The sequence below is a fragment of the Patagioenas fasciata genome, chromosome 2 (assembly GCF_037038585.1).
Source record: "Patagioenas fasciata isolate bPatFas1 chromosome 2, bPatFas1.hap1, whole genome shotgun sequence".
NCBI classification, from domain to species: domain Eukaryota; kingdom Metazoa; phylum Chordata; class Aves; order Columbiformes; family Columbidae; genus Patagioenas; species Patagioenas fasciata.
In genome coordinates this window covers 110,709,571-111,286,286 of record NC_092521.1, presented here as the reverse complement: position 1 = coordinate 111,286,286, position 576,716 = coordinate 110,709,571, and the positions used below count along the sequence as shown (strand labels likewise).

The window sequence follows — 576,716 nt, the reverse complement described above, 5'->3', positions numbered from 1 at the left end:
GCAGCGCTAAGAAAATCACATCAAACAACCTGAACCCGCCCACCTAAACTAACCAACCCAAACCAAGCTAAACCATCAAACCTGAAACAAGCAGCTAAGACCGCCAACCTAAACCAAACTTAACAAACCTTAACCTAAAACAACCCGCCTTCAGTGACCTACGAACACACAACCTACCAACAACGTAATACAGCGTCAAACAACCACCTTCGAACAACCACTCTCAAAAAGCCTACCAAAACCAACTCATAGAAACTGACCTAAACCAACCAAACGAAACAAACTTCAAAAGCCCCAACAAAACCAGAACAACAGCAACAAGAGAAACACCACCACCACCACCACCACAACAAAAAAACAAACAAGGTAGAAAGAAACAGGCAAAACCCAAACAAGTTACAGACAAAGAAGGCAGATGTAGGCAACAGGATGCAGAGATGTTGCATGGGGACCCAGTGCTTTGGAGCAGCCACTGGTGTCCTGTCAGGAACAGGAAGGATTCGCAGCTGCCACTCGGCAGCTCTCCCTGCGGGCAACACCAGCGCCTGGCAGGGACCAGAGCGCTTCTCGTGCATCCCTGCCCGAGAAGCACAGCAGCAAAACAAGCTGTGGAAGGCAAAACGTCTGCTTGTCATCGCTACATGTGACGCTTCGGAAAAGATCCCAACCTACAACAACAGCAAGCAACTAACCAACCTTCAAGAACCTAAAATAAAATAAAAAGGAACACTTTCTATCCATTGTGTTTTGTGTCCTTGAAAGTGCTTGGGGGGGGGGGGGGGGGATGGAGGGAGGGGGGAGAGAGAGGAGAGGGGGGAGAGAGAAGGGAGCGGGGGAGAGAGGAGAAGGGGTGAGAGACTGGGGCAGGGGGGAGAGACTGGGGTGGGGGAGATGATAGAGGGAACTACCATTTTAAGGGTTAACTAAACATATAATGCAACAGAAAGTCGTAATTTGGAAACATTGTTGGATGAAGCCTGGAGAGTATTTAGTAACAGGGAAGAAGACCGTGGGAAGGATAGGTATCTGCTAATAGCAGCACTACAAGAGAGTAGGGAACTGAGAACTGGAAGGGCTGGAAGGTTTCCAAAGCCCTTAGAAAGAGACCAGTGCGCATGGTGCGGGAAAAAAGGACGTTGGCACAATGAATGTCGAGAAAGGCGCAGAGGAAGTAGGCAAAGGGAGAATCGGACGGTAGTAAATGTTGAAAGAGAACGATGGAGACCTGGGGAATCCACCCTAGCAGATCCACTGGTTATAATGAAGCCAGGGAAAGAACAAAAACAAGTGAAAGTTTGGTAGATACAGGAGCAACATTCTCAATTCTCAATGCCTATAAGTAATGACTACATAGTAGTAAAGGGAGCCACGGGCCAAAGTGAAAGAGCATGTTTTTGTGAACCTTTGTGTAACTGTAACTTACTTGGCCCATCTTTTTGAAACGCTCTCTAACTTCCAGTGACCTCCTTCCCCCCCAAAAAACCAGTCCCCTCCGCACATCGCACCGCTGGAGCAAACAGCGCTCTGCCTCTGAACAAGCCCCCTCTGCTTCCTCGCTGGGCGGGGGGAAAGATGGCCGAGGGTGGGTTCTTCCCCTCTACACCCCGGGGCACCCCCTGCCCTTCCCCTTCCACTCGGGGCTGCGCCGCCCGCCGCCGCTTGGGCGAGCCCCGCGCCGAGGAAGCGGTGGAGGCGGCCGGGTGCCAGTGGCGGGTGCGGGGAGCCCCGGCGGTCCCGCCTCCCCCCGCTGACACTCACGGGCGCCGGGTCTGCGGGTGGGTGCTGGGGGCTTCGCGGGGCCGCCCGCTTCCTCCTCCTCTTCTTCCTCCGCCTCCTCCTCCTCCTCCCCGCGGGGCCTCAGCACCGCGGACAGCGGCGGCGGGGCCCGGGGAGGGCGGCGGGGGGTGGCTCGGTGCCCACCCGCACCAGGGAGCGCCGCGGCCGGCCCAGGGCCGAGGTCACGGAGCCCATGGCCGCCCCGCGCCGCCCGCTGCGCCCCGCCGGTCCCGCCTCTGCGCGGGCAGCGGCCCCCGGCACGGCCCAAGCGCCACTCCCCTGGCCCCACCTCCCCGCACGGAAGAAAAGCTCCCGCTCCTGGCGCGGCCGAGCCCCCCCGCCTCACCGGGACGTTGTGTTTCTTCCCCCGCCCCACGCAAAGAGTGTGGGGAGACAGGAGGGGAAGGACCCATCCCGAGCAACCCCAGACCGGCGCGCCCTCCTCCACCCTCCCCGGAGAGCCCCGTCCCAACCCACAGGTGTCCGCTGAGGTGCGTGAGCGCCATTGGCACCAGGGAGTTCACGGCACCGTTTCAAAAGACACATTCACGCTGCTCTTCATCCTCTTCATAAGGGAGCGGGAGTAAATCCAACACTTTTTGCTCTTTCTTAATGTCCTTATTTGTCGTTCGGCATTGTCTCCTGGGACCAGCAAGAGGGCTGTCTGCTCGCAGACGGAGAGGCAGCACGGTGGTATCCAGTGGACTCAGCACTGTGCGCTCTGCTCTAGCCGACCCTGCCTTTCGCAGGGGGCTTGGGCTGGATGATCTCCAGAGACACCTTCCAACCTCAACTGCTCTGTGCTGTTAGACATTACAATACCATGTACCATGCTACATTGATAGCTTGTAACTGCAGAGCTTAGTACTATAGATATAGTCCCCAACTATAACAGCATCACTTGCAGAGGTCTTGTACAATCCAGATGCAGCTCTCAGCTGCTGGAGATTTCCAAAGCCGACTTTAATCTCGTAGCCGTAAAACAGATATCGTAAAACTTCACCAGGGCACTGCAAGTTGTTAAGGCACTTCAGTACCATCCTAACTGTGATAGATATTTCCTTAGATGTTTAAAACAACAGTAGAACATAGATACGCTTCCCTGAGCATACTGTCCCTGTTTCTTCACCTAACGGTTCAGCAATACTGACTAGCAACACAAAAGTAATCGGCTGCATCCCTACCAAGAACAGAAGTCAGGTAATTGCAGCCTGTAGTCCCAGGCTTGTCTGGAAAGAACGTGCCCCTTTCCCAGGCAGTTCTGTGCCTCAGAGCTGACTGCCGCCAGCTGCTCTGCTCTTCTGTTACAGCGAGATCCCAAAACAACTCGACACTGATGCAATAAACTGCGAATGGGAATTTCTTTGCTAGGGCGGTCTGCCTCTTCTGGATGAAAACAGTGCCACTACTGCATCGGAAAGCAAGAAAACAATGGCACACGCAGCCTGTTCTTTTTAACCCTCTGCAACCGTTCCACTAACTTTTTTTTTTTTTTTTTTGTCTCAGTGTCTCTACCTGTATTTTCTTCTTGATTCTACTTGCAGAGAAGACACTTTCAGCACCAAGTAGCATTTCACAGAATCACAGGATCACAGAATGTTAGGGATTGGAAGGGACCTCGAAAGATCATCCAGTCCAATCCCCCTGCCGGAGCAGGAACACCCAGATGAGGTTACACAGGAAGGTGTTCAGGCAGGTCTTGAATGTCTCCAGAGTAGGAGACTCCACAACTTCCCTGGGCAGCCTGTTCCAGTGCTCGGTCACCCTCACTGTGAAGAAGTTTCTTCTCAAATGTAAATGGAACCTCCTGTGTTTCAGTTTGTACACACTGACCCTTGCCTTACCATTGGTTGTCACTGAGAAGAGCCTGGCTCCATCCTCCTGACACTCACCCTTTACATATTTATAAACATTAACGAGGTCACCCCTCAGTCTCCTCTTCTCCAAGCTAAAGAGACCCAGCTCCCTCAGCCTTTCCTCGTAAGGGAGATGCTCCACCCCCTTAATCAACTTCGTGGCTCTGCGCTGGACTCTCTCCAGCCGCTCCCTGTCCTTCTTGAACTGAGGGGCCGAGAACTGGACATAATATTCCAGATGTGGTCTCACCAGGGCAGAGTAGAGGGGAAGGAGAACCTCTCTCGACCTGCTAACCATCCCCCTTCTAATACACCCCAGGACGCCATTGGCTTTTCTGGCGACAAGGTTCAGCTGCCAGGGCTGTTCCCTGCCTGGGAGCACAAACATTTGCCTGCCGAGGGGAAGTGCCAACTGCAACGGGATGCCCTTTCCCTCCACCAGATGACTAGACTGCAGCAAAACCCAATAACTTTTCAATTCTTGTGAAAGAGGCCAGAGAGAGAGATCAGCAGATAGGGCAAAGCACTGACTATGCCAAATGCTATTTGATCTTTTGGAAGATAAGCGAGGCTGCTGTGGCAGATCGCCAGCACTGGGGTCAGGAAGGAATTTTTTCCCCTGGGGCAGATTGGCACTGGTCCCCGGGGTTTTTTTGCCTTCCTCTGAGAAACAGACAACCTACAAACACACAACCAGCCTCAGACAGCACAAAGCAACTGAAAACAACAAACCCCAAACAACCTCAACCAAGTTAAGCCAAATGAGCAAAAAAACCTAAACCACCAAACAACATGTAGGCAGTTAGGGTCTGGCGGCCGGAAGATATCGCGCTTTACGGAAAGGTAGTAGCCCCTCCCTTGATAGATAGTAGCCTGTAGTGTATGAGGTAAGCAGACGGAAGTGACGTTGTAAACCCAAGGTATATAATGCTGTGTTACCTATCAATAAACGCAATTTGCCGTCTACCACATTGGTGTATGTGAGCTGATGGCCCGAGCGGCCTGGGGTTGGTCGCCGTACCGTTCCTGAAACAGGTCGCCACTGCCACCTTGAGGCAGCAAGTGGTGCCGAAACCCGGGAAGTCTCCTGGATTTGGGTGAATGGCGCCGGAGCGGCAGGACCAGCCCGGCGGGGAGGACATTCCCGGACCCACGAGGAACATGGAAGCCCTTGTGAAGGTCCTATCACAATTACATAAGCAATGGGGTATTGATTGTAAACCCAAAGATTTTATTCTCGCAGTTGCGAGGCTTTTGCAGATTGGGGTCATTGACCAGCCGGTGGATATTCTCCACCCGGAGGTGTGGGACAAGTGCACTAAAGCTTTAGCCGAGGAGACGATGTCCTCGGCTAGTGCGAAAAACCTTAAGTCGTGGGGGAAAGTCGTACAGGCCCTGCAGAAGGCCATTGAAGCGCAGGAAACCTGGAGGGCGGCAAAGGCCTGTTTGTTGGCCACCCCGCAACTGGGATTCGGGGTGGCTACGCAGACCCTGTACCCCCCAGATAGTGACGATCCTGCTGAGCCCAAAGATCTGCGAGAGGGCGGCCCGCCTCCCCAATCCCCGAACCCCGACCCACTCACGGCGGTGCAGGAGCGATCTAAATCCTTTTGGGGTGGGGTAGCCGAGGAGGCCCGGGGCGCCGCTGGGAAACCAGGGCCTGAGGGAGTCTGGGCGAGACCCCCGCCGTATGTGCCCGGAGACGGCGCCGAACCAGGAGGCGAAGGGCGGGGCGAAGATGCCTCTGGCGGGAACGGGGAGGAAGTGTTGGACCTGGCTGGTGCGCGCGAGCAGGAGGGGGAGGAGAACGAGAGGGAGGGGAGCTGTGGGGGCGGGAGAAGCGCAAGCAAGGGGCGGAGAGCCGATCAGGGCGTGCATGTGGAGAGGTGCCGTTGTGGGGCAGACACCTCCCCGAGAAGAAGGCGGGGCGAGCCAAGAGGGAGGGAACGGCCCGCCTGCAAGGGTAGTGGGCGGGGCCGCAGCTCGTCAAAAAGGCATCGGAACCCGGAAGTAACTAGTCAGTCAAGTTCCGGTTCCGCATCAGATATAGGAGTAACTGGTCAGTCGAGTTCCGACTGCGGATCGGATACTGATTCAAATTCGGAGGAAGAAATGGGGACAAACAGAGTTAAAAGCAAAAATATCCCCATCCGAAATAAAACGGAACCGCGAGGGGGAGAAATTCTTCTCATGGATTGGAGGAAAATGAAGATTGCGTGCGCCGACTGGGCCCCATTGGCCACGCTGGCGTTCCCGGCCCCGCTGACGGACGGGGGACAGAGTGTCCGCTCACCAATAAACCCTAAAGATGTACAAGCGATTGTCCAGGCAGCTGTTCGCACCGCAATAGCTAGCGTGATGGCATGTTTTAAATGTGGCCAGGCAGGCCACGTCAGAGCAAATTGCCCTCAGTTGGGGGATCCGCCAACAGCGCTCTCCCCACGTCAAAACCGACCCAAAGGACCATGTTGGGCCTGTGGAAAGAAAGGGCACTTTGCTAAGGAATGCAGATCTAAAACCCAGGGAAAGGGGAGGGGGAGAGGGCAATTGGGCCGTGCACAGCCTTCTTCCACTTGGGATATGAGGCAGCCCAATTATGCCAACCCCGGATGGGGCGCGGTGCTTCCAAACCCAGTGCTCCCAAACCCACTGCCCCCTCAAGAGGCGACCAACTTTATAGCTCAACCAACAGTCCAGCCAAACCTGTCCTTATCTCAGGGACAGCAAGGACCACCCTCTGGGGGCGAGACCCCAGGGTGGTCCTGGCAGTAAAGTGTGATAACCCGCCAGTGGTGTGGGGGATCTGTTCCCTTTATAATACCTTAAATAACACCACCATTAGTGTCCCCTTTTTGATCGATACCGAAGCAGACGTTACAGTTATCCCCAAGACGAACTGGCTTCCGTGTTGGGAACTGGAAGACGCCCCCATGGTGGGTGGAGTTGGGGGATTAACCCGAGCTCGGAAGAGCGTTCAATTGATTGCAATCACACTCCGCACTGAAAAGGGACCGGAGAAAACCTTTACTCTCTTCCCATATGTCATGTCAGGAGTCCCACCCCTGTTGGGAAGGGACGCTTTAGCCCTATTTAAAGCCAGGTGACAAATTTACCGTAAGGGCCACTGCCACATACCCACTTCCACCGATTAAACTGACGTGGAAATCGTCCAACCCAGTGTGGGTTGAGCAGTGGCCGCTGTCGAAGCCTCGAATGGATGCTCTTCTCGAGCTAGTCGACTGCGAACTACAACGAGGTCATATAGAGCCTTCTACTAGCCCTTGGAACACTCCAGTTTTTTTTATACCCAAGCGAACCGATGAAGGGTTTCATCTCCTCCATGGCCTGCGTGAAGTAAACAAGATAATTCAACCAATGGGTCCTGCTCAAACGTTGTTGCCTATGAACTCTATGATACCAGAAGGGCAACCTTGTGCCGTCCTTGATAGTAAAGACTGTTTTTTCTCGATACCTCTACATGAAGAAGACAAGGAGCGGTTTGCTTTTTCTGTCGTATTTCCAAACAGTCAACGCCCCAACTTACGCTTCCAATGGAAAGTGCTGCCTCAAGGAATGATCAACTCGCCTACTATCTGCCAGATCACGGTGGATCGGGAGCTGGCGCCAGTTCGGCGCAGTGACCCGACCGCAACTATCATTCAATACATGGACGGTATCCTGATCGCCGCGCCATCAGGAAGTCAAGTGGACCAGCTAGTGTCAACAGTCTCGGAAAGTCTAAAAACAAATGGGTTCGAAATCACGAGCGCAAAATTAAGAAGGGACCATGCGTAAGTTTTTTGGGAGTGGGGATCACAAGGAGGGGGAGTAGGGGCACTAGCTCAGGGCCCCCCTCAAAAAGCTCAACCAATACAGTGGATAGTCCTGGGAAAACCGTCACACGCATTCTCTTTAGGAGTTGAGTGCCTTGGTAACCTCATCATGAAAGGCCAAAAACTCACCCTAAGACACCTAGGCATCGAACCCGCCACAATATATCTACCCTTTCGCAAATAGCTGCTAACGCAATCAGTAGCGATGTCAGAATCTCTGGCCATAGCCCTTGCCGGATTTCGCAGAGAAGTCCAGTACGCTATTAAGCTCCCTTGGGCTCAAATGCTGAAAATTGTCAACATTGACCTCCCAGAGAAGATCATGGACCGACCCCAGCGGGGACCAACGGTCTTCACAGATGCATCCTCAGCGACCTCAACTGCAGCAGCGGTATGGCAATCGGGAGGAGAATGGCACTGCATTAAAATGACTGATTGTGCGCTTTCAGTCCAGCAATTAGAAGTGACGGCCTTAGTACTAGCGTGTGGACTGTTCCCAGTGGAACACCTCAATATAGTGACCGATTCGATGTTCGTAGCCAAACTTTGCTTGGCCATGTCAGGGCCCGGCGTGTCAACATCCACAGCTGCTCTAATGCTAGAAGAAGCACTTTTCTCCCAAAAAGGCACCATATCGGTCATCCATGCCAACAGCCACAACCCAATCAAAGGGTTTTACCAAATCGGTAACAACAAAGCAGATGCCGCTGCAAAAGGATTATGGACACTAAGAGATGCCCATCAGCTACACGAGTCCCTCCACATTGGAACTAAAGCACTAGCAAAGAGATGTGGGATTTCAACCACCGATGCGAAACACATAGTAGCTATGTGTCCCCACTGTCAAAAAGCACCACTGTGGTCCAGTGGAGTCAACCCCAGAGGTCTCAAAGCCTCCGAGGTGTGGCAGATGGATTTTACGCTCCGTCAGTTGCTGAGACCTCGAGCGTGGCTAGTGGTAACTGTAGACACATATAGCGGGGTAATTGTAGCTACACAACACCTTAAGGCTGACTCCAAAGCAACCATCCAACATTGGCTGACAGCCATGGCGTGGCTTGGCGTCCCTAATCAGATCAAAACAGACAATGGTTCGAATTTTGTGTCCAAATCAGCCCAGGCATTCACTCAGAAATGGGGTATTACTCTAATACATGGTATCCCGTATAACAGTACAGGACAAGCTATAGTCGAATGAGCAAATCAAACTCTGAAATCCAAGTTAGAAGTATTAGCAAAACCAGAAGGTTTTACCACCACCATTCCCTCAGGAGACCAGGCACGCTTGCTAGCAACTGCTTTGTTAGCACTAAATCAGTTCCCCAGGGGAGAGAAGGTGAATAGACCTGTCCAAAAACATTGGGCCACTCGAGCACTAGAAGAGCACTAGTTAGAAACGAGCTGGGAGAATGGGAACAAGGGTGGAAATTAGTTCTGACAGGGTGAGGATATGCTGCGGTCAGAAAAGATGGCAGAGTCAAATGGTGTCCGCTTAAGTCCATTAAACCGGATCTTCAGAATAAAACTAACGAAAACTGAGTTTCTGTTCACAGGATCGGATCGTCAGACGCCCCCGTAATCCGTGTACCCCGGTGACAAAAGAAGTCAACAAGTGGGCAAGCATCCTGTCTAAGCCTGAGAGTTCCACGCTGGTAGAATCCAGACAACAGCGAAGCGGCCTCTGTGGAGGGAAGCTGCGGTACCTTTGTGTGATCTTGATTCTGGGGCTTGTTACTACAGGTAAAACAGAATCAGATTATAATCACCATCAGCCATTCAAGTGGCTCCTACGGGATGCTGCAAGCAATTGAGTGATAAAGGAAAACACAACAGCGGGTGCTCTGACTTTCACAATTACAATCGGTGACTTATTTCCTACAGTTGAAGGGTCTAAATCTAAATCATTATGGGGAACATATTGGTGCCCTAGTTCAAACCCAGGGAGAAGCCCAACAAGAATGATTTGAATCATGGTATAATCATTCACCATGGTTAACCACCCTGATATCTACCTTAGTAGGGCCGATCGCAATGATCATATTAACCCTGATCTTCGGACCCTGTATACTAAATAAGCTGGTGTCGTTAGTTAAAAGTGGGCTAGAGAAAGTTAACATCATGATGATAGAATGCCAGCAACTGCTTTAAGAGAGTATTTACCCAGTGTTATCCCCAGTTATCCCTAGTTATCCCTGGTTACACCCCATTGTTAGCAGTCACCCCCTAGTTTTCACCTGTTTATTGTGCCTTATTGTTCAAGTTATGAAGTCTACCTCTAAAGATTGTTGCAAAGTATTGCACCAAGACAGAAGCAAAAATTTTTTAAGACTGTTATGTTTTAGCTAATTTAGTTGTGCATAGGGAGGGGGGAAAGTAGGTAGTTAGCGTCTGGCGACCGGAAGATATCGCGCTGTACGGAAAGGTAGTACCCCCTCCCTTGATAGGCAGTAGCGTGTAGTGTATGATGTAAGCAGACGGAAGTGACGTTCTAAACCCAAGGTATATAATGCTGTGTTACCTATCAATAAACACCATTTGCCACCCACCACATTGGTGTCTGTGAGCTGATGGCCTGAGCAGCCTGGGGTTGGTAGCCGTGCCGTTCCTTAAACAGGTCGCCACTGCCACCTTGAGGCAGCAACAACCAAAACCAAACCCACCAAAAAACTCAAACTAAACCACCTATTCAACCTAAACCACCAGAAAACACCTCAACAACCTCCAAAAGCCTACCCAAATCAAATCCCCTAACCCAAACTACCCCAAAACAACTAAACCAACCTCAACCAAACCACCTGAAACAACCTCAACACAAACCCTTCAAGCAACCTCAACGATGGAAACCAAACCTACCTAAAAACACAGACAGCGTCACCATAAATGACAGCGTAGCAGCACGTCACTTGCTGCATTGGGCAACACATGTCACTTGCTGCATTGGGAAGGAACGGCACACGGACTGCCAGGGCCACCTTCCAAGCTTATCTGATGGCTGGAAATCCTTTTCAGCTGGATAGCAGTGGCAAGACCAAGGGAATTCCTTCGGGAGGAGCACTGCAGAGCTCACCATCTTCATCCCCTGTGGAGCCAGGCTCAAGAGCCGTAAGAAATAGGATGTAAAAGGGTTGCAAGGGGTGGCAGTGCTTTGGGACAACCACTGGTGTCCCACCAGGCACAGGAAGCATTCTAGTCCCCCCCAAGGTCCATCAGGTCAGGGGCATTTGAGCACGCTCGGAAGCCTGGGAGATGACTCCAGTTCAAGGGAGGATAGGATAGGATAGGATAGGATAGGATAGGATAGGATAGGATAGGATAGGATAGGATAGGATAGGGCTTGGGCAGGTCCTGGGAGGCGTGAGCAGCCTGTGGGACAAGGAGCCAGGTCTGGCTCACATGCTCAGGGAACAGCCGATCGCCAGCACTGGGGTCAGGAAGGAATTTTTTCCCCCGGGGCAGATTGGCACTGGTCCCCGGGGGTTTTCTCTGAAGCATTGAGCATGACTACTTTGCAGAGCTCCTCTGGGCCCTTTTGGCTCGGATCCTGCCTGCTGCTCAAGCACCAGGGAGATGGCCTCTCGTGCCCTGCAGCTGGGGGGAGGAAGGCTTTTTTTTCCCCCAAGTGGGACAGCAAGCGTCTCCGGGGGTTTTTTGCCTTCCTCTGCAGCGCTGAGCACGGCCCCTTGCCACGGCTTCTTTGGGCCATTTGGGCTGGGTGCCTGCTGCTCCACGAGCTGGCCCTAAACTTAGCTAGAATAGCACACCCAAACCAGCATAGAACAGCTCACCTAAACCAACCTTAAAGACTCTAAACAAGTCTGCCTTAAAAAACTTCAATCAGCCACCAACAACCTAAACAGAACCTTAAACAATCTACAACAAATTACCTAAAACTACCTAAACCAAACTAAATAAACCAACCTAAACACCCTAAAACAAACCTACCTAAACCAAATGATCGAAATAATCCCACCTAAAACAATCTAAAACTACATAAACCGGCATTTCTCAGCCAACCATAAGCAACCTAGAACCAAACAAGCTAAACAAACCGAAATCAATCAATCTTGATCCTAAATAACCATTAAACAATCTCAAACAACTTCAAAACAATCTAATAAAGAATAAAATTACCTAAAACAACCAATCTAAACCAACCTCAAAAATATGAAACCGAATGACATAATCTGACCAAAACGACCTAAAGCAAACAACCCAAAGCTAAATAGAACCACTGAAACCAACCGACAGTGACCAAGCTAAAAACCAATCTAGATCAACTCAACTTCAACAACAAAGCTAAAACACCCTAAAAAACCTCAACAACAAAAACCCAACCACCAGCCACCCTATCCCAGGCAGTGTCTCACTTGGATGTGCCTGCAGTCTTGGAAGCTTGACTACCCCAGGTTCTCCTCCTAACGGACCCTGAGCTTGTTTGGAGGGAGGTTCTCAAGCACAGCGCAGCTACCGTATACCCTTGACCTAGCAATGGTTCGGCTCTAGCGGGGAACGTCGTCCTCTTTGAGCAAGGCAGGGAAACACGTGGAGCAGGGAAAGAGGAAGGGGACATCTGCTGAGACAGCAGAAACAGCCCAGTCGAGCCTGGTGATTAGGGGGGGGACACATGTCCCAGCGAGACTGCAGTCACATCCAAGTCATCCAGACACAACCTAAAACCAACAAAACACAATGTACATCTAACCAAACCACCTAAAGCACCCTCAACAACCAATCTAAACCACCCCAGCCTGAAGGAACCCATCTTCAAAACATGCACCGTGCATAACACTGCCTAAAACAACCTACCAAACCATAACTAAACCAACTAAACCAACCTTAACAGAAACCCTTCAAGTGACCTAAACAATGTAAACCAAACCTGCCTAAACCAACCTACCTAAAAACAGACACCCACAAACCCACCTAAACTGCTTACTGAAAAGAAACAACCTCAAATAACCAACCCACCCCCAACTTAAAATCATCTAAACAAACCTCAACCAAACTACAGAAAACAGCCTCAATGAAAACGGCTTCAGATACGCCACCTACAACAACCGATGGAAGACAACTTCAACCAAAAATCACCTGCATCAAGCAACCTCAACCCACCAGCCTTCAACAACCAGCCTCTCACAACCACCCTCAAAGAACCTGCCTCAAACCAACCTCAAACGACCGCAACAAACTGAACCAAGCTGCTAAAACCAGAAACCTAAAGCAAACTAACACAACCAGTGCTAAAGAATCCTCAGAAAACAGCACCAACCAAAGAACCCAGCAAAACCAAGAAAAAGAAACCTCCTAAGCTAAACAACATCCATCAGCGGTAGGAAAATAACATCAAACAACCTGAACCCACCCACCTAAACTAACCAACCCAAACCAAGCTAAACCTGCAAACCTGAAACAAGCAGCTAAGACCGCCAACCTAAACCAAACTTAACAAACCTTAACCTAAAACAACCCGCCTTCAGTGACCTACGAACACACAACCTACCAACAACGTAATACAGCGTCAAACAACCACCTTCGAACAACCACTCTCAAAAAGCCTACCAAAACCAACTCATAGAAACTGACCTAAACCAACCAAACGAAACAAACTTCAAAAGCCCCAACAAAACCAGAACAACAGCAACAAGAGAAACACCACCACCACCACCACAACAACAAAAAAACAAACAAGGTAGAAAGAAACAGGCAAAACCCAAACAAGTTACAGACAAAGAAGGCAGATGTAGGGAACAGGATGCAGAGATGTTGCATGGGGACCCAGTGCTTTGGAGCAGCCACTGGTGTCCTGTCAGGAACAGGAAGGATTCGCAGCTGCCACTCGGCAGCTCTCCCTGCGGGCAACACCAGCGCCTGGCAGGGACCAGAGCGCTTCTCGTGCATCCCTGCCCAAGAAGCACAGCAGCAAAACAAGCTGTGGAAGGCAAAAAGTCCGCTCGTTGTCGCTACCTGTCACGTAGCTCTGGAAAACATCCCACGGTACCACACCCGTCATCATCATCTTCTCCTTCTTCTCCTTCTTTTGGGCATGGTCAGTCCTGCGCCTCATTCTCAAGGTTCTCCCTCTTCAGGAACCAGGGAAAGCTTGGCCTCTATTCCTGCTGCAGCTCTGGGACTTGCCTTTGCCAGCCTGCAAGGGCTGTTTGTTCAAGCTAAACTGAAGAATGCATCAGCCTGCTCCTGGCTACACTTGGGCTTGTGTTCAGGATTGTGAGCATTGGCTCTGAAATAGAGTGAGAAACGGAGATGACATGAAATAACATAAAATCAAGTAAATTAAAAAATAAAATAAAATAAAATAAAATAAAATAAAATAAAATAAAATAAAATAAAATAAAATAAAATAAAATAAAATAAAATAAAATAAAATAAAATAGAAACACTTGTATCCATTGCGTTTTGTGTCCTGGGAAGTGGTTTTTAGTGAAGAGTGAGGGAAGAGTGAAGGAAGGGAGAGGGAAGGGGGAAGGGAAAAGAAGGCAGAAGAGAAAAGAAAGCCCTTACAGAGCCCTGAGGGCTCCATACCTGAAATTGTGCTGTTTTCACCGAAAGTGAACTGATTTTCCTCACGCGGTTAGAAACCTTTCTTTTTCACAACTTGCACAGTCATTATTTGGACTTAGTTTGAGAACAAGAGCTAACACCCCAGCACAGAACTAATGTTTGTAATTGCTCTGGTCTGAGAGCCAAGGACATTCTGACCGCTCTGCCCAGAGATGGGACCTATCGAGGAAGGGGGGCAGAGATGGGACAGAGCTTGACTGACATCCAGGCTGATCAATACAAGAATTTCATCCCATTAGCGTCATGCTAATTCTTTAAGGAGGGAGGGGATCTCTCTCACTCTCTCAGGCGCTTTCTCTTGCGCACATAGTTTTGTTTCTTCCCTCTTTTTCTGTCAGAGCCGGGGGAGTTTTGGTGCGGGATGTTTTGTTCGGCCCTTTGCCGTTTTGCAGAGGCCTCTGGGCTTTTCTGCCTTTTCCTTTTTTATCTCTTTGGGATCAACTGTGGGGACCCGGTGCCCCTTCCTGGGACGGGCTACTCGGTGTGGACAGAGTTTGTGAGAACTGGCTTGAGGACCTTTTATTTCTATTTTATATATATACATTTACTAGTGGTGTATTAATATTTTGTTATATTATTACAGTGTCTTTATCTCACTCCAAGTTTCTCCCTTTCCTTTTGATTCTCTCCCCTATTGAGGAGGGGAGGGGTGGGGGGCAGGTGTGAGCAGCTCTTATGTTTGTATTGCTAGCTCAGGTTAAACCACGACAAAATGGTAAAACCAGCTTAACTCAATATTGGTTTAGATCTGGGTAGTTTAAGGAGTCCTTTTCCATGCATGCAGGCCACACTTCAAGGCACTCTTCCCCTCTCTAGACAACCATTTCTCACTTCCCTCATGCCCAGACACCTTCACTGTGATGGCAGCAGCACTCACTTATTACTTTCTCAGCAGAAGTAACTTTCAAACATGTAAAATAACCTGAGGCAGTTCTGGGGTGTTTAAAAAGTATATAAGTCTTTAACCACTTTTGCAAACAAACAGGATAAGATAACTAACAGGATTTTTCAAAAGGCATCTTCTGATACTTCAGTCTGACTCCTAGATTCTGAAACAGAATGTTGTAAACTATGATTTATATATTCTCCTATTTGTTGTCTGGCAACATCTCATCCATTTGTGCGCTATTACTGTATTTTACAGAGTCGTATTGATTTCAGAAGCAATGGTGATCTCAAATGTTAAGAATGAACTATAGCTCTGAGCTATTATCTAGATGCATATTATACTAACGAGATCAGAGACTCGTAATCCCTAAGAACACAGCAGCACAGGTTGAATAAGAAATCTTTGCTAATGAAGTGAACTGTCTCTGTTGCAGCTCTTAGACCCGAGATATTACTTTACACATTTAGCTACATGAGCCTCAAATGACACAAAACAACTCTGTGTTAGCACATGGCATAAGTGTGGAAGACTGAGATAGTGTGAATTATTTGTCTCAAAGCTTGCTTGCTAAAAGAATATCCTTAAGGCCCGCTTGTTACAGAGAAATGCTCGCTCATGCTGCTTGCTTAATTGGACCTGCTGTAAAGGTCTAAATACAGTGAGTTAAAGTGCAAAATGCATGATCACTGTGAATTGCTAGAACTCAAAGAATGCTTGAAGCTTACATATTAAAATTAAATAGATTGTCTTTACTCTGTCTTTAGGCATAAAAATAAAATAAGATTGTTTAGTGGCATCTGACGTCGTTTGTGTCTTGATCTCACTCTTGCAATCATTTTTGAAACTTCCTGAGTCAAAAATTGGACTGGGAAGCCACACTGCGGGCAAACACCATAACTACGAAATAGCTGACTTCCATAGCAGCTGCACATTGGTCTGAATTCATGTTACAATTTAGTAGGTATATAGGTAGATACGCATTCATAAATGCACAAGAACTGAAAGGAGTGATCTGTAACTGGTAGACAGAGGACTCTTCAACAGGATGCAACCCAGATCAACATGCACCTATGGGGAAGGGAAGTACAGAAACATTCTCCCAGATTAACAAACGGTAGGAAAAGGTGCTTGGAACTTGTTATTGCAATCCAATGAAACGACGTCTGCAATAGCATTCGGAGCCTTGGCAAATGACCTTTTCCGTTCCACAGTGTATTGAAACCAACACACATCATCTGTCACCAGGTGCCGTTGGCAAATGAAGGCATCACAATCAGAAGTGCGTAGGACACCAGAACGGAAACTTTGAAATATGTCACATGCAAAATACTCATTCACAGTATAGTCTACAAGTTTATGCAGTTGTAAAATAATTTGTAAGAATGAGAGTTTGTCTTGGGTTAAAATAGTTTTAAAATTGAGATTTGTTGTTTGCTGTTTGTGGTTTTTTTATTGTTGATGATGATGTTGTTTCGTTCATTTGTTTTGGGTGCTGTGGTTTGTTTGGGGTTTGTTTTCTTTTGGGTTTGCTGGTTGGTTTTTTGTTTTGTTACTTTTTGGTTTTGTGTTGTGGTTTTGTTTGTTGTTTTTTTTTTTTCCCCCAAGTAAGAGTCTTGGTAATGTGGTTCTCACACATGGCAGAAACACACACTGTATTTCTCCCACCATGAGAGGAGTATGAAACTACTCTTATCCACAGGTTAGACAGGGTGACCCAGGTCACTGATTAAAAGGAACAGGCCGGGTTCTTTGTGCCTCCTATGTAGCCGGAGCGTGCAGTTGCCCAGTAACTTGTCTGAGCTATTGCATGTTAATCACATGCACACGTAGAAATACAAAGCTGATGGCTTCGGTTTATCAGCCCAAACAGTTCACAGCAACACAATAGTTTATAGCAATTTATGAAGTTTAGCACTGTAACTTAAGTATGTGCTTATGTGGTTTGATGAACAGAACTTCTACAAATAAAAAGGAAAGGATACAATCAAGATATTAACATGTGACTTTAGAGCATTAAAAAGGCATAGTCTAGAAACAAAATATCAATTATTAGCAATATTTACCTTTTCATAAGGCATCACGTAATGTCTTAGACTCAACAGGTATAAATTGACAGACCATCATGATTCAAAATTTAAAAAAAAGTTCTAATATAGTACCCAAAACCAAGGCATTTCAGTGTTAGAGCTAGACTCATTGTCTTTGATAAATATGTATCTTAATTCTGACACAGGATAAAACTGATACATAAATTTCCTCTTGTGAAAATGAAACTGTTCCAATTGTAATGTTCACTCATATTTAAGATATTAAATTGTGCAAATAAACAGTAACTTGAACCGATCCCCACCCCCAGCTACAAACCATGACTGTATACAGTCCTTGCATCAGACTACACAAGATCCTGTTCCATTCCAGCCATGTCATTAGTATAAGCTGTGCAAAACCATTTAAATCAACAGGGTTTTTGGGGCATAAAAGCAGAATCCAACAGCAGTTGAACTACATCTTACATCTGCCACACTCCACCCCCTTTGACCACAGTCAGCTCACTTCATTCTCTCACAGAGTGCCAGTGCGGTTACCTCTTGCCTCTACGTCATAAATACGTGTCATATTGTGGTTCAGTGGTAAGAGTCCAATTGTTTCATAAACTATTTGGTTTGAATGCTAATATCATCTGTATACAGTGTTAGCGTGCATGTGAACTTCTGTTTAAACAAATGGCTTCAGTAATGTAGAACATCACCATTAAACTGTATTATCGAGGTGTTTCTCACAACAAATCGAGATCCTTTGCTTATATGTGTCCTGGGCTTTTATACATCAAATGATTGCAAGTAACAAGCACAATAATGTTAGAGTTAACAGAGTTACAACTGGATGAAGCATCACATTTAAAGTTCCTGTTGTGTTTGGTGACCATCCAAATAGGCTCTTCCACTTTGGTCCCAACTGGACATGATGTACCTTGGGCAGTAACAGGATGATATATTGTACTTTCATCTTACAGGAAGATGCAAGACAAAAAGATGAAATAGACTGGTCTGGGCAGGATCTGCTGGACAGATTATGCCATTGGAAATGTGGGAAAATCCATTGTGCACTAATTCTGCGTTTTGTAGATTTGCTTTTATCTTTGTCTGTAGGAATCTTAAGGATAGATGGTAAGGTGCCTTTACATCAGCCTGATAGCTAAACACAGAGGTTCTACTTGTGGCTCATGTGCTTTTCTACACCCCAGCTACAGTCGCTGAAGTGTACGTGCAATGTTCCTCCTCGCCATTCTCGCCCCATTCCCATCTGTTCCACCCCCCTCACTCAAGAAACTGCTTCTGCTGGGGCCAGCAAAGCTGGAGATGTTCACCTGTGCTTGTGAGGTATAACGCAGAGCAATTTATAGAGATACAGAATAAACACATATAGGAAAAAGAATCAACGTATCTTTACAATGATGTTTTAAATCAGGTGTTCCATTAATTTTGTCACGGAATTCAATGAACCATTCATCGAGGCATCATCAATAGATTGGTCCGTTTGATGCAAAAAGTCTTGGAGATGTTAAATGTTGTCATTCATGTTTGCTGATTCATCAGTTATGTTGAAGCAACAGATGTTTTAAAAGTTGAAGCAGATTTTTCATCAATTACCTACTCAAGGAAAACAATAATAAAAAATATTAATATCAATATCCCTTAGCATAGTATAATTCTGCAATACAACTACCAGTTTTGTGGTGTTGGTGAAACATATTGTCAAAAGATCTGCAGCTGTTGGTCTTTCCTTAAGACAAAAGGCAAATGAGTTGGTTCCATCAGAGGCGAATCAAATCTAAGCATTGACAGCACTGCAGAGCAACATTGCCCCGCAATGGGGCCTTCATGGCCCTGTGGGCTGCCATGCCGGCCACCGCAGTGTCCGTTGGGGACGTCATCAGCCTCCGTTATGGCAGTTGGATGGCAGTCTTCTTTTGAACTTAAAATCATGAGGATGCTATCTGCAACATGAAAAGAAACCCGCTCCTAGCGATGCAGCTGGTAAAAAAACACGAAAGATTTGTATCAGTTCTAGTGTCACATTGTATCTGCTGAGACTGTGGCTTCGGTAGATGTCAGCTGGGGAATATATAGGCTGCGGGAAAGTTTGTTGACAGAAAGTGAGAAACTTGGAATTTTTTTCCCAGTTAACCTTTATTTTTCCCCTTTCCTCTACTTCCCGTCCCTGTTTAGGCTCAGGACCTTCCAAAAGCTATTGCGGCAGATCACACACTTCTTCTGAAGGATCCAGATGCTGCAATGATGCAGAGAAATGTGGCCTACTGTCAGAGCAGACCTGATGCTGAGGCGCAAATTAGAGACTTGGAGACAAAAGCTGACGAGGTACGCTTTTTATTCAGAGCCTGGTCTTTGGGAACCCTTCTATCACTCCTCTGATTGGGTGAGATTTAAGGGTCTTGTTTGCTTACATGTCCACTGCTCCTCCTCTCCTTCCCCTCTTGCTGTTTTCCTCCCTCATCTCTGTTGTGTCTTCTTGTTGCATTCAGTAATTCTCATCTCTGGCACTTTGTTTTTTCTTCCCAGGTTTGGTCATGAATTCGTGACAGGGCTGTTGGAAGAAGTACTGGAAGTAAAGCTGGACTGGCAACAAATCCACACCGTATTTTGGCAAAAAAGGGGCATGGTTAGGTTGATTACTCCCCGGTCTTGTAGGTACAGGGACTGATTCGGGGCCAACACCGTAAAGGCTTCCTCCATAGGGTGCTGGGCAGAGTTGGGGTGGGCAAGGCTGCACACGTGGGGCTCTGTCACCCCCGCGTCACAATGCCAGCACCCGGCAACGCAGAGCTCACAATGCCCCGGGCAGGATCAAAAGGAACAGTCGGGTCCCATGTCCACTGCCAGAGCTGGCCCGGGGGCAGCCCCAACACATCCCACAGGAAGCACTTGAGGAGCTGGTGGCATCACAGGGCAGGGGCTGAGGGAGGAAGACCTTGCATGAGGCTGCTGGAGATTCTCCACTGCAAGACAATCTGCTGGCAGAGCCACCTTCCAAACTCAGCTCATGGATGGAGGAGCACTGCAGAGCTCACCATCCTCATCTCCCGCGGAAACAGGCTCAGGAGCTGTAAGAAATAGGAGGTAGAGGGGTTGCAAGGGCTTGTAGTGCTTTGGAACACCCACTGGTGTCCCACCAGGCACAGCAAGCATTCTTGCCCCCAAGGTCCTAGGCATTTGGGCACTCTCGGAAGTCCGGGAGATGGCTCCAGCTCAAGGGAGGATAGGATAGGATAGGATAGGATAGGATAGGATAGGATAGGATAGGATAGGATAGGGCATGGGCAGGTCCTGGGAGGCATGAGCAGCCTGTGGGACAAGGAGCCAGGTCTGGCTCACATGCTCAGGGAACAGCCGATCGCCAGCACTGGGGTCAGGAAGGAATTTTTTCCCCCGGGGCAGATTGGCACTGGTCCCCGGGGGTTTTTTGCCTTCCTCTGCAGCATTGAGCATGACCACTTTGCAGAGCTCCTCTGGGCCCTTTTGGCTCGGATCCTGCCTGCTGCTCAAGCACCAGGGAGATGGCCTCTCGTGCCCTGCAGCTGGGGGGAGGAAGGCTTTTTTTTCCCCCAAGTGGGACAGCAAGCGTCTCCGGGGGTTTTTTGCCTTCCTCTGCAGCGCTGAGCACGGCCCCTTGCCACGGCTTCTTTGGGCCATTTGGGCTGGGTGCCTGCTTCTCCACGAGTTGGCCCTAAACTTAGCTAGAACAGCCCACCTAAACCAGCATAGAACAACTCACCTAAACCAACCTTAAACAACTGCAACCAACCAACCAACCTTCAAGAACCTAAACCAATCTAGCTTCAAAATCTTAAAACACCCAGCCGTCAACAACCTAAAAAGAACCTTCAACGATCTACAACATACTACCTGAACCAACCTAAATGAACCTCAAGCAACCAGTGGAAACCAAAGCCAACCAACCTTCAATGACTTCCAAGAACCCAGCTTCAACAACATGAAACCTCTGCGAAACAGACAACCTACAAACACACAACCAGGCTCAGACAGCACAGAACAATGGAAAACAACAAACCCCTAACAACCTCTACCAAGCTAATCCAAATGACCAAAAAAACCTCAACCACCAAACAACCAAAACCAAACCTACCAAGAAACCCAAACTAAACCACCTATCCAGCCTAAACCACCAGAAAACACCTCAACAACCTCCAACAGCCTACCCAAATCAAATCCCCTAACCCAAACTACCCCAAAACAACTAAACCAACCTCAACCAAACCACCCGAACCAACCTCAACACAAACCCTTCAAGCAACCTCAACAATGGAAACCAAACCTACCTAGACCAACCTACCTAAAAACACAGACATCCACCAACCTACCTGAACTGCCTACTGAAAACAAACAGAAACAAATCAAACCAATCTCCAATAACCCACCTAAAACACCCAACCTCAAATCATCTAAACAACTTCAACCAAACCACCTACACCAACCTCCAGCAAACTATTGAAAACAACCTCAATGAAAACAGCTTCACATACCCCACCTAAAACAACCAACGGAAGACAACTTCAACCAAAAATCACCTTCATCAAGCTACCTAAACCCACCAGCCTTCAACAACCAGCCTCTCACAACCACTCTCAAAGAAGAACCTGCCTCAAACAAACCACCTCAAACCACCTCAACAACCTCAACCAAGCTACCAAAACCAAACACCTCCCTCCACCAAAACAGCCCCTGCTTGGAAGGGCTCCAGCCCGGCTGCAACATCCACAGCTGCCACTCGGCACCTCTCCCTGCGGGCAACACAAGCGCCTGGCAGGGACCAGAGAGCTTCTCGTGCATCCCTGCCCAAGAAGCACAGCAGCAAAACAAGCTGTTGAAGGCAAAAAGTCTGCTCATCATCGCTACGTGTCACGTAGTTCTGGAAAACAACCCAGTGTACCACATTCCTCTTTTTCTTGTTCTTCTTCTTCTTCTTTTGTGCATGGTCAGTCCCACGCCTCATTCTCAAGATTCTCCCTCTTCAGGAATCAGGGAAAGCTTGGCCTCTATTCCTGCTGCTGCTCTCTGCAGCTCTGGGACTTGCCTTTGCCAGCCTGCAAGGGCTGTTTGTTCAAGCTAAACTGAAGAATCCATCAGCCTGCTCCTGGCTACACATGGGCTTGTGTTAAGGATTGTGAGCATTGGCTCTGAAACAGAATCAGAAATGGAAATAATATGACATGAAATAACGTAGCATGAAATAACAGAAAATAAAGCAAATTAATAAATTAACACGAAAATAAAACATAAAATAAATATAAAATAATAAAAATAAAATAAAATAAAATAAAATAAAATAAAATAAAATAAAATAAAATAAAATAAAATAAAATAAAATAAAATAAAATAAAATAAATAGAAACACTTGTATCCATTGTGTTTTGTGTCCTTGAAAGTGGTTTTTAGGGAAGAGAGAGAGAAGAGAGGGAAGGGAAGAGAGAGGGAAGGGAGGTATGCTTTTTGTTCAAAATCTGGTCTTTGGAAGCCTTGTATCACTCCTCTGATTGGGTTAGACTCAAGGATCTCGTTTGCTTACATGCCAGGGCTGTTGAAAGAAGGATTTTTTTGAAGCCCTTTAGCAACCACATCATCAGCTTGCAGCCAAAACTCACCAACCGTTCTAACACGCTTTGCTTGCTTAATGCTACCACATTAAAGAAAATTGTTATTTTGAATTGTAGAGTCATTGCACATTGTGTGATGTTGGGCTGGGAAGGGGATTTAGATCCCTTAGAAAGAGGTGGCTCCTTGTGCATTGAGACCCTCCTCCTTCAGCTATTTAACTGAGAGCCTCCAGAAAGCCACCTGTCTGCACCTAATATGTGACTGACATTTGGTTCACAAGCAGAATTCCCCGCTGCTGTTAATTGCCAACCCCGACAGAATGACTCCCCTAATCCAGGGCCTGCCTGATTCCGTGAAGCTTCATCATGTACAACTGCAAGGTCATGTGCCTGATGCTTTAGCCCCCAAAGATGGGGGGTGGGCTGGAGAAAATGGCACCTGCCTGTCGGGATCAGAAGCAGCTCCCACAGGCAAGAGGAGCCCATGGAGGCTAACCCTGCCCAGCAAAAAGATGAGTTCCTGTGGGTGGATCCACCTGAGGCAGGGCTGCTGGGGCTCCAGAGCACCATGGCTGGGCTGCTTCCAGCACCATGGTGCCCATAGCACCTCCAGATGGCCAGGGGCTCTCAGGGACTCCCAAATAGTCACCTCACAACAAGAAGTGCGGCCCCTGGAGTCACTGCCAACTGGAGGTGGCATCACACCAACCTCCAACAGGCTGGGCAGGAATATCAGCTGCTGTCAAGCCACAGATAAGCCCAACTTCCCGGACTGTACTCCCACCCCTCATGCCAGGGCATCTCCTCTGCCCTGACCCCTAGAAAAGCAGTGAGGAGAGGGGCTGCCATCTTCTGGCTGGCAGCCCCAGAGCCAGGAGAAGTCCCTTGGAGCCCATTGGAAACCACCGGACACTGTCCAAAAATGGTGGAGACCAGAGGAGACCACTGGAGACAGAAGGCTACTGCTGGAGACCGTTGGAGAGTGAATGACACTGCTGGAGAGCACAAGACACCAGCGAAGACCACCACACTACCCTGGAGCATCACTGAAGCTACAGGGGTCTCAAGGTGGCATTTTTTCCATCTGAGGATGAGGAAGCCAGTAGGGGCAGCTGTCCTCAGCCAACTCTCACCTAAAATACCAAGCATGTGGGTAAAGATGAAGACGGACCTCCCCTGGCAGTACACAGAGAATAGCAGCAGGTCATCAAAGAACATAGATGCCCTGTTGGTGCAAACATTCTAGGTGGAGAAACAACTCTTCTTGCACAGATGCAGAAGACGTCAGTTCTGACATGGAGAAGTTTTAGCAAGATTGGCCAATAAGCAATGAAGTAAACAATAATAAACCAATAAGATCCAGTTTAAAAGCTAGTAGAACCCAATAAATACCAATACAACAAAATCAAAAAGTGCTGCCATCTGCCATATAAATGGTTAGAAAACAAACAACCAAACAAGCAAAAACAAGAAAAAAACCAAACATGAAAAGAACCTGACCTTAACTTTAGTTTGGTGTATGCTTTTCTAATCTTCAGATGTGCAAGGAGAACACTGGCTGTTGGGAGAGAAAGATAAAATTGAATCTAAACCCCACTTTTGCAGTCAGCTATGAAGTCTCCACCTGCTAAAATGTCGTAGAGCAAGAACTGTTGTGTATGGGATTGTAGAAGTCAAATCTATGGAAATCTGTAGAAAACAGAAGTCATGAGCTGATGTTGCTGTTCTTTGGAGTCCAGGCAGATCCTGAGCTGGATAATTTGTTTAAACAGGAGCTTCAGGCTGTGTCACCAGAAACCACGTGTTAGGGCGCTGTAGAATTCTGGAAGCTCTTCAAAGTGGATGCATCTGTGTGGTGCTCAGCGACCCTTGGTTCTGCTGGCCTTGATGTTCAGGCCTCTTGGGCTTCTTTGCCTGGGAAGGGCACTGAGGGGCATAGCTTGGCGTGGCTGTGCTGGTTGAGCCCCTGTTGTGGTTTAACCTGAGCTCACAATATAACCACGATAACTGCTCAGTCAGCTCCCTCCTCCACTTCCCCCGCCCACCCCCAATAGGTGAGAGAATCAAAAGGGAAGGGAGAAACTTGTATTGAGATAAACACAGTTTAATAAAATAACAAAATACTAATACACTACTAGTGTATCTATATACATAATATAGAAATAAAAAATACTCAAGGCAATTCCCCATGAACTCCGTCCACACTAAGCAGCCAGTCCCAGGAACAGACATCCCAGTCCTGAACAGCTGATCCAAAAGAGAGAAAAAAAGAAAAAGGAAGAAAAGACCAGAGGCCTGTGCAAAATGGCAAAAGACCAAACGAAGCCTCCCAACCAAATCTCCCCCAGCTGTGCCCCAGAGAGCGAGTGCTAGAGGAAAAAGAGCCATCTAAAATGTCCTGACTCTTCTGAAATGATTAGCGTGGTGCTAATGGGATGGAGTACTCTTGTTGATCAGTCTGGATGTCAGTCAAGCTCTGCCCCATCCATGCCCCCTTCCTCAATGTCTCACACCTGCGAGCAGAGCTCAGAATGTCCTTGGCTCTCAGACCAGAGCAATTAACAACATTAGCTCTGTGTTATCTCTTGTTCTCAAACTAAGTCCAAATAATGAGTGTGCTAGCTTTGAAGAAGACAGTTTTCTAACTGCATGACTTTCAATCAAACTAGCCCAGCCTCACATCTGCAACAAGCAAGCAAACGCACCAGTGTTTGCTCTCCAGCTCTAAGTCACTTCTGAGGCTGCCAACCAATGCTATAAATCAAGTTAGAAATGAGAGGGCTCCTGAGTTCAAGCCACCTTTTCCTGATGGCTGGTGATGGGAGTAAGCGAGGAGCTGGGCAGAGACCAGTGGAAGAGAAACAGCAAGAAATGGAGCAGACAATGCCAGGAATCTGACTCTTGTTGCACATTTGCAGCAAACAGAACAAGAGATGGAGCTACCCAAGACTAATTGCTGCGTTTCAGACAGTAAGTGTGGCTGGACAGGAAAATGGGAGTTGTGCTCTGTGCGGAGTAAGCACAAGACTTGTTCACCTGGTGGGTTTCTCATCCAGTTTTGAAAGTTTAGGCGAAGAGTAGCAATACATCTGATCCAAAGAGTTTGGAAAAAGTCAGGCCATCTGCCCTTCTCGTCCCTTAATAAAACCGAGCATGTATTTGACCCCTTTGTTTTGGTTTCTGTGAGGTTCCACCAAAGTTCATTTTCTCCAACGTTTCTCTTCAAATAGCTCAGCCACAAATGTTTATCTTTATCATTATATAAATGAATGAAGCAAAATTGGAGGTGTGTCTATTTGTCTCAGGCAGTTTGATCACAGCTGCAGTCATGAAATTTTGTATAACTGTAGCCGTAGCAAGCTCAGTCACTTTGCCCTTCAAATACCGTAGCTCTCAGGAAATGGAAGAGGTACATGGATTTTTATTAAATTAAAGCTGAGGTGCAAAAGGATTTGCCTCTGGCTGGGGTGGGTTTTAAGGTCCCAGTACTGTCTGCGTTAAACTTGTCTCCTCTCTGCTGTACAGAGAACATTTGCCCTGCAGCATCGCCTGTGTTTTCGGTCTCTTGGAGGCCACGTTGTTGCTGTGGGATGCTCCCCTCTAGCTGGGGCCATCATTTTCTTTTCTTAGGGGGGCTGTTGTCCTCTGGAGAGGTCTCATGCAGGTTGGGGGTGCTGGCTGGCACGGGGCGCTTGGCCTTGGTGCCACCTGCCTCTCTCCATCTGGTCAGATCAACCCCAAGCTGCCCCTGCTGCATCTCCTCCTGGAGCTGGTCCATGTGAGATGGATGGCACTGGGGGGCGATTGGGGGGATGCCCAGGGGACTCAGCAGCAGGATCTGCAGAGAGCTGAGCAGAGGACTGTTCAGATGGTCCTTCAGGGGATCCTTCCAGGGACCAACCACAGGAGTGTCCTCTGCAGTCTGCTCTGAACTCTCTGGAGAGCTCTGCTTCCAAGTCTCCAGGGGACTCATTGGAGGCCAGATGGGGAGATCCGTCACCCCAGTGCCCATCTGCCCCTGAGGATCCATCAGGGGGCTGTCTCGCACCCCCCAGATGGTGTCAGTGTCCTCCAGCATCGCTGCTGCCATGCAAGCCTCATGGTAGTCATCATCCATCCCATACTCTGAGAAGTCGGGGACTTCACTGAAGGAGGTGGTGCTGACCAGGCTGTTGAGGACATCAGCGAAGATGTTCTCCCCATCCAGGAACATCTCTGCCACCACTTGCTCCTTCTGGCAGCCGTTCTTTGCCCTGTACTCCAAGAGGTGGGGGAGTTTGGTAAGGGAGGTGGTCAAGTTGTGGACATCAGGGACAGCAAGGAGGATGTCCCTGTCATCCCACCCGACCCCCACCCCATCTCCTTGGGACAGCTGCCCTTTACGACATACTTGGAGAGGTTGGGGAGCTCATCAAGGACCTCCACAGTCATGCAAGGGCCATTGGTGGTTAAACTGGTGTCCCTGCTGTCCTCTAGACATGCCACCAGTCCTTGGTCCTGGAGGCAGGTGCTCTCTGCCACATAGTCAGAGAAATCTTGGAGGTCGTTGAGGCTGTTGGGGAAATCAAGAATATCAGGCATGGTGTCCTTGCTGTTTCCCAGCGCCACAGCCACCACTCAGTCCTTGGGGCCGTCACCCTCTGCCACGTACTCAGAGAAGTCAGGGATCTGGCTGAGGAAGGTGGTAGAGTTGAAGCTGTCACCCATGACCTCGCCGTCCTCCAGCCCCTCCACCGCCACTGGCTCTGTGGGGCTTGTGCCTTCTGCTCTGTACTCAGAGAGACTGGGGAGTTGTTGAGGCAGGCGGTCAAGTTGAGGGTGTCAGGGACATCGGGGGTGGCTTTCTCACTGTCGCCCAGCCCCACTGCCACCACTTGCTGCTTTGCGCAGCCACCTATCTGCCACGTACTCTGAGAGGTCGGGAAGCTCGCTGAGAAAGGCGGTCAAGGCAGGGCTGTCGGGGACATCAGGGACAGCATCCTCATGCTCCAGGGTGTCGAGCCAGGCGAGCAAGTCGTTGATGGTGTTGTCCTTGGCCTGCTCAGGCCCCTTCACCGAGGCCTTTCCTGGCTTCTGCTCGGGCTGATCCACCGACCTCTCTAAAGCTGCCACCGTGGACACTGGAGCTGAAAAAGCAAACAGAGCCAAGCCAGCCCTGGGGTGATGTAGCTTTCCTCAGCTTGGCCACCCTCCACGGGCTCTGCCTTCCCCCAGAACTCACCTGTAGGCTCCACGGTGGCTGTGCCAGCTGACAGAGCCAGGGCAGACTGATGGGCGCTGGCAGCATGGATACTGTACTTGATGGCCACTCCGTCCTTGTTGGAGTCCTCCACTGGCTCCTGGGCACTGCAGGGCAGGGTGTGGGGCACAGGGGGGCCCTACACCTGCTGAGACGTGTGGCCACGGCATGGTGGGGGGCCGGGCCAGGCAGGAACGGGCAGCTGACAGGAGCCCATGGGGTACAGGGGCTGCCCCTGGACCATGGCCAATGACTCCAGCCCCATGGGCTGATGTGGGACCAGTGTCCCCATAATCACCTGCTGTCCCCAGGTGTAGGATGGGGGACAAGGAGCAGGCACAGAGGGGAGTTGCACCTCCTGGGGGAGCTGGACCCCATGTGAGAGCTGCACCCCTTGGGGGAGCAGCACTCCTCGAGGGATCTGCATCCCGTGGGGGAGCTGCACTGGCTGGACCCCACTGAGGACCTGCACCCCTTGAGGGAGCTGCACCCTATTGGGGAGATGCACCCCCTGGGGGAGCTGCACCCCTTGGGGGAACTGCACCCCTTGCATAAGCTGCACCATCTGTCCCAGCAGCCCTGGGACAGTGGGCAGCACACATGCAGTGACCAGTGGTGCCATCGCGGGGGTGCTGAAGGTCACGCTTGTCCCTTTCGATGCCGTTGGCAGAGGTAGAGGGAAGCTCTCTGTTGGAGGAAGCAAATAGGGGTGATGGGGTGAGATAGTAGTGGGTAGAGCCGCTTGTGGGGGTTAACTGGAGGGCAGGAGCTCCAGGACAAGCAAGAGCTACTGCTGGACCTGCCATGACGGCTGGTCAGTGTGGGCTTTGTTGGGGGCAAACAGCTTCCATCACTATGGCCATTTTTCTGCCAGCACCTGCCTCAACCAGCTTTGGGTTTGAGTTTTCATGCCACAACTCCCCATTGTAATGACTTCCTGTCCTGCTGATGATGGGCTGACCTTGGCACCCGAGGAGATGAGGAAGTAGAGTGGCGATCACACCTCTAACTCACAGAGTTTCCTACAAGGTTTTCCACAGCTGTGTATATGCACCTTGAATAAGAGAATAAGAGCCTTGTTTCCTCCTGTTCTTTCACATTCCCATGAAACAGATTTTTTTTTTTCTTCCCCTTTTTTGTCCTTTCCTTTCCATACAAGTAATACACTTGAATCACACAAAACTTGAAAAACTGTCCATTGTCTACACAAGCAATTTTTTCCTTCTAATTAAATATTTGAAGGTTTTGAGAAGTGCAGATGTTAGCTCAAATCTCTTCCTGGAATGTCTACCCTGGAAGCAGTTATCTTTCTTAGCTGTCATAGAAATCTAGAATCATAGAATAAAGGAATAGTTTGGGTTGGAAGGGACCTACAAACCTCATCTAGTCCAACCCCTCTGCAATGAGCAGGGACATCTTTAACCAGATCAGGTTGCTCAGAACCCTTTCCAGCTGGTGCTGCTAAAAAGTCTGTCCTCATCTTTATTGTACGCCCTTCATATTTACGAAAAATCCACAATAAAGTCTCTCTGGAGCCTTCTCTTCTCCAAGCTGAAGAACCCCAACTCTCTCAGCCTGTCCTCACAGCAGAGCTGTTCCTGCCCTCTGATCATCTTTGTGGCCTTCTGTGGCCCATCTCTAACAGGTCCATGTCTCTCCTGTGTTGAGGGCTCCAGAGCTGGATGCAGGACTCCAGGTAGGATGTCACCAGAGTGGAACAGAATGGCAGAATCACCTCCCTCTACCTGCTGGCCAAGTCCTTTTGATGCAGCCCATGATACGATTTGACTTCTGGGATGGTTACTCCATCACAGAAGGCCACTAGGTTCGTCAGGCAGGACATGCCCTTGGTGAAGTTGTGCTGGCTGTCTCAAATCACCTCCCTGTCCCCCATGTGCCTTAGGACAGTTTCTAGGAGGATCTGTTCCATGATCCTCCTGGGCACAGAGATGAGGCTGACAGCTCAGTCGTTCTCCAGGTCCTCCTTTCTACCCTTCTTAAAACTGGGTGCCACGTTTCCCTTTTTCCAGTCACCAGGCACTTCACCTGACTGCCAGGACTTGTCCGATATCACGGAGAATGGCTTGGCAACCCCATCAGCCAATTCCCTCTGGACTCTGGGTACATCTCATCAGGCCCCTCTAGATTTATGTACATTCCAGTTCCTCAAGTGGTCATGAGCCCCATCCTCACCTACTGTGGGAGGGACTTTGCTTCTCCAGTCACTGTCTTTGTGGTGGAGGCACTCGAACCCCCCAGACAAACCAGCAGCAGTTTGGTCCAGGCTCCAGAGGAGGGAAAGGCCTGAGCTGTAGCCAGGCCAAGAACTCCTTTTGGGAAACCCACAGGGAAGCAGAACGGCACACTGAACACTGTTGAGTTGTGGGCTCAGGAGTCTCGTGCAGACCTTTCCCACTGCAGGCAATTTGACTACAAGTCAACCACTTTATTCTACAAATATGACAGCCTGAGTGAGCCTATTCTGAGTTCTCTCTGCTAAATAAGCTGGCTGTATGGCGATGGTTAAACTACTCACAGGTCAGTGGATGAGCCCAATTTAAGGTTCATATTAATCATTTAGCTGAAGTAAATGCATAATGAACATAATGAATCATCTAGAAGTAGAAAGTTGTGGGATTTTTAATATACTCTCTGCTTCATGTTACTTAGTAAACTGGGTTTGCTGAAATCATAAGCTGTAGGGGTCTGCTCGTATTTACCAAAAACAACTACAAACTACACTGAACACTTGCAAGATGAGGCCTGCTTTGGACTTGGCTGACAAGAAAAGGATTTATTCAGACAAAACAGCACCTACAAGGCTATGGACCATAAACAATATCTATAGCTGGACAAAACAAAGGCATATATGAGATCAGTGGAAAGGATCCAATGAGAAACAAGAAGATGCCAAAGTGAAATATTGCTGTTGGACTGAATCATGGTATGAATGATCTGTAGAGATACAAAACTCGATGTTTTTCTATGCTCGGGTTGGACTTCTGTGCAGGTACCCAGCTTGAGCCAGTGGCAGTGTTGGCACCTGTCTTAGAATTTGGCTGATTACCCCTTCTGAAGGTGATTCTTTCGAACACAAATACAACGTACATTGGGATGATGAATGGAATGCTGATTGGTGTCTACATATCCCTGACAAACCAGGGGAAAATCCCCCTGTAGAGGTTTCGTAAGGACAAGACTTGATTCTGGAACTATTTAACACATGGTAGGACCATGTATTAAATAAATTGCACACTTGTAACTTGCAACATGGAATGTTTCACCTGAACTAAGTTTCTAAGCCCCGGCCACTCATTTCCCCTCTAAGCTATGGGGATGGGACACCCTGTGGCCGCTGGGCAGCAGTTCGAGGACACGGGGCCCTCTCCTCCCCTCTGCCCCCCTGGGCTCCTGCTGGCTGCGGGGACGATGCCACTTGCAGGGAGCCGAGCGGCTGGAGGGTCACGGAGAACCCCCGACCCTCCTGGGACACCGTGGCTGCTGTCCTCTGAGGGGACCCCAGGCCTGGCACCAGGAGGGGACTGGAGCCCTAGGCACACAAGGGCAGCTGCAGGGCAGGCCTGGTGCCTGAGGTGTGGCCTTTCTTTCTGCAGAGCAAAATGGTCCCACAATGGGGACTTCATGGCCTTGTGGGTCGCCATGCTGCCCACCGCAGCGTCCGTTGGGGACGTTACCAGCCTCCATTACAGCAGTTGGAGCACAGCTCTGCCAGCTGCGCCACAGTCAGATTGCGCTTAGAGAGAAGGGTTCAGCAAAGGCAGAACCTTATCAAGTGGAAGAAGCGAGAGGAGGTTCAGGGAACCTCTCAAGATGGTTCTGCTGCCCAGAAAATGGCAGCTGCCTGTCGGGAGCAGCAGCAGCTCCCACAGGCAAGAGGAGCCCTTGGAGGTGGATCCACCTCAGGCAGGGCTGCTGGGGCTCCAGAGCACCATGGCCGAGCTACCTCCAGCCCCGTGGTGCCTGAAGTGCCGCAGGATGGCCGAGGGCTCTCAGGGACATCCCATACTGCTGCCTTACAACAACCAGCTCTGTCCCAGCAGCCTCTGCCAGCCGCTGTTGAGCCACAGATAAGGCCAACATCCCGGACTGTACTCCCACCCCTCATGCCAGGGCATCTCCTCTGCCCTGACCCCTAGAAAAGCAGTGAGAAGAGGGGCTGCCATCTTCTGGCTGGCAGCCCCAGAGCCAGGAGAAGTCCCTTGGAGCCCATTGGAAACCACCGGACACTGTCCAAAAATGGCGGAGACCAGAGGAGACCACTGGAGACAGAAGGCTACTGCCGGAGACCGTTGGAGAGTGAATGACACTGCTGGAGAGCACAAGACACCACCGAAGACCACCACACTACCCTGGAGCATCACTGAAGCTACAGGGGTCTCAAGGTGGCATTTTTTCCATCTGAGGATGAGGAAGCCAGTGGGGGCAGCTGTCCTCGGCCAGCTCTCACCTCAGACACCAAGCGTGTGGGTGAAGATGAAGACAGACCCACCCTGGCAGTGCACAGAGAATAGCAGCAGGTCATCAAAGAACTTAGACGCCCTGTTGGTGCAAACATTCCAGACGGAGAGACAGCACTTCTTTATAGAAGCAGAAGACTTCAGTTCTGACACGGAGAAGTTTTAGCAAGATCGATCAATAAGTATCAAGTAAACAACAAGGAACTGATAAAATCCAATAAATACCAATATAACAAGATCAAAAAGTGCTCTCCTCTGTCATCTGACAATTTGGGGCTGCATGCAGAACCCTGTGTTCCGTTCTGGTCTCCCAGGACAGGGAGGACACTGAAACAGGAGCTGCAGGCCCAGCTCAGTGCCTGCAAGATGGTGATGGGCCAGGGCACGGGCCACACAAGGGCAGGTGGAGAGAACTGCCACTGTGCAGCTTGGAGGAGAGAAGGCTCAGACTGGGGATGACTGATCATCTTCCAGAACAGGGACATTGCTGTCCTGACCAAATACCACCTAGAAAATCATCCTGTTTCTCTCCCACACGCACTTCACTGTTGACAGTTTGGGTATCCAGAACAGCAAAGGCTGCCTAAAAAACTAGAGAGCTTGGTTTCTCCAGCTTGCGTCCCTGCTCTCACTGGTAGGACACAAGCCACAGGCTCATTTCTCCTCACTACTCCCTGAGCCCCAGTGATCAAAGCAGCAGGATGGGAGCATTCACAGGGGAGTGCTCTTTGCCAACGTGCGTGGAAGCGACATCGCATCTGTTCCATCACATAAGCGACTTTCAAGTAGCCTCTGGGGCATATGATGGTGATGGAAAAGTTATCTTATTGCCTTCCTTGATGGACGTAACAGGTTTGAAAACAGACCAAAACAAACCAAAACAAACCAATCAACCAACCAACCAACCAACCAACCAAAAAACAAAAACAAAACAAAACAAAAAATAAAAGAACATGGCCCTAACTTTATTTTGGTGTATGCTTTTGCTTTTTTGATCTTTAGATGTGCAAGGGAAACACTAGCTGTTGGAAGAGAAAGATAATATTGAATCTAAACCCCACTTTTGTGGTCAACTCTGAAGTCTCCATCTGCTAAAATGTTGTAAAGCAAGAACTGTTGTGCATGGGTTTGTAGAACTCAAATTTGTGGCACTAACACAAAATTGTCATATACTTTTATAGCTGGTTCCTGGAGGAGAAGAACCTGAAGCATAAATGGATACAATTGTCATCTATGAAGGCATGTCATATGTATAAATAATCGAAATACAGCTTTTAGGGTATGAGTGTGGGTTGGTTGTTGGTTTTGTTTTGTTTTGTACATACACTCTTCAGTTCTTCTCCATATAGTGCATTTGTTTATGGGCCAGGTCTATAGAAAACACAAGTCGTGAGCTGATGTTGCTGTTCTTTGGAGTCCAGGCAGATCCTAAGCTGGATAATTTGTTTAAACAGGAGCTTCAGGCTGTGTCACCAGAAACCACGTGTTAGGGCGCTGTAGAATTCTGGAAGCTCTTCAAAGTGGATGCATCTGTGTGGTGCTCAGCGACCCTTGGTTCTGCTGGCCTTGATGTTCAGGTCTCTTGGGCTTCTTTGCCTGGGAAGGGCACTGAGGGGCATAGCTTGGCGTGGCTGCGCTGGTTGAGCCCCTGTTGTGGTTTAACCTTAGCTCACAATACAACCACGATAACTGCTCACTCGTTCCCCTCCTTCACTTGCCCTCTGCCTGCCTCCCCAATAGGTGAGAGAATCAAAAGGGAAGGGAGAAACTTGTACTGAGATAAACACAGTTTAATAAAATAACAAAATACTAATACACTACTAGTATATATGTATATATAAAATACAAATAAAAGATACACCAGGCAATTCCCCATGAACTCCATGAAGTGGAAAAGGATTTGCCTCAGTTCGAGGTGGGTTTAAGGCCCCAGTGCTTATGGGTGTTGTTGTACTGGCTGTGTTAAATCTGCCTCCTCCCTGCTGTACAGAGGACATTTGCCCTGTAGCATCACCTGTGTTCTCGGTCTCTTGGAGGCCACGTTGTTGCTGTGGGATGCTCCCCTCTTGCTGGGGCCATCATCTTCTTCTTTTCTTAGGGGGGCTGTTGTCCTCTGGAGAGGTCTCGTGCAGGCGCTTGGCCTTGGTGCCGCCTGCCTCTCTCCATCTGGTCAGATCAACCCCAAGCTGCCCCTGCTGCATCTCCTCCTGGAGCTGGTCCATGTGAGATGGATGGCACTGGGGGGCAATTGGGGGGGATGCCCAGGGGACTCAGCAGCAGGATCTGCAGGGGGCTGAGCACAGGACTGTTCAGATGGTCCTTCAGGGGATCCTTCCAGGGACCAACCACAGGAGTGTCCTCTGCAGTCTGCTCTGAACTCTCTGGAGAGCTCTGCTTCCAAGTCTCCAGGGGACTCATTGGAGGCCAGATGGGAGATCCGTCACCCCAGTGCCCATCTGCCCCTGAGGATCCATCAGGGGGCTGTCTCGCGCCCCCCAGATGGTGTCAGTGTCCTCCAGCATCGCTGCTGCCATGCAGGCCTCATGGTAGTCATCATCCATCCCATACTCTGAGAAGTCGGGGACTTCACTGAAGGAGGTGGTGCTGACCAGGCTGTTGAGGACATCAGCGAAGATGTTCTCCCCATCCAGGAACATCTCTGCCACCACTTGCTCCTTCTGGCAGCCGTTCTCTGCCCTGTACTCCAAGAGGTGGGGGAGCTTGATAAGGGAGGTGATCAAGCTGTGGACATCAGGGACAGCAAGGAGGATGTCCCTGCCATCCCACCCAACCCCTCCCCCATCTCCTTGGGACAGTTGCCCTTTATGATATACTTGGAGAGGTTGGGGAGCTCATCGAGGACCTCCACAGTCATGCAAGGGCCATTGGTGGTTAAACTGGTGTCCCTGCTGTCCTCTAGACATGCCACCAGTCCTTGGTCCTGGAGGCAGGTTCTCTCTGCCGCATATTCAGAGAAATCTTGGAGCTCCTTGGGGCTCTTGGGGAAATCAAGAATGTCAGGCATGGTGTCCTTGCTGTTTCCCAGCCTCACGGCCACCACCCAGTCCTTGGGGCAGTCGCCCTCTGCCATGTACTCAGAGAGGTCAGGGAGCTGGCTGAGTAAAGTGGCAGAGCAGGGGATGTCACCCATGACCTCGATGTCCTCCAACCCCTCCATCGCCACTGGCTCTGTGGAGTTGGTGCCTTCTGCTCTGTACTCAGAGAGACTGGGGAGTTGTTGAGGCAGGCGGTCAAGTTGAGGGTGTCAGGGACATAGGGGATGGCGTTCTCGCCGTCCCCCAGCCCCACTGCCACTGCTCACTGCTTTGTGCAGCCACGCTCTGCCACGAACTTGGAGAGGTCAGGAAACTCACGGAGGAAGGCGGTCAAGCCGGGGCTGTCAGGGACATCAGGGACAGCATCCTCATGCTCCAGGGTGTCAAGGCAGGCGAGCAGGTCGTTGATGGTGGTGTCCTCAGCCTGCTCAGCCCCTTCACCGAGGCCTTTCCTGGTTCCTGCTCGGGCTGATCCACCGACCTCTCCAAAGCTGCCACCATGGGCACTGGAGCTGAAAAAGCAACAGAGCCAAGCCAGCCCTGGGGTGATGCAGCTTTCCTCAGCTTGGCCACCCTCCACGGGCTCTGTCTTCCCCTAGAACTCACCTGTAGGCTCCATGGTAGCTGTGGCACCCAACAGAGCCAGAGGGGACTGGTGGGGACTGGCAGCAGGGACGCTGTCTTCGATGGCCACCCAATCCTTGTTGGAGTCCTCCACTGGCTCCTGGGCACTGCAGGGCAGGGTGTGGGGCACAGGGGGGCCCTGCATCCACTGAGCTGCGTGGCCACGGCGTTGTGGGGGGCCAGGGCAGGCAGGGACGGGCAGCTGGCAGGAGCCCATGGGGTACAGGGGCTGCCCCTGGACCATGGCCAATGGCTCCAGCCCCATGGGCTGATGTGGGACCAGTGTCCCCATAATCACCTGCTGTCCCCAGGTGTAGGATGGGGGACAAGGAGCAGGCATAGAGGGGAGCTGCACCCCATGGGAGAGCTGCGCCCCGTGTGGGAGCAGCACCCCTTGGGGGAGCTGCATCCCCTGAGGGAGCTGCACTGGCTGCACCCCACTGAGGAGCTGCACCCTCTGTGGGACCTGCACCCCATGCAAGAGCTGCACCCCTTGGGGAAGTTGCACTCCTTGGGGGAGCTGCACCCCACTGAGGAGCTGCATCCCATTGTGGAGCTGCATCCCTTGCATAAGCTGCACCCCCTGAGGGAACTGCACCCCCTGGGGGAGCTGTACCATCTGCCCCAGGGCCGCTGGTACCCCCTGTCACCTGCTGACCTGTGCCAGCTGGTAGATGATGGTGTGGACCTGGGCAGGCTGGGAGGACACCAGCAGCCCTGGGACAGTGGGCAGCACACATGCAGTGACCAGTGGTGCCATCGCGGGGGTGCTGAAGGTCACGCTTGTCCCTTTTGATGCCGTTGGCAGAGGTAGAGGGAAGCTCTCTGTTGGAGGAAGCAAATAGGGGTGATGGGGTGAGATAGTGGTGGGTAGAGCCAGTTGTGGGGGTTAACTGGAGGGCAGGAGCTCCAGGACAAGCAAGAGCTACTGCTGGACCTGCCATGGCGGTTGGTCAGTGTGGGCTTTGTTGGGGGAAAACTGACTCCATCTCCATTGCCATTTTTCTGCCAGCACCTGCCTCAACCAGCTTTGGGAGGGTTTGAGTTTTCATACCATGACTCCCCACCACAATGATTTCCTATCCTGCTGATGATTGCCTGACCTAGCCTGGCCTGGCTTGCCTCAAACGATGGATTCCCATCCTGACAGTCTCCCATTCCCATGATTTGCCATCCCAAGAGGGGTTTTTGGGGGGAGGTGAATATTCTGTCCAAGAAGAAGGGATGGGGTAGGCATCGGTGCGATGCCAACATCTGTGTGCTTCTCCTTCCTGCTCAGTGTGTGTGCGGGGGGCCTTCTTCTCCTTTTTTCCCCCTTTTCCTCCTCTTCCACCTAAATTCCCTGTTCTTCCATTCTCTTCCTTCTCCTCTTTCACTGAGTGACAGACATTTGCAGAAGAAATAAAAAGAATAAATGAAATAGCGCATGGTTCCATAAACTTTTTCAAGTGCAGACAGGTGTATATGTGGGTGAGCACCATTTGTGTCATTAAAAGTCTGGTGCCTTGTGCCTTTGTTTCCTCACCCTGATTTGTTTGAATGAAGAGGGCTAGGAAGGAAAGATGTCTCCTTTTTCATCACCTACAGGTTTTCTGTCCTTTTTTTTTTTTTTTTTGGCCAGTGTGTGAGGAGGAACATCTACAGACTGATTGGCTTGTCCTTGCCTCAGACCTGCCTGGGTCATTTGCCCTGTGTACCTCACATTCTGCTTTTTCTGTCAGTGGGGGAGATAGTTGGAGGATTGCCACCATGAAGGTTCTGGCTCCTCATAAAGAGGAGCCTGACATCATTTCTCCTGGTGTCCAAAGTACTTCCAGCCTGGTGATGAATTTCACATCACACCCAATGGAGCTCATCATTGACACTGAACCATGGCAAGGAAGCTCTGAAACCTCCCCCAGGACCAATCCTGGTACATCACCAGTCTGAGCCACAGCACTCAAACGGGATGAGGATGAGGATAGCCTCGTCATCTTCTGCTACTGATGGCAGTCAGAGAGCGTTACAGACACTCGCGGTCACTGAGCGTGGAGAGTGCTCAGAAATCCGGCAAGACAGGTTGACTGTCAGTCGCCAGATGGCCTTTTTTTCCACTTTTTTGTCCTTTCCATACAACTAATACACTCTAATTATGCGGAACTTCGAAAATTGTCCATTTATTTCTATGCAAGCAATTTTTTCCTTCTAATTAAACATTTGGAAGGCTTTAAGAAGTGCAGACGTTAGCTCACAGAAGAGTTCTATTCCTGCTCTTGCCCACCCTGGAAGTGGTTAGCTTTCCTAGCTGGTACAGAATCACAGAATCACAGAATAGATTCTGTTGGAAGGGACTTTCAAACCTCATCTATTCCAACCCCCCTGCAATGAGCGGGGACATCTTCAACCAGGTCAGGTTTTTCAGAGCCCCATCCAGCCCGCCCTGCTAAAAAGTCTGTCCCCATCTTTCTTCCAAGCCCCTCTTAAGTGCAGAAAGGACACAATAAAGTCTCCCTGGACCCTTCTCCAGGCTGAACAAGCCCAGCTCTCTCAGCATGTCCTCTCAGCAGAGGCGTTCCAGCCCTCTGATCATTTTTGTGTCCCTCCTTCGGTCCCTCTTCAAAAGGTCCACATCTTTCTTGTGCTGAGGGCTCCAGGTGGGGTCTCACTAGCATGGAATAGAGGGACAGAATCAGCTCCCTTGACCTGCAACCACTACTTGAGGAGAATTTCTATGAAATAAGAAATTGCTGGGTTTATTTTGTCACCATGGACAAAAAAAAAAGAACTGTTTCTAAATTATGTCCACGACAGCTTATGCTTCTGTGATCCACTACTCCACTGATTTCTGTGCGTAAATGTCTTTGTAGAGGAATGGGAGGTGCTGGGTCATTCCACAGACAAGCAGGGTACAGTGTTGGTTCCCAAGGACAGGACAGGCTTTGCTTTCCCATCACCAGAAGAAGGAAGAAGAGTAGAAGAAGGGGGCTCAGGAGTGAGAGACTGCAAAGAAGTTGCTGTACGAGATCCTTTCGTCTTGCTCTGTTTGTTGGAAAAGCTGCCTTCTGAAAGGGGAAAGAGACCCTTCTCTCTCCCAGGGAGCTACAATAACTTCGTGCTCATGACGTGCACAGGGATGGTTCCTTTCAGATGGCTCTGGTTGCAGTGATCTTTAGTTTTACTGTATGACTAGCTCTCCTAGTAGGGATGTGGTTCCTTTCTGCCTACTATTTCTGTTTGCAGACACAGCTGAGACAGCTGTTTGGAGCTGTGGAGTGAATATATATGTGTGTGAGTGTCTACGAAAATAATAAGACCTAAAGTGCCCTCCCCACATCCTTAGTTTAGTTTCAAAACAGTCTCAGGAAGAACATGTGTGACTGTGAGCAAGGGTCTGGGGTGCAGCATTACTTACATTTGCTACAAATAGTTTTGAAGAATGAGGCATTTGCTTTAGGAAAGGTACTTGAGGAAAATCTCTGATGCCGCTGAAGTTTACTGAAAAATATGTGCCGATTTCAGCAGTTAGGCAGGTGTGACTTCTGCTCATCCATTAAATTACAAAAAAAAAAAAAAAAAGGGATTCTCCCCTCTGAAGGTGGTTGTTTTGAACATAAATACAACGTACAGTGGGATGCCGATTGGTGTCTACGTATCCCTGACAAACCAAGGGAAATTCCCCCTGTTGAGGTTTTGCAAGGATTGACGCAAGGCTTGATTCTGCAACCTGTTGTAGGACCATGTATTAAATAAATTGCACACTTGTAACTTGTAATGTGTGTGATTTCACCTGAACTAAGTTTCCAAGACTCAGCCGCTCGTTTCCCCTCTAAGTTATGGGGATGGGACACCCTGTGGCCGCTGCGCAGCAGCCCGAGGACACCGGGCCCTCTCCTCCCCTCTGCCCCTCTGGGCTCCTGCTGGCTGCGGGGACAATGCCACTTGCAGGGAGCCGAGCGGCTGGAGGGTCACAGAGAAGCCCGACCCTCCTGGGACACCGTGGCTGCTGTCTTGTGAGGGGACCTCAGGCCTGGCACCAGGATGGGGCTGGAGCCCCGGGCACACAGGGGCAGCTGCAGGGCAGGCCTGGTGCCTGAGGTGTGACCTTTCTTTCTGCAGAGCAAAATGACCCTGCTATGGGGTCTTCATGGCCCTGTGGGCCACCATGCTGGCCACCACAGCATCCATTGGGGACGTTACCAGCCTCCATTACAGCAGCTGGAGCACAGCTCTGCCAGCTGTGCCACCGTCAGATCGTGCTTGGAGAGAAGAGTCCTGAGAAGACAGTGCTGCATGGAGTGGAAGGAGAAGGAGGAGATTCAAGGAACCTCTCAAGATGGCTCCGCTGCCCAGAAAATGGCAGCTGCCTGTCGGGAGCAGCAGCAGCTCCCACAGGCAAGAGGAGCCCTTGGAGATTGACCCTTCCCGGCAAGAAGAGGAGCCCATGGAGGTGGATCCACTTCAGGCAGGGCTGCTGGGGCACCACAGCACCATGGCTGGGCTGCCTCCAGCACTATGGTACCCAAAGTGCCACAGGGTGGCTGGGGCCTCTCAGGTGGCATCACATTGACGTGTGGCAGGCTGGGCAGGAGATCAGCCACTGTCAAGCCACAGGTGAGCCCAGCTTCCCAGTCTGCATGACCACCCCTCTGGCCAGGGCATCTCCTCTGTCCTGACCTCTGGGGAAGTGGTGAGGAGAGGTGCTGCCATCTTCTGGCTGGCAGCCCCAGAGAAGCAGAAGTCCCCTGGAGCCATTGCAGGCCACCAGACACCACCAGGGACCTCAGAAGACCCAAGGACACCGCTGGAGCTGGATCTTGGCTACAAAGGAAAAAGTTTTCACATTTCACAAATGTCTAAGGCTCTTTCTTTCTCTCTCCCTCTTCCTAAATATGTGTATACAAACTATATAGTTTATAAAAATCTGTAAACAAATATTAAGATAAAAAATGTAAATGCCTGCGCACAGAAGTGCATTTGGCACATGCACTTGTAGATGAAGAATACATACTTCACAAAGGATCTCTAACAGTGTTCAAAGTTAGTTTAAAAATGGGTACAGGAAATCACATAGTGTACTGGGACACAGTGATGGAGCAAGTCTCTGCTGTTTGCTCTAATTTTGTAATGCCATCAGAAAGATACTTTTTTGGAATATTGTCTTGTCTGCTGCTGGGCCAAGAAGTGACACAGAACCATTTTACACACCTGTGTAAAAAAAAAAAAAAAAAAAAAGTGGTTTGTGCGTAAAAACCATAGTGTTCAAGCTCTCAAGCCCATGTGGTTGTTAAGCAGCTGAACATATAGCTCTAACAAGAAGATTTTTCTTAAACGTTTAACTCATTCAGTGAAAGAGATGAAAGACTGTGACTTCAAGGCAAGATATTTAACATAACAACCCTTACTTCAGTGAATACATACTAAATTTTCAATTTGCTATTCAGAATTTCTTCCACAAACAAACCTACAGAGTATTTCATACCATTGACCTTTTCCTAGTGGATTCTTATAATCCTGTTAGAACAGGCCACATGCAGTCAAACAGGTTTTGAAGAAAGAGGGGACCACCTAAGATAAAGTGTTGTGCTCTCATGCTCGGTGATTACACATTTGACAGGTAAACCATTCCACGAATGTTGTGGTTTCCTGAGGAACTACTTGCGCTGTAAATAAAGATGCGCCCCTTCCAGCTGCTCCTGCAAGCTCCAGTGTCAGAAGGAAGGCACATTCAGCCATGTAGCACCCAGCCATGAATTACTTTTGTTTCTGTTGTTCGACTACACGTTTTACACATTTCCTCTGTCAGTTCTAGCACAAAGAAGTGTTGGTTTTTTGGTTGTTTGTTTTTTTAAATTTTATTTTTAATAAATAGTGCAATGCAGATGACAAAGCTGTGGGCTGATGCCTCACTGATACTGGCATACTGGCATCACAGGATGCTGGGGGCTCTCAGGGACCCTCCAGGCAGCAGCTCCCATCAAGGGGCGGCATGGCCACCAGCCAGAGGTGGCATCACACCAACCTCCGCCGGGCTGGGTGGGAGATCAGCCGCTGTCAAGCCACAGGTGAGCACGGCTTCCTGCCCTGTAGCCCCATCCCTCATGAGGGGGCATTTCCTCTGCCCTGGATCCTGGAAAAGAGGTGAGGAGATCGGTTGTCATTTTCTGGCCAGCAGCCCCAGAGCACCAGGAGGAGTCCCTTGGAGCCCACAGGACACCACCAGACACTGCCAGAGACTACAGGGTGCCACTGGAGACTATTTGAGATGGAAGGATGCCGCTGGAGACCGCAAGATACTGCTGGAGACACATCACCTTAGCAGGACAGAAAGGTACTCTCACACCTCCACCCACTCCCGCCCAAGGAGGTGGAAGATGCTTCTCCCAGCCGACAAGCCAGCACCAGATGCGCTGGGGCTGCAGACCACAACGGTGGGTCAAAGGGACCAAAAGGAGGCTGGAGATGTCCCCACACGCATTGCCACTCACATGGCCAGTTTCCACAGGGTGTGTGAGGAGCCTTTAGGATCATGACAAAGCCAAGGCAAGAGGGAAGGGGCAAGTGCCCCAAACGAAAAGGAACAGAAGCAAACGGGTGTCTCCGGAAGGTCCCTCATCCCAGCAGGGACCGGAACCCCGCCTTCTCAGATTTCCCGAGGAGGCACCTTCAGGCTGGTGTAGGTACACACGGGCCCGCACAGCTCCCAGCACCGCCTTGAAACCCCTGCCTCGGCCCGGGCCCGCTTTCCGCTCCACCGACCTTTCCCCACGGACACACACACCCCGCGGTGGCTCTGCTCCGGCCCCGCTCGCCCCCTCCTTCGCTCCCGCCCTCAGCCCCGGCCGCTACCCCTCCCGTTCCCGGCTCCGCCGCTCCCGTCTCCCGGTGGGGTCGATGTTGTGACCAGGCGGCGGCCGACGGCGCAGCCATACGGCTGGCGCTGGCGGCGCTGCTGTGGGCGGCGGGGGCGCAGTACGAGCGCTACAGCTCCCGCAGCTTTCCGCGGGTCGAGCTGATGCCGCCCACTGCTACGGCCTGGGCCAGTCCAGCACCGAGACCCGGCCCGAGAGCGTCAGCGAACCGAAGGTCCGCATGCAGCTGTATCGCCTGCTCCGCGACAGCGAGGCCTTCGGCCACCGCAGCTGCAGCGCCGCCGGGCAGCCCCCGCCGGGGAGAGGTGGGCGAGCAGCGACTCCTGGCCGGGGTGCTGCGGCGGGCCCAGTGCCTGCGGTGCTGCAAACGGGCTGCCCACCTTCCTCCAGGCACAGCCCGGCCGCGACCTGCTCGAGGACTTCCAGCGGCACCAGCCCTACAAGTGCCTGCAGTTTGCCTACTTAAAGGTGAGGCCCGGCCCTTCATCCCTCTTCCCTTCTCTCCTGTCCCATCTCTCTGCCCTGCTTGTGCTCCCCGTCCAGCCTCGACTCTGCAGGTTCTTGCCTAGTGCTGTGTCACCCTTCAGCCAAGCCAAGCATGCCTGTCACAGTTGGGGTGGAGCGGGACAGTGACATGTCCCTGCACAGCCTTGATGGAGGCGGGTGCCCCGCGGACGCAATGCTGGAAAAACCTCCTGTTGCGCTGACCTCTCACTGGGCCCTCCAAGCACTGTGGCCTTCTTCCTCATCACCTTCTCCACATCACTTTAGCCCTAGTTGTTGTCTGCCTCACCTCCTTTCCTTCCCCTCCATGGTTGGGCTCCACAGTCGCTGCCCTCCCCGTCTGTCCACCCTGCACTTCAACCTCTTCTTCCTGTCAAATGTTTCAGCCTCTCTCTCTCACTCACCTCATGTCACACACAAATGGCACAACTGTCTGCCTTGTCTTGTGCCCTTCCTACCTTCTGCCATCAGTTCACTCTTCACCGGTTGTTCCACAACTCATCCAGCACTGTGAAGGGGTTTCGTTAGAAGGAGATATGTTGTTGAATTAGTCAGGCCCAAAGGAATCTCAAGGCCACTTCAAGAAGCTGAGAACAGAATCTGCTGTGAGAAAGAGGGGCGTTTCTTCATTAACAGGGCCTCAGCATGGCGTGAGTCGTCGGACCTATCATCGGTGGGGCTCCAGCATGTGGACTGCCCATGATACTCATTTAGCGAATCCATGCTTGGAGCGTGGATTCGTGATTAGAGAATAGTTGCGTATATAAGGAGACATGTTTCTGTAATAAATGGCTTTTGCGTGATTCACATTGAATCGGAGTGCTGAGTCCTTTATCGTTCCAACACAGCACGTCCCCTCAATCAACCTCTCCAGTTATTCCCAGACCCCCAGTCACTGGCCACAGCCTCCTTGGCTTGTGGTTGTGTTGTTTCTTACCCTGCCCCTCTCGTCTTTCCACCCACCTTACTTTCTTTTTCCTCAGAAACCTTTTCCCGACCATTCATGTCATGCTCTGCTCTTGCAAGCGCTCTTTGCTGCTTCCTCTCCCTCAGCATGTCCATCTTCCTCTCTTGCTCTTTTCTGCTCCAGTTCTTTCAAGTGCAGCAGCCCCCAGCCGGCAACTCGGAGACAGCCCGATGCAAAACTCCAGTCTCGTTACAGCAGCCAGAAGGAATCAAGCAAAAATTGGCTGCTGGAGCGTGACACTGATGCTAGCCCTGGAATGCTATTTACTTTTTGCCCTTGGGTCCACCAAGACTGAAGACACTCTTTTAACAGATTTCATCCCATTCTTCTCACTTGTCATCCTTCTGTCCAGGACCTAACTGACAGTTGTCTCCATCCTTCTCATCTTCATCATCTGTTCTCTGAATCAAGGTCTGTCCCTCATGCAATACCCGCCGATACTGCAATGACTTGCATTTCAAAGAAATAGGATGTGTGAGGGGAGGAAACAGTGAACTCTTTGGTTACATGGTTTTCTCTTTTACAGCTTCACTGCCTATATAGCCCAGTATCCGTTATAGAGGGTTGTATGCTTGTGCATTGTTTTTGAGATTGCAGCTTGGAAACACAGAGCATCTTGACTGTTGTGGTGTCCTATTTGTAGGAGTGCTGCTTTCTCATTAAAATCTTCAATGGTTTTCTCAGGTCACACAAACAGGTGCAGAGAAATGTGTTCTCATAAAACACCAACAGCATCTGCATGTACAGGATCACACCAGCATAATTCTGTGCGTTAAAAACCATCCCTAAGATCCTACATAAGAACTTCCCTTTCTATGATGCATTGAAGCCTCAGCACATCCTGAGCAGAAGGTATCAAATGGGGGACACTTCTTTTGAAGGATGGAGTGGACAGGCACTCCTCGCATTCTCAGAGCCCCGTACGGGTACCAAAATGACATCACCTTGAATGTTTCCGTTTCTTGTCTTTCACTCTTCCTCCCCACCTTGTGATATGTACAAAATTTGCAATGTATGGATCACAGCCAAAATCATCCCTACTTCCCATTTCTAATAAAGTAACTGGCAAATAGGAATGTGAGAGGGAAATTGGAGAAATCCCTTCCTCACCCTTTCAACTGTTTTTCAGTCACATTTGCAGTGGGTTTGTGTAGTGTGAATGGGTGGTTTTGCCTTGAGTGTCAGTTTTTCCTATTGTTTTCCTTATTAGATTGTAGTCCAGGCCTGAGCTCTTCTCTTTCCATTCTGAATGGCCCTGCTAGGGGTACAAACTGTTCCAGACTACTGTGTACAAAGGACTTTTTCCTGGTGATTTCCTGCAGAAAGGAATGTCACCTGTCCCACACTCCCTACCGCAAGTATAATATAGCAAGCAGGCAGAGGGAAACACTTTATGTTATTTTTGTAGTGTGACCGTGTGTTTACTCAGGTGGATTCAACAGTGAAATTTTGCCACATCTCAGATCATGGGATTGGATATTCCTGTGCTGCTACTTGCTCTTCTGGAGGGAGCCTTCTCATAGCCACTGAGTTTACTTGGTGGTTTTTTTTTTTTAGCAGTGAAAGCTGAGACCAAGAGTGAATGATGGACAAAGCAAAACTGAGAGAGAAGTCAGCCTACAAACAAAAAGGGTTAAAGCATAAAGCACAAAAGAAACCAGACATTTGAGGAAAGTGCTGCTGAGATTTCCCTTTGCATTTAGCACCACCTGGCTGACTGGAAATGCATAGTTTTGGGACAGCCAGGAAGGGAAGCTGGAGGAAAGTTTGTTGACAAAATCTGGGAAACTTTGGCTATTTTTTCCAATTAACTTTTTTTTTACTGAGAGCACAGAACACCGCTGGAGAACGTTGGAGACCACAGGACACCACTGGAGCTGAATCTTGGCATACAAGGGAAAAGGTTTTCACATTTTAAAAGTACTTAAGACTTTTTCTTTCTTTCTCCCTCTTCCTAAATGTATACAGACTGTAATAGTTTATAAAAATACGTAAATATGAAAATAAAAAATATAAGTGCCTGCACACGGAAGTGCATTTGGCACATGCAGTTGTAGATGAGGAATACATACTTCACAAAGGATCTCTAATGGTGTTTAAAGTTAGTTTAAAAACAGGTACAGGAAATCTTCAAGTACATTAGGACACAATTATGGAGCAAGTCCATGCTGTTTGCTCTAACTTTGTAACACCATCAGGAAGAGACATTAGTGGAATATTGTCTTGTGTGCTGCTGGGCCAAGAAGTGACACAACCACCATGTAAACATGGGCAGTGATGGCTCCTGCTCAGTAGATATAGGTTTGCCTCAGTAACTGCTGAGAGATTAATCCACACAGGATTAACAGTATATGCTTGTGCCTTGTCAGCATTATGAACAGGGCAGGAAGAAGGGGAAAAAAGCCTTCTTTTTAACTTACAATCATCATCTCTGCTATCTGCGACAATAATAGGGTTTAACATTAAAAAAACCACCATGTTGTCAGTGATGCATCTAGTAGTAATACTTAGAAGAATTCTAACAATTCTAGTATACCATTGTAACTGCCGAGACTATGGTTTCAGGAGAAGTAGGGAATCTAGAAGCTACAGGAAAGTTTGCTGACAAAACTGGGAAAATTTGACTTTTTTTTCCCAATTCACCTTTTTTTCCCCTTTCCACTTCTTCTGATCCCTCTTTAGGCTCATAACCTTCCAAAAGCTATTGCAGCAGCTCACACCTTTCTTCTGAAGCATCCAGATGATAAAACGATGCAAAGAAACATGGCCTACTAGAAGAGCATACTTGATGCTGAGAGACCTTACAAGGTATGCTTGTTATTCAGAGTCTAATCTTTTGGAACTCTGCTATTACTCCTCATTTCTGGCTGAAAGTTGTTCTGTAGTGAGCAGCTGTAGTGAGCCCGTCTTGTCTTTTAGAACATCCAAACTGTAGGCACAAAATGTGGCCATTTCTGGAGGTATATTTTGCAATCGTCTGCTGTATTTCTCTGTGACACAATTGTACTCAGTAGCAGATGGACCTTATTAACACAGTAATTTAATGAAATTGCAAAGTTCTCAAATTTTTATTTTTTTTTTTTTAAAGAGCACTCATATCCACTTTTAGGAAATAATTATAGTCTGTAACTCTGTAAAACTTACCACCACAGACTGCCTGTAGGTGTCAGTGAAACCTAACTGCTTAGTTATTTGGAACTAAGTTCTTTGAATGTGTTTCAATTCCAGACTGAAGTGATCTTTACAGGAGGGCTGAGTACCAGTACTTGAGATGTACTTCAGATGGGTTTGTAGCTGCTCAGTACTTCCAAGCAGCAAGGTCCAGATGCACATGAGCAAGATCCATATGCACGTGACCCAGGAGCGCATTCTAAGGCCCAGTTTAACGGGCACCTAATGGGAAGGGTGATGGCAATTCACTGTGCTCTATCTATATCCTGTGGTGTTGATTTCTTCCTTCTAGATCATTATCTTGAAGTCCTTGCATGCCAAGTGTAGTGCAAGAGTCATCTGACACCCGTTAGAGGAGGCTGAGAAATGTTTGGCCATCATGTACCATTGCTTGCAGTTTGCTTATTCTAAATGTAAACAGTAATTCAACTGCTGAACTAATCTTGGGGTAATGTGGGACAGTTTGCATTTGTAACCTTCTAGTTTTAATGCTTTGGAATATAAATAGTTGCTGACAAGTTGCTGACACTTTTCAGAGTTTCATATAAATTATGTATTTTCATTGTATATATTTGAGATGTTTAAATGGTACCCCAATTCTTCTACACTTTTGAAGTGTGTTTTGTTTGTTTGTTTTTGTTTTTTTTCTTTGTATTTAATAAATAGCTCAATGAGGATGACCAAGCTGTGGGCTGATGCCTCCCTGATACTAGGATATTGGCACCACAGGATACTGGGGGTTCTCAGGGACACTCCAAGCAGCAGCTCCTACCAAATGGCACTGTCCCTGCAGCTGCCAGTAGCCGGAGGTGGGCATCCATACTGGCCACCTCCGGTGGGCTGGGCAGGAAGATCAGCCACCGTCAAGCCATAGATGAGCCCGGCTTCCCAGCCTGCACCCCCACACCTCATGTCAGGGGCATCTCCTCTGCCCTGGGGCCTGGGAAAGAGGTGAGGAGATGGGCTGCCATCTTCTTTTGGCTGGCATCCCCAGAGCACCAGGAGGAGTCCCTTGGAGCCACTGCAGACCGCAGGACACCATTGGACACTGCAGGAGACTGTCGAAGACCACAGGACACCACTGAAGACCACAGGACGCTGCTGGAGACTGTTGGAGACCGAAGGACACCACTAGAAACCATAGAGCAGCACCAAAGACCACTGGACTCTCCCGGAGCACCACCAAGGTTACTGGGGCCTTGAGGTGGCATTTTTTCCATCTGAGGTTGAGGAATCTAGTGGGGGTGGCTGTCCTTAGCCAGCTCTCACCTCAGACACCAAGTGTGTGGGTGAAGATGAAGCCAAACCCACCCTGGCAGTACAAAGAAAATAGCAGCAGGTCATCTAAGAACGTAGATGCCCTGTTGGTGCAAACATTCAAGATGGAGAGACAGCTCTTCTTTCACAGAAGCAGAAGACATGAGTTCTGACATGGAACAAGGTTGAGTTTACAGCCAAAAATTAAGATTACATTTGATGAATGTGGTAAATTGAGTTTAATCAGTTGATGCTCATCTTTTGATCACAAAAATGATCACAGGGCAGGATCAGAGGTCTCCTATGAGAATGGGCTGAGAGACCTGGGGTTGTTCAGCCTGGAGAAGAGAAGGCTCCAGGGAGACCTTATTGTGGCCTTTCTATACCTAATGGACCTATAAGAAAGATGGGTACAGACTTTTTAGCAGGGCCTGTTGTGACAGGACAAGAGGTGATCATTCTAAGCTAAAAGAGGGGAGATTCAGGCTAGACATGAGGAAGAAATTTTTTATGATGAGGGTGCTAAAACATTGGCCAAGGTTGCCCAGGGAGGTGGTAGATGCCCCATCCCTGGAGACATTCCAGGCCAGGCTGGATGGGGCTCTGAGCAACCTGATCTGGTTGAAGATGTCCCTGCTCATTCCAGGGGGGTTGGATTAGATGAGCTTTAAAGGTGCTTTCCAACCCAAACTATTCTATGATTCTGTTTGAAAGAGATTCAATTATCCTATCTTCTAGTTTCCCTTGGCTGAGGACAGTATACATATTAAGGAGGAAATGTATAGGATTCATTTAATATTGAATGTGCTGGTTAAATGTATGAAAAGCAAAATTAAAACTGCTCTGGAGCAGAAGACCCAAAACAAAAGCTTTTGTGGAGTTGTCAATGTGCAATATTTAAAGGTAAGGATTTCTCTAAAGCCTCACCCCTGAATCATGTGAAATCTTTTTTTTTTTTTTTTTTAATCAGGTTTCATTGGAAAATCACTAGGCAGAAGACTGGTCCTATGTTATTGTTTTCTTAAGTGTCAAACCTTTTAAACTAATCCTATGATTTTGAAAATTTAGGATATACTTAGTATATTCTGATCCTCTAAACACACAAGCATTTGACTGCTTCCCTTTGTTTCTTAAAAGGGCACAGGCTTGTCTCTACAGAGTGGTTCTATTGGAGGAGTTCTTGCTGCACAAGCATATAGAAGCGTCCTGTCTGCCATGTCCTGGATATAAGCTTGATTAATCCTTTGTGTGTCCTAAATGTAGGAACCAGCTCATGAGGCTCAAGAGGAATATGCACATTAAATGCAATGTGTGTTGTGGTGTAGGAGGGACAATCAGTGCCTACGTACACAGCTGACATAGCTTGTACATCCCTTCCCAAGGTATACTAATGCTGTTGCTATTCCCAGCCCCATCATACAGGCTCATCAGCTTGTCCAGCAATACAGCTCACAGCTCTGTTTTGCATTATGGTGTAGCTGTAGGTCACATGGTGTGAAATACTTTCAACAGAACTAAGGATTTTGAACAGGCTATTGGAAAGATGTATGTTTTTGTTTTATAATCTGGAATTAATATTAAATACAAAGAATAGTGGTTTTAAATGGGCTATACTGAACAGCTTAAGGCTCAAAATGGATAGACCAGTTCTGCAGGAGAAGTTTGTTCTAAATATGTCGGGTTCTGAAGTTTCTACTCATTCATCTTTTGACTGTTCCCACTCAGCAATAATCACATCAGGCAAAGCATCTACGGTGTTTTGAAGAATAACAAACCATTCTCTGATTCTATGTTTGAAAGAAATTCAAGTATCCTATTTTTCAGTTTCCCCTGGTTGAGGAAGAAAAGGTGTAAGAAGAGTGTCTTACCCTAAAAGATAAAGCATTCTATGCACTGAGGTTATTTATAAGAATATGACTCAGCTGGACAACAATGTCAGAATCTGTCCCCAGGAATTTTTAATGTATGATTCTAACGTGTGGTCCTAGAAGTAAAAGATTTCTCCTCCACAGATTAGATTCCTTTGGTTCAGGAATAAGGTGTCTTTTTATCTGCTCTATATAAGACTAATAGGAAAAAATAATGAACCCAAACAATAGAGGCAATAAATTATTTGGAAAAAAAAATAAGTAAGAACATGAGATCCAGAGATCATTCACCAGCAAAACCAGCAGTACCAATGTGCAAAGAATTGGTTTAGATCACTTCTCAAAGAAAACATTTTTCTTCTGAGACACTTCATGCTGAAAAATACAAAGGAAGAGAATTTGCAATAATTTTTTCCGTTTTCTTTCTGATCAAAGAGATGTGCTTTGCTTTCAAGCCACCAGAGTGCACCTCCCTCATTCTGATTTGGCAGATGCTGGGATCTCGGAATCTGTTGCTTTGGTTAAACAGGCAACTGATTGAGAATATGTAGTGTTTATCAAAAGTAATTCAGTTCTTTCCAGTTTATTAATGTTATAACGATACTGATTGCAATGACTGTATCCTCCCAAGAGCACAGAGATTGACTTTGTTAATATGATTTTCAAAAATGCTATCTGTATCAGGAGCAGAGCACTTGAAGAATCAAAAACAAAGGACTCCATATCCTTCTTATAGTTACATTTGGCTCTGGCAAATATGAAGCAGAATCTGAGACTTTAAGCAAGATTCCTTTCTTTCCAAAGATAAAGCTGAATTGAAAAAGTGATGACCAGTGATAAATATGTCTCACTGAGTTTTCATAAAAGACCCAGCCTGTGAAATTAAAAAAATTAAAAGATGAAAGTTCCTTGCTGAATTCAAAGCTGGAGAGAGCATTGTCAGGCAGGCTGCTTTTTGTGCAGTCTATGTCTGTGTCCACATAGAATTCCTCTTGCATGTCTGTAATCCATGTTAATTATGACCACAAGTAGATTTCATTAATAGTGCAAGCAGCAGAAAAAAACATAAGAAAAATGGAAGTTACAAGGTCCCTGCTTCAGCAGTAAAATCTGTAGTTACTTTGGTCAAATAATAGGCCTTAACATTTTGCCACTGAGCATCTTCCCTTAAGTGGTTACCATAAGCCGTGGTCCTTAGTGGGTATGTTGCCAGTAATTAGAGAAAATCGCCCCTGTTTGTGCCTCTCTTTTCCGTCTACGAAATGGGGATAAGAACAGTTTCATGACACCCCGATGGAGCTCTGTCAGGAATGTTTTTTTCCTAAGCCACATATCTTCTGAAGATCACTGGAATGCTGACATGGGCATCATCGACAGAAAAAACACATGCACCCAGAAGTCTACCTTACTGGTGGACTGGGCATTGCTTGCAAAACATGATTTCAAAATGTTGGCCACTGGTGCCCACTTCAGCTTCTAAGAAAGGCTAGAGGAGTCTCCCATATAAAAATAACCATGTTTATAGCTGATTCCTCAGGCTCTTCGCGCTCATGCCACTAGGTGCAGTGTGCCCATTGCAGAGAAGTGTCTCTCCTTGCTCTCCACGCAGCGCAGCATCACTGGTCTGTGCAGAAGCACAAACAGCAGCTGTGCACCAACAGTCTCAGAGGAGCAGTCATGGAAAATAATCACTCCCGCTGATTGCTGGGGAGCAACGAGCAAGTACAAAGCCTCATGGAGACAGCACAAACCACATCTTGGTTTGGCTGGATGCAGCCAGGTGCAGCAGGCTTGTGCCTGTGTGTGGTCTGTGTACACTCCTGCTTGTGCTGTGCACTGTGGCCCCTAAATGGCAAGGGAGCAAGTTCTGCCATATCTGGTGGTCAAAGGAAGCATGGATTCAGCTCCTGAGGAGGCAGGAGGGAGTGGAGGCAGACCCTAGTGAGGACAGTTGAACTTTGCAGCGTCTCTTTTTCACCCATCAACCACCACCATCTGTAGTGAGCTTGGACTACACACGGCAGGAAGATTCCTGGGTCTGTGATGAGATCAGGACAGAGTGCAGCAGGAAGCAATTCGACATTACCCACTCTTGTTGCCCTTACTAGCAAGAATACGGAGCCGATATTTTTAAATTTAAGCTATTTGAAGTGTACCATAGTTCTTCCATCAATTAAATACACAGAAGTGTGGGGAATGTTTGACAGGCGTGGAACCAACTTTTAGTGCTGTCCATGCTGCAGGAACTGCCAGGTCTTGTTTTCCATGGACTGCTTAGTGCTCTGCTTTCCCGAATTCCATCCACAGGGCAATTCTTGCTGCAGTGTCTGATTATTTAGACCTTTATATTACAATCTGGCCACATTGGAGTGCCCTGCAAAATATGCATAGCTTTGGCATGTCGTGTGATTTCCCAACCTAATCACTTATTTTCGCTGTTTGAAATTTCAAGAAAACACAAACTGTTGGACACCTTTCTTACAAGAAGATCCTACATTTTATACAGCCCAGTTTTCTTAACATCATCCTATTTTCTGCATATGGCCTTGCTGCTAATTTCACCTTTGGTAAATTATTTTTCTGAGCAGTGCACATGGGGGAAAGCGTGGTTCCATATTTCCAGCCAACCTGTGGCTGGGTTCTGCGTTATTTCCCCTGGATTTTGCAATAAATGAATTAATGCAGGGCAGAGGTTAAGCTGTATTCTCAGGCTGCCTCCATTTTAAGTTTGAAATCCTGGACTGGCACAATTCCTTCTCTCTTCCTCAGTTGTTTTCCAGTAAAGCAAAACACTGAGCCAAAGCTCAAGAACTGGTGAACAACTTGGTGCAAATTACTTTCAGCAATCAGTCCCCAAGAGAGTCAATAAACGTGGAGGACTCTCTGTACCTTGTTGACTTCTTTCCAGTTTGTGTTTTCCTTTAAAGAAAAGAACATTGTGCTTTTGTGAAATTCAGCTCCAACAAGAGAATGCTTTGTGTCTGCACAGCTCCAGTGTCAGCAATACGTACTGCTCATAACAATGAGGAGCTCACGCTGAGGGGGATCCTCTTTCTGCTCATCCAGAAATATGTGTATCCAAATTTTTCTATTTCTGATCAGCTGGAAAGACAGTGGGAGCATATAGAAGTAGAGGTCTGATGCATCACTCTTTATGCTGAGCCTAATATGGCTTTTATCTTATTTTAGCTACAGAGAAAATCCCGAGGGCATGGGAGGTTATCAGAAAAGTGGCAGCATGGAAATGTGTATGGAGGGGGAAGGGAGGTGCACAGCTGGAGAGTACTCAGTGCTGGTACTCTGTAGGGAGATCAGAAATCTCATCGTAAGTGTCAAGATCTCATTTTAAGTGTGTTGATCTCATAGGGTTGTGCAAAGAGAACACAGACTGTTAGTTGTGGACCACCACTGGTTGTGGATTTTATATCCCATAATGACCAGTATGGTTTTGACTGACTTGCAAGGCAGTGCATTTGGCTGCAATACCTTTCAACTAATTTATGCACTGGTTTTCTCAAAGCCAGCAGAAAGCCACATTTTGTATTTAATTAGTTTTTAAATATTGTATCAGTGTATGAGAAGTGCTTTAGTTAGCCCACCACTTTCCTTGAGGGGTAAGGTTTTTGGTTTTTTCTGCTACTTATACACACATATTCCATATATTCTTCTAAGTAATGGAAAATTGTCTTAAAATATTAAGAACTGTTACTGGCTAAACAAGCTCTCTAACAGAAATTTTAATTACTTCATTGCCTTGTCCAGAAATTACTTTCAAGTGGATGACCTTGTCACAAGTTAATAACTGGAAATGTGGATCAATATGTGAAGAATATAAGCAAATGAGCAGCTGAAAGAAAGCTTCAATAAGGATACTAATTATATCCTTTAAAAGTGCCATTTACTTTCTCTCTGCCATTTCATGTATAATCCGAAATCCATTCTCCCTCTTGCTTTCCACGTTCCTTTGTCTTAGTGGAGCTATCAGCTTTGTTGCACCATTCCCACATCTCTGACCCAGATGTTCCTTCTTCCTTTATTTTCTTCAAAGATTTTATCTTTTTAATCTTATCTATTGTATGAAACCCTTATCTTTACCCCTACTGAAGTTTATGGTACTCTACACTTCCCTAGCTCCTGAAAACAAACTTTCCTTGTTCTTCTGAGATCTCACCTCCCAATATGTTTGGAACTGACATTTCCATTCAGCATATGAAATGAGTCAGTTTACTGGGGAAGCCACAAGGACACTACCAAAAACTTTGTTCAGGAAAGGTGATGGGAAGTGTTAATAAGGAGGGAAAACACAAAGGCAGAGAGGAAGGGAAGCAGGGAGCGAAGAAGGGAAATCCTGTGTGTTCAGAGATATGAGATTAGGCTCAGATGGACACTTGCTCCAGGACTCGCTCTCCCAGATGTTGTGTGTACCCAGGCCTCCACTCCTCTACATAATAATTTAACAAGGAAGGTTAAGCAACTACTGACTGTATTATTGAAGATGTAATTAAACCAGCAAGAGTTGAGGGAAGCATGTGAGCATTTTCTTAGCGAAAAATAAATCTCTTTCACTATGAAATTGCCATGGCTAAATTCAGTTACTACTTAGAACCTGCTCCCACTCCATCCTTTGAATAGCTGATGCACCAGTGCAGTAATTGTGAATACGGGTGGTGAGTCTTCAGCAAAACTACCTGACTGTTTGTCCTGGTTTGTTAAAAACAAGACCAGTTTCTCTATTAGTGAATTTTTCTTTCAGCTAAGCCCTTCTTTGTAACTGCACTTTTCTGAAGTTACATACATGTTTTGGTAGACATAGCAATGGAATGCAAGGTCTCTGATAAGGATGCACATCCCGTAAGTGAGAGGGGCAAGGAGGAGCAAACTGAAGGTGACTAAAACTGATCAACTAAGTATTCCATCCCATTCACAGTATCACAGTATCACAGTATGTTTGGGATTGGAAGGGACCTCAAAAGATCATCTAGTCCAATCCCCCTGCTGGAGCAGGAACGCCTAGGTGAGGTCGCATATAAAAGTGGGACATCACAAGGGTCTCATCCCTTTTTTGCCTTCTTCAACTATGGCCGACATCTGGGAAGGAACCTACCTGCTGGCCCTGCAAATCTGAGATCTAGTGACAGACCTTGCATCCTTGAATCCAGTTCTGTTTTGCTGCAGGAGCAGAGCTGAGCTGTTCTGGGACTTTTGAGATTGGTTTTGTATATTTTGTGTTATTTTCTCAATTTTATTAGTAGCATTAGTAAAACATTTTTAGTTTTTTCCAACTCTCCCTTTGTCTCTCTTTGCCCTCCTGTCACCTGTACTTAGTGGGGAGGGGAGGCTGAGGGGGAGAAGGGGTTAACAAAGCATCTGCCACAGTTTATTGTCGCCCTGCAATCAAACCTTGACACTGTTTGGAAGGTGACCAACTTCTGACACTACAGGGAAAAAAACCTCTCACCCTCCACTTCTTTATCTTCAGTAGTGGCAGTGTTGAGCTCCTGTTTGAATGCAAGGTCATGCCCCTACATAGAGCTCTGGGTAAATATTCAGCTATTGTATATAAAAATCTATCAGCCTCTGGACTACAAAGATTAGTGTAGAGTGTGCTGCTGCTTCCTGGCTGCCTGGAGTTCCTCTAAGGTAGATATCAGGAGTTCGTAATTTTGTCCTATGTGTGGCAGAGTTCTTCAGGGTTGTGACAAAGATAATAATTCAGCTTGGTAAGATTAGGACTGATGATGAAGCGAAGTTTATCTTAGGTGCGTTTCCTTTTTGAAAGTCTTTGGCTAATCTTGAGTGTCTTGCTGTAGCCCAAGAAGACATAATACAACTGTAGAAATCAAGTTTGACAGGATTTTATTTAGTCTAGTAAGTGCTTGCTTTAATTCTGGGATTTAATCATTCCACAACTGAGAGCTAAGTTGTGACAAAGTTGTGAGGGGTGTCTCTATCGTTCCAGTTATTCCAGCTCCTATGGGACAAAACTTTTTACTAAAAAAATGTGTCTTTTCCTGCTTTGCTTCCTTAAGTTAGAGTTTATTACTATAGTTAATAGAAGATGGCATTTCTGAGGGAATTACTTTTTCTTTTGTTTTTTTCTTACATCATTTTTACTGCATATCTGGTTTTGATTGGATCTTTTTGGTTCCTCTGGAGAGGAAGAAGGACTGTATGAATAAGGTACTGTTGGTATAACCTTCCTTTCACAAAACTTTGGTGCAGAGAAGCATCTGTTCTGTTATTGCTTGCTCCTGTGCCAGTGTGATTGAAGCAGAGTCCAAGCAACATTTGATCCTATAGCATAGTATGGCTGGGCCAAGTCACAGTCTAGCTCCTGGTTTTATTTAATAGCCAAAAAACCCCCTGTGTTGGGTAGGACCCATGGGGAAACCTCTAGTCATGGGAAGAAGGCAGAAATAAAAAGACATGGAGAAGCTGAGAGAGTGTAATGAAACAAAATACTTCAGAATTAAAAACAAACAAACACCCCCCCCACACACAAAAAAACCCCAAAACCCACCAAAATCCAGTCAAGGCACACTAAAATAAACAGGAATGTGTCTTCGTAGGCATAGGCTGCTTTGAAAATTTCATTTACATTCTCCAGCTGTGTATTTAATTTTTGTGTTTATTCTCACTCAACATTTTTGGAACATTTTATGACAACAGAGCATCCAACAGGTTTATGTCCAGTCCAGATCCTCTTGGGATAGCAGTGAAGTGAATTTATTGGGCAATTGTCCCATAGCCTGAGATATGCCAGCAATACAGTCTGGCAGGTGAAATACGGTTTGTTTTGTGATTGTGCGAGGTGAGGGCAGTTGACATAGGGAGAAGCTAAGCTTCCCCCTCACCCCACTCAAGGTATATAAAGACAAATATATTGTCTATGCTAGCAAGGGTTCTGAGAACATCCTAAAATTTAGAATAAAGTGGAAAAGTTAAACTAATACGAGATTCCCTAGGTCATTTCCAACCAATTGACAGAGCTAAAATTGCCTCTGCAGACTAAATCTGACCCACCAAAGTCTTGAAAGCAAATATTCTCAGTGCTTCAGGCAATTATACAGGTTTTGCAAATAAACTAGATGATGTCCTCAACTGTCCCTCTGCCAAAATCTTCTTCCGTATTGCTTCTGTGATGAGCTTATGGTGTTTACCTCTCTAGCTTGAGGCAAAACAGATACAAACTGCATTTACATAGGGCACTGTACTTGGTTACATTTCAGCTAGTTACTATACTACTGACCCCTCAAAACTAGACTAGACTAATCTTCTTCAGTAAAATCATGCCCCAGTCTGTGCTGAGCCAGCTGCCAAATACATTGGAGGTGACAAGGGCTGCCAGACTTGTGAGGAAGGCAAGCACGGGGAATAGGAGAACTCATGTTGAATTGTGAAGAATCGGGTAAGCAAAAAAGGACGCTGAACAAAATGGGGACAATGAACACAGAGGAGCTGAAGGCAGGTACTGGTAGAGACCCAAGTCACCTCCCACCGACTACTCACATCCAGCAGCCTTGTTGGTGTGGGATGGTGAAGGCTGGGAAGGGTCCCTTCTGCTGTGATTGAGGCGGGGATGCGGGCTTCTCAAGTATGGTTGCCAAACTGCACACTGGAAGATTCTGCAGTATTTTGAAGGAGACATTTACAAGAAGCAGCAGCTCCCACTGAGAGACAAACTCAGCAGAAAGGAGAGGTGCTGTTCTCCACAGAGGCACAGCACACCAGCAGCATGTCTCCCACTGAGCTTTTGTCAGCAAGCTAATTTGGGAAAGAAAGATGTAGTCTGGCACATCAGTCTTGCAAGTTACTGAACCCTCCATTAAACTGTTGCCAGCTGTAATGAGCAAAGCTTCAGAACTTTATCCTTTTATTCGGGTTGCAACAGTCCCGCAGTCACAGCTCCAGATGACATTGTGAATCTTCTGACGTCTCGTGCTACGACATGCATCAGCCTCTCAGATGGAGAACTCTGTCTATTTTGAAGTCTGCCAGCAGGCCTCCAGCTGCTTTCTCGCACACTTGCTCAGTGTTCAGCTTCGGTCATCCTTAGTCTGCTAACCCACTTGTCTTTTGGGTAGAAAAAGCTAATAATAGCTATGTAATTTATAGATTATACTACTTGATGCCAGCTTTTGTCTCCTTCTCTCACAGTGCCTCCTCAGTGCTGCTTTTGCATTTGGCAGACCATGGAGTGAGAAAGATATGGTGTGGATGACCATCTCAGGTGCAAGAAGAAAAGTCCCTTGATGAGCCTCCACAGATTTGAGAGAGGTCTGTTCTAGTGACCTGTTACAGTTATCTGTTAGAAAACATACAAAGCATGTTCAGATAAGTGGGCATTTTTAACCTGAAGCTACAAACTGATGTGTGAGGGTTTTTGGATACACTCTCCCTCCCCCATAGGAGAAGAAGAAACAGAAACAGAACCTAAAGCCAGTGTGACTTTCACATCTGCTAGAAACCAGTTGCTCTGGACAAAGATGATAAAATCCACTGTAAAACTATTCTCTCCTTGAACAAGGAAAGAAAACAGACTCTTTTCATTTGATTGCAGATATCCATGGTGGTCTCTCTGCGGTGTCCATTTCGTGGATGCTTCAAAAATACTTATTTAAACCCAAAATTAATTTTCCTAGAGGAAATGATCCAAAAAGAAACATTTGCCTCTTCTTCATTTCCTCTTACTCTCCTCAATGAAGATTTATGATGAGGGAGAATATAGAACTTATCCCTTAATCTCTGCTCCCTCCATCCTTACAGTGATATTTTCAAGTTTTAGGTCTCCCCTAAGGTTTTGTTCTATTTTTGAAAAATAAAAAATTAAAAAGAAAAACAAAACCTAGCTTCCAGCCAGCCCTCTTTCAATACACCAAGGTAGATCTCTTATCTCTTATCCAGATTCAGTGAACTTTTCCCACAGGTGCCAACTCAGAAATGCAAAATCTAAACAACTGGGCCAGTTACTTGTATAGCTTGCATGAAAAATTGACCTTCTTTGGAAGAGAAGCTGGAGGGTCAAAAAAAGAAAAAGACATCTTTGGTTTTAGAAAATTTTGTTGTCAGATTACAGATGTGCAAAGACATGGAAATAATGTGGTCATCTGAATCTCTGGTTTAATAGTTTATTGTTCTGTGTTTTGTGTTGGTAAAGCAAATATTTTTCCTAGGAGGAAAAACCGAATAATGTGCGCGTATCTTCTAATTATGGAATTTATATGAGGTCTTCTATACTGATGTTTCCCACGTATACCAGGAAAGTACACAGTGGTGGTGCAGGCTTGCCCCTCATTGTCTTGATAACAGTCCTAAACTTGGGTTTGAGGCAGTGCCTTGAGGGGTGAGAAGAAAGCTCATCTTCAAGGCCCCGCAGGCAGCAGCCTCTGCTCTGAGGCAACCAAGAGAAGCACTAGCTAGTGCAGTTTGGGTTATAACAGCAGGTCTGCTTGGAAATAAATGGACACCACTGCTTCAACCCAAGCGGTTAGTCTGTAGTCAGCTGGACAAGATGGGGGACATGCTGACAGAGGGCTTTGCATTTGGGGTTGTTCAGTCTGGAGAACAGAAGGCTCCAGGGAGACCTTTTGGGGGGCTTTTCAATATACAAAGGAGGCTTATAGGAAAGATGGAGAGAGACTTTTTTACCAGTGCCTGTTGTTTTAAACTGGAAGAGGTCAGATTTAGATTGGACATGAGGAAGAAATTTTTTACAGTGAGGGTGGTGAGTCACTGGAACAGGCTGCCCAGGAACGTTTTGGATGCCCCATCACTGGAAGTGTTCAAGGCCAGGTTGGATTGGGCTTTGAGCAGTCTGGTCTAGTGAAAGATTTCCCTGCCCATGGTAGCAGGGCTGGAACTATATGATCTTTAAAGATTTGGATCTTTCAAACCAAAGCATTCTGTGGTTCTGAGATTTTGCTCCTTTTCCTGTGGGGACCTGGGGGCATTTTCCTGTGCAGATGAATAACAAAACTTGTATAGATGTACATGCTTACTGGAAATAATAGCAAGTCATCTCTGGAAGGCCCTGTTCTCTGATCCATAGGCACTATTTTGCACAGGGTCCCTGATGCTGAAGGAAATGTAAGTGTGGTGGGTTGCATCTGCCTAAGGACTCCTCCAGCCGAGGGGAATCCTCATATAGTACATGTTACAGCAGCTGTAGCAACTCCCGTGCCAGTGCTGTGCCGGGTTGCTGGAGGACATACGTTCCAAACAGCCTGAAAAAACTCAGAGAAAAAAAAGAGCAGTGAGATTGGGAGAGACACTATTACATCCTCTAGGCTTGGTGTCAGGATCTAGGGCTGTGCTGTGCGCCTGAGCTGCCCTGGCTTTGATGTGATGCTCCCTGGGAGTCCCCAGCCTTCAGCTCTCCAGCAGTGCAGGTGAGCGAACTGCCAGCATGTCAGCTGGCTTTTCTGGAGGAGGTTATGGCAACAGAGGGCAAATGCTCCCAGCTCCTAGCTGGAGCTTGAGGCCACCCTGCCGAATAGCAGCCAGGTCTACAGGGACTGCATCAACATCAGGCACTGGTTTCTACAGTGCACGAAGCAAGAAGTTATTGCTGTTTGGAAAACTGTCTTGCAGAAAACAATTTACCCAATCATTCTTAACATCCTAATCTCAGAAGCCAGTCTTTGCTGGGATGAAGAAAGAGGCATTCATTTAATAAATTATGAGGAGCAGCCTGACTCAATGCACAGCTTCTTAATAGTACTTGGCAGTGCTGCTGCTTGTGATGATATCCTTAGTGCATTTGCTACTGAATAAGTAATAACTTTTCCCAATGCGATTGCACATTTAGCTCAACTAATTTTTATTGAATATTTGGGCATTTGCTTTCAGATAGTAGGGTTATTTTGTTGAAATGACCAGTCTTGTAGCCTATGTTTCTTTTTGGTTTCGGTTAATGGTATTATTTGTTTGCAAGAGGAAAATTTAGTGTCTGATCGCAAGAGGCATTGCACAAGCAAAGTCACATTGATCCTTACAGATATTTGTATATGTTTAAGGGCTATGCTGGATCCTTGCACATCAGGCTCACTAATTTAAGAGGAATCTTTCTTTATTCTTGGAACTGTTTCATTATGTGGAGCCAGTTTTGCTTGACTGTGCATTATAGAGGAAATTGCAGTCCTTCTACAAATTAGGATCACAGCATCAGTTTTCTTTTGTTTGTGGTAAACAACTAGCTCCACTTGAGCATCAGTCATGAGTCTGCTCTTTGGCTGAGCTTCACCTCAGTAGCTGGCCAGAGGAGGAATGAGCATTGCATCTTCTTGTAGCTAACAGGTTGTTAGCTACTATGTTCACTGATTTAGCAGACCTCAGTTCAAAATCTTCCTCTGTCTAAAAAACTTGACCTATATCTCCCAAAGGCCAAGACACTACACTAATTCCTGAAGCCTTCCAGGTGAACATTCTAAGTCACAGAGTAGAAGGAAGTGGTGGTGTCCTCTGCAGGCTTCCTTGGTGGCGCAGGGCAATCGGTACATGGAGAGCACACCCCCTGGCAGATGAAACTGGCAGATTCACAGTATTTTGCAGCTCATGATGGGGCCTAGATGTGTACTAGATACCTAGTGACTCAATGCTGGGGGATTTTGAACAGTGGTGCAAACACTCATTATGTGAAGATGTGTGAGCCACTGCTGAATACATTAACTCGGTCTTGGAAGCAGCCCAGCCATATTACTGTGGCATTTCACTCTGCTGCTTTTTGCTTTCTGAAGAATCATCATATATTGACCTGGGAGTCCCCACGCTTTGCTGTGCATCTTCCATTTCCAAGCTTACCCTACTTATAGATAGCTATTATAAATAGCATATGGTATTGCTATAGCATGCCATTACGCACCTACAGGGTTAGTTGTCACTTGAGGGTTTGCTTTGTGAATGTCAATAACATCTCAGCTGTGTATCTAAGCATCCAAAGCCCCTTGGAAAGCCACTTTTCCTACTTCTAAACACCTTTCATTTGTTCTTTCAATATGCAGGAGAGCTCTTCAAGTGAGAATCATAGTTATTTGCACTGTACAAGCAAGAAGCTGAGTGATTGCCACACTCAGCTTTAAGAACCAGAAAAGTTTTGGTCCCTTGTGTAAAATCTCAGACAAAACTACTCCCTTTGATTCTGTGCTCTTGTGTTGCTCTTTTATGTTGAAGCTGATTGATGCCTACAAGGAGATGCATTCAGCTAACTTGGGCTCTAAGAGCTGGTGAGGGAGATGCTCACATTCCGTTTAAATGTGCATCCCGTTTGCCTGCTGATGAATTATTTAAATGTCTGCTATTTATGGAAGCTGTCAGCATGCTTTGCTCTGCTACTTTGACAGTAGAAGCAAAGCAATCTGAGTGCAGTGACCAACTAAGAGTTAAAATTTAATATTAATAGTTGCACTGCACTCAGTTGTGTTTTGCTCAGTTTTTGGCAGTCCTGAGAGATATTACCTGTTACTGTAAAAAAACCACATGCTGCCAGGATAACTTTTCTTCTTCATTTGTCTGACAAAATGAGCCATTTTTTATTTTACTTTTAAAATCTGTATTATTGAGGCTTGTGTGTGTGTGTTTGGACTCAGCACAGACAGCTTTTGCACTAGTCTCATGTTGCTGTTCCTCCATGTGGTATTTGTACTCGGAGATGGATTACATAGTAATGCTGAAAGCTCCCACGCACCATAGAGAAGTGCAGGCTGGGCTGCTACCAAGCTGGCAGGCAGGCCTGGTGCTGCTCAGAAGCTAGTGAGCAGATGAGGGTTAGGAAATGGTTGGTGTGTTATTTATGTCACTCCAGATCACCTGTGCTCTGGATCACAGCCTCTCTCCAAGTCCCAAAGCCACCATCTGCGACAGAGGTTGGCTGAGGGTTGACACAGAGCCTTACTTTTCAAGCACCCCTGCTGCCACATAGCCACACAACCATGCAGAGGAACAGATCTGGCCAAAAAACAGCCAGAGGAGGAGGGGGAAAAAGAGGTTTCTAAGTGCACAGGCAGCACAAGGATGCGTGCAGGAAACCATGGTAGGGGAGAGGACGGAACTACTTTTTTTGATGGTGGCAGCCTGCATTAAGCCCGTTCAAAGTGGTTATGGAACTGACCCACTGAGAGACGATATAGTTGTCTTTTATGTTGTCCCCATGTAGCTTAAAAGTGGTCCTGTAGACAAAAGTGTGCTTAAATGTTTGCCTTTTTATTAATACAAGAGTACATGCCAGTAAAAAACAACATCAGTAATTCACCTGGAAATTTTTCACAGAGAGATGACTGCCTATCTCTATAGATAGATCTTGATATCTATATATCCATATATATCACTTAATGTGTGCAATAACCATCAGGTAGTCTTTCCAAAGGATTAGAAAGTGTTTTGCAAAGATTAATCAATTAGTTTCTGGGAGTATTCAGTATCTCAGTTTTACAGAGAGGTCAACAGAGCATGTGTAGAGGATTTAAGAGTCTCACCCAAAGACAACTGAGTCCAAGAAAATTCTTCCGCTAACCTTCCTGGACTTACCTGACGTCAAATAATAAGTCAGCAGCAGACCAAAGGACTGACTGAATTGTCCAGATTTCCTGTTTCTATTTTCTAGTCCCGAGGCACCTCCCTTCTGTGTGTGCCATTTGTAGAATGATGGTGTTACAGTGACTATTACTTTTGATGAAAGTCATCTTAGCTTCTTAAAATAAGCCCCCCCCCCCTTTTTTTTTTCTCAAAAGGCACATAACAATAATAACTTTTCCCTGGGTTGAAATTCAGTCTGAGGATGGCTACAACAACCTTAAATTAGCATAGCCATTTTTTCAAAGTTAAAGAATGCCAAAAAAGCACTTTTGTGGTTTTGCATTATGTGCTTAGCACTTCTCTCAAATAACATAAAGTGGCTTTGAAAATATAATTGATAGCATGAACTCAGCTTTTCTAGTGTTGAAAAAATATCATCTGCAAATGATACCATGAATCAAGGAGGAATATTTCCTGCTGGGAAAACACCCCCGATATGAGGCAAAGGTGCCCCCGCAGCATAGAGCTCCTCACACAGCATTAAGCAAATAGTGGTATTTGCTGTTTTGGGAAGGGTATTCATGAGCAGTTCTCATCCCAACAGTGTACAGAAGTTACGGGCTTCTGCACTTGCATCAGAAGATGGTGAGCACAGGCATTAGGATTGCAGTATGTGACCAAGGGACAGAACTATCACAGTGGTGTTCAGGATCACCATCATGCAAAGCTCATTGTGTGCAACACATACCTTAGTGTAGCATATTGTGCAATTGCATATGAGCTCACCTCAGCAACGATGCGAGCTCTGCAGTTTGGGAAACATTTTTTACTGTCAGTTCTTGTGTGATAGTATCTAACCTTTTATGGGGCCTCTACTCTTAGCCTAGGAGAGAGAATTTGCTTACAAAATAAATAAATAAATTTAAACCAAAGAGCAGAACAATGTAAATGGGAGGTTTCACTTGCACACCAAGGTATTGCTCTGTGACAGTGCGACAAGGAACTGGAAGACCAGAGCGTTCAGCTTTTTTCCCGACTCTTCCAGTGACAATTTCTGTGACCTTTAGGGACCCTCTATTATTTCCAAACCTGTGCAGCTGAAGTTAGGTCCAACGGGAGCTGAGTCAGGCCTTACTGAAAGAAACAGTTCCTGTGTGTTTCAGCAGGTAATGGAGCAGTCAAATTTTTTTATCATTTTTGAAGTGCAAGCTGAAGATGGTAAGCAGCACAGTCATTTTCATGCTTACCTGCAGATGCAGGCACTTAACTTCCATTAGCTAAATCCAGTAAAAGAATCTTGGAGATTTTATATACTTTTTAGTAAAACAGAGGGAAAAAATATTTAAAATACTGGGTGATGTGGAATTGAATCATGTGAATCCAGAATGCCACTCGCTTGTATATTTGATCTCATGGAAACTGGTGTCACCTCATGTCTTCAGGGGACTTGATTCTCATTTATTCTGGCAGAATATAAAGAGCAGAATCATCAGAGTATATGAAAGGTCCTAATTTAGGTGTTTGGCTTAGTGTGAATCAGGGGGCAGAATGTGACATCTAGTAATTGATACCTTAATTTGCACAATACGATTTTGCAGTGCTATGGCAGTTTGAAAAATGTGTATACCTTATATTCATAGCTACCCTCAACTGCAAGTTTTAATGTAACAGCAATGACCCTCACAGCTGCTTTTGTAAAGCAGTTGAGAGTCCCTGAGATGGAACTATTAGGAAAGTTGTGTTTTGTTTTGTTTTAAACAATGACAGGAAATAAAATAATTGGTGTCGAAGATGCTTCTGCGTTTCTTACTGTTTCGCATATCCAGTGCAGAGTGGTCACCTGACATTTGGGCCAGATTTACAAGCAAGCTGAACATGCAGAGACATGAAATAAAGACGCAGGCTTCATCCTCCTACCTGTCAGCAAGGCCTGGGGGATACAGTTGCAGTAATGAAGGAGAATGCTGAAACTTGTAATGATAAAGTGATGGCAGTGGGGGAAAATCAGAACCAAGCATGTGACACAGCTATAACAAAATAAGCTCACAGTTTGGGAGGAGCCAAGTATTTGGGATGGAGTATGGTGTGATAAATAGAGAGAGGGAGTGGGGCGCAGAGGATGAAGGTGGACCCATGCTCTGGTTGTCCAGAGTTCTGTCCTGCTGGTTCTCCTTCCCTCCTTATCACTGATCTGCCTGAACAGAGAGAAGCAAAACCGAAGCTTTCCAGCTCTTTTCACACACAGGATCCACTTTCTTTGTGCAGCGCTCAAAGCGTCTGTTAACAACAGAGATTTGTGTACCTAATTACTTCTTCCCTGCACTAAGTGTTTGCCTGCAATGTCAGTGCCCCCCTGACCTGTTTTCTAATTAAAACTCACGCTCGCTCTTCGTGTGTGCACGCTTTTATAAGCCTCCTCCCCCTCCAGCCCTCTCCTCCCCAAATTCTCTTTCATTCGTACAAAACAAGAGCTCAGGAAGCACAGTGACACCAAGCACATTAAGTGCTGACATGCCGTAGCTCTCTGGGGAGCACAGATGGGGGCTTCAGCTGCAGCAGGTGCCGAGAAGACAGATCCCAAATCAACCAGTGAATTATTGTGCATCATCTGTATGGGCCTATTGTTTAGATGCATCCAGCCCGGTCACACGCTACGCGGGGCAGCGGTGATGCCGAGGGGGGCTAATTCAATCGCTGCTTTTAATTTAGAGAATGAAAAGGATGTTCTTCCTTCACTCCCTTCCTAGAATGCAGCACATGTGGGTTTCACTACAGACTTCACAGTCAGGCTGTGTTTGCAGGAGTGGGGGGAGAAATGGGGGATGAGCTGATTATTATGCTTATAAATATATTTTCTATCCTCTTTCTAAGGGAGCTCTGTTCATTTTGTTGTAGCTAAAGAAAAGGGCCAGGCACTAAGGTTAAGACTACTACTCCACAAGCTGTAATCCAAACTGCATTTTTGGCTGTGGTGGTGAAACGCTGCGTTGCATGTAGTGCTGACCAGCCATCATGCGCTGGGCACAGCAAACAGCAGAGATGGGATTTTTCAGCTGTAACTGGCAGAATTCCTGGGACAAATTGCGAAAACTATTTTTAGTGTGTGTGTCCTGCAGTCCTCAAGGCATCTAAGGATGTCACAGTTATGCTTCTGGCCCTAAGCAAACGGGCATGCTTTAAACCAGAGGTTCTCCAATCAGCTTTTTTGAAAATTGGCAAACTTTTGTGTAAAATAAGAACAGAAAAATCAACTCATCCATCTGCATCTCTGGAGTTGCATGTGTATTCTATGCTTTTGAAGTTCCTCAAAACAGCAGTTTTCAGTCCACTCAGTGGCCAAATGCTGAGTGGATGATAGAAAATGTGCTTTATAGACCAAACTTCAGCTACCAGGACTCTTACTGCTACAGACTGGAAAAGCAAGCCGAATAGAGTATTTTGCCTCATTGTGACCCTTTTTGTGTGAGACAAGGGAAAGATGGTTAAAAAATTTCAAACTTAAGAGAGAGGGTGGTGCTGCCAGAACAGCAGGGGGGGAAAAGATGTGATATCAGGACAGGTGAGTTACATTCTTGCTAGGACAGGGAATCATAGGGTGTCCAGGAGGAAACAAAAGAAGTGGAAAAAAATCAGATGAAGATGTAGGTCCAAGAAGTCAGTACAGAGGTTCTATTTCGGAGACAGTAATATCAACATTGGTATGCATTTAGTGCATACTAAGTATGTAGTTTATTATATACTTTATACTCTTTACTTATATTTTACACTATATACTTTGTTAGTCATTTTAAGTAGTTACATTTATTAAAAGCTGCAGGAGAAAACAGTACCCTTAAAGAACCTTGTATTTTTTCTATAAACTACATTCCTGTGAATCTGTTGTTTGTGAATGTCTGTTTTCACTTTTTGTTCAGGAACCTTAATGATCAAAGTGATAATTAAAAGAGATGCAATACAAATCTCACTGCATGAGAGTTGAACACCAGAAAAGTGGAAGCACTAGTAAATCAGTGCTTCTGAAAACTTTTTTTAAACTCAGCTGGCCCGTAATCTAATAGGATACAGGGATGTAAGTAGTTTATATGGCAGGATTGTGCCAGAGAAGAGAGAAGTGTAAACTCCCTGAGTGTTAGGCTACTCTGTATAGTTTTTATAATAGTGTTTCAGAGAGTTTACTTAATCTCGTGACTCTTTTTTATCCTTGGGCTGCTATTCTTTTATGGGTTCATGGCATCAAAGTAATAGCACTTGGCCTATGTTAAGGTGATGTTAAGATGTTAAGCCTTCCACTTCCCACTGGCACTGCCCTAATTACAGCTCTTAAAGCATTTGGGGAAGAAAAGTGGAAAGGAAGGAAAGGGGAAGGAATTAAGTGATTTAGCTGAATTTATGCCACGAGTGCTTGTAGCCCTGTAGTTATCACCTCAGCACTGGAGGAGGGAGGTGTGTTATCCTGAGGTGGGAAAGATGTTCTCTGGATCTCTGTTGCCCAACCCGACCCTTCCTCTGCCAGGACACAGACCTCCTTGATTGTGTGACCTGTTTGAACAGGAGGAGCCAAAAGAAGCTCTCCTCATGTTGTGCTCGCTTTCAGGATCATGCTGATGCTAGCCAACAGCCACAGTCCTGGTGTTTGCCCAGCACAGCCAAAGCAATCAGGCGGTTCCTCTCCTTTCTACAGTAGCAAAGGCAACACAACCATTCCTTTCGTGGTGCAGAAGTCATGCTCTTCCCCACTGACCCCTTTGGAACAGAAATGGGATTTGGACATTTCCTTGGATGGCGGAAAAAGGGCATCTACCCAAGCCAGCATAAAATTTGCATGCAGGGGGCTGCCAGCAGGGACACGTTGCATCTGCTGGGTGAGGTGTGGCTGCAGGGCTGCTGACGCTGCATTTCTCCAGCAACATTCACTGTGTTTACAGACATTAATGCAGAAGTGCTGTGAAGGCCTGCCATCCATGTGTGAGCTCACGCTCTTGTGTATACCCTACTCTGACATAAGATTCATGGTCTGTTCACAAAAGTGCGCCTGCTGCTTGCCTGCTTGTTCCTAGCAGGAAGAAACCTTGGTCCCACTGCTTTATTAAGAAAAGTGATCTAGGCCATTACTTCCAGCACCACTCTTTGTTAAAATAGATCATATTGTTATTGTTACCTTTTTAATTGCTTTCTGCAGCTGACTTGGTCACAATACAGTGTGTACTTAGATATTTCCAGTTAAAATACAGTATTTAAATGTTCTTCCATTTAAATAGAGTATCTCCATAAATAGTCAAGCTATGGAAATTTCAAAATCTTATTCTAATCCAGAACTGTAATTCCCAGTATATATTTGCAGTGCTTATCTCTATAAATTTCCCTCTGTAGTTAAAGAGGCACTGGCATTAATTTTTTGTATCTTTGTGTGTTGTCATGGTTTAAACCTAGCCGGCAGCTAAATACCACGCAGCCACTCACTAATTCTCCCCCACTGGAATGGGGGAGAGAATCAGAAGGGTAAAACTGAAAAAACTCATGGATTGAGATGAAGACTGTTTAATAGGTAAATCAAAAGCTGTGCACACAAGCAAAGCAAAACAAGGGATTCATTTACTAATTCCCATCAGTAGACAGGTGTTCAGTCATCTCCAGTAAACCCGGACTCCATCATGCATAAGAGTTACTTGGGAAGAAAAACACCATCACTCGAAATATCCTCCCTTCCTTCTTCCCCAAAAATACATACTGAGCATGACATCACATGGTGTGGAATATCCCTTTGGTCAGCTGGGGTCAGCTGTCTCAACTCTGTCCCCTCCCAGCTTCTTGTGCACCCCCACCCTACTCGCTAGTGGGGTGATGTGAGCAGCAGAAAAGGTCTTGACTCTGTGTAAACACTGCTCAGCAATAGCTAAAACATCCCTGTGTTATCAACACCATTTTCAGCACAAATCCAGAGCATAGCCCCACACTAGCTACTATGAAGAAAATTAGCTCTGTCCCAGCCAAAATCAGCACACGCTTAATCATGTCTGGAGTAGGTATAAAGCAATGTTAATAAATCTGTGCCCCATGGAATACTCTTAAAGATTTTTTTAAGCCTACTGTCTCAGTCAGAACTTAAGTTCACCACAGAGGGTTATTCTTTCCACTGGAAATTTTTAGAAGGCGTTGGATCAAAACTTAATAACTGACAGAATGGTACAAAACCTGGAGACTGTTTTACACTGATGGGTGCTAGGGTTGCTAATAAGGTAGGTCTGTGCTGTGGGTAGACTCAGAGTGGGTCAGAGATTTTTGAAAAAGTCATACTGGGTCGATCTCCTAAACAAGAATTTCAGGCATAGAAAACTGATTCACTTTCTTCATTGCTGTGCCACAACTCATGCACTAATTATAATCCAAGAGGAACTAAGTTATATGTGAAACATTTCAGGAACTGGGTGCTCTTTGCAGAAAAGGTGCTCCTTTTTCTAAATCACTAATTTGAATTGGTCTCACCATAATAGCCACCAGATTTGAGTAAGACTCCGTGAAATTCAAGGTCAGACAAAAAACCAACAAACAGTCATTGATGACTTAAGGTAATTGGTTGGTGAGCTTACTGGGTTAGTGCCAATTGCAAAGTCATGGAGATTTTGTGGAAGATTCTGAAAACTATATATATATTAAAAAAAAGAGTAGCATTCTTTGATATTTTTCTAAAGTAGAGGAAATTTTCCTCTGGATGATCTCATGTCTTTGGTCCCCTATTGACCAAAGGGTAAGGGGGATGTAACAAATATTAGTTGATGTATATATCGTTATTTTGAACAGACTAAACCACATGCACTTGTCTTGCGAGTCCTAAATATTTTCTCATTGATGAAACAGAACAATGTTATGTGCAGTGAAACTTAATTTGGTTTAGAGTTTTTATGTAGAAATAAATGACAACTAATAGATGGAGGAAGGTGACCTGTGGGATTAAACCCAATACTTTTGCAGGAATAAATCATGCTCTGGTTAATCCCATATAGAAAAGGAATTAGGATGTTTTGACCATGATGAAAAGCAGAGATCATTGAGAGTAAGAGAGACAAAAGCAAAAGTTATTCAGCAGTAGGGAAGGTTGTAAGACAGAAGGCTGGTTGTTGCAAACAGCCCATTTAGTTAAGTGTAATGAAAATACAGTATGTGCCCCTAACATAAATGTACTGTTGCATAACACTGCAGTACCACAAAATATTCGGGTTTGGGATAGAGTCAATAATATCTCTCTTGAAAACCTCACACCCAATGAGTGTAGTACAGGAATAAAAGAGCTGATGTGTGGTCTCAGTCATGGGTCTGGCAAACTGTCACTTTGATCTGCTTGTTCATATTTATAACCAAAACGTCTAAACAGTTCAGGAAAATCCTAACAAAATCTTTGTAATGAGAAGCGTATGTTTCACTGGAGACTATATACTGTGATGGTATGAATTGCCCATGCACTTGGCCAGGAGGAGATAAAGCTCAGTTCAGAAATATTTATGGATTTGAGAGTGACTGTCTGATGGACTTTTTCTCACAGAGTAAAACCGACTGAAGCAAAACCTTGTATCTGGCTGGGAAGCCTGTGTCACCTCTCCTGGCTGGTGACAGGAGTTCATCATTACCTGACTTTAGAAATTACCTAAGAAGATCCAAAGTTGTGTGAGATCATGTTTGGTGGGGCAAATGAGGAGGGAGGGAGATACTTTTTTCTTTGTGTTAACATGCTGAAGTGCTGCTTTAAAAAATACGCAAAAGACAAAAATAAATTTGTGGACTAGTCAGTAAACTATCCTCTGCTTTTATTGCTGAAAAATAGCTTGTCTACAAATGAGATAAGTCAGAACAACATTAATGAAGTTATGAAAAGATGAGAGTTCATAAAGTAGGCACCAGGATAATCTTATTACGCAACTTTGGTATCTTGTACAGCATCCCTCCTCAGGAGTTGAATTCTTGATTAAGAATGGCATCAAGAGGATTTCAAAGGATTGAATTTTCTTACTTCAGATTAGTTTGAGATATTTATGAAGGATTTTGACAAATTACTGCTTCTTTTAGCACAATTTTGCATCCTTCCAAGAATACCTCATTGCAGGCCAGATGTACTTTACACTTGCTTGGGCAGACACAGATAAGTTTCACTAGCTTTTATTGAAAACAAGCAATTCTGTCACCTGCGGAGTTCACGCAACCCAAATTCCTGTGGCTTTCAGTCCTTTGCCTTCCTATTGAAGGTGTCTTTTTCCTCTCCTCCCACTGCAGTGATGCCACCGTGTCTCCTGTGCCAGGGGACACCTGTGTGCCCTGTGCTGCCACCGTGCCCCACACTCGCTTCCCTGGGAGTGCAGGACAGTCAGGCTCTGCACTTTCTCTTCCACAGCTCAGTAATTTTGGTCTCTCAGATGATTCTTTTTTTTTTTTTAATCTATTTTTAACAATTTAATTGCATTGGAAATGCATGTTCCTCTGGGCCAGCAGTTCAGGAGCTGTTAATGAGGGACGGACACTGACAGCACAACCCGGGTGCCTGCCGGCTGTTGGGTGTCACCTACAAGATAATATTTCTGACAGGGATGTGGAAGGTGATAAATTTGGCAGAGCATTGTAACATCTGATGTCAAGAACCACGTGGATGGGCCTCTGAGACCACCTGCTCCTTTGTGTAGATTGGTGCATAGTAATACTCATTCTACATGAGCCCTTGTAGGAAAATAAATCAGTAGCCTCTTTTATTTTAGGTTCCTGGAAGAGTCTGGCTGGGGAGCAGCGTCTTCTTCAAGTTGAGAAGTTGCCCAAGGATATCTGGAATTGTGCTATCGAGCTCTGTTTTCTGGAAATTTGAAATATTATTCCTTTTTCTATGTCTGCTAGTCAGGGAGTGTGGTTATTTGGTTTTAATCTGTTCTGTCCTTAAAACATTTGCACCCTCAAGCTTCTATCTGATGCATTTTGTTGAAGGATGTCTTTATTAAAACCTAAAATGCTCTAAAGGGAACAAACAGTGACAGGAAGGTCACATTATGTAAAGTTGTTCAAAGAGAGTACAAAATCGTGTCAAAAATTCACTGTGTGAATGGACTTAGGACAAAATAAGCTGCCAGCTAGGTGGTTTCAGAGTTTCTAATGTGATTATATGGTGTCTAAAGGTAACATGATTTTTGCTTTTATTCCTACGAAAATATCAGAGTTTTTAGGGATGAAGAAATCAAAGGCACTTGAAAGCAACCTACAGTAAAACACACTGCATTCTTGGCAGAAATTATCATATGTTGACTGTATGACTTCAGGTTGTGTGTGTGACCACACATTTTGTTTTTTAAAACTTTGCCTTTTTTTTTCAGTGATCATCATAACATGAAGGGCAATTGTTTTGCACAAAGATTGTGGACTTGGTATATAGTGCATTAGCTGGGGTGAACCTATGTATATGAAGGTAACATTAAAGAGTCCTCATTCTCAGAGATGGAGGAACAATAGTTTTAAAGGGCTGGGCTTGTCTTTGCAATTAACCATGTGATCAGACTTCAGCAAAACTTTGTGCTGTGGCTCAAATGAAGGAGTTTGCAGAGACAGCTTAAAGAACAATCACGTTTTTCCACCATCAGCTCAAGAGAATTCAGCTGACCTCATGCCATCATGTATGAATGAACCATTTGTCTGTTTAAAAAGTAACGTTTTAAAAGGTTTTGTGGAGTGAGAAGTGTAGTTACAGAACAGTTGATATGAGGTGGGAAAAGTGATTCTTTGACTTCTTCAATGCAAGTTTTGTGGTTGGTTACGTTCTTAAGTGCAGGGTAGAAAAACTTCTTAAAAAGACAAAGCAAATTAAAATACAAATGGCGTATGGAATCTCTACGTGGGCATACTTGACATATCATGCCTGAAAGTGGTGCTGCAAGATGGAAAAGGGAGCTACAACTCATGATGCAATAAATTTTTATGGAGATCAGGGCTTAGAAGGAGCTGGCATTGTGGCTCTGTTGTCACTCCTTGACCTTAAAATTAGCAGTATGGCAAGAAAATTTGGGTTTTATTACTGTAGCACCTAGAAATCAAGTGGTGGGACTTTTGATATTTAGCTCTGAACATATCATCTGAGACAGCCGTTGCCTCTAATAATTTACTGTAGGAACATAAACCAGAAAATGGTTGGTATACCTTAAAAACGAAGGAACACAGCAGTAGAGTCTTAATGTGCTTTCAAAGCTTTATCTTTTAGGGTCACAATAACCTGTTGATAATGCAGCAAAACCAAACCCAAACCATGCTCTGTGAGATGCTGCAGGCATTTTGGCCAGCTGCAGCAAACCTGACTTCTGGAGCAGGGAAGTGAGATTTGTCAGGAGGTGGCACATCCTTCACCATTCCTGAAAATCCATCCAGACTCAGTTAAAATATGAGCAACAAAAACCTAGTGACTTGTTTGAATCCTAATGTCTCATTATTGCTACCACTAGCCCCAGTCTCAGTGCAGTTTCTGGTCCCACCTCCTTTCCTTCCTCCCACCAAATGATCGCAGCCCCGTGGACCTGCTGGGTTTTCCAGCCTAAGCCTTTCATAAGATCACAGAATAGTTTGGGTTGGAAGGAATCTTCAAAGGTCACCTAGTCCAACCCCCTGCAATGAGCAGGGACACCTTCAGCTAGATCAGGTTGCTCAGAGCTCCGTCCAGCCTGGCCTGGAATGTCTCCAGGGATGGGGCACCTATCACCTCTCTGGGCAATCTCTTTCAGTATTATACCACCATCATTCAAAAAAATTTCTTCCTCACGTCTAGCCTGAATCTCCCCTCTTTTAGCTTAAAACCATTACCCCTTGTGCCATTGCAACAGGCCCTGCTAAAAAGTCTGTCCCCATCTTTCTTACAGGCCCCTTTTAAGAACTCAAAGGGTGCACTAAGGTCTCCCTGGACCCTCCTCCAGACTGAACAACCCCAGCTCTCTGTCCTCACAGCAGAGCTGTTTTAGCCCTCTGATCGTTTTTGTGGCCTCCTCTGGCCCCTCTCCAACAGGTCCACATCTTTCCTGTGCTGAGGGCTCCAGAGCTGGATGCAGGACTCCAGGTGCTGTATAGCTGTATAGCTCTGTGCAGACTCATTTTTCCTGCTGTTTTGAACCATGGTTTGTCTTTCCTAGCCCTCACTTCACCCCTTATTTTAGTGCACTCCTCTGTGTCCCAACTGAACCAGTTTGTTAACTGCATTTGGACCAGATGGCTCCCTCCTCACTGCTCCCAGGACGTCAGGCACCCTCTCCCGGGTTCTGCTCCGCTGCTCGCCTCTGCTCCCATGTGGCCTTACGGGAAGGACCAGCTTTGCCCTGGTAATTCTCAGGGGGGGTGGCACTCAGGCAGCTTGGCTGCACGCCTGGGCATTGCGTGCTCGGTCAGGAGTGCAATTTTTAGCAATCTGAACTTCTGAAATGTTATTTTCTTTATGCCTGAAACCTGGCCAGGTTCTCTTCTTTGTCTGACTCAGAAGCCATCTCTGCCAAACATCAATTTTCTCTTTCAAAATAGCAAGTCACCTTAGCATTTCAAAGAAAAAAAATATTCTTCTAATGTCCAAACCCATATTTTTTCTAATATTTTATTTAGAAGCAGTTGAACCACTTTGACAGATTTCTATTTCTATTTTATTTTATTTTATTTTATTTTATTTTATTTTATTTTATTTTATTTTATTAATTAAAGATAATCAGCCTGAGGCAAACATTCAGCAGAGGTGGTATTACTCGAAATGTATAACGTTTGGTAAAGCCAGAAGCAACTGTGTCCTATAATGCAAAGTGTCAGTTAACCTTAGTGGGCAATGCTAGAAGCTTTTTATAAAAGAATAGGCCTGAAGAAGCATAAATTTCCATGTCAGACAATTCAGTATTTTAGAGGAATGTACAAAGGAGAGACGAACATTATGCCAGTTGAACTGAAAAAATAAATTAAGAGCTGCAAACCCGTGATGCTTTATATCTGCTTTGTTCTTATTTTATAGGGGCAGCTTGAAATTTCAAAGCTAGCCTGCCTGTGACTTTTTAAAAGCTTTTTATTTCCTGAGGCAATTTAACTACCAAAACTGAGTATGAGGTGCTGCGAGTGCTCATGACTTTCAAGAAAAGAAAAAGTTGTCAAGTTTCAGGTTTTAATTAGATAAATTACTTTCTTCCCTCTGCTTAGCCTCTTGTATGAAAGCCTGCATATTTGGTTATCAGGTTAATAACGCTTCCAGTGTTTGCAGCACAATCCTTATTGGTGCACAGTGGATTTTGTTATTTCATTCCCTCTTCCCCTCATTTTATGTGAAGCCTTGCAAGAGGAACAGGCAATGGGTATGTCATACATTTCAATTTATTCAATTTTTTTCAAAACACAGCTGTATTTAAACCCGCCTTACTAGCCCCAGCTGGGAGAAATCATCTTTCCCCTGCCTGAAATACTCTTGTCACCCGAATCATCCTCTGACTTGAGACCCTTAGTAATTAAAATGATGGAGGCTTTCACAAAATACACACACACAAGTCTGATAATCTAATTAGAGGTGATGCATTTTAGTAGCTTGGGTTTATGCACAGCTGCTAAACTCATTGCAAAGTCATTATTTGCTTCAATAGAGCCTCCCCTCCAACCTCAACGCAACATTTGCTGCTGCAGAGGCCATCGCTCTTGTACCCGAAGCAAAGGACTTCCACCAATTTGGGCTATGTCTTTTATTTATATCTGCTTTTAGAGAAGTGACTGGATCCTTGTTCCAGAAAATCAACACTCCTGACCAGCTCTCCTAGATTTTGCTGTTGAGGTCATAAAACTGCAGTCTCTGTGTCACATCCCTGACCTGCTGCATGATTTTCACAGCCCTGGGGGACTCTAATGGGGTGGCCTATGCCATGGACTTTGGTGTTCAGAAGTTTGTCTGGTTTTTGCTCCTCCCACAACTGTACCCCTTGGGCTAATAAAATGTATGACCTCCTCCTTCAAATCCCACCTCTTTTTTTATCTTCAGACCATTGTTTTTGCTATGATGGATGCTACGAGAATATGTGTATTACTATTGCTGCCTTTCCCTGTGCCACAGCTTGGTGACACAGCGTCAAAACACAACTGATGTGGAGAACAAGGTCTAAAAGCGTCTTGGCTGATCTTTGCTATCATAGTCTCAGAGAATCATAAATGGATTTCCATCTTCATATACTCCTCCCAAAAAGCAGTTCATTCTGGTTCAGCACTGGCAGTTGAAATCACAGATGGTGTTTTTAAGCCACCTGTTTAAATACAGCTCTGGCAAGCTGCCCCCTTTTTCCTGGAAGCCACATCATTTTTGTTCAGTGTTGTGGCAAGTTCCCTCTCCCCATCCCTAGTCACGTAAGCTCAGACTTGCCAGTGCTGCTCTCCTGGCTCTTTCTCCCCAAGACTTTTCTTCCAATGTGTGCAGAAATCCCTGTCCTCTTCCCCAAGCAGTGAGACAGTGAAATCGCATCCTTGTTGTACAGGTGTGGTTTTGAGAGAGAGCGAGTGCATAGCCGGCTTGTCCAAGTACACACAGAAGATCTGCAGGCCAAGAATTGTGTTAGCCCAAGTCCCAGGAGAGTAGCATATTTACAAAGATGAACTTCTTAGCTTTCTGTGAATCTGCAGTGACTCCCTTTTAGATAAATGCAGAATGAGTACTGATATTTTACAACATTAGGTCTGCCTTCGCTCCAGTCTACATCCGTATTTTAAAGCCTGATACTATTGGCTTAAATGGGAAGTGATGCACACTTTCCTCCTCCTCCCCCAGCTGGTATTTCCATACCTTTGGTTTCATGGTAATTCTAAGTTTAGACCATGACAAAAACATTCTAAAATTAGCATCTTTTTTAGGACCTAATCCACCAATCATATGCTACCAAGGGTATTGCTTAATACCTTGACAAGTCTCATTTCACAAAAAAAAGTCACCACCTGCAAATTACTCATAGATCCATGTTTTTTCCTGTTGACTCAAAGCGGCACTCATCTTCAAGTCCACAGTGTTTTCCTTTTAAAGCACCTGAAACATGCAATTGCTTCATTACTGGTTGGAAGGTGGGCTGCTGAGAACTACCATCAGCTCTCATTTGTCATATTGTAAAACTGGTGGAGCATAGTTTCTCTAATGCACTTGTAACTAAGATAACTTGCATGGTATGTTCGTAAGGGAAGAGTCAGAGCATCGCTGTACCTGGATAATATATTCATGCTGGGTCCATCCTTCAAGGCCTATACATCACGAAAAATGAAAGACTATGTTTCCAAAATAACTTACTATAAATACAGAGCATGTGACAGCAGCTAGTTTGGAGAAGTGTGTATGGCCTTTCTGTCTCATTCTCACTAGATCTACTGTACATGTATTGCAAGTGGTCAGGAAATAGATCCTCTCCTTATATCTGCAATGCTTTTTATGTAAAACCTTCTCTTATTCATCACAGCCTGCACGTCTCTTTTTGTTCGTATAATCTATATTGGCAGCTTTGTTGCTAGTGAGAATTCATGTTTATACAGCAAAGTAGCGCCAGTGGTTAAACACATGGATGTTGATACATAACGTATATTCAGAAAATGAGCTGGATTTGGGCAGTGGGACTGAGCTGGCTGTAACTCAAGAGAATATATGGTACAACATGTGTCTGCTTAGTGTCAGCCTCATACAGGCGCAGTTAAGGAAACCACTTGGCCACTGTATGCAATCCCAAAACAGAAAGCCAGGCTTCTTCTCTCCTTTTGCCAGACAAAACCTGTGAGTCACTGTCTGGTAAAGACCAGTAGAGTTTACTATCAAACACTCAAGCCCTCAGGGCCTCAGACTGACATATGGAGCTGCCCTAGGGGAACAAACCAACAATTACAACTTCCCTCGAAAGCTCCAGTGACCTGTGCTGAGGCAGACTGTATGTTCTGGTCAGAATGATGCAGTTTGGTAACTGCAGTTCATGGTCTTAACAGCTTCTGTAGCTACATACAGAAAAATGGTTTTATCTCAGAGCTTTTCTCTCAGAGGCAAATAGTTTTTCATCAGCTTCTGTTAAGCTTTTGGGTTTTTTTCACTTCCCGTTTTTCCTTGCACAGAAATTAAATAGTCAAAGTAGTTGTATACCTTTAAAAGTAATCCCAAGTGAAATAAATTCTTTGCTTTTCACCCCTGTGCAATAAATGGATGTGTGGATTCTTCCACGTTCCTCATCTCAACCTCTTCCCCTCACCGATGCATTTTTCTTGCATTTTACAAGAACCTGCTTTTTTGATTTCTCCATGAACTTGGCTCTTGCTGCTGCAGGGAGATCTGTATGGGCAGACTCTGCCCAGGTAAGAAGTCCCTTAAAATCAACAAGGCTGGATGTGAAACCATGAGCACATCTGTACAGACTAACAAGCAAGGTGGGCACCTTCCTTACTTTCATATCTAACAGACCAGTGGGAAAGTTTTCCCATAATCAGTTGCGTCTGCTTCTGTTACATCGGCTCAAGACAACTTATTTTTATAAGGAAGAGTAAAATAGTCTTCTTATTATAAAAAGGCAGGTGGGCTTATTCTGTTTATGTCAAAGGTATGTTTTGTATAGAGAAGTCAATGGAATGGTGAAGGATAAAGATAAAGATGATAAGGATACAGGCTTTATGTTTCTACTAGGTTATTTGGTTTGCTGTTAGGTATTGTATGGGTTTGTGTGTTCCTAACTAAGTGTGGGGACACAGGGAGAAGAGAGCTAGGCACTGTCACAGCACATAGCCAAGACAATTTAATAGAAAAGAAAGGGACGTATTTAGACAAATAGGGAAAGAATAGAGCAATCAAATGTCTTGCATATTATAATGCAGAAAGCTTTTTTTAGCAGGAACTGGAAACGAATCTCCTGTGCCACAGTTTAAAACTTTTGAAGATCAGCTAATTTTTAAGTAAAATTGAAGCTAAATTATATTTTCTTTTAATAGTCTGTAATACCATACATTTATGACAGTATTAAAACCCTCACAAAATTATGAACCATGAAAGGAGTGGCAAAAGGGGAAAAACATCCTCAAATATCTGTATTAAAAGTACCTGCATCTACAAAATGGAAATTTTGACTTAATGAGCTCTTTAAATGCAGTAATAGAATATAAAACTTGGCCTTTGAAGCTGCCATTTTGAATGGAGTTCATGATGGCTTGACTTAAAAAATTGTAATGTCTGACTAGTTCAGGAGGAATTGAGGACCACCTCTCATTTCCAGTGGTGAAATGCTCCTTCTCCAAAATGCACACTGCAAAATTTTACATGTAGCAACCTTGCAGGACAGGAGTTTGGGGGAGGGGATGAAGACAATTATTATGGAGAGCTTAGTAAGATTCATGTTTGCAAGTTACAATTGATCATGCTGTACTTGATAAGGGGAGAAAGAAGCCTCTGATTTCGAGGAATATCAATATACTCCTTTTTATGATTCTAATCGTTCCCAGGGGACAGAGATGGAAAAGAACTTAGCATTGTGATTAATCTGCAATATGAAAATCCTTGGCATACCTATTGAGATAATGCCAGGCTTTCGTGCTGCAGTGACCTACCAATAATCCTCGTTCAAATGATCCTGCTCAAGCTGCATCCTCACACCCTTCCTGGGCGCACAGGACCAATTGAGATGCTGAGGAGATGTCCACTCTCTCTTCATCACCATTGCTTGCGCTGATGTATGAGCTGCTTCATGCTGATGGAAGGCATGCAAGGACGCTGCTGAATGAACTTGGCTTTACTCTTAGCACTCAGGCTCTGCGGGGCTATATCTTTCTCAGAAGTGTGAAGGCTAAGAGCACAAGCCATGAACTCATAGGTGCCAGCTCAAAAACAAACTGACGCTGGGTAGGTACGTGTGCCTCTGTGTACTGCTGATGGCTGAAAACAAGCTCACTCCACCTTAATGGGACAGGAAGACAGCAGAAATCCCTCTCTGCTTTTGCACAGAAGAATGACAATGTGCCCACTGGTGGTATTCATACAGAAACCACTTTCCACACTCAAGCAGTCAGGGCATGGAGCACAGACCCTTTCTCGCTGTTCTGATAACCTCTACCTCAGCATTTGTATAAAATACAAATACACACCAAGTACATGTGAATTGATGGAAGTCCCCTTCAAAGTGTATCAGTCACGGAGTTGAATGCTGTTCTAGACATTTTGTTCCTAACCTGGAAAACTGTTGTGCTGCTTAAGAGGGTGAAAGAGGAAATATGAGACTGTTACAGGGTCTTATATTGAAGGAAATGGCTGATACTCTATGCTATGGAATGTATTGATTTTATGTGTGTCTGTACCATTTTGTATGATTTTTAATAAATAATGAGAACCTAGTTATCACATTACCATATACCATTACTGATGGCACGATCTCCAGTATCAAATACATATATTCATATATGCGCACATACATTCTGGTGAACACTGTTGTTCTCACAGTCAGTTGCCATGGCATTGCATGCCTATATTAATAATGTATGTTAATTAGTTGAGGAATGTAACTGCACACACTCACAGTTGTAAATAAAACATTTATACATTTAATTACAAACAATAATTTGCCATTTCCTGGTCTTTTGTAAGAGAACTTTAAAACCTTTCTGCCTTTTAGGAAGCATTTTAGGTAGGACCCAATAAGTGTAAAACAATATATCGAGCATTGCAGTGGCACCTTGTGATAGGAAGATGCAGGTGTGCTTATGGTTTAGTGGGGTTGGAGATGAAGGCAGGATATAGGTGAAGTGATTTGCTTGTGATTACATAGCAAATTTTACTTTTGGGGTAAAAACAGAAGACAAATTTCTGCCATCCAGGCTGAAAATTGCAAGTCCTTTTTTTTTTTTTTTTCCTGAATTGAGTATGCTACTAATTTATCCACAAGCTAGGATGTTTCTGTCTTTAGCTGAAACAGGCAGCCCTATAGAAAATGGAAAATGAGTCTTCACTGCTTCACTTGAAGACTGAAGAGAAACAGGTTCACTTGATAAGCATAAATTCACTTCTGTGACTGATTCACAAAGTCTTGTGCTACGTATTTCTTTGATCTTGAAAAGCAAAGGGTAAACCTGCAAGTGTTTGTGCTGCAATTAATCTGACAAATTCAAGGTGAATTGACTGGGCCAAAAGAACCTGCTGGACGACAAAGCATCCAGAAAACCGTATATTTGACATTTAAATCCTGAGGCTTGTTTTTGTTTTAACGCTTACAGAGGGAGTGTCAGTACAGCCTTTAAAATTTCAAAGGAATTACATTAAATATTTTAAGCATTAGGCAAATATTTACTGCTCATCAGATACCTTTAGCCAGCTTGAGAAGTTAGATAGTTCTAGGACAAATTTATGCAAGCTATTTTGGGATTTCTGCATTGAAGTCCAGCTCTAGATCTAGTCATGTTTAATTTGAAAGTATTAAAAATACTATCAATACTTTTATTTTATTTTGTTTTGAGGTGTAAGCAGTGGGACTCAGTTTTGGATTGAAGGTTCTCCACAACTTTACCCTGATACCCCCGATAGACAGTTTTAATGACATTTTCCATCCCACAGGGATAAACTTTGCACTTTTCAAGTTTCCTGAGGTGGCATCTCCTTCAGTCCCAAAAAACCTACCTGGGAGAAGGTCAGATAAAACAGTGATGATAATGAATGTCCTCACTGTGTCTTGGAAGGTACCTTTTGCCTTTCAGGGTTGTGTTCATAGTAAACAATAGCAGCCTTGGTTTGAAGAAGCAGTAAAGTCTTTCAGCAGATTGTACATTTTTGGCTCCATTAGTTTTCTCTCCTGATACTGGCCCAAACAAACACCCCTGTCTCTACCTCTGTACCTATCAAACAGCTTTTTCCAGCTGATTGTAGCCTGAACTTAGCATATTATTTGATGGATCCTGCAGCCGCTTAGGTTGTAAGTGCAAAAATTTGCTTACCCCTCAGTAATTTTTACAAAATATCAATGAAATAAAAGTAGTTACCGTAAAAAGAGAAGACTGAGAAAATACTTCCTCCCATTTCCACATCAGAGGGGAAGACTGCTTTGACTTGACATGTCTCAAAGCATCAGAGGGATGTATTTCTGACAGCTTACTCAGCAAACGAACAACAGATGAACATTGCCAATGAAATAACCACATGGCTGGTTGTTCAGAGGTAATGTGTTGAAAGGTAATGTCTACTGCTTGGGTATCTGTCACAGAGGACATTAACCTCTATGGGGACGGTACCACCTTACTGTTTTGCAGTAAATAAAGAGGATGCTCTTGGGCTTCTCATTCTCTTCTCTGCACACATCCTGCAACTCAGTTTCCACACTGAAGGGGAGGTGGTTGAAGGAAAGAGCAGAGAACAAAGTGGAGGTCTGTAGAGTGTCACTTTGCAAGCTACAGGGTCTTTCAAGAAGAGGGACCCAATTCGAAATCACTGTATCTCTGCAACCACAAACTGCCCGTGAATGAAACTCTTACCACTTGAAAGGGCCAGGCATAAAGTTTCAAAAACAAAATCTTAATAACTCATTAAACCATCTGTAAATGCTTTGTAATTGTAACATGTTGCCATAATGAAATATACTGCTTTGGAATTGGGTTCATTTTTTGAAACACCCTGTATCCTTTTTCTCTAGTCCCAGGAACTATTTCACAGTCCAGCTGAATTAGCTTTGTGTGATATATAACTTCTTGCTTATGGAAGGAAATACATGTCTTTTTTGTGTATTCTTTAAGCCTTCATCATAAACATGATGATGTGTGGATAGAAATTGTGTTCATAAGCCCTGTGTACAATGAGTTCTTCCAACATTGCCCTCTCTATTCTCGTAGTGGCTCCTGCTAGTGTTGGCTGCCTACAAGATGCACATAAAGCCATTCCTCAGCTATTCAGGAATGCTGTCAGCAAAGGATAACATTGCCTATGGGACAGCAAAAATAAAAGTTACAATGCCTCACCAAAAGCTGCTATCTCAGAGAGGAAAATTGCAGTGCAATTTCTCAAACAGATGGTTGATAATTTTGTGTGGTTTTGTGTTTGGAAGAAAATATTTATTTAATTCATCAAAGACATTGTTCCTGATAACAGATGTAAGCATAACAGTGGACATGATGTTTGAGTTCTGTTTCCACTCTTCCTAATACTGTAGTTTCTGAACAGAAAAGTAAAACCAAACCTGCAACAGTAACAGTAGCTACTCTTTTTTCAGCTGGGAAATGTTGCTTAAACTTCAGGCAGTTTATGAAATAGAAAAAAAAGAATTTTAAATACCTAAGATATTTTTGAGAATAAATTCCTTTAAAATATTTTCTCTTGGAAGTATTCAATATGTATAGCAAAATGCACTGGCAAGAGAGATTAAGAGCTAATGCGAAGGTTGTATTAGTTTGGATGGAAGATACTCTATTTAACTGGTACTCAATGCAGAACTTGGAAAAATGAAAATAAATTAAGAAAATATAATGGAGATTGAGATTCTGCAGGATTCCTTAATCCTGAAGTAAGGAAGGAGTATTTCCTTCTCCACAAGGGTGGGTGATTGCGAAGCAAGGGGTAACATGATATTTTGTCTGTTGCTTGGTGATGTGTTTGACTGCAAATCTTAAATTACAAGGTTTGGGCTGTAGTTTGCAATTTGCTTGGAGACTGCATGTCCTCAACAGGGCAGGCACTTTGCAACCTGTGGTGAAAATGAAGTATTCAGCAGACTGTTTGTTGGGCTGAGGAGGAAAATGGGCTGACTCATGCAAAAGGATGAAAACTCCAAGAAGCCCAAGGGCAAATGAGACCTATGGGGTAATGGAAGGATGTGTTCTTTTTCTCATCCCTACTTTCAAAGACACTGGAAACCCAGGGGGAGATGATAATCGCTCCTAAAATAGCACTGAAGAAACCTGAAGCACTGCAGGGATGACAGACATGCCTGGGAGCTGGGGCTGTAGATGTTTCATTGCTGTTGGAGGGGACATGGATGAATCCTCAGCTGGAAGAGGAGATGTGAAAGCTTAGAGGGGAGGCCTTGTGTGTTCACACAGTTACCTGGAGGAAAGGGTGAGCTGCCTACGCAAGCCAAAAATTGTAAATGCCCATCAGGCAACCCAACTAAGAGACTGATCCATGGAAACAAGGATTGAAAGAAATAGGCAAAGGGAGAGAAAGGTTGACAGGTGAGAATGAGAGATGCGGAGCAGCCTTTGTCAAACTTAAGTTTTCAAGTAAGGAGGTGTGATGTATGTGTGCATGTATGATATTCCAGGAAATGCATGGTCCCCAAGCTTCTCTATTCCCCCGCAGCAGGAAAATTGCTGCTAGGATGGAGATTAATAGCAACAGTTCCTCAGACTATATACAACAGAGCTCAAAAATGTCTCCTTCCTACACCTCTGCCTGCCAGCAAGGTGCATCGTTTCTACCGAAACGGTGACAATAGAGAGGTGGATTAATACAGTAAGAGGTGAAGATACTAAAGTTTTTTATGAGCACCCCAGACTGTACCTGCTCTGTGTCACATCACTCTTATCCCCACTGCACCCCCTGGTACCAGGCCCCACATCTGGGGTGACCACAGAGCTCGATGCAGGGCTAGGAGTCGCTGGTGGAGACCTCTTGCAACCACCCTGCCAAACATATTTACCATGAAGTCTCTCCCAGTCTGAGTGATTTGAAAGGCAGATATATCCTATGGTCAGAAAAGGGTGAATAGCCAGGGAACCTGTTTTGACAAAGATGTGCAGTTAGTCAAGCTAGTGAAGATGAGGGCTGGCTAGGAAGACAGGCAGAATGACCCCAAAATCCTATCCAGCTCAGCAATGAAAAGTAGAGGAAATTCAGTGCAAAGGAAAGTAAAGCAGTCTTAACTTTGTGCATTAAAAAAAAAAGGGGTTCTAGATTTTTATTATTCAGGATATTGGTGTGATTTCAATAGACAGCCCTATCAAAATGGCAGCTCAGTACTCAGTGGTGACTAAACCAGCAAAATCTGAATGTTTTGGAACTATTAAAAAGGCTTGGAGAACAAAACAGCAGGTATAATTTCACACTGTATAAATTTATGATATCTCTGTCTCCAGTATATCATGTGAAGTTCTGCTCTTGTTGCTCCCCCTCAGGAGAATATAGAATTGGAGAAGGCTCAGAGAGCAGTGACAAGGATAATCACACAATTTCCATAGAAAGAACGATTAGGCAGACTATTAGTCTTTTAGGTATTAGAAGAGATGACTGTCAGAGAGGACAACAAAGATCTATACTATAACAAAAGCAAGATTCATATACAGAGGTAGCTAATTAGGACTGACTATAGGCAAGGCCCTGAAGGCACTGCTTAGTTTTAATGGCCCAGATGAGCCCCACGTGAGCTTTCCACAATCAGGAGCCCTATTTAAGCTCTGAGGTGAGGGTTTACTAGCTTTTCCTTTGAGGATGGTATTTCTGAGTGGGCTTTGTCCATGTGTTGCAGGCAGCTTCTCTTCAGTCCTGCATTTGGTCATCTATTCTGGACAGACCTGGGGTCTATGTGGTAGCTCTGTTTCCTGCTGCTCTTGGATGCAGGACCTGGCTCATCATTTTGTCTCATCTTTGTTGTTGATGGACCCTGTCACTAATCTGGCCTTGGTCATTTTGTTTGTCTTCCTTCATGGATCAGCCCAATTCTTGCTGCTTGATGGACCTGGGAAGTTCTATGAGTTGTTTGGAGAGATGTTACACATATTCATCTGGTTCATTCATGGCTATGTACACCTGTGTGCTGTTGGTCAGGATGCTGGTTGAGATGAATGTTTGATGTAGGCATCTCAGCAACCATTTTGGTTAAGTAGTCTTGCATTTTTGAGTTTTGTGAGCTTTATCTCAAGTATATATTTAAGGAAATAGATAGAATGCATTTCAATTTTAGTTTTAGTGAAATGCTTCTCTCAGCTTCTTTGAGAATGAGATTTATTCCTTGTTTATGTAAGAAGACACCTTCTGAAGTCTTGCTTAGCTTCTGACTTTGGTTTTGTTATTTAAGCCCACAGCTTTTCAAGGTGTTCATCTCTTTTCTGCGTAGCTCTTCCATTAAAACATCTGACCAATGTAACCAAACTTGGCAGACGAGTAACAGTTTCAGAAACAAATTCCTACAAGCTATTTGTGAATTACCAAACCTGGCCAAGTGGCATGACAGATGAAATTGGATTTGAATGAGTACTAAGGGGGCTAGAACTGGGTGAATCAACAGTTGGCTTCTGTTTCCCCTTTGGTCTGCTTCTAAGCATGTGAAAATGCTGGTTTATGTAACTTCACTACAGTTGCTTAGATGCTTGTTAATAGAAATGTCTCTCCTGTTACTAGACTAGAATAAATATAGATGGAAGTATTTTAATAATAAGATGCCAAGCTCTAATGTGAAACACTTAGATAACAATGGATATCCACTAATTGGTTTTATGCATTTTTAACTTCTTGCTGTTATGTTTCCTAGATGTCTCGGTCAAATTTTAACTTGATGCCTTATAATTGAAACTTCCTGCAGAAACAGATATTTTATATCTTCCTTGATGAAGGAGGGGGTTGAAGGAAGGTGTTTTTCAACTTGAGCATTTTCTTTCAATGTAGTAAAATGGTACAAATGCTCCTTTTTTGTTGTTTTGTTTTGTTCAGAAGTCAAACCTCTCCCTTAAGAAGCAAAGGATTTCTTGGCTGGGATACTGAAAATGTAATGTCCAATGACGTGAACAGTTACTACACCAGGATGGATGTTGGGTACTAGGAGGACTGGATCCTCTAAGCTCCTGGCCAGTATCAACAGGTAGAAAGAACAGCTGCCATAGTGGTAGCTTGCTTCAGGCTCATTAGGAGAAAAATGGCTTTGTTTTCAGAACTGTGATAATCTGCATAAGCATCTCAGTTGGGTTTTATAATCTCTATTTTTTGTGTGTGTGCTCTAAGCTGCTTTGGATATTGAGCATCTATTTAGTAGCTCTCTAATGTATTAGATTCTGAAAAGTCTTAGAAGATTTTGAGTGATTGCTTTCCCTTATTTGAACTTACAGACTGCATGTTAAAGTAGGAGAGTAAAAATGTGATGTGTGGTTTTTTAACTCCCCAATTTAACCCAAACAAAGTAAAAAGTTTGCCTTATCAAATGCATGCAGAGTTAGACATTCCCAGAAGAGTGTGTGTGTTCTTCTTCTTGGGGTTTTAGAAGTTGAATCCTTGAGGGAGGGAACGCTACAGTCAAGTTCCTTTCCCAAGAGACCAAATGCTGCCTTATCTTCTGCATTTTTAAGATTTTAAAGCACCAGCTGCTGTCTTCGTTTTTTGCCACTTGAGCTAATGATAAGTAGTTTAACTAAAGCAATGAATCATTCATGCTGTTTTTCAGAAACCCTATAGTTACTTCATTAATTTCTGAATTTATTAATTTCATAGTTGCTTCTCCTGCTGCAAGTACTAATTTTAAAGAGCTACAATTAAATTTGGACATAGGGCCAGCCTGCTTTCCTTGGAGTTCAGTTGAGAAACCTGTCATCTTTAAGAACAAACTCGGGTAATGACTGTCGTAAAAAATAATTTAGTGCAAGATTTTTTCAACCTGGTAATGCAGTGAAAGGAGATTTAAATAAAATTAAATTAATCTAAAAGAATCAAGCTTGAGTACTTTCAAGAAATCACTTACAAAGTGGAAGCTGTTTTGAAATAGGTATGTCATATAGCAGGCAACAGTTGCCTCCTGTATTGCTGTCTGTTTCTGAAGAGTATACAAAACAATGTGTCTATAAGGTTATATTTTCTCAAACATCAAGTATCACTTGGGGTGTAGGACATGCCACAATTTGCTGAAAGCTGAAATGGCATCTAAAAGCTTTTAGCAATCTGATTTGATGCCCCTGAGATGTGGGAGCTCTGCTAGAGACCTCACTGCAGGCAGGATTGGCCTACAAGAAGTGTTTTCCTGCCTTTACACAGCCTTACTTTGTAATCTTATACAACTAATTTAACATGTATCCCTTTATTGCAAAGAGAAAATTGAGTTCCTTATTCGTGGGTGTCTTGTAAAAGCTGAACTTTGTCCAGGATTTAGAAGTATTCCTGGAATCTTAAATGGAATATATAAGAAAAGATGCTTATTAATTTGTGAATACTCTATGGGGCCAAGGCTCCACTCATTGAGTTTAAGTAGACATTTCCCGGGTTTTGTCCAAAACTGTTAACTGTTGCTCAGTACTACCTACTGGTGTATGTTTCTGTCCTTGTTAGAAAGGGAATAGCATGGCTTTCAAATTGAACTTCATTTTACTCATGAGCACATTCAGGCATGGAAAGATATAAATGAGTTGCCTGAGGTCATGCAGAAAGTCTGATGGCCATGAACAGATTTCAGATCCCAGTCTTCTGTCCTAAGATGAATAGTTGCTTCTTTTTCCATGGAAACAAGAAATGTGAACTTTTATCACTGAAGAACAGGAGCAAATCCAGGCATTTTTCCTCGCCCCTCTTCTGCTTTTTTCTTAACAGTAGTAAAAGTGGATTGTGAGGTTGCATTTTATATTTTTTCTTCTCTGTAACATAACATTTGTGGTCTAATCCTGCAGATGCTTACTGACATGATCAGACCACAATCAAATTGTTTAACTGCCCTGTCTGTAGATAGAGAGGTTTGTGCTTGCCTGACTTCTCTAAGTGATTAGTCTGAAATCGTGACTGTAAGTGTAGGCTTCACTCCTGTTACCATGCTGAGGACATTCTGGATTGGAAAACAAGAGATAGTGACATCGAGGTTGCACAACAGGGATGACTTGGGCAAGTAACTGACTTATATGTAAGGGGTGTGATCATACAGTGCAGATGATCATTAGGAGCATCTGCCCCTGGAGTGGAATGGAAGTCAGGATTTTGTATTTACTAGTGCCAGGACCATGGTGGTGCAGCTGAGGATGCTGCAGGGCTTCCTTAGACCTCTGTGCAGCTTTTTGTACCCCCACTGCTCTCCCCATTTCAGCAAAGTGGTTCCCGTTTCTCTTCAGCAGGGTCTTGTTCTGTCAAGTGGAAAAGAGCTCCAGGGAGTCAGGTGTGGTTACTGCCATGCGGAGGGTTTCACAGGATGGGCGCTTCCTGGGCTTTCACAGAATGACACTAATCAGGCAACCTCTACCTTATTGTGAATTCTAGGAAAGCAGTGGTGAAGGGAGAACAGAACTTGATCATTTTAAGAAAGTGTATGTTTCAAAACCCACATTTTGCCATAATTCCTTTGATTGCTAAGATTCCAGCTTCAGAGACACATGAACTTGGTGAGCTTTACACCTGGAAGAACGGATGGTAGCAGCAGTTTAAAAATGGAATCAAAGAGGCCACAACATGTGGTGGGGGTTCCCTAGTATCAGTCTCTTTTTAGTACTCAAATTGGGTGGATAAAGGCTAAATATACTGAGGTTTTTGAAAACCTAAAACTCTCTTGTTAACTTGCAGCAATTACTTTTACGGCTTTCGTGAGAAAAACCTGGTAGCTCTTGACTGTCACATAGGTCTGGCCTTATTTCTGAGAACTGAAGCAGCAGATTTTGTAGTCTTTTCTGTTTATCAGTTAATGTGTACTTGGCCCAGATGAAAGAAAATTGGCAGAAGCATGTTTGTGGAGGAGGGACTTAAAAATTAATAAATCAAAAGATTTCAAAGAATTATCCAGCATGCTTTAAGCTTTGGGAAGGGAAAAAGCTTCCCTACTAAGTGGTGTAATCAGGAACATGCAGTTTCTTATGGATGCAATGTAATTTGAATGGAATGTTATTTGGAAGTACTGGCAGAAAACCAGTGACCCCAAAGGATCACCTGAAGAGGTCACCCCTCTGTGGACATCACTGAGTCTTCGTGGGTACTTTCTCTTATGTTTTGACAGCTCCCTATTGCAGGACCCTCAAAAAATAAACAGATTTTGCCATGCTTGTGTATTATAAAAGTCTGGTAATTCTCGTGAAAGCCATTGGATTATTTCAGTTTAAAACTATTCTAATTTTTCTGATTGAAGAGTATTAATTTACTTGGAAGAAGAAAATACTGCTCCCCAGAAAGTGAGGTACATAGATGCCTATATTATATGTGAAAGGCATGCAGGTGTATAACATTGCATTAATTTTTTTCCTCTAAATACTTACACAAATAAAAGGAGAGGGTCTCTGCCCAAGCAGAGTTCAATAGTAAAAACCATCTCTGACCTAGCTTTCTTGATCTTATTTCAGATTCAGGGTTTTTTAAATTTTTAATTTGTTTTCCCTAATGAAGCAGTTGTATCAGCAGCCAGCGGTACCATTTCAGATCAGACGTGCTAAATCTTGTATAGTAGCTTGTGGAGCAGTAATTTATCAGAGCTGAACTTGTTGGGGTAACTCATGTATGAAACCTGAAGCTGGGGCATCATTCCTCAGCTGTATTTAGCCATGCTGCAGGCTGGTTTCAGTGGAGCTGCTTCAGGCTGAGACCATTTGTGTGGGGTAGCCTTGCTTAATTGGGCAGCCTCAACATCTGGAGAGAGGATTAATTCAGCCAGTGAAATTCTGGCATCAGCACCTCAAAGGCATAGGGATGGGATAGAGCACCTGGTGTTGGTATAGAGAGGATCCCACAGTGTCCCTCTCAAAATCCAGAGATGTCCAATGTGGGTAATATAAGGGCTGAGTCAGGGCAGAAAATCTCAGTTGCTGCTTGCAGGGAGGCATCTGGAAGTGGACCGACTGCTTTTTGAGTGGGATCCAAAATTATCCCACTCCTCTCCTTCCCAGCAAGGATGCAGAGACTAGGAAATTCTAGGAGTAGCCCCAGGGCTGGGTGGGAAAGGGAGATGGCAATTGGGTAGGAGAGAGCTTAGTGTTTGTTCTGTAGTAAATGCTTCTGTGAGGAACTTGCTAATCTTCGGGGGAAAGAAAGCTGTGGTTTTGGTTTGGTTTTGGGGTTTTTGTGTGTGTTTTTTTTGTTGTTTTTATGAAACGCAAGTGTAATGTCTGGAGTTGAGAAGGAAGAGGAACACTTCCAGGAAATCTACTTAAACACCAGAAGACTCACCAGCAGTAGTTTCCCCATCTTCCTTTCAGATAGTACTTTGATAATTGTATTTCAATTTCACTTCTAAATCAAGCATTTGTGAAAACTGAGTCAGCCCCAGAAATTGTGAGTGAGCTTGAAAACACACATACTTTTTCCCCTTTTTCATTTGACATCGGCTTTCAGACTATTAATCATGTTCATTGGGCTTGTCCTGCCTTCTCTCTCTTGCAAATAAGGGGGAAAAAATCCCTTAAATGAAAACAGAAATCTGGTATTTTCACAACAAGACCTGCAGCTCTAAGAAAAAACTGCAAATATGAAAGACGTTAAAAATATAACAGCTGAAAACACAGATGCCAACTGTCCACCTAAGTTCACATCTACCGCTTCAAGTCTAGAAAGGGAAAGCTGTCCAGGTGAGTCAGCGTGGATGCAAACTGCATGGTTCAGGGCAGGACTTGTCTTTCTTAGACTTCTATGCCTATGAAATTCCACAGAAATGTAAAAATCTCATATCTGAGATGGAAATTTTGGCCTGAAAGGAGGCGGTATATTTTGTTTTCAACTACCTTTGAAATACATTATATGTAGGAGTTGCACTTGGTAGGCTTTTTAAATAGATCTTAAATCTACTTAAAGTCAAGCTGTAAGGAGGTTTAGAAGCTATTTTTAAAACAAGCTTTCTTCTTATGAGCTGTTTGCCATCTAGTCACATACGCTTCTGGGGCATAGGAGAGGCTTTCTGAGGCTGCTGGCACCCTACACACATCTACTTTGGCTGGGCCATGGGAAGCGCTATGTTGCCTGAATAGAAAGGCTTTAAGAAGGGACATCTCGAATGCCTGTAGGGCTTTGTGTACCAAAATACCTCTGCTCCTTTTCTTTTAGTTGTTCATTCAGATACTTCCAAAGCTTATACTGTGTTCCAAGGGCCTGGCTTTTATTCTTAAAGACTTCTGGCCATCGTTTATGCCTGGTACACTTGCAGTTAAGAGCTACTTTTAAAATTCATGTGTGTTGATAGTTTATAATTATTTAAATTTTCAGAATTGAAGTCAAAATTCTCAAATCCTGACAGTATTTGTGAATGTTTCATTTGGAAATGCTTTGATCTATTTTATTGAAACAGAAAAATAGTGGAGATTATTGCCTGTGATCCCTTTGACGTCTGGCTAAATTTTCTGGACTTCTTTTGAATCAAAATGTGCACTTCTAATATCTAAAATGCAGCAAGCTACAGAAATATACTTCTTTTTCTCCCATTTAACTTTTTCCTATTATCAACCTGGCCTCGTGCTGCTAAGTAAACAGGGGTGCAGTCCGCTCATTTGTTCTACATCCACTGTTATGACAACTGGAAGGCTTTGGTCATTATTTTATAAGGTCTTTTTCTGTCTATTTGATGAATCTAATGTGCTCTTTCACAGAAGAAATAAAACCCAGAGGATATAACCTTGATCTCTAATTCATATCTTTTTTAAAAGGGGAAAGGAACATCTTCCCTCCTATTGAACACAAAAGCCTTTGATAGCCTGGTGGACTGGCTGGTGAGTTAAAGTGGTAGACTGAGGTCTGCTGCCCGTGCAAGGCGGGCAGATTGCCACCTCCTGATTGCATGTTGGGCACAAAGATGAATGGTAGAACGTTATTGTTCTTTGACTTACAGACTGATAATTATGCACAAGATTGTTTTCCTCTGGCCAGGGGTCAAGGACTAGTCTCAGGAATGGTCCTGGATGGAAAGAAAGATGTTAGATGGGTAAACAGGCAATTTTTCTGAAGCTACTTATTAGCCTTGCCGTTCTGATGGCAAAACCAAGTATATATGCCATGTGTTGGCAGCATACGTAGAGGGCACAAAATTCAATGAAGAAAGGCTTGAGAAGACTTCATAACAAGCAGAAGGAATAAGGAAGAACAGTTTCCTAGGGCTTCCAACAAGATCTTGTCATTCATTTTGTCCACCTTGGGCATGCGGCATGCGTTGTAGGAGGAGAGTCCCAAAATACTGCAGCGTATTTTGAAGCCCTGCCATGGAGCCTGGCGTGTGTTTGGCAGAGGGAAGGTGATGCAGGGAGGAGTTTCATCACTGCCACCATGGTGAGCTGGGAGCTACTGAAAATCAATATGAACCAGTCTGGAGGTACTCAACAGGAAATGTTTGTGTAGGGCTGAGCTCTAAATCCTGCAGCTTGGGTGCCTGACTTCTCATCCTAATTGGTTGGCATACCTTGGGTAATCAGAGCCACAATTTCCCTTCTCTAAAAGCTGCCTTTTTTTTTTCTCCCTCTTAAGAAAGGCAGGGAGAGGTGCTTCTGGGAAGGAAGTACAACTGGGAAATTGATACTAATCTCTTGGATATGACACCCACCAATCAGGAAGCTTAGGTTCCCATCCCAAAGCCAGTTATTTTACACTAAAATATTAACTGACTGAAGCACAGTTGTGGCTGAGACTACAACCCAGGTCTTCCCCTCAAAATCAGTGCTCTTGCTGCTCTGTCACTGGCTCTTTGCTGGCCCAGTGATTCTGTGCTCTTCACTGCACTGCAATGCAGCTTCTGTGGGAAACACAGGAAGCATCTCCCTGTCCTCTCCTGCCCAGTGCTGCTATGTTGAAGCTTGGGGCAAGGTGGCTGGAAGTGCTGTCAGAAGTAAAAAAAGGCCTAAAGGAATTGGATCTCCCATTTCTAGGGTGATCGCTGTTTCCATCCGGCTATTTTACAAAAGGCAGAAGCCCCTCTACTGCTGAAATGCATCTGAGGCTTTCATTATGACACCCCAGATTAGGTACTTTATGGGTGAATCTTTCAGAACTGGCCATTTTGGGGTTTGGTTGTTAAAATTCTATGGTGTGCCTTTGTCCCGTCTCAATAGATGAGATTAGGGATGAGTTAACTCTGAATGCAACATGTGCCCTGTCCCAACAGATGAGATCAGGTGTGAGTGAACTCTGGGTATTTCTGCGCGGTAATGTGAAGTGAATGACAAACAATCACTCCAGAGGTCCAATTCAATAATGAATTTACTAAAAGCACTTGGTGGAATACAAATTACAGCGATTAGTTGAAGATTTACATGCCACCACCTCGTATTATGCGTGAGGTCATTTTATAACCTAGTTCATTTACATGCGAGATAGGAAAGGGTGGTTTGTCTCCTCCCTCTATTTGTTCTTCATGCTAATTAGGAAGACTCTTCTTGAAATGGGTCTGGGGTCTTCAAACTAGGGGCAAGTTCACAGTACTGACCAGAAGTGAGTTGTTTTGCCCATCAGGGGTTTCTTCTGGTAGTTGGCTGTCCAACAGATCGTTCATCTGTACCATCCCAATTAGACCATGAGGCCTTTCACCTGCCTCCACAGCCATCTATCTTTTCCTCCCAAAGTAACAAAAAACAGATGGTTAAGGCATAACATAGCCTTTTGTTCTGCTAAGGATGGGGGGAGCACTCAAAGGTTGTCAGGGACTTGTTTGCATTGGGTCCTAAATGTTTTCTATTGCTAGGAAGCCTCACAGTTCACATTACCTAAAATCCAGTGCTAGCACTGTAGGATTTTTGTTGTTTCCTGTTACTGCAGGTAAAGCAGCATCAAAGCCAAGGCATATAAATATAACTCTGCACAGGACTGAAGTGACTAATGTGAGTCATAGCCAAGCAAGTTGAACTGAGATCTGGCTCTAAAATAGATATCTATTGTGGGTGTGCATTTAAAAAAAAAGAAAAAAAAAATCCTTCTTTGACTTTCACTAGACTTGTATGATCAGCTTTAACAGAAACATGTAAATAGGGTAGTAGTAAAATAAGGCACAAGTCTGAGGTAGTCCTAGGTGGCACCAGAAGGAATTTGCTGATAGATAAATATCATAGCAATTGCAGCGGGGCTGTGTTTTGGTTTACAGCCCCATGGTTTGCCTGAGTTGCCAAGACCTCTTGCTGACCTGTTGGCTCCAGCTACCCTGACTCAAATTATTTAAGTTACTAATGTATGAATTAAAAAGAAAATATAAAAATCTGTCACCATTTAAGAATATAGTTAGAAAAAATTACAGGTAGAATAGAAATAATAACACTTGCAATGTGCCATACTGAGGTACAATATACCATATTAAGGTACTTGTGGGAAGGCACTACCAACATCTGGCAAGTAACAGACCTATACAAGAGCAAGTACCACTTGCCAGACTGGTTGGTAATACTCGGTAATGTCCTCTCTGGAGTGGTTAGCTAGTAATGTCTCTTCCAGTGCTCATAAAGAGGTTGCATGCCACAAATTTCTCCCATTTGAGTGTTTAAAATGTCCTGGTTTTTGGATAAGATTAAATGGAAGTCGAATGTTGTAAATGTACTGGTGGAGCAGGGGGCTCACATCTCCTGGAGGACAGAGCCCTGGGACTTCTGGGTTTTATTTGCCATCTTAAATATTTTGTGGTAAGGAAGTAGGTAGATGACTTCCTAGGTTGCTCCAATTTGGATAAAGGGATGAGGACTGCAGTAAATGAGCTAAAAATACTTTAAATGTGCAAATATTAATTCCATTATTTCAGGGGAAAAATTTAGCATTTATTTTATATTTTATTAAAAACAATATTGCCAATACCAGTTTCTTAGGCCCTTGAAGTTATTTCCCACTGTAAGGGAAAGATGGGGTTTTACTTGCTTTGCAGTGTTTTGCATCTACAGGTTCCTGTCCAGTAGCAAGAGCTGACATACCCTTTAACCTACTACCTCATGACTCCATGAAACTAGCTTATGGAACAGCTGAAACTCCTGCCTCTTGTGAGAAATGTAGGCACTGGAAATAGGATAGTAACTATATAAAAACAGCTACGAAGACCCTCACCCTGAAACTTGTATTAAAATCTCCTGACCTGGAAACAACACCTCTCCTCCTCCTGGTGTTTGCTGTTGCAGACGTGAGCTATTGCTGCAGCCTTTAGCTTTAAGAGGTCATTAATACATGCCCTTCTCCCCTTGTGCTGCCTACTGCCATGAAACCTGTGACAAATAGAATGTCTTCAAGGATACTATAGTATTATTGTCAAACTTGCTCAAAACTGGCCAACACTACTTATTTTTCAGTTGCCATCTTGGTTTGGGTTTAGATTTCTAATTGCTGATTCAAAACTAGAAAAATAGGTAAGGCTTTCTGATAAAAACCAGCATGCTCTTTTTAACTGGAGACAATCACAAGGTTTTAAATCATTTATGTTAAGAGCTACACTTGGTAAATCTCTATAGAGGGCTCTTGCAATAGCTGAGGTAGCCTGCAAGAGAAATCAATCCATGGTGCTCAGAATCAGCAGCACTTGAACGATCTAGTGCATCATGGCTGCACTCTCAGTGCTCACGATGACCTCATATAAGTTTACTGTAAACAGAACTCCATTTTCTTTCTATATATTTCAGTCATCCATTCTTTTAAATAAAACAGGTGGTATTTCTGAACATTTGATAAATGTACTGATTTCCAATAATATCCTTAAAATAGTCCTACTTTCAGCTTCATGTCAAATAGCAACCTTAGAGCTACTATAAGCTGGTATACACTTTTCCTCTAACACTGAACCACTTTAGGAATTCATGTATGCCCAAGGCTAAAGGGAACTTCATGCTGAAACATCCAAAGCTTATTCAAATGCTTCAGTATGATTTTTGAAGGCTGCAGAGTTGTCCTCAAGAGAACTTTAAAATGCAATCTAGTTCTTTCACTACATCACTCCAGTCTATATGTATTTATTTCTACTTATTGCTTAATGTCACTTAAATGTGTAAATTAGTCTTAAAATGAGGAAAATAAAGTTCTTAATTTCTTTAGCTTTGTACAGTGAAAAAGGTGAAGCTTGGCCTCTTGGCCATATAGTTCAGCAAAGCTGGCAGAAGCTGGCACTGGGACTTCGGCAGTCTCTAAGCTGGAAGTAGGTGGAAGTGAAGAGAGTATCCTAGGAAAGATGTGCCTGCCAAGGTCTATTACCTCTTGTTCAGAATCAGTTATCAGTCAGCAGGGTGGTCATTGGATTAGGTGACCCTGATCTAACCTGGGAGAGCAGGAATTGACCAGGGGACTTGGCTGAACAAACCGATGCAGCCGCCTAGGAAGTAGTGAAGACTTAAGAGCTGGTGGTATGCAGGATATGAGGAAAGTTCAATCAGCTGAATGCAAGCTCCAGCTGCTCTTATCACAAGAGCTTCTACAGGTCTGCTTGAAAAACAAGAGTAAAAGCAAGGATGGGGCTCTGAGCAACCTGATCTAGTTGAAGATGTCCCTGCTCATTGCATGGCATTTGGACTAGCTGACCTTTGAAGGTCCCTTCCAACCCAAACTTTTCTATGATACAGGATTGCTGCAGAATTGTTTCCATTCCAGGGAGGTACAAATTGAAATTCTTCAGTTTTCTCTCACAAGCTGAAGAAAGGATGTGGTACAGACTTAGTCATGGATGCATTGCAGAGAGTCAGCAGTGAATGTCTACTCTTATCTACTCATTGGGCTCTTCTGATGGAAAGCGGCTTTGAAAAGGAAAAGTACTTTTCCAGGGAGGGCATAGTGAAGTGGCAGAACTCATTGGTAGAGGATGCTGTAGAGGCCAGAAGTACAGAAAGGCTAAGAAAAAGTGGTAAGAGAACAAGATCAGCTGCAGATGTTGAACATAATAGTGTCAACACATTTTTTTTCAGCTCCAGAAGCCCTTGGACTTCTTACTGCCTTGGAGGGGCACATTTGGGAAAAGCATCACTGTGTATTTGATATGTTTCTTTTAATATTTCCTGAAGTAAGAGTCTTAAGAGGCAAGTGATGGGGTGGAGCAGCTTTCTATCCTGCTCACTAAGTCCCAGTGAAAAGAAGGCTGCTGTTCTGAGAAGTAAAAAGTGGGGGAAGGTGGCACAATGTAGTGAAGGGAAGAGAGCTGGGATATTGGGGAGCTAACATGACTATTGTGGCACAGAGGGAACAGTGAAAGCTAATACCTTGCTCTGATGTGTAAAGGAGGTATCTGTGGCACTGCCCAAGCATCTGCCACTGCTGGAAAAACATAATACAGGTGGGTCTTGTTTGACCCGGTGTTTTTCCTTAGGATCTTAACAGCACAGTGTGCTTCCAGCATGCCTGGATAGTGTCAATCATGCAGGATAGCTTCTGCAAGTAGCAGAAGCTGTGGTGGACCACTCTTTCAGAGAAGCAGTATGAACTATTTCAAGAAGAGGGTGAGACCAGAAACCTTTGTGTTTAAATGGGATGTAGAATTATAAATCATTTTGGTTGGAAGAGACCCTCAAGATCACCAAGTGCAACCATGTCCTAACTCTAGCACTAAACCATGTCACCAAGAACCTCATCTATGTCTTTTAAACACCTCCAGGGACGGTGACCCCACCACTTCCCCGGGCAGCCTGTTCCAATGCCTGACAACCCTTTCCGTGAATAAATTTTTCCTCATATCCAATCTGAACCTTCCCTGGTGCAACTTGAGGCCATTTTTCTTTTAAATATTTCTTCTGCTAATAAAAACCATTTCCTGAACAATTTTTTTTTTTTCAAATGTGACTTTTAAACGCAATTAATTGTTCTTGAAAATGGATTTTGATCTGCATTCTCTGCTGTATATGTAGATCATGTATCCATAGTCTGTATGCAAAGAGAGATCTCTTTCCTTGAGATTCTTGTGTTTAAATCAAAAAGTAAAAGGACAGTTCCTTGGCTGATATTGATCATTAATTCCATTAATGAATCAATTGTGGAACTGGCCCAACATGCACAGAACATGATCATAGTTTTCTAAGTGAATTGTCTGGACTTCTTGCTAAGATTTCTTGCCTTACAAAATTTTTCCTGCATTTGAAATGTTTCATTCTCAGTTGGTGTTGGCAGCTTCCTGTCTTTCGTCCACGTGTCTGGGTCAACCTACTCACTCCCCATCTTCGTTATTCTTGGGAGCAATTTTTTCTGTATATTTGCATTATTTTTCTGATGCTTAAATCAAAGTAAGTTTTTCTTACATAAGGAAAATGCAGCTGGGAGGGTGGAGAAATAAATCTGAAGATATTTTTAGTAAGGAGCAGGTTAAATTCTGATGATGCTCTGTTCACATGGAAAAAGTAGCTGTGTCTGTCCTCCACCCAAAAAGGGGACTACTTCTCTTTCTAGTGGCAATTCTGCTTAGTATGGTGACTAAGTCCTACTACATCCTCAGAATGCACAACTGATTTCTGAACCAGCCCACCTCTTCACTTCGTTCCCCCTCATGACAGCAAATGTCAGACTATCTCTCTTTTCCTTTCATATGAAACAAATTCTGGCATAAAAGTTCCAGAAACCAATTGCATAAGCGTCCATTTAAACCCTCACTTTTTATTAATCAACCTCTTGTACCTAAAAGCTGAATTAAATTCTTGAGCTACGAAAAAACCCCACACTTGGAAGCTCACAGCTATTGTCAGTGCTGTGAAAGCCACAAAAAGGTCACTGGCTTGCATAGCTGTACTGTTTTTCCAGGAAGCAATGCTTTTGGGGCTGCGTATTTTTAGACATGACCAGAAACACAACCTTGTGCTGTAGAAGAAAACAAGATTGCAGTAATGAGTTACAAAATGGTAGTCAAACCAATGTGCTGCTTTAACCTTGCATTTGTATGCTTATTAAACACAACGCCCAACTGCTGCCACACATTTTTAATCAGTGGTGGGATCTATGTGTATGAATCTGTCCCAGGTTAATTAAATTTTTTTGTTAAAATGCACTGGGCTGGTCCTTAGCTGCTACAAATCTACCGCGGGTAATGTAGGATAGTTCTAGGCTAATGGAAGTCAGAATCTATTTATATAAACCACACTTTTCCACCCAAGCTATGGATGTGATGCCAAGGAAGGAACTGTCTAGTTCCACCTTTCCATGCAGCTTGCAGGGAGATTTGCAAGACTTACTGCAGGTGATGAAGTACTATTGCAAACCTATCAGTAATACATAGAAGTAAAGCTGAATTATAAGATTAAAAGTTGTCTAAAGAAGGAAATCACATGGTGCATCAACAGCAAGTGATTAAGATGGTGTTCTTCCCTTATAAAACTTGGAGAAGAGAGGTCTGGCTCACAAATAGCACTTCTCTTTCAACCCTGTACCTATAGTAGCTGCTACATATATAATAACCTATCTATCTTGTGTCTGCACTTGTGCTGTACCGTGGAAGAGTGCATTACCTCCTCATGCAGCCTGTGAGTTATGCTGACATGAATTATTTTTAATCAAAACATTCTTCAGGATTTCCAGAAGGATGGGGAGAGACTCAAGTAACATTGTTATATTTCTGGTGTATCCTGATACAGCTGTTTTTTGGAGGAGAGTTTGAAGAAAGTACCATAAGCATACTAGACACTATTGCCCAAATCTGGAACTGTCTCAGTTTGATGTATAGGCAAAACTTACCTGCTGCATTTGTATCAGCCTGTGCCTGAATATCCTTAACAGCCTTGAACCCCAAATATTAGACTCTTATGTCTGAATGAAGTCTGTGCTTAGACTAGGTTATGCTATAGGACAATCCATCTGCTTAGCCCTATGCAGACAGACTGAGATCTGCTCTATCTATGCTCTGAACCACCTGAGTATACCAAACTGATGCAAAGGTTCTGTGTTCCCAAAGGCTCTTTGCAGTGCCTTGGCAGAGCTTGTGGTGTTCTGGCTTGAAGCTGGGGTGGCACAAGGACAGGTCTGGGCAGCCTCGCTCCTTTGCTGAGCACCCTGCCAGACTTGAGGAAGGGCAAATCTGAGCAGGCAAATCCAAATCTCTGCTCCCTTTTTCAAACAAATACTCCACATGCCGTGGGTTTTCAAAACAGCTGCTGACATCCTCAGTTATTTAGTTTGCATAGAAGTACTGGAGGTGGGGGCTCTCTGATTATCCCCAAACTGTAAAGGCAAACATGGTAGACTGTACTTTCAAGTATGCTCATCTGCTTTTAAAAGGTGAAGGACAAGAGCAAAGCAAATTCTGGGTTTGTTTCCTGAAGAGTTAAGACAAAGGCTGAAGAAGCTGAGGTTAAGTCTTTGGGGATACAGGGAGGGGGACTGTGGAAAATAGCTTAGATACAGCTTGAGATTTTTTTCTAGCTGATAGTCACAGAAGCTACTGGAGGTTTTAAAATCGGTTGTATAATTTTCTGACAAACAAGCTGGGTGTTTATAGTATAGGTTATGACAGATGTTTTACAAATAAATCTTATGAGCCATTATTGTTATATGTCAGTACTATGCCTGCTGGAAGGAAATTGCATTTTCATCAAATGAAGCAACAGAAGGGACAAAATATCTTGTTATGCCTTGGATAATCTAGTGAGATGGCAAACTAACAAATATTGATGGGAGTCTGTGATACCCATCCTTCACTAGTGGAGTTAAAGAATTATATGTTGGTTCCCATGAACAGTAGTTAAGACATCTTAAAAATTCCTGAAGAGGCTTCCCTATTAATTATAACCTGAAAAAGAAACCCAAACCTCAAATAGTTTTTTCTAATATGTTATCCATTCCTATGGTATTTTCAAGTCCCAGTGTCTGTAGCAGTGCTGTCCTTCAGTGCATCTATACTGGGCTAAATCCCACTCACATTAATCACATCAGCAATACCACTGATGTTCATGAAAGACTCGCCCCACTAAACTGGTATAGGATTTGGTTTGATTTCAACAATTTTATGACCTCTTGCAATATTACATTGCAAGCTAGAATTAAACAACAAATCTGCAAATTTTGAGACACAGGAAAAGCATGCTGAAGGAAGAGAAGAAGCAAGGAAGAAAGGTATGTCTGGCTTTTCTGTGTCTTGAAAATAATAGGCAATATTTTAAAAACTTTTAAGCTGTCTGACTTAAAATACTATCTGAGGAAAGTGAAATCTCTCACAGGGGAATTAGAGAATTAGAACTTCTGGGTTCTTGTTCCAACTTCTCTGCCAACTTTTTGCATGACCTTGGCTACAGCATGTGTCTCAGTACAGCCACTTACAGGAAGGATACTTAAACCGTCTGAGATGCTAACCAAACTTCACATTAGCATTGTTTTCCCTCACTTCACAGCTATCCATTATCTTAAGGCTTTGTGGGCTGGCTAGCACACTGCACAATTTCTGTTCCAGCTTGTCCAGCTGTAATGAACTTATAGAAATTGGTTTCTTTGTTTAAAAATGTTCACTTGCTCTAAATAGCTACTGAAATATTAAAATCTTAATATTACATTTTTGAGACTCTTAAGGTAATGTGTATCAAAGCAACAATAGGAAAGTTTTTGACCTGGAGGACATCTGGGTCATTAATTTTGTGTGAGGGAAAGGGCTAAAGACTTCAAAGAGTATCGGGATGGTCTAAGTAGTTAGAAAATCTTACTTCTGCATCAGCACAGGGCAGGCAGTGTTGTGACAAAGTTTTTGCTGGTTTGAAGGATGGCAGAACATAATGCTGGGGAGAGATTGTTTCTTTTAGTCAAACTGGTATGGTATGCAGAGCTCAAGTCATGGGCCTACATATCATTCCAAAGCCATTCTGGCAGGAAAACACAAGTTCCTGATGTGATTGACTATCTTACTACTTAAAGTGCAACCTAACCCCCAATTGATTAGCTGATAGGGTAACTGAAGGTGTTCTCAAGCATCTTAATTCTTCTTTACGCCCAACCCTGATCCTGAAATGTCAGTCTAACGACCAAAACATAGGACTATTAAATTCTACTTGTGTTAGTAGGTTATTTCACTGTTTGTTGGTTCCTATTGAGACCTAGTTATCCATATTCATTGGAAGCTGACAAAATACAAGAAAGATTTTTGCTTGAATTGCCCCGAGAGTGATTCAAATTGCAAAACAGACCTCTGTAGAGAAGATGTTCTGAAGCAGCCAAGAAAGGAAAATGCTGTTGTAGAAGTGGACCAGAGATGGTCCAAATGCAAAGCTATTGGGAAAGGAATTGCAGGGCTTTTCCATGTGAGGCTGTTCACCTTGAGACTTTGTAAAGGAAGGGAATTCTCGCAAAGTTTGCACTTTTAAAGAAAACCAGTAACTTTATTTTCAGGGAAGCCCACTGAATTGCTGGTTGCTTGTAGAAATCCTTACACTTTGGAAGTTCTTAGATTCAAGGGTTTGCTTATGGCATATTTATACTTATCTGTGACACAAACGTAAGTATAAATGAAATTGGGACAGGTATCTAAGTTCAACTGTCTTAATAGGGACTTGTAAATGGTGACACAGCTCCACTGTTCTGACACGCACTTTCATCTTACCTGTGGATGTACCCTACTGGATTCTAAAGCATAGCTAGCTATTTGTGGGACATACTGTTCCTGTCCCACCAGACATGGATTGACCAAATAGCTGGCTGTTGTGTATCTGGACGTGCCTTTAAGTACCTCATGGTCAGAAAACATAAGTAGAGTGTACTGTACCTGGGATCCACTGTGACCTGTAGTTATATGGGCTCTGCTTTCTATGTGCAGCTGGGTACAATGTTTTTGAAAGTTGCTCCTTACAGAACCGAAGGGCATTTAAAATGTGCTTATACCTGAGTGTGGACCAACATGTATTTTTCTGTATTGGGTTCCTGGACTGGTTTTGACCAAGATCTCAGTTTCTGCTTTTGGCTCTCCGTTTCACTTGTATGCAATGTCTGAAAGGATGATACCTTTCAGTGCTAACAGAGGGTACCTATTTTCCACCTGAGTTGCCAAACTTTTTTATCATTCCAGAACTCTACTAATCTGTCATTTTCATGTGGTATGTTTTTTCCTACACTACAACTATGAATTGTCCACTTGGGACAATCAGGGTGTCTGTGCTTATTACAGGGAAGGATCTGTGGAGGGAAAGCTCAGGAGTAAGGTAGAGCAGATGCAGGACTACATCAAAGCTGTTATTTTGCTCAAATTGAGTGTTAGTGACACTCACTATTTCATGACAACTAGGATACTAAAAGAAATTCTGTAGGGCACACAACAGCGTGTATCACTGCTGAGTCAGGAAGCTCAATGACTGTAACATCCACTGGATATTTCACAGTGTACTTTTACCTTTTGACAGATTGCTTCTTGACCCTACGTTGCTATACAAATATGCTGGCTTTCCAGGCAGTGAATAGGGTCCCTTGAAAGCTTTTTCATGCAGCCTGAGAAGTGGCTGTTGCTGCTCTGTAGCTACGACTTTCAAAGTCTTTTCCTAACACTATGAACACTGAATTACTTTCTAAACAACGTTTCCTTGCTGAAGTAAATTGATTGGATCTTGAGTGAGTCAGTAATAACAAGGATTGCTCAAAAAATGTTATTGTTTGGCAAAGCGTTGCTCTGAACTTTGGAGAATAACATCTATTCTTGTTATAACACATCTTCCATTTCCTCAGCTATCCTGCTGTCACTGACTTTGTATGATAACCGTAGCTCAAGGACAGCTCTTTTTACAAAGGGAGCAACTGTGTGCTAGCTTGGTTCAATCTGAGTTTTCTAGAACAGCTCAAGTGCAAGAAATGTATGTATGTGAAAGCAGGAAATGGCAATGGCATACTATAACATGATCTGGAATTTGTCCCTAAATGAAATGTCAAGACAGAATTCAAGCCTATTGAAACAGACTGAAGTTTGAGCTTTAGCCATGATGTGAAATAATTAAGGAAACAATATGCAGAAATTGGGAAAAGATCCATAATCAATAAAAAGTCAATGTTTTATATTTTACTATAACAACATATGTTTAGATGAAGTACTTCTGGCCTGGCTATTTGCCCACACTTTTTAAAAAGGAAAATTAAGCCATTGAACAATAAGCTTATCCCAAACTTAGATATTTTCTTTAGAACCAAAGAAAGCTTTCAAATTGTTTAAATACAAAGAAATACTTCCAAATTCCCCACTTTATGAGCACATCTCTTCATAAAGGACTGAGAGTTGTGAAAGTGTTGAAGTAATCGGATGGCATCATCCAAAATGTACATCATATAACCCAAAATAAGTCTATTGTCAAGCCATGAAGAAGTTAGCCTTGTAAAAGCTAGTCTTGAATCTGAGGTTTGTTCATTTCCAGGTCGTTATTTTGTGATATACTTTAAAAAACATTTTGAGAAAGGATTAGAAAAAAGAATGTTCTTCAGAGAAAACACTTCCAAATATCTCCTGTGGATTAATCATAAAATAGGACACTTCCTGATTAGGAAAGTATTATGAAACATAGCAGATTGGATAGTAATGACAACAATGGATTACACAGAATGAGTCTGTTTAGGAAGAACATGTACATAAAATAATTCCTGTACAATAAACAGCACTTCCAGTATTTTAGATATCTGTAGATGTATTCTGTAATATCATAAACTAAGAAAACATTTTAATCTATATATATATATATACACACAGGCAAACTGAAAAGTAAGTCACTACATGGACAAGCTCGGTTTCTATTCCAAATGTGGTGCATTAAATTGAGCAGGGTTGTACCGACAGTTTTCTTCCCCTCTCAACCCTCACTGTCTCCTAGAAATAGCTCAGCTACTGTGCCATGTTCTGTTAATGTTTTGTGATTCGTCGCAGACATCCCCATAATCCAAATGATTGTTGGAAGTTTTGGTTTATTAACTCTTTGTTGTAAAGCTTTCCTACTTAGAAATTCTACAGGAACCTGTTTCGGAGACAGGAATTCAGCAGTGGAAAGAAAGGCAAGAATCTAATGCATTTTTTTTTAAGCTATTCTCTTTAGAAGCACTTTCTTCTGTACACTTTTAGAAGAATATCGGGAAAGCATCCTTGGGTACGTCCTTGGATATCTTTTGTCAGTTCTCTGTGAAACACTCAAAGAATGTCTAAAGAAATTACGGCAACATTCATGTCCACACAGCAGGGATGCACATACTTCCAGAGACTGAATTGAAGGGGAATAAGCACATTTATGTACAGACTTCAGCATTTTTATACAAACATAAATGATCTGCTAAACTGCATCATTAGGTCATGAAGTGCAACGATCTGCACTGCATGTAGCATTTACCCTGTTTGCTCTGGGGTATTTTTGCCTGTCTGCTCATGGCAATTTGGAAGCAGATACCAGGCTAGCTGGCCTTTGGTCTGATCCTCTCTGGCTGTATTTTCCATATGGATGATAATCACAACCACTGAGCATAAGTATCAACATCATGACTAACAAAAAAACCCAACCAACCAACCAAAAAACCAAAGACAAACAAAGTGCAAAGGGAATAAATGCTCTGCCACTGTTTAGCTGCTTTACTATAAGCAGTCAAGCTTCTAAAGGACTCCTATCCGGTTGCCTGGTAATAACATATCCAACAGAAGAAAGTAAAATTCTACCATTATTTGACTTGCCTAGCTTAGTGAGTTTGCACTAGCTGTCCACTTTTTCCAATATAAAAACGCTCTGGAAACTTTCAGAATCAAGATCTCCACATCAGGAACCCTCCTGTTTGCAGGCAGGCTTGAGGTTTTTTGAGATCTCTACATCTCTATCACTTGAAAAAGCTTAAATACTATACTAAAAAATGGGGATTGGACAGTTCAGTCTCTATCCTTCACTTCTCCTGGAAGAATTTCTGTGTACTCCTCTAATACAGCTGGGCATATTTGGGGTAACTCCAATAAATCAAGAGGGTTTAAGGTAGTGAAATCAGAACTACCCAGTTAACTGACAAGGGGTCTGCCACTGTAGAACTGGGAAATTCAGTAATGATTATTTTCCAATTACAGTTCTGCATCTTGTGCCTGTCACTTATTTTCTTCTTCAAGATACTTGGAAATAATATGAGAGGTCATGAAGCAAACATTTTTCCTGTGGTATTTCATATTTTTTTACCTTAAGATTACTGGAAACTAAAAATCTTGAGTATGTAATAATCTGTTCATTTTCAGGCCTTGAAAAGTGAGGTCTGCCCTACAAAACTAATTACACTGTTTACCTTATTAATACCCTTGAAGATGTTAATTTCCTGTACTGTTGTGCACTTCATTGTCTGTCCTGTCTGTCCAAATACTTCCATGAATCCTCACTGTTCATAACATGCATCTGACCTGACATTCTCACAATTCTTTCTGGTTTATTGCTTAGTGACATTTCCCTGGGTAAAGCTGTATTTTCATTTTTTACACATAAGGAACAGACACAGCAGGTAGATTGAAGTATTTACCCAGGGCTATATAGGAAGTCTGACAGAGCCAGGACCTGACTCCAGGTATCTGGAGTTGCAGCATGGTCAGCAGGCATCTGTTGTCATCTGCTTACAGCACCTTCTACTGTATTCCAAGAGTGGGTGAAAAAAAATCACTTTTCCTATGGTACTGAAATATAGTGAACAGAGGATAATTCTATAACTGATGCTGGGTGCTGGCCAAAATCATTATGGAATTCTTTTGCAAGAATACTTTCCTATTCCGTATTCCTGATTGTATTTAGTTTGCTTGCTCGGACCTATATTAGGTGTTTTAAGTTGTATTATGTTGGGTAAAAGTTGAAAATTACCAGAAAAACGTTGATCAAATCAGAAATTTGAGGGAAGAATAATCAGATGCACAGTATATTTTGTATAAAGCATCAGATTTATATAAATACTGAGTGTGAAGTTTAAATCAATTTTCCTTCCACAGCATGGAACCTGGTACTGCAGAGGTTATTTTGAAACAGTACCATTTTAAACAGCATAAGCATACAGTAAAACTAAAAATATCACTACACTATTTAAAGCAGCTGTAGAAAATATAACTCCTGTCCTAAGGCTCTTGCACTATTACCCAGAAGTGCCTGAACATCAGGCAGGGTGTCTCAGTGAGCTTTAGGAGTAAAAGGGATGTTGCATTATGAATTTTATTTTTGGTAGTGTTAATTTTGGTAGGAGTCACTTTCCAAGAGAAATGCTGCAGCTTTCTGTAGGTCAGTCAGCCTTAGGATTTGATCAGCTTTGCAAAAATAAATAATGTGCCGGTAGAATACAATTTACCAGGAGAAGTTTTGTTCCTATGAGCAGCCTCAGGCTTCTCAGGAGTGGCAAATTGCACTGGCAGCAAGGAATGCGAGAGTTTGTAAACTGAGGAAAAATTGTGTGGAAGAGTAGTGCTCTAGACAAATGGATTGCATCTGAAAAGTTGTTGTAGGATGAATTCTTGAAATACTAAACCACAGGTGAGTACATGTGTGCCACCCTACACCCTGGAGAGTTTTGATGAGCTAAAGGTGAATGAGTCCTAAAGTCCACAAGAAACTGTGCTCTACATAGATGTTTTCCAGACTAACTGGTGGAAACTATATTTGTTCTCTTTTCTTTAAATACTTTGATTATATACACAAAATTAATCCATCTGTGGTCAGATGTGTACAAGCTCTGTTGAAAATCATTGGATTACAGCAAAGCCAGACATCCTCCTTTCTGCTACTTCCTTATCCCTGCTCTGAAGTACAGAGCCTGGCAGATATTAATCACAAGGAAATTATTTTTTTATAGACTTCTCTTAAATGTTTTTAATACTTTGAAAACGTTGCAGTTATCTTACAGCTTATCTCAAACGTTAAAACTGAAACCAGCAAAAGTTTATTGCTTGACTGGGAAGTGCTAGAGCACCAGAAAGGCTGCTCATGTTGCAATGAAGAGTCTATTCCTCTGTGTGAATCTCAAAGTAATGCTGAACTTTGATACTGGTACTTTTTCATAATAATTAGGGACAGATTCTGGTCTCAGTGATGAACTACTCTGGATATAAACAGTGTGACAGATCTGAATTTAGCCCTATAGGCACAATATTTGTTTCAACTGTAGGTGGTTAAAATGCTTTTAAGACCAGAAGATTATTAAAGGCAGAACACCTTAATGAAGGTACTCAAGCTCTGGGCGTTCAGTGCCTCTTATAACATTCTTCCTGTTCATGTGTCAGTTGTTCTCTAATATCACTTGTGGATCAAGTCTACTTTTCCCAACAGGTGCCATTTTTACCTTGGATTCAGATGCAGCCCCTGGCACTTACTCTTGTCCCTTCTGTAAAAAACCCTTATGCTGGCAGGAAGATGCAAGTACTCTATATCATTAGTTTTACAGAAAGAATCACTGCAATTTTCTTCTTGCATAGAAATGAGCTGTGCTGGCGGAAATGGGACTGCAGTATAGATCACTCCTTCCCTTTATGCAACAAATGGAAGAGGAAATCCAGGGACAGGAGGACCTGGGAACAGACCCTTTATAACTGCATAGTATGAAAGGCTGCCACTTTATAATGTCTGGTGACTCTTCGCAGGTGTCTTGGCAGCTTGTAGAGACACTGGTACACCACTCTTACTTGTAGATGCTTACCCTGTACTCATGGCTCACAGGGGACTTCAGCTGATGCTGCGTATGGCTTGTCCATAATTCTGTCCCTGCTTCTTCTGTTTCAAACCGTGTATGGTTCAGCTTTACAGTGTAGCATGTGCGACTTCTGCTTGCTCAACAGACCAATATGTAGTCAGTCACACCTGCTAACAGTGTCAGAAGTTTTTATTGCTTTTCGCTCCTGTTGTCTCTGCAAAGCTAATATAGCTAAACTGCAAGCATAGTGCATTATTATCGGCTCATTTGCTGAGTTCCCCCTAGAGAATAGTCTCTGCTAGCACTGTGCGAGCCAGACATGCACCTGCGCTGACTCCCTGATGCTGGGCTGGATGTACAGCTGCTGGCCAAGGAGCAGCTTTTCTCTGTGTTTACCTGACATGTGAACTGGAGCCATGAATGTGGGCTTTCTCAGTGTCGTGCTTCAGAGAACACATAGGCTTAAAGATGCCCAGCATAAATAAACACAAAAGGAAATCCCAGGTGTAACTCTAATTGCACAGAACTGTTGAGGCTTAATTTTTGCTGCTACTTCTCACGTATTCATGAGAAGACAGTTTTTGTACTCAGTTTGTGTACATGCAGTAGATCTGATGTTTCTTTTACACTGATGTATTTTTCAGAGGTACATAACATACACATTTATTTTATGTACAGATATAACTTCATTATTTTTCTTAGTCATTAGCTTTTACTAAGACAGGTAATGGTAATGTCTCTTTCTAAGACAAAGTCAAACTGTTGAAAGCAAAGGAAGTAGTTGTACTTCTCACTGAGCATAATAACATTCCTGATTTTTTTTTTTCAGGCTGACCTTTAAGTTTAAAACCAAAATGTTTGTTGGGGCTGATGAACATCCCTGGTATAATTCGTGCACCTTACAAAAATGGCAAGCTATTCTTGAAAACTTCAGGAACTTCTCTGCAGCAAGAATTCCTTGTAAATGTGTGTTGGTTGTACCTAGAGATCAGAAGTTGCATGAGCGTTTAAAGGCAGGAAAAGGTGCTTTCTAAACCTATGAGATGCCAAAGAGCCCCTGCAAGCTGATATGTCTAACTTCTGTAAACATGACCCTCAGTCTTCCTAACTGAGAGCTGTTGTTGTCTTGTCTCTTGTAGCTCAAAGGCGGAGCCGGGCAAATTATGTATATGTCCTAGTTTGTTCTTAGTATCCAGCAGGTACAGTGATGTGGTGGCACAATTTAAAGTTTGTCTGCATGATTGCAGGTGTCAGTCTGGGGACTGAGGACTAAAAGAGGTTGCTGTGTGTGCAGAGACCTTGGTAGACAGAGGAGCTGAAATGCTGATAGAACAGAGCAGCAGCTACAAGCAAAGTTTTCATGATTAGCTAGAAGAGCTGGCAGAGCAAGGGCCAGAGCAAGATGGGCAAGAGCAGAGCTGGAGGAGCAGGCAGGGCTCAATCAGGGTGTGCAAGGATTCAACCAGGAGAGCAGGTAGCATTTGTGGCCAGGAGGAGCTGCTAATGCTGTAGGGCCAGGAACAGATTGGATAAAGCCTTGTTATCTGCTGTTCAGGTGACGAAGCCCTGGGACCTGCTGACTGCAAGCTGAGAAGGGAGTGACAGTGCAGAAGATAAGGAAACAGACAGATGGCTACGCCAGGGTGTTAGGGAGGAAGGTTGTAAACAATTATAATTGTCATACAAAGAAGTATTGTATCTCACTGCTTTTGTCTTCCTGTTATGCTTTTCTACCATTCAGTGAAGTAATAATTTGTTAAGAAAACTGATGTGTTCAGGTGTGGAAAAATCAGGCATTTGAGCACCAGACAGCTTAGCTTAATTTTGCCAGCTTTGGGTTGGGGGTTCAAGCTGGTGTTTTATTATTGGCCACTGCAGTTTAAACCTGGTATGGTTGATATCAGCCAAAGGCCATCAGAAATGTTGCAGCAGGCTGTGTATAAACTCAGGACATCTGTCCTGAGTGATTAAGACATTTTGTAGTAGGTTCCTTTGGCTGAAATTGGAAGGGATATGCTATTTAAGTGCATATCTGCTTCTTTTCCTTTTTTCAGTAGGATAGTTTGACAGATGAGGGTAGACAGTAGCAACTGAACCCATGCCAGACTTATCTCCGCAGTATTTGCATGGGGAGTTGGATGTGACATTGCACAGCTACTGAGGGTGGCTGTGGATCTGTGCTTACTATAGCTGTGTTCCTACTAATGTGTTTCTATCTATTTGTAAAAATAGTAAAGGTATTCACCCTACACAAAATGGAGTGTGCACGGTGTCACTTGTTTGGACTCATGGGAAAAATTGACTGAAAAAAACCCAAAAAACACAACCCAAAAAAAATCTCCTGAAAATCTCAGAACAAAACAACAGATAGCTGTGAAGCACTGTGACAATCAAACAACAAGAGCAGAAAAAATGTTTAGAAGAGACATATGGCTCAACATGCTGGCCCATTTTTGGTTGATCTTTTTCCAATCCTTCTGCTCTCTCAACATAACCTCTCTCTCAGTCCCTCCTTATTTCATAAACCCATCTGCCTTCATCTGTTAATTCAGCCCTCTGTTACTATTGAATTGTTTATCAGCCAAATGAGCACGGACAATGAGCTCCTCTAGTCCCTCCAACCCAGTTAAAACAGGCCTGCTACTCAGTGGTGGGCCAGTGTTGAGAAAAATGTAAATTACTAACGATTTGTCTGGAAACCTTTGAGAGAGAAGCCAGAACAACTGAGTATTTGGCATCTTCAAGAAAATTTCCAGGGCCTGGATGCAGGCAGCAAGTCTCATCTTCGCCACCCTACTGAGGATGCAGTGATTTTTGGCTCAGGATGCTCTCACAAGTTAAGAGGAATACCCCTGCTTGTCTTGGCCTTGTTCTTCCAATTCAGCCTGGGAGGGATCCCATGAGAGGTCTGAACTGATCCAACAGGCTTAATTGCCCCACAAAAGGGAAATCTCACTTTTTTTTTTTTTTTTTCCCCCTCTTGCAGTCCAAGTGATTTCACCCCTCTCTCCAATGTACCAGCAGGAGCTGTTGGTTTGACCCCAGTTTAGCTAGTAGAAAATTAAACCAGCAAAACAGTGGGTTACTGTCTACTGGATTAACAAGCTGAACTCAGTTACCAAAGGGCCAGGTGAAAGCCTGGGCAGGAAGGGGTGGGACCACTAGATCAGGAATTGGGTGCACACCAAAACCAGATGCATCCCCTGCCAGTAGGGATTCATTCATCCCTTTTGAATACCCACTCTCATCAAGAGAAGAAAAACCTCTCTCTGGCTTTGTTCTAACACAATGTCAAAACATGTGTCTAAGCACATGAATAGTTGTCTCCTCAGTAATGTCACAGTGCTGCCTGTGTGAAAGGTGAACTTGGTCAGTTTTTATCAGAATTATTCCTGTTTGGGGAGTCCCTTCAAAACCCATTCTTATAACTAGATATTTTTTCACTTTGCCCCTTCAGAGGAGGTCTTCAGTTGAGATTAAAACTAAATGTGTGTCAATATAGCCAAATCAGTCTGGTGCTGTGACTCTCCAGGGGTCTCTTGTTCCCTCCTGATTTCATTGTTGTTGTCACATTGTAGACCCCTGACTTTTTTCATGGACAATGAGTTAATTATTCCCCTCTTTTAGTGTGGATTCCTAAGCAAATAAGACGTACATAATTACTTTGAGTGTCTGACTACACGCAATCCATGTAATCTTTAAACCGGCTTAGACCTCTCATGCACATTAGATGGGGGAGTCTCAAATACATCACGTTCTTTTAAGTTTTGTGCCAGACAGGTAGAGACCCTTATAATGTGTCTTCCCACCCTGACTTTCCTGGCGTGTGAGAAAAAGCTGTGATGTGAACTCACTGTTCACTGGACATATCAAATGAGCTACAGGGACATTCACCTAAATCATTTCATTGCTGACTGAACAACTTGTTGGGATATGGGCTCAATCTTTGCACCATTGAACATGTTTTATATTTTTTTTTTTTACTTTAAGTAGAGCCTTAGTTGAAAAATAGTTGTTCTCTTAGTAGGATTATCACAGGCTTTATGCAGGAAAAAATATGCAGTATGTTAGCCCATGTAGAATAATGTTGCATAATCACTGCGTATCTCTTCTGCCAGGGACGCTAATATTTAACCTCCTTCCATTCTGAAGCTGGTTGGCATTTGCTCCAGAAAGAGAATCAAGGTAGAGGAAAATTAACTTAGCAGGGAGAAATGTCAAGCCAGTGTATATCTACATGTAAAACAATTAGGTGAAACAGCAAAAATTAGGCCATGCAAATGATTGCAGCTGAAGGGCGGGAATTCTTCTTATCAAGTTGGGTAAATGCTCCAATAATTCAGTATCTGTGTAAAGAAACTTCTCTGTATACCCAGGACGAAACAGGGATGAAGTTCAGGCTATTGCATAATGTGCTGCTTGCTCCTGCAAGGAAGAGGGTTGGTAGCTATCGGGGTTGCAGGACTCTTGCCCTGTCCCATGTAATTACCCAGCAACTATAATGCTTGGTCATCTCTTTTTAGGAAAGAGTCTGTTGTGGCCTCGCTACACATTCAGATCTGGGCTGCCAGGAAGGAAGGACATAGTGTCCAAGAAAAAGGCAGTTTGTGCCCAAGAGCTGCTTAAAGAAAGCACTCTGACAGAGCCTGAAGTCCTACCACCTACATTAGACCAGGATCTACTGCTTTGCATAAGCACAACATTCAGCTGAGATATGAGCAATCCCATCTGTGTAAGGCAAAATATAGCAAAAGACATTAGACATCATCAGCCAAGTGCCTTTTTAAAGACAGTCTGTGTGTGTTAAAGTCCGTAACGAAGTTCTGCGTCCCAATAGAGTGAATAATCCAAAATGAGAAGCCACATGAGTCAGGTATGAAAATGAGTTGGACATAAAGGGTTCTAGTATCTAGAAATGATGTGGTATATCACTTGAGTGGCAGTCTCTTTATCTGCAAAATTGTGTTTATTTGTAAAATTTAATGAATGCTACGTTGCAAGAAAGAAAAGTACTTGCATACATGTTATCTAGCTCAACGGGAGATGAATCCAGCATAAAAGTTAGGATATGCCCAAATGTACATCTGAACTATTAAAAAACCCTCACAGTGCAGTGTTTTCTGCCACTTCTACCAAGGTGGTGGATTTCTATTTATCAGTCATCTGGTCTTCACTCATACAATGGCCACACAGCACCAGTGGTAGGATAATGGCTGAACTCCTATGTTTGACAGATTAAAAGGGCAATATAAAGCTTAAGCAGCTTCAGGTTACTCACAGGTTTTATACAGCTTTAAGGCAGGAGCATGCCTAGTAAAGGATTTAAAGGCTGACTATTTCTTCTTTCAGAAAAACGCTTTTGGGGGAAGTTGTTCTGTTTGCACCTGGCCATCTACAAATGCAAGATACGAGTAAACCCTATGAAAGCCTTACTCAGTCCTTCTGTCATCACCCAGATCAGCTCAAGTTGAGAGTCTTGCAGAGGAGGACATCAATGTGGCCTTTTTTTTCTTTAAGTTGCTGTAACATGACAACATCACCATATTTGTCTGTTTTTCCGGATGAAAATATACCTGGCATTTGTTAAGAATACCTAAAATTTCCCAGTTTTTCACTTATTTGATCAAAGCATTTTAAAATAACTATAAACTGTTCAAAATACTGTGCTATACTAAATAGAAGTTCCTCATGAGTGAGCCATCAGAACGACAGATTTTGGATATGCAATGGAATCAGTCCTATGCCAACTCAAGAATGTTGGTCTATGTCCCCCAGAAATATTTGGTAGGGAAAAATACTGTTGCTTCATCTTTTTCCACCCTCCTCCAGCCAAATTTTTTTTTCCCTCCCATTTCCCACTTTCACAGGACTACTCTCTGGCTGCCAAACTTCTGCAAAATTCTCTGCAAAATTCCCTGTAAAACAGGCATGCATCTTGGTCACCAGCTGCCCAATCATCTTTACCTTATGCTGTCTGTAGACCTGTCCTGAGGCATGAGTATGCCTTAACTTCTAGCTGAAAAGATACCAGAAGCTGTTGACATGCCTGTGGGACAGCAAAATTTGCTGTTTTTCTTAGGCTGTGGGAGGCTGAGGAGTTTACAATAGGTAGGCGTACAAAATTCGTAAGTTTGTTTATAATATAGATTGGCATCTGAATTGCCAAACTTTAATTTTAAAGCTCCTTGTGCATTATGCAACTCTCTTTTCAGTAAAATGCAAAGTTACAATGGAAACCACTTATTTCCAATATGTATAACTTTCTTCTTTTGAGGAACAGGAAGGCAAAATATCCTCTTCAAAGCCTGGTTCATTTTCTGAGCCAGTTGTCACATTTTTCTTCTGCTCAATATTTGAATGTACATCTTCTGGAGGTATGTATGCATTTTTGCCTCTTGATCTTAATTTTGATCTCCCTAGTTTTAGTTGAATTCCAACAGAGAACAATTTTCAACTTCCTTCTCCTGTAGGAGATTCAGAATGTTCTTTTCAGTCTGAAAGGAAGCAGGGCTGGTAGGTAGTAAAGAGGAAAGCATGTGCTCAGTCCTCCTTAAAGGGGTTCCTCTCCCTAGCTCCACAGAACATGGCAAGGTCTTGTGCTTGAAGTCTCATGGTCCTGAAACGTGCTGATAAGGGTCTTGGTTCCTCCTTGCACACCCATAATGTTGCCTCTGCAACTCAGGACTGGAGTTTGAGCTGCTAAATTCAGACTGTTTTTTAGAGCATGTGCATCTATCAATTTTTCCTGTTTTAGCTAACTTAATGCCTTTGATAGAACAAATGTATGCATCCACCTTTGAGGATGAGATGCATGTCTGAGATTAATACATGATGTAGTAAACCAGCTGAGCAGAAGGAGTTGGGGAAACACAATTAATTAAGAGAGAGGAGGTTTGGTTCAGTTCTTTGCTCTCTTCCAGCAACTTGCTATGTGATCTTCGGGCAAACTACTTCACTTTTCCATGCCTCTGACTCCGTCCCTCATCTTTATGTTATTCCTCCTTATTTAGACTCTCAAAGTGCGAGAGCAAAAGCACATGTCTGCCATGAGCAGTTTCAGTGCAAGCATTGATATACAGCTTTAAAACAAGGAGGCACATACCTGGCCAGGGGCCTGTTGTAGGTATGTGTTCAAGCATGATCTCCTGCAGTCTATGATCAGTGGATGGCTTCACTGGACGGGGAGAGACAGTGTGCTTACTCAAACATCACCTGAATTTCTCAAACACCTGCAGAAGAGTGTGTTTGCACACAGACCTGAGATGCACATAAATGTGCTTGTGTGACCTTCATGGCCTGGTATGACTTTTGGTCTGCCTCGTTCCTGGGGAGGAACTGGTGTGCCTGTGTGATGGGCACTCCCTTTTTCCCATTCTGACTGCACAGGGAACTAGCCTACTCCCTGGTCTTGTGTGCCAGTTATTCTGGTTGTAGATGTATTTCTTCTTTCACTAATGTAATAAAATACCAAGCCATTCTCCTTCCCAAATTCAATTAGATTTTTCTTCCGAGGTTTCTGCTGATATGAAGTTCTAATTTCTCCTGTTTCACGTCTTTAAGAAAGGAAATGAGATGATCAAATGGAATTTATAGGCCACAATGTCTCAGAAAATATTTCAGAGTGTGTTGATTAGGAAAATTCAAAGAAAAAAATACCTCTTACACTCATAGTAAGCACAGTCATCTTTAGTTTCAAATAAACTTGTATGAGGGGAGCATGCAAACATGGTTTTAGAGACAAGATTAGCTTCAACGGAGATATAGTGAGCAGATTTGCCCAGGAACAGGACCAATGCAAGACCTGTGGGAGAAAGGAGTGTTTAGCACCTAAGCCTAGGACCTGGACTGTCTTTTGAAACTCGTCTTATTCCCAACTGTGGTCCTGCAGCTGTCTTTGTCCAGGGGTGCAGTTCATAAAGCACTGTCCAGGAGAGGCTGGAGATCAGGGTGTGTAAGGGTGCGTGTCCCCCAGAGGAGGAGGTACAGCTCCCATGGCAGCAGTGCTGCCCAAGCTTTTGTTTCTGTGTGTGCAAGAGAAAAGGAATTAAGGATCGCACCGGAGACTAGGGCATCGATGGAGAGTCGGTGGGAGGGCTGCAGGCCTGAAGGACAGGGCAAAAAAGAAAATGGGTTAATTTTTCTGCCTCCGTGCCCATGTGCAGCAGGGTAGATCCCCCTGGGTGGGGGGACTCGGGCACCTGCCGGGAGTGGGTGTGTGTACAGTGGCGGCCCTGCGAGATCGGCTGAAGGAGAGCTCGGGGTGCTGGGGATGGATTGAGAGAAGGGAGGGAGCGGCAGCGTCGCGCCTCGGTCCGTGCCCGCCTGGCAGGAGTGCGGTCGCCGCGGCCGGGGAAGCCGGCTGGGACACGGCCTGCTCCGGGTGGCCGAGCGAGAGGCAACCGCCGGCCGGTCCCCAGGCGGCCTGGGACGCCGCCGTGCCGGGCGGGAGGCGGGGGCCGGGCGTGAGGCGGCGCGCTGAGGGGCGGGCCGGGCCGGGCGGCGCTGCCGGGCGCCCGCCGCGGTGTGTGGGTGGCTCCAGGCGGCCGGTACCCAGCGACAGGCGGCCGGGTGGGAGGAGGCTGGCGGGGCGGAGGAGGCGGGAGCGCGGCGGCGTTGCGGGCGTATCAGCCGGTGCTGGACTATGGTGAGGCTCTGCGGGGGCTGACGCGCCGGCACCCCGTCCTCCCTTCCCTCCCGCCCTGCCGGCTGACAGGCGGCGCGCCCTGAGCCGCACGTGTGGGATGTGAGACCTGCCCTCGCCGGGGGAGCATGAGCTGTGCCCAGGCCGGCATTGTCCAGGTACGAGGGGCTGGTGCCTACCGGCCCCAGCTTGAGGGAGGGGGAAGACCGGTGAGGGGGAAGGGAGGAGGTCGGTGTTACCTCCCGACGGAGAAGTGCGAGGCGGGATGGGTCTGTCGGCGGCCTCGCCGCCGGGAAAGGCCCTTCCCGGGGCCGGCAGCCCCCGCCCGGCCGGCGAGATGCGGTGGCGGGTCGTGGGTGTGCGCTGTCATCCGCGCCCGGCTGCGCGGTGCCCGCCTTTGTGCTTCGGGGCCAGCCGGGCTGTGCGGCAGCGGGACCCCCCGTGTCCGTGTGCACTTCTGCGGGTGGGGGGTGGCCGAGGGGTGTTGCTCTCCGTGGAGCATATGGGCCCTGGTGTGGGTTACGGGCTTAGCTGTCGGCCTGGCGGCTGAATTTCACTAGCGAACAAATAGTGTAGAATGGTGATGAGCGATGTGCCGGCAGGGATTGACATCATTTGAGGATGTGGATGCGCGTAGGCGGTGATGAAGAGTCCCGTGCTGAATTTTCGGTGGTTACATCCCTTCTCTGTAAAAGAAGAAGCCCCCAGATTTGGTTCTTGGCTCCTTGACAATGCAGCAAAATTTAAAGCTCAAACTGCCTTTTTTTTTTCCCCCACTCTGCTGTAAGCCAATCTTGTGATTTCATATTTTGGTTATTACCTTGTGTTGTTATGTAACTGCATTTTTTCCTTCGCAATTAAATAGAATAACTTATAAGTATGTTCAGAACATTGCCCCAGCCTGTAGCATTGTCAAATACTGCTATTCTCATTTCGCAGCCTGCATAGATAATGGATTTGTACTGACACAGGCACATACAATTCATTTTGTTGTCTCTTGCATCGTTTCCTGTGTGTTTCTCTATAGTTGCAGAAGAAATTACTTGGCCTGGGTTTAGATTTTTTTGCATCCTGCTGTTTGGAGCTGCAGTAGTGCCTGCTGCTTCTTCTTCTTTTTTTTTTTTTTCTTTTTATGCTGCACTCAGCAGAAGTGCGTAGTAAGATTGTACAACAGTCAGTCAGGCTGTGCTCCTGTCCACATATTTCCCAGCAGTACTGTCTCATTTTGTGGGGCAGCTAGCCCTGTCCAATAGTGGCAGCAATTAGGGACAGGGTGCTGCTGCGCCAGCAGAGCCACATAGCAGGTGGTCAGCTGCGCCTTTCTGATTAGTGCTCATGCGAGGATTGCAGTTATTACAGTAATTCATTTTAGCCTGGGGATTCATTTTGAAAATTTGGATTTTCCACTAAGAAGGGATTATCATTTCTCCATGTAGTACGTGTGTTTTATGAAGAAGTGCAGTATGGTATGTGTCCTGGCTGCTCTCTCTACTTCTGTCTGTCTCTGAGATGCACACCCATTTGGACAGCAGAGGTGCAATGTTGATTTTCATGCTGGAACCAGAAGTAGATGTAAAAAGCAGTGTGCACTTAGTCAACAAACACCACTCCTCCAGTCTCAGTCTGGGAAGTCGGCGGCGGGGGGGGAAGAGTATCCATCCTTATGGAAGAAACACTGGGACTATTTACTTTTTGTTTCAGGAGGGTGAGCAGGCAGTTAGCTCAGAACAAAGAGAGATTGGTCAAATGGACAGTGTTTGTGAGGAGCGAGTGGCGTGCGAAGTCGGTGGTGGATGGCGTGTCCTATCACTGGTGTGATACATACGCTAATGTGTTGCTGACTTAATGTGACCTGAGCTTTGGTCTCCTAACCTTTTTGGCATCAGTCAGCTCTTTCTCATCAGCTTACTCGCTTGAAACCAGAGCAGGCCAGAGCATGAACTGATGCACTTAGTGACTCTATCAGGAACTATCAATATCTGAATGTGGCAGTGATTTATTTGAAAACAAACTGTGGACATTCACTCAGAACATCCTGAAGAACTGATTAAAAATCCATATGCTCAGTATTTTAAATGCATTCTAATAAACAACATTGTATTTATTGTATTCCAATAAATAACGGGCTAAGACTGGTTACTTAAGTGCATCTTTCAGTGGCACACAATTTAGCATTTTTTGCTATTGTGAGATAATCCCTGTGAAGCTTTGTGGAGTTTCGCACATGCTACGTCTAACGCTAAGTAGTGTTCATTCAAGGCAGTGCTAAATCCACTCTGCTCTGCACTCGTGCGGCATCACCTTGGGTACTGTGTGCAGTTCTGGGTGCCACAGTTCAAAAAGGATATAAAGCTACTGGAGAGGGTGCAGAGGATGACCAAGAAGCTGATGAAGGGTTTAGAGGGGAAGCTTTATGAGGAGCGGCTAAAGTCACTTGGTTTGTTCAGCCTGGAGGAGACTGAGGGGAGACCTCATGGCGGCTACAGCTTCCTCACAAGGGGAGGAAGAGGGGTGGGCGCTGATCTCTTCTCTTTAGTGATCAATGACAGAATCCGAGAGAATGTCAGGAAGATGTGCCAGGGGAGGTTTAGGTGGACATGAGGAAAAGGTTCTTCCCCAGAGGGTGGTGGAGCACTGGAACAGGCTCCCCAGGGAGGTGTCATGGCCTTAGGCCTGACAGTGTTCAAGAAGAGACTGAACAAGGCCCTCAGACCCATGGTGTGAACTGTGGGGTTGTCAGATGCAGGGACATGAGTTGGACTTGATGATCCTTGTGGGTCCCTTCCAACTCAGGACATTCTGTGATTCTATGAAATACTTCTCCTTGTCTCCTTTTGAATAGTCTTCTTACAAGCAATGCAATTACTTGAATAAATTGCATGAGTGGAATTTAGGTTATTAGCTGCTTTTTCAAATACTGCAGAAGATGTGGTTGTGGCATAGTGGGGGAAGATTCAAGTGAGGAGAGTGATAGTGTTGAATTGTTTGTGTTGGGCCAAGAGCTGTTCTAACAAAGAGGTTGGGTTATCTATTTTTTGAAGTTGTTGGAAATCCGTCTGTGGATGTAGGCATTAAGATTGCCCTGTAGTTTAAACTCTGAAAGCTACTTTTGAAAAGTATCCTGCAAGGCGACCTCCTCATTACCCCACCACTTAGTTATGTTACAAATTTTAAACAGAAGGGCTTTTAGTAATGTTAGAAAAGCAATTACTCCAAAGTATTTTAGTTTGTGATGATGGATTTTGCCAGGCATCACAACTTGTCTTCACAATGACTTCCGTTCTCCCTAAGTGTCTCTGTGGTCCTAAGTCTTACTTACTGAGTTTCCTCCAAACTTAGGGGTACCTGCAAGGTCTGTCTTCAGCATGCATAGATTATAGTCTCTGTGGGCTTCTGAAGACAAGGGAGGAGAGCTGGAGCCTTATACAAGAGCTCTGGCTCACTCTCCCTCCTGTTCTGTAGAGGGGATGCTTTCCAGCTTAGAGCCAGCGTGCCTTTATGAACATCACTCAAACCAGTTTCATTTGGTATCCAAATATATGTGTAGCTTCTGTGAGTGGATTATACCTGCAGCTGTCACAGCTTTCCAGCGTATATAACTAGGAACCGTCAGTGGATTGGGAGTCACTGGCACCTGAGATGCTCCCCAGCCTCCAGCAGCACCTGCACTGCTGGGAATGTCACTGTGGCATCAGCTCTTTCCCTCGGATCAGCTTGCGGGAGTAGCTGGAGGATGGTCCTGCTCATACCAGTCTGTGTATCTGCCTATTAGCATGAAAAGGAATTGTGATGTCCCCTTTTCTTCAGGATGTCTGCTGTTTATTTACGCTCAGCGGCTTTCTCAGTTTTGGCAATAAGAAGATGAGTCAGTTTTGCTTCTGTTTAAGGCTTTTTTTACCCACTTCTCTTGTAACATTTCATGTGCTGTTGTGATTCTGCAATGGCTGAGTGGCAAATACTGCAGGGGTTTTGTTTAATTCCTTAGAAATATGTTTCTGTTTGCCTTAGATATCATGAACGTTAATTCTAATAAAGTCCAGAACAGGCTAGAACTTAAATACTTATGCATTTGTCCTAAAACACAGCAATATTTTGGTTTATACTGATAATCTCAGGAGGGCAGGAGGCATGTGACATGGGAAAAATAGAAGTACAACTAGCAGCAAAGGGCAGGCTGAAATGCCACCTACTCCAGCTGATATTTTCCAGCTGAGATTTGAGGCCAGCAAGATACCTAGAATTAATTAAGAAGAAATGGCAAGGTTCTTTGATGTAGGGAGCCCAGGGTCATTTTCTTTACAGTTAATGAATGGTGGCTAGGTAGCTATGAGTCAGTCATGGAATTTTTGATCAGCTATGCCATGGCCAGAGTATCCCGTCATCAGTTCTGAAGGAGGAGGTTTAGCTTCTTCGGACAGGGCTTCTCAGGAAGTGCCGGGACTGCCCCTTGGCAAGATGATGATGTCCTCATCTCAGGTGTTTGTGGGTTCACCAGAGCATGGACTGGTAAGACTGGTCCAAGGTACAGGCAAAATGGGCTGTTGTCATGGGCAGCAGACTGCTGGGGGCAGGAGGCTGGCTGAACCCACAGCCTGTTTTTGCTTGGGAAAGAGGGAGGAGTTGGGTTGAGCACGGCAGGACCTGAGCCTGAAGTGGGGCTCCCCTGCTGCAGTACCTGTTGAAACTTCTGTTTGTCCTTGCCTGTGGTGCAGTGGCAACAGAAACCTCAGATCCTCAAGATTCTTCTTCCTTAACCTCTCCACTTTATCGTCTCCTCCTCCTTTTCCATGAGCTAGGAGCTACCTAACCTTGATCCCAGCCCCATATCCTTTTGTCCAGAACATTGCCTACAATGTAGATAAAACTTGAGATGTCTTGGAGGCTGGGGAGGCGGGGAGCAATACGGCAAGCTGCCCCTTTTAGACCTTAAAAAAGGGGGAAACCCTGGTGCTCTTGCTTGAAATATGGAAATAAATGATCAGTGTCGTGCTCCCTGGGGAATCGCTGAACTCCATTGTATTGCAAAGTTCTCTGAGGACGCAGCAGCGCAGGCAGCGTTCCTGTGCTGCAGAGCAGAAGGTCTGTGGGAGAGATCATGTGTGCAGCAGTTAGGAAGGCTATTATTGAGACCCTGGCTGAGGTTTCATTTTATGCATTTAGCAAAACAGGCTCGCTCTTTCACACTTTCCAGATATTTTTATATTTCTCTACAGATGCTTGAGGAACACCAACATTTGTTTGGTTTGAAGCCTGAATTAAAATTCCCAACCGATGTCTAGAGGCAAATGAAAAAAAAAATGCAAGTGTTTGTCCCAGAATTAAAATCCATTTAAATCTGAGAATTGTTAACCCGTGAAATAGTGATGCAGTATAGAATGTCTCTTGGACTGAATCACTTGTGTTTAAAAAATCACTTTGTTTAAAATGGAACATGCTCTAAAAATAAATGGGTAATTGCTTCAATGTAGTCAATATGGAATTTAAAGATGACTGACGGAGTGATTTGTCATCTATCTCTATAGCAGGAGTCATCTGGGAAGTCTGTGATGTTAAAGGCATTTGTTTCTATTAGCACCTTTTAAAGCAGTTTTGTTAATGAGCTCTTGAACACCAGGATGAAAATGTCATGTGGTATAATTAAGTTTTCCATATCACTGGAAAATGTGTTCCATGTACACCTTCAATTACCAAATCAGGTTTCTCAGGTCGTGAAATGCATGGGTCAGGAGGCCTATTGTTTTAGAGAAAGGAGGAGTATGCTGTTCTGGTACCAACAAAGTGCTTTCACACATCTGTGTAAAATTTAGGGTGGCATCCTGCAAGCTTTGGAAGATCTGATGTTGTGCTACCTGCTGTATACTTTTTGCAGAGGGGAAAACCGATGGATACCCCTCCCAAACACGTAAGCAGAAGAGGTGTAGCAGGAAATTGTCTGCTTTTCCCAAGGGAGAGAGGAGAGAAAGAGAGGGGGGGATACTTGACAAGATGGTTAAACAAGTTGTTCTTTACTGTGTACTGGTGAAACGCCCGAGTGCTGGTTGTGTGGAGCAGACAGGTCAAGGAGCTCTTTTCTGGACCTTAAGTGTTGCTGTGACTTCCTCCCTGAAACACACTGTCCTGCCAAACTCTGTCTCCTTGGCAGAAAGTATGTTTTATTTTGTACAGACCTTGCTAAGCTAGGTAAGAAGCAATGAAGCTGGGGATCATCCAGCTTTGCTTGAGCTGGATGCCTGTTGCAAGGTGGTTGTTGTAAGGTTACTGTTGTTGCCTGTTCATGAACCATCTGATCTTCAGTCCTGCTCCCAGCTGGACACAATGGATGCATGGGGGTACCTGCCTCGGCATCTGTGGGTATGCTTACACGTGCTTGACAAGCTAGTGGGATAGATGGGGCCATCTAATGTCCCAAGCTGGTCCTTGGGCAGCTAGGTGCTTTCCTTTGAAATCCGGGCCCTGTCAAGACTGATAGTGTTGTTAACGTAGGAGATACGGTCTTGTGCCTACATCTTAATGCAGCCTCAGGAAAATTTAAACTTAGAATACACTTTCTAATGCAGAACATCCTTCAAGTCTTGGGTTATTTGTCAAGTTTCCTTAATGGTGGGTTAAAAAGAAAAAAAAAATGTTGGAGAGGTCTTAGGATTTTTAATATAAAAATTATATACTTTCTGTGTGTGACTGTGATTGCTCGAAGACAAAGATGACAACAGATTTACTCTCTGAAGTAGCATGTTGATTTAAATAGCAAGGTTTCATTGCTACATGCTTAACATGAAAAGAGGGGAAAAGTGGATGAAATGTTTCATCTTGGAACCAGAACACATGTTTCCAAGATGATGCCATTCCAGATTCCATGAAAGGCCCATTAGACAGTAAGTTGTCTGCTGCCTTGGTTACAGGCCTGTGAAAGCTGCATAGAGATTGGGAGTGAGATCTTTTCATAAACTTTTAAGTCGCTTAATTTGACTACACCATGCTCTCAAATGGTAGTCAATGTGAGGTCAATACCAGGATTCAGAAATACTACATACATACCCTGAGTCATAGTAGAGACCTGATGCTGAGATAAAGTATTACTGAATCAAACCCTTTGGTCTAAAAATGAGCACTGTTCCTCGTAAAGTTATTAGGAACTTTGCTTGATGAAGGGCAGTGCTGTTTGCCTTTTTGTGATTTTTCTTCTTTTTCTACAGAGCCGGGTATCATAGGTAAGCTGGCTGTTTGCTGTGCCAGTGTGAAGCACTGACATTTCTTTCTCATTGCTCTAGCAGCACGCTGAAGCTGAAAACGACCATAGGAGTTACTACCCAGACCAAGTATTAAGGGCTAATGAACTGAACTGTATTTTCTCCTCCTCTTTTTCTTAGGCTAGAAAAGGATTCCAACCTGGTCCTGTGGTAGAACTCCTTTCCAAGACCCATCACTATGGTGGCTTATAAGAGTTAGGTTCCCTGATTTACCTTCATTTTGGTCATTTTGGTTTCCACTTAACATTCCTTAAGGATTTTGGCTTGTGTGTGAAAGGAAGTTACCCTTTTTTTTTTTTTTTTTATATGAGCAAAGCTCTCATTAAAGAAATCCCACGTAACTAAAGGCGGAATTTTCTATGTTGGTCAAGAAACTGTATGCTGGTGTAAAAACATTACCCGCTCTTGAAATTTGGCCTTGTGTTACTCCTTCATGCTCCTCAGAACTGTCACTCTCAGAGCATCCTCTTTGCAGATTTTCAAAGGCCGTCTCTCTGCACATGAGTTTGCATTTGTTTTGATAGTCTCCTCTTCCACTTTAACATCCCCACTCTGCAAGAACCGGTGATTGCAAAGTACTGTTCTTTCCAATGTACTTTGCTACACAGATAGCTGTTCCAAGGCCATGTAGTCTTATGTCTCAGACAAATAAAATGTGGGTTAATAACTCTGACTAATGTAGCCTAAAACTTTGGTGTCTGTTTGGGAAAATATATTAAGACATTTCTAATTAAAAACTTATATCACCTAATTATAGGCGTCTGAATTCTTAAATATCTGTCTTTTGCACTCAACTGTGTATAAAGCCAAGAGCAGGTGCAGAGTACTTGCTTATCCTAAAGTGCTTAAAGCAGTTTACAAACCTGGTGTTAGAAAGATGTTAGAGTTGCTGGGGAGGGAATGAAAAAGTTTGAGACAGAGGAGCAAAATAACAAGCAATCAGGCTGCAGGAAATTCAGCAAAATTGTAGCAAAGGTGTGGTGAAATGTTCTTGGTGCTTCTGTGTGTTGAACTTGACAGCTGTGCTGCTGAGATTTGGAAATAGGTAGATTCTAGAGGAGGGTGGAAGCAGACAGCACCTTCTAGAAACCTGATCTTAGGATCAGTTGCTTGTTTTGCTTGTTGGAACCACATGCTAACTTCTAGGTGTCAGCTGTATTGTTTCGTCCACCTTGGATGATCATAACAAGCCCAGGGAAGCTGCTGCAGAACTTCTTGAAAGGGGCAGACTGCCCTTGTGCCCTCTCTCCTTTCTTTGTATGTCTGCCTGGACCTGCCTGCAAAGGTGGCTTTTTGAAGCTTGGGGTGGTGACCCAGGCCAGGCTTCCTGCAGGGGTCTCAGTCCTCCACCCTCACCATCTTAAAAACAAAAGAAACCAAAAATCACAGTATCGCAATACCACAGTGTGTTTGGAATTGGAAGGGACCTCGAAAGATCATCTAGTCCAATCCCCCTGCTGGAGCAGGAACACCTAGATGAGGTTACACAGGAACATGCCCAGGCGGGTTTTGAATGTCTCCAGGGAAGAAGACTCCACAACCTCCCTGGGTAGCCTGTTCCAGTGCTCGGTCACCCTCACTGAGAAGAAGTTTTTTCTCAAATTTAAGTGGAACCTTTCGTGTTCCAGCTTGATCCCGTTACCCCTTGTCCTATCATTGTTTGCCACCGAGAAGAGCCTGGCTCCATCCTTGTGGCACTCACCCTTTATATATTTATAAACATTAATAAGGTCACCCCTCAGTCTCCTCTTTTCCAAGCTAAAGAGACCCAGCTCCCTCAGCCTTTCCTCATAAGGGAGGTGCTCCACTCCCTTAATCATCTTTGTTGCCCTATGCTGGACCATCTCCAGCAGTCCCCTGTCCTTCTTGAACTCAGGGGCCCAGAACTGGACACAATATTCCAGGTGTGGTCTCACCAGCATGGAGTAGAGGGGAAGGAGAACCTCTCTCACTCTACTAACCACCCCCCTTCTAATGCACCCCAGGATGTCATTGGCCTACCTGGCCACAAGGGCCCAGTGCTAGCTCATGGTCATCCTGCTGTCCCCAGGACTCCCAGGTCCCTTTCCCCTACACTGCTCTCTAGTATGTAATATCCCAACCTATACTGGAACCTGGGGTTGTTCCTGCCCAGATGCAGGACTCTACACTTTCCCTTGTTAAATTTCATCAGGTTATTTCCCGCCCAACTCTCCAGCCTGTCCAGGTCCCAATGTATGGCAGCACAGCCTTCTGGCATGTCAGCCACTCCTCCCAGCTTAGTGTCATCAGCAAACTTGCTGATAGTACACTCAATTCCCTCGTCCAAATCGTTAATGAATATATTGAATAATATTGGCCCCAGTACTGACCCCTGAGGCACTCCACTAGATACTGGCCTCCAACTAGACTCGGCACCATTGACCACCACTCTCTGGCTTCTCTCCTTAAGCCAGTTTGCAACCCACCTCACTACCCTATTGTCTAGACCACACCTTCTCAATTTAGCTGTGAGGATGCTGTGAGAGACTGTGTCAAAGGCTTTACTGAAGTCAAGGTAGACCACATCCACCGCTCTGACATCATCCATCCACCTTGTTACATTCTCATAAAAGGCTATGAGGTTGGTCAAGCATGACTTACCCTTGGTAAAGCCATGCTGACTGCCCCTAATAACCCTCTTATCCTTGATATGCCTTGAGATGGCATCAAGGATAGGCTGTTCCATTACTTTCCCAGGGACAGAGGTGAGGCTGACCGGTCTAAGGCTCTAGTAGGAAATGAGTAAGAAACAATTTCCCAAAGAATCGTACATGAAGAAGTTGCTTGATCACAGAAAAAACAGCGGATATAGGGTTGTGAGGGAGAGGTTCTATGTTTAAATCTCTGTTTGGAGAGTGGGAATAGAAATGTTTCTGGCAGAGCCTCTGCTTCTGTAAAACATCTTGATTGCCTATTTCATATCAGAATGACTTTCTAATGGTTATCAAATGTGGATTTTGTGCACATGTGTGTAAATTATTTGTTTGTAATATATGATTCTGAGGTTTGGACTCCAAGTTAAATATATGCCTGTTTTGACCTATTTTTCCCAACCTAATTCTGCCAACTCTGTGTGTGCATACATGATGTTACTTGCTTGGGGAGTCCCACCGACTCCAGAAACACAACGCACCTTAGGAAAGCTGGTGCGTAAGTGGTGGTAGCAGGCTCAGTGTTTGCATTAGATGGGCTGCTAGGCTAGCTCAGCAAGGGGAAGATGTGGGATAGGATGTTTGAGGAGTCATCCACTGATTTAACACTGTATCATCGAGTAGCTCACGAAGGGTCACTGTGAATAAATGTATTTGGTTGACTTGTGACCTCCTCATAACAGCTCTGAGAGATGGACAGGAGATAATTTACTTGATAGCCTTCTAATAACTCACTTGAAAACCCATTTCGTCTGCTTTAGTTACCTGGACCAAAAGGGTTATACATGCAGTATTGCTAATCCAAATAATCCCTGTGGGACCATGAGAGGGGACACCCACATACTGAAATAAAAAACGGTAAGAGGGCCTTAAGCAAATGAAAATCCAAGCTGCTAAGTCCACATGGCATACTGGGAGCTTACCAGCCTATATCCAGGATGTTATAACTATGTTTTGTGCAGCGCTGCACCAAAAAGAGTTGTAACAGATTACCTGGAGTTGGCTGCATGCAACTGGCTTATGTGCCTGAAGTAAGGCAGGTCCTCAGAAGCAGATACTTCAAGCTGGTGTGTTGGGTAGGGCCTGTTGGAGGAGCTGCCCTCTCCAGGAAGGGGTGTTATTATTTCTCTTGCACCTGATTTAGAATAAACCTAGATCTGTGACGTTCCAGGAATGTGCTCTAACAGGCAGGGAGCTGCTCTATGAGTATGGGTTATGATTTACATCCATCTGGCCAAAGTAATTGTGTTCTGCATAGAAGATTTGAAGAATTATTGAGCCAAAGAGCCAGAGGGAGGATAAGTCTGATTTAATGGGTACAGGGGGGAGTTCCTGGATTCTTTTGCCAAGGGCTGGTTCATGCATTTTATATACAAGTGGGATGTCAAGACTGGTGTTTCTGGGATGGACAAGAGCAGAACACTAAGTCCATCAATCCTATTGATGTCCTGTTCTTTTGATCTGGCCTAAAATGTCTATGTTAGGTCTTAGTTTTCTGAACGGTTTTTATCCATGCCTCAGTGATGTGTCCAATGAGGATCTTCATGTTTGTTTGGCTTGTTTCATGCAGTAGTTTTCTGAGTTGAATCCTGGTAGCTAATGGTGAATATGAAAGCATTCAGACACAAATTCACATGTTATAGGATAACCAATACAATTCAGTTAGGGCTTTGATAACTAACACATATGTGGTAATCAGGTCTTCAAGCCTCGGAAGACTTAGGGTACGAGCTAAGAAGGCTGTTGGGCTCACCTCTGTAGGTTTAAGAATGACAAGATGTAGGTGAAAGATTACTGAAAAATGTTTTACAGCTGCACTACTGAGCCAAACCTCTGTCTTTCTTTCCGTAATCCCTTCTCTTGGTCCTGTGTTCATGGTCTCTGATAGATGCAGGGGCAGGAGGGAGACTTTGCAGCCAAAGAGGTCTCAGCTGGACTTCATGTGAGTTGAGGATTTTCATCACAGGAACAGAGTTGACACAGAAGTTCCGGATAAATGAGTCAAAAAGTTAGCTCTGTCCTGGACCTTTTAGGGGTTTGAGTTTTGGTGGGTTTTTTTTGTTTGTTTGTTTTAAAGGGAGCCAGAGTGTAACAGACTTTTTTGTGCTTCAGTCAGCAAACAAATTCTGGATCTGCTGGAGGCAGCCGGGCTTCTGCCTAATAAAGAACAATTTTTATGTAATTGCTTTGGAGGAAAATCCCATTTTAGGCCAGAGAGGCTTGCTGTTGAGCAGAGTTTCCTAGAAACCCCACTAACCACGTGCAATGTTCCTCCTCTTGCTGTGTGCACTTTGGATTCCTGCAGTGCTGTCCTGCTGGGCTTGTCTTCCCAGTCCAGCTTCAGGTGTGGTTCAGAAGCCCTTAGCAGCCCTGCTGAGTCACAGGGAAGAGCCGGAGACACAAGTATTACTTGGATCCGTGCAGCACTGCTGGATTGTTTGCTGAAAACTAGAGACCCACTGCAAATCACCTGCGTTTCTTCAGTTGTTGCTTGAGATTGTTTGGTGGCATAATTACAACGTTCATTTTCAAGTAGCTGGCTACTTGAGTAAAGAGCTGAATTTGTCACCATGTGAGCCACCCTGAGGCTACCAAGCCTCTCTTAAAAAAAAAAATATATATATATATATGTATACATTTTTTTTTTCCTTACATGATGGAATTTAACAAGGGAAAGTGTAGAGTCCTGCATCTGGGCAGGAACAATCCCAAGTTCCAGTATAGGTTGGGGCATGACCTATTAGAGAGCAGTGTAGGGGAAAGGGACCTGGGGGTCCTGGTGGACAACAGGATGACCATGAGCCAGCACTGTGCCCTTGTGGCCAGGAAGGCTAATGGCATCTTGGGGTGTATTACAAGGGGGGTGGTCAGTAGATCGAGAGAGGTCCTCCTTCCGCTCTACTCCGCCCTGGTGAGACCCCATCTGGAATATTGTGTCCAGTTCTGGGCCCCTCAGTTCAAGAAGGACAGGGAACTGCTGGAGAGGGTCCAGCGTAGGGCAACAAAGATGATTAAGGGAGTGGAGCATCTCCCTTACGAAGAAAGGCTGAGGGAGCTGGGGCTCTTTAGTTTGGAGAAGAGGAGACTGAGGGGTGACCTTATTAATGTTTATAAATATATAAAGGGTGAGTGCCACGAGGATGGAGTCAGGCTCTTCTCAGTGGCAAACAATGATAGGACAAGGGGCAATGGGATCAAGCTGGAACACAAGAGGTTCCACTTAAATTTGAGAAAGAACTTCTTCTCAGTGAGGGTAACAGAGCACTGGAACAGGCTACCCAGGGAGGTTGTGGAGTCTCCTTCCCTGGAGACATTCAAAGCCCGCCTGGACACATTCCTGTGCGACCTCACCTAGGCGTTCCTGCTCCAGCAGGGGGATTGGACTAGATGATCTTTTGAGGTCCCTTCCAATCCCAAACATACTGTGATACTGTGATGTATTTTTTTGGAGAATACATGTGTCATTTTTGTACGGACATTTAATCACTCTCACCTTGATGACTCCTTTTCTTGGAGTCTCTCACTCCCAGTGAAGACAGGTGACCTGGCAGGAGCAATCCAGTGCACTGCAAACATGCAGTGTAATTATATTCTTGAAGTAGCTCTGGTGCATGGAAGTGTGGGAGGAGGTGAGGCATATTAAATAGTGGAGCTGCATGAAAATTTGCCAGTGGAACAGTTTTCTATCAGAAACATAAAGCTGTTTTAAACAGAATCAAAATGTTCCTCATGAGAATGTGTTTGTATTGCAGCTGGCAGCTGTTCAGAGGACATGGGGCCCTGCAGCCTTGTTTGGTGATCAGATCCAGTTGGGAGAGATCAGAGATGGAGGCGTGGCAAGGTGGTGGTGGTTGTTGTTATCCTTTAGCTTTAAGGAAAACTTCAAAATTCTTCCATTTCCCACCGTGTAGAAAATGAGGCCTGACCTACTCTGCTTCACACAGTTGTTTCTTGAAAACTACCTTTTGTCATTATAGTGTTGTACTATTGTATTTACTTCATGGAAGTCTGGGGCTGATCTCACTGCTACATCAAGTTCATTAAATCACTGATCTTGCACTAGGGATGCATTTGGCCTGTGAGGTCTTAAAATAACTGTGGAAAGGTTCACAGACTTTCAGCTTGCAGTTTTGTAACACACACTGGAAAACAAAAGCATGTCAGTAAGGGACCTCCTTCCCCATAAACGCTTGCTTTTTGGCTTGACAAGATCACCTTGGATGGGATTCCCGCTCCCTTTTTTAATTCAATTTTTCCAGTGTGGATACTAAAGTTATTTTAGCAAGTATTTTAGAAAAGTTATTTAAAAAAAAAAAAGATTTTATTTTATTTTATTTTATTTTATTTTATTTTATTTTATTTTATTTTATTTTATTTTATTTTATTAATATTTTTTCCCCTGAGACTGCTGGGAGCGATTTTTTTCCCTTCTCGTTATCTGTATTTCCTTTAACTTCACAAACACCTTTTTTATAGCCATTGGAGGCTAATATGTCTGGTCTGTCAGTAGCAAGCCTGTAAAATGTTTGGGCTTCCAGCCTAAGCTGGTGCAAACCAGGCATAGTGCTACTGTTTTAGGCCCTTCTGGTTTCAGTGGTGCTGGGACCTTCTTATTTTTGGTTGCAAAAAAAGCCTGTGGTTTGGGTCTCTAACTTAGAGTGCAGCAAAGGCAAACTCTGCAGCAGGTTGTTCGAAAGTGACCTTCATCAAGGAAAGAAACGTCCTGTTTTGGCTTTACTTCTCTTGTGCCAGTCGAACCAGGTGTTGGTGCAATGGACAGAAAAATGATGGCTTCAATGAAAGTCTTACCATTTAAACGTCTTTTTCTTCCTCTGCTTTTGTGGTGATCTGTCTTGTTCCTGCAGAGACCTTTTTCTGCCCTTTGCCTGTGGGTCGCTCCGGTGTATTGAAGACCATCCTTCAGCTGCTTAGTCTGTTGAAACGTGGATGTGGAAAATGCGTTTTTCTTGGTGTGAACACTCAACAACGCATTTGTTTGACAACTGAGCGGTTCCTCGTTCAGAGCACGCTGTGCAGCAATAACATAGCAGCTTTGTCATCTGCTAAGTAAGATGACAAAGGAGAAGGTTAATGGATTTTTTTATTATACTGCGACTATTTCTCATTCTGTTTAGTTCCCTGATCTTTTGGTGCTTGTTTGCTAGCACTTTTCTGGCATCCTGTGTATACAGATCCCTTTCAGTCTTCCCTTGGCCCAGCACCCCTTCTGCTGGCTGGTGGGCTGGATGAGGTCCCTGCTGTGTCACTGGTTCCGTGGCTCCAGGTGTCCACATAGCCAGAGGCAGAACTAGTCTTGAAGTGCTCTGTCATCCAGGAAAAACTTGGAGGTGTCAAACTTTTTGTCTGCCCATGAACAAGGGAAAAGAGAAATGGCAGAAACTTTATCACTGTGCTAAATGCTTTTATAGGTTGAGTGTAGATAGCCAAGTATATATGAAAAACATGTCCATGGATGAAAATGGGAATATTTCAGAGATCTTTGTTATGCCCTGCCAGGAATGCTTAGCCATTTTTAGTTTATGGTCTCTAAATATTCAGACCTTAAATGCTCTTCTAGAAGGGATGTGAACCCCCTTGTAGAAATGTCGAGGGTTAAGATTGCGGGGTGACAATCAAACCCTGGCAGATGTATTGTTAACCTCCTCTCTCCCCACTTCCCCCTTTTGCCCCTCCCTCTCCCCCCTTCCCACTCAGGACAGGCAATCGGGAGGGAGAGAAGGACAGAGAGAAGAGAGTTGGAAAAGTTAAAGATGTTTTACTAATGCTACTAATAAGAATAGAGAAAATAATACAAAATATACAAAACCAATCTTGTAAGTCTCAGCAACTGCAGAGCCAGCACCCAAAGTCCTGGATTAGACTCTGCAGCCAACCGGAGCTGGATTCAGTCTGTCACTAGGCCTCAGTTCGCAGGGACGACCAGCAAGGTCCTCTCCTAATGTCAGCCATGAGGAAAAAGGGAAAAGGGACGAGATCCTCGTGATCTCCCACTTTTATATGAAGTATTCATGTGAATGGAATGTTATACACCATTGGTCAGTCTCTCGGTCATCAGTTTTCTGGTTTTTAACAAAACCAGGACAAGAAATGTCACGTCATATCTGCCATTCAGTTATTTATGTAGTTGAATTCTTCAGTTTAAAAAAAAGAAAAAAAAAGGTATTTTTTCTTATAGTTAAAGGGAATTTTCTATTTTTTGGCTTGTGCCCATTGCCTCTGGTCCTGTCACTGGAGACCACTGAGAAGGGCCTCACTCCTACCCACCAGCTATTTATGCAAATTGATAAGATTCCCTCTGAGGCTTTTCTTCTGCAGGCTAAATAATCCCAGTGAATCCTTCTGCTTTTCTAGCCACCCTTTCCTGCATGGTGGTCACTTCCTCGTGTCAGGACGTCCATTTGTGTGGCTGCGTGGAGAGCTGCATCAGGGAAATGGCCCAGGTTAGAAGGAACCTATTGCTTTATGCCATGTGGTTTTAGCCCAGATGTGAATTTTGTGAAGGCTTGTGGCAATGCAAGCAAACACCCAGCAAAGGCTGGGAACAAGGAGTGGAAGGAAGGCAAGGTGTTTCTCCTTGTGAAAGTCTTAGTTATGCTGGCTTAAAGTGTTTGTGACAGGAGTCAGCTGGGTGGACTGTGAACCCTTGTGAAGAGGGTAAAAAATCTTTGGTTTAGACTTACCAAGAAACCAAGGCAGTGGAGGTATTGTTTGGGCAGGGATTTTTGTGTGCCATGAGAAAATGATGGTTTTATATTATTTCTTTAGAATCACAGAATCATTTGAGTTGGAAGGCACCCTCAGGATCATTGAGTTCAAACATAACCTAACTCTAGTACTAAACCATGTCCCTAAGGACTTTGTCTAAAGGCCTTTTAAACACCTCCAGGGATGATGACTCCACCACTTTTCTGGGCAGCCTGTTCCAGTGCTTCAAAAACCTTCCTGTGAAGAATATTTTCCTAATATCCAATCTAAACCTCCCCTGGTGCAACTTGAGGCCATTTCCTCCTTGCTACTTGGGAGAAGAGACCGACACCCTCCATGCTACAACCTCCTTTCAGGTAGTTGTAGACAGATATAAGGTCTCCCCTCAGCCTCCTTTTCTTCAGGCTAAACAGCCCCAGTTCCCTCAGCTGCTCCTCATCAGACTTGTGCTCCAGGCCCCTCACCAGCCTTGTTGCCCTCCTCTGCACTCTCTCTAGTACCTCAATGTCTTTCTTGTACTGAGGGGCCCAAAACTGAACACAGGATTCAAGGTGGGTCCTTGCCAGCACTGAGTGCAGTAGCACAATCGCTTCCCTAGTCCTGCTGGCCACACTATTCCTGATACAAGCCAGGAAGCTGTTGGCCTTTTTGGCCACCTGGGCACACTGCTGGCCCCAGTCCAACCATTTTCTGCTCAGGAACTTTCTTAACTGTGTTTCTGTCCATTTAGTACCCTTCAATAGAAACCTGCTCTATGAAATCTTTTGTGCTTTCCTTTGAACCTGTCTACACTCTTACTGTAATTTGTAAATTAATTTCGCAGCTCAGCTATCCATTCCATTAAGAACCACCACCTTTACTATGTTGTGAACCTGACTCCTAGTGCCTTCTTTTAATGCCTCCCTTTTTTCTGTTCTCTTTCCTCTCACTAGTCAGTTAACCTCTGTTATATCTTCCCTCTGTTGTCTTTTATCCTTCCCTGAATCTTCTCTTAGTCTTCTACCCTGCCTTCATCTTTGGTACCTGCATATGCTTCCTCTCCTGATATATTACAGTTATTCTAGGCACTACTATTTTTTAGATACTCCTTTTGCATTAACTCCCACAGTAATTCTCCTCTAACTCCAGCCCCCTAATGTGCAGTTCTGCATCTCTTGTAGCGGCCCAGTTTCACTGCTATTTCATCTGGATCTAGCTCAGTTTCTTGTATGCGACCCCTTTCCCTCCTTTTTCTCCTCCTGCCACCCATATTTTGGTCATGGACTTAGTCTTTGATTTTTTTATTAGACCAAATTCAACTCTGTTCTCATGTTATTGTTGAATGTAATTTTCTGTTCATCTCTCTCACCAAAAATCTCTGCCCATGACTTGGTAATTTTTATCCTTTTCTGCTGTAGTCTTCACCGGATCAGCTTTCTGCAAATTTAATTTTTGCTGTGAGGGCCTTTTTCTCTTCTGTTCATTTTATTTTAATCCCAGGTCAATTTTTTGTCTATTTATCTTTTTATAATCCTGGATCTGCTGAATACTGCTGATTCTTAAATACATGTTCTCATGCCTTCTGTCCCTTCTCTTCTGAGATAATTAACATGACTGAAGTCCTTTGTTTCTGCCATTGGTTTGGCAACTCTCTTCATGTTACTGTACTCACTGAGCCAGTGGTAAAGAGACTGCCTGAGCTGTTTATTACTTTATTCCTTCAGATCCTTCCCACATATTTACAACTGCAAAGTGGCTACTGCAATAATATCTGTAAACTGCTGTTCTGTATTTATCTCATCTATATAAGGTTATTAGGCTTTTGGTGTACAGACACACTGACTGGATGATTTGTAGCTCAGTGCTGTACCTTGCATTTCACAAAATTGTGTCTAATCCTAGCAATTTGTGTGACAATTGTTTCTCATGTTTTGAATATTTTTGATTTTGCCTTATTAGTAGTTGATATGATATTTAAATCTTCTGAAGCAGGGGTGTCAGTATAAATGCAGGAGTAGTTACATTTATACAGTCCTAAAATTACGTTTGGCCCTTTGAAGGCAACCGTGAGGCTGATGTGGCCCCTGGTGAAAATGAGTTTGATACCCCTGCTTTAAAGTGCAGAAGGCCTCAATAAGTTTGGCTTGGGATTTTCATGTACATGTTGCTTATTGGAATCATTATGCCTGTTAGAGGCAGTTGAGGGATCCTGTTGTTTTTGGTGGATGTTCTGAGGATCTTTCTCTCCCTGTTTTATTACATATATCTCACCTTACGTTAGCTGTCTAGAATTGAGCCCTCTTGTGTCAGTGGAATAACTAGAGTCTGTAGTAGAGAGGCGGGCTTGGGATGAACCATTCTTGATTTTAAGGTAATTTGGGTTTTCCTGTGGCAATGGTGCCGTCGAGAGAGAGCCTCAATGCAAACTTAAGCAAACAGCTAGGACTGTATAATGTAAATATCACCTTATATCTACTACAGGGTTGTCTGTGGCAACAGAGGATGGGAATTACTGGACATTGTTTCTGTGCTAATTCATATTAGAGTTTTCTTGAAGCGTGTGTTGCTACTGTTGTTCACGTCTGTCTTCCTGGAGAGTTTAGTTTTGCTTTAACAGAGGGGCTGCATCTCATTATGTTCAGTGGAAGGTGTCATGAGCAGTAATGGTTGACTCATAATCAGCAGCCCATAACTATTTAGAACCAAAGTACGAAGGATAATCACGTATCCAGCCAATATTTCTGTCCGTTAAGTACTGAAAAATCAGGAGTTGGACTCCCTGCTAATGTAGGAGTTTCCAAGGCTTCTGGTTTGGAATGTTTCTCTTACGGGAGCGAGGTGCTTCCAGGGTTCACGATTTGAAGACTTGCAGTACACAGTGGTTGGAGATTTGTTTCTGGAAAGGAAAGATGAGTTTTGTTTTTTTTTTTTCTTGACCCTGTGACTACAGGTACTATGTACGTGAGGATAAGGATCAGTTTTTATTGAACTCACAAAAGTGTTGCTTCACGGGAAGGCAGTTAAATTTGGGTGCTTTTTTCTCCTTTTTGCAAACAAACCCTACTCAGTAAAGTTTGAGATAGCAAGAAACAACCTTTTTTATTTTTTGTTTTAAACTTGCTATGCTTTACTTTTTCCTCTACAGTCTCCTAAGCCTTGTTATGTGGCCTTTTTATGTTTATTTAACCAATGTGAACGTTATTCACTTAAGAAAAATCCTCTTCTCTTTGAGGGTTAGTCAAAGGAGAGACTTTCTAACCCATGAAAGCAGGGTGAGCCTGTCTCTGCTCTGAAATATTAAATAAAGGAATCAAAGGAAAATAATACCCCATGATGATACCTCAGGCAAGATTTAATTAAGAAAATGAAATCGCATTGAGTGACCCATTGTGGACTGCCAAAAAGCCAACAAATTAGAGAGAGATTTGTTAGCAGTGTCTGCCCATCAGTAAGAGCTTCTACAGTGTACTAAGCCTGTGAGATATGCTCAGAGTGGCTTAAAGTGATGTTTAATTACCTGATTGATCAAGGTTGTCTTTTTAAATTCAGTGCTTCGGGGAGCACATCTAGTCTGTGAAGTGGCTTGCAGATGATTAAGGGAGTGGAGCATCTCCCTTATGAGGAAAGGCTGAGGGAGCTGGGTCTCTTTAGCTTGGAGAAGAGGAGACTGAGGGATGACCTCATTAATGTTTATAAATATGTAGAGGGTGAGTGCCAGGAGGATGGAGCCAGGCTCTTCTCAGTGACAACCAATGATAGGAGAAGGGGCACTGGATACAAACTGGAACACAGGAGGTTTCACTTAAATATGAGAAGAAACAACTTCTCCGTGAGGGTGACGGAGCACTGGAACAGGCTGCCCAGGGAGGTTGTGGAGTCTCCTTCTCTGGAGACATTCAAAACCCATCCGGACACCTTCCTGTGTAACCTCATCTAGATGTTCCTGCTCCGGCAGTGGGATTGGACTAGATGATCTTTTGAGGTCCCTTCCAATCCCTAATATTCTGTGATTCTGTCATCAGGCCTGGTCACGGCATGTGGCCACGTGTGGGTGTCTGCTCAGGCCTTGCTCAGACTTCATACTCATGAGTCACCTGCGGGTCAGAGATAACAACTGTTCTCGGCCTTCGCTGGCTGCGTGGAAGCTGCTGTCTGGTGCGTGGCGTCAGCTGAAGAGTACTGCTCAATAGCCGCACAAACCTCACGTGAAGGTGTGCCTGGAGTAAGTTCACTAAGATTGCAGCACGTTTTGTCGCTTTAAATTGATAGGGTTAATTTTTTATGTCTGTTGACCAGAAGCAGTTTTGCACTGACCGAACCTGAGAGGTGCAACGGTAGTTAACTGGTTGCCAGAAGATCAGCAGGAGAGTGGGATACCTCTGTGTGATGGCAGATGTTAAGAAAGCGGCAAAAGCTGTTTCTCTTGGGCTCATGTTGCCCCAGGTTTACTAGAGGCTTGAAAAGGTAGGAGGTCGCTTCCCCACTCGGTGTGACTGGGTTTTGTAAATCCAAGGTGTGCATTGAGGGGAGTACATCCAGGTTCTGCTCCTGCCTCTGCAGGTGAGGATTGTTTCCTGATTCACAGCTGAGGTTTGAATTGGGAAACTCCGTGGAAAGAGTGTATGAGCTGAGAAGGTGGGGAATGTAGGGAACCTAGCGCTTGACCCTTTACTCCCCTAGGCAATGCTTTTGAAATACATTTGACTTCTGGGGTCTTGAACAAACCAGAGAATGACATTTAACAGATACAGGCTGCAAGGATGGGTCTGATACCTGTAGTAACACATGTGACTTTGTAAGTCAGCAGTCATCCCTGTGCTGGGGCCGAGCAGTTTCTCTGGTGCCCTGTGCTCTGCCTGGATCCCCAGGGGTCTCTCTCAGCCCTGTCTCTGGCAATTATGCAGGCATTCCCTTGCTCTCACCATTAGCCTAATGGCTGGTAAGAACGTCACTTATCTCTTTACTCTTGAGTGACTACTGCTTCCATAATCTCTTTTGCATTAAACTAATGGATGGCTTGTGTGTGCAATTTTTCTCCCCCTCCTAGCGTGGTGAGGAGGGTACCTGTCATTGCTTTTGTCCCATCTGTCTTTTGTTGCGGATGAAAATAGAAAGAGAATTTGACAAGAAATTAGAGCAACTGTCATATCTGCTTGTGTCCCACAACCTTCTGCAAATCTTACTAAAACTATGCAAATAATAGTAAATGCTAGTTGAAAAAAAAATAAAAACACCCCCACATTCATTTACTTTGCCATATGTAATTCCTCAATTGCAAAAAAGACATTCTCATCACAAGCAGTCATTTTACTTGGCTTTTATTTATTTATCTTTCAGTTAGAAGTGAGATTTAGAGTAGCTACTTGATAAAATGGAGTACTGATCATTTCTAAGCCATCCCTTATGCCAGAGGAATAAAAATTTTGCTTATACATACAGTACCTCTCCCACTGTCTTTTTCTGCAAAGTAATAGTGATTTTTACAGACCTGCTTCATCTTGTCTGGGTTTAAAACATAACTCAACAAATAAACTTTTTTTTTTTTTCTATGTGCTCATTCCTATTGTGCCCTTCTGTTGGCTGTCTTTTTCTGAAAGGTAGTGCCTATAGATGAGTCCTTACCAATCCTGTTGTGGGGGAATAAGTTTTATAAAGCACAAGTGACTGCTTGCTATATCTGTTCTGGGAGAGCATAGAAATACAGATCTGGAAGTGACCTGTAGCGGCAGGAGCAATGATAACCGCAGCGCTCACCAGGAACTTGTGTAGCAGGTCTCAAAGGCTGCTCAGGATGGAGAGTCCACAGGCTCCTGGTGAAGCGTGTACCTGTGCTGCTCTTTGTTGTCAGTAAGTTTTTTGTAATGTCTAAGCTGTGGTGTAATCAGGCCCATCCACTGTGGCTACGAGAGAAAATATTCTTTCCTCTTTGCAGTAGCATCTTAAATACTAAACTATGTCACTTGCACCATTCTTCCCACTCCATCTCCTGTCTTTTTTCCACATTTTTACTAACCAATCCCAACTAAGTTGTTGTCTCTATGTTCTGTGTTTTCTTGAGTTTTGCTCTTTCCTCTGGCTCTTCTCTGGACTTGCTCCAGTTGGCTCATCTGTTTCTTCAAATGCAGCACCCAGGCAAGGATGTAGTACTGCAGCTGAAGCTTTGCTGATGCTCAGTCGAGTGGAAGGATAACTCCATGTGTTATGGGGGACACAGTCCTGTCTCTCTGTTCCAGCCTGCTTGTCTTGTGCTCAATAGCTTGACTTCGACTCCTGTTCAGAGTGTCACCCCCTCTTACCAATGGATTCTCTCTGAGGACTCTTACCTAGCCAGAAGTTCCCTTTACTGTATTTATGCCTATGTGTACAGCTTTGCATGTTTTTTTTTTTTTTTCCTTCCCCAACTTGTCCCGTTTGTCACAGTCATATTTGGTTTAAATCCCATCCTTCACATTTGTGGTCTTCCTTGGGTCTGTTTGGTCTATGGATTTAATAATTTGACTCTTTCCCATCCTCCAATTAAAGACAGCGTGAGACTAGCCCACAGAATTCATCCAGCTATGTGCTGTCTGCTCATGTAAACCAGGGATAACTGCTGGGTATAGCTCTCCAAGTTTTCCGTCCAACCTGAATTAACTTTACCTAAATCATGGTTTCCAAAGTTTCTTAAAATAATGTTGTGTGAGACCGTATAAAAATCCTTATTTAAAGTAAAATTAGAAAGTATTTGTGCTTTTTTCTGAGCCACAAAACCTGTTACGTTGCTGCAGAAGGAAATTAAATTGGTTTGAGGTGATTTGTTCTTGATGAATCTGTTTCTTGTTACTTCCTGTGCCCAGTTCCTTGATGCTCTTTTTGGATTTGGCCCACTCAAAGAGCTCTTGGGATCTCTCACCAAAGTGAACACCTGCCAGAGAGGGATTATAGTCCACATTTATTTTTCTTTGTCTAGACTTTGCGGTCTCTGGGTAAGGGTATGTGTTTACCTCTGTGTTCTGGAGAAGTATCTGGTAAATCCTGAGCCCTCCTAAAGTCTAAACAGTAAGACTGTACAAATTCAATATAAAGGGAATTAAAACAAACAAACAAACAGGTTTTTTTTTTTTCTTTCCTCAGGGACTATTTCAAGATCCAGGAACCAAATAAACTGTCCAGGTGCATAGCATGTCAGCTGGCCTTATGATCTGTGCAGCAGTTGCCAGTTAGAAAAGAGTATTTGTTACTATTACCTGGAACATTTTTCTATATTTATTTAGGTTGCACCCAAGTAGAAGAAACACTGATTCTGCAGATAAACAGAATCTCTTTTTCTCCCTCTGAGTCCTCATGTATTTGTAGTCAAATGAATGCGATAGAAAGTGGGATCCAATATGTAGCATAAACTTTAGTTTAGTCATGGTATGGGTAAAATGAAATCACTGTAGTTCTATGATCTGCTTTTTCCCCTGCTGTGTGTAGGGGAACATACTTCATGGATGAGAAGTATCAAAGTGTTTTCTCAATACCTGTTCATAGAGAGAAAGTCGGTGTGTGAAAAAGAAACTATAAAAGTAATATTATCTCGCTGAATCAGGTCTTCATTGTATGGATGTTATGCAGGGCTTTGACCTGTCCTCATCAAGGTGGATGTTAGATCCCACCTGTTTTCAGAGAGCAGGGGCACTGAAGGATATGAATCCATTTTTAAGGTGTATTATTTAAAGACTTTTTCACGAGCTGAATCTATGAATCCTGAAATTTATTCTTTTCTAAAATATACTTGATTTACTGAATGATATTCCATCTATAATACACTTTATTTACTGAAAATTACTTTATTGCTATGTAGTTGTGGAAAGCTTCTCATTTTGTACAGCTTAGCCGTCTTATTCAGTTTCGTTTCTTGCTGGAACTCTGAAAATAGTTTCACTTGCCTCACAACTTGATTGATCAGATGGAAGGCAGATTTTCTGCCTGCGTGTTAACACTGTAAGTATAGAAGTGTTGATTATTAGTTTTGTGAAGTGCACGTTGGAATACCCTCTTGTATACAAGAAAACACGTAAATCTCTAAAGATTGTACAGAAGAGTCTTTGCAGCCTGTGTGGAGTTAGAGCAGGATGGGTTTCAGGCACTTGGATATCTGTACTGCTTTTCTCTGACAAAGACTTTGGACTGATGGATCTGCAAAGTTTTCTCTGCTGTAATATTTTGTCAAGAGTTTAACTCTTTTATTCTGAAGTGTATCAACTCGAGGAAGAGGACGTGTGTCTTCATGTTTTTAGTGTTCGCTTGCATTTCTTCCACAAAAAATTAACTGGTTGAACTTTAAATATCTAGTTCTTAGTCTGCACTGAAACGCGTTTATAAAATACAGAAATTTTGTGGCTGTGAGTTATAGACAGCTGCAAATTGTCACTGCTTGGGTACAGAACCATCAAGTGTGGAGAACTGATAGGATTAGGAGATGCAATATATCTTGCATAAAACATAATAGATATTTTATTTGACAAGATTTAGCATGAATTCAGGAAGGGATTGCTCATCGTTATGGGGCTTTAAACATTAATTCATGTTTCCTCATTCAGAGATTTTATTGTCAGTGATTCAGGTTGTTTCATGAACCAACGAACTTACTTTGTCCCTCATCTGGCCAAGATGTAGACATATCTTTAATTTTGAAGCAAGAAGACTATGAACATTGATTAAAGAGACTCTGCTTAAAATTAATTTGAATAGGATAAAGCTGAGTTTGTGTTGGCTACTGGGAGGATTTGAGATACCTCATAAGTCCTTAAAGTAATTTAGTGGTGGCTTTTAGTTACAGCTTCTCATTCTTTTCATTTAAAGAATGCAGGAAAAATCAGTATCAGAGTTTTGAAGTGCAGGGAAATTAATGCAAGTTTTCTGTATCCACCATTCACTTTAAAAATATGTCCAGATGATTTTTAGTTATTTTATTTAGAAAGAACTTCAGTTCCTTAGTCTCTCTAATAAAGGTCTTAATCTGACCATATATGTGTGTCATGGATCATTGTTCAATTTATTTATCTTATTAAACGACATGGATTTTATGCAGCTTTTACAGTAAATAGTGTTTTTTTTTTCCTTACTTCTGTGCTTTTTGGAATTATTTGACTTGGAAAAATCATTGAGCAAGGTCTTTTGATATCTAGATAGACTAAAAATTTATTTTAGGTTTTTCACATAAGGTTGTTCAACAATTTGGAGCCCTTTACACCAATTCTGAGAACATTGTTGAAAGAAGTGACATGTCGGAAAACATCATGTGAATTGTTAGCAAATGTTGATGGCTTAAGAGTGAGCTCAAATTTTGCCACTTCTCTTGTTAGATTTGCTAATATTTCAAAACATTTGGTTTTTCAAGGAAGAATTTCTCCTCCCTGGCCTTCTCTTCCTCCTTTCTTGAGTCCATGTTGAAGATGTGAGGCTGGATCTGACATGATCTCCATGGCAGCACACATTAGTTTCCATGACAACATGTTTCACAAACAACCCTACAACTTTACTACAGTGTCAAACAAAAGGAGAAGCCAGACTGCTGGAGCAGGCTCTGATCAAGGTTAAAATTAAAAAGAGGGGGAAGGGAGGAAATATGGAAAGAGTTTGGCTGAGATAATGACTTCTTGCAATTTGTCCTTTTAAAGCTTTTGCCCCAGGGTAAGCACATCACTTAAAAAAAAATCCCCTGAATTCTCCATTCCATAATTACTGTGCTACCCAGCTGCATTCCTGAATAAGAATAGGTAAGTGATGTGCTATCACAAGTCTTTTGTCCCAAGATACTTCTTTAGCCTGGTTTAGGAAGGAAATGAGGCTTACAGAATAACAATCCTCTGTTCTCTTGATGTCTCCTATCATCTCCTGTCATCTCTCTGCCATAGTTTTTGAGCCCATTGATTGGATTATTTGAATTTGACAGAGGGGCCAAAGTTGAGGATGTAATTAAGTTCCTGTAGGTGTTGTGACAAGCTGCTTTCAGGCTCCCTGTTCAGTCCCTGGAAGGAGGCTGTGGGCACTAGAGAATTGGAGAATTACAGCCGTCTAAGATAGATGTGTATAAAGCCTACTTCCTTTGGTCTGAATTAAAAAAAATGTTTAAGCATGTGGTTGATGTCTCTTTTTCTTATGAGGTGCTTTTCTAAACCACCAAGTAAGGTAACTACAAGAGGCTGATGCTCTTGGAAACAGTTAAGGTTACTTCTTTCTCAAGGTAATGGTGTTGGGAAAGCATGAGGGAAAATCCTTAAGTTGTGAAGGGACTTTCAGTTATAGATTGAGTGTAATCCGTACTTCAGGTTTGTACAATGCAAAGATAGCAGGCAATAGGCTTCTTGTGTTGTGCTTGTGTTGCATGTTGTCCGGTCAGGAAGCTCAAATGCTGTTGTTCCTACCATGTACTTGTCAGGCTGCTACTGGCAACCAAGAAAATACAAGGTGGAGTTGGGAGACAGAGGGCTTGTAATGAGGGGGCTTGGAAGTGTAGTCAAAGATTGAATCAGTTTATTCAATCATCTGCTCTTTTGTTTGGGCCGTGCACATCTACCCTGTCTCTGAAAGATGCAGTTCCACATACATGGGAAAGATTGCATTATTTCATTTGTGTCACTGGAAGGGTGATGGTGTTTTGGTAGAGTCTATTTCTCAGCTGTATTGGAGATTGTTTTAACAAAAAGTGAAAGAATGCAGAAGTAGCTTAAAGATTTATATTGACCCTGGCTTAGAAGTGCAAGGCTACCACACTCCTTCCCCTCAAACTTAGTATGACGTACTCCTTTGCATGCGAGCTTTTATGGGAAAACGGGAGGGGTTTTTATTTTCTAGTTTTCTATTTACAAATATTAGGCTACATTATAGAGATGACTGTACAGCATTAAATGCAGGAGGGAACCCATAAGTATCAAAGTTATCTTTTGGTTAAATAAACGTAGATAACCCACACTAGTATTGCTGTAGGTGAGGGTGTGACGAATGAAGGCAGCATTAGGGTGGGGAGCTGCCAGGGTAGAGGCAGGTTCTGGGTATGTGGTTTGAGCCTGGGGGCATTGCCCTGCTCAGGGAATGGGATCTTGCTCCAATAAGTCATAGAGGGCTGGGTCTTTTAATAGATTGCTGTTCAGAGGTGACTTGCCCCCTGCAGACCTCTGCTTACCATACAAAGTATTAAAGTGCCAAGACACTCTTTCAGAAGGAAAGGAAGAGAGTTGTCTTGTGGAACTGTTTTGTTCTTCTGATTCTTGGAAATTATCCTGGTAGAAATGGTTTGTTGAACAGTTAAATGAAATGGCCAAAGATGTGCATAGTCATGATTTATTGCCTACCCTTTAATTTTACCTGGTTACTATTCTCAAAAGTGACTAGTGATTTTTTTTTTTTTTCTATTTTTTATAAAATTTTATTTTAAGGATCTTGGTTTCCCTAAGAAAGTTCCCCCTTCAGAAGCTAGTTCTAAGGGGGCCTGCATGTTCTGAAAATTAAGTCCTTTGAAGTTTCTGGTGAAACAAAGATGCGTGCAAACACTACTGATATTAAAAGGCCTGCCTATAGCAGTATTACTGGTATAATGAGCCTATGCTATACTTCTGTTTTGGATTAAAAAAAAAATAGTAGTACCTGTGGTAAACTACTAAGCTTCCAAAATACAAATATTGTAATTTTTCTATAGCTGAGGTGCCATCTCAAAACAAAAACACTTAGAAGGGTAGATAGAGAAATTCAAACATTTTTATTTGACACCCTTTCATGGTGGTGATGTTGTACCCTGCCTAGGCCTCACAGGGGCCTTAGTCCCTTCCAGACTGACAACCCACTGAAACAGTCTTTAGTTGATTCCTGCTTAGCTTTCAGCCTCCTTCCTGCCCTTACAACTTCCCAAACCTCGTCAGTGTTTCCCGAGCTTGAATTAGATATACAGTGGTGGTCAAGCCCATCCATCCTTCTAAAGAGCCTTTGCTGGTTTCCTGTCTCAGTCAAGAGCAGCTGCTCCAGCTGCCATCTTCCATGTTTTTAAGCTCGTATTCAAAGACCTGTGATCCAGGCAAGGTTTAGCAAGGCAGGGTAAACTAAACTTACATCTGGGTTTTTTTGTACATTTAACCAGGACAAAATTGATGGGCATGGTTTGCCAGTATTATGATTTCAATATGTATTCCCAGTATTTTTATGTTGTTAAGGAGGTTTCTTCGCCCTTAGGTATCCCAAAGCAGAGTCTCAGGCATGAATTCCAGAAATTCCTCTAAAATAATTTATTTGTAAGGTTCAGCATAGAGAGCAGCTTGAGCTGGGTCCCTCCAGAAGAGGCACCCTGAGCAAAGAAAATCCTGGGCAATTACAGCCTTACAATCTAAGCTTCTCACCATTCACGTTTCAGTTCTGACCAATTGCAAAATTGGAGTCTGGAGTCCCCCTGTTCTTCATTGGATCCCTTAATTTTTGTCAGGTGGGTTGTTTCTTATCTCTGCAGGTGGTTGGTTGTCTTCCACCAACCAGGCTGGATGTCAGTCTAGGTCCTGACCATCAGTTGCTCTTTTGCACCTGCAGCTAGGAAGAAAAATAAGTCCTTTAGCCAAAACATTAGTAAGTTCTCATATTCTGTTGTTTCTCATCTTTAAACGTGCCGTTCTCTTCCTTTACTTATCTCTAGGGATGTAGCTCCTGCTGACGATCAAAAGCTACCTTACCTTGTGGCTTGAACCATCTCTGGGACCCTTCTTTGTTTAACAAGGCATAAAGTTTGAAACTTCACAACTTGTGGCTTAAGCAAACTTAGTTACTTGTGCTAAGCAAGTTGCTAAGCAAGTTCTATATGAGCAGTTTCTGAAGAAATTCCATAAAAAGCAGTGTACCAAATAGTTCAATAAGCTAAGGCAGTCTGTATTTCCTAACACTGTGAACTGTGGTAATGTCTTGCTTTCTTCTTCTGCTTTGCCTCAGTGTGTTAAAATTGCAGTGTGGGCTCACTGCTGAAGAGCTACCAACATATCCATCTGAATGAAAACTGTGAATCTGTTCCATGGGTTGTAAAAATAAACTTGTTTCATTGAGCTTTCATGTATCAAGAGATTTGCAAATGTAAAAATGCAATATGAAGGAAATGGATTTTGAATAATTCCTTAAACTGGTTGTCAGTGATCAGGATGTTCAGCTGCATTTTCTGTCTTCTCCCTAATCACCTTCATATTAAAGATTAATTACATATCATAGAGAATCCTTGATGAAGCCAATGAAATGTGAGAGCATAGATCTGTTCATTAGAAGCAGCATAAGGAATAACAATGAGCAAACTGCCAGGCTTCCTTGTCTACCTTACAATAGACACATAAAGGACGTGTATTTCTGTGATGCTCCATTTGCTGTTATTAAACAAAAAATAATTACTTACAGTTTTACTGGGAAGATCCCTTGTTAACAAAACACAATAAATTACTTGGCTCCATGAACCTCCTGTGGTGTAAGTTTAACAGGGAAAAGAGTTAATGTTTTACAAGTGTGTTTTGCCTCTTACTCCAGTAGAATCCAACAGGGTGATTTAGGAAGGCATTTTTATTTTAGACTTTGTCATTTTGACTAGGACTTTCTCTTTTGCTACGTGCCTCTTTGCAATGGTTTTTGTCTTGAGTTCTGGGGTACTGCATGTGACACACGTACCACATCTGTAAACCTACAGAATTTTCTTCCCATTGCACAAGTAGATAAATGTGTATGATTAGCCCTCAGAATATGCTGCTCTTGAGCTGTCTCTTCTGTCCTCTGTAGAGCGGGGATGTCAAAGGGATAGGATGTAGCAAAGACAAGATCAGGAAATATATCAACAGTATGGACTACGTATGCCAAAATTAGACTAGAGTCACTTTATAATACAAAGTGAAGCAGTTTGAGAATGAGATTTGTTTGTGAGGCAAAACAGTTGTTAAAGGCACAGCTTTGTTTCTAGTAGGGGCCAGCATGGCAGCTGCTGGATTCCTATTCAGCAGCAACGTGTGGCTGTTACTTGCAGGGAATGATTTCTTTCCACTAGAAAACTGAGTTTGTCCTAAGCCTGTGAGCAAGAGACATGAGGCTGTAATCATACTTAATATTGCTCATAGTCTGTAGCAGTGATTCTGCAACCTCTTGGAACTGGATGACTGTCAAGTTTCAATTTCTCATGGACCATCCCAGATTCTTCTCAAATTTTTATGAGAAAGCCCCATTAGACTGAGTGAATTAAAGCCAGTCTCATCCACCCATGCCAGTCAATGGAGCAACATAGTTTGGGAATCTCTAGCAGAGTGCCATCTTTGTCTTGAATGAACTACAAAAGAAAAGGCTTCTGGGTTGGCTTTCCTGTTCCAATGGATTTGTTTTTTCCTGCCTAAGGCTTAGAGATTCAAGTAGAACTGAAACGTCTGATGCTGAAAAGGCAGCTGAAGTACTCTTCTTTGAAAAAACTATAGAATCAAGTCACCATGGAATGGGAATCATCATCCTGAGATCTGCACACCTCCTCAGGTATGGGCCTGAGACCCCATTGTTTTGCACATGTGGTAGGGAGGATACCTAGATGTGTGTCAGAATATATGAAGGTGGTCAGGTACTAAGAAAACTTCCCAGAGGTGGAGTCCTTTACTTACCCAATAGGTGGGCAGCAAAGCTGAATTCTTGGTTGAGAAGATAAAGTATGCCTAGGGAGTAATTAGCTGTTGACAAGGTGACAGGTTCCGGACCTCTTGAAACAGAAAGCTGTTTCATGGTTAAAGACAGATGTGTTCACTGGTCAATGAGTCAATACGTTTTTTTCCATTGATGGTCGAATAGGAATAGCTGGTTATTGAGTAATCCACATTTGCACACCTTCTTTTGCTATCACTGGACTTTACAGATCACTTTTTAACACTTTCATTTTTCTGCTTCTTTTTTCTGCCTTTTTTGAACATGAGTAGAACACAAAAGGGAATAGCTAACCTATTTCTCTTGCATTCCTCATAAAGTCTCTAGGCAACATATAGAATAGAATCTATATAGAATAGAATCTATGATTCTATCTATGATTCTGTCTATCATAGAATCTATGATTCTATGATTCTATGAACATATGCCAATCACCTTCATCTTCCAAAATGTCTGCACTATATTCAAAAAGATATCCCGTCACTGTAAAAACTTAAGAACAGATGTTGGCAATAATAAACCTTCCAATTTAATTTATCTCTACTGAAAAATTTGAACCAAATTGAATTGTGTGGATGGCTGGTCAAGCTGTCACAGGTCTAGTTCATGTATGCATGTAGGATTGGACTGTGTGGTTTTAAATGTCAGGTTTTTTGATGCAAACCAAAGGGATCCCTTGAATTTCAAAGTTTAGTTTCTTTTCTGTTCGCAAACAGTTGTGGGTCCTAAAACACATTGGATTTACTTTATCTGCTTTCTGAGTGTTTCCAAAATAGTTACTTTGATTGTCACTTCACATTTTTATTGCCAATATACCCCTAAAGGCAATGTTTTTAACAAACTATGAGATCTCTGAACAGTGATATCTTATAGAAAAGGTTTGAAAAGTACAGAAAAATTCAGTGTCAAGAGTTAGATGAGAGAAAGACATAGTTTAAGTGACAGCCAAGGAGTTCAGATGGTGATGAGAGTTGCATTCACTGTATAGTCACTGCAGGTTTGTGAAGAAACAGTTAGGTCTTATCTAACTTCTCCAGGTAATGTTGGCAGTGTGATAATAGTGGCATAGCTGGTGCTGCAAAAGTCACTGGTGAAATGGCCCATGCTTGGGTGGTGAACCTGTTCAAAGTCCCATCTACCACATAAGATACAGGTCTGGTGGCACAGAGTGATGAAAAGTGCACTTCGGTCTTATAGCTGGGGATGCTGGTGTATTTGATTCCTGCCTCCTGTCCACCCTGTAGGTTTTTGTTTGCTTGATTTTTCACTAGCATAACTAAAATGATGAAGACAAATACTTCAACTAGCTAAATCCCTGCAATCCACTGTGAACACTGGTACATCAGTCTAAAAGAAGTTAATGCTGCAGCAGCTTGCTTGGCTGTTGCAGGGATTTTACTTGGTCAAACCTCACTTACATCAGTATGAAATGAATTGCATAGGTATGACAGCCATGTGTATTACATACTGGTTTCATTGAGTAGCTTAAGGAATATCATAAATTTGTCTTCTCACTTTAGGAGTCTGTTTCCATTTTCTTGAAGAAATGAGGTTTAATGGGTGGAGAGGTGAATCCGGTCTTTTTCCAGTCCAGAAAACTTACACTACTCTTTCATTGTGCATGACTGACAACATATAGTCCTGTGAAAGGTTGAATTTTGCACGGCTCTTTGGAAAAGAAGGGGCAAATAGGCTGGGAAAGAGATGGAAAAGGGCTGGATAAACCTTCTTAATATGAGTTTTCTGCTGTCTTCTGAAAGAACAACAATCATCTGCACAGTAGAAACTACTCTAGCCTCTGTACCTTGCTGTAGTTTTGTGCAAGAATCACACTGCTGCTTATGCTCTTAAACTAATGAGTTGGTTTCCACTCATGCACTTGACTTTTCTCTGTTTCCCTGGGTAAGGCTCTGGCAGGTTCTGAGGCAACAGTTTTTGATCATGAGCTCAGATTTGCCACAGGAAAACCAGGAGGAGCTAAGTTATCTTTTGACTTCTTGTCCTCTGCAGGAAGCCTGGGACCACTGCTTCTGTCCTCTTCAAATGAACCCTGGACTCTTCCCCACATTCTTCACGGAAAACATGTTTAAGATTAACCACTGAAACTGGATTTATTATTGTTTGTACAGCTCAGACCCATATTATGTTTTCTTTGACTTGCTCCTGATGTTCTAGTAGAGCCCAGAGAGATCAGGCCAGAGCATACAGCTTGTTTTGTTTTGTTCTGTTCAGGCTGTCCATAGCTTTGTGCAATGGAGGAGAAGGTAGAAAGGAAAATTTGTATTGATTCTACCTTTTAGTGTTTGACAGCGATTTTTATTTTTAGCTACAGGAATGCATAATGGGAGCTTTTCTCTATGACTAAAACATCGTGAAGAGTTTTCACTGGTATGTATTGGGACATGGCCAGAACAAGAGGATAATCCTTTCTGCAGGGCACTATACATGAGTGTCTTTTATATTAATCTCTCTCTCATAAGTGAAAAAAGAGTTACATTAAGGTCAAGGGCAGATATCTGGGGGAAAAAAAAAAATATTTAGAATGGCTAAAAGGCCTCATAGAGATTCCTGTTCTATCCACTCACAAAATATGCAAGAGATCATTTCAAAATGAAATATAGATGAGAGATAACAAAATGTAGGGAAGCAAAATAAGGTAAGAAATTAGCAAGGTTGCACAGATAATGTGCATGCAATCATTAATTTAGGGATAGACATCTGTAATTTTCGTTTGAGATTATTTTAAAGAAAATTTAGTATGTATAACTTATATTCCTCCAGAAGATTTCATTATTGGGAAGGAGCAGTGGGGGTGGCGAATACTGTGAGTTCTGACCTGCACAATTAGAACAAGATAGTTTGCTTTAATTTACTTTATCAAGATCAAACAATTTTGAGCTGTCTGCCTTGTATATACCTCTTAGGCATGTTGCTTATACGTTACCAGATGGGGGACAGAAAATTTACATTTAAGGAAGTCAACAAATCCAAAGGTTTGCATTTGATGGTTTTAAAGCTTATCAGGGTGTTCTGCAGGCCACTAGCGTCAGTTTTAATATGTATCGGAGCACTGGAGAGTTTCAGGAGAACTAGAAAAAGAGCCTGTTTTGTAGGTGTTTAAGAAGGGTGAATGGGATAGCGCAGGTACTTGTTTGTCTGTTACCTGTTATTTATGCCAAGCAGAATGATGGAGTGCCTGGGATATGTTTAATATAGCTGTAAGGAATAATAGCGTAAGGAAAGCTATCCCACGTGGATGTTGACTTGAAGAAAAAAAACAACACACACACAAAAACCCCACACATGTCAAGCAGGACTTTTTTCTTTATGACATTTTAAGCCTGGTTAAGGAAAGTTACACAATTGATTTAATACACCAAGACTACTATGAGGCATTTCTCTTGCTGCTCTACAGGATTTTGATTGAGACACTAGGTTGATACAGAATCAACGTGACATGTTAAATAGATGAAAACCGTATAACTGAGGTCACCAAATGTAATGGTAAATAGGAAAAACTGTTGCTGACATTAAGAAGTCTACCCCTCCTTTCTGTGCTGCGTCTTCTTCTTGTGCCCGCAGGTCAGGAATAGTTTTGAAAGTGGAATTTGGAGAAGAGCCACAAGGAGGAGTGATGAACTGGAGATACTGGGCCCCATTAATCTATTGGTATGTTTATCTTATCAAAGAGACTTTAAGTGGTCACTTCATCATAGTCTTAGATACATACAGAGGAAATAAAAATCTGAAGCAAAAGTATAACACCCTGACGACTGAGATTGTTACAGGCATTTTTCATTTATGCTGTAATTAACAATTTAAATAATTCCTCTAGGTTTGCGTGCCTTTGCCGCCTCTGAAATCTTCATCCTTTTTGTGTCTTTTTCTAAAACCTACACTCATGGAGGTATACAGGAATTAATTAAAAACACCCCTGTCGTCCCTTTTGGTGAGAGAAACTGACCCTGTTTCCCCACCTGCCCTGTGAGCGCCGGGTTCTTGGCTGAACGGCCTCGGACCAGACCGCCTGTTCTCCCTGTGTGCTGAGTGCCCTGAGATGTGCTGCAACTGGGAACATCAGCCCTTTTCGGGTGGAAGAAGGTCAGGAGATGCTAGCGGGAGGCTCTGCGGCGTTGTATGTGGCCTCAGGGCCTGCTTAGACTCAATTCAATTTAATGTCAAACCACTTTAAATCAAGGCTTCTCTTTTTAGTCCAAGATGCTACCCCGTTCAGCTAGGGAATAGTGAGGTATTTAATATCCAAACATAGGGCTTTCTAAATGCTTTATTCTATTGAAAATGCTGGTATTTTGAATTTTTGCCCTAATTGGAGATGAAAGCAAATGTCAAAACTGAGATGTTCTAGAGGAGTAGTAATTCTGTGTCTTGTTTGTTTTTACAGAAAAGCTCACCTTAACAGCTAAAATCACTCTTTTGTAATCCTCATCAAGACACTTGAGCTTCTACTTGTCTTTAAACACTAGACTTCAGCTGAGCTACTTAAAATTAAGCATATACTTAAGTACAGTGCTGAACTGGTCTCGATTTCAGAAAATGGGCTGCTGCCCTATTTGGGTGCATGAAAGTCTTATGAGGAGCAGCTGAGGGAACTGGGGCTGTTTAGTCTGGAGAAAAGAGGCTCAGGGGAGACCTTATCGCTGCCTACAACTACCTGAAAGGAGGTTGTAGCATGGAGGGGGTTGGTCTCTTCTCCCAAGTAAAAAGTGGTAGGGCAAGGGGAAATGGCCTCAAGTTGTTCCACAGGACGTTTAGGTTGGAAATTACGAAAATTTTCTGCATGGTTGTCAGGCATTGGAACAGGCTGCCCGGGGAAGTGGTGGAATCACTGTCCCTGCAGGTGTTTAAGACACACAGATGAGGTTCTTAGGCACATGATTTAGTGTTGGACTTGGCAGTGTTAGGTTAACAGTTGGGCTCAATGATCTCAAAGGTCCTTTTCAACCTAAATGATAACTATGATTCTATGTGTGAGAAGGCTGAGAGGTCAGGTGAGGCAGTGGCATGTTGAGAAGACAGCACAGCACACACAGAACACTAAAGTCCCTATAAGTGCGAGATAGCACTGAAGGCGTTGTACTTGTTCACCGCTGAAGGTAAAAGTGTACGAAGTGAGTGAGCAGCTCAGGAGGCTGAAACAGTCCTTCATCTGAACATGTCCTTGTCTCTGCAGCCTGAATTGCATGGCTGAGCTCCCACAGGGGTGTTGTCCTAAACCCGTATCGTATGTGAGCTGGACACCAAATGAGGGGGTATAATGCACCAGGGCCAGTGGATTAAAAAGGCACCGGTTGGTGCTGGTGAATTTGTGATAGCTTACATAACACTTCTTCATGGGCACTTTAATATTTAATGTTTGCTATAGCATAAACAGAGCTGGCAGGCAGCTGTACGTTAGCTGCATGCATTTTTAAGATGGGGGGAAAAAAGTTTTGGAGGCAGGAATGTCACAGAAGCTTCCTAATTGGCACGTACCCCAGTAGAAACCCAAATGTGAAAATTAAGTGACTGCCCTAATTATCAGAGGCTCCTAGGAATATATTGTGCTGGGAGATATTCCTTTTTTCATTTTATGCACTGATTTAAAAATAAGCATTGTGCAGAGCATAACAAGGCTTTTAATTAAAAGGCTGTGCCCACACAGCAACTTTTCACTGTGGTGCTAGCTGGGGAAAGGAGCCGTGAGGGGCAAAAACATTGCTCTGTGTCCACAAAAGATGGAGCTAATAATCCATTGATAACCAGTGGCTCTTAAATAGGTTTGCTACAGTGATGTGAGGTTTGATTTGGACTGGCAACAGCATGCATGGTGGTTTCTTGTAAGGACTAATACTTCTGTGTGGTTCGCCTTTGCCCTCCTGCTCCCCTGCGTTATGCAGCAAAAGATGCTCACCTTCCTTTGTCTCAGGTGCCAACCTGCCCTGAACTCTGGTGACTCTATCCCCAGCCTGTCCCAGAAGGTAAAAGTTGTAATCATTTAAGCCAGCAAGGCTTGTCAGATGCAAAAGAAAACAGATACGTTGTGGTGATGAACAAGTGTGGCAGCGTGTTACGCAGATGGGCAATGTCGCAGCAAAGTCATGAATAGTAGGCAGAAGAATACACTGAGAAGTGTATGAATTCTGCTGTTGGTAACTGTGAAGTTCCTCTCAACTTGCAAAATGTGCCATTTAGAGGCAAGGATGCACCATGTATGAAGGCAGAATACAGAACTCAGTTAAATGGGTAGCTACTTTGTTGGCACTGTCGTATAAAAATCTGACTTAAGTGCTCTGTTTTCTAACACACCCCCTGTTCCTTCTAGGTTTTTCTTCTACCCCCAACTTCTCTCTAGCCACAGGAATTACTTCTTCTACCTCTGTAATATCTTTGTTCTCCCTTATCTCCTCTACAGTACTCCAATTTCTTTGGCAGGGTAGCCAAGAGGACTTGTCATGTGGCTGGCAGCCACCAGTACCTCAAATCTGTTTGATAGAAATAGAGCTTTGCAGGCTGTGTGTTATGTAGGTAACTTTTTAAACATTTCTTAAACATCTTCTCCACTTGTATCCCAGTGATTGTCCAAGTTAATGGAGCATGATATGAATTTGCCAATGAACTGTATTTTCCTGAATGCAGTATTTTTATTTGGGCAAAAATAATTGAAGTTCTCACGATCCTGTCAGAATGCAGAACAGATGTCTCCTCATGCGGATATTTGAGAGGGGAAAACTGCAAAAGTAAAGTTCTGCTGGGGTTTTGAGTATCCAGTACAAAGGATGCTTTTCAGAGTAGTGTTTTTTCAATGACTGGTGTAACAGCACTGTCACCAACGTCAGAGGAAATGTATACATTAGATTCTCTGTGAGGAGATTTTGGTAAAATGTGGAGTGCTTTTTGAAAAACATTGTGTTTTAATGGGGCAACAAATACATATTTGTATATGTATTCTTATAAGGTATGTAGGCATAATAGCTGGATACTAGAGCTGCTGAAAAAGAAGAATTCTGTGTTCCTGTCTACAGGCAAAGAGATGCCTGGCTGTGTAAGCAAAATTAACACATTTTCAATTTATTTCTTGATTTACCAAAAAATGCTTCAAGGACGTAAAGCAGGGAAGAACTAGGAAGGTGGGCTTGCGTTCTTGAGTCCAACCTACTTTAGTTCAAGGTTAGGGCAATCAAAAATGCTCTGTATGAGAATAGGTTTGAGTAAATTTAATAATAGATATTGTGATCAGCACAGTGTGTACTAATGAAGTTCCTTGTGAAAACATGAGAGCAGCTGTTTTGGATCAGAAGGAAAGGTCCTCCTTGTGCAGCTCCTGTCTTAGGAGCCATTAACATATGTTTAGTTAATGAAAGGTAGAAACATCCCAGGCTTTGTAATGGTCCTTAACCAGTACTCTCCCAATTTGCAGTACTCTGTGTCTCACAAACTTCAAGTTTGTATTGTCTAATAACTCCTAAGGAATTTTTATTGATTTATTAAAATATAGTTTCATTTTTCCACTTTATCCCTCTTAACTCTTTTCCTCTTCTCACCACTAAATTTCTTACAAAACGTTTCTGTCCTGAGGCATACCTACTCTGAAAATGCAGTTTCTGGCTACCAGAGAGATGTGGTAGTATGATATTGCTATTGCGTGCTCTAACTCAAACAGCTGTGATTTACTGTTTTGGAAAAACAAACAAACCAACCAACAGTTATTTCAATTAGTTTGGAATATTTCTTTGGAAGAAAGTAACAGAGAACTTAACATATTCACCTGAGTTACCCAAATCTTTATAACTGGTATGAACAAAACTACAATAAGTAATCAAGGATACAGCCATCTCCTTAATCTGGTTACAGTACACTCTAATTGAGTAAGTAATCAACCGTAAACATCTCGCCCTGAGCATGAGTCTCAGACTCCTACTGAGTGTAAATGTCACATAGAGAGTCTGGTAACTGATAGCACTGTGGGCAATACCTCTATGTAATTTGTTCTTTCAGTTTTGCGGCAATCTGACATGGAGCTCTTTCCACCCAAAGTTGTGCTTGCGCCTTATCATTTTGAATGTGATAACGCTTGGCTTGCCCAGACTACTTCTCCCTCTTTTCCCTGCCCTGAGAGAGTCTATTGAGCTGATAGGAAGGTAGGAAAAAATGTATCTTGGGAAGAGGCTGGCAAAGATCCATGGAAGATGAGATATCTGTGTAAATGTGCGACTGCTACCTGGAGGCAGAGAAGAAAGCCACATTCAGCCATGAGGTGTAACTGATAAGGTGGTTAGGCGCTCATATGCCTCTCCCGATTAGAAAGTATCTGATTGTGTTGGAACTGAAATTTCATCCACTGGCTTTTAGAGTTAGGAAAGATTATTCCATCAGTGATCTTTGTTAAACCATAATCTGGGTGTCCAATGGTTTCATAAACCAAGCACTTAAAGAAGTTTAGTTTTCAGAGTGGAATAAACACTGTGATAGTGCCTGGACTAAGCACCCGTTTTTTGTGCACCAGGCATTAATATCATAATTCTCAATCCCTCCGTCCCTGTGCCACAAATTTGTCTTCCCTAAGGTCTTTTATTAAATCTGAATTTCTGCCCTTCTCCCTCTCTGCTTCATTGAAGACAGCCTCCTGGATTGCAGACCACAGGATTCAGCTCCCTGTAGATGCAACTGCTGTTGTTTTCAGTGGAAGGTTTCCCTAACATATGTGCATTGAGACCCACACTGGTTTTGGTACACTGTAAGCCCTGTTGTCAAATGGTAATAGTTGGAAATGTGGACTGTCATAATGTATTGTGACGTGGGATACACTCTCTTAATGAGCTGAAGGGCTGGAAGTACAATTTGGCATATGAGTTTATGTAGCAGCCTTGTCATCGTCTGGAGAGGTCTGTCTGGCTTTTCAGGTATATTTTAAAGATTAGAGCAAAGCTTTCTAAATTAGAAGAATAACCTTTCCCCTTGCAGTGGCGAGTGAAGGATTTCACGTGTTGGAAGTTAGAAGGACACACAGGTTTCCTGCATTCCAACAGCAAAAGCACTGTGGGACATCACCAAGTTTTTCCTGATGAAGAAACTCCACCTGAGGTCCCTTGTTCACAACGATCAGTGGTATTTGCACAGCATCAAAATTGAGTTAGTCCACTGCAATGAGACAAGAGCAGACTGTAATATAAGGGTTTTTTCCTTTACAAGTCCTAGAAAAAAGCACTGGCTGTTATAATAGAGTCTGCCAATGCTTTGAAGTACTGTATTTCTGATGTGTATTCACTGCATTGACCAGGCTTTCAGTTTTCTCATAATTATTACCCACACAATGTTTGGCAACTAAACAGCTCATTTAAATGCTTATTCTGTGTATTTTAAAGGTTCTGTTTTCTTTTTAACAAATATTTTATTTTTAAATACCAAATAAAAACATCCAGTAATGCTTAAAATAGATTTAAAGAAACAACAGGCAAGAGAAGTCTGTCCTCGAGGTTGTTCAATATACAAGTTGGAGATCTTTCCAGTCTTTTCTCCGCAGTGGGAGAAGCGAGCTTTGCAGATGTTGTCTTGCCTGTCCTAGCAGCTGTTTTTCTGCTAATGTGCAAGTCAGGCACCTGGGGAATGAAGCTTAATAGAAGTGAAACAACAACCCAAACCAAAAAGGGTAAAAATTGTGCTTAAAAGTTTAGGATGATCTAGTGATTGCAAATGTGGTGCTTGATGCCGTAGGAGGAAATTTGAGTCAGTACCACAAGACAAGGGGCAGATTCATTTTCTCAAGAATCAAGTATTAATTATCAAATTCATATAAGGTTGTGCATCAAAGACTTACACTTTTTTTCCTGACTACTCACATGTGTATGCCTTATGACAAAAAGTCACTGCATTCACGTTTTGTTAGTGAGCACTGAATGTTAGCAAATGTCTCCATTATCACGGAGGCAATGAAAATAACAAGTCATACCATAGGTATGAATATGTCAAACGTCTTCTAGAACGGCAGGAAAGCCAGTGATTGTACTCTGAAGTGAGAAAGCATGAGTAGCAGATATTAGTATGTAAAACTCAGGTCTCACAACTCGGGTATATAAATATGCTTGTTACACAAAATCTCAGTGTGAAATGGAAGTAAGTTGAGCTTCAAAAAAAAAAAAGTTGGCTCTGTTTGGGCTCACTTATCACCTGTATATAATTCAGTGCCACTTGGGCCTTACTGAGAGGTATGTGGAATATTGCAAACCTCATCGGAGTTGTGATCGTGACCTCAGATTTATCAAGTCCAGTTGGGCATATAGCTATTGCAAAGGCTGAACAGGAACTGGCGTCTCCTGTTGTGCTTATGCCTTGCCCATTTAATTCTTTTCTGGATGAAAAACAAAGCATTGAACAGTCATGATAATTGAAACAGGCATAACTCCTGGTATGAATCCATCAGAGAATTTTTTATGTGGGTTATTCTTTCATGTGCAGCATTATCCCTAGCTGAGGAGCAACTCTTTGGCCATAACTTGTTCAAGTATGGTCTCACATATGCTTTAATTTGTGGTGTTCATGTTTATGGTGTTTTTTTGAGGTGTTCTGATGACAGATCCTTTACAAGAAAAAAGCAAATTCTTGCCTTGTTGCAAAGAGTGATTCAGAGCTGCTTCAGGGCTACACTTGAGATGTATACTTGCTTTTGATCTGCATACATGACATCTATTGATGTTGGTGCATGTCTGATGCAAAGACTGAGGGCAGATGTATCAACATGCGAAATATTCACAATTGACTTGCCCAGACAATTGATTTTTCAAAATTATGGGAGATGAACTGAAAAATAAAATAAAATTAAACAGAAAACAAACAAAAAAACCCCAGTTCAGATTATGCCAGTTACAACTTTTTTCCTTTTTCTCTCAAAAAACCTTTTCACTCAATCCAAACCAACCCATACAACACCATTTTCAGCAGCTGATTGGAAAACAAAGGAAGAAAATTCCTGTGTTCGCAGAATCACCAATATTCATGTCTGTTTTTTTCTTGGAGTTTATTGCTTTGTGTTGTCATCTAGGATGTGGAAAAGTAGTGTTTTCTTCCCATATTTCCTGAGGATTAATTTAAATTTGCACGTCATACTAGTAACTTCAGACTAGCTTTCAGCTTTGTGGTTAAAGTTGGGGAATCTTCACAATACCCTCTGTTTAAATTTTATATAAATAATTAACATTTTGTTGGAGCAGAAAGAGGAAATTAAGGATTTTGCTTGGCAAGTGAGCATCTTTACACATGATGTTGAGAGCCAGACTCATTCTCTTGCTTTTCCTTTCTATTGGTACTTAAGTATTTTCATTACAGTGGGACAGCGTCATCTGGAGTGGCTGAGAGGGCATCACTGTTAACTTTCTTGTAGTATGAAGCGCAGGTATTGATGACTGAATATCCCCTTGAGCAGAGGAGAGAATTGAACTCAATGCTGATAACTGAGTGCTAGAGCTAGAGACATATTGGGCAAATGGAAGACACTCACCACCAGCAGGTTTGTGAGCCAGGGTTTCTTCTTCCATTCCAGTAAAGTGCTGCTAAAATGTCACCTGTCCGATTTATATAGTGCTGGGGAATGTACTTTTTGGATGCATTCTTCAGAGAAGTTACTGGATGAGTCAAAGCCAACCATCTCGAGTTCCTTGCTCTTCTGAGCAAATGCATCTGTTGCTTTAGTAATGTGTTAGCTTTTATTTTTTTTTTCCAGCAAAAGAATGTTAATTGCTACTCAGATCTCCTACAGTGTTGCTTTTTAATAATAAGGCAGGTTGAGCCAGTATGCAGTAGGTGTCTTTTAGAGGGTATGCAAGTTACTGTAAAACTAATAGCTTTTTGGTAGTTGGAAAGGAACTAATGGAGAGGTCTTCCCAAAATGTACTATATGAAATTTTAAGTCCAGTAGGGGTGCCTTGGGATAGTGCAGTTTGACCTTCTGTTTAAGTCATATATAGCGCCTCTAGTGTTTAGTCTGTTTTTTATTGAGCCCACTTATTTGTTGTGAGCTAGGTCAGTTCATTTTCTAAACATGTTGATTGTTTGCCATAACTGTGCAATTTAAAAGTTGTGGTGTTTTGGAGGTTTAAGAGGAAAATTTACTGGTCAGAGGAGACAGAAATTCTTCATTCTGATTCAGACCCAGCCAGCATATTCCATCAAAAGCCTTCATTTGCTGGTAGATGTTTGTTTTACAATTGTTATGCTATATTCTTCTGTCTTAGTGAGGTGCATTAAGGAAGAAACTAAATGTACTGAAGGCCTCTGCTCAAAGGGACACTCATGATAGAGTTTTTGGATGTTAGGAGAAGCATATCAGATTCCCTGGATCATACATAAGCGTTTTTGTCATGCAGATCCATAAGTGATGAGACTACTTGTTGCACCAGTGGGCCAAATCACTAGCAAGAGTAGACTGGAATAATGGTGCTCATTTCAGCAGACTTCTATTGGTCTGAGCTATCTGAGGATTTGGCTTATTTTCTGAATATACCAGTCTTAAGAGCAGCCACTTCTTGTGTATCCTGTAACACAACATATGAGATGAGTCCTGACTTAGGCCAAGTGAGTTGACGGGATTTTGACCAACTGGGAGGTGTCAGTTTTGCTATATAAAAATAAAATGTGTTTGTAAAACATGAGTGATGTGAGAATTACCAGAAATTACAACCAAATTCCTGACCAGTTGCAGTTAACATAAAAGCAGTAATTTTTAAGAAATGTGAACCTACTGCTCTAACAGGTCTCATTCAAATGCAAATTTTCCAGCTGTACAGAACACCTACCTTTTTCACCAGGTTTTGTGGTTTTGTGTCCATGCTGGTGTGCCATGACAGTTTGATACGTCTGCATGGTTAAGAGCATACCTGTTTCTGGTGGCTGAGTGTGATGGTTGAATATTCGACTACTCTCAGCTATTCAGGCTCAAAATAGAGTTAGATGTCTGCATTTGCTTGGGCTTCTAGTGTTTGTGCTCATGTGGTTTACAAGAAACCCTTTGTGTGTTTGGCATGGGCCAATATGAAAATGTCTAGTCAATTCTTAAACTGTTGCTTAATATCAGCTTCTCTCCAGAGGGCAGACAGCCTCTGGAGTTTCACAATTTTAATATTGAATGAATAGTGAAGATGGAATCTAAACATTGTCTTCTCTGCTTTAGATAGAGCATTCCTATGAATGGTTCATAAGGGTGAGAGCTTGAATGTTCTCAGTGTTCTAAAGTTTTGTACTGGATCTGATTTTTGAAGCTTGTATCTGTCTATCTAAAGTTTGATTTTTTCCCGCTCTATCTCATGTTTATGTCCATGTCTATATGTACATCTGTCTACATGTAGTACACATATATATATAGTGTGGTTGGTTCTATTGAGGAAATTTAAGTTGAGGGAATTCCTTCATAAAAGCATTCTTTCCATATTCGCAAGCTGTAACTGGTACATTACAATTCATGCTTTTATTATAAGGAAAATGCTGCTGCTTTGGCAGCATTTCCTGTATGTTTTTCTTAAAGCAAGTTATTTAAAGGTAAGAGATGTGCTATCTAGATTTACTCATTTTAAGCTGAAAACGAAATACATCAATGATGAAAATGACCCAACAGATTACCTCATCCATCTCAAAGCCAGTCCAAGATGTTTCCTTACCATTAGCCTTGGCACATGTTATAGTGCTTTATCCAACTTGAAGGAGCTGAAGTCTTGGAAATTCTGCTGTATGATTTATTTTCCATCTGAAGGTACTGTCTTTCCCATGTGAATTTTACTGGAGGCCTGTCCAAAGACCATGGATCAAGTCTTTACTCCTGTTGCTTTCAAGGGATGTTAGATCAGGCTCCCTAAGACTCCTGAGCTGAGCACCTAAGTGTCTGTTAACCCCTAGAGCCTGAGTAACTCCACTGATCCTCACAAGGGCACAGGGATTTAAGATTTCTGAGACACTTGCCATTGATGTGAGCATCAAGGGTAGGCTTGTGCGCTTCACAGCATCAGCTCCCCGAGGCATGGGGTGCCTCTTCATTACAGACAGCTGCAGAGTGAAGGAATGTACTTGCTGCCCCTTAGCTAGATTCATAATAAGGATGTTAAATAATACTGAAAACCCCTCTTCTTGGCATCCCTGTGAACACTTTTTCACAAATATGTCCACATATCAGTGGCTGCTTTATAACCATCCTGAATGGTTTGTTCTTTTCTAATCAACTTTGTAGCGTTCTTGTGGTTTTTTGTTGAGTCCTTGTGTTTTCTCCTTGCTACGTTTCTTTCATGGGGGAACTTTGTAATTCCTTGCACAGTGGGGTCATGCTTCTTGTGGCATCTTCCCTGTAAAATGCAGGATGCACAGCTTCAATTAATGAAGGCAATTTGTCCTTTTCAAAAATATCCTAGCAAGCAAAGTCATGGGAAGGGCATAGGAGATCATCAGAACAATTTTTTTCTTACAGTGCACCATTAGATAGAGTAAGGTGATGATCAGAACATCTGTTGTGTGAGTTAGAAGAGCAGAAAGCAGAGAGCTATTTTCTATTCATCTTATAAATTTTCTTTGTGCCATTGCTTGAAGATAGACCTTGAGGATTACTTTGGGGGTATTTGGAGATGAATCAAGGCAGAGTGGTGATATGAGCTGTGGCCAACTCAGCCAGCCAAGGTCACTTGGAAACCAAGATACACTGAAGCAATGTAGACCAGTTGACTGGCTGCTGTCATTCTTTTCTTGGGGGACTGATTAACCCTCCAGCAGTCGTCAGTATTTCTGCAAGAGAAAGTGTGGGGGAAATCCATGGTGATCTCTCATTGAAGGATCCTGCAGTCTTGTTTGTGAAGCTCTGGCTTCTGGGGTTTACTCTCAGGTAAATCTTTGCTGTTCTGAGCTCCAATGTGGTTTCCCTGAAGCAAAGATATTTTTGAGAGGTACTAAATAACAGCTTTTACAAGGGCTTACCAAATGTGATGAGACATGTTCCAGACCAGGATTCATCATTCCAGTCCCAACAACCGAATTCTTACTTTGTATATATTTTAAATCTGGACTCAGGTTTTGTTTCCCAGACTTTTCAGGCAGAGTTCCATTGTCGCTCTGCAGAATCCCACCATAGATTAGGTTTTGTTTTGTTTTGTTTTTTTAAATCATGGGACTCTTAAAACTTGTTTATTTTATTACCACTAATCTTCATATTTCTTTTTCAAGGTGTATGATTCTTAGGATACTAACTGCTCCTGTAACTGTGTTTGTTAATGTCCTGCCCCGTGTCTCCCTTGAGTAGAAGAAATAGATAATGAAGTCCAAATGGGAGAAGCTTTATGTTGTTGCTTTCTTTGAGCATCCAAAAGGTGCTGCATGGCCTCAGGTGTCAGCAAGATCATTTATACTGTCTCATATTCTGCCCTCATGCTGGGGAGAATCTCCCCTGCTGAAACAAAAGCACTACAAATCCACCTCACATACTCCTTCATATTTCTCTTTACCATATGGCATACCCAAAATTGAGCTGTAATTAGTCCGTCATTGCCATGATTCGTCTCACTGTAAGATAGTGCTTAATTGTCCTTGTGTGTTTGTCACAGGTTTGTTGGGACTGGAACTGGTCTTTTGTTCCACGTTTGCACATTGTGTTGGGACACGTCCTGTTTTAAAGGCAGATTTGCGCGAGGGTGGCCAGGTGGGGCTCCATGAGGTGCACACAACAAGAGCATCAAGAGGCATGGCTGGTGCAGACTGGTGAGGGTATCTGGCTCCATCCTCTAATGAAGTGCTGGAACCTCTGCAAAATTACTGCTTGCTCCCATCTGCACCCTACTCCAGAGCTGAGCCAGTCTCTGAGCTGCCTCTTGGCTCTTTCGGGTGTCATAAGTTTTGGTTCTCAGTCACGTGAAGACCGTGATGGGTGGCTCATAAGATCAGTCTTGCTCTGCAGGCATACCAGCAATAAATGGTGGATGAGTAATTGAATTAAATTGGCCTGTGGCATGTCTGAAGGTGAACCTCAGATGCTATGCAGAACCAGGGCCTTAGAGCTAAGTTCAGCGAAGACTAGTTAAACTTGCCGAACTTGCAAACCAAAAAGGTTAAACCTGGTTAGCTGAAGCAGACCATCTGGAATTGAACTGCCCATATCCATGCTCAAATAATAAACTCTGTTTCTCTGCTGCCTTAAGTGTGGAGTCTTCTAAGCTCAGTAGTTTCATGTGACTTCGACATTACCCTGATTTCTGCTTATGTCCTTGTTCAGAACTTCCTCTTGCAGAACCTCAAAGCACATGTATCTTCTAAAAGGTCAAGAAATCACACATCTGTCCGTCAAGGTCCTTTGAGGGCCCTAATTATGGGTGAGGTTCAGCCCTTTGCCTTCCTGCTGTTTGTGTTTTTTAAGTATAGTCACCTATTTCCTCAGAGAAATTCCTAACCATTAGACTAGAACTAGGTTTGGTTAAGGAAGCTCTCTTGGACAAGAGAAATCCCTCTCAATGAATGGGAGCTACTGTGCAGTTGAAGTTCATGATGCTGGAGGAAAGAAGAGGAAAAGATAAGCCTGATTCTTATTGAGGTCAGAGGGAGGAATCCAGGGTTTTGTTCTTGCATGTTCCTGGGAGAAGAACCTGAATCCAAAAGGACTAGTTTGTAAGTGCTTGAGGTTTAGACCTCAGACTCATTTGTTTGGTTTAAGCAAGGTTCTAGTTAAAACCCTTTTCACTGTTCCAGTGTAACAAGATACATGTGGCATCTTCACCCTTTAATTTTTTTTTATTCTTCATCCTTTGATGCTGATGTTATGCTTAATGATGGGCTTTGTAGTTTTACTCCAGCCATGTCAGTTCTTTGCAGCCTACACTGTTCTTTACAGGAAAAAAAATTGGTTTGTTTTGTTTTTTTAAATTTTAACAGATCATAGTGAAGTTAAACTCCCTTAGAAACCAAGAAATTAAAATTTAAAATAAAAATGGTTTCACCTATAAAAGTCAACTAAACTGTTTAATCTAGTTTTAAATTACTGAAATACTGTAGATAGCTTGCTGCCGTAGCTCGTTTGAGTTCCATACATGTAATAGTCCAGGTATCATCAAGTCAGGTTTTCTCAATTTCTGGCAAAGCCTGAGAGGTCCAGACTGGATTCAACTGGGAACCACATCACATAGGGGGGTGCAAAAATATCTGAGCTACCCATAGGTGGGTGAATGTGTTTTGGAAGTGGTTTGTTCATGTTAGCTCCAACACAGGTGTAGTGGTTTTGATATCCGTGCTTCATTGCTTGGATGTAAAGATCTTTGTGTCTAACTGCACTATGTGCTTTTTACAGAAGCTATGAATATCCCAAATCTTCAGAAAGCATAAAAATCTCTTCCAATTTTTAGGCCACTCCATTGTTTTTTTTTTTTTTTTGGTCATCTGTGTAAGTTAAGCTTCATGTCACTGCTCTTCATATGGCACTTTGAATGTCAGACTTGGTCACTGAAAGTTCTGTCCACAGAGCAAAACTATGGAAAATGGCTGGATGCAGAACAGTAGCAGTGGCATGGCAAGATCTTGATTTTTGAAGAAACACTTGTGTGAACTACCTCACTGTTCTGGAAGCACGTATGGAGGCTCCATCAATGATGGCCTTTACTGAAGGTGCTTCCAGAGACCCCAGCAGAGATCAGAATCACTCCATGTTGTGAGCATTGCGGTCACAAATTAGAGCACAGCGCTTTCTATGAGGGTTTACTGTCTAAATGTGTGAGGTGCCTGAAGACTGGTGGTATCACAGAAACACTGTGATTTTCCTAGTTTTGCAGCACAGACACTAAGCTGGCTGTGCAGGATGTTCTTTGGCAGAACCAAATGTGAACTGCCTGGTTTTGAGTCCCTGTCCATGCTCTAATCTCCAGCACTTCGTCTTTCCTTTTTTCACTGTCAGAACAAAGCAACCAGCCCAAAAGCCAGTGGATTCTACTGGGAGCTGTAGGCAGAGTTTGGAGGAGTGAACTTTGGCAATTAGGGAGTCATCTATCTGGCTTTCCTGGTGGAGCAGTAGATCCATTTGATCTTACGAAAAGGTCCAAATGTCTGGATACTGACTGTTACTTACATATTATCATGTGCAGCCAAGCCTTCTGCAGCAATTTGTGAGCTCAACTTTACCCTCATGCATGGACAACAGTGTGAAAATCTGCCCCAGGGCCACTGTGCTAGTGGCTGGAAGCTTCAACTCCTGCAGAAGGGAATTAAGCATTAATAAATTCTTTTGAGAAACAATGAGATATGGTAAATTATGCAAGCTAGCGTGCTGCCACCTTGAACAGGTTTGAGGCTGAGAGAATGCTATGGAGATAATGTTTGTAGTTTTCTTCTGGAAAACATTATCTAGTGAAATGACCTGAATGCGAAAAGAAGAAAGATGAACACTGGAGACACTGCAGAATTGAAAAATGGTATCTGCTTCTCTTAATTTAATGCTGCAGGAATATACTTACTTTTCTGTGATTCTCAGAGTGATATCTAAAATACAAGGGTATCAGTTTTCTTCAGGTTATTGTTCCAGTGTCACACAACAAGCAGTACTGTATCACTCTCATTTAAAATGTGAGGTTAGTGGCACTGTCGTATTATAAGACATTCCTCCTCTGTAACTTGTGACCCTGTAATGGTTGTCTCTCTGAAACTTTCCTCTCTAAACTTTCTTATTTTTGTGAACTTTGGGACTTCCAGAAACCCCACAAAAACCAGTTAGCCCTACACTGCTCTAGCAGTGCTCAAAGGAGGTTAAGTGGTTGTATTAATTGTACAAGTGATGACAGAGATTAACTTCTCCAACTCTGTATTTCTACAGTGTGTGCCTCTGAGGGTAAGAGGAATTGGTGTGGAGCAGCATCTGTAGAAATCAAGTTATTGAGCTGAGTCTCTTTAGTTTGGAGGAGAGGAGACTGAGGGGTGACCTTATTAATGTTTATAATATATAAAGGGTGAGTGTCACAAGGATAGAGCCAGGCTCCTCTCGATGACAGCCAATGGTAGGACAAGGGGTAATGGGTTCAAACTGGAACACAGGAGGTTCCACTTAAATTTGAGAAGAAACTTCTTCTCAGTGAGGGTGACAGAGCACTGGAACAGGCTGCCCAGGGAGGCTACAGAGTCTCCTACTCTGGAGACATTCAAAGCCTGCCTGGACACCTTCCTGTGTAACCTCATTTGGGTGTTCCTGCTCCGGTAGGGGGATTGGACTGGATGATCTTTTGAGGTCCCTTCCAATCCCTATCATTCTGTGATTCTGTTATGGACAATTAACAGACCATCACAGTCTAAATAGCTAGTATTTCTTTTTCTTGGAGGATCTTAACAATGTCTTTCAGTGTTGGGATGGGGATTAAAGGCTTGGCATAGACATATCTACTTTCTTCTCAGTGTAAGGTATGAATTTTAGAGGTGAGAAGAGGGCAGAGGCAGTAAATTTTGCCACTCGGTCTTACATAAATAATGAACCGCCGTTCAGCAGTTTTATGTCATGTCCAAGCTATACTTTGAGTGGAGGTCCAAAGGATATAGTCTAAGTTGGTGAGGAGGTGGGAGAGGGGAGGCATGACTGTCATTACAGTGCCTGTTGCTTGAGTTGAGAATGGGTCTGGGCAAGTGCTGGTAGAGTGTGAGGCTTAGATTATTGTCCTCTTTGCTCACCAGGCAGCTGATCTGCCAGCCACGGGATGCACAGCGTGGGATCCTCTCTGGGATGGTGGGAGATGGCACAGCGGTTCCTGTTCTGTGTGTGCCAGGAGCTGCTGCATTTCTTAGGTGCGTTTGTCAGAGATCACACTGGTGTTAAGGCTTTCAAAACACAGGCAGAGCTTGGGTGGTGACAAGCTGTGTGCGTAGGGGGAAGAAAAACAACAAGGATGGCTACAGGAGGAGGAAAAAACCCTCCATTCTCTCATATCACTTACAGAATAATAGCCTGGATCTTGACATGACTTGCTTTCAAATTCAAACTTAAAATAAACCCTCGATTTATCTTTTTCTGTTGCTATTTCTGCTGCCTCCATGATTTTGTAGGCGGCACTTTAAGGCTCACATTAGTGTTCTCAGTAGTTTTTTGCCTCCTGTTGTGACAATTCCTCAAAATAATGACTTGTCTGTGTCGTTTAGAGTGACTTCTTTGGTAAGGTTTGCACAAAAATGTTCTATCATTTTGGAAGATGAGTTCAGTGTCTGGAGTAATAGATCAGGGAAGTTCTCTCTAGTTCAGAGACTGAATTAAATTTTACCTCACCTTAGGCTGTCTTCTTTCAGATCTGTCCTCTAGGGCTTGATTAACAATTAAATAATTCCCTTACTCCCAGTAACTGGACCAGGAGAGCAATCTGCACCAGGTATTGCCATCTCTTCAGTGAAAAAAAATTGTGTGGGCAAAATCATTGGTCAGGTTGATAGATGCTGTGACAAGAAAAGCAAAAAAGCTGAACCCAAGCTGCTGTGCTGGATTTTGACATGAAGCACAATAGAAATTGGGCAGTGTCATAAAGCATACACTGTCTCTCTAGGTCCTAACTTGTTGGTTTGCTCATCTTATTTTTGAGAACTTTAAATCAGCCCCTAAGAAACAGAGCCCCTTGCCTTTGGATGACTGCTAAAGCTGATCTTGGCTGCACGCCTGAGGCAGGAGCAAAGCTAAAGATGCTTGATGCTACACACTGCAACTCCAGGCTTCGGTGATTCTGTAAGGATGCCAGGTTAATAACTTTACCAGGAATGGTCTCTTAATCAGCACTCAGATCACACAGATTTACTTTGAGATAGAAGGCTGTTTCTTGGGCAGTTTCCTGGGTCTGCTTTTTGTCCAGCTTGTACTGTTGAGTTAGGATCAGCTCGCAAAGCATCCGATTTCTGTCTTCCTCCAAGGCCATTGTGGTAGCAACGAAGATGAGTGTATAACAAAAGCAAGTCAGAAGGTTGGATCATTTCTGGTCATTCATATCTTTCCGACTTGGGGGTCCTGTTGCTTTGGAGTTGCTTTGCAGAACTTTAAATGTAAGAAATTTGTAAAATCAGTAGCTTGTGTTTTCACTTTTGGACTACTCTTTCTTTCCATAAAGACGTGCAAATTGCTGCCTTATGCTTTAAAGGAAAGAAGGATAGCAATGAAGCTAATGTAAGTGTTTTATGTATGTGAGAATATAATTTTGTGGTGTCTACAAGTTGTAATTTTAGGAAAAAGGAAAGCTCAATATTTGTAAGCGCTGACTTTTAAATTGGTGGCAGCCTAATTTTTGTAATCCACTTTAAATACATGGTGAACACAAACAAATTAATTTTTACACCTTTATTAACCTTAGAGTAGTTACCAGAAGACACCCTGGCCTACTTATTTTCTTTTTGACCATAATACCTTTATTTTTAACTTGTCTGTATTATTGTTTATAAAGGAGAAATGTATGCAATTTCTGTTATTCTGTGGAAAAAGGAAGTTTTCAGGGACTCTGTAGCCTCTATCTCAGGAAACAGATATGTGGAAATCCTGGTTTCATTTTACATGAGACAATTGGTTTCTTTTGCTTCACAAACAGTGTCTCTTAGGCCACCATAAGTAGAGACTGGTTTAGTTAGAGGCAATTTAAAAGGTGGCATTTGAGCCTGGAACCTTGACAAGGAGCTGCCAACCCCAAGTGCATTCTCCAGACCTGCTTGAGAAGCAGAAAAAGATCTGGCACCCAAAGCAGAGAAACAAAAATTCTAGTGAAAATTCAACATGAAATTAAATAAAACCAGCCCCGGATCAATGCCAAATGCAAGGAGGGGAAGCTTCACATAAAAGTCAAGCGTCTTTGTGTTGATGCACAAGAGGAGAGATGTTGCCTGCCAGCCGCTTGTGATCAGAGGGCTGCCATCAATCCTGAAGAGTCTCTATGAAAACTGGTTGCTTTTTCCACGTGCTTTGTGCTCAATTCATAAAAAAGCTGGTAGATGGGATACATTATTTATACGGCTTCTCTGTATCACTGTGTCTTCATAAATAGAATGAAGGCAGTTCTTTGCAGGGCACCTTGGCTGTGGCTCAGTGTGGTGTTAACTGTTGTTGCCTGAATTGTAGTAACTTGGGGGGCAGGCCAAGGGCCGTGACACGTAATGTGTTCTGTAAGATCCATTTAATCTGAAGAAGCAGCAACCATTAAGATCTTTTCCAAAAATAAGCTATCTCCCCAATCCCAAGTGAATGGTTGGTAGCTGTCAAGGAACTCATAGATGACTTTTCAAGGAGAGTCTGACTTACTGGATTTTGCCAAGACAAAATTAGGAGATTTCCTTATCTCAGCTGGAGTTTTACCAGGAGTAGATAATTTTTCAGAGTATCTTAACTAGCTGTGATTCGTAATAGCTCGTAACACATAAGGATCTGTCATAGCTTCAGTTGACCAGTTGTGAAATAGAGTTGGTTCTCATGGGGAATATTAAGAACTACAATCCATTCTGTTTATTGGCACAGCAAGAGCAAGCGGGGGTGAGATGTGAAATGATAACTGTGTGATGGCATAATTAAAGCTATATACCTCAATAGTGGTTGACTGCTAAGTCACCAGAAGAGATTTTGGAGTGAGCATGGGGAAACAAAACCATTTTTCATCATTATTGGCTTATAGCGCTTATGAGTAAATGACCTTTTCAAAAGAAGATGAGTAAATGTCTTGAAAACACTTTGGTTTTTTTGATTCCAAATACATAAATACTTAGAGGATAACAAGAATTTCGTTGACTTACATGACCAGATTATTGTTTGCAAGGAGAATGGTGGGGGTTTTTGTCACACTTTATCACATTATCTTTTGAATATATGTTGGTTTTCACAGCTTTCTGGTACTATCTTAAGAGATCAGAGCTCTCATAATTCAGAGTGTAGAGATATTTCAAAAGATATGAAAGATGGCCAGAAAGCAAATACAGTGGATTGATGCTTAAGTGCAAGGGTTCTATTTTTTAGTGCTTGCAGAATGTCAGATTAACATGGTGTGCAAAGGGACATCGTACTTCACCTTTTACAAAGCAAGAATGATTCATATTTCCATTTTTTTGTCTTTCTAAATGAAGCATATTTGAGCAGTTCTTTTATCTTCACCTGTGCCTTTGTAACTACTGCTACAATGGGGTACTGATCCTACCCACTGCTTTTGGTACTGCTGCAGTATTCTGCTTTTGAATTAAGGAGCCCACGATCTTCAGTCTGTTTAAATCTGATGGGAAGCTTTTCCAGTTTTCTCCAGACACTTTATATTTTTAAACCTGGTTCCTATACAGATGTATATTTCTTAAAATACAACTACTGGTGGGAAAAAGGCAAAAGCTGCATAATGAGGAAATTTGGACACTATTTGCAAAAGGACTCTTTGATCTCTGCATGCCAAACAGATCTCTTAGAATTTCACTCCTTATAGCTATTCATAAGAAATTTATGAGTGACTAAAACTGTTATTAGGAAAAAAACATGGAGTTTTAGTCTTTGGAAAATGTAGTGCTCATTTTACTTTCTGCTTGAGTGGAGCATGTATAAATGTGAAGGGTCCGATTTCCTCCTTCATTGAACCACTGCTAACCTGATGCAATGGCTTTGATTCCAAATCTACAAGTGGATGTAAAATTGGTGTGACAAAGTGGATTAAATGGCCAGTAAGTTTCAATGCATTTATGTTGCTTTTGTAGCATGTTTATTGCAGAATAAAGAGTTGTAGGAACTGGATGTGTGATGTCTCTAATTCTATTCAAACTTTCCATGGTAAGAGTGTTTTGGAAACCTTTTCTGAGACAATAGAACCATTTATTTTTTTTTCTGAAGGAGCTTTTTTTAGTTTGGAAGGACATCCGTAAATCCATGGGTCCGAATCGGATGCACCCGCGGGTGCTGAGGGAGCTGGCTGAGGTCATTGCTGGACCGCTCTCTCCATCATCTTTGCCAAGTCTTGGGAAACGGGAGAGGTGCCTGAGGACTGGAGGAAAGATATATGAAGGGTGAGTGTCATGAGGATGGAGCCAGGCTCTTCTCAGTGACAACTGATGATAGGACAAGGGGCAATGGATACAAACTGGAACACAAGAGGTTCCACTTAAATTTGAGAAGAAACTTCTCAGTGAGGATAACAGAACACTGGAACAGGCTGCCCAGGGAGGTTGTGGAGTCTCCTTCTCTGGAGACATTCAAAACCCGCCTGGACACCTTTCTGTGTAACCTCATCTGGGTGTTCCTGTTGGTAGGGGGATTGGACTGGATGATCTTTTGGGGTCCCTTTCCATCTCTACCATTCTGTGATTCTGTGGAAGGGAGAAGGCAATCGAAATTATAGTGTCTTGTGTTTGCCATACATGAAACTCCACTAAGGTTTGCTTGAGTGATAAACTACTAAAGTTGTTTCTTCACTTTTTTTTTTTTCGTAGCCATTGCCCCTTCCTACAAACATTTTGAGAAATAAATGGCTTTGCACTCAGGCGTGCTCTAAGTTGATTATCTCTACGGTTGCTTGCAGGAACCAGACTAATATTTATTCCTAGGCTGAGTACATTTGACAGATCTCAGTGGGATGCAGTCTTTTGCAACAGAGTTGTCAATCTCTCTGAGAATCAAAAAAATTCAAGATTGAAAAGGAGGAGAATTACCTTAGGCCCAATTATATTAAAAATAACCGTCACCGAAATCCGTATCCCTTGAGAAACATCTTCTTTGCTGTCTGTTCTTCCAACACAAGTGTTAGTTTGTCTCTCGTGAAGAAAAAATTCTCACAGGTTTTGTTAATCTTTTACAGTGTGTTTGTAGTTGAAGTTATGCTTGATGGTTAGGTAAGAAATGCTATGCTGTCCCTTCTGCTGTTTCTAAGACAGGAACTGGCTTGGGAAACGGCGTTTCTATGAATGACAAATGTCTTAAGGCTTCCTGCCTGCCCTGTTCAGTCCCTGCCGGATGTGCTCCTGTTCTTCCTCTGCCTGGCTTTCAGGTGCATCTGTGCTGAGAGCTGCAACGCGGCAGCCACGGCAGCTCCGTTGTGAGCTGGTGTGTGGTTCTTCATCCCGCCAGGCAGTGTGCGAGCCAAGGCACAAATCTCTTCCTCTACAATCTCCTCGCTTGCATCTTGGTCTCTTTAATCTCTAATTCTTTATTGCCCGTCCCATGTTTTGGGCCCCTCATCATAAGAAAGACATTGAGATACTAGAGAGAGTGCAGAGGAAGGTGATGAAGTTGATGAGGGGCCTGGAGCACAAGTCTGATGAGGAGCAGCTGAGGGAGCTGGGGCTGTTTAGCCTGGAGAAAAAGAGGCTGAGGTGAGACCTTATATCTGTCTACAACTACCTGAAAGGAGGTTGTAGCATGGAGGAGGCTGTTCTCTTCTCCCAAGTAGCAAGTGATAGGACAAGAAGAAATGGCCTCAAGTTGCTCCAGGGCAGGTTTAAATTGGATATTAGGAAATATTTATTCATGGAAAGGATTGTCAGGCAGTGGAACAGGCTGCCCAGGGAAGTGGTGGAGTCACCATCCCTGGAGGTGTTTAAAAGCTGTTTAGACATGGTTCTTAGGGACATGGTTTAGTGCTAGTTAGGTGAGGTTATGGTTGGACTCGATGATCCTGAGGGTGTCTTCCAACCAAAATGATTCTGTGATTCTACCAAGTGCTTAAAAACATACGTCAAGAAGGAGAAGCTAAGAAATTGTCTTATGAAAAAATCAGGTTTGTGGGAAGGAGAACCTCTTTTAAATTTGTCTCGTGATCTTTAGGCCTTTAGGTTGACCTTTTCCAGATTCTCCAGAAAATTACAGCTAGAAACTCACAGTACTGAAAGATTTTTACTTGTTCATACAGCTTCAGGGTTGCCTTTTTTAAGAATACCAAATGTTGTAAAAACTGTGATTAAATCTTAGTTGCTAACTCTGCTATTTATCCCCTTGCCCCCAAACTCCTTGAACACTCCAAAACAGATAACAGCATTTTTTGCCAAATATTTACAAGACTCTTGCTCAAAACTTGGACCTTTTCCTTTGTTGCCTCTTCATAAGACCTAAAGAACATATTTCCACTAGATTGAAAAACACCATGTTGGCTGGAGAAACTGTTAGACATAATGTATGAATCAAGGCAAGGTGACGTGCTCAGAAGTGTTCTGTGATGGAAAAATGCATCCTTTCAATTCATTTAATGAACAGTGCCTTATCTTGTAAGTTACAGTCTCACTTTAATAAGCTATTCACACAACATGCAGTGCTTTTTAATTAAAAAAATTCCGTTGAGAGACATCACATGTAAGTTATGCTGACAAGGATACAAATATACATGCATACATATGTGTGTGTGTACCCACAATTTTTATTTCTGCGTAAAAATCCAAATCAAGGGTAACGCCACATGGTAATATAAACATTTGTTCAAATTAGAAAATTAATTACTGCTGGATTCTATTTCCTTAAAAAGGCTGAGATGCAGAATTAATCTTCCAGCACAGATTTCCCCAACTCCCCACAAGAAACAAACTCTAACAAGTAATATTGATTGTATTCTTAAATGCCAGCTTGATTACAAACACGTGTATAATTGCTTTGACTACCTTTGATAGTTTTATTCAGATAGTTAAGAATATGCCATAATTTACTGAATAGAAATCACAACATCGTTGGTTTTGGTAAGATAATTTCCACCTCTGCTAATTGAATACAGTGAGTGGTAGCACATTTCTAAGTGTCCTATGATCACGGTGAACAGTAATGAAGGGCAGTGGAAGAGACACGGGAAATTCCAGATTGTTTCTTGCTGCTTGTATGCAGAATCAGTAGCTCTGGGAAGCCTATTCCATTAGAAGGTATTTTTGAAAACATTTCCCATACATGTCTGTTTTCACATACAAGACCTGTCACTACCTGTGAAATAGTTGAGAACAAATGTACCTGACTTGATTGAACACCAGTCTCTGGATTCTGTTTTACAAATTAACATCATGAGTATGTGACTTATAAAATTATTAACTTTCCAAGCACCTTTTGTGGATGCTTAGACTGGCAGAAGCGAGTTATTAAAAACCAACCCTTCCAAAATACAGAATTCTCTAACTTAAAAAATACCTCCCTTCTGTTTTAAATAAAGGTGATGAAAAAGGGAACATCAGTGTGGCAACGGTGTGTGGAAAAATCAGTTTATTTGCATAGTTCCTGTTTCCAGGATACGGCAGTATTAATTGTGTGCTTGATGATGATTTTGCATGATTTCTAGATGATCTTGTTACAAAATGCAATATTCCAGATAGCTGATCTGGCGCATTTAACCAATGTTTATTAGTTTACTTTGGAAAGGGCACAAAGAATTTTATCATGAGAATTTCCTGGAGAGAAGTAATTCCACTTTGCTTGTTCCTCAGCACAATTTGCCTTACCTTCTTTTCTTAATTTCCTTAACACAAATTAGACCTTTCTTAGATTATGATTCATAGGTTGCTTGTGGTTCACTGGGTTCACTTGTTTGGTATTTCTCTTCAAAACCGAGAAGCCAAGTATTGGTTCCTGAGAGGAGTTTTGGTTTTTTTGTCCATATAAGCATGAAACTCAGATATACCTGATAGAAAATATGCTTCTTAACAGTATTCTCATCTTGCCAATTATTTTTAATGGATGACCATGCTTACATTTCACAATCTAGAATACATATTAGTAGAAATTAAATTATATGGCAGAAATAACTGGGAGATCTGGGGGAGGAAGAAAACCAGCAGTCAGCTGAAGAGTATACTGAAGGTTTTTTGTTCTAGAAACAGCAATGAATTTCTCAGTTACTGCTTTTTATGTGGCTAAAGAATATACTACTGTGATTTTTTTTTTTTTTTTAAAGCGGTCTTCAAGTTAAATCTGATCACTGGAATTCTGCTAGGGAATTACTTTGGTATCTAAATTAGTGCGTGTAAATTATGCATGCATGAGCACAAGAAGTAATTTTGTGTTCATAACAGCCAATTGTACACTCAGACTAATGTTTGCATGCATAGTCACCCATTTGGAATTGGGCCCAAACTAAATTAGAATTAATACCATGGGCTAGTTCCAGAATTTAGTTCTGAAGTCTATTTATAATGATGTAATATACATTAAAAATATCCACCTCTGCAGATGGCATTCTGCAGAGGCTCTTCTGGCTGCAAACCCATGTAGCTGCAACGATCACATGCCATCAGGTAAACATGCACATTGGAGATAAGAGGCTGGTAGATCAGGTAGAACTGTCATCAACACAAATTTGGTGCCTGTGTAATGTGAAGAAACAGGCTGGGCTGTGTAAGAGGCAATAGATAGGGCTGCCCCGAGCACCTCTGCTTTTTCAGGCTCCTCCACTCCCTGCTGCTTGAGCAATGGCTGTGCAAATGAGGAGATGGACTACTTCCAGGAGACAGCCACTTCAGTCCAAACCCTCGGAGATGACAGCATGCACTTTAAGAGTAATAATAGCTGCCAGCCACTGCGGGCCCCAGGGGATGGGATCTTGACGTGCTGCATGACATTCAACAAGAACGCCTGATGTTTTGTGTCAAGTGGAATGGCCAGTCTTTGAAGTGCAGTGCTGGAGGGAGAGGGGGGCAAAAAAAACCAAACCCGTCTCCTTATATAAAATGGATATTGCATCACTTTCATAACTCAGCATCTTCTGCAGGTTGGTGCCACGGAATGTCTGGCGGACAAGGGTTTGGACCTAGATTTTAGTCTCCTGCCCTGTCTCTCTGTGCTCCTCCTCTGCACAGTGACTGCTGCAGAAACTGGGCTCTTCAGAAAGCCCAGGTAGTGCCATCTGCCATCCTCTATTCTCACTGACGTTACCCATCCCCTAACAGATCCACATTGCTTGGCTGTGCTCTTCACAGAATCACAGAATAATAGGGATTGGAAGGGACTTCAAAAGATCATCTAGTCCAACCTGCCCACTGGAGCTGAAACACCTAGATGAGACTACACAGGAATGTGTCCAGGCAGGTTTTGAATGTCTCTAGAGAAGGAGACTCCACAACCTCCCTGGGCAGCCTGTTCCAGTGCTCTGTCACCCTCACTGAGAAGAAGTTTCTTCTCAAATTTAAGTGGAACTTCTTGTGTTCCAGTTTGCGCCCATTGCCCCTTGTCTTACCATTGTTTGTCACCAAGAAGAGCCTGGCTCCATCCTTGTGACACTCACCCTTTACGTATTTATAACCATTGACGAGGTCACCCCTCAGTCTCCTCCAAACTAAAGAGACCCAGCTCAATAACTTGATTTCTAGAGCTGCTGCTCCACACCAATTTCTCTTACCCTCAGAGATACATGCTGTAGAAATACAGAGTTGGAGAAGTTCATTTCTGCCATCACTTGTACAGTCAGTACAAGTGATGTACAATTGTACAGCTCCCCCAGCCTTTCCTCATAAGGGAGGTGCTCCACTCACTTAATCATCTTCATTGCCCTGCGCTGGACTCCCTCCAGCAGTTCCCTGTCCTTCTTGAACTGAGGGGCCCAGAACTGAACACAATATTCCAGATGTGACACCTACTGTGTCCTCGTAAGCGGTGATGCCAGGCTGAGACTAGTACAACACCCAGTGTGGTCTCCTGTCACAGGCCACAGGAACGATCTGCAGAATCCTCTGTCTGGCCCCACCATTTGTGATTAGGCAATGATGCAGTCTTTAGAGATGGAGTGAACCTTAGTTTTTACAAATCTGGTGCTTAGACTCTGACTAACCTACACAAGATGATGTTGTAATTTCATTTTCTGTTACTGGAAGACTGTTCCAGCTGTGCCTTTGGATGCAACCATGTGCAATTTTAGACTTTTTTAATGTTAGAAGAGGAAAGACCACTCTTACTGTACCAAATCATCTTTTTAGAATAGCTAAGGAGTACCAAAAGACCAGAAGAATACACCAAACCAAGGAAATCATCATGGTGCATGCAAGTAATGGGAAGTTAGCGGCCTAGGTAGGACATACTGGGCTGTTGTCCCTGTGGGCAGGTTTCTGTGAAGATAAGCTGTTTGTTTTTTTCCTCTGGTGAATGTATCCTGCTTGTCTCAATGTGTCCTTCTCAAGTCTGTCTACTTGAGAAACAGCGCTTGCCTTCTTCAGGTCTTCAGATAAAACATTGCTGATGGATTATCCTATTTATGACTTCTACTGCATAAAAGAATCTCTTTTCCTTATAACCAGCCTGAAATTCTGTGAAAATGGACTGCTGGATAAATAATTAGTGATTACCAGTAATCATTGTGGCTTTACATTTTATCCGTGTAGAAAATTTCAACTTGTCTCCATGCTTAACTTGGCTTGTAACCACAGAGATGGCCCTGCTTATGTACTTTTTGTGTTCCCAAGAACATGCCTGTTGAAACTTGGTGCAGGAGCTCCCTCAGACATTTTATGCAAAGCAAGCCGGAGCCTACAAGTTAACAGAAGTAATGCTTCTGGTTTGGGAATATTATTTTTTACCAAGGACGATAAAAATATTTTCATTCTTTCCCTTTTTATGTCTTTCATTAACAACTTGGTCTGTGAATAGTGCTTTAAATGGTGCAATTCTGGATACGACTCACTGAGATGCTGTTGTGTTAACCTTTGCCTGTTTTTTTATGGGAAAACGAATAGAAGTGTAATGTATCAGAGCCTGGCTCAGGGCTTCCAAAATCCTTTTATATAGTGGATCCACCTCTGTTTACTGGAACTTCCATGTTTAGTAAACTATCCAAACCCAGCATTTAATATGGTAATAAATTTGTGACGTTGTGTGAGTTTGTTGTTTTATAGTGTATGGTTATATCTGTAGTGAAAAGTGGATGAAAGTGAGGCACAGGATAATTCCATTGAAATGATGAGGAAGCTGAACCTCATCTGCTGCCTGCGCAGCAGTTAGGAGGGGTAGTGTTGTGGCAGCATAGCTTTAAAATTTCTGGTGGTGGTTTAGAAACAGGAGTAAAAATATTTATCATTTACAGTAGAAGCTTTTTATTGCTAGGCGTACTGCTTGCTTTTTCTCTCCCCTCCACCTTTTAATTTTTTTTCCAATTAAATGTAAGCTGTAGTTTACAGATACTGATCATTGCACCGAGCAATTGGGGGAAGATGCTGCTGGTGCTGCTAATAGATAGATGTTTCCATGTCACAACTCACTAGATAAGTTGAGGAGATTACCAGCTCCAGAGAGGTCCAAGCAGCAATTTGTTATACTTGAAGCACGCTGCTTTGTAGACACAAGCTTTAGTGATTTGTTGCAGTCAGAGGGGAGTAGTGGCATTTAAGCAGTGCTAAATAAAGTTTTCTGTCTTCCACCTTTTCCCACTGTAGGCTAAATAGCTTTAACATACTGCTTGAATACAAAATACCATAATAGTTTACTGCATCACTGTTATGTGTACTGTTTGTTGAAGTCTGCTTGATTCCCGCTGCTTTTTCCGCTCTAGCAAAAGGATACTTCTAGATAGACCTTGAAATTGCATTTGCAAGTACAGGATTGTAGATACAGGATAAGGGATGCAAACACTGACTCTTCCCTCGTGCCTGGTTCTTTGGGAGATGGGTCTGGTTTCCTTGTGCTTGACGTTTACAGCCCGTTCAGTGCTAAACTTCATTTGGTAAGCATTAGCTCAGCTGCAGATGTTAGTCTTCCACTGATCCTTTAGGAGAGCAATTCAGATCCAACTTCATTTTACAAGTGGCTGATGGACTGTGTCAAACTGTTTTTCTACTGAAGTCGGTGCACTGCCAAGTATCCACCTCACTAGCAAAATCACAATCGTCAGGGAGAGACAGAAGACTCGAAGCCAGTCCCTTCAACCGGTTGTTAATTATACTATATTGGAGCCAGTGAAGTGACCAGAAATTACTCTATCTGAAGATGCGGTGATGTACACAGTTCCACCTCGCCAAGCAAAATGTTTTCTACTCAGGCCAGCACTGAGTCCCAGTGACGGAGCTCCAGGAGGAGTTTGGCAGGTACTGTTCCTGCAACTCTCCTACAAGATGCAGAAGTCTTTCGTGCCCAGTGGTTGAACCGCCGATGCCTGTCATCAGCATGAAATTTACTTCATCAGAAAAAGAATAAAGTGGAACAAGTAATCAAAAATATCTATGGATCACTTCTGGAAAAATATCATTGCTAACCAAAATATTAGGTAGAAAAAGACCTGTGCATCATTTCACCACATATGAGAAAGGGATAACTCATCTTGGTGATGGAGAAACGTCAGCCCTGTGACCTTTCCTATTGCTGCAATAATACCATTTTTTTGTTGTGTGCTGTCAGGAACTGTAGTATTGTGTATACAGCCAAGGAGTTCGGTGAATAGCATGACAAAAAAATAAAAGGAGGAAGGAGAGGTTGCTGAGATGCATCATTTCCCAGAGGCTTGTCAAAGCAAGAAGAATTTTGTGCTTTTTCAGAACTTGATCCCTCCACTGAGGATAGGAAATGATGCTGGAAATAATGGATTGGTTGAGATGGGCTCTGCAGGAGAGGCTTTCTGAGGCTCTCCAGCTTGTTGTTGATGTGGTCTAGTGTTTCGTTCCCTGGGGCCTCCGTTATTGCAATATCCTTTGTAGGAATGGATGTGCCTCACTTTGTACCAATGCACAGTACTACTGGAAGCATCCTCTACCTACATAGCATGTTCTTTCAACTATATTTTCTCTTTGCCTCCTCCTTGCTTTGTTAGCTCCTGTTTCTGCAGAATGTATCGAACAGCTGCTCATCTTCAGAGAAATTCAACACCTGTAGACACCCTTCCTACCATCTTTCCATCCATGGGGTTTGTTCTATGCTTCTGTGTCTTCTTGCTTCAGGGAGGGTCTTGGTTCAGGACCTAGGCTCTAAACTTCATTTTAATGTATCAGCATTTAGTCACAGAATGGTTTGGGTTGGAAGGGACCTTTAAACATCATCTAGTCCAACCCCCAAATAATATAGTTTGTAATGTAGCATTTCTAGTAATATCAGCTATTTAATATTACTACCTGATGCCTTCCTGGACTGGGCTGCGAATTGGGAATGATGTGGTAGATCTGCAGATTCGCAAATGGAAGATCTTGGCTGAAAATAGCATGAAGATATTACCATCTATTAAATTTAATTTTGGTGTAAAACAAGCAGAGGTTTCATTTTATATTAATATATAGAGACTTTGTGCCTTTACTTGAAAAAGCTAGAGTGCTTTCTGCAACAGATGTAACTGTGATTTTAAGTGAGATTTCAAGGCAACTGAGGTTTGTCTCTGGGCAATTAAAATCCTAAATTAACATATTAATTATTTTTCTAATGCCATTACATTCTTTTTCTTTTTGTCTACTGAAGGGAAAAGAAAATGTCTAATTTGTATACTGGTTTGTGAGGTATTTAGCTAATTTGCACATGATAATTTGTTAGTATTTGTCTTTCAGTCGCAAAACTGAGCATTTATTCTAAGGGATTTTATGTATTTCCCGCTGTAGTGGGGTGTGTTAAAATAGTGGCTTCAGCTAGCAGGTGTAACTGCAAAACTGAAAAATACACAAGTTTCTTTTACATGTTTTCATTTGTTGAGATAAAAGGAACAAGTAGTTCTAGCATAAATAACCAGTACTACCTTTCTTTCTCTGATGTTTATAAAAACTGAAAAACCTTTCAAATATCAGTCTGTGGAGGTTAAAAAAGTCATTCTGATCTCTTCAGTGTTGTTCTGATCTCTTCAATGCAAAGACGATGCAGACACCATGCAGCAGGCAGCTGTTGACTAACGGCATATTGGGGCTGATGCTGGCAGGGGGGAACAAAGAGGGGAGCAACAGAGGAACAGAAAAGCATATCTGCAGGAAGAACATATTGGCTTTTTTTGTTATTGTTAACAGAATTGTTTATTGACAGAAAAGCGTGACATCTTTTCTGTTAGCATGGCTGGGTGTGGTGCTGCATCTCAGTCTGAAGTGGCGGCTCAATATTTGGGCAGCTGTCTGTGCTCTGCGCTGCAAGATCAACCCCTATGCAAGCAGCACCATACTAAGCACAAGTGTTTGTTGTCTCTAGAAACAAACTGTTGACCACTGAATTAAATAACTTTTCAGCCTTGGATGGGTTTGTTTGGGAACACTTACTAACCAGTACTGCACATCATGACTGGAGATCTGTTGGGCTAATTACAAACTAGGCACTGAACAGTTCATGGGCTAAGAGCAAACAACATTGAAAGCGTGGGCAGCAACAGGAGGGAAGAGTACTGTAAAAATTTAGTAATGTACAAGTAGATGTGGGAACATGTATGTAGACATGTAAAACGGGTATTGATTTTGGCTATTTGCATGCCAGCTTTACCATGATCAGTTTTATTTTTTATTTTCTAAACACTTACTGCAAGAAGTGTTTTTGAGTAGGGGCGTGAAGCAAGATGGCAGGTACCAGCAGGTTATGAGTCTTAGGATCGCTTGAGGCAGGGCATGGTATGCATAAATGGTCTTAATATACTTGTATGATAAGCAGAAAAAACAGAAGGGACTTAGACCCTACTTAAGATCAGGATGGTGGGTCAAGTGTTGGCTGCAGAGACTAGGAATGGCTTCTGTAGAGAGAAGGATAAACAGTGAAAAGTGGAGGGGGAGAAGGGGATATGGAATAACAGCAGAAATGAAGGAGATAAGAAACCTGAAGGGAAAGGGGTTGACGCACAGATGAGTTTGTCAGAGCTGGATAGCAAACAGGAAACCTTAATGTTAAATTATGGGTGATGAAAAATAAGGTGTTTGAAGAGGTGAGAGAGATAAAAAGAGAAATCGGGAGAGAAAGTAAACATTATTTGAATCAACTTGAATTCCTCTGTGTTTTCAGAAGAAGAAACAGGTTAGGAAAACTTCGCTGCCAAGGGGAGTCTCCTTACTTTTCACTCTTCTCCTGGATCATGCTAATCTAGTGCAGAGAGCTCAGAAGAAGCTACTCATCTTATGTGGAGACAGGGCTAATTTTGTTGAAAACCTCTGTTGTTCTCAGCCAGAGAATCAATGGGTACTTGGACTGTGAGTAGTCTTGACACAAACAATGCAGCTCCTTTGTTCTTTAGTTCTGTTCCTCTCACCTCTCTATCATACAGGCTCAAAACACAATACAACTGATTTTCCCGACCCTTGAGATGATGTGGTTTTGTATGCATTTATTGTAACAAGTGCTTTTTAGACTTCCATTGCAATAGCAACTGGCAGACCCACTCGGGGACTCAGAAGGGAAGGGCAAATGTTGTACGAGTGCCACGTGAAAACTGAACTAAAGAGCCAGGAAATGTGCAATCTAAATGTAAAGACAGGAGTTCATAGGTGAGCAGAGAGAGGCAACACAGAAATGCAGAAACCAGTGTTAATCAGAGCAATGGTAGTCTATCTGATCACAGGCTCTCCAATTTACCTGGAGTGCACTTCAACCATAATTACATTTTTGAAGCACTTTATTTAACATAAATGTACCCCTGAGTATATCTAATCATACGTAAGGTAGCGGTTTTCTTATCTATCACTACTGAAGTTTGAACACACACAGGCAGACGTACCACTTTTCCCGAGACTGGGGTGTAAATAGACCATAGGTGGGCAGAGCTCTGACCACAGCGCACAGTGGAGCTCCCTGGCCCCATGGGTGTTCATGGACAGACAGGGTGAGGGTGGCTTGGGCTTCTGTCAGGATCGCTATGAACCCCAAGTGATGTTCTTCTTTCTGGATTAAACGTGTGAAGACATCACAACACATCCCATCTCTGCACAAGAAAACGCTTTCTGTGACTCAGTTTGGGTTTTGCGTGATGTGTGAGACTGGCAGTTGAGGTGTATCACTGAATCACAGAATGTCAGAGATTGGAAGGGACCTTGGAAGATCATGTAGTCCAATCCCCCTGCTGGAGCAGGAACACCTAAATGAGGTTACACAGGAAGGCATCCAGACAGGTTCTGAATGTTTCCAAAGAAGGAGGCCCCACAACCTCCCTGAGCAGCCTGTTCCGGTGCTCTGTTACCCTCACCATGAAGAAGTTTCAATTTGTTCTCTTGCTTTTACTTCACAAGGTGACTTGTGCTCTCTAATTCTGAGACACTTGGAGGAGTGGAGGTAAAAATGAATTTATTGCAACACTTCAGGGTTGTGTTGTCTGCTGCAGCCAGGCTCAGTGCAGCAGGAGGCAGTGGGGATGTGTGCCTAGGAGCTCTTCTTTGCTCCGGAGCTTTGCTTTGATGAGGCAGTGTCCCTGGTCTGTGTAACCTGATGGTATGGTCTGCATGGCTTTGAAGGCAGGAGTGAGGCTGTGGGCTTTTCACGTTGTCTGTGGAGAATGAAACTCTCCCTTTGTTGAAAAGCATTGTTGTAGGTCATGTTGTGAACATCCTGGCAGAGATCAGGACAGCACCGAATGTACCTTGCACTAAGTTGCTGTACTGTTGCTTCTGGTACTGAAGCATGAGCAGCCTCTGGTGACATTCTGTGGTTCTGTCTCCCCTTGTCAGGAAGACAAAACTCTTGGACTATGTCAAGGAAAATGCTACCATATACTAGTTCTTGCTGTGGGTGAAGCTAGTGGGTGTAGAAGCAGCTTCTGTGCAGCTGAAGAAAATTCATAGTGACTCTGGTTGTGAGAAGTGGTTTTATAATCCTGGTTATTTGGAAGTGTTTTTGTTGTGTGCGCTCCTAATGGACAACTGAAAATAAACAAGTGCGTGTGTGTGGATTAACCGCTCAGATTATGTGGCTCTTTGCACAACTTTGGGATCACCCTGCTTTATATCCAGTGTAAAATTGCTTTTTAATAGAAGGGCCACTAGAGCGTTGGTAGATTTGGGACTAAAATGAATTATGTCCATGAGATTTAGTGCCTTTTGAAAGGCAGACGCAGATGACAAAGCAATGTGTACTTTTATTTTATGGCTATTATGTGGTTTTAAAATTTTTTAATCTCAGGGGAGTATGATCAAATGGCATTGTTTTGGTTTGTAAATCTTTTTTTTCAGCTGAACATTTCCAAACAATAGAACTTCTTCCTAAATATGTTACCTTCACCTTCAATTTTGGTTCTTGTGTTCATTTTTGTGCTCTTGTTGAATTGATAATTTTAGTAGTGCTTTCAACCGTGTTGTTATGAGCCTTTTTTTCTAACTGCTCAGCTGCTGCTGTGTGCTCAGCAGAAACTGGCGATGGGAAGGAACAGTGGGGTGGGATGACAATCTCCAGACACGTGTGATGTGAGGGGCTGGGGTTATCAGACTGTCCTGTTGCTGAGATGCTTTCCCTGCTAGTGCCATGGATAAGATGTGGAGTGTTGGCATGCCCTGGTCACAAAAGAGGAGGCAAAATGAGCTGAAATACAGATGTAAATGTTGCTGTTTAAAGTCTTATTATTGCGCATTTGGAGAGCCTTCTGTCCTTGCTCATTAGTTGTCCCAGATTCAGACTGAAGTTTCTCTTCATGTCATTTCTTCTCTCTGTATCGTTTTGTAACATGTGCGTTTATGACATACTGGTTGAGGCTGATTAGATTTGTTCACTGTATTTTGTGGTTTAATCCTGGACTATGAAAATTACGTTGGATACTCAGTCAGCTTGATTGTGGTACATTGAAATTAACTTCCTTTGCTTCTGGTCCCCATGAGTATCCAAAGGTATCAATAAATTGATGGTAAGCAAACATGCTCATCAGCTGCTGCTACACATCCAAGCTTACTCAATGTGAGGATTTTACAATGAAGCTGAAGATCCACTGGTGATGTCTCTTGTTATATCCGTGCCTCTTGTTTTCTTTCCATTTCTAAATTAAATGAATGTGATGTTTAATCTTAAAAACTCTGAAGAGTTTATTGTAGTTAACACCATTCTTTTTTTCCTTAACCACATATATTTCAGCATTGAAGTATATGACAACATCCAGGTCTACTGGAGCATAATGTAGTACACTGTTAACATGGGTAAGATATATACTCAGTGTCAAACAGTGAAGCGAGTCAATTAAACGTTGGCAAAGACAAACAGGCTTTTGTGGAAAAAACAATGTTTTAAAATGTCGCTTATGTTGGTTATGGGATACATGCTGAGTTAACCTCATTGAACTTTTCCCCAGGAATTGATGCGCTTACAATTGGCGGGTCATTATGCTGCTCCACCTGTGTAGTGTTAAGGTCAGTGTGTTTTTCTGATTATAAAAACCATCCATACCATTCCATTATAAATTCACTACCATTCATATAATGGAATGTGCCAAAGCTCAGAGCTCATTGCAGCTGCCCCCGGTCCATGTTTAGGAACAAACAAAGCAGTTCAGGCAATTTGAGCACCTTTTCAACAACATGTCTAATCAAGCTTCATTTGAAGTGACCTTTTGTTTGTTTCTGTGTTGGTTTTTTTTTCCTTTTTTTTCTTTCTTTCTTTTTTTTTTTTTTTTTCTTTTTTGGTAACCTGCTAAACATCCATCTAATGTCAGTGTTAGTTTTGTTTTGTGTGGCCTGCCCAAGAATTCTGACTGAATCAAGACATGGCAATTGTAAGATCATAGCAAGGAGGTCCTGGGAGCAGCAGGCAACTGTGACATTGCAGTTGCACGCACAGAATCCATCAACCACTCACCCTCACACGGCATCTTCTGAAACCTGCAGCTTCTAACTGCGAATTAATTCTGAGTCATCACGACACACAAATCAGCCATCACAGTAGACACTAATGTGTGAGATGCAGGAATGTATGACTGGCACTAACCACTTACTAGGGGAACCTGTGAGATGATGTGCATGCATAACACACTGCTGCTGGATGCATCTTCCTGCGCAGGTTAGTCTTCTGAATTGTCATGCATTATCAAAGAGAGATAGAATGTGCATTAGAGCATATCTAGTGTTATTTCTGCCACTGAAATGTTGTTATGGTTGGGGCTTTTGTGTGCTTGCTTTGTTGTTAATCATCCAAATAACTTTAATTCTGTGAAGAGTAAGAATTTGGTGAACAGTCAAGTCTTGCACTTTGTAGTAGCCAGTGAGAGCCTCAGGCACTGGCAGTTTTGCTGGGGGGCATTTTGAGCCTCTGTGCAAATTAAGCAGCACTATAATTGCTGGTGAAATCCATGCAGGCTCTTGATGATAACTGAGAATTTGTGTGACTGTCCAACAGCACTCCTCCTTTCACCTCTCTCTAGCTGCAAACTCAGTGGTATTCTACGCTATAAACACAGTGTGAAAGTTTCCTGGGTGTGTGTGCTGTATACCGTGCATACAGACACTCTCACAAAATGTGATAAAGACTCTTTGGTGCAAAGTAATCCTTGAATATTCTAGCTTACGAAAACTACTCATGACCTAACATTTCACATTACAATAATGTGAATTTTGCAGCTGTTGCATCAGGTAAGCACATCTTCAGAAGTATTTGGCAGTTTCTTTTATTACTCTGGAAACAACAAAATGTACTTCATTTAGGCCACTGTCCAAAAACTAAATGAAATGTCTCCCCAAAAAGATGATGCAGGTCACTGTAGGATTGCATATTTTCTCTCAAGTGAAGGAATTCAAAAGGAAGGACATGTTTAAGAGCAGAAGGAATATCAAAAGGATGGAGAATAGGGTTATTTTAGTAAAACAGAGTGTATAAATAATACCTGTTTAACTTAGGAGCAAAATAATATTTTACTTGGGTGCCAGAAGGATCTATTTTGCAGCATTTTCAAGTTCATCTGTGGTGATGAATGTTCCCAAGTTTTAAACAAATGTATCTCACTACTACATAAGTGTCTTAACAAATTTTGGGCCCTTACAGACAACACACAGGAGATCCTGGAGGTTGTATTAAATACCTCCCACCAAGATTCCTGCCAGAAATAGGTAGCTGACACAACAGCAAGAAGAAAGGAAATTAACTGCCTGCTGCAGCGTATTTAACTGTCTTTGGTGCTTTGTTTTCTCAAGGGAATCTTCTGGTTAAGATAAGTTGGATCCTTAGTCTACATGGACAGCTGTATCCAGATGTACCAAAGTGATGCAAATCATAAGTACTTGTCACAAAGTGCTGTCTATTAGATGCAACACCTGCCTTTTATTGACAAATTTAATTGACTGAAACTGCAGCTTTGGCTCTGTTTCTACCACCCTATGTATAGAGGAAGAAAACCAAACCACTATTTAAACTGAAGAAAGTAATTCCTTGGTCCACTGCCCCACCTCCCCTTTTCTCATTCCCTATGGAAAAACTTGTTGAACCAAGTTTATATTTCCAGCTGTTACTGGACAGTGTTTCCTCCTTTATTGCCATTATTAGGGAAAAAGAAACAGTTTTCCTCTCAGTCTCAGCGTGGACTACTTCTGGAAAACCAAACCAGATGTATGATTTAGACTACGGCAATGAACAGTATGCATCTGCAAGGGCATTTGCTTGACCTTCCAGATCAGGCTTTTGAGTTGCATGTAGGCATTGTAGATAAAGTGCCAGTATTTGTTAGCGATATTGAGACTTACTGGGCACAGGGAGTGCAGAACCCTTCCAAATCCTTGGGGAGGCCTGAGCACTATTCATGGCCCTGTGTTTAAGTAACTAATTTAGTTTCTTACGTTAGTTTCCCTACATATACCCTCTATGGTCAATAGTCATGCTCCTAGTGGTATATTAAGAGCACCCTTTTAACCTCTGTAACTGTATAACCAATACAGAGAAGTTAGCCTCATTCAAGTGCCCAAATTTCAACGCAGGTTGTAAAAGACTGGAATGAAAAGGTAGAAACACAGCCAAAAAAAAAAAAAAAAAGTAATGGCGAAGTTGAAATAAGGTCTCAGTTAGAAAGAAGTTAGTGCTTTAGAACGTGATGGTTCCTGCAAGTCATTTCTGGCTTTTAAAAGATTTTCTCTGGGTGAGACAAAGAACAACATGTTAACCTTTCACTTTGGATTTAGTCCTACATTAGGGAAGAGGGCTTACATTCATCCATCACTTATAAAAATCAGCTTCTGTGTGAGCTTTATGTTATATTTGGTCTATCTGTGGCTACTGTAGCACATCTGCTTTTTGTTTTATGCTGTTTACACTAAGACACACGGTAATGTTGTATTAAAAAAAAAAGCCTTTAATTTGTTTTGCATATGTGGAGTTTCATAGTTTTAATCACCCAAATGATGAAAAGGCAAAAAGATACATTAAATAGAAGACAGATCTATTGGCATTCCTATGCCAGACACCGTTAGTGTCGAGTTGTTTGTTACCTGTGGTTTATCTAGGACTAAACAAAGAGAAACCTTTCAAACATTCTTTTGCAGTGTAGTTCTTGAACCAAAATAAACAAAAAAAAAATCAGTTGTAGGAATTATTTTTTATAAAACAGCACACATAGGTAGAAGCTGTGCTGAAAGCTGTTTCAAGCCACAACCCTTCCCACGTGTCTGAAATAAAGTGTTTTGCAACCCTTTTGTTTTATACCCTTCCTCATGCACTTGCATTGCCTTTTCTTTTTGCTAATGATAACCCAAAAAATGTAAAGAGTGTGTTTTGAACTTTGCAGCTCTCCTTGTATGTTTATCTGATAGGCAGGAGAGCCAGCAGATCCACAAAAATCCCCCTGTGGATGCAAAGGGATTGATGGCATGAAAGAAACCCCCCATTTGTCCCATAGACCCTCAGCTTGGGCACTGGTGGTCCCAGCAGAGGTAGCCGATGGGAGGCAGTGGCAGGAGGAGAGGTGGAGCTGCAAACCAGAGCCTTTGCTCTTCTAAAGTCTTTTTAATTAGGGTAATATTGGCTGGGTTGATGGTTATATCTAAACAGAGAAATTAATAGATTAATTTCTGGCACAATGCCCTCTTCCTGTTTACATCGATCCCTATTTCCAGCACCAGTTTAATTGAAGGTGCTGGAAATAGTATTTGCTTATTATCTGCCAGCCTTGTAAGGGAATAACTATACATTTGGGAAAGCATGAGGGGGGTTAAGGGCACCAGCAGAAACGAAGAGGTGCATGAAAAACCAGCACAATCAAACATTGCTGTCATTCAAGTTATTAGGAAAAGAGCACTTGCAAGGAAATTTGGTGATGAGTTTGCCATTCTTCCTGTTATATCACAGAAGTGGAAGGCTGTGAAGATGTTGCTTTCCATCCTTGAGTGTTTGGGAATTTAAAGGAACCCGTAATAACCCAGGGGGACACATTATGCTTCGAAGTCTGTTGAAGTCAACAGGAGTCTTTCTGTCGTGTCCACGACAGGTGAGATCAAGTCTAGGCTGAGTTAACTTCAGAGGAACTGAAAAGTTTTACATGGACCCATACCCATGTGCACAAACCGGGACGTTTAATGACCTCGGAAACAATGTCTGTGCCGTGTGCCTTGGGAGTTTTCATGCTGCTTCAAAATTTCTTGGGGCTGTACTGGCTGATAGCAGCTAGAAACTCATGGGGCTTGAAAAATTATGAGATAAAAGGCTTTATAATTTCTTTTAATAAAATACAAACATGCTTTTAGCTTTCAGGATTTCCATACTGGTCACCAACACTGCTTTCATAGCATTTTGCAGCTTTGCCCTTGCATGGCATGAGGAAATACTTTGGTTTTGACATGCACAAATATTTTTATTTTACTGGGAAATTTAAGTCTGTTGTCAAAATGTGACCCATCTCTTTAAAGCCTACAGAGAAGCTGGCTGAAAAGATCCATTATTTTGTGAAATTCTATATGATAAAAGACTAATTAAAATCAATGAATGTTTAATTTTGTTAATATTAAACCATTTGCAGAGTTACTTGCATAATGAAAAAAATAATCTACAGTACTCTGGGAAACTTCTGTCAAATATGTTATCTCTGACTCTTTTGTGAATATAGAATTTAATTGCATTGGGAATCTAAAAATGAAAAATATAAATGAGAAATTTTTTTTGTACTTTGCAATTTAAATTAATCCATTCTTCATGATACTGAGTTTTTACTGCTATGAATTCCTTTGCTTCTTGAATAAAAATTACACACTTGATGCCTCCTTTAACATGGGAGAAAACAAATAAGACCAGATTTACTAACCAAGCTAGAAATCTGTCACGAAGTCCTTACAGAAAATATAAATGTGTTTTGTTTCATTTTTAACTAAAATTTTCTACCAGGACGAGAACACACTGGACTCTGCAGGGCAGGCGTGTCAAACTCATTTTCACCAGGTGCCCCATCAGCCTTGCGGTTGCCTTCGAAGGACTGAAGGTAATTTTAGGGCTGAATAAATGCAACTACTCCTACATTTATCCAGTCCTAAAATTACATTCGGCCCTTCGAAGGCAACTGCGAGGCTGATGTGGCCTCCCGGTGTAAATGCGTCGGATATCCCTGTTGTAGGGCAAAATACTAATCGGGAAGAACGGAGCTGGTAAGGGAATAGCGTGGTGTTATATGTTATATCAGGGCCTATTCCCACTGAAGTTGCTTTGATTAGATTTCTGTTACATTTTGTAATGGCTTTTGAAATACCTATTTTTGTAGACCTGTACAGAGGCTGAAATTTCCTCATGTGAGTAATCAATTAAATTGGTGAGGCTATGTATAAATATTTTTACAGCTTGTTTTCCTGAGCTGATCAGGCTTCTCTGGTTGCACTTTCTGTCTGTCTGTCACTCCTTTACCTAGTAACTTTTGAAGCCGTTGGCTAATTTCAAGTGAGATGATTAAGCTTCTACAGATGTCATGGGCTGGGGAGAGGAGGAAGACCCAGGTTGGGGCTGGGGGAGAGGCAGGCAGAGTGGTTTCAGCAGCCGGGACAGTTGCTGAGATTGTTTGTGCCTTTGCTTTGAGTGTTGTTTTCGTAGAGGAATGGACAGGAAAAAGCTGAGATTTTAGCAGAGAATTTGTGGTGATGAAAGAAAGAGCTCTACAGGAAAAGAGCTTCATTAATTCCACTGCTAACAGGGCTGTTTGTTTTTGTTTCCAGGAATGCTTTTGGAATCAGACCTGAATATCTTTAACACAAACAATCGGCTTCTGGTTAAAGGTTAGAAAAATACAGCAATCAAGTTAATTTATCACTAGTATTGAGAGGAAAAGTACCAGAAACACTAGTATGTGGCCATTAAGCTAATGTGTTACAAGTGATAAATTTGTCAAATTAGTGTCTTTTCTATTTGCAGGTCTCACACGCAAATGAATTCTTTTGCGATACTTGAGAGCCGCTAATGGAAACACCTGTTCAAAAGTCAAGTTTTAACCTCACTGACATTCAGTTTCAGTGCCTTAAGGTTAAGTTGGAAGGCATTTTACCCAGCAAGTAATGCCATCAGTTTAAAAGTGGCATCCGTGGACCAAAGCGTGTTTTATTGATTTGTGCACGGAATTGGACAGTAGGTCGTTCTCATTGTGCTTAGGAAAAGAGAACCAAGTCCCATGCCAAGACAGCCAAGCAGGGCATGGCCTCTTGCATGGCTGCAGCCTTGCTTCTTGGTCTTTCTTCTGGAACTGAGCTTTAACGCCTGCAGAACTGAACTTTTCTGGCTTGCTTACTTGTGCAAGCTTCTATAAATCCTAATTAAACTGTGGAGTTTCATTGCAATGCCCTAGAACCTAATCCTTGATGGATTTAGGACACTTCCTTGACAGAGGGCTTGTTATCAGAAAAATAGGTTAAAAAATTTCTCCTTTGGGCCGTACTTTAGGTGCAGTGTCAAAAGCTATAATTACTTCTGTGAGGATTAAATGGCAGCAAAAAAGCATTAGGTTAAGTTTAACTAATGGTCCTCATTAATATTAAATGAAACTATGGCTTGAAGCTTCATTCAGAACCATCCTTGTGCTGTTGTCTGCAGGTGAGTGAAATAAAACTTTTCTAGTCACCCTTGCAGATGTTCTTCCTCTTTGAAAACTCTCGTGAGACCTTTTGAACACAGGACCACAAATCTCTTTGAACTGTACTAACAGAGAAAAAAGTAAATTAGGACCTCAGTCAGTAATGTGAGCAAACCTACATGCAATTGTGTGATAAAACACAGTAATATCTAATTGTTATATTAGAGGTGTACTACCAGTGAAATAAGTATGGGGAAAGCTCAGGAAACATACTGTCACAATGGGACTTGCCAGTCTCTGTGTGCAGGTCCAGTTTCTCTTGGTGATGGTAGTCAGCAGGCCTTATCTCTCTTCTGCATTTATATTTGGTTGGAGGAGCCTGCACCAGTTTGCTCTTCATCTGCTTGATCTAGTTCTCCTCGAGTTGTTCTGGACGGTTTCAGCTTTGAAAATCTGCTTTGTGCCCATGCTTGTTCTCTAGGGGGGGAAAATACTGGGCTACCTTTTATCTAACCTTGGCTAGCAGTTCCCCAGAAAGCCTTTGACACGTAGTTCAGAGTTTTCTTACCGTGATCCAGAGGAAAACAGAGTCCCTGAACGCAGCTTCTGTTTTCTCATGTAGGATTATTTTTGTGCCCTAGATAAAACTGCTGCATGTTCTCTTTGTAAAATCTGAATCTTGCTCCTCAACTAGAGACTGTAATACCAGAATTATTCATTTCCTCTTGGGATAGTTTGCCCAGTTTCTTTGCTTTCTCGTGAATACAATTATAGTAACAATTTATTATGATTTATACAATCAAAACATAAACAATGTTTAATAAAGATGAAACAGTAATTAGCACTCTGACTTGGAGATAAGTATCTGAGGCTAGTTTTACCTGCCCCGGAAGAGAGAAGTCTCACCCTTTAAACTATACCTTGTAGATTCTATCAGTAATATTAAGTTTTAACAGCATCGTGATTATTTTAAAGAATAAAATATTGTATCTGAAGCATTACTATGTGTACATCAATTTTATTTTGCTGTTTTTCAGTGCAAAATAAGAACTCTTGATCCTCAAAAGCTTTGTTATAATAGATTTTTCTTTAAAACAAAACTAAACGCCAAAACCAAAGAAACACAAGCAACAACAAAAAACAAATAATGAACTTTAGATATTTACAGTTTAAGAATTTAACTACAAAAAATACAGGGTTGTTGTCATGTCTTAAATATGGCAGTCAAACTCTTAATACTTGAAAGCAGTTTTCATTCTGCCCTCCACTGACATCAGGCAAAATCCACGCAGTAATGATTAATATGCTTCAGTTCCTGAGGTTCCAGTTTAAATCAATAAGGTGTTTATTTTATTTTGAAAAATAGAAAAATGTGTTGGATTCTGTTATTATAATGGCGTAGGAAAAAAACATTCAGATATCATGGTCTAAAAATATGATTATATTTTAAATTAATTGTAACTCATCAAATGACATATTTGTTACTAGGTGTTGAGATCTCATTCTAAAAGTAATTACTGTGATGGGTGTCCTAGAATGCAACTTCCTGGCCTACACGTTTGTCTGATGTGTTTTCCAACAGAATAAGTGGTAGTGTGGATGACAATGCTTGAAGTGTTTTACTTAAAATATGAGTTTTTGGTTTTCCAGGTCTGGGTGAGCCCTCATTAACTGCAGCTGTTGACATCTATATGGGTTTTCCTTTGTTTTACAAAGTCACTTTGTTGCACGTTGAAGTCAGGGGGAGTTTTGCCTTTAATTTCCTCAGAAGCAGGATCAAGCACACTCAACTGCATGGCATTTCTGTATTTGTCTGGAGGTAATATGATAATAACAGGAGTTCTGTAGCCAGCTGATTCCAAAATGTCAGGTAATATTCTAGGCCTTGTTGAAAGGTAGAAGATGAAGCTGCAGGTATGCACTAAAGCTGGTGTCTTGTTGAGAGACTGGGTTATTGCGATGGCTTGTTGTTATTTGTGTAATTGATCAAAGGAGTGGTTGATGTAGGCATTAATACTTGACAGCCTACTAATACCTGCCTGCCTTCCTGCTGGAGGAAGTTAAGATACTGACACTTCAGATCACTTTTAGTGAAATACAGGTAGGGTCAGAAGCATGACAGAGTGCAATGAATGCAGCAGGAGATTTAAAATTGTCTCTTCCGTGGAGTGGGAGTCAGCCACTGTGGACAGCTGGAAGCAACCATGACTGAAAAGAGCCTATTTCCATCCCTCTTGGGTTTTGTGTTTATTGTCTTCACATGTTAATCCACTGCCTGTCCTTTGGCTGCTACAGTAAGTGATGCCTTGTGCCCTATCCCCTCCTACGAGTGAGGGGAGAATGGTAATATTGACGAGTGAGGAGGAGATATGCCTTGAGAATAAAAAGGGATGAGGAGGAGAGGAAGGTGCACAGTCACCTAGGCCATGGTGTGAGGGACGTGGCACAGAGGAACAGGGACCTTGCTGACAGCCTGGAACGGAGGGAGGCAAGAGGGAAACCACACACAGCTCTTGCAGGGAATGGTGCTAATGGTGTCAACAGAAGTTTTACAGGTCGCAGCAGTGGTGAATGTCTTGTGGTGCGTGTATATGGATCCGTCTGTGCTGCACACAAGAGCATCCAGGCAGAGAGGGAAGTGTGGGTGGTGGGAGTGCTGCAGGGGTGGGCCTGAGCTCTGCAGGGGAAAATCCTCTGGTACATTTGCACACGAACCTTTCATTTGCAGTGATTCATACTCATGTCTGGAGGGAGGTTAATACTCAAAACTTAACTTTTGGTATCTGTGATCGCTTGCATTCTGTTGCCTTTTTGTGTGTGTATTTTATACAAAACAAGCTATGCCTGATACCTGTGTAATATATTAAACAACTCTTTTGTTCTATCTGGTAGCAGTATACACTGCGAACATCACACAAGCTTTGTTTTTTAGCAAAACAGTTGTCGTGGTGGAAGGTGTAATATGTTCCTAATGGCAGAGAATGATGTTTTTTTTCGTAATCCTCACTTATCATAAAAAAATTAAGATTTTTTTTTATTCCTGCAAAAAGTTTTCAGATGAGTCTTTGGACTCTAGGGAAGAGACATGGGAAATGTGGGACTGCTTCTAAGCAAAGAAATGACTGTACCTGACAGTTCTGGGAAACGCTGTACACTACTGAATGTCTTTCTGCAAATCATATTTACATCTTGTTGAGTAGTCTCTTAAATTTTGCAAGATGTCTTCGCAGCTTTTCATGTAAACCTCTGCTATTTTTACTGGTATTACACTTTTGAAAAGATCTGTACATAAAGTGTATACAGTATACGGGGTATTTTATTTTCTCTGCTTTGGCTTTCACTGGATGTACCTTCTAGTTTGCAATTTTATAGTTGCCTAGAAAATCAAGCTGTTTTTAAGTAATCAGGTAGTATTTTAGTACCTTTATTTTTTTTATGTGCCTTATATCTCTATTTCACATGCTTGAATGTACTTAGAATACACATTTGCACAGTTACGTTATATAATATAAAATCTTACAGCTTGAGAGGTTCGTGCTCAGGTCTGGCTCTTTCCTATCTACCCTAACATGCCTAAATCAGGATCGCAACTGTCATCGACCCCTCAAAAAGGTGTTGAAAAAGGTGGAACTGAATCCTCTCTGGGAAAGCCTTACCTGGGTCTAGTCTCTTTCAGGAGGAGCCTTTCTCTTCCCTCTGAGAACACAGGGACTATTGGGAACCTTCCTTTTTAAATTAGGTGACTCAAGTACTCAAAGCTCGAGCTGGATGAATCTGGGCCCCTGATAATGCTATTAAAGACATTGATCTTTTGCATGGGCAGAGCACTTGGAGAACCGAAGTCACTGGTTATAAAAATCCATCAGGTAAGAGACATCTATTATTGTGTGCTGTGCAGAACCTGATACAGGGCATCAAATACAGTCAGTAGGAGCATCGGTTGATCACTTCCCAGAAAAGCAGCACTGTTTTTAGCCTGCAGAGAAGTGTTGTCCCTGTTCTTACTTCCTCCCTCCCTCCTAAAACCCCTTTGTGCTAAGTAGCATTCCTGGGAGACCAGCAGAGTCCAGCTGTGGAGCGGCCCTGATGAATGCAGTGATGATTCTTGAATAGATTGGTGTGGCGCACACAGGCTTTTGAGGAGAACTCTCTGCCGAGAGTGATGCTTCTCTATTTTAAATAGTGGATTAAACCAGTACCACTGCCTGGTGTAAAATGATTGCTTTTCTTGTTGTAATGATTGCTGTTCATAAATATTGTCCTTGGATTTGACAAGACAAGGAATGTAGATAGTCTTTGGCACCACAGTCACTAGGACTGTGTATCTGTGAAGCTGGGGTGATCCACACTGGCCATTATGGACACGAGAATGCTTGTCAAGAAGCGTGTGCCGCCCTGCCAACGGCTGCTTCATCTTGCACCTGTTGAGAGATGGTCAGTGTCCTCCCTCTGCCTGGTACTGCAGCAGCACTTCTCTGCGGGCTTCTGATGTTTAAAACCAACCAAGGAAAAAATATAAATTTCCTGTTATGCGCACTGGAAATCATCAGCAGAGGCAAGTGTTGTGGACATCGGAGTGTTTGATAGTAGTGTGTAAGAAGATCCTAAGGTTAATTCTTTAATCTTGGGGTGTGGAAAGCGTGGATTGAAGCTGTGCAGCACTGTCTTGGTTTAAAATGTTATCATATTGACCCTTTCATTATTTCCTCACAGTTATCTTTTTAAGATTTTATATTCAGGTCCTACTGCATGTTTACCTGTTTTTTATACCTGAATATGTCTTTAAAAATATTGACGATGTTTTCAGATCCCATTTTCCCTCACAATTAAGTCTGATTTCTCATCCCTTGCTGTGCCAAATTGCTGAGACAAGACTGTTTTTCTGCTGCTGTTTTAAAAGAAATTAAGAAATTAATTTTGTCCATAGCTGCATTCTGTTGCAGAAACTGTGTTAAAACAAATGTGTTGAATATAAGATTGTTAATTGTCCTTAGTTAGGCTTAAGTAGTCTACAGTGTAGAAGCTTGGAGTGATCTCATCTAAAATTTGTAAAATGTAATTGTTTTCAGACACTTGTTTGATTTATATGTTTACAGGAGTAAAAGTTTTCATTATTGGAGTCATTTAATTGGGAATATGATGTGTATATTTTCAGCATGCTTTCTTGGGTTCATTGGATGGCACTCTTTTTTACTTCCAGAAAGTGAAGATAGAAAGCATTGCTAATTTTTTCCTTTTTCTGAAGTTCCTTCCAATCATTGCCACATATTCCACACTCCGTCTCCTTCTGCCCAGGAGATTGTTAGGTGCTCCAAGATAACGTGAACTGCTCTTAATTGTGTATTTTCTTTGTAGATGCTAAGGGTACCTTGGTTTACTGTGCTGCTAGCTTTCGCTGCCTTATGACTAATAGGCCTTTACCGGGAATCAATCCCACCCACCCGCACCAAACCTTGCCAGGTTGACCTTGAGGCGAACTCGTTCATTTTGTTTCCAATTCATACAATGATTTGCACATCACTGAAGCAAAGTTAAATGTGTAAGAGGATACATTAACACAGCAGTACAGCTAAACTGGAAACGCACAAAGGTCAGGAAATGGAAAAATGAACTACCTGGTAACATCCATTTGCCCTGTTACTGGTGTGTAATGGCTTTGATTTCCAATTAGTGTTTATTATAGGCATAAATATATATATTGTGCCATAGATGTGCAATATTGAGACAAATGCACTTCAAGTTCTTTAGCTTTACTATGGCATGCATCCCCTTAAAATGTTTGCAACCTTCATTTCAGTCTTGACAAGAACAGTGGTTTTATCTATTAATATGTACACTGTAATATCTTGCAGGGAAAAGGATGCCAGTAGAGTGTGGAAGCCTGCAACTCTCTAATGCTTTTGAGTTATTCCTTTGAAGCTCTGATAAACCATTCTTGTGTTTCTTAAATAAATGGCCCAATCCTGCAAAAGTTCTCTGTGTTCTCCAAATCCTTGGCTTCATAGCAGTCTCCAAATCCTTGGCTTCATAGCAGTCTCCAAATCCAAGCTTGACAGTTTTCATGTTTTCAGCAAGCCAGACACTGAACCATTTGGAGAAGATTTTGTACAACTCCTTGCACTACAAGGCCTTGTTTACTGGATTTGGCTGTACTATAAGCTATGCTATAAAAACCTTTGTTGTGCTAAGAGTTATACCAACAATTCTACCAAAATTCAAATGTCCATAGGTATTTTTCTCACATGATGAAAAGCAAATAAAAATAGCTGTGATTAGTGGGAGTAGGGGTGGCAGTTATGACGGTAGCTGAAACTGTAACCTTGATTATAGCTTACTTTTAAACTGTATTTCTTCTTACCCCTGCATTATCTAGCATTTTGTTTAGCCCTTTGTGCTGTGCCCGCAGTGATGGAAAATGCAAATGTTGTCTTTGACAGTTTACTGTTCAGGTACCACGTGCTGTGTTAAGAGGACTGTCCCTAGGCAAAAAGAAGGAAACCTATGTACTCTATTTGCCTTTTCCTGGCTCTGAGTTTGGCAGAGAGAGACTGTACCTTCCCTGAAAGCTGCTGCGTGCTGGCAGCTGAGGAACCCTGCGGGCTACAGATTGTGGGAGCAGACATGGAAAAGATAGAGAGCAGGAGGCCTGCAGGTAGAACGGAGATGAGGAGGTTGCTGGGAAGAACCTGGAGCGGATCCTGTGTCAAGTCTCCAGGGCTACAAAAAGCAGGAGAGTTTGCTGTGAGGAAGGACTTCATATTGCTGCACTGAGGGCAAGCCTGGAGGGGCAAGTCCTGCTCTGCAAGGAGCAGCAGTGAGATTCGTTCTCATATCTTTTTGCTTTCACCCAGTTTTTTTAGTCTTCCACCCAGCAAGGCTGAATTTCCTGATCTTCCCTGATCCTAATTTATGCTTTAATAAAACGGTTTCACATATTGAAAACCCTTTTGGTGGGCTCGCCTTTAAGTTAAAGGTCTGCCTTAGAGCTCTGGCTTGCAGGGTCTCGTCACATCACCTTGTGATAGCTGCAGGCATTGCTGCTTTCCTGCTTGTCTTTCTGGCCTGGCCTCAGGATTTTGCTCTGGGTGTTCACAAACTGGTTGTGAGTAGGTTTTAAAAATCTTTTCATTTTGTCTCTCATCCAGGCAATTAAACATTTCATATAGGCCATTACTACCTTATATTTCTGTTAGTACAATATCCTTGTTGATACATATTATATTGCCTTCTTGAAAGCTGGTCAGAAGGCTTTTGCTGTCATAAATTCTCACTTTCACCAGGCTACCCTAGATGTTCTTTTTATTTATTTGTTTTTTTAAATCTGACTGGACTCCTTGTCATTTATGAAACATATAAGCCTTGCAAATGAAGGCTAAAAGCTTATCAGGAGAACCTTCATCTCTGCTCGAGCAGCAAAGAGACTGACTCCATATCTGATTTGCCTATGATATTGGATTTATCTACTGGCTTATTTTCAAATGGATAAACATACTGTGTCCCAAGTTTCCCATCGTACAAAACTACCTCACTGTCTTTCTGGGTACTTGCTCCTGAAATTCTGGTTGTGATGATGCTTGCAGACATCTGAGTGACTACATGTGCCTTACTTTGAGCCCATTGTCATGCTGGCTAACATTGTTACCTTGTTCCCTTCAATTTCCTCATCTGCCAATGCTCCAGTGATGGGTTGTATTTCAATTGTACAGTATGTTTGGTATGGACAGTAGTAGTCCATTGTACCATCATCCTGCGCTGCACAAATAAATCTTCTCTACCAAAGCAGCAATAGGAGATAACTTGTGTCAGTCCAAATATCTAAAAGACAGCTTTTGGCTGTCAGAACAGAGAACTGAACTGGATCCTTGCAAGTGCTTAGCTGGGATCTATCTCTGTATTGCTAAAGCATCATGTACTTTCTTGGCATGATTGAAAATATAATAATAAAATATAATTTTTAAAAAAATCCCTAACATTAAGCCCTACAGCTCTTCAGGAGAAGCCAGGGGGTCATTTGACACAGAGGGAAAGACTGACTGTAGAAGCAGCTATGGAGTGACTGTTTTGAGCCAGGAATGAAGAGGGATTTGTTTCTGTTGACAACCAAGCTTCATCTGTTGTGCTGTTGGGTGTTTGTTGTTCTTGTTTTATAATTTACACTGTATATTAGAAATGAGATTGTAGCTTAATGTGTATAGTATACACACCTCTGCAAAGGCATAGAGAGAATAAATATGAATCTTAAGCCCCTAAAAAAGATATTTATATATATATATATATATATATTGGGTATCTATGATGGATCAGATTGCTTCTACAGGGCATAGAGACGAAGTATTTGCAATTTTTTTAAGCTGTCTCACTATGACTGGGGCTCTATCACCAGGCCTTGGAGGCTGCATGCATGCTTTAGACAGCTGCATGGAGAACCTGCAAAGCTGGTAATAAAATGTGTAGTAACTACTTTTACTGACCTATTTTCTATTTATTCATACAGCTGTGTTTGTATTTTGATGCCATTATTTAATCCAGATAATTATGTGTAACTGTTGTCCCATTTGTTTGGTATTTTTTCAGTTTGGGGTTTTTATTTTTTTGCAGATTAATGTATTTGTGTAGAATCTGTGCTGGAGATATGGGAGACTCAGATTTCTGGAGACCATGGCCTCTTCTGCATTACTTTCAGATTATGCCATTTGTTCCACTGGCATCAATATACAGGGAAATGGGAACTTACAGAATTGGACCATAGTGATGGATTTACCATTTTCACTAAAACTGCTTAAAGTCATTCTGAAGCTGAACAAATTAAATGTTTAAGTCTAATTTAATTTGAAAGTATGCAGTTAATTAATACTCTACAACCATTAACATTCAAAAATGAAAGTATCTGCAGAACCACTACTCCCTGGAGTAATTTGTCACCAGAAATAAAATGCCTGCCTGGAGTAGCTTTCGGATAGCACAGTATGAGCGAAGGAGCTCATGTTAATAATACAGACTAATCCAGAAGAGTAGTCTTGAATTTCTTTGTGTTGCCATCTCACCATTATAAAACCAATAGTAGTCGTCTCAGGTACTGTTGTGACAGCACCTGCCTTCTTTGCTAAGTGACAGAAACTCCCATCGATATTTTTTAAATTACTGACTGGAGTGCGGTAGTTGTGCATGCCTGTGAGTGCCTCCCAGATTAGAAAATGTTGACAGCATGTTAGACCCTGTTTTTTGATGAAAAACGGTGCATTTTCTGTTTACAGGGAATATCTGTCTTTATGTTATGAAGTGAACTCTCTTTCAAACAGTGAACGAATGTAAATGTCAGAAAAGAAGCAGCAAAGATGTGATAAGATGTGTAGCAAATGCAAGACCGTGTGCTTCGTTCCCCCACGTGCTTCCTTCCTTCTCCTATTCCTTTTTTTTTATTATTTGCTTTAGTTGCTTCAGTCTGGCCAGCACTTACTGTAAGGTGTGGCATCCTTGCTGGAGCGATTTTTGCTATAAACCCTGTTTAATGCAGTAAGTGAGGATTTGGGTCATTGGATTGTAGGTGTTGCAGGGCAGTGTCTGCAAAGGGACAGTATATTCTAGGGTTACACAAATATGCCAGCTGGATTTTTTGCTCTGTACAGTTTTTGTGCAATGGAATGTGAAGACACAATAGGTCTCTTAATTATTCTATGGAAATTGGTATTAATAAACAAAATATTTTGTTTTTCAGTACTTATTGTTCTTCTGTGCTACCATAGCCTTGACAAAGCCAGGGTTAAATAATTGCTTGGCTGGACAAAGGAGCTGTGATTTTCCTTCCGCTTAATTTGTTTGAGTTCAAAAGGATGATTTGACTTCTGATCATGTGAAAAGCGTTTTATAGCATACTGGAATGCTGTCTGGTTTTCTATCTAGTAGACTTGACAGCATGGTTGGCAACAGATGGATAATGGAAGGCTAATGAATACTGAAGAGCTGAGTGACTGGAATAGCAGAGCTGCAGGGAGAGAAGAGGGAAAGCTGGAGAAAAAAAATGGAAAAAAAGTAAAGAGCACAAGATTAAAGAATAACCAGTATTTTGATCAGTATCAGGGCATGTCTTCACATCAAAATTAACCCCCGTCATAACTTAAGCATTCTCTGCCAACTCACAAGAGCTCTTAATTCATGCACCATGACACATTTTGTACAAGTACTCAGTTTGCCTCGAGGAAGGGGGTAGGTTGGAATTTAAATATTTTTCAACTGCTAAGATGATGACTCCTCTGCAGTAACCTCTGCAATTCCCATTAATTGTCAGGTGCATTCCCAAGTTCCTGCCAGACTGGCTGTGCATGGGATCTCACCCTCTACTGTAAAAAAATGGAGGAGAGTAACCGCATTGGAAGTTACCAGGGGTACTGGAGACACTGCAACACTTAGTTTGTATTTACATTTCAGTGAAGACATCTCTATTTGGGTAACAGTTTAAAAGGGATAACCATTTTTATGGCTCTTGCTCTTCAGATCTCTGGTGGGGAGGAACAACTCTTCCTTGTTGCTGATCAGTATCTCCAGATAGGATATGCTCTCTGAGGTGACTGCAGTTTAAGGAAGATTCCTCTGCAAATATAATGAGGGAGAGGACTTAACTCTCAGTGTCAGAAGTGGGAAGACTGTCTCCTGGTGTTGAAAATGAATGGCTCTCTAGCAGTCTGATAGTCGTTATGTTTGTGTCTGGTTGCATGCTTTACTGTGGAAGAAGCCGGCTGTTATTAATTTCCTCACACACTGCTAGTTGCGGCTGAGCTTGGTGGCATACGCTTGCTTTACACTTGTTTTCACGGTAAGAATTACAGAGTAGGACTGGAGTTAGCACTGTGTTTCCTGCTACACCTTTTCATGCCTCCTTTTTTTTTGTTGTTGTAATGCCAAATGGAAAAAGATCTGCTCTATTACTTTCTCATTCTGATGTGCTACTATTCCTGAGCTTTAACATCACTAAAATATGAATCATACTGTAAATACCATTCTTTTTTTTTTCTTCGCAGAATCTGTACCAAAACAGGTTCTTGGGCCTGGCAGCCATGGCGTCTCCATCTAGAAACTCACAAAATCGGCGCCGGTGCAAAGAGCCTCTCAGATACAGCTATAATCCAGACCAGTTCCATAACATGGACATCAGGAACAACTCCCATGAGACGGTCACCATTCCTAGGTCTACCAGTGACACGGACCTTGTCACTTCAGACAGCCGGTCCACCCTGATGGTCAGCAGCTCTTACTACTCCATCGGGCATTCACAGGACTTGGTGATATACTGGGATATAAAGGAGGAAGTGGATGCAGGGGACTGGATTGGCATGTATCTCATAGGTAAGTCCCCCTTACCCCTTCTCCTTTGGGTTTCTTGCTGCTTTTTTCAGTTGTAAGCGTTGGAGTAATAAGAGCTAATGGTACTAATGAACTAATACAGCTCCAATGAGTGTAGTCTTCAAATTTTCTTCTGCTCCTGAGTTTCTGGTTATAGTCCTGGCCCTCACTTTTTTTTTAGTACAGATATGAGAATGCTTTCTGTTGACAGTTTATTGAAATTTCAAGATATTTTCATTTTAAAGCCATTTGGATTTTGGGAAAATACCTGCTGTATGAAAAAAAGCATAATATTTCCAGGGTTTCTTCCTGCGAGTCCTTGAGTAATCTGTGACAGATGAGAGGTTTTACAAGTCAAGAATGTGAATAATTTAAAAACCCCATGAAACAGAATGACTTCTCACACATAGGCAAAGGATATTTTGATATGAACAATAATTATAGACTGAGGCATTCTGGCATTGTCCCAAAAGGTTTTTCTTTTTTTTTTTTTTTTTTTGTTCTTTTAATGTATTGAAAACTGTTTTAAGCCACGTACATTAATGTATTTTTGGCATCTCCATATACTAAATCAAGCCCCACATATGACTATTAAGAAATGGTTTCAATGGACTTTTACCTGATTGTTTCACTTCCATATAAAATTAGCATTTTTTTAACCAGGTTTGGTTTCTATGGAAATAGTCAGTCCTGCTGCCTAGACTGAAGTCTCTGTTAATCTTTGCCTTCTAGTAAGTTTTGGACATGGTAGATCGGTTTCAACCACATTCTTCTGTGGATTACATATCTTAAAAATATGAAATTCTAAATGTTTCCTGAAAACCAGGGGCTTGCTAAAGAAGATAGACTCAAATTGGTGCCCCCATGAAGGGATATGAGGGAGTGAGGGATCTGGACCAGCTGGATCACTGGACTGAGGCCAGTTGTATGCAGTTCAACAAGGCCAATTGCCGGGTCCTGCACTTGGGTCACAACAACCCCAGGCAGCGCTACTGGCTCTGGGAAGAGTGGCTGGAAAGCTGCCTGGCAAAGAGGGATCTGGGGTTGTTGATTGAGAGGCAGCTAAATGAGCCAGCACTGTGCCCAGGTGGCCAAAAAGGCCAACAGCATCCTGGAATAGTGTGGCCAGCAGGACTAGAGAAGTGATTGTGCCACTGTACTCGGTGCTGATGAGGCTGCACCTTGAATACTGTGTTCAGTTTTGGGGCCCTCATTATAAGAAGGGCATTGAGGTACTAGAGAGAGTGCAGAGGAGGGTGATGAAGCTGGTGAGGGGCCTGGAGCACAAGTCTGATGAGGAGCAGCTGAGGGAACTGGGCCTGTTTAGCCTGGAGAGGAGGAGGCTGAGGGGAGACCTGATCACTGCCTACAACTACCTCAAAGGAGGTTGTAGCATGGAAAGTGTAGCATGGAGGGTGCTGGTCTCTTCTCCCAAGTAGCAAGTGATAGGACGAGAGAAAATGGCCTCAAGTTTTGCCAAAAAATGTTCAGATTGGATATTAGGAAAAAATTCTTCATGGAAAGTGGTGGAATCACCATCGCTGGAGGTGTTTAAAAGGTGTTTAGATGAGGTTCTTAGGGACATGGTTTAGTGCCACAGTTAGGTTATGGTTGGACTCGATGATCTTAAAGGGTCTTTTCCAACCAAAATGATTCAATGATGCTATGATTCTAAAATTCTGCCTATACCTCTTTGGATAAGTGTGCCTATAGCAATGTTTTGTCTTGCCCAAATAGAAAGCTGAGCAAAACCAAGTAAAGCATACAATGTTGTGAGATGGGCTTTTGGGGTAATCATAGGGAGCATTGTAGGGACCTACAGTGTTGCTTTAGTGGATATGACCAGAAGAGTCATATTCTGAGGATGTCTGGAACACAGATGGTGATGCAAGAAGGGACTGGATGGGTGATCTGAATGTGTAGGGGAACCCTGGTCACGCAGTGTTAAGCACTGGAAAATGAGTTCAGTGTGTTGGAGAGACTGCAAGAAGGGGAACACGAGAGTGGCTCTTTCGGACCTGGAGGGAAAGGAGTGGGGTTACTGTAAGCCAGGTTGCAGTACTTGTTTCCATGAGTAACCTTATAAAATACTCTGCTTTGAAAATAAAATTAGGCTTCTGAGATTTAAAGTCTTTTTGGAAGAAAACAGAGACTGGATTTAAAACAGATGCTCTGAAAGCAGTCGGGTTTGTTTGCCTTAACAGTTACTTGAGTTTACAGCTAGTCTTGCAGTTGAGTGTTTTGCTGGAGCAGATGAGAAGACACAGCAGCACTAGGCACTAAAGCAAGACTCTAAGCCTGTTCTGTAGTAGCACAGGCAACTCAAGAAGGACTGTATTGCTTGAGTGAAAAGAGGCAAAGAGTACCTCTGGTGGTCTGGATTCAACAAAAATCCACAGAGCTGTTTCACATTGAACTAATTCAGCCAGGTTCCATAGCTCAGACGCTGTATCAAGGGCTCTGAAGACACATCCTCCTTTTTTTTTTTTTTTTTTTTAATTAGGTAACCTTAATACCTGAGAGATTAACCGGGAGAGAAAAATCCACCTTGTTACTCTTGCATAATTTATTGTATCAAACAGGATGTTGCTACAGACACCCCAGTAAATTAGAAGTGCCAATTGGGAAGTGAATCTTTGCCCCTGCTGGCTGAACACCTGGTGTTAATGTCAATAGTCAATGGCTTGTTCCAAGTAATACCACTGCCAAATGAAAAATGGATAGTGTGTCCAGCCCTCAAGCAACCAACAGTTGACCCTTGTTGTCTTTGAAGTGTTTTGTCTCCAGCGTCTCAGATTATCAACCTAGATAACTGAGGAAATAGCAGACAGCAGCACCCCTTGTTCATTTTTTCTTTTCCTTCCCCCTCCTCCCCTTCCTCCCTTCCCAAAACTTAATGTGAGGTGACATTTGGTGTTTTGATTCCCTCAAAGAAAGAACATGGAAGACTGTGAAGATCACTTTTATTATGTGTTTGACACGGGAAACACTTGGAGTCTTGGAAGGTGACTGGCACTATGGCTACATCTGCATTAACATCGTAGAGGGAACTGGTAGGAACAGGTCTGTAAAAGCGAACAGTCTCAGTCTGGCAGACTGAATGCCCTTGGGTTGCTGTAGTGCATCTTTCAGTTTAGCTTCACCAGGACAGGACCGAGTTTGTGTGCCCAAAGATCACCATATAGTCTGGTGGTGACAAAGTGAGGACAGCTGGAAGGGTCATTCCAAATTTTGCTGCTCACCTGAAATAAAACATTGATACATCCTGTATTCAATGTGTGTGTCAAATCTGTAGGGGTGGGAGATCCAGACGTCCTACTGGATCCTAATGATTTGTGTGTGCATTTGCACAGATTTTCTAAGCCTGCATTCCTGTTAGAAAGGAAATGTTCCTGGCCTTGTGGGTATGACCTTCACGATGTTAACTGATACATGACTGTGTTTTGAATTAGCAGCCAGGATGGAACAAGAGAACCAAAGAAACTATGAGCTTTTCCCAGTCTGCTCAATAGGGGATTAGTGTTGAAGCCTGTTATTGCCACTTGTATGGGAATGCTGTTAACTGTTGCATTGCTGCTGGTTACTCTTGTGGTTGTCTGAAAGCCAGCTCATGGATACAGCCTAATCCTTTTTGTGATTGTTTGGGTTGGTGAAATTTGAGCTGAAGGGTTTGAATGTGGCAACACTTCAATATTGCAGCGAGTCATGAGAACAATGAGAAATTATTTGTGTTCTTGGGGTATCAGGCAGTGTGGTGTGGATTTTCTCTGTGTGGGAGCATTAGAGTTATTGTTTCTTATTTGTCGTGTGGGAGTTCCTGGGCATCCCAGGAGGGGGCTATACAAAAGCAGAACAGAAGGCGCTTCTCACCTTAGAGGAGTTTAGCTGTTGCAATTGTAGTCATCTAGGAAATGTCTCCAAATTGTTTTGTATGGATGAGTGTTGCTTTTGAAATGTGTAAAACTTAGGCCACTCTCACCACCTCTGCCATCACTAAAATTTCGATGATGCCAAATAATCTGCAGACTTCAGAAAAAAAGATGTTTCAATACTGGGGAACAGACTACAGGTGATGTAAAAGGCTTGCAAAAGGAAAAGAGTAAAAATCAAGTAGCTCATATGTTTTGATACTCTAGGGCAATTTGGGATGTTATTCAAAGGTTAAAGTAGCCTGAAAGAAGTTGAGGGAGACCTCCCTATAGGGCAATTCTGACTGCTTGCTCCTCATGGAGAGAGATACAGCTCCTTTTATCAAAAAGTATCTGTTTTTCTTCTCTTCAGTTTTTCTTCTTGTCAATCCTTGTGCACATTCCTAGGGATGACCAACTGGGAAACAGTCTTTGTAGATGCAGTTAAAAGCTGGATTTAGAATTGGTTATTAGAGTTAACTTTTGCTCATGGTCTCACAAAATGGTCGATGCAGCCAGTCAGTCAATTGTAAAACAGTGTAAAAAAATGATTCTTGTTTGTCTCATGACAAAAAATAGTATTGAGAATATCCATCCTCCAGCTGCATGAAAACATCCATACACACCTATGTGATTATGATGAAGGGCCATAGAAAAACTCCTTAGTTGAAGGGAGGGTAGTAAATGTTGGCTCTGTTAAAAAATAGATGTTATTACTGCAATGTGTTTTAAGATTAGCCATGGTAAGACGACAAAAAGAGTAGGAATTGGAAGAACAAACCTTCCTAGGTGTTTAAGACTTATCGTGCCTTCAGGAGTAAGAATCACATTTCATTCCTGCCAGGCTGGAACTCTAGAGATGTTCTAACTTCTCCTTGTATACACTATATATCAGCCCTGAGCTATGCAGGGGAACATCTAAGTTCTGTAACAATTCACCTGAGATGTGCATTTGCCTTCCCTCAAGATAACTATAGTATTGTGAACATCAGCAGTCTTTCAGAGATATATCCACAATCAAAAATACATGTGAACACTCAAAGATTTATCTGAGAAATTCGAACATAACACAGCTCTGTTGCTATTTAAAAATCTCTGGAATTTGAGTTTTCCTTGCAGAAAATATATGTGTAAAAAAAAAAAAATGCACATTGGGAGGAAAAAAAGTGAAGCCAAAATGAATTTATGAATAATGAAGATAGCGTGTTTGTGTATTTTTTAGAAAGAACTCTCATTTAGAGGCTACCGTGAGACAGATGGAGTATTTGCAGTTATTTATCTCAAAGTTTTCTCTTTCTCTCTTACCTGATTTGTTATTACTATGTGCTACAGTATGAAGCCTCTTAGATAAATTAATATGGACTTCTGGCAGCTGCCTGTAGATAAAGAGCTATCTAATAATTACTGCAGTAGCATTTTAACTGCTACTAGATTTCACTTCTGTCGTCATCTCCATATCTGATGTAGAGTAGCTAATGGGAAATGTTTAAATCAGACTACTGAAAGAATCATTTGCTCCAGTGTCTGTGCATGCTGATGTTGGGAATTTATCAGGGTTAACATTATACTCTTGTTAGCCATATGCAACAGGCTTTTTTTCTTTTGGCATTTCTGTATGGGAAAGCAAAACATTATTAAAGGCTATTTACTAGAAGTTTCTTTCATACACAAATCTTGTAGGGTCCATTTTCCTGTCCATATTTGGACAGAGTAGTTAGATCCAGCTTTTGACAGAGTAGTTCCTTGCAAATTCATACAAGTAGGAGTTTCTTGACCTAATTAGCGACTAAAGTTTAGCTTTAAACCAGCATATTTTCCCTCTCTGTTTCAGTCTTTCATGTTATTTCTCTACCAAAAAGGCAATTCACTGTAATCTTGCAAATCTGATTTTTAAAGCTGTTGGTTAATAGGTGTTTAAACAGTTGTTTAAACACTTTCCAGGTTGATTTTAGGCTTAGAGGGCCTGGTGTTGCTGCATTGCTCACTGAGGCAAGTGAAAAGATCTACATTTTTCCTGATGTTAGACTTGGATCAGAACTTGTTTGTACATCTATTTTACCAAACATCCAACACATACAAGTAGGAAGTGTCACAGGTTGCCAGCAGAGATGGAACATGTTATAATAGGAACAGTAAGGTGCATATAAGGCTTGGAGTTGTGGGTCCCTGTGTTACAGCTCTAATCCCCAATTCAGGCTCTTCATAGTGTGCCTGCTTAGGGTGAATTCTGTTGATGTTTGGATTTGTTGTGTCCTGGGGTTACCCATCTTCCCTGTCCTTTCATGGCCTTTGGAAGAGAACCTTGCTGTGGTCTTGAGGCTTCTCGAGGTCATCTTGTAGTTGGGTCTCTTGCCAGGCAGCCGTGACTGGCCGTGATCAACTCAGCAAGTTAAGTTTTGTTTGACACATCCGATTCTGCTCTCATTAACAAAGGTGGCCAGTGACCACGCAGCTTTCAGTAAGCACTATTTCAGGAACAAAAGGTGTCAGTGGAGCAAACCTGTTGTTAAAAATCCAAATAAACAATTAAACAACAAAACCCCAAAAACAAACAGACAAAACCAACAACAACAAAAACAACCCAAACAACAAAACCCCCAAACAATAGAAAGCCTACACAAAAGCTGAACAGAGGTGGTATTTTATGCCTTGGCAGATCTATTAGTGCAATGATATTGGTTCTTTGTTCCAACCTGGCTTGCCTTCACCTGGCTGCTCTTGGATCCAGTGAGAGTGACTTTATCAGGCCGAGTCACTCTCTGCCTTTCCCAGTTCTGTATCTGGTGGCCCACTTCAGCCAGATGAATCCGGGATATGCTGTTTGCAGACCCATCAAGTGTGGCACAGACGCAGTTAGCTTTTGCCTCTGTTTCATTCCTTTACAAGTAGATACAGTCAGCACTTAAAATGCGAGAGTCTTTGAATATTCCCAATGTGTATGACTTCAGATTGATTCTCCCTTTCAGTGCTTCACAAGGTTCACCTGTCATTTATGTGTTGCTAATGTTAGTGGCAATGCAGTAAAAAGCTTCTGTAGAGGGGTTAGTGTAGTGGTGGTGTGCTTGATGGTCTTTTTGTCATGGTAAAGCAGTTCACAGATTGCCAGTTCCTGTCCTTAAGTATTTAATATGTGGTAGAGGTGCTTACTGTGTACCAAAATATTCCTGTTTTTGTTTGGTATTTCTCCATAAAATAAAAGCTGTGATATTACGAACCTCTTTCTAGGTAAATGGGTGGAGAAGAGTTTTCCGCTTGAACTGTCATCCTGAATATCAGGAGAGGAAAATAATGCAGACAGGGAGTACAGCAGCCTCCTGCCTTCCCAGTGATTTCCAGGGTCCTTATGCCTGTGGATAAAACTGCCTCTGTGCTGTGCAAGACTGGGGGGACAGTTATCACCATGTAGCCCAGACTGATAATGAAGCCAGTAATGATCACCCACTAAAGCATTTCTGAAGACATCAGTCAGCGGGGGATATTGGTGCACCAAAAAGCAGGTTTTGGCCTCAATCCTGCAAAAGCAGCATAATCTGTGCGGCATGTTCAGACCATTGACTGGGTAGAATCAATCATGGCACAGACAGGGGACAGCACAAGCATAAAATTCTTGGCAGGATAAGGCTTAAAGCAGAAAGATTTGTTCTGTAGAGGTTGTCAGGCGAGCCCATGTGGAATTTGAAGGTTCAGCATGTGTTATTCTTCTTTTAGTTTTCTAAACCAAGCTAAAGCATTGCCACTCCTTAGTGTTTGCAACACTTAAACATGCTGTCCATAGCATTTGAATGTTCCCGTGCTACCCTTCACAACTACTGCAATGACTGTGTATTTGTTTAGCTTTTGTAATCTTTCTCATCCATTTATCTCTCCAGCCCTAAATTTTTTCTTCACTGAAGATCTTCCGCTTTTTAATAGGCTTGTAATTGAATACAATTTTTCAGATAAAATCACTACAGGTTTTTAAGAGATTCTTTGCATAGTGATGCTTCAGTGCACTCATATGAGTTGTGTTTGGGCTTTGGTTTTGGTGTGGTTTTTGTTGGTTTTGGTTTGTTTGTTTGTTTTCTTCTGCTGTATCAGATGACAAATGCCTGTCTAATTTACGGTCTGCTGTTATGTCTTTCAACATTGCTATAAGCCCGTTTTTCAAATACTGGAAATTATTTCCCCCTTATTTAATGAATGTTGTTAACCTGGACAAGTGTCATCCTTGTTCACACTTCAGATCTTCCCATGTCCCTTTATATCATGTCTTTATACTGCCTTGGGCCTGCAGCATCTCTTATATATATATATAATATATCTTCCAGTGAATTTCATGGGTGCACTGTTTTCTCCTAATCCTCATTTTCCAAACTGCTCTGTAACCAGTGGGGAGGCTTCCACTGACTGTGAGAACTTTAAAACTGTCGTTGTTTTAAAAAACAAGCAGACAAAACTCCTCCTTGTTGTACTTCACCACACATTGTGTATCTTCAGCTTTTTAGTACGTACTGACTATCTTTGTTTGGATTTGTCTCTGCCGTCTTCAGTTCTGTGTGCAAGCTGGCTGTCATTAATTGTGGAGAGGATTGTGCAATGCAGAGCTGAATTACATCCATTGCTGTGCTAAAGCCCAGATGTGGTCCAGCTGCTGCAGTGGTGAGATGTGCAGGAGCTCTAAGGTAGGAGTCAGGAATATGCTGGGACAGGCATAGCTGAAGCAGCAGTGAGAACTATGTGGATACTATCACACTTTTAAGTGTATGCAGAACCAAGTGACAACCGGTGTTAATAGACAAGATGCCCATCCCACTGCAAATTAATATCTGCTGTGGGTGTTTTACCCCCCGCGAGCTATTACTGCCGAGCTGCAGCTCAGTGCTTTGCTTTCCTTATTCTGTCTGCCTTTTCAGCAGCAGTTACTGGAGAGAAATAGGTTGTGTCTGGAGCACAGATCCCAAACACATCAAGGATACCATAGAAGAATAGGGGTCATTGCTGTCAGCTCTACGTTTAGCCAGTAGTTCCAGGCTTGCAGGGAAGGATAGGGAAGTCCCTTACATGACAGAGCTCAGACTCACAGTGTGATTAGCTCAAGTGTGAGGAGGGCAGGGCAGTGAGGATGGACTGGATCCGTGGTTCATCTCCAGAGCCTTCTGAAAATCCATAGGCATATCAGCCCCAAGATTTAATAGGGTGTCTGTAATTGGCAGTTTTATTTGCTTTTTTGTTGGTGTTGGTGTCATGAAAGATCAGAGTGATACCTCCCAGCAGTACTTTGGAAGCTGCTGAAGTGGTAAACATACATGGCTCTGAAAGTAAGCTAGATATTCAAACGTTAAGGGTTTAGCTGGAAGTTGTAACTCCTTGGTTTTGAGAGTGAGTGGCAGGTGTCCTTTGGGTTTTATGTGCAATTCTTTCTGCTTCAGATTAGGTGGTTCAGGTTTTAAACCTACCATGCCTGCCTTTCCATGTGACTGGAGCAGTTTTACTTAGGACAGCATCTTCTGCCCTCAGCAACCAAGAATTGTTACAGCTTTCCCAACTTTATCCCTGTTTTATTACCATTTATGTTCTTTCATCTCCCTATTTTGATTTGGTCTTTCTCTTGTCATGTCTTCCTCTCACTGCATTTTTCCACTTGTTCACATTTTCTCCCTCCCAATTTACTTTAACTGGGTAGGGGGTTAATTTTTGTGGAATTAAAATGGAACCATGTACTTGAAACAAAACACATGCGTAGCTGTTAGATCAAGGATTGAGCTTTCAGCACCAATGAAGGATTAGTCCCCTGTTTTCCAGAACTCTTCTCCCTAAGAAGTCGTAGGAGGGGTGCTAACTGCAAATTGCAGTATATTCATTGTCTGTGGCAGAAATTGGCAAATGAATTAACAGTGAAGTTTCAGTCGGTGTTAAAGCTGTATCTGTAGCTGCTGAGGTCAGTGGAAGTGTTCTTATCGACTCCTATAATGATGGCTGTTATTTGTAATTTTTTTTTTTGCTATGGTATCTGTGTAAATAAGAAATTCGTATCTGCACCTTCTGCATGTGTTTCTCATTAATAGCTCCTCTCCTACAGAGCAACGACCACTTGTATTGTACAACTCTTTGGAACCATGGTTTCCAAGGTCTAGGTTTTGCAATGCTAAAGGCTTATGAAAGTAAATACTGGGATGACCTGATACAACTCACTACGAGCTGCACTTATGAATTGTAGAGGCTGTTGTCATCATTTTGTGTTCTTCAAGTGATAAATTGGGTGGTAAGAGAAGAAACATCAGAAATAGGAAACATATCAATGGCTTTCACTTGTATTCTATTGCAAAATTATTTTATTGATACTCTATGCTTTGCAATGTCCCTTTCCTGCAACTTGCCATGCAAATTGCAAAACAGATCAACCAGAGATTGACTTTTTTGTACAGAAAATTATTTTTAAAAGCATTTTGCTAACTATGTTCATAGACATACATATTGGCCAAAAACAAGTTTAAATTTCAATCTAAAGCAAATTTGTTCAGCTAAAGACTATAAGGCCTTCTGTAATTTCAGGAGTAGAGCATTTCTTATTCAGAGGGGATCAATACATGAAATGTAGCTTCTATTTTTACACCATAATTGCATTAAGTTTATAGAAACCAAGTATTGTAATATGTGTTGCTAAATCAAATTAGTGATGGATAAGAGACTGGACTAGTGTACCAAGTTCAGGCACCTGTCTGACTTCGTGTTCCTGTCTCATGTTAATTATTTGCTTCTTTGAAGGTAGCCCAGGTTGTTCTTAGATGTTGTAGTTGTTATTCTTGGGGAACGTGGAAAGACAGACTGATCATATGTATCAACAGAGTACTGTTTGAGAAGGGAGAGTAGGTTCTTCATTTCTGCCTCCTGAGCAAAACCAAACTGATCAAAAGGGTCACCCAACTATTTGTATTTGAACTCCATCAGTGCTTCTTAGGAAGTTGTATTGGCTATCTGTTTGCTTCTCTGTGGGAATTTCAGGCAAGCTTTCAAATATCAAGGTCCTGTCTGTTTAGTGTAGGTTTCTGACAGCACTTGAAGTCCCCATTACGTTTTTTACAAATCTTTTTGAGAGGTGGCATGTATCAACGTTTTCCCTAATTCCTCTGAAGAACAGCATGCTTTTTGTCAATTGGTTACTGTCTTTCATCTGAAAGATAGCTTTCTTTGGTGGCCATGGTTATTTATCTCTCTCTATACATAGCGCTTGTGAAGTATATTGGGATCGCTCAGCATGGAAGTGACAGCACAGAATATTTTTAGCAGTAAAAGGCTGTGCTTGGAGGTATCTGGTTTGGTGGGAACAAGCAGTCTGTCAGAACTGCTGCTGGTTCCCAAAGCACTTGCTGAGGTTTGCCTCCAGTGTGCTGTGGCGTCTCTGGCTGCTGCTCAGGCCCCGGCTGCCTGGTCGTGCATCACCTTCTCGATTTCCTCAAGGGACCACACGAGATGCGGGAGGTCTGACTGCTGCTGCTCCTGTCCCAGTGCAGCGCTGCAGGTCTGCAGCCGCCTTTGTTCCTGCCAGCAAGAGGCAGCCGGCATCTCTGCGTGCCCAGAGCAGGGGAGACAGAGAGCGATGTCTTAGATGCCTTCATCATCATCTCCAGCTCCAGGACAAGCTGATGATGTTCAAAGGGCAGCACATCCCGAACACTCCTTCATTTGATGCTTTCTTTAATTAGCTGTTTAGCATCCATGGAAATGAAGCTGCAGATCACAGAGTGATCGCAAAGTGTTTGCTTTTTGACCAAGCGGGGCCAAACCCAGGCTGTGCAGTGGATTGCCAGCTAAGCAGAGCGCTAGTTTAAAGGTCAGTCTCATTTCAAAAACCGAGGGAGGGAGATGCATTACAATGCTTCATTGGAAAAATGTCAAAAGCCATTAGCTCCTGGCTGAAATACATGAAAGGGAGCAGCATTAACTCTGCTCTTCATTTTGTGTGTAGGTGAAATGAAGCATTTCACCATTTACCTTCGGGAATTAAGAGGCAACTTGTTTTTAAGGTCACTTCCTTTGTTATAGGGACTCTCAGTAGAAATATGAGAGAAAATTTGTTTTCCTTTGCACATACTCTTTAACATACCATATTGTCTGTTCACTTACATATGCTATGGATGTTGATAAATAGATATACGCACATATGCACATATACGTAATGCAGTAAACAGCTGTGTATTTCATGTGCACATTTTTCTTTGTCAATGAGGTACATACTTAATGTCAATGTTAGGTAATAGCATTCCTGGAATAGTATCACCTGCCAACTAAAACAGGTCAATCAGGCATATTCATACATCCCAACCTCCTGACCAGTTTCAATTACTGCTATTTTTAACTTGGCAGGGGATATTTCTTTCTTTCACCTTCCAAAAATACGTACCTTTGACAACTGAAAGATTTCCTTTTTGGACCTGCATGTATTTTTATAGAGCTAAAATTTGTCTGGCTTAAAAATCCTGATGAACATAGATTTCTACTGGGCTAAAAATAAGTTTTATTCCTTTGGAAAAAAGGACGTACCTAGCTTTTCAAGAGAGACAGACGGGGCTTACCTCTGGCTGTAAGAAGGATCTACATACTGGATTTCTAAATCAAGACATTTGTAAATATGTTTTATTTACAAACCTGCTTTTGTACTTAAAGGCTCCACTGCTTCTACACGGGATGACCTGCATATTGCAGAGTTCCATAAATTTGTATCAAAATACCCTTTCTACTGCCTGAGCGTGTATTTCGTCAGCGATGATCGTCTGTAAACTGCGGGCACGTGATTGGCACCATGTGTGTGTATACCTTCCCTCATGTGCTTTGTGACCTGACCTTTTGCTCTGGACTGTCCATCCTGCACACTCCTTCTCTTGCCTCTGGGGCAGGACACAGAGTGCAGGTGTTGCTCGGTGGGAGCAGCTTGTTCCAGTTTTCCTGTGGTCTCATCTGCCAGCTGTAACCATTGGCTGGCTTGCTTATCCCTTCCCTTCAGGGGTCTTCTACCTTGGACATGCAGATGGAGAGTGGTCCTTTTTCTCAGCCTGGCTTTCCAGGCTTCCTTCAAAAAAGGAGGAAAGAGCTTTCTGCAGTCACCCTGCTGGGTCAACTTGCAACAGAGATGTGATTTGGTTTGGGTATGGGCATATGTCGACATCTATGTCAAATTAGAAAGATTGCGTCATGCAGCGTTCACACTGCCGTGGGAAGCAGACAGCAGCTGATGCAGTGGAAGTGCCAGCTGGCCCCCACAGATGCTACATAGGAACACCACATTTTAAACCTGATACTGGGTTCTCTTGTGCCACTAAACTCTGGCCTAAAATGTCTGTGATTTCTCAAGAAAGGTCATGCAGTCTCACTCAGCTAAGCCTCCTTAAGCAAGTATGGTATTTTATAAACAATACATCTTGAGGAGCAGTAATTTACCATACATCTTAATAACACGGCAGGTGTTGGAGCATCTCCAGCAGCTTATAGAGACTAAATATGACAGATAAACGTCATGAGTAATGAAGCCAGAGAGCAGCATGTCTGAACTGAGGGATGCTTTCTGTGCCCTGTCAGGATGAGGAACCGGGCAGGATTCCCAGGCTCCAGCTCAGTGCAATGTTTCCCCTTTAACTATAAAGTGTTTTCCCTGCCAGAGCAAAAGGAAGAGTTCCTAATTTAAATCACCTCATATGTATGGAAGTGTTCTTGTTTCCACAGAATGATGTGGGTAATTCTGGATCATCTGTATCCAGGATGGTCCTCTACTGAAGGTAGTAGTTAGTAAGCCAAAGCTCTGAGAGTGACAGTGTATACTTACCTACTCTCCTTTTTATATTTAATGTGACATTTGAAAGAAGACACAACCAGATATAAAGTACAGAGAAAGAACAGAAACTATACCAGAGGACTTTACTGTTGAAGAATTACCACAGAAATGTACTGTCTGAATGTGCTGCAATACTCCCACTTCAATACAGAGCATGGAACTCATCTAGTGAAATAAGTACTGACAATTAGCAAGTCAACAAAGGGAAAATGTATTGTAGATAGCATTGTCATTTATAATTACCCATTGCAATCATTAATGACCTCTTTAAAATGATTTCTATTGCAAATACCTCAAGACAGTGGCCCCAAATAATTCATTGTTGATAGCCAACTTCTTCCTGTGAGAGTACAACTAGGTAAAACCAATGGGACACCACTGGCATCTGCTTGCTGCTTTATTCTTTCAGTGAAGGTGTAGTTCCCTTTGATTTATAAGTCTACTTTGTTTAACATTCATATATATATATATTTTAACAATATGTTAGTCTTTGAGCTTCTTGGCTTTGTCCTTTGGGCTGCCTCTTTTGCTCTGCAGTTGGTCACACCACCATCTTGTCCTCAGGCACGGTGTCCCTTGTTGTGTGGTGCTGTCTTTGTCTTCTCATTGATCTACATGATAAAGGAGTGAGTGTGTCACAGTATTTACAATAAATGTGTTCTAATCTGGGATTGAGTGGTTCACATTTTTCCTCAGCTTTTAGGGCCATCTTCAGAACAGAATCTCAGCACCCTCGCAGAGCTGTTACAGCAGCATGACTGAGTTGGTTAAAGTGCATTTCTACAAATCTCTGTTAAAACTAAAACCATCCTCACTGCAGAGAGGAAGAATGCACGAGGTTGCTGACTGGTCTTTGTGGGCAGGGACTGTGGCCTCTTGTTTGGTGAAGTGCTTTGGCAGGGCACAGATGTGAAATCCATTCCATCTCCCAGAAGCTGGCGTAATGAGGCAACAGCCTGGCTCATCCTATCTCACTGCTTTGGCCACCTGAGGTTGTGGCCATTTTGGGCTCCCACAAGCCACTGCCCATGAGCCCTGCTCCCTTCTGACAGGCTGCAAATGTCTTCATATATCTATTTTATTTCTGCTGTGCTGTTTTCATTTATTGGTGATCAAAACTGTAACCGCTGGCCTGGTATGGTGGTGACATGCGCATTTTTGTTTGCTTAAAAGCCTGGTCTAAGCTTGTAAATTGGTGAGTGTGGCCCTGGGGCCCTGACATGGCCTCACTGGCTGGTTTTTAAGCTGTTGGATTAAAGAGGGTGAAGAGCCAGACCCTTGCCTGGAGTCTGGGATGTTTGCTCACATCTACGCAACGTAGATCTTGTAGGTTGGTCTGGAAAAGAGCTCATTGAAGCGGCCTAAAATGAAGTTTGGAAGCAGACCAAAAACTTATTTGTGTGGACAACCAGAAGGCCATTCCTCAGGCTTGCTATCTGCCTGCCTTATATTTATTATACATGCAGTCCTGTGCGAGTTTTCAGCAACTTTTTAGAGATTATTCGTATTTACAGATTACCCCTCGACTTCTCTGTAAATCGGCTGGGCTGGTGGTCTGACAGCTGCTAGATGTCTGGAAATGCTGTGAGGGGAAAGGCACCCAGTGAGTGGGATTCTCAAAAATAAATGTCCTTCATTGTATGCTGCAAGAGATAACCACATCTGTTGTGATAGGAGTGAGTGTGGTACAGATGCCTACATGTAACTATTTTCTGCGACGTTTTTTTAAGGGAAGAGTTGGTGCAAAGGGGGGATTATTTTTTGCTACTGTTCTCTTACAGCTAGATAATTATGTTTAATTAGATAGGGGCTCATCCGTGCTAAGCTAGATGTTTTCATAGGGATGTATTTTTTAAAATTACATTTTAGGAAAAGCTGTGATTTTTAAGGAGAGCTGCACTTTTAAAAAATATGAGTGAAAATTCTAACTTCTCAACAGGTGGTGCCAAGCTGTCTAGCAGCTCTAGTATGTTCTGTCAAGCCAAGGCATATTTTTAGCCTGACTCTGCAATGCACATTGTCATAACAGGTGCTTGATAAGACCATTTTCTTTGTTTATAGATGAGGTCCTGTCCGAAAACTTTTTGGACTACAAGAACCGCGGCGTCAATGGCTCTCACCGTGGTCAGATTATCTGGAAGATTGATGCCAGCTCTTACTTTGTGGAGCGTAAGTATTTTTCCTATCCTGCTATGATATATTTCAGTCACTGCAGAAAGATAAGCGAACTGTTTAAGTTGTTCTTATGATGTTTTTATGCCCAATAAGTCCTTTTAGGAACAGCTAAAAATGTTACCAAAACTCTTGAATGTATTGAGAGGAACTGAAGCATTTTATAGAGTAGAAAACCACAGTTTCTGCAAGCAAAGAATTTTCTGGATATTGACTACTTATATTTTATATTTTATATATATACAGTTATGTGTTCTAGTCCATTTGGTGTTATTTGGAGTATATCATTAGTAATGAGCTGCATAAACTTTAATATGATATTAAGAAAGAAGGAACTCAGGGACATAATCTCACTCTAAGAAGATTCACACTGACTTTTAATTGGACAACTTCCTTGTTCATCTGGCTTCCACCAGATTCAGATAGATTCAGAGATAAAAAGGGTAGAGTTCTGATCATCATATAGACTGCCAAAAGTATAACAATATGTAGTTGCAGCAAGGTACACTGATTTCAAATAAATTGTTCCTCATTATATTCATTTATTACCCAGGGCATCTGATGCAATACAGTGTAACTCTTTTCCACCTCCTTAGCAATCAAAATACAGAAACACTGAATTTGCTCCTGCAAAGTACTATGTACATTCTACAGCAGGTTAACACTTCCAGGGTTGGCTGTCACACATCCCTGACCAAAGTGAACCTGACCATTTGAGTCCTTCATCTTTTCAAAGAGTTACCATGTGCTAGTGTGAACGGAATTTATGGTCGTCTTTGGAGAACAAAGACTGGACTGAGATCTATAGCAAAACATCTGTGGTGAAAGAGCTATCTGCATCCTCATGGAGGAGTTAAGTGTGAAGAAGCCTAGCATGCAGCAGTTTCCATTTTTCAATTGTACTGAATGTTTCCGATGAGCTACCTTAGCCTGCTACGCAAAATTCAGAAGTTTTGTAAAAGTATACATAAATTGCATGACAGGCAAGTGTATCTGTTTAAGATTGCCAGACTTTGAGAGCAATCAAGAGAATCGTCAATGTAACCTACATTCTAAAGGATTTGGAAAGCATATGTATTGTACTTGATTAGATGAATCTATGACTTTGAGCTTAAGTATCTGGTATAACCATTGATGCTACAGCCAGAGATCTTACAGATACTCAGTCCTAGAAACAGGTTATCTCTCTGCAGGATGAAGCATTGCTGATGGTCTGTAATTCCTAGTGTTAAGTTAAATTGACAATGTTCTTCTAAAGAATTAAGGGAACTGCTGAAATATCCACAGGAAATACAGAATGCTTATATCCTGTGTTTTGAAAAAATACATTTATGGGAAATTGTTTCATATATAAGAACATTGATTTTAGTTATCCTGATTTCACAACAGAAATCCATTATGGGATCTAACCTGTAAAGCAGACTTGAATTTGCAACTGCCTTTTTGAACTGTGATCACTAATCTGTGAGACTGATCATGTTTTCATTTAGCTGTTAAAGAAGTGTGGTGAGGAGATGTAAAATCCCAGAACTGCGTTTTGGAGAAGCCTTAGTAGCTCGTTTTATTGAAGAAGGGTGAAAGTGGGACTGGACTTCTAGTAGTTTTCCTGCCTAATCTGCAACAGAAAAGAAAGAGGCAATGTGAGAAATCCTTAGGAGAAAGCCTCTTCAGGTGGGCTGCATTTCATTAAGGGCTCGGCTACACAATGAATTATGTCGGCTTAATAAGTTGCCCTCATTAGCTGAGACATAGTAGCTGTTGTTAATTGATTGCATGTACATTCTTCACTTGCCCTACTGTAAGAAAATGCAACTTAGCATAACCATCCTTCACTGATGCTTAAAACTAAGTTCTACTACACTGTACTTGGGCAGCCCACGCTTGATAAGTTGCTACCTCTTGGTAATTTGTTAATGCTGCCATCATTAGGTTGTGAATCTCAGCCCTGAAATTATGTTCCAGTGCACTCATCAAGGAAAAATCATGGCCTTGTCCAGAATTAACATTTAAAAAAGGAAGTAGGCAGAGGTAAATGACAGCATGTGTGGATACTCTTACAGCCACTTGACTATTGAAGTGGCTCTAAGAGTATCCACATATGAGAAAAATGTTGATGTATGTGAATTTCATATATCTAAAGGCATAATGGAGGGTTCCTGCTCATTGTTGAGACTTATACATGAAGGTACACAGCTTTGCAGTTGATTAAATGTTATGTTAAAAACTGCAGTGACTGAAATCCTCATGTATTTTCTATCCAAGGAGGACAGTGTAAACCACCTTTCTTCGGACTTTTATTTTTTGGACAGAGACCATGTCTTCCTTTTATATTGCATATCACACAATGTGGAGAGATTTTCAGGAATTGGAAAGATACTGGTCGTCAAAATCTATTTTATTTTTCTTGCCATTCACTACAGAACTGAGAGAACCTGGAGGACAGTGCAAGGGTACATTTAGTGGTAACGTGGTATAGAAAATACCAATTTGGTCCAAAGTTAACCTGATCCAGTGTCTTGTCTCCCAAAATGGCCAATCGTGTTGACTGGAGGTAAGCAAGTGCTAGTGACTCTTCTAGCTGGAGTATTCTTAGCTTCTGTTAATCTGGTACTTTCTGAGATACGTAGTCTCTTTATTTAGTGGTTGTGAAGACATACAGTGGCTAGCTAAAACATGGTTATTTATTTTCAAGGTATCTGTATTGTTTTTCTGTGCATTATGTTGTACTTCCCTTAACTTGCTATTGATTGGGTTCTTGCTGATTGTAGCATTAATTCTCTATAAAACTGAGTAGCTCACTTACAAAGGCAGCCCTTAATTTATGCTTTTGCTTTTCCTGTAACTATCTGTACCTTGATATCTGTTCACCACATGAGTCAGTATTGGCAATTTATCACCCACACAGTGCTTCAGAAAATGTTACGTTATACACTGCCGCGTTTGGCCCATCATAGCTGGCAGGAACCACGATAAAGGGGAAATCAGAGTAAGGCCAAATAATTAACTTTACATAGAGAATTTAAAGTTCTCAAGAACTTAAGGCACCCCATGCAGATCGATTTGGTTCCTGTTCTTGAGATGTGTAAAGAAGATTTAACTTTTTTCGTGGTGCTATTGTGTGAGGTAAAATAAGCTTATTATTGTGGGGCTATGGAGATCATCCTGTCCAACCTCAGAAGTCAAAGTTTTTAGGGATCCCCATGCGGTGTTTTTGTACCACATTTAAGGAAATTGCCCTTTTGCTGTGACCAGCCAGCTGCTTGACATAAAGAGCTTAAAAAGCCCATTTTTTATCTTTTTTTTTAATTATTATTTTTTTTATTAAAGAGCTCTATGAAGGAACTTGAAAAATCAAAGGTATTAAGGACTGACTGATTTGCAACAGTGAAATTCTCATTAATATGGAAAAAGAAGCATTAGGAATGAGGTCAAGTAAATACAGAGTTATTATTCATTTTCTATATTTTGAATCTGGAGGCATATATAATGTTTTGGGGAGTATTTTGTTCAAAAGCCTTAACGTTCCCCAATTAGTTATCCTTTCTTTCTTGCATGTTCTGAAAATTAACAAGGAAATGAAATATGACACTCTGTCTGTGTAGCCTTGCAGTCATTGTACATAAAAGCACTGACATTTAATTGCTGTAGGTAGCATTTGCATGCAATGGTCTGGGACCTGGAGTAGGAGTGAGTAAAGGCAAATGTGTCTGGAAGTTATTTTCTTGGTGGTGGCACATTATCACAACAGTAATCTTCTGTCAGACGGAGTTGTAATGATAATTACTGGCAAAAAACATCAACCTGGAGGACCACACTAGACAGAAATTATGCACTATGGGCAGAAGAAACTTGCCATATTGTGAGAAATTTGTGGAAGTGCATCAGGAGTGGAGAACACAGAGGAAAGCATGGCAGAAAAATCGCAACGGTATTTTCTGTTAACTGCGCTTCTTGTACGGAAGTAAATAAAACTGAAATTCTGCAATTTCAGATGCTTGTCTGTTGTTTAAGCTATACTTTCACAGTATTCTCAGTGGATTGACCAGTCTGAGTCACTAAGGGTTACTTTGCAGGTATATTTAAAATCTCACTCGATTAAAAAAAATGCTTTTTGTGTGATAGGTCAATGACAATGCAAAGTAGTTTTTTTCTTTTCGATACATGCTTCTGTGTTTTGGAGGTGTTTGGGCAAAATACATGTTGCTTTTGAATTTGCTAATAGCCTGGTTCACGACCACCTAGAGGCCCAAATCACTTTTCAAAACGAAGATAATTTCTTAGTACGTACCCATACAGCATTTTCAGGTACCACAGAGGTTTAAAGTTTGTGTTTGTTTTAGTGATCTACTCTTACACCTTGAAAAGGATTAATACTTTCCCCAGATAAGCGTATGCATTTCCACTTTGCATATCACAAACTTGCAAAATAATGTTGCCAGACAGATATGTAATTGGTGTGAGCCAGATAGGGAATTGCTTCCAAACTGCAGCATGAATGCTGGCAGAACAAACTTATCTTCTATTAATACCCAGCAAACAAAAAGCCTTAACAGCTGCAGAGGCAATGTCGCACTACAGCCAGTTTTGCATTTCTGCAGAACTGTAGCAATTTGGGATTTCATGACAGCCAGTGATAAACAGTAACCATCTACTGTAACCATAAAATGGTTGGGGTTTGGGGAGAGGAAGGAGGAGGGAAGAGAGGCTACATGCCACTAGGGATGTATATTAATACCTTGTGGTAAGGCCTGGAGGGCACTGCAATGAAAGAACCAGCCTATAATGGGTTTTCCAGGAAAGTAAACACACTCTGCTTCGCTGCAATTTCTGGCACACTTTTTTTGGCTTATACAACAATACAGAGAGGCAGAGTGCAAAAAACCATTTCACTGAGGTGCGATGTAGGTTCTTTCTGTGAGCACAGCATCAAACTAGCCTATACTTAAAATGACTAGAAAAGTTTTGATGCTATTTGGAATTATTGTAGAATCATAGAATGTCCTGAATTGGAAGGAACCCACAAGGATCACTAGGTCCAACTCATGTCCTTGCATATGACAACCCCGCAGTTCACACCATGTGTCTGAGGGTGTTGTCCAGTCTCTTCTTGAACACTGTCAGGCCTGGGACTGTGACACCTCCCTGGGGAGCCTGTTCCAGTGCTCCACCACCCTCTGGGTGAAGAACCTTTTCCTAATGTCCAACCTAAACCTTCCCTGGCGCATCTTCCTGCCATTCCCTCGGATTCTGTCATTGGTCACTAAAGAGAAGAGATCAGCACCCACCCCTCCTCCTCTCCTTGTGAGGAAGCTGTAGCTGCCGTGATGTCTCCTCTCAGTCTTCTCCAAGCTGAACAAACCAAGTGACTTTAGCCGCTCCTCATATAGCTTCTTCTCCAAACCCTTCACCAACATTGTGGCCCTCTTCTGCACTCTCTCCAGTAGCTTAATATCTTTTTTATCCTGTGGCACCCAGAACTGCACACAGTGCTCCGGGTGAGGCCGCACCAGTGCAGAGCAGAGCGGGACGATCACCTCCCTCGCCTGGCTGGCAATGCTGTGCTGGGTGCACCCAGGGCACGTGGCCCTCTTGGCTGCCAGGGCACACTGCTGGCTCATGTTTGACTTGCTGTTGACCAGAACCCCCAGATCCCTCTCTGCAGAGCTGCTTTCCAGCATGTCATCCCCCAGTTTGTATGCACGGCCAGGATTGCCATGTCCCAGGTGCAAAATCTGGCACTTGTCCTTGTTGCACTTCATGTGGTTGGTGATTGCCCAGTTCTGCAGTTTATCCACATCCCTCTGCAGGGCCTCTCTGCCCTCAGGAGTGTCAACAACTCCTCCCAATTTTGTGTCATCTGCGAACTTACTTAGTGTTTCCTCAAGTCCTGAATCTAAGTCATGTATGAAGACATTGAAGAGCGCTGACCCTAAGATGGATCCCTGCAGAACCCTAACAGTGACTGGTCGCCAGTCACAGTGCCAATTGCACTGAAGGCAGCCAAATACCAGGGACTCCTGTTAATCTACTGGCTTTTCTGTGGTTTGTTTTACTACCTGACAACTAAGAAAACCATTTCCAAGTGTGACCAGTCATCTGTGTATCACTTTTATGCAGAAGCTTGTGCAGCAGTTGTTTGTTTAAATTTGCTGCTGTTGTTGTTGCTGCATTTTTATTAATAGCAAAGAAGGAAGATAGACCTTGCGGAGAGCAGAAATTATATTTATTCCTGTTGACTAGCAGGGAATTAATGGTTAAAAAAAGCACGCAACTGAAGTCAAGTCTGAGAGATCCTGGTACATCTGCAGATATAAGGCATATGTTCTAGATCAGTATATGCCATATAAGTATGTGTTTATGGAATATATACAGAAATGTCCCCAAAACTGACAAACAGTCAGCCTTTTAATCTAGGGCTCTTTTTAGAAAAGATATCCTTTACATTTCTTTAGGAAGCCAATATAAAGGCTGCTTCCAAAGTAGGAATATTTGAAGGATGTTGTTGCCTCCAGTGTTTCCAAATAAATAAAGAACAGTCATAATCAACAAAAGCTTTAATGAAGCTGGAGTATTTGCAAAGTTTTCCTTTTTCTGGACAAGCTGTTAACAAGTCCAGCCTACAAAACAAATTTGCTGTCTGCATTTTCATTACCTCTCAATGTCTCTCAAATCACATGCGCTTCACTTTATGGAAGAGTGAGTAATGGGAGAAAATAGAGATAAGGCTGTTGAAATCCATCCTGCTATACCTTTGAGCAAATTAGAATTTGCTGAATGACTTTAACTTTCAGGAGTCCACAGAACGTAAAAACTGGAACAACATGGAAGTGTCTTCAACAGTGTGAAGACTATTCAGCAAAATAGTTAAAGGTGTCAGAGAAAAAACAGATATGAAGCAATAAGAGAGACTTGTGTCCCCAAAGGTGCATTTACTGCTTGTGTCTTCCCCAAGGAAGACATATCGTATGTTCTTTCTGTTCATCTCCTTGCATATGTAGTAGTCGTCTTGATGCTTTTTGGTTATCTTCCATCCTACACACAATTTTAAAATTCCTCCTTATTTTGCTCAGCCCAGTACCCTTTATAGTAGTTTAATCATATTTGAGCCAGCCTTAGCTTTGAAAAGAGAAGCACAATCTGAGCTTAGATGAAGTTATTTCCCAGTTCAGGGCCATTGAGGTTTCTCAAGAACGCTTTGCTTTGGATCCTTTGATCAGCCCTTTAATATTTGTTGTTGCATTTCCTGTTAGTTTTTCTGTTATAACGTGCCAGAATTGTAGGCAGCAACCTATCAGAAAAATAATAATATCATAACCATTGGATATTAGGAACTTTTTTTTTACAGAAAAGGTTGTCAAGCATTGGAACAGGCTGCCCAGGGAAGTGGTTGAGTCACCATCTCTGGAGGTGCTTAGAAGGCATTTAGACGAGGTTCTTAGACATGGTTTACTACCAGAGTTAGGTTAACAGTTGGACTTTATGATCTTGAGGGTCTCTTCCAACCAAAATGATTCTATGATTCTATAAATGGAAACAGGTCAATCCGTACAAGACATTAGACAGCTATTTCTCAGCTTCCTACATGCTTGTGTCATGGTAGCTTAACTGGGAGACCAGTCTGCAAATCAGATTTTTCTACATCTTCCTCTCCTTTTCCACAACTTGTTTTGACACTTGAACATATTTTGTTTGTACTGTGGAGATCAGGGCTGGTTGATTATGCATTCCCACACAGGGAGGAAGGTGCTTGTGTTGCAGCATGCATGCTTGGTGACACCATGCTGGGAAAGCCTGGCTGGTCCTCACACTACTTGCTCTCCACTTTTCCTGGCAGTGCTTAAAGAAGTTACAAAACCTCTTCTTGCACAAAGCTGACACTAAAATGAGAGCTCTGACAGGTTGGTAATGGGAGTTTCAGAAAGCTCTCTCAAGGTGAACTGGAAAGGTTTAAATGAGAAGTAATGCCTGATCTTAGGCACGCTTAAGTCAGAGCAAGCCTTTCTTCACTAAACCATAGTTCTCAGTCACAGAGGACACAGCTTATATGGTCCCTTGTCTCATCTGCTTAACCTTAAACAAACATAGACATTGTATCAATGCATCAGAGACTGGACATCCACCAATTCCCAGGCAATGGTGAAGAAGTTGTGGTAACATTTTACTGATGTTTTTGTGCTATTTACACTGAGCCTTGGAACATTTGGGACCTGGTTTGGATGCACAAGTCTATTATTTTTTTATAACTTTCAAATTTGTACTAGTTGCTTTTATTTTTTATTTTTTTTTTTTTAATTACAGTAGTGTCTACTGTCTCAGATGAAGAATAGACCTTCTTTTGTGTGTACTAAGGTAGTTTCTGTCCTAAAGAGCTACCACCAGATTTTTGAAGATTTTGTATAAGTTCAATGCAAATGTTTGAAAGCTGAGATAGGGAAGACAGATTAAAGGTGAGAGGTGGAAACAGAGGCACAGAGTGAAGAAGCGACTTGCCGATGCATGGGTACAACCGCAGGTAAGACTTCAGTTACCATACTCCCTGCTTAGTGTCTCATCTGGTAATGTGAGGCCACCTCAGTCTGTTTGCAGTCTGAACTATTGGGAACTACTTAAAAGTTGTACCCTGAAAAGAATTGTGCCCTGCTGCATGGTATGTTCATCTTCCTTTTGTTCTTTAAGGAACAGTTTCTGAAAGCTCTTGTGCTGGAAAGAGAGGAGAGGTTTGTTATGGTTTATCAAAGTTGGAATGAGCCTCAGAAAAGGTGGTAATGAAGGAACCATGATTTTTCCTCTCTTTTCTGTTCCATTTTTTATTTTTTAAGCCCACTGTGAGCATGCTGGATCTGTTTGTTGTTTTCTTCCCAGATGTTGTCAGGTTGAGGGACAGCAGTAGCTCTCCTTGCAGTACAACAGCCTGACTCTTGCCTGGCCAGTCCTCTATCTAGGAAAGACAAAGATTTGTGCAGTCATCTCATCGAATGAACATCAGACTGACGCAACTGGTCCCAGCCTTGTTATTCCCCTGCAGCTGGGCTTGTCTCACATTTGGAAGCAGAATGGCACTGCTGTGCCAGTGCTGCTGGGTGACCCCGTTGTTCTGGACACACAGACTATAGGGACAACCCCCAGCTTTACCTGGCATCTTGTCTCCCAGATGGCAGAAGAGTGCAGCCTGAGGAGGATGCTCAACCAAGCGGTACCTGAGGCACCAGATGTGCCTTCCATTGTGAGATACACCACCATGTGGTTTTGTATCTAGGGAAGAAGATGCTTGACTACAAGTCGGGGTGGGGGATTTGGGGAAGGCAGAAATCAGAGCCTTTTCCTGTTCTCCTTCATTTATCACATTGTTTTCATCATCCCCGTTATCATTTTTTCTTGCACACAATGTGCTAAGTCCCTAATTTGACTAACTCTCCTAACTCACGAGATTTAGGAGGATACAGAAAATTGTGACTTTTTTGTGGGGGACACTGGCATTCTTTCAGGCTTGCTTGATCTTAAGGTAAGGGGAAAGTTGACAGTGTTCACTCTTTCAAAGCAGGAGCTTGTTGCTTAACAAACTTTGCAAAAAACTTTGCAAGGAAGTAGTAAGAACTTGGGGAGCTGTGCTACCACTGCCAGGAGATTGAAAAGAGGCTATGTAGTATGTGGTCCTTACAGCAGTTCCTGCTTGAATCTGTTAGGAGCTGGGAATGTGTGGTCTTCCATGCTTCAGCATTTAAATTTGTAGGCAGCTACAATTTCTGATCTGGTATGCACTATTCCCTCTTCTCCAGATCCTGCTGAAGATATCAGGTATGGCCTACATCCTTCCGCACTTCTGGAGTCACTTGTTGATCATGCAGTTGTTCCCCAGGATAGAGTAATTTAAGTAGAAGCCATCAGACCACTGTGTACCTGGCAGCGTACTATGGGGAACGGCACATCCTTGCTTTGGGTCTGGAGGAGTCTGACCATAGGTGCCAAAGTTTGAAAATATGGGTTCACGTATGTGTTCCTTTTGCTCTTCCAGTCATGTCAGCAATGTACTTGCTTTAGGTTCAGAATTCCTGAGCCTGTAAAGTGTTTTCTGTTTCAGCTTTGGTATCAGGATACCGTAGTGCATATCATGCACTGGAGGAAATGAAGGGAGTTATCCTGAAATCCAGTGGTGTGGCTAGCAGCTGTATTTTTCTCATGTAACCTAGCATTTGATAAATGCCTGAACAGATTGCTATTGTTTTGCTGCTTTGAACTTGGATGTCAGTATTGAGCAACACAGGTGCTGAAGTCATATAATTTATTTTAATCGATCAGTTTTGCGTAGATAATGTCGTTTTGTGTTTGATAATCTTCTGCTATTGACAGTGAGAGATTACAGTGTCATCTTTGACTCACAAATCAGTTGTCTTTGCTGCTTCTGTAAAGTTTGTTTTGGATGATGTTGTCTAGAGATTTGGTGGAATTGCCCTGGAAGATAGATCCCCACCCTTTGCTCCATTGCACAGGGGCCTCAATGCTCTCCCGTGGGATATTTCCATTGGGCATGTTTCTGAAGCTGTTGCAAGCCAAGTTAGTCCCCACTGAATTCAGTAAGAATTGCTTGCACGCAGCCCCTGCGTGCCATCATCAGGCCCAGCACCTTTCATGTACAACCATGTATGAAGAGCTCAGGTGGAGAATTAGGCCCAAGTGGTTTTATCTTTGTAGAAAAACAGGACAAAATGCAGTAGAAATGGGAAGCAGCTGTGATTGGAAGGGTATCAGCACATGCATCAGAAGGTCATATTCGCTCTAAAACAGTAGTAAGGTACTCAGCCTTGTTTTAGTTATTTTCTTATTAAATACATTTAAAAAAAAAAAGGTATTGCATTCAGGTTTTCATAATGAAGGATATAAGTTCAATTCATGGATGCAAAATTATTCAGGAGTTAAGGAGGCTGTCTTGTTGGTGTCAGATCTCAGCACCATCAAACTTGAACATTTCTGCTGATGGAGGGAATAGGGTCCCCAAGGACATGGGCCTCTGAGCAAAGGCCGAATTTTATCAAGGGCTTGCCTGAGAGGGCAAACTCAGCAGGTGGTTTATTGACCAAGCCCATCACTAGTTTAAAGGTCCTAAAGAAGAGATCAGTGTCAATAATTTACCATTTCTAGTTTTGGAGAATTTTGTGGATCTTTTGGTAATCTATCTAAAGCATACTGTAAAAGTAATTAATCAAAACAGAACTTGGAGTGTATGTATTAAATATAGCATTTTTGTCTTGGCTTATGGGAGAGAGTGAGTTTCCTTCACATCTAAAAGAAAGCTCTTTTATACCTCTCTGCAGGAGTGAAACATCTGAAAGGCTCTTCTTCAATGTTCAACATAGCACAAAAAAAATCTCAGTATAAAAGGGAGATAATTCCATTCACATAATACAGAAATTTGATTGTAACCCTGATATGTCATCATCCAGTTTCAGCCAGCTACTCCATCTCTCATGCCTTGCAGACATTATGGCAACTTTTATCCAACTCATACAAGGGTGTTTGGATGATTTTATTAGACAGAAAAACTTATTTGACCTTCCATGAGAAAGGCAGAATTGTATCTGTGTTGTAGTGCTGTAATAACTCATCTCACTTCTGAAAAAGTGTGCATATAATACAGGAAGCCTTTTGATAATTGGCTTTTCTTGCTAACTAGCTAGTAAATCTAGCCCTATTGTCATCTTACTGCCAGATGTCAAGAACACCATTTATATCCAGAACAGACTTACTCAGAGAGTGGGAGGTCAGCAGGGATAAATTACTGTCTCCCTGCAGGGCTTAAACACTTCTACCCAGCAGAACCATCTTTCTGCAAGGTCTTTGATATTGGTAATAGGATCTTGAGAGCCTTGGACAAATAGTGTTTTACACTTCCAAGCTGTTCTCCAATGTTTTCAATACTTTGGATGTTCTTTACCCTATTAGTTGCAGATATAATTTCCTCCCATATCTCAGTGCTAATAGCTCTTTATAAATAATAAACCCCAGCAAGCTTGAAATAAATACTTTTACTGTAATTGTTTATTAATTAAATTTCCGTAGCAATGCTTCTTTCTGTCCTTCCGCTTTCATTGTATTATCTATGGTAATTTCATTATGCAGTCTCTCTTTAAAAGTTGTACTGCCTGCAGATTTTTTTCCAAGTCTCTTTTACCAAAAGCAGCTGCTACAGTGAGACCTCTAAGAATGGACAGCAGCGTTTCTTCCAGACCCTTCTTTTTCCTTGGCAGCCAAGCCTGTGTGCCAGGCAGGTACTTGTTCACTTCTGAAGTGGTAGGAAGCAGAGATGTGGGGAGGTGACGTGTTTACTTACCGGGGTTGAGCTTCCACAGCTCCCTTGTAGCTCTAAACCCGTTCCTGAGATTAAGAGCTACGGGTCTCATTTCTTCTCACTCTGGGAATGTTTTAAGGCAGCTTTCCATGATTAGATAGTGTATGCTGATAATCTTGCTTCTTAGTGGCTGCTTCACACTATAAAAAAGGTACGAATACGATTGTTCAATAATCTTTGGTTGTTTGGTTCAACTGCCGGCTCAAGGCAGCTTGGGTTAGAGCAGATTGCTGTAGACTCTGCTCAAATTTTTACTGTTGTCAAGGATGGAGTTTCCTTTCCTGCAACCTGTTCCAGTGTTCGACTACTGTCGTCGTGGTTTTTTTCTCACACGTAATCAGAAAAAAAACAATAATGATGTAACCTAAATGTAAATGCATCTCAGGCCTCAAATGTAAGAGTGGAACATATCTTGTTTCATTTTCAAAGATGATCTTCCTCTTTGCCTCTCAGTTTTACTTTTTTCCTGACCCCTTTCTTTTTCATGGCTGGGATACCTTACAAGTTCAATAATGATCTCCATCCATTGGAAGATCTTAAAAGGAAATGTTAAAAATAACTTCTAAAAATGTATCAGGGGAAAAAATAATCATCTTTGTGTGTTTTATTTATATTGGGAATAGATCATTTACACCATAAGAAACAAAATCCATGATGAAGTGCGTTGCTGCTATGTTGCAAGCTGGGTTTAGAAATAAGATGGGCAATTGCACGCATATCAGAATTTAGCTGTGGTTGTAACTTGCCAGCATGTTTCCCGATGGAAACTTCTGAGCGTCAGAAATACAAAAAAAAAAAAGGCAGACAGTGCAAACACAAGAGGGGAAAAGCACTCAGAATAAATGTGTAATCTTTTTGCAATAGAGGAGTATCAAGGAGCTTTCCAGGCAACTTGTGGGTAAGGGCTCTTGGCTTCCGTGGGTTCCTCTGAGATCAGCAGGCAGATCCTAGGAAGGGAAGCAGCTTTTGGTGCAGCCCATGCCTTGTGGACACATCTCTCTCCTGCCTCTGGCTTCAAAAATCAATCTACACGCAAAAATGTTTCTTAACACTGCCGCTCTCTAGCACAGGTGTTACAGGTATGGGACTGCAGTTGTACTTCTCCTTTTCTACTCCATTAAAACCAGCCTACAGTTGGAACATATCAATTCTGTCAGGGGCTTGTAGAGATTTCAGAATTGGGGTTTGTCTTCCTACTAACTTGCTGTTTGTCCAACCTGCTGAGTGCTTCCTGAAGGTAAAATCACTTTATAACCTGGCAACTTTGGGTTACTTCAGAGACACCTGGGAACCTGCACAAACTCCTGTGTGATTAACCACTTTGAATTGTTAGGCAAGACTTGAACAGATTCATCACACCAAAAAGTAGTATGCCTACAGTGTATTAGATTAGTCTATCTGCTTAATTGCTAGACAAGGTATAAAGATGAAAGATATTTTAATATATTTCTGTAAAACAGAATACAAATATATTATGAAGATTTTGCTTTACAACAAGGAATTCTCCTTAGCTTCTCAGGTATAGTAGCAAACTTTTATTTCTGACTTCTAAACTTCTACAGTCTATGTTAGCCTGGAGACCTACAAGAGGTGCATTTTTCCTGTTCCTATTGACAAAGGTGTTTGCCTGAGGTGGAATGAGCCAGCCCTGCTCACTGGGGCATCTCAGGGTTGTGGGGAGAGATGGAACTATTTCCTTCTCACTGCTTGTCTAGGGTTTCTTGATTTATAGATAAGTGTTCTGTAATTAGCATGCATCTGGATTCAGGCTTTCAAATGTTTTCCTGTTTACAAGATATTATTGTAAGCTTTATGAGCTGCCTGTGAGGAATATTAAGTCTACATAGCTAGTAGATTCATCATTTCCCTTTCCCTTTGTGAACTGCATGAAGTCTATGCGTGGCATGTCACAAAAATGAGAAATAAATTTCAGTACCAATATACTTTGGTTTTATCCTTTCTTCTTTTCCCTGAGTCCTCCATAGGTTTGGAGAACCCGTCACGTACCTTTTTTGTATTAAGCTGAAAATGTAAGAGAAAAGGTGCATAGTGGCATTTTGGATTGTAGGAGCGCAGTTTAGAGGCAGCCACGGCAGAGTCATCTGTGGTGCTTGAGAAGATGCTCCTGCGTTTAGTTGTCTGTGTTGGCTTTTCTGCCAGAAGTCATCACTCACCACCACACTAGTTTTGAAGTGATTGTTTGATTACTGGCCTTGTAATCAATTGTAATTACCAGATTACTTGCTCCAATCCTGGTACTTCAGATCATCTTCATTTGCAGTTCCGAAAGGTGTCAGCATTTTACTAGGCTAGCTAACATAAGCAAGCATTTGGACGCAGCTCATGTGATCTAGAGACTTCAGATGTGTGGGGTTCAGTTGTGGCACCTTAACAGAAAGGTTTTGAACTTGTGTTTTTTGTTTATCCCGTTCTGGTGCAGATGGAATTTTCCTGTGCATTCATGCTGCTTTTACATTCAAATTTCTCTCTGACTTTTGAGGGAAAGAAAATGAAACTTAGCGAGGGGAAATCTCAGCTGCAGCTCTACTGATTCCCCTGACCAAAAAGTAGGGGGCAATTGAACAGACCAACTAAGCTTCCCATGATTTCAACCTTAAAAAGGCAAAGGCTTCACAGGCAGAGTCAAGTCAAATGAAAAGCTTAGTTTAAAGCCTTATCCTGGAAACTCATGCCAGCTTTCAACCTTGTTGCGAAAGATGGTCCTTTTTCAAAAAGATTGACACAGTCTCGGTGCTGTTGGTAAAGTCCCCCTGGTACTCAGCCAGTAGTAGAGCAGAGCCCTTAAAACTCCGGTGACCTGGCTGTGCATGTTACACTACACTGTCAGTGGTGGTTGTGCCTGGGGAAGGCACAGAGATTAACCCCGTATTGATTCATGGGAAGTGTGTTTTTCAAGAGCTGTGAGCAGCCATCGTGAGGGGTCTTCCAGTTGTTCTCTAGAACATCTCGTTCGAAAGACCCTGTCTCTAGTTGCACCAGAACTACTTCCCAATGCTCAAAACAGGGAGACGTGACAGTGCATGAGTGTAATAATCTACAGTGATGTCTTTCAGTGGGGTTTGAGCTAATTTGCATCATGTTGCAGCTGGAACAGGCTTGGGAAGGCCATAAATTAAATGGGAGAGGGCACTTGGTCCGGCAGAGCAGATCTGTGGGCAGCAGGATCTGAACTTCTCCAGAACACAGAGATTGAAATCCTGTCCCTGGTGCAGTCAAGAGAATTATCTGTTAATTTAAACAGGATAAGGATTACACCCAAGTGTGTCAGAATTTGCTGTTTTACAATTATTAACTCTCTCCCTGGTATATATTCATAGAAAAGCATGAAAAATTGATATAATTCCCTTTTTTTCTTTTACAAGAAGAAAAAGTAACTAAATAAATTGCTTCTCGGATGAAATTTTCTATGGTGTTTGGAGGCCAGTATATGGGTGTTTTGTGACTGAGCTGTGAAACCATGAGAACTGGGTTAATAATGAACCTCCGACACAGCCTTAACAGTAGCACTGCTAGCAGGCACCTCTGTAATTACCACTTCTCTTGGAAGTGCGCTGAGCTTCTGTGATGGATTAAAAAACTCATATTGTGCTTTCTTCTGTTAGAAAATGACTCAGTGGAAACCTTTTAAATATATATAACAAGTGTAAAGACAAAGTTTCTGCCTCTGAACTATCCCATTTAGGTTTTGTGCAGGTTGGAAAATAGAATCTGGTTTTCCTTTAGCAGGTCTATTTATTTTTCTAAATTTCTTAAATTTGTTGCATTTGAGATGCAATGAAATGCCAAGTAATAACTTCTGTGACATGCATAAATGATTTAGCTGACCCATGCATGTAATGTACTGTGGAATATAAATCCATTTGGTAGTGCATTTAGCAGATTATTTTTTTCTTAGTCTTTCTACTTTCAAACAGAAAGATTGCAGGAGCTTTAGAAATATTTTGGAGAAGGGCAAGCAGGACTGAGTGGCATGTGGATGTGAAAGGAAGAGGTTGCAGCTGAGGAGACTATTTTTTTTGGAAGGGAAATAAGAAAAGGTAGTTGTGGTCTCTGTAACACTGAAATCAGTGGGAGTTCTTCTGTTGATTTTAACAAGATGCATCAGACTTTTGACAGCCAGTGTGGAAGAAGAATATAGTCTAGATGTTGGAAAATATTTAAAAGGTTAAATTAAACACAAAATGTTGTGCCTTGGACTAAAAGTTACTTAGTCCTTCAAAACACTTTCATTTTAGAAGCCACCGCTTGTCAAGGCTGACAGAAAGATTCCTGCGTGCTGGCAGCTGATGCAAAGTAGTATCTGCCAGCTCTCTCTGAGGTCATGCCACTTGCTTTGTGGTGGGTATATTCTCCAAGACAGGAAGGGGATGGAAAAATGAACCATCAAAATTATAAAACAACAATACTAGGAATACATTTACCTCTTTTGGAATCCTAGTGTGGCACTCAGCAACTGGATGTCTACATCAGCTTTGTACAGGTGGAAAATATACATGCACATATGCTTTCTTTGAAAGACCAAACTGACATAGTAAAAATGTGCATCTTATGCTGGACTTTTGCTAGGAGGTAATTTGGTGTCACCTTAGGGCCTATTTGAGACTTTGGATCTAGAATGTACATGTGCTAATAAAGGATTTCTATTTGAAAAACAAGAGGCTGGGTATTTTGTCTGCATCAACTAGGATGGATTGATTTGTTTGTGTGAGGTGACCTCAGTTCACAGCAGGTGAGAGTTCAAGTATTTGGTTTTCAGACTAGAAATTCCCAGAGGTAGCAGAGAAAAAACAAAAATAAACCAACCCCAACAACAACCTACAAACAAATCTGTTGCAGACTCATTCTAGAATCATTCTGTCTCTTCTTAGAACTGAAAAACTCAAACCAGTAGGACATCTTGTTCCTTTCTTGTGGTCTCAAAACTTCATTCATGGGTTTGTTTGCCCTTTCTTTTTCAGCTCTCAACACTGCCAGCATTCGTAGTATTTTTTAATAGATTCTTTTTTGACCTGGTGAGTGAACTAAAACATGTTACCTGCAAACACTTTTGTATGATCGCTTTGGCACTGCAGGTTGTGTTTTAAACATAAGCTACAGAATGGTGAAGATTGGATGGGAGGTGGATGTGGTTTTGAGCATCTCAACAAGCGAGATTGGTTTCAAGAGGCTATTATAGCTTCTGTAAGAAGGGGAGAATTCCCCTGGTGTTGGTGGAACACCACCAGAAGATGTAAAGAAGCTGTTTGGTTAATGTATCTGCAGTACATTATGTAAAAAGGGCAGAGTTTGTGTAGCAGCGTGCCTGTTATTGTTATCATCGCATTAGTTGTATGTGACCATTTGCATCCTGAAAGTGCTCTCCTTCCATAATAGATGCTCCTTTCCCTCCCTGTGTTGGCCATAGGTACCTACAGCCAGCCAGTTAAACTAGTAAGTTTCAGTTTCACTCTCCATTCCATCCCCCTTCCGTTGTGGTTGCTTGACAAGGTGCCAAATACAGCACTTGTCCGAATGCCTTGCTCTGTCAGTGGGGTTTGTAATGCCAGGAGTGACAGGGTTATAGCCCAGGCATTTTTTAATGTACAAACCTGACTGCGATTAAAGGGAAAATAGGTGTAGGGCAGATCTGAAGAAACAAATACTGTAAAAGAAATTTGGCATGTCCTTTTCGATTTTAGTGTGACCTGACTGGTTGCAGCTTAAGTAATAAGTAGAGCTAAATCCTGGGATGACCTGCTCAATCCAGTCCCTTTAGGTCAGTAGAGAAGCGTCCATGCAGTGCCTTACCTCTACAGAGGCAGATTGACCAGCTGCACCATACATACCTGCTGGGAATTTATGCCCACAGATGCTGATGCACTTCGTTAAGGGCCCTACTGAATGTCGTCATGAGCTTTGCTTTGCAAAAGAGAATACTTTTCTCCTCTGACTGAAGAACAGCTCTGTTATTATGAAGACTGGCTTATGGAAGGACTAGCAAACACTCATATTCCTCTCTTCTTTGGGTTGATTTGCCAGAAGTATCATTTTCTTCAACTAACAGAGGAGGAAATTAAGTCAGAAAAGAGTGTAACTACTACAGTAAATCAGTGGCAGTGGTTTGAATAGAACCCAGGTTTCCTGATGTTGATGTATTTCACTTGAATGTTCATCATGTTCCTGCCAGAGATGGCAAAGTGATGGCCCAGGCTCTGCGGGCCCAGTCTTCAGCCTTACTCCAGGTGCAGGAAGCTGACGTCTGTCTTCCAGACTGCAAGGAACAGACATAGCATTTTCCTTTTTCAGTGTTGCCACATATGGGGCGATAAGAGGCATGAATGTCAGTCCCAAGATTAGGATTGTTGTATTTTTATGTATGTAACTGGCAAATTAGGGGAAAGAAAAAGACATATCTATTATATACTGAAGTATAAATTAGCAATAGTACATGTTACAAATGTGCAGACAATTCAAAAGGAATTTACTCCAGAATCATCGCTGCTGCTTCCTTTTTTCAGGTGTCCTTTGCCTCTGCTTTTGATTTTGTCTAGGTTCTCTGCAAGCTTATTTCTGAAAAACAGTGTTTTAAAAATAGTCTAGGTTATCTGCAGTCTGGACTTTATAGTCATCCCCTTGTGTGTTGACACATAGCAGCGGATAGATCTAGCTCAGCCTATTGATAATTTGCATTAAGGTTTCCTTGTCACAGTGCAGCAAATCCTGTGGGAGTTAAGCGTGCCGTGGTTAGAGACCTTACCCTTTGCTATAAAAAATAAAAAAGAATGTTCCCTGACTGTCACCTGTGTGTGTGACTGCAGCAATTTCAGCTTGGATGGGCTTGAGCAAGCCAGGAGTTATTGTTGCCAGGGCGGCAGGTCTGAAGGTTTGCAGATGTCAGCCCCAGCCAGCGAAGCGAACATCTGCGACTCACACCGGGGGTCCCAGCAGTGAAGCGCAAAGCCAGAGAATGCGCCAGCCACCTGGCACACACCTTCAGGTGACAGACATACTGGTATCTGTATATGATTTTATAGTCAACAAGAACAATGTTTTGAAGACAATTTTTTACCATCCCCTAATGTACATCTGAATATATTTTGCTAGAGAATAAACCTTCCTCATTCTGCAGTGTTTTCTCGAGTCTGCCTATGATTCTTTGTCCTCTTGCTTGTTTAAATGTGGTATTTCCATTCCTTGCTATTCCAGTATATATTACAAGATTGTAATTTTTCACCTGCACAAATGCAGCGTATGTTTCGTAGTAATTTTTCCCCCACAGTTCCATATTTTTATTGCACTTGGAAACAAATACACTCATCCAATGCTTTCAACACTAGATTCACTAATGGTTTTACAGTCAGGATATCTTATCTTGCCTTTCAACTTAAAGTAACCCATTTGTAACCGCGTTTTTTTACCAGTAACAAGTAAGATACTTCTGGAATTGCTGAGTTTTAAAAAGTCAAGTTTCATTTTGTAGTTACAGCAATTTTCTTCCCTAATTATTACATTGCAAATAAATAGTGAACAAACATTGGTATTTTAGAAAGGAAAAAAAGTGATTGAAATAAGACATTGCAGAAGGGAGCTCTGAGGTGAAAAGTCATAACAGATATAATATGTATTTCCTAGCAGCCTTTTGATCTTTTCCTTCTTGATAGTTTGTGCTTTGTCTTATAAATTCCAGGGGAATTTAACAACAGGCACCATAGCAGTGGCACCTAATCAAAATGCCCTTGTGAAGTTTTCTGAACAGATGAGCAGTCACATACTGGCCTTCTCAAGCCAAACTATAAGAAATCCTTCACTGTAGAGCAGCTCAACAAAATGCAGCAGTTATCTGCTTTTTCCTTTTCCAGTTGAAACTGTAAAGTGAGTCAAAATGTTCCATAGTATGATTCCTGTAGAAGGTGACTTTATGGGCAAACTTTGGAAGAGCAGCAGTGTTTGATGGGTCTGTCTTTGTAAAAGAGAACATGGAGGCTCAGTGCTGTGTTTTTACATCCCATACAGTTGTGACTCCCACTACAGTCAAAACCAGAAGTCCAGTTCATGGTTCCTGCTAAAACTGTAGTTTTCCTTACAAGTAGGTTTTTCCTTCTTACTGAGATTTAAAAAGCATCGTGCAGAGTTGTAGATCTAAATCTAATTAACTCCAGCCTCAGTTCTCATTCTGATATAAATCTTTCTCAGTTGAATTATATCCTGAGCCCCCCAGAACCCCCCTCTTGGGATGTGGGCACCTTCTTTCTCTTCTTTTGAGATTTTGAACACAGCTGGACATCATCTCTCCAGGCAGAGCTGCCTATGAATTGCTTTCCTGAAAAGGAATTTGATTTGCTGAGAGTCATAGGACCAAGCTTATGGCTTATACGTACCTTGCTACTGAGCACAGTCCATGTACTATTGGCAGCAAGGCAGGTGTTGGCATTGTTGATGTCGTGCAAATATACAAAAACATACCTAGAGCATAGTCCCAGTTCCTAGAAAAGGAGTTGGTTGCACTCCTTTCCTTTTACTGCCAAACCAGAGACCCAAGCAGCTCTGAGGAAGGAACAAGTCCATGCCACATGTGAAAGGAGATACAGAGGCACTCATGTGTGAGTCTGTCTCCCTGGAGCCGGCTGTGGTTCCCCCTCCCTTTTTGTGGAGGAGCTGGTGGCAAATATGTGCAGCATCATGTAAAGCAGCGTTGATTTTGAATCTTGTAGTACACGGGACACAATCAGTATGTGAGCTGGTATTGGAATAGAAACCACGATAATGAGACTGATCAGGGCGTGTGAAGCTGGAATGCCAAGGGCTTTTCTCTTTGTGATGCGTCTTGTGATGGCTGTCAGCATCCAAGATTCTCTGATCTGCAGAGATTGTATTGTTGCAGAGAAAGAAGAGACCTTCAAAAGGGGCTGTGCATTAAGCAGACGACTCTGGGATCTCCTGCATGTCCCTGGGTAACCTGGGCTTTGGGTTTGTCTTTCACAAGTCCTCGCTGGAAAAAGTAAATCTAGCAAAGCCCACACATGCCACACTCCTATCCCTGTGAGCTCTGGTGGCATTGTTTTAAAAGAATAAGACCAAGTTTTTATCCATTATACCACGACACAGCACTGTGTTTGCAAAGGCATCATGTTGATGGGGTTTCGCCAACCAGTGACATGACTCAGAAGTCTCTGTGAGAATCAGAGACCATGAGCATGCTTTCTCTGCCTGTGGTTTCTGAGCAAATGGAAGGAAGATGTGCCCCGCTGTTGTAAAGCAAACCATTTGTAAGACTGAAAGGAAAGGGGAAAAAAACATACCACAGCAGCATAGCTGGCATGTAGCTTTTACTCAAGGCTTATGAGTGGGTGAACTCAATTAATTATAAATGCTTTGGATGTGTAAACAAGAGAACGGCTCTGTGTTGTGAAGGCATAGAAGTCTCTTTTCCTCTGTTTAATTAATGCATACAAGACCTACCCAGATAAGTCTTTGGTGTACTAAGAAAAGACCACGAAGAACATTGTTTTTCAGAACAACTGAACTTTGGGGAATTTTGGTCATTGGGTAATTATAGTGCAAGGCTGTTCATCTTACACTTTTCAATAATGTAACAAGTACTTAGTGATATAACTGTATATTGTTCACCGCTGTTCATTTTTTTTCCCACAAAGAAGGAAAAACATAATGTGGAAATGAATAAAATGCTTGCAAGATGGTAATGTAAAAACCAGGAACCAGTGTGCCAAGTTCTGCTGCACTGTTATCATTCTCTGACTGTCTTTTGCTTTCAGTAGAGTTACAGTGCCAAAACATAGGTGTAACTGTCCCCATTTTCTCCTTATGCCATGTTAGGCCTGTTAAGTGACTTGCAAATAAAATCAAATTATCCTGAAGTGCAGGGAGAGATGCATGCCTTTCCTTGGGTTGCTCTCCTGTGCGTTTTCCTTGCTTTCAATGCCACTGTCTGGAATTGACCTTCCTTTTATTCTTTCAGATTTTGTAAATAATTTTCTTCCAAAATTGTTTGCAAATAGTTCTGCTCTGTGGTGAAGTCAGGAAGGCAAAGAGTTTGAATTGTCACACTTGCCATCGCCCTCTTGGTACGTGTGACCTGTTACCCATTGCCTAAGAGGCTACCACAGCATCTCTTCTTGCTCTTCTCTGTGAGCTCTTACTTCAGTCTGAAGTATTGTTTTGCTGTCACCTTTTACTTATATTAGAGTATTCGTACTATGACAGCAGTGAACAGTCTTTCTTGTATGATAACAGAATGCCTAATTACTTAATCACTCTAAATTAGTTTTTTTTTAATTTGCTGATTAGAAATAGCAGCAACAAACAATAATGTGCTTAGTGTAGTGGGTAACTGAAACAATTTGGGCACTAGGAAGCTGCTTCTACAAGCATTTTGAGATTTCATTCAGCCATCTTCTCCAATTGACCATTTCTTGCTTTGTTGTCATGGAAATATTAGGCTAAAAATATCCTTAGATATGCAGTAGAGCCAAGGAATGTGTGCAGACTGATTCTGAAGTGTGATAAACGTCTTAAGAAAGAAAAGCAGCCTTTATTATGGTATTGTGAGTAAAAGTTGTAAGCTCTTGGCTTCTCTTTTGCATCCAAGTGTAAAGGATTTTCGTTCTTGCTAATATGAATATCTTGTGGCACAAGGACTTAATCCCAAGACTCTCTTTGTTTGCTGCATGGCACGTGCTTGACTGACTGTAATAGTTCCCAGTCAGAGTGAATACTATGAGTTTTAATATTGCATGGTCTGGCTGCTAAACATAAAGAAACTGTTGTAAAGCATTCTGATAGTGACTGAAGAGAGCACTTGAAAATGTGAATAGATAGGGCTTCTGGCTGGGAGGGTTTGCAGAGTAACAAGAGGAAGGATTTAACATGTAAGAGGACCTGGAGGAATGGTGAGGTCCATGATGGCTAGTTTGGGCACTAACATCTTCAAAGGTAACTTTCTTGGGGAAAAAAATGAAAGACTAACTCAAGGGAGTGTAATGTTTCTCAGTCATGCTTATCAGACATGATTAAAGACCAGCTCAAGAAGATGTCTTGAATTAAACAGCTACATGAAAACATGAATCCTCCCTAATTTCAGTACTTGGCTGGGTTTGGAGTTGCAAGATGTCCCTTCTCATGCTGTCACATCCCTTCACAAAGCAGGCACCAGGTAAAGTTATGGCTTACACCTTCCTAAATACTAATCACTGATTATAAGGCTGATGCCATTTTCTGCTTCTATAAATCAAAAGCGCTGCCTGGTCCACCCATGTTTTGAGATCAAGGAGAATAAAAACATGTTGCGATGTTAGCAAGCCATGTCTGAGGCTTCTGAAGTTCATGTGCTCTCTTGCCCAGGGCTGTGCCTGAGGGCATAATCTAGTCATATGTATTTAATTAAGACTTTAAACTACTGTTGCTCTGATAAAAGCAAGGCATGTGCTCTAGGAGACAATTAGCTTGAGGTAGACTTAACATGTGGAAGCCTAAAGGATGGATTGCGATAGGGGCAGTGGAGAAGAGCTTGCATCATCTAGGACAAGCCAGTGCCTCTGTATCACAGTAAAGAGATGAGAGGGGTCCTCAGCTCTGCCCATCCCTTGTCCTGTGTGGAGCTGTGCTCTATTGTATAGTTTTGAGTTTATACCTTTCTCTGTCATGTCTGAGACAGCTTTGCAGTGCCTCTGCTGACACTCAGAACAAAGCTCAGGTATGCCGGTGTTTCTGTATGTTTATTTTCTCTCTGTTTATTTGTGGCTTAATATAGATTGGTGTAATAGAGAACACAGGCACTATATCTCCAGTTCAAATTCTTTTGCTGGATATTGTCAGTGACTCTAATGTCGCTAAGGGAACACTAATACAATGAAACTGATGACTTTCCATATGTGAGGCAAGGCTTATTTCCAGTGTACTGGAAGCACAGGGATTTTTTTTCATCTGCTATTCAATTCTGATAAAGAACTGTAGAGTCCATTGTAACCAGGATCATGAGCAGTTTTAAAACAGAAGTATTATTTAAAAACTTAGTCTGATGTAATTGTTGCATTTCAGAAGTTACTTTAAATCATCTCCCTCATAAGTAGATGAACCACGTGTTTGATTTTGCCTGCAATGTTGTTTTTCTTGCAATGTGAATGAGTGGTTAGGATCAGAGAGCAAACTTTAGGCATGGTTTCCAGTTATTATGGACTCAACTATCACACAGTTAAAAATGCTTTGATGATTGCAAGTTTTTCTTAAATAAATTGCTCACTTGCTAATGCTCATGGTGAAAAACTCATCGTTAAGCTGATTTACATAAAAACATTATTTGCCTGTAGGCTCTGGAATTTCATTAAAGTCTCCATCTTAGTGCAGCCCTTATAATTTGCTGTTTGCAATGACTAAAATGTCTCTTTCAAACAGCTTTTCCTTCTCCTGATGAAAGACAGGTACGTTGTTACAACACCCCCCAACCTCAACTCTCATTCACTCAGATTGGTGCCTGTCAGTCCTTTTATTACAAGAGTCCATAAAGGCAGAGTGAATAGACAGCACTGTTCAGTTTGACTAAAAGTAAATAGATAAAATTCTTGCCTGTTCTGGGCTGGATCCTGCTGTCTTTATGAATATGGAGCAAATAGTTATGTTGGTTTCAGTGGAATGGGAGATGACTCAGTGCAAGGAATGGTAAGGATGAGTACCTTTTTTTTTTTTCCCATCTCACATTTCTGAAGATAATTTTAGGAGTAAATTATTATTTTCAAAGATGTGAGCTATCCGAGCAAACCAAATTTAAATTCCATTACTCATGTCATACAATAAAACTTAAAAAGCAGGTAACAGCCAGAGAATATGCCCCAGTGCAAACTGCAGGTTCTGTTCCTAGCTACATAAGGGCTAAACCACCTCTTTGTTAAAGACATTTAGCATCTTCAGTTACTGGCTGGGCAGTGGCATCCTTCCACTGACCTTTCCTGTGGTGAGTATTTGCAGAAGCTTTGCCTTGCTATCCTCTGCCTCGACTCTAGTTGTCAATCTAAACACCAGACTTACTGGGCACTCCGGTGGACCCTCTCCGTGATGACATGGACTTCCACAAGAGCCACTGGATGGCTGTAAATTTTAATGCATTCCAATCTCTGCTGGTGTGGACAGAATTTGAGCCAGTAGACTGACCATAAATCCTGTTGGCATCTCCCTGTGGCTGCCTAATTGGGAGCCTGAATACAAGCCCCCTAGTACGTGCATTTTGTTCACACCGTGAAGGCAACTGGTTGTGTTCATGTTTTCTAGCAAGACTGAAACAGTGCTCTGCTGCCTGCTCCCCCTAAATCCTTCTCTACTCAAACCTATGACCACCACAAATCACCATGTTACCTGTTTTTGTACTGGCTTCTGTTTCCCCACTCCGTGCTCCTCATCTCCCCAGCTGCCCTTATCTCTTCCTTCAACAGGGGCAAATGGGCAGTGGATTCATATTCTTCTCTTCTGTGCTACTTGGCACAGCGGGGAGATGCCCAGGGATATAGTCCTGCCGCTCGCAGGAGTGATACTCAGAGGAGGCACAGCCAGGAAGAGCTTAGATCTGTGTTACAGAAAAAGTCTGTCTTAGCGCCAGTCTGGAATGTGCTCAGCACAGATAGGTTTTCCTGGGCATTTAGATGGTAAAATCAAAGACGTCTCAAATGAGCATATCAAACTGAATTTTTTGGAGAGGCTTAGAAGTTAACTGAATTTTAATGTACTTTTACAGGAACAGCAAAAGATATATGCTTAGTATAGTGACTTCTGCTCCATATTAACATGAGGGGTGAAAGGAAAGGTCTTCAGAAATCTTTTATGGGTAAAAAAACGTGTTTTTCCCTTGCCCTCACAGCCACAAATTGCTGGATGAAATTTTCTTGCTGTGCATCTCTGGAGATCTGAGGTGGGCATCCAGCGTGCAAAATTTTATTCCAAATGTTTCTGTCTTTGAAAATGTATAAGCAACTGAAAACAAGGTTAAAATTTAAAAATGTCAAGCAACTTTACTAATCAGCAAGGCCAGATGTCCTGCTTGTGTTGAGAAATATATACGAATGCTGGAGAAGAATATATCAGTACACATCGACTCCAGCTGCTAGCATTCCTTAGTAAGGAGTCGTGCCAATAGGACAGCTTTTACGAGGGCAGCATACAAGCAACAGCCTATTGTAATTAGATCTATATGTTCTTCCTAAATAGCAGTTTACAGAGCTACTTTGTTGTACCTCTCCTGTCATAGAAACTCCAAAATACCTGTATTTTCATAAGGCAAAAATGGTATGATTTTGTTTTTCTTATGCTCAGGAGTCTACACCTGTAAAATTTCTGAATAATAATAATTAATCACAGCACAGTCACGGGTAAGCAGATGTGTCGCACTTCATACGAACAGCATGGTAATAGAGGTCGACTACACAAAGCCAGACCCAGAGTCAATGTAATGTGGAGCTTGAAACACTGAGGCCTCAAACAAATGAAGCTAGAAGAGGGGAGACCCCCCACTGAGTATGAGAATTTGTTATTACCAATTAGTCATTAGTGTACTAATTTATTGTGCTACTCGTGTGGTGGCTGAAGGCAGGTAGCTGCTGAATCAAACTATCAAGCAAAAGAAATAAAAGCAAAAGTCAATAGCAGAGAGTATCTGCAGATGACAAATAACAGCAGAACAAAGAATCAGTGATATAATAAATGATTACCTCTCCTGGAGGTAATTCCAGCCCTGAATGTGCAGTGCTCGTGAAGCAGTAGCACTCTGTGACAACACGATCTATAGATGAAATAAAATGACTAAAATAATCTGATCTGTTCTTGAAATATCAGTTACAACTACAAATACGGAAATACGTTATTTATTGTTGCTGAGTTAAGGTTATTGGAAAGTTCTAACTGTGCATTTCTGCATCTTCACAAGTTTGGATTTTTGGCTTAAATTTAATCTTGATTAGAATTTAACTGGATATTCTACTGCTTGGCTTTGAGCTATTACAGTTTTGTAGCAAAGGTTTGTGCCTGAATTATTGATATGTACTGGTCAGCCTTAACTCAGTCTCCAGGTACTTTTTTTCTTTTTTTTTTGCCTAGAAACATTATAATAATCTAAAAGCTGAGATTTGAAGATCTTTTATCTCACTTTCTGGAAAGAAGTCTTTTAACAGTCTGTCCACATGTTTGTGCACGTTTTAGAACAGGGCAAGGAAAAAGTAATCAGAAAATTGGAAGAAATTCTGCAGCTGGGGTTGAAGAAATATATCTGTTTAGGCCTCACTTGATTTTAAACTGTTAGTTGTTTGAAAACTGAGGTGCCCTATGGAAAACCATAAGTGGTTGTGATAGTAAATGAATACTGTAAGCAGATACAGCTTACAGCTTAGGGAAATACAGAGTCCATGGGTGGCTGAGTAACAAACCAGTGTGACAGCTGTAGTGTCACCATTACGCATGGGACAGGAAATTTCTGGAACATGCAATTTCTATGATACAGCACAGGAAATAAGAACCATTGTTTGCATGGAGCAACAGCAAGCACATATGATCAAAATAAATGATACTGTGTGGCAATGCTGTATGTACAGATTAGATCTGCCAGTAATAACCTCACCTTTCATCTTCGTTATGTATCTTAATTCTTTGCTGACAGGGCAGGTATAGTATCAGGAGAAACTACCTAAATTTGTCTAAAAAATCTTGATGCTTAGGGATAGGCTTACGGATTTTGACTCTTTGAGTTGCACCGTTTACCTGGTCTCTATACTTTCAGCAGTATTCAAAAGCAGGAGATGGATGCTGGAGGCAGCAGCAGGTAGAGAAGGGTGAGTGGGCATGCGAGGTGGACAGGACGTACATTTGTGCACCTAGTTTCACAGGAGCTGCGAATACACCTCATACATTGTGCTCCATGTTTCCTGAAGGTCTCGGCACTTTTTTCCTCTTGCTTCTTCAGGTTTGACTTTCTGCTTCTCTGCCTTTCCTTTCCTTGTTTCTTTTTCTCGGCTTTCTTCTCATTTAGTCTCATGCAGACAGTCCTAGTCTTTCTCCCCTGACCCACACTCTCTGCACAGGGATTCTCTTCTAATATCAGTCCTCTGCTTCCCTCAACTTTGATATTGGTACTGTTGCTTACTGAATTCCAGTACTGCAACACCTCATGTGAACTGTCTTTAATCTCTCTCTGTTTTGGTTTCCCATTGTGTTTTCCCACAAACAGGGTTCTTTTCCCCCGGTGCACAATTGAGGCAAATTTTAGCACACAGAGAAGAGATATTGTTTATTACAGAGTTGCGCAAGTCTGGATGCTGGAATAAAGCCAGCATGACAGAAAGAAAAGTAGCAGCTGTTACAGACAAAAGCTTGTCACTACTCAGGGCAGGCCTAAAGACCAAATTGGTCACACATTTTCATATTGGTTACATATTCGTTTTAGTGTATAATGAGCAACATTCAGCTAGACACTTTATCCAACAGTCTCAAGATTTATATTATTAACAAAACAAGACTCAGCTAATTGTGCGGGCTCCAGAATGTCTAAAGCTACAAGGTCAATAGTCTCTGTAGTTTCAAATTAGGTGTTTCGCAAATCAGTCATACAGAATCACAGAAGCGTGGAATCGTTGGGGTTGGAAGGGACCTGCTAAAGCAGGAACACCCAGATGAGGCTACACAGGAATGCATCCAGGTGGGTATTGAATGTCTCCAGAGAAGAAGATCCACAACCTCTCTGGGCAGCCTGTTTCAGTGTGCTGTCACCCTCAAAGTAAAGCAGTTTTTCCTCAAGTTTAGATGGAATTTCTGTGCTTCAGTCTGTGCCCATTGCCCCTCATCCTCTTGTTGGGCACCACTGAAAGGAGTCTGGTCCCATCCTCTTGACACCCACCCTTGAGATATTTATAAACATTGATGAGATCCACTCTCAGACTTCTCCAGGCTGAACAGACACAGCTCCATCAGTCTCTCCTTCATAAGAAAGATGCTCTAGGCTCCTCATCACCTTCATAGCCTCCTGCTGGACTCTCTCCAGTAATTCCGTATCCTTCTAGTCATCTTTGTTAGAGAAGCAGACTGGCCTAAAGCTGAGAGGATTTACATATCTTTGGGTTAGCAATTGCCAACGGTGGCAGTGACTACAATTGTAATTCCGTCTCCTATTTTTCCATACACCTCTCCCAGTTTCCCCAGTGTATTACCCTTCATTGACTCCCTGTCTCTACTTCGATACCTTCTGTCACCACTTCCAGAGATCGCCGTGGCTATTTTAATTCAAGGTGGTCTCATAGCAATCTGATTATAGTACATGTTTGTTTATTCTACTTCTGGGTCCTCTCCAGGGAAAACTTTTGACTCATAACTTAATTGCTTCACTCTCTGATTTGGTTCACTTGGTTCCCACCCACTTACCAAAGACAGCTACCTTTTCATTACTGATTTTTGACACCTCTCATTTTTTACACAAAATGTTTCCCCAAAAGAGCAACAACAGCTCTTTTAGTAATAGATTGAATTGGTCACAAATGACTCAATTTTTAAGACTCACATTACTTCCCTGAGAGGTTTTTCAGTGCTGAGAAATGCTTAGCTAATGCCTAGTCACCTCAGTTATTTAATTGAAACAAAAACTATAATGGGACTAAATCACAACCAGATTGAGGAAGTGCCTCAGGTGTATCACACATTCCTATCAAACACCAGCTGATTCTTTCTGCCTCCTCCAAAGAGTATCATTTAGTCTTTCCTTGAAATACCCATCAGGATGGTTGGGTTTTTTGGCTGTGGTGGGTCTTGTGTGTGTGTTTGGTTGGTTGGTTTGGTTTGGTTTGTTTTTTAAATCTAACACGGGAAACTGCTTAATCCTGGCAGTGCTTTTTTTTATATTTGAGATAATAAATCTACCTTTTGGTGAAAGCTGAGCCTCTGAGACCAGACTAACCTTAGTAAGTGAGGAGCAGAGGATTATAAGAGCAAGGGAATTTTTGAGAAGAGATTCAAGTATTTTCAAGGGAAAGGGTATCAAACAAACCAACAGGAGCAATAACACTGATAGAAAAAAAAAATAGGTGGATGATGGAAATATGTCTTAGGGCAGGGTTGTCAGACTCAGTTTCACCAGGGTTCACGTTGGCCTCACAGTTGCCTTCAAAGGGCTGAATGTAATTTTAGGACTGTATAAATGTTGGAGTAGTTAGCGAAAATAGGTTTGACCCCCCTGTCTTAGGGGCTTTCAACCTTCAGTACTTCCAACTGCTGTTCCTCAGTATACCCTACTAGATTTTTTCTCCTCTCACTTTGGTTTAGTAAGAAGACAGGATGTTTTCAAGGGCTGGGTAATTGTAGAGGCCATACAGAATATTGCCAAGAAAAGTAATGTTCAGCTGGTAAATTAATTTTCCAGTTAATTAGCAAAACTGATTTGGTAACTGAGATAACTCAGGTCTTTGATAGAGAAATAATTTTTTGTGGACTGGACTTTTTTTTTTTCTTGTGAGAGGGCTGAAACTCTGTGGCAGAGTTCTCTGGCAAACCTCAAATTTCTCAGAGTTTTCGTCTGAATGCGGAGCCATCTCTGCGGTGTCCGGGAATGGGCTACATCCCGGATTCTCTCCCTTCCCTATAAGCAGCCCTCTTCTGTGGCCACAGAGCTGCTTGTGAGCTGTGGTGCAAGGAGCGAAGCAGAACTGCCTCTCCTGTTGCCTGGCTCTGATGACCCTGCCTTGAGACCCTGCTTGTGGGCAGCTCTGTGTTCTGCACCCGCCATGGTTATAGCAGCAGGTTTGAGCATACAACCAGGAAACATCGTATTTGTACCAATGTCGTAGAAGGCTGTAACACAGCCATGATCACAGAATCACAGAAAGTTAGAGATTGGAAGGGACCTCGAAAGATCATCTAGTCCAATCCCCCTGCCGGAGCAGGAACACTTAGATGAGGTTACACATGAAGGTGTCCAGGCAGGTCTTGAATGTCTCCAGAGAAGGAGACTCCACAACCTCTCTGGGCAGCCTGTTCCAGTGCTCTGTCACCCTCACTGTGAAGAAGTTTCTTTCCATATTTAAGTGGAACCTCCTGTGTTCCAGTTTGAACCCATTGCCCCTTGTCTTATCACTGGTTGTCACCAAGGCTGTCACCTTTATGTATTTATAAACACGAATGAGGTCATCTCTCGGTCTCCTCCAAGCTAAAGAGACCCAGCTCCCTCAGCCTTTCCTTGTAAGGGAGAATGATGTAATGGGGATACCAGACCCGGTGTGAAGGCAATAAAATGCTGTTGTGTTCTTGATCCATAAAAATCACTGAGTAGTTTGGTAATTGTCATGGGCGTGAGTGTTTCTGAGCATCTTCAGACATCTCATCTCTCAGAAGATTTAGCAGTCTAATGGCGATTTATGCTAATTGAAAGGAGAATTTAACCTCATTACTTCCTGACTTTAACATCATAACTTCATTACCTGGTCCAGTGAGCTGCTACTCGTAATTACTGAGATGAAAACAACAATGGCATGTATTTATTTATGACTGGGAATTACCTGGATAATGCTTTATCCTGACCTGTGCACTGTGCCATGTAGCTGGGGCAGCAGGACAGAGTTAAATGGCCTCCTTTATTTCACAACAAGCTAATCTACACGACTACAATGCAAACAACCCTTATAACTACATATTATCCATGAATGCCAGCTGGACAGTATTCAAGTTAATTTATGTCACTGTCTTGCCTATACTTACAGTGATTTCTGTACCAGAGGCAGTGGTACCAAGTCAGTGACTGTCTGCATCTTTTTTGGAAATGTCTTAGAGGTGGTTCAGAAATAAAAGAACAATCTTGAGATGGATTAAAATGTTAGAGGACTCTTGAAGTAAGAAACATGACACCAACAATGTTACTTGGAAAGAATAGCTCCCAAGCAAAAAACGCCCAACTAGGGTCCAAGTGGCATTTTTGCACATATATACTGTATGTAATTTTGCAAGCCTTAAACTCATTGAAGTTTTATCTATCCATTGACAATAGCTATTTTCCTAATATTTTCAGTCTCAAAAAGATGTAGAGAAAAAGGTGGAAAGCGGGGAATCGGGGGGGAAAAAAAAAAAAAAGTTGTTCCCCTGATGTTTCTAGAGCAATTTCTCAAGCTGTGAAGGTCCACATAAGACATTTTCCTATCAGATCTGCTCTCTGAATGAAACCTTTGACATTCATTAATCGCCATGTCAAATACTGCCCACTGAATGGCTCCACCTCTGCCACGGTTTTGAATTGTATGTGACACCTGTGTCTCTCTGGGTTGCCCTCCTGCCAGTTTGCATCTGTACGTGGGCAGTTTGACTGAAAATTAAATTAGAAATAGAAGTTGTGTGAAACTGAGAAGAATCTTCAATACCCACATGGTTCTTTCCAAATACATATTCAATCATTTTAGTAATCCTTTGTCCTTGAAAGCAATACTAATATCCAGAATACCTACATAAGGATATATTCTTCTGTTCTCTCTGTTTAATACTTTTAGTTTAATTAAATAGATTATTTTAAAACATAGTTTCCCAGTGTACATGGTAAGTGATTTCCTGCTTGTCAACCTACAGTGAGATTTCCTGCTGTAAGGTCTGAACCTTGTCACACAAGCTAGTACCTGATGTTATATTTTATTAACTACATGAGTTAAAGAAATTTTATTTAAAAAAAAACACACTTCTTTTTATTCTAGTTCTCAATGTTCCGTGCAAACTGTAGCTAAAAATCTCCAGGAGAGAGGAAAATTAAGATTTGAATAATTGTTAAGAACTGCATGTTTTAGCTATTGTGATATCCTCAGCTTTTGCTGTCTTCTCAGTGGGTAAATGAGTTTGCTGCTGAGCTGTTAAAATTCCTGTAGAGAAAATTACAACACGAAAATTCAGTCTGGACTTGCAGTTTTTCAGTCCCATAAGCTCATCCAACTCTTTTGCTGCCAGAAAAAAACAACTCCTGCTCCCAGGTGCAACAACAGGGTTGCTTGCTCAGCTGCACTAACATTTCAAGTAATTTTCTTGAATTTGCAGAAGTTGGTTTGGGGCATAGCCGCGAATTAAACCCCAGGATGTGCAACAAAGCCCCTCGTGGAGGTGCTGAAGGACTCTCTAGCCTGTTCCATTCCTTGAGAAGTGCTGTGAAGTGAAAGGGACACATGTACGCACCTGTGCATATAGTGGGAGAGGTGTGTATTTTCACTGTGCAAGCAGAAATGTGTACCTGGTTGCCTGATGTAGAACGAGGTGTGGGGATGGAAGATACGGTGGCACATTAACACACTGGCACTGTGCTTCTTGTTGATGGGCTGCGTATCCCTGGTGCCTCCTCAGAGAGGGGCACTGAGAGGCACTTGAACTACTTGGGAAAATAAGTACTTTGTTTTTCAGTTCCCAAGTCGCATTTGAAAGTTGTGAAGGCTTTACACTCCTAAAACTAATTTGTCTTTCAAAAAACAAATTGGGATTTATTTTTCCTCCTGTGTCAGCTTCATAGTAGGCAATTCAGGCCTGTGTTTTTAAGGGTCTCCACTGCTTTTCATGTCCCCATGTTTTGCTTTTATCTGAGGTGCTGCATGGTTGTTCTTCGGATGTACAAAATGGCAGATCACAGCCCCATGATCTGTAGCCAAGGTCCCAGCTCTTAACATTTCATAGTCTTTTGTCACAGCTGCACTGATTTTGCTTATTTTGTTACTGATGTTAAAACAGCAACGCAATTTGTACCATAAAACATTGGCATTCCTTTATTATTTTCTTACTTAGGCACTACAGCTCCAATGAGACAAGGTTGGTGTTTTCCCTGAGCTTCAGCAGCAGCTGCAAAGCAAGGTTTTAAGGGCAAACTTGGTAATGAGAAGAACTTCAAATATATTATGGAGCAGCTGAAAGTCTCTATGGCATTATCCAGTTAAAACTGCAAGATGCGACTGCTCCTTTTATTTAAATAGGCATTTTTCAGATCCCACAAACATGTTACACACATACAGTGTATACCTGCTGTGTCCTGGCTGTATGTGTGCACATACCAATCCAGTTCACATCCTACTCTACCATGGAAAAAATCTCTTGTTTGCTGGATGTGCTCCAGCAAGTCACCAGGTCCAGGCAAGTGAGTGAGTGGGATTATGGCACCTACCAGCAATTCATATCTACTTGTAGTTAAGACCAACAGAGAATCTAGCCTCTTGGAACAGACAAGAAGGTAAATCCTAAGGGGATGATCGAACAGGAAGCCAGTTTCACTTCTCCTGTGCCCTGATACAGTTATCAAAACGGGTTTCTGTCACTTATTATGTTTATCTGAATATCAACGCACCTGGCAAAAAGCAGATCTGTGAGTCCAAAGTCATTGTCTTGCTTGTGTTCCTCACCTAATGCAAATCTTTGGAAGTCAGTAGAAGTACACTAAGATGGGTCTCATGGTACTACGCTGTTTCTGAAAAAATGTTTTAATGTAGTAACTGTCAGAGCAGTTAATCTGTGTAGATCTACATCCTTGCCCTGACCAAGGCCAGAACACATTGGCTCAGTGAGCAACTATGCAATCTTCTTGTCCTAAGGAAGTTTCTCACTTTGTACGTTAGCGTTTGGTATGTCTGAAAAGGGAAGGTTTGTCTGTCCCTATGTTTCTTCTTCACGTAGCTAAAGGGTGCTGATCAGGTACTCTGAGGTCTGTCTGTTGTAAAAGCTGCTTCGAAGACATTGGGGTTTTAACTTATTTCAGTCACAGGAACTAAACTGTGAAATTCTCTGTGGCAAAGGTGAAGATCAGAGGCAGGAGGTATCCTGTTGTGCCAACCAACGTGAGACGGACCACTCACAATTTAATTGCTTGCCAGCCTTGTTTTTGTGAGCTGCAACTGATCATGCAGCTTCTCCCTTGCAGTTCTTCTAATCTAAAATAATTCTCTTTTTTTAGCTGAAACAAAGATCTGCTTCAAATACTACCATGGCGTGAGCGGGGCACTACGAGCCACAACTCCGAGTGTCACAGTGAAAAACAACGCAGCTCCCGTAAGTTATGCCGACCTTATATTTTTTCCAATGTATGTTCCCTGCTGTCACTGTGCTATGCCTTGCTTTCTCTGCCTGCTTTGTGTACTTTTATGAAAACTGAACATAATATTTGCTCTTCAGTGCACTGTGGTACAGAGAAATGGGTCGTGTTCGGTTAAGATGTGGGTTTGTACACCAAGCAAATGTAGATTCAGCTCTCAATCTGTCACAGATAACTTCTCTGAACTGGGACAAGTCCCATGTCCTAGCTGTGTCCTGTTCTGTAAAGTTATCTTCTCTCTGCTGGGTGTGGTGAAGTTTGGGTGATAACTCTAGAGGATTTGGGATCCTGGGCTTGTAAATATAGTGAGTGTCCAGAAAAGGAATAAGACTTTCCTATTTTAAGGTGCTTTTTTCAAAATCAAGGCGTGAGCATTTTCATCGCCGCGCCTCTGAGTTCCTGGAACAGCTACACTGTGACACACTCCCATCAGTGCTAAGAACTGGGCATTCAGGTCCTGATCCATCAAAGTACTAAAGATTGTTTTTGACAGATTGAGGCTTCATTGAGAGCAGTTCCGATTTGCTGGAGCTTAGCAAAGCTCTGTGACTCAAATGGCTCTAAAAAGCTATATATCTTGCCTGGTTTGGGAAAATTTTATCGCCCTGAGAGTGAACTATTTTTTAGAAGCCTGCAGAAGGACTTGCTGACCTCTAGAGCTTGTCTGGCCTTGCTGGCAGAGTTTCATTGCCTACCAGGCTCATCTTGGCAGAGATCTGCATGAGGTGAGGAGCTTTAGTCCAACCGGCATTAAAAAAGGACTAGCTCAGATGTTTAGACTGGAGGATGGATTCAAGAAGGAACCATGTTACCTGTGGGTGTATGTAGGTTTCAGCAGACATTGCTGAAATTTTTAAGTTTGTTCTTTTTATTTTATTTTTTTTTAAACAGTCCCAAGTTATCATTTCTAGAAAGGCTGAAAAGTCTTCCGTGTGGTGTGTTGACTGTGTCTGATTGTACCAGAGCCAGGAAAGATTAATTTTTTCATCCTTGACTCATATAAGGTCTTTTAGTCGTTTTTCTTTGCCTTCGTTTTATTCAACAGCTTCAAACTGGATCCTGGGTAGGGGCTACTGGATCTGGATGTGACTTACTCACCAGGGAAGGCATTCACCAGTTTCAAAGCCTAGAGAGTTTCCTTCAGCTGTCTGCGGAAGAACATTATGATGTGGCCATGGTTATCTTCATTGTGTGGGATGCTGAAAAGTTCTTTTTAGCCTGTAGTGAGTGGTGTCTTGTTGACTCAGGACTTGCTGTTCATTTCCCTGTTATCATCAGTTTGGGTGGTACGATCTATGTCATTGATTTAGTCCCAGTCTTCTCTGAAAGATAAACCAGCCAACCAAGGCAATAAATACCAGTAGGATGACAGATTAGAAAAAAATCATTTCCACGTCTTAGACCTGAGTTTGAACCAAATAAGCAAATTTTTCAGGTCTAGTGTGGAAGACTTACATTTCATTATTAAGTATTCACAATATGTTTTATGTTAATGGAAGAATGTCTGAGGACCTGTGCCTTTTTAACATGCAAATACAACCTTCCCAAGTTCTTCAGTTGAGGCCTTTATGTATGGTCATGGTGAAATAAAGCAACCATTCACTTTCAGCTGAGCAGGACTTGTGTTTAAAAGAAAGTCCTCTGGGTGCAGTACTCGTGGTCTTTGTAGAGATCAGATGAGAAAAAGAACCGCCTATTATGACCTTCAGCTGAGTGTACAGTACATGACTGAGAAATGAAATATGATTAAAAGTGGTATCAGAGAACTGTTTTCTGTTTGAGGGCCAGCCAGCGTCCTTGGAAATAGCATTCTCTTCACATCATCTTCTAATTTTTCCTGCCTTTCTGGATTGCAGAATAGTCTGTGTGGTTTTTGCCAGTTTCCTTTGCGGACCAGGGAGGCCAGCAGTGTTGTAGGTGCAGTATCGTTTTCTCCTTACTGTTTGCTGTGTGATGTAAATATTTGGTGCATTGTAAGGCAAATACTAAGAAGTGAAGACAACAAGAGCAAAGGACTAGTAATAAAGGTTAAGTGATATGAACATGGAGAGAGCCTCCTGTATGAGTGCAAGGGGAGAAAAATGCTATAGATATGAAAACTCCTTTAGAGAGTAGAGAAAAATAATGGACTGAGTCTTGCCTGTGTGAAGGCTTTCAGCAAAGTATGATCCTCTAAACTCCAGTCCCAGCTGAAACCATCAGATAGCTTTCTATATCTGCCGCTCTGCAATACATGCTCGACCTTTACTGCTACAGTTGTTGAATGCTTCACAGTGTTCTGTACCGTTGGAAAGTGGTGTTACCCTCGCTGGAGAGATAGGGAAGGGAACAAAGGATTTGCCCAGACCTAGCGTTTTCCTGGGTTCTTGTGTGCCTCTGCGCTGGTTGCCACTGGGACAGAGGTAACAGCCATGCAAAATGCAAACATTATCCTTAGAAATGCAAACACACAAAAAGCACTCACCTTTTGAGTGTGGTTTCACTAATAGTGAATTCCAGACACGCTCCTCCATTTTTTTTTCTGAGATGGAAGGAGAGAGGGATAAAATCTTAAAGAAATCACAAAATAAACTGCTATATCTATTTAAAACCTTTCTTTTCTTTTTTTTTCTTTTTTTTTTAATAATAGCTTGGAACAATGGTCAGAAATTTCTTGTTTGAAAGAAGCAGCAGCTATTCTGTTTCATGCTTTGCTCTGCTTATCCATCGTCAACCAAAGAGTAAATGCACAGCTTGCTTTATCCGTGTTGCCGAGTCCCTCCCCATCCTTTTGCTGCGGCTCCACAGTGAGGTGCGCTGGGTGGGCAGACCCATTGCTTTCTTTTTTCCCCTGTGTCTTGAATCATATTCTCAGCACGACTGAGCAGCGAAGCGATAGATTGTTTTATCTTACCCTGTTCCTCTCTGTGATCAATTAAGGGCCGTGACATTCTAGCGCAATGCCTATAGCTCATCCGAGGGCCCTGACACTTCTTACCCTAGTGAGACTTGACACACAGGGCCTTCCATGATCAAATTGGATGCATCAGATTCCTCGCTTGTTTTCATTGCTCCAGTGATTTAGAGCACTGCCCCAGGGTCCCGGGAGTGGCGTTTCTCACAGTACCAGCAAAAGCTGTGGCCCTCTGACTGCTGCGTCCTGGGCGCAGAGAGGAGTTCTGCTCAGAGGGAATCATCTTCAGCTCCTGAGACAGGTTCTTGCACATCCATTCTGCTGGAAGAGGAAATCCTGTGGTCTGTGCTTGGAAATTTACCCTCTTTTGCAGTCAGTAGGATTTTTAGCCATGGCTCTGGGACCTTAGTGTGTTAGAAATAATAGTTGTGCAGGGAAAAAAAATCTCAACTGGGTTCCTGCTGTGGGTGTAGGGGATGAAGTTTTTTTAAAAGCTGGTGCCTGGATCAAAAGGGAGTTTTTCCATTGTAGTGATGGCATCACAAATTCACCCTGAAGCTTAGACTGTCAGTGGGGGGACAGAAGGAACGAGGCTTTGTGTATTTGACACAAGCAAACCTTTTTGTTTGGCACAGCTTGGGAAAAAGATCCAGAGCAGGTGTCCTTTGAGAGGCAGCATTTGGGGACAGGTGACCTTCTGGGGACAGTGCTAGCACAGACCCATCTGCAGTTGATGGCAGAGCCACCCAAGAAGGTTCTATCTGCGGCTCAGGGCACGTGGTACCTCCTGTGGCAAGGGCAGCAGCTGGCGTATTGCCTACTCGGTGTGCGTCCCGTCCTGTCTGTCAATGAGACCTGAAAACACCGATAACCAGCAGTATCCTAACAGCACAATTTAAAAAAAAAGACTAAACCAAAACAACAAAAAACCCAACCCCTTCATTGTCTGTCTGACTGAGGTTCACTGCAATTCAAAAGGGGAAAGAAGCTGGAAGTAGTCTTGCTGGCGGCTGTAAAGTGGTTGCCGTTCTTGTTCACGCGCTGCTGAGACCATCTTTAACTGGCAGTTAAAAGGAATCCTTTTTCCAAAGGGGAAAAAAAAGTTGCTGTGTTAGTTGAATGCCTTTGTGTAGCACTGATGGTGCTTTAGGCTGTGTAGCATCTCGCATTTCTTGTATTATGCATGTTCTGCTCCATTTGACTTTATCTCCTTACATTGCAGCCCAGTTATTAGAGCTGCCTCTCCTGCTGATTAGGATGCCCTGCAGTTCGTTAGTTGGTGAAAAGTCCTGTCATATTTTATTGCCTGTGAGTCGTCAAGCTTGAATATCTGGGAATGAAGGGCTGTACACTTTGGCAAATTCATACATGGCAGGAGCGTGAATGTGAATTTGGGGCAGCAGATAGGCCTGGGGGTGATTGCAGTAAAACGGAGCACCTGCAGTTCTGGGAGGAACGGACATCCTGGCTAGCTGCTTTTTTTTCTGGACTAGTTATATTTTTAAAACAATCTTGCTTGTGCACAGTAGTTTATACTTCTAAAGCATAAGCATCACCATGGTATGGATACGCAAAGTTTTCTCAGTAGAAAAGAACAATTTTACAACATACGCAACATTCCTCTATTTGTTACTCCACATTTATTCATAATTTTGTCACCATTAATCTTTACATCAAATATCATTGTAGGAAAACAATACAAGTTACAGCAATTAATTCTAGCAATAGGAAAATGGTATCTCACTGGTGCGAAAAGGTTTTAACCTAAACACGGCTCTTTTGCAGTAAAATAAAGCAGATGTGAAAACAGCATACAGAATGAAAAAGAAAAACCTTTTCCCTTAGGAGTTTTTAGCCTAAGAAGATAAATTGGATGCATCACAATTAAAAGACAGTAAGTGGAGAATCAATGTTTTAGCCTCAGGACAAATGTCTTCACTAAATTGGGAGCATTCACTCGCTGTATATTAGATGCAAAGAACCACAGCTGATCGAACCTCTGGAGCTTTCATGCCACCGTTCTTGTCTCATAGATCATGATGGCACTCATCACATACACTTAGCATCATGTGGAAAACTGTGTAAATTGGAGCTAATTATTGAAAGAGACCTTCTCTACCTTGTGCTTATGTGGAAATGCTGCTTCAGCTGGGTTTCCCACAGTAGGAATTACTGCTTGATAAGCTGCTGCCATTTGGTGGTGACTGATCATTCCTGAGGACTTCCTGCTGTAAATGTTTGCATTATGTGCTGTTAACATCAGTGTGGGCCGCCAAGGAGTGTGTAATAATGAAGCATTCTGCCTCATTTCCATATACATGCTGCAAGCCGGGATTTTATGAGAGTGTGCATGTATGAGCAGCAGTATCTCTTAGTCTTTCCAAAGGCTGGATTTAAAAATCTCAGCTCTCTGTTGTTTTTCACTTTGTGTCTTACTGTGTGATAGGTGAATTTTAAAACTGTGTTTATGGGGCATCACTATGCAATAAATCTAACAGTCTGATTTTGAGAGTATAAGAATAATTATGCTTCAGGAAACAGCAGAAACTTCTAGTGGCTTCTGCACTGTTCAGCAATTGAGGTTTAAAAAAACAGAAGTTTATGGAAACACAATATCAGGCTGCTGCCATTAATCACAGCAAAGAATGCAAGCAAGGTACATCTGTAACAAGTGTAAGTGGTGTACCTTGGAAGGCTCAGCATTTCCAGGGAGGGAAGCAGCACATCTCTGGAAGCTATGGGTCCAAGGTGACCAAGTGTTTGTCAGGAGTGAGCAAGAGAATCCCCTTTCCTTATCTCAAGATAAGAAGTAGCCAGACCAACCTCAACATGCAGCTACCTTCAAATGCAGGGTAAGGAGTAGCATTGTCAGTACCACCTGTATTCTACCCATCCCTGTATCCATCTCCTCCTATTTTGAGTGCTTGCAAAGGAGATGGAGTCATTCAGAAATGAAAAAGTCAAGGCAAAATGAGCAGGGGAAATGACTGGAAACACTCACTCAGCTGGAAGGAACCGTAGACTCTAGCAGTCAAACATGAAGTGCTCTCTGCCAGGGTACAGTCTCCTTCCAATGTGAAAGGGTGTCAGACAGAAAATATATATGCTAAGAAACAACTGCTGAAAAAGTGTGAATTCCATTGATTAATCATTTGAGGTGAATAATTCTGAAAAACATAGCTGATCATAAACTGTGGGAGGAAGGTGATCTGTGTGGGCTTCTCATCTATCAGAAATATCTGCTCATTTGTGGTGAAAAGAAAGTTTGGAGTTCAGGAGGTGTAATGACTCACACTAAGCTCATCAGAGGTAGAAAAAGGAAGTGTCGTAGTACTTATTAGTAGGGAATTGGCAAAGATTTTACTGTGTGCGTAGGAAACATTAGCACTTTTATGTTACAAATTCCTATGTGCACTCAATGTACTCTTGCTTTGAAATGTTCTAGAGAGGTGACGTTAAAAAAGAGAGCAAGGAAAGGTTTAGGAGCAATAGAAAAATATTTTCATGAATACTATATTGTTTTCAACACTTAATATTGTAGTATCACCTGATGCCCTAATCTAGGATTTGGCTCCAGGGCAGCAAGTACTGAATGGGTACATTAGCCATTACACAAGCTACAGATAACACTGATTTGGAGGGAAGGATTTCCTGGCAGAATTTGACCCTCCCCACCTACAAAATGCATGGGATTGATTTTTACTGTGAGAACAACTCTCAGAACATTTGTTAAAGCTGAAAAATGTCATGAATTAATTTTTTCACTTCCGTTTTGTGTCATTATAAAACCATGGTAGTGTTTTACAACCTGATTTGGTTATTTTCAAGCATACTTCCTCACATGAGCAGCCTCCTAATAGTCACACAGTTGAGCCCCTAGTTCAGTGTAATTACGTTTTCGGTTGTACTTTTCTATATCCTAATTAGCACTGATTCAAAGAATTTGAAGGTTAATGACATGTCCAAATTATTTCTTATTGCCACCTCAGTAACACAGGCACTTTTTCAGTATCCAAATGCATAAAGACTATTGTATTTATGCTGCAATTACCCTGTCATATAGCGAGCACTCCATTTATATGAATTAGTGGAGTCGGAAAGCGTAACCAGGGTGCAGTTGGTCTCTGACTGCAGCATAACTATAGTCACTGTGTTATAAATAATAACCTTTTCCTTTCTTTTGTTTCCTCTACTCACATTTTAAATTGGGATGGTTGGGAAGATATTTTCTTTAAATATTAAGAAAACTCATTTGCACTGAAAGCCTCTTCTGAGTGCAGTCCAATAATACTGGCTTTTGCAGTCCTATTTCAGTAAAGATGCGGAGCACGTGCTGAAACCCCACTGACTTTACTGGAAATGTTTAATGATTTTCCTTCTAATTGGCAGTATCTTTCAAAATGAAGAGGAACTAGCAAGTAGAGTCACTTCAAGCAGCATTGTCATTATGACATATTTCGGATATGTCAATAGCTAAAGTGACAAGTGATCCGGATCTGTGCACTTGGTGGCTTTTTTTCCTGTCTTGATATTGACTTTTTCAGCTTGGCATGGTTCAAACTCCTATCACCACCCGTTCATAGATTTACACCACTTATGAGAGATAAGTGCTCAGAATTTATTATCTAACAAATACAAATTGAGCAGGGAAGGTACAAACAATTTGCTTTGTGAACATCAGCATTGATTTCCTGAGCAGCAGCCTGTAAATTGAACACACAGGTATGTTCTTTTTTTATTGTTCCAAGCCAGGAGAAATGCCTCTGTTTTCCAGCAGCACAGCTGTTTGCATATTTAAATGTTACTTAATTTTGCAGTCTTCACAATTTCCTGATCTGTCTGTGTGAAAGAGAGAGGTGTAATGTATTTAATTATCATAATGAAAGTTTAAATACAAACACCTGAGATTAAGCTTGGTGGCAAACATCGGAGTGGGTTGGAAAAGACCTTTAATGCCAGAAATGGGCCCGAAATAGTCTTCAGTGCTTTTTTTTTCACTTTTTGTGTATTTCGCATGCGTCTTCAAGGACTGCACACACAGGAGACAAGGGACAAGAGCCACCTGCGTGGTGTGAGTGCAAGGCAGGGCAGCAGGTGGGCACAGCTCAGCACAGCACGTCTCTCCAATGCGGTGCCTGTCACTGACGCTGGCCGTGCCGCTTTGAAACCATTGACACAGAGCAATGCTGTAGGCTTAGCTGCAATGGTTTTAAACAGGGAAGAGATGACATAAGAAAAAGCTGGCACCTGTTAAACTGTTAAGCAAAATAATTCTTTAAGTGTTCATCCATCAGACTTTTTCCTGCTGTGCTCGCCTGATCTGTACTTGTGCGGTCAGAAAAGCAGGGTTGGGACAGAACAAAAGGCAGGGTGAAGACTACCATTTGCGTATGTCCCATTAAAATGATGTCAGCTTCTTGCCCCCTCATAGACTCCAATTAAGCAGCGCTAATTGTGGATCTACTGAGATATCCCTAAGTTTCACTGGCCATAGCCTACTCTTCACCTTGCAGAGCAGTTGCACCAATTTGGGCTTCTACCTGTTGCCCTAGTTTCTTGGCACATGTTGTTTCAAAGAAAACACTGGAAAAATAAACCTTACTGGGCATCTGATCCTGTGTGAACTTCTAAATGTAGATTTAGAGTGGTTTAATTAGCAGACTTGCAGTGCAACACAAAGTTGAAGTGAAGAAATAAAAGGCATGACAGATGAGAACTGGGGTGATTTTATTTCAGCAGCACCGAGAAGGTCATTACACAAGCCATTTATTCGTTAATGGGTTCAATACGTGTCTGGTATTTCCCAGCCACTTGCCTTCTGAATGTTTCTTGTTATGGTCACATAATAGCCATACTAATAGTCTGCACATCATATTACTCCCTTCTGTAGTTTAGTAAATTATGGAAAGATCAGTGACTGTTGAGCACACTGCACTAGTATAATCACCTGTGCTTTGGCCTTTAATTGTCTTACATACTCCCTCCTTCATCTGATCAGATCCATAAAAATAGTGCAGTTCCTTAAGTTATATGGTGGTACTGAGGGCAGATATTTCAAGTTTTGTTTAAGGAAGGAAGCATAATGATGCTTCAGAGGTGAAGGTAATAGAATTCTGAATGAAGTCTCCTGCTGCTTCCTCCCTTGTAGGAGTTACCTGCTATGACAGGGCACAAATCTGATTGCGGGCAAACACCAGCTATAATAATTTACTAGAGGTAGTTTAGGCTACATGACAGACGTTTCCAGTATGTATCTGTTCAGAAGTTGCAAAAAGACTTGCTTTGATGTTGCTTTATATAATAGATTCTTTCTGCCCTTTGCCCCTGCATTTATCAGTTTGATTTGCTATTGCCAATATTACATGCATTGACCTACGTCTCACTGGATGCTCTGGAGGCCTGCTACAATGAACTGAAAAAAGAGCACATTGTGTTCTAGCTATTTTTTGTGTGTATTTGACTATCATTTAGTGAGAGAACCATTTATACTTGACATGATCTTGCTTTAAAAATCACTCTTTTCACTTGGGAGACAAAAGAGGGAACAGGACTGCTGTCAGGCTGACTCCTTTCCAGTATCCATCTAGTGCAATTCCCAGGACTGTGGAAGCAACAGGAGTCCTGCAGTGCATGGGCATGGAATCCTCTAGGTCACGTTGGTTATGTCCACAGTCCTGCCTGACCAGGCATGAAGAGGAAAGGACCAGGGTTTGTTTTTCTGTGCTCTCTTATGTTTCCAGGACTGCTTGTCCACATCGGGACCAGTATTATGCAATATTTTCATCAATGACTTGGATGAGGGAATAGAGTGCACTATCTGCAAGTTTGCTGATGACACCAAGCTGGGAGGAGTGGCTGACACGCCAGAAGGCTGTGCTGCCATCCAGCGGGACCTGGACAGGCTCAAGAGTTGGGCGAGGAGAAATCTAATGAAATATAACAAGGGACAGTGTAGAGTCTTGCATCTGGGCAGGAACAACCCCAGGTTCCAGTATAAGTTGGGGAATGACCTATTAGAGAGCAGGGTAGGGGAAAGGGACCTGTGGGTCCTGGTGGACAACAGGATGACCATGAGCCAGCAGTGTGCCCTTGTGGCCAGGAAGGCCAATGGCATCCTGGGGTGCATTAGAAGGGGGGTGGTTAGTAGGTCGAGAGAGGTTCTCCTCCCCCTCTACTGTGCCCTAGTGAGACCACATCTGGAATATGGTTTCCAGTTCTGGGCCCATCGGTTCCAGAAGGACAGGAAACTGCTGGAGAGAGTCCAGCACAGGGCAACAAAGATGATTAAGAGAGTGAAGCATCTCCCTTATGAGGAAAGGCTGAGGGAGCTGGGTCTCTTTAGTTTGGAGAAGAGGAGACTGAGGGGTGACCTTATTAATGTTTATAAATATATAAAGGGTGAGTGCCATGAGGATGGAGCCAGGCTCTTCTCGGTGACAACCAATGACAAGGGTCAATATGTACAAACTGGAACACAGGAGGTTCCACTTAAATATGAGAAGAAACTTGTTCACAGTGAGGGTGACAGAGCACCGAAACAGGCTGCCCAGGGAGGTTGTGGAGTCTCCTACTCTGGAGACATTCGAAACCTGCCTGTACACCTTCGTGTGTAATCTCATCTGGGTGTTCCTGCGCCGACAGGGGGATTGGACTGGATGATCTTTCGAGGTCCCTTCCAATCCCTAACATTCTGTGATTCTGTGATCGTGACTTTACTGGGCGTAACATTTTCACCAGTTGCCCTTTCTCAGTGTGCATTGGGTAGGCACAGGGGGCTGACTGTTGGAAAAACTTGTGTCCATGTTGCAAGTGGGGTGCTTGGTGACAGGAAGTCATTGCAGCAGGGGAGTAATTTTGAGCTTATCAATTGTGCGCTTGGATGTGCACCACAAGCCAACACGTAAAGATGCAAGTCAAATCTGCACTAAAAAAGAAGTCCCAGGTAATAAATCAGTAAGGTAGGCATATCTCGTTTGCTTAGGTCATGGACTGGCATTCTGTTTGATTTTTTTTATTGCCATGTTATAGAATTTTGGATATTCCTGCTTGCCATCTCTCTCCTTTTTTCAGTCTTGATAAATCCTTGGCCTCTCTGTGTCCTTGCAGTAACAAATTTTGCCCTTCGATTATGCCTTGCAAGAAAACCAATCCTTGCTTTCCTCAATTGTGAATTTACTGCTGTTCAATTTCATTGTCTTCTCCTATGTTCCAGGTTTAATGAAGAAGAGAGATTAGAAGCTCTTGATCTTCTGTTTACCAGTTAGGATTGCTTACAGTTTTACCATGTCTCCTTTTATTCATGTTCTAAGGTGCTTTGGAAGTATCTACAACCATCATTTGATTCTGATCTGAATAGCATCTTGCACAATTTTTAATACAAAATGAGATGCTTCTTGAAGGCCAAAGCAGGCATTTTCAGAGCCTCTGATATTCTCCAGTATGCAGGAGTTGAGGAAGGTCTTTGTGTGTTTGTATACCATATAGGAAGAGAAATGAAATTTTGAGAGTCGATGATAACCACATCTTTTTGTGTAGAATTGCACCTGAGGCAGAAGACTTTTAAAGCAGGAATGGTGTTAATTAGCTAAGTAATCTGAATCAGTTGCAGTGAGATGTACCAATTGCTGTGTATGTTAGACTTGATGACCCAGGGAGTAATTTCCAGTCCAGTGTTTCTGGGAGGTCATTGCATTTTCATCAAGATAAGAAGCCTGTGTTCTGGTGGTTGTTAAGATCACACTGACACTTTTTCAAGAATACCTGGGTTAATGCATGAATTCTAGTTGTTCAGATTCTAATTTGGGTAATTATGATCCATCTTTAGTACCTGCGATTTCAAATTAGTTTAGCTTTTTTTGTATCTGGCTTTGTTATCTAGCACTGCTGTTGAACAGCTTTGTATTTTGTCTCAGATGTGGGTCGCAATGTGTTACTTCTCAGTTATATGCTAAGAATTAATGTTTTCTGAAAGGATTAGAAATACTTAAATGGAACTTTTTGTCATAGTCTTTAATCTGCTATTATTTTCTGGTAGCTGATGAGAGAAAGAAAAGGACTTAGGAGCAAGTGTTAGCCATGCTGAAGAGCACAGTGGCCAGGTTTCTGACTGACTGACGTGTTCATCCAAGAAAGTTAGCATATTAAGCCATGGTCATTAGATTAGAAGAAAGAAGAAATTACTCATGTTGAGGAAGGAATGCAAATGTTAGCTGAGAGACAACTGTTTGTGTGGATAAGCCTTCCAATGAAGTTGAATAAATTTTAAAAGGCGTACAGGGAAAAACATGAACTCACTGCTTATTCAAAGCAGTGAATAAAATCCCAAATGACTCTTTAGGAGCTTACGATGAACAAGGCAAAATAAGCGGATGGAGCTGGGGCAGTGAAGGAACTTGTTTTGTAAAACTCCTGTGGTGCCTCTGTGATTGTATGAAAATGGGATGTGAGGAAAACTTGGCAAATGCAGCAGAATTTTTGGTTTATTGGTTTATGTTTGAAATATCTGTTATGCTTGTAAGAGATCGGTGATTTCTAAAACATCAGGATGTCAGAGGCTCATCTTATTTCTTGAAGATGGTGTTTTGTGTAACAGTGTCTGCTGCTAGGTCTCAGACATGCTGCCGAGTGAAAAGGGAGGATGAAGCTTCATCTGCAGGGAGAGATGCTTGAAAACTGTGGCTATGGTTTTTAAATCTATCGGTGTAGATCATGGTAACCTGAAAACCAGAACCACTGAAGTAATAGAGATCTTCCTGCTGGTTCAGTGGGTCTTTCTCTCAAAGCCTGGGAGAACTATTGCACAAATATAGGCTAGATACAATTTGCATGTCACTTACATTGTGTTTCATTGCCTGGCCATTTAAAATTACTTAATTTGCCATAAGGCATGATGCTTTGGATAGCTGCTTTGGAGTATAATGCAAGTAACTTACAAGAGTTGAGTAAAATTTGGTTTGTTGCATGTTGGTGGTTTTTTTGCAGAAAAGAGCACAGGGACTTCTCTGGGGGTCTCTGTCTGGGGACTTTCAATGCACCCACCAAGCTGCCGGGTTGCAGTCAAGAGCTGTAGCCTGCAGGCTTACAGATGTGAGGAAAATGTTTAGAAAACACAGAGGAGGAATCCACTGAATTTATCAGTGGTGAATTTGCTCTGCAAAAGCAAAGTATAATTTTACAAAGCTTTGATGCATAGTTGAGAAGACTGATAAGTTCTTGGGTAGATGTACAGATCATAAAGTCTCTGAACCACCCAAAAATGAAACATAAGTTTTATTCAAATCGCATTTTCCTATGCTGAAGTGTGCTGTATTCCCTGTGGGCAGCTGGAAAGCTGGCACAGTGGGGGGAAAGCAGGGAAAGAGGTACAAGACCTTTTCTTGTGTCTGTTCATCCATAATACTAGCCAAGGTATGAATTTTAGCTGAGGTGGGTGATTGCATGCCCAGCCTCTCACTCAGCATCTTTCAGCAAGTTTCAGCAACTAATGTTCCCTAATGTGTCTGTCTCAAGCACTGGGAGGATTTCTTGACCTCAGAGCAGCAGCCAGACAAACTGCCAGAGGCAGGGAAGGAAAGAAAGAGGTAAAACTTGCGAAAGCCAGATCCGGAGCCTGTGCTGAACATCTCTGTGCGCAATCCGGCAATGAAGTTTCATCTCTACTGGAACACATAGATGCCATCAACTTTAGTCCTGACTGGATTTTCAGTAACCAAATATTTTCCAGCAGCCAGTGTAAAGGACTAAAATAATTTACTTTTCTCGAAGCATCTTTCTTTTTTTTTTTTTTTTTCCATGAAGTATCTTTGTTTTTATTTTTCTTTGTCTGCTTTCCTTAGTTCTGGGAAGAATGGTGGGATGGTAGGAAGATTTGGCGAGAAGAGAAGAACATTATTGCAATTTCAGACTGCATGACCCTTTATAAAAATAACCAGTTCTGAAAATCTGTCCCGAAATGACCCATACCCTGAGATAACCTATATAAAATCAGCAGACATGACTGTAGAGATGACTCTGAGGTGAACGTGTTCGCATTTATAACTTGTGGATTTGTAGGTTATTTTGAATGTTTGTGGCATCACTCACAGGTTATTCCAGTGGGAATACCCTAAGGAGGTGAAAGAGAAGAGCAGGTGGTGACTGAAGCTAAAAACTTTTCAACAACTCAGCACACATCAGTGCCTGCAGATGTCTGCCCTTCAAGTATAGTGTGCATGAATGTTGCTGTCTGTGTATGTCCATTTGCATGTGCACGCAAACCCTATCGTGGTCACGGCATCCTTTCCACCTCACTGCTTTTTTTTCTGCCTCTCATGTTTTCGACTCTTACTTTTGCGTTATGTAGTTTTGATTTTTTCTACCATGATTCAGCTTTTAGGTTTATGCTTTGTCTGAATCCGAAGTATCTTGGATTGCCTGTACTTAACTTCCCACAAAAAGATGATCCAAAAATATATCTGTAATGTTATATTAGGAAAAGGTTATGATCAGAGATGGCTAAAAAAAGAGAACAGCATTACAATTTATATTCATGAAGAGGCAGACTTAATGCTTCACAGTTATCTTTCAGGTTTATGTTTCCTGGTTTCTAAGAGCTCAACAGGATAATCATGTTCCCTTAACATAGTTTCGCTGATGGATACAGTTATATAAGATCGTATACTTTTCTAAATATTTTTTTCTGTAATTATTACTTCTATGAAAGATTAAGAACAAAAGAGGTTCAAGTGGAGGAATTGATGTAGGTCAGTATGTAATATATCAGCAGATGTGCGTAAGAATTTTTTTAATAGAATTTTAAACCCTTTGTTCATTTTTAATCCTTGAATCCCTTGAGAAACATTTTCCACTTGCATTAAATATCTGGGGCTTTTTTCTCAGCTAGCTAGCTGGGTTCTCAGACAAGCATGTTTCCACCCATAAACAAAGTGTGCAGCCCCTCCTCTCTTAATATCTCCAGTTTCAAAGCAGGCTTAAATTCTTACATCTGTAAAGTCTGATGGAAAGCAACTTAATTGTTCTTAAACAGTAACCTTTTTAACTCGGTGGGTCTGATTTTTATTTACATTGAGGCCCTCTTTGCCCTTACGGCAATGCAGTAGGACTTTATGGTGAACATAAGTATAAACCACATTAATAAGACCATATGTTGATATTCTTAGCAAAGGACCAGCAGTATCGCTCATATAACCTAACTAACCCTGGGCGATTGTTAAAGTTTAGTTCACAAAATGTGTAATGGACCATATTTGAGGTACCAACACATTTATGACCTTTTGTCTAGCAGACTAGTACTAAGACTGTGATTCCAGAGGTGAGGTATTTGAGGGCAACCAAGGTCCGTTACCATAGAGCTGATTCAGCTATATGGGAATACTTAAGCCTAGTGCCGGAAAAATCTGGGGGTGCCACTAGTTGTCAGGAAACTCTCGTTTAAATAGCAGCCTATATATTTCTTTTGTTTTTCCCAGAAGAATCTAACTTACCTTTGCCAGCAGGCATGCTTGAAAGCTGCTGCCATTAGGTTTGAGTTCTAACAAAGCTGTACTGATGATTGTTGAGGGGGTTTTTGTGTGTGTTTGGGTTTTTTGAGATATATCTGAAAGGGAAGAGGGAATTTTTTTTAGGATGTGGGAGATCTGGAATTTCAGAAATTAATTGCTTGCTTTCTTTATAGCATCCTTCACTACTCTTTTCTTTGTTTTCCGCTCTTCTTCTGTAGAGCTTTGCCTTTTTTTTTCCACTTTTCTTTTTCCACTTTTTCTTTCCTTTTCTAGTTCATTTCTGTCACCTTTTTGCTGGCTGCTTCCTTTCACAGTTTTGAAGAGCTTCTTGACTAGAAGGTCCAGGCTGCCTAGAAAGCATGCTGGGCTCTGGCGCCAACCAGCCTTCAGGACAACTTGCTGCCACAGTTGGCAAATAGCAGTCGCCATGTGAGCCTCAAAGAGGGGTGACCAAAGCTGCCAGGTGCACCCAGGCATGTGAGATACCTCCTGCTTTGCTGCAAGGGTGAGCTGTGGTTATGTCCAAGGCTGAGCTTGCATTTAGCTTGGAGGAGAGGAGACTGAGGGGTGTGACCTCATTAATGTTTATAAATATTTAGAGGGTGAGTGTCACAAGGATGGAGCCAGGCTCTTCTCGGTGACAACCAATAATAAGACAAGGGGCAATGGGTGCAAACTGGAACACAAGAGGTTGCACTTAAATATGAGAAGAAACTTCTTCACAGTGAGGGTGACAGAACATTGGAACAGGCTGCCCAGGGAGGTTGTGGAGTCTCCTTCTCTGGAGACATTCAAAACCCGCCTGGACACCTTCCTGTGTAACCTCATCTGGGTGTTCCTGCTCTGGCAGGGGGATTGGACTGGATGATCTTTTGAGGTCCTTTCCAATCCCTGACATTCTGTGATGTCAGCTGGTTTTGCAGCTGCCTCCCTAGGGTATGCAATTAGCACCCTGAGAGTCTTCATGCTTTTTGAAGCTGCTACCACTGTGGGGATGCTCAGGCTCTGCATGTTTATTTTTCAGTTGTGCCTTTGAGGGTAAGGAACGAAGGGGGAAACTGCCAAGTCTGTTTCATGGCCTCCTCATTTTCTACTGTGAGTGATATAATAATCATGGACAGGAGGTCAGCACAGGCTGCTTCAGTGTGCTGCAGTTCAGGGATATATAATGCTTCTGCAGCAGAAGAGAGTAAAATATTAATGCCATGAAGTCAGTGGCCAAATTCTTACCACTTTCAGAGGGGTCAAAATTGACTTCCAGATTAAGCAGTCATACTTCATGTACCATTGTGGACTGGCAGCACAGCCTACTCCAAGATAGGGGAAGAGTTGTGTCTCTTGTTCTTCTCTTTCCAGATAGTTAGGGAGGTGTGGTTCAAGGAGGTGGTGTGGATCAGACCTGCTTCCATGCACGCCAAAGTTTTGGATGCTAACCAAGAAAATTTTGCTGCTGCAACTGCAGGAAAGAGAAGAAAAGCAGAGTGAGAGTTACTGCTGGAAGGGCAGCCTCATGACAGAGCACCAGCCTCTGCTCACCATGGCTTCCAGCTCCAGCAAGAGCAGGCGGCTCTGCTCTCCTCTCCTTGCCCATCACTGCTCACACAGCTGCAGACAAGTGAGCGCGGGGACTGCCTGCACAGGGCTGGCAGAGTGCAGGAATGTTCCTGATGGGTATGAGGGGGAGGCGTTTTGTGCAGAGCACACCTGATTTCCTGTGAGGCTGTCCAGGAAACAAAGTGGTCTGGGGAGCAGGGGATGTGGAGTTTGCGTGGGAATGGCAACCACTTCTCTTCCATGTGAGTAGTGGGTGGTGTGTGTAGCTGGGGCCATGAAGCTCTGCGTTGCCTTGCTCTGTTCCACAGAACTGTTTTCCCAGGCTTGACTGAAGTGCATGAGATGGATTCTACAGTGATTTGCATCAAAACTGACACATGCAACAGAAAACACCTCAGTCGCTGATAAGATGTGATTTATTTAAGATCTACAAGAATTATATCATTATACACACTGTAGTTAATGATTTCTCTACAGCGACAGCACTCCTGCGTGTAGCTGACATCCCTTTCCCCTCCTGTCGTATATAATGATGTTATGTTTGGAAGTCTTGTATCCAATATGCAGCAGGCCAAATCCTTCATGAGACTTTCTGTGATGATCAAATTGCTTTAGTGAATTCAGCTGTTACAGTAGGTTGGATTTTGAAAATGCTGGTTTTTCCTTGAAGTCTTTGCTGTAACTCAAGTTTGCTGTAACACCACACCACCAGTTTTTTCAGGTGTGGTCTGGCCACAGTTTTCTTCATTCTTCAGATTTGTCAGTGACATTACATAGGAGGAGTAGCAGAGATAGAGCTGGGTTTGTTCAGTCCTAAGAGAAGTCTTAGGTGGGATGTTACTGATGTCTTTACATAATGGGAGGTTGTAGGGAAGGAAACAGACTTTTCTCAGCACATGGTAAAGTGACAGCAGGCCGTAGACACAAGTTGCAACAAGGGACATTCTGATAAGAAGAATTAGAAGATTTTTTTTTTTTCTCAAGACACTAGTCAAACATTAGAACAGGTTGCCCAGAGTGCTTGTGGGATCTCCATCCATGGATATACTTAAAGCTCAACTGGACAGGGCCCCAAGTAGCCTGCTCTATGTTGGTCCTGCTTTGACTGACGGGTTAGATGACTCTAGGAGGTCTCACCCAACATTGGTTATTCTATGGCAGTTTGATTACAATCAGTATTCCCACAAGCACACTACACTGGAGAAGCCTGTTGACATTTTACAGCCTGCTACTCTAGAAAGCAGCAAACTAAGAAAAACAAAACTGTGAATGCTGTAGCCAAATAGGAAGATGAAGGCAATTCTGAAAAAGAAAAATCAAAAAAACTCAACCACACAAACAAGAAAAAACAACAACATGGTTTCACTGAGATAGGATAAGCAGTTTCTGCTGACTCTGATGGATCTCCCAAAAGATACACAGGAAAAACAGAGTATGAATGAGGCTGCATTAAGTGACTGTAGACACTGTAAAAGAAGGAGGGTTTGTTTCGTTTGGTTTGATTGTTTTTTTCTGTTGTTGTTTTTTCTCAGCTTGATCCTTTCTTTGCCATCATAACTAGAAAAATGCTCTGTGGAATGCAAATGTTTTATTAGCAATTCAGCAAGATTGAGGTATATTTGAAGTAGCAGATATATTTCTCTGGTTTTTAAATCAGACTACAAATCTCTGCAGTTGCCTGATTTCTACCGAAGTGGGTTCCAAGGCTGAAAATAAAGGGACTGTAACTGACTTGTGGAAATAATGATATTCATAGTGAACTGATATTTGGGGCATTCATTTAGAAGAATGGGCATTGTTCACTGCCTTGCTGCTTCTTTTATGGTGTAAAGGGTCATTGACTTGATTCCCTCGTCCAGACTCTTTGACAGCAAGACTTTCTTCTAACACAGCTTAGCTGAAGGGTATGATTGTCTCTCACATGTGAGCATTACTCATCTACATAACTTGTCCCAACCAAACTACAATAGCAGAGTGAGGAGTTTCTGAAGCTCTAGTGAAGGCTGCCTGGAAGCACAAACTGCCACCTAATGCAGTTTCCTGCTTTCTGAAGACATTGTGGATGTGTCAGAGTTCAGAGTATTTCCCCAATATATGCCCTACATTTTGGTTACTCTCATCATTTCGTAGTGCAAAGAGGAAAGGTGTTAGCAGCATTTTTTTTTAGTTCTTTATACAAACAAAACATTTTCTTGAGAAGTCTGAGTTTAGAATCTACAGGAGCAAATTTCATGCAGAATTACAGGATCCAAACAATGCCCAATGGTCCTATCTCACCTGTCAATGGCAAACCTTCCAGTTATTTCAGTGGGTCGTAGGGTCTTGCATAGCTGTTCCTGACGGAATAATATTTACAAGCAGTTCTTGCTGTCAGAGTGCTTAAGCCTATTAAAGCTCTGTGTATGGGCCTGTCAAGTTTACAGGGCTGTGTCACGGAGGCACCCCGAGGCTAGTTTAAGGGACAACAGGGTCCAAAACAACTTTTATTAAACCGGTGAGAAACAGGGTTTTAGCACTCCAAAAGTGACTTAAATACAGGCTTGGATATCAGTTGAGGAAAATTATTAAGGGGCAGCAACTAATACAACGCGTGCATATGTGCACGGAAAGTATAAATATACTCGCAGTCCTGCGAGAAGTTTTACTCACACACGTAGCGACAAGGCAAGCGGAGTCTCCATCCTGGGTGGGGCTCTCAGTGGCAGCATCTTGCTCGTGCTCCGAGAGACCCGCGACAATGGGCGGAGTCTCGACGAGAGTCCCGTTTTTTATATCGACTGATCAGACCTGACTGTAGGCATTCCAGAAGCTTCTCTGCACCCCCACACTGGCTGTGGGGTGCCCCTGAAGCCTCCAAACATCCCCCACACTGGCCGCAGGCGCCCAGCGGCTCACTGGTGCCTCGGCATTCCCTTCTCCTAACGGCCCTGGCCAGCGTGCTCTGGGGCCAAACAAAAGAAGCTGTTAGCCTCAAACAGCAGAGAGAGGGGGAGATGTGCCTACTCCTTCCACACTGAAGGAGGGAGGGGGAGAGAGGGGGGTTTGCATCCTGCCATAGGCTGATCCTGTCCTGCACTAGGGATCTGCTTGTTATAAATCTGATCATAAACCCAGATTTTCTTAGAGCTTTTTTTACTGGATGATGGTAGCTCTGGGGGTTTTAACCCAAGCTACTCAAATAATCACGATAGCTGCTCACTCACTCCCACCTCCCAAATAGGGGGAAGAATTGAAAGAGAAGGAAGAAACTTGGATTGCGATAAACGCAGTTAAATAAAATAACAAAATATTAATACACTACTAGTAAATATATATATAATCTAGAAATAGAATATAAAATAAAAGATAATGCAATTCTTCTTGAACTCTCTCTACACTGAGCAGCCAGTCCCAGGCAGCAGCACCTGGTCCCGAACAGCTGGTCCCAGAGAGAGAAGAGAGAAAATGTCAGAAGGGCCCAGAGACCTCTGCAAAATGGTGAGATGGCAAAAGGCTGAACCAAAGAAACTCCTGAACAGAACTCCCCCAAACAGGTCTCTGTCCAGGCTCCGACAAAGAGAGAGTGAATTGAAGATCCCAACTCTCCTTAAATATGGAGCATGACACTAATGGGATGGAATACTCTTATTGATCACTCTGGATGTCAGTCAAGCTCTGCCCCATCCGTGCCCCCCTTCCTCGCTGCCTCACATCTGTGGGCAGAGCTCAGAATGTCCTTGGCTCTCAGACCAGAGCAATTAAAAACATTAACTCTGTCCTGGGTGTTATTTCTTGTTCTCAAACTAGATTCAAACAATGACTGTGCTAGCTACAAAAAAGAAAGGTTTCTAACTGCATGAAGAAAATTAACTCATTTTCAGTCAAACCAACAGAGAAGCACAAAGCTGTTTAGCAACTGCAAGAAGCCTTCTTCCTGCCAATTCGAGTTTGTTTTGTACTTTGGGTTTGTAAACTACTGTCATCCTTTGGACTACTTTAAACTTGCTGAGAGACTTATTAGCGCTCAAAGGCTCACTGGAGTCAAATAGCAATCAGTGTCAGAGCCAACGTGGGGACGCTTGGTAGGAGATGCTGCAGAAAGCAGTCATCCTAGAATTTTGCTACATACACCGAAAAAATGGCTGCTGCTCAAATGGAGTCCACCCATTGACCCAGAAAGCACAACCCTAAGCCTGTCCACATGCATGTGTGATCATGTTTAAGTATCTGAAAATCAAAGAGTTTATTTAAATGAAGTTTCAAAGGGTGATGGAAGATCAAAATCTCTAATCAAAGCTTTTCCTCTGTTGCCAAAGGATAGCTGGAGTTTATTAGGCAGAACTGTTGAAACAATGAAAGAGCTGACTCTAATGAAATTTTGGAAGAAAAAGATACTGGACTCTGTGGGAGATACTGATTGTTGCCTCAATCCTCGATTTTGTTTTAATTGAAAATGGTTGCTCTTAACATTCTTATTCTAGCTGCTGGTTATGCTGAAACAGCATACTTGTGTAGGGTAGATTAGGGAATATGGAATATCTTCATGCCAATGAGGAGACTTCATACACTTGGCTTGTGCTGTCACTGAATGTCCCTTTGTCATAGCCTGTTGATAGTTGCCTTCTGGAGGACTTTACTGATGATACCAAACAGCAATTTTTTCTGGCAATTTAGTTTAGCTTCCAGGGTTTGTTATCTAGAATCTACTGAAAGAATTTGTAACATTTATCAATAAGAAAAAAAAAAATGTTTAATCTCTTCTTTGCTCACTCTTTTAAGGGTTTCTAGAAGAGAAGTTTTTGGAATGAAAAACTTCTGTATCCCAGGAATAAATGTAGTAATCAATAAACACAGCTGCAAGATGAGGCAAAAGGAGCTTTCTGCAGAGGGCAATTGCAGTATGCCCACAAAAGGCAAATTCTCCCCTTAATTAAGGAATGACATTGAGAAGGTGGTGCAGTACAAGGCTAGAATGGCACCGTGACACATGGGAAAGACTCTGCGTGTGTGTGGTCACAGTTCTTCAGAGGCGAGAGCCCAGCAGGGAGTTAGGCTGCTGCTGGAGAAACCGACTACCGTTTGGAAGCACCTCATAGAAAAATACTGTGGTGCCAGCACAGTGGCTTAAGTAGCTAACAGGATAATCAGAATATATTGCATTCAAGAGCTGGATAATTCTTTTAACAGAGTGAGGGCTGTAGCTGAAGCACTGCCACTAATTAGGACTAGACTTTCAAAGTGGTTCCTGGGATTATATCCATAATGCTGTCAGTGACAGTCATGGAGATCAGGTCTCTGCTCCTTCCACAATTTGCCCCTTGTGTCCCAGTGGGTCCTGTGTTCCCAAGACATAAAATAAGTCAAGGGATGGAAAGAAAGGAAGCCCTTATTCAGTCTGTATTTATTTAGTAATTTTTTTTCCCCCAAACTATTTCTTTTTAAATTCGGCACTAGGAGGAACTGTGAGTATTCACCCGTTTGCAGGTCTACTGAGGACTGTTCCCTTTGTGAAGAGGATGGCACAATATGAAGTATTAACTTGGCACAATGTCTTATATTCTTTTACTGTGAAATGACCTTCACTGCTGAGCTGAGGAAAGTGTAAGCCATTTGCCATTTGCTTAGAGAGTTGTCCTAATGTTAAGAGTTCCGTGAAATCAAGAGGGCAACAGTAAAAGCCGACAAAACTAGATTACGGGAGAACAACTTTTTTGGGAACTGTTCTTGACACCTGTGCCATGTACAGGTCTGCCAAAACAATAGCTCAAAGTTGACTAAACTGACATCAGCAAAGTTGTAGAGAGTGGAAATTGATGCTGTACTCCTGCATCAGGCTGAGGTGTTTTAGACCTGTCTTACATCTCAAATGAACTGAGGGATACAAAGAGGTGAAAGGAAACAGAGAACAAAGTATCAGCTTCTTTTGTTCCTGACTGTTGAATTCAGGCTATTAACGTTACTTATTTCTTTGCTTTGAATCTGCGAGCAAGTTTAGTGCTTTTGAAAAGCAGAGAACAGAGAACTGGAGCTTGAAGCAAGCATAGTGCAGGCAGTTACTGAACAGCCTGGCTTTTCTCCCTGCTCTGCAACACCACGTCTTTAGTTCTGACACATCTAGCAATATTTTTTCTGTTTGCTGATGCACAAATTAGGATTGAGTTGAGGCTATTTTTCACTTGTGATTTGAATCAAGCGTGGGTCACAGCCTTCCCTTTTTGCAATGTGCTTATCTACTTTTTTTTATCCTCAGAGCTGGTGTGTATAGAGGTAAAATACTTTGCTGCTTTACTTCTGTAGTTTTGAGTTTTCTTTCATTGTAGACTTCTATCTTCCATACAGGTTTAATACTGCTTGGAAGTGTGAGCCTCTGAATACTGATATGTTCTTAGATCTGCTTTTTGAAAGAGAAGCTCTTGTGAATAGTTACTATGGCCTAGGCTAGAGCTTTGCTAGTTTACAGTACCTATTTAATCTGCATTAAATATTACTGTAGTTACAATCTGTGCTGTCAGTGTAAAATATTCTAGATTTTAATTAGCACCTTTTAAAGTTCAAACTTGATTGAATTGAGCATTAGGTCACGCCCATGATGTTCACCAAACAAAGTCAACAAATACAACAGGTAGTGTGGCACTGTTTTTAATATCGCTGCAGTTTCCTCTGTTTTAAATGTAAGAAATACTGACCTGTGTGATATAATTTATGTGACTTATGGTCATTAATTGTTATCAGTCTTTTGCAGCAGAAGCTACTGTTACAGAAGTGCTTTAACTGTCAGTGTGAAGTTTCTTAAACCGAATGTTCTACTTCTGGGAAAAGAAAATTTGTTTAGCTTTGTTGAATCTCTGTGTGGTCACAGGGGGCAAAAATGCCCTTCTGGAGAGGAAAGTGTGTTACAGCGTTATAAGTCTAAGGCATAACGGTGTTTTTCTGTGCTGTGTGTGGGAAAAGGAGCATGTGCTTGTATTTATCAGCTGTGCATGTCTAGCTGCAGTAGAAGCATGTAATAAGATCGTATTAATCCTGTTTCATACCAACAGGACTTTTAAAATAATCAAGTTGGGCTGCACGACATACAAACATGCTGAAAGTGACTTAGTGGTGCGAAGAGTGCTTTACCAGCACATTTCACTATTACTGGTCACTGTGGTGCCCAAAAGCAGATTTTCTAGTGGACCACCAGCAGAACATGATTGTAGCCTCTTCCAGACACACATGCAAACTGTACATGTGTCCAAAAGTATTTGCCTCAATGGAACAAAGAGGTACAGGGAAGCTGAACAGGGCTGCCCAAGGTGTGTCCCGTAGACTGCTTTGCTTTCAGGAGTAAGAGAGTTGTCCTCGTTATTCTTTCACATATCTAGGTAGTCTGAAGGGTAATGTATTTTAGGAGATATTTTTAATTAGCTGTGAGAGTCTGTGTTTCTTAGCTTCTGCTTAGACCAATTTTTAGTGATGCACTTGGAATTTTACCTCAGCGAGAACTGATGCACAGTAGTACTCTGGGATTTCTCAAGACTTATTTTTTTTTCATAACACATACCATGGCTAAAGAGAAAAGGAGTCTCAAGGGCTCTGTTTTCCTGGTGTGAAACCTGCCTCCTTTCTCATTCAGGGTCACATAACTTCCCTCCAGCATTTTCAGGAACTACTCACAAGGAAAAGTGCTGTTAGGACACAGCTGTATTATTTTTAGCTTTCACTCCTCTCCTTCTGTCTTCTTTTTTTCTCTGTACTGAAAAAAATGAAAAGCGCTACCAAATGTGGACCTTTTCCTGAGCTCACCAAGTCCCAAGAGGCTTAGATCTGGCCTCAGGTATCTGTCCATGTTTTGCACATAGCCATCACAGGCTCTGGATGTTGTCTTCAGAGGTTGGGAAACTTTGTAGTAGACCAGGGGAATATTTTTTACAGTGTATGTTTACAGGAGGGTATTTTAAAGGAAGTGCCGATACTTCTCTAACTCCATGAGTGCATGCAGTCCCATCAGTGACAATGTCACCAGCTCCGGTTACAAGCAGGGAAAGCAAAAGAAGGTTTGAATCTGGTTTAGGAAGCCTTGGGTTTTCTGAGAGATTCAGCTAGGTTTGACATTGCAGCTCATGTCCCATCTCTTGATATCTATTATAGAATGATACTTGTTCTTTTCATACCTAAGACTTCAAGTCCATAGGATGTCAAGTGATGAGGTTCATGTCGTCTTTCCATCAACTATGTTTTAAGTGGCAGTTGAGAAGATAGAGGATTTTTTACCTGCTAATGGCTAAATTCAAAATTTACCTACAATGACAAAACTCCCAACATAATTATAGTGTAGCCACTAAAACCAGTCTGGATTTATTTAATGATAAATGGCAATCAGGAAAAGTATGACGTGTGCACTTCCCTGGCCTCAAGACACTGTGAACCCCAGTCAGCGTGGTGGCTGGAGCGCCTTGTCACTTTCCCAACCTTCCTAATGTCCTTGCCTGGGTATGTCCCTGCATAACCACTCCTGCCTGCTGGAGCCCCGCCCCCCCCGGCACGCGTCCTGCCGCATCTGAGGCCTGTGACGCGGCTGACATTTATTAACAATCAGGTCGTTTAAGAACGTGCCCCTTATTTAAGACACAGTTGTTGTGTCTATAGAACAAGAAAACAAACCAAACCAAACCAAACCAGGAGCATTTCCCAACTCCTGGGTGCAGATGTGCACCCCAGCCTCCTTGCGGCTTTTCGCTGGTGTGAGGCCTGGGATGTGCTCTGCTTCTTCACCCCACTCCAGCCTCTGCCTTGGTTTCTGTGGGGAAACATGGAGTGAGTGGAAATTGGGGGAGCATTATCAGCGGCCCTGTGATTGTGTGACTGAGGGGTGAGCACTTGGCAGTACAGTGTGGAGTACACCTGCTTCACAGAATAGATGCGTGGTGGACAGCAGGACAACCATGAGCCAGCACTGTGCCCTTGTGGCCAGGAAGGTCAATGGCATCCTGGGGTGTATTAGAAGGGGGGTGGTTAGTATGTTGAGAGAAGTTATCCTTCCCCTCTACTCTGCCCTGGTGAGACCCCATCTGGAATATTGTGTCCACTTCTGGGCCGCTCAGTTCAAGAAGGGCAGGGAACTGCTGGAGAGAGTCCAGCACAGGGCAGCAAAGATGATTAAGGGAGTGGAGCACCTCCTTTATGAGGAAAGGCTGAGGGAGCTGTGGCTCTTTAGCTTGGAGAAGAGGAGACTGAGGGGTGACCTCATTAATGTTTATAAATATGTAAAGAGGGAGTGTCAGGAGAATGGAGCCAGGCTCTTCTCAGTGACAACCAATGGTAAGACAAGGGGTAATGGGTTCAAACTGGAACACAGGAGGTTCCACTTAAATATGGAAAGAAACTTCTTCTCAGTGAGGGTGACAGTGCACTGGAACAGGCTGCCCAGGGAGGTTGTGGAGTCTCCTCCTCTGGAGACATTCAAAACCCGCCTGGACACCTTCCTGTGTAACCTCATCTGGGTGTTCCTGCTCCGGCAGGGGGATTGGACTGGATGATCTTTTGAGGTTCCTTCCAATTCTGTGATTCTGTGATATTTTAGGAGCAAATAATTTTTCTTCTTTGTTGTTTCACTTAATGGAGTTGGATGTGTTTTTACTGTCTTTGTATAGTGTCAAGGTTTGCCAGTACAATTTTGGCCATACTGGTGAAGTTTTACCAGTGTAATATAAAGCATAACTGTCTCAATACAGTTTCACTGATGTAGACATGGCCCAAAAAGGGTCATTTAATAGCAACATATTTTCAGGTTTTCAACAGGCTGCTATTTGCAGGACCCTATCAGATCCACCCTAGTCTGTTCAAAGCACAGACGGTTAAACTATTCATACTGATTAGTGGCAGATCTAAAAACCCCAGAGAATTTTTTAAGTAGTGGAAAAAAGCACATGTTTTGCCAATGTGCACATATCTAGGTCATTTGGCCCAGGACAGAATCAAGAACAAGACCATAAGTAGTAAGCATTAAAGGATAATGTGTAATAAATGCCAGGTAGTGAAGTAGTATGAAAAATACATCTTGACAAGGAAATGTCATTGGTTTTTGGTGGGTTCACAGCTTTGGCTGGTAAAGGTTACTGAGTTCTTGTCCTAAAATTCTTGTAGTCATGTATAATATTCTGATTTAAATATGTCTCTATTTAGAAGTCAGTGGTGACTAATAAATAGATTGAAACCTGCTTTTCTGAGAAGTCCTAAAGTGCAATTGTAATTGGGCAGCTATGATCCAGCAGGGATATTTGTATTGGAGTTTGCTCCTAGTCCAGCTCTACTCAGTGCCCTTTTTCCCATTTACAGAGTCTGTAAGAAACAAACTGATTATGATGAAAAGTTAAGTCCAACAGTGCCCATTTTTTAAATAATGTTGCTAAATTCACCCTATATATTTATGATCTAGGCCTCACTTATTTCTTGACCTGCAGGTTTTGCTTGTTGCTTTGTCCCTGCTAGTTGGGCAGCATTGCCCCCTTGCCCAGGCTTTGAACTCTCTGGGGGCAAAGAGCTGCTTGTTTTCTAAGTTAAGCTTGAATGCACAATATTTAATATATTGAGGAGTGAGTCACAGCTGAGTGGGACTTCAGTTACTGTTTCCTGCCAGAAATTGGAACTTCACTGCATAAATGTGCTTTTTCTTTTTTTGCCCAACAGCCGAATGGCAAGAGTGGTGAGGAGCTGCGGTTTCCTGGGAGCAGAGCAGTGCTTGGTTTGACTCCAAAGTTGGTGGGAGGTTGTAACAGCACCACCACCTCCCTACTGAACTTGGAGCCTGATTCCTGGTGGCATCTCCTCTGCTCTGTTTGGGGCAACAGCAGTGAAAACTGCTGATGGTGTGTTCCTGCTGGTGCCCCAGACACTGGCTCAAAGGCATTCTTGCTTCCCAGTTCTGACCATGCCCAGAAGGCAGCCTGGGCCCTAATTTTCGCAACAGCAGCCCTCCAATAAACATGCTGGACCAAAGACTGGCATTAAACCTGAACCGTGGAGTACAAAGGGTCATCTATTGATTTTTTTTTTTTCTCAGATCACTCTCAATACTTATTAATAATTCACAGTTTTCACACAGGCTGTTAGTAAGCTCTCAGAAGCCTTTCTTACTTGTATGCAATAAACTTTCTGTAACAAGATTTTCTACACTAGTAATAAGATGTTATAAAGACATAAATTGGTTTTAGAGGCAAGAGCGACATCCCCATGCTTATGCGCTATTTTTATCTCCTGTTCTTTAATATATCAGTTCCCTTTTGGGTGAGGAACTGCTATTTTTAAATTACAGTAGTTTTTTATCATTCTATTTTCTTAAAGAAAATCCTTCAGGGAGAGATGACTTAGGCCATTAGTGGTTAAATTATTACCTGGATAAAAGCATTGTTTTGATTAGTGGTCATCTAATTGGTTCTTAGTTGTAAAACTAAGAATCTGTAGAAAAAGCCAGTTACTAAGTAATTTGTCTGTTCAGGAGTTATTGAAGACTACTCTCTCACCATTGTTTTTCTTCCAGCAGATTTTTAAAAGCATCACCAATGAAGATTCAATCCAGGGACAAGGAAGTCGGAGACTGATAAGTTTTTCGTTGTCAGGTGAGTCACTGATGATGTGGAAGTTTTAAGCTCAGAGAGTGGGAAACTGAAGTTACTAAAACCTTTCATGTTTATCTTCCATTTTTATGTATGTATGTGTATGTGTTAATGCTTGGTTTTATGCCTGTTGCTATAGAAGTGATGCTGAGAAAGAATTAATGTCTTTGATTATTGCCACACTTCCTTCAACAAGAGTTATGTGCTGAAGTATCTTGTTCAAGTAGAGTTTTGGGGTTGTGTTAGGTTTTCCTGTCTATAATGAAATGTGGTACTATATATGTAGGACAGTGAAAGCAAGATCAAAGGCACAAGCTTTACTTGCAGAGCAAAATATGATTTGTGGTAGTCCTCTGTTTCTCGGAGAGCACGTTCCACAGTCTTGGTCTGGACCTGAGGTGAATCCATGCACCGTGGTGCACAAACTTGTCTGGATTGCTCAGCAGTGACTCTGGGATTTCTTGAGCCAGAAAACTGCTCTCAGTCCTCTACAGTTTCTGAAGAATGTTCAGCCTCGTTACTTGGCATGTCACAGGAGATTTTAAAGGCTTAACGTGGTTCCATGGAGCAGCTACAGACCATTTAATCTGACTTTGGTAACAATCTGTAAACCACTTCTGCAGAAAAAAAATCGTTTTGTCAAAAGGGAGTAATGAGTAAGGCTCTCATTTTGGAGTTCTGTGCTTGCTGTTTGGTTTTCATGTGTTTTAGGTCCTGGAAGACAAAGAGGAAGATCCTGAACTTGACTTGGAAATCCTTTGAGGAAGTAGTACAAAGAAAAAATAGTGGTTTTATACCCCAGTTACCCTAGTTCAAATTTTTTACAAGCATAGGCCTTTCTGCATAAAGTCCTACACTCAGATAGGCATCACATTACAAGCTTATTTCAAGCTTATCTCTAAGTTATGTTCAAGTCAACTAGGACTATTATATCTCTTTAATACTGAGCATGCAACCCCGTACTTTTCCAATTAAGTGGTCAGTGTGGTTCTTGAGAGGTTATATGTGATAAATGGCAGGTTAGACTGACATTAGATGGGGTTCTTTTAACGCATCACTTAGTTTTGCTGGGTTGAACATTGGGCACCCACCCAGTCGTATTAATTTGATAAAACCATGGGTTTAGCTCATTGAAAATAGAGTTAATATTTTTCAATGTTCTTAAATAATCTTACACAGAAAATCTTTCCCAGAATTAGTAACATTTTTTGACTCTCTCAGATTCCTTGGCCTAGTAGATCAAGAAATGTTAAGAGTAATAATTTGTAAGACTGCTAAATAACGTTGTCTCAGTGAACCCTTTTATGAACTACCTAATTTATGGCTTGTTTCTCAGTATACAAAGACCATACCATGTAATACATTTGGGATATTTTATTCTAGTGTTTCACAGCAATTCATTTACATTTATATCATATCAATATTAACAGCATCATCACAGGTATATGAAAGGCTTTGAGCTCTCAATTATTTTATAAAATATCTTTGGTATTAAAATAGCCCAATTTCAGTCTTTCTGAAATTAACGTATTAACACATCACAAGCGTTTATTTATTACCTTCTTATTTAATTAAAAAAATGTTGTCTTTCTCGAAGCAAAATTATTGCTATTCATGTATCTTATGCTACCCAATAAAATGCAAATCAAGCCAGCCTTCCAGAGGCATCGAAAGGAGCTGGGATTCCTTTCTGTTTGCACTGCTATTGCAGCAATAACCTCTGTATTACCACAAGTCATTTCAGCTCGTATAGATTTATTTTCAAAAGCTGTATTTTTGTATACTGTCACCTTCGTTGTCATTACTTAAAAGTTAGCTTTCCAAATTATGGTTGATTTAGTTGAAATTAAAAAAAAAGAAAAAAAAAGAAATTAAATACCATTAGTCTGACTGGAGACCATTGCGTTAGGTGCTGCACTAACAAAAAGCTGTCAGGCCCTAAGTTGTTCATCATCTGAAGGGTGTGACAGGAGCTATGCCTTCTACTATATCATTTTAAGAAAAATATATTAAAATGGGAGAGAAAAATCTTGAAGTAGGCCATATCCCAAGAAGTACTGAACATCGGTCCGTTTCAACTGACTTGTATTGCTTCTTCCACTGCCTAAACACTCCATTGAGACCGTACATTGAAATGAACTGTACAGGAACAAACTCCTAAAAGTTGGTGACAAAGTGCTTTATTATTTCTGTAGTTTCACTGAGATTTGCTTGGACAAAATCCAACTGGTTTCACTGGAACTTTTTTCTGAGAAAAGATTTCTGGATTGAAAAAAATAAAAGTTCAAACAAAGAAAAAAGCATAAACTGATGCTTCAGGGCAAAAGGAGATCACTGACTTCTTGAGAATGGAAATACCTGAGAGTTTGCAGTATGTCAGTAGAAGATTTCTTTGTGTTTGCTTCCTTAAATACTGGAAGTTGGTCCTGCGAAAAGTTAGTTCAGATTAATAGTTTCATTAACAACACTGATCTCAAAGAAGATAATTTCCCACGATTAAGCTGCTTAATCATTTATATGATGACTGTATTATTATAGCTTTCATTATTTAAAATACCAAGAAAAATATTGTAAGCCTAATTTAGCTAGATTAAATACAGTCTTTAAGGAAAGCTATGCAGCCACTTTGCATTTACTTTCCAGTATGACTTTTCTGCTGTTACCAGTGAATGTCACACTTCTGATAAGGCGGCTGAAAGTGTCAGAACTCTCACATGAAGTACAAAAAGCAGAAATGTGCTAAGCTTTCCAGCATGTACCAACTACTTCAGTGAAGGTTCATGGTCTAGCAGCAGAATAACACATTTGCTGAAAGTCTTTGAAACCATTCTGTTGGCTGGTATATTTAGAAAGTGGTATCATAAGGTTTGCATGATATGCCTCCTAGCTATGCATTGCATCAAATAACATTTTTCAGGGGTTAATATTTCACATATGTGTTTGCACACTCTTTATTTTTAAGTGTTCTTGTGGAACAAATAACCAGAAGATCTGAATATTTCAAAAACATTCGGGCATTTATCCTCCTCACACCTCTCTGAGAAGTGTTGTTAGTTATTTTCATGTGGCTTTCAGATCAGATATTCAGGTAACATCAGTTGTCAGTTTGTGGAAGTCAGAGTGTAAATCACAACTGAAAATAGCATTAGGTCTGCTAAGGGTCATTTTGACAATGGTAGTTACCATGAAATGCTTGATCAGAATGCAGATCTATAATATGCTTTGTCTTCCAACAATTGTTTGAAATCCTAGTGATTGACTTTATAACAGGATTTCTAGCCACTACATTTTGGTTTTTTAATATTGCTATAAACCTGCCTGTTCTTCTGCCCTCCCCAACTCAAGCTGACTCTTTATAAACCTGAGTTACTTATCACTCAACTTCTTCTTACCCATCACAGTTTGTGCAAAGGTGAGGTGACTCACCTCCAAATTATTTTGTGCCTACAAAATACTGCAGGGCTCTAAACTAATAGATTTAAAGTCCTCAGAAGGCTTTGAATTCAACTGTTTCATTATCCTCTGTAACACAGGCCACCTTGTTCCATGGTGTGGAGCTTTGTGTGAGTTTGGCTCAGCCATATCTTACAGACAGGCTTGTAGTCTGGATCTGAGGATTCTGAGAGATGGTGCTTTGCTCCGGGGGTTAATTGCAGTGATAAAAACTCCCTCTCGCTGTGTTAAGCTGTTCAGTCATTTTCTGTGTTTTCCTTCTTGATTAAGACAATTAAAAAGATAGCCCGTCTTTCAGCCATTTTTGAATAACTGAATTCTCTATGCCTCTTCGTTTATTAATAGACCTGTTTCCTTCCTGATACCTCTGCTGCCCCTTCCTTACACAAATGAGATTCCGTTTCATTTTCTCTTGTAGTATTTCCCACGAGAAAAATTATTTTCTCTTTTTCACTGTCTTTAGTATTTTGCTTGGGAGCCCCATGTGACAGAAATGTTTGGGTTTATCTGCTCCAGTTAGTTGTTTGTTTGGTTTTTTTAATCTCAGATCTTTAAGCACCTCCTTGGGTAGCTACATCAGCAAATTCTTTCTCTTTTAGAAAGTAAAATGGAGTCTGTCTATATATCTGTAGATCTCTGAGAGCAGAAAGAACCACTTTAATGATATGATTTAACCCGTTGTGTATCACCAGTTGCAGAACCTCGTTCAGTAACTGATCGAGGCAGTAATCTTTTGTACATTATGTAGTGTCTTTGTCAATGCCCGTGCATTATTTTGCTCTGTTGGATTTTAAGACTTCCTATCACTGCACATTACTGTTTGATTTCTAAAATTCCTCAATATTCCCTTCTTGAAATCTAATACCAGATGCAATACTTCTGTGAATATGTTCACTTTCCTTATGATAAATTTTGGTATCATATACTGCTGCCTGAATTAAATTGGCATTTCAAAGTCAATGCAATATTGCTGTGCTCTTACTGTTGAAAGGTTATTACACTACTAGTAGCTAAAATAATTTCTGTTTGCTCTAAAAATGCGTAGCTGAGAGGCAGTACCTGCATGCTTCCTGTTGATTCTTGAGCAAGCGGAGTTTTGTTCTTTCCTCCTTTGAAGCCACCATTATGTCTTAGGTAGTTTAGGTATACAAACTGTTACCCTCTAAAACAGGTTGTACTTGTTCTGATCAAGCTCTGCAAAGTGCACTCTGCAAAAGAAACCCTGACATATTAGCACCATGGCGATTACTTTACCTCATTGGTGGTCAAGCCAGATAGTAGTCCTGCTCAAGAACATTTATTCAGTGTCAGACCTGAGCTGACGGCTCTTTGGGAATTTGCAAAGGACAGCTTTGCAAATGTTGGAGCTGTCTGTTGGTATCTTAATTAGCAACTCTCTTGTGGTGATGGATCATGAAGATGGTTTATTGTGCCTTGATACATGTACTATCAGGATCCCACCAAGATGACAGTATTTGTATTTTCTGTCATTAATGAGGAGATCATAGAGATATTACATTCCATTTTGGTATTCATCAAGATAAATCATAATCTAAATTGACTATGGTCTTTCCAGTGACTCTTTGGTTTTTCCAGTGTCCTGGTAATTTTATGGTGGAATCATAGAATCACAGAATGGAGGTCAGAGAGAATCTTAAACATCATTCTAGTTCCAATGCCTCTACCATGGGAAGGAACACCTTCTGCTAGATCAGGTTGCTCAAAGCCTCAGCCAACCTGGCCTTGAGCATTTCCAGGGGTTGGGCATCCACAGCTTCACTGCGCAGCCTGTTCCAGTGTCTCACCATCCTCATGGTGAAGAATCTCTTCCTAATATTTAGTTGGAATCTTCTCTCCTTCAGTGTAAAACTGTAACCCCTCATTAGTTATGCTTTTAGATATATTCTGGGCAGGTTTGACCTAACTCAAGCTGTCTTCATATTCTCAGGGGATCAGGTTACTCATGAGTAATTTGTATCATTTCCTGGTTCTGAAAACACTTGGGTAATACGCTAAGTAAGAAAAATGTGAATTCAGTGAGTTGACCATAGAATTACTGGAGCTTAATGATCTCTTCCACAAGTGTCAGTATAACTAGCTACAAGTCATCTATTGGAATTGGTTGGGTGGTGCTTGGAAACTCACAGGACATTAAGTACTTGCTGTCTTTCGTTGGAAGGAATTTGCCAACTGTGTTAGAACGTCAATATCAGTTTCTCAAAACTAGTAGCTCCGGTACTCGTTGGTCTTTGACCCTTCTGCTGGTTTGTAGACTTGTGTACTTCAGTGAAGTAAAATATGGACCATCAAGAGACTAGGTGGACTCAGTCTTCTTAGGACATATTTATAAACGGCACAGAATAGCTTGGTGTATTATTTCTAGGAAAGTTCTTCCGAAGCTGTTGGCAAAAGCTCAGCTCTCGGGTACAACAGCTTCTAAGTTCTTTAACATAGAACTAGTAGATTGATTACCAGGCTAAATTTAATTGATTTGGAAACCAAACTGCTCCAGACTCTGGTTCTTGCTCTGATTCCACATACTTTTCTGTCATGCTTCTTCAAGCATGGGTTTGGACCAGTACCTTGCTATGCCTGCAGGGAACTGAAATTCCAACTTCACCATAGTTTTGCTGATCATTGCCATCAGAGAATCTCCTTGCTAAGTATGACAAAATGTGACCTACAAACCCAAATAATTCCTCTCCCCTGACATTTTGAAAGCTTAGTCACTTGCACTGAGGCAAAATCAAACATGATAAAACACAATGTTTTCAAGCTGTGTCTGTCAGAATTGATATCCTCACCTGGTTCCATGTTCTGCTAATAAACACACACTAGTTTCCAAATTGCCGCAAAAATAGAATCTCCATTGTTATGCAGTCATCAGTGCCTCTAAGTTTATAATGCTGCATGGAAAATGGATTTGCAGAATGATCCTTTACAAGACAGTCAGGGAAGTCTATAGCCCACCTGAGGTGACCTAGAGCAACACTTCTTTAGGTCTCATCCAGACACTGAGAGATCAGCATATATGGAAGGGAAGCCCTGAAGTTGGAATTAATTCATTATTCACTTGGGGACAGCAACAGGCAGCAGTTAGTATAAGCAATTGTTTCTGTAATGAAGTGAGCCTACCTGGATTAGGATGCAGGTTCTTACAATTACTGAAAGTCTGAGGCAATGAAAGAGTCTGGGGTTGGTGTGTCTCCACCTGGATCCCTTCCCTCTGTTATCTTTTGTGAAAGATGGCCTGACATGATCAAACTGATAGATGTGTAGAACCTCTTTCATGCTGAAGTGTGATTTATGAGTAAATGGGAACATATGGTATATTAATAACATTTTGAAGAGACTGGATGAAAATACACCTTTGCAAAGCATAGATGAGTTATTTTGTTAGCATTTGCTCATATGCCTCCAAGAAATACATTGTAAAACTACAGTGTACAGCAAGGTACATCTAAGCCTTTTGGACTTCATTGGTTTCACCAAAGATTTAAATTCACTTAACCTTAAATCATCACTTAAATATTTCGTATCTTCAGAGCCTTTTTCTGAAGACAATACAGATAAGAGAGAAATATTTCCATTTGGGAAAGCAGAATAGCTGGGATTCTTCTGTTAGGATGCTACCCAGCCGTGGTAAGAGAGTACCTGAGCCTTTGGCTACAAGAAGCTAGAACATCCATAGGTTCCACTTCAAATTAAGTGGACTTCCTTATATCTGCAGATGACTGTGTGGCTTTATTCAGAGCTTTTGTATTTTTGATGATCTGTTTTTCACAGTGCCGAGAATTTGTGGTGAGAGATGAAAGTATAACTGGGACATTTGTCCTTGAGAAAGCAATTTCTGCTATCCCTTTGTGTGCTCTGAACATTAAAAATTGAAGTTTCTGACTTTTTTAGAAAACTGGCATTTTAGAAAACTGTTGTGTCCTTAGCTAAAATACTTTTTCTCATCCAAATACAAAAATTAGACTACTAACTCAGGTTAGGAGTACCTTCACCTTCATGGCTGTGCTTAATTCCCATAAGTGGCAAGAGACTGGTACATCATCATAATATGTATGTTCTTTATGATACATAATATGTAAGTATACATAATTATGTGCTAGTTATTCTCTGTCTAGCAATAAACTATTTCTTTGCACAGTGGTACCCAAAGATAGTATGGTCTCTCTTTGAAGGAAAAAAAAAATCAGAAACATATACAGCAATAAATATTTCAGTTTCAGAATCTTTTGAGGAAACATCAGAGAGAAAGAAAATAAGATCCCAGAGGTCTTTCTCTCCTCTCATATGTTAGCAGCCTGACACTATTACACTGCTGGGCCTTGTCATTCCTAGTGCTTTTGCAATCTTGGTTTCTATTTCTGGAATGCACTTCTAACAGTATAACTTCCAAAGCAAGAGAGTTTGCCATATAAGATTCCAGCAGGGCTGATAGATGCGATACATGCTGATTACATAAAGATTGTACACTTAGAAAAAAAATCCAGTGATATATCAGTTTGAACCAGATATTTTCTTTGTGTAATACTGTTGATAGGACCATGGCAGTACATACTGTCAGCAAAATGCTTTCAAATAGGCTATTAGTAGTGATATCCCCTATTTTCTGTTGATTTTTACAGGACGTCACAAGAATGAGATTCTTAAAATACAGTCTGTTTTGGGACCATCTGCCCAACAGCTTTTGAATATCTGCAACATGATTTATGTGCTGGAATAGATAATTAAAACCAACCAGAACAAAAGTGATTCTTTTTAACTTGCACATTTTATTGTGTTGGCTATTACCATATGTTAAGGAAGCAAAATACAACTAGGTGAATCTTAGCGCTGTTCTTGATATAGCTGATTTCTGGGAAAAATGCTGATGTTCATGTGGAAAGAGTGTCATTTTCAGATTCATCCAAAATATCTACCTGAAGGGTTTTGAATGGTCTCCTGCAGCCCACCAGAGTACCTAGGTTTTTAATCACAAGAGAATTAAAAGACTCTGAAAATGAATGTTTTCAAAAACTTCCTAAAAGAAAAAATGTGTGTTTAAATTTCATGTTCAGGTATATATCTAAGCAGTTTTGGAAATTATCTTGACTAATACTTTGTACCTCTTCAATACAGCAAGTAGGCAGAACACATTTCAGTGCTTATAACTCTATGTGAAATAAAGCTTTAAACAGAGGAGGGCAATCTCCATGCAAAGAGCGGTGGAAAATAAATTAGCTACTGAACTCTCTAACAGGAATAAGTGCTTATATTTTCCCAAGAAATCCTATAAAAGTATCTGGAAAAAAAGAAGGCCAGAGTCTTTAGTTTGTAGCTGTTTAGGCAAAATTACTGATACGCCTGTGGATTGGTTTGTATTTCATTGGCTTCAAAGGGGCAAATGTTAAAAGACTTTTTGTCTTTCTTTAGATTAGGCAAAATTATTGATATGCCTGTGGATTGGTTTGTATCTCATTGGTTTCAAAGGGGCAAATGTTAAAAGACTTTTTGTCTTTCTTTAGAATATTATGAGTAATTTTGAGTAATTATGAGTAAGTTTCTGGAGATTTTTTTGTCTGCATGAGTCTTGTTACCGTCCCTGGGACTTGTGCAGCAAGAAAACCCCGCTTAAATCTCAACATTATATACGAGAGTTTTCCTAAGTTACTACAGGTGAAGTTAAACCATGCAGGGAAGGAAACATTTTAAAGTGGGGAAAAAAAAAAAAAAGTAAAGTGACTTATTGTGTATAAAAAAAAGTGGTATAAAATGTAAGATTCATGGGAAGAGAAAATTGATACCTAGAAGTGACGTATGTTTTGCACAAAATGCCACGTCCATGTGATTAAATGAACTGATCTCATTTTCGGTATAGTCCTACCACTGCAATCAGGCTGACCAAATGCTTAGCTCCTTAGAAAAATCAGCAGATCACTTACATTGAGTTGAATAAATATTGATGTAGAAGCCAGAGCACTCTGCACTTTCAGGTTGTAAAATTTGCAGTTTCATTATATAATCATTTGTAAATCCTGAATCACAAGATCATTATGGTTTGGTTTTACATTATCTCACAAGAAACATAGTGAGATATTCCTGCCATATTGTTTGAATTCCTGAAATGTGAAAAATAATCAGGTTATTTACCTTCTTTCAGATTTCCAGGCTTTTGGTCTGAAGAAGGGAATGTTCTTCAATCCAGATCCTTATCTGAAGATTTCCATCCAGCCTGGAAAACATAGCATCTTCCCAGCGCTTCCTCATCATGGACAGGAGAAGAGATCTAAGATTATGTGTAATACTGTTAACCCAATCTGGCAAGGAGAGGTAAGCAGTCTGAGTGTTGAGCTGAGACTTTTCTAAAACATGGAAATGAATCTAGCAGTATCCCTAAAAGAAAATAAAAAAAACCAAAAACCACCTTTCTTGGCTAAAATGGTTGTTGACCTAAGTGTGGTTGATGTATTTCATGACTTATTGTCTTAATGAAAAAGGCTTAATTAGCTACAAGGATGAATGATACATAAAAACTTTCAGTATGGGTTGTACTTTGTGGATGTAATTTATGAAGCTGTTAATTGTTGAAGGCCAACTCGTAACTCAGAATTGAAAAATAAACTTGGACAGTGTGAAAGGCTGCTGCTAGATTGTCATAATGTTCCTACACAGAGAGGACACATTATATAAAGCAGAACAAGTATAGCATGCAAGTGAAAAGAATCTATGCGATTGAAAAGTGTCAGTAGCAATATAAATTAAAGGCAACTTTGGCACATTTGCCCATCACCTTGAAGAAACACTATCCAGTCTGCTGCTGCTTGTTGGAAGGGCTTAGTAGGTATTAATGAGATCTGAGAGTTCAATTGCTGCCTGCTGTTTCTAAATTACATGCGAAATGGCAACAGACAGCCAAGAATAAGGAACCTCTTTGGAATTAAAGGAGCCTGACATAATGGGTGTGATTTACTGGTGTTCCCTGTCAGACAAATCTCTCCACTGCAGGAAAGAGTAAAAGTAAGTAAATAGACTAAATAGATGTATTCAAATTAAAATGCAGATTGTAAGGTAGTTTAGGGATAATTAGGTCAAACTGTGTAGACATGAAAGTGTGAGTGAAGAAAAAATGGCAGCAGAAATGTCACTGAATACTCCTACCTGGAGGAGGATGGTCCAGAAAGTAGGTACCACATCAGGTTACGCAACAGGTGAACCTGCGTTGGGGAACTTATATAACAGGGGTAGGGGCAATGACCTTGAAACCAGTCTGAGAAAAACACCTTCTAACAGGACTTAATTAAGTGGAAGGCCCTGTCGTGAGAAATCCACCAAGCTGTAACTTCTTTGTGGCTTCAAGCATCACATGTATCTGGCTGAGGGGTCCCAGGTCAAGATGAGGAGCTGAAACTGACATGGAGGATCAGGGGGCTGGTAGAGGTCTTTCAGTAAAGTGCATAAGACACGTGCTTAGACGCGGGCAGGCATGAAGGGGAGACTTGCTGTGTGTGTATGTCACGCTCGGTACGTGTGATTGTGGGAGCTGGCAGCAAGTGTGGATGCCAGGACTTGACACTCAAAGGAGGACCAAGGATATGGCTGTGATCCCACAGTTCTTTATCAGCCAGAATTATCTGCTGAGGTGGCACACAGGCTGTCCTTATCCAAAGAGGGATGTAGCAGCTTTGCCGATGGAGGGTGAAAATAGGCTTTTTAGAAGAACCCAATACTGGTCCGAAGTCATCTCTTGATAAAGGCAACCCTCAACCAGTGTGATTTGTTCTCGCTTCAAGGTCCTTTTGCACTGCTGGAGGATAGAATAACCAAAGAGTAAGAATGTGGCCCTGATAAAATGTCATGGGTGTCTTCTCAGGCCATGCAGGATGGGTGAGTTTGTGGGCTGACATTTCTTTTCCAGTGGAGCTTGGCAGCAAGAAAAGGAGAAACAATGAAATGGCCTAATTATGGACGTCAGAAAGCAAAAGAGCACAGCTGGCTTCGAGCTTCTCTGTTCAGCCCCTTGGTTTTCTTTATTGCATGCAAACACACTGCCTCTCCCATTCTGTTGTTAGCCTGTTAGTGGCTAAGGAGTCCAAAATAGCTGAGCTGTCATTCAACATGTTCTCCTTCTGCCTTCACTTCAGCTAATATTGAGATGTTTAACTCCATGCATTTGTGTTGCAGTCTATGCACATCAGCTGGTCTGAAGTCTTTGTACTGAAAACCCACATTGGTTTCTATCACACAGAAGACCCTAGGTGTGATTTTCTTCATCTTTGTCCCTTTATGGGACAAGGGGAGAAAGAAGACTGCGAACTGTTGCTGAGTCGTGATGGTAGCCATTCTTCTGTCCACCCTTTTCACTCCTGGATGTGAATATATGAAGTGAAAAATATTGAGGAATCACAGCCATTTCATTAAATGGATCAGTCATTAGCTGTTGTCCCCCCCCCAAAAAAAAATAGGTGATATATTATATCAGAAGGGTGATTCTTTCCTAAAGTTCTCTGTCACTAGAGGTAAATAGAAGCAAGATCATTTTTTTTTTGTCAGTTGAATGACATGTCTAATTTATTTTGGCTGCTAAAGTTGAAAACATCTGAAATAAGGAACTAACACTAAAGAAATAGCTGCAGACTGGGATCTTTATGTATTTTCTTGGTTACTCTTGAACAAAATCAGAAGTGAAAGAGTTGACTCAGTTTTGTAGGGACTCAACACCAAATTAGAGTCCTACAGACTGAGGGATAATTCATTTACTTAGACTAATTAATCCTGATGTTCCCTATGATGTTACCAGATTGTTCCATTTGTATAGTAACCACTTGTATTATAAGAACACTCTGGTAGCACCATGATATCTCAGGCAGCTTTTCATCTGTGTCATGTACTATTGATGATCATCTTCATTTCACAGACCATTTCAATACTGTTCAGCACGAGTTATCCTGACTTAGAGCTACTCTTCCGTTGCTCTATTTTGCAGTACTTTGTACAAGAGGACATAAGGAAATGGAAATTTCAAGTAGCTTGGGACATTTTGACACTTGCAGCAAGCTTCTGCATGAAGTGGAAGAGCCCTCACACAGAGAATTGTTCACTGAGACAGGCTAAAGCTCAAGTGGTATCTTCTGCTGGTAGAGAGGGGTCATTTTGTGATGTTTCTGTATGTTTTCACGTGCTCACAGAAGCATAAGATCAGATTCTGCTAGGACAAAGTGCTGGACATTGTCATGTATAATAATGACGAATGATAAGTACTTTGGAGGAAGTCCAGGCAAGCTACTGATGGTGTCTAGGCCTCTACAGGGTCAGTGAGGAGAAGGCAGCTGCAGAAAATTACAAATGTCTTCAGACAGGGAACTTGTTACAGATTCAGGGTTAAAGGTCCTGCTTGTTTTCTTGCTCCTGGCTTTAGTTTCAAACTGGTGCAATCTTCAGCTACATCTGTACTGTTAAATGAAATAAGTGAGTTCCTGGAGACTGTGTGCCACTGGATGGCTTGACTTAAAACTGCTAAGTTAAGCAGACATTGCTCTGGCAGTCCACACGGTTGCAAGGGCATAGGGGTGAGTTGTCCTACCATGCCGATTAGAAGTAAAACACAAAGGAAATCTCAGAAGGAAGGGCCCACTTCCTAAATCTTCTGTACACGTGATATTAATAGAATTGAGAAGGGTGTATGTTGATCATATCTCTTCTAATACTGATTTTAGAAAAGTAATTACGCTAGTCCCGTGTTGTTTAATATTGAGACAATGTGTCTGTAGTCACATTCTTTGGAAAAGGCTCCTTTAAGAAGATTTAATCTGTCAGCAAACAGTAATGCGACAGGTAGTTCAGACAAGCAATAGAGATAATGAGGAATCATAAGCAACAAAGCAAAGTGGTGAAAAAAAGCAGTTCACATACTTCCAGCTGGTTAGCAAATTCTCTCAATGGTTTTGCAAATAAAGGACTTCAGGCGTCTGGATTTTCCGTTAGATATATTTATGGAATTTCTTTCTTAACTCTGACAGTTTGAGCTAACTGCTACCAGTTTTTGTTCAGTTGCTTGTGACTGGATAGAGACCCTCAAGGAATGGGCAATGAGATGAGTATAAAAATTGGCTTTTGCAACCATCCAGCATATTTAAAGTAGTAGGAAGTGTCATCTATTAAATGATGCACTGAATTTCATCTCTGATAATTCTAGCTCTGGAAGAGTAGATTGTTTTAAAGTGGGAGCCCAGTGCTAGGATACAAGCTATCTCAACTCCCTACATCTTCACTGTTTGTTTCTTTGCCTTGGACTTTACAAATATTGTGAAGTTATAGCTGAGGCACAAAATAGTGTTTGGGGTGGTTGCTTTATCACTGTGAAGGTAACTGCATTTCACTGGTGAATTAATTGATGTGTGTAAGCAGACGTGTTCAATACTCTGTTGCAAGAGCACTTCACAAATAGTAGTTAATGTGTCAGATCTGATAAAGAGAATTACAGTATTTTCACATGTGTAACTTCTACTCAGCACCTCGGATAACTCACAACCTTTCAAAAAATACTGCACTTGAATAAATTCTCACGTAACCTGTCTCTTTGGATTACTAACACAAAATCAGAAGAACAAAACAGTCAGGGGCTCGAATGCCAGAGGGAGGTGGTTTGGGGAGAGAGGGCTTCTGTAATGCAGGCTGTTGTCCATGATAGGATCGCAAGGATGCCAAGATGACATGAATGCAACTGACTGAGTACTGGTTTGCATCTGCCTTTCTCATGCTATGCAGCTTCATAACTTGGGCACTGATTCTGTGATCATGAATGCTGGGCTGGTATATGGTGGACCACCCAGCACTACTGGGATTGAAAGACACTTTGACAAAGTAGCCAGATCGTGAGGTATTGGGTTTAGGTTAGCTTTCTGCTTCTCTCGAGGCTTTATGTTGGCTTTATGTGATGGGTGCTACCTGATTTAGCACATACCTAGAGTGATGCAAGCAGGGGATACTTGATCAAAAATTAATCTTTCCAGAACAAAGTTAAACCATTAACTATGCTTTAATATATTCGAGTCAACTGTATGAATTTAAACAAAAGCAGGTTATATTTGATCTGATTTTGTTCTAATATTCAGAGCACTACATGTTAAGTGTCCTACCATGGCCTCACAGAATCATTGTGATTTCAGCAGAAGCCCAACATATGAAAAGAGCAACAGGAGTGTCATACTGATTGAACTACTTATTTATTGTTTGACTTGGATAACCTTTTCCCCCCTTCCACTGGCAGGTACAAAAAATCTGGTGCAGAAACTTGGAGGCCTTTAAACCTAAGCTTAAGTCCAATATAGGTGCAGTGAAATGCAGATCCTGAATTCAGTATGAGTTTTGCCAAAGGTGTCATTGAGACTGAGTAAAGCCTATTGAGTGGTAGCTGCACATGTGGCTAGACAAAGTGTAAAGCATAGTTTGACTACACAGAAAAGCTGTGATTTTATAGCTGCAGTTTTTTTAATATCTGGTGATGACTGAAGTGTGAAAGCCCAAGACAACTTCCGTTTCTTCAGGAATGGGTTATGTTGTGAAAAATGTCTAGATAGTTTTTAATATCTTACTCTTCTAGAAAAGCATTTTAATTGCAACTTCCGTGTGTAGAAGGCTATCAGTCTTGCTAATCTTGTACATTTGTGCTCACGAGCGTCCTCAAATATTTTCAGTCTATGCTGTGCAAATAAATTTGTATACAATGTGTGAGAGATGAAGAAAACCCCTGACTCTTTAAGCAATATTTGCACCCAGAAGTTCTTTTAAATTTCTAATTTTAAATTTCTGATGTCTTAGGAATGAATTTTGTCGTTAATAGAGTAAGAGGTATCTTGCAAAACTATCTAAGCTATCGGAGAGAATTCCTGGTCAGGCTATTAACTAGTAACTCTGAGTGTTGTCGAATACATGAAATGGACGGGAAGAACTTTTTATTCCTTGTTTCCAATACAGAGAGGTAGTGAATCTGATGGAGAAATCTAGGAAGCCAGTTTGCTGAAGGCCCTATCGAACTTCTAAGGATTTCCATAGAAAAGATTGAATCTGGCCTTAGAACAGCAACACGTGTTTATCTTCACCCTTTTTACTGTAAGGAAAAACAAAACAAAACAAAACAACCTACCATTGTGTGATGCCAGAATAAGGTACCACATTGAATCTGACACCCTGTGGTCACTGCTCAATTCCAGGATTCTGAGGGTATGTATAGGCAGCAGTGGAGCTCTGTGCTTGACACTACTGACTCTGCAATGTTTTGTATTGTCATTTAGGAGTACTATAGTAAGTTTAAGAAACTGGAATTCCCCACAAGCTTATCCAGTTGTTCATATGAGTAGTGTTGTGTGGGACAGCAGTGATATGTAGAGGAGGTTTTTGAATGGAGAGCAGAATAATACAGATGGAGAGTGGCGAGTGCATTAAGGTGTAATTGTTTCACTGGAGTATTTGAAATGAAAAACCCACTAATGAAATATTCAGCTGAAAGACTAAATCTGTCTTCATCCATCAAATGTAATTTACAGCCTTTTAAGATTTACTTCTGCTTGTATCGTCCCTGTGGCATGATGGATATCACAAATAAATTTTCTTTTTAATTATATTGCTTGTTCAACTCCAAATCAAGAGCCTAATTCTTCCTGTCACTAACGTATTAATTTACGTACCTTTCACCAGTTGTTATACTGACTATTTTTAAAGAACTTGACTTGCACTTGATTTGTCCAAGTGGTGCTAATGTACATACTCTGTTCATTTCAACAGCTTCCTTGATGGAGTTACTGAGAGCTGATCACTGTGACCAGGGGTGCAAATAATATTAGTAAAACTAAAACATGGGAAATAATCATCATCATTAGTTGGTTTTCTACTAAGACTATTCTCAAGCTCTAGAAATTCTATTCTCTATTTTATTATCTTATAAATGGATACAGATGAATTCTACCAGGTCAGCATTAGGATGTGCCTTCTTTCTTTAGCATATGTAAGTCAAGTATTAAACCCCCTAAAGATCTATTCGCATTAAGAAACTTATTAATCATCTGTTGTATGTAAAACCGTTGTTGAGTCTGGAAGCAAAGACTCACTGAGAAGCAGGTTACTGCCTGAAACCCCTTCAGTGGTATTCACTACAGTGTTTTCAGATCTTGCTCAAAGATGGCAGCAGTAATGTTAAACCAGGTATGTATTTAGGTCATTAAGATGGTGTGAGAGTATGAATGTGTCAGCTGATCCTAGGCAGCTTTGATTCTGATTTGTGTCTCTGTGGGAGTGAATCTGCAGGTGGTGGCTGTGTAAAGTCTGTGTAAATGAGAGGAGAATCGTAATGACTTACTACTGACCAGAGCCAAAACTGATGATACACTGTTTACCCCTAGAATACTTATTATGTTGATGTGATTCTCTCATCATGCCACTTTTGCTCTTCTGTCTCCCTCCCTTCTCTGGAAATATGGAATATTATTTCTATAGAAATAATTAATAATAGCTTGTTGATTTTTAGTACCTGATAAAATATCAACTAAAGCTATTCTTTTAGATGGGGCATTTTAAGGCTGTGCCTGGAACATATTCTCCAGTGTCTAATAAGACATGCTATAAGGCTGCAGCTTTTCTCTTAGTGAGGAATTAATAGGGTCTGTCTTATCCCACTGCCTCTTTTCATTAAATGTGTAGGAACAAAGCAATAATTGGATCTCTTGCCACTCTTAGCAAGCGGGACAAGCATTGACAAATGGCTAAAGAAGAGGGGAAAGTAGAGATGCAATGGCTTTGCTTCTAGGGCAGGTCTGTTTCCTCCTAGCCATCATAATTCCAGAGGGATGCAAGAACATCCTTAAAAGGAAATAATGGAAGAAGACACTGAGAAAATCATACAAATACCAACTTGTTCCATGGATCGTGGTTCTTCATGACTCGACCATGAGCCAGCACTGTGCCCTTGTGGCCAGGAAGGCCAATGGCATCCTGGGGTGTATTAGAAGGGGGTGGTTAGTAGGTCAATAGAGGTTCTCCTTCCCCTCTACTCTGCCCTGGTGAGACCACACCTGGAATATTGTGTCCAGTTCTGGGCCCCTCAGTTCAAGAAGTACAGGGAACTGCTGGAGAGAGTCCAGCGCAGGGCAACAAAGATGATGAAGGGAGTGGAGCATCTCCTGTATGGGGAAAGGCTGAGGGAGCTGGGTCTCTTTAGTTTGGAGGAGACTGAGGGGTGACCTCATTAATGTTTACAGATATATAAAGGGTGAGTGTCACAAGGATGGAGCCAGGCTCTTCTCGGTGACAACCAATGATAGGATAAGGGGTAATGGGTTCAAACTGGAACACAAAAGGTTCCACTTAAATTTGAGAAAGAACTTCTTCTCAGTGAGGGTGACTGAGCACTGAAACAGGCTGCCCAGGGGAGTTGTGAAGTCTCCTTCTCTGGAGACATTCAAGACCTGCCTGGACGCCTTCCTGTGTAACCTCATCTAAGTGTTCCTGCTCCGGCAGGGGGAGTGGACTAGATGATCTTTCAAGGTCCCTTCCAGTCCCTAACATTTGGTGATCTTCAGTCATTCCTTGTGTTCAGACTTTCTGCACATAGCTTTCTTTGAGGAATACACCTAACATAACCATTTCTTATAACAGTCCTAATACATTTCTAGAGAAAAATAAAAAGGTTTTCTCCCCCTCTAGAGCTCAGCACTCAGGGCTTCCATGTACTCTCTTCCAAAGCCCCTAACTCTGGAGGTTTTCCATTCTGGGATACTTCCAGACCAGACACAGGGGCAGCTGGCTGACCACCTCATCCTTCCAGTGGTGCTCCTCATTGCGAGGGTGTCCACGATCCCCAGTCACCTACATCTAACCTGTAAACAGGAGCCCTCTCATCCCTAGGCAGTAAGGATCAGACAAGGGGACAGCTGATACACTGATAAACCACATGGGCAGGATGGGCTCTGAGACTGTTTCTGGGGCCAGGCACCCTGTGAGAAGCATGTTGTTCATAATGATAATTTCTTGGCAGTTTTGTAGAGGCAATCCGCTGTCTACTCTGTGGAGTATGCTGTGTCATGTATCATCTTAAGTTCTAAGAGTCATTTTGTACCAAGTCACAGTTGATAAGATGTGCAGGGTAATGCACTGTGACTAATGCAACATTGTAAGCAATTACTGGTTTGGGCTAATCAGAGAAGAGAGATTTAGCTTTTTGTTTGTTATCCATTCGCTCCGTGACTATAAATTTTGAGTCCAGTGATACCTTGTAAGAGTTTTTATCCTCATGTTTTGTAGAATGCCTTAAACTTGAATTTTGGTTAAGGATCAAGTAAAAATATCAAGTTCTACCTATTGCTTACAACTTTTGTTGTATATATAAAAAAATATATATACACACATATATATATACACATATATATAAATATATGTATATAAAAATACATAATCAGTCATGCGACAAACTCTTTTCCTTTGGTGGGGCTTTAGGCTTGAAGCTATAGCTGGTTTGGTAGATGAGTTTGCACCTGTGCTGAAATCAATACCTTCCTTTGAAAGTTTTATATTCATGCACAAAGAAATCCTCAGACAATGTGACAAATTATATCCATGGAGCCATTGTCAAGTTTGATGGACCTTTGGACATCTGGAAAGGCTAAACCTTTTGAAAAAGTTAAGTAGGGACATCAGAATTTTAAAACTGCCAGAAATTACATTTTCACTTTGTTCTTTGACTGTGAAAAAAGCCCTTTTATGTAAACTTCAGGACAGCCTGCTACAGTTATTCTCAGTGTAAGCTTTAGTTTAGTGTCTTTGGATCCCAGCAGGTTCCATGAAGTTCTTGACCAGGCCTTCAGAGTTTGCACTAATGGTAGTGGTGCAAGGAACTTAAATTTTTGTGGAAAAAAACCCAACCAATGAACAAGCCCACAGAATGAGCTGTGACCCCAATGACAGCTTAAAGATTGCTGTCTTAGATTTTGAAAGGAAATGTATGGTAGATGATACCAGCAGCAAAACATACAAGAATCTGGCTTCAAGGAGTGACTGTCAGAAAAATCAGAAGTCTTTTGAAAATAATATACTTGGGCACATTGTACTAAAGCCTTTGTATTCTTGTTTTTCTGCAGCTGTGACATTATATTTATTTTTAATGTGAAAGCTTAATTTCTGAGTTAATTGTTTAATACTGAGAATTGTGGTAACAAGAAAAGTTCCAAATAATGGAAGACTTAACAATAAAAATTGCGAAAGTGGCATCAAAAATAGCAACAGACTTATTCTTAAAATGCAGCACTTTTGGTTGTCAGTGGTATAGTTTGTGGGCACGTATAAGAAGCTGCATCAAGCTTTCCTTATCCTGAAGAAGAGTTAGTTCTTATTTCTGTTGTGATCTTGTAGCTCCTTTTCTCACCTCTCCTTGGGATGAATTATTAATCATATCACTGAGTGTGAACCCAACGGTACTGCAGAATTTGTAATTGGTGTCTTCTTTTGTTTTCAACTCAGAGATGAAGCTCACAATGTCATCTTCACAAAGTGGCCATTTCACTGTGACAGTTAGCAAATACTAGGCAAGGAAAGGGTGTCATTGATTACAGCAGTAATATAATACTAATGAATTATGTTAGTTAAATTGGAGAATACCGTGAAACGCAGTGTCCTTTCTCTTCCAGACAGATAGGATAGTAAAGGCTGAGGCTTGAACAGTGTAAATGCAGCCGTTGTTTTGTGGCTAAGGTACAGGGGCCAGCACTTGTCAGAAAAGAAGATGAACAAAGAGAGAGAAATTAGGGTTTGATGGTGGTTTGCTTCCACATCCAAAGAAGACAGTCTCATCTTCAAAAATCACATGAACCTGCATGTTTTCAAAAGTGATTGACGACTTTTGAAATTGAGTTTATAAATTTTTGAGTCCTCAAACCTAGGTGTTTTGCTGGGATCCATTTTTCAAGGGGCCAGAGGCCAGTGTGTTCTGCAAAAAGGGCTTCCTTGGGGCTTTTCAGTGTGGATGGCCTGAGCCTGAGGCATCCACAGTCAGAGATTGCCTTAGGAAAATCTTTTCCATTAAGGATTAAACTAAATGAGAGCAACAGCAGGAGCAAGTGCATAGATAATGGAAAACTGAATGATGTTAAATTATCACTATTTTACAAGCTGTCTGCAGACCTGTTACACTGAGTTCACTTTTGATCTTAAACTGCAGTTGTTTCGAAAAGGTAAAACCTTTGAGTTCTGCCACAAGACACTTCTAATCTTAAAGACTTAATTGTTTTTCCAAGATGCTGATGTTTTTACGTGTCAGAACATTCTCCTAGCAGAAGCACTGGGCAACTGTGACCATAGACGAGGGGCTGGTCACAGGGCAGTCTAAATGCAATGTGGTTGAGATGTGATGCAATCGGAACACAATTTGATTTTACATCATTATCCCTGTGCATCTGAGAGGCGCTGCTGGTCAAGAAAAAAAGGACAGTTCCGGTAGTTGATACCAACACACCTTGCTCCATGCATCTGTACTGTCTGCTCAGGTGCTGATAGTTGCTCTGGAAAACCTCAATGTGTTTCTTGTGCAAGAAAGGAACTGTCAGATGGCATTCCATCTGAAATTGAAATAAATGTCTGTGCAGATTCTGATTTTCCTGAGAGTGTTACAACAAGACAAAATATTAATAATATAGGAAGGTGCAGACCATTAACCCTATGTTTTACTTTCCACTTATGAACAGTTCAGCCTTTTAGCTGTGTGTGTGCGTGGTCTAACCCACGGAGACTTTCTTTATAATATAGGTGTCAACAGCATAATAGTAGAGAATTCCTTAAACAGCAAGTTGCTGTACATTACAATAACCTCATTTGGTTAAAAGTTAATTCCCTTCTTCTGCTATCCTTGTAAGTGTCATAAAGTGGCAGTTACCCAAGGTTTTTAGCAGGTAAAACAATAATGGTAATACAATTTATTTTTATAAGGAAACTTTCAATATGCATGTGGAATTAATGTTCTCCCCTTTGTTAGGTTTAACCTCTTTGGTAACCTGTTGCAGAGATGTAGAAGAAAATGAGAAGACAATAATGCTTAAGCTGTTATTTGAATTGTATTTCTCTGATTATTTGCATTTTTGCAGGGCCTAATTAACAGAATATCCCACTCGCATTCATTTCACTTGAAGCGGTTTGAACTAAGCATTTCTGAAAATTAGATCATGATTCAATAGAGCAAGCAATTTAAGGCTTAACTCCAGGCCTGATAACCTGGAGCATGATGCTGTTGTGAGGATTGCTTTTGGCAGCAGGAAAGCTAGAAAATCCTTTTATCCATCTCAATATTCACCTACTACAGAAGTTGTCTTCCAGTTCAATACTGACCTTTCAGTTAGGTGAACAGCAGTCTTAACAGCTTTTCTACTCTGGCGCGCCACAGCAGAGATGTGCTTTTTTTGATTGATGATATTTTAATAGTAGCAGGTCTGTTTGGAAAAAGGATTCAGTGACCTGTATTACCAGCTCCCAGTCTGTACTGAATTTAGCCAATCTAGGAGCAAGCAAGGCAGAGTTATCTAACAGATCTGCTTTTCACTATTATTCCTAAATAGAGCTTTGCTTTCCTTATGGGGACATCTGGACATCTCCAGGTGCCCTGATGCTCCCATGCTTGGAAGCTGTACGTATGAACTTCCTTGCTCCTGCAACCTAAAATTTCACCCTCCTTGTTCCTACCTCGGGTTTACATGCATGCAGTCTCTAAAAGCTTATTGAAACATTGCTCACAAATAAAAATACATGTTCTTAAAGCCACATTAGCTGAGGTGGTGGTCACATGTTTCAAAGCACTTGGTGACAACAACAGTTTTGGATGGTGCCATTCTTGTCTTCACCAGTATCATTTGTTCTGGTAGTGGGTGCCGTGGTTTGCCTTCTGGTTTAGGTCTCTGTGGGATCATGGTGGGATCAGGTGAGGATATTCATTCAAATAAACACTCTATTCAGGGTTTTTCCTTTTTACAGTGGAGCAGGGATGAGCAAGAGAGGGAGAGATTTCATGACATATCTGAAAAGTCTGATCTTGTATTCTTCACCTCCTTAGATGCTGACTTCTCAATAGTTGAGGTGTGCCTTACAACTAAAGTACCACAAACAGCTGGTCAAATGCAAAGAGGACTAATTTTACTTGGAGGGAAGTGCTGGCTAAACATCTGTCCGGGCTGCCAGCTCAGTTTTACTTATTTGCAGCTATTTAATGTTTTTAGAACTTTAGGAAAAAACATAATATGCGCAGTTATGTATAGATCAGTAATCATTGCTAGGGCAGAGTTTATTACTTTTCTGCAGGTGTGTTACCCTTACAGTCAGCAAGCATTGTTGGATGGTACTATGACATGGATAAATGAAATTCCTGCATTCCCTAAGCTTGATTCTGCAGCATTACTCAGTACCTGTAGGTTGCTTCCACTTGCCTGCTGTGAGGCCAAGCTCTTTTTATTTTGCAGACCTGTGCCTTGAGATCCAAGGACTGTTTCTGTCCCATGAAAAATGCAGAGACTTACAGAGGTCGATAAGCTGCTAGCAGCTGTGTGTTGTTGTGGTCCAGCCACCAGCTTCATGTTCTGTGCTCTTCCTTTGTTGCAGCAATTCAGCTTTGTCTCCCTGCCCACGGATGTCCTGGAAATAGAAGTTAAAGACAAATTTGCGAAGAGCCGACCAATCATCAAGCGTTTCCTTGGAAAACTCTCTATGCCAGTTCAGCGCCTCTTAGAAAGACATGCCATAGGGTAAATTTGCTGCTTATGCTACTTTCCATTGTTTAACAAGTGTGTTGCTGTTTTGAAGTCCCTGGTGATATATCATTATAGTTGATATAATGATGTTGAGGGGGAGTTATTAAACTGACAGTTGTCTGATGAATGATGTTGATCGTAATTAGAATTTATAAGACTATGGGCCCAACAAAGAATTCCCTTTGTAACCCTATCCATTGCATTTTGAAAAATTAGAGCTGGCATTTAGGAAAGAAAATTGTTTTGTGTGTATCATGGCTGCAAATCTGGAGAGTGCAATATTTTCAATTTGAATATTATTTTAATGTTATCAACAGGCTGTTTACATGTTTCAGAGAGTTATCTATGGGCTAAAATCATGCCAGATCTGTTCCTCCTCCCTTTAATTTCTGGATAGTGGAAATACTATAAAAACTACTTGTGGCATGTTGTAACTAAATCTTTCTGACCCTACCCTGCTGCCAAGGAATAACTGGTTCACTTGATTTCACCAAACCTGCCCTGCTTCCCCTTTGCATGAAAGTCCTGGGAAGGTTTGTGCTGCCAATGTAACAAACCAATTTTAGGAAGATGGATAGTATGCAGACAAAGCCAAAAAAATAGCCCTAAACTACACGGTTCAGACCTTGAGGAGCAAGGAGAGAAAGAGTTATCTACTGAGGAGAGCCTAGACAATCCCATTCCCAAGAAGGCATTTTTGAAAATCCGATCTCAGTTCAGCAGAACAGCAGGAAGTTGAGCTTGTTGGAAGCATTTTTGAAAAGCTGGTTCAGAAACTGGCTGTGATATTGACAGCTGAATCTTCCAGAAGGGATTAAGTTACCTCCCTGTTTCTCAAGTGGGGAAGACTGAGTAGCTTTTCAGAAACCAGATGGAAAAGACCAGCTTGGGGAAAGTAGAGCCCTATAATTGATATCACTGGCTTCCCTCTGTATGAGAAGATTTCTCATAATCTTCTGATTATATCTTCCTATTTTACTTTCTTATTGTAAACACTGTCTATCTAAGGATATAGTTTGCCAAGAGTAGTGCCTCCAACCTGCACCTAGATCTGGCTTAGTTTTAATGCCACAGTGGCTTTTAAGTCTCAGGCAAACTCAGTGAGAAGGATACGCAGAAGTCCAGAAAGATCATACACAAATCTTGAGACTGTCTCATTTATATGAGTTTCTGATGCATGTGAAACTAGCCTAGCAAATATATTGTGCCCAACTAAAGTGAACTATGTTTCTTCAAAAGATGTATAAATATTACTATTTAGCAAACGCTTTACACTCAAAAATGCTTTGCAAACATTGATCCAGCCTCATTTTGGGCAGCTGGGAAGTTAATCTCTTCTATAGTTTCATTCTGTTCTGAGGGGTGGATGAAGTATGGCAAAGGGAGGGACCTGCACAAGGACAGAATGGAGTCATTGATCAACCTTGTCAGGAAGGTGTTCTCCTGATATTTCAGCTTCATAGAGGTAAGAGGGGTGAAAGAGATGAAGAGCAGTCATTCAGCCAGTGTGCAAAGAGAAGGTGGTAAGCGGGGACTGACCTGTACAGGATTTTGAAAGAAAGGACAGGAAAGCTGAATTTTATGCAGATGGTGAAGGGAAGGAAATACAGACATGCAAGATTCTGCAGAAAGGGTAGATATGGTCAGATCAGCAAGCAAGTGAAGTCTTGTTACAATAGCTGAAGTGGGAGTTGTTTGCTTCCCGTGTCGATATTTTCATACCCATACTGCAGAAGTTCCATTCCCACCGTTCTCTCTCTATATATGCATACATGCTTGTGTATCCCAGAAGCTCTTGTTCACTGACACAGCTGTTCCATTGTAATTGAAGACATTGTCCTCTCCTTTTCTGCCATTCGTTCTCTCGTATGCAAGTCAACATGCCCTCATGGCTGGGTTGAATAGCCTTTGAAAAATGTTATATATTTTTGTGGGACACAGCAGCTTTATCTATGCACACTAGACGTTGGGTAGGTTATAGTCTATTCTGACAATATTTGTTTTCTTTCAGGGACAGGGTTGTAAGCTACACTCTGGGTCGCAGGCTTCCTACAGATCATGTCAGTGGCCAGCTGCAGTTCCGATTTGAGATAACTTCTTCCATCCATCCAGGTAATTGTCAGTCTGAACCCATCATTTATCTAGATTTTATTTTTGCTTTGCATTATTTCTTCCCAGAAATCCGAATTAATTCCTGGCTGCTCTGGGTCTTTAGGTACAGTCATGAGCAAAGGGAAGTGCATAAAGTCCCCCATCACAGGGATGCATCATGAGTCACAACTTCTCCCTATTTCCCCTTAGCTTAGAGCTACTGGTGCCTCTTATACCCCTGTTCTTGGCTGCTTCAAATATTTTGCCACATCACTGGTAGAGAAGAGGGTAGAAAACTAAAATCTCATCTGCTTCTCTATCACTTATCCTGGGGAAGCACTAAATGGGCTGTAGTCTGTAGAATCATCTGTACTTCGTAAGTAAAAATGGAGAATGTAATAGTAGAGATGATTAGAAACTTTCTCATTTTGATTATTTTTAATGAAAAAAGTAGAACAAAAAATAACTCAATGTTCCCCTCCATCCCTCCCTTTTGGTTTGGTTTTGGTTCACATTCTCTTGTAGTTACTGGGAAGTCACTGTCGTAATGGTGTAAGTTTGAACCTTGGTTTTCGTGTTGAAGTCTCAACAGCATTGCCTGGGGACTTTTTGCCTCTCTATGGTAGTGCCCTCTCAGGTACACTTTGTCAAGCCAACAGGAGCTGCATTACTGGTTGGAAATCATGATCTGCCCCTTGCTGGAAAACCCTGACTTCTGTCTTTTGACTTTTTGGATGATAAGTTGTCTGGCATCTGGGAGGAGGTGTTACAAATGAGGATCACATCAAAGGATATTTTGGGGAAGGTTTTCACCTTTCAAGGGTCTGAAAAATCAGGTTTTTTTAAGTTCTGTGTTGTGGAGTCCTGTTAGCTTCAGCATGACAAGAAAAATGTCATTAAAACTTCAGAGAAGGCTTCCTTGTCATGCCCATGATATTCCCTCTAATGCCAGTTGGCTTAAAGAATGTGTTACCTTCAGGTTATGTTGCAAGGAGGCAGGGTGCTACATGCAGATTACCACCATGAGCAAGCCCTATGGTTGTTAAATTCACTCTACAAAGATTGCTTAGGAAAAAAAAAAAAAAAACAAACACAACCAGCATTTCTTGATAGTTGCTCAGTTGCCCACTCATTTCACACTCTAATTTATGCTTTTGATTTTCTCAGATTGCTGTGGATGTCTGTGCCCCCATAGCCATGCTTCAGGTTCAATCAACACTTCTTTTTAACAAAGTAAGTAATTTATTTTTCTGTCTCATACAGATGATGAAGAGGTCTCCATTAGTGCAGATCCTGAGCCAGCTGACCTCCAGGAAAGCCCTGTGAACAACCCCACGGAGGAAAGCCTCGGTGAGCCTCCATGCATCAACACAGTGACCTCAGAAAGTACAGCTCCAGAACATCTAAATGGATACGGTGTGAACAGTGTCGATAGCCCAGGGGCTGTCAAACCACCTGGGGAAGTCAACCAGAACAGCTTAAATGAAGAGCTAGCAGGAGATGGGGAGGTTGATGCGCTGCCGGTTCCTGAGCCCTTGGAATCCATCCCGGGAGAAGTGCTGCCTTCTACAAGCGCTACGGACCTTACGGAGCAGCTGGCTCTGCTGGCTTGCCTGTCTCCTCCTGAGACTGAAGTTAGGGAAAATAACAAAGTCAATTCTGGTACTCAGGGAGATGGTGGAGTAGTTATTAATGAGGTGAGTGCAGATGTACATGCTGGCAAGGACACGGATAAGAGTCAGGAAGAAGAAGGGGCTTCAGCCCAGGAGGAGGAAGACAACAAACTACAACTGAGAACGACAGCAAAGAGGAAAAACAGGCCATGCTCTCTGCCTGTGTCTGAGCTTGAGACAGTCATAGCTTCAGCTTGTGGTGAGCCAGAGACCCCTCGCACGCACTACATACGGATCCACAACCTGCTCCACAGCCTGCCCTCGGCACAGATGAGCAGCGATGGGGAAGAAGAGCAAGATGGTTGCAACGGTGGGGAGAACGATGAGGAGTCTACAGTCAAGGAAGCATTGGAGAAGGAAGTGGTCAGTGAGAGTGAGACAGTGGCAGCAGAGCCTCCTCTGGAAAATGAGGCTGAAGAGAACTTCAGCCAGAGCACAGTGCCTCCTGGGACCTTGGATGAGCAACTCTCTGACTTAAATGAAGGACTGTTGGATGGGGAACACTCCAGGACAGGAAGTGAGAGCGAGTCAAGCTCTAGGCCCAATGGTGACAACGAATGTGAGGCGTGTGACACCTCTTGCTACAGCCCGTCTTGCTACAGCACTTCCTGCTACAGTACCTCCTGCTACAGCACTTCTTGCTACAGCACCTCCTGTTACGACAGTAACAATCGCTTCTCCAGCCATACCCGCTTCTCCTCCGTCGACAGTGCAAAGATTTCTGAGAGCACGGTGTTTTCCTCACAGGATGATGAGGAGGAGGAGAACAGTGCTTTTGAGTCAGTGCCAGATTCAGTACAGAGCCCTGAACTGGACAGGGAGCAAGTGGATGGCTCCTCCCAGTGGCCAGATGAACTAGTAGCTCATGGTGGGAATCCACAAAGAGCCACAGAGAGTCTAGACACCCCAATAGCAGGTCCAAGCAGCAGAAGAGAAGGTTAGATCCTGAGAATCGATGCGCTAAACAACCCTGATTATCTGGATATCACAGAAGGCATCAGATAATCAAGGTTTCAGATAGCTCACGGTTTATTTCACACAAATCCGGGGGCTGTGAGCTGGGCCAGATATCAGGGAGGGTTGGATAATTGAGCCTGTCCTTAAAAATCCCAGCAAAACCAAATAAATCAGATGGCGATCTGTATATGTGGATTCCTGTAGATATACATGCATCATTATAAAATCAGGATTAGCTACTGTAGTTATGTGGCAGATCAGCATTATCACTTCCACCAACTCATTCCTTATTTCTTGGGATTGTTCCATTTCACGTATCTGATGTGCTACCATGTCTCTGATAGTCAGCGAGAGGACCAGCTTGTACTTGTCAAGGGACAGATATGCTGATTTACACCAGCTAAAGATCGGGCCAGCATCTGTATATGATTGGTAGCCATGCAGAGTCATAAGCATGGATAAATGCAAATATTTGTTTCTTGAACGCAGTTTTCTAGCCCCATTTGTTCCAGTTCCTTGAATATCAAAAAAATCTACCTCAGATTTCACAGACCATAAGACAAGTCAACAGAGATTTTTTTTCTTAGGTTCTTTGAAAATTGAACCATATTGAACAAAATTCTCCTCTCCGTATACTTCTCTAGAGAAAAATTTACTTAAGAAATATTTTGTCTTTCTAATTTAGGTACTGTTTTTCCCAATCCCTCTAACCTGTTACATGAAATTCCTCCCTTTGGTAACTCATTTTATGTCATATGGAGTTACATGAAGGGTGGGTTTGGTCACTCATCTTCAGCCAGTGTATGATTTTTCTCTAGCTGAAGAAGTAAAGGCCTCAGCAGCAGCTAAGAAGTATGCAGTGAGGTGAAGAGGTAGTCTTTGCATTCCCAAATGCAAGAGGTAGTCTTTGTATTTCCAAATCCTGAGTCATTTGTCTCCCACTGTAAGTGACACCAAACTAAAATGGCACCAAAAGGGTAAAATATTTGGGGATCACTGGGAAACCCCAATCAGCACATCCTTCTACCTTTTCCTTCTCTATTCCAAATTTATTTACCCTCACCTTCTCACTGCCACAAATGCTGTCACAGCAGAAAGAAAGGTATAAGGGTGGCTTTACACACTGGACTGTTTAAAGATTTTCTGGACAGCTGAGCCTCAGGAATTATTTGGTCTGCAGAGCAGAATCTAGCCCAAGGAATTAAATTATCAGAAGTACACAGAGGTATAGAAACCCACAATTTCCTCCCTTGCAGGCAAGGGTCTTTGTGTGTGATCAGCATTTATGTGCACCTAAGGAGGCACGAGCATGTGTGTGTGTGAGACCATGCTTACAGATTTGATGGTTAATTCGCACTGTGTGCACTTCTGAGAAGGGCTGTGGGGGGAAAGGGTGTCTTCTGTGTATGGATTCAGTACAGCTCCAAGACTGTGCCCCTTGAGCCTCAAAGGGCACTGCCGTGTTCATGGTGGCTTGGCTTTGATTAGCTGAGAGGGTGTATGTCTGAAGGGCAGCCCAGCTCTTAGCACTCTTTGATATCACCGGGGTGCTTCAGTGAACGTGCACGTTGCATCATGGCGTGGCAGCTGTTACAAATACAGCGGATGTGGTCACCTCTGTCCACTCCAGGTGACTTACACTACCATGCTTCTGCTGGCTTGGCATAACTATCTTGACTAGGGGAGAGTCAATTGTGGTGAGGTAAGTAAAGAAAAAAAGATGGATGATCTGGGACTTGGTGCTGCAACACCTGTAGTAACAGCACAGTTTTGAAGGGCTAGGGGTGGACTTTTAGCACTGGGCAATAACTTACATAACTCTGCTGTCTGTTCAAAACATGCAGCAGATGCAACTGTGAGATACGCCCATACACAAGTGGTTTAATGAAGACATTTAACAGGCCATACGGTATCATCAGAGCACCTAGAAGAGGGAGTGTTTTCATCTAAGTGATTTTTCTCACTTCTGGATGGTGTGAGATTTTTTTACAGTTTTCTACAAAACTGGCTTCTGCCTTGTAGCTGTTGGTTGTTTCTCTTTATATAAAATATTCATTCTTAGGCTGTTAAGATTCTGACATTAAGGACAGCTAAGCCAGCCAGCACACAGTGAGTTTGGCTTAGCTGAATGGTATGATTTTTAATTTTGAAGTATCTTTGTGTAATTTTCTGGTGATGTTGAAAACGCTAAATATATATATATATATTTTTTTTTTTTTTTTTCCTCTAAACTGCATCTTTCCGATGCACATAGATGTTATATTTATGGAATTCAGGTTGTATCTGTATTAACAGGCCCACCTGGAGCTGGAGATTATAGAGAAGAGCTGTTACCACACAATATGGAAATGTGGCCATTAGTAGGATAAACAGACCTGGTTTCTAAGATTTTAAGGACAGACCAAGAAGGAATCTTAATTCTGGAACCCATGAAGTTTTAATGTGCAGGTTCCTTGTTTTCACAGTAAAGTCTAAGATAAGGAATGCTTTTTCATCTCTGTCATAAGTTCTTAATTTCATAAAGGATTCTATAAACATTAACTGGATCTCAAGCTACTTATTCCTTTTAACAGAACATGAGTTTGGACATTTGCTTAGGTTTCTTTCATTTCATATTTGGATACATAGCCATATATACAATGTTAGTGTTTAAAAACTTCCTCTGCACTGTCTACTCTGTGTCTCTCTTCTTCTTTCCCTCTTCTGTATCTCAGGTCTTCCTTCTTTATCTCAGATCCTGACTATATCTCACTATCTTTTGTCCTCTTCTACCACCTGTCTCCTACCTGTTTCTGGTCCTTCTCTCATTCTCCCTCCTTCCACCTGAGATGGACTCTTTGAATTTTGAAAAAGACCTATAGAAGGGAATGATCTTCTGCTTTGCAGAGACTGCAAAATCCTGCCACTCTGGTCCACTTATGCAGCCATTGATCTTTTGGAAAAGCAGAGGAAGATCCAGGGCAGCTTTTAGCCTCATATTTTGCTGATGGGATGAATTAAAAGTTGGAACCAGGATTTTGCGTGTTCCTGCCAATTTCTGCAGAAGCTTGAGTTTGGTTGTATATGCACAGTACTTCTCAGAGATCAAGCCTGATTCTTCTCTCGCTTACACTTGTGTGTCTATGAGTCCAGAATCTGGCCCATAATAGTTTAGTATTGACTCAAACCTGAGCTCAGAGCCTTGACTGCATTATTTTAATAATTCTTTGGCATATGAGTTGTTATTAACATAGTGCCTGAAAATAGGAATAAGCAGAGCTGCTAGTACACCAGGCTGACCTATTTAAAAAATAATCACTTGTTTTACAGTAGCACATTTTTTGAACCACATTGTGAAAACAGTGAATGACTGTCAATGTCTTGAATATCTTGTCCATAGGTGATTGTCCTTTACTCCATAATTCTCAGCCAGTCAGCCAGCTTCCTTCTCTGAGGCCTGACCATCATCACTACCCAACTATCGATGAGCCTCTTCCACCAAGTAAGCTTTAGTTTTTTAATTTATTGCATTTTTCAGCTTTTCCTGTTAACTCAAACAGTGTAGAGGTCAGTATGTCTTTCCAATTAACCCCATCTGTTCTGTATATGCATCTCCAGAACCCAAGCAATATGCCCTTTTGTTTCCTCTATTTGATCCTGCCTTCAATTGTCGTCATGTTATTTTGAACAAGCTCCGTAACCTTCCCTCTGCCTTGGTCCCTCTTCTTTCTTAGCTACTATGAAATGAAAATAATGTTTCCCTGTTTCCAGTCAGTGTGTTTAGACTGGAATGAGTGGGTGTCTGTCAGGTGTTCCAGAAGCCTCACTGTAAAGCTTTCTGGATGGTGTATCAGCAAAGTACTCTGATTTTTCTGTAATGCTTTTCTCCAGGCTTTCTATAACTAGCTTCAAAGATGGTTTGGGATGGCAGTCCCTGTGGTCTGTCAGCTCTACCTGCAGGTCGAGTGGGAAACTTTATGCAGTCAGGATGGTCCTAGGACAGACAAGTCCAAATCTGAGCGAAACCAGCAGGAGCTGGAAATAGGCAACTCATGTAGAATGTGCTGTCTTTGGATTTGATAATCGGTAAATTTTATGCTCATTGTGGACTATAATGGCGTCTGCCATTGCATTGGATAAAAATGAGGAGATTGTAAGTAACATGGTCAGTTAGCAGGCTGAAAATATGGGATTTTTACCAGTGGATCAACAGCTGGATATGTTCTCACTTTTCTCTGTAGCCTTTCCCTTGTATATTGCTGGAGGACTATCCTGCTTTTTGCATTGGCGTTAAGTACCCAGCAGAGTGCACTCTGTGCCCTGCGACACGCTGCTGATCCCCTTCAACTTCAGCACATGATTTAAAACCTAAAATGTGCAGTGCCTCAGAGAAACTACCAGGCGTATAAACAAAGCACTCTTATTTTTTTCAAAGCCCAAGGAGGGAGCACACTTATTTGGCCTGTGATGCCCTCCACAAATAATTCCTTATTTACCAACCATACTGTTAGTATTCCCTAAGCTAAAAATAGCCGCAATGCTGGCATCAGCTGCGCGGTAGCATGAATGATTCAAATGCCTGTAGCCTAATGAATTCTTATTAGAGTCCCACTGTGGCTTGCCAGTGAATGATGAAATGGGAATGGTCACCTCTGTAACAGATAAATACTTCTCTTCCTCCCACTCTTACCTCAACACTTTGTGAATAGGGCACATTCCGCGTTAGATGACTTAATGATAGGACACTGACACCAACTCAGGTAAACAAAACATACTGTGAATCTGTTCCATATTCTTCCATCACCAATTTAATACTTTTTTCCTCTTTCTTTTAATTGTCCTGAAAAGGCAAGTATTTCTACTATTGTTTTTCACAGGTGCTTTCACAGCAGGGTTTAAGGACATGAAATGCAATGTGGGATGATACAGTACAGAAGTGATATCCATTTGTGGGGTTTTATTTTAGAATTTCCCTATAACATAATTTTTACAATAAAGGCTGACACTGTGAGCATAACTATATTGATCTTAATAGGAATAGACTGTAATAAGTTATTTCTGGGAGGAAAAAGTTGAATTGGGTAATATCACCCAGGAAGCCCGTTTCCAAACACTCTATCTGAAGTCTTAAGGTAGCTTAGAAATGAAAACTATAGCCTTAATGTAGAAATGTTTCTTCTTTTAGCATTTAGTCTCCCTATCTCAGTGCCTCAAATGCCTCTTAATCCTAGAAAAACAGTTCTTCAGTCCTGTGAAAGGAAGGAACTTTATACTTTAAACCGGAGTTATATGATTAAACCTGGCTTACTTCTCACATGCAGCATTAGCTACTCCGTAAGTAGAGTTAAAGATAATTTGCCACTGCTGCAAGTTCAGTGCTGACTGGTTTTACTTTGATGATGGAGAATCTTTCAGACAATCTTCTTTCTCTTGTGAATATTTTTCTGAAAAACGACTTTGTTTCATCGTAACCCCACAACAGCTGGTCTCAGGAAGAAAATTCCCTTTTGGACAGTTTTATTTAGAAAAGGTAGAGCAGATTAATTATCTACATAGGAATGTTATAAATGACCAGTCTGAATATGAAGGCCTATACGCAACTGACAGAAGATCTGCAGAGTTTTTATGGCCTCATGACAGTGTTAATAGTCACCCCTTATTATGCGTGTGTTTGCTAGTACTGCTGGAAACCCTACAGAACCGAAGCTAAGACAAATGCGTGTGCCCAATTCAGAGCTGCTCTTTGCCGAAGGTGTGGCTGAGCTTGGAAAGGGAAAGCATATTTACTTGGTCCCACCAGAACTCTGATTTATGCCAGAAAAAGTTGTGTCTTCGGGCATAAATCAGAGCAGTTTCAGAGGCCGCTGTGAAGTATGACTCGGCTGATGGAGGACGATCGCTAGAGAACAGAATCTGTTCTATCCCCAGCTGTGCTCCAGCAAGATCTTAGTGTGAAGGTTAGATAAAGGTTAGTCTCTGTTGTAGTCACAGTCTTATTTTGCCTGAAAAAAACAACCAAACCCCCTGAGGGGATTTGGCCACTTCCTAGGTCACCTATGGCCCTGAAGTAGCATGAAGGAACTTGAGCACATTTCAGAAGCAGAGTTCTGTCTGTCAATTCACCTGTCAGCCTGTTCCTCTCTCTGTGCAGGTATCCATCCACCTGTCCACAAATCTGGTGTCATGTGCAGCTTCAGTGACTTGTGTGACTTACAGGTTGTCTTGCGGGAAGGCAGAAAGTGCACCTGCCACCTGTGTACAACAAAAGTATCATCATCTGTCACCCTCTGACAGCCTTCCTGGGTGACCAAAAGAAGAGTTATTCAGCTGATTAGAAATGCTGTTGCAAAGAGAAGTACTGCTGCAGGTTTCTCAAAGACCACATCGCACAGAGTTCCTAATGTTTTAGCATGCAAGTGCAAATGTCAGTGTATGGTTTCAGGTGTATATACCCATAAAGCAATGAATAAAGTAGTGCTCACAGATAGGTGTAGTTCATGTCTGTAGGTGCTGCTGCTGGATATCTGATATGACCAACGGAGATAGCCTTCCTGAAGTTGTAATCCTGTCCACATGATCCTGACCTGATGTTTTCGCTGTGACCTCCAACCTCTGGACAAGTTTTGTTGCTCCTAGATTTCTAAGTATTATGCTTAGGAACTTAGGAACTCCCAGATGCATTTAATTAGAGACACAGCAACATAACCTCTAGAGCCAGTAGAGCACAGGGCTGGATTATGAGAATCCCTGTTTGACTGTGTAATCGGATAGTATTATTCTTACTAAGTGTCCATCAGCAGTCTTCAGACCAATATGACCAGGTAGTGTCTTCTGTAGGCTGCCTAGAGTGTGGATCTACAGCATTGCCTACAAGTTTCTAATTATCCATCAACCTTTATTATTCTCAACTTGTTATATGTATACTACAACAGTGCGGGGTGAGAGCTAGGATTTGTCCTTTGCCATACAACAGCAAGAAAGATGAAGATCTTAGTGATGTTAAGGTACATCATGTCACCTTTGATCTGGCCAAGATTATTCCCTTGAGGATATTGCAGATAATATATAGCTCCAGAAGGACCATTCCCCACCCATGGAGGTACACCTGCCACCAGTGACAGTGTGCTCAGCAGGGCTCTGGCCATCAGCCTTCCTCATGTGTCAGTCTGATTTCCTTCAGTGTTCATCTGTTACACTTGATGTGCTGGTTTTCACTGTCTTATGTTTTAGACATTGTTTTCACAAAGCTGTGATCTTGTTCTTGGAACAGCTACAGCATTCTTGGGAAACTTTACCTGGTGGGAGGAAGAGAGAGTCCTCTACTTAAAATTATATAGTGATGTTCACAGTGAGAAACACCGTATGTGTACCTGTGGTGTGACTACAAGTTTTGCATCTATAAGGACTGAGGACCTTACAGGCAGCTTTGAAAGAAAAAACACAGGTGCACGAGGGTCTTGTGGGTTTGGAGTCTTACAGGAAATTTCTCTAAGGACTCCCAGTACCCATCTTTTATAGTTTGTGGGATTAACACGTCAGGGAGAGCCAGCCAGCCATAGACTTAAGACAGCCCACACTTGTCTGAGAGCAGCCGACGTGTGGGAACTGAGTTTAGCCAGGGTTAGTATTCAGGGGATGGGAACTGCTCATGAAGGATAGGTTTCCAGACAGCAGGAAGAGGTACAGCTTCAGTCCTACTCTCCTGAAGTATGAAATCCAGCTGATCCTGAATTTGATCATAGAAAGCCATAGAAGAAGGAATGGACTCGTCAGGGAGGAGGGTATCATAGTAAGAGTATGGGAATAAGAGGAAGTGTTCATTCCCAAAGGTAATCACAATATCTGATTTTGTGTGTGAATGTGAGGCTTGTATATAAGCACATGTAGAAAGTATGTGCCTATATTTACATAGATATGTCATCAGCTGATGCATCATGTAGAAATATGAATCTAGCAAGCCTAATTTATATCACTACTCCATACATTCCAATGAATTTGGTATGTGGCTTTGCTAGCTAACTCACTTCAGAGTTTCTCCCGTTACAAACACTTTTTTTTATTAACATTACCATTTTCCACAAGCCATCATATGCCAAATAACCTTCAGTTTTCAATCACAGGACAACTTAAACATTAGTAGGAAACAGTAATGATGGAAGGCTCAATATTATGCTGCAAACATTTTCAATCTGGTTGGCACTCATCAGAGCTCTAGATTTATAACACTAATCTGTTTAGAGAGATTTCTAAGGATATGTCCAACCAAACTGTGATCAGTTTTCAGGGGAGCCTTTAGTTGCTCTATGATATTTGAAGCCACTGTATAAAAAAAAAGAGAGAAATGAAGCGTTTGTTCTGAAACATAATAAAAGAGAAAACATGGGGTTTGCCATGTTAGTTGAGATGTAATCCATTTCTACTAAGGGTCAGTTCTATGTGGCTAACCTGACCTGCAATGAATCCAGCCAACTAGTATTACTAATCGAAAAATTATCCAGCCCTTTAAAAAATGTAGCCACTATGTCACTTCTTTTCATAGTCTATGGTAGTGAATTCCATAGGCTACCTATGTGCTGTGTGTGAAAAGTTCATGTATATGCATATATGGCATATACATATATATATAGACAAGCACATAGTATATATACACGGTTGAAGGTATCCTTCAAATATATACACATAATATATATTGCACGCATGTAGACTTTATATATAGTATCTCTTGTGTGTATATACCCCGTCTGTGTATATGTATGTGCGTGTATATGTATCTCCCGCATTTAGGTTTTCTGGAAGCCATCACACTGACAGCATCACCCCTTCCTTTTTTTCCAACCCTAGATTGGGAAGCTCGGATAGACAGCCACGGGAGGGTATTCTACGTTGATCACGTCAACCGAACCACCACGTGGCAGCGCCCCACAGCCGCAGCAACGCCAGATGGGATCCACAGGTCGGGCTCCATCCAGCAAATGGAGCAGCTGAACCGGCGGTGAGCACTTGCACCTATATTCCCTTGAGATCTGCGCTCTCCTTTTTCCACACTGCTGCAGTGGATTCCTTTCTTCCCCAGTGCATCTCTTTGGCTCCCTAAGGATTTATCTTTCCTCCTTGTCAGAATCCAATGTACATGTTCCTGTCCCTGCTGCTGATGTCTGTCAGCCTGCTGGTGGTGCCTGCTGTGGATGTCCGGTGCCCCAAAAACTTGCTCACGTGGGAAGCATCTAGTGCTACACTGCAGAGGATTCTGAGCTGACTGCTATTGAAATAGTGTTGCCATATCAGTGTGGCATTTCTGCTCAAGGCCTGTTGAAACGTCTATCTCTTTTTCCAGAGCAGAGCACTGCTCTAATAGGACTGTACACGTTTCTAGATATAGACAGGTCTGCTCACTGTTGCATTGGGCCCTCTAAATCTGTCAGTTCATTCTAAGCTGACTGAGATACCTCTTAATAGAGTGTGCTTTTTCCCCTTTGTTTGACTAGTCCACACATAGATTTGTGTATCATTTCCTTCTCATGCTTTCTTTTTGGACTAAAAAGAGGAAAAATAAAAAGTTGGTCAAAGATCCTCCTGTTTTTACTTCAGAAAAGGTTGGGTTTTTTTATTCCCCACTTACTGTAATTATATGGTTTCTAGAAAAAGACAAGCAAATCTGCAATTATATTCAATCATAGCATATAAAATGCCACAAAAGTTTTTTGGTCTTTTTTTCTGTGCTAAGAGAAAGATCTGCAGCTGAGAGAAGGATGCAGAGTTTCAAAGTACTCTATTCAGAGTGCAGAATAGTTTGGAAGTTACTGTGTGTAAAGAGAACTGAGCGCTGAATGACAACAACTAGAAAGCTAATATAACCTGTGGAGAGCAAACCAGCATTCTTAAAGTGGTTGTTCTGCAACATAAGTTGACACCATCAACACAGTCTTGAAGAATTTCTCCGTTCTTCACCAAACTTTTGGATAGCATTTCATAACATGCATTATATCTTGCAGAGGTGAAAGACCTGCTCAGTATTTGTTTTCTTTATAGCTTAAAAAAAATACTGAAGAAAGTAAATATTTAATGTAGATTTATTTCAAAGGATTTACATGACTGCTCTGCCATTTAGCATTCGTCTTTAAGAGTGATTTGGGCCGTGTCAAAGCTCAGACTATTTGGTTGCCACTTAAGCAAATTCTCTGCTACAAAAAGCAGAAAGCTCTGTTGTGGACATACATCAGCTTTTTTAAAATTATTTTTTGAGACTGAACTCATGTAAGTTCAGCACAAACAGGAAATAAATAAGTGCTTGTGAGAGTCTGCATAGGAATTTACCATTCTGTTAGTTAATGCAGCATAATCGTTAAACCAGCTGTCTCAGCAGAAACTAAAGGGTAGGCATTGTCTTTGTGTCTGCCTTGCTTCAGACTTTGTTATTCCATGTTTTCATGTAGACTGCCTGGCTTTCTTGGTCATGACTTGATTACCTCTCGTTTGTCTTGGGAACTGACAGTCAATAAGGACTGACATTCTTTGAATCTCTCTGTTTTCAGTATTCACATCTCCAATTGCAAAGTGAGAAGTATAGAGGATTTTCAGCAGTGGCATCTCTCTCCTTACACGAGTCCCATTGGAGACCAAGCACTTTGCAACTTAATAAACATGAACTATTGTGGCTTCTTGGGGCAGAGGAAAAAAGCTGATGATTCTCTCTGCCAAAGACCTCTGTTGAGTGGAGGAATCGAATACAGAGGTCTCCTATTGTTGCCAAGTTTGGGAACATTTCCTGATATTCTAGTAGAGAGATTCATACTGAATCTCTGAGCAGTTGTCCAGGGGCAAGTTATTTCTCTATTTTTAACCTGGCTGATATAATTTTTTAAATTACTGTTTCTCTAAAGCTAATTTCAAATATTCCATGTCTCCAGATTTCAGGACTGGGACGAAAACAACTTTTCATTAGTGGTTATTATCAACACTGAGGGGGATTGGGCTTTGTTTTAAGCACTCATCTTAGAAATACCGTTTTGTTGTATTTCAAACTTCATTATTTGAAATGTTCTTCAGCCAACACACCTGAGAATCATTTTAGGTGAGGCAACAGCAAACACAGGCCTTGCTGATAGTATTAGCAGCAGCCTGAACTTTTGCTCTAACCTCATGCAAAATTTGGACTCAAAATCACTTAGCAGTTAGAAAAAACCTGGCGACTTTTCTTTTTAAACCAATCTACTCACTTTTTGGGTTCCTGGTTTCATTTGTTGGAAGGGAATGGAAAGACCAAAATATTACAAGGAAGCCTGTTATTTCCAGTCCAGCCAAAACCACAAAGCTTTGGAAATTCAGCTTGGGGAAGGAAAAAAAAAACCAAACATAACAAAAGCAGACACAAAAACCACATAGCTGTGATTGAGCCTAGTCCTGCTTTCCTTCTCTGCTCCGAGCTTCCCATCAGCTGTACTAGCCACTTGAGGATATAGAGGATGCAAAACCGGAATTCATGTGTTGGGCAAACTCCAAAGACATATCTATACTTCTCATTTTAAAGACTATTGCATATTTTCTACAGCACTACCTGATTTGCTTACTGTTAAAGCAGATAACAGCCCCTTGTTTTCAAGCTCTGTTGGAAAAATCCTTTGCACCATTTGTGTATCTAGACCTGTCTTTGCGCTGATTTAAAAGATAATAAGTAACAGAAGAAATTATAACTGTAATAGTTAAGGCAACCACAGTGTGGTATTTCTAAAACTCCATTTCTTTGACAAATCGTTTTAAAAGGAGACTGAAATTTCCAGAGGCATTCCCGTAACTTTTGCACTTCAGTGTTTTCTCCAATTACTTTGGCATTTTCTGGTATTTATATAAGATGATTTTATGGTGTTGAGACCCAAAAGAAAAGTGTAGCCTTTTGTTGGCATACAACTAGTGTTACTCTTTAAGGTTTGCCAGTAGGGATTTTCTACCATCTAGTTAAATTGAAGCTACAAGGTTTTTTTTATACGTGTGCTTATATATATCCCTTGATTATACAAACTACTTTTTTTTTCCCTTCTTTCTGTTGCATGTGGGTGTTGTAAAACTTCTCCAGTACTGGAATGGAAAGTTCATTCAATTGCCTGCAGTCAAGTGAATAAAAATATAAAGTGTGGGTCTAAAGCAGAGGGTTTAAAACTGCAGTACATCGATGGTATTGTGAAACCTGCTATCACAAATTCCTTGTAAAGATGGATGTTTACTTAAACACAAAACCCTCAATTTAAAAAACAAAACAACTTAAAAAACAAAACAAAACAAAACAAACAAACTTCTGAAGATACTGTTTATAACGCTGTCAAAATATGCACTAAATGTGGCTTCTAACGACTCCGAGTACTGCAGAACACACATAGTACTGTGAAAGTTTAGCATAAATCTATTAAAACTTTAGTTTTCTTAATTATCTCCACCCCTTCTGCCCAAGATTGGGTTGCACTTAGCTACTGGAAATGCTGTCTGTTGAGAGATCAAATCCTAACTGCTTGTCTTTAATAAACCTGTGTCACTTTTGAGGAATTAACTTCTGACTAACTTCTAATTTGGGATAAAGTGTGCATTAACAAATAAAGAGAAAGATAGTAAGTAAAATTTTCAAGTCAGAACTTGCGCTGAGGAAAGAGAAAAGAGTCTAAGTCAGGAAAATGAGAGACAAACAATGCTGGATCAGATTAAATGCAAGCAGTAAAGCCATCCTGTTTTATATACATACAGAAATGCGATCCTGAAATAAGGATTAAAAATATTTGGGTGGAGTAAAACCTAATTAAAATAATTAAAAGAGCCTATTTTCTTTCCTTTGCTTTCTCTTTCTGCTTCTTTCTTTCTCTTCCTCCATATGCTTTCTGTTTTATTTCTCTCTCTGTATATCAAATATTTTTTCTTGTTCAATATATAAGGCTTCGTAACTTGCCAGTAGAACCAAAGAAATCTTAATGTCTCATCTTATTCATCTGTCGACGTGACTGAAAAAGTTAACTAAAGTTTGTTTTTGTGTAGTGTGAATTCAAAACACTCCAGGTTATTCCCACAGCCAGGTATGTACTTTGTTCCTGATCTGGTAAATTATTTAGGATTGGGATCATCCCTAAAAGCATGATCGCTCCCATTGATATCAACTAGTGTGGCAATTAGTTCCATGATCGGTATGGAAATGGCATTATATTTTTTAAGGTATTTGCAGATTTTTATTCAGACTTATCTTCTGTCATCCTCCTCACTCTTTGATCTACATTGTTTTCTCTTCCTTGTTCTCCAGCTAGTCACCACTCAAGCTAAATGCCAATCTCACTGATTTCCAGAAATGGACGTAACGCTTGCATTCTCACGCTCTTCACTCAGCTCATGTGTTACATCCTATTCTACTTCTCTGTGTCTGTCATATCAATTAGACGGTAGCTCTCTGAGATCACACTGCCTGCTAGTTTACATGCCAAATTGCCTACCAAAATGGAATTGTTCCCAACTGCTGGGCAGGCAGTATTGTAATAAACATTTTGTGAACACTCTTAATAGCCTTTACCTTTTTAGGGTTGAGCATGTGCATCCAATAATGTAATAAAGAAGACTGAAGGGTACTTGGTGCTTCACAGGACTGATCCTTACTGCATTGGTTATGCTACCTTAAGACTAAATGAGAGGAAGAACCATAATACACCAGTATTTTCGGGTTCCAGACATCCAGATCTTTTAAAGGGAAGCTCAGCAACAACCTGTAGCCTAAATACCTGTGCAAATTTGACCTTTGAGTGCTCCTTGCTTTGCACCTCCTGTAACTATTTGTTAGTCAGTGGAAAATGCCGTATTTGTGGAGTAATGGTTTGTCCAAGTGTGAATAGCTGCATAAGCTGAAGGAGTCGAGCATGCTCTTACTCTGTCATGTGCTGAATACAGAAGTATTGGAATAATTCAAAACCAGTGCTGCTTGTTAAGGTAGAAAGCACCAGAAAGCTGTTCTATTAAGTAAAGTATGTTGTTCCTTTCTCTGAATGTGTGTAGGTACCAAAATATCCAGCGAACTATTGCAACAGAGCGGACTGAAGATGATGCTGTAGTAAACAACAGGGTGGAGAGAGTTCCCACCGGAGGAGGAAGTGATTCTGAGGCAGAACCTTCCCAGCCAAGCTCAGGTATGGGGAAAAAAAGCTATTGAGTGGCATGTTCGCTGCTACTCAGTGATGGCATTCAGTTCTGGGGATATCTGCACTTCTCTAGGAGACTGGAACTTTACTGTACTGAGTTGCAAAACTAATTAAAATATAAGAGGTTTAGACTTGAAGCTACAGGTTTCAGACCTCAAGCTACAAACTCAAAGCTAGATACCAATGGCCTCAGTTCTTTTTTAACAACTACTAAGACAGACAAAGCATTTTTACTTTAGTAAAGGGCTATTTGAAATTAAAATGGAAAAAGCATCTGTTTTTTATTCAGCTTAGTAGTTGCAAAAACAACACTGTCTTATTTTTACTGCAGTGTGATTTTGATCTTGAGGCATTGCAGTTTATTCTCTCTGGACATTGCTCTTGTGTTGCCACATTTGTCCATATGGTCACACCTGTGGTGATCCTGGCATTGAAGATTAAATACTTGTATTTTTAAAGCTGCAGTTTTGTGATAGCTATGCGCTGATCTAAGTGTGGGCTGCCACTGAAAGAGGCACAGCTGTCCTTTAGCTCATCACTAATACATGTGACAACAACCCATACCAGAGCAGAAAACTCATCTTTCTGATAGATGATAACCTTGTTTCTTGTACTTACTCTTGTTTTACAGCCAGATTGATTCTTTCATCTGAGTCACTGGATGACCAGACAAGAATGAGTGTCTCTACAAAGAAGAAGCGAATGTGTACCCAGGGCAGGGTCAGATAGGCAGGGAGCTCTTCTGCTCTTTTTGGTGGTAGTCATACTCATATTTCTAAAAACATTTGTGAAACCATAGCCTAAGCATTTATTTCAGGTAAGAAACACCAGGAATCAGACTAGTGCCCACTATGCAGTTTGTGGACACGCGGAAATTACTATCTGCTTTGTTTGAGAACTTACGCCACCAAAATGGATGGCCAGTTCTCTTCCGTTGGATCATTCTCACCTCCATCTAACTTTGTGCTCTATGTAGTCTTCTGGAAGTAAATCTGACTTCTTGGCATCCTTTTGCCATCCCTCTGTAAAGACCACTGGCAAAGGAAAGAACCAACACAACGTCTGCTTGAATTTTCTTGATGTTGAATAGGAAGAATTACACAGAGAAACAGTGAACCTCTTGTTTGTTTGTTTGATTGATTGATTGATTTATAACAAGTTAAGAAAAATACTTATATTTGCCTGTTTATTTTGCTGATCCAGTAGGTAGTTTTAGACTGAAAAACAATTTTGACCTAGGATGTTTAATGTTTGTTATTCAAAATTTCTTTACAGTACTTTGTATTTCAATTTATGGGAGCCTTGCACCTACACTGGGTATTATAGGGGGAACCTATAGTTCAATTCTGTTAGTAGCTGAAATGGAAATGAGGTACACATTCTATTATTAGTATTTAAATTATAAGTAATGTGGCTATTCCTTGTAATACGTATAATCATTTACTATCATAGCTTGAATAATAAAATAGTAATTTAATAGAAATTGCTACCAGTAAGTATTTAGGTCAGTTTATTATGTGACATTCACTTTTTGGTTCTAATCCCAAAAAGCTAATGAGTATGACATATGTCATTTCAAGTTATGAGGAAATCGTTTTGGTATAGATAATTGCTTTGCTTTTAGGAGGAAAAAGTCCGTATTTTATAAAATGCCAAGAATTAAAAGATCAGAGGTAATGCAAACCACACTAGAATACGAGAAAGTTTGCACTATGATACATTTGCTATTTGCCTTTTAATTAAAATGAAAAATGTCAGACGGAATAGAATTTAGGCACATTAATTGAGATTCTAAGCCATCATAAATCCATTTAAGTCTGGCAGTGGATCCAGTCTACAGTTTTAATTGGATAGAATAATGTGGTGTATCTAGTAGGGAGAAAAGAAATAAGAGTTGATAAGAAAACATGGGAATCTATGATTATCATGTTGATGATGTCTGCACCCAGTTTGCTTGGACTGCAAATACTGAAGTGCAAACTCAAGCCATAATTCCGTGGTAAGAAACATTTTTCTGGTGCCTGTAGAAGATGAAGGAGTTCCCAGTCTACTGAATTTATGTTCTCAAATGCTCGATTCTGCTTCTATGGTTCATGAATTGACACAGATTAAAAATAATCCCATTGTGTCTGGTTTTGTTTTCTACACTATACAAGTCCCCAAACCATGGACTTGCCAAAAATAATGCAATTACAAGCAAAGGGCAATGCTTCGCAGCACCAACATGGATGTGAGCGACTGAGCAGGGCGCTTTCTTTACCCAGTTGTGCTGCCAAATGCTTTCTGCTGGCGAACCCCTCAGGCTGGATTGGGAAATCAGATCTCTATAAAATCAGCAGTGCAGGGAACCAGTCAGGACCTGTGTGACAGTACTGAACCAAACCATCAGCTGGTAAAACCTTTTGTAGTCACATTGATATTTAGAGACAGTAGTAGATATGACACAGAATTTTATAACACAGAGAAAATCATCCAGCTCCTGACCTACTGCCATAAACACTGCATCACTAACCATAAGGAGAACATCTACCAATGTGCCAGCAGGCTTGTCTTGGAAACACAAAGAAGTTTGGTGCATTGGGCAGGATGGTGACTCTTCTATACAGTCACTTTTGCAGGCATTCAGTGAAGGTTAAATAATAGACTGCACTTGCCACTACGTTAATAAGATCTTGCTGCTTTTTTGTTGTTGTTGTCCAGAGATTAGGAGGGAAGGTTCGCTTTCTCCTGTGAATTCTCAAAAAATCACCTTGTTGCTGCAGTCTCCAGCTGTGAAGTTCATCACCAATCCTGAGTTCTTCACTGTGCTGCATGCAAACTATGTGAGTAATTATGATTTACTCTCTCACACTACTGGTTTCTGAATCGTAACTCTGCACCCCAGGCCTTCAGGGAGAATGCACAGTGAATTTGAATTGCGTGACTCAGGGCTCAGGTGTCCTTTCTGAGCACCAGACCGGGTTGGGGACAGCAACAGGCAGGTTGCTCCAAGGAGACTCTTGCTGGGTTTCTGTCTCACACAAAGAATTCCCTGGTAAACAAAAGCTCATGAATGTTATACTTCCAGAATAAGCAGGAACCTTGGTTTCGGCTTGTTTGATTCTGTTCCTGCTGCATGGAGTGAGCTTGTTGCCTTTCAAGCCACGTTCCTGAGAAATCTTATTCAGATACCACTAAGTCTCAGGGAAATAGAGGGAAGAATTATTAACTCCTGCAGTTTGCACTCCCAAGAAGCAGGTGGGCAGAATGCAGTCAAAGAAATACTAACTTGAGTCCGTGGAGCTATTTTTTCTTGCCAACCTGATGCAGAGTGGAAAAAATGTAATGATAGGTTGGCCATGAGGAAGCAGATAGGGAAATCTCACAAGCAGATGCAGTCCTAGTTTTCTATACCTTGAATGTAGTTCTGCTGGACATCTACATGTGACTTTTGGATATTTGGAAAATCATCCATTTCTGGGTAGGAATGACCGTTCTTCTTGAAAGGAAACTAAAACACTTCAGGAGTTGCCTCAGCACAGGTCTCTAGCTAACTACAGACCTCAAGTTTTGGCTGTGGCGCTTTGCAGTTTGAAACCAGCCATCCAACTCCATCTTTCAGAGATTATTGCTCATGAGATCCTGCAGAGGAAGGGATATGTATTAACTCATCTGACATTACCTGAATTAGGTCATGGAGTGCTCATAATTCCTTCCATTGACAGAGTGATATATGATGATTTATAGCTGCGACCAATACCATTTACATTTGGCATACTTGTTTGCAAAATGAGCAACTGAATCCATAGTGGTATAAGAAACAGCTCACAAGAGACTGAACCCCAATTTTATTTCTCACTGAAATAAAAGCCAAGAAAGGCCTTCAGTTTGAGCTTATAAAGTTCTCTAATATGAAAGCCAGAGTCATCTATTGAAACATCTGTCAAATGGTCATAGAAATTCCACTTGTACAGAAATAATGGCTCACATAACTTTTGGCTTAACACGGTTGTAATACCTTAACCACAAACTCCTATTAAAATTTCAAGCTATTAATTATGCCAGTGAAGTTGGGATTGGAAAATATTATCCAGCCATTAGAATTAAAAGGGAAAGACTCTCATTTTTCAAGTATTTTATTTCCATGGAGGGTTAAAACTACATTAATTTTTTTGTTTCCCTAGTGCAGCTAAGAGATACTCAATCATTGATCGCACATTCAATCACACATTAAATCAGAATACAACTTCTGTCATGGGTAGACTGGGATCTTAGCAATTTGTGACCGTGAAGGTTTCCTGGGTTATAACCAGGTCATATCTTCAGGGCAGAGATAATGTCTCTGTGATTTCATAACATTTACCAACCCTTGTCACAATTAGGGACCCTGTGCCACAACGGGTATTCTCTTCTCAGCGCTACCACCACAATAAATCCTTATATAATAAAGATAATACCGACACATGTTTTATTGCACTATAGTCGTTAAAATGCACTAGAAGTACACAGAAATTGAGACCGCAAAGCTGTTGGGTCAGATTCTCTGGATGGGTGACAGGTGTGAATACTGGGGCTCACTTCACTGGAGTCACAGATCCCTCCAGTGATCCTTTATTGCTCCAGTGAGTAATTACATCCTTTGCACTGACCAGCAGAACCAATGTACTCATCTTGTCTCTAGCAAAATGCTCAGAAGGGTTGCAGATTTTTGTAAAGTTTCCTACCCTGTCTTGAGGAGCCTTTTTCCCTGAAGCAAAAGATCCCAAGAGTAGCCCGTGGATGAGAAAAAAGTGTTGTCACCACAAGTGTAGTTTGTGGTGCTCTGTCATTGAGTGCACTGTGGCAACAAATATAGTTCATTTTGGCCTTTATTCTGCAACCAGATCAGCACTAACTCAGATCTGTATCAGGGCACGTTCCTCTAAGAGGCATATTTAATGCCCATTGTGAGATACAACCAGCTGCCTGAGGGGTGGCGTTCATCTGACTCATGAAAACATCTCTGTCTGACATGCTTTGTAGCTATTGCAGAAAAAAGTATTCCATTCCAGGAAGTGATTCATATCTTCCAAAAATAGACAGTTAAAAGTGTCTGTTTCTATCCTCTGGCTAGAAAGTGACCATAAATCAGGTAACAAGCTTGGATGTAGACATCGGCACTGCAGTCCTCCTAAGTTCCTGAATCTTATCTCAAGCCTCTGGATTTGATTTATAGCATAAATACGTGTTCACAGCTGTCTTTGCATCTCTCTGGCATCATCCAGTCACACAAGCGGTGTTTCTGCTGGCCAATGGAAGCAACGCATCTTGAGAGTGTGGTGCTCTAGCTGACCATCTTTTTGGAGTGCATTAGAAAGGAAGTTTATGCACAAGCTAACTGTGCATAATATGTGGGATGTTTCACTTTCCAGATTACATTTCTTACTTCTAGGTGTTTGTATGAAGGAATTGATCAAAAGAATGAGATGGAGATGGTTCTTGATTCTAACAGGATTTGTTTCAGTTCCTTGGGAGTATGTCCCATGAAATAACTTCTGTTTTCCATCTCATAGAGTGCCTATCGAGTCTTCACTAACAGCACCTGCTTGAAGCATATGATTCTGAAGATCCGTAGAGATGCTCGTAATTTTGAACGCTATCAGCATAACAGAGACCTGGTAAATTTTATCAACATGTTTGCTGATACCCGACTGGAGCTTCCACGGGGCTGGGAGATAAAAACTGACCAGCAGGGCAAGGTAAGAGCACCAACAAAACTTGTAACTTTTTTAAGACAGCACATCAGACTCATTGACCACTAAAGGTTTCTTCCTTCTTGACTCAAAATTGATGAAGGTTTGGTTTAAATGACACAAGCAGCAAGCAGAGTTATTTTAGAAGCAGAAAAAAGCTTTGAGAACAAACGTTTTGAAGCATAGTGGTGACCCTCTACCCTTCTGTGGAATATCACGCCATAGTAAATGCAGCATTGCACTTACAAAAAAAGTTCAGGCAAGTTTAGACCTGTCATGACTGCAAAGTTTGGCTTAATGTCTACCTCCAATGGAGCTTTGCTGAGTGACTTCTGAAACCACCAAACAGGCTAAAGCTGTGTTCCTTCATACTTTTATTCTCTTCTGTCATGTGTACTTCATGGCCATTACACATTGATTATGACCTACACAGCTTCAGGTATTTTCCAAGAGCTATTCTAGCTTCAGCTAAGAAAGTCCCATCATTTACAGGTATCTTCCATGGACTGTGCCTGAACAGAGTATTTCTGACACACAATTGGCAGTGGTTTTCACTTTATGATCCCACATCACAGTGTGGGCAATTTTCTTACCAAAAAAAAAAAATCATTCCTGTGTGTTTCAGTCTTTCTTCGTTGACCACAACAGCCGTGCTACCACTTTCATAGATCCCAGGATCCCTCTGCAGAATGGTCGTCTCCCGAATCACCTGACTCACAGGCAACATCTTCAGCGGCTTCGTAGCTACAGTGCTGGAGAGGTAACAGTGCTACTGTCAATACAGTTACTTTTGACAGCAGTCTTTTGTAGAATTAAAAGCATTTCTTATCATTGAAATGTGTTTAAACAGACTGTCTTGTGGATTTTTATCTTCCAAAGGAAATAAGGGATATTTTCTTCTTTCTAAAAGCCTTATTTCAGAGCTTTCTGGTAATCAAGGTTTGTATTTTGACTGTTCTCAGAAGAAAATTATAAACAAGTGAATGTAAATAACCAAAACTAAATGATGGCAAAATAGATTTTAAAAGAAGAATCCATATTTGACATCCTAGTCTTGCTTTAGTCAAGGAAAGCCATTCATCATTTTTATAGCCAGATACTTCAACAACCTTATATCTTTCTTCATTCCCCACTGTGACAGTGGGCTCTGAAGAGATGATAGGATGTATTAATAGATATTGAGGTTTGCTTCCCTAGCTTTCAATCACATTAAACGTCTCTCCTGTGTTTTGTGGGGATGATTTTTATCACTGAGGGACATGGGCAGGACTGGTGAGGCATAAATCCTGGCTTTGTCTCGTGGATATAAGGATGAAGAAGTACCAGCAATCAGAATCTTCATATAGCAAATCCATGTTTTTGAAGATTTGTGAATATTGAAGCTGAATAGAGATGAATTATGGCCAAAGGATCATCTTCTTCCAGAAATGCTTGTGAAATTAACATTAAAATGTATGGCAGCAGGACACCTCAACACCTTCCACTGCCAAATGGGGTTGGGATCAGGAGCTGACTAGGTTGTGAGGTCAGTAGTTCAGGACCAAAGGCAGACCAGGCAAGCAAGTAGCACCATATTTTCTGAAGACAGAAGTGTATCAATGGATCTGTTTCAATCATATCTTCTCATCAACTTAACAACTTCCCTCTGTCAACAGCCTGCAGTTTAGTGTTGTTATTGTGACTGAATTATTGACAGCAACATGAAAGTCACCTGCATGATGTTTCATATTTGGGTTCATGCTGGCCTGGGGCTTGTTTACAAATTCACCATGTCAGGGACAGAAGCACTGCTGAGCAACTCAGATGACCTAGCCCCAAAAATACACTTGGTTTTGCAAGTTCTCACAAGTGCTGGCAAAGAACAATTTGCAATAAACCCAAAATATCAAGCACAGGGAAGGGAGTGAAAAACATTGAATACTTCTGAGTAATGATTCTCTGGGAATCTTGTACACTGTTCAGCAAGGCCACTGATTTAGCATGATCAGCCAGTGAAACAGGGCTGTCTGTCTGTCAGCACTGGAGCGTTCATCTCACAGCCTCAGTGGCTCAGCTCCCATGGTGTTTCTGCACCCTTGTCACAGAATCACAGAATGTCAGGGATTGGAAGGGACCTCAAAAGATCATCCAGTCCAATCCCACTGCCGGAGCAGGAACACCCAGATGAGGTTACACAGGAAGGTGTCCAGGTGGGTTTTGAATGTCTCCAGAGTAGAAGACTCCACAAACCCCCCGGGCAGCCTGTTCCAGTGTTCTGTCACCCTCACTGTGAAGAAGTTTCTTCTCATATTTAAGTGGAACCTCATGTGTTCCAGTTTGCACCCATTGCCCCTTGTCTTATCATTGGTCATCACCAAGAAGAGCCTGGCTCCATCCTCGTGACACTCACTCTTTATATATTTATAAACATTAATGAGGTCACCCCTTAGTATCCTCTTCTCCGAGCTAAAGAGCCCCATCTCCCTCAGCCTTTGCTCATAAGGGAGATGCTCCACTCCCTTCATCATCTTTGTTGCCCTGCGCTGGACTCTCTCCAGCAGTTCCCTGTCCTTCTTGAACTGATGGGCCCAGAACTGGACACAATATTCCAGATGTGGTCTCACCAGGGCAGAGTAGAGGGGGAGGAGAACCTCTCTTGACCTACTAACCACCCGCCTTCTAATAGTTGTCATAGTCAGTAGCTTCTCTTCTGGAAGTATCTGTTGCTCCGTTGGAAGGACTCCCTTGGATTTCCGAGGACTTTGGATCAGTGCCTGAAAGCCCACCACTGACAAAGAAAAGATTCAATCTTTTGCAACTCAGCCCATTTATTAAGAGCCGTATGTTCCATGCCATTTCTTCCAATTTCTTCCATTTCTGCAGTCCAGCTGGTTTCTTCACTGAGCAGGTCCTATGGCCTCTGGAACTTGTCACCAGGACAGTACGAAGGACCAAGAAAGACAACCACCAGTTTTGAACGTTACGTACAGATGTCAAATGACCCTGAAGGAGGGCAGAACAGTGCAGCTTCAGTCATGACTGCTTGCGGGTGTCAGGGAGGGTATAGAAATGAGTGAGGGTAATGAGAGGAAAAACTCTACCTCTTGCCTTGGCACACACACCTGACATCCTGTCCAAGTGCCAAAAGGAGTTGCCAGTGTTGCATGTACTTCCCAGGGACTTTGTGACACTGAGTGATCAGCTGAGGAAAGAGCAGACAGAAGTCACAGGCAGATGAGCCCAAAGTGGGGAAAAAAGAAATACCCCAGCTTCACACAGCCAGCAATGGCTCTTAGCTGCATCATCATAAATAAATTATTATTGTTCCAGGAACTTGTGATCTCAACAGTGGACGAAAGGAGCAAATGTGATGTCTATAATTCTTAGAAAATAAATGAAGATGTGTTTAATCCAGGAGAGGACAGGCATTGCAAGAACTAAGTTTAGTGGTAAAAGCCAAACCAATTCAATCAAAAGGTGAGGTTGAAATTCAGTGAGAACAATTAACCATAGGAACGAATGATAATGTGGGGATTGGGTTTCCATTCCTTCATACTTTCAAACCAAAACAAAAGCTCCTTCCATTCCTTCTAAGGGACTTTCCGTCTGTAATGGAAATCAACATGTATGATTACAGGGTAGAGATTTTAAAGACAAAAAGAAGATAGAAGTAGGCATCCAGAATGGAGAGGCAAGAGTTTCTGGTTAGCAAGAAAAGCAGAGGAGATACTGGGACATAGCAGTATATAAATCTTCTTACTGACCCAAACCACAAGCAAGCACCAGAACTCAGGAGCCTCTCAAACCCATTAGTGATATAAAACCCAGGAAAGGGTTTTAGCTAACAGGAAAGGCTCCTGTGATAGGCTGAACTCTCTGCTCCGGTTGCAGCATCCCAACATCAATTGCAAAGCTGTTAAACCCTGCCATAAATCTATCACATTACCCTGCACTAGATGAACCAGGTCACTAAATCATGAGAGGGATCACTGTTTGGTTTTTTTAATTAGATAATAGTTTGCTAATCTAAATTGAGTTATTCAATTAGAAAGCCAAAGTAGACAAGGCAATTGTGATTAAACACTGAATTGGGGCAATCATTTGTACTGTATTAGCTAAAAGATTGGAAAGAGTAGGTTAGCAAAACAGAAGTTAATTCGACGGCTGGGAATTTTCCTGTTGTGTTGCCAGAGCGAAATTGTTTAGAGGTGTAAATTTGTGAAGACCGTGATCCAAATGCAGCACTAGTGATGCCTAATGATAGTGATGAAGAGAAACATGGCACCACAGAGTGTACAGTTTATTATTTTAGGGTGCTTACAGAACTGAATTCTTACAATCCAGCTGACATTAGCTGTTAAACCAGAACTGGGAAGGGGGAAGTGAAGGTTTCTCTTCACAGGCTCTAGACACATTTTCTTTCAGAATTCTTGCTACAGGAGAAATGTTCAAGCACACAACTCAGCAGCACTGGAAGGCTAAGCAAAAAAAAATCAAGTGACGTGAGCGAAGGAGAGGATCCAGTCACAGGCTGGGCAGAAGTACCATGCAGTTCCCAAGTGACAAGCAAATACTAGCTGGTGCTAATTTTTGTGGGAGAATGGGGTTTAACTCCTCTGTTAAACCTCCCTTTCTCCCTTCCTATCTTTTAATCAGTAAAGCTATGTGTAGCTACAAGAGCACAAGATTTGTCTTTACCAAACATGAGTCAGAGACAACCCTTAAAAAACAGACTCACCCACCACCTGCACTTGCACACAAGTCCGTTCTACAAGGGGCTGGGCAGAGGCATCCTCACCTGGTCTGCAGAGTGACCTGGAAGAGAAGAGCAGCACAAGACGATGCCTCAGCACCGTCCCACATGTGCTTGCTGACAGCCCACCACAGGTCAGAGTGTGGTCTTGACTGCGCTGCCCAAGTGTTTGATTGCAGGGTGACAATAAACCGTGGCAGATGTATTGTTAACCCCCTCTCCCCTTCCCACTAGGGACAGGCGATTGGGAGGGAAAGAAGGACCGAGAGAAGAGAGTTGGAAAAATTGAAAATGTTTACTAATGCTACTAATAAAAATGGAGAAAATAATACAAAATATACAAAACAAATCTTGAAAATCCCGGCAACTGCTCTGGCAGATGTAGGGCCAGCACCCGGAAGTCCCTAGGCCTTGGTTCACTGGGACAACTTGCAAGGTCCTCTCCTAAAGTCGGCCATAAGGAAAAGGGGCGAGATCCTCATGATCTCCCACTTTTATATGAAGTATCACGTGAATGGGATGGAATATTTAGTTGGTCAGTTTCAGTTCACCTCCTGCTTGCACATCTTGCGAGATGCAGCATTATTAAATGACCTTGCATTCCATTGCTCTGTCTACCAAAACATGTATCTAGCTTTTCAGAAAACTGCAGTTAGTAAAAAGACTTTAGCTAACAGGGAAATTCACTAAAAGAGAAACTTGTTTTTAACAAAACCAGGACACCAAGAAATAGCCCTTCCCAGAAGGGCTTCATGCCCACTGTGGCAATGGATTATTGGGCACCTCTTGTACCTAAACTGCCTCCTCCTTCCACAGCATAAAGTCAATACCATAAAGGCCATATGGTGCCTGACAGGGTGGTTGCCTTCCTCACAGGGGGAAAGCTGTGAGCCAAACTTGGCCCAAGCCAAACTTGCAGTGTCTGGTGGCCCATGGTGGTGTAAGAAGGAGACAAAGGCAGAAGATTTAACACAGCACAGAGGGACTTAGTGAATTCTGTATGAACTACTTGAAAGTTCTTCCTCTTTTTCAAGGCGAGAAGGGTTGGACTAGGGTTTAGCACATCAGCCCATTGAGTACTGCAGGCTTGACCTCCCTGACACTGTGGTAATCAGCAGATGCATACCAGTATAAAATGTGTGCAAGTAAAATCATAGTTCCATGATGGAGCAAAACATTCCGCATGTACCTTCACAGAAGTTTTGCCTTTTCAATTATAGTACGTTTAATTAGAATCATTAAGATTATTCATTGTTTAACCTCTGCATTGACATGTATCAAGTGCATTGACTGGTGTCTTGTTACATATAAACATTTTGTGTTTTACGTGCTCCAAAGGCAACTTGCCAGTCACATTTAGCTTCTTGGTTTTCATTTATATCCAGCTGGAAGACATGGCATTTGGCTGTACCACTGAAAATGGGTTGGCACCATTTGCTTGGATGCAGAGCTATGCATTTAAAATACTGGAGTAGGGGCAATTTCTTCCTGAAGTGTTTGCCAAGTACTACAATTTGTGCAGTGAGAAAAGAGCAGCTGTTAGCCTCATAGAATGACAATTGGAATTCCTGATGCATATTGTCCTGAGACATGGTGTCCTCACACTGGTTTTGTAGCAGTGTTTCTCTGTTGGCTTCACCGTGGCCATATTCTGGAGGAACACATATGAGAGAGAGGTGGATTCCCCTCAGCTTGCACAAGTCCCCAGAGAGTTACCCAGCAAGTAATGACTTACTGAAGACAGATTGTCAGACTTCATTGTATGACTTTTAATATCCTCGTATCTGTTTTCCTACCTGTTAATGTTTCTGCCTTCCTGACATGATTCCCTTCCTTAGGTACTGTGTTTAGGACAGTGGCATTCTTTCACTGCCTCAGTTAAGTAGTAGTGATAAATTTTCTTCTACTACTCTCTTTATCAGCTCTTCGGTTTATGTTCTTTTTTTCAATGTATACGATTCAACTTCTGTTTCTGGTGATGCACGTTAGGCAACCTCCTTTTGCAATGATATAGCCCTTCACTGTCCTGTGATCTACATAGATACACCTACCTCATGTTATTTCCAATATTAAATTTCTCTTCAGCAATGCTGAGTGAATATGTTGCAGATTCTTTTTTCAAATGAGCATTGCTTTAAAAACCTTGAAGTAAAAGCAGTTATGCTAGAACAAGAGACTGTATGATGTTACAGAGATCTTCTTTTCATTGAACCAAGGAACTCCATTACTGCCATACTTTTATTAACTTGCATTTACTTCTGGATTCTGTGCCTTCACTGCAGCATCAAAGAGGCGTGATAGCTGTGTATAATGGTGTCCCTCCATTTGGAAGCAGAGAATTACCTGCCTTTTTTAATTTGGCTGAAGTATAAAGCTATAATTTTATGCTGGCTTTCTGTCCTTCAGTCAGTCAGCGTCGTGGACCATTTTGAAGGTCACAGAAGTAAAGATGACAAACATTTTTACTGACTGATGTGCTACTTATGGTCAGTTTTGATCATTCTTTCCCTTTCCTCTGATGTTGTAGGCCTCTGAAGTCTCTCGAAACAGAGGAGTTACTCTGTTGGCCAGACCAGGCAATAGTCTCGTAACAGCTATTCGAAACCAGCACCATCATGAGGCGTTACCTCTGGGTAAGTCAAGTTTCTCTTTTCTTTTAAAAGCAGCGCTCACCAAGATGCTTTTGAAAACTTTTCATCAGCCGTACGTAGTGCTTCATGTCACCCTGTGCCTCGCTAGCAGTGCAGCCTGTGTGCCCCTGCATGGTCCGGTGATGTGACCAGGACTCCTCAATGGTAGATAAAGCCTCTGTATTTTTTTTTTTTTTGCCTTTTCCAGCTTACAATGACAAGATTGTTGCATTTCTACGCCAACCCAACATTTTTGAGATGCTGCAGGAGCGTCAGCCCAGCTTGGCCAGAAACCATGCACTCAGGTACCACTTTTTTCCAGACTGCTGAAACCAAGTTCCAGGAAGGAACTTCTTGGAAGATCCACTTGGAAGTTCCACTTCTTGGAAGGGAGGAAAATTCTGGTAACTGTAGTACAAAGGATGAACTTGAGCACCGTATGTAACTGCGACCATTAAAGACTAGGTGTGGACCACCAGAATCTATGTAGTTGCTGTAGTTATTTTCCAGAGACACCCAAGAAGTAAGAACCAAATTAACTATGGGCAAATAGTGACATATCTGATTTCAACTGGAAATATTACTGAATAGCAGAAACTCTGTCTTCACCTACAGCGATTGCCTTGCTTTTCAGAAAATAGGGTTAAAATTCTGTTTAGATGGAAGTCAACAGCAAAACCCCAGTAACTACAGCAGAACCAGGATTTTTTCTCATGGTTGCATTTACACCCATGCCATGGACTTAGTCACCCTAGATTTTATGAAGAAATAGGAACATTATGAAGTAGATTGTATTCCTGTCTTTAATCTTTCTTTCTTATGACTTAATGGTAGTAATTTCCAGGGTAATTATGTTGCATCTTTCTTTTTCTTATGCCCATTCCTTTCCTATTAGGTTTTAAGAAGAAAAAAAGGGAAAAGAAAAAACAGAACCAAAAGCCAGTACAACTTAAACTCATTCTAATTCCAGAGGTTAAATTAATTGTTTTGGCCAGGAACCTGAGCTGGCATTAGTCAGTCTCAGCAATACCAGTGTGCACCAGCTAAGCGTTTGACCAAGAATTTTGTTTGTACAGTGCAGTAAAAACTGCAGTTACGGGACTGGCAAAGGAGAAGAGGAAGAGCAAGGGAAGGACATTCAAGTTCCTGCAGTGCAGTCTTACTGACTTGTAGTTTACCTGTGAGGGCCAGACAAAGAGTTCTTTGGGTGTAAAAATTAAAATTCCTTCCTGAAGGAATTAATACATTCAAATAAAGTGAGGGAGACAGAATGAAAAACGCTCCCAGAATTCAAGATGTAAATTTCTGTAACTGAGAATTTTTTTATCTTCACTATCAAATTATTCCAGACTATTTTTCTTTCTTAGCTGTAATTGGAATACTTGTTTTGCAGAGAACAGAAGATGCTTTTATCTCCTTTTGAGCAGAGAACAAAATTGGGTAGTGATATGGACTAGACAGCTTAGCCAGCGCGTAATGAGATTTGTAACAGGATATTTAGCCCTTTGCCTCCAGGTCATTGCTTTGATTAAACCTTAGGTCAGGAGTGATCACAAGCTACCATCTAACGCTCATACAGCAGGTCTTAACCAAACCCCTCGGAGACAAAAGTCCATCTTTTACAGGACTTGATTCTGGAATATGTTGCAGCCCCACCCAGAAAGGCACTAAAGCACATCCTTGACTTGGGCTAGAATCTTCTGACTTGAAACTAGAATAAATATTCTTGAACACTGCAATACTTTAGAAAGACACTGCCAGATGGAGGTGTAGATCTGTATCTTCCATGATCCTAATCCACTGATAGCATCCTGTCCTACGTTTACCATGCCTTACAGGCCTTCATTTAAGCAACAAAATGTATGATTTTACTCACGTACTGTATAACCTCTGTATGATCAGTTAATATCAAGTATATGTTAGTGTTGCTTGCCAGACAGAACAGACAGAGGTAAAGGAAGTGGTATTATGTGAAATTCTGTTAACAAAAGGCAATACACTAGTTGTAGCCCTAAACAAAAAGTCTGTCAGTGACCTTAGCTATAGTGCTACGCAAAAGCTTGGAGGACTAAGAAACATTCTGTTTTCTAAAATACAGTGTAAAATCTCTTGCTTTTGGATCAGAAAACTGAGTGACATAAAATAGATTAATTTTTGCAAGTTTGTTAGTGTGATTAGAAGAGGAATCAAGATGTTAAGATGTTTGCCATTTTTGTAAGGAAAGAAACAGGAACTGGCAAAATACCAAGGAATAATAAGTCTTTGCATAGTTCATGCCTCGATAATGGCGTGTTCTTTTTTTCCTTTCTTCTCATCTCAATATTGTTTATGTTTCAGGGAGAAGATCCATTACATTCGGACAGAGGGTACACATGGGCTTGAAAAGTTGTCCTGTGATGCAGATTTAGTAATTCTGCTGAGGTAATCAATTTGATCAAGAGCATAATGTCATTATTTGTGGCACCAGAGAAGCTGGCTGGCTCTTTCTCAGCATAATTGAAAAAAATGTGTTAAATCTTCCAGATCATTTGTAATCAGAATAGGATTCATCGTTACTGATAGTCATCCAAAACAGTAATTCTGCCAGAACATATCTGTCAACTCTTGCTTCCTGGAAGGCAGCCTCCATCAGTGCAGTAAACTCCATCCCCAGCCAGCTCAATCAATATCGCTGTTACCATCAAGTAGCAGATAAAAAAGAATCAGGTCAAAATGTTCCCTTTTAATGGAAAAATTCTTGTTGCCTTTTTTTCTTTCGTTTAAAAAAAAAAAGGAGGAAAAATCTTGTCTTTCTCAGTACGAGTAAATAATACAAGTGCTCACGAAATTCCTAGTTTTACTGCAGTAGTGCTGCTCACACTTGCCGGGCCAGGCCACATTCATGAAACCTCAACATGCAATGCATTGAGCATTGTTTGGGTAATGTAGATTTGTCACCAGGGAGCTTGCCCTTTAGGTCCTAGCGCCTTTTATTCAGCACAGGTAAGGACTTACTTTATTGTCTTGGTCTTACATGGAAGACATTGCATTTCTGAGGTGCTTTTGCTGTGCTATATAGCACTGCCTGATGCAAGGAGTTTACCACCTATTCCCATCAACTTAATCCGTTCCTATTAACTTAATCTGAATGGCCAAAGAGCTGAGCTATGTGAAAGTGTATGAACCAAGAAAAACAACCTGGGAGACAGATGTATGTATCTTTGCTTCTCACTTCTAACGTGTTGAAGTTGTCCCTGTTTACTACATAACCTCAGATCTTTACCTCTCTACTAGTAGACTGAGCCACTGTGTTAGCATGAAATATCTAATAAATTTCATTTTGTTCTTCTCGGTTGCTGGTGACCATGCCTGATTTGGGAAACCTGTGGATTTTATGAATCCATGAACACAAACTTATGACCACAGCAGACTTGCATTCCTTCCTGTGATGAATGTGAACCAAATCTCTCCCTATCGTTTTTCCATGCAGCCTTTTTGAAGAGGATATTATGTCCTACATACCACTGCAGGCTGCCTTCCATCCTGGTTACAGTTTCTCTCCTCGCTGCTCACCCTGTTCATCGCCCCAAAATTCTCCAGGTAAGGGGATGGGAAAAATAATACAAAACCTAGCATTTGTACTCTTAATATTCACTTTGTATACTCTTTGTATTCAAAGGGGCAGATTCAGAACTAGCATTAGTTGTCAGCCTGCTAATTCCAGCGCCCACTCCAAATCTGACTGCAGCTGCTTTTTTACTGGATCTTTTGCCATTGCTGTTGTGCATCAATTGAAGCATTAACAGTAGCTGAAACACAGAGATCAGAAATTGCCCGTATGGAAGAAAGTGTTTTCCTGCTTTTTACATAGTTGGAAAATGTTAGGACAAGAGAATGGTGCACTCCACATATAACTCAGTGACATGGAAGAGCATTCGTGTTATGTGAGAGGAGCAAAGAGAAGCTTCCAAATTGAAGGCATGTTGCAATATTTCCAGTAGAATCGTAGAATGTCCAGAGTTGGAAGGGACCCACAAGGATCATCGAGTCCAACCCCTGTCCCTCCATGTGACAACCCCACAGTTCACACCATGTGTCTGAGGGCCTTGTCCAGTCTCTTCTTGAACCCTGCCAGGCTTGGGGCCATGACATCTCCCTGGGGAGCCTGTTCCAGTGCTCCACCACCCTCTGGGGGAAGAACCTTTTCCCAATGTACAACCTAAACCTCCCCTGGCACATCTTCCTGCCATTCCCTCGGGTTCTGTCATTGGTCACCAAGAGAGAAAAGTTTGGCGCCTGTCCCTCCTCCTCTCCTTGTGAGGAGGCTGTAGCTGCCATGAGGTCTCCTCTCAGTCTCCTCCAGGCTGAACAAACCAAGTGACTTTAGACACTCTTCATATGGCTTCCCCTCCAAACCCTTCACCAGCTTTGTGGCCCTCTTCTGCACTGTCTCTAGTAGCTTTATATCCTTTTTTATACTGTGGCACCTGTAAAGTACCATAAAGTACTCTTGGGAAGTTCTGTCTCCTCTGCTTGGGGTTCTGAACACTCCTTCCCAAGACTCACCTACAGGGTGTTTCAAAAAGATGGACCTAATTTGAAATCACTAAATATCTGAAACTGGGACCATCTTTTTGAAACACTCTGTTTTAAGACCTGAGGGGATCATCATGATCATCTAGTCTGACCTCCTGTGTTGATCCCATTAACTTAGGTTTGATGGGAAACATATTTTCCAGAAAGACATTCTGTCTGAGAAGGTTATTTCCAGCTGTGGTATGTCTCTGTAGTTATTGTTTATGCTATAGAAATTTGAGGAGCTAATGTCTCCCTTTTGCCAAGATATACAACCCCACCACAACCTCATTGCATGGCTGTGCCCAGTGGCCACTTTGAGCGAAATGACAGAAATGTGATCTGGAAAAATCCATTTTTGGTTGAGCTTTTTAAACGTTCATTTAAATTATCTGGTTTCAAGTAAAATTAATGGACAATTCACATCTTGGAGGTGGCTCTGGAAAATTGAAAGGTTTTTTGATATGAAGAAGTTAAGCGCTGAACCTTTGCCTATAGGAGAACAGTTTTGTCAGAATGTCCTATTGTCATTAATGAGTTTGAACACCATTGTAAATAGAGTTTCCCTCCTCTTCATGAGCATCAGGACAGATTAGAAACAATTCTCCTGCAAGACAAAAACCAAAATATTTGCTAAGAATATGACTTTAGAGAATGTTAGAAGAACTACACTAGTCTTTTCCCATTCTTGTGAAAAGACAAGGGCAAATAGTCATTTGCGGCAACATGCTGTCTGCTTGCTTACTTCTGCTGCTGGTTACAGAGCCCATGAGAACACCCATTCTCTTGTGTCTTGGGCGAAAAATGGTCGAACAGAAGAAGAAGTGTTGCGAGGGGTTCTTTGTGAACTGCATGTAAATATGCCTTTCTGTTTACCAAAAGAGACAATTATTAATGTACTTCCCTCGTGGCAACCATGTTACTTTGTGTTCCCATAAATGTGATTTTTTTTCCTTCCTGTGGAGGATTTTCTGCTAGATTTCTCATTAAAATGGCTTGCTTCTATTATGTTCTGTAATGGGATAGGGAAGTGGGATTTCATGAATCCATGATGGCATGGCACTTGTTCATACAACAGGACTAGTCAACTGCTTTGAGAACGTGGGCTTCAAAACAAAACAGGTCCCAAATTGCTAAAAATCTGCTGTATGTATGAATCATAAGAGGAAAATGTAGCATTTCTTGCTGACAGAAATCCTTCTCAATGCCACAAAGAGGTTTGTGTTGATAGCTGGAAGTGTTTAATATACAGTCAGATTAACTCAGGGAAACCCGATTCCCAGCTTGGCTAGGGTGCTAGGCTCCAGTGAGAAGCGTTGCTTTGCGCTCCAGAGGTTTAATCCTGCCAAGTAAGGAGATCTCCTATACAGTGCAGAGGAGAAAGCTATCTTAAAATTGCAAAAGGGAAAGAAACCTAAATACCATTGACTGTGAGTGGGAGTTAAGTCTTTCTCATGCCTTTCCGATCCTTGAATTTCCATTCAGATCAATCACAGTTAAAGGCTGAGGCAACACAAAGGTACACGCAAGGCAAGCTTAATGATTCTTTTAGTGAAGAAGATATAGCCCCTCGAACTTACAACTGCATTAATGCCAGGTAGAACAAAAATAATACAGAGTGCACAGTATACCTGTATAAAGTTTCTAACTCATTAGTTAGGCAGTTCTGTCTGGAAAATCAGCTGCATGATCTGGAAAAATTTAAAGCCCCTTACACTTTAGGATGCTGTTCATTTTCCCTCCAGGACTGCAGCGAGCAAGTGCAAGAGCACCTTCTCCATACCGGAGGGACTTCGAAGCCAAGCTGCGCAATTTCTATCGAAAACTTGAAGCCAAAGGGTATGGGCAAGGTCCAGGTAAAATTAAGTGAGTATTATGATAAGTTACTCAAATAGTTTAACATGGTGTCTTTTGTTATTATCTGTGAATGAAGACTCTGATAGGGAGTGGGAAACACAGCAGAGATTACATTTTGTACATGAACCATCAGGGCAAGATAAGGTCTTAGTATATCCTGAAAAAAAGTGACCTTCAAGAGGCTTTTGTGTGGTAGTTTTATTTCTTATAGATTCATATTCTCGTACACTGCCATTCCCTACCTATTTAACAGGGAGGTTGGTATTCCTACCTATAATTTGCTAGTAGGGAGATCCATTCAGTCAGAAGTCCACCAGAGGTTATTAAAAGCTGTTGTAATGATGGAATGACGCCAAATCCTTTGCATCTATGTATCAGTAAAACTCAGGATCTGAGCATGACCCTACAGAAGTTAGCCTGTACATGCAGGTTTAGCTTTCAGTTGTTCCTGTGTTGGTAGCCCTCCTGGATTTGAACTAGAGAGATTTCTGCCTCTCTTCAGGTATTTTGGGGATCTCATTCACTTGGTTGTGGAGTTTGCTTTCCAGACATCTTGTTAGTTGGCTTTTGAGTGTGTACCTACTTGTGCTCAATCTAGTTATCCAACTTGGCCAAAGGAATTATGTGTTTCTAAGGTATTTCCTGGGCGTTTGGTTGATTTTATGCATCAGGTTGGCTTCCTACTAAATCACATCTGTTGTGGGGGAAAAAAAAAAGTGTGAAGCCAAGCAATTTAAGCAATTTATTCCAGACAAACATCATCATCAAAATATTCTTACAGAGCTGGAAAGTCCTAACCATTGGTTATCTCTTTTGGTGTCCTGCTTATCTGGGTCCAAGGCAGACATGAAATACATTTTAGAAGGTCTGTCTTAAAATGTCTGTGAACTTATGAATGAGAAGGATTTCTTGCACAGATGGTGTTTAAATGTACAATTCATTAAGTTGTTGTAGAGGCTGGCAGTGGAGTGAGAGGTCTGTTATATAAACAGAGGCTGATAATCCCTTTCCCTACCCTGCTACAGAAGCAGTATTTCCATGGACATTCACTGGATTAAATCCAGGAAGAGTTTGGGGCCAGTCCCAGACAGCTGTGACCTCATATACACAGGAAACTCACAGCCTCCTCTACCATACAAATTTGTACACTGAGAGTGTTGCAGAGGATCTTAGCAGTAGAGCAACACTTTGAACCTAATCACAGCATTGAGAAGAAATTCACCTCTGAGGCCAACAGAAAAGCCTAATGAAACAACTCACTGAAAACCCATAATGGTCAAGTAGCATGTACACCAGTGGATGCTTTATTAAGTTCTCTAAGAATGAATCATAGAATGGTTTGGATTGCAAAAGACTATCAAAGGTCATCTAGTCCAACCCTCCTGCCATAAGCAGGGACATCTTCAACCAGATCCGGTCGCTCAGAGCCCTGTCCAGCCTGGCCTGGAATGTCTCTAGGGATGGAGCATCTACCACCTCTCTGGGCAACCTGTGCCAGTGTTTTACCACCCTCCTTGTAAAAAATTTCTTCCTCTTGTCTAGCCTGAATTTCCCCTCTTTTGGTTTAAAACTATTATCCCTTGTCCTGTTGCAACAGACCCTGCTAAAAAGTCTGTCACCATCTTTCTTATAGGACCCTTCGAGTATGGAAGGGCCTCAATAAGGTCTCCCTGAAGCCTTCTCTTCTCCAGGCTGAATGTGTCTCTTTACCAGCTCTTGTTTTCCTATGGGCTCACATGAGACTCAATCATTAGATCTCTATTTCTGCCTCCCTTTGCAGGTTAATTATACGACGTGACCACTTACTGGAAGGCACCTTCAACCAGGTAATGGCATATTCACGCAAGGAGCTCCAGCGGAACAAACTCTACGTCACGTTTGTTGGCGAGGAAGGGTAGGGAACCACAAAATGCTATCAGTTTTGAAGTAGCTGTTATGGTGCAAAACACAGAGTTGACTAAGGCTGAGCCTCCCTTGTTATGTAGTGTTTCTTTGGTTTTGTTTTACCTCTGAGTAAGTGATTCATCTTAATCAGCTCAAACATTTGTTAAAAATAATAATAGCAATAATGCTTCATTTTCCCATAGCACCTTCCATCTAGATGTCTCAAAGTGTCAATTTAAGTGGCTAAATCTAATGTCATCTTGTTACCATAGCTGTTTTAACTGGCTGGAAGGCAAAACTGAACAGCAGGCCCATGTTTACACACTGAATTAGTCTCCGGACAATAATTAGAGACCAGACCTTTATCCCCTTTGTTACTCTAATTCTTCAAAATGGGTCTGACTTTGCTTCAATTTTTTTTTACTTTGCATGCCATCTAATGATCATTTGTTATCCATATGTGGACTTCTTGTTTCTAGCTAAAGTGAGAAACATGAATGCTGTTTCAGTCCTTGCAGTTTAATTCACCCAGTTGGAAGCTGAAAGTAATAGAAGTCTCTTGAGAAGGTCTTTTCTCAGGAGACTTTCTGCCAGCCTTACGAATCTGTGAGCTGTTCTTGTATGATTAAAGCCAGCCCCTGATCCTTTGTTTCCAAATCTAAACAGAACCTTTCAAAGCCACCCTAGCTCACCTCAAGAGCTATGTTGTAATTGAGGCTTAATCCACATACTTTTGTAATGGAAAGACCATTGTGCATATTTCCAGTGTTTCATGTAACAAAGGCTTGAAATCGTATTTCACTAGTTTTGCATACAAAGTTTCTTTAAAAAAAAACACAAACCAAAACATATGTCTAGGATTCCAATTCCAAAAATGCCAGAGCAGTAAGGCTCTGGGACAGCTCTTGGCATGTCTCGCAACTGCCAACACTGTCAGGTCCAAGGTGGCATGTCACCTGAAGAGCTTCTGCTGAGCTGAATTTGTCTGAGTCCAATGGAAAACAGAAGTCACCAATCTCAAAGAGAGTCACTTGGTGACCTCAATATCAGGGGTTTTCTTAACTTTTACTTTTTATACTCTGTGGATTCAGTGTTATTTGACAGAGGTCGTCTCCACAGCTAGTTTTGCTTCTGGCTTGCAAGTAAAGCATAGACATGCAACATACCTCAGTTTGTGTTTTTGGAATAGCGTTCTAGTATGCTAACACTGGCCAAAGTCACGTTGTTTTCCTCAAATCTCTAATAACTTTTACTGTGTGAAGCACGATACCCTTTGGAGAAAATACAGACAATTTGATTTGCAAATTCATTCATTCTTCATTGGTTCATTTACATCTGAAGATACATTCCCCCAGGGTTTCTGCTCTTTAATGCTAATATAGGTTCTGCTGGAGGGACTCCAAGATAACAATTCCCCACTGAAGAGCTGATGCTGTATGGCCACGTGATGCTGCATGGGCACAGCTTCCCACGTGTTTTGAAGCTATAATGGCATTGAAAATGAACTATGAAGGCTTTATGTGTTTTAATGTGTTGCCCAGAAATGCAATCCCTTGTGTCTTCTTGGAGGTTTTTTTGCAGGTGTTGTTTGGTGTTCTTTACTCCAGACACCATTAGGCTTAGCCTAGTATTTTAATGTCCGTTGAACCAGATCTGTTACACGATTAGCACTAGTGGTTCATGTGGCCTCATTACCATCCCGTTTTGCTGTTGTGGCTTTAGACTCACCACATGATCCTAGAGCTAAAGCTGCTCAAAGAGAAAACTACTGAATCTCCAGATGTAAAACAGAGGAGGATGGGCCAGCCTGCCCTTTATCTTCTTTCTCGCTGCACAAATCAATCGTTCAACCCCTTGTGGTTATGCTTCCATAACTTCAAACACAAAACAGAGCATTCCAATGCAGCTGCAGAGTTTTCGACTTACTTTACATTTGTTAAGTAGGAGGAATAGCGCCCACCTCAGAAAAATCTTTTGGCACACATGATATATGGCTACAAATCATTTGTTCATATTGCTACATGTAGATTTATTTTAGATTGAAAAACCTATCTACCATTATAAGAGAATGGTCGGTTTTTAATAAATCCATCACAGTTGGGGGTAATGCAGTCATGAAGCTTTTTAAATTTTTGTTTGTTTGTTTGTTTTTCAAGTTGAGAAAATTGGAAACGTCTTGATTTAAAAGTTGAGTTAAAAAAAAAACAACACAAGGAAGAAAGGTGACTCTCTACAGAGCAAAATAATGTAACAGCAAAGCCCAGCTTAAGGGGTACCACATGTATTTGGAACTATCAGAAAAGTAAAGGAGTTTGGACAGAACAACTGAGGAATCACCATTCTATCTTAAGAGAGACAGTTCTGTGGAGATTTGGTCTTGTTTAGCATTGACCTTTAGGTTATGCCTATAGCTAACAAAGTATCTTTGTGGCTAAGCTGCGGCTTTGGTTACATCCCAGTGTAGGAGCTTAAGAGTAATTCCTGTTTCAGTCTGGGCTGTCTGGTCTATGAACTCAGGTGTTCATAGGCAGTTCAAACCCACTCACTGAAAAGCGAGCCCTTTGCTAGCCAGCCAGCTAAGGCAAGGCTGAGCTTTGTAGCCGTGCTTTGCTAAGCATTTGGAGCAAAGGAAAATAAACTACTTAAGGGATGTGTCCGAGTTGTGATTCCTCCCACATCAAGGCAGATGCTGCTGAAGTTTCAGCATCGTGACTGGTTCAGGGCTCAGAATCAACTTTTGAGAGAGGAGATACACCACATTAGAAACACTTGACCACAAAGGTGTAAGTATTAGACAGCAGCCAGTGTAGGCAAAACCCAGGAAATTAACTGAAATGGGAATGAGCCTCATTTTATCTTTTTTACCTCTTCCTTTCCAGGTTGGACTACAGTGGCCCGTCCCGAGAATTCTTCTTCCTTCTGTCTCAGGAGCTCTTCAATCCCTATTATGGGCTGTTTGAGTATTCAGCCAACGACACCTACACTGTACAGATCAGCCCCATGTCTGCCTTTGTTGAAAATCACCTGGAATGGTAAGGACATTTAATGCAGAGTTGAACAATCCTTTTAGAGCAATACAAAAATGGAAATGCAAAACACAAAAGCTGCTGGTTTAGACTAGACTACATACAAGTATCATTGCTTCTGCTGGGAAGAACTGGGAAGTAGCTTGGGAGAAGGAAGAGAGGGAGTAAGTGTAAATACAACAGCGGGCGCCATTATTAGAATGTGTTGCTTGCATTACTTGCGACGTGATGTTCATGTACTTCTGCATCAATGGGAAAAAGACAGGGAGATGATCTCTGCTTAATCCAGGCCTTCTCTCCTTGGTCCCTTTCTAAGAATAGCAAGTGTGGTCTTTCTGTACATCAAGTAACACTGTGCTTGGAAGCTATACAGTGTTCTATATGAGCCACATTGCCACGCTGTACCTACTACAGGCCTTAAGAAAGGCCCAGTGAAAGCAGTTTCCCTTTTCTCCTCTGTCAGTGTCCCTCCCTGTGTGTGGCAAGGCCAGCAGAGTGAGCAGGTACTTCACCTCACCAAGTATGTGTGCAAACAAACAAATTGCTGATCTTGTTTCTTTATCAAAAATTCTGAATGCATATTGTGATCTCCTGATTTTTCTATCTGTCTGTCTGTCTTTGGGAGTTGTTTTCCCTTTGATAGTTTCAGATGTGGTTCAGTGGAGCCTGGGCTGCCAGCCCTGGGCATCGTTTGATCCCTTATGGGATTTCAGTGTGTCAAAGAAATACTGCCACATGGTTTTGCTCCTGTGATGGTGTTCTTTGCCTCACTGATCTCACTGTCTCTTCTTAGAGATCCTTTTTTACAATGGGAGGCAGTTCAGCACATATCTTTCTACTGTTGTAAACAGGTCCTCTTTTGCTTTGGCTTAGTGTGGGCGGGAGGTCAAGAACAACTGTCACCACTCTTAAGGATGCAGTGGAAAAAAGGGACGTTGCTGGGACCTAGCATGATCCTTGCATTAGACTGTTTATCTGCTGACATTTGCAAGAAGAGCGTGACTTAGTTCTTAGAGCTTGTCCATCTCCTACTACAGTCCTGTTTATTAGACATGATGAAGTGGCTTTCTAGTTTTCAAGAAGAAATATAGTCTGTCTTTTCATCAGCTTAACAGGCAGCATGAATAAACTTTTGATTTAGGAGGCTATATTTGTGAAGATGCGTTTTGATTTCAGGGCACAGGACTACTTAGCTAGGTGCAAACCCAAGATCGTTCTACACACACTGTGAGCAAACTGGATGCAGGCCTCATTCTCCAGAAATGGTGTTGCCCTGTTATCTCAGTAGTATTTGAAAGAGGCCCTGACTCTTATCTGTTATGAATTCTGTTGTTGTGAAGAGTTCAGCTGACATTTTCTTAAGCGATAAATTCTCCTGCAAAAGGTATATACTTTGTTTGATATCATTTTGTTCTTCTCTTCATTGAGAGATTAAAGCATAGAAGAGGCAGATTTTTAAAGATATCCTGGGCATGTAGAACAGCAGAAAGACAGCTAATGTGATTTTCTATAGCAGTTTGCATTTAAGTCGGAAATCAGTAGCAGTTAGACACTTAGGATCATATTTGTCCAACTACGTGTATCTGTGCAGGCTTCTTGTATGCTTGTTATTTGGGCTTTGGGCATTTTGGGTTTTCTTTTTTTAGGAAAGAGAAATGAAGTCCCTTGGATTGCAGAAGGAAACAAATGCTATGAATGAAGAGGTTTGTACATAAAGTAGTGTAAATAGGCAAGATTGCAGAACGCAAGGCAAAGATAAGAAATCCAGTAAGTGCTTGGTAATACTTCTTGAACCTGTTATGGAAATAACTGGCTGAGACCAGCAGTTTATAATTAGTCCAAAAGGTTTCGTGATTGGCTTGTTAGATATCTAGACATTTTAAATGTTTTTATGCTGTCTGTGTTGATTGATCTCAGCTATTCCTGTGTAACCTTAGACTACTGTATTCAGAAATCTGTGCAGACAGCTAAGATGGCATTTGCAGCAAGCTTTTTAAAACTCAAAGAGTATGAATCTCCCTTAAAGGCTTTATAGGGCAACTTCTCTGAGAGCACTGTGCTAACTTGCTTGTCATTATTTGTTCATGAGGAATGGGGTTTCATGAAGTTCTCCGTCTTTCTCCAACTTTGTTCTCATCAAAGTCAGTCCTAAAACTTCTGTTTCTCAGATTTACGTGCTGATATGATTCCAACAAAGCCTTCTCCCTCTAACATCGAAGAAATAAAGATTATTTTGCTGTTCCCAAATCTGTTTTGAGACATCAGTTAATATAGATGGATGAACCAGTTTTGAGAGTTCAAGGGTCACAGATAATTAATATTCATAGTTTTTTCAAAGCTGGAAGTTTGATGCCAGTTATGAAAACCACACAACCACAATTGGTTTAGATTTGCAGATTTCTTGAACTGTATGTCTTTTGGTGGTGTGGGGCTTATCATTTATGGGGTATCTACCCCTCACATGTTTCCTGAGATGTTTTTCTCTATAGTAATTCTGCAACACCTATCCAGATACGTCTATATTAAGAAACAGGGCTAGCAGAAAATATCCCTCAAGATTATTTTACATTTTATCTTCTTTAAGTGAACAGTGGTGAGTTTGAGATAAATACAACGAAAGGCAAATATGTAAAGTTTTGTTCATATTGGTAGAATTGAGAAATACACTGCTCTTTTTCCCCTGGCCTAAAAGTTACAGTTTTGCCTCTGCTAATGGCTTATTTCATGCCTTGGTCTTTGTACAAACAGCATTCTGAGTCCAAAATGAGCACATCAAAGCACAGAGTAGTTGTATGTATGCCAAGTCAAGAAAGAGACATAATGACTGGAAAATATTTCTCATGTATGGAGAAACTGAGATTTAACACCTTTCCTGCAAGCTTCCATTCAATAAGACTTTTCCCTTCAGTTAACTCATGTGCCTGCTGAACACACAAAATACAAGATATCAAATATTTTCAAACCTAAAAATGTATTTTAAATCCCCCTGTATCTGAAAAGACACAGTTATGTCTCTCTAGACCTAAGAAGTTTCATGATACAGATTTTTATCTGCAAGCTACAGGATGTACCCAAAGCTCATAGCCAGAAGAACTACCTTTAATCCATGTCAGTAAGGAGCCATTCTATCTCATCTAGGTAACGTGCCTTGCTTTTTGCCTGGTTATTTGAAAGCATGTTCTAAAATACTGTTTACACCCCCACTAAAGGTAGTTCGCACTTCTCCAAGTAGGCAAAATGCGGTCGCAACTGCTATACATTATTTCAGTGAAAAGAATATGGTTCAGCCCAGAAAGAATATCCTTGTCTTTGCTCTTGGTCAGGGGTTTTGGGCAACTGAAGTAGGGTGAGTCACTGAAGAATCCTCCTCAGGTTTTGCTCAATATGCTGGAAGACAGAGTAGTGAGGAATATTATATGTTTCTATCACAGAATGATTTGTTTAATTATGCTGTGATATACTGTGGTTTTCCTCAGTCTTTGTTTTGTCTATGATTTTCTGTAGTATTTCCCTGCTTAGCTCTGGGTAAGAAAAATCATAAACTGGATGTTTGTTTCTCTGATGATTTCTGTATCATTTTCACCCAACCTGAAGAGTATTATCTCTGTTCTGTTTCATTGTTCCTGTGGCTACCAACTTCAGATGTTTATGATTTGGCTGTCATCATAATATCACGTATGAAGTTCTGCTTCTTAGAATAAATCAGTTCTCAGTGTTTTCTCATGAACTTTCCCTCCCTGCTGTGAGTACTGAATCAGATAGTGACAACAAAAGTTCCATCGTCTTTTCTGGTCACGAAACAGTGTGTTCACAAGCTGCCGTCAGGTGGAAATCCAGTCTCTCTTTTTCATGGCTTCTGAGTGGGCCAAAGTTTTCCTTCAGAGCAGTCATGCCAACAGGAGTAATCCAGTAAGTTAGTGTAATGCAATGCACTCTCTTTGAGAGACAGCACCGTACTCACGGCACGATCATCCACACCAGACTTTTTGTCCCCAGATCACTTGCCTGGTCTTTCATCTGATTCGCCCCAGCAAGCCTTTTCACATCATCTGCTTTTGAATTTTTGTTCATTGCATGTTTGTAAATGTAGAACCACAGCCAGGAATGTGAAAAGCAGCCCAGTCTCTGCATAGAAGACCAGATGGCTTTGACAGATAAAATCATTCACAGACATTCATTTGGAGATCTGAGGGATGTTAACTTGAAACATCTTCTTTTGTGTTTTGGTAGCAAATTAATAACAGCATGGTTTTGTAACAATTAGGCATTTGCGGACCTTGCTGTGACATTTATGCAACCAAAAAGCAGCACCCCCGTATCACAGTTATTCTGGAGGTATTTATGGCTTGCTAATCATACTTAGCATTCTGTATCCATCTCAGAAAAATCCTGTTGTGTTTTATTTGTTTTTCTTTAAATGAAATTTATTACATTTCTGTAGCAGAACCTTACTAGAAAGTTGAAGACTTGGGAGTAAAATGTTTTTGTACAGAACCGCACTGAAGACCTGATGATATAGTCAGACCCAGTGGCCCATGTCCCCAGGAACTGTAGACTGATTCCTGGCTGCAATGTCCTAATGAACTCCATTAACTTAACACTCATTTAGAACTGCTTTGGGGCAGGAATTTCTTCATCCACTTCCTGTAGTTAACCTTCCTTTATGCCCTCCAATACCCCTCATATTCTAGTCCGTGCTGCTGAATGAAGTCAGACAGAAAACTTGCATGTATTTCTGCATGCAAGCCTGTGGCGCCCACTCTCCATGCAGGCGTGAACTTGCTTTCCCTTTGCTCCAAGCCAGTTGACGTGGTCGCTGCAACACCGAGCTGATAAAATATACACTGCCTCTCATCTGGGCTGATAACTTCAGGCTTGGCGCTGCCTCGGTTGCTTTTATGTGCTCTGGCAAGTGTGGCACATGGGTAGAGCAAACTGCCTTTGCCTGCACAGTGCTGTGTGAGTATACTCCCAAAGTCTGACCTCTTATTTATTGTGTGTAAACAAGAAACGACGTAGCCATCGCTATCTATCTCAGGCATGGCAAAGAATGCAGGGCATTGTTTTCCCCTTTTTTAGTTTTAATAAACCCAAGAAGAACCAAGAATGTTGCAGCTTCAGCCGTCCTTTCTCTTTAGAGAGCTTGGTTGGTTTTCTTAACCCAGTTTCCTTAGGAGTTTTGCCTTGTGCAATTGCCCTGCTTATCCATCAGATGGTTTCTTAATCAATTTGAGGCCTATCTGACAGGAAGGTAAACATCTCAAAGATACTAATTTCTTAAAAGCTTTGCGAAACTTGTGGCTGTGTAAAGAACAGAGATGCAGAAGAGTGCCACAGTGAGGGCAGGCTGGTGAGCTCAACAGTTACCTGTTGTGTTTGGCCTCTTGACTGGCCAGTTATCACGAGCAAGCTGACAAGTCCATCACAGGTACAGGCTGTGAAGCAGCTGTATCATCTTCCTCGGTAGCCTGAGGATGTGAGGGGGAGCTGTGGAAGCTTAGGGGAGGCAGAAGGGAGAGCCTGGAGATACGCCAAAGTGTAGGAAGCACTAGCAGAGATATGTAGGAGAAACTGAAGCCATCGCAGTGTGGTAACGTAGGGCCATCAGAGACAGATCTATAGGAAACAAAGCTCCGTTAATCCTGCTTCATGGAGAACTTATTTCAATTAAAGTCTTTTTAAAGAAAGTGGCAAATGGCTTCGTGACCTAGTGGGTTGTATTCAGATGCTGACCAGCTCATAGGATGGATTCAGACACATTCTGTCGCTCGTTATAGAAACAGTGAAGAAAAAAAGTCACAGCATCTAAGCAGGAGATCTGCAAACAGCCATTACCCCTCTCCACTGACTGAAAGTAGCTCTGGGGAATATGCGGCCCAAACTATTCATTTATCTCTTTAATGCTTCAACTGTTGTGGCAGACAACTTACATATGGCCCAATACCTGTTTTATCAAGGGAGTCAGAGACACTGAGTTTGGTTTTAGGCTCAAATGAGCCAGGTGTGTAGGTCTGTGTTTGGGGGAGGAATGAGTTTAGAAGACCAATCTTGCTGCCATCCTGAAGGGACCTGTTTATGCTAAACTCCAAAAAGTCATCCTCTTGAAACTCCAAGCTGATGTAGCACCCCAGAGGGGGCATCCAGCTACATCCAGTTGGTTTTGAAATTTAGATCATTACCTCTTTGCCTCAGTTTCCAGCTGAGGAGATTTCCTAGTATGTAATCAACTTGAAATCCATTTGATGTATACTGAACTGCTTTGAAATTCTCAGATGAAAGGCACCATAGAACACCAAGGCTTTTAATGTTACATTACACTATAAATTTTAATTACTAGCAATATCTTACTATAAATAAATTATGTTTGCATGAGAAATTTTCAAGCACTATTGTAAATCTTCTGGACAAGAATGATATTAAAATAAATATGCAGCTGACATCATTTTATAAGACCTCTTCAATATGTGAAAAGAGTAAGTTACTGAAATGCCTTCTTGCTGCTACTCTGTGATCTCTCTCAATGCCTTCTGTACTTAAGTAAACTTTGATTTTCCTATTAAGTTTGATGTATGACTACATCACATGCAGCCTGCCTCAGCAGCTGGTTAATTATTTATTAAGGGTCAGGAGAAATTGGAAGATTAAAGGCAAACCAAAGTGAAAGAGGAAAAAAAAAAAGCACATTCTCCCCGAGCTTCTACAGCAACCAGTTTTTAAAAAATGTTTCTGCTTTATATTTACCTTATTCTTGACTTTGTCTCTTAATGGGGGATTTTTTCACGTTCTTTTGAAAACTTGAATGGCGATATAACACAGGTTGAAAGTAAAGATGTCTCTTCTTGCTTCATTTTCCCTTCTCTGAATCTCATCTTGCCTAGCACTGCTGCCATAATTACTGTTTGGTTTGAGGGAAAGGCAGGTGTTCTGTTTCGTTATATTTTTACAGAAGTCGTCTTTATGTTTTTTTCCCCTTGCTTAAGGCCATTATTTAGTCTTTTGCAATTTTGCAGATTAAATTTGCCCAGAGATGGGAGACTCCACATGAAAAATCTCTGTAGTGTGTCTCCACCTTGCACGTGATCGAGGAGAAAAGGGTAAAATCCACGCTGACTCAGAGCATGTGGGGCTGCAGGGAAGCAACAGGGTGGGCAGTGATTGTGTGTTTATTTGTAGTGATGAAAAACTCCCAGGGAGTGATGAATGTCCTCGTATCTCTTGTTCCAGCCACACTGGAATGGCGAGGCTGAGCTGTCACTGTGAAGAATTGCTCAGGCGTCTTTGCCCCTCCTTATTTTCCTCAGACTTTGGTGAGGTAAAGAAAAGTCAGGGCAGGTGCACAAATTCCCAAGCTAACCTTTTTCTTTATTTGTAAACATAATTTATGCATCAAAAGAAAGACTGCTTGCAGAGCAGAATTGTTTTCAGTAAATCACCCAAATTCATTTTGGGTATTTTTGAGTAGGTCTCTCCCTGGGATATTTTGAAAGTTAGAAGTTTCATTTGTCCATTGAAAATTATTCTTCATTTCAGTATGTTACCCTAGTGTTACATTAAAATGCAGTAAAAGGGAAGATTAAAGATTTAAATTGATCTGAATGTATTTAAAAGGAGAAAGGCAATGCCAAGTTTGTCAGTTTGCCTCAACTTGGGACAGGAATATTTTTCAAAATCTCAATAAAATTATGGAGAATGAGAAAAATCCTGACCTTTCCATCCTCTGTGAAAAAGAAATGTATTTAATAACAAGAGTACAGAACTGTAAATTTGGCATTTTATGTCTGATTGAAGGAACATTTTCATTGATTTTACGTTGTGACTTATGACTTGCGTTCTGGAAAAGACGGACTAGAAACTGCAATCATTTAACTTTGTTTGAAAGATTCATAAAGGAAAAGTAAATAAGTTTTGTGGACTTCAGAACAGCAACACACAGAGGTCGAGGTCTGCTACATTCTGCGTGTTCCCAGGAGAAGAGGGGAGCTGTCAGTTTGCAGTGGTTTTAGTACAAGGTGGAGGTGTTCAATGGTTTGCAAAACAGGACCCAAAACAGACTTTCAAACAATTAATAGCATGTGTGAATTTTAGCGCACAGATTTCTGAGTTTACTTGGTCAAGAAGCTTCATTTCAAGAGGCAGGGATCATGAGCTGAACGGCAGCACAGTGTAAACCCACGTGTACGGTGTCTGGACTGGAGGTGGTGAGTCCCCATGGCTCTGCACTGCAGGCTCCCTGTTTGCAGTGAGCTCAAGGAAATCTGCATCGTGCTTCAGCACACGGCGTAAACATTCCTGGGTGCTCGCCACTGAGTTTCTGAAGAGCAGCCTCTCTCGTGATTGAATACCCCAAACAGGCTGGAAAGGATGTGCCTTTTTTGAGTGAGAATAAGCCAGTTATTGTGGCTTCAGTGTTCATAGTCAGCCACTGAAGGAAAATGTGCAGTCATTTGGCTTGTGCTTTTATGGCCTTCTTGTCTGGCAGATGACTCAATCTGTGGATTTTCCCCTGTAGCTTGACTAATTTGTTTCAACACATGGCAAAGCTATGGAAAGCAAACATAAATCATCCAATGTACAAAATGTTACCAATTCATAGGTTTACAAAGTGCCCCCTGCCCCCAGCTTTTGACTGAAAAATCAAAATCTCTTGTTAAAAATACTCTTTTGCTGGCTTAGGAAAAAAAAAAATCTTCAAAAAACCCCAAACAATAAAAAAGCATCAGATTGAGTTGATCTATAAGGAACAGATCATAAGCTAGTGCTGATTCACAAAATTACATACTGTTTTGTAGAATAAAGTAAAAAATGTTGAATAGACTACTCAACTGAAATGGAGCTGGAGCTCAGAGGACTATGATTCCATTGCTGTCTCTACCACTTGTTTTCTGGATAACATTAGATAAGTCATTTTACTTCTGGACTTAAGTTTTCTCATTTGTCAAACGGAAGTATTAGCACTGATCTTCTCAGGAAACTGCTTTGATATTTGCGAGTCAAAAATACAGTCTAGGATCTGGGAATCACAAAATCGTAGATGTTTGTAATCTTCTAGCCAGCAGTTCATACCTCAGTCTGCATCTCCTCTGTAATTACTGGGTGGAACTGGAGGAGATTTTGCCAACAGCCTTACAGACCAGTGCGTTTAATCCATCGTACCAGCAAGAGAAGCTAAACCCTGCCAGCAGCACAGTTTCTGATGAAGGTTGGTCATGTTTGTGCTGCCAGGGAACTTGTTATTGGTAAAATGACACATAGCACAGATTTCCTTTTGTAGAGCCACCATCTACTTTATTAGTCTCCTTAACAGTTTAAAGACAGAACTGGAAATCAAATCTCCATTTCCCATTCCTGGAGTCTCTGGTGCTGACAACCCAGGACAAGGAGGCTGGCCCACCTGTGGTGACTCCACACAGTGGAAGTCCCAGAGCTGGATTTTCACAGTTCTGTGTCTGCAGTAAATAATTCTGACACAATGCAGCTGATGGGCAAGGAGCCGACGCAGCTACCTCAGCATGGTTAACTTGGATGCAGCGCTGTGCAAATGCAGCTGTAACTGTTGCTCTGTGAGCATTTACCTGGAGCCGCTGGGTGGTTAAACTGAGTCCTCCTGAAAGTAGCTATTAGATAGACTGCATTTAGAGAAACCTGAGGAGATGATGTGAATTTCCCTTACCTACATTTCTGTTACCTGTGTTTTTCCTCTGTGGCACAATGTGTCTTTTAAGCTTTCCTGACATTTCTTTTGTGGTGAGTATAGCCAGAGTATAAGGAAGATGAAGAGACATTTTGAGTGAAAATGCAACATAGCTAGGTTAGAGAGAAGGAAAAAACTTGAAGGATTTGATTAGGTTAAATAAAGAAGCAATAAGGTTTTCATTATCTCATTGTTTTTCAGTTACTGGTAAATTAGGCTTCAGGAGTGGTTTGAGGCTTAGTTGCTAATTCAAGGTACATGAGCTCCAGAGATTTAGAAGGACATGGACCGTTCATGTTTCCATCATGTGTAAGCAATAGCTCTTTTTCATGTGGTTGCTCTTTAGTACTGAGAGTTGTGTTCCATTTGCAGATAGATCCAGAAAATACAAATAGGACCAGCCCTTGGTGGAGTGTCAGTATTGCCCTGGCCTTTTGCAGCAGAAAATTTATACACCATTTAGCAATTAGCTGAGAGGTTGACTCACACAAACTTGTTCACCATATGAAACTCAGGTGCCCAGCAAGAGTAAAAATATATAAAGGCAGGCTCACAGGAAAAGGCTTACTTCTGTAGATCTTCACCTGAAGAAAATTACCAGTTCAGGATTTGAAGCTTAATAGAAGTTCATTTGTACCAGGTTGCTTTTCTCTCCGAAAATCAGTTTTCATCCTTTTTTTTTTTTTTGATCTTGTTTAATTTCAGTTCTTGGGTGATGTGCGTATATTTCACACATCTCTGAACACCCTCTTTACATTTTATGACAATCTGCAAGCAGGCCTGCTGGGCTGTTATACTTCCCATACACTTTACAAGCAGGGCTACTTAAGAAAGGCCAGTGCTTTCTTTAAATGAGTGTTAAAAATTTCCTTTAAAATATAGTTAAATATCATACCTTTCCAGATATGTAAGCAGACAGAGGATTATCAAACAGGGGCTGGTGGAATATGCTGCTTCATCTTTTGATGCCTGAATGATATGCCTTGGCTCTGAGTAGAATATATCCTCTGTTAAGTCCCAATAACATTTGCAGGGGCTGTGGGGGTAAATCCCTGTAGTGTGTAACTATTTAACATCCACCAGTTTCCAGGCTGGAAATCTGAACAAAGAATTGCTCCCTGTCAGCACTCGTAAGTTTTTCCTTTCGATTTTAATTTGGAAAACAGACTGAAAATGAAGATTATCTGACAGAATTTTCTATGGTTTCATAGTGAGGAAGTATGAAAATTACCCTTAAAAACTCAGTAACTGTCTGAAAACCTGGAATTAATTTTGACTATAAATGAGATAAGATTAATTTCGGTATTTAGAACGTTACTCAAAGGAGATTCAAATGAAAACAACAAAGCTTGGTCAGGTGGGTCATTACTATTCCTTTAGAAGAAGTGTGTGGGGATCTGGAGTAAGTTCTCAGGTGGGATGCTGATGTAGTTAGAGGCAGGATAAGTTCTCAGTGCAACATTGGAGAATGCCATGTGTAAGTGAAGCAGCATTATATCTTTATCTCTCTGAGAATTTTTCATATTAGAGATGGATATAAGAAAATAAAAGAAAACAAGCTAACAGTAATCTTATTACTCCTTATACTGGAGTTCTCCTCCAGGACTAATTTAGAAATCATTTTACCTTTTCTCTTTAATGTGCTGAGACTTCACGGACTTTTGTCTCCTGGCCTGTGTAAGAGCCATTCCTTTCACATTAATGACACATGAGCTCATCAGATTCCTGAACTGAAGAGGCATCGTGCTGGAATGCCGCAGCGTCCACCTCTGAGCCTGCAGATATGCGGAGCAAATTTACCACAACACCAAATAACATGGTAGCAAAGAGGCGGTCTGCAAAGTTTGCAGATGCAAGTCAGATAAACCTTATGGCATTAGCTATCCCAGCCTGCGTGGCTACCCTTTCTGACAATAGATCGCTTCATGTCATCACATTAATCCATTCAAGTGTTCCATCATCTGTGTGAGGTGAGGTTAAATAAGCACAGCAAACTAAAGAAAGGCTTTTGTTAATGAAGGCTGATAGAGGTGTGGATTTGATCCGCTGCCAAGGGTTTGCAAAGATGATCTGATCTATTGCTAGGTTGTTGCTCTGTAGATGTAGCTCATTACAGGACACGTTGATCATGTCCTGAACTGAGCCAACACAAGGATATATGCTATTAACATATAGACACGCACCTCTGGTACATCTGCCTGACACACTGCCAGTTCTGATTAAAATTCATAATGTATGATGCCAGGCAGAGTTGCTGTAACGATCTGGTCACCTTTTTTGCAAAATACACATTCATAGAACTTTCTTGCATTTAAAAAAATAATTGTTCTTCTTTTTAATAATGTTAGTGCTAGCGATTCCACCAAAATTCAGAAGTCAGGAATCAGTAAATTTTCCTTTGCGTGTCATCCCACCCTCCAAATCACAAGATTGTGAATCGCAATATTTTAGGCTGTAAGAATGGATTTTTAGTTCCTTTAATCAATAGTTTCTGGCTTTCAGGATGCTCACGATTGTCTTTATAACAATGGAGGCTTTAACTACCCTTTAAAATAAGCTTTACCACAACCTCTGAAACCCATGCTGCCTGGTTTCCCACAAATTTGGGTTTCATGACTGAATTCTCTGTTGTCTAGTAAGATGCATGTTCAGAGTGAAGCCTTTCCCACAGCTGGGCCCTTCTAAATACTTTTCCTGTTTTAGATTCTCTGGTATCTAGTAATAGTTGAGATTAGGTCCAATCTCTCCCACTGTGGAAGGACTAATAGGCTCTCCAGCTGCATCCACCTGCCAAATGGCATTCTCCCTTAGAGGAGCTGCCAAGGGCAGAAATCCTGTACCACAGTGCAGCCTCATTTGTTCAGCCTGTCTTTCAGGTGGCCAAAAGTTCATCTGCACGAATAAACATTCAAAAGCTTTAAAACTGGTGCAACAGAATGTGTAGATTTGTCTTACAGATGAAAGCAAGTTTTCGGTAGTCTCGTGAAAGGAAAATGACATTTTCAATTTTGATGTGAACCATATTATATTCGTCTCTCTTGAGCTACTGCATCAAGAAGGGCAGGCTTAAACCCAGCTGATGTGTTTGAGTGAAACAAGGTTGGCAAGATTTTCAGTCTTTTTAATCCCATCAAGTGCTTCCTCTATTCAGGATTTAAAGTTTCTCATATCGTAGCCAGTTTAGCCTACAAGGCATACTTACCAAAGCATCCTCCATAGAATGATAAAAAACATTCTTCCGCTGTACGCATAGATTACAATTTTGTCAAGGTACATCATTCTCCATCCAAATCCCAGGAAAGACTGTTATATAAAGCAGAGCTGCGTTCATTCAGCCAGTTCAGAGAGCCCTCTGACAAAGGGCCATTATGTGTCCTGCCTTACTCCACTGCTATATGATAAGGACCAGAGTAAATTAAATTTCCTGTGACTCACCTGCAATTGGAAGAAAATATATTGCTTAGTTGCTGCTACAGCATATGGATTTGTCTCTCCCTGTGTACACTGCCATGCAGTAAGTACGCAGAGAGTCCCACTGAGGAGAACAAGCCTGTTATTTTGCAACAGGCTGTTGTGAAAACAGGCTGTTTCAGGGGCACCTGCAGCCTCCAGAAGGAAAGGAAGTTAGCTGGGTAGTGTGGAAGCTTCTGCAAATGGTTTGAGTAGTGTAGTTAAAAGCCAGAAAGCAGGTGCACACAATATTCTTATTGAGTGGACAAACAGTGTCAATAGGCAGGCAAACCAGAGCACCTCTCCTGCTCGCTAATTCTGTCTCTTGTTCCACTATTTCCTGTTCATTAATTCCCTCCCATGTTTGGCCTCTATGCTGGAGCATATTACTCAGACTCAATCATTGTCTCCGAAAGGGAAGGGTGTTGAACGAAAAGGCCAGAGCAAAACCTCACATTCCCGAACTCTGCCAAGCTATCCTTCCTGCTAGAAAGAAATCAAGCAAGCATTTTACGCTTCCTTAGAAAGATAAATGTAAGTCAGGCTTAAGGAGGGTATGTGCCCTCCAGACAGGATTTACCTTTGTGCTGCTTATTCTGTCAAGAGAACTTGTGGGGTTTTTTTATGAAGGGACTATCTCACCTATCTCTAAATCTCAGCCATGCTTTAAATCCTTCAGGAAGAAATGAACACAAAAGTCTGGCTTTGTTTTAACTGGCTTTTGTAAGGAGGGCAATTTGTTTCTTCTTGCATTTTTGTAAGTTTTGATATATTTCAAGTGGGAGTGTTATGCTTGGCTGATCGTGGTGGTAGTTGATGGACTGTATGGACACACACACAGACTGTATAGTTGTCCTTTGAGGACAGTAGCAAACACCTCCCTTGTGGAAGGCATCCATTGACTCACCTTGGTTCTCAGCACACTGCTGGATCAGAGTAGTGCTGCACTTGGTCCCAGGCTCTGTCCAGAAATGACAAGGGGCCAGAGGACCTTCTGTTACACCACTCTTCAGATCGGAGAGTTAGATATAGCAAGTCTCTGCAGAGATACCAAAGCTTTGTGCGGGGGAAGAAGGGTTTGTGAGCTGGAGAGTTCACGCGCTTTGGCCATGAAGCAGTGTGTCTGCTGGGGCGGCATGGAGCTGCCAAGAAATACAGTCAGCAACATAGCTTTTTTATCCATGGTATTCACAGGCACTCAGAGTGGCAATATCTTCTTAATTATTTCATCTCCTTTATCCAGACCAGTTAGTACTGGGCTTTTTTTTCCTACACAGTACCATTGCAAGGGCAGGGACTGTGAAGCCACAATTGGGCCCCCAGCTTGAGCAAGCCCTGATGTGTCCCAGAGGGCTGCAAGTGCCAGGCCAGACTGATGGACCACACAACTTAGAGTTGCTCTACCCACATTTTCTCTATGCTGACCCACCAGATTTAGTCTTTTCACCCATGCCTTTTGGATGGATACAGTTCTGCCATAGGGCACTATTTCAAATTAAACGTGCCATTAACGGCTACTGTAACATATGCTCGTGACTGTAAACACCTTGGTCTAGGTGCGTTACCCTTTGGTGTCAGCTTTGCCTGAGTGCCCTCAAAGCTACATAGAGGTACAGAAGTGATACAAGCAGCAAGGAGAAAACTGACACTGTTTGCACATTCAAGCAATTTCTTAGCAGAAACGGCGTTCCCAAATCCCTGACACTTTTCTTGGCAATTCACTTCCAGTTTTACTTTATTCCAAACGGCTCCTGCCTACCCAGCCTGCACAGTCAAGTAGCCATGGGATGAGCATTGTGTTGCAGAACACCTAGTGCTTATATTAATAGTATTTTCATTCAGCATTTGCTTTCAAAATGTACAGGGATGGATGGAGGGGGGATGGTGAAGAACAAAACCAAAAAAGCCGACATGCGTTATTTAGCACAAATGGACTTGATTATAGATCCTGAAGGTGCTATAAAACTGATGGATTACAGGCTCAGCATTTCTGGGATTTGAGCTGTCTGGCTTCCACTATACTTTCATTGTGTCAGCTCCCTCTCTTTTCATTACTTTTTGCTGGAAACATTGCACCACAGCACAAATGAAGTGAAGCAGGTCCTAACTGGGCCCAACAGCTGCCTTTTGTTGCTGCTGTGGAAACAGCTGTAAGGGGGGTTATATAATCACTCTTCTGTTAGTGGTCAGCTGCATATCATAAGCACCTTTCTTGGATGCAGGGGACCTGGAGGCAGCTCCTGTGGTGATGCAAATGCTAATTGGGCCCACAGCATGCTATTCTGTGTCCCATTTGACATACTAAGCACTTGTTGTTCTGTCCCATGAGCATAAAATTGACTGAAAGGGTATTCAGCGCCATTTTTATTACAATAAGACTCATTTTTCATTCATCCGAGGGAGGGATCTTCGCACTGGTTCCTGTAGTGGAAGGGATGGTTTCTTGGCCTTTTGATCTGTTTCTCATCTTTTGTGCAATAAGACTTTGATGTCAGTCACCTCAGGCTTGGAGAGCTTACATTTGGGATGTTGGATTTTTTTCATTTCCTATTTTACAAATAAGAAAGCTTTGAATGGCTGATGAGGTTTGGTTTTACAAAAAAACAAACTTGCCTGGACTCACACTAGTTCTGTGTTTTTCTGTCTGAGATTACTGATTTTAAACCAGATTTGATGGAAGAATATCGAATGAGTCATAGAAGAAATCAAAGAAAGGAAAATTTAACTAGCTTATCATCACAGGTCATAGCTTGCAATGGGCAGGGCATGATTTGAGTGTACTTGGAGCAGGACTAGGGATCGTTGTTCTTAGAAAACAGAAACAAACACAAGAGCATGAAAATACTGAAGACAGCTGAGCATCAGCATTAAGAAAGTGGTCTGGGAACACCTTGCCTGAGCTTTAGATACTGATTTGAATGTGTCCTTGGTCACAACAGTTAATTTATTGTATTTGCACTTCAGTTACCCCCATGAAGTCAACTCTCTACCCTTTGAAATACTTTAAAGGCCCACCTTGGAAAGGGTTGTAACCAGTGAGAAACTGCATATACTGACTCACTGAATGTCCTTTGCAGCTTTTTTGATAGTATGTTCTTTGCTGAGGTGAAGTATTACAGTATTTCGCTGGCTAAATATTGCGTTTGATGGAGACAGTCTCTATCAGAACATTCATCTAAAGATCACAGAAGGCCAATCTTCAGAGTGTTTATTGGTTTGGCACAGGAGAGCATATAACATGCCAGCAGCAAGTGTGGGTAGTGTAGGAGATGGATCACTAAGATATCCATTATTGATCAGAGGGACAAGGGATGGTCTTAGGTATCTGCTCAGGAAAAAATGAGTAACTATAAGAAACCAAATCAGAAACAAAGAACAGTTGCTGCCTGTGTAAGTTTCTATGCTGAATGTCTTGAGTTATACTTCATTTACTCTGCCTTTTTCTATCCCAGGTTCAGGTTCAGCGGTCGTATTCTGGGCCTTGCTCTCATTCATCAGTACCTTCTTGATGCTTTCTTCACAAGGCCATTCTACAAAGCACTACTAAGGCTGTAAGTAAAAGCATTCAGCCTTGCAGAAACCGTGCAGAAACTGTGATCCTGCACTGAGTCCTACAAAGACCTTCCTGGAGTTGTTTTGAGCACTCTGACCTTCAAGTCCTTTCTGCTGTTGGTTCATTGGTCTGTGATAGAAAACAAACATTTTAATTTTTCTTTACTTTCTCTAAGAACATAAATACTGACTGTGTTGAAAAAAATGCATAGTAAGTATGACATTTAGGAACACACCTTTAGAAGTACTGACCCGTAATTCCAGAGTTTACTAATGATGAAAAGTTATCAAAGCAATTAAAATGATACATGGAAGACTGCAAAGCATCTTTGATGGAACAAAACAAAGCAACAACAAGAAAAAGAGGGGGGTCATATTAAGAAAAATGCATAATTTCTCATGCCTCACTGATTGAGCATGTTTTCATTCTAAACACAACTCAGGTTAATTAGGAATGCTAATGTAGATATAACCAGTGAATGTTTCGTGTTGGTCTTCTACTGTGTTTCACACTAGTAAGCAGAAGCAACCAGTAGTATATTACTTTCAATGTCAGGTTTATAAGGTTAACTTTAACTGACAGTCTGTTCCTCTTTAACTAATAGATTGCAATAAGACAAGGTACATAAAATTTGTAGCAATAAGAAAAACCATAAGTAGTAAGTCAGGACTGCAATTAAAGGATGGAGAGTAGAATAAAGCTTAGCTAAAATAGTTCATCATTTAAGCTGATTTCAAATCAGCAAATATATTTGTCTTAACAGTCCTTTTAGTTCTTTAACTGTATTTAATTTTATTTTTTTAACAATGAATACTGCTCGGGTCCCAACAGTCAAATCTATATCGTATCTGACCTAGTCTGGAAACAGCCTGAAAACCAGAGTGCTCCCTACATCATTATTGCCCCCTTAGGGGATTTGAAACCAGGCTGCTCACAACATCCACCTGCCCTTTCAGCGAACCAGGCCAAGTCCTTATTAACAGAAATTTAGGCTGCCTGGTCTGCCTTATGTCAGTCTTGTGTGCTCACCTCGAGGATGACAGATACATGGAAGCAGCCCGGCACAACATGGCAGGGCCCATCGGGACTGAAGGTAAGGAATTGCTCTGAAGTGCTGGGCATCCTGAAGAGTCACATAAAATCAAGCCCCAGGGATGCTTTCTGACAGCAAATAGTGCAGGCAGCCAACAGATTTGGCCTTGAGCCCAGCCACTCAAAGCAGACAGTTGCAGGACTGCTTTAAGAGGATCTGTGTAACAGTCTTTGATGTTAACAAAACCAAACAAACACCAGCTTCATGTTGGATTTTCAGCGTAAATTTGTTCTCATTCTTCGAAGTAAGTCAGCCTGCCAATAGTCATGGAGTCATATATTCAGCTACATCTTTCTTCTTGCTTCGCAATCAGGCCATGTGATTTAAGTGACTTAGAGTACCTGGATGAAGAGTTCCATCAGAGTTTGCAGTGGATGAAGGATAATAACATCACAGATATCCTGGATCTCACCTTCACAGTGAACGAGGAGGTGTTTGGACAGGTGAGCACAGCTATGTGAAACATCTGAAAAGCAAATTTGAAGCTGACAGAATTGAGCATGATGAACATCTTTCTGTCAGAACAGATCCTTTAACCTTTCAATATAATTTTCTTCTCCTACCTTCTGTTTCTTTCAAGCCACCTGTTTCAATGCAGATGTTTATTCTTAGGGTATATAATATAAAATACCAGCCCCCCTACAGGCCTATTGAGCCGCACACTGATGAACATGAGGAATTCTCTCACATGTAGTGCAGCTCTTCTCTCCAGGGTGTAGTTCACACAGATGTGGCATTCAGTGAATGCAAGCAATGTAACATAAAGCTGATGTGACTGAAAGGATGGGGGAGTCAGGAGGGAAGAAAAATATTCGGCAGGTGGTAAAAGACCTGGAAACTCTCACAATTATTTTGTCTGATATCTCCCTGTTAGATTCTGTTTCTAACTTACCTTGTACTTATTTATCAACTTGGTGTGTACATCCATTTATTATGCTTTCTACCACTCTACTGTAGTCAGACAATTATCTTTTATCTATCTGATCTGGATAACTATAGCCTTAAATAGGGTTCAACTTTGGCTTAAGCAGAGTCTCACAACCAGAACAAGTGTCTCCTGTGGGATTCTTTAGCTTGCACTGAAGCCTTGCTGCTCTCTGATGTTGTAACCTGTGCTATATTATAACTGTCTCCAGAAAGCCTTGAAGGAACCCAAAGCAATATTCAAACCAAAACTAAGGACCTCCAAGGAGGTATTGAAAACGAGAGACTAAAGAACTAAGCTCACCAAGTATTGCAGAAGCTCAAGGGATGGAAGTTAACTTGTGTAAGGAGCAGTGTCAAAGGGAGCAGAGAGATAAGGTGGAATATACACAAAGTGACTCTTAGTCTTGAAAATAAAGTTGACAAGAAGAGTTTTCACAGAGCTAGAGTAGCTCTGTGAGCTAGGGGAGAATTAGACTAGTTTCTGAGGGGAGGAATTCTGGCCCTGAAAGGAAGAGGACTGCTCCACTATAAGCCTGAAAGTAACAGAAAGCAAGTAAGACTTCAGGGGATATTTTCCAAACTGAAATTAGTTTGCGTATATTATCATAGAATCATAGAATCGTTTTGGTTGGAAGAGACCCTCGGGATCGTCAAGTCCAACCGTAACCTAAATCTAGCACTAAACCATCTCCCTAAGAACCTTGTCTAAACACCTTTTAAACACCTTCAGGGATGGTGACTCCACCACATCCCGGGGCAGCCTGTTCCAATGCCTGACAACCCTTTCCCTAAATCATTTTTCCTAATATCCAATCTAAACCTCCCCTGATGCGACTTGGGGCCATTTCCTCTCATCCTATCACTTGCTACTTGGGAGAAGAGACCAACACCCTCCATGCTACAACCTCCTTTCAGGTAGTTGTAGCCAGCAATAAGGTCTCCCCTCAGCCTCCTTCTCTCCAATCTAAACAGCCCCAGTTTCCTCAGCCGCTCCTCATGAGACTTGTGCTCCAGGCCCCTCACCAGCTTTGTCACCTCCTCTGCACTCTCTCTAGTACTTCAGTGTCTTTCCTATAGTGAGGGGCCCAAAACTAAACACAATATTCAAGGTGGGGTCTCACCAGTGCCAAGTACAGGGGGATGATCACCTCTCTAGTCTTGCTGGCCACACTGTTCCTGATACACTCCAGGATGCTCTTGGCCTTTTTGGACACCTGGGCACACTGCTGGCTCATATTCAGCTGGCTGTCAATCAACATCCCCAGATCCCTCTCTGCCAGGCAGCTTTCCAGCCACTCTTCCCCGAGCCTGTATCACTGCCTGGGGTTGTTGTGACCCAAGTGCAGGACCTGGCACTTGGCCCTGTAAAAACCTCATACAATTGGCCTGAGCCCAATGATCCAGCCAGTCCAGATCCCTCTGTATGGCCTTTGAACCCTCCAGCATGTCAACATTTCCACCCAAGTTGTTGTCATCTGCAGACTTACTGAGGCTGCACTTAGTCCCCTCATTCAGGTCATTGATAAAGAGATTAAACAGAACTGGCCCCAATACTGAGCCCTGGGGAACACCACTTGTGACCACCCGCCAACTGGATTTGGCTCCATTCACCACAACTCTTTGGGCCTGGCCCTCCAGCCAGTTCTTTACCCAGAGAAGAGTAGACCCATCCAGGCCATGAGCTGCCAGCTTCTCCAGGAGAGTGCTGTGGGATACGGTGTGAAAGGCCTTACTGAAATCTAAGTATGCAACATCCACAGCCTTTCCCTCATCTACTAAGCAGGTCACCTTGTCATAGGAGGAGATCAGGTTGGTCAAACATTTTTTATAGTACAAGGTTATGATGGATGAGCAGAGTCAAGGGTGGATGAAATGAAAAGGATGGGACAGAAAAACTGAAGAAAGGAGCCTCTGTAGAAGAGGTAGCACTGTTTTTTTCACAGACTTAAATGCAGAGGATTTTCTTAGGCTTTGAGCTGAGAGCTTGCATGACATTCAATTGACAGTGGTTTCCCTGGAAGGTATGGCTATATAAGACTAATACACAAAGACAGACAGAAACATACAGACATATTCACAAAGGCAGATGAGACAAGTTTGTCTTTGCATTGGAAGACTACGAAGATGAATAAGAATCTCAGCCTGAATTTCCATAAAGCACCTGAAGCTAACATTTCACATACTCATTACTTCTTATGCTCTCCCCGAAGAAAAGAGCTAGACAATTACATAGGGGTCTGTTGTGGAAGATAAGAAATGGCTCCAAAGAAAGAGAACAGAAAAAAATCACAATCTATTGTAGATACTGTGGTATGAAAGCAAAAGAACACTGAAAGCCAAATTTTTTTGCCAGCTTACATGTTTTCTAGTACTTTTATTTCATATGTACTAACCTTGCTAGATGATGGGGGAAAAAAGGTTCTTGCTGTGAATTATGACTGTCAGAATACAAGAGTCCTAAGTGAAAGTGAGATTTTTCCCCTTCTGAAATTTGCTAAGTGGTGACAGCAAAATAACAAAGAAATCACGATCACATTTCATGCTCACAGATGGATCCCAGTTGGAAATTCTTGCATGCCAAGAGTATCTGACCACTTAAATGCCATCTGAACATTGCTTTGCTGGATACATGTGCAAGTGTAGATCGCAGTGGGAGCTCTGCTAATGTTTGGGAAACAGGATTTCAAGGGCTGGGGAAGGGAAACAAGAAATAGTGGCTCCCTGAGAAGCTGTGTGGTAGATGGGTTGCAGCCCTTTTGTCCTCCTTCCACAATGACTTTATTATGGACCAGTCACTACAACTTTAATTTTTTTTTCTCTCTTGTCTCATCTCTGACATGTATGTAGCTTTTAATCCTTTCAGGCCAAATCCTCCTTCTTGGTGCCTGTTTTATTAGAATGTGCTACTGAGGAGCTCTAGCCTTCTTGGATATTGGTGCCCAGAGCACTACCATAATAGCAAAGATACAATGTCAAATCAAGTGTCACACATTTTTACTGGTTGGGACTGAATGCCAATTTGAGAATTTCACATGTAAGACTGAGAGAGGTGTTGGTTGCTTGTGACCCCAAGTACTTTCTCACGCTTTTAACTAGTAGAAAGTGTTCTTCCAGGACTCTCTCCAAGCTGTATGTCTCCAAGGCCCAGCAATGGCTCCTGTCAGGTAAAAGGAATGGGCTAGGCTGGTTGAAGTGTCTCCTTTCTGCTCTGAAACCTGATTCTGAATTGTAGCTTGCAGCTGTGGTTAATGCCTCTATGAACAAGAAAGAAAAAATTGGGACACACTGTTATTGTCTGCTTCCAATTCTAGATAACTATTTGGAACTATATGGATGATGACAAGTTGAAGAAACCACCAGCATGCCCAGGTGTTTGTGGGAAATCTTGCAGGAGATTTAGAACATGTGGACTTAACAATTGTGCTTAAATCTAGACAACATTTAGTTGTTGGTTCTAGTAGACATATCTGCATGCCAACACTCTTGAAGAATACGGCATGGCAGCTGGGCCAGAGTCTTATCCTCTGGACACTGCAGCATTGCTTGTATAATGGCGATGCTGTGATTTACATTTGGGAGTTTAACCTGAACCAGCTAAGAATTCCTAACTCATTACATCCAACCTTACTTGTTCTTGCTGTTTCTCAACAAAGCTACAGATTAGATGACTCATTGAGTGTTTCCATAACTCATAATGTTACAACTGGTCCCTCAAGCAAAGTGACCTAAATACTACATGTGCTGTGTGCTGTCTGTTGGGCTAATAAGTAGATAATAAGATAAATAATATGTAAATAATACAAATAACAAGTATGTATTCGTGCAGCTCATTTACTATCTATGCTAGACATCATTGTTATAGCAGCAGAAAAATGAAAAGGAGGCAAAACATTCCTGATTTTAAATCCACTAGGTTAAATGCAAAAATAATTGCAAGATAAATATTATTTTCTGTCACATATGAAAAGGTGTATGTGCTTGCTGGCTAGAATCTAGATAGATTTTTTAAATCTCTTCTCAATCCTAAGGCTTAGTAACCAAAGCCAACTAAATTAACCATTAAAATGCAATGAAATGATATAGCTCTTGGTTTAAACAAAAAAAAAAAATTATTTACAGTACAAACACTTCTCAGATTTGGATGGCTGATACAAAACTCTGGATCCCACAGTGACGATATTTTTTTGTCTCTGCAGGGTGTTGTACAGGTCTTTTTTTAGGTAGTGTATTGGGGCTATTAATTTTGTGCTGACTTCTTTGGCTGTTGGTATTTCTGATTAAACACTTCTGTTAGCACTTGTTGCTGAAGGGATGAGTAGATATCCTTTCCAGCTGGCCAAACAGTCTGCTTATTCCAGTACTGTGATTCCCTCTCCATCCTGTTGTTTCCCATACTGGTGCTTGGATAACTACAGCAAGTAGCAAACTGGTATGGTTTTCACCTGCTCTGGAGCTTCTGTGGGGGAAAGGAGAGGAGAAGGATGACAAGACAGGCCAAAATGGCACATTATACATGGCTGATGGATGGTGCTCTCCAAATCAGTCTTTGCTGGTACAGTTTGGAGTAATGTAGAGGTCAGCGGAGCTTCAGCTGGAGATAAGGCTAGAGCTGAGGCTGAGGGTGTGTCCCCTCATTGTCCTTTTTGTTCCTATTGCAAATGGACAGGAGGCGAGAAGACCAGAACTAGAAATATGGCTGTTGTATTTTTCACTAACATTTTAGAAGTGTAACTTAAATTGAGACGCAATGTGATCCATACATTGCTACTACCACTATTTATCTTTGTTCTGTAGGTGACAGAAAGAGAGTTGAAATCTGGAGGGGCAAATACAGCAGTGACAGAAAAGAACAAAAAAGAGTACATCGAGAGAATGGTTAAGTGGCGAGTGGAACGAGGAGTGGTTCAGCAAACAGAGGCCCTGGTCCGTGGCTTCTACGAAGTAAGTAACAAAGCGATGCTCCCACAGTCTTCCATTCCTCATTTGAATGAGAAGACCCCATGGTTAAGCTGTGCTTTATCGGTACCCTAGGAAATAGCTAAACAGACACAGATGGCAAGGAATTGGTGTGCATGGACCTGTAGAGACAGGGACCTTGGATATGGCATGTTTAGCCTGAAGGGAGAAAGGAAAGAAATGTCTGTTCTGAATATGATAAAGCTAAGACAGATACTGCCTTGCATTCACATAGTAAGAGAAGTGGGCATTTGCAAATTTTGTTTTACCCTACTGTGATACAAAAGAAGATTGTGAAGAATTGTACACTTCAGTGAGGAGCTGGTGTGACATAAAGTGTCTTCAGGCACTCATTGCAGTAAAATTGGTCCTAGGATGCAGTCAGCTATTCTCTTGCTGGTATTCCTGGATGCTGCTCCATTGCTGTCCCTGGATTTTGCTGATTTATCTTTGCTGAAGACCTGGTTCTGAGAACATCTTTCTGGCAGAGCTGCTACAAGGGCTGCCAAAGACTGGATGAAAACCTGTGGCTTCACTGACCAACCCATGTAGTCACCTATTCTTGCATCCCTTACTTATCATATTCAAACATGTATCTTGCCCTGGCAGCTGTATAATAGAAGTTGAGGGCTGTCTTGCAGGGTGAAATAAACTGAAAGAGTGGCAACCCTGGAAAATGGAACAGCAGATAATGGACAGGGAGAATAATACTGGTAACTGTTGGCTCCAAGCAGTCATGCACTGGCATTTACTGGAGGTGAAGCCAGTGAGAGTGGCTTTCTACCTGAAGAGACTTGGTCAGCTCCTTCCTGTGGAAAAGGGTTGGCTAAGTGACTCCATACAGTTTACTGAAGTGTGCATGTGGTTCACTAGCTTTTTCTCCCTGTGAATACTGCACGCCATTAAAGCTTTTGGTTTCATGTAATGAAGAAAGTGAACCTCAGCTGCATCTTTAGTGGATGAAGACCTGAGGTCATTCCTACACAATTGTAATCAAATTCCAATGCAAAACATACATGAAATAAATTGTCCTATTACAAATCCAGTCTTTATTTGGCTATCAAAATCACCTGTCAGAAGGAATGTATCAATGAAGAATGTTCTGCACAGATTATGTCCTGTCACTTGTGTTATTTCATTCAGGTCAAATCTCATATGTCATCATTGCTTGCAGCTCAAAATATCAGCAGGATCCCTGAGGAAGAGCATGGATTTATCAGCAGAGGAGTAGAAGTTAGCTGTCAGCATGCAGACTTCATCAAAATAGAGAGCTGGCCATCAAATTCATAGGTTTACAAGACATTGCATCTGCTTTATATCCAGTCTGAAACTAATAAGTGTTTTTTGTTCCAGGTTGTAGACTCCAGGCTTGTCTCTGTTTTTGATGCCAGAGAACTGGAGCTGGTTATAGCTGGCACTGCAGAAATAGATCTCAATGACTGGCGTAACAACACAGAATATCGTGGAGGTAAACTGCCTGCTGATGCTTACTAATATCTTGACCATTTTCAGCCTTTAGTGTGAAAGAGTTGGTCCATCTTTTCCTTTTGTCTTTCCTGAGGGAAATGCCGTGTTTTGATCAGGAAGTTTTTGTGAAGAATAACTCATGAAATAAAATCTTTGTTTTGAATCAAGAGACGTAATAATACTGAAATTGCTTCTGCTACTTCTGTCCAGATTTTACACACTCAATTCCTGATGATTTAACAGGAGTTTTGACTATTAAGGACTGAAAAGGATTTGTAATATTAGATCTAAAAGTTACTCAGATGACTGTGAATGAACTCCTGGCCTCACTGAAGGCGGTATAACAAGTCCTGTTGGCTTCAGCAGGGAGTTGAATTCGAGAACTGAATTTCATTATTCCCAACTACACTTCGACAAAATACAGATCTTGCTTAACCCCCTCAGCCTAAACTAGGTCAAGTTGGATGTTTTCCCTTCTCTAATACTTACCTCAGTTTTGTTTTAAATGCTGAGCACAGTTTATCCAGGCTGTCTTGGATGATGGATAAATGTAAAGCCTACAAATTCAGCACTACAAAAGGAAAGTCCCTGAAGCTCCCAAATCCTCCCCTGAAATACAAAGTTTAAGTCTTTGCTGCTCACTGCCCAGCCTTTTTGTTATTATACCTTGAAATATGCAGCTTACAACAAGCACAGTTTGTCCCCCAAGTTATTCTTGTCCTACTTTTTTCTGTTCAGCTGTTGAAGCAGATTCCGCTTGGGTTTATGCTGGCTTTCACTAGCACAAACCAAGGCACAGAGCCTCTCAGGTGGGAATTTTGCCAGGGAAGGGCTTGCAAACTCCACTCCATATGTTGGGCACTATTGCAATCCAAAAAATAATTTATTTTGGAACCAGAAATTGTTAAGTCATTAGGATTCTCACTGTGTGGCATATCACAATTGGACTTTCATGTCTCATGCAGGTAGCCCCTGTTCTTGCCAGAGGATTTGTGAGAGGCTGATGTTCCTCAAATATATATTTGAGTTTATGGGTTTGAAATGAGATAGTAATATTATAGTATCCACAGCCAGGACAAGGTGTGGGGCTGGGACCTACTGCTCATCCCAAAATATATTGTTAGGTCAGGATCTTTTCAGTCAGAGATCTACTGTGCTGTGCCAGTTGGAACATATTTCAATGTTACACTTCCCACTTAGAGGGGGTCATTTTAAATTCTCTCTCTTGCTTCTTGGTATAGGTTACCATGATGGCCACATAGTAATACGGTGGTTCTGGGCAGCAGTGGAGAGATTTAACAATGAGCAGAGACTCCGGTTGTTGCAGTTTGTCACTGGAACATCAAGTGTGCCATACGAGGGCTTTGCAGCTCTCCGAGGGAGCAATGGGCTACGGCGCTTCTGCATAGAGAAATGGGGGAAAATAACCTCCCTTCCAAGGTATGTCCCAACTAGGATACAAAACCAGAAGTTCTGTGAGAAAGGTGAACCTGGTACTGTTTAGCACTGTGACAGTGAAGCATAATGAATAGAATAAAGACATCTTTAAACAACAAGGAACAATTACTGATTTGTTCTGTAATTACATTCAGAGAAAAGTGTTTTCTTGTGCTGCCTTTTTGATTTGCATGCTCAATTTAAACTACTTTGAATCCCAGGAAATTGTTAAGATAAAGATTTCCATAGGTCCAAACCGTGTTCTCTTATTTTGATTCTGGAACAGATCCAGATCAGCAGGAGCCTGTCAGCTGATTCTGTTCCCTTTACTTCCAAAATACTAGTAAAAATACTTGTGAGTTTACAGAGCCGTGGAAGCCAGAACCTGTCTCTGAGTTTTGGCCAGAGTCCTGAGTGTAATCCTTTCATTTGCTCTGATAGTTCCACTTTTTCATCACAAGGAAGCTTAGTGAAGGGACTTCAGACCATATGGTGATAATACTCCATTTGTTACATCTAGTTCCGTCAGGCAAGTAGGAGCAAATGAGCCATAATGTCATACAGAGTCTGTATGTCATACAGAGTCAACAGACCTCACAGTGCTTCCTGAAGGAGAGGACATCTTCCTTTTCAGAACAAAGGGACTGGGGCACAGAGGGGTGGTCTGACTTGCCTAAGGCCACCCAAGAGAACCATGGCACAGGCAGGGACACATTCAGCTTTGAGTTCTGCTCCAGCACTTTATCTGTAACCAGGACTCATCCTTTTTCACATTTTCTTGGATGTGGCTAAAGTTGTTTGAGGCTCTGCCCCACTGAAATTACAGAGCGTTTTTCATGGTGCCGCATCTCAGCACCTCTGAGATACTTTTGCTACATGACCTGTATGCCTAATATTTGCCCTCCAGAGGATGCTTTCTTCTTCCTCTTATCATCTGCTTTCAGCTGCAGTCCAAAGGAGGCTACTTTCCTGACACAGAGCAAAAATCTCTTCTCACGAAGCTTACAGATATATTCAGACAATCAATGAACGATGGGTCTGGTCCAACTTTCTAGTTACCATCCACGTTGTTTGACCAGAAGTATACTATAAGACATGGACTTGAGCAGATCTCCAGAGTCCTCTGGAGAGAGAAAGGCTAAATATGGTCACCTTCTTAGTACAAGCCTGCTCAGGTTCTTGCTTATGCAGTGGGGAGAGACAGGAGCTGGACCAGGATGCTATAGCAGCATACAGTCTGAGCTGACATCTTGCATGGACTCCCCCTGAAGTCAGGAAAAGGGAAGTGGTTTTAAGGCACCTTTCACCTCAGCTGAACACAGACTTAAAATAGCTCAGCTGAATCACACATGGTATATTGTGTTTTATGTCCATCAACTATAACATCTCTACAGAGACAATATGGAGAACTAGAGCCTACATGAAAGCTAGATTTAGGCACCGAGATCTAAAAACAGATAAAAACATGTAAGGTCAGTGAGATGACTCAGGCCCTCTGAGCTTCAGCCAGCAATGTGGAAAGCCTGAGAGCTACAGCTTGCTTTGTGTAGGCAAGATCCTCCTTTTGCAACATATATATAGTCTCTTCCTATGTTAGGGTTTCAGAGCTGACCAAGGGCGTTCCTGGCCTGTGACAGGCAGCAACTGGAAGTCACAGACTTGTGCGGCATTTCTGCAGAGCTCTCTGCACTTCTTCCAGATGAGAAGGGGCGAGAGGGGAGGGTAGACCTTAGCACATGCACAAAAAAATGCCCTGGGCTGACCCATCAAGTTCTGAAAAGGTAATTGGCCTCTTTCTGCTCTGCTTAACTTTCTTTGTGAACCTAGGCATTACTTATGACCTAGATTCAGTTAGCCCCAAGATATTCGCATTAACGACTTTATGTTTGTCTGCTGATCACCCTCCCTGAAAGAGGCCTCTTTTCCAGGTGAAAGTTGTTAGCACCTTTTAGAAGTCTTAGAGCTCTGCATTCATTTTAGCTGGGGGAAAGAGAAACAACACTTGCTCATGGGGAATAAACACAGCTTGATCACCTTGAATTATTACCTGCATTTTTATAAAATTATGGGGTGCTGCCAAGTATACACAGCATTAAGAAATGCATTAAACACACAGGCTAAACCTCGAGGCTCCTTAAATCCTTAGTTAAGCCACTAAATAAATGTTATTTTAAACTTTTTTAAAAATTCCTGATTATGGCTTGCTTGTGTTTATTAGATTTACTTACATATTTACTTAGAGGCTGAAAAAAAGTCATATGTCATATCCTGTAGGCCTTTTGGCCCCTGTGATATAATACGAGTGTAACTAACTTTAGCTGTTTAAAATAAACCACAACAAATTCCCTTCTCTAAGAATTCCTATGGTTTCACAGTGAGAGTTACTCCTGCTCCACATTTTCAAAGTCTTAGCAATCATCAGATTTAGTAATTTATGCACTTACGTGTGGATTGCACCTCTTAATTACTGCTCTTAGTTCTTAACCTCTGACCCAATAAATGTGATGCTGGGAGAGGTGTTAGGGAACCTGCATGAAGCTGATGCATTGGGCTTTCCTGACATTCAGGGTGATGGTGTGTCACTGGGGATGGGTTAGTCCGGCCTTTGGGTTTTCAGCTGCTTTACAAAGTATCAAGATAACTTTTGGCTCTGTCAGGAGAGTCCAGGACTCCTTCTGCATTCCCTCACTCCTGCTCCAGATGGCTGAAATAGTTTAGGTGACTCTCCCTCACATCTTGTCCTTACACTTTGGTCATGGAGCACGCAACTGACATTTCCTTATAGTGAGCAAAAATGTGATTATACCTAAACTGGTCATGCTTTTGGACTTGGGACGGCAACATGGCACTCCCAGAAAATAAGTGTGGTGTAAATTTCTAAAATGCAACACTTTTCAAAGAATAATTGCTAATATGTAACACGTACAGTGCTTCTTGAAAGAACTGAGGATAAAGAAGACTTTTTCAGGAAGGCTGATATTCCAGGAACTTCATTCTAAATTGGTGCACTTGTTCATCAATACCAGTTTCCCTACATGAACAGGATAATGATGGTGTAATATGTTCATGTAAGACAAATAAGAGTTAGATTGCACCAGTGGTTTATTTCTGGAGCATGCATGTGTACCAGACATGTTATTCCTATCTATATTTACTTTGAGATCACACACGTTAGAAAGTTAAAGTACTAAATGGCAGAGATTCTACTGTAATCCCAGATCTCTAGATGATGACTCTAAAGCAGGTGCCAAAGAGACTGCGAGATTTACAGATCTGTCAGTGTAAATCTGCAGCATGGTTTCTTCCAAGCTGATGTAGCTTGTTGAATGGAATAACACTGAACAAGTAACAGGCTCAACCACTTGTTCATCAAGGTTGAGTTTTAGACTCCTTCTCTAATATGCAGAACTTCCTCCCAAAATAAAGGAGTTACATATTTTACTTCTTGTAACTGGTTGCCTGAGTAAGAATGGATGGAGAATTCTTCCAGCTATAGGCTCTTCTAAAGCAAGAAACCTCTCTTCACCTTTCCTGGGTAAGGCAGATACTTAACACTGAACCAGTTTTAGCAGTAGTTTCACAATAACTTATTCTTTGTTCCCCACCGAACTTAAATGAACGGGCAGTAGCTTTCTGACTGGAATAACACAACTTCATCTGATATTGTGGGAGCAGAACTCCTGGCGCAAAACAAACCTGTGCAAAGAACTAGCAGTGGTTTCTGCCGTAGCTATAAGAGGCAACAGTTCCCTCTTCTTCAAACCTCAGCCTGCAAAAGTGTCCAGTGCCTACAAATGCCACTGCCTCATCTTCTGGTTGCGCTCCTCACCTGGCCAAAACTCCTGTCAACTCCTAGGTTATTTCTGCTTGAGTATTAATTAAGTAGGGACCTCAGCATGTATCCCAGAGATTCAAATAATCACATTTGACACAATGAGGTAATTTACCCAATCTGTGCTGAGCTGCCTCAAAAGAGATTTTCATTCAGCAGAGTACATTAGTGATTACCACCATACTGTATGTGGTTTATGTATGATAAATATTACCAGTGGTAGTGAATATCTGATCTTTTGTAAGAGAATTCTGTCCCTCTCTATTAGATGATAACGTGTTTAATCACCCCAGAATCCCATACAGCGATTAAAAAATAATTATGTGTGACTGCAAAGAACTTTGTTCTCATCATTTCCTTCTTTCTCAGTGGACTTTGTGTGTTTTGCTGTCTTTTATCATTCCTTATCTCGTGTGCCTCTTCTCTTTCCTCTTTTCCTACATACAACAGAAATACCATCTACAAATCTGCACTTATCTATTAAGCAGTGGTTCCCAGGCAGTGTATAAGTGTTCCTTCTTACAGACAAAAGGAACAGAAGTTGATACCGGTGGATCCTGAGATTGATCAAAGAGTGGTTTGTGGGTTCATCTAAAGAAAGCAAGATGAAAAGGAGAAATCCCTAGTTTCTGCCTGACAAGCATGGTTGTGTTAGAATGCAAGGCTTATTTTAGTTGATAGGTTGAAGTTATAAATAAGATAGGAGGGGGTTCTGTGCATACTTACTGCCTTTGTACTCTCATCGTTACGGAGATTAAACGAAATGATGAAGAAAAGAAGAATGCAAAAATCTTAAAAGCTTATAATTTTTAGAGAGAATTCTTAAAAGAAAAGAAATAGCACAGCACCATGAACAGTGAGCAAGATTAAAGGTTCAGACCCACCAAATCTACTTTGAGCAATAAAGACAGACTGCCAGGAAGAATGAAATTTTAAGTAGTGCATTTACTGCTTTACTTACTGGAGGATGAGGGCACACGAGGGTCAGAGTTAGTTTACATGACTTTATCTTGCATTTTGCTCTGTAGAAGCCAGAATCCATTCCATAAAAGTTCTTACCAATCTAATTCTTATACCAGACCTCTCACTCCCTGAACACCCTCTCAAATGTCAGCAGGCTTATGCGGTAGGAGGCTTAATCAAGGGAAGAAAGACTTCTCTTTGCTATGACTGTTTCTTGCACTGCACCCTGATACTTGCAGCAAGTGTCGTCTGGATTGTGCTTGCTGTAGTGAATCTCACTGAGATCAGTAGTAAGAGATCAACATCGTTCAGGAGGAACTTACCGCTTTGGAGGACAAGGCACAGAGTTAGGCAACAGGGAATGTTATGGAAAATATCCTTCCCTCTTAATTGCCCTGTGTGCTGCCATATCACAAGGCATATGATATAACAGACTGGCGACGGAGCAATTTGTCTTTAGTCCGGTTTGGAAAATAAAGTTTCGGCTTTCAGTTGCAAGAGGCAAATGTGCTATGCACAGCAGTACTGAGGAGAGAGGGAACACTGAATGAGGAGTCCACACCAACCCTCTCTTGTATTTCAGATGAGGCAGAATGTGTTGCTCAGTTACACAAGCAGACACCATGTCCGACCTTTGCAGAAGAGGACCAATTAGCCCCATTTCTGAATGTAAACCAGACAATTTTGCACGTAATTACCTTGTTGTACGACTGAGTGGGCTTCCTTAGTATCATTGGAGTTGCAGTAGATCCACATTAGTTTCACAGACTAGAACTCAGGTTTTGTCCTTAGCAATATATTGTGTTTTGCACCTTAAGTAGTAAAAGTGTAAGCATAGTACTCCTGAAAATTAGTTTCATTTTATATTTGGTGATGTTATTTGGAGTGAAAGGATTTTTTTCTATAAATTTTTTGAACTGGAGAACACAAGAATATTGCTTGGCAAAATGCTTCAGTGTTTCTAGACATGTTAACTTGGTTTTCCTTTCTTTGTAATAGTTTCTCCTTACAATAAATTCCTTGTGACCTTCTGTAGAAGAGCCCACTTCTGTAAACCTCATAATAGGAAAAGAAGTTGGTCTTTTTCCTCAGTTTTACTAAGTCAAGAATGACTAAAAGTCAACAGCATTGCAAGGTTGTTTCATAACCAGTGTGAATAAGTTGGATAATCATCAGTCAAGATGAATGTCTGCAAGAAAGTGGCTGTGGATATGTCTGCATCACACAACAGGATGCATGATGGCAATGTGTGAGATGTTGTGGTCTCATACAGTTAAATATGCTAGGGTTAAGTGCCATACAGAGATATTAAGGTTATATGAGCAGAATCCACACCTGAGCCACCATGACAATGCTGCTTCCACTTCAGGAGCAGGCAGCTGAGCTCCTTAAGACCGGCTGTCTCTGGATGGTGCTCTCTTGCCTATGGTAAATCCATTCTGAATGGACTACAAGAATCGTTCAGTTATTAACTCCCCGTGGTTGATATATATTTGCAATAGATTGTAGAAACAACGCTGCCAAAGATTGCTGAGATAAACAATAAACAGTGCAGGGCTTCTCATGGATAATATGTAGGAGCTGCCATGTTTAATTTCAAGAAATGTATTAAATAGTGGCTTTATTAATGTTCCTTTTTCGCTAACTCACATGTTCCCAGATAATTTCCACAAATTCTGTGATTTTTGTATGCTTTCTCTGAGAGTGACCGGCTAAAAATCTTCATTCAGAAGGGGAAAAAGAATGGTAAAACCTCTCCTAATTAAAGTTCTGTGATGCAGGGAAGGTTACCTGCCTCTGGCTATTTCGGTTGCCTGATTGCATTTAATTATTCACCACTGGTGCTTGATGAAACTCTGAATCCACAAGTCTCAGGCCAGCCCATCTACCAGTATCATGTTTTTCTCACTTTCTGGGTAGCCTAAGAGATGACTACTGTGGTTTCAAAAAGTTTCTCCAAGATGGTTCTTCTGCTTCAGTTTTGAAGAAGTAACATTGAATTAAAGTATGAGATAGAAAAGCTAAAAGTAAAACAACTTCATGGCTTCTAAAAATGCTAGGGGCCAGAAGCTTAGACATTGTTAGCCACTGAGGCTACATTTCCTTCTTGTAGCATTTTTGTCAATTCACATCTATCAAAGAGAGCAAGAGAAAACAGAAATATTTCTAGCACCATGTAAACCTCCAAGCTGACTGAAAAAAAAAGCGACAATTTTAATGAAAATGTGCTCCCCCGTTTGTTGAATGAGCTCTACACTTTTTCAGTCAGTTGAAATGGATGAACTGTTGGGGCAGGGAACTGTTTCTTTGCTCCACATCTGTATAGCACCTCACACAGTGAAGTGCAGTCTGCATCTGGGTCTAATTGCTGCTACCAGAATAGCTGCAACAAGGTTAGAGGCATGCGTGGAACCCGCTCCACGGCTCCTTTTGAAGGTGCTGCCAACTGAGGGTAAATATAATAATAAAACTGGGAGAAGAGAGGGTCGTCAAGTTGGCAGCTTGCTCTGCACAAAATATTTTGCTTTTGCCTTGGCTACTACAAATAAATAACATTTGAAGGCCAGACTTGCAGCAGATGGCCGACAGCTGACTTACAGGCACATTTTCAGCAACCTTCCATCTTCAGTCAGCAGATCCCTGAACGGTCTCTCACCAGTCAGCCCTGCCTCACTGTGGACACTTGCTGAGCCCATTCTGTCCATATAGTTCATCACATTATGCTTATCCACTGGTCCAAAACTTACTAGCTGCTCACATTGTATGTACAGCTGAGTTGCAATTTTTTTTGGAAAAGCTCAAAGCAACCAAAATTATAGTAGTGGAGTTTTCTCTCTGTCAGGGCCTAGACCCCAGCTCCTCAGTGACCTCCAGCATTCTCCATGAAGATTGCTCCCTCCAAGATCCCTGCAATGCCTGTTGATACTCAGCTGTGTCTTCTGTATAAAATATTTGTGTGTATGTGCATATACTTTTAAGTACCTCAGATTTTGGTGGAATTTGCGAGTTTTACTTTAATACTTAGAATTTCCTTTTCTCTCTTTTGAGTGAATGTGAGTGTCAGCAGAACTTGTGTTCTCAATTTTTAATTTCTCAAGTTAATTAGATTAAACTTAACATGTAGCATGTTTTCCTTTGCAGGGCACACACATGTTTCAACCGTTTGGATCTTCCACCTTACCCCTCATACTCTATGCTGTATGAAAAGCTGCTGACAGCTGTTGAAGAAACTAGCACCTTTGGACTTGAATGAGGAGGTTCGGGCACTTCTGGTGTTTTTCTGGCTGATGATGTCACCTTTCCTGTCCACCATCATTTGATCTTGGTTTCCCATGTTTTTATTTTTTAAAACAAAATGAACAAAAAAAAAAATCAAGATTGACAAAAGCTGTGCATGAAGAACTGCCGCCTTCTAAGATCTAACCTTCATGCTTTCATCCTCTATTTCCAATGGACTGCTAGTCTGTATGCAATAGAAAAACAACTGTCTCAAGGTTTCTGTATATCTCTACATACCTCCATTAATAACAATGAAAATACAAATGCAAGTTACACTACACTTGACCAAATGTTAATAAATGTTTACTTCCACCTACGTTGATTAAAAAATAAAAAAAACCTCATCAAGCATTCCAAGCTTTTATATGCCCAGATGTTCTAAATAAATTCACAGCCCATCTTACTTCTTAACTGTTGAACCCAGCACTAGAAGCTGGTCAAATATGTCTTCATCCATCGTTGTTTTCCCTGTATGTATTGTCCATCTGAGAGACACCTATGAGCAAAACTGAAATTTTTATGTATGAACTCATGATCCACATCAGTTGCATCAGCTGGAACGGGCCCAGATACATGGTGCAGATAAGACCTTCAAAAACTAAAAAAACAACCTGTAATGCAATGCAAAGCATAACAGTGATTGTTAGGATTGTTGCTTGCCAGTACTGGAGAGAACTTGCACTTCAGAGATATTGGGAGGGGCATCTCCGTTGTAATGTTTACCACACAAGAAGCACAAGGTTGTGCATGCTCAAGAAGGATGTCTTATGTAGCATAAAGGATGAGGCTCCCTTACCTTAGTATTGTATACAACGAGGAAAAGGGGAAATAAGAAGAATGTTCTACTCTTATGAATAACTTTGGGTTCTGTTTACCAGATCTTTGTTTTCTGATGTTTAAAATGCTCCTTTTCAAATGAGAAGTCTAGACAATCCCACCCCCTGTGTCAGAAGCCATTTATTTTCTGTCAGGCTGGGCTAAACTATGGTTGCTGGGGGCAGTTTTCGCTTCTGTCATTTTTTCTTTTCTTGTTCAGTGCCAATCTCCGTAACCTCAAGAGTGGTTGTAGACAGAAGGTTTTAGTTTACAGTCTATGAAATGAGAAGCTGCAGTGAATGAGGATGCTTGTCAGGGATGAAGGGGACTGTAACTCTCTTTGGGTCAAGAATTTGTCGTACTTCCTATTGAAGCCCAAAGGCCTTCCAGTTACCTAAGGTACCACTAAAGACGTAGCTCTTGTTACTGCAGACATAACCCTCTTCAGTTTGGTGTCCTTTGCATTCCAACTCTGAAGCCAGGGAACAAAAGGAAAACAGCAGTAGGCTTGTGTTCGGATGGATTTTGATGGCGCTGCTACAGTCAGCCTCACTGTTCTAATTGTGTTCTATTTATTAATCCTTGCTGCCCTTATTTTCCAAGACTAATCTCAGATTGAAAGTGTTTGTCTTAACTGGGAAAATGAAATAAGAACTATCTTTGCTTCTGACACTAAATAAGTTAAAGGATGCGTGAAATATGAAGTGAGAGACTTGTGAAGGTAAGTAAGAAGGTAACATCATAGTGTCTAGCAGCTCACACGAAATACCACACCCCCTTGGGGGCTTGTTACTGGTAGTTTTGTGTTAGCTATACTTCAGAAAACTGTAGAATCAGGAGATCAGTTCAATGTCCGACACATCTAATTCCTGTAAGTTTTCTCTCCTGAGAAAATAATTGGCCCTGTTTTCCCCCATATTTTTATGGTGGCTATATAGAAACTCATCACACTTGAAAAACTGCATTCTGAGAACTTTAGATCATTCTCCTGCCTCGATCCTTTGGTCAATAGGTATTTGAAAGGTGACGTACCTAAAAACATGTTTCTAAGCAGAAATAGTAGCTTTTGTTAATGGTATATAAAACATTTGGGATATTTAAATTGCTCCATTTGTTCAATTTCTGTGACATTTCTGCCACTTTTATAGTAATTTACCGTATGGCTTTTACTGAGGATCTTTTTGTAATACGTTATTATCCGTATTGAGTACTCATATTACAGTTGCGTACAGGGGCCTTGGCTACAGGCCAGCTTTCGTTCCACCAGACACCAAAAATTATGCTTATTATTTCCACAAATGAGCTCTTGGGCCCCTGTTCCATATGACCCTCCCCACTGCACAGTAGAAATGGAAATCTTAACTTTTTTGTCTGAGACAGTCTGTCACATACACAGGAATTACATCAGAGCGAGTCACACCAGGAGAGACTGAACAACAAAATCTTCCAATGTACATAATTTCTGTCTCTTCACAACTACGCCCCAAAATCCAGCAATTCCTGTATGGTTCCTGTTTTATTCCTGGTGATGTTATATAGTTACCTGCACTATGTCAAATGTTGGATGTCTTCTAACAACAGAAGACAAGAAAGAGAATTATCCAACCAGTTGGTGCAGGATTGGCCAAGAAAAATAGTGCATCAAGAGCTGTCTCATTAACATGGTAAAAAAAAAAATCTTTACAATACTGTATAGTTAATTTTTTTAAAGTATTTTAAAACTATATTTTATTAAGAAAAGTGAAACTATTTTTTGTAGCATAATAAAAGGTGTTTGTATTTCAGAGACAGCATCAAACCCCACTGATTGAAACAAGGAAGGCTTTCTCCTGAAATTCTTCTTCACGACATGTTCTGGCGCTTACCACACTCTAAGGTAGATTAGGTGTTCTGCATCTCTGTGTTTGTCAGATGCCATCTTGAGCACCTTGTATGTTCCTGCTCTGGGAAACATGCAGCATAGCTGGCTACTTCCCATCGAAATCCTTGGTCCAATCTGTCTTTCAAGTGCACAGCCTAGTATTTTTTAAAGGTTGTTTTCTCAGGTGGCTGTGATGACATCAAAGTAACAAGGTCATGTGGATTTACCTTGCAAGTTGTTTGTATCCAAAGCCAGGAATAGAGGAAGACAGTGGACTATTTTCATAAAACAAAGAGAAAGAAAATGCCATAATCTGCTTTTCTTGCACTATTATTCCAGACCTATCCCTCTCTCTTCCCAAATGCCCTACCCCAACAGGTTTTCAAACACTGACATCATCTCTCGGGCATCCAGTTCGATGCTTCACAGTGCATTTCTCCATTCATTGCATCATGGCATGGGCTGAATCCAGTCCCAGTCTGGAGTGAAGGGCAAGACATGCATCTAAGTGGCGCTATAATGTTAGAGTGAGAGAGGCAGTGAATGCTGCTAACAGGAGACAGGGAGGAACCCATTGCCCTTGCCCTGTTATTTTACCTGTCCATTATGCAATTAATTGATGACGTTGTTGTTGTTAGGCATATGCGAGGCATATACCCTTCCTTGTTCACCTTTCGATTGTTACTTGCTCATTTAATCATCTCTGCTCTCTCTGGGTCTGCATTTTCACATGTTAAATGCTGATTGTTAATTAGAGAATTTCTGGTGTCATTGTGTTCCCACAGGAAGGAACAGAAGATACTCTACAGGGCAGATTTACAGTGAAATAATCTGTTCAGCTTCTTCACCTCAGTTCCCTTTAAACATGCTGGTGGCTAGATTACGATATGACATCAATATCAACAGATTTTTTAAATGCAGTTGAAAAATGGAGTAGGCAATCTGACAGCTTTTGTGAATTGCAGTTTTTGACAGAAGCAATGAATACTGGTAATTTGTCTGTTTCATTTCAGAGGGCCCGTATCTTTCTCAAAGTGACAGTTGTGATAATATTAATGGTAGAAGGAGGGAAAGTGATATTTCTGTTTATGAAATCCTGTTGTCATAGTAGCATGAAGCTGAAGATATGAGAATGAAAAATAGGTATTTTAAATCACCAGTAGGTCTTCCACCTTGAAGTAGTCTCACTGACTGACTACATCAGCTATGCAGGATTTGATTTAATACAAACAAGCGTACCTTACTGTTAATTGTGTTGGGTATAAACCTTACAAACGCTGTCACTTCAGTCTGCAGTACATTACAGGAGTGTTCAGTTTCAATCATATGGCTGTGCATGTTCGGAACTTGACTTTTATGTTCTAGGGAGATTTGTGGCTATCACAAGGCTGGAAGTGAGTGGTCCAGACTACACTGAGCATCTAACAGAGAGATCATGAGTTTTGTACAGGTCTGACACAGAGGACTTTTTTCACCCAGTTTGCTCAAGTGCCCGTGAATTTTTCAAAGAACTTGTAGCTAAGGTTTGAGTTCGTAGTCTAGTCTGTGAGAGATATAGCCTGTGGGGAGAGGCGATGTTTGTTCGGTTTGTGTTTTGTTGTTCTAGTTCACTGTAACGAATAGTTGACATACCTCTAGTTGAAAAGAGTAGGATACTGAATTTGGACATGAAAATCAAACAAGAAATAAGCAAAAATACGCACAGAGGATGAGTTAAACTCATCCTTTGCTATTCATCCTGTGACAGTCTATGGAATTCCAGAAGGACAAATTTGACTGGAGATTTGTTTAATTTCTGTCAAAATAATAATTATTTGTCCTGTCTCCATAGTACTCTTAATAGGGCTTCCCAGTCAAGATTAAACACTTTCAGTCAAATGCAGACCAACAGACCTTTCTACAACAAATGCGGTGCTTTTTTATTATTATTCTTGCTGTACCTCAGTGTTCATTATTAAAAAAAAAAAAAAAAAAAGAAAATAAAAGACTGCAATATACTAAGTCTGGGATAGGTTTTCCAGTTATCACAAGGTCCAAAAGATTGGATTGTTACTTTCTCTCTAGTGAGTCATGTAGTTCCTTTGTTCCAGTAGAAAAACAGATGCCTGTAGATAGTAGATACTAGGTATAGTAAATATTGTACCATTAGCCAAATTCCCTGCAGCTTCCGATTTATCTAACAGAAATGTCTGTTATGGTTTTTGTTAAAGACTACATAAAGTCAATGGCAGGAAAGGTCCTCATTATTGGACTGATTTTGCTTATATTGACAGAAAAATGTCACATGATACTCAGGCTGTGCTTTCTATTCAACCATAACACTATAGAGGAATGTCAATAAAATCACTTTGTTATGGCATTGTGTGGACTGTCTATTACAAATAACTTATTTCGTAGAAGACGTATTTTACTGCAGTGAGCGGAAACTGGCGCTAGTGAAAGTCCACTGATTCAAGGAATTGCTCTTCCAGTGTCTTATCCTTTCTGATCATTGCAGTCACATTCTTCCACTGCTTTTGTCCAGTTGTTCAGGGTACATGTCTAAAACTTGAGGCTCTCCAAAGAGTGTGCATAACCGAATCCGCCATGCTCTCCTAGACTACCTGCCTTTGAAAGCATGTGAGCTTATTCCTCACTCTAGAAAATGTCTGGACAAACAGAGGGACAAACGAGATGTATATACTACTTATATACATTCACTTCTAGGTATAATTACTGCATTATAGGCATGAAATGCAAGTGTGAAGATGATTTCTTAATAGCATGTGCTGGGTCTGCATTAAGTGTTGACAGGAAATAAATAGCAAGATGCTCTGGCATTCTCAGTATGTCACACCCATTTCTCTACTGCTCTTCACTCTAATATCTGAGGCGTGTTTCATTTGCACATTCCAGGATAGATTAACACACCTCAGATACACAGTCAGCAGACACCTTGCTGACCGTACCTGTTTTCTTACATAAATGGCACCTCATGAGGGATCATGGTACAATATGAAGGATGGGAAAGCTTAAATATGAGGATCAGTTTTCATAAGGAAAAACACAAACCCGTGGAAGAAATTTCAACAGAAATGGTAAGCATATCTTGCACAAGACACATGAGTAGCAAATGTGAAACTATGTGACTGTAACAACTCTTAAGAGACCGTCTGCAGTCAGCATGACATTTCACCATGTGTGGAGGAGCACAGGTCCACAAGCCCCAGGCCAGCCCTGACTGTCCTGCGGCAGGGACAGTGGTGGTAGCAAGAGCAGCATCTACCCATGCACGTGCTCAAGAAATCCGGATCTCACAGTGCAGCCTTTATTCAAAACTTGTTTGTGTGATCATGCAGGTGTGCGAGGAGGAAGTGGAGGGAGAAGGTATTTGTGATACTAAGCTACATTTATCTGAATTTTTCCACATATAAAGGCAGGGAAAATCAATATTTACTAAAAAGCAGTGAAGTGAGCTGCTGATCTTTAGGATATGTCAGCTTCTGCAGCAGTGATCCATTATGTGACTGCAACTATGCCTTTTACCAGAATCCACTCTATGACTTATGTTACTGAATTTCTGTTAAATACAGTGAAGCCTCCATATGTACATCAAATGTCTTTCCTGGCCTGCTAGCAGAATTCCATAATCTTACAAATCAATAACAATCCCTTCCCACCCTGTAGTAGCAAAGCCATAGTTTTTCACTACAATGGACAATAAATCCACTTGTGGCCTGAAGTTTGTTCTTGTATAAGAGGCCTGACTGGACAATAAAGTGACAAAGGATCTGCTGTGCCTCCTCTAATCATAAATCCTCCTTGAGCTACAAAGCCACACTCTTAATATTTTTTGATTTAATTCTGGTAACTTTCAAAATCACTTTTGCCTCAAAATACCTTTCATGGGTATATAAAAATGAAGAGTATGTGGCTTTGTTTGTTTAGTTCCTACCCTCTTGGAATTAAATTTTGAAGAAATAAAATGATACATGATTCTGTCTAAAACATAAGCCCTAATTCTTATTTAGATTAGGCTTTGGTGTAAAGCACATTTATATTGTTTTTACTTTAGCTCATCCCCACAGTGCTGTGTTACAGCTCTTTGAGACTGAAAAGAACAGAAGTCACTGGAGAACACAAAGATGATGGGTTTTTTCCCTGACTTGCTGGCACTTAGGATTTCTCATAATTAACTCCTATGGTATAAGAAGATAGTGGAGCTGCATGGAAAAGTTTTCTATGTCAATGATAAACAATAGTAATACTAAGTTCACTTGCATTTCCTTCTCTGAAGAGTAATACACTTTAGAGACATACCTGCACCTTTTACATTTTTCAGTATGAAAATAAAAGACTGGTTTGGGTTATTTTGTTTCCCAGTTCCAAAATGAATCAGTTGTAAGAAAACAAATGCTGTGAATACTCTGCAGTGTGACACTGAAAATCTGTTCAGTCAGTTTCAAAACGGACCACAGACATCAGTTAAAGAACTATTGTTGAGTGCGATTTCCTAATGCTGATTTTCCAGAGTCAAAACAACATACAAAAATAAATTCCAGATGCTTCTACTTTTCTGTTTTCAACATGTAGTATGCTTCAGTCCGTAGACAAAGCAGTGTAGGTACCTAACCAGCGTGCCACATGGAGTCATCATATTTAGATAACAGCTTTTCAGGAATGCAGCTGGGGCAGCACTGGAATCTGCTCAGGAACGTTGTTACAAGCTGTGATTTGACTTCAGTACCTATTAGGTATGTCTTAGTATTAAGTACGATCAGTGACTTAAAAATGACTGAAATTAGCAATACAAATTACCATATAAGATTATATTTACAATGTGTGAGGACATGTTTACTGACAGCTTTGGCATCTTTGGCAATTGAATATAAACTTCCCTGCTTTTGGCATGTAAGTTAACAGCTTTAGTGGTTCGTGCATTGATTTGTAGAACCGGGACCGTAGAGCTTAACCCCTACTACTATGGTATGTAAAGCATGCACCATGGCTTTTGAACATCATAATTGTTCATCGACTACATATTTCAGTCCTCCCAATGTACAAACCATAATGGATTATCTTTATGGTCTGGACACAAATAAAATAAGTAGGGATGCACTGTGGATTTTGTAAAATATTGTCTGCCTAGTTTGTAAATGATAAATCAGTCTTTGGGACTGCCTTGGCACTGCATAGAAGCTGTGAAAGTGATCTGGGGAGCACCCAAAAGAATGCATGGGACCCATATTAATTTTTTTCAACTCATAAATTGATGTTATTATACTATATGTAAAACTCATGTTAAATTGAAATTTCTGCAAAATATTAACCTGTGAAAGTATTTGGAAAGGTAACTCCGAGCATAAGTTTATTCACCTGTTCTGGAAATGAGAAAATCAAACACTATGAGCAAAAAAAAGAGGCATACGTATTATTGCTACCTGAGCAGCAGTCTATATTAAATCTCTTACAAATATAAAAATAACTCAACAAAGCTGGCACTAATGATGCCTAGTGCTGCCACTTAGTGGAGCTGTGCTTTCCTTCCTTAAATTGGAAAAGTAGAGATATTTTTTGTTGTAGGTAGTAAGAAATCTCAGTTTGTACAGAAGTGTAGCATGGGACCGTTTTTCAGGGGTGCTGAGTACTTGAAGCTCTTGTGTAAGTGACTTTACTTGATGACCAGAAGCATTTGAGGAATACAGGAGTGAAGCATCCCAGGTGAGGAATGTGTACTCTTCCTGCTGCCTCATATGTAAAACAATCACATAAAGACGTAAGTAGCTCATCAATGCAAAAAAGATAGCTTCATATGGAATTTAAGCAGCCTGCGGAAATTCCAGCAAGAGAAGATCAAGTTTTTCTGTCATTATGGAAGTTGAAAGGATGAATTTAGCACCTGAAAAACAACCTTAAATTATGTATATGTGCTGAGCTATGGATGGTTAGATTTCATATGTCTGTTATAAATGGACCATGATGATGATACAGGATAACTCTTCCATCATGTACAAGTTGCCTGAATATATTCATATTGGGAAGAGCCAAGTCCTGTGAAGGTCAAGCTAGAGTCACACTGATAGAACTCAGCAAAGCTAGTAGCCCTATGCAACACATTTGACTCGCCTCTTCAGGGCAGAACTGAAATTGCTCTTTAACTCCAGTGCATGCGGGCATAAATTGAAAAGGACATTCTTCTAAATAGAGTACCTGTGCCAGTGTCTTCCACATCACCTCCCACTTGTTAGCTTGCAGATCAAACACAGCTCATAAGAATGAATTCCTTGAATGTTACTGGCAGAAAATAAACTAAAAAGAAAATATTCAATGTAAACCAGTTAATGTTATCTGTACAAGCAGAAATCAGTATTTGTTACGCCATCTGAGTGCAACTGAGCATATAACAACAGAAAAAAAGCTGCTTTTTTTTTTTTTCCCCAGTAGGTAGCATATGAGAGTGACCACCAAAATGTCTGTTAGCTTATCTCTAAATAAATCAAGCTTCGTTCATATCTGCATATGTTTCTCCCTGTGTGGATAGCACGAACATGTTGCAGTATTTAAGTCTATCAGTGTTTTAATATACAGGTGAGTTATAAAGCTTATGTTTATTCTTTCTACAGGGAAAAATTAAACTAATACAACATATATCAGGTCCATAATATTCTGGTGTGACTGGGCAAAGCATAGTCTGTGGTATGGCTAGTACATAGGAATTCGTGGGAAAAGATTTTATTTTCTCAGTTTTCAAGACAGTAAAGCACAATTTTTCTTTTTGTCATTGTCTTCCTATTCTGTGGATAATTCTTTTAAAGAACGGAACAAATCCATCTTCCTGTTGTATTAAGACACTGTTCATGTCTTCGGTAGTTTCATGCTATAGGAGAAAAATAGTTAAGCTTACATACTGTAAGGAATAAAATTTTCTCCAGATAGGAGGAAGCAATATACTCAAAACTCTCCATAAGTTAGAAATATATCTTAAGTTTTTCTGAATAAAATAACTGCATGTGGGAAAAAAATGTAAGCCAAACAAACCAATTGCTAGATTTTTAAAGGCATTTAATAATCTAAAACTTACAATCTATTTAAAATATGAGCAGAAAACCTTAAAAATCCCAAAGTCTTTTGGGGAAGGTCTGTTCATATTCCAGAATCAGTAATTGCACTCCTTTTCATCCTTTTTTTTTTTGCAGGTTCCTGCCCCAGGAAAATGTGATTTTGAAAGTAAGAACTAGAAAATATAGTAAGAAGTAAGTATCCAAACGCTTCATTTTGGATTAACATAAGACATGATCTGCTTTTCAGGAAACAACTTTTTCTCCATAGTAAATGCCTCTGATACATGCTTGCAGATGTAATAATTTCTTAACCCTTCTTTAATCCAAGTTTTACTGTTCAGCGGTAAGTCTGTCCCTCCTAAAGCATAAACAATGCTCTGACTGGGAAGCACATTGATATTGTAGGTCTTGAACCATCCATTACTCTCTATACTGGTTCTGAAGTTTATTGCTAAACTATTTATTTCTGCAAATTGGGTGAATGAGGGAATTCCAGCAAAATGCCTCATCAGCAATTGTGCTCCCATCCATAATCAATGACTGGGGTTTGGGCTGAATCCCTTCCTGTTTGTTCCCCTGTTTCCTCATTAATCTCGTCTCCACTGTGCTCTGGGTATTGGCAGGCAACGGCAACCACATTCTGCGACCTTAATGGAGACAAATGCCAAAGCACTGCCCTGATAAATGGCTGAATAAGTCTCTTAAACATGTACATTAAGTAAGCCGGTCAGTGAAGAGCTTGTGAAGTGAGAGGAGCACAGCCATTTCTCAATCCATGAGACGATTTCCACCAGCCTGGACAAAAGGGTGTTTGGAATGAGTTCCTACACACCTCATGCAAACACTGGGAGCTCAAGCATGCGTGGAGGAGAGGAGCCAAGTATGCCCCAGCCATGGGAAAGGCTTAATTAGAGCTTGTGCCACAGACACCACAGAGGCCAAGATTTCATCAGGTGGGCTCAGGGGTACTTGACCCTTTCAGACATGACGCTGCCCCTTTTGTCCTCACCTCCCCTCAGCCTTGCAGCCCAGTGTCCCAATGGGGCCTGGGGGCTGTTTCCCCACAAGGGCATGCCCATCATGGCCAGCTGTTGTGGTTTCTACCTTATGATTTGCCCTTCTGCCCTACCACTCCCTCAGGCCACACCTGAGCACCCATGAAACCAGTTCCTGGGTCGCACGGATGCGAAGTCGTAACAGCAGTGCCAGGTGAGCCAACAACAGGATCACAGAATGGCTGGGGTTGGAAAGGTAAAGAAGTTTCTCCTCCGATTCAACTGGAACTTCGTATGCTTGAGTCTGTGCCCATTGCCCCTCACACAATCACAGAATCGCAGAATGGTAGGGACTGGAAGGGACCCCAAAAGATCATCCAGTCCAATCCCCCTACCGGAGCAGAAACACCCAGATGAGGTTACACAGGAAGGTGTCCAGATGGGTTTTGAATGTCTCCAGAGAAGGAGACTCCACAACCTCCCTGGGCAGCCTGTTCCAGTGTTCTGTCACCCTCACTGTGAAGAAGTTTCTTCTCATATTTAAGTGGAACTTCCTGTGTTCCAGTTTGTATCCATTGCCCCTTGTCCTATCACTGGTTGTTGCCGAGAAGAGCCTGGCTCCATCCTCGTGACACTCACCCTTTACATATTTATAAACATTTATTCATATACATATTTATAAACATATTTATAAACTCACCCTCATCATGAAGAAGTTTCTTCTCAAATTTAAGTGAAACCTCCTGTATTCCAGTTTATACCCATTGCCCCTTGTCTTACCATTGGTTGTCACCGAGAAGAACCAGGGTCCGTCCTCATGACACTCACCCTTTACGTATTTATAAACATCAATGAGGTCACCTCTCTGTCTCCTCTTCTCCAAGCTAAAGAGACCCAGCTCCCTCAGCCTTTCCTCATACAGGAGATGCTCCACTTCCTTAGTCATCTTTGTTGCCTTGCGCTGGACTCTCTCCAGCAGTTCCCTGTCCTTCTCGAACTGAGGGGCCCAGAACTGTACACAATAAAATTCCAGATGTGGTCTCACCGGGGCAGAGTAGAGGGGGCGGAGAACCTCCCTCACCCTGTCGTTGGGCACCACTAAAAAGAGTGTGGTCCCATCCTCTTGACAGGTCACTCGGCTCTACGACTATTTAGATCTCGTCACTTGGCAGGAGGGTTCGCGGGCTCCCGCTCCCGCCACTCCTGTCACTCCCCGCCCTTCCTTCTCCCCAGGGCTGCCGGCAGGAGGCGCTGCCCAACCGTTCCTCGCGGCACTGCACGGCGCCCCGCCCCTCGTTCCCCCCGCCCCGCCCTCCCTTCCACCAAGGTGAGGTGTTAGAGGGCGGGGCCCCGCGGCCAAGCTCCCGCCCCCTCCGTCCCATCGGCGCGGCGCGTGCTGCCCGCCGCCCTCCTCCAGCAGCGGCCGCGGTCGGGAGCGCACCCGCCGCCTAAGGGGAGCCCGGCCCGGCGGGGAGACAGACCGAGCCGGGAAAGGAGGGAGTCGGTGCCCCGCTCCTGAGGGAGAAGCCCCGCGCTATGAGCCCCGAGGAGAAGCCGCCACCCGGCCGCTCCCGCGGCGACCGGCCGCCGCAACCCACTCCCGGCCGAGGCCGGCGGCGCGGCGGCTTCCTGACGGAGATCCGCACGCCCATCCGCACCGAGCCCTTCCAGGAGCGCTACAGCCTCAGCCCCGGCAGGGAGCTCGGCAGGTGAGCGCGCCGCGGGAGGCACAGCAGCTGCGGGCGGCTGGCGCTGCCGGCACGTCTCCGGGATGCGGGGGCGGCGGTGGGGAGGAGGCGTCTGGTGTGTCCGGTGTCCCCCCGCGGCCGCCCCGCCGGCTCCGCTCGCCCGAAGCGCCGGGCGCAAGGCGTGTGCCCGCGGCGGAGCCTGAGAGGCTGAGAACCCGGTCGGTGCCTTTGCTCTGCTCCGCGTCTCCCCCCTCGCTGCCGGGAGCTCACCAGCCGCTGTCACCTGCTGCCGTTTCCTATGCTGCCTTGTGTGGGTTGACAGCGGCGGGGGGAGCGAGGAGCTCGCTGCCCTGTCTGCTGTTTGCTCCCCTCGCCATGCTGGGGGTCAGCCCCGGGGACGTGCCCATCGCACTGACCGGGTGGTGTTTGGCTTAGTTGGAAGGAGTGCTGGGAGGCAGCTGTGCCGCAGCTGCTTGTCCCTCCGTCTGGCCAACAAGTCATCCTCAGCCTTGTGAAGCCGGCTGGGGAGAGACTGTGCTCTTCCTTCGGAGCCAGTGTGGAGTAGAGAGATTTAGAGATTTCCCTTGGAGATAGAAACCTGCCTTTTTTTTTTTTTTCCCCTTGAGCTTTGTAAGCTTTGACATGGGGGAAAAAAGCCTAGAAAAGACTAGTTTGTAGTAGCATGTGCTTGAGAGTAATGGTGGGACTTCTGAAAATATTTTAAAAGTGGTTAAAAAAAAGGGCTTGAAAGTGACTGTACAGGTGATGTTTAATTGATGTATAATTTCAACACCTGACTGATAACAAGCAGGCCTTGAGGCGGAAAGTCTCATTAAAAGGTTTTTGCATCTCGGGAACCATATACATGGAATTTCAGCACCACTAAACCAGTATTTTTGTCTGAAATTGTCACTTATTAGAACAACTATAGTATTCTTATTGATATGTGCTTTATCTAAAGAGTATTCAGATAAAGATGATTAGATTAAATGCCATAGGATATATGGCAAGATACACTCCTTGGTGCGTGTTTTTTTGCAAGTTATGTTCTGTAGCTTAGCTTAAACAACAGCACCAACCACTCCTTTGGAGCTAAAGAGAAGTTTCAAAATAAATGTAGCTGCTGTACATACCTCTAACAAATTTTTAGGTTGCCTAGGTGTCAGCTTAATGCTTAATTAATACTTCTGGTGTACTATTTGAATAATACCTGTTTAAACATAGTGGCCTAAAGCATTCACATGGGAAGCAGGTGGGAGAAACCTAAAGTGAGAAAGCTTTTTTTTAGCGTGATGTGACCATAATGTCTAGGGACTGGAAACCAAAGCTACCTAAATGCAGACTGCAAAACGGTCTAAATTCTAAGCAACAGTGAAGAAGTCACAGGAGCAGTGCAGCACAGGTTGTCTTGGTAGCACTACTTTTCAGGGTCTTTTTTAATTTGAAGATGAGGTGACTTTTCAGAAAATATTTTACCGCTCTGCCATGGGGTGAGAGCTTCTCTTAGAGCTGCGTGATATTCATTGGGCTAGTCAGAAAAGAGACTAGATGGAGCTTCCTTCTGGCACGCAAAAGTATTAGCTTTATGCTGTGAACAAGAATTAAGTACTACAGCAAATCTTTGTCTGTAGTTTAGACAAGTAAATCTCAGCATGGCTTTCGTGTGGAGTCACTTTTGGTCAGAACTACATTTAAAGATGACCTTTGCATGAAGGTTGTGATTTTGTAACTGTAGTTACGGTAAAATGAGTTAAGTGACTGTTCTGAGGTTTTGTCTTGTTTTTGTGCAATAGTTGCACATATTTTGGTTCTTCCTACCTTTTTGTTTCATCAACTCACAAATGTTTTCACTGTCTTAGAATATAGAAATGTATAAATGTGAATGTATGTGCTTGGGGTTTTTTATTCAATAAGTCTGAGTGGTTACTTTTCACTACTTTTTGATTTATAAAAAAATTGGATAGCTCAGTTTGAGCATTCCCATTAAAACGATTTTTGCTAGGTTGTTGTGACAAAACATAGGTGGTAAATGGAAAATCTCTCTGCCACTTGTAACTGTGTCATTTTATTGATAATGTATGCTTCACAGAAGTGAAGCACTTTTAAGTGTTCATGAAGTGTGTAATTCTCTGCTTATGCATAGAGTTTATATTTACACAGGACTTGAAAAAATGATCGCTCAGGTATGGCAGATTTTGGTCTCAGATGAAAAATAGTCTTTGTGCACACAACGTAGTCTATTTTAATTCTAATTTGGTAGTGGAGTTTGCTAGTGGAAAATATTTATACACTCTGTGTTCGTCCATCCCACTTCCCAGAATTGGGGAAACAATTTAAAAGCTGCATTTTAGGTAGAGGTTTTGGGAATAACCATACTTGCATAAGCTGAGTTTAAAACTGACAGCAGGGAGAGATAAGAAATCGGATTTAGCACCATCGCTGAAAGTAAGGCTGCTACATGGGCTCAGTGGGTTTGTGTGCTCTTTGGCCTCTCATCCAGTCAGCCAATATGTGTATGTTGAACTCACCCAGGCACTTGGGGCCTCTGTCCTCTGTTTCCTTGTCACCTGTGTGTGCGATAGGTGGGAAGAGGGGAGAACATGGGAAAACATTCAGGTGTTTTAGTTCTAACAATGCAAGGCGGGCAGGTACTGGGGCTGCTGGTGCTGGTGGCATGTTAGAGGTGGAAGTCCCAAGGAAGTATTGCTGAAAGTGGTAGATGAGGGAGGAACCTTGTCGCAATGTCACCAGAGGGACTTGGGTGCAAAGCCATAGGAAATCAGGCTTCATTAGTTCTGCTCATGGGGGAAAAACTGCTTTGAGACTGCGAAGCTTATGTGCTTCAAAAGGCTGCTGCCTCGTTCAGTAGCTGAACAGGCATTTGCAAGTCTATTGAAATAGAGCTGCAAGGAAAACCAGGTTAATTTAGGAAAAAATACCAAAAACTTGGTTGTAGTGGCTACTCTGGAAATGAAATTAAGTTGCTTAAGATGACATGGAAATGGCAGGTTTTTTAATGAAATGAAACTTTGGGCTAGTCTTCACAGCCTTATTAATTTTACTGTCCTAAAATCAGAATGTTCTCACACAAATATTCATCTGCCTGATGTTTAAAATCAAACTTACCTCTGATGGGTGTTTTAAAGGTGCCGTTTTCATCAACTCACTCAGACTTGTGTTTTCAGATGGTGCTGGCTTGAGTTAGGTTAGTTTGAAGTAGTGTGACCTTTGCAGAGGACAAGGCACCAATTGCTTAACTCTTCTTCCACTTACCATCTATGCTTAAGCCACGATTGTGCTGTAAAATAGGGAACAATATATTTTGTATTACCTAGAGCTTCTCTAAAGAATCTAGTATAATTGTATTTAGTTGCTTTGCTCGTTTTCCTCAACAAAAAACTTCTAACTAATGGCACACAAAATATTACTAGACAGCTAATCCTTCGGCTCACTGGAGTATTGCACTCTTTTTAAATGTAAAACAAGGTATCTACATATTGAAAATCATCATTTGTGTACAGAAAATAATGCTCCTGGTGCTAGAGGTGGGTTGGAAGAAGGTGTAAATGACTGGCCTTGCTTTCTTCTCACTTGATGGCAACAGTCATCTTAAGTTATTTCTCTAAAATAAGAAATCATCTGCTAGCAAAACGTATGCAGCACATATATGTAAATGTATGTCAGGTGCAATTCAGTTGATGCTCATCATTCTCAGTTTCTTATTAAAGTAGACAAGCTCATTCTCCACCTGAGCTAAGAATAACAAGTATTTTAATAATTTTAGGAGAGTGAACAGAAGAAGGAAATATTATTTGTTTCGAACTAGTGAACTGGCTGTAGTTTCATGTGCAGATAACCCATATCTTGAATTTTTTTCTTTTTTTTCCATAAACTCTGGCATGACCTTGTTCTCGGGCAGCTTTCAGTAATGTGCATCTTGGAGACCCACGACATTTGTACAATCTTGTGCATCAATAGGAATGTATATGCTGTCACACTTCTGTCCTCAGCTGCTCTCTGCAATAGCACAGCTGAGGTGCAAAAGTTGTGGAACTAAGTAAAAGTGGAAAAGAGGTGAAAATGAAGAGTTGCAAGTAGTTGATTCCACCATTTGAGAATAAATTTATGCAAGTAAATTATTTGTGAACATCAGAAATTGAATCCTCACACCATGCTGTTTGAAAATCAGAAATTCTAGGGAAGAAAAAAAATCTCACTTCAGGGAAAATGTTTGATGTGAGTTATGTAATAAATTGCGTAGTGTTTTGTGGGTCTCAGAAAACATTTCTGAACTTCATGAAAAGTAAATATCTTCACAGGAGTTGCTATTATTCCTGCATTTGTCACAGTGACAGGGTTTTATCGGTCACTTTAAAAATAATTATTAAAGTAAGGTTAGTTCTCTGCTCTTCTGAGCTTATGACAACCAAAATTAACTGGTGTGGCCTAAATGTTCTTGCTTATCTGATTTGACATTTGATTTGTGATTTGAGGCTTTTGCTTTAAGCCATAATGTATGCCAGATAAAACAATGCTAATTCTGTTGGTGATCTGAAAAGATGACATTGAGCTTCTATGAAATCAGATATGATTTATCTTAAATCATAATTCTTGAATGAGACTCTTTGTGAGGACTGAACTACTTCTGCTTTCCTATTCATGTCTCCCTTCAAAGAATTTTTGTTTGCGTTTGGTTGACTGATAGTCAGTTTTTAACTTTGGAAATGCACATTCAGTATTTTCTCTCAATATTGCTCTTCCTTCAATGCAGTGTTCTCCTTGCTAGCTTTTCTCAATACAGCTAAACAAGCAGGGCTCTGATCTAATACTATTTTCATTATTTAATAGGATTTTTTTTATAAGGAGTTTTGAAAAGCAAAAATGAAGCCTGTGCCATGTGTACTTTATGGGAAAGCTTGTTTCCATCTGTTTTGCCCACTATTCTATCTCTATCAAAATAAATTCTCTACAAATTTATCTTAACTATACAGTGGATGATATCTTTGGATCTCTCAAATTGTTTCAGGCATGAATCTAGATTGCTGCACAGTAATTAGTTCTATTAGCTAGAAACGTCAGGTTTGCCAAGTCTGATCTTTTGGGGGATTGTATTCAGAAAAGATGAGTTCTACAGTCTATAGTTATAATAGCTCTAATTATAGGTATAACCATAAAGAATCTGGGCAGGATTCTTGGTCTTAAACAACTAAGAATTAGTATTTGTCAGCTGTCTGAACTCCCGTGTAACCTGTCCTTTTAATTACGTCACCTGTCAGGCTTCTGGCCAGCTCAGCTAAACAGGACATGCGTGGCCACACACAGTGGTGGCTCTTGCTGTTTCTTCCTGCCCGGTGAATACTGTTTTATTTCCACAGTGACTAATGTGCAATGAATTGGCAACATTGCTACTCATTAGGCTAATTAACATGCTTCCAGATGGGTTTGTATGCAATGCAAAGCAAGGCCATGCTTCTTGAAAGCTGTATTATAGAGATTTTAAACTTTTCTAAACTGCCTTCTCTAGGTACTTCAGCAGTGCTAGAATTAAAAGCTTTTGACTCTGCGCTAAGACAATGTTCAACCGTAAGGAAACCATTCATTCAGAGGCTATTTAAGAAAATAGAGAAGGCTGAACCCAGGGGTCTAGGTTTTTGGTAATAAAGGCTTAATATCTACCAGGCAGTAAAACAAATTGCTGTTAAAGAGCTTATCTGTTAGTCTCTCACTTATCTGTTGGGTTTTTTCTTATCAGTGTAGTCAATAGTGTTTTGGTTTGTTTTTTTGTTGTTTGTTTTTCCTGTGCTGTTTTTGGTGCTAAATATTTCAGTAAGGATTTTAACGCTTTTGATAAATTTATACCTTTATATTGCACACAGATTGTACAGATGCATGTCTTTATTTGGAGCAATTTAAAATCCTTTTTGCTGCCCACATGGGGAGGGTTGCTCTCTGTTGTGGTTTAGATTGCAATACTGGAGGGATGTTTATACTTGTAGCTACCAGCACTAATGTCACAAGCTTCCTAGAAATCTACCTAAAAGAAACACTGTCCATGCAATATTTTGGGGATTGAGAGCACATTCCAGTGTTTCCTGATGAGCTATCTGTACTGTACACGTTTGTTATTTCTTCCAACATGGTTTTTGACAGATGTGTAGCAGGCTCCTAGCAGGTTGTTAGCCTTTAGGTGTCTCTTCCTCCTGTGGTGGTCTGTGGTAACTCTATATCAATTAACACATTTCATAGTGATCTTCTGACCACACCACCATAGTGCTACAAAATTCTATAATATTATTTTAATGCATTTGCAAAACTATAATATTGTCCTAATGTATATATTAGTAATTAAGAACTTTATTCCAAAAAACAGGATTGAAGACATTGAAAGCATATTCTTACTGTTTGTCTGCCTTCACAGCCATTTGGGCTGTGCTCTGATCTGGTCTTCATACCTATTGTGCAGTAGATGATAATGTGTGCTTATGTGAAATATTATTCCTAGAGGAAAACTATGGCTGTATCAGCAAGTACAAGTCAGATTATTTTGGTGAGATTGCCTAGCAAATACCCACTTTGTGGGATCATATTTGACTTCATTCGTTTATACTGGCTAATTTTGAAACAAATGCTTATTTTAAGTAAGCTGACCACAGCTGCTTTTAGCAGTTGCATTTCATGGGTAGCAGTCTGCCAATAGGTTAGGAGCTGTGAGAGGGAAAACTTTGACATGAGCTGAATTAGTTAAATCTGTGAACTGCAGCTTGGAGGTAGGAGAGGCAAAGCTCATGTAACCGTATTCCAAACCAGATGAGGACTATAATTTTTGTTTCAGCAACCCTTCAATCAGTTAAACAAAGAATCAAAATAAAGACCCTCAAGCAATTCCTGCAGCTTTATAAGAACATTTTTGCATATAAATAAAAATATAGATTTGATCAACATTATACATGTATGGTAATAACTGAAAAAAAGATTGCTATACCTTAAAGTATGATAATTCATCATTGCATTAGATTACAGATTAGTTAATAGACCTTTTTGGTTTAAAAATTCATACTGTATGAATGAAACTTAGTGGAGCAGGTGGCGTGGGACTCTACTGCAAGGAAGTTTAGAGCAGACACTTCAGTCCAAAATGCTGTGGGGAAGTCTTCTGACGTAAGTGCTGCAGCGTGGTTTTAACCAGCATGCTGGCTTCCTGTAACTCATCCGTTGTGTGTTGTGTCAGGGGTGGAGATGACGCTCATTAATGTGGGTTAAGCACCGTGCTCAGTTCTGCTCAGTGTGTGTCTGTGTTGATGTTATCATGGTTGCAAAAATTTTGTTAGAAAACTTTATGCTGGCCAAGGTGCTTACATTTTTTGTTAATTATCTATGTTTCTTACTTACACAGTGAGACCAAGAATAAGGAATATTGAGAACTGTTAAACAATCAAATAACTGACTCATCGTTTGAGACATATCATGGTGAAAATCAAGTGCTGTCTTTGAAAATACAGAGCAGAGTCTGGATATTACATGGCAAATGGAGCAGGATTTCCAGCAGTTATTCAATAAGAGTGATAGTTGCTGTTGCCTTTAATATGGTGGGAAACTTTAGAAAACTAACTGGGTTATTGTGATGTAGACACAGAAAATAGAAAATGCCTATTCGTACACTTTGTTTTTTCCAGCTATTTAATGAAATTTTTGAGGGTGACATAATTTTATGAACTAGCACAGATTGTTTATTCTGTATTTTTGAAATCTAGGTTCCTTGAATTGATAGGGTTTTTTAATTCCCTATTTTCCATGGAGATTAAATTGCATTCTGAGTTGTGGTGTTCCTAACTTTTAAGTGTAGGGATTACCACTCAGAAAGGCATCTTTGTAAATTTAGAACATATTTTAAATGTATCCATTAACAGTGATTGAGTTCAGGTTTCCTGAAATGTTAATTTATAAGGATGATATTAAAGTTGTCAATAAGAGACTTAATTCTAACTTTAAATTCTTCTTTAATTTCAGGGGAAAGTTTGCAGTGGTGAGGAAATGTATCCAGAAAGACACTGAAAGAGAGTTTGCAGCAAAATTCATGAGAAAAAGAAGAAAGGGCCAAGACTGTCGGATGGAAATAATCCACGAAATTGCAGTCCTTGAGCTGGCACAATGCAACCTTTGGGTCATTAACTTGCATGAAGTTTATGAAACTGCGACAGAGATGATTTTAGTCCTGGAATAGTAAGTACTACTAATGAGTCCTGAATAACATTCTGTAGTATTTGCTTAAAACTAATAATGTAAAAATACTGTGTGTCAGTATGAATAATGTGAAAATATCTTATTGCTTGCCTGTTACTCTTGCATGAGTTCAAAAAGAATCGCTACAAAAATCAGTATTACAAGAAATTATATGCAGTCTCATAACTACTGCACGTTCTAATAAAGTTTTTCAATTATGTAGTATCTGTCAAAGCTGAAGTATAAATTGTGTATTAAAAAAAATCTTAAGTGAAATATGACCTGCGTACACTCCCTACTTGTATAAGAGGAAGAGGAATGCAATGAGCATCTGTTCAAAAAGTGAAGTTTCTTGACAAAACAGACAAAACATCTGTTTGGTTTTTTACTACTTTCGAAAAAGGTATTGAAGCAACCTCATTGTTAGAAAGAAACTGTCAAAAACCCCTATGATCTACAATGAAAAGCTCTCTAAATCATTGTCTTTTTGGCAAAGAAAAGGGAAGAGGATTCCAATCTAGAATAGTTTCTTTCAAATGACATTTAACTTGACTCTACATTTGTCTGTTTTTTCCTTCTTGAGTTTGCCCAGGTTGGTGTCTCTGCAGCTGTTGTGATTGTTCATCTAATAATATGCCAGTGGCTTCTATGTTTGGCATGTAGGTGTCAAGAGACAGTCAAATGACTGTTAAGATTCTGTTCAAGCTTTATGGATTTTAAATAATTAGGAGAGGAACAGGGAGGGTCGAGAGTTCAGAAGTTACTTAACCTGTCTGCTAAGATAAATCTAGTTTGTACAGCTCTTTTCTTGCTTGATAACTAAAAGAAATAGTGAGAAATCTTGTGTCCCAATTTAATCTAATTTGGAGATTAAAAGAAACTGTATCTTTAGTGTTCAGTGAAATGGAATCAGAATGTGTCTGCTAAGGCAAACTTCCTTCCAGAGTACATTTTTTCAGCTTGATTGTGCCACTATGGAATTCATGATTTATGAGATATTCAAGTATCTGTTATAATCCAACGGCGTAACAGAGCTTCTGGCGTTTTTAATTCCCTATTTTCCATGAAGATTAAATGCTGCTATTGGAGACTCAGAAATACATGCTTTAAACCCTAGCAGCACAGATCTAACTAGAATACAGTCTAAATTTCTGGATCCTTTAAGGATATGGCAGGAGCTGTAGAATCAAAAGCTTGATAACAGCAATGGGTTTTGTGATAGTTTTAATGCAAAATTGCTAGTTTTCTTTTAGAACTCAATTCCCTTAAAATTGCAAAACACTTTAAATTCAAAGTATTAACTAGGTTGTTCAGTAGTCACCAGGTTGTTCACTAATTAGCAACATTATAGTTTTTATGTGCATCAAGCAGTCATACCTTGTTCCAGATAAATAGCTGTGTGTTAAGTTGTAAATTACAAAAAGTCATTCCCTGACTCTAGCCAGTATGTCTGGATGCTTCTTTAATGTCAACATGTTCCAGAGACATGTTGCAACAAAACAGGTATGAAGGTTAGTAAATTTCTGACATTCTGTATGCAGGGGATTAAAGGTCATATCTAGACTGTAAGCTTCTCCAGGACATTTCAGTTTCTATTAAGCTTGATGGTCTGTGTGGCAGATGCTTTATCTTGGGAAGAACAACAAATACTTAATTGTTGGCCACTAACTTTATCTGCTAAGGTTTTGAAGTTTCTTGTCTTGATGTTGAATCTGTCGTAAGGAGTGAGGGGCACATCTGGTGCTTTGCCTTCATGAAGAGAAATATTCATGTTACCTGGAGGGTTGTCTTTCAAGGATTATCAACTTTTGACAGAAAACAAACTTAAAATTGGCCACTAACTGTTAATATTAAGTGCTGAGGAATGGGAAGCCATGAGGCATTACAGTGTCGGCTTCAGCTGGAGGGTAGCAAATTGGTGGTTGTCGACCTCCACCCTTACAACAGTCTCTGACTTGTGTTTGTTGGCACAAGACAGAGGATTTAAGTAGGAGTTGAAGGGGTAAGTCTGAAGGGGTAAGTCTGAAGGGGTAGCATGTAAAGACTGGAGTTGATCTGTGAGTCAGTCATGTTTCTATGTATCAGTGAAAACTGAATGAATGAAAAAGAAATCTGGACTTTTACTGAAGAAGGTAGAGATACAGTCTGGGATGCCTGACACATCAGATATAAAAAGAAAAAAGCAGAGGTGATAACTTTTAAGCTCAATATTTGTATGCAATGTACCTGGCTTTTTCCAGTTTCTTTTGAAAGAAAGAGCAACAGAACATCTGATGCTTTAGAACTGGTGTTTTTTAATAAGGGTTCATCACCGTATATTTATACATCTATGGAAGGGAGAGATGGTATTAGTGGGTTGAATATTACAGAAACCTGTATGTGTAACTTCAGAGTCTAAGCCATTAAGTATTCTTTTGTGAAGAGCTTCTTAACTGAGTAATTACCTGCCAGGGTCTTGTGTAGATGTAGTAGACTTTAGTTATACTTTTAAAAAAAAAAAGTTGTCTATATCATCTGGAAAACATAGGGATTATTTGATGATGCTGAATGAAGTGCTTTTTTAACCTATAGTTGTTTAGACCTGGATAATGTTATTACTTGTGTTGTCTTGAACATTATTTATCCTACTCACTGGAAGTGCTACTGGTTAAAGAAAGAGTCTGCTGTCATTTATCATAGGATTCAATAGATAAACCTTGAAGCAAAACCACTGTAATCAGAAATAACTGCTGCACCAATGTTTGCATTGTGTCTATTAGTATACTTAACAAATTGTTCTAAGTGACAATCTCAAATCAAGACTGAAGCTCTTAAAAAAGTTTTAGGGGAAAACTTCTCGAATGTGTTAGTTGCCTTCTGTTTGTGTTTCAGTTCTTGGGTTGCCTTATTGGAAAGGTTAAGGGAAAAAAAAAAAAAAAGATAATTTGTCTGAGAACCAAGAACTTAAAAGAACAGTATCTACAACTTAATGCATTTAGATGCTTCTCTTCCCATATATCCGCTCATCAGATACAGAAGTACAGTTTTCTCGGCCTGTGCGGACGTTGGTATGTTATGGTAGCCTTACACAGGAAAAATTCTCAGTAAATTCACTTGCTTGTTTACTATGCAATGTTGTGCTGAGCCAAGGAAAGGAGGGTAGGTGCAACTGTCAGCACTAGCGAAGATGAACCTTTGCTGATAGTGTTACAACCATGTTGGTGTGATCTTCTTTAATATAAGCTCTGGAACCCCTCTGCTTTCTGTACACATTTATCTTCCAAAGACAGCACTTTCAAGAAAGTCTTTTGACAGACCATAACATTTAGAAAGTAAATTTTTGACCCTTGCAGACTGTATATGCTCTTACTTAGCATTTGAAATAAATTGTAGTCTAGGAAGTTGTTATCTACATATCTGTGCTCTGAGGATTTGTACTTCTGAGTCTTTCAGAAGACTATCTTAATGTCTGATCCATTAAAGCTGAGGGAATGTTTAATTTTTTCAGATGCACTGAAATGGGTTTTTTCAATATTTTTCTAATGATACGCTAAATGACTATGCGGGTGTATTTTAAGTACCCTTGAGAAAAGCAGGACGCTGAATTCCATACAGTGCATTGTTAAGCTGTTTGAAGGAAGACAAGCAGTCTCCATTGAATTTAAAGTCAACATAACTGTAACCAAGATTAATGCTCTGGCCTTCCAAAAGACTTTTAGCTCATTTATGCTGATAAGCAGTAATAGAATGTTAGCATGCTTTTTGTTAATGAAAAGCAGTTGGATTTCACTTGAAACGATAGAGAAGTTAATAGCTAAGGGGATGTGTACTGGAGAAATGCCTTCTAAGTAACACGGGATTTCAATATGTTGTGCTCTTATATATTTCTTTATTTATTTTTTTTTTCAGATTAAGATGGTTGGTTTTCCTAGATACTTTCTTGTCCTAAGGACAATTCTTTGCTTTTATCCTATAGGAACATTTTCTATGGAGATGGGTGGGGGGGCCCAGTGGTTTGCAAAGTTATTTTATAATTACTGTTAGAAAAGCTACAGCTTAATAGAAAATATGTTCCTAGAGGAAAAACGTGTAAATGTTGTGAACACCAGAGAACTCGTGGTCTGTATGTGTACGGATATCGGAGGAATGACATGCCCGTGATACTTTCATAGCAAGTATCAAAACCCTTCTGTGTTTTGATTGAAGTTTTTTTCCCTAAACTCCAGCTAGGCAATACAAAATAACCGAGTTGAAAGTATTGTTAAGGAGCTTGGCAGAATTTGGCATAGATGTGCGGGAGAATCTTTTGAGAGTTCATTTTAATGTTGTACTTCCAACCACTTGTGACTGGGTTGGCTCACAGCTAAGCTGGCTGTTGTGCTTAAGCAGATCAGTTAAGCTCACTCCACAGCAACAATACACGAAACAGACTTGCAGGAACAAATTTCCCCGTGCTCTTGCAAAGGGTCACTAGTTACTTGTTTGAATGGGGTAATTTTTTGATGGAATGAATTGTCTGGAAAAACTTGTTCTAATTAGTAAAGTTGATTGAAAAATGAAACATTCTGTGTGAAACCACCTTTCCATGTGAAACTTTAAGGGTAGTATTAAAATTCTCTGTAGCTTACATTTTAGCTTGATGCCTACTTCAATGTTAATATGTTTATTAGTGTCACTTAATTGTAACAGATGTCTGCTGAATAGACATAGCAAACAGGACTTTATAAGACCCCCCGTTGCTGATTTTTGTTTCAGCAGAGTCTATTAAAAATGCAGTGTGATCCCTGGTTGACAACAGCAATTTTGTTGAAATTAATCCTATTTCACATAGAATTAAATAGCGGAAGTACTGTTTCACTTATTTTAAGTGGCCAGGCAATACCAGAAAAATCCCAGGGTTGTTACTGTAAAACATATTGTGTTAGTAATTTTGGTAGTAGATATTATCACTGCATTTACATTATAATTTACTGCTACAAGAAATTAAATAATTCTTCAAGTAACATTATGGAATTCTTAAAGGAGAAAGTTTAGTTTATTGACTACAGTAGATGTTTTTCTCTTCTTGTCTTGAAGATCCAAATGACGTTGCTTTTGAGAAGAATTCTTTTAAAATTTATTTTATTTTAAAATATTAGAATATACCTGTTCAAACCTGAAATGTTATTAACTTTTTCCTTGAATTAAATAAAAATGTACTGAAGAAAGATGTGATAAAGTGTCAGGCATATGCAATTCTTCTAGAGGAATTAAAGCATTAATGCTGCTTTGATGGAAATTGATTTTAATTTTGAGTTCTATCATCTTTGATAAAGGATGAAGAAAAATAATTATTTCACGGACTTTTCTTTTTAAAAAGGAAGTCTTAGTTTCACAAATCAAACTGCATTTCTGTACCAGTATGCCAGAATATAGAACAGAAATATAAAACTCTTTAGAAAAAGACATAGCCCTCTTTTAAATTCCTTTTGCTAGTAAGACAGTCCACAGGAAGAATTTTAAATAATGAGAATATCTAAGAAAGCAAAAAGTTATCATCCATGACTCATTTTCAGGTACTACGACTGTAGCAGTTAGTATTGCCAAAACGAAAAATTGAATATATTTGTGTTTTCTGTGGGTACATAATCCAAATGCACCATTTTTATAGAACTCTCATTTGTTGTTAAATCCTTGCTGAATAACACTTTCTGTCTTTTGGATTGCCTACGTAATATAATTTATTAGAAAAGAGCAAGCATAGGCAGAGGAGATGGCTGTGCATCAATAAAGATTAACGCTTGTGCAAAGTCAGGTTTGGCTTGTCACAGTTCGAGGTAACTGGAGAAGATCCTGTCCTTGGGGGTTTCACATCTTTCACTAAGGGATGATTATAGGATTTCATGCAGAACAAAGTGTGTATGTGTTGATTTCATTTATACTTTGCTAAGTAGTAATTCAGCAATCCGTATGCGAAATGGTTCCATTTTAATACCCATTCTTGTTTTAAGGTGGAACCTCTGCTCTGCTCATTTTCCTTTAGATGCTACGTGGTTACATTGTAAAACAATTTTGGTTCTCTAGAGTCATTCTTATATGGAGATGGCACTGCATGTGGCTTAAGAATACTTTAAAACACTCATTCATCTGTAGGTTGTTTTTGGGGGGGGATTGTTACTTTGTTATTTATTTAAATTATACAAACAAAAGATAAGGAAGCAAACTAAAAGCTAAAATTTTCATAACTATTTTTAGATGAAGGCCATTTAGAAAACTGAATGCATCCCTCTGTACCAGAGACCTCACAAACAAATTATAAACTTTACATTTAAAATTTTGAGCATGTACAAAGTGTTTCGAGGAGGCTTGGGGATGGGGCTGTTTTGCTTTGCATTTACAAATGCTCACCTTGGCCAAATTTCCAGGTGGTTTTATAGAAATGGTGAAAGGCACATCTTTTACGTAAACACTGCCCTCCAATGAATGTGGCGTTCATCTTTAAGCATAGTCAGTAGCATTTCCAAAACAGTCCCAAAAGTTTCTGTAGTACTCATATTCTCTAAGCTAAATGACTAATGACTCATCTTTGCTTCTCTCCAAAGCCACCACACTGCAGAGAGGCCTTCCTAGTAAAAGCTTGCCAAATGTTGAATAGCTGAAAGTATCACTGTTGAATGCTACTGCCTGCTGATTTTACTTATGCTAAATAAAATAGTGTAAGTAGAACAAAATGGGTGCTATAACTGAATATTTGAAATAATAGAATTCATATTGTTCCATAGCGCTGCTGGAGGTGAAATCTTTGACCAGTGTGTGGCTGAAAGAGAGGAAGCCTTCAAAGAAAAAGATGTTAAGCGACTTATGAAGCAAATCTTAGAAGGAGTTTCATTCTTGCACAGAAACAATGTGGTTCATCTTGACTTAAAGGTAAGATTGTTGCTGTATTTTTCTCATTAATTTCTTATTTGGTGGTGTCTTGGTCTTATGTCATACTAATACTAATTTGTAATTAACACAATTTTTATCTACTTATTCTTCGAAGGATAAAATTCAACCTTTGAGGGGTTGCAAGCATTTTGGAGAATTTCTATGATTATGTCAAATATAAACTTGGTTTGATTAAGGGAAATGCAATGAAGTCAAAAGTGGATTTGCATTTCACCTTAAATTGCAAATGAGTACTGTGGGTAAGACTTGGCTCATTTTTAAAAGCAGTAAAAATGTTTGAGTGCTATATGATCATTGACAATTGGGTTGGTTTTAGTATTGACTTGAGTTTCAATGAAGCAGAAGACTGGCGGAGACAGTGGTGTTATAAAGTATGATGTTTCAGAATTAAGTGTTCATACTGGACTGGAAAACAGTATACTAATGTGTTAAATGTATTTCTAACACTTCAGAGGTTTTTTTTTAATTACTGTAAAAGTTAATTTAAATATTTGTCAATTACTACCAAACAGTGGGCCACCACCCTATTGGTATATCAATTATCATGACTTACTGGAGTAAATATTTTTTTCTTGCTCAAAAATAGTTTTGACCCGAAGCAAGAGAAAAATATAGTTGCCATCATACAAATCTCAGTATTGTTTATGGTTGTAACACAGATCCAGTAAACTATCATCTCCCATTGGCAACAAACTGCAATTAATTTCTTTTAGCTTCCATTTGTACACTCATATGAAAAATGCAATTTTGGCTGATTTTTGAGGTTGAACTACTTTATTATTACTAAGCAAGGCAGTCTGGAAAGTATCTTGCATTAAAATTTTTGAATTCTTTTTTTGCATGTCAAATTACTATATTTACTAAGTATGTAGTAAGCCGCTACATGTTTCTTCTGTTCTGTTGCTGAGATCCTTACTTATACTTAATTGCTTTTTGGCAGTAGTACAAAGCTGCCAGTAGATTCCAGTATCAAGCTGTACATATTTAGTATATAACCTAGCACATCATACACCATTCATCAGCTAAAGCAGATGATGAGTAATATTTGCACACAAATACCTCACCTGCCCGGTTTCCCAACCATTTATTCAAATTAGCTCTGGAATCCTTTAAAATTTTCTGTAGTCCATCGATTTAGTCATACATGTAATATTTATTAATTGTATTAAAATAATTAATGGAAAATTTTTAGCAAGTGATATGAAAATAAGTACTCAGAAGGACTGAAAATGAGCAGTTAGAATTCCTTAAAGTTCCAGTACACTTACATGAGATATTCAGTGTCTGGCCAAAAATATTTATTTCCATTGAATGTCCTTGAAGCAAAGTGTGTAAAATTAAAATGTCTTTCATGGACAGTATGTATTCATATATGTTTGTAGTTAAAGCTGTGGTGTTCCTGAATGCTATCAGCTGGGTATCTGTAATCAGAAATATGTTGTGCTTTATTTGACTACAGTACTTAGTGGCAAAAGTAGACTGGAGTGTTGATTACAGCTTGTGGACAGGCAGCTTTTTCAGAGTTCAGGAAAAGCTTACTTAAAAAAAGCTCTTTCCAACTGATCAGAAAACTTGTGTTATAAAATTGAGCATCTCCAGTCCTCAATGGAAGATCCAGCATTGCTTTGCTGGCTTATAAAACTTCATTAGGAGAGCAAATTGTCTCGTGTTCAAGTTAATATGTTTATACGTTATTGCAGTGTGCAATGTGTTTTTGAGAAGTGGATCTTAATAGGAGTCCTAATTGCAGTATTATCACTTTGATTATATATGAGACTCTTCTGCAAAATAACATTTAGAAAAATCTTCAGAATGTTGGCAAATAAGGATGACAGAAACTATAGGATTAAAAACCATGACTTGAGAAGATTGATTGACCTACATGCCTTGCAAGACTTTAAAAAAAAAAAAAAAAAGGCCCATTTTTCAAGAAACTAAAAAATTGAAGTTAGTGCTGATTTTGGCAGCATGTTCATGGCCTCAAACCATCTTATCTTGTGTAGTGCGGCTCACACTACTTTACCTAGTGCTTACAGCACGATGGAATTTACTAAATACCTGTTTTTCTGGGGTGACATTTAGAAGACTCGTGCAAAGTGTACTGCTGGTGAGCAAGGTGTTTGCCAATATCAAAAAGTTTACAAATACATAATAAAATGGTTTTGTTGTGTTATTAGTTTCACATTTGGCTCTCTAAAGGTTTCCCTTTCATTTGTCTGGTACCAGTACCTTTGGAAAAGTCCATCCAGTTTCCCTGTGTTGCACCTTCAAAAAAGGCTCTATGCGTGGAAGAATTTAGGTCAAAATGGTTGTCAGTATGTGTTTATCAGCTTGTTGTTGTAGTTTTGTGTTATAAGTCTAATCAGCCAGATCTATGACACTGACAGCGAACTTAATTTAGCTTCTGTCTGTCCCCTTATTAGATGCAAGATTTTTTCCTATGAGACTAAGCACTGCAGAAAAAAATGAGGTATTTTTATGTGGTTTAGCAGGGTTGCCACCTGATCGTTTATTTCCAAAGGCATGGTTCTTCGGAAAGATGGTTGAAAAATAGCTTGTTTTTAATAGCAAAATCCAATCCTGTAATCCAGTTTTGACTGGGAGAAAGAGCCAATATAGTGCTACTGAGTGCAAATTAAGTATCACTCGACAGTATTGTGTTGATGCTATTTAATTTGCAGGGTGTGCGTAGATTGTAGTCAGAAGTCTTTCATCTCCACTTAATGGTGCATAAAAGCTGCAGAGTAAGGGAAGACTCCGTTCTCTGTGTTTTCGCTGTTTGACTTGATCTTGAATTGGTGTTTGGTAAAAGCTTAAAGTAGTTGGGAGTGGACGAGCATTTAAAAAGGCGTGGGGGTTGAGGGAGGAGGACTTGCTGCCTCCTGTATGCAGTGGAGATGGGTATAAAGAGCCTTACCTCGCCCTGAGGTCTGGGAGAATGCTTCATGCAGCACTCTCCTACAGCATGTATTACGCTGGTTATCCAGCAGACAACTTTTCAAGGTGTTGTGTACAGTGAGGACAATGAGCCTAGTCACTGTTTGGAATTGTTTTGGGAGTCATTTTACACCAGTGTTCAGAAAGCAAGCTAATGCAATTACAGAAGAAGTGGCCTGTTATAAGAAGGTTACAGTTTAATTTTCTCAGCTGAGATTTCCAGGTGGGTTAAGGTGGAATGTTTATTACATAGAAGTGTAGTATTCCAGTCTAAAGAACATCTAGGAAAGTAAGAAAAGAGTTAAAAATTAAAATATCGTTTTTTTGAGGCAAAAGAACAGTTTAATCTGGAGTTCAAACCTTTATAGCAATTAGAGCGAAACTACTTAATAGGCAAGTATAGAGTATCCAGGTTCTACAGAACCTATTTTGATTATGGCCTTATTTCTTAATTTGAGACTTGCATTGCTTATTTTTGGGAATAAGGTGTGATGCCAGTCTAATATGTGTACTCTTTTAGTGACTATTGTGTTTTTTTCCATATTTACAAATGGATGGAGGCAACCCAACCCCCAAGTAAGCTCTGCTCTTGCATTTCAATCGCTTAAAGATATGGGAGTCCTTTAACTGTTTTTAGGGCTGACTGCTCAGCCTGGTTTAATATCTTTACATACACTGTAGCTAGGGAATCCCACCTAGTCTGTTTTTCCCATTTCTGCCCATTATTCCTTGGACAATTCCTGCCCTGTCTTATAGGGATCTGACTTTTATTTTTGACAGTATAATAAAATTAGGTAGCTAACTTAATGTTGCAGGTTAAGGTGACACGCTGATAAAAAACGTGACCTTTATGTGTCCTTAGTCAAACTCTTCTTGAAAACAGCTAAAGTTACAAGAAATATTAGGACCAAAGTTTCATAGAAACTTCTAGAATAATAGCAAATTTGCAATGTACAGATTTTTCCATTATATATAGTGCCATTATATAGTGAGTTTACAGATTCTAAAACCTTCTGGCAACATAGGGTTGAAGGTTATTTCATTTCACTAAGTACATTTACTACAAACTGCAATTTGCAGAATAAGTTTCTAGATTAAAACAGATCTTTGTATATATTGCTTTACTTTGGCCTTTGCACTGAAGTTTGTAGTGTCAGGAAAGCTATGCTCTTTTTATGTGGCGCTAGTTTAGTCCAATTTAAGTGATTTAAGTGATGTATATTTGCATTGACAAATTATGCTTTACACTGCTAGTACTCTAACATGATGATACAGGTATAACCAACATCTCAAATTCCTAAAGCCCAAGTTTCTGATTGCTGATAGTATGCCTGGAAAAACAAAACTCTTCTTTTTTTCAGTGATCTTTCCAAAGGTACCTGTTTCTAGCTATGCTAACATGACATTGGGATAGACTTGTATGGCCATGCCATGTCGTTTCTCTGCACATACGCATCTTGTAGTAAAGCGCATCCATTCAGATTGCCTGTTTGGGTAGGGATTTTTTTCTTTTTATGTTTTTGTTCAGTGGACAACATAAAAGGATCTAAATTGGAACCTTTAAGCCCTGCTGCAGTGGAGGGAGAGGTTTTTAAATGTTGCCCTTTGACAGCTGTCATTAGCCATTTCATTACCACCTGATGGTAAGAGTGAAAGGCCCTTTTTTAGAATGACTACCAGGAGAGCCTCTGGCCTGAGTTGCTCTTGTGTTTGTGGGCTAATGAGCATTAGGCAAACCTAGATGTATTATAGCAGTGGAAAGGCAAAAGAGAAACAGCTTTACAGATGTGAGAAAGTGATCTTCGTTTTATTAAACCTGTAGAGTAATTGTGTCGAGCTGAAAGCTATGGTAAGTTAAAAGCTGTGGTTTATTTAAGGCTTCATGCTCATGTTTAGACTGTCACTTCTCTTGAACTCCTTAATGATTCCCTAAAAGAAGAAAATGACTGATATTTCATTATGAATTGATTTAGGCTTATGACTCAATTCTTCAGAAAGGTTTTTTTCTGCATGTGTGTTCTGGGTAATTTTTTGGTGTTTTGTTTCGGGTTTTTTTATTTGTTTTTTTGTGTATTTTTTGTTGGTTGTTTTTTTTCTTTTTTTAAAGACAGGCTTCTGGCGACCACATTAGCTACAAAAATATTATAATACAGGGTCTGAGGGTTTCACAAAACATTTCCATCAAAAACTTTTCCTTGTTTAAATATAGAAAACAAATGCTTTTCTCATGCTTTCTATTTGCCTCTTCAGAAAGTAACTAAATTTCCCAGTGGGAAGAACATCTGAGAGACTCATTAGGGAGACATAGTCAGCATTTTTGGATGTTTGTTTTTCTAATACAAATACAGAATAACAAATGTGAGCTATAAAGCATATGGTAATGTGCAGCTCCAAAAGCCTTTGTAGGGCCACCAGAACCCAGTTTGTAAGCAAACAAAAATTTTTTTAAAAAACTGTTCTTAATGCATAAATTTACAAACAAGAAATAGATTGACAACATAATGGAGTTATTTTGAAATACCATGGTTTAAGTTTGCAGGAAGGAAGGAACTTGACTGTATTTAGGTCTTGCAGCAAGGAGAACTGGCCCAAGGTTTTGTAAATGTTCTTGCAAAATTCTATTTCTCTATTCAAAAGCAAGGCTGCTCATGTGAAAACATGCCTTTGTGATTGACTGGGGGATGAGGAGAGTAAAACTATAAATGTTAGTAAAATTATAAATGTTAGCGTTAATTCAGTAGGATTACCAGCCAGCTGTTGCTTCAATGTTCTTACTCTTCTGCCTTCCTTTCTTTTCAACCAGCCCTAATGCAAGATGATCCAGGTTCTCAGTAAATAAAGGATTCTTCACTTTCACAGAACTTGTGCTCACCAGAGGCATGAGCGTAGTGTCAACTGTCAGTGTCGCCATTGGAGAAGCTGATGTTAGAACCCAATGTGATCATTGGCCTGGGAACAGGGAGTGTCGCACTTGTGTTTTGTTTTTTTTTTTTGACAAGGATGTGCTTCAGTAACAAAAAAAATCTCTAAGACCTGTTGTCTAAAGTTAGTTTTCAGATTTTTTTTTTTTTTTTAACTGAGCAAGCATTTAAAGTAGACAGTAAGGAAATTCTCAATGACCACAGAATTGCTTTGAAGGGTGACGTCAGAGCAAACAAGTTTATCCAAAGGTGATGCTCTTAAAAACCTGTTTTTCAGGCTGCTGTATTTTTTTAAACTGTTCTTGAGCTAGTATTCTGTAATACAATTGTTTGGACTTTGAACAAGATTGAGGTCGGTTGCAACAGACTGTCAACAGGTGTAGTCAATAGTTTTATGTGTTCAGGTCTTTTAGAATAGACACCCTTCAACAGGAGGTATTTTGCACCATCTGTTGGAAGGACACGAGGAAAGGGCAATTTTAAGGGTGATATGAAGGACTAAAGGTACAAATGTGGAGGTATTTATATGCTATTGTTAAATCACAGTTACTGATATGTCTTCTGTTTGTGTTCTAAGCTAATAAAGGTAGATATTTGGTCTCGGTTATAAGCAGAAAAATCTGCTGCTCCTTTTAGCTTGTGTGTTTCTTCAAGTTCACCTTGAGGGCCAGAGGGGGACACAAATAAATTAATCATCCTGGGTCTTGTACTTGCTGTGGGAATGCATTATTGCTACTTGTGATATAAAATATTTATGCAATATGGTGTCATAGGCATTAGATCCTGAAAATCATCGTCTTTTGTTTTTCAGCCCCAAAATATTCTACTAACCAGTAAGTCTCCTCTAGGAGACATTAAGATAGTGGATTTTGGCCTTTCCAGAATAATGAAGAGCAGTGAGGAGCTAAGAGAAATTATGGGAACTCCAGAATATGTAGGTAAGTTGTCACGACAAGTGATGTCACCCCGAGGAGGGGACTGCCCAGGCTTTGGGGAGTGATGAGAAACTGCCTCAGTCTGGTGAATGTGCCAGGCTGGCTGGGTAGCTACTGTGTTGAGAGATCGGGTTATTACTTGGATGTGATAGTGCTGTAAAAGCTAAAACTGGCAAGGTTTGCCAGTCTAATGTGTGACAATTGTGGGCTTGTGTTAAAGATGAGCTCACACTTCAGATGATTCTTACCAGCAGTGATCACAATTCTGTCTCTGAATATAATATTTTAGCTTGTGGAGGTTTGTATCAATTTCATTTTTTTAAAAGCAAATCATCCCAGACCTTAAAATATATATTCAAGTACATTTTCGTATCTTTATGGGTATGGGTTTCAGTGCTGGAATATAGAATGTTGGATATTTCTCATTTTCCCTTAAGGAATTTTTATATAGCTTCTTTAATTGAGGAGAATGGCTTGGCTTCTGAAGAGGACAATAAAAAGAAAACAATCAGTTTCATGTAAAACCAGTGTATGGTAGTAATCACTTAAATAACTTGAAATATCTCTTTCAAAAGACTATCGTGCTGCAAAGTATTTATATTAAATTTTACCGCATAGCTGTTATTGCACTATGTAACTAAAATATAATGTCTGCATATGAGAAAATAAATAGAACTGGTTTTTGTTATGTGTTTTTTTTTTCCTGAATAGCTCCTGAAATTCTGAGTTATGACCCAATCAGTACAGCAACTGACATGTGGTAAGTTGAAGAAATTAATGGTGGTCATAACTTCACGGAAGAGGTGTTTTGGTTTGGTTTAAAAACAGAACAAACCAAACATTTAAAAATAATAATAATAATAATAAAAAAAACCCCACAGCACTAAACTGCTTTTCTGTTTTTTACTTTAATTTAGGAGCATTGGAGTACTGGCATATGTTATGCTAACAGGGATATCACCTTTCTTAGGGGATGATAAACAAGAAACATTCTTAAATATATCTCAAATGAATGTGAGTTACTCTGGAGAAGACTTTGACCTCATATCAGAGTCTGCTGTGGATTTCATCAAAACTCTCCTGGTTAAGAAACCTGAGTAAGTAAAATACACAATTGTGTATGCTAGTATGTCTGACTGGATTGATTTTAAATATACCAAGTGCTGGTATTTTCATTTCTAAAGTAAAAGGCGACTTTGATTATTTGCATTTCATTGTGCTATTACTTTTCACGTATATGAAAAGAGAAGTTCTCTGTTTCCCTCCAAACTTCCATATTCTGAATGTGTCCAACTGTTAATAACTAAAACTCAAATTTCCTTTCAGAAAACTGTATATGAGTTGTAGCATATGGTACAGTATACTGGTTGTTTTTACAGGTACCTTGCTGATGTCTTTTAAATGAACTGTTTTGAGCCTCTTATTCCTGATGAGGTGGTAGAGTAGTTTTGTCTTTTCTGGGTCGTTAGTGTGCTTTTCTCAATGGGCAGCAAGTTGGAAATTCCAGGTCTCAAAAGAGGAGTTTCCTGTGGAACTTCACCAGTTCTTCATGGGGCACGTCAACCATTGAAATTGCCTACTGCTTGTCTGTGGAAATACTTTAAGAATGTAAGGTTTAGATAGTTTTCCTATATTTAAAAAAAAAAACCCTTTGAAAGTTGGTTGGAAACATGGGAGTGTAAACTGTGATATTTAAGGATCTATGAACTTCTTTATTTTCGATGTTAGCTGTTCATCTCCTTGGGCTGCTGTTGGTCTTGTTTGGTAAAAGGTAACTGTTGGCATGTTTTTTAGATGTTCTGTCAGTCTGTCTTTAGTAGAGTCATATCCTTGGAATAGTTGATACAGATCTCTTCTGCAAGGCACTGGATTTCAAATTCATTTGGACATTTATTTTAACACTTTTCTTCCTCTGCAGGGACCGGGCAACTGCCGAAGAATGTCTTCAACATCCATGGTTAGAACAAAGTGATAATCCTGCTTGCAGGGCCTGGAGCAAGAGTACAGGAGGCGAGACCAGTGATGTCGCCCAGAAAGATGCGGATTCTGCCTCTGAAAAGTCAGTAGATGCTGAGAAGACTGAAGAGGAAGAATCCATAGTGACAGAAGAACTAATTGTAGTGGCTTCGTATACACTGGGACAATGTAGGCAGTCAGAAAAAGAAAAAGTAACTGAGCAGAAAGCCATTTCCAAACGATTTAAATTTGAGGAACCATTGCTGCAAGAAATACCAGGAGAATTCATTTACTGAACTGTGTGACGCTTTATAGCTATAACTGGAAGGCAGTGTTTTCTACTAAACACAAATATCCTAGCCAAGTGAATTTCTGATATACAATAAATGTTCTAGATAAAAGAAAATGTTGATAAATGGCATCCAAGGAAAACGTGCCAAGTTTTTAATTTCATGGAACAGATAAACAAGATTTCAAGTGGCTGACAGGAATTTAACAAAGATAAAAGCTTATTTTTGTTTGTAATTTTTGTTTCCGTTTTTCTGTTGCTTGATAGAGTTTTTGTTAATTGTTCCAGTGTTCTGGAGAAGTTGACATTGGAAGTGTTTCAGTGACAGATGTTAAAAGGAGTACTTTAGGATACATTTTGGCATTTAATGCAAATATATAATGCTGGGTTTTCCTCAAACACCTTTTGGCACTCCTGACTTCAGTGGTACTATCTACTGATCTAAAAATTTATGAGAAGAGAGTTTGATCAACAGGTTTGACATACAGATTTCAAAGTTATACTGTGTATATAGTTCTTTAAGTTTACATCAAGTCAAGACCCAGATTGGCGTGGTGTATGGCCAAAGTGAGCTGTGCTTCTCTGTTAAGAGATGCACATGTCCCACAGGTGAAGAAATCTGTATCAGTGAACAATTTCAGACCACACAGAGGTGATACTTGTTTATTTGGGAGCACGGTAAAATCCTCCTCCTGAGAGTGATGAATTTGCTTAAATTGGTTACTCCTGTGAGCCAGCAGAGATCACTCCTGTCCCCTCCCGTGTTGGGTGAGATGAGCTGACGGAATCCAGCTCAGTGTGGCTGCACAGTGTTAATGAGTAGAAACAAGAAAATGACAGAGGGTCTGATGTAGCTCTGTTTAAACTCTCTCCACTGACTTCACCATGCTAGATCGCTTTATACAACTAATGATAAATCAGCCCTCGATTCCACCCCTCCCGCCCAGAACCCAGCTGGGGTTTTACTGGGAGCATGAGGTCATTGCTGCCTTCTTTCTGTTCCTCTAACTGCTGCTTTAAGGAAGAAAGAAGCATCCTTAGGCTAAATTGCATAACCTGGTTCAATATAACTATCAGATGAGGAAGGAGATGCTGCTTCCTCTGAAACAATGAAGCACAACTCATACCTCATGCTTCCCAATCACTCTCCCTTAGGCACTTGGAGAAACAGCACGTGGATGATGGGGCAGAGTGGGATTAGGGACCTGCACGGATGGGTCATAGTTCTCAATGGATGTGGTCCTGCAGGGAACAAAGCTGGGACCAACAGGGCATCAAAAATGACTGGTTTTTGCAATGCACAGGTCTCAGGATCTTGAACAGAATCCTAGTTTTCCAAGTAATCTTTCATATTGATGCTATTCCAAAGTTTAATTTTGATGTCATTGAAGTTTAGTATTATTATATTGTGTACCATTAACTATTCAACTATTTATTTGGTTTCCTTATGCTGTTCCTTTATAATAAACCCTGATAAAAGTTTTCTTGCTGTAAAATAGTGAATAGAAATGCTTAAGCTAGTCTTTCCCTTTTTCATGTTGCTACAGACTTTCCCAATTTCAAATATACCAAGAGTGTTTGTACTCTTTTGAGTGAACAGGAGTTCAGTGCTCTGTGCTGTTACAGTTCCTCCTCCACACGAAAGGTAAATGGCTTATTAATAACGCAGGCAGTCCTGGAGTGATCTAATTAGCATTGCTGTATGGGTGTGAGAAAAAGTGCTAGTAAAGAAGACAATTGAAAAGTAGCAGCGTGACACTGAGGGGTGCAATGAGCCTTTTTCCCTGAGGCTTCATTGCTAGTGCTCTGCTTGTCTTCACTTGAAACTGCATCAGAAAAATTGCACCTAAATTAAACTGTTCTATCAGGATTCTTCCCCTGTGGAACCATATATTGAATATTGATGTAGGTAGGGCAACTTGCCACTCCTTGAAGACCTTCATATAAGAAAACATCCAGTAGTACTTGAATGATTATGTTGTAATGCAGAGATGCCTTTCACACTCAGGAGAAATGGGTTGTTTGCTGGATTTTTCCCTCCTGTAGCCAGTAACCTACAGGCTCCTACTGAGATGCAACCACACAAGGTTTTCTTGGATAGCTCTATGTGGCCATTAGCAAATGTTAAACAAGAATCTTTGAGCCAACAGAGTAGTTGTGTTCCCTGGACATTTCTAGAGGTGGGGGGTAGCTGTATTATCACCCATTTGCTGACCCTACCTTACAATGCTGATCTCTTTCAGAGTTTTTGAAGCAGGGCAGTACTTTTCATGGGCATCTCTTTTATTGTTCTGTCATTTACCCAAGACAATTTGCTTGGAGGAGGGACATCAACTTACAAAATTCATTTCTGCAAGATTAAAATTCTCCCAGTCTCCATCACTGCCATTTTGACTTTTTCCCATTTGTGCGTCCTTGCTTTTACAAAGTAGAGCAAAACCCTGAGGTGTATGTTCACAAATTTATGTTGCCATATCCACACACCTCAAGGTGTATTGGCTCATGGTTGCTCAAAGCAGATCACTTGAGAGACCTATAAGCTGTTTCAGTTCCAATTGTAACTGCAGATCGTGTCTTGTATGGGCGTTGGTACTGAAGAAAGACAGTAGATGCTGAGCAGCATACATTTTGTCCTATGTGTACTGGTTTCAATGTATGACAATGAAGTTTAACGTGTATAAATGAACTATGTACTTATTACAAGGCCAGTTTCTCTTGAATTGGCTGCTTTGAGACTTCAAGTGGGCTGCATTTCTGTTTAACTTTTTGTGCCTTAAGGTGGTTTTGTACAGTGTTTTTTAACATCATTAAGAGTTTGTATAAAGTTGTGAAAGTTTAATAGTATAAGTTATAAACAAGGCATCCTAAGTTGGCCCTATAATAGGAAAAATTTTCAGTAATGTTTAACTGCAGGACTATCAGTCCCACACACTTCAAGCTATTTCTGTTTCACTGTAAGTGTGGGTAAAGCTGTAGAAAGGGGCTATTGAGGTTAATGTTTTTGAGACGCTTAGTTACTAGTGAAGTAACACATTAAGACTGGGAACAAATCACCGACTTGGGAAGAAGAGCTGGTTTTCTGCAGCTCCATGAATACAAAGGGCTGTGTTGTATGTATGCAGTTCATCTGAAAAAAAGCTGCTTTTGCCTTAAAGCGTTTGTGAGATGGGGTGGTTGCGGAGAAGGAACCAACTCCTTGTCCCTTGGTCCCCCTCTCTAGACTGGGCACCTGCTGGCTGCCTTTGTAAGGCTGGGGCTGGGCTGCTGTTGGCTGAATGCAGGAACCTGAAAGGAATGGAAGTGCAGATGTTCCTGCAAATTGCTGGAGAACTGTTATTTCTGTGGCTCTGATGTAAGAGATGTGATCTACATCTGTAGGGGTTGGGCAAGTCAAGGCCTTTGCCTCTGTTGCAGTTGTTGGAATAAACAGCAAACATCTAGCTGAAAGTGAATTCTTGTCTCCTTGCTATGTTCACATCTTTAAGCAAGAAGCAATAGATTTTATAGTCATTGAACTAAAATTTCTATAAAATAATCCTTTTATTGTCCAAAGCTGAATTTGCATTGTGATTTGTCTTATTTCTTACACTTTCCAGTTGAGGATCCATAAATACGAAAGGCTAAATTCCAGCTTGCAATCTGCCAGGTGAAGCTTGAGAGCCATTAGGTAGGAAATGCAAATAAAAATTAACTGCCCGTTCTCCACTGGTGGTTCTGGCAAGGGACAGGGAAGAAGGTGGGCTTTGCACCAAGTTGTTCCATGGCTTAAGAGCTCTCTTGAATATTCCAGGTGCTGTTCCTGGAAGACAGTTCAACATTTTAAAGAAATAGTGCCAGTACATTGTACTTCTGATAAGGTGTTTATTGTTTCAGGAACTTTACAATAAATAAAATTTTGTTTTCTGAGCAGCTGATGGGTCTTTGTTCTTTATGCATTGGGAAACACTTTAAAATATAATATATATATAGTATTTTAAACGAAACGATAATCTTTCTTCAAGACAGCATTACTGATTTGAAACAGAATTCCAGAATTTACTCTACTTTGGTGCAGGATGACTGCATGATGGCTGGAATCAATAGTGAAGCTAAAGTGCAATGCTGCATTGCAGACTACTGCAACTCAAACCCTTTAGTGGTTGGTGACTGCAGACCTTCATGCTTGGCTTTGCATACCAGCTAGAAATATGTTGCTGGAACTGGGTTGTAATACGTGAGATGAAGTCTCAGGTTGTCGTGGTTTAAGCCGAGCTAGCAATACAACCACAGCCGCCACTCACTCGCCCCTAATAGGGGAGAGAATCAAAAGGGAAGGGAGAAACTTGGATTGGGATAAACACAGTTTAATAAAATAACAAAATACTAACACACTACTAATAAATACATATATATATATATACACACACATAGAAAATAGAAATAAAAGGTACTCAAGGAATTCCTCGTGAACATGCTGAGCAGCCAATCCCAGGAAAGCATTACCCTGGTCCCAAAACAGCTGATCCCAAAGAAAGAAGGAAGAGGAAAAGGGCAGAAAAGCCCAGAGGCCTCTGGAAAATGGCAAAAGGCCAAACTAAGCATCCCGATCAAAATCTCCTCTGGCTGTGCCATAGAGCAAGTGAGAAGAGTGGAAAAGCCAACCAGAAAGTCCTGACTCTTCTTAAATAATTAGCATGACACTAACGGGATGCAATATTCTTATTGATCAGTCTGGATGTCAGTCAAGCTCTGCCCCATCTCTTCCCGCCCCCCCTTCCCAGCTGCTTCACACCTGTGAGCAGAGCTCAGAATGTCCTTGGCTCTCAGACCAGAGCAATTAAAAACATGAACTCTGTGTTATCTCTTGTTCTCAAACTAAGTCCAAATAATGAGTGTACTAGCTATGAAAAAAGAAAGGTTTCTAACCGCATGAAGAAAATTAACCCATTTTCAGTCAAACTCACATGTTCAAGTGTCCTTGCTTTTATCCAAGGAGTTTTGTAGTTATTTTTCTCAACATTCATATAGCAGGATTACTAATGTTTTAGTTTTCTCAACTACACACCTATTCAATTTTTGCCGCAAATATTAAAACACACCGATAAAGCAATATGCTTACACTGAAGAGATCTTCACAATACAGCATTTACAGCTGTTCAATTAAGCTGTTACTGGAATTAATAAATATAGTCACATCATCTGTGTAAAGCTGAGGTTTTTTTGGTGTTGTGTTTTTGTTTTGTTTGGGGTTTTTGTTTTGTTTTTCCATTAAACTTACAGAATCACAGAATGTCAGGGATTGGCAGGGACCTCAAAAGATCATCCAGTCCAATCCCACTGCTGGAGCAGGAACACCCAGATGAGGTTACACAGGAAGGTGTCCAGGTGGGTTTTGAATGTCTCCAGAGTAGGAGACTCCACAATCTCCCTGGGCAGCCTGTTCCAGTGCTCTGTTACCCTCACCAAGAAGAAATTTCTTCTCAAATTTAAGTGGAACCTTTTGTGTTCCAGTTTGTACCCATTACTCCTTGTCCTATCATTGGTTGTCACCGAGAAGAGCCTGGCTCCATCCTCCTGACACTCACCCTTTATATATCTGTAAACATTAATGAGGTCATCCCTCAGTCTGCTCTTCTCCAAGCTAAAGAGCCCCAGCTCCCTCAGCCTTTCCTCATAAGGGAGATGCTCCACTCCTTTAATCATCTTGTTGCCTTTAGAACTGTTATTTCAGATGTCCAATAGGTGGGAAACGACCTGCCTGAAGATGTGGGGTTGGAGAGATGGTATGTAAATGCCAGTGAATGGTGTGCAATGTAGGACAGCTGTGTACCCATGACAGGGTGAAGCAGATGCAAATCAGCATTAATCCAGGTTTAACGAATCACACTGAAATGTGTCCTATGAAGCAGTGACACAAACTTTCACACCCCCTCCAAGGGGCACTGTGTCCAGAAATGTGTTATTTGCTTGACACACGTTCCCGTGAGGAAAATCAGAGCATTGACTAGATGCTGGGTAAGAAATGTATTTCTTCTTCTAACACTGCTTAATTTCATTAATTGTTCCTATTATAAAACACCTGACAACTGTAAAAGTAAAATATTTGGTGTTTCCATAAAAATACAACTTTGAAGCTTTATAAAATAGAAAAAAAAAAGTCCATATGGGTATGATAAAAATCTCTCTTAATTAAGAAAAGGTTAGAACTTGTCAAAGTGAAGCAGAGCGTTAGAACTACAACAGTTACTACAAAATTAGGAGAGGAAAGGGAACTTAATTACTTGAAGAGATTATCTTTTTTGTGTGTGTAAACACAGAGAACTTAATTGCATTGAGTCTTTGCTTGCTTGTGCAACCAGAATCACAGCTAAGCTGGTAATGCATTGAAACCAGTGTACCCCATCTCTTCAATTAATTTGTAATCCCAGTGTACAGGCTGAATGACACAGGTGCCTTTTAACCAAACCTTAGAGGAAAATCTCCTGAGCTGCTGGGGTATCACCTTACCAGCTGCCACCTTCCAGTAGCACCCTGTGAGATCCAGCTGGTCTGGTTGCTGGATGGAAGCTCTCTCAAAAGTCACTGAATGAAGGTGCTTGCTTCTAAATCTTCTAGGAAAGCCAATTAACAGAAAAGTGCATTTGACTGGTCAAGAAATGCTGTGATTCCAGTGTTTTTATATACTCGATGCTACATAAAATGAACCAGAAGTGTTTAGCTGTGTGTGATGTGTCTTCCAAAGTAACACCAAGAATGTGGCAGGTCTCCTTTGCTACCAGTGTTACAGGACTGCCTGGGCCATGCTGCAGGGAATTTTGCAGCAAATTTTGCAGAAAACATGCAGGAAAATTATTTCGCTTTGTCAGGCAGACAAGATGCAGGCAAAGGGAGGGAAAGAACTTTATGCAGCCTCATTTCTAAATGGGGTGTGAATCCAAATGACTAATGTTCCCTGTGCATTGCAGGACATCTGCCCAAGCTATGCAGTGAACTGACAGGCCCACAAATTGCACAAAAACATATTATTAATACTACCTGGAGAAACATACTCAAAAGGGAAGGCATCAGCCCGCTGAGCCTTTATGAAACTAGTGTTTTTAAAACATCTGGTTTTATATAGCCTCTGTGTGCTAGTCAGGTCCAGCTCAAATAGGCACAAGCGTTGTAACAATCTGCTAAGCAGTATTTGTTGTTTCTCAGTTGTAAATTAAGTTCTTGCCCTAGCAGCCTTGATAGATTCCTTGAGGGTGATGACTGCCTGGCAGAACCTATTAAGATCAAACTAGAGAGTAAGTAACAAACATGCAATCCAGCAAAGGTCATAAAGATGATGCTTGGTTTAACCACACCAAATAGAAAAGGAACTATGCAGATTTTCAAGCCAATTTAAAAGAAATTATTTAACGTGCTTAAAATGATTAAGATGATTAAAGGATTGCTGCACCTGTCAACAAGGCTGAGAGACCTGGGACTGCCAGTCTGGAGAAGAGAAGGCTTGGGAGGGATTTTATGAGTGTGTGTAAATAACTGTGGGGGAAGAGTAAAAAGGATGGAGCCAGGCTCTTCTCAGTGGTGCCAAATGGCAGGACAGGAGGCAATGGGCACACACTGAAACACAGGAAATTCTGTTCAGACATAAGAAAAAGCTTTTTTTGTTTCTTTGTTTGTTTTGTTGGATTTTTTTTTTTTTTAATGCTGTGAGAATGGTTGAGCACTGGTACAGTGTCTTCAGAGGTTGTGGAGTCTCCATCCTTGGTGAGCTTCAAGACCTGACTGGATGCAGTCCCAGGCAAGCCGCTCTTGTTGACCCTGTTATGAGTGAGGTAGTTGGACTAGATGATCTCCAGAGGCTCCTCCTGACCTTCTGAGATTAGAAAAGAATGGCTTTCTGAAGGAGTTTAACTTTTTTAGGGTCTTTTGATAACAGATGAATATTTTCTCAATAAAAATGAAATGATTGTCCAGACTGGTATTTACTGACATGCAAGAAAATATAGTTACAAATAATGAGTGCTTTAATGACCTAATGAAGATAAAAGCAACCTAATCTGCTCCAGCATATTTTAGTGGAAAAGACTGCAAGGGGAAGATGGGTGCCCCAGGTACCCTCTTGAAGTTATTTGGGCTTTCAGCAGCTGCTAGTGGTTTTGACACCTTTGTGTTCCCTGTTTTCCTGGCATGCTCCAGCTCTTTTGGCTGCACCTGTGTCGTCTCTGAAAGCAGCAGCCATAGGCTGTGGTAGATCTAATGGGAGCCACATGGCCAAAGCAGCTCAGCACTGAACACACCAGCCTGCTCCTTTTTTCTCCCTCTGGATATGAGCATCTTAGAAGAGCTCCAACACAGGGAGGAAGTGGTTTCTGAGGCACTTAAGGTCAAGAAGTAAGAGATTCTGGGTTTACTGACTATTAAATAGCAAAACAAAAGCAGGGATTTTAATGTGACTTTTCTTTTGTCTTACTCCAGTGATTGGTTGGCTTCCAGCTTCCACCCATTGATTTCTTCCTTCTCCAGGTTTAAAGACTGATACGATGATGCCGCCCATTCTCACAGCTTTGAGGAGCCCTTGGGTTGGTTAGGATGATGAGGAGTGCTTCAAGTTGAACATGGGGTCTGCTAGGTCTCTAGGGGGAAAGTGAGAGATGAAACTTCTTTGCAAGCTCTGCTTCCCCCAAGCAAGGTAAAATCTCCAGTGTTACTGGTCAGGTTTGTGGGGGGAGATCTCCCTCAGGCTTTGGGTACCCAGGGTGAGAGCCACATCAGGTGGTGGTATCGTGGCGCAGCATTTTGTGAAGCCGGACCAGGGATTTCGTGTGTGCTGGCTCAAGAGAAGCTGCATCTTGATTAACCTACTCTGTTACAATAAATCCAAGATACTCTTACTTCTGGATGTTCTTAGTGGCTTGCATATTACTTCACGGTATGACAGCAGGGCAGTTACTTGTGTCTCTCAGCCATCTCAGATTGTGCCTTAGGCTTTGCAATTAGTTAGAATGCGCAGTTTGGTGGGGGTTGGGATTTTGGGCTTTATTGCTTATTCCTTGACTTGCTCCTGTTATAGGCAATCCTCCACCTCCGTTGGTTGAGCGGCTGCACAACCACAATATCTTCTTGTAGTCTGACTGAACTGTGGTGGTATTTTGCCTGTTCTGGACCTCCTGAGTGTTTTCCTCCCTAAGCAATAGTGGGAGAGCGAAGGTTGTTCTCCCAAGCCTGCGTCAGGCAGCACTGGTGTGTAACAGTGGCTTCCTCTGTTATACCAACCTTCAGCAGGAGTAGTGCGAGTAGCAAGACTTTTCCTGGAATTCATAAGTTACGGTAAGTGGTCTCTCCAATCTCGTGAGCTTTTTAATAGTGACTGTGAGGGTGCAAATCTACATGATACGTGACATTCATTAGCAGCAGAGGAGACTGGTGCTGAGCTTCGCCTTCACTGCTTTGTCCCTCTTGCTTTAGGTAACACCTTATTGAGGAATGGGGGAAACCGAAGTAGCATGGGAATGACTATGAGAAGCTGACTCAGCCTTCTAGCCATGACAGAGCAACCCAACTGTCCTGACTTTGGTCTGTAATTGTAGAAAAGCCTGGTTTCCTGGCAGTTTGTTTATTTATTTCAAACTCATAATACCAGCACGCACAGGGCATAACACATGACTTCTCTGGAACAACAGCAAGTCTTTTGCAATATATTTATTTTAGTCTTCTGCTGAACACATGAATAGACCAGCAAAAGAAAGAAATTACAGTCATGACAATGATGAGGTCAGTCTTGGAGAGAAAATTGTCTTGAGAGCACCCACCTAAGTGAAATTGTCGCTTGTGACAACTGCATACATTCACAAACAGTGGGAAGCGATCGATTGATGGCTCCTTCAGCTCAGTGGGAGGTGGAGAAGCAGCTGTCTTTGAGTTTTAGCCTTCTTGTACACCACTGGTCTCCACCGGGGAGTGGTAAACAGGAATACTCTGACCATCTCGCAGTTTCAAGGTGACATCCTGAAGGCACCAGCTGATACAAACGAAAAGAGGTTTTTAGCTTGTTACAATTACTTTTAATATAGTAGTAAAGGTATAGCAACAGCTGGCATAGAGAAACAAATCATTCCATGCATTCAGTGCTACTAAAAATTCTTTCAAGTGTTTTAAAACTTGGTCTGTGAGTGCCAGCTTCTGAAAGCTGTTTTTCCTAATAGCACAGCACAGCCCAGATTTAAAGGTCTGGGATGCATGTTCCTGTTGTTTGCAACTCAAATAAATCCTGCCAGCTATTTTTAGAGAGGACATTCCTCCCCCGACCGGTGCCTTTCTTCCTCCCCATCCTGCGGGTGCATTCCTTGCTCAGCTCCTCTCCAGCCTTGGAGCCAGACTGTGTTGCTAAGGAATTATCCTGGCTTGGAGGAGTCTGAACACTGTGTGATCACTCAATGTGACTGCTGAAACACTGACAGGGTATGACAGTGGTTACTCAAAGGAGAAGGAAAACTGCATTTTTTGGAGACCGAGGGGGAGCCTTTTCCTTCCTCTGAACTCTGTTCCAAGCCTGCTTCTGTGAGACTGCTCGTGCTGCTTTTTCAGCTGGGAAGGACTAATGTTTTGGAGTACTAAGATACGATTTTTTTCAAAAGCTCCTGGTGCTCACCCAGCTCTGCTTTTGCTGCAGTTGCTGCTGAGTACACAAAATCAGGTAATTCATCTGCCGCACCTCTGTGTGATGGGTCTGTGGCAGGGCCCTTCGCTCGCCAGCCCTCCATCTCCATCTGAGCTGGGATGAGCAGCTGCCTCATTTATAGCAGCTTGAAGGAGCAACTGCTCACTCTCCCCAGCGTGGCCAGGGGTCTCAGCCCTTCCCTCCACTCACTTCGGGGCAGGAAGGGTCATTTTGCAGGGCTGGTGCCTTGGAGGACCTCACCTCCAGGCACCCTCCCCATCCCTGCGCTGCCTGCACCTGAGTGCCTCCTCCTCCTGGACCAAACCAGCTCGCGTACTCAAAATTTCCCTTTCTTTGAAGTTGCTCTCTTTTTTAATAACCACATAAACAAATAAACTGCTATGGACAGACTGCACTTGGAGTCAGAAGCATTTTGGTGGCTTAGGAGACTAAACCACTTGCACAGCGCGCTCCTGGTGTCATTTAATTGTGTCTATTAGTCTGGTGGTCTCCACCAGAAATGCCCATGTGCCCACTATGCTGAGCCCCACCAGGATGGCCTGCTTACATGTTTGTTATTCCTGTTGAGCATTTCAGGAATTCCTCTCCATGGATCAGATGGGAACCAGCCATTTTACTCTCAGTTCCTCAGCCCAGTGCAAGGACAAGTCCTGCCTAGCCTCAAGTGGAACTGTGTGCAGGACAAAGATGATTGAGTCTGACAAATCTGTCTGCCACAAACCCTTTTACAGAAGATATCTCTGAGAGATATGTGTGCACTTCAATTTCTCCTGTAGTTTAACGTCTTGCAATCCTCAGTTATCTTCACAGTAACTCACTGAAACAGGAGGGAACTGTTATTTCCCTCCATCTGTCAGGAGGAGATAAGTGAGGACATCAGACCCCAGGCCCTGGGGAAGTGTAGATGTGCAAGAAAGGTGGCTGGGGACCTCTGGGGATATCTCTGGTCACTAGGGAGGGGGCCAGGTCTGGCCTTGAGTCTCTCAAGTCCCAGTCCAGCGTCTTCCTCCCATTGTTTTACACCTTACTTCCCACAGTTATTCAGAAGAGAAATACAGTAAGTTGTGTTCATCTAATTATGAAAAGAAAACATTACCATATGGCTGGTGACAGCTGAGTAAAAATGTTGTAGCTTTGGATTTTTAAATAGAGTTAACAGAAGTGCCTAACAGACTCCAAGAACAAGTACATGTGAAGAGGTTTGCGTCTGATAAAATTTCCTCTTTTGCAACAGAAAATGGACTTTGAATTCATGTCATAATTTTTGCCTGGTTCTAGAAATTGGTTTACCGTTGACAGGGGAGGTTTTCAGGCTGCAGTGCTACAAAAATGTGAAGTTGCTACTATACAATGTGGAATCAGAGCATCCTTCTGCTATAATGTATCTGTTCTAGCACTTTTTTTAACTATAAGGACTGTATCTATCAGGTAGCTTGAAAAAAAAAAAAGTCTTGCATTGATTTTTAGTTCACCTTGATAGGTTCTGATTGAATGTGTAATTCCCCTACTGCAACACCTAATATTAGCCTGGAGTTCGGACTGCTGTGCAACAGCTTCTGCACCTCCGCGGGGAGGAGAGCTGGGAGGGGGCAATGCATTACGTTGGCTCACAGTATTTATAGGTATACTGAGCAACAGTTTGCTGAACAATGCATTTTACACAACAAATGGCTCATGTTGCTCTGCTATTTGTATTCATAGGGATGAAGTCAATATATTTCTCAACTAATGTATATTTTTGTCATAACGATGGTAACAACCTTTCACAAGACCTTCAAACATTACTTTCTGCTTCCTTTGTGTGCACAATCTCAGCAACATGGATGACTAAAGCTCTGCTCTTTTCTCCTACCACTTTTCTTCTTGCGTCTATTTGTTTCTCCCGGCACCTTCCCCAGTACCCACCATTGACGGGAGTGGTCCATCTCCGAGTTAATGTAAAGGTATCCCGCTGATTTTGTTCCAGATACTGGTAACTTTATCTGCAAATGTGAAAGGATGTTAAAGATTCAGTGAAACATATTACGAAATGGACATTTACTCCTTCTACAGTCAAAGATGTAACACCTTTTTAACTTTTTCTTTTTTTTTTTTACTGTATTGTAGAGTTTCACTAAGCTTTAGCTTTTCTAATGGCTAATGTGTGCATGGCTATACAGGTATGTCTGTTCTGCCATACATTAATCTTTCTCTGTTGAAAGAATGTACTGTGTTACAGCTGCAACCCCCAGGGAAAACCACTCGCTCTCTGAAATATTTATGAGCAAACACCTTTCCTTACCGGAATGCATGGTGATCCAGAGGTGACCTGCACTGTGTTAGAGCTTCCCATAACCATAACATAGGTTTAAATCCTCTATGGATCAGTCCCTTAACACACATGGAGGCAATAAGAGATGTTCAATGATTTTTCTCAGTGTCACAAATCCTACCACTCATTTCAAGAAAGTTAGGAGCTGTAGCGGTGACCACAGCTCACTGCACTTAGTATAATGTTTGAATAAAATAAATGTGTTTCAGGGGTAGCGTTTGCTGGTATTGCAATCATGAAGAGAAAATGTCAGGGGTTCTCCAACAGCCCCAGGAGCTGGGAATGTTGTGGAGTTAGTAAACTGATCTATGACATGATTAGTGATGATTAACCAGCTTATTTCATGAGAATATGAATGCTCAGGAGCATGAAAAAGTGGAGAAGAAAGTTGGTGGTTTGTGTCTTGGGTGAGGTCGGTAGAAGCCAGGATTTGACTTCACCCTGAGTCACCCAAGCGACCAGCATTCTTAAGCAGTGACACAGGAAAACATCACTGGGACAGGTTCTCTTCTTCTTTTCAATCAGCATAAGAGGTTGTGTGGGGGTTTTTTGCACATTTTTGGCCTTAGATATGTTTGCTGGTAAAATCTCTAAAACCTGGGAAACTTGGAAATGTTTTGGGCCAGAGCATTACATGGGTGAATCCTCTCTGCAGTGGGATGGAACGTGGAATTTTGTGAGCTGGTTAAGGGTGTTTTTTGTTTGTTTTTCTCTTCTTGCCCTGACAGCCCCTCTCATTCACTGTACCATCTACCCCATTCCTTAATGCCCTTGCTTGGTCTCCAGGACTCAAAACTACCCACCAGGAGGAACAAAAATGATTCAAATGTGATGAGATGCCCCAGTAAGGGACGTGCACAAGTCACTAGGCATATTTTGCATTACCAGCAAAACCAGGGAAAGGCAGCCAGTCCTGATTTAATGGGAAAAAACACTGATGGGATGTCCTTTTTGGGCAGCAACCCCGACTGGAAGTGGACTTGTGTTTGTGAGCTTTGCTTTGGCCCAGCCCTGGGCTGATGCAAGGCAGCCTTGTGCAACTCTTCAGCACCCAGCACAGCATTCTTCAGTTACTACGTAACCCACGCACTCAGTCCCACGCCAGGCAGCCGTCCTCCATGGCACAGAATTACAGGTGATTTTTAGAAACCACATCATTTGTGCTGTACCGTGGCATAGTTCATAAGCAGCTATAAAACTCTGTTCTGAACAAAGCTTTAAAAACTAGTCTGGAATGTATCTAGGGAGATGAAGGAGGCAGCTGCTACTTTAAAGTCGGATCTGATATGTTTCTGAAAACTATTTTGTGACTTACAGTAGCAGGAAGGGGACTGACTGGCTTGGGAGGTCCCTTGGGCATTCTGTGATGTGCCCATATAGTACAACATGAAGATGCTGCTCTTGCTGTATCTAGTCCCTCACATGAGTGGAGATTTATTCTCTGGAAATCTGTTTCTCTTCCCAATCAACTGGCATCACATTTTATTGCCTTCCAGTGCACCCAAGTGACTCGTGACCTGCTGGAGATCCCCTAGCTGACCTCTCATCAACTGATGCCTTGGGAAGCCACTCTGTAACACCACCTCCCCAGCGTTACCTGTGCTCTTTCTGTGTCCACACGATTACTCCCATCTGTCAGTCGGATGTTGTGAACCTTAAGAGGTGGGGCACCCAGGGCTTCCAAGGCATCGGGATTGCTGTTCAGTTGCTCCAAGGCCTGCTGGTAATACTGGGTCCGGGCAAAACTTTCTAGGTGAGAGAAACAGGATGGTGAGGAGACTATCCACTTAAAATCAAAACATAAGTTGTTTTTTGGTGGTTTTTTTTTTTTTAAAAAAAAAGACATTTCCTCCAGACTACCACACCCTCCCTGAGAAACAGTCCAAAACTACTAATTAGGAGAAATCTGTTTAAAGGAGGAAACACATCAGAGAAGCAGTGCTGAACTGTAATGTTATTCAGCTAATTTAAGTAAAGAGGGCTCTGAATATAGGCTGCTCCATACTGCTATACAGTTCAGCTTATGGCTGCCTCCCTGCTTTTCATACATTTGTATGTCATCTAAAAGGAACAAAAAAAAGCGTACAAACGAATAACTGAAAATGTTCTGAAGGTAACTAATTTCTTTTTTAAACAAGGTACAGAAAATACTTCAACAATGGAGAATATTTCACAGACACTGGTGTGAGACAGGAACAGCTGCTGCTGCTGTGAAACTCTTGCTGTGGTCTTGATACAGCTTTTCAAGTGGCAGCCATGAAGCTGCAGCTCTACTGACGGATGCATTGAAAGGGAGACACAAAGAATGGCCATTAGAGTTAATGGTCAAGCAGCAACAATAGCACAGTAGTCTGGACGCTGTACTGTTGGCATATGGAGGACAATTGCGGTAAATCGTTATTTATCAATGTCTGGTTGCCATGTATAGCTGGGAAATGCTGTGCAGTGGTCACCAATGGACAATGCAGAGCTGTGAGGCTGGAAACATGCCGACCCTCCATATGGGGGCAGAGATTTGCTTATAAACAGCTGTAAGGCTTGTCTGTTGGGACTTCTAGGTATGCTTCACACCAGCCTCACTTCACTCAAGAAGGGCAGAGTTAAGCCAGGAGTATGCACATGTGAAAATTCCACTCTGGCAACTTGGTTCTCGCCTTCCAAAGAGTTTAAAACAAGGTGTAAGGTTCGTTTCCTGGCCTCTTGCCTGTTGGTATTACTCTTGGAGCGTGAGGCAGAAGTATGCTGCCCTCTCTCCCTCATTAGAGGCATCCCCTGTGAGCAGGCAGCACCCAGTTGGCACAGAAACAGCTTTGCAAGGCTGCAGTCTGTGCTGGTCCTCCCTGGACCCCTGGACCATCCTAAGGAGCTCCAGCAATAGGGGTGGCAGCACGCCAGCCCATTAGCGCCTACAGATCATGGCAAGCAGTCACCCCATGTTAAAAGTATGTTGTGCTTATCCTGCAGGTTGATGGGGAAATGGGTTCAAGTTTCCTGGTGCTGCTTCTCAGCTGTTTCTTGTTAGAATCTCCTATCACAGAATCACAGAATGTTAGGGATTGGAAGGGACCTAGAAAGATCATCCAGTTCAATCCCTCCACTGGAGCAGGAACACCTAGATGAGGTTACACAGGAAGGTGTCCAGGTGGGTTTTGAATGTCTCCAGAGAAGGAGACTCCACAACCTCCCTGGGCAGCCTGTTCCAATGTTCCATCACCCTCATCGTAAAGAAGTTTCTTCTCATATTTAAGTGGAACCTCCTGTGTTCCAGTTTGTGCCCACTGCCCCTTGTCCTATCATTGGTTGTCACTGAGAAGAGCCTGGCTCCATTTTCATGACACTCGCCCTCTACATATTTATAAACATTAATAAGGTCACCCCTCAGTTTCGTCTTGTCCAAGCTAAAGAGACCCAGCTCCCTCAGCCTTTCCTCATAAGGGAGATGCTCCACTCCCTTAATCATCTTTGTGGCTCTGCGCTGGACTGTCTCAAGCTTGAACTGAGGGGTCCAGAACTGGACACAATAAAATACATAAAATACCCAACCAGTCCATTTGTCCACACGTTTTCAGCAGGAGAGCTGAAAGGATGCTGGTCTTGGCCGGGGAGGCTGCTCCCTTGAGAAGGGTGTGGAAGTAAAGTGAGTGAGTAGAAACAGGATTACCCAAGTGTTTGTACAAGCTTTCGCAGACACCATGTGCATGCAAACTTCCCTTCAACCTGAAGCACACCTCTCCCCCTGCTCCCACCACTATGGAAGCCACTTGCTCCTCACAGGTCCCAGTATAGGCCAGGTATGTACACTGGGATAGCAGAAGGAACTGGGATAACCTTAGGTGTGGGCCAAGGGAGGAAGTGTCCCAGTGTGGCTCCCCTGTTTGCTGGAGGCTGCAGAAGGATGCATTCTGCAGCACAAAGCGTCCTTTCAACAGCCTGGTTGGCTTGTCACCAAGTTATCAGACAGCTACTTGGTGGCCACTGCTATTGCAACAGAGCAAGAAGTAGCCATCGTGTTGCACCACTTGATTACACAGCTAAGTGATGCGGGGAATGAGCCCTTTGACTTTCTATATAGTATGGAGGGTGACTTTCCCGCCCTCCCCCAGAGATTTCTAGATAACAATGCCAATGTTGAAGCTGAAAATTAAAAAATGCTAATGTCCTTGTTAAAGCCAGATTCTGTATTTTAAAGAGGATCATATATCTGTCATGTGCTCCAGAGCTTGAGGGTATGAGCTGCCTAAAATTAAAGCCTGCTTTCCAGCCTTGTCTGATTTGTTATTAATACGTGCAAAATGAAGAGGAGGTTTCAGAGCTTATCTGAGGGCTTGAGGAACAGGCTTGGTTACACTTTTCTGGCAGCATCCTCTGATATAAGGCTAGCTGAAAAGCAGTGTAATTTGATAGTACCAGCGAGTGAGAGGCATAGGGCCAAGAAGGCTATAGCACCCACCAAGAGAGAGGCAAAGCTTGTTTCTGGTCTCATGCCAAATATCTAGAAACAATTTTAGAAGAAAATAAACATATTTTTACTAATAATTTGGATTCTTGGCCAAAGACCTGTGGCAACTAGAGCTGTTTATAAACAGCAATGGCACCTGTTTAGCTTTTCTCTCCGTGTCCTCATCTTCTCAATGAACACCACTCTTATCTGCCCTTCATTCAGAAAAAAACTAATGTCTTAGCACTTCACAGGCATGTTGTGTTTAAGGGCCAGCACCACACAGAGATTTGCAGATAAAACCGCTAGACTTTAATACCCTCTCACAGATGGTCCTCTTTTCCTGCCCAGCTGTAAAATCTCAGTAAGAAACAAAACCTGCCTAAGCTTTCACTTTGCCCTCACCCTCAGGAAACCCCCCAGAAACTAGAGTTTCTCCTGACCACAGGAGCTTGATTCCTATTCAGTACCCACCTCTGGAAATGTGTGCAGCAGCACTTGGGAGAGCAGCAGCCCTGAGGCTGAACAAAGCAGAGCCCATGGAGGCAGAACCCAGAGGTTCAGCCACACTTCCCTTAACTTCATTTGCTTTTCACATCTTGCATGCTGCTATTTTCCCCACTACACAAAAGCAAATGAAAGGAGCAGAGGAGAAATAAGGTTGCTAACAGCACCAAGACTTACTTTGCATAAGATTATACATCACGATGCATCCCCCGCCACTGAACAGACCCATGAAAACAGCCATTTGCTTCAGTTTTCTTAGAGAAGCTGGCATTTTTTCCTCCCTGAAAACAAAAAGGGAAGACATTTGTTATAAAAGAAGAAAGCTAAAGGGTTACTTCCCCCCTTCTCGTCTTTCCTAAAAGCCCTTTCCAACCAGGCCTGAATGAAAGTGCAGGGCACAGGCATCGTGCTCTTGCTCACTGGGGCCCCACCATGCATCCAGAAGGAAGGGTGGTGAGAACAGAGCAAAATGGGGACCCAGCCGCGTTGAATATGTTTATTCAATTTCTTTTAGCGATGCCACCACTTTGCTAATTGCCGAGAAGAAAATGACCTCCTCAGTGTGGCCAGGGGCCAGTGCCGGGGCACATTGTCATGGGGGCTCGTGGTGCCTGCACGCTCGCTCACACACTGTGAGCATTCAGGCTCGGGGGGCCGGGGTTCTCTCTCAAGCAAACTCTTCTAAAGTAAACACGCTCGCAGCAGGGCTGGATTTGGCCTGGAGTGGTGAGGGACGGAGCCAAGCCAGCACTGTGCCAGCAAAGATAATGGAGCCAGGGTGTGGGTATTCTGTTGTCTTGGTTTTTTTCCCAAGCTATGGGTAAACAGGAAGGCTCTTGCAAGCCTATTTTTCTTCCTTCCTGCCCTCCCCCCAGCCCAAGCTTGCCCTTTTAATGAGTCACAATTTTGGCATCTGAATGAATGACCCAGCAGAATAAGAAACACCTCTGAGAAAGTCCATCTACTAAACACTTCCTATGGTTTTGGTAAGAGGGAGACCGTGTGGCCTGAAGAGCTCAAGCTAATGCTCCTGGCCACAGCAGCTTAGCAGGAGTCGAGCTGAGGTGTCAGTGGGGGAATAGCACATTTCTTGAGGCTGTGGCAGGGTGGGACTCGACGGAGCATCTGAGTATTGGTTTATGCTCTTGTTTCTCTTGCAGCTGGGATGGTAAGAGCAAGTGGTCTTGACAGCAATAAATATTAAAAAAAAAAAAAAAAAAAGATTAAAAACAGGAAAAGGCTGCCCTCTAATGTAGACATCTGAACATCTGAAACTGTATGTGATTTCTAATCCCAAAGGCTTCACACCCCATAGAACAGTTTGTGTTGGAAGAGACCTAAAGATCATCTAGTTGCAACCCTCCGTGCCATGGGCCAGAACACTTTCCACTAGAGCAGGCTGCTCAAAGCCCCATCCAACCTGGCCTTGAACACTTCCAGGGATGAGGCATCCACAGCTTCTCTGGGCAGCATGTTGCCTTTTAAAACGTCCCTCTCCAGCTTTCTTCAGGTACTGGAAGGCTGCTGTAAGTTCTCCCCAGAGCCTTCTCTTCTCCAAGCTGAAGAACCCCAACTCTCTCAGCCTGTCCTCACAGCAGAGCTGTTCCAGCTCTCTGATCATTTCTGTGGCCTCCTCTGGCCCCTTTCCAACGGGTCCATGTCTTTCCTGTGCTGAGGGCTCCAGAGTTGGATGAAGGACTCCAGGTGGGGTCTCACCAGAGTGGGGCAAAGGGATAGAATCACCTCCCTTGACCTGCTAGCCATGCTCCTTTTGATGCAACCCAGGAAACAATTGGCTTTCTGGGCTGCCAGCGCTCATTGTGGCCACAATGATATCACTTGAGGGTTACAGTTAGTGAGACCTGGTTAAACCAAGGCTCAAACCAGTTAAAGAAATGTGACCTGGGCTAAGCCGTTTGAGTCCTGTTGTGAAAACCACCTCTAGATCCCCTCAGGTACGCATTAGTCAGGCATTGCTCAGCTGACAACCACAGTTTAGAGAAGGGTGGAGAGGCAAATGTCAGGAGTCTTTCCCATCGTAGCTGGATCAGGTGACACGGGCAGCCTCCCTCCATTTGCCTCTCTGCTGACATGCCTGTGCATCGCCTCTTGCATCCTCTAGACCAAGGGAAACCGTGAATGCAACCCAGGTTGATTTTAAGAGCTCTTAATATCTACATTTATTGTTTAAATGACTTCAAATTTATGGATGGCTAGTAATGCTAGCAACTCAGAGAAGCACGTGTGCATTATGTCTATTTTATGCCTCAAAAAACCCCAAATTGTGCCATTAGTACAGTTAGTCACCATCTCTCCTTCCTGATCTGCTTCTCTGATGAGTTTTCTTCTTCACTTGCCCTGGGGAACTTGGGTGGTGTGAGAAGCTGTGGCAGAGGAAGTACAAGTGTGTTTTTACAGAGAAACAGCAGCAGTCATTTCACAAGGACAGGGAGAGCTTTCTGCTTGCTTGCTTGTGTTTGCAACTTTCCTTAAATTGCAATTTACAACATTATTTCCTGACACCCCTCCCCCCACACACCCCGAAACTGCAAAATCTGATTAATAAGATTTTCCTGTAAGATCCGTCTGGCCAGGAGGAGGATCTGACACCACCACATAACAGGAAGAAAACAAAAAAGGTGGTAAATCTGGAGAGCAGATCAGATACAACAGGCTGTGACCTGCAGTATTTGGTTTTGCCCTACTCAAAGTTGTGGCCAGGCAAAATTTGCTTTCTGTGATGAAATTCAGGGTAATTGAACACAAATGTCTGGGGGTGGAGGGGTGCTGCTGGCAGTTTGCTGAGTTAAAATGGGAAAATGTGGAGCTCTTGCACAAGTGAGGATGTTTTGACTGAGGCTCATGGGACGTGCCTAGCAAAGGACGGAAATCAGAGGCTCCACAACTCACTGTCAGTGGGTTTGAGGTTTGTTAGGTCTCACGGTCTGCTTGCACCCAGACAAAGGCGATGGAAAGTAAGAGGAGTTTTGTGCCCATCAGTCACATTCTTGCACATGCTCTCTTCACCCCCTTCACTCACAGCAACTCAGGGGCCGTGAGCACCCTGATGGTGCTGTGCCGAGACGGTGCCATCTGGCAAAGGAGCTTGGCAGCCAAGGAATGGTGATACTGCTAAGCACTGCAGCCCCATGCAGTGCTACTAATGTGCCACCCCTGCCTGCAGCTGTCGCCCGTTGCTGGTCCTGGTGAGGCAGGGACGTGAGGCTGAGGCGCACCCAAGCTGTACAACCCACACTGGCTCTGTGAAGGTCATCATTGCTGTAACAGGGAGAATGTAGCTGGTGCTTGCTTTCAGTAGCAGCGAGAGGCCTGCAGGATGGACCACCCCAGACCCAGGCTAGCCCTTGACACTCTCCTCACACTTACTTCTCGTCTGTTTCCCCAAGCCAGCCCTATGACAGCATATTGCAGAAAGAGGTTCAGAGCAAGCATCTCAAGACCTTGCAAACCTCCTCTTTGATGCCACAATTACCTGCTAGCTTCCACAAGCAAGGACAGAAGTGTCCTTGGAGCCCAGTGCAGCCCTCAGAGAGAAGCTGCTGCTCCCCTTCCTTGCCATCACAGTCCTTTGCAGTATGGATGTCCAGATATTGCATCCAAATCCTCGAGCATCCCTCAGCATGCAGCTGCTGATGACTTCTGGATGATGACACTGGAGATTAATGGTGTCACCTTGTAGAAGATGGAAACATAGTAACGAACTGTTGTTTGCGAGGGCTGGTGGCTAGGATTTCTGCGCTCTGGCCAACCGTGTTTGCTGCTACCATCTGCTGCTCTGCTGAAGTGCCATGGAGGTGACTCGCTAAGGAAGGGAAGCAGAGACATGCCGAGAGGAGTGCCTTCTGTCCTGAGCCTTTCTGAAAATTAATTAGAGCCTGCAAAGTGCAGAGACTATTAAAGGGAAGAACCAAACCCCACTGACTTCATTCAACACAAAGGGAGTAACTGTAAGACAATGCATTTAGGAGAATCTTACAGATACAGTGTGCAATTGCCTCCTAACGAGGGCAGCTCACACTGCTATCTGTGGTGGAAATCTCCCCTCAGAACCTGTTATACCACTAAAAAGTAAGCAAGTCAACTGGTGGAAAAACAGATTTCTTCACAGCCGGTAATTAAAAAAAGCACAATTTCCGAGCTATGCTGTTCTGAAAAAAAATATTTTTTTCTTCCCCTGTGCTATCTGCAGCAGTAAGAAAGATTAAGTAGAAATCAGCACACAAAAACACTGAGCCTACAGTTACTAAAGGAATCAGTCTCTAAAAAAAATACTAAAGACCAGAGATTTCTAATACGAGTGATGTTCATTTTGTGCCTTGCAAATAGTAAGATATGGTGGAGAAAGTAGTATTCAGGCTTGACTTTGAAACTAAGCAGGACTCAGGCAGTTAACAATGAGATTTAACAAACCTAGAGAGGTGGAAGACTCCCAGGGTCACATATGAAATGGTGGGTTACTGTAGCAATAAAGTCTGGATTTAATTAGACTTTGTTTTCTCCACAGAGGTCCTTCTAAAAATAGGCTGGGCTTAAGAGAGTCTCCCTTATTTCACCAAATCCAGATTTTTCTGTTTTGGTCTCTGAAATTTGTATAGGTCATTATTTTTACAGTGGTGGCAGAGGTCGATCTCAGGTATCCCCACCAAAGGCAGTTAGCGGTGATGCACGGGCATTTTCAGCAAGCCACATTTATTCATTCTGTCTGCCTAAGACTTGAGCGAGGGAGATGGGGGCTGCAGGTTCTTTGGGGAAGGCATTTCCTCCTACTTCTCCTCTTCATCCTCCTCCTACTGGCACTACCAAGCTCCACCAGCATGTCTGGCTTCTGGGTGCTAATCGCAGTCCAAACAGTAAACAATAATACAGTACTGAATTCAGAGAAGTGACTTGATCCATGAAAACTTGGTGAGATCACTGCTGGCTTTCTCACCGGGCCAAGACAACGTACTGCCGGGCCACCAACACAAGCAGCTGGGAGCCTTTAAACTTTGAGGTGTCGGCATGACATGCAATATATGTGTGGCAAAAGACTACTATTACATTAAATTCAAACTCATAAATAGGTCTGAACGTGTATCTGAGCATCTATCTTCAAGGCTGGAACTGTTGTCTGACCTTTCTGCAATGGAAGTCTCCCTTGGCCTGGTGGGGTTTGTGTTGGCCCCAGGTCCAGTTTTTCTGCAGGCCACCCAGGTAGTCATGGAAGTCACAGGAGATGAGGGTAACATCAGGCAAACCACAGACAAGCACAAGCACACACTTGTATTTCACATTCTTGCTCTCCTGCCCATCCATTGATCTTGTAAGATCCATAAGGCATCTGGGTGTGAGCCAATTCCTATACTAATAATATGCCAGGACAACAATTTAGAGACGGCTTCTTGACACTCACTGTCTACAAAATACCTTCATCATCGGTACTGTCACCAAAGACAGGACAGTACAGCACAAGTGTTTTGGCAGGATCATAATTTCAGCATGTCATTTTCCCCTTTTTCAGGTCTTAACATGCTATTTACCTAATTTCTGAGAATTAATAGCACAAATTGTGGTCCCTGCCAGTATGTTCAGAAATACCAAGCTTTTGTATGTCTGATATGCCTTCACCAATAGCTCAGCAACTTGCAGAAAATAAGTTTGCTTAATTCACAGTCAAACAAAAGTAGAAGTAGCGCCTTTTTTTTTTTTCCTCTCTCTCTTTTTTTTTCCTCAGTGATTCTTCTCCAGATGAACTGAAAAGGTACATTTTGGCATTTAGGGAGGTAAAACACCTTTAAAACCAGCTTTGAAATGGTCCCTTCAAGGGTCTCATGGATCAATTCCTAGACTTACCCTGGTTAAAATTCTTTTAAGGGACAACTCCAGGCAAGTCAGGAAACCATGATAAGTTTATTCTATGCCTTCACTGCTAACTAATTAAACAGGAAAGTGAAAGCAGACAATAGAGTGATTAAGAAGAACACTAAGCAGCCACCTTATTCTTGCATTGCATCTCTTGAGGCACACACAACAATGCAGGTGGCTTGTTCAGCTGGTACAAAATCTGACACGGTGCCTACAGATATTTTAGTTTCATTTCCTTTTCCTCCTCTCTTGAGTGCTGTCATTTGCACGTTTCTACGTATTTATATATCTTCGTACATCTTCTGTACCCACTGTCACAGTCTACTTCCCCATGTGCTCTTATGTTACAGGGTCTCATCCAGCAGGCTTGCTTGAACTGCATTTTTCTTCCTCCTGCCTGCCTACCTTCATCCTTCCAAATGCCCTCTTCCCCTGCAGACTATTGCACCACCCCAGTGCCAAGCAGACAGAAACAGTGGGGCCACTGTTCCCACTGTCCAAGGAGACTTCTTCTGCCATCCCTCAGTTTATCCCTCTGTGAAAGGGATTCTTTCTTCCTAACTGCAGATAACAAAGGCAGCTGCCTAAATCCTTTTTTGCTTTTCTCCCAAGCTGCAAAGATGCTACATCATAGCTCGTTCAGTCTTTTAGAAGGCCAGACTCAGATGCCAGCCAGTTCAACAACCCACTACAGACCATCATCCAAGACAACAGGAGCTGCCCATGCTTTGTACTTAAATACAAGTGATATCACAGGAAAGAGGCAGGACCAGGGCGTGTTACTGGAGAAGGAGGATAATTATACCCACAGTGTGACCCATTTTTGCTGTTATTGGAGCACAGCATTATAGGTTAATGCCTAATAATCTGTCATTAACATCCCTAATTGTATGTTTCTGTAATTGGACACCACGGAGTGGTGAGGAAGGTGTGAATTCACTTTTTGTGTTTTAGAGGTGAACTGCAAACAATTTAAGAGTAAGAATTCTTAAGTAGGGCAAATGAAAAACTTACATCCAAGGTACCGGAAGAAAAGATCAGTAGTGTTTATGGTTTTAACAGTGAGTGGTTTACCTGAGAAACCTATAGGACAGCTTCTTGGCTTCCCTGTCACTGGCAGGAAAGTCATGAACGCTGCAATCCAAGGTTCAAAAGAATTACTCCACACTCTACGCACACCTCCCCACCGCCTGCGTCACAGCCTGGCTTGCAAATGGGCACATTAAAACAAAAGAATCTCATAAAGAACGAGCTAATATAGTCCTTCGACAGTCTCATGCTGTCAGGATGAGAGGGAATAGCACTCTGTGCTTAGCAGGAGCTTAGCAGAAGTAGACTGTCAAGCCAGGGAAGTTTTCATAGCATGATGTGTATTTTCTCTATATAGTTTCCTATAATAGGTTCACCGAACCTGCACGGTAAATGATCAGTGGAGAGTATCAAACCGTTTCTCATGGAAAGATCAAAGAGCCTGCAATACCTGCATAGCAGTGGTAACTACTTAGCTCTCTTGCCAGTCTGCCGCCATTTATCTGTGTCCAGAACATTAGTTATGCCAAAGACACTGATAAATTCTCAGAGCCGAAACCAACAACCTACCTAGCTTTAAGTCACCTTATTAAATCCTGAGATGGGGAAAAAAGTCACGAAAAACAAGGAGTCTGCAATAACCTCCCTGGCAATCAGGTCACATTTACTGCAGATATCATTGGGCTAGGAACTATATGGGGCTACGTTAAAAGTTAGTACCTGTCTGGAAGTTTACAGTCTCCATCTACACTTCTGATAAGGTTTATGCCTGTCTGTAGTCTTACTACTGTCAGTAATACAATCCACATGCATGCATTAAATAGGCAAGAAGTAGATGGTGACCTAAAGAAAGAGAATGCCAGGGGAGGCAGTCACAGGAAAAAATGTTTAAGGCACAAACATGGTATGAATCATATGATGCTTATTCCCTTGTAAGGCATCTGCTTCCAGAAATGAGGAGGTAAAACATCTGTTCTACTCTGCCGTGATCAGCCCAGTTTACAGAGCCTTTAAAAATATCAGCAGAGATGGGAAGGTTTGCAGCCCTAAGGCGAAACATCTTGCTGACATAATGCCTTTTATTATATAGTAGTATACATACTTTCGGCACTTCACGAACACCTTGCTCTTATTCATACTTCCTACTGAAAACCAAAAATAAATAAAATGCTGCCCTAACCCCCTCCAGATTCTCAGATGTGGTAAGTTTATTTCAAGTGTCCATCTTTACACCCTCCTCAGAAGGTTCCCTCCCCCAGAAAATGCTGACCCTACCCTTCTTCTGAAAGTCAAGTCCCTTTGTAATACATCAGATCAACACTTAAAGCCTAAGGCTTTGAGGAAAACTGATTACTTTCGAACATCTTGGACACCTGGATTGTTTCCAGAAGTTGGTCCTTGCCTGTATGAGCAGAACTGGTTCAGTATCAGCTAAATCTGTTAACACAAATTAAGATCTGGGAAAAAATAACCTCAAAGACTCGTGACTTTTTAATAAGCATGGAACAACAAAACCAGCACAAGACCATCAGGGATTCTGACCTAGAAACATTCTACTCTCATAAAGACAAAAAGGGGAAGAAAAAGTTATGATGAGAACCATTTAAAAAAAAAAGAAAAGAAAAGAAAAGAAACTTTCATAATACTTGAATGTTTCCATTCAGACAGATCCAGCTTGTTAACTTGTGCACAGAGCTGTGCAAGACGGAGAAAGCAAAGAGGCAAAGGAAGTGGTGGAACCTGCCACACCATCTGCACGTATTGCATCTGGGGTCAGACCTTTAACTTGCTCTGAGGAGTCGCTACCAATTTATCCATCCATCCTTGGAAAAAGGAAAAGATGTGCTGGATGTTCACAAGACAGCTGGATGTGAATCAGCTTCTCTTCCAAAAATGAGTCAGGTCAGGAGGAATTCCAGAGAACAGCTGACTACAATCCATAGTTTCCTGCTGAGAGCATGTGTGGGAAAAGATTTGAGGGGAAAAAATATCTCTCTAATGCTTTAAATGATGTCTCTATTTCATTCATTAAATCTGAGGTCCTCCTATAGCTCCTGTTAGGAAAGACAGTATTTTTTTTCTTCTATTTCAGAGCTGTGGCAGAAAAACATGTTATGACTTCACAGGAAGCTCATGCCAGGTCAGACACTCGGTCTCCAGAGTCTGGGCTGTGCCCCTGCCCCATCCCCTCTCTCACCCTAAAACGTACCAGCCTAGACAGGTTCAGCACAACTCTGGGGCTGTTTCCTACAGTGAATGTACCTTTAGGGATACAGGGACAAGGTTTTCCTATGGAGCTACAGTGTAGGGCTTTGCCCAACAAGGAGGTGTGGCAGTCCAAGAGCTGGACAAAAGCACAAACCACACTTCTATGTACTGTTGAAGGGTGACATTTTTAAAAATCGGCAATACCTTTACAGAATCACTGTTTCCTAAAAGTGCTGGGATCTTTGAAAATTAGGCTGCTTTATGGCGTTTTCAAGACATACCCTCACTAGTGGCTTTCATACAGGGCTGCTAAGAACATGCATTATTTCCTCATAAACTTGTTGCTACTGTAATCTTCAAATAGGTGTTTGTGGGGTTTGTTGATCGAATGCTGGATTACCAAGAGCTAAAGACAAAGAAATCTGACAACTGTGGCATACATGAGATGCATTGTTGTGCTGTGATCCATTAGAAAAGGAAACAGGACCAGTTAGCGGGGAGTCACTGCTCCTTAATGATGCTGGCAGGGATCCATGCTCACAGAATTCTTAAATTGAAGGCTGCCGAGGAAAGACTTTGCTTTTGACCACAATACACACATTTTTCTGTGTGTTTGTTTTTTTTTTTTTTTCCATTGCATGCTACTGAGCTCTCTCTTCTGTGGGAACTAGAAAAAGTGATAAAGAGGTACCACAGCTTTTACACAGTGTACTCCTAGGGACCTCTGCTTAGATATAAAAAGTCCCTACTCGGTGTTACTTCCAATTTATCTGTGGTTTTTGCAGTTCATATGACACCAGAGCAGGCAAAGCAGAAGACAGTGCTTTCAGGTTTCATAAGCAGCTCAGGGACCAACTCACTGTATCACTGTGGCTAAAACCATAAACTTTGGGTGTCTCAATTCACATATGTAAAAATAAGTGACTAAATACTTCATGGTTACTATTTTTCTGGAATACAACAACATTTAATGTCTGCAAAATGCTCTTATAGCCTAAGATGTAATTTTACTCAGGTATGAAATTGCCTGGTACAGTTCACACATGTGAAGAGGTGTGACAGAGTGTTCCAGAAATTAAAAAAAAAAAAAAAAAAGGGTATTTTGCAGCCTGGCACAGAATGTGTTTCAGGACCAGCAGAATAATTACAACAGCCACAGTTGGCACTTATTGGCAATTAAAGAAGCTGTTAACAGGTCATTAATAATCTGTGACTACCTGCCTTATTAGTGTTCTTCTGTGACAGGCATGAGGGTGAGGGGGTGGAAGCAATTGGTCACACCTTCTTCTAAGTCACTGTAGAAGGCTGATATCCTTATTTTTCATCACTTTGTAATCTGCTTGTTTACTTCTCTCGTGGTGTCTCTTCCCACCACCTCATCTCTTGCTGCTATAGCTCTCACACCAAAAGACGGCAAGGATCTTGACCAAAGAAGCCAGCAGCTGCACCTGCAACAGCCAGCCCCAGGGGAAGGACAGCCCTCTCTGCAGGGTCCCAGCCTGGCAGCCATCTCCCTGCTGTTCACAGCAGCCTCTGAACACCTCTCCTGAGCCTGTGCTCCTACTTCTGAAGATTATTTTGTCTCCAAGGCATCCCTGTCCATTTACAACACACTGCGGTTCGTTCTCTGGTGTCTTTCTCCTTGCCTTTCGTGTGTAGGCAGATGGTTGAAGGAGGAGAGAAAAGCAACTTGTTTCCCTGCATCATCAGACAAACACATGCTCTCCAGAGCAGACAGATGCCTTAAAGTCAGATCCAGGGCATCAATTCATCCTTTGGGTTCAGCTGTACTGTATAAAGCATTTGCTGGCTTTGGTCTAATGCTTTTTGACATTGTCAGGCCCCCTTCAGTGAAGTACTGCCTTGTAACCAACTTGACAGCAAGTATTGTTCTACATTTATTAATACTGTACGTGTCATCTTCAAACTGACATGTTCCAAGGCCAGGCATCAGCTGTGCTCAACTCTGGCTTCAAAAAAAAAATATTTAGACAACAGCACAGACCTCCTGCTGCTAATAAGTAAATAAAAGCACGTCTTTACCATGCTGCTGCCATACCTTTTTACCCTTTCGATCTAAATTTTGCAATATTTTTTTCTTTCCTTAGGGTCTTAAAATTCGAAGTACACACCTCCCTGCACCATTCACTTTTTGGCTTCTTTAGGAAAGGGCTTTTTTTTTATTATTTTTTTCTTTCTCTCTCCCCACAGTCTTTCAATTTATTCCTTTCTCTCTCTTTTGGATGCAAGACTAAATTCCAGAAACTTGAATCTACATAAAAGTTAATTAACTTCAGGAACTGTTTTTCCTCTCTTTTTTTTTTTTTTACTGTAGTCACTGTTGTTTTCTATTATTTTTAAAATGTTCAGCTTAATGGGTTATGTTTACTTAGTCAATAAGCTGATGATGCCCGTGACAGGACCAGAAATGTTTGGTTAGCAGCAGGGAAGAAAAAAAAATCAATAACTCCAAGCATTTGGCAGCTTTGTGGGCAGGAAATCATTTGTATTCTCTGGTTTAAATCAATGACCTTCTTTTCTTTGCTGTTCCAACAGGAAATTATAAACTCTGTGAACACTATTTGCATAGTGCCTCCTGCAATACACTTGTATACGCCTGGGTAAAACAGTATGTTAACCCCAGCACTGCTTTTCTGAGGTCTCTGTTAGAGAAACCTGGGCACTCTAGCACAGAGCTTTTCAGCTGCGGGCACTTGTGTTTATTAAAAGTGGAAGCAGAACACAGCAAGATGTGAAAAGAGCTCCTTCTCCCCTTCCAACAGCACTATCAAAAGATGAAGACGTTATTATTTGATAATAGGATTGTCTATTGCAGAGTATGAAAAAGTGCCTTCTTTTTAACTTGGCAAGATGCTGTTTTTTCAACATGACAAACAGAAACTTGCTACTTCAACATTAAAGCTGAAATTGCACTTCTGTATCTTGCTTGTCAGGGTTGCCCTAATGTGCCAGGTATGGTTTGAAAGTACTGTACCTTTGCTTGAACTCAGCTTAGCATTATAGCGTTCATGTTTGTGAAAGTTTCGGCCTCCTCTACCATGTCCTTTTGCTAAATGCACTTAAGGTAGAAAACAAAATTGCCACCTTGTCTTGCCATGCTGATGGGAAGCCATTCCAGGAAGGTGAGAAAGGGCCGTGTTGAGCCTGGTGCTTAATTTGTCTTCTAACCTTTTCTGCTGCCCTCCACTACATTAAGTCCAGTTCACCTATTTCTTAGCATGTCAGAGAGCGGGCATTCAAGAAGACTAGATAGTCACAGGAGATGGAGGAGGTGTGTCATCCCTTTTCCTATGTTTCCCTCACCGTGATCACAGTGCAGCCCCAAAGTCTGGGATTCTTGTCTATGGTCGGAGCTAAGTGTTGCAGTTTGGGGCACCAGCAACCGCCACCGCAAAGCTCCTGGACCTAAGCACCTCTTGATGTGCTCATCTTCATCCTGTGCAGGAGAATGACATGGTAAATCAGTCTGAAAAACATAGTTATAACTCCAGAAACCACCGAGGCCTCAGTAGTCTGCACTGAAAATAAACGTCATTAAATTCAGGCATCCAGATTTTTCTGCTTTGCTTTTGCTCATGACAAGTCCTTTCACAGTAGTTCTCATCATCCCTCCTGTGCTCCCAGTGCCACTGGCACAAAGCTGTAGTCATCAGGTGATACTTAGAAGTATATTTATTAGTTATGTCACAGCTCTCCTTCCTTGAAAAAAAAGGACAGGAATGTTATTTGGAGTGACTGAAGTGGAAGTAATATGTAATTCTTGCACTCCTGGTTTTTTTTCTATTAATTTGCCAGATGTAAGGTTGCCCATCCTGACCCCAAAACCATTTAATTCCTTCCCCCTGCAAACTCTACATGCATGTTCGAAGTCCTTCCAGAGCTCCTGGCTGCTGGAGATCCTTTGCACTTCTAAAATTTGCTGTTCCTGACTGAAGGGAGCCACCAAGAAAATTAGGTGCCTGACTTTCTCACTGACAGGAAACCAAAGTGGCATCACAGTATCACAAAAGGGCTGAGATCAGAAGAGACCTCTGGATGTCACTTTGTCCAATCCTCCTGCTCAAATGGGGTCACCTGCAGCCAGTTGTCCAGGACCATGTCCAGACAGCTTTTGAGTATCTCCAAGGATGGGGACTCCAAATCCTCCCTGGGCAACCTGTGCCAGCACTTAGTCACCCTCACAGTAAAAAAGTGTTTCCTGATGTTCAGAAGGAACCTCCTGTGTTTCAGTGTGTGTCCATTGCCTCTGGTCTCACCAGTGGGCACTGCTGGAAAGAACTTGGCTCCCTCTTCTTCACACTCCCCCTTCAGGTATTTACATATATTAATGAGATCTCCCTTGAGCCTTCCCTGCTCTGAACAATCCCAGAAAGCAGAGTGCTAAATCAAAGGATGAATTGGGTAGCTATTGCTCAGTTGACTTTCTTCTCCTGGGTGAGTCAAAAGCAAATATGCTTTTCTGTCCCTGTTGCTTTTCCTCCTGTCTCCCTGCATACTTCTAAAATGTCATGCTGTCATCTTTCCCTGTTGAACACCACGTACCTGGAAACTTTCCATATCACAACAAGAAATGCTTTAATCCTGAGAGAGGTGCAAATAGACTGGCTCACACTAGAAATATGAACTGGTCTGGTTAGTTTTAGGCTTTGGACTGATTTGTAAGTGATTTATGATTACATATGAATAAAACATAACAGAAACTGTCGAGTGATAGTGGTGTACATACGAAGAAGAGAGCTGCTATTGCTACATGTGGGAACGTATGGGCCATAATCTAAGTCTTTGAGGTTGTGAAAGGTGTACTATGTGATTAATTCATTTAACTAACATATGACAAGCCATTTTCATAATGGAAAAAATTACTTGCCTAGATAATTTGTTTTTTAATGACATATGACAATTGTTACCCTCCCAAGGCTGTATATTTTCCACTATGCAGAAAACTGGTATGGAATTAAAAATGCTGATAGACTCAAAAACTGCATTTAAGTTCAAAACAAAAGTTTGTGGGTTGTCATTTTTTTAATATATATATTATACAAGCCGTGGTCTTTGAGGTTTTTGCTCAGAAGACAACTATGTGTTTCATGTAGCCTCTGTCTACAAAAAGGAAATATAATTATTTCTGGGGAAAAGAAACTAGATTACCTTGCAGGAAAAGAAGATATAGCGCTGCAGTGTTCAAGAGTACTCAGATGGACATTCAATTCAAGAACTCTGAACACTATTTACCAATTGGCTCTGTTCCTGCATTGCATCTAAATGTACCGTTGTATTTGTATTGAATAGAATGGGATTTGCTGAAGAGGCAAAAAGACTGACTCTCTTTTTTGAATTTTATAAAGGGTAATGATTTTGCTCACTTCATTAGAGTCATTCTTGATTTATACAGCTATAAGCAAGAGCAAGGCCAGATTAGGAATTTGCCTCAAAGTGACAGTGTTCAGATGTGTGTTTGATCTTTGTTAAATGAAACATTTGGAATAAAACACACTATTCACTTCTGTTACCATATTATCTGTAAATTCATTGTGAAATGGCTGAGGTATTATTCTTTTTTAACGTTTATAACACTACTAATGAGAACCCATACTCTCCCAACATTATATTCCTTATGTGACACTTCTTCAGCGTAAATCAAATCACTTTAAATGAGGTATAACTCAGTACCAGAGTACAACAGCAGAACTGGCTGACAGATATACAGAGCAAAAATTTACCAGACCCGCTCCCCTGCCCAAAGCAGGCACAGAAGAAGAGCGAAACTTCCTCCTTTCCTGCCCTCCATATTCAGATCCTTTAGACACACCCTCGAGTGTCTCATTTCTTCTTCTCCTTTTGTGCTGGCTATTTCTTTCTAACAGGCCATTCTCCTCTACCCAGGACAAGCAGCTAGGCAAGCAAACGGTGCGACACCCTGCCTTGGAAGTTCCTACAAGCATGGGACTTTTCCCCTGCGGATCTTTTGTGTGGGACATTTTATGATGCAAAGGTCTTACTGGAAGACAGAACTGGCCCTACAAGGTCTGGATGCCTTGCTGAGAGATGAATGCTAGTTAGCATATATAATATCCAGTACTGGTGGGAAGAGCAAGAAGAAACCAACCAATTATTTTTAACTTAAGGAGCAAGCTGCTCTCCTCTGACTGCACTCTTCCCTAAATCCGCTTGTTAATTATGATTCAGTATGTGCTATTTGTGCTTTATGGGACTAAAAGTATAAGCCAGTTTACTGGTGAAAGTAACAACTTTCTCATTAAACGTTAATGGGAATGTTTTAATTAGTCCCAGAGTTCTAGTAGAGAGTTAAGCTCTTCCTTCAATAACCAGCAGTTACAGATGCAGAAAGTGTTAATATCCTAATAGGAAGCAAACTAGGCAGGCATACATTCCATCACCCAGGAAACAGATTTCCTGTAGCTTTTTGATGGGATGTTCACACTTTAAACCAAAAAAGTGGTTGATTTTTAATATGGAGAGTTGGCCTGTTTGCAGCACCTAAAGCTGTAGCTCCATCCTGTTATTTCCCATTTCTGCCAGACCTGATGTTTAATGTACTCTCTGCTATACAACATGAAGCTAAAAATGTCAACTGGTTTAGGGGTGGGGAGGGGAAGTAATTCATATTGAAGCAGCAACCATTCTCAGATACAAGCTTTTCAAGCCACAAATAGACTTTCATAAAGACGCAAGAGTATGCATGGAGGTTATGAGGGAATGGGAAAGGACTGTGCATGCGAGTGTGACACCAGAAAGGATGTAGTGAGAACAGCAAAGGAGCAAAGTTTTATCAAATGCTGGCCTAAAGGCCAACTGAAGCAACCAGCTGGTTTTCATCTCTATGCAGAAAGCGAGCAGCCAGTTACACTGCCCTTCCTCCCCAATCTCTCTAGTCACCAAGGTTTTAGTTGGGGGAAACTTTCTCTTAAAGCAGCCCAGCAAATTACAAGCAAAACCCAAGACTAGGTTTTTGAAAGGTATACTTTAGGGGGACACTTTAAGGATACTGTATCCTGGATAGAGGTTTTTGAAAGGTTACTGTCTCTTTAGGGATACAGTAACCTTTAGGGATACTGTATCTTTAGGGATAGAGAGTTGTCACTTTGATCTGTAACATCACTTTCTGATCTCATTTTTCTATCCTAGGAAAATAGGTAGACCACCACTTCATTTGCTTAAGCAACTGGCCAGCTTAGACATCTTCTGCACTTTCCATTTTAGGAAGTAAACTGAAGTTGCACAAAGAAATCTTAGGCTTTTGTCATGGCCAAGAAGCAAGACTGGTTTTGGCAGCAGGCAGGGCTTTTCTAGAGATCTACTGCAGTTTTCTGGCCTCAGCACTGTTGTAACTGAGGGAGCTCTTGAAATCCAACCCAACATCAGCACAGAGCTGGGATGAGCTAACAAGACCCAATTTACTGCAGCTGTAGTACAACAGGGAGAGATCTGGCAATGTGTCAGCTACACTGGGGGTTGGACTAGATGACCTTTGAAGGTCCCTTCCAACCCAAACTATTCTATGATTCTTTGATTGTACTGCAGTGATTTTTTCCCTGGCTTTGTTTAAAACAGTGTATGATAGGTTGATAACTACAATACAATTATTTTAAACTTAATCATGCAAGGTATGCAGGCTTCTGAGGACTGACTTACCGTATTCAGATTGAAGCTCAATACCTATGGCTTGATTTTTGGGTAGCTGAGGAAGAAGGGAGTGTTATTTGTCCTGTAAAGCACTCAGCATAACAGCAGGCTTTTAGGTACCACTCCTGTAAAACAGTGGCTCAAAATCACTATCACTTGGTAGCTTCAATTCAGCTATTCAAGCTCTCCTGACAGTTCTTATCCAGACACCACCTAGAACAAAAAAAAGAAAATACAAAAGAGTGGGTATGTAGCAGAAGCAGAATATTCAGACATTCTTAAGGATTCAACGAGGTCCTTTGCCTTCCCACTCCATGAAAAAAAATCATACTGTCAGCCCTACTGCCTGTGTTTTCCTTATAACCAATTTACAGTAAAGTGAGAAGTAAGCACATGGCATTTTGACGTAACAGTAGTCCCATCAAAAACATTAGGGATCTTCTGCAGCTTTGTCCAGTCTTATTCACAAAAACCTTACAGAAATAACCACACACTCTTTTGCATGAAACCACGCTTGCTGGCTGTCTGAACAGCACTAGCAGTATTTGTGAAAAGGAGGTAACAGATGATGTATTTTAGTACTACAACTAAATATAATTTTCATAATAGACATTCTTCCTGCACAGCTCTTCATCTGTTGGTAATAATGAATAAATCCACAATAGTCCACCTGCTAGAACTTTTTGTTTAGTAGTTTATCCACTTTGTGTTTACCAGTCTCTGCACATGCAGCATTTTGCTCTGTACATGTACCAGGAGGAACAAAGTAGAGGAACTGGTGTCTTCAAAGATGAAACATTTCAGGTTGCAGTCAAGATCTTTAAACTCTGTGAGAAGTGGAGTAAGAAAACCTGGTTTCCTCTGGATTTGGGCCTCTTGGAGTCTCCAAAGCCAACTGAGAGCACAGTTCCCTGCAGCCTCTCCCCTACAGAGAAGATTCAGAGCCTCTTCAGTATCCAGACACCTGCTCCCACAAAATTCTAGTATCTTCAATATCTCAAAGACCCTGTGGCTGTCAGTCAGGTCTCGTACAACAGAGAGGCAGGGTCCCAAACTGTACATACACAGATGCAGACACATGCACAACACGCAGGCAGGTAAGTCTCACTTCTGTAGGAAAACAAGCTGAAATATGTGCAAGTCAGTCAATACAAAGCCAGGGAATTTTCAAGACAGCTGTTAAAAAGCTTGTCAAACATTCGCAAATTGTAGGAACAAGACTGCAAGTTTATAACAGAACTGCATGTTGTGGCATCCCAACAGCAGCCTCTTGAGTACTCCCAGCATGCAGAAGTTAATGTTACAGCATCAACATGAACAGCCCCAACAGAAATGAGACTTTCAACACTGGTCGCTCAGCCTTAATTCATAAGACACTTTCCAATTAAGCTTCAATGACATCTTTTGAAAACAAGTTTTACACCTACTATATTTCTTTTGGACAAAACAATCTGCTCAGCTGTATTCCCAGCTGTATGTTTTGTTCCTCCCTGTGTGCTGGCAGCCACAGCTACTTAGAAAGAAAGTTATGTCAACCGCTTAGGATTTTCTACAGTACATATTACATCACCTTGCCCAAGAAACTTGTCTGAGCAGATCCCTTTTCTTGCTTTCTTCTCTCATAATGTCCTTCACATTCCTCTTTCAATATTTGTTGTTCTCTCTGTGGAAGCTCAGTTGCTGACATTTTAAGGAAAGGTTACATAGCAAAAGGGTCACTAATGGAGCTTTTTTTCTACCTATCCCATGCTCCCAGGGAAAAAAACTGTAGCATGTGACACCTTAAGAGAAAGTATTCATTGCTGGTTTCAGAACAAGAGAAGGAATTTGGAGCATAAATTACCTTGGCCACTTCAATTCTAACAGTGAAGAAGTAAGGAGAAGAAAGAGCAAAAGACAAAACAAAGCCAGCAAATTATGCTCTGGTGCAAGTATGAAGTCAGATGTCTAAACTTTACCCTCATCCCTGATACTTAGGTGACTGTGCTTTTGATCAAACTGCTGTGCCTCTGCTTGCTTCTTTACAAGTCCTGATCCTTATGAAATGCCCGTGGAAGGCTACAGTCAAATGTCTTTCAAAATGTCCTCTAGATAAAAAGTACTAGTTGAAGTCTGGTCCAGAGACAACTGAGGGTGCTGGGAGCGTGCCCACTTCAGGTCCCTAGACTTCAAAGTAGGCAATGTAAGAACAAAGTACGTTAAGTGTGGGGACAGGATTTGAATAAGCTGGGAATGGAGTCAAGAGGAAAAAAAAGATAAACATTTCTAGCCTTAGGTGTATAAACTTGAATGGCTTAATATACATGCTCACCAGTGCGAACACATGCACACATGTGTGTGAGCTGGCACGTGAGACAGCTTCTTGCTCTTTATGTAGGCTCTTTTATGGTCCCTCATTGCAGCAAGGCAGGGTGTGCAGTACACTAGCACAGTCCATTGTAGGGCATCAGCTCAAAAGTATGGTAAGGATGCTTATTTTGAATAAAGCTAAATGGCTGAACATGAAGTTGGGAGGTATCTTCTATTCAAATGCAGCTCCTTCTTCTAAACGCACTGGGTCCCACACGATCTTCTGGAGTAGTTTGAGTCTTTCTATACAAACAACAGAGAAGGAAATCTAATTCTCAGTCTAGGAAATGAAACACAGCTAAATAAAACACAGCTAAATGAATGCTGTTAGCACGGGCAAGTATATTATCTCCACCTGTCTGAGAGCCCACTGAAGTTAAACAAAATCTTTTCATCAGCTATAGTAGCGTCTTTATTACACTCCATTTGAATGATCTGTTTACGATTAAGCAGTTTTTGAAAAACACACTGCTTTTACTCACAAAGCATTTTCCATTCCATGGGATTTGGTAATGCTTCAGTTCAGCAAAATGCTGAACGATCTGTGTCATGTTTAACATAAAGTGTAACTGAAGAACACTGTAGCCTGCAGTAGTGCTTTCTGGACCTATGTCTTCTAAGGAATCTGTGAAAAATCAACAGAAAAAATGCAAGCAAGCTATTTTGAGGAGACTTAAACTTAGCACAAAGAGGTCTTAATCTTTATTGGAAGACTTTTAAAGGAGCCAATAAACAACAACAACAAAATAATTCAAAACCACTGTGCTTCAACAGCAAAATCATCTAAAAATCAGCTTAACACTTTTAGGATCAGCAATCTGGGCAGATAACTAAAGCAAAGGATAATAAAATAGCCAAGCTCTAGGCACCCAGTTAATGTATCAGCATGCTGTTGATAGTATACAAACAACACTAAAAGAACAGGAAACTATTACAGCAGAATGCAATACTTCATTTATTATTCAGCTGGGATTACTGCTTAGGAAGTCACTAATACACATTCATAATGAATACTAGAAGTGAGCACAGGCAGAAACTTGCCTGTTACCCAAATGAGTATGACTAGTGCTGAATGTTTCCCTTACTAATCTTCCTTAAAGCCTGAACTTCACTTCCAGAAAGGTAAGATTATGTGGGAGGTTCCGTTTTCACACTTAATTGCAGAATCAGACACATGAAGCTCTTCCAGGAGCTCTTTGGGTTTTGGTTTCTTCTGAACAGAATGAACATAAAAGGGTAACAAAACCCAAACCGCCAGCTCCAAAGTTGGTTTGTCAACCTGCTAGTTGTGTGCTGGATTGGGAATTCCCTTGTTTCCTCTGGGAGATCGAAAAGGAGAGGGGGGGAAAAAAAAGGGACTGGGGATCTAGTCTAAAGTAGTATTCTATTCTTGTTCCAATTGATTTGTTTCGGATTTTGTTACTGGTCTCTGCTGGACCAGGAAAGGCTTCAGTGTATGAGAAACAGCACTAAGAGATCAGATCAGAAGGGGGATGTACCAGCCTAGTGGATGCAGTATAGGGTTAGTGCAGTGTGATACCCCTGCCACTTTTCACAAAGCCCACTCACAAAATCATGTATTTTCCCACTTTGCCTCTCTTAGCAGTCCCAGGTGAGGAGGCAGCTGCCTCGTGCCAACTGGTTGGGAAATGTTAGGCATGAGGTGTGTCTGTCAAAAGGTCTGAATCAGGATTGGAATGCCCAAGCCAGATAGCTAAATCAAGGAGACAACCTCAACCCAGGCCCCCTTTCCCCTTCCTAGGTGATTAAAGTTGCAGATTTTCCCACTTGCCTTTTCATTTGCTACAGACTTATGTTAGAAAGGGACGATACAGTTACTTAATTTCTAAAGCACCAAAAAATGCCTCAAGGAGAGGTTCAGATAATGCTACTGAGGAGCATGCGGTGTCACATACAGAAGCCCCCTACAGGAGGAGTTGCTATCACAGATAAAACCAACTGTGTAAGATTGGAAACTATGGCTTACACAGAGAAAAGGTAGACTCAGGACAAACAAAGGGATATGAAAGGGAAAGGGAACTTCTAACATACTTGCTCCTTCATCTTCCATTTTTACCTCTTCCTCTGCTCCCAGTCCATCCCTTTTCCTCCTGCCCTTTTGCAAAAATCCAAAATGACACTGATCGTGTTACAACTACAGATCATTTGTCAAAGATTGGTCTCCTCCCTCTTGGTATGAGCTAATCGTTCCCAGCTAGCTTTCTGGGGTGATGAGTCAGTGGCACAAAGAACTGACAGATGAGATGTGGTATTTATTTTCCTCTGGTTTTTTTGAGTGTGGCAGTCATCCCCATCCAGAAGTATAAAAGGAGGGGTAACCAAACGTACTGCAGCTGGGAGCTGTAAGGATAATGCCTGCAAAACCTGCAGCTTCCAGTAAAAGCCTTTTACTTTTTGTATTCTTTTTTGGTACCAGGCATTTATGGATGTTTACTCAGCAACACACTGTGTTAAAAGTTGCAACATTCATCTTAAGCATTAATTAACAAGGCATGATTGCTTCAAAAATCCACGGCCTCAGGCCAGGGCCTCGGAAGTGGAAAATGTAATTTCAGAAAGAGGTGAGGACAAATGCTGAGTCTTTTAATTGCAGGTTACTACAAATGACTAACTGTAAAGCAAAAATCGTTTGGATGTATTTGTTGTTCTGAATGCCAAATTCAAAACAGCAGTGAGTTGCCTAGGGTTTTTTTGTTTTGTTTTTTATCCCTGCCTTACTTTTTGTAAAAGCCAGAGAAGGTGGTGAATTGTGGAGCGGTGCAGGAAGTACATTTCTAAAAATTCAGTAAAAATCATTTACTAGACTGGAAGAAAGAAAGAAAGTACGAAAGTGATAAATTATGCACGTGAAGTCAGCCAACAGTTGCAATAGTTGTTGGACAGTTACTGTGCTAATTTGAGTTTCATTTTCAGACGAAGGCTGCAGTAATTTTCAGCATCAGAATTACCGACAGTGTAACAATGGATCAGGCCTGTTTCATCACATGTGGCAACACAAGATTAAATATTGCTATGACTCAACATCGTCATGTCAGGTGCCCCAGCCTGAAGCCAGTGGAGCCATTGCAATAGTGATGGCATCTTCATCTCCACCCTTTTGGCCTTGCTACTGGCGGACTGGGGACATCCCTGCATGAGTACCTTTGCGGAGCATGAAAGGCACTTCTTTCCCCTCAAAGGTAAAGAACTTGTTCATTCTAGTCCCCCATTGCCCTTAAGTGTTGTCCATGCCTGGAGCACACAACTGATGGGAGACGTAGCTCACAGTCTAGTGCAGGGTTGCCATACTCATTTTCACCGGGGGCCACATCAGCCTTGTGGTTGCCTTCAAAGGGCCAAATGTAATTTTTGTAATGTAACAGTTTAGTCCTAAACTAGATCCCTGGTCTAGTGGGCCTGAGGCTTGTTTCTTGTGTGACCATAGGAAAGACCATAAGGGCAGGGTCTGTCATGATCCTAAAGCTATAGTCATGCACCAAAGCCTGGAGGGTGAAGAGACTCCAGATTGTGACATTTGTGTTTTCTAATGCTGACGTTCGCCAGAAACCTCCAGTTCTTCTTTTGGGTGTGCTCAGAAGCACTTCTGACCTCATAGCACTGAACAGCTTGGTGCCTGCCGCCCTAGGATTGAGAAATGGCATGCCACTTCACTACCAGAAGGGCCTGATCCACTAGGTGTATCAAAAAAACTGCCTAACCCATCATGTTTCATCCAGAGAAGCAGAGAGAAGACAAGAAGATGGTGGTGATAGTGCTTGTGTCCCATCTCCTCTGCCTGCTTCTTCTGTCTAACAGTTCTGTACTGAAAGCTTTTTCCCCATGACTTGTGAGACTTGTTTTTCACATACTCCGAGTATGTTCTCTTGCTGAGTCAGTCTGCACCCTTCTGTTAAATGGGGAATAGAAGACCTTCATTACCTCGTGGCCATTCTCACCAGGCCTGTACAGTGGGCACTTGCCCACAGGCCCGTTTTTGCAGGACAGCTCATGATCACACTGTTAAGAGCTTGCTCCCTCCTGAGTGTGCTGGCTGCAGCCAGGCTGTGTAACACTCAGGTCACGTAGACTCTCATGAACCTGTAGATAACAGTTGTTATTTTCTATGTGTGAGCTTGGTGGGGGTTTTTTTAAGTTCCAAGTATGAACGATCTTAACAGGTGTATGCTGCAGTCCAGCAGAGCAGTGCTGGGTCAAAAACATTAAAATGTTGGAAAAAATTGTTGTGTGCTCTAGCAAAAGCGTATGTGAGAGCACAAATAATGCTACTGCCTAACCTGGAACAATGCTGAACTGCTGTCCTTAAAGGAAATACATTTGGTGTCTTCCACATCTACCCTGTCTGTCTGTAGCAAACACTGCAGTGAACTACATGGTTGACAACACCTACGTTTCCCCTTGGGAATACCAATGGATTTGTTCCAGAAGAGAGCTCTGACACTGACAGATGTCTGACATGCTGACCATGGATAGTATGAATGACCAGGAAACCCACCCCTGGAGTAAAACAGGATTGTGCCAAGCTACAGACACAGCATTTTTAAGCAGGAACTGTGCTACTTTGATGAGGTCCAAGAAGTTCAGGAGAGGTATCTCTGCTGAGCTCACTCAGCAACAAGCAACAAGCAGAACATCAAAACCAAGCGAAGCACAGTGCTGTACAGCAGCCCTCAGCTGGTGTGGTCAAATAAGTAATGATGACATTAATTTTCTCACTATTCCTCCCTCTCACACTTTCAAACAACCCAGGTGAGTACTGCATTTGTAGGGTAATGCCTGGAAGTGTGCAGGAAAAGACTGGGGCTTCCACAGGTTCCCATCCTCCCCTCCTTTGCCAGCAATCCAGAGACCAGTTTCACTTCTGTTTTATCACAGGTATGACTGGGAGACCGAGAGGAGTCTCACATGCCTCTATCCTCTTGAATGTCACTGCTGCTCTACAGAAACACAGCTGCCTCTATGTTTTCCTGACTGCCTCTAAGATCATCATCAAGGACAGAAAATATTAATTAAATTTTAATTAATAAATTGAATACTGTGAGGTTAATTATGGCTATTTACAGGGAGTGTATGGGACTTGGAGGGCCTACCTTCTGATGTTTTTGCACAAAGTGTTGCCTCTTTCTCTAAGCTCTAATTAGCTGGCTTTTTTTTTTTTTTTTTAATAGCCAGTCTCCAAATGATTGCTCAGTAGCTCCTATTTGTTCCTCATCAGCAGTTCTCCAGCACAGCTGCTACAGAAGGGAAGCAGCCCTGCAGTTTGCCTTGCAGGGAGCAGGTGATACAGAATCTATCAGAAGTGGTGTCAAAAAAAAAAAAAAGAAAAAAAAAAAGAGGCCCAGCCCCTAACATTGTCTAGCAAGGGAACTATATAAGAAACAAAGGACACAGGCAGAAATAGGAAGGAACAGTAACATCTGAGATGGCTGCAAGTTCAAAAATCTTCACTCTGTATGCAGTCCTTTTGTCCAGCTGCATGTTCTGCCTTCCTGCATATGCATAATGCCAAGAGTCATCAACAGCAGACAAACATCTGGGAAAAACTAGGGTGTTCCAGCACAAAGTCAACTGGGCAACTCAAAATAATTTCTCGTCTACTCCTTATTTTCAACCTACATGTTTCCTTCTTAGCGTAAAACCTCTTTAAAATTTAAACGGACTAAATTATCTGTATTTTAAAGAGCCTTACTTTTAGCTGCTCAGTGTATAGCTATAAAGAACAAAGGTGCTTTCAGGACACTGTTAAACTTAAGTCACACGGTAAACACACAGTGCCCAGATTATCAGAAGTTTATTCTGGCCTACTTTTCAATTTCATGCCACCACATGACAACTAATAGCACCTAAGAACCATCACAGAAGACAGCTCTGGGAGTCTGGGGGTTATTTTGGGTGTTGTTTTTTTGGGTTTTTTTTTTGCAAAAGTGATCAACATGATCAGCAGGCAGCTCACTGCTTTCCCTCAAGGATCTCCTCCTGCCTGCTGGTGTTCACGACTGAACGGCTGCCACAGAGGGAGCAGAGGGCAGCAGCTGGAGGATGAGGACTGGCAGCAGCCCCACAGTTGGCAGCTGGCCTGGTGCCTGCCTCCCCCTTCTCACCCCAGCAGCTGGCTCTGCGTGGCGGGTACGGGAGCCTGGTTTTGGCTCCTGCTGAGGTGAGATGGGATGAAGAAAAGAGGGGGGAAAAAGGCTATTTTTGTAACCAAGAGTAATAATGCTAGTAAGGGAAAATGGGGACAGACTGGCCAATGTGGAAAGATGGATATCTCCAAAATCCAGCATGGATCCTTGTGGTTTCTGAGGTTGGAAAACCATTGACTAAATTAAGAAAGCTATCTTCCATCTCAAAAAAGGAAACGTAAAAGCCAGAATTGCTCTTGCAGAAAAGCCTGACTTGTCTGGCTCCTCAAGCATGTTTAAAAATTGCATCTACTCCCTTCTGCAGTGAAACGGTTTCACTGCCCAGGGGCAGTGAGCTGAGGGCTCTCCAGCACAAAGGTGTCCCCGTGGCCTGCACTTTGGATGAAAGCCTTGATTTACAATGCCAAAACCCTGTTTCCGGTCTGCCTTTCACAGCCACAGAAATTCCCCCAAAACAAAGAAGATAAAGAACCGCCTCCTAATTTAGTATTTAGAATTGTGTCACCTGAGAAACACTTGCCAGCATGTGTGATAACTCAGCTGCTGACACCGATACATGCACATCTACTAACAGAGGTGGCAGTGCCCAAACAGTACTAGCAGCTGCTGCAAGACATCTTCTAAAAAAAAGCCCTGAATGATGTCCTCAGATGGGCTTTTCCCCACTTCAACAGCAAAACTGGTTTTGTAACAAGGAGGTAAAGATCCCACTGCTTAAAGCTTTTGCTTGTCCTTGGTCTCAGTTGCTTATTCAAGCCACAAGATCCCAGTCACAGCTATGACTGTTGGACTCGTGGGCTCAGAGGTCTGGAGCCAGGCAAGGAGAGCACAGGCTTGGATGTAGGCTTAAAGGGCTGAGAGCCCCGATAGCCCCGATTAGCGAGGCTGTTTCCAGCCGGGGCAGCGGTGCCGGCCTGGCGGGGCCTGGCAGGGCAGGGAGAGCTGCCTGCAGGCTCGGTCTGCCGGTGCCATCTTCTGGATACAAGCGCAAGAGTTATTCACCTTCCCTTTGGGATGAAAGCAACACAGTAAAGTGTCCTCATTTCAATCCCCAGCCTGCATTTTGCTCCCCCCGGGCCCCGCCACACATCTTTTAGTCCATAACCATGTAGCACATAAATCAGGTGGGAGCAGCCTCAGCAGGACCCAAGACAGCTGTGCAGTGCATCCCACCTTCTGTGGAAAAGTACAGACTGCAAGCTTGGAAAAATGCTCCCTCCCTTTGGCATTTCATCTTCTCCAAGCATCTTTGAGACACAGCCAAGCATGGGGGAAGTGGAGACAAGACAGTGGCACTTGTCTTACGAGACATCTGTGAGTTTTAGGGCAGGGAGGAAGAGCAGAGGCATGTAAGGGCACCCTGGTTAACACTAGTGGCACAGTCTCAGGGGCTCATAAAGTATTAATTCCAGCAAGGACCAGCCTGTGGAGAGGGGTCTGACTGGTCTTGCTGTCCGATTAGCTTCAAAGGCCATGTGTGAACGCAGAAATCTTGAAATCTTGCCATTTATGTCAACAGCAGCCGTCTTCTCAATGGGAATTGTGCTCTTTAACATCCAAACCACAAACTGTTGAGCGTGGTTACACCACAGGCATTACTGAGAGCAAGGCTAAGGTTATAGAGGCCGCCTCATCCTGAAAGAATCTAAAATTACATCTCCCGCGGACAGCAGCTGCAGTTCTATCTATGTCTTATAGCTGCAGAGTGGGACCTGACCACTGTCTTCCAAGTGGCAAACAGGATGCATACGCCTAACATGAACTCAAAACTGGCCCGCAGAATAAACCTGAGAACAACTTCTAGTGTCCACAGAATGGTTTAAAGAGCACAACAGGGAGGAGCAGACCAGGAAAAACTGTGAGGTTGGAAAGAAATGTCTGAAAGCAAAAAGAAGCCAAAAGGAAGCACTACAGGGATGATGCAGAAGGCGGGCAGCAATGAAAAGTTGCAGGCTGCAGCACACAGCGATGTAGGGCTCCGCACTGAAGACTTGTTCTTCTGCCCCAAACTAAGCTGGAGCTTAAGAAACGTGGAGTTCAAAGCTGTCAAATGCCTGCAAGAGCTGCAAACATGCAGCACCTAAGGCAAAGGGCCTCAACCCAGTGGCAGCATTTTTAGGGATTATTGTAACATGGGACAGTGGCAATAGAGGCAATGGGTCATATGAAGTGTACAGTTAATGAAATGTGGTCCACAATGGGAACTTAAATTATCTAAGTATTATACGGACACTGCTGCACTTCTATACTGTAAATGATACTTGTTTCCATTTCAGAGACTGGAGCACAACAGTGATGTGGAGTCAGGCTGAAGGACTCATAAGGCAAATGTACAGCAAAGGTAGGGCAATGTATTTATTTCAGAAACATAAGGTACTTGAAATATTTTTTCACTACATTTATTTTAAGTCTGCCAAACCTTCCTTTAATATGCACATAGCTTAATGATAAATACCAACCATGTGGTGATTAAAGCCACACTGAGACTTTGATATTGCCATGTTAATATTATGCAACCCAGTTACAGACTCTGACCCATCTAGGTTGTCAGTTTTTACAGTTGGATTCCACTTGGGTTTAGTTGCTGCATAGCTGGCCCAAATATATGTACTGTTACTGCTTGTTTGTGCAATGGCTTCACTGAATTTCTTTTAACATAGATTTACTAAAAAACAGCAATAGGCTGTGTTCCACAATGATGTAATCAGAGTAACTGATGATAACAGCAGTTTACTCAGGTCAAAGCATCTAACTCCTACTGCTGTTAAGTCTTAGTTCCCATAGCTCTCCAGCAAGGACACAGAAAACTCCTATCTGAACTAAGTTTCAGTAGGATATGGGATTCTGAGCCCTGCAGAAAGGGTTTTGTAGATGTGCTTCTCTCGAGCATTGGTACTTGAAAGTGTTGTATGCTTTACAACAAAGGTGGTCAGTGAAGTACTTTTACTCTCTTTGGCGACTCTACTGAGAAAATGGCAAAATCTCTATTTATAAATTTGATAATTTCCAGTCTGTATTGATTTTAAAAGCATCTTTAGCATTCAAGCAGCTGTTTAATGCATTTTGACCCAAAAGCAGGGCATTTGCATTAGTATTCCCACTAGAACGTTTGTCCTTTCGTGCATTAAGGCCCTGTTTAAAATCTGTCCATGCCCCTAATCTCTCTGGGGAGCTTTCCCTGAATATTCAATGCTAGTCCACAGCCTGTAACAAAAGAGGGAGGAAAAAAAAAAAAAAAGAAACAGAGAGCAGTATTTATGCATAAAGTTCAACAGCCTTTTCACGTAAAAAACATACACATACACAAGAGCATCTCAACTACAGAGCCTGGCATTTCCACAGCAAAGATCTGACAACGTGTGCAGTTTTTCAAGCTAACTAATTTACAATAAGGGCATAAGACTTCTGAGCTCCAGATGCACTCATTCAGGCAGCCAGGGCCATAAATTAAATAGAAAAGAATGCTCTGACTCTAACATGGATTTTACAGAGATGTGTTGAAAGCCTAGCAGATGGGTTATACAGTCTCAGCTTTTACCTGTATAACAAAGTAAACGCATAAAGCTGCTTACTGGCTCCTTCAATTCTAAACCTTTGCATTTGCTCCCATATGCTCCTGTGAAGATACAGCTAATTCAAACAGTGAGCAAAATCCTACCCCCCAGGGAAGCTGATGGCAAAACTCCCACTGGCTCCAGCAGGCTCTAGGTGTTGCTCAACATAAATGCAATTGGCTGAACTTGACTAATAGCATAACCAATACTGCAATCAAATTTGCATTCTTTTATCTATAGATTTGCCACCTTAATGCTGCCCCTGGTGCTGCCGTTGCTCTGTGGTTCTCGTGGCAGAGCAAAATCAGTGACACAGCTGCTGCTACCGAAACAGGGTTTGCTGCAGCCTCAGCCCATGCTGACAAGCAGCTCTCTTCCATGGAGGAGTGAGAAACCCTCTCTCAAATTAGGAAAACATATCAAAACATTTTATCATACCGCTAACTTTGTTCTGCTCAGTCTACATGCTGTTCTAACACAGTTTTCATGAAGCAGAAAACTGGAATCCTGCACTTAAAAGCATTTCAGATACCAGAAATTTCTGATTTTTAAAAAAAGTTTGCCAGTTGAGAAACTAGGTTTTTCCCTCACACAGAGGCTTCTTCATCATCCTCATCATCCCAGTTCATGAACATCTGAGTATTCTTTTTGAAGGCAGGCTGCTGTTTGAGCAGATGGCATGGAAATTTTACAGTCCATTTCATCCCAGATGCCTACAGTTAATGCTAACTCTAATGGAACACACACATGGATACATATACAAACACACATGCATATACAGACGTGTTAAGAGAAGAAAACATGTCTAACGTGTTTTGATTAGGGAACTAAATTGGTGAAGGCAGATTCCTGAGCTCAACACATACTAGAAGTACATTCCCAAAACTGTGTATTTGGCTGACTTTAGGAAAAAATGTGCACTATGAACAACTAAGAAACACTTCCTAGTTTAGTATTTATTGAAAATCAATTCCTCTGTGTCTCTCTTAAGCCTATGCAAAATACATCTGGCCACCTGTACTACTTAGTTTTATAATATAACCATTTGGATGGCCATATTCGGGTGGTTTCTGTGGATGGCCACTATTCACCACACTTGACCCTAATCTGCAGGTCTTGGATCCTCTTGTCAGAAATACATGCGACAATTCAAAGGTATGTTTGACTCATTCAGTTTCATAACCAGGGAATACTTTTTTCCTCTGAAGATTTTGGATTTAAAACTGAAAAGCCGAGCACTGAGGATGAGGAGATGACAGGGAGAGGAACACACAGCCTGGGACTTCCTAAGACGCCTTAAGAAGCAACATTTGATTCAAGGAGCTTTGCAACCTGGGCTCTGGTCTCTTTCTCAGTACCTTAGCTCAGTCCCTCCCCACAGTCTCCACCCCTGCCTGCTCTCAGGAGCGCCCCCATATTGCACCCCAGCTTCTAGTCAAAGCACTGCTTTGTAATACAGCTTAGGGAAAGATGGAGGAGGAAGAGAATAAACATATTTGAGGACTGGTGACTCAGAGTAACTAGAGAATGCGCTTAAAGCAAGTTTTGTTTCGTCGATGGCAATGCCCTGCTGTTTGTTTTACCCCTTCTAGACTGGGTCATCCCAATTCTTTTTCTTCATTTAATAGTGACATAACTAAGTGGCCAGGAGGAAGCTGTCTCACCTATCATAAAAGCACAGTATGCAGTAATCATAGGAGTCTACTGTTCAAGACAAAGCCATGAACTCCACTTTCAAGAATGTGCTGGGCTGCAATTCTGAAGAATGCATTTATTAGCGAACGCCTGTTTTTATAAGCCGCAAATCGAGACACAGTTCCCTTCAGTGCTCGACTGGCTTTATGAATCATGAGCCCTGCAGTGCATTGCCATGAGACTTTGCTTTAGAAATAAAATTGTTTGTTCAACAGCAGAACACCCCATTTCAGCCTCCTCTTTCCACAGCGGCTGCTAAGTCTCAAACCAGAATGAAACAGGTCTGGAATTACACGTGCACTTAATGTCCTCTTAGTATTCACCAGATTCAGTGTAAAAGCATCATGGTGAGTTTCCACATCTGACATCTGCTTAATTAAGCAACATTTTCAGTATCTGGCTACTTTGCAAAACTAGGCAGCTAAGTAAAACAGGTCTAGCGCAGAGTCAGTCACGCGATTTTTTTTTTTTTCTGTGGGGGAGGTGGTGCTAGAGGTTTCCCAGATATCCCTTATTTCAAAGTGGGAAAAAAACAATGGCCAGCTCTGTACCAAACCACAGGTCAATAGATTTCAATGGTCCAAGGTTAAAATTGGCCTCCAGCTAGCTGCACAGACTTATCCCACAGGTATTAAACAGGAAACTTTTAAAGCTTAAAAATAGTTACAGTTACGAGACTTATTCTTGTAAAGAATATTCTTGAAGACTAGAAGCTTTCCTCCTTTGAAATGTTTGTGTTTGACACTTCCTCTGTAGCACAGCAAGTCTGTGTTTTTCTCTCTTGAACAGGCTGCGGGTTGAGTTTTGTTTTGCTATTTTGTCCTTTTTTCTTTCACAAATCAAGCTGTCAGCAGCATGGGAAGTAAATCTATAACTGGGACACGTAAGAACTCTGTTCTGAAACTGCATCGCTGCCCCCAGTAAAGTCGCCCTTGGAAACAAGAGCACTTGAGAATATCTTAGCACACAGTGAAAGGCTTTTCGCTATGGTTTATTTAGCTGAAAAGGGAAACGTAATTCAAGTAAAAAACCCCAGAGATTGGAGATGCTAAAAGTATGTGGTCTCTGCTGAGCTTCCTGCTACTGCAGGCCACAACCTCTAAAGAGCACTGTGTTTGAATATCCGCTTTGGTGAGGACAATGCTTTGGGGTTGGGAGATAAACCTAGTTTTCTTGGACTGATATGAAAGCTAAACAATAATATATGCTCCCCTCCTACTGCCACAACCACTCCCAAAGCTAAAGGAGTCCAGCCCAATACCAAAGGGCCATGCTGGGCACAGCTGGTTGCTACACAGATTACTTTAGCTTGCTATTTTCTTCCTCTGCTCCTTACTCAGAACCCTGTATCATGGCTAGTTGCTGTGCTCTCCACATGTCCAGCCTCCATCCCCAGCAGATCCACCGCATCTGTCCCCAGGTGTCACATCTAGCCACCACTTCCCAGGTGGCCCAGTTCACCCAACCTCGATCTCCTGCTGCGCCCCAGAGCTTATCTCCACTGTCAGATGCACTGCGTTCAGCCAGCCCAGATATGTAATTAGCAGTGCAGCTGCACAGCCACCAACCTGCCAGTACACATGTGGCAGACCACTTCTTGGCAACTATTAATCATATGTTGCATAAGTAAACAGTCCCTTAATGCAAGCTAGGCTTTCCACTCCTGAACCACCTAAAGGACATAAAAGCTTTTGGCCATGCAGAAAAGGGAGCAAAATGAGCAGTAATTAACTCTCATGACTACAAAGGCTAACAACTTTGGCACTTGCAAAGGGGATCAGAGGCAGCTGAGCTGAGAAAGAGCTGTAGCAGAACAAGTATTTGCCTGGGAGCAAACACTGCCAAAGTGCTTATTTTAGAATGAATAGTCATGTTAGTTAACTAGAGCTAACTACTGAACAAATAGCTCACCTTACAGCATACTGAGGTACACTAGATGCATCCTTTGATCTAATGACTGACAGACCTACTGCAGTGTTCTTTTTTTCAGAGATAAAGTAAAAAAAAAAATTCCTTCATAGGTGGTTCTGATTTTTGATACAGAGTCCTTTCACAACTTAATAGGAACAAAACTTGTATGAAAAAGGAACCTAAAATTGACTCACTCATTGCAGCACGAGATACATTCAGCATGAGCATGCGGTTTGCAAATCAAAAAAGAGCAACCAAAATAAAAGTTTTTCTATAAATCAAAACATGACTGTCAACCCCTTACTCACATCTCAGTCAGGACAGGCAAGCTTTGGTGCACTACACGATGTTGCCATTTCTGACCTTCTAACAGAACTGCAGCCTCTCAGAATCAGGATTTAGCCTGCTGTTCAGTGGAATACTATGTAGCCCACCACACCCTACATGCCACTTACTTAAAATACCCGTGTGGACAATGAATATGACTCCCATGGTTTTGAAGAAGTAGGGGAAGAGAGATTTTTTTGGAGAGTGTTTTTAAGGGCAGTGAAAATTCATCCTGAAAATTACAAGTAAAATGTGTTCTGATTCTCATCATGCAAGTAAAAACACATCTCATCTGGAAACACACAAGAACTGATGAGTAAAAGTTTCTTTTTTACATGAACTACTTTACACTGATCATGAACTAAAGGGATTTGGCAGGGATTAAAGATTCACTTGTTAGCTGCTATGTCCTTTAATAAGCTTCTTAACATCTATACTGACAGAAGCAGCATGTCCCCAATTTAGCAAACCAGGCTATCTCTGCCCACGTTTCACTGCAGCTCTGGAGACCTGGAAAAAGTATTAAGTGGAGTGAGTCTTCTGCCCCCTTTAGGGAAATTATGTACTAAATAGATTTTCTTCAGAACCAATTTTTGTGAAATAGACACTAAAAGTATTAAATTAATTTCCAGGAGCTGCACAAAGTGTGTGTGGCTCTTCATGCTCTATTGAGGAGAAATTCATGTACCAAAAACCCGTGTTGTGCTCCACTATGTCCTCTTCAAGTACCTACTGCCTTAGTTCAGGTCCACAGCGAGCTTTTTCCTCAAGGCTTATTCAGGTTCAATAGATGGCTTGCTTGTAAAGCACTTGACAGCAGCTGCAGGTTCTCTGCCACAGGCAACAGAGCCAACCATCTAGCCCAGCCAAGCTATCTAAATCCCTGTTTCACACTCTCACCTGTAACATGGAGATGAAAAAAATATTTCACCTTTCAAGCTAACTATTTTTCTACTTTTTAAATTGTATGCTCCTTAGGATAGAGGATTGACCACATACTTATCCAGAAACAAGCACAAATCACCCTTGGCTTTAATTCTTTGGTATCTCTGGATAAGTATTACCTCTTAAGATGTTAAAGAGCTTTTGTCTAACAGCTTTTTTAAAGTTAAAACCAGCTGTAAAGCAGACCAGGCAGATTCTCACTTTGGACTCTTAGGTTTATCTGGTTTCCACCCCCCTGTCTTTCTATGCTCTTGGCGATTCCGGGCAGGTTTCTTGTTGGTCTCTTACACTTGTTTTGTGCCATCTTACACTGCCATGCAAGCGAGGAGCTGTAATAACAATACTAACCGCTCAGCTTCGACAGGACATGGCTATTTTTACTGGATTACTTTTCTGGTACAGCACTCAGAGCACCAAAGGATTTGACACCTGTAATTTTATACTTGGAATAACACACGGCACTCATACTTCTTTTGTAATGTAAGATATAAGCAAACACTACATATGTTCTCATTGCAGTGCTGCTGTCTGGCAGCTATTTGCCTGTTACATTACAGAATAAGTGGAAAAGTAAAAGCTATGGAAAAGAAATCATTAAATAGCTAGCTTATTCCTCTGCTAGCACTAGACTGCTCCCTGCAGCATGTTTCATAGTGTTTCGTCCAGTCTGGTTTTACAAGTTTCACATTACTTTCATTTATATCTTTAATACAGCGCTGAGTCCAATGTGGTTTGGTGCTGCTTATTTTCCTTGTCTTTCAACTAGAAGACTCACTGCTAGACCAGCTGTTCATATAGAGCCGGCTCCAAAACTACTGAAAAGATCTGGACTCCTTCCACTGACTTCAACAGGCTTTGGATCAGGCTCACGAAAAGACGGTAAATACATTTCATGTAAGACTAAGCAGGTTACAGTCAGCAAAGTATAAAGAGGATTAGTTGTGTACAATCCAAAGGCATATTACTCTGTGTGCCTCTGGAACAACTGGCTAACACACTTTCGCTTTCAAAGAGAGAAAGGGCCAGATTTGTTTCTGGTGCACTGCCACTAAGTCAATGCCATCATGCCAGGAACAAATTTGATCTGGAGTCTGCCCAGTTAGCCTCATTACAACTGGGATTTTCCTTAAGAGGACGTGAGGAAATTTATTTCCTAAAAATGCAAATGCAGTAAGCAAATGCTTTCTGCTTTCCAGTTGAAGTTTAGGTCTTTAGAGAGACCCCTGTGGAATACCAGGACAAACACAATGTGTTTTGTCTTTTTCCTCTGTCCGGAAAGGATGCACCCTCTTTCTTCTTCAGAAGCTGAAATGGGTCATATTTGATTTAAAATACATGTACTTAGGTCTTTACTTTTTGTCACCAAAACAGATAGGCAGCCCCAAACTGCTAATTTGCTTATAGTTTACAGAGCACAGATGCATCAACACACACCCGCTGTGCGTGCTTTGAGTGCATGACTTCTGAGAGCTACAATGTGTTTTATCGGGAATTATTTTATCAGTGGGGGATTAATTCTGAACAATACAATCGAATGAAGACAATGGTGTGCAGTTATTCCTCCCACCCTTTCAAAGTTCACAGCAAACCGTGTTGGAGTGAGTGATGTTCTCAGTTGCTGAGAATGCTTTCATCAACCAGACTTTTTTTTTCCCTGCTCTCTCTGTTCCCTATGTACAAGGGACATCATGGTACTGCTTTGTTGTAAGATGTGTACAGTTATAAGCTACGCTAAAAGTATGCCATTAATGAATGAACACTGGGTGTGTGTATCAAGCAGATGAGAATGTTCTTTTGATCTTCTGTGCTCCACCACTGTGGCAGACGGACGTCTAAATTGCTTTATTAATGTGTTGAAGTCTTCCATCATTTCTCAAACAATACCGAAGGAATAATCAGAATTTCATCACGCTTTGATTTTCTGCTCTTCCAGCTGAAATCTGGCTAGACGTTATGCAGTAGGGAAAAAAAACTGATGATTTAAATTATTTATTAATTTTCCAGAGGGTTGGGAAGAAGCTATCATGTGCTTGACACTCTTGGAGGCAGCTGTCAGAAGCTTCTCAAATTTCTGTTTAATTTCAAAGCAGTTTCCACACAATATGGGAGATGTATTTAGCCTTAGGTACAATTTCAAAACTAGTTCAAGGGAGCAAGACAAGAGATTCAAAGCCTTTTTTGATAATATCTTTGCATCAGAATAAGGATGTTTAAAAAGCAGAGTTTTCTGAACATGACGATAACAACACTTTTAGCCTCCAACACATGAATAACTGGGGAAAACAAATAGCTCAACTGGTTTGAGGCCACAGAAGCATATTAAAGCAAGTTCATACGCAATTGAGATCATGTAGAAAATCCTTGATAACCCTTCAAAAAATATTATTCTTATGTGGTGGTGTGACAAAAACTGTTAGTACACCCAAATTTCCCCAGATTGAAAGACATAGCTATAAATGATGAGAAGTGAAAAAGAGGCCAAGTAGGGTCTCTGTTCTGTAAAAGAAAGAAATCAAACTACTGTTTCATGGGCAGCTAGGCTGATCTAATAAGTCAGTGTTGCAAAAGTGTGAGGTCAAGTCTCTCAATCTCCTTCCCAGCCTCTTGGTTGCACTTGCAGCAGCTCGTGTACTCCTCGGATCCTTTACCTTGTATCTGTAAGCTGATTTACCTCGCTATTACAGAGAAAGCTACCCACCTTTCTGCTATTTTTCTTCCAGGCTAATAGGCCAAAGTGGCTAATGGAGGGACCCAACACATGCCAGAACCAGTGCAAGGTAAACAGCAGGATGACCAAAAGCACGGAGTGCTGGGAGGGAAAAGGACTGGGGATTGCCACCTCTCTCTCCTGGTGGTAGCAACTGTGAAATCATCTCCAGGTGTCACAGAGGGGAATCAAAGAGAGAAGTGGAACAAGTATGGATCCTGATCATTGTTGCTTTGGAGGAGTGTGGGTATAAGGATGCAAAGAATAGGGGTAGGAATCTCATATGTCTGCAGTGGACTTCATGAGCAGAAAAAACTTTGTGCCTTTGCACCAGCTGCAGCACACCCACGAGCCAGTGGCTGTATAATCTATGTGCAAATAACTGCGTAGTTCCCCCATGAAAGCATAGGGCTGACTGCACAGAGTCTTAGTAGATGCACAATATATCTACGTCAAGGCTGCTGTTTCTGAAGAGTTTTGCACTTACTATGCATGGCTGGACAGCACAGCACACACAGAGCTGCTCCTGCTTAGGCTGCTTCATGTTCTGTAACTGCAGTGCATGCTCATAGCACTATGTCCGTAGTTTCCAGACTTGCAGCAACTAGTTCAGAAGTGTCTGCTGCTCCCTATGGCTACCAGACATCTGGAAAGCCCAGACAAATTTACAAAGTCCTCAAAATCTGCCTAAATGTGATTTCCAGGTGGAAAGAGTAAAATGTGTCTGGGAAAAAGAAGCCTGCAACATCCAGAAAGCCCTTTGCTACCTGTAGGGAAGCAAACATAAGACAACAGAAGTTTCAGAATGCCTGTTCTGATGAACTGAAGGCAGGGCTGGAGCTCAAGTCTCACCTTCTTCACTTGTCTTCTCTACTGACTTGATTCACCATAACTCCATTTTACAACAAATTTGAGGGGACATGCTTTCATATATGAGAGGTGTCTTGCAGTTCAGCTTCACAAATGTTCCTGTTACTGTGGCCATTACAAAAGCTGCATAAGGAACTCACTTTGAGTCTAGACACCTGTGAAGAAAATAACTGTAAATGAATAAGAGGCTATGCACTGATGTGAGAATCCACCCTCCTCTCTCCTTTTTATGATGCTGGCTTCTAAAATTAATTACTTACGTACCTCACAGAGACGCAATACTTAATTAATATTTGTTAAGTACTTTGAAATTCTGAAGGAAGACTTCATACTAGTGTGCATTATGACTAATACAGTGTAAAAGTAACAACAATGGTATTGCTCAAGCAGAATGCTGGAAGGATATCTATTAGTTTCTTGTGTGAAAACGGGAATTGAATAGAAGGTGGTTTAGGAAAACCTTTTAAAACTCAGTTATCCTAAAGGAAAATGGAGAAATGGGAAGAAGAAGAGCTAAAACAGTTTTCATAGGAATTTACTGTGCAGCGTGCATTAACTGCTGCAAAGTCAGAGAGTAAGTGCCTACAGCAAAATCCTGGCTCCAGTCAAGTACACGGAAAATCTTTCAGCAATTTCAGTGAGGTGAAGATTGTTAGATTGTGTCATAATTTCCAAGACATCCATCCAGTGTCCCATACACGGGTTTGCGACTTTGCACAGTTGCTTGTTTACAGTTTAGGTTCAGGAAATAACCTCATCAAGCTAGGGCATGCTCACCATGTAAAAGCAACTGCTCAGCTTCTAATCATCTTTCTACTACATCCCACACTTGGAGTAAATCTTTCCATTCTGTTAATGAATTTGGAACTGAGCTACCTATTTAAGTTTGTGGCAAAACTCCAAGTAAATGGAAGCAGTATGGAGATCACTGTAGATTTTGTAACAAAGATGGGAAGAAAACATGCTGTGTTTAACAGTGGTTGTAACTCATATACACCCCTGGAGTTCAATTAATTTACTCAGAAGCCCATGGAATTTGTAATTAAGCCCTGATTGAAAAAAAGAAGAAAAAAAAAAAGTAACAGAAATACAGACAGCTTATTTTTTCAGAATTAGTTAGTCTTCCACACCTAACAGTATAAGGGCTGGTAGAAACATACTCCTCAGCACTTCTGGGTAAGGCAGAGTTAAAGAGCACATTTTTCAAATGGAAGATTTGCATCTGGGAGGCTTGAAGGAGAAGGGCTATAAAGACTAGCAGGTGACAGGACATTGAAGACAAAGCACCTGGGAGCTTCTAGCATTAAAAGAAGTCATTTTACAGCAGCATTCTACTGCTACTTTAGGAAGGAAACTAAGTGAAAATATGCTAGGATACAAGTTGTTGGTTTTTTGTGTGGTGGTGTTTTGCTTTTTTAAAGGACTGAAGCCTGCTATTTGGTGTAAGGGCTCTTGGTAAGTTGTTACTTGCCTTTTCCAAGTGGTGTGTGATGGCTTCCACCAAGGATCTCTTAATGTACTCCTATACAGCATAGGGAATCTTAGAGGTACTATTTATTGTAAACCATTTCTTAAGGTAGGCTTTCCCACTATGCTACATGAAGAAATATTGTACTACAGCAAACTAGCACTTCTAAAGCAGCTTTGTGTCTATGCATTTGCCATGACCAAATGTAATGATGAAGTTACATATAGCAACTTCACTTGTACTAGTCTGCTGTGTCCTTCTAATTGTACTGCAGGTTCTAAAGCACATAGGCTTTTAGTTTTCACTCTCAGTGCTTGTACAGCTGTGTCCACAAATATACATCTGCAGTAAAACCCAAGGAAATGTTTCTAGATGCCAGAATTAAGCTTAGATAGCTGCAGTCCTAATAACTCACATGTAGTTCACTGCTTTCTATTTAACAGAAGATTTTCATAAACTTATTGCAGCAGCTCATGATGTAGCTCTAAGTGATGACAGTTGCTTTCCAGTCCTGGTGGAATAAACAACATCATTCTTCCATCTAAACTCAGTAGTTAAAATGGGTTGGTGCATGGCCTACATCATGTCGCAGCTCTCTGGCCAAGGACCAATGATGCTGGGGGCCAAGGCAAAAATTCAAGCCTAAAGCTTTTTTTGACTAAAAGTTAAATGCTTGATATTTGAAGTCATGTGCAAAGAGTGCCATGTCACTTGTTTAGACACATAGGCTGTGACTCTTTTCTCTGAACACTCATTAATAACATGCTTACTGGACAACCAGAGCCATGAAACATGACAAATGTTTCTTTAGAGTTTGCCTTTATTACGGTTGGAGATAATGGTGGGCAGGCAGCAGAGAGGAAAAATGATTCTGTCTACTGCTTGGCATAGCTGCTGTCAGGGAAGGCCACTGAAAGGATGCTTACTATGTGATTTGGAGAGGTTGTTTTGTAGAGAGGACAGAAGAAAATGATACGAGACATCAGAGTATGCAAGGTTGTATGTGAGTCAAAGACCTTTACTTGGTGATGTCTGCATTGAGCTGACAAGACCTGTAGGATTTTTCAGACAATACTGTTCCTCATTTTAAGACTTCAGAAAAAAAACACAACGCTGCTAAATAAGGTTTTTCATGGCTTGTTCTCCTCACTATATTTCCATCTCCATTATCCTTGACTTTTAACCTCACTAGCTCTGGCTTTCTCCTACTGGTTTATATTTTGTTCCCCAGTAGGCTGAAGAGCAGCTCAGTAGCAATGTCTTAAGAAAACCACACCTATATGGAAAGCATCTGAATTGCCTCTAAGAATATCTAATCAAGCCTAATAACTCTTAACCTAGAATGCTTTCCAGAGTAGGTTTTTGCAGTTCTTACATCTTTTAGCTTACATTTCTGTGCCTGGTTTTAATGCTAACACTACTTTTATGGTTCTCTTATGCCATGAACAGAACACAAATTCCTGCTTTACTATTGATTTGTGTCTCTGGCAAGACTTGTATTCCTTTTACCTACAACCTGCCAAAGTGAACTCTTGTTAGGCAGTCTAGTCACCCTGTATCCACAAACATTTCTGCATTCCGAGTCTTCTTATTTTCTCTGACCTCCTAAGTACTCTAGCATACGTTTCCCAGTCTCAGGTGAATGACTTTTCATGTCACATTAAAATGAACGTTGCTCAGATAGATGAGCGTGTCTTTTCAAGCAGTCCAGAACTCAGTGTACTGATGTTTTTAAACCTTTGATTTGTGGTGTTCATCAACACCATACAGCCAGTTGTAGAGTGTATGGGGATATAGCAGAAGATTTGGTGAGGAGGTTAGTTAAATGTAAATACGCTCAAGTGCCTTGCACCTGTCTGTAGAAAAAGCAAATACATCACACTAATTGTTTTACTGACCTTGTGTGCTGGATGGGTAGAACCTCTGTGTTAGATAACATAGGCCTGTGAGGAACTCTAGGCACCTTATCACTATGTCTGAGATTCCTGCTTTGTTGTGAGAAAGAGCGGGAGGCTGCGCCTGCCTGAAGCCTTGAAATACAGGCGAGCTCAGCAGGGCTGAACTGACCAGCGCCTGCGTCCCTGTTGGTGTCACCTCTGCCTGGGAGCTTAGGTGTGGCTTCGGAGATCCCCCAGTAGAGAGGTAATTAAAATAAAACTTGCTCTTTGCAAATGCATCCATGGCCTCTGGCTCTTCCTGTGACGAGCCTGCGTATGTATACACATAGAGGCTCCTGTAGAGTGCTAAAAGACTGGAAAGCACTAGTCTGAGGTCTTTGGGACTATGTTAGACTTCTGATGGATCAAACTTCCCCATGGATATTCCCTTTCCTTATGGGTCTTACTTCTGGGCGAGTTCAATACATCCATTTATAAATATTTTAATGCTAGAATGATCTCTATTATAATTACTGCTGGCTATATCTATATCAGGAATAAGTACAGGTCTGTAAATCAAAATAAACGATGCTGGGGACTGTGTTCCCATTGTAGGGGTTTTGTGTGTGTGGTTCATTTATACTAGCTCTTGCCTGCTCTCAAAGACTTTCCCACCTATGAGTCTGTTAGGCATCCTCTGGTGGTACAGTCTCTGGTGGTACACCTTAAAGCCTCAACTTCAAGTCAAAGCACAGTACATGGAGACAATCTGCTTCAAAAGCACACTCCTGGCTCTAACTCATTTAACATCATCAAAGTGAATCTATGCTAGTGCTGGAGCATAGATCAACACCTGCCAGACAGACTGGGAGATTAGTGCTGCCACTAATGAAGTTAATCCACATCTGGAGAAGGCACACAGGGATGTGGAAGATTTCTATCTCTTTGTTACTTAATGGGAGAAGCTTGCAAAACCATTCTTCAAAGCAGATACAGCTACAGATATGGAAGAGGAAAACATTCCCTGTTCACATGCCTCCAGTTTGATCCATGAGAGGTCTAATAACATGATGGCAGAATCCATTTTTAGGTAATGGATCATTTGGTTTACTATGTTTAGTGTAGCAATCAAATTAATAGCAGGAACGAGTTTTTATTTGGTGTAGAGAAGGGTGAGGAAGGTGGGGCAAAACCCTCTAAATTTTCTGCTGTGTGCAGGGGATATGCAGAGTACTCTGAGGCAGCTCTGGAAACAGGGACTATCTATTTTAGCTGGCGATATGCTGTGCAATCACTTAATGAAAGTACGTAAATACAAAGAAAAGCAAATTACTCTGCCCTGGGAGAAGAGAGGGTGTTTAAATACAACTGTTATTACTGCTATGCAGTTGTTAAACAAAAACCACCACTGCCACCCCAGCAGATGAAAGTATTCTATCACTTAACTAAAGACACACTAATACCAGGAAGCATCACCCGAAACATGCTTAAAAGCAAATGTCATGTAAGTAGCTGGTGGTGCTTTTCAAGTTGCTCACAACAGGGAGAAGACCAAGAAGCAATGCTGAACTGACAACTGGAATCTTTTTAGTAAAATTTAAAGTTTTCTTTTGTATCAAGTAGCTTTTCAGAAGTACATACTCAAATCATTTCTATTCCTTATGGTATGCTGAGTAGAAAAAAAGTAAGACTGCATATTCAAGAGGTTAGTTCCCACACTAGCTTTATGGTCATGTAACTGCTGCTTATTTCCAGAAACTAAGAAACAATACAGCCTTTTTCTGCAGCCTCCTCAGTTATGCAAAATCACAGCTCAAAACTGTAGACTGAGTCACTAACAGCATTATAGACAATTAGAAAAATTCAGCTAAGTTCCTTTTTTCCCGCCTCTTCCTTCCTCCTAACTTGAATATGCAAGCATTTCAAGATCAAATGTTTGCATGCATCTGTTGTTGACTTCTGCTTCTGTGACACTTGTACAGTTTGGAGTTGGACAAGCCTGCACAAAAGTAGGCTAGAGCTGATGTGGCCTTCAGATCTGTATCCCTCCTAATTCTCAGAACAACCACAAGCTGAGCTGCCACCAAATCATTCTCGGAGCTGCTCTAAGGGTTTGCTGCAGACGAGGTAAGGTAGTTGTGAAGGGTGCACTCGCCCCCTTGACCAGACTGGCAGTGGTTTGGTGCTGGCTCCAAAGGATGCAAAGGCCTGAGCTAACGCCAATCCATGAACTCCTCTAGTTCACCACAAAGAAGCAGTGACACAGGGATCACCGATGCCTATGAGCCTGAACACTGATCATGCGGTAGACGTATGAATAGCGAGTGGCTTTTCAAAGACTCATTTATCAAGGAACAAAGAAATCTGTGGGTACAAGGAGTCTCGTGTGTACCTTTCCACTGCATATGATTTGACTACAAGCCAACCACTTTAATCTATAAATATGACAGCCTATGTGAGCCTTCTTTGAGCTCTCTCTGCTAGGCAGCGTGGCTGCATGGTGGTGATCTCCCCTTGAGCTGCTGGGACACCTCTCAAGGTTGCTCCTCAAGGCAGAGAGACCTTTTGCCAATGGCGGATCTTTGGTAAGTGACTGATATCATGATACCCTGTAGTACAGTAACTTTGATTTTTGCCTTGGTAAGTCTGATTGCATGCTGAATTTATACCAATGTGGCTACTCAGTACTAATCATTAGAACCTCTGTATTCCTTACCTTTATTCCTTATGTCTCTACTCTTAGACATAAACTGTTGATCCAGCCTGGGACTAAGACTGGACCTAGCTGCACCTAGGCTCCCTAAGGCATTTAGAAAGCAAGAGGGTCCATTCCAAATCCCATGACTCAATGGGGAGGGCTTTTCTTACGCTTTGCATCTCCAGTCTCTGTGCACATCATTCTAACTTGAGGCTAATTCAATTTTCCTCTGTGTATTTCCTCCATTGCATTCATTGGACTCTGTCAAATTATTATTTAACCACAATAAAACATATTGCCGCTTCTTTCTTTTGAGTGAGATGCATTCCACTCATCCATGACAGTAGTACAGGCAAAGAGAAACTGCTGTGCAATGATGATGCCTGCACAGAGCTGTTATTTAACAGATAAGTTTCATTCACCTGTGCTGGCTTAACTGTGGCACTTGTAAAAGCAAGATCAAGTGCCCTAACAGCCATGTTGTTAGGTAAGACATGCGTGGGCCTGTCTCTTTCTGCAAGCTACAACACTTCAGGTGCCTTAAGTGTACTGAAAACAAACCCCAACATCAGCTCTTCCTCCTGCTTGGTTTTATGTTGTGGTTACAGCTGCAAAGGTAAGGATGTTATTTTGCTCCTTTTGCTCCTCTGGCATTGAGTCAAAACTCAGAAGTTTGTATTAGAAAAGTGGCCTGGAAAGTACTATATTAACAGACATGCAAAGCCTCTGACTTCTGGGGAATAAACAGCTTTGAAGTAAAATATGTGCAGCAATAATCCATGTACACTTGATTAGTTTCAGACCTGCAAGAGTGAAGGACTACTTAGAAAAAGCTGTAAGGTAGTAATGAAGGGTTTGGGGGTTATTTTTTTCTTCTAATCCCAAAAGCTCCTTATCTCCATTCTCCATGTTTTTGATTCAATTTACATGGGTCTAAATTAAAGCTCATCTAGCAAAAAACTTGACACATTAAGTTTGATTAACCTCTTTACCCCCCTTTTTCCTCAGGGGAATAAATGCATCAACTTTAAAATTGCTACATTGCTTGTTTAAGATAACTTTTCTTTGCACTTTGTATTTAATGGAATTTGGCTGATTTGGGATATTTCAGTACCTTAAACTATTATGCTGAGACAGTGAAAGCAGTAATTCTTGTGAAGTCTTAACTAAGACAAAATGATCTCTAGGCACTAAGCTGCCAGAAAGGCAGCATTTTGTTATCTGTCAACATACACGCGTCTGTCCCTACCACACCCCCAGTCAAGTTTAAGAAGAACCCTTAACACGGGCTCTGGCACGGCAGGAAACATTGTTCTACTCTCAAATTCGTGTCAAAGCTTAAACTCAAAACAAAGAGTAGGTGCAGTTTAACACTGCATTTAATGTCAGCTGTGAGTTTCTGCTAGAAGGCATACTCATGCTCACTTTCCCTCCCTTCTGCTGGATTGTGCTGCTGTGGTGTATGCCAAGTCCACAAAACCTTGATGCATCCGAAAACCAACTTTCAAAAAGGCAGCTGATCCCTAAACCTGATAGAGGTACAGCTGGGCAGTGGAATAGGGCCATCTTGCTGTCACAGCCTGCTATTGCTCCAGACTGTGAGGCTGACCTAACAGGGGCTGCTCATTTTACATTTCAATGCTTCAGTTTATCAAAACCTGGCGCTAGAAGAAGCAATCCAGCCCACTCTTACACCTCATGCTGCATGCTCCCTTCTTGTACTTTCAAGAGTTAATGTAAATCGGCAGAAAGTAACTGATTTGAGTCAAAACCAACTAAGCTGAGGGGCTGAAGGAGCTAGCCTCACCAATCAAAAGGGATGGCAAAAGCCTTGTCTCATCTAGTTATGGAAGCAATCTTAAACTGGAGAGTTTCAAATTTATTTATTTGTTTGTTTTTTTAGAGAAAGAAACATAGCAATTCCTCTTTTTCATTGTGTTGGAATATTAAACATGCTCAAGACAACTTGATCCCTTTTCAAGTTGTACCAAACGAGGAAGCAAATTTACTATAGTTTTTGTACTACGTGGATAAGCTACTGAAACTGACTTGCTTTACAGTTGCCTTGTTTCTTCAAACTTCTGATACCTGTGGTTCTGTCACCAGGTTTTCCAGGGCTCAGAGCACTGTGGGCCTGTACCTGTTTTAACTTTTCCTTGGGCTGAGGTACGGCTTGCCTGTCATGGCCCTTTGTGCCTCTTGGCTGTGGGGCAGAAGCGATGGCACCCCGTGCCTCCTCCATCTCAAACCCACCTGCGTGCGAGCTCCCTTGGGCGGTACCTTCTCTGGAAATGACTTTTAAATAGATGAAACCAGCATTAGAGGAGCACGCTTTTACAAGCAGCTTGAATACTTTATGCGCATCAGGCTTTGTTTTTACCTTACTAAATGGATTTGCCTCACACCCCACTTCTAAAAGCAGGTGAGGTGTACTTAAAGTGCAGTTACGTCAACACGGCCCTGGTAAATGCACTATGAGATGATGTGTGTATAATTATTACCCTTGTTCATCCTCTTATGGGTCTAAGACTCCACGCTTAGCAGGCCTGTGGCCACCTGGCCGCACAGCTCCCCTCACCGTGATGACACCCGGTTAGTGCCTCTGTTTTCACCCCTACCGCCTTCCTAAGTGTCTGTTGTTTCCTGTATTTATTCACAGAGCCGGAGGAGCCCTGTTCGACCTTCCCCACTGCAAACTCACCCCCGCGCCCCATTCCCGCCTCCCGCTGCCCCCTCCCGCGACGCCATTTTGTGCAGCGCCGAGCCCGCCGGCGGGCAGGGGGAGTTCACTCGGGTACCCCACCGCCCACAGGTGCCGTAACCGCGTCCCGGGCTCGGCTGTCCCTCCCCACTCACAGCAGCGGCGGTCAGCGGAAGAGCTCACGCGTGGGCCGTGGGGGCCGCCATTGCCGCGGCCGGCGGTGTCGCCAGGGGGCGCTGCCGGCGGCCGCGGCTGAGGGGAGGGCGCTGCGGCGGTTGTGGCGGCGGCTCCGGCCCGGCTGTGTGCCGACCAGGGGGTGATTTCTGAGGGTCCTCTCCTCGGAGACACGGCTGGAGGCTTCCTCGGTCTGTGCCTCGGCCTTTTCGGCGGAGGTGGCACGTGTCCCGTAGCCGTAGCCTCGGCTGTGGGGGGTGAATAGGGGGAAACTTGTGAGGAGACGGCTGCGGTTCCCAGCCGGCTGCCATGGCAAAACGCGGGCCTGCCTGTAACCCAGATCCTGTCAGCTTCTCAAGACAAACAGTATTCCCTGAAAAGAAAACAAACAGTTTCAGAACAAATATGAGGCCTTGGTACTTATTTTCAAAATGTTCTTTAAGCTCCAATGATTGTTTGCTGCTACCCTTCTCTACAGTCATGCTGAATAAAGCCATTGCTAAATGGAAAGTTAAATGTATTCACGAGGTGTTAATGCCTACATCTTATTTGCAGTCTCTCAGAGAAAGCAAAAGTAACTACAAATAGCGCTGTGCCAGAATCTGGTTTCTAGACCAACAATGTTGCTTCAGCATGCAACAAACTGGTTCATTCTGAAGTGGTCACAGTTGTTGACAAGAGGCTTTGTATTTGAATATGGTACATCTTTTGGTCCATGTGAAAACAAGTGTGAATGTTAAATATTTTCTGACATTTTGGAGTTACTGTTGCTCTTCCCATTTTCTTCAGGTCAATATCTGGTTCATAACAAAGCGCGGGCCTCCCTGTAACCCAAATCCTGTCTGCTCCGTACAAATAATCCCAAATACACCCGAACTTGCTGCCTACTTCTGAGATCTGCTCTCTTTTGTGGTGGCTTATTATTTTCCAGGCCAAGCCCCAATCGGGGACACCATAAAAACGCTCTTCTGCATTAAAATTGGAAAACCCAACAATTTCCATAAGCATCTTTCCAGCAATCCCCAAAGATAACTTTCTGGATTTTATCTGATGATCTGATTCCATACACTGATATGCATATTTAACTTGATTACTGCTGTCTTTAGCTTATCTTTTTCATTCCTAATTTATCCCTCATCATTGTACCATGTAAGCCATGACCACGGTGACGTTTATTTAAGCGAGTTGTCCAGGGCTGTCACTGAGCTCAGCACGCAGGCTGTAGCATTTGTAAAGTATGCGTGAGCACTGCTGGATTACAGGGCCCCAAGTCTTGGCTCACAGGTTCTGATTAATCTGAAATTAAGCCATGAGTGTACCGATAAAGTGTATTTCGCTGCTGTTTCTTACTGCGTTGTACCTGCTGTCTTATTTATTGTCTGTGCGTCCTGGCTGAGGAATCGAATCAGCCATTCTTCTCAGGGCTCTTGCCAAGCCAGTTTCTTCTATTATCCAAGTAGTTTCCAGCTTTTTACTTTTTTTGGTCTTACCATTCTGATTTAATGGAATATTATGCGCTATTGAATTATCCCAAATAAAACTGTTCCTTCCTGTGGAGGTCTTCTAGTGGTTGCTAGTCAAGCTCTGTCGTCACAGTAATGATTACATTATTTTGCATTGCTTAGTTGTTCCTAACAAAATCATTGAGAAGTGGGAGTTTGCTAGGTTGTAGCCGAAGTTAATTAATACATCTGCTTGCTAGGACTTGTAACACTCATAGGACTGTGGAAGGTGAGAGCAGGGAGAAACATGGCATGGAAAAAAAATCAGCAGAACAATACGATGTGCAGATATGACAAAAAAAAAAACGGACAATGAGAAATACAGGACAAAAAAGGGAGCAGGTGACCTAGGCTATCTTCCTGCGCTCTGGCAGAGGCTGTTTTGTAGGCAAAGCTGCAGGTTTTTTAACCTCTCTCGCCTCCTGCCTTTCCACTAACATCCCTTCTTTGTGGGAACCTGTTGCCTTTACCTTCAGGGGTGGTCTGACTCCCACATACCCAATTATTCTCTAAAAAAATCTATTTCATACATTTCAGACCTGAAGAAGGATTTGTGCCAAAAACTTGTCTGTTGTTCCCAGCTATGCCTGTGTTGGCCTAAACTACCCCTGCAGGCCTTCCCCTTGTAATTTTTCAATGATGAAAGCTATATAATATCCATCCAATTTTAATGAAGTTTTATTGTTATTGAAAGGCACTCGTTATATATAGATACTCACCCTGCTATTTCCATATGGAAAGAGAAACAGACTGTGTAAGACATCGATACAGCAGTAGAGCTATGTCCACACTGGGGGATATTTCCTGCTGCTTCTTGCAAGGCTGGCGTTTGCCCCTGCCCACTCTCACCACCCTGGGGACCCTAGCTTCTCTTGCCATGCCGGCTGCTCATCTCATGGCCACAAATGGCTCCCTTATGTCTCATTTCGCCTCTGGAGGAGCTGCTCCCTCTACCCCCTGAATCTTGACCAGGTATGGAGTTCAGTTACATTTGGGGTTTGTTATCTGGATGCCTGAATAAATAAACAAACCTATGGCAGAGCAAGCTCGAGGCGGTGTACAGGGATCAAACAACAAGTAGTTACCTGGCTGGTTTACGCTAACCTAACTCCAAAGTGTGCTGGAAAGAGGCAGATAGGCCCTCCTGTGTGGCTGCATTTTGCCACTCCCACTTGGTTTTGGGAGCTGATCAATCTGGGAAGTATTTTTTTTTTTCTTTTTGTACAATGTTAATTATGAGATTGGATAGGTCCTGCATCCTGTAGAACATGTGGCTGTACAAATGTGAGCGCTGTTAATGAATTTAAAGGCTTCGAGTTACATCTGCCTCTAATCACTCCCACATGCATTCTTTCATATGTTCTGCCTTTCGTTATGGTTTCCTATCATGCTAATTGATTCATTACTTTCTGCTAAGCATGCAGTTGCTGTGCTAGTCATTAGCAATCCCATATGTTGAACTCATGATGTATATCTTTAAATGCTGTATCTCCTGGTCTGCCAATGCAATACCATACATATGTTGCAGACCATCATTCATGCTTTGATGGACTTTAAAATTTCTGCTGCTTAGTCTTGTATGGAATTCTTCAGTCACTCTCTGGAGTTCCTCCTCATTGCAGTTATGTAACAACTGTAATTAGAGCTGCTGATAGGTAGATCTGTGCTGTAGTCTGTGGTAATACAATGTGTTTGAGAGGGGAAGGAACGCATTTTAAAACATCCTATGACATATCTGAAACATCCAGCATAGTAATGTCAGTATAAAACCCATGTTCGGATGATGTTATGTTAGACCACAGAAGTTTTGCATGAGTTAAAACTCTATAACTGGCTCAGAAAATGTCACTTTGGAAAAGCAAATGTGGCTGGGAGGAGGCCAAGTGAGTTTTTGAAGTCTTGCTGGTAAGTTAATTGACCAGAAGAAATTAGTGGGAAAAGATGGAAAGCAGAGTGTAGCACTCTTAAAATTTCTGCAGAATTTCAGAAAAAGAAATTAAGAAATGTAGAGCTGCACTGAATTTTTGACTTTTATAGGAAGAAATCAGACTACTTAAGGTATTACTACTTACACAGAGCATGCCCCAAGATTTGCCAGAAACAGGTTGAATAGAACACACTCAGGTGCAAAAATAGTTACTGATTTCTACAGAGTTATTTCTGTTGAGGTAAACGAGTATAGAATGTGATCCTTTGTAAGTGTAGTCCCAATGTGACACAGTTTTGGGTTTTATCAAGGTCTGTAAACGCCCAACATCGGCATGGTATAGAATGATCTGTGGAATTCAGACTGTCCTTATTCCATACACTGTTTATTGCAGGAACTACTGGCCTCGGGGAAAATAGCTGCACCCTCTCAGGCTTTTATCTTCCAAGCCCTGAATGAGGCAGCTGAATGTCCTGTTGCATGTAGATAACAAATGGCAAGTAAAGAGGCTGGGAGTAAGATCTGGGTAAAAGGTGGCTCTCCAAGGAAAAGCTGGTGCTTGAGCACAGTAGGTAATGGGCCAGGAAGCAATCCCTGTGGGAAGGGAGACAAATAGTCTTGAGTAGGAGCTTGTGTAACATCTGTTCTGGGCTGTCCTAGCGGCTGCTTTCTGTATACCGCCTGCTTGGGGGGAGCCAGGCACAGGAGTGTTTATTTTCAGCTTGGCACTACTGAAACTCCCAATTTCCCGAGCACGGGCTCAGCCTGCAGTGTAAACCCTATGGATACTGCTGATCTACCGGTGTCTGCAAGCCATTGCGTGACTGGGCTGCATGGGCTTAACCGGCGTCTTGTACGGGTCTCCAGGGAGGTTTCAGCCCCTTGCTAGCCATGTGCAGCTTTCTGGGTGTTCTCTAGAAGAAACACCCGGCTCCGGTGCCTGGACCAGCCTTTCTGCAGCTGCTCCTGGCTATAGCCCGCCCCTATAGAGTCCTTATTGGATTCCTGGCGGAGGGGGTGTTGCTGCACTGATAGCAGCGGTGCATTGATACGCGAGAGCTGCGAAGGGTTGTATAAGAAGGAGCTGCAGGGAGCGGAGGAGAATTAAACAGGATCACGTTTCTCCTCTGTGAGCTGAAGAGGTTAGTGACTATTACTTAATCCCTGCTAACTGTAATTAGAATTTGGAAGCACCACTTTCGTCTTCTGATCCCCACCTCCTTCCACCCTTCCCAAGATTGCTTGTCACCAGCGTTTCCCCCTCGGTTGTGAAGGAGTGGGGCAGTCCTGCGAGTCAGACTGTGCTCCCTGCTCCAAAGGCACTCACCACACTAGAGGAGACAGGCGAGCACTCGAGAGGGGGATGGGGAACAGAGAGAAAGGAAAAAGGGAAAAGCCCTTGGTTTGGAAGAATGTTCAAGGTGCAGTGAAGCAGAGTATTACCTTGTAAATGACGTGGAAGTAGCCAAGTAGCATCACTGGGTGGCCAGAGCACTGCATGGTGAGAGCATGAGAGGTCATTTAAAACCCTCCCTAGAAAGTGGCTTCTGGGCTTATGTTCACAAATGCTGATCTTCCTCCAAATCCTGTTAAAATCCATGTTTACTGCAGATGTTTGACACCCCCTTCTGAAACAGACCATTAACCTTGCTGTGCTTCAGTTTACCCATGCGAAAAGTGGAGATAATATTTTCCTTTTGTGAAGGGAAGTGGTGGGGCCATATTCCAGTCAGCCTTTGATGGGAGAAAGGTGATTCTTATGTCCTCATATATGATACAGAATCTGTATGTAAAACACATTGACACTTCATTAACAATTACTTTATGCTCTAGTCACAGCTACTACCAGTCTCTGTCTTAAAAAAAATGCATCAAGGCTCAGTCTACACACAGAAAAAAGAGGCTCAGCTTTTATGTAACTCTCCTGGCATCATGCTGGACTTCTGTGTTAGAGCTTGTTCAAACAAAACAAGGTAATGTTAATTAGGGCAGCAGTTTATTTAACTAATTTTGTGTGAAATAATTTTTATCAAACTCCTTGCATCGATTTGCCAAATTAATTTTCCTGGAAAGCGAATAGTCATTCAACTATTGGTCTTCTGGTTACACATGTGAACACGGAATGACACTGTGCCAAAAATTAATAACATAGTGTTTGAGCATCTTTCTGTTGCTTCTGTTGATAAATGGGAAAATAAAGACAAATATGTTTCAATAGTTTAAATCTAACTTGAATTTTATTCTTCACAAAATAAAAAGCAATAGGTAAATATTTAAAATTATTTTCAGCACTTTAACCTTAATTAAAGTCTTACTAAAACCTGTTGCCACAAACAGGTCATGCAACTTAGATAGTCAATCACAGTATCACAGTATGTTTGGGATTGGAAGGGACCTCAAAAGATCATCTAGTCCAATCCCCCTGCTGGAGCAGGAACGCCTAGGTGAGGTCGCACAGGAATGTGTCCAGGCGGGCTTTGAATGTCTCCAGGGAAGGAGACTCCACAACCTCCCTGGGCAGCCTGTTCCAGTGCTCTGTTACCCTCACTGAGAAGAAGTTCTTTCTCAAATTTAAGTGGAACCTCTTGTGTTCCAGCTTGATCCCATTGCCCCTTGTCCTATCATTGTTTGCCACTGAGAAGAGCCTGACTCCATCCTCGTGGCACTCACCCTTTATATATTTATAAACATTAATAAGGTCACCCCTCAGTCTCCTCTTCTCCAAACTAAAGAGCCCCAGCTCCCTCAGCCTTTCTTCATAAGGGAGATGCTCCACTCCCTTAATCATCTTTGTTGCCCTACGCTGGACCCTCTCCAGCAGTTCCCTGTCCTTCTTGAACTGAGGGGCCCAGAACTGGACACAATATTCCAGATGGGGTCTCACCAGGGCGGAGTAGAGGGGAAGGAGGACCTCTCTCGATCTACTGACCACCCCCCTTGTAATACACCCAAGGATGCCATTGGCCTTCCTGGCCACAAGGGCACAGTGCTGGCTCATGGTCATCCTGTTGTCCACCAGGACCCCCAGGTCCCTTTCCCCTACACTGCTCTCTAATAGGTCATGCCCCAACCTATACTGGAACTTGGGATTGTTCCTGCCCAGATGCAGGACTCTACACTTTCCCTTGTTAAATTCCATCAGGTTATCCCTCGCCCAACTCTCCAGCCTGTCCAGGTCCCGCTGGATGGCAGCACAGCCTTCTGGCGTGTCAGCCACTCCTCCCAGCTTAGTGTCATCAGCAAACTTGCCGATAGTACACTCAATTCCCTCGTCTAAATCATTAATGAATATATTGAATAATATTGGCCCCAGTACTGACCCCTGAGGCACTCCACTAGATACTGGCCTCCAACTGGACTCCGCACCATTGACCACCACTCTCTGGCTTCTCTCTTTAAGCCAGTTTGCAACCCACCTCACTACTCTATTGTCTAGACCACACCTCCTCAATTTAGCTGAGAGGATGCTGTGAGGGACTGTGTCAAAGGCTTTACTGAAGTCAAGGTAGACCACATCCACCGCTCTGCCATCATCCATCCACCTTGTTACATTCTCATAAAAGGCTATGAGGTTGGTCAAGCATGACTTACCCTTGGTAAAGCCATGCTGACTGCCCCTAATGACTCTCTTATCCCTGATGTGCCTTGAGATGACACCAAGGATAAGCTGTTCAATAATTGATAGTAAAATATTAATGATTGATATGATTCTTACTGTTTCATCAGGGACCTTCCCATATACTGGAAGGCTGATGATACTGGACTTGTCCTGGATTTACATGCACATGGTCAACAGACTTTTTTTTCCAATACCAACCTCACCGTTTCTTTAGATAGTGAATTGAGTTACCATTTCTGAGCAGCTGGAGTTTAAATCAGTGACGTATGTTTTGTGTTATCCTTGAAGGAATGGTAATGCTTATTTTGTATAGCTAAAAAGGAAAATCAATCTTTGTAGTTTTCAACTTCTTATTTTTAGTATCGTCAGTATTTTCCGAATGTATTTCTAACTGGGTGTTTTAACAACGACTCCCCCCCCAAAAAAAAAAAAAAACAAACCAAAAACCAAATCCAACAGACCTCAAAGACCACCACATTCAGCTCTGAAAGACTTGATTTTAAATGTCAAAGGGCCAAACTTCTTTTCTTTAATGAAGAATGTCTGCTGTATCCACAGACTTCAGAAACTAAACTCAGCAGATGAGAACAGGATGAGAAAGGGGCTACTTCGATCTCTGCACTAAAAATAAACCCTTCTTGTCAAAACAAGTGAAGATGAATGGATTAATTAACTGACCAGTTTTCAAATTAAAACTGAAATCACTCTAAATCTTGCACTTGAATGTCAAGACTTAGTAAGATGCAGGAGTGGAATGCACATTGGCATTTTTACTTATTGATAATGACTCTGAAGTCACCTCAGTTTCATATAATTTGTAGAGAGGATATTGCACTCTATGTTTTGCAGATGTGTTGTAAGAAGCTTCAGTGGGTGTTTTCCATTGCCACGGTGTGGTCCATTGAAGGTCTGTCTGTGCTGCCATCCTTGGCTAGGTAAGTGTCAGCCAGGCAACAGGAGATAAAACAAATCAAAACTGGAAAGAAGTGGAAAAACTAGCAGAAAGAGCTTAGATGTAATAAAGCAGTGTTTGCAGTGGGAGAATAACTCCCCAGGAAAGGATTTCCTGTGATTGACACAGTGGTACACCAACATCAACATATGCAGGACCAGGGTTAATGCATTCACCTCTAATTTTCAAGCAACTGTAGATCTTTCTGAAGTTTGTAAGTAGTGCACAGTGTAGTAAAAGAACTTACGTTGTACTGCACTTTATTAAGCAAAGTTTTAAAAAGGTTACTTCACTGACAGGGTAGAGAATGGGGCTTAGGAAAGAAAAACAGCCTGAAAGCCAAGGCACTTAGCAGCTTAATCCTGTAGTTAAAAAAAAAAAAACAAGACAAAACAAACTCAGAAAACGCCAGCACCCTGAATGTATACATGACCTCTTGTAACTCAGTAGAACAAAGGTTGCTGAGGGCCTGTGCCCCTCCTCTGCAGTTAGCCTTGGACCATGGAAAGTGTTCCTATGCATGTGTCCTGGTTTAACCCCAGGTGGCAACTAAGCACCACGCAGCCGCTCACTTGTTATCACCCAGCGGGATGTGGGAGAGAATCAGAAGGGTAAAAGTGAGAAAACTCTCTCTTGGTTTGAGATAAAGCAAAAGTCACACACACAAGCAAAGCAAAACAAGGGATTAATTCACTCCTTCCCATGGGCAGGCAGGTGTTCAGTCATCTCCAGGACAGCAGGGCTTCAGCACACGTGGCAGTTACTTGGGAAGACCAACACCATCACTCTGAACGTACCCCCTTCCTTCTTCTTTCCCCCAAATATATACTGAGCATAACATCACATGGTATGGAATATCCCTTTGGTCAGCTGGGGTCAGCTGTCCTGCCTGTGTCCCCTCAGCTTCTTGTGCACCTGGCACAGCCTCAGAAGCTGAGAAGTCCTTGACCGCTTAGCAACAACTAAAACATCAGTGTATTATCAACATTATTCTCATCCTAAATGCAAAACACAGCATGATACCAGCTACTAGGAAGAAAATTAACTCTATCCCAGCTGAAACCAGGACAGCATGTAAGGCTAAAGTGTTGCCTTACATCTTGAAAGTTTGTAGAATAGGTGCAACTGTAATAAAAACATAAATCTATGCATTTGACCTGTTTCTTCTCTACTAAGCAAAAAGATCTGTGGCTTTTTATTTAACTGAACTTCAGTGTTCCATAGACTAATGTTGCAACCCAGAGTGAGCTCTGCTGTGCTAATAAGAAAACATTGCAGAAAACACACCTGGCTGGGAAAGATAATGAAATGCATTTGCTAATCCTGTTTTTCCAGATGATTGCAATCCACCACTTTAACAACACGAGTTCAACAGTGAGCATAAAAGAAGTTTCCCCTTTTTTTTTTTTTTCCTTCCCCCTTCTTCTCAGTATAGCAGTATAAACCAGTTAGAAAGACCGTGTTTGGTACAACTGGCATTCCTATTATATTACAGTAAGTATCCTAAATGATAAATTAAAGGCTGCACTACACTGGCTAATAAAGCAAGCTATTCTTATGGCTCACGTAACATTACTGTGTTTCTTAGCTTTCCCTCTTAGTGAAATGTGTAGGCAGTAAGGGATTTTTATTGTTTTGTCGTTACCTTTGTTCTGTGAATGAGAGCAAAGGAAAGCTGCCAGAAAGAATATGGAATTATTAAATAATTCCATAATCCCTCAGTAAGAGGAGGAACTGGGACAGGATGTGAGAGGAAAAGTTGAGACCACAGCTGAAACACCATGGATGTTTTTTAGCTATGCTAGCAGCTATAAAGCTTTGTGAACCCTTCTGTTGCTAGGCAAAACAGCCTTTAGTCAGTATTTACTGTCTTTTGCAGTCTCCAACACAGATTAGCAACAGAAGACTGGTTAGTCTGTAATTTTGGTGATGAATTTAGAGACCACAGTGGCTTGCTCGTACTTGTCTTTGGAGTAATTTGCTAATTTTTCCCAGGCGTAGCACAATGGTGTGCAGCTGGAAGTGGGATCAGTGTGTTTGTATAGATCTCTCTAGGTTTAGTCTTAGTGACAGATACAAATATATAAAGGACTGAGATTTTTCTTTTGTCCCCATTAAATCTGATACATGAAATTTGGATGGAGATGGCAAATTGTCTGCTGACTTCTGTCATTGACTAAAGCTATGATTTTGCGGAGGCAGAAATCCATGAGGAACACACAGGAAAGGGTAAAGATGGATTCTGTACTGGTGACAACTCACTGTCAAGTGATGAGGCTGCAAACTGGAGTGGTACACTTCTGGCATTGGAGGTGACTATGGGCTTTGCCTGCTTTCATTCTCGCTGTCCCATGTAAGACAGAGTAGGCCTGTTTTTTACATTAGTATGGAGTACTTGATTTGCAGTCTGAGTAACCTGGAGCACAGTTTGTTAGAAACAGCCCTGATATGTCTTAGGTTTGTCATGCAGAAGTCAGCATAACTAGTACTGGTGACTGCTGGAAATGTTTGATCTGGGAAACATGTTTTTCATTTGGACTGTGTAATCTTTTCAAATGGCAACATCTGAGCAAAACTTTGATTTTGGAATCTATGTTACATTTACCTCCTTGCATAGTGAAGTGGAATAGTTATTCTTGCACTTAGCCCGATATTTAGAAAGATAAGACATATTGTCTTTTCTCATATGCCTGGTATCTGTAATGAGGCCTTAATACTAGGGGCTGTTGAATAAGGTCATTTGCCTAGCTCTGCTTACTGCTTAAAACTAACAGTATTCTGACAGGTGTTTCCAACCCAGTCCTTCCTGGGTGGGTCCTGGTGACAGCCAGCCTGATGTAGTAATAGTTGCAACATAGGCGTAAAGAAAACATCACAAAAGAACCATAAAAATGTCCATGTTATATGATAAAATAAACAGGACGCTAGGTGAATTGATGGCAGCTGGTCTTCTGTTTTAGGGGAGAGAAAAGCTTCACATCCTTTTCCATCTTGCCTTCTGAGCAGGGAATGTGGCAACGTAATTCTCTGGCTGTTCTGAGCCCAGTTTTTCTGCTAAGACTCCGCTGGACAGGATGTTGCTTTCTCAAGTGGGCAGAGATAGAGAACACACTCTTTATTCCCTGTTGTCTCTGAAGAAGTCCTGATTTTGTACCAGGGAAATGCATGATGCACCTTTCTTTTTTTTTCAAATGCAAGGTCAGCAGTGTTCTTTTGTTTATGCACTCAGGCTGAAACAGCACCTTTCAGAAAAACTGCTGGTTCACTGCAGCTTGCCATCATCCCTGTCAATTGGCTGGTACTTTCTCAGCATGAAATGTCCTGTAATATCAGAGGAATAATGTTCCTGTTTTTAAAACATGGGAGGGGAAGTCCTCCTATCTTAGATGCTGCCAAGTTATCAGCTCCTAAGGAAGCCTGAAGGTGCTGATAACCCTGGAGATTAAGTTTCTTTTTGTTAAATGACTACTAAATGAGGCTTCAACGCTTCATCTTTTGCCTTTGGGTTCTCATACTGCCATGCTGACAGAGATGGCCTTTTTCATCAATAGAGTCATCATGAGTAGGAAGAATTGGTGCAGTTTCCACATCACTCTCAGTCATATTTGAAAAGTCATGGCGATCAGGCAATGTCCCCAGTGACTGGAGAAAGGGAAACATCACACCCATGTCAGGAGGTTTGGACTAGATGATCTTTAAAGGTCCCTTGCAACCCAAACCATTCTGTCATTCTAACAAAGAGATGGTCAAAGTACATTACTTTACAGTGTGCTCGTTATTTTTATTTTTTTTAAATTTCCAACTCCCACATCACCTTATATTTGCTCATATGCCTATTTGAAATAAACTTTCCTATTCCCGACTGCAGAACTAAAATCTGTGTGGTCAGGAGGAAAAACCATCAAGCCTGAAAGCAAGTGTAATCAAATGACTTGTGACTCACAAGCCATGGTTTTGCCACACTATTAACGGTCTTTCTTTGACTCCATTTAATCCTAACTAAAGCCAATGGATTCAAGTGGACTTGGAGGACAGATCATTGCAGACAGTTGTCAGTTACATATTCTGAGCTGCTGAGGCTCCATTGCTGCCTTTATCTATAGAAGTCTGACCATGGGAGAAAAAAACAGAGATTTATCATCTGATAGCTAAGGCAGGCATTGATAAAACAGTGATGACTTACAAATATCCATGTTTAGTGTTTGTGTTTGTGATACTAACGTAGGATGCCTTGTGTTTTCCGTTTCCAGTGATAAAAAAGATGATTTGTCTGAAACCCAGTTTGTGGAGAGGCCTGTACTGGTTTGACTGAAATCGGGTAAATTTTCTTCATGCAGTTAGACACTTTTCACCCTGGGACAGAGTTAACGTTTTATTCAAGTAGCTTTCCAGTCTTTGGGATCTGGTATGAAAATAAACTGCCCAGCTGCAGGTGTGAGATAGCACTGGGGAGGAGCAGATCCAGGACAGCTGACTCAAGCTGGCCAACATAAGTATTCCATACCATGAACACCATGCTTCATATGTAAGTGGGAAATTGCCAACGTCTGCTCTCTTTCCTTGATGGCTGCTGTTCATGGGGCAGGGGGGCGCCAGCTCCTGTTCCTGTTCCTATCCCTGCTCCTGATGCCAGTTCTGATCTCTGTGTTTTTACTTGGCTGGTTGCCTGTCCTCAGTCCTTCATTGCTAGTAGCATGCGTTTCAGTAGCTAAGTATTGCCCTGTATCACTCTTCTTTGATTGTTCTGTTAAATCTGCTTCCATTTCAACCCTCAAGTCTTTCCTCCTTTTCCCTTCCTTCCCCTTGTCCCCCTACGGAAGGAAAGGCAAGATGGAATGTCTGTCTACTGTTTTGGCTACCAGCACAGGGCTAAACAGTAACAGACCACACTCATGCATGAGATGTGAATGGCTTAAATAATAGAAATTCATCTTATACAATGGGTCTCTTTCCCAGAACCTTAAAATTCTTTGAGTTATGCTAGCAGAAGGTAAGGAGTAAAGAAGGGATTTAGACTGAGATTTTTTAGAGCTGCAAGGCTGAATAAAGTAATTAACACAATTGCTGTTATATTTTAAAATATCTTTAATGTTACCACTGGTAGCATAGGATGGTGGCGGTTCAGTACAGCCATTCTCTTCAGAACTCGGTGACCTCTTTGGTCACTTAAAGGGATGGTGCAGTTAAGGGCATGAACTTGAGGAGGGGACAGAGCTCTTATAAGAGTAACTGTTATTTCAACAAAATATTGCAGAAAAAGTCCAGTGAACTAGCTATTGCCTGCTCCTGAACCTTTGCAGTATCTTTTTGAGTTGTTGCAAAGTTAGGAGGTTGTGCTGATCCTGCCTTTGATGGGATATTATCCATTTGTTCAGTCACAGTTGTTGTAAATAAAATACTGGTCCACAGTAAGTAGATCCCTGTGTCAGAGGAAACAAAAAGAGTCATACTTGGTTGTTTTGTCCTGATTACACAGCCATGCTTGTTCTCAGTAGGCTGTGTATTTAAAATACTCCTCTGAGCAGACATTCAGCTTCAGTAAAACCTTCAAGCCCCACATCTTTGAAGATATATTATGAGGAGTAAAGGCTTTTAAAAAGCCTTTTCACCAATTATGGTTATTTTTAAAGACATTTTGGTGGGGGTCATGAGTTCTAGTAGGTGCTGCCAGCAGCTTCACTGGTCCGAAACCAAAGATGATTTAACAAAGTATGTAGAACCTACAGTGCCCCTAATACACTGGCACAATCCATCCTGTATCCTTCTCTAGCTAATTTACTGTGTGAACCCAACCATCAAGTTAGGTTATCATTTTTTATGAGTTTCATATTCATTACATATCCATGTGCAAGACTGGAATACAAAAACTGGGAGTTGCAATATGTATTAATTTCTCTTTAGACAAGTTTTCATTTTAGTAGTTGTTGGAGTGGCTTGAGCCAAATAGGATCTTCTGCTTTGATTGCAATTGGAGCCAGCTCGATGGCTGCATTTTAGGTCCTTTTGGAGACTTCTGGGACACTGAATCTGTTGATGGCAGATCTGTAAAGAGGCAGACAGCTGTAAATAGGAGCTGTCTTGTAGGTCATTCTTTTGCTTGTTTGTCAAGCCTGAGCGTGAGACCAAGCATGTCAAGCTCTAGGTGGGCACACTTGAAGGTTCATGCTTAGGCATGCTCAGAGCTGCCTCACTGTACAGGCAAATCAAAACTAGTGGGTAATTTAGCCATCTTCTTGACCTATAAAACTACCTCTCTGCTTGTAGAAATTGTAGGGTTTGATGGGGATAGACCTAGGAAGGGAAAATGTGGAGTTTGCTTTTGCAATGTGTCTTGTTATACACAAAAAAAGCATTGTTCTTCCTAAAACTTTGCAAGAGACTTAATGTATAGTTGAAGCACTGTGGGAAATATGCTTTTACAGCATTCCTGTAACCTTTTAAATTTGTTTTTAATTAACTTTCTTACCAGTATGATTTAAGAAGGATACCACATGCCCCCTCTAGTGGCTGATATTTTGGTAAAGGTGTTTTCAGTTTCTTGGGACAATTTTAACAGATAAGTAGCACGTCAGGACTTCTTGACTGCTAAATGACATTGAATTGCAGACCAGCTCTTCATGAAAAATACTGAGCTCTAAAGTTAGGAGGGATTTGAGTAACCTCAATTGTTAATCTTAATTCAAAAGCGCTTTTTCCCCCCCGTTCTCTCAAGCAATTGCTGCCATTGGTAGATATCCAGAATTTGATGGGAATGGAGAGCACCCATGGCATTTTTCAGGCCCTACTGAGAAGTGGTGGACTGATAAAATGACAGAGGTGTTAGCCATTGCATGCATCATTTTTAAGGTTACAACATTATGCAAAATGTTATCTACTTCTCAAGTTATTTCTATTTAGCTATTAGAAAAAAATCTATCACACTCAATTTATTTTAAAAGAGTGAAAACATTTTTGCTGTAATAGGGGAAGAGAAAGTCAGCTAAAAAAATTACACTTGTCTGACCAGCTACAATTTGTTTGCTTTGAAGAGAGTGTGGGACAGGCCTCTGGTGTTATGAATTGCCATCATGCTAATGATGGAGTCAGAGGGTTCCATCAGCCATGGTGAGGAATATCTTTATCGTGACTGCAGCTTGTAGAAGGAATGCTTTTTTTGTTTGAGGAATTCTCAAAATAGGTCAGCCTGTTACAGATCTGGGATGCAGTGACCTTTAGTGGACCGGAAGATAGGTATCATCTGTTGGATTGAGTCCATAAAGATATTAAAAGATACTTGTGGCTGGATAAGTGTTTTGTTCTTGTGCCTGCTAGTATTACAGTAAACAGCAAAAGCTCTTAATGTATTTGTAGGAATATTCTCATTGATATAAGTGGGATTACTTGGGATTAAAGCTAAGCATGCATATAACTCCTTGTAGAGTTTAGGTTTCAGATTAATTTGACAACCAGAGAAAGGAAAACAAAACAAAATCTCTTTGTGTCATGCATTATATGACATTGTTTTATATTGATATTTCAATACAAACCTAAGTTATAGCCACCTTTTCTAGATGTCTGATCTGTGTGGCATTTCCTACAGCGAAGAAGAAAGGTTGTAATAATACCTGCTTCTTACAGTGCACTTATCATGAGAAGGTCTGAGAGTGCTTTACAGAAGAGACATATTTCCTCTGCTCTTTAACTAGGAGGACTGACAGGGGAAGGGGATGTGATTTGCTTCTTGTAGGTCACCCAGTAAACTTCTGGGAGAAGGCAGGAATACAGCCTGGAAACACAGCTTTCCTACTTCTACCCAGCCCAGCTCTGCATTCATTAGGTCCTCTGCAGAAGAAAACACTTGTAGAAAGTCTTGCAGTAATTGGCAGGTAAATTCAGGGGCTGATGTAGTAACTGAAACAATATTTCTGAACATTTTTCTGTAATTGTCTGTCATCACTTTCATGTGTATTACAGCAAAGGCTTGGTAGCCACTGTTAGCTTTGGAGTTTACCTGCAAGACACTCATGAATCTATCAAGTGAGCTGGAGAAGCTTTTTCTTTGATAGGTAGCATAGCAAAAAGAAAATGACCAGCATAAGAAGGGAGGGGAATGTGCTGAGGTTATTTGGCATGTCTCAGCTCCTTGCCCTGTCAGCTACACCTCTCGTCATTAGCTCCAAGTAAAGTTTTCCCAAAAATGCAGATAGAGATGGGTAGTCTTTTTTTTTTTTTTTTTTTTAAGGGAACATGAAAAGCTCTCAATTTTAAAAAGTGTTAAGAGTCAGCACAAACAGCGATGTCTTTGTATCCAATAGGTGTTTAAGCAGGGCCTCAGTAGTTATTTAGCTGTGCGGAGACTTTACTTTGGTGGCTTTATTGTTCTGCAGGGAAGCCAGGGTACACAGTGGTCCACAGATACCTGGCAGAGTTCAACTTTGCGGTAGCTTTAGTGTTTATGTGGGTGTTAAATCAAAAATGTGGCGGGGGATGTGTTTCATGCCTTTTTTTCCCTTTTTTGTTCTTTGAGCTATTACAATTTTTAGCTTTACTCAAGGTTATTTTCTCCAGCCTGTTTTCAGGCACAGGCTAGTACTACAGCAATAATGTTGTTTGATTACGTGGAAAATTAGGATCTATGGATTACCGATAGCTCCATACCACTGCTCATTCTCCTGAGTGCTCATCTAAAACTGGACTTCACTCCAAAGTAACTGACAGTCACTTGCTAAAACGCTCTTCTGCCACCATAGACAAATTCACTTTCAAAAACTGTTGCAGCACATTAAAGCCTGAAAGAAACTTTTGGCACTGTCTGTGGCTCTCTTTGCTGTAGTCGCATACTACTTAGCCACATAGAAGCAGCCTTTTGGTTAAAAAATAGCTGTGATGTGGCTGCAGTTAAGTGGGATTGTTTATTTACCCACCAGAAGTTTCATAAGGCTCTTGGTAATTCACTCCAGAGTAGTTCCTGGAAACTTAACATTAGAAGTAGGGGGGTGGTTGTATTTTTTTCTAAGAGGATATTTTTATAAAATAAGAACTGGGACTCTTCAATTCTCTGTTGTTTGGTTGGGTTTTTGTTTGTTTGTTTGTCTTGTTTGTTTGTTTGTTTTTCCCTTCCCAAAATGGGCTTAGTTCTTTCCTGGATAGTTTCAGCATTAGTAGTGTACTATCTAAATTACATTCAAATGTAATTTGGCTCTCAGCTGTCACCTATAGAAATCAGTTGTTTCATGCAAGACACTTAAAATAGGCAAGGTCCACCATTTGAACTGTCTGCACAAATCACCATTTTTCTCTTTAAACTGAAACAATACAGGTTGTCTAATGGACAAAATGAGCCAGACCAAGGACTTAGCTTCTCTGCGCATCTCTGGGACTCCATCTCAGACGTGTTATTTGCCGCCTTCTTTTTCTCTTCAGTATAACAACCAAATCTGAAACACAAAGGGTAACTACCGACAGAGAGCAGGACAAAATGGTCATTCACACCCATGCGTGTACGTCACAGCACATCTGATTGAGTTCTCTACAGGACGGGATATGTCATGTATTAGAAACAGATTTTCAGATTCTTCCAGTACCTCTCATGCTTTTATATTAGTTTTGTGAAATGCTTTTGCTGCAAGCATGGAGTTGCAGGCTGTGGAGAGCAACCTCACTGTGACTGAGTCTGAACTGTTGAAGACTGTGGAGGTACTAAAGTTGCAGATGTATGTTTTAAGAGAAGTTCTCTTTTCTACTTACACTGTCTCCAGCATTAATAGTTATCTGTCAAGTATCTCTGACAAGGGCAGTCATTTATTATTAACCATCACTGTATATGATAAAGGTGCTTGTTCAGCAGCTGTATCACAGCGTCTGACCATACTTGTATCAACTTCAGCTTTGGCAGCTAGCTGGAAAACCAGAATTTAATCAGTAAACCTGGGCGAATAAACCTACATATAAATGTAAATCAATGCCGGTGTATTGTTCAAATAGCATTTAAAAGGCAGGAGGAAAAGCCTGTTCTGGCTGTTTCCATGGTACAGTGGTGCCAGTCAGGATGAGAGACACTTTTTTGCTGGCAAAGCTCTGCTAGAGTTGGTGCCTCAAAGGTATAACTCACCTGTCGTGGTTGAGACGGACGAACAACACTCACCAGAGCCTGCATGTTATGATAACCAGAGAGATGGGTGTGAGAGACAGATGCTGGGGAGGGTTGACACTTAAGACCATAACAAACAACTCTCAAGGAAAATGTATGTGGTTGCTCACAGCTTCTAGGTGCTGATTTCCTCTGAAATGCGGAGACTGTAAATGGTCTTGGCAGGTTTTCAAGAAAATTTCTGACTCTTATGTCCAATTAATGTTTTAAAGAGAAGTAACAGCGAGTGGTGGGGGTTGCCTTCCTGACTGTCTGTTTCTTGCAGAAGGATTTTACTTTTATCTCTAGGTTGCAGCAAAGGTACAAGCTCCCGCTCCAGCATGTTAGCATTTGAACAATTATTTTCTTTGCCTCCTTTTCTGTTTTTCCTTTTTCTTCAAGTTCTGCCTTTAGCTAAAATTAACACAGCCTGTGTTGAGTCTGCTTTCTTAAGGTACTTCAGCACATGCAGAGGTTAAAGCATATAAGTGGTTTCTTGCAGAGCAAAGGATATTTATGCCTTTGAATAGGCTGCTAAATTGGAGCATTTGTGCGGCTCTTCCCTTTTAAAAAACGACACTAACAAAAGCCACATTGTTCAGTTTTTGCATTCTCTACTCCAGACAGATGCATCTTGCTAGGAGTAGACAATGTGAGAGTGAGATGTGGTGGCACTGACTGTATTAACACCCTGTGTACAGCATCTGCTAGGACTCTGGGTATTTGAAATCAGAGATGTAGGGCTGGAAGGGACCTTGAGGTTTCAGCTTGTTGATTTTACAGTGACTGTTGCTGTCTGTCCAGCGTTGCCATAAAAACATCTATCAAGGAAGATTCTGCAACCCCCCCTCAGGGTTTTGCTGCCTATTATGTCTAATCCACAAGTCTGCTGCAAAGGGAGCTCTGGAGAACTTTCTTGGTCCAGCCTGGTTTATGTTACGGGAAAATACTGGCTGAACTGGGTGGCCTGAGAGGGTCGAGGCTGCTCAGCTCTGTGGCTCTTGGTCCAACCAGCAGCAACGCTGAAAACATATTCCCAGTCAGCAGATGTACTCAGAGGGTATGTGTACACCGTGTATATACACTTGTACATGGCCAGCCACACAGATCACAGACAGAGCACTCACAAAAACACGGACAGCACCAGCAGCCACATCCTCTTCTCCTCTCTGACTGAGCAGGATGGAGGTCTGCTAATGAGAGTGTATGTACGTATGTATGTATTTACAAGGTGGATCCTTCCAGTGGCTGGGCTCAAACACTCTGTGTGTCAAATAGCTGCCCCTGAATCTTCATGTCCCCGGTTGCTGGTCTCTGGCCATCTGAGTCCCCCTTTACTCACAGGAGCAGTGGGATGTGGCTGCCAGGTCAGTATGGATTGTACTGTGTTTTTTAAGTGGCAGGTAGGAAATGACAATGTGTCAGCACTCAGGTTTGGTATAGCTATAGGTTTAATGTAAGCAAAGATCTGACAGGTATAGAAGGGGGTGTTGGAGAGAGTGAAAATTGCTGAAGAATTACTTGTGGCAACAAAATGGTTCAACAGTTGAGTATGCAAAAGTCAACTAACCTTGACAGCAGTATTTTCAGATTAAGTGCTCATTTGTGAAGTTTCTGCTATTCTTAAGATACGTGTGGCAGTAAAGTGGTAGTTATTTGAAGTAGCACACTTAGAGACACCAGGCTGGGAGAGCTTCAGTAAAGACTCCCACATTACTGTTATGCTATTGCAGGTGACATTAGTTGGAAAATATTTTTATTTCAGATGCAAGTCACTCCTTCATACCTGTGGGAACAAGATTTTGAAAATCGCAGGGAGAGTGCATGAAGCTTACTGAAATTCTCTATATATCATGAGAGAAAGTACCTGTTCTCATCCTGTAATATCTAGATATGCCATGAAAAATTTTCTTGAAGGGGAGATAATTTGTAAGTTCTGCCTTTTATCTTGCCTCTGCACAGCCTTAGTGATGTTGCACAAAACAGAGGTAAACCTCACTTCCCTAAAGCTTACCTCTGAGCGTTAGCAGTTTTGAGATACAGGGACTGAAGTTCCACTGTGATTTCACTGGGAAGGAACACATTTGCTGGGTGACCAATCCCTTTGGACATTGCCTGTTTTGCTGCTGAATTTTGCAATAATACTTGGGTATAGGGGATTTCTTTTTCTTTTTTTTTTTTTTTTTTTTGCTGTAGAGTAGTCTGTATCTATTCAATGGAGGAAATAAGCAGCACAAGCACAGAAAATTCAACAGAGAGCAGAAGGATGACAAGGTGATGATATTTTGGTGTAGGATGGATGGTCTTCTTCAGCTAGATGCCTTTCTTGGGTCTGCTTCTGTGCCATGCAGGGCTCATCTCCCTGAGTAAGAGGAGCCACTCGTTGTGGCTGTTGGTAGGGAAGAGCTCCCACACCAGTCAGCAGCTGCCATGCTCCTTGTGCCAGTTCAGAGGGGACCCTTGGTGGGGCTGGCAGCACTGCCTGTGACCAGGCCAGGGCAGTTGCTGCTGAGTGGTGGGAGACACTCTTCAGTCACGAGCTGTGAGCATGAAGGACATTACTCTCTCATCTTCTCACCAGCCCCTTTGCTTTTATATAGCCAGTTAGGAAAGGGTGGAGAAGAATGCTTTTAGACCCTGGCTGATGTACTGTTCTATCACTTTACTGTAAAATTTTTCAGTACAACAGGAGTCAAAGTTCAGCAGCCTTTAAAATACCTCTGAAATCTTTTTTCAAAGCTTGAACTGAGATCACCTATCTTAAGAAAATGGTGTGGAAGACAGGCAGTTTATGGTTTGGGCTTCCTCTTCTATCGTTTTTTGTGCTTGAAAGATAACTGTAGCTGTTATCCTAGTGTAAGGATATGAACTAAAGAGTAAATTTTCACATATTAATCTGGAATCTCAGATGAGTGTTCTGTATTCTGTTCTTACCTGGTTCATGACAGTTCCAAAAAACATCTAATTTACTTTGCTCCCTAAGCATCTCCAGGTTTTGTTATGTGACTCACGTGAGGATAATAAAAAGCAGCAGCAGGTTTGCAGACGTGGCGATTTTTCTCTTAGCTACACACGTAAGGAAAGCTTCTGTAATGCACATGTAGTAGCTGTCTCTTTCCGTGTGGATACTGTATTAGCCTGCAAACCCTTGACCTGGACCAGTGGCTGGTTGCTGTGGCAACAGGTTGCATAGTAACAGGCTTTGTTCCTAGCTTGAAACCATATTGCTTCTCTTAAATGTGACTTTTAGGGAGGTCAGAAGTTGTTAATCAGATGAAACCAGGAAAGTTTTTTAAATGAGAGGCAAAAATATTGATGTTCAGCAATCTGAACATCTGCTGAGAGGTGTTCTTCGTTCATGGCAGCTGAGGAAGGTAGTCAGCTCCCCCACCTTTTCCGCTTTGTTGAAGTGGAGGTCAGCAGCTCTGCAGAAAAAAAAAAGCAGTTCTTGGAAACAAGATGACTGTAGGAGCTTCAGGGGAATTTGTCTGCTGTGCGACTCCCACTCCCAATCCTCCTCAAGGCAGTAGGCAAATATTAACAGCTTAACACTCCAGTAACCTTGAAAATTTCTCAACTTAAAGTAAGCCCCTGATCAGCTGGACTACTTCTAAACCTCTGTTGACCTGGTCCTGATTCACACTGTAGCCCTTTGTGAATATAAATTTTAAGAGATTACAACCATACACTTCAGAAGAGCAGTTTTTTGGCTTTTTGATGGCTCTGCTTGTCAAGGTCCTACGGGCGACTGCCCTGGGGTGCTGAGAGGCTGAGACTGATCTACAGGAATGACCTTCTTGGAGCACAGGCACCCCACTCGTGTTCTGCAAGCAGAGCCAAGAATGGCAGAAAGCTGGTGTATCCAGGTTAGATTTGTATCCAGGTTAGAAATTTAGTCTTAGCATGTTTCATATGGATATTGTAATGTTTCCTTCTTCTGGTGCACTTGCTTTTCCATGTGGAGGGCTATTGTTTGAAGGGGGCAGTGGATTAATATCAGCAGGAACCTCCTGACTGAGCTCAAACACAAAAGCAAGTGCACAAGCTGGGAGGGACTATCCAGGAGGGACATAGACACAGTGGCCAAGCTTGCAGGGATGGAGCTGGGATAGGCAAAGCTCAGCTGGAAAATGAGATATGGGAAGGGTTTCTCTGGGTACATTGACAACAAAAAGAGCACTGAGAAAATATGAGCCTGGTGCTCAGTGGGGCTGGGATGAAGGAAATTAAAGGCACTTGATGCCTTTTTTCGCTGAAGCTTTTACTAGTAAGGTCTGTCCTCAGACCTCCTGTGTTTCTGAATCTGCTAACAGTAGAGGAAGACAGTGATGTAGGTCTTGAGATAACTGGATGTACAGCAGCCCCTGGCACCAGACAAGGTATATCCACGGGTGTTGAGGGACTTGGCTGATGTCACTGTGAAGACACTTTGTGATCAAGAGAGGTTCCTGGTGACTGCAAAAGACCAGATATTGTTCTCCTCTTCAGTACTATTAAATGACTTTATTACCACCTGGACGACAGGATGGAGAGCAGCTTTGTCAAGTCTGTGAATGAAATCAAACTAGTGGGAGAGGCCAATACACCAGAGGGGCCTGGGCAGGCTAGAGAAACAGCAAACAAGAACATAATGATGTTCATCAAAGGCAAATGTAAGAGTCCCTTGTCCAGGGCAGAATAACCCTGTGAAACAGTACAGGTTGGGGACTGCCTGACTGGAAAGCCAGAAAGTGCCCTGCACATGCTGGTAGACAAGTTGAACCTCAAGCCACAGCATGTTCTTCTGGCAAAGAAGACCAACCATGTCCTGGACTGAATTAGCAAGAGTGTAGCCAACAGATCCTGGTTATGTCTGCAGTGCTGTGTCCAGTTTTGTGTACTGTGGTATGAGAAATAAGTTTAATACAGGAGCAAGTCCAGTGGAAAGCCACCAAGATAGTCAGGGGCTGGATTAGATGGTGAATGAAAGAGAGGCTTCAGAGCCTCTAGAAAAGAAGTGTAAAGGGGGATATTATCACTGCCTACAGCTTTCTGATAGGAGAATGTAGGGGAGCTAGAGCCATATTCTTTTCAGAGAAGTGCAGTGAAATGGCAAAAGGCAATGCAGGAAACTCTGAGTAGATACTAAGAAGTTCTTGCTGTGAGGGTGGTCAGACACTGCGGCAGAGGCCCTGATGTTGCTGGATTGCCATGCATGGGAACAGTCAGAACTCAGGCATGGCCCTGGTGCGGCAAAGTGGGGTTTCGATCGGGTGACTTCCAAGGGCTCCTTCCAGCCAAGATCATTCTTGAAATCTCAGTCTCTCCTCTTTGGCCATAGATAAAAGCAAGTGTAACTGAGAGCCCAGAACAGGCCTCTGCCTGTGGGTGGAACTGAAAATGGGTTATATGGTTACATTACCTTTCTTTCCAACCCCCTCTCTCAGCCCTACGCATCTCTCTTCCCTGGTGAGCAGTGTCATCACATTATACCTCAAATATTTGGTAATGATGTGTCACTGTAATCCCCCTAGAGAACTCTTCCAATATCACTCATTTTTTCTTCTATATTAAACATGCCACTCTGTGTTTTACCCTTGTACCCTTTTGGCATGTGTAAAGTAAGCAGGATTCAGCACTGACAGGAATATATACGTAGGTGGGAGCTTATAGAAAAACAAAATCCAGACGTGATGTGATTGGAGAGGAACTTCATTTACTTTTTTTCTTTGTGCCAGTTGATGTAATTTGTTACCAGCTGTCATCCTCTAGCACTGTCAGAACAGTCACTTATGGCTGTGCTACTGCACTGTGATCCCATGAGACCAGAGGCACCAAGGAGGAATGAAGTGGGTTTCTCCATATATCCCTTTAAGTGTCAGAAGGATTTGAAGGGCTGCAGCTGGGTAGTAGAAGTGATTGAAGGAGTTCACCCAGGTGAAGAGATTGGCAGTGGCAGGAAGGAGAACAACAAAACAGAAAAAAACAGAGTTTGAAGGGATGCTGTCATAGGATGGAAGGAACAAAAAATGCAGAGGGGCTGACTTGGCTTGGCTTTAGGCCATTTTTCCTGTAAATCTTACAATTCCTTCATAGAGTTTTGCTAGTCCTCAGCATGGTGGAACAGTGCAGGTTTGAAAGGTTACACTGGTTGCCCAGTGCTTCCGCAAATCAAAGGCAAATCATAGAACCAACAGAATAATTTATTACCAGTGGCCCAGCAGCCTGGCCAACGAGTGCAATACCTGGCTTGTCCTCTGTATGATGCAATGGTGTCAGGAATGTGCTTTTGGGAGATGTAAATCTTGAGGACATGCCTGCTTGTCATTAAAGAGATGGCAGAGCTTTCTTTGTGCGTGGAAATGTCAAGCAAGCATCTTGACCAAATGACGAGATGGTTGGTTGCATCGTGACTTTGTAGGACGTGCCGGTGGTTACATAGGGGAAGAAATGATGCTCTTTGCTTCCTGTCCCAAAGTATTCCGGCTATGCTGCCGTGTGCTGTGAGTGTCTGTGTGGGACCCTGGCGCAGGCTGTGTTGCAGACGCTCAGGAAGTCAGCAGGGTTTATATAAAGCTTTGCTGGGTTTGCAGAACCTTTTGGCTCCTTTCCAGCATGGAAGCGCTGATATAAATAGAAGAATGTCTCACTTTTGAAGTCTGCCTTCTATTCACAGAAGGGAAGAACTTTGTGCCAGAGCTGTGATATAATAGCTGTTAAATACAAGCCTCAAGACTTGTCCTATGACAGGCTGAGCCACTTGACCAGATTTCAATGGGATGCAAGTGAGCTCAGTAGCCTGTAGCATCTCTGTTAGCTGCTTGCTGACATTTGAATAAGGTTTGGCTATAAGAGAGCACAGTTCAAGAATAATCCATCCTCCTACCTCCCTCTCAGCTTCTCCTCTCCCTGCTAAAAGAAAAAAAATGTTGCTCTTTTTTTTTTTTTCCTTTGATCAGATTAACAAAATGTTTGGGACCGTGGTGGTTGGAGTTGGAATCGCTGGCTTAGCACGGATCCGAGACTTGATGAATCCAATGCCTTCCAGCCCTTCTGAGCACCTCAAACTCTTTGGATTTGTATCCAGGTTAGAAATTTAGTCTTAGCATGTTTCATATGGGTATTGTAATGTTTCCTTCTTCTGGTGCACTTGCTTTTCCATGTGGAGGACTATTATTTGAAGGGGGCAATGGATTAATATCCAAAGTTTTGTATTTCTCTTATAATTAAGGCTGTCTGAAAAGGGAAAGTTTGTGCAAACATGCCAGTCATTCTGAGTGGCAGCTGGGGAAAAGCGCAGAAAGTTTTGCAAGATGGAACAAATAGGTTACCTTATTGAGATACCTTGCAGAAATTACTAAAATAAAAGCTAAGATACATTCTCACTGCAGAATCTGTTTGATAAAAATAAATGCAATTTTGTCTGACTGAAATTTCCTGCAGGTTTAGGATGGTGCAGACAATAATTGCATTAATGAGGTAATGTCTGCATTAAATTTATAGAAATGTTTAAAAAACACAAGATGTTTTATGAAGTTTTTAAAAACTTTTTTTTTCCTACAAAAGCACACGTTGTAGAGCTCTTAACACTGTGATTGTATCCCAATTTTTTTTGTTTTTTTTTTAAGCAAATACTGAACCTGTAGATGTCTTTAAGGAAAATCTCATAATTTAGTACATGCAGTAAGGTTGCCTCTGAGAGAGCAGCTTTATGTTTTTTCTCACTAGCTTGGAGCCATGGAAATTTAGCAAGACTGTGTTACGCCTATACCCGCCTCTGAGCATTCCTGGTAAACTGTCTGCCCCATAACAGTGGAGCATAAAGGTTTTAAATAGTTAGGTGGTACATGTATGGATCTCAGACTGTGAATGTATTTTTCTAGCTATATTTAAATCATGCAGTCAGGGTTGTTTGAGACTGAAAGGACCCATTAGGTCATGCAGTTTACCTCGCTGCCAAATTCCCTCTTGCTTCCCTGATGCCTTTGCTAGTGCTACAGCTAGCCTTGGGCAACACTGAAGACAGGATTTATTGCTTCTGTTGAGACACAGTGCTGTCAAAATGCACGGTTCACAGACACCTTGCTTGCCCTTTGCCTTGCCCTTTGCCTTCCAATCACATACAAACATTACCTGTCTTTGCTTTCAAGTCCTGCTTCTGGCCTACCCTCATGCTATCTGTCACCTGTCCTAAGACTGTCAAGGTGTCTGCTCCAGTCTTTCTTAATGCAAAGGGTTTTGGGGGGGAGTGTGTGTGTGTGTTTCATATTCAGGTGGAGATGTGCTCAGGGTGGTGGCTGAGAGAACCTTCCCCTTAGCACTGACATGGAGTGTGTGTTGCAAGGAATGGGCCATCATAGCCAAGCATCTGCTTTGTCCCTCTCCTGCCTGTCTGTATTTCTTGTAGTTGCATATGGCCCTGCCAACTCAAGTGCTTTTACCCACGTTGTCCAACATGGTGGAGAGAATTCTCCCATAGGAGCACAGTCCTCTTTCAAGTAATGCTCTTAAAATGGCTCCTTCATAATAACGCTTATTATAAAACAAAACACCAAAACAAAACACACCCCTTCCCCCCCCAACAACAATAACAAACAAAACCCAAATAAAGAAACAAAACCCAAAACGCTGTACACTTGAATAGCAGGACAGTTTCTGTACTGATACCAGCACCCACGCACTGACCCATCTGTTTTCTTCCTTCGTGCACTCCACTTCTGTCTGTAAGTGATCTTGCCCTTCCTGAATTAGAAGCTGCCTTTGTTCTACCCCAGTTGAATGCAGTGAGATGTTGGTCCATGAGAACAGTTTTTAAGTGCTGCTGCACAACATGCAATTGGGAAGAATGGACTGTGATGCTTATGCTCTGGTTGTATTTATGCTAAATGCGCAGGAGAAGTTTTGGCAATATTAATGAGGCCAAGCAGATTAGCCTGGAAGATGCTCTAACAAGCAAAGAGGTCCATGCAGCCTTCATCAGCACAGAGAACAGAAGCCATGAAGAAACCATCAGGTATTTTGAGTTGGGTTTTGGTTTTGGTTTGGTTTGGTTTTCTTCCCCTTTTCCCACCCTTTCCCCTGTAATTTAGAAGCACAGAGGAGCTGTGTAAAGCTGTTGCATAAGAGCATGTGGACACTGGAGGAGAGACTGCCAGACTAGAAGCCTGAAGTGAATGATAGCGAGTTCCCTAGAGCACCCAAGAAGCCCTGGAAGAGAGTAGGATTTAAGATGCATTCATTTCCCAAGTAATTCAAATTGCATACCTCTAGGCCTGTGTTTGATTGACAGGCAGCTTAAGACAGGATCTAAAGCCTTTCCTCACAGATTATATAGAGGAAGGGCATTCCACTCCCCCATTCCAGCCATTCAAGTGTCTGGAAGTTAGAAATTGTGATGCTTTATGCTGTGGCATTTTAGCGACTTGCTGTAGGTGAGTGAGGGAATTCTGTGGAAAAAGGAGAATTAAAAGCCAACTCTCCTGGTGTTTAAATGTGTGATGCAGCCACCACAACATCCTTGTTAGGAAACTTTCCATTTATTACTGTTGTTCCATGTTCTGCACTTCTCCATATGAGGTTGACTGTGGGAATGAGAAGCAGCTTGCCCAGTGGAGAGAGATGATTATGATGATCTGCCTTTTAAAGACTTATCTTGTATCCCTTTCAGAATGTTTTTAGAAGCTGGGAAACATGTCCTCGTTGAGTACCCCATGGCTTTGTCTGCTAAGGCAGCCCATGAGCTTTGGGAGATGGCTGAACAGAAAGGTAATGGAATTTGTTCTCAAGGGTGTAAACAATATTACCTGTTTGGTGGCAACAAAGGCATCAAACTCAAAGGCAGGTCTCCACTCTGATATTAATCATGACATACAAAGGAGTATGCCTGTCTCAGAGATGTGTCAATCTAGGATTTAAGGCATGTGCCAATGGGGAAATAAACACACAAATGTCAAGTCTGAGAGTAAGGTATGTTTACCCTTGCAAAAGCCCTGGTCTCTGCTTGTGGCACTAAGAACGCAGATAGAGAAGGAAACTTCTGTCACACTGATAATATAGCACTCAATGAGTGTAGCCATTTGAATTTTGCACTTCCCTCTCCTCTCTCTCCCTGAAGGTAAAACTGGAAACAGTTTTCCTAGCTTCTAGTGTTTGAGATTTGCTTATGTGGGCCAGCAAAGCATCTCTGTCTGAAAGACATCTCTATAAGCAAATTCTCTTTATTTCTGGAAAGTGTATGGTCCCATCTCTGCAGTGCCAATGGTCAGAAGCTGGCAATTCAGATAAGGCCAGTGGGGATATATGGAGCTGCAAGGAACAGAATAGTGCTGGGCAGGAGCAGAGTGCAAACTCTTTGGACAAGCTACACTGTTTATACCACTGCTTCTTAAGAAAATTCCTTTTTGAGTTTTGTCGTAAAGCACCAGAGGTATAGGATTTCTGCTTTGCTGTTTCCCTGTACCAACACCACTTAGTGCCTTGTTCCTTGCCAAATGGCTTCCCATTGAGCAAAATTTATGCCTCTTCTCTTGAAGCAGCAGGCATTACTGTCAGCAGCCTAAATTAACTCTCCTGGAAGCCTTCCAGAAAAACACATATTGAATGAGGGCCACATTCAATGTGTATTGGATAGCTTCTATTCCAAACTAGCCCAATTAATTCCAATGGAGGGAGGTACTCCTTAACATATTGTTACAATCTGCATCTGAGTATTATCCTATGTTTTCCCCTTCTTTTTCTTTCTTACTGCCCTGGGAGGAAAAATGCAGAACAAGGAAATGTGAGGGGAAAGAGACCAAGAATTAATCCGTCTTTTACTTTGAAGACTCATGTTTCAGCCTTAGTCGGGTATTGGGTTTCATTATAGAGTTTCCAGTTTTCATAGTGGCTACTGTTTGTGTAGTCTCTATATTCGTTATCTCCTGGAAATCCTTAACCCAGATTGATGCCTCAGTGCAGAGCCCATGTTTGGTTTTCTTCCTGACATCATTTTGCCAGCCATGCATGAAAACATTTCTAAGTCAGTTCTCACTGGTAGCTGGTGAAGCTTCTATTGCTTAGATGTGCAGAAAGCTCTTATTTAAGATGTCCTGATTTTTGGTGGTGTTTGTTTTTTTAATGGCAGATAAAGTACTCCATGTGGAGCACATTGAGCTTCTGACCGAAGAGTACAAACAGCTGAAAAAAGAAGTGACTGGGAAAGACCTTGTGAAGGGAACATTGCATTTCACAGGTCAGTAGCTGTGGCAAAATCAAAGTCCATCTGGATTCGTCTGCCTGCTCCACAGGGATGCCAGTCGTTCCAGGCTTCATTCAGTCCTTTTAGATGAGAGTCTGTCTTTAAACTGACTAGAGACATGGATGTCCGCTTTGGATGTTCCCATGAAATTACAGAGTTATCTGGAAAGCACCTTTGCCTTAACAGTTGTCTTCTACTTGCTTTGTTAATCTCTTTCTTCTGGTGAAGAACAGAAGCCCATGCCTTATTATATGGAGGAGAGAGCATGTCTTCATCCATTCTATACTTTGGTGATAGTGACCAGTTTTTCATTCATATTGGTCCCAGAGAGGAGGATGAGCTCTGAGGAAGTCTCCCAATTTCTACTGGGGACCTTTAGTCTTCCATACTGGTGTTTGACCCCAGAAGAGCTGGGAGAGATTTTTGAGCCATTTTTTTCTCCTTACTTTATTCCCTTGTTGAATCCGCATACACCCTCCTGTCCTCAACATGCCCTGAAGGGTTTGTTCTATATGTACTTCATGCAGCCTTCTGTGTCATAGCTCACCAGCTGATCCATTTCAAGGCTGACCATGTTTGTTGACTTTTCCTACTCAGCTCATCCATCCACTCATGGCTTTCCTACACCCTGGTCTCTCAGCCTGCAACACTGCAGTTTCTTCAGCCTTTCCTATGCCGAGGGATATTCTCTTTCCCATTTCTCAAGACTTTCTGTTGCCATTGCGCCAGGTAGCGTCCTCGATGAAAACAAAGCAGGATTCCCAGCTTTCAGTGGAATTGCCCGACTGACTTGGCTGATAGACCTCTTTGGAGACCTCACTGTCACCTCTGCCACCAGAGTAATGCAGAAGGATAAGAATTATTCCAGAATGACTGTTCACTTTGAGACAACAAACAAGAAGTGAGTAATGGCCATGGCATCAGGTGAGCCAGGTTTCTCAGGTATTGTCTGCAGGAGTCCTGCATCGTCTCTTGTGGAAAAAGAACAGGTGGATGTTGGCATGAAAATGTACAGGAGAAACAGACCTGAAAATGCTTCCTATAGTAATCGTGGTAAAAACAGCCATCACCAAAAAATGTCTGCTGAAGAGCACAAGGAGGTTTAAAAGCTCTTTTCTGATGTCTGAAAGGAAAAGTCTGTAGGAAAGTGCCTGTAACACATTTTACTATGCCCAAGACTGAAAGACCTTTCTCTTGCACTCTGAAAAATTGTTCAGAAGCAGGATCTTTTTAGTTTAGCATCAGATATTCTAGTTGTACATTGAAACCTAACCTTTCTTTAAAGGTTAAAAATATATGACTGTTTGAAAAGGTAATGCACTAGTTATAACACTTAGCTTATAGCAGTATAAAGCTTGTACTAATATGTAGTACTGGCTAGAGATAACATAAAATTATGCATTTCAAGCAGAGTTATAATAAACTACTGAAAGGCCAACGTGCAAAGTTTGCTCTTGACTAATGCCTATTCTGCAGTCCTGAAGTTTCCACAATTTTAAGACTGGCTGTAAGACAACAGCCAGTTTCCCATTTCTTTTCTTTTTGCTTTTGTTGCATGAGTGTGTCAGGCTGAGTGAGAATCCGGCAGCCAGGATTACTTGTCATTTTTCCCAGTCATTGCACTATGACTTTCTTGCAGAAAGCTCATTTGATGATGCATTTTATAATACCAAGTTTGATCTCCCTTTTATTGTATGATAACAATAGACTACATATATATATTTTTAATGGCCTTGCTATAAAATATTTTTAAATATGATATGACCATGAAGCAAGTAACCAGTGTTTCATACTGTGGATTGAGTACTCAACTTGGTCCAAAGTCTGGTTTGATCATTCTTGTTTGATCATTCTGGGACATCCACATGAAGGTCATGTCCTTTCAGATAGTTTGAAGTTACTTACAAGGGCAGTTTATTGCATGCCATAGATGCAACTTGAGAATTGTCTGACATGGAAAGGTATAGAGAAGTTACCCAAGCTCTATGTGTTTCTTAGGAGACAGGTATGGTCATAGAACAATTTGTTCCTTTCCCTTCAGTCCTATTTTCCTGTTTTTCCATATAGTGGACTCTGCCTTTGAGACAGATGATCCCCCTCATAGGCATATGGCAAGAGGCAGATGAGAAGACTAGGGAGAGCTGGAGAAAATAAGACCCTTTGGAAAAATATTCTGGCCTGTCTTCACTTGAAATAAATTACTCTTTTTTTGTTGCACTTATACTACTTGAACACTTAAAAACCAAACAAACAAACAAACCCCACCAAACATGAATGCTTACTCCTTTAAGAACTTTAGATAAGCCTTTAGTTAAAAAAAGTAATAACCCAAAGGAGTAGCTATTTGAGGAATGAATAATCGGGCCTCATTTGAACTGTTAGTTTCACCACGGGTCTAGTTAAGCATTTTATCAACCAGTCCTACAAAGCCCACTGCAGTTTACCGTGGGATTAACATCTCGCCGTAGCAGTTTTCCTCTCTCTAAATGAAACATCATTTCCAGTTCCTTTTAAAATGCAGTTGTGAGAGGACAGAACTTGGTATACAAGCTCTGTTTACCCTCTTAGCAGGTTGCCAGTAACATGAGCAGCTGTAAAGATCTGTATAGAGTGAGATTTTGAACTAATTCCAGCAGGTGGAACTAGCGAGTGGCTTAAACATTTCTCTGGCTGTCCTGTCTCCTAAGTAGTCCTTAGCTGCCATGTATGATATTTGCTAGATACAAAAGCATTTCTGGATTTATGGTTTTTTTCCTACTCTACACTGTTAACAGATACCCACGTTTCTTAGCCCACTGCTATTTGTATGGGTCAGTCAGTGTTTTGTCACCATGAGCTTTTTTAATGACCTTGAGGACATTCAGCTTTATGTCTCTGGGATAATTTACGCTGGCTGGAAAGTTACATAGCGTTCCTGTATGCTGTTCAGTGGCCGAGCCGTATTTCCTGCTGACCTTCCCCTATTGACGTCAGTGGAGTTACAGCAATAGAGCATTTGGCCCACTCTCCATCAAGTGAAGTTATGGCCCAGCCAGTCATGGTGGTGGCGTTACAGCTCTGATTTGCCCAACCTTTGTTTTGCTGAAGGATGGGAAAGGTTTACATCTTTCCTGAGAGCAATCCCTTTTCTGAAAGACATTACACTAACCTTGAGAAAGCAGGTTAATTCAGCCTGTTTTCTGCCTCGGAAAATCCAGCAGGTGCAGAGAGCAGCAGCCTGCGTTCTGCTTGTTAAGCAGGGATTTGTGCAAAGGCTACAGTCTGTCTCTGCTGCACAGTCGGCGCTGGCTGCTCCTCTGTCTCCGGCTGGATTTTGGAGGTGTGCGATAACTTCTGGTGCCCAGTTATCTGAGAGATGACCTCTGCCTCTGTTGTGTTTCCAAGACAGTTTAGCTGACAGGCTCTCCGTGGTAAAACATTGAGCAATCCAGGAAAACCCAAACCTCTGCTGACAGCACGGCTGGTTTGGGACTACAGTTCTTGTCCCAGGATTACAGGACTTGGATGCAGGAAATGTCAAAAATGAATTTTTATTGTGAGCTGGAGAGATAATGATTTGGGCAACATCTCTTTTGACATTTACTAGGCTTGGGGTCTAATTGTCTAATTCAATTCCAAGGTAAGATAGTCCTTTTTGATTGCATAGTAAATAAACAATATTGGCATTTTCAAAGTGCGAAAGGGAAGATGTTTAAAAGAAATCGAAGACATTTTCTGGACACGTATTCTGGCAATAAATGTTTGAAATTATGTTTGTACTGAGATCTAAGCTTATGAAGTCTAATAAAAAGCCTTCAAATTGAACATCCAGTTTAAAAAGCATGTGATATATGCTTTCTGCAGAAATTGTTGTATAAAATATTAAGCTGAGTGGACCCAGAATTCTTTAAAATGTTAAACCAGCTTAATTCTTCTGCAGGTACAAAGTGCGTTCACTTCGTTTTGGTTTATTTAACTTGGACGGTCCAACTAGGGTCACTCATTAATTGAAGAAACGGGGAATCTGAATAAAATGTAGCTAGGAGGGCTCTACCAATCTAAAATCTGGAAAGAAAAAATGACCTTAAAGTCAGAGTTTCTTCACTGCAGATAGTGCTTGTTTTGTAAAAAGTCAGTATAAAAGTGATTTGTTAGTATTTGACTAAACTTTTTTTTTCTTCTTTAACTGTCCAATGTATTTAGTGTGGCTTTATTCAGCTACCAAAAATACTGCATATCTTGCTTCTAAGTAATACTATGAACTAAATAACTAACTACATCCATAGGCAGATAATACTTTGATGTAAATCATTAATGTAAATGGATAAGTTATTGATTAAAAACCAGAAGTTCTTTGTAGTTTTCTGCCATAAAATACAAAATTGCATAAATTATGTGCAGACTTGCAGCGTACATATCTTTATAGCAAAAAAAATTGACTAATTTTAATGTAGAAGTTGTTGTTAATTAAAAATTAACATGTTTTGGTTACCAGTCAAGTAGAACCAACCTCTCTTTGGGAAAGTAACTAAAAATCTAATCACAGAAGAAGATAAATGTATTAGTAAAATCAACATTTTCCTGCTCATTGATGTGAATCAGTCATTTTATTCACTTTAATTAAATTCTGCCTGCTCTGCATGATTGTGCTTCTGGTTCAGTGGCTTGCCCAAGCTAGAGGATAAGACAACATAGGCTTGAGCCTGGTCATTGGTGTGCATCTGCTCCAGATCACCCTGGGAGGTGACCCTGCATTGACACTGCCTGTTTTGGATCATATCGTGGTCTCTCCTCTGTTACATGGTGGAGGTCTTTGTCTATGCCTGCACAGTGGTTTCTTCATACCTGCCTACCTGAGATAAAGCAGCTTGGCATAGCAGTGACCTGAACTCTATGTGGCTGTTTGCTTTCATAAGAACATTTCAAAATGACATAAAACCACCTCTGTTGAGTCAGAGCAAAACCCAGCTTGCTCAGCAACCTGCCTCTCACTGAGGTCAACAGCCAGCACCTCCGGGAAGGAGGATGAGAACACAGAATGCACAAAGTGAAATGGCCCTCAAGCACCCTTCTGGCCTGCAGCAACACGTAGCCTTGGGACTTCCTGTAGTCCATTTATAAGTCCTCTGAGGATTTTTTTGGATGCATTTTTGCAGGCTGTGATTTGGGTATTTTTTTTTTTCTCTCCAGTTGTTTTATTCTGTTCAGTCAGGTTCACCTGGCCATGCTTAATTTGTAGATGGTGTGTGTGGTTGTACAGGTGAGCAAAGAATAATTGATACAATGATATGAATACAGAAATTGGATCATAAAGCGTAAAAGATGAGAGGTGCAGAATCATTAAGCTAAGTGCTCTGCAGAATGTGTTCAGGGTAGAGTGACAGGGACTTTCAAGTTCTAATGATATTGAAGATTTAGTGGGCAGTACTTGGAGACAGAATTTGTTCTTCCATTATATTTATGCCCTCATAATTTGTGAATGGCAGAATAAAGTGGGTCATAAAGGACTGTGGAAGGGCCATCAATAACCGAGTGAGAAAAATAATGTGCATCCTCTAAACACAGGCAGTAGTGAGTGCTGATGAATGATCTGCAGAGAGGTAATGGTCTGGTTTAGGCAATTGACAAAAGAGCAGGAAGGGAGAATCGTGACTGTGGCTGGTGTTGAAGACCATTCCTCAAAGCCTCTACAAACATTTGCGATGTTGGGCTAGGGAGTCTGTCCCATGGCTCCTCTTTACTCATCCAAAGTGGGAAGTTGGGGAGGAAAGTGCGTGCACCTGTGAGCTATGCCAGTTAATAGCCAACAGCACCAATGCTCAGCTTGAAGACCTTGGCTATCATGTTGGCATAAGACAGGACTTTGCTCTGATTAGGAAAGACCTGCCTGAGAGTCTATGTAGCTGAAGCAGGCAAAATTGACATCTTCTGGTGTAATCTCTAGGGTCAACTTGGTGCTCCCACTGAACAGAAAGAAAGGCCTTTGAAAAGCTGAAGGAGCACTGATGCTAGTGTCTGCATGGGTGAACTTGCCATCTCTCCAGCTCATCCTAATGGGGTGGTGTTCAGCTTGCACAGTAGCACCTGGGTCATTATTATGTACCTGGAGGAATGACTAGACATTGAGGGCCTTGTGAGAGTCATGCGCAAAATATTTGGATGCTTAACTGCTCTTTTCATCGAAGTCCACAAACAAACAGATTAAGCTTCCCACTTCCCTGTGAAATAGCTAGACATTACTGGCTTCACTTTGTACATAGGGAAGACAAAGCTAGAGAGAACTTAGATGATGTACTGAAAGTCATGGCATGAAGTAGTGGCAGAGCTAAGATCACTACCTGGTGTTCAACTCTGTAACCACAAGACATGTTGGTGAGAACATGTTACCTGAATATGCAATGACTGAAATTTAAAAATGGTGCAGTTATTAGGGTATTTTCTGTAAGTGCTGAGAAAAGAAAAAAAAGCATAAACCAGAACTGTTGATTCAATTTCTTCATAAATACTCTTCTTTTTCTCTGTTTCTCCACACTAGACCTCTGACTTGGATTGAAGAAAGGGGACCAGGGATGAGACGTGAAAAGAAAATCAACTTCTGTTTCACAAGTGGTTGCCTGGAGGACTTCCCTCAAGCCCCAAGGTCTGCTGTGGGCCTTTTCATGCAGGATCAGAACCTCTTTGCCAAAAAACTGCTTGGCCAGGTATCCAAGGAAGAGCTGGCTGCTGAGAAATGGCGAATTTTGCGGTGTCTTGACCTTGCTGAGGTGATCCAACAGCACTGTGAACAGCCAGAGGAAATCTGTTCCTGAGACTGCTGTTAGGGAAGGAGGAATGTGGCAGACGGGAAAGCTGTAGGGCTAGAGCGCACTGTTGCCATCAGGCAGTTGCTATTTCTGTTTCATTGCCTTCTTTTTGACTAGTTGTGTTTCCTAGCTCTCTGGGTGGGCTGGAGAGCCTGGGCTACACCCTGTGCCTTCTGGTTTGCACCATTACAAAGCAACATTACCCTGCTCTGATGTGTTGCCTTCCTTCCAGACAGATAGGAACCTAGCAGCAACAAGCTTTCCTGGGATTCAGTTAGAAATGTCCCTAAAAGCGGATCCTGGAGGACTGCAAATACTAGATATGATTTTCCCTCCTGAGGTTTTTTTTAACCTCTAGATGTCTGAAAATGACATCTGTCTATTTAGTAATGTTCATGTAGTATTATCTAGAAAGAAGTATAAGCTAGAATGAAGTTCCAGGTGAGATTTCCACCTCATTACTTGATCGGCAGAACTTGTGCCACCACAGTCATGACCTTTTCTTCCAGATGCCCTGAATTGTTCTGTGTGTTTGCTCTAATTAGTTGTGCCTGTTTGATGTGGGGTTTTTGTTGGTTTGTTTTGTGTTTGGTCTTGTTTTGTTTTGTTTTTTGCATTGGAAATCATCGGCCTTCAAATAGAATCTATATTGGTATAAAACCAGAAGAAATATCTTGTCTCTTAATAGATGCCACTTTGAGTCTACTCAGTTTCTCTGGTGCCCTGTGCCAACACAGAAATAGTTTCCCAGCAGAGATTAGAACAGTACATTAAACTAAGGCATCTCCTGCCCACTTTCTATGGAATCTAAATATTTTCCTTCTTATGTACTGGAGGAAGTGTATTATTGTCCTTCATTCGTATTCTGTATCTAATTCAGCATGTGAACAGCTCACTGCTAAAAATAATATACATCCCACCTCTAGGAAAAAAACTACCTAACTCCTGGAAACAGTGAAATTCATTAGAAAACATGATAAAATTAGAATAGAACTGTAGAAAATGGAGCAATTCGCAAATATAGCCCTGTGGTTATGGGATATGACACTTGTGGGAATGGGTCTTTAGCATTTTACAGTAGTCCCGGGGTCATATATGAAGACAGTACCACTTCCCTGAAGAAGCATTTTAGTTCTAGGAGAAGCCTAAACAGTGCACATAACTATTAACAATTCCTCTGTTTGCCTTTTACTTTCTAATTACAGCCTCTGTCGGTGCTGTAGTAATATAGCAACAAACTTCAGTCTGTGGAGTTGTTTTTTGAAACACAGCATCGTAATTTTGTTTCCATGTTATCACTTGAGCAATTTTTTAATAAGGGAGTATATATGTTGCGAATGTATACATAATTATAGCTAGTCAATACTGATGGAAAAAGGTCTTCCTCTGGGTAAATCGTGTCCATTCGGAAGTTGGATACAGTTCAGTTAGCTGGAAACAGGAAAGTAAAGACTGTATTTTTTTCCCAAATTGGTCAGATTTGAGGGGCAACTGGAGCTTGATATGTGAATTAATTCTGTGTGTGAAATTTGTTTAAATCTACTCTGTCTGTTAAAATTGGTGAAAAGTCTCCTATTGACTTCAATGTATTGAAATTCATGTGGGTTGCCAACAGATTTGTGCAGGCAGAACATGCACGTGTCCACCCAAATAGACTGAGCATTGATAGGGACTTCCTTACTGATGTGATGGACTTTACTTGAGTAGATCTGATCATGTGTGAGAGGGGAAAAAGTGGGTTTGTGGCAAACTGGGAAAAGTCCATCTGGGTTGGGAGTGTGATTAGAATCTAGTGTTTATATCTATCTTTAATGTATGACAGCACATGAGAGATGGAATATGGGGCGAACACCACTTGTTTACACACTAATTCAAAACAGGTAGCTGGGGAGAGAGGACAAAGGCAAGGGAAATTCACACTCTCCATCTATAGGCATCAAAATTAGCCACCACGTCTCCCTGGGAGTGCTCTGCAGTTGCTGGGGAGAGCAGTATTCCTCTAAGAAATGGAGAATAAATTCACGGGAACTCTGTAGAGCAGCAGCATAACATTGTGTAGTGAATCACCCTCTGGAGAAGCTTGTTTCTATAGAGAGCGCCTGGGGAAATTAGCTGGTTAATTTGAGCTAGGAAAGGCAGATGCCTAGAGCTGGATATCCTGCGCTCTCCTCCACCCCCCTCCCATCCCTCCTAGCTAACCTGCTTGCTTACTGCTGTCTGCCCTGCTCCTGGGAGCCTGCAGCATTCAAATGGCTTTTCCTTCAGCCCTGTGAATTTGCTCAGGTACCACGATGGTTCGTATATGAGAGCAACTGGATGTCAAACTTCAAACGTATGTACTGTTTAACCAGATGTTGAACTCACCAATAAAAATATTGCAGTTCTTCATAATTTGTTTTAGTTCTCGTCCTTCATTAGAAATTTCCATTGGCTGTGCTGCAAGTGTCTCTGTCCCAACAGGTTCTTTTCCTCCCCCACCACCGTTGCTCCTTGAGCCCTGTGAAATTTTGCCAGCGACTACAGGCTCTGATCCTGTCCTAAAGCCCTCAACTGTCTCCCTCTCCTGTTTCAAAATCTTGAATACAAATGTGGTGGGGTTTGTGACCTTATCTCAATTCATGAGCCCTCCCACAAAATTCCCGTCCTTCCAGTCCTGTCTGACTGCTGCCCAGGAGTACTGGCAAGTCTTAATATTGGCTGTACACTTCCAGCTTCCCATTCAACAACTGATGTATTTGTTAAATGTTAAATGAGATGTTAGGATGTTAAATATTAGCAGAAAGTCAAGAAAGAAGTCCTCAACAGAGGACTAATAATAATGTCAGGAATAATATCTCTTTGTGAATAATCGGTCACTCAGGATTTCTAAAACAGTCCAGAAACAAATAGAGTGGGGATAGCTCTGTGTAGTAGCAGGCAGTGGGTAAACTATTAGCCCTCTTTTTCTCTTATGTAGTTCAAATATAATCTGTAATTCAAATATAGCTTTAATTTAAACAACCTTTTCCCATTATTTGGGAAGCGGCACACTGGCAGCATTTGTGTTTTATATTTGATATATTTGATTTATAGCTGGTGTTCTAGACTGGGTAGGCAGCAGTATCCTTGTTCTACATGGCTCTTAAGGAGCTGCTTATACGTGTGTATGTATCCCTCTCTCTCTCTCTGTTGCCTACACCAGTGGCTCCTCTGCCTTTTTGAAAACATAAAATTCCCTTGTAAAATGACATCTCTCCTTTGTTCTGGTCCTTATTATTATCAATATTTGTAGATAATGTAGCTTTGCAAAAATCTCAGTAAGGTTTTAAATGAATTGGGACACCTTTTCTCAATTTTCTCTGATGTGAGATTTGTTTTATGAATTCCACTGCTAGTGGATTTGTTATCAAGTTCAACAGTTTTAAGACTTTTCTTTCTAGTACTGATGCAAAATACGCTTTTATTGTAGAAAAAGCCTGGATGTTGACATTTTCCTACCATTGACTGTACCTGCATTTTAATATAGCATTTTTGCATATGAGGACTGTTTCAATTCCTAGTCTCATTCACATGGTGTTTATGTTTAGACTTTTACTATGCTGAAGTCTGTTTGTGTCCAGATATTGAGTGCTACAGAAATTTCTCCAAGACCTGTTACAATGGGGACTTAAAAATGCTTTCTCTCCCTCTTATTTTGCCCTATGGTAAAAACCAAACAGACCTAAACCACCAATGTCACTGTTTCTACCTTGTTCATCCTGACCTTGTCTGCCAGTCTAGCTGCAGTGAACTCAGGCAGAATGGGCTTAAATGTAGTTTTATCTTGCCTCTCACTGGGCATGCTTTGTACTTTGCACAGTGCAATCCACCTCAGCCACAAACCTGCTGTGTTCATGCACTTGCTCCTCTTGTAATACCGTGTCCTGCTGTTGTACCTTCACCTCTGTGTGCTCATGAGATTATTGCTCATATTGGCTTTATTACAGATACCTGTTTTATTATACGACTGTTCAGGCCATGACTGCACACCCCAGAGCACTCCCATGTGCTGTTGTTTCTTAAGGTTTTCTATGTTAAATTTTCAGCGATTAGAGCTTTCTCTACTTCTGCTTTTGAGCTTGATTTTATTAGGAGCTCATCTTTCAGCCTGTCATCTCAGCCTGTCAAGGCACAGTCATCTTATTGTCAGCTGTAGCCAGGTTACACACTCATTAATCATTTTGGAATGTCCTTGATTTCACTCATCAGAGATGCTCTTCACATGGAGGTGTTTTTCACTGGAAAATAACGAGGTTTCATGTAGCTCAAGTGGTGCAACTAGGTGTGTGGGGTTTTTTTCTATTCTCTTTCAGTGAATTTGTCACTGGAGATGGGGGGCTCTGCAGGTATCTGTACCTTTTTATGTGGGCTACATCTACCAACAGCCCTGAGATGATTAGCTCTATTAATTGCTTATATGCAGTCTGTTTCTCTGCAGTCCTTCCAGTTTGAAAAACCATGGCAGCCAGCATGTTCTTCCAATGCTTCACATGAAAAGCTCTTTTAAGTGTCTTCTAGCATAATGGATTTTGAAGGGAAGGACAGGGTAAAGCGAAAAGTTTTCCTTATTTTTATTGTTTGCAAATCCACTCACAGGTACTGTGCTCTCAGGAATCCAGGCCTGTACATGTCAGAGCTTAGCCATGGTGTTTTAGGGTACAACTTCTTCAGTCAGGACCACCAAGTGCTCGTGGCTTGTCCCTGCCCAGCTGCCTACATGTAACTGTGGCCCCTCCCACCATAGCTGTTGGTGTTCTTCCAGATGTGCTGTGCTGCTGCTGTTGCTGTGGCCCCTTTTCCAATGCCTCTGGGTGCATCCCTGAGATGATTAGTCGTGAGGTTGCTGCTGGGGAGGGCTGTGAAGGGAGGAACAGGCAGCAGCAATTCTCCACCCAAAATCTGGACAGCAGCCAGAGGCATGGAGTCTAGCATAGAAAGGAGAGGGAGGAGGCTGAGCTGTCACTCTCAGTTGGCACTTCACTAGCACTCCCACACCAAGAAAGAAATAAAGAAAAAAAAGAAAAAAATCCAGTAAGGAACTCTTTTTTTTTTTTTTTTTTTTGTGGAAAATAAGTCAGAAAACAGAGATAATCTTTCTTCTTGGTGTTTGTATATGAAAGGTCCAGAGTTGCTCCAATTTGCTGTTGAAAGGAGTTGCAAGAACCCAAACCCCACCAAGTGCATCTCTCTGTAGGTGATGCCTGGATTTCTCATGTGTAAAATGCCCATGGGTAAAAAGTCCCACCATAATTTGGCTGCTCTGCATTTATAGATTTTCCCCCTGCAGAGACACCTTTTCCTGTACTGAGAAAGGGCCAGTGGAAGAAGGGCTTTTAAAACAAGAGAAAACAAAGGAAAAAGAAGGCTCATGACCTCAAGTTTCTTTGCCAGGCAAGCCTGCTTTCTTTGACTGGTTACTCATCTTCTCTCAGGACCTGTGATTGTGTCTAGTTTTACGTTTGTTGTCAGGTATTGAGAGGCTTTTTTTGCATTTGAAGTGGGCAAGGGCTTACACATGGGTTGTACCATGAATCCTTCTGTACTAAACATCTATCTACTACACAGTAAGCTGACATTGTAGGGCACTGGGCTCAGGGACCCAGTCTCACAACCCAGGCTCTTGATCTCGTCATCATAGAATCATTATAGAACAGTTTGGTTTGAAAGGGACCTTTCAAGGCCATCCAGTCCAACCTGCCTGCAATGAGCAGGGACATCTTCAACTAGATCAGGTTGCTCAGAGCCCCGTCCAGCCTGGCCTGGAATGTCTCCAAGGACAGGGCATTTACCACTTCCCTGGGCAACCTGTTCCTGTATTTTACTACCCTCATTGTAAAAAATTTCTTCCTTATGCCTAGGCTGAATCTCCCCTCCTTTACCCTGATTACTCTGATTCCCTTACCAAATGTCACAAGGCCCTGAAGTTTCTTTTGTTCGCCCTTGGACTATGGGTTGCAGCTTCATTGCCACTCACATGGAAGACTAGTAACAGGTAGTAGTCCGAGGGATGTACCAGACTAGGAAGTTTCCTAGTGATGTCCTTAACCCGGGCCCCAGGGAGGCAGCAGACATCGCTAAGGGGAGGGTCTGCCTGGCATATTGGACCCTCTGTTCCCCTAAGAAGGCAGTCACCTACAACTATAACCCTAACCTGTGTTTTCTTCCTTGTAGAGGTGGTCGTAATATGGAGGGTAGGACTTTCTGATCCTGTTAACACCACCGGTGTAGATGGACTTTCATCCTCCTCATCCCTTGATTGGCCTTCCACATCCACAGCCTCATTCCTGTTGTACAGAGGCACCTGGGAGGGTGAAATGGGCAAGGGGGGATTTCGTATGCCAGCCTGAGTGTGGGCTTGCCTCCATTCACTCCTTTCTCTTGAGCTACTGTCTTCAGTCTGGTGAATTGGGTTGCATCAGATTGAGTCATCTCCTTGATGTCCTTTCAGAGGTGGTATTAAAGGGGGAAAGTGTCCATGAAGGTGGTTATCAGTCACAAAGGCGAACCTGATAGAGGAAGGCTCCCTTTGTCCTTTACCTCATATACACCTTCCTCAGATATACCTTTTTTTTTTTTTTTAATTTTAGCGAAGAGCCACATTCCTTTTAGCAGCCACACAAGGTGCTCCTGCTTGCCAGCACACACCACTGTCTGGCTCTGGGAAAGCAGGTGAGATGGAGGAGTGGAACAATTTGGAGCCCAGCACCACCTCTGCTTTTGCTGTGAGCAGGAGTTATGCCTCACCTTGAAAGCAAGGGGAGCAGTGGAAACCCACCCAGGAGCGGGTTTCACTTGGACACCATGTCCTGTTTTTCTAAGTTCCTATTGGGTGATCTGCAGTTGTAACAACTTGTCTTCTGGCTTTGGAAAGTCTAGAGTGGAGAATTCAGAAGCTTTCCTGTGGGGTGAAGCTCTGGACTCAATATATGATTGGGCTGGTCAAAGTCACTTTGACCTCTGCTTATCACCCCTTGAACAGCAGGATTTGTACCTTCTCTTTCTGAGACCTCTGCTAAAGCCATCCTCTGAAGGAAGAAGCACTACCTTGCCAGGCTATGTGAGTCTGGATGGCCATACTGCTGTGGCAGGGAAGTCCTACACTCTAACATCATCTTTGGGTAAATATCTATCTTTTTTGCAAGTAAAATTTAAACTAGAGCTTGATCTCTAGCACCACAAGTACTACAAGGCACTGAATGTGAATTTTGTACAGATTCAAGTTGCCAGCCCTGGTACAAAGCCATGACCAGATGTTCCAGAGGGTGAGAAGTTATTACAACACAGGTATATGGGAAAGGATAAGAGTGTGAAAACTAAATCATTCCAATAAAGAAAGGGTAGGGGTTTTTTTTATGTGTACTTTTAGCTACATGGGTAAAATACTCTACAAGGTTGATGTATCCTCTGCATATGTAGCTGAAATGATTTTTTTTTTTGCATTGATATTCATTTTGCAACAACTTATAATAAGGTGTCACTCAAAATGCTCTGATCACTGAGTATGTTAAGACTTGTTTATTAGGCAGAGAACTGCAGTAAATCTTAGTCAGGTAGTTATTACTGGCAGTGTAATGTCTTGCTATCAATGCAGCTCTGATCTTTTAGAAATTCAGGACCCAAACTAAGACATATCAAGAACTCAGACTATCCCATGAACATATTCCACTGATTTTTAATGCATGAAATAATTACAGTTTAATCTGCCTGTCTACTTTTAGCCATTCATGTCAGGGAACAGATTTGTTTGAAATGATGTCTTGCAGCTATTTTCTTTTTGACTGTTCAGTTCACTCAGACTAAAGGAAATAGAAATAGTCTTCACACCTTAAGCCTCATGTAGTAATTCCTATCTGTGCAAAAGAGTTCAAAGGGCAACCACATCAAAATGAACCACATCTCACACATTTCTTCAAAGTGCAAATCAATGGAGAGCCTCTTGAGTTGGTACTTGATTTGAGTTCCAATTAAGACCCCCTCAGGTAAGCTGTACCACTTATCACAGCAAAAGGGAAAAGCAAAGCGGAGGGACACCTGTTGATTGAAAATGCAATAAAATTGCTCCCAGGAGCATCAAGGAGTGGGAGGTATTCAAGGAAGATATTCAGTGGAAGTGTGTGGATGCAGAAATAGAACCATGTAATTCGTCTGGCTGTGACAGAATAAATGCCCAGTGAATAAAGGCCATCATGAGCTTGCCTGGGAAAAAATTCCCTTTTGTGGCAGCAAAACGTATTTTTATCCAGACTGGGAGAAAGCAGAATTTCTGACCAATTTCTGTGGACACAGACAGTGAGCTTGAATAATGATTGAGATCTGTAAAACCCAAAGTAACGCTTTACCGCATTCAGAATAGAGCTGCTTGTTTTCTTCTTTTGCTCAGACCACTTCGAGGGGAGGTTTCACAGGCCGGTTTTTTTGCCATTCAATGCAGACTCTATGTCTCTGTGAGAAAATATTGAACAAAACAGAAAATATCAAACAATTCGATTTGCAAGAATGAAGGACGCTTTTCCAGGATTGAGCAACACCATGTGAGATTTCAGTTTTCTGAGCCAGCTCAATGTTTGTGTTTCAGGGATGGTAGACAAAAAAATGGTTAAACTAGTTAAGTCAGATTTTAATTAAAAAAGAAAAAAAAAAAAACACAAAACAAAACAAAAATCCCAAACCAAACCAGACCCCCAAACCAAAACACAAACAGAAAAAACAATAAAAATTTACAACATAAATCTACTTAAAATTGAATTAGAAATTAAAATGCAATGCCTGTAGTTATTATATAAATTAAATAAAATTATGTGATACGATCAGCAAAAAATCCCAGTGCATATTTACCACTTAAGTTTAAGAAAAAGTTGCTGAGACTGTGGGAAGCTCTTAGCAGAATGACGGAGGCCAGAGTTTTCTGAATTGATAAAATAACTTTCTATAGCCATAACTTCTCATAGAATGCTTTTTTTAACTTTATTGTCTTTGTTTCAGTGTAGTTCCCTCCAAATAATAACTAAGCAATAACAACAAAAAAAAAGTTGGTTGGAAGTTTAAAAAGCAGAAATACTTGCTTGGTTCTTTGGGCCTGTGCTTACAAACAAGGTGTGAGGGGCTATATGACAGTTTTAAAATCTTCAGGCTCAAACCCCAGATTATACTTCCTTTATAATAAACCAGTTTTAAATACAGCACATTTTAAGGGTAAATTTACTATTTTTCTTCATTGTTCAGTGCATTCAGCATAGTTTTAGATTACTGCCCTTATAAAATAGAATAGTCTGCTATGCAAAGCAAATAAGTATTAATAGCTCAGTAAATAAGAAATGCCATTTTTTTATAAGATAAAATCTTATCAATGGGAATCTGAGTGCATAAGCTGTAGGTTATAATACAAGGGATGCACTCCTTATATATCTCTTTAAGTAGCAGAAGTTAAGTAAAAGTGAAATGTAAGTTTTGCGCAAAAGCTATTTGTGTTATCAGTGGTTAATCACTGTTGCAGTTCAATCGTGGTTTCAGAAATAAGTACAAAGTACACACTACTGGATTAAAACCTGCTCTTTAAATTGAGCTGATTTGCCTTACTGACTTAATTACAAATTTTCGATTTTAAATCATTTTGATATGAATATGTTATTACTATTGTCCTTGTTTTATCTATATAAAAATATGATCATTTTGTGCTGTGTGGCCGGGTGCTGGCATTGTGACATGGGGGTGACAGAGCCACACATGTGCAGCCCCACCAGCAGCAGCCTCTCCTCCCCACCCTGCCCAGCACCTTATGGAGGAAGCCTTTGGGGTGCTGGCCCCGAGACAGCCCCTGTGCTCAGGAGGCCCAGGGGTTTGCTGTTTGGTGGCTGTGCACTGGGCCCAGCTGCTGGGTTGCCCTGATGTCTCCTTTGCCATTCAAATTGTTTGTGCCCTGTTTGTAGGTAGTTGAAAGTTTGTTCTTGAAGGTTGCTGGTTCTAGGTTGCTTGTTTAGGCTTTCTTGTTTCAGGCTTGTTTTAGGTTGGTTGTTTCAGGTTGTTTGGTTGAGGCTGTTTTGGTGTAGGATGGTCGAGCTTGTATGTTCTAGGCTGGTTTGGGTCTTTTGGCTTAGCTTGGTGGAGGCTGGTTGGCTGGGGCTGGTTGGTTGGCTGGTTGAGGCTCATTGTTTACAAATGGTTGGTTTTGTTTGCGTTTTTTACACTGGATGAGGTTGTTAGTAATTTCCTTGTTTCTACCTTGCTTGAAGCTCTTTGTTTCAAGCGTTGGTTTATGTTGGTTGCTTTTAGCTGGGTTTCTCTGAGTTGTTAGAGGGTGTTTTGCCTAGGCTGCTTGTTTGCGGGTTGTGTGCTTGTAGGCCGTTTAAGCTTGGTTGGTTTGGGGCTGTTGAAGTTGGCTTTAGATTGGTTGTTTTAGGTTCCTTGGTTTAAGTTTGTTGATTTAGCTTGGTTGCGGTTGGTTAGTTGGTGGCTTGAGGTTGTTTGGTATCATTTGAATGTTGATTTCTGTTGTTTGCTTCAGGTGTTTTGGTATTGCTTGTTTTGATGAGGCTGGTTGATGTTGTTTTAGGAAGGTTCTTTAGGGTTGGCTGTTAGAGTTTGGTTTGAGTGTTTTGGTCTAGGTATCTTGGTTCAGGTTGCTGAGGTTGTTGGAGGCTGTTGTTTTGAGGCAGGTCGTTAGAGGCTGGTTCTAGAAGGCTGGTTGGTTAAGGATGGCTGGTTGAGGTTGGTTGGGTGAGGTGATTTTTGGCTGAGGTTGTTTGATGTCTGTTGTGCTAGGTTGGTAATGAAGGTTGTTTGTTAGGTGGGATGTTTGAAGTTGTTTTCGGTGAGGTTGTTTTCAGTGTTGTTTTAGGTGTGCTTAGGGTGTTTGGTTTGGGTTGTCTGCTTTAGGTTGGTTTGGGTGATTGGATTTAGGTTGTTGAGGTTATTTAGGTGTTTTAGATTGGTGCTTTTCAGTAGGTGTCTTAGGTAGGTTGGTGTATATATGTGTCTTTAGGTAAGTGAGTTGAAGTAGGTTTGCTTTGCATTGTTTAGGTTGTTTGAAGTGTTTCTGTTTAGCTTGTTTGAGCTTGGTTGGTTGAGTAGTTTTTGGATACGGCAGAATAGCTAGTGGTTTTTAGGTTTGTTTTAAGAAGAGTTGCTTTAGCTTGGGTTGTTTTGCATTACTTTAGGCTGGTTTAGGTTCACAGAATCACTGAATACTAGGGATTGAAAGGAAGATCATCTAGTCCAAACCCCCGTCAGAGCAGGAACACCCAGATGAGGTTACACAGGAAGGTGTCCAGGCGGGTTTTGAATGTCTCCAGAGAAGGAGACTCCACAACCTCCCTGGGCAGCCTGTTCCAGTGTTCTGTTACCCTCACGGTGAAGAAGTTTCTTCTCAAATTTAAATGGAACCTCCTGTGTTCCAGTTTATACCCATTGCCTGTTGTCCTATGATTGGTTGTCACTGAGAAGAGCCTGGCTCCATCCTGGTGACACTCACTTTTGTAAACATATTTGTAAACATTAATGAGGTCACTCCACAGTCTCCTCCAAGCTAAAGAGACCCAGCTCCCTCAGCCTTTCCTCATAAGGGAGGTGCTCCACTCCCTTAATCATCTTTGTTGCCCTGTGCTGGACTCTCTCCAGCAGTTCCCTGTCCTTCTTGAACTGAGGGGCCCAGAACTGGACCCAATATTCCAGGTGTGGTTTCACCAGGGCAGAGTAGAGGGGGAGGTTGTTTGGTTTAGTTTGGTTGATGCTGTTTGGTTTAGGATTATTTGAGTTGTTGGTTCTAGTTCAGCTGGTTTCAGTAGGTGGCTTTCCATAGTTTGCTTCGGTTTCAGTTCTCTGGTTTAGGTTGGGGTTTTTGTGCATGATGTTATTTAGGTGCTGTCCCAGAGGCAGTCCCTGTGCTCAGGAGGCCCAAGGGCTGTCCCTTGCATTTTGTGGCCATGCACTGGGCACAGCTGCTGGGTGGACCTGATGCCTTCTTTGCCATTCAGGTTGTTTGCAGGTTGTTTAGGGTTCATTGTTTGAGTTTAGGTTGGCAGTTTCAGCCTGGATGGTTCAAGCTGTTTTGGTTTAGGTTGGTTGCAGTTGTTTGTTTCAGGTTGTTTTAGATAGTTTGGTTTTGTTTATTTGGGCTGGCTGTTTGAAGCTGGTTGATTGAGGCTGGGTCGTTGGTTGGGTTTCGTAGATTAGTAATTGGTTCTTTTTGTTGTTGTGTTTTTTTAACTTTTTTTTTTTTTTTTTTTTTAGGCTTCTTGTATCCTGTTTGTTTGTGGCTTTTGCATTTGTAGTTTCTTTGTTTGTAGGTTGTTTTTTTGAAAAGTTTGGTTACATTCTTTGTCTCTCCTCTCAGGAGGTCCAGGTGGCTCTTTTTGCCCTATGTGTTTGTGCACTGGGCACAGCTGCTGGCTGTTTCTTATGCCTTCTCCCCCACTATCCTATACCAAGGATAACGCTTGTTCTATTGCTCTCCTCTCAGAGTATAGCAGAAACCAACCTCTGCAACCAATGTGTCTGGAAGACAGTTCTTGAAGAGGTCATTTGTTTGCAATCTCCCACTTCTCCATTTACCTGTATTGATGAGCAGGCAATATGTAGAAGCACTGAGTACCTTGGGTGTGCAACCTGATGTAGGAAACAATTATTTTGCAAATATAACAGGCTCAGGCAGGATCTCTCAGCAAAGCAATTTTTTTAAATTATGATATTGCAACACCGGGTGTTCTACCGAAAGGTAGACACACCTAACAGGGCAGAAAGCCCCTGCTTATATCTCCCCAAAATCTCGGCCACAATTTCCCTCCCCTGTTCCCCATTGGTTGGGTACTTCAGGGTTTACAGACTACCCTGATGCATACAATACCCTTCCCCTTATCAATATGGATTCCTGGTACTTTTGCTACACTTCCCCTTAAATTAACTTGTAAATACAGGTATAAACAGGTATCAGTATATATTCCAGGAAGAGACTGTGTTTTACATTAGGAATTCATAGCCCGATGTCTCTCAGTCCTTCCCCCTAAATTAACTTGTAAATACAGGTATCAGTATGTATACAGGTGTCAGTATATATTCCGGGAAGAGACTGTGTTTTACATTAAGGATTCACAGTCCGATGTCTCTCGTTGCTTCCCCCCTGCTGGGGTCAGATGCCAGGTCTTCAGTCATGTAAAAACAACAGTTCTTTGTTAAACATTCCTTACACTGACAAGATGAGCACAAAATGCTGCAACCTCTGGAGTAAAATTGGGTTTGTGTGAATCCATTACAGAAGCCACACTCAGCTGCATTGTATAATTCAAGTCCAGATTTACTTGTTGTGATGCTTGATCTGGGGTGTGACATGCATTCATAAATGTAATGAAGAAATCACCAGTATTTTAAAAATGAAGATTATAGTTATAATTGTCTTACTTGCACACATTCTGGGCAAGAGACAGAAAGCATTTCAGAGGAAGAACTGTCAGATGGGCATGTTTCACTGTTCTTTAGACAGACAGTGACAGGGGTGGTGGGATATTGTGCTTGATTTCCCAGGAACTTTAATGGACTTTGAGTCTGCCCTGTCACATGTAACAAGGGAGCCTATCCAAAACACCATCCAGCAGTGTTTTTAAAAAACAGTGTTTTATAGAAATTCTACATTAATTTCTGTTCTGCTTTATTATTTTTTGTGGTGTTCAGTTTTAGGTGTGTGTGTGTGGGTACATTCACCCATCCTCATACATGTCTTCATGTTCGTGTTGCCAGGGTGATCAACAGCTTTTCTTTCAATATTTTTTGTTCCTGAGGTCACTGTTTGCTTGATATAGTTTTGTTGAATAGTTCTACAGTTCATCTTTTGTATTTAATACTTGCACTTCACCTGAGCTCTGTTTTATCTCATGTTGTAGATAAATACTCCCCCTGCCCAGTGTTTTCAAACCACCCTATTTGAAAATGTGGTTTGTAGTTCTGCTGTAATATGTTTGTCAGAAAACTATTTTCTGGTACTTTAGCACTTTGTCACAGGTTTGGGAAATCGGGAAATTCATTTTGTAGAGTTTAGACTGTGAAACACAGTTAGCTTTCTTGTTTGTAAGAAATGCTCTTCTTAAAGTATGACAACCTTCTTGCTGTTCACCTAAGGATGGAGAGGAGGAGTCCAGCAGTGTGGGCAGGATGCAGGGAAGACACAGGCTCCTGAGAGGGATCACAGCCTCTTGCAGACTCTGGTGGTAATTAAGAGAAAAGGAAGCTAGAATTTGGCAGAGGGAAGGGATGTAAAAACTGTTTCTGCCTATGTCAGCCAGTCCAAGCAAAAGCAGAAAGCAGAGGGAACATTTGTCTTGTTTTGGAAATTTGCATTAAGTGGTTTTAAATATATATGTAACCTATGTATTTATTAATGACTAAAGGTATATTTCCTCTAAACAATATATTTTCACTGTGTAAACTGACCGTGGCATCAAGGATTTCTAACTTTCCTGCCCTGCATCTCTGAGATCAAGTCCACTCCTTTCTTTCAGGCTTCTGCCTCTTTTCACACCATCTTCTCTCTTGGTGTTCAAGAGAGGTTCTTCTCTCCTGGTCTGTCACTGCCAGACATCACCCTGGGACTGGTGTCTGGCTGTGCTCTCTGTCCATGGCTAACAAGGGCCAGCTGTGCCAGAGATCCTTAATCTCCAAAGGCCCAGCAGCCAGGAGAGGGGTTGGGAGATGAAGGAAAGGTTTGTCACCTCTTCACTCAGTCAAGTCCAGCCCAGGTAACATTTAAGTGCTTTTCTATGAACCCTTGTTTGGTGAAGGAGCATTTTTGTGCTGAAGCTACGCTGAAGGGAAAGGCAACAAGTCACCGAGCTGCCTTGGTGCCCTTGTGGTGAAGACATGATAAGACATGGGGGATTTTTTTTGGTTGGTTTTTCTATCCTTTTATTTTCTCTCTCTCTCTTTGTTTGTTTGTGTGTGCGTGTTATTTTGTTTCTTTTGGTTTTTGTTTGTTGGTTTGGTCTTGTTGTTTGTGTTTGTGTCTGTTTTTTTTTAGTAAATCCAGCTTGATTTGTCTACAAATCTGTGCAGACTTAGCACAGAAAGCATGTCCTCTGAGATCTGTGAGAAAAACATTTCCTCTGTAGACTCGAGCTGGCTGGAGCTACGCGATGCATTGCAGAGGTTTTGTAAGGAGATCTGTTAGATGGAGGAGTGGTGCTGGCTTACCTGTAGTGCCTCATACCTGTGGTTTTGAGTTGGGTTACAAAAAAGAAGCCTCGGATGTAATTATTTTGTGTGGGAGGAGTCCCTAGCTTTGAAGCAAGACTCAGAACAGAGACTCATATTAGGATCTTCAGGATGATCATTTATGGGCAGAGTTTTCCTGAGAAGTGGAGGAGCAGGGGAAGCTGGAGAATGATCTAACTGGGCGGGGGGGATGTGGGAAGGCAGCTGTAACAGCAACTTGGATACAAGACTTTAAACACTGTTCTAATTGTTAGCTCTGGCACTCAGGTGGGTTTCTGACGAAAAGTTGTTTTTGATAATAGAAGTCCAAAAAGATGTAATATTTCTTCCTAAATCTCAAGGTTGTTTTGTTTCTTCTTATAGAAAAATAAATAAAGAATTTAAACCCCACCAAAACTAAAAAAAAAAAAAAGAAATCACATAACAGAATTAACATTTAAAGTATTACTTGAAATACAAGTTTGCCATTGATTTATCTCCCTGAGAGGCAGCAGTTTGCTGTGTTTTGCAAGAAGGTTCAGCCAAGACAAGAATTAATTTTATTATCTTTATTTATTAATGCTTATTTTCTGAAACATTAAAAAAAAAATTGTATTCTCAGAGGGAGGAGGAAGAGGCCGAATGGATGCCCCTTCGTCATGTGGGAAAATGAAAGACATCTGAAAATTAGCTCTGTTTCCAAAATGGGAGCTGGCTCATGTCCCTAGGGAGGTGTTCTTCCACCTGCATTGCTGCTCTGAATCAGCTTCAGAGAAACTAGAAGAGCTTATGGCTGGGAAGAGATTAGAACAGCAAGGAAGATGTGACCTATGAGACAGGTGTTTCTCCTCCAAAAAATTCCAGATTCTTGAATTCTTCTTGTCAGTGGCTCTTTACAACATTTGCAAACAGCTGGAAATCCTTCTGTGTTGGGAGAAACTTCATAGGTCACTGGCAAATGCAATAAAAAGAGACCGTTTGTGTATAAGGATCAATAAATACAAATGCAGCTGCAGCAAGTGAGAGGAAATGGTGTTATAGGAAAGAAGTGGCAAAGGCTAAATTGGGTTTCTGAGTGAGAATGCTACTTACACTAGAAAACCTTACTAATGTATTTTGCTAGAAAAGCCTGTGTAATACAAAGTAATCATAACTGACTAAAACTAAAGACACCTACAGTGACATTGCAAATGTTAAAAGGAAACTTGAAGTTAGCACTGTGGCTGTAGAAGAGATTTTCAGAGACTTTATAAACATCAAGATTCAAGGAGATCAAGAAGCTGGTGATCCCAGAGGGATAAATACAGTGCTATTTGCAGCTAGTTTGCAGGTGGGGCTCTTACTGATCTTGTGAATTAAATGTGAATTAAAGTTGTTGGGAACAGCAGGTAAGAGATACGGGATACTAGGTGTTCCGCAAAGGTGCACAGGTAAGTATTTGGCAGCACCTGGCATTGAATCCCTCAAAAAGGTTGTTATACAAATGAATCAGAATGTATTTGAAACATGTGCTGGAAATTCCTAAATATTTTTTGTTGTTGTGTTTTAACAGAATATTGACAAGAATAGAGCACAGCTGCAGTTGTTCAGGGCCTGACAGATACCAACCATGGCTATAGCGGAGCCAAATGAGGCCTTGAAAGAGGATGTGAAAAGTTCAATGTACAGATAATGAAAGAGATGAAGGTGAAAATCAGAAACTCAAGCAGAAGATCACAGAACTGAGAGCTGATCCATGCTACAGCTTCTGATGCCCTGGCAGAAAAAGCTGAGAAATGCTGTGACATACCAAAGAAGCAGGCAGGTAATTTGGTAGTTACAGGCAGGTAATTTGGTAGTTACTGGAGAGTATGTGGAGGATGGAAAATTCATAAAGGCTGCTGTGAGATGGAGGTGCTAGAAGGTAAAGGAATTCACCTGGGAAATGGATGTTTAGATACCTCCTTAGGCAGTGAGCCAGAACTCCCATCATTATTTTCCTGCTCACTTGGTAAAATCAGAGAGGAAGAAAAGGGACTATATAGAGGAGAAATGGGTACTGCCACTGGGATGAGACCACAGAGGGTGTCCTGAAGTGTTTCAACAGAGTGCAGAGGCCAAACCCGACTTCTAACTTGATTAGAGGGATAGGTTCCAAGTCAGATAATCCTGAGTTGAAAATAATTTTAAAATAGCCACTCTTGCATTCAGAATCCAATAACATGGGAATAAATTTGTAGCACATCACAGCGGCCATCCTGCAGACGTTCCAAAATATTAATAGTAGCACCTCCTGAGAAATAATGGAGAAAACTGTATCAGTGTCCTCTTCGGTAATGCCAAAGAAGGACCTCAGGATGCTGCAGAGCTTTGCAGAGAATTAATGTCTGTGGGAAGGCAATGTATATAATTCTGTCTGATCTTACTCCAGAAACAGGGACAAATACACAGTTTTTTATACCTTCTTATGAGCTTTTTATCCCAGGATGTCCCAGTGGGATCAAATATAAAATATTATGGCTAAAGCTGTTCAGAGAATGCAGAACAAATGTAATTTTTCATCAAAAAAAAGAATAAACCAGAAGTTACTCTGCATATAGAAGGGAAAAAGCAAGTTGATGTATTACTTTATTAAGTTTTTTATTAAGCAATTTGTTATTTTAATTCTTTACAACTGATTCATTAATTATTAACTTATTATACAGGTTTTGTGCAATAAAAAAAGTGCAGTTGGAGTTAAAAAACTGAGAATTTAAAAATTATAAATCAATCAATGCATTATACCTGATTAAACCATTTAGATTTCCACAGGGAAAAGCCTTAGAAGTCTCTGTATTCTTTCTTAAAGCAAGATGAAGTAGTTCTGGTAATATCTGAAGCCTATGAAGAAGAAAATCAGGTAACAGATGGAAAAATCCTTACAGGTACTTGAAGTTAAGATCAGAAAGGAAATAAAATTGTCTCCCCGCACCTAAGCCTCATTGCCTAATAAAAAATAAGGAGAATTCATCTGCCATCAACTGGAGGCTGGGCCAGACTCAGAATAGGTGTTCGTAAGTCAAATGAAATGGAAAATTAAATTAGTGAATTAAATGTCTTTACAGCAGTAGAGATGTGTGAAATGTTTGAATGCCAGGCTCACATATTAGTAGAACTTCTGTGGGTTCCAAGCTGGGGAGCTCAGGGCTGTTACTACCTACTACAGTTTCAACATAATGTTATGGATTATCTGACTTATGTCTAGAGCTATCAGCATACATTTATTTGACTCTAGTTGACCAAAATGTGAGCATTAAAAAGTGCTCAAAAAGGGATGACAACAGCTGTTGTATCATGTTTTTAAGGCTCAGTAGATGCATGCAAGAAGTAATCATGTTCCCTAGCAGCCCAACCTATGGCAGCTCTTAAGTCCATCCACCAGCTGATCCGGAGAAGTATGAGAGACTTTGATCTTCTCTAATTCTGCTCCAGGTATGACAGAGCAGCACCTTCCTCCCTCAGTGCCCTGCAGCAACAGCAACTTAATCTGGAAGTTTTCTTCAGGATGACAAATGTTGACTGAATATAGCAGTGGGATCTGGCAATGGAATAATTTATAAGTAATTGTGAGCGTTAGAACATATTTAATAAAGTGCAGTTTTGCAGATTATGTATAATGTGAAAACCTGACAAACTTCAAGTTACCATGACAGCTTTGTCACAAAAACTAGGTGTACTTTTATGTGGAAATGGTGACAGAAGTGATTCATGAGTTCAAAGTAATCAGTAGATCAGATGGTACTGGGGCCAGGGAGGGAATTTGGCATCCCAAAAGGGAAAATATTACAAAACAGCAGGAAAAAGACATTTGGGATTCTAGGGAGAATGTCAGCCTGTGGCCTCTGTGGGCAGCAGGGATTGGTGGGAGGAGAAGCAGCAAGGGCCCAGGAACAGAGGTTATTGATGGACATTAATAGTTCTCAGCAGGAAGACATAGAAGAAGATTTAAAAGCCGTTCAGAATGCAAGTGGCAAGACACCTAGTTAAGAAGTATTAAAATAGCTGTTAGAAAATTGTGTGCTAGGCCAATAAATGAAAAACAAGTTCCTGCATATTACACAGCACCATAGTTAGTACCAAGGTTATACAAGCAGGATGAAGAGAAGCCAGCAGTGGGACAGGGAGGGAAGAAAGTATTTGGGTTCATAAACCACAAGATGCTGGAACGAGGCAAAATAATACACGTGAATTGATTGAGGGGAAATGGAGTCCTTGGAGGTCCGCTCTGCTCAGGAGGGGGCACGACTTGTCAACATACCTGTGGCAGTGCTGGATATTCTTCATATTTGCAGACACCATGAAGGTGTTTTCCAGGCTGTGTTGTACAGGTCCTTGTCCTCCACAGACACAGGCAGGACATGGGGTGCCTGGAGATGCTGCTTTAAAGTGCTGGAGGGTGCATCGCTGGCAAGTGATTTCCCTTGGGTGAAGAGCCCCTAGCCTGCACATTGCAGCCAAGGCAAGAACAGGGTAACCTATGATGTAGAGCATATCCAGTGTGTGGCACAAGCCTGCTGACGTGACTGGTGGGGGTTTTGTTTAGCAATTGAACAAGTAACATAAGCAGGAGACATCGAGTCCTTGGTCAAAAATCCCACAGCATGCAGCTGTTGACCTTTTGCTATTGCTACTCTGGAAGCAGTGGATCAGCAGAAGGGAGTTCCCCTTCCACTCCAATCAGATGTGACAAGTTAGTGAGCAGATGGATAAAGGAGCTGACAGTCTAAGAAGTCCATGTCTCCACAGACATGTAGATTTGCTAGGAAATTCTGCTTGGTTAGAGCTACCCCATATGTAATCAGAATAGGTATTGTGCACAGGAGTTTACTGAGCTTTTTCTAATAAAATGACATAATGCTGCTGATCATTCTCATGCAAAAAGCTGAAGAAGAAAAGAAAGAAAATTGAAGAAATTTATGGAAAGCACAGATCTTGAATCCCTGGAAAGGATTTGGAAGTTCCAAAATACTGAGAATTATTATGAGAGCCTGTTAGACACTTATGAAAAAATATGAATGAATGTTAGCAAAGTTGCAGAAGGCTGATGTACAGAGAGAATGTGGACCAGATTGGTGAGGATGCAGAAAAGTTAGAAAACTCAAGAGGAAAAGGAACACTTGGAAAGTTAGCTGGAACTAATGTGAACTACAAGGATTTTTATTAACAACGACGAGTAGAAAAAATATGGAAATTAAAGATTTCTAAAACACAGGTGTCATTAGTATAGTGGAGGGCTGGGATGCCAAGGAGGTATTGATCTCAGAGGGAGTCCCTGGGATTGACCCCAGAGGACTGTGCTCCTGCTGTCAATGTGTACTTTTGAGTTATTTTACATAACCAATTAAAACAGTACCTATAGCTCATTTATGTGGTGAACTTTATTCCAAAAACTGTCCTTTCCTGGTTTTGAAGTTGCAACCTACAGCCTTGCCAAGGCATAGTTTACTCTCTAAGGCCACGTTCACCCAAGTTCATCCTCCAGTGCAGCTGACCATTTCACCTCCAAAGTGCTGGTATCCACTTATTATTCCTCATCACCCTCCTGTGCTGTAACTGCAACTTAACTGTGCAAAACCTTAGTGCATCAGGGCAGTGCTACACAAAACATAGCTGGGAGACTCTTTGGAGAGAAATTTCCCTAGAGAGGCTTTATCAGCTTTGGTTCTCGTCCATGCTGTCTGTGCTGGAAGTTGTTTACCACATTCCAGGGGGGAATCGTGCTTCAGGATAACCTCTTTGCATCTCTGGGACAAGCAGAAACTGCCTGGCATTTCCTTGGTGGAAAAAACATGACCTGTTCGGTAAAAAAACTGACCAATGCTCAGTAAGGTCCATTTGTACACTAGGAGCTACCAATGAAGAAACCTAGGCAAATGTAACTATTCAGCCTACATTTTTCACCTTGGCAGCATGAACTTAGCTGTTCTTGATTTTGTTGTTCTGAGAAAGAAATGAAGAGCAGTCTGAAATTTATATTTAGTCTTATTTGTGTGAAGACTCTCTCTGGAGTCTTGTAGTGGCTTAACAGATGGAGCCAGGGCAGAGATTAATATTGTGATGCTTATTTATTAATGCAGCTTTTCCTGAGACAGAGGAAAAAATATGTTTTTGTAGGAAACCTTTTCCCCTTACTCAGAATGGAAAAAAATGACATCTGGACGTCTCCTATTCAGCTACGCTTGGGATGCGTGTTTTCCCCAGATATGTGTTTCTGAATCTCATGATATTCTGGTTGCTTCGAAGCAGCTCCAGTAGCCAGTTTATTTTTCCCACAGAAACAGTTTGAATAGCACAGCACTTTTGCTGTATGTTGGTGCCCTGTTTCTTTCTTAATCTCAGGAAACTTCTGCTCTTATTTATCTACTCAGAAAATACAGAAAAACACAGAAGAGTTAAAATTTACCAGGGGCAGTTCTTGCTCGATGAGTGTAATAATAGGCTGTTGTTGACTCTATTATCTGTAAGATGAGGTTTTGAAGTATTAGGAAGAAGATTTAGATAGGCATCTGATCCAAATTATGTTTACTTCTTAAGGCTTGTTTTACTGAGAGGCAGGAAAAAAAGTAGTGTTGCTGGAGAAGCTGCTGTGAACTCTCCCTTCCATTCATCAGTACCTGTGAAAAACATGAAAATGTTCTCTTTGGCTTTTTTTCCCCAGGCAAACATCTCTCCTTCTGACTGACAGTCTACACCAGTGAGGTTTAAAATAAGCCATAGGGGCAAAGGCCTGGAGTGAGGGGAGACTGGAAAAGTAGGGAATTGTGGATGAAGGAATTGCCAGAGCAGCTGCATTTACAGGAAAGATCACATGAAACACAAACCTGGAAAATGCTGATGTTTTGTTCCCCATGGGGCCAGCTTGGTACCCCTGTAGAAAAAAAAAGATTAATCGGGAGAATGATATCTAGCAGTTTCCACAGAGCACAAATCCTGGACTGACGACAATGTCAGTGGCTTGACTTATCTTTGCAAAGATAAACAACGACCTGTTTACCCACCCTCACAGTTTCTGGCCTGTGGAATGGTATCATTCTGGCATTCAATGCCAAGAGAACTGGCAGGGCGCTGGGAACTCATAGAAATGCCCTTTATCCATGATTTCTTCCCACTGCCTTATGCTGTGCATCCTCTGTTGAGACTATGGGTCAGCATGCTCCAAATCTGCTCTTAAGGCCACAAGAATACAGATCATGATGCATAAAAACCAGTAACTAACTGATTTTATGGCTGGCAGATGACACTTGTTGAGTTGGCACATAGCAACACAAAGGTGCTCCAGTGTGGAGCCCAGCTGGCTCTATCTCTCTGCAACTTATAGTTGAGATCAATGGAAATGTTTTCATTAGTACTAAAAACTCTGGAGTGTGATTCTGCTCAGTTAGTTGTTTCAGCTGGATGTGCTGTGTGCCTTTACACACAGGGCAGACTGTACCTTGGATGCTGACTTCAGAAACTCCTTATGTGACCTTCTTGCCCCAGTTTGATTATTGTCTTCCACTTTTTCCTAGGGGAAGGGAAAGGCGAGGGAAGCACAGAAACTGGACAATGCAAGAAATCCATCAGCTTTTCTGTCATATGCAAAATTTCACAGGTGCATTTTTTCTTCTTTCAATGTGCTCAATAGCTGAGTCTCAGAAGTGGCAAGAAAACATTTTTGAAAAGCCAATTGTATGTAAATAAGTGGTTAGGTACGTAGGAAATTATCAGCTGACCAATATAATAGGCCCAGGCAGGATCTCTCAGCAAAGCGTATTTTATTAACTATTTTGCAAGACCAGGTGTTCTATCTAAAGGTAGGCACACCTAATAGGGCAAAAAGACCCTGCTTATATCACCCCCAAATTCCAGCTGCAAATTCCCTCCCCTGATCCCCATTGGTTGGGTACTTCAGGGTTTACAGACTACCTGACGCCTGCCTCAGTTTACATATTTCATTCATCTAATTCTAACAATCCCCTCCCCTTACTGATGTATTTAAAATGTGTATTCCTGACTCTTTGGTTACCCTTCCCCGTAGCTTAACTTTTAAAATACAGTAATCAGTTTGCATTTTGGGATTAGTTTGAAGAGACTTTGTTTTACATTAAGGATTCATAGTCTGATGTCTCTCAGTCCTTCCTCCCAGCTGGGATCAGGCGCCAGGTCCCCAGTTTTGGAAAAACAACATTCCTTCGTTAAATGTTCCTTACAGGTATCTCCTTGCTTTTGGCTATATAATGCTGTATTTCAAAGTGTGGCCCACTGCTTTGAAATCAGCAAAGTTCTAGGAAATTTGAGAGACTTATGCTGGGCTGATGACTAAATCATCTCTGTGCTAGCCCCAGCCACTGGATTATCCTCTATCCTCAGATTTTCCCTTCCTTCAGCCCCTGTAGCCAGGGTGACACAAAGCTTTGTGCTTCCCACTGTGTGTAGAGAGGCAGTTGTGGCTGGTTCTGCCACATCAAAACTGAGCTGTGACAATCTTTGCTTATTCAACATCCAGGCTAAATTGCTCCATTTTAATCAAGTTTTTGCCAGGAATCCCTGCATTTAGTTCAGGGAAGGATGACTGCTGAACTAGGGTCTCCTTCCTGCTCCCTCCTGCCTTGTCCTCTGGTGCCTCCATTTCACCTACTGCTTCCACTCCCCACGTCTCTTCCCTTGCCTCTCTAGTCCCCTTTTCTCTCTGCTGCATTTTGCCACTTACTGGTGTGGTCAGGCTGGAGAGAAGCAGCATGTTCAGAAAAAGAGAAGGTACCTTGGCTTTCCCAGGCTTTCCACACCTGCAGGTTAGCATCTGCTCTCTGGAAGGAAGGACAAAATGAAGGATAATATGACCGAGACATCCCAGCAAAGAACAAAATCAGTTCTTATCTCATCAGAACATGATAATGTGGGTAATGACTGAGTAACTGGAGAAAACCAGGTTTTCAACTTGCTTTGCATACGCAGTCTATGGCAAACTCTTGATTGCAGAATCAAGCAATTGTGTTTTCTTATTATTGCTTATTTGTTTTCTAGGGTTTCATTTTGTGGATTGCTGAATAGGGATTGCTGTACATTTGTGGTACATGACTGAAATGTGCAAGTCTCTAATTCCCATCAGTTAGAGTATCTTGGCTCTGAAGGTAACCTGCACCTGCCAGAACACCCACACTAAAGGGGCTTGTTCCTGGTGTATGGATTACCTTGGGTGCTCCTCCGAAGCACTGGAAGGGGGATTAGAAGTGGCAGGAACCGCAGGGACACTTTTGCAGTGTTTGAAAAATTGATTTAAGAGAAGATGCTAACATCACTCAAATCAAGGCCTTATTTGTCCTAATCTTGCACACACATGTAGGCCTGTCCCCCATGTCTCACTGACTCAGAACACCAGTCTGAATGCCAGGGAATCATATGCATGGTCCATCGCCCCCCGTGCACCTCCAAAGGTGCCAGGAAGAGTAGGGCTGGTTTCATTTGCCTTCTCTCTGTGTTCCTCTGTGAGACAGCCAAAGCCAAAGACTTGAACTCTCAACTAAGGTGATATTTGGAGAATTTCAAATCAGCATGCAAAGCCTTCCGTTTTTTGTGCAGCTGGAGATTTGTTTCTGTCTGTCTGAGCCTGTGCCTTTCACTGGTATGAATTCAGGTGATCCTGGACCCTTTACAGTGGTGAGGTGTATATTTTTGCAGGTTTTAAATACACTTGACCCTATCAGCAGGATAGTGCTCACTCCCAGTAATTCAGGGCTCTGCAGGCAAACAACGTAACTTGGAGGCAAGAAAGACATGCATAATGCAATTCATAAATGATTTAGGCCAAAAGAACAGATCTGGTATGTTAATCTTTGAAGAACATGTAAGGAGGTCTCTGTTGAGACCAGAGGAAGGTTGAGAGAGTAATGGGCTTGCTGAGGCCTGACCTAGCTCTGCATCAGGTCTCTCACTGACACTGTGCCACAGCCACAGGTAATCAGGAAAAACTGGTTGATGCACCAGCAAGAAAATCCACCTGATGGTCCAAAACAGACCGTAAGGACAAAGGCCATTGCTAAGAGATGTAGTAAGAAAAAGGCAATAGAGTACCAATTGTTGTTCCTCCTCCCATGCCCTGCAGCATCTCATTGTAATTGCTTAGCCTACAGAAAAATGTTACTATACTACAGGAGTGCAGCATCATGAAACCTAAGGGCATTGATGACGAACAGTATCCATGTAGAAATAAGTGGCTTTCCAAAGAGGAAAAGTACCCTTCTTGTGCCTACACACAGCAATGCAGATTTCATCTGAAAGCCTGGTGTTCTTCCATGCTCAGCAGCCTGTAAATCTTTTGGAATAGTTTTCTCCTTTCTGGGATATGAATATAAATGACATTTCTTGCTTCGGGGCATTTGGACAGGCTCCATATGAATTCAACACACAAATTCTTTGTAAACAATATGTCTGCCAAAGCTCATGCATGGATGTTGCTTTTCATTGCACCTGGCTTTCTTCTGTTTCATGCTAGGAGAGTTGACAGAGGAACGTGTGCCACAAAATAAGCTGAGGACCACAGTGCAGAACAGCCTGGTAATTCATGTGGTAGCACTCCTAAAACTTTCAGTGACCTCTAAAAACAAGTACAAAAGAAAAGATTAAATTAGAACATTCTTCAGGTTTTGTTTGTGTTTGTTTTTGTTGCCTCATTTTTTTTTTTTTTAATCATATTTTTGGAAATAACTACTGCCTTTATTAGCTTTTAACAAGTATCAGTTTTTCCTTCTGTCAACACAAACCTAAGGATGAAGCCAGCCAAAAGCAACAGAAGTCTTTTAACAGCCTCCTTAATTATTTTAATCAAATTTAAAAACAAGCAAACAAACAAAATACTGCTGAAGCCTCAGAATAGGAAAGCTATGAGAATTAAAACTTCATGGCATATTCTGTGAGTATTCTTGACAGGAAAAAAAAAAAAAAAAGAAAAGAAAATACTAAGTCCTCTGGTCAATGTAAACTGTTTATACCACAGTACTTTTCTTTCAGCCATTTTGGAAGACAATTATCTTCCTCACTTTCACAGCTGATTTCCTTACCTAAGCTATCTTTTGGATTCTTTTATGTAAAAGTAAAATTAAAATTTCCCAATACACTAAATTATTGTAGAGCATGTTTATACATGTAGGATGGCATGTAACTGAACAGCCTCTCAACCTCCTCTGTCTTAATCTAAGACTTATGCTGAGTTGAAGATGTCATTATTTGCTGGATAATTGCCAAGAGTCAAAGACAAGTTTTTTCTGTGAGTGGCAGAGCTATGTTGTTTGTGCATGTTGTCCCTTGACTCCCTTTTCTGCAGAGAAAGCCTGTTGTAAAATGCTTCCCACAGGAGACACCAAGTGTGCTGTGATCTGCAGTGTCTCGCTCTATCTCCTTGTTTTTCCCAACTTGTAGGACTCCAGATAGGTATGAAACAATTTCCTCCCCTTTCCAAATGTGATTGAAATGGGTCAATGGCCCCCAAAAGTATTAGGGTTACCAGGGACCACTACGCAGTGACTCATCCTCAGAAGAGCACATTCCTCATCAAATTAGTCCTGCTGTTGCTGAAAAGTGCCAGCCTGGCACCATCTGAGATGAAATATGGTTAGGCAGAGAGCTGGGTATGTCCTGATGTATGCACCCATAAGTAGCGAGAGAAGCAGCCTCCTCAGCTTTCCTTATTATGGTGGACATCTAGGAGAACATGTGGGCATCTTGAAGGAAGTTGCCAACCGGAGAATAGCAACCAAGCGGGATAAATATTCATGCTTGTGTGAGAAGAATATGCAAAGAGTTGAACTGGCAATTCAGCTGGCAGACTGCAATGGTCTGTGCTTATTGTTACTGGAGCAGGCATCCCACCCAAAGGCAGGGGCCTCCAGCCCCACAGGGCTGAGCTGAAGAAGTAACACAGGATTGCTGTGCCTCAGTGCAGCTACCAGCACAGTGCTGCATGTGACACTTCACATGAAAAGCTCTCCCTATGCCTGGATGGTTTGTTGAGTCCAAAGCTTGGAAGCCAGTTACAGCAGCCACCAGAGGGGGAAAAAAGGGTGCAAAAGGTCCAGTACCATGGTCCTTGGAGTTGTCTCTAGGTTTTTGTCACTTCCCTGCTGTGTTGAAAATAACAAGACTCGTTATTTCTGTCCCAAATAACTCTGTGGTTTTCATTCATAAAAACAAGGATACCATACTCATTAGCTCAGTTTGTTTGTTTGTTTTGTTTTGTTTTTTAATACAGAATTAAAACTATGTGCAGGATTAAAGCTGCTCTCATAATTTTTAGTACATGTGAAATTTCAATATTAAGATGGTCAGAGTTTTAAATTAATCAATATGTTAATTTCAGAAAAAATACCAACTGGCTGGAAATCACAAAAATCAGAGGGAAAATAAACCTAAATAAACCTACCAGTTAATTTGGGGTTTACTTTTTTTAACTTTTTTTTTTTTTTTTTTTTAAGCCAGAGAGAATTAACATGTTTTGAATTTATTTTTCGGCATTGTAATGCTTTTGAGAAGACACACCAGCAGGATTTAGTGTGGGGAAGCGTAAGCATGAGTAACACCTGCAGATTTTGGGCCAGGAGAAAGTGACTGTGGGGATACGGTGGTATAACAATATTTTACTTCTAGCACAAGCTTCAGTGAGAAAATGGAGGATGCAGTGGACAGGAAGACAAAAAGGCTGTCATCTGGCTTATTTAGTATAAAAAAGCATAAAACAATAGAGGACAAGAGAAGGGAATTACAATCAGGGGTAGGACAGGGTAAGTAACAGAAAAATGCTTTGCTCTCATGGGAATGGGGAAGTCCTTATCTCACACAGGGTTAAGACAGTGATGTTTGGCTTCTTAATGTTGTGTTTTAGGATCCAGCTGTGAAATAGGTGGCTGAGGTTTAAAATAGCAGCCTGGTGTGGTCCTGGCTTCTCTAGCAGCCTGACACCTGCCTATAGCAAAGGGGAAGAGAATCTGACCACATCAACTATATGCCACGGATGTCAAAAGAGCTAATTTAAAGCCAGAGGAGTAATTCAGCTTAAGGAGCTGAGACTGTGGCCTTCATATGACTTTACTGAAGCAGAAAACAATTATTTAAAATGACAGTGCTTTTTATAAGCAAGAGTGCGTATAATTCCTCAGGGACTTTGAGGATCAATCTCTGTAATCTTCTCTATTTGAGATCGCCTGAGAAGAAGCTTGAGGTGCATTGACCAGGAGGTAAATACAAGGCAGGCAGAGAAATGATGCAGGTAGAAATGCTTAATTTACAGGATTCAGAAATCCATAAATTTCTCTTAAAATTAGAATAAAAGGAAATAATTAATTCTCCAGTCACCACACAGGTTTTCCTGTCTGGGAATGGATCCCAGGCCTTCCCAGTAGGCAGGAGGTGGCCAAGCAGTTGTGCCGCTGCCAGTGGCCAGGAGGCTGTGGAGGCGGAGATGAAATTTTGGACGTTGAGCTTTGCCAGTGCTGGAAAGGGTGGATTATGTAAAATATTCATAAATGGAAAAACACCGGGTTAGGTCTGACTTCCGTCACGCATCAAAGCCCTGTGGTTGGAAAGACCCTTGCACAAGTTAACTCTGAGTCACATACATAACAGATAAATCATGGGATTATATATCATGTAAGTGTGCCAGCTAAAACCTTAATATCACCCGGGACCATAGCCCTCCAAAGACATCAATGAAAAAAGGAGCTATGTGCAGTAATCGGTATCCTGAAGATTTAAGCCCATATGAAAGATTTGCAGAAATCAATACAGTATTTTTGGTGTATTGAGTTAGCTATCGTGTTTACAAAGAAATGGAATCTTTCGTATTGTGGAAATTACTTTCCACTGTACTGAATAACAGGACACCCAGCAAATAAGCTAAATATCTTATCTGTTATCTCTTCACATACTAAACAGTGCCATAACATCCTTAAAGGTAAGTAAGTTTAGGATCTCTGAGAATCCAGGTCACGAGGGCAAATGGCATTTCAGCACTTCAAAATAAATATGCTGAAATTCACTTGGCCTTCTGATGTCCTTGAAGATAGCTGGGAAAGTACTTCCAGACTTCAAGTTGCCTTCTTTTCTCGAAGTGTGACATTTTTATTGCATTTATGAACACAAAAGCCTAAGCACTCTCCTCCTGGAAGTCTGAAGTAATTGTTTTGAATTTGAGTTTCCTCCTCACACAGGAAAAATAATCCTAGGAAAAATATACCTTATTTATTTAGTTGAAAGGCAGTTAGAAACTTTTTGGCACCCACAGAGTCTTTCATAAAGTACTGGAAATCTCCAAATCAAGAGTCTTTAGTTATTTTTTCTTAGTGTTTATTTACACCATTCTTATAAGCCACCACAGCAAGACAAGCCTCAATGCCTTTCAATAATATATCCTCAGCTCATGGGCCAGTTGCCACATATTACTTACATTGACTTCAATGCAGATGATGCATCTAGGATGCTAATTTTAGTGGGGACCTTATTTTTTGTGTCACACATATGCTACATAGCTATTATATTAATAGAATTTTCTCCTCTTTAAAGATTTTATTCTAACTGTGAAAATAGTGGGCTAGACTTGTGCTAAATTTGTGCTGGAGAGGTGGGGTCTATCGCTGCTTGGGCATCAACAGCCTGTTTGACCACGTGCCTCTGTGCAACTGGTGACAGTGCATCTCAGTAACAGCAGAGACAACCTCACTAGTGGGGAACAAGGTGTGGAAAATGATACAGGATATTCAGCTTACATCTGCTGAGCTGGCTCTCATAAGCAAATAGGGCTTCTTGCTTGCAATATTAAGATCCTAAACAGAAACCATAATGCTCCTGTTTTACATTGGAACTGCAACTGAATCACAGTCATGAGTTGGACATATTTATATACTAAAAAGCCTCCATGCTGCTTCTTCTTTGTGTTATCCAATTTTTTTTGACTCTTGCTCTATTCTTGCCTCTCCATACTTGGCAGGTACCTTCTTTCTAGTGTGTCGTCTACCACAACCTCCAGCACACATTCCATCAGTGTCCTTCTTTGTTTTCTCTATTTTAGATGATTAAAAAAATAATCATATTTCACTTAGTGTTCCCATTTGAGACTTACAATAAAAAGTAGAAAAGACGAGCTACTCCAACCACAGGGAAGGTACTGTTCAAAACCCATGACCATCCTGTGTTACCATACTGGAGATGCATGCCATGTTCTCTGAGGATGTTTTGTTTTGTATAATATTCTCACTTGGTAGCAACACACTCTTCCTTGCTTATATGAGCACTATATAACAGCCATATAAATATTTTTTGACCATTTAGATACTACCAAAGTTCATAAATAACGGTAGACCTACACCTCAAAATGTAAATCCAGATCTTATCTGTTCAACTGCTTTGGTTCAGCCCGTTAAAAATACCCATCACAGTAGTCTTGAATTTACCAAAGAAAGATTTTTCTTCTGCTGTGTATGTTTTAACTCAAGTTTTGGTCTTAAATACACTTTTTCACTAATTACAAAAATTCTGTAAGATTTTCTTTCTGCCTTATGTTTTACTTAGTATAGCATACCTAATTAACAGCCAATTGCAGGATGAAAGTAAGCTCCTTCATGCACAAGTTCATCTGGAGGCAGAGCCTGATATGCTGCATTTTTATTTTATTGACATGAGAATCACCAAGAGCCAGGTTTGCTCTTGCCTCACAGACTGCGTTTGTTATGCCAGCAGCCAAAGGAAACATATTAGGTGTAAATTGAGATGTTTAACTGAGAAACTGCTAAGATAATAAATATGGATTTTTGTGACACCATTTATGCAATTATTTACCAAAATATGTTTGTTCCTTATGGTTCCCAAAAGACAATACAACATTTTGTATTGAACAGTTTAGCTATAAATCCTGTGGAAAAGATTTTCCAAGTGTTTGGATTGGTTGGTGTCGGTCCTTTTAAAGTTAAAGGCAGGAGGCTGGGGAAGCAGAGCAGGGCTGCTGCTGAGACCTTTTGAAAAGTTCATTCTACATCCCTTGTTTTCTTCACCAACAGAGCTAATTCCTGTTAGAGACCTTTTTTGGTATCAGATGATGCCTAAACCTGGATCTTCTGGCTTTTTTTGTCATGATAACAAATCACAGGTTTATAAAAGCACGAGCCTGCTCTGTCATGCAGGGCTTCTTTGGCCAAAGGAGCCTGAGTGTTTGCACCTGAGTATTGCTAACAATTAACATGGCCTTAAACAATACAGAGGGACCAACCTGCTGAGCATCTAGAAAAGCAAGTATATCCTATTTTCAATTGAAAAAAAAAAAATCAGTTTGGTGGGCGTAGTTTTGAATTCTTCCAACATCACCTGTGTTGTTTTGTTTAGTTTCAATGAGAAGGCCGTGCCTGTCTCTACTGAAATGAGAGCGTTGTGCCTGGTGGTGGGGTCAGTAGAGCCTCCTGCTCAGGGCAAGTATTTGGTGGTAATGATTTCAGAATCCTGCTTTTTCCTGTTTGACAACAAATGTAGTAATGGGTAGGTAGCAACTGGGCCTAGAGAAAGCTTCTTAAATTCAGATGTGTATTTGCATGGAAAAGATGGAAGGAAGGAATGGATGCCTTGCTATGGAAACCTGGGAAAGGGTTACTTCAGTCTCTTGTGATTGTGGCATGGGGGATATGTTCAATACTATAAGCTGCATACAAAACGTATTTTATATGAGGTAAAGCTCAGTCAAACTTTTGCTTCTGTGTGGGATGCAGTCAGTATAGAAACAGAGGGCTTTACATTTCAACATTGCTTAAAACTTTGAGATGCTTATATGATTATCTCACTACGCATAATGTAATAATAACATTGTTTACCAGAAATACTTTCCCTTTTTATCAAGCAAAACGCCTGTCATATTATGTGTAGTGTCTTATACAAAGATTTATAAAATTCTCATTAATACAAAGATCATGAAGAGAATAAGAAAATACACACATAATGGAGGTAGGGCTCGTATTTTAGTGGGAGAAGATGGAAGGACAGGAGGTGAAGTGGGAACATTACATATCTGGAGTTACAGAGAGGCAGATATCTATTGATTATGGTGTGATTGTGGCTGATTGATTAAAAATGTTGTGAGAGTGGACCTGCCATGCAGATGGAAGAAACCCCTGCTATGGAAGATGAATATAGAGAAATAAATGCTAGCCATACACGGACTGGAAGAAGTAGGTTTCTCAAGTGAAAGACATGACTTCCTCAAGAACATTGCGTTTGGAAGAGAATGAAGTATAAAGATGAACTTTTGTGTGTGTGTGTGCCTGCTGCAGCTTTTAACAGAGCAACCTACCAAACTGTCTGCTAGTAGCCTGATTTTTTTTTTTTTTTGAGGGAGATAATATTTGATGTTTGGGCTAAAATGCTTGGAATTGAGGGAGAATTAAGTGTTCTGTGTAGAAAAAAGAGTTGTCGCTAGCAGGAGGTGGGCAGACAGTTCTGGCCGAAGCCACTCACAGAAGGCTCCAACACTGGAACGTCACTGGCTTCATGAAGGCCTCAGCAAGGGCTTTAAAATAAACAAAAAAATGGTGGTGATGTGGCCCAGTATAGGTCCAGATATTCTGCAGAATTCAGAAGAATGGGTGAAGCCATGTTATCTAGGAGTTAGAGCTTAGCACTTAGGAGTTTTGGTAGCACTTCTAGGAAAAGCTGCAGTGTAGAGCAGCTGGCCCAGAGCTGGGGTGACCATGTTTGCCACCCAGCTGAAATGAAAAAATAGAGATGTTTGGCAGAAAATTGTTTCTCAGCTAAAAAGGTACAGTGTTGCTCCCTGGGACCATACATGTATAAGGAGGGCACAGTATGCTTATATATCATTAATGTGAGGATACACAGTATGGTACTGAAAATTGAGGTAGTTGTAGAAGCAGCAAATCTCTTTACTTCTAAGGGTCCAGGAAGTACTGGACAACAAAAGTGCCCTAGGTCAAGCTTAAGACAAGTGATCATGATTTTACAACCTCACAGCTAAAAGCAAAGCTGAAGCAGCCTTCCTGTTAGGGTAACTTGTCCAAGGTATTTAGAGGTAATGGTAATTAGGTAGAAATTGGATCCAAATGTGCTGGATGTGAGAAACACTCAAAAGTAAAATGCTGAGCTCTATGTAGTGCAGTCACATACTCAGAAACTCATTTCTAAATTTCTCAAATCTAGGTCTGTGGTATATGTGCTGCAAAAGCCGGTAAAAAGCACTTGGATAAATCGTAAAAGCAGAGCAAAATTTCATCTGTGGAATTTATGAAAAGGGCTGCGCCAATTGCAGATACTTCAAAGAGTGATGGCAGCTTAAGGAGCTGTGGGTGCAACAAAGCCATTGTAAATCCCAGCTGAAATGAATCAATATCTTGTTCCTAAATTTATTCATTTGCAAAACTTGGAGGCTGGCTAGAGGTTACTAAACTGCGCTCAGTTTGTGTGTCTTAGGAATGAGTGTTGGAGCTAGAACTGAATGCATTTCTAACAATGAATGTACATGAATGACTACTTTGGTGGGAGCAATTATCCTACAGCATAGTTGGTACATTTGCTTTATATTGAAGAATTACAGATCAATGACTTCCAGGATAAATGTTGCTGCATGGTGTTTTATGGTGTAGGAGTAAAGAATGAAAAAGAAAAAAAAATACTGGTACACTTATAAAACTGAGATGGAAGTCCTGCATTCTGCTTGGATTGAAGAGGAAAACACGATTTTTGAAGAAGCAGTGCTGTTGTAGGGAAGAATAAGCAATTGTACCAGGTCGTGGTTGTTGGATATTCTTTCTGGACAGAAACGGTACGTATTACTAAGCAACCTTTCCCATAAAATTAGCTGAAGCAGTTTCAGTTACGGGTTGCCAGCACAGCCGCTTTTGGATGAAGGTCTACAACATACCTTTGAAGGGTGACAGATATGTGTATGGCAGGAGATATTTAAATTGGCCTCACATCAGATAACAAAGTACTTTGTACAGGCTCTGAGAAGGGCATTATGCAAAAGAGATAGGGAATCCATCAGTCCCAGAGACTATTGCAGCAGAGAGACGCTTATGCAGTGGGAAAGGGTTTGATTTACTGCAAGTAGACTTAGGAAAAGACTCAAGGTGAAAAAGGCAAATGGCCGGGGGCATGGAGGGAGAAGGCCCCATAGTCTGGATCTCCCTTATTTTTAGTGTAGAGAGCAGATAGTGCTGATACTTGACTGAAAGAGAGAGGTACTAAGCCAGCATGGTAGAGCAGATTTGCAATGGGTGACATATTTAGCAGTGGAGGAGAGATAAGGAAGAGGCAGTTTAATAATTGCCTGCAGATAAAACCCAAGGATGGTTATAGAATATGCATCCTGACATTAATGAAAAACGGTCACAAGCTTTCATAAGCTGCAAGAGGGAACCAGGAGGTGGTACTGGAAAGTATAATAATAAGCATGAAGAGATGAGGAGCCACATTTGTAATGATTGTCAGAGCCAGAAAGCAGGCGCATGCTTACCACATGCCCCAGCACAGCTCTGCAGGTTTCTACGCTGGTCACAGGAACACTGGCCAGGCAGGGCTCTGGCTGCCTATAAATCCCCTCTGCCTTCCTAGGGGAGGGCCTTACAGCATGTGGAAGCACAGGTAGGATGCAGATGAGTAGCCTGAACAGGGAAATACTGCCAGCCAATCTGCCAGGCAGTGCTATGCAGGAAAGCTGTGGCCTTGGGTCCTTCCTAAGGGTGACTGTGGGACCTGGCATCCCACAAAATCTGCGGTTTTGTTCATGTAATGTGGATGCAAGGAGGGTTTGAACATATGCATAGGGTCTGGCTTTCACTTTAGGTGCAGAATTAGATGAAGACAAGGATACGTGGGAGTAACTGCCTCAATAAACATGCAACAACACGTGGTGGAGAGCATTTTCTCCTCTGCCCAGGTGCTACTCAGTTCTTCCACAAGGTTAGCCTTATGGGGGAAAAAAATAATCAGTGGGTTTTTGCATGCAGGAATGGTTTCTTGAGAGAGGATCATCATCAAATGCTGTGTTAAGCCCAGGACTGCTTGGTCTGCCCTTGCATTTGGGCAGCAGCCCTTCTGTTAGATGAATGATTTGCAGAGCTACTTTGTGGATGGGATTTGTGAGGATGATCTGGTTTAAAAAAATAGCTGAGGGGAAAAGGGAAGTTATTTTTAACGCAGATTGGTTCATTATTCATGCTTAACAGGAGCACCTTTCAAAGTCAGGAAGGCACAAGTGGGAGGGAAGCGTGCTGCAGGGCAGGGTACAGTCGCAGCTGCCTCAAGTGGGGCCGTGGAGCTTGGGTTTTAGCCTCTGCTTTGAGCTCAGCTTCTGGAAACATGGCAAGTCTCACTCTGCTTCAGTGTTTTTATTGTTACAAGTCATTGTTCTGGATTTGAACTGAAAAAGTTAACTGTTACAAGCCGCTGCTTTTCCAGGAAGAGTTACCTACTTTTATTTTCTAATTTTAACACTTCTAGGTTGGGAAAAGGTAGAATTTTTTGTTGTTGTTGTTTTTTGTTAAACTGTTTAAACTGTTTTAACTCACAGTTTCTAGAGGCTCATCTTAGAGATTACAGAGAGAGAGCCCTACCCTGCGGCAGTGGAGGAGGCCAGGTTAGAAGGAGATGCTGGTCACTTCTGGCCTTCTGCACTCCAGCCCTCTGACCAGCCATCAAGGGGAAGCTGCGCTTGAAGCTTGTAGGGCGGGCAACAGAAAGAAAACAAAGGCAAAAGTAAAAGCCTGATTTTTTTTCAATCAATAATAATCCCATCTCTTTGTAGCTGTTGGTGTCACAGTTGTGCTAAATCCATTCCTTTGTAGCAATGGGGTGGCCAAGCACAACTAGGAGACAGTGCCCAGCTCAGAAGGGAAGAGAAAAAACTATGGGTGTGCCATCACCAAGGCATGAACTGAGGCAGGCTGAGGCACATCTTGACAAAGGCTGGCCACCCTCCTGCCTATGGACTCTTTTTGTGGTAGCTGTGAAAGCAGCGCACGCTTCTCAAGCCTCGGCACAGTGCCTGAAGTACATAAATGACTTTCTCCTCTTCTTTGTTTTCTTTTATCTTGGGAGATTACTGAATTGAGAGCCTGCCTTCTGGTAATGAGGCCCAAGTACATTGGGATTATCTGTGGGCATCAGTTAATAAATAGCAGAATAAAAGGCAAAGAGCTGGCTGAGGGTGATGCGTGTCTGATCTTTGCAGAGCAGCAGCCCCTTTCCGTGAGGGTGAAGATGAGAGCCAGGGCAGGAGGGTGCAGCTTGGCTGCCCGCCTCATGCAATTAAACTAAATTGCCTGACTCCGTTACCTCTTCCCCCCCCCGCCTCAAAAAGGAAGGGTCTGAACAGCTGTCAGGCTGCGGCTGCTAATGAGGCTGAGCGAGGCAGTGGCATGTTCAGCGCACCCGCTGGCGTGGTGGAGGAGAGTGAAGTCAGAGGCGGTGGGCTGCATCAGTGGGGACCAGCAAAATCTCACAACCCACTCTAAGAGAAAGCCATCAATTCTGATTTATCACTTCAGTGGCTGTAGTAAGTCGTTAAGCGGTTACCACTCATCCTCTCAGCAGGAGACAGGACCAATGTAAACGAAAGTTATTTACTTGGTATAGTTTTTTATTATTTCATGCAGAACTTGTTGCATTGCCTATCAGTAAGGCTGCCCAATATATTCCTTTGTGAAAAGCTGTTTTCAGTTGTTTCTAACTATTCTTTAACATTTGGACTGTAATTTTCCACACCAGATACTTGGCTCAGATGGAATAGCTTTGGGAAATTTCCAAGCCATTGTTTTGAGGGGTTTTTTTGAGGTATTACCTGGAGAATATACATTATTTTATCTATGCTAAAGTTTAACTTTTTTTTAAAATACTTTGAAATGGCAAGGTGGTATTTGCAATCTTCATGATGATTTGACAAGATCTGGGAATATTACAAGCCTATGGAAAAAAATATTTTAAAAATGAGAACTGAGCACTGTCCTTCCCTTGTCAGCTCAAGGGTAACAGGATGTTGTGCTCTAGGAGTAACTGAGCAAATAATTATGTGCTGTTTGTTTGTTAAGTCTGCGGTTCTCTTTTCAGTACAAAGCTTGCAGATTTCTGTGTTTCTGTGTGTGTTTGTGTGGTGAAAGTGAGGCCAGTTTATTAGTCTCAGCTCCTAAAGCAGAAAGAAGACTTTTTCTTTGAATGAGGTCTGCAGGATTTGACCCTCAGTGTCTAACTCAAACCTCAGTCCTTAATACAGAACTGTATTTATTTTAGACAGACCTACCTTCCTCTCCTCCAGGAAAACAGCCCAATTAGTCAAAGATAATAATTTCTATAGAACATCACGTGCCCAGGTATTCTAGTTGCAATCTTGTGACATTAGCAATGCAGATAAAATCTTGTGTTTTCATCTGTTTGGATCAAGGAACCTAGAAGCAGTGACAGTCTATTTATTTTTATGGTTGCTGAACCTCTATTAAGAGGTATTATGCATGGTGTTTGATTTTTCTGCCTTTACATCTTTGCATCCCCATGGTTACTGTTTGATTAAACTTTGATCAAAGTAAAGACAAATTATGTTGTTAGCTATTTAACCCTCTGTGGAAAAGGCTGTTCCGTGGGTAAGATAGTCAGTTCTTATTCATACAGACACAAAATTTGAAATACTTTTTCAAGTAGAATTCCTGCTTATCGGGGGGGTGGGCAGGATAGGGAAGAGTTTTTAGCAGACTATGCATGATATGGTCTTTTATTTTGCTCCTGGTATAAACCTGTCATTCCTTGTTTTTTTCATCTATCAACTAGAACTGCCTGCTTGAAAAACAAATAACACTTTAAGGCAGAAAAACACCCTTACGTTCAATGTTAGTGACATTAGGCAATCGATACTTGATTAGAAAATCAAAGCTACTTCCTTTTCACTCTTTGAAAATGTTTGCTTATTCACATCTGTTCAGGCTGAACGTCAAAGATAGGGATAGATCGGTCACATCCTTGCGATGCAGAGCAGCTTTAGTTTATTGCTAGGAGAGAAGTGAGCCATGCAGAACAGAGGATGTGAGGAGCCCTGCACTCTTCATGTATCCATATATACAGACCATATGGGGAATCTCTTATTGGGCTGATGAATAAACGCTCAGCTGCATTTGAGCATCAGCAACATATTCTTTCTCGATCCATGAGGAGCCAGCTCAGGTTCAAGGATGATTCTTCAAGGCTTGATTGAGCAGCAGCACATATGCCCAGCAGTGCCCAGCACATAATCAGGGAGCTTGTCCCCTGATGGGACTTTTTTGGGTGTTTGTTTGACTGTGACTTTAGCCTGACGTGTTCCATGGCTGGCTCTCCTCTGCATGGGGATGAGTGGGTCAGGATCAGGCCAGCCTGATCCTTGGTGTATTGGACAGGGGAGCGACAAAGCGCTTGCAATGTAGTTTAACAAGCAAATGTAGCTGGAGGCAGGCTGTAGGGCTCAGCATGGGAGTCATGAGAAGGTTTCAGTAGCCTGTGATGTCCATCACAGTGCTTGCACTGGCAAGAGAAGAGGAAGCTCCTGTGAAAGCAAGGAGTGTGGGACTCTGCCACAGTCAATGCTGTAAGAGTGGGATGCTGCCAAGTTGGGTGAAGAAGAGGGATTCTCATCTGCTTTGTGGCGCTTGAAGCGGATGGAAAAAAGTGTTAAATTGGGTTTAAGCCAGGAAGCTGGCAGTCAGAGAAAAGCAATTCAGGTAAATACTACTACTGTGACAAAATTAGTCATAGTCAGGAGGATCATTTGAAATATCATATAATCCTGGGATAAGAATCACAAACATTTAGGAAAAGTCCTTCAAATAATGTGGAAAATGGGACAGAAAGACAGAGTTTTGCTCAGGCTGAGAAAGCTAACAAACTTGATAGCAACCTGGCCAGCCCTTGAACCTGTGAAATGTGCAGGAGTTTTGGATTCTTATAAGCACAGATTAATGTAAAAATACTAAGAGACCTAAAAATGAACTATCTGTTCAGCTGTGAAGGGAAGGAGTGACTGGGGATTTTGCATCCGTTTTAAAAGGAGGAAATTGCATTGAAACCATAGATCTGTGTCAAGTGAGCAAGAACATTTGATAGCCAAATAGTTGATCTGGACTTCATTAAAAGCAAAAAATGTATACAACAGGAACATGCCTGAGAACCACAGAGTTTCTGGTAAGTGATGATAGCTCCCTTCTTCCTTACACAAATCAGGAAACACATGCTTATTCACTTTTACATAACAAGCAGAGGTTCATTAATCATCTGTTCCAACAACAATAGGAGACAAAAACAGCTTGGAGGTGTCTCAGATGAATTATAGTTGAAATTTGCTGCGAATTTAAAGTGCTTAAGAAAGTTAAGATATGGTTTCTGTGTCAATAGATGATCCTCAGTTTCTCTCCTTTGCTCTTCTGCCCTGTTCTACTATGGATTATCACCCAGGGATGATGGACAATGACATTAACTGCTACAGGACTAACTTGTGGGGTGACTCAAAAAACTCATCAGGCAGAGGTCAAGCCCTCTGGCACTTTCAAACCACTAGTTTTTACACCATGTGGGAAATGGCATCCAGTTGTCCACATAACAAATTCCTTTCTTCACACAACCCAATGTAGGTCACTAAGAGGAACAATACCGCAGCCTTTACAAGGGGGAAAACCCCAATCAAGAGGCAGTTTTAGGCTAATTCTAGAATACAAATTGAAGTGAATGAAACTTCATAAATCTCCAGCTAAGGACAGAAATGTGTCATATCAACTCTGTCACTAAGGCATGAAGAGAAATAAGCAGAGCTGTGAACTGAAAACTGTTTAGAAATGGCCACCATAGCTCTTTTTATGTACCCTCAACACAGAGCATACCAGTATATACCACTACAGCCAATATCTAGGACCCTGGAGTTGCTGAACCCTTGAAGCTAGCGTCTTTCTCCTCTCCCTAAAGCTGAGGACACAACACTGCTGAACCAACAAAAATGCCTCTCAGTCAGAAGTGTGGCAGACAGATGCCTGGATGATCTGTGTAGCTGCTCACCACTTCTTCTGGTCATCAGGAACTGAAAGAGAAAGAATGGGATTTAATTTTAGAGGCTTCTTTGACCGATGTTACCACTTCTTGAAATGTATGTTACTGCAAAGTACTTTAGTGAGCCTCTACGCTTTCCAACCCAGGTGTCATACAGTTCCATTTCAGATTCTTAACAGACAGTCTTGTATGTATATGCCTATTTCTGTTAGAAAAAGCGAAAGGACTGAAAAGAACAGTTTTTAAAATCTCCTAGGCTTTTACAGCATTGACGGACAAATGTGAGAGAGACAGACAACTGAGAGGTAGACAGGAAATTTTTGTCAAATAAGAAGCCCAAATAAAGACAACGGGAATTCTTGGCCCTTGTTCTCTACTACAGTGTTTGGTGGTTATATGCATCTGGGACCATACAATATACACATTCATAATGCACTTACAAAGGCTACTCTTGGTTTTCTGGAACACAGCCTTCTGCTTGATTGCTCATCCAGCTTTCTCCACCCTCTAAGGAAACTTCTGCAAGTTCCATCATTTCTCTCTGCTATCTCCTGATTCACTTTGGTACTTCATCATATGGGTTTCTTTTCCCTTCCAGCACCCAGAAAGGTTTAGGTTCTTCCTCTAAGATCCAAGCTCGACATGTGGAAGGGGCTTTTGAAAACCCAAGAATGGTCCTTAAGAGGACATTGCCAACAGCTTCACAGCAGGACTGAGCATGTTTCTACGTGTCCTAGCACACGCCACAGCTGGGAGTAGGAATAGCTATATTTAGAGATTGTGGAAAAAAGTGAAGGTGGTGTTCTGAAAATAAAATCAGAGATGTGAGAGTTGTGACAGTGAACTTTGCCTATCACACACAATCAGAAAAGAGGAAATTTCCACCATCAGAAAGAAACGCAAAACTGCTCACCCTGGGCCAACTCCCCAGATACTCTGAGCAGATATACACAGAGCTCAGATCTTATCACAGAAGCTTTATCAATATTGCAAAACATTATGATGGTGCATGAAAAAGGGGAACCCAGAACTTGTCCGAGTTATAAAAACTCTCTTGAGAAGGTTGCCATTTTAGCCTACCCACATTTCCAACTCCTGAGGGAAGATTAAAAAAATGCATGAGGAAGGCATGACCTCAAGAGGGAGGGAAGAGGATTTTGTGGACTTGGTGTCACTGGAGTGATAATCAGTTGTGACTCTGAGCACGCTACAGGAGGCAATTTCTTCTGCTTTGCTCAGGAAAGCAATTTTTGTGTACAGCACTGTAATAAGACAAGACTAGATTGAGAATTCATCTGCTTGGAGTCATGTAGAAATCTCATCCTTTAAGAATATCCCTCTGACACCCTGCATAGTGAGTGGTTAACCACAGGTGAAATGAGGCAGCAGTGTTTTCCATGTGTACCTAGGTTGTAAAACTGTCTCTTTTTGATGACGTTTTTCCTTGTTAGAGATGAAAATTTTTAAAGTGCAAGGCAAACTGTGCGTGGCTGCCAGAACAGGGACGAATTTTCCCTGGGGTGAGCTCACTGGGTTTCTGCATCATTTCTCTTTAGAGTTTTTCCCCCTTGCAAAGACAGTACTATTGAAGGAAATGAATGGCTTACAAAGGCTCACCAAAGCACCAAATATCTTTCTAATTACTTCAATGCATACAGAATAATTATAGAAAAGGAAGGATGAAAGCTCAAATGAAGTACAGAGGCCCTTGAAAAATGCCACCAGGTCAAACACTGCTGCCATCTCCTCCTCCTTTCCTATTGACCTGTCCTTTCATCTCAGCATTAAGTGCCCACTTCCTTTAAATAGCTTTTTATCCTAACCAAATCTCCTAATTCACAAAGCTGCTTGAACTTGTCTATTTTTGTTGACTGCCTGCAACAGAAGGCTTTAATGCTTCATTCCTTTGAACCAAGTAAGCTTTCTGGAATCTGCTTGCATGGCTTCGAGCAGCCATGGAATGGTCATCTGCCCTGACACGGCTAACTTGGCTTCTTCAGCCAGAAACAAAATAGACTCCATGAGTTTTGGGAGTAAGAAAAGGAGACAAGTCACTGGAAGTGAGACATAGTCCGTAAGAGAGAGTGCATATCTTGTATCAGTAAACACAAACAGGCAGAATTCTGCTTCATTTATCTGCAGACTGAGAAGGCTGCTTTATATTCTTCTTACTTGGCAGAAGATGACAGCACACAAAGCGATCGCGTTATTAATTCAGATGAATAGTAGCACACATCCCTGCGTTATATAATTATTTCATTACAGTGAAGGATCGGTTTAAAACTTCATTAAAATCTAACCAGCAGAAAATAATATGATTCCACTGACACTTGATTTAATTAAAATCTGTGAGTTAGGAATACTAAAATGTGTACTAGCTCTAGAAGGCCTCTGAAACCGGTGTCGCCCACCTCTGCGTGTTGTGCTTCTCAGAGAACGGAGGATAGCAGATGGGCACGAGAAGTCCTTGGGGTCCCAGCTCAGTAAAGCTCACTGACACCAGCAATAAAGGTGGCCTGCGCACAATCATTCAAAACATCCTTGTATTAGTCAAGCAGGGTTTTCACATTATCAAAGCAAGTATTACTTATTCCATTCAGTCTCAAGAGTGAAAGAACTAAATTGATTCTCTGAACTGCGAGAAACAATGGCTCCGAGCCAAAGCCCACTGAAGCCAAGACGAAGATCCCCCACTGACTTCAATAGCTTGCTGGATCTCACCCAATGCGAGTAAATGACTTTTTTTCTTTTTTCTTTTTTTTTTTTTTTTTTGGAAAGTGAGTTTCTCTTCCATGTGGCAGGTTTGCACCATATTTTCCATTGTGGCTACCTTCATTTGTACACTGCTGTGCTCCCACGTGCAATTTTAGACATTTATTGTTCGCAATACTTTACAATTTTGCATTGTCAGGATACTCTTCTCTGTGGTTTCACAGAGTGAATTGACCTAGTTAAAATTAAAGGTTGCCGGCATAAATTAGATTAGGTTGGTCTAGTGATCTGAAGAAAGACTGTAGCATGCTGTGTTTGTCTTTATTTCTGTGAGTAAGAATGACTGGCTGAAAAGACAGCTATTAGAGCTACTTGGTTTACACTGTTATAATTACAGGCCTGATGGTATTCTATTAGGATGCAACAACACCAAGTGATCAGTTATTTCAACAAGAAAAAGAATAGTTCTGCTGTTTTATTTTTAGCTATGAGATTTCACATGCCATTTGAAATGCATATGCATCTAATTAGTAATAAAGTAATACCATTCACTGACATTAAGGATATTTCTACCTTCTTAAGACCATCTATATTGTGAATTCTCTAGCCTAAGATAAAAAGAACATGTTATCCCAAGCTTTGGTGACTGCGAGAAGTAGATAGCTTGCTCTCCATATCCTAGCACAGGCCTGAGGCCTCTCATTCATGTGGTATGAACACAGCAGATGTGAGAAGCAGGATGTGTGTTACCAGCCTCATCTACCAACGAACATCTTGTGTTTGACTATTTCTAGGCACAGTGTAAATACTTTGAGGCTGATCTACTGCTGGAATAATGGATGGCTCAGTCTTCTTATGCTTGCCCTCAAACCTGCTGTTTTTGTACAGTGAAAAGTGGACTAATGTTTCCTTAAGAAGGATATTTTCTCCTGTCAGTCCTATTGTTCCTGTAAATACCTCTCTCCACCACTAAAAAAGGACAAAAGGATAGTGGATATTCATCCTGAATGGAGTCCAGAAGCACTTCATTTTGGGAACTGTGTCATTCTTTCCAAGCAAGGTCTACTAATAAAAATACATAGATAATAATTGTTAATTGACGTTCACATTGCCATTTGGTGCTGTGGATAGCTCTGCTATGTGCATGGTAAGCTGAATGGTTGATTCCACTGGCAAAAGCTGTATTGCTTTTTGGCTTGTTGATATCCAGCTGTTTGTCACTCCACTGTCTAATCTATGGGTGTGTAAAGGTTGTTACACTGAGATATAGGATAACAACACTTCTTCTATATGTGGGAGCAACTCCCCACAACACTGTATCAGACCGTAATTCTTCTCAAGCCAACTTTTAACATAGCTGCAGATCAAAGACACTCTCTTTTGGATCCACTTTTTTTTCAATGTGGAAACTTATTGGTTTAAACCTATTTTCTACTCCTTTGTGTGTTTTTCTGTTTGTTACTAAGAATTCCATTTATCTGTCAAAAATTGCACCTGGGAATGGTTTTTGCATTGACTGTAGAATGGATTTGTTATTTTTTTGGGCTATGGCTGCATTATGGCTGTCATCTCAAAGGTATTGGGACACTTCAACTCTGCTGTTTTCTTTATTCCTTTTACATAGTCAGTTGCTATTTTGAAAAGAGAGGAAGAAGAAAAGAATGGGATGACTGAGGATGGAAAGACTTGTGGCAATGAACATGGAAACATTTTTTTCTCGGTTTTTCTTTTGGAGAAAGGCATCTCGTGTTTGTACTATTTCTGAGTGGCTGCAGCAGAAAGTTTCTGCTTCTCTGTGAGGTCTGCATCATCTTAGGTTTCTACTTCAAATTTTCACCAGTTTATGCTCTATCTGAATGCAATGTAGTCTTTACTATGAGAGACAAGTGCTGATGAGATACCTGCCCCTCACAGCATCCAGCCTTGTGTAGCAGCAGTTGCTACAGAGTGCTGTGTAAGATTATCAGTTTCCCTTGGCTTTTGGTAGGACTATTTCCATCCCCATATCCCAGCAGTGTGATTTATCCCACCGCATCCTGGCCCCTGTTCTCAAGAAATAGCTTTATTTCTATAGATGGGCACACATTACCTCTGCTTCAATATCAGCAAGCCTAGAAAAACCAAGACTTCTTTCCTAAAACATAAGGATGCCCTGGAGCATGCTCATAGTGTGGTTTCTCACGTCTGGGCCAGCTGAAGGACAGAGCATTACAAGAAATGGGCATGGGAGCAAAAATACAGGTTTTAATGATCGGACTTGAAATTGACTGAGGGCCAGGCAAATATGTGCTAACATAAGGCAAGCTGTGCTGGTAAAAATCTAGTATAGTTGAAAGTAAATCTGCTTGAAAGTTATTTAGCAATGCATGGCACACTGCAGTGGTTCAGAACAGCAAGGAAAGGAGAGCCTGGGATAATAAATGCTGTGGTGGAGTTTAGGTAAGTATGAGATGTTTGTTACACTGAATAGCATTAGCGGTTTGTTAAGGCCAAGTGTGTAATAAATCACTGACTTCAACAGACTTTACTGTTTACTAAGTCCTTGCATTTAGATTTACTCAATGACCCAGACTGAGAGAATGCCTCTTGAGTTAGTGAACTGATACTCCTCAGCTGAAGGAGTTAGCTTGCTTTATGTGAAGGGCAGTATGCACACTTAAAGAAAATCAAGGTAGTTTCCTCATGCAGAGCCTTGCATGCCTCAGTTTCTGCCTGCACGCTCCCTTCACACTACTGCTAGGAAGAAATTCTTGACTCTGGTCCGCAGGTTTCCTCAAGAAGGTGGCTGGAGATGAAACAAGAGATTGGAGATAGTCCTTTTAACAGTGAAAAAACCCACTATCTAGTACCTTCACCAAAGAAATCTTATACATATTGAATCTACAGTCAATTGAGCTTCTTTCTTCACTCTTGACACAGAAATCACTTCACTGCTTGTATTCTAGCAAAGCTAAAGCTTCCTCGTCCTGCAGCCTTTCAGGATCCATTTAGAGAGCAAAAGGTATCCAGATGACAACACTCATATCAATGCTGCGCCTCATGCTTGAGTGGTTAGCTCTATGAAACTTAACTCTGAGACAAGTGTTTGGAAACCCTGCCCAAGGGACAAAACCTACATTCAACCTCCTGGAATCCCTACTCGCTTTCCTTGACTTATCACCTCTCTTGAAAATTTCCTTGCCTGACAGTTCTTCACCTGACATGAGTGTGCGGTGGACAACCCTCTCCAGAATTTAAAGAACATGAGTTGTGACTCTGCTATACCTCATGCTGTTCATGCCAGCCAGCTTTGCAGATCTACCTGCCCTAAATTTTTATTCAAGCTGTGTATCCATGCCATCAAGACTGCTTCACAACCTTGGCTGGTAAGTAGACTTTGTATGTATTATTGAAGGGCTTAGGGTCACACACTGGGCACACTTGCAGACTATCTCTCAAGTGAGAGGGAAAGGTTACTCATCTAACACCACTGACCTTCTGTTCTCTGGTTTAGTCCCTGTTGAATTTTCAGGAAGCAAGGCGATATGTCTGATGTCCTCTTTTGGTTTTGCATGTAACCTTGGTAATGGTGGTGACAGTAGCAGCAGTAGAACATGGGAGAATAGGTGGATGGAGATGCCACTGGGTGATACATAAGGCAAATATTCCCTGACTAACCGTGTTGCATGTGTGTGAATGTAGATAGAGACTGTACATCTCAAAGAAGGTTGATTAAAGGTTAAATAATATTCCTTTTCATAATGGACCCCATGAGGCTCTCTAAGGTTGCTCCAACAGACCGAGTGAACAGCATCACTGCACAGTCCTTTTAAAAGCCATACATATTTTCCATTATTGAAAATGGTTTGTTTTACAGATCAGATGTCCTTGTTCTGTACTGTTATGATTTCTTGTAATTCTGACATCAGTTGCATTTTATCCCTTGTGATTTCTAGAATACATCTAGTGTTGATTTTTTTCAGTTCAGCAACAGCTTAATCGTGTTCCCATCTCATTACAATATGAAAAAATCGAGATTGGTGGGGGGATATTAGTTAATAAACACATTGCCTGTAGTTCCCAGACAACTGATGCATTTTTTCCATCTTTATTTAATGGGATGTTATTTCTCACATTGAAATATCCAGGCTATAGCACTGGAGAAATTCTCGGTGTGCTACAGATAAATTCACACTGGAAGAGAAAAAAGGCAGGAAATGGTTACTACTTTAAAAAAAAGAAGGAAAACCCCTATTAGGCAACTCACTTCAGCTTTTTGTTTGTCTTCAAGCCGAAATATAAAACCTAGTTCTCCACTTGCACTGGTCTTACATTTGTTCTGTTGATTTCAGTGGAATTAATCCTAATTTACATTGATATGAGAAGAATTGGATCACTGAGGTCTCATTATTCCAGACTGTAACCATTGACCTGGTAGAGCTTTTTATTCTCTCGCTAGGAGGATGCTGTAAGGGTTGAGAGACTGTTCGTGGCACAGACAGGAAGACAAAGCAAAAATTAAGTGCTTCAGACTATTTCATTCCAGGGAGCTCATCCTCGCAGGCCAAAGGGTATGGCTTTGCATTCCATTATGTCACCATGTGCTTGAAATTGCATTCCCCAGGTATTTTCTCCAGAGTGCTAAGAGAGCTCACTAACAGTGTCTGGATACATGATGTACTCCTGACAATGATCAGTTCTAGTTCTTAGTCTCTGCCAACATCTCTTTCCTCATCTCTTTTCTTTTAACACTTAGGGAGAATGACCATGTTTTTACCTCAAGTGGCTGATCAGTAGAATAAATTAGTGGTGAAAAAAGCAGAGGGCAAGCAAGGGCTGACAGGGTGCATAGACATTTAGCCAGATCATCTTTTTTTCCATTTGCAGATTACTGTACCACCTAATAAAGACTATGAAACAAAAAGTGGCTCAGTACATATTTATAAATAAATTACAGCTGGGTTACTCAGCCTCAGCGATAGCAGGCAGTGGCCATAAGGGGAGAAGCACTACCGCCTCCTCTTCTACCCTGCCTACCTACCACAGGCTCTCACTTTCCCAAGGGAGGATGCACACTGCATTTGTCTGCCCCATGTCACTAGCACTCCATGGCTTGCAAGCCATCAGTGGTACATGTCTCACCACTAGGAATCTCCATTTCAGATCATTTTCATCCTTGTGCGCTATACTGCTTATGTTCACCATGCTTTGTTGTGCTGTGCTTTTTATCGTCGGAGTCCCACCCCACTCCATCTCTTCGTCTTCCTGTGCCTTCCAGACCCAACAAAATCTTACTCGTTTTCTGACCCTGGTTCTGTCTGGCCAAAGTTAGACTGTTTCATCTGATCTCCCTACCTCCCATAGATGCAATTCAGCCCTGTTTTCTTCCCCTGGCAGACATAATCATCTGCCCAGAAGACATGTTCCCTTTGTCTCCTTACAAATCATTTGAAGGCAGCATAGAAAGTTACCGTCTAATCTGACAGCATTTCATACTTACTTTCCTCAGGTTTGAGGCACTGTGGACCACGTCTAGCTCCAACAGCATGGGTTCAGACTTCTGAATATCCATTGAAATCAATAATAGGAGCTCAAATAAGAATTCAGAGCCTAAATGTTTTGTTGGCACTGTGCTTTAGTCCTGTAACAATCCTCTGAATGAACTTAACCTTCCTTAATCCCTCCACCAAGCCAGCATTTGACCTTTCACCATGGACTGCAAACAAAGAGTTTGCATTTGCAAATGTTTCATCTTGCAGGAAAAAATAATCCCTCTGAGCTCCTGAGTTCTCTAACATAAAGCATTAATATCTTTGCTGAGAGGATAAAACTCCATTCTTGATTGAGAAAACTGAACAAAAAGGCGTTTGACCTGATTGACATGGCTATTTTCATTGCATTGGATAGTATGTTTAATCAATGAGCTTTGTCCTCTGGAATACTAATGCTTATCTCGTATTTGCTGCTCCTCAAAATACTGCTTGCTATAGAATTATTTGTTTAATATGATGGACAAATATCTGACTCCACCAAGAAAGCCTGGAAGGCACAGCATGTGAGCAGCAGGGTTGTTCTTTGGGAGCCCAGGCAGGGTGCCTTATCAATAATCACTCCACTCTTCATTTCTTAGCATATCTGTTATGTTTTCTTGGCAATGGTGTCTGAAGTAGTCACAGATTTCCAGTGTGGTAGTAGATAGTGACTATGATTCCCGTGGACTCTTCTTTGGAGGTCTCCAAGTACAACCCAGTAAGTGGTCATTCTGTTTAGTGAATTTTATTTAATTGGAGTAGTTATGGAAATCTGACCTCTTCATGTGCCTTGCAGACATTAATGATGATGCTGGCATTACATTAAAAAATTAATATCTGGATGTATTGGAATACTAAAATACAAATCATGTACAGTTTTTTGACTGGTGCTGCTCACTTCAATAAATCTTTCCATACTAAAATTAAGTTGTAAGAGGTATAAATATTTACATTATCATTTGAAGGAGGGCTAGAATGCCTGGATCATCTCTCTAAACTTCCACTGACTCTTACTGAATATAACAGAGGTACTGGGAGTAACTGAATTTGGAGTAGGTTCTTAAAACTTGAGCAAGTTCTGAGTCAGATTTCCTTTGAAGTTGCATTTAAAGTCAGTCACAGTGAGTAGTTATTGGTGCAAGTGATGAAAAAAATCCGTTTTTATTCTGGGAAGTTGGATTAGAATTTAACTATTATTCTGCCAAGACCCTACACCTTTGCGTAAACTGCTAGAAAGTTAGAAAAAAACGGTCATGGTTATTTTGAAAATGTCCCACATGTCTTAAAAGAGGCACAGGAATTAAAAAACAAACAAACAAACAAAACACACCAAAAACCCCCAAACCAAACAAAAAAAAACCCCAAACAAAATACACCGTAGATAAACAAAGTGCTTTGAACAAGATATGGAAGCTGCAGAAATACAACATTATGTTAGTCTTGGCTGGTTATTGCATTCATTAATATTTTTTCTACCTGTTTTTAAATGAATAATGCTAATGTAGTTTCTCAACAGATATCAGTGATGATTTTGGAAGGCTGACATTTACTGAATATTTTATGTAATTTAAAAGAGCTTTATTTTCCCTACTGAAGGCTATCACCCCTTAACATAGTTATAAGAAACAACAACAAAAAAGAATCTCAAAAAGTATTTGAGGTGATCCTACACTTAAAATACAGAGTTTGGAAGGCACACAAGAACTTGACTGATTTTTAATAGCACATGTGAAGGAGGCAGTGGCATACTTTAATAAATACAGAATAGCAGATGTACATAATTTACAGTTCATGCAGAGAAGCAAATGACAACATTGTGTTTGTTTGATCATAATAAAGTTGTTACCTGCTTCACACACAGCCCTTGTGGAATTGAGTATTTCTCAATAGTATTAGAAACAACTGTTTCAATGTAAACAAGCAAACACTCAATAAAAAGCAGTTTGTAAGCACTATATTCTCTAAAAATATTCACCAGTCTGGGTTCAAAATAAATAATACCTACAGAAGACACACGTGTATATATACTGTGAGCCCCCCTTAGGAATTTTTGTACCTGTTACTCAATTTGAAAAAAAAAATGGTAAAGGATTGGCAGTCTCAAAAATAATATATGCTTTTATGCTTCAGGAAATAGAGATGGCCAAGTAAAAGAAATATGTTAATATTAGCACCTCCACTGAGAGAACAATGGCAATATTATTGAGGAATACTTAAGAATGCACAGAGGAGAGGGAGATTCTGAATATTCCAGATACAGTGGAAGCCTCGATCAGATAAAATAAAGCTTCATTAATGCTACTGTTCCTGAAACTATTTCATTTTTTTACTATAGATATATTTGTTTCTATTAGCAGATTCTGGGTGCTCTACAGTATTAAGCTCTTTGAACACTGTGTCCAAAGAAAGACTGGGATCAGGATGTGAAGGAAGGGGATGTATTTTTACCTAGGGACCTCGCCTCCAACAAAAGCCTTATCTCATTTCACTGTTGTGTCAAACCGGCACGGTGTGTGCGCCCTGCCTGCCTTGCAATGAGCTGCAGCGTGGTGGAGAGAAAGCGTTCATTTATCGCCCAGACAGGCTCCAAGGGGCTCTGCTGCAACTCGCACTTTTGCTGAGAAAATGCTGTGTGCTGGGCTAAGTTCATTTGTCCTCAAACTCCATTACAGCTAATGGGTTTTCCCCAGGGATGAAGATGGTTCCTTGAGGCTAGGCTGAAATGAAAGAAGACATCACTTAAGGGAGCTGAGATATGACTGAAATGAAACACAGAACCATTTATTCCTGGGTCAGGAGCTGATTTTACTTTTTCAGCTTATCTCTTGGCCTGGAAAGCGTTTTAGAGCATAGGATATGCATACCCTTATCTAAGCTGGATAATAAACTATGCACTGGGACGTATATGCTTCCAGACTCTGTGGCTTTCTCTTCCTCCAGCCTGCCGCTTACATCTCACTCTGGCTAATCTCTCTATTGGATAAAATCAGCATCCTTTTTCTTTTTCCCCCCCCCCTTTTTTTGGCCCAGCTGAACCCTTCTTTTTTGAGGAAAAAAATCCAATGCTTTCTTGATTCTCAATCTAAACTTGGTAGTGATTCATGTGTTAATAATTAACTGAAAGGTATCTGATAGCTGGCTCTTGCCTATGCATATTGGGTAGTGAGCCATCAGCTGAAAGTGCAGGCAGCGTTGGTCTTCAAGCATGGTAGTGTCCTAGGTTGCAAGACTCCAGATGCCTCTCCTACTTTCTCTTTATGCCTTAGTGCTTTCTCAAGTCTTCCTGGAATTTATGCTATAAGGGTTTTTGCCCATCTCCAGGCTGCCAGAGCATCCCTGTTGGTAAATAATGGAGCACCAGTGCTCAGCACTGACATTCAGATTTATCTGGTATCCCTAAACAGGTCAGGCTGTTTGACTTCTCCACGAAGAGTCATCATGTCTCAGTGTTTCTCTAAAACGCCACCTCCTGGGTCATGCAACAGAGAAATTGGGAATGGGAAGGGACTTTAGTATTAAAGCTGTATGTCAGAACAGGGCTTTTAAAACTGTCCTTTTCAGACTTGTATGAATTGAACCCTTTTAGAAGTGATGCCTGACTTTGTAGTCGTGTGTTGAGGCAAGGTGATCTGTCTTACTCTATACCCCTGATATTAGAAGGTGTGACTTTTCAACTCAGACTATACAGAGAGACTTGTGTGTGTAGTTGCCTCATTCAGCCTTCACTGTTGGACAAAGTGATGGTTGTGACATCACCTCAGGCACCTTCTAGCAAATTCAGTACGAGATGTGAGTGTTGATCTAAAAAACGCACCTCACAGCCTCAGATTGGTTGGCATCAAATAGAGGTATCAAAAACAGAGGTAATTCAGGAAGGATTTGTACAGACTGCCTTGGAGTACACAATGTCACACAGTGTGCAGGAATTTGTTAAAGTTTATGTTTACTTCTTACGTAGAGAACATGACCTGGGATGTGTGATTAACCGTGCCAGCTGGAAGCTGCTCCTAAACTCCCGCAAAGTTCAATGTATTGGAATAGTAACTACCTGATGACATTTCACTGGGAAACTTGGCATCAGGACACGGCAAGTTTCTTTCTTGAAAACTATGACAACAGGGAAGTGCTTGAACAAAGGAGCTGTGTGTTGCAAGAATAAACTAATTGTTTTTAAAGAGGCAGTCCCCAAGAGGACAGTGGGAGGTTATACCTCCTTCAGAAATGCTGCTGGGAAAGGTCTA

The 576,716-nt window shown here is 41.9% G+C and overlaps 4 protein-coding genes across 11 annotated transcripts; 3 read left to right on the top strand and 1 right to left on the bottom strand.

The window, feature by feature from the left end:
• The first annotated feature begins 118,926 nt into the window (after positions 1-118,926).
• On the top strand, positions 118,927-392,291 carry HECW1 (HECT, C2 and WW domain containing E3 ubiquitin protein ligase 1). Of its 4 annotated transcripts, none has more exons than XM_065831015.2 (29): positions 118,927-119,192; positions 188,338-188,395; positions 206,016-206,340; positions 222,112-222,219; positions 257,490-257,584; positions 286,075-286,150; positions 295,749-295,918; positions 309,209-309,351; positions 311,369-311,469; positions 312,712-314,058; positions 317,458-317,559; positions 322,899-323,049; positions 328,071-328,201; positions 330,914-331,035; positions 333,745-333,930; positions 334,550-334,684; positions 341,184-341,289; positions 341,495-341,591; positions 343,624-343,707; positions 344,756-344,865; positions 347,586-347,706; positions 349,478-349,591; positions 352,461-352,613; positions 369,201-369,299; positions 370,708-370,837; positions 376,116-376,262; positions 377,631-377,745; positions 378,986-379,184; positions 387,118-392,291. In XM_065831015.2, exons 2-29 carry the CDS (start codon positions 188,369-188,371, stop codon positions 387,227-387,229), a joined length of 4,806 nt encoding a protein of 1,601 aa, XP_065687087.1. In that variant the 5' UTR covers positions 118,927-119,192; positions 188,338-188,368; the 3' UTR covers positions 387,230-392,291. The 4 variants fall into 4 exon arrangements, with proteins under 4 accessions (XP_065687087.1, XP_071660807.1, XP_065687086.1 ...); XM_071804706.1 differs by lacking the exon at positions 188,338-188,395 and adding an exon at positions 153,887-153,973; XM_071804707.1 differs by lacking the exon at positions 188,338-188,395 and adding an exon at positions 153,887-153,973 and having other exon boundaries at positions 118,928-119,192; positions 312,712-312,798.
• Positions 392,292-399,338: 7,047 nt separating this feature from the next.
• On the top strand, positions 399,339-427,728 carry STK17A (serine/threonine kinase 17a). Its single transcript, XM_065831257.2, has 7 exons — positions 399,339-399,676; positions 407,663-407,875; positions 414,616-414,760; positions 421,451-421,577; positions 422,286-422,334; positions 422,492-422,671; positions 423,493-427,728. Exons 1-7 carry the CDS (start codon positions 399,504-399,506, stop codon positions 423,824-423,826), a joined length of 1,221 nt encoding a protein of 406 aa, XP_065687329.1. The 5' UTR covers positions 399,339-399,503; the 3' UTR covers positions 423,827-427,728.
• Positions 427,729-433,473: 5,745 nt separating this feature from the next.
• COA1 (cytochrome c oxidase assembly factor 1) lies at positions 433,474-488,054 on the bottom strand. Of its 2 annotated transcripts, XM_065832782.2 has the most exons (7): positions 487,909-488,054; positions 460,802-461,082; positions 458,500-458,703; positions 441,901-442,004; positions 438,376-438,527; positions 436,373-436,449; positions 433,474-433,807 (listed from the first exon to the last, which is right to left on the bottom strand). In XM_065832782.2, exons 4-7 carry the CDS (start codon positions 441,992-441,994, stop codon positions 433,711-433,713), a joined length of 420 nt encoding a protein of 139 aa, XP_065688854.1. In that variant the 5' UTR covers positions 441,995-442,004; positions 458,500-458,703; positions 460,802-461,082; positions 487,909-488,054; the 3' UTR covers positions 433,474-433,710. The 2 variants fall into 2 exon arrangements, with proteins under 2 accessions (XP_065688854.1, XP_065688853.1); XM_065832781.2 differs by lacking the exon at positions 460,802-461,082 and having other exon boundaries at positions 487,909-488,029.
• BLVRA (biliverdin reductase A) lies at positions 487,577-526,423 on the top strand. Of its 4 annotated transcripts, none has more exons than XM_071804702.1 (7): positions 487,577-487,644; positions 512,974-513,101; positions 514,908-515,027; positions 515,682-515,779; positions 517,137-517,244; positions 517,980-518,151; positions 523,765-526,423. In XM_071804702.1, the coding sequence occupies exons 2-7, from the start codon at positions 512,983-512,985 to the stop codon at positions 524,036-524,038; spliced, it is 891 nt and encodes a 296-aa protein (XP_071660803.1). In that variant the 5' UTR covers positions 487,577-487,644; positions 512,974-512,982; the 3' UTR covers positions 524,039-526,423. The 4 variants fall into 4 exon arrangements, with proteins under 4 accessions (XP_071660803.1, XP_071660805.1, XP_065688851.1 ...); XM_071804704.1 differs by lacking the exon at positions 487,577-487,644 and adding an exon at positions 488,191-488,343; XM_065832779.2 differs by lacking the exon at positions 487,577-487,644 and adding an exon at positions 492,395-492,498.
• The last annotated feature ends 50,293 nt before the right edge of the window (positions 526,424-576,716 follow it).

Coding starts and splice junctions, on each gene's coding strand:
- HECW1 (XM_071804706.1), top strand. CDS start 119,163: ATGAGCTGTGCCCAGGCCGGCATTGTCCAG. Junction 349,592..352,460: donor ACGTTTGTTGGCGAGGAAGG/GTAGGGAACCAC, acceptor CTTCCTTTCCAG/GTTGGACTACAGTGGCCCGT. Junction 369,300..370,707: donor TACAAAGCACTACTAAGGCT/GTAAGTAAAAGC, acceptor CTTCGCAATCAG/GCCATGTGATTTAAGTGACT.
- STK17A (XM_065831257.2), top strand. CDS start 399,504: ATGAGCCCCGAGGAGAAGCCGCCACCCGGCCGCTCCCGCGGCGACCGG. Junction 414,761..421,450: donor TGGTTCATCTTGACTTAAAG/GTAAGATTGTTG, acceptor TTTGTTTTTCAG/CCCCAAAATATTCTACTAAC. Junction 422,672..423,492: donor CTCCTGGTTAAGAAACCTGA/GTAAGTAAAATA, acceptor CTTCCTCTGCAG/GGACCGGGCAACTGCCGAAG.
- BLVRA (XM_071804702.1), top strand. CDS start 512,983: ATGTTTGGGACCGTGGTGGTTGGAGTTGGAATCGCTGGCTTAGCACGG. Junction 513,102..514,907: donor CTCTTTGGATTTGTATCCAG/GTTAGAAATTTA, acceptor CTAAATGCGCAG/GAGAAGTTTTGGCAATATTA. Junction 518,152..523,764: donor TTTGAGACAACAAACAAGAA/GTGAGTAATGGC, acceptor TCTCCACACTAG/ACCTCTGACTTGGATTGAAG.
- COA1 (XM_065832782.2), bottom strand. CDS start 441,994: ATGCCAGCTTCTCTAAGAAAACTGAAGCAAATGGCTGTTTTCATGGGT. Junction 436,450..438,375: donor TGGACACAGAAAGAGCACAG/GTAACGCTGGGG, acceptor TCACATTTGCAG/ATAAAGTTACCAGTATCTGG. Junction 433,808..436,372: donor ATGGACCACTCCCGTCAATG/GTGGGTACTGGG, acceptor CGTTTGTATCAG/CTGGTGCCTTCAGGATGTCA.